Source organism: Gopherus flavomarginatus, chromosome 6 (assembly GCF_025201925.1).
Source record: "Gopherus flavomarginatus isolate rGopFla2 chromosome 6, rGopFla2.mat.asm, whole genome shotgun sequence".
In the NCBI taxonomy this organism is placed as follows: Eukaryota; Metazoa; Chordata; order Testudines; family Testudinidae; genus Gopherus; species Gopherus flavomarginatus.
The window spans coordinates 113,977,240-114,536,096 of record NC_066622.1 but is presented as its reverse complement, the minus strand read 5'-3'; the positions used below and the strand labels follow the sequence as shown (position 1 = coordinate 114,536,096).

General features: G+C 40.3%; 2 protein-coding genes across 5 annotated transcripts; one reads left to right on the top strand and one right to left on the bottom strand.

Moving 5' to 3' along the window:
- Positions 1 to 75,175: 75,175 nt before the first annotated feature.
- C6H10orf143 (chromosome 6 C10orf143 homolog) lies at positions 75,176 to 100,174 on the bottom strand. Of its 3 annotated transcripts, none has more exons than XM_050959775.1 (5): positions 100,008 to 100,174; positions 91,476 to 91,640; positions 91,294 to 91,359; positions 86,932 to 87,007; positions 75,176 to 76,029 (listed from the first exon to the last, which is right to left on the bottom strand). In XM_050959775.1, exons 1-4 carry the CDS (start codon positions 100,083 to 100,085, stop codon positions 86,978 to 86,980), a joined length of 339 nt encoding a protein of 112 aa, XP_050815732.1. In that variant the 5' UTR covers positions 100,086 to 100,174; the 3' UTR covers positions 75,176 to 76,029; positions 86,932 to 86,977. The 3 variants fall into 3 exon arrangements, with proteins under 3 accessions (XP_050815732.1, XP_050815731.1, XP_050815733.1); XM_050959774.1 differs by lacking the exon at positions 75,176 to 76,029 and adding an exon at positions 80,380 to 82,305; XM_050959776.1 differs by lacking the exon at positions 75,176 to 76,029 and adding an exon at positions 80,380 to 81,762.
- An 18,457-nt stretch (positions 100,175 to 118,631) lies between these two features.
- On the top strand, positions 118,632 to 476,551 carry GLRX3 (glutaredoxin 3). 2 transcript variants are annotated; one of them, XM_050959661.1, is made up of 11 exons: positions 118,632 to 118,783; positions 126,781 to 126,889; positions 137,706 to 137,780; positions 138,491 to 138,692; positions 149,679 to 149,851; positions 149,952 to 150,013; positions 153,741 to 153,798; positions 156,106 to 156,158; positions 157,832 to 157,871; positions 160,051 to 160,143; positions 161,455 to 161,729. In XM_050959661.1, exons 1-11 carry the CDS (start codon positions 118,719 to 118,721, stop codon positions 161,503 to 161,505), a joined length of 981 nt encoding a protein of 326 aa, XP_050815618.1. In that variant the 5' UTR covers positions 118,632 to 118,718; the 3' UTR covers positions 161,506 to 161,729. The 2 variants fall into 2 exon arrangements, with proteins under 2 accessions (XP_050815618.1, XP_050815619.1); XM_050959662.1 differs by lacking the exons at positions 160,051 to 160,143; positions 161,455 to 161,729 and adding an exon at positions 476,503 to 476,551 and having other exon boundaries at positions 157,832 to 157,906.
- The last annotated feature ends 82,306 nt before the right edge of the window (positions 476,552 to 558,857 follow it).

The following is a 558,857-nucleotide window of genomic DNA, read 5'->3' as shown; positions in this document are numbered from 1 at the left end:
TAGTTACCAAATCTTGACCTTAGAAAAGTTAGTCATGCAGAAGCTGTGTGGATTTGAATGAGATTTGCATGCTGCAGCCAAGACCTCCCGAAGTAACGACCCTCCTCCTTACAGTGTGTGAAGTATTCCTTTTGTGTGAATTTACGGGGTGAGGCTTCAATGATCCCCCACAAATTTGCATTTAAATAGCGACATCAAGCACTTCGCGTGCCACACACCAGTGGGCTCCCAGATGTCAAGCCGAAGTCAGTCAGATGGCCATTGCCCAGCTGTCCTCCTAAACATCATACCAGAGCATGCAGTGACCTTAAAGGGACAGAGCCCTCCCTTGCTTTTCCACTCTCCCGGCTCCAGAATCAGAAAGCACTTTCGGTTTATTCCTTCAGCATATCCCAGTGTACAGACATCACCTTGTAAAAGCTTGAAAAGGAAATCTCAACATCTACACTAAATCAAGTGTAAGATTCTTTTCCTCCTTCTCCCAATGTTCTAACAACACACAGCGTAATAACACATAATCACATACTGTACATGGCTCTCACAGATTAAAATGGATAGCCTCATTTCCAATGCTGTTATAGGATTCTCCTCAACTTTATTATTTTTTCCTCAGGACAATTCTCTTGGGACTATCATCTTAATCATTTCAAATTTTTGTCCTGAAAGAAAACGCTACTCTCCGATGTTTTAAATCATGCCACTTTTCACACGTATGCACTTTGTAGTAAATTGCACGGTCTGCGTGGTGCTCACATCCAGTGCTGCTCCTTTCCCTCTACCAGTGTGTGAGAGCTTAGTTTACCGAAGAAACTTTTTCAGTTGAAAGTTCAGCTGGGAAACTGCTGAAGTGATGACTACACTAGTTTCAATCTTGTCCTTCGCTAACTTACGATTGCTTTCTTAGAGGGGCAAGTACTTCATATTATCTTATTAGGGATAATGAAATGAGAATCAAACTTGCCAACATACATTCTTCAATTTTATTGTTTTAAGGCGCCTTCATTATTAACTTGTTTGGTTACAGTAGGTGTAATTTATGCCCGATTTAACCGAAACAAATCTCTTCTTGTGTTTCAGAGGAGTTATAAATTCGCGTTTCAGGTATTTTTAATATAGCAATGGAATTCCCAGGTAAAGTAGATTTCCCATTTAGGGGGGTTGACCGCTGACTGATATATCAGAATACAGTTCCCAGCGTAAATTCGAAGGGAAAATACTTAGCTAAGGTTTTAATTAGCATAACCCGGCGCAGTTTTTAAGAAACCGACATTGCAGAGAAAGTCTGAACTAATAATACTCCGGCAGTTCTGGCAGAGGGTGTTAATGCAGCAAGCAACTGGATTAGGCAAAGGGGATCATCCCCCCGCATCCAGGGCTGGAGTCTTGGGCTCCAGGGCTGCACAGGACGTGTGTTCTTTGGCTGCGGGTGCAGAGGTTTGGCGGCCTCTGTTCACAGTTACCATCTCCTCTCCTGGAGGAGCGACAAGCACAGAGAGGCTGGAAAGGTTTCGAGAACTGGAACCGTATCCGACCTACCTGTCTGTGTTTCTTCACTAAATCAAATCCATCACTTCCTTCCAAGCAGCTCACAGCAACCCCAACACAAAGGGCAAAGTTACAGGGACAAACAAGGAGGACGGTTTAGAGTGGACTTGGGGGATTTAAAAAAATAAATAAAATCCGTATGCTAAATCTTCCACATAAAGCTATGTGTGCGGGGCAGGTTAAACGTTATCACGGATTTAAGAAACTCTCACTATTTTTTCTCTTACTTGCCTCACAATTTATTTGTTTGTTTTAGTTGTTCAGATACTTGACGTGGATTCAGACTCTTACACATCCAGAGCTTCAGGTAAAAGCCGAATGAAAATAGGTACGGACTATATATTCTTAATCACATAAGCCTCGCCCTATAATATCTGGAAATAATAATAATATAATAATAATTAATAATAAATAATAGACAAAAGTAGGCTTATATAGATTTACTCTGTGTGTGTGTGTGTGTGTGTGCGTCCTGAGTGCCAAACATTTGTCTTTTATTTTTGGTGTTCCAGGGAGATAACATACTAGTACTTTTCTGTAACTAGTTTAATTATTTATAACGTAAATGTTACGCTAAAGATGTTTAGGATCTATAGGAACACACGTTTGTTTGTTTGTCCCTCCCTTTCCCCACCTCCTCTTGGATTCGGAAAAACAAGGGGTCTCGAGTTAATTGTGATGATGGGATATTAGCGAAAGATAAAGAAAGGCAGGCACCTTTTAAAATATTAGATAGGTTTCATTAAAAAAAAAAAAAAGTCCGAGCAAGGATGTTTAATTCTGTAAGTGAAGAATTTCCAGTGTAGAGGAATCATGCTAAGGTGATGAAGTTTGATAAACAGCGCCTCCTGGGGTGGAGAGAAGAGATTTTCATCTCAAATCAGATCTAGATCGCAAGAAAAAAAATATCATACTTCATATTGTCTTATTAGGGATAATGAAATTATATGTTTATCTACCACTATTTCAGAAAACCTCATATTTATTGGCCTGCAGTTTTGGCTTTCTTTTTAATAGGTCTTTCTGATCATTTAACTCTATTCAACAAACGGGACACCTAAGAGGGCTGTGTGAGCAATATATGTAAAGTAATTGTAATATTCTTACATTTTCTTATAGTGCACAAACACTTTTGCCAGCAATATGACCTTTTTTCTTGTAAGTATCTAGTTCGGTTTTAAAAGCATAGTTTACACCTTCCCATGGAATTAGGACTAACTTCAAAATATATTAAAAAAATCATTTTATTTGTCAAATAACGTGCATAGTATAAGAATACCGTTATTTATGAGTAAATAATCTATTAATCTAGGCAAAGATATTTTACACCAAATAACGTTTAGAAGTGGGCTTCTGGTGCCACGATTATATTCTCTGAAACCCGAACGTTTTTAAACTTAAAAACCCACTCCTTTTTTTTTAAACGTAAACTTCTACAGCTACATCCTGTAGGTGACGATGGCGGTTGTGTGTCAAGGAAAGAGGGCTTTCTTTAAAGATAAAACTAATCATGTGCGTTGCTTGCAAATCAAACGCAGTATGGAAACACATTGGCACAGAGGTCCGCAGCCTTTAAAACTGTTTGTCACAATGAAGACTGAAAAACAGAAATCAAATATAGTAACGGAGATGAAAACTGCCGGGTTAGGAGGGACCTTGCTGAGAATGGAAAGACTGTTTCACTCGTGCTTATAATAAAGTTTCGCAGCGTTTTAGGAAGTGAGAAACATTTCCTTGCTTAACACACAGCTATGACCCTGAAAGAAATAGCACAGAGACAGTTCATCTGCATTTATTTTAATGATCATTTGTCACTCTCACCATTTGAGCACTGCACCGTATATACCTGTTTATTTGTAAACTAAAAAAAAAAAAACTTTCATAAAAGAAGTTTGCTTATCGACCAGTTCCCCTTTATGCTACAATTAAAATATACACTGACTCAAACTGAACAAACAAGGATCGATCAGATAATTTCTGATATTATAATTGGCTTTAATTAAACACACTTCGTTCTAATTAACTCTGAAATTTTAGCATGCTTTGGGACGTTGGTGTCTGATTTGATATTGTCAGTCCAGATGTCCTAATAAAATTCAATCCTCCACTCAAGACTTCAATATTCACTAAGAACAAAATGCAAATTAAATGTAAAACCTAAAGTATCGCCAAAGGTATAATCAAGAAAGGTGTCTCAAAACTTCTCACTTTTTATTACGCAGTAGTTAGATTGCATCCTAATAAGACCTCTCCTGAATAATATAAATCTTAACTCTTTCATGGTCGAGGATTTTCTCTCGCTCATGCTCTAACCTAAAGGGGATTGCAATACCCAAATATACAGTAAAATTTTCATGGCACAGTGATAATGTTTAATAAAAAGTGTGTCCGTTTAATTCAGAAATGAAAGTCCTGCATCTCCTGGCAGCCCGATTTTTGGACAGTTGCTAATGTTACACTAAGTTAACAAACGTTTCAGCTATGAACAACTACTTTGCAACCAAAGCCAAATGTCCAATAGCTGTTTCAGATCATTATGGAGGATGTGTATTTCCTTTTCCGTCAACACAAAGGAAGTCGTGCAGTGGGCAGACGCCCGGCCCTATGGATAGTTCAGCCAGCTCCAGTAATGAAATAAACTTGTAGGGGACTAAAGTGATATGACAGGAAGTCAAAGAATGAAGATAGTACTCCTGCCCTTGAAAAAGAATGCGCACAAGGGCCCCCTTCTTTTAGCACCAGAGCTTTTCATATACTTAGAATTTCTTTGTGAGCAATAACTGTCTTTTAAATAATTAAAACCTTAAAAGCAGGTCCATGATCTGCAAAGTTGCACGACAGTCTTTCTCTGCAAAGCCTATTAGAGATACAATTTAATGGCTATTGGACAGTTTACCTTGGTAAATGTCACTTACTCGTTTTACTCCGGGTTCTTCCAAGATGAGATTTTTTCATTAAATCAGAACCTTTGCTAAATGTACAGACCAGAATAAATACTGCTAAAAAAGAAAGCTATTCCAACGTTAAACATTTGTATGTTTTCCATACTAATGGAGTCACTTAAAGCTGTTGCTAATTTAACTTTTCTTAAAAGGCCACACTGTGGTGATTTGCATTTTCTTTAGGATATTGAAATGAAGAGAAAACTGCTGGGCGGTTAGGCTGCCCAGAGCATAGCTGGGGGCCATGCAGAAATAAAAACAGATAAAGAAAAGAAGAAAGAAAGAAACTGGCTTCTCTTCTAGACTATTAATAAGCAATTTGTCCCGCTGAAATTTACATTGCAAAGAAAAACGTGTCCAAGCGTTTGTCTGCTGTTTGAGTTCTGTCAGCGCTGTCCAGCCTGTGTGGTGGATAGATACATTTTACCACAAAGCTGATTTATGAGAACCCTTGAACTTTCAGTCCTTATAACTATTAGGCAGGTCCAGCTGCACAAGGCTAGGCTGACCATTTATTTGCGTACACATGATCATCTTGTGGTGTTCTGGTATCTTTCGTTTCAAAGCGGACTTCTAATGCCACTATAAAGGTTGTCTAGAAGCACAGATCACACACTTGGTGACTAGTTGAACAGTTAGTTTTCAATTCAGCTCTGATTGCTAAACATGTAACTTGTTTTTGAAGTTTATTTTAAAATCAATTTAATAGTTGTTGGGAAATAAATACATTCGAGTTTAGGTAAACAACAAGTGCTGAGATCGACATTTCTCTCTACAAAATTTCCCTCTTGTAGCAGAGAAAGGAGTTTGCTAAACTCTAGAGCGGGGACGGTGTGCCATCTACAGGACACTTTCATTTGCATTTACAGCAGGAATGGCAAAACCCGGGTTTTTCACATAACACCCTTTTTATATTTTGATTGCTGTTTAAGTCACTTATAAAAATTACTTGAATGTTTCTTTGTGCCATTTTGGTTATGAAACATTGATTCCTTGTTATTTGAACTTTTAAACACTATATTAAAACTTTAAACATAATAAAGGCTTTAGCACTGCCTGCAATTTTTAGACATTAGATTAAAAGATATGAAATGTAAAGATAATGCAATTTGATTTGTTAGTCTAACTCTGCGATTTGAGAGTTGATGTCCCCAAAGACTAGGCTAGCTTTTTCCCTTTATTTATTTTTATTAAAACATCAATCTACTCTGGAGCTGGGTGAACTCAGTTTCACCTAGAGAACATAAAATTCTCCATACCAAGGAAATAAGCACCTTTCATAAATCAACAGTATTCCTGACAGATCGATCAATTTTTGGTTGTTAATCCGAAAGGAGGAGTTTTAATTGCTTCTTGCGTTTTAGTTCAGGCACCTTGGCGTTTCAGTCCCTTCAGTACTTGATTCTGTGTTCTTTGCTTTTGTATTGGGGGGAAAAGCCAGATTATTCGCTTAAATAACCGAAACCACTAATCAACATAGCTGCATTCCCGGTTAGGATTCAAACCCGCTCTGCTTCATTAGATCCCACCTATCCTTTGAAATCATCTAAAGAAAGTAACTGTGGGTAACATACAGTGCGCAAACGACGAACAGTGCAAAGACACCCACATAGAAATATGCTCTTAAAATGACTGGAAAGTAACTGCAAGGTAAGATATATAATATACACATATCCGTATAACCTGTTTGATGTATGTAACAAATTGACAGCAAGTAGCATAACTCTGCTGCCCTTTTTGATCAATCCGCCCCAGCCTAATTGTACGCAGTGCAGCCCAAGGAATGGAGAGTCACTCCTTGCAGTTCGGATTTTACATATCCTTTTACCCATCCACACACACAATCTTATCACACTGAGAGTGCAACTTTCCCTGTGATTTATGCAGAATCAGACCATCCCGCGGTGACACACACACACACACACACCACACACACACACACACACACACACAGAGAGAGAGAAATGCGACTTGGAAACCCAATCGCTTACCTTTCACGGGTAATTAGGCAATAGACACGTTTTCCTACTGAACGCCCCAAACTCAGAAAGAGGATAGTGTTTATTGTGGAGGGAAGCTGGGCTGAGGCGTGTATGTGATCTGTGCTATTTAATACATTACTTACCCTACGACAATCTCGGGAAAGCTCTGTGGGGCAAAGCGATGTGCGGCGCGCAGCAGTGCGCAAGCGCCCCCCCTCCTTTAAACAGGAGGGAGATGGGAGCAGGAGGCTAGGGGGACTGGGCAGAAATGGGGGTGAGAAGGCAGGAGGTTAGGAAAGGCAACACACCGCCCGAGAAAAGTTTTGGGGAGCCTGCCCTGTAAGGGGAGAGAAGTGCCTTGCAATTCCCGCCCTTGAGCTGGGTCAGCTGGGAGAGAGATCAGCACCAGGACAGCAGGTTTGACGGATGTGACAGTAGGACTTGTGCCTCTGATCTGTGCCACTTCCCTGGGGAGACACTTTCTCCCACTTTCCCCAGTTGGAACGGGCTGCTGTGAATTAGCGAGGGGGACCTCCGATGAGCAGCGCTTAGCATAGGCAATGGAAGATCGGCCGGGGAACATACAAAAGGCACAGAGTAGATGCACAGCAGAGAGCAGCAAGTAGGGCAAATAGCGTGATTTAGCTTGCAGGAAACGCCCGTTCACAAGTTTCCATTCAGACCGAAGGGGCCAATCTGGTTGCTCGTCTCTTGGGTCTAGGGCCAGCAGTATTCGGCCATTCCCAGCTCTGTCTCTGGATGTGACCCTTTGAACGAGAAAGAGGGTGAGCTTTTAAATGGCTCTGTGAAACACATTGCAAAATCCTTCAGCACCAGAGGTAGAAACTTTAAAAACGGTCCAAGTAATAGAAATGGAGGAAGTCTGGTCTTCTTCCCCCAAGAGGGGTAAAGCTCGACACGTCAGTCAAGGCTCTACATCTGGTCCCCTTCGGTAGATTTCTCAGCCGGACTTGTTTCAATGCTGTGCTCTAAACTTGTTTTAAACACTAGTTATAGAATATCTGTCTCGGTCACACGGCCTTGGCATGCTGCTTCCCTACCGAGTTTATCCTGCTACCAGGAGCTGACGGATGAGCGCTTCAATTTAAGGACAACGTTTGCGGAATACTAGCATTTATTGATGTAACACGCGTGTTAACTGTTCCCCATTTTCACACATCTGCACTGATGGTTTGATTACGCTTACATAATCCGCGCAGAAAATGTCTTAGCCCAGCAGGTTTTCAGTGGGCGCACAGTTATCCGAAGTTACCGCTAGACACTTTAAATAAAAGCATTAGGAGACATTTCTAGGAATGTAAGTTGGGGTCGTTGCATTGCACGATTACATCAGAAAGAGCAATTGAAGTTTTATGGGGATGCACACAGACTAAAACTGTTTTTGCCAATATTGGCCAGCTTGAATAATCAACTAGTGGAATTTACCATATGGTTAATCATTAACATTTTACTAGCCCCCATATTGTTTAGCCCACATGAGCATAATGGTGGCATACAAGGAACCTGCTGTATCACAACATTTTCAACAGCCTCTCGCTTCAAAAATTCCCAATCCTCCAGTGCAATCAAACCGTTTTATTAATCAACAAGCTTAAGAAAAAATACCTGAAACGATCTTAAAAAGAAAGTGGAACCATTGCGTTATGGCAACTTATTAGTTACTGTATTATCATGTGTAACACAAACGTGCCCTGAGAGTAGATATGTTCATTATTTGTGCTTAATAACCATTATATGAAACCATGGGAAGGTAGAAAAAAATCATCCTAATAATTGGTACCCAGGATTTGCGCAATCCTGCTACTTACCTTCTTTTGTTGCCCTCTACCTATTTTGTTTACATTTGAACTAGTTGCATGCCGGTGAGGAGAAGGAGTCTGTGCAGAACTAGAAGCACTCATTGTTTTGACGAGAAGTTTGTGTTATATTTTCTGAATAAATGGTGATGACTCTAGATACAATATTACTTCTTTATGGATTAGATTCTATTTAATCTGTCTCTGTTCTTTAGAACATCTCCAACCTAAAGAGCATTTTCTTTACCTATTTAGACTGTGGTTCTGTTTTGGAATTTGCGATCGGTAGGAAAGTGAAGTATGCACCGGTATGGAAAGTTTTAGAAAACGTCAAGTTACTTGTTCTTCATCTGCAAAGAAAACAGTAGTGTTTAGAACTAAAAGGGATCGATCCTTGAGACTCTACCATATGACTACTGTCATGATTTAGTAAAATTCATCTCTATGACTTGAGACAATGAGAGAGACGAGATGGGTGAGGTAGTATCTTTTATTGGAGCAACTTCTGTTGGTGAGAGAGACAAGCCTCTCAGCCACATAGAGCTCTTCTTCAGGTCTGGGAAAGATGATCTCTGTGTGGCTCACAAGCTTGTTTCTCTCACCAACAGAGGTTGGTCTAATAAAAGATATTACCTTACCCATCTTGTCTCTGTTATATCCTGGCACCCACATGGGTACAACTACACTGCATACAACATTGAGACAATGCTTTTCATCTCTTTAAACCAGGAAAAAAAAATCTATTTACTCTTGCTACTCAGATGCTCCACAACTCATGAGTATATTTATCTTGTAATAGGTTTATTAATTACTATTTAAAACCATTTAACTACATTATGTATTTAAGAAAAATGCGTAAAGACAACCATTTTCCTTGTTGCAAACATAACAGTTTTCCAGATGTAAATTTTCTTCCCAAAGTAAACATTAAAGGTGATGTATTCTTGTATTCAAAATGTTTTAATGAACAGCAAGTTTCTTTTACAACTTTTTCTTTAATCAGTGTGTTTTCAGCTTCCAGTAATAATAAACACACGAATTTACCTATCTTAACTTTTAACAAAAAAACAGGGGAAAGCAAAACAAAACAGTACCACCAACAGGTAACTATTGGTAAAGCTCTGCTTTAATTATTTAATTTGATTTAGTTTACCTATTTCAACTGGAGTTGAAACTGCATTTTTTTGGTCATGAAAATGAAGAAAAGCAGAGAGGAGCTTGAAAGTTTGTCTTTTTCACCAACAAAAGTTGGTGCAATAAAAAGTTGGTCCCAGACTTCTTCCATAAGTTAATATTTGATACTGAAACATATGAAGGTGTATGCAGTATATAAAGAGCATGACTACCTATTGCAAATTTTGACTGACACTGTTCATTTATTTGTTTTTTTCTTAGGTTGGTTGAAGGTCTTTATTGGCATTGGTTATTCTTTTATGATGGAATTCCTATTGCGATCTTTTAGCAAGCTCTCTGGTATGACAGATATCTTAAACTACTATTACATGTTTGGAAGTGATGCATAATTAGTAAGTTTGAAGATATTTGGAACAAATTTTTAGTTACAAACTCAGACTGATTATTTAAATAATGGAAAAGGTGCAGTTTAGGAATGGAGTTAGGTTTAAGAACTTAAAACTTTTAATGCTAACCCCTGTTATAAACTCAAATAACATCTATGTTTTTCATTATTATAATGCCAATATTAATTGTTTTGTTTTAAATTTTAAAAAGTTATTTAATTTAGTGATCACAGAAAGTGCCAGGTTGACAGCCTTGGAAACAGAAGATACCTGTTTGCAGCACAGAAGGTATTTCAAGGAGATCTACAAAACAAGACTGTTCCGCCGATGTAGCTCAAATCTGACCTGAAGGGACCATCTGTGCAGTGAGAAAGGTAATTCAGCTTAACTGTAAATTTGTCAGGACAGGATCTGTGCCATGTTTGTGCAGCACCTAATAATATGAGATCCTGATTCTGACAGGGACCTTTATGTATAGTAAAATGAGTTGTTTCTTTGCCTTTCTGCTAAGGATGCCAGTTACTTCCAGTTGGGATGTTGTTCTCTCCATTACTGACTGAACAGCCACCAGCTCATTTCAGATAGCCCACTCAACAGTCTTCAGATAATATTGACTTTTGCTTTAAGGCTGTCCTGGATTGGCTTTGTGGCAATCTAGACTCTGCAGGAGGAAGTCTACAGTCTTTTAAATCACTGCTGCATGTGTCTACCATTGCATTTGTTTGAATGAAATTTCCAATGAATCAGATCCATTCTTGGTACTGGAGGGCATGGATCAGTGTTCATGTTGCACTTCCTGTTAGGATCTGGCCCAAACTGGGGAAGCTAATGCTCCAACTAGCAGACCAAATTTGGTGATGAATCCTAGTCATGTACCATCTGAAGGACTTTCCACATACAATAAGAAGTTCTTAGTACTAGTAAACTATGAGTGTCCTTGCTGTAGCATTGAAAATGGACTTGTGCGAAGATGATAAAGGTAACCTAGATAGTGCCATGATATTTGCACATGAAAATAGCTTGCCAATAAGTCTTTAGTTACCTGCATTTTGGGTGCATATTGCTAATTCTGAGCAGGGTGGAGGAACATAATGAATTGACTTTTAATTACCATTCCCTAAATATGTTTTCCTTTCTTAGTATGCTATCCAGCATGGTTTCTTCTCTTAAAGACATAACTAGCAGCTAGGAGAAATGGTAAGGCTTTATAAGCCTCTTTGATTCAGGGAGTACACCTGCTGCTTGTTACTAAGGTTCACAGTTTGGGCAACGTGTTAAATCCTCAGCTGTTGCTGGTGTGACAAAGTTCCTCCTCTACCTTGGTGGGTCCTGCGCTTATTAGCAGATTTGCTAACCTCAGAGATTCACCATGTGGGTCAGGAAACAGCCCAGAGATCTTCCCCTCTGGTAGAAGCCACAGTCCAGGTCAATTCCTCCTGTGTCTGATCAGGAGTTGGGAGGTTTGGGGGGAACCTGGGCCTGCCCTCTACCCTGGGTTCCAGCCCAGGGCCCCGTGGACTGCAGCTGTCTAGAGTGCCTCCTGGTACAGCTGTGCGACAGCTACAACTCTCTGGGTAACTTCCCCATGGTCTCCTCCAAACACCTTCTTTATCCTCACCACAGGACCTTTCTCTTGGTGTCTGATAATGCTTGTACTCCTCAGTCCTCCAGCAATATGCCTTCTCACTCTCAGCTCCTAGTGCCTCTTGCTCCCAGCTCCTCGCATGCATGCTACAAACTGAAGTGAGGTCCTTTTTAACTCAGGTGCCCTAATTAGCCAGCCTGTCCTAATTGATTCTAGCAAGTTCCTGCTTTTTCTGGAACTGCCCCTGTTACCTTATCCAGGGAAAAGGGATCTACTTAATCTAGGACTAATATATCAGCTTTCTAACACTCTCCTGTAGCCATCTGGCCTGACCCTGTCACATATCCTGCCCCTGCTCAACACCACGGGGTTGGGCAACTTGGGACATCAGGCAGTGTACCCGTGACAAGCCATCTGCATTGCCATGGTGGTTTCTAGCCCTGTGTTGTATGGTGAATTGAAAAGTTTGTAGGGACAGGAACCATCTGGTCATCCTTGTATTCTCTTTATTTCGCTGCATCCACTGGAGGGGTGCATGGTCGGTCACAAGGGTAAACTGTCATCCCAGAAGGTAATAACTTAGTGTTTCCATGGCCCATTTCACAGCTAGGCACTCTCTCTCAACCACAGCATACTTCTGCTCTTTTGGGAGGAGTTTCCTGCTGAGATAGAGGATTGGGTGTTCTTCGTCTCTGACCATCTGTGATAGGACAGCTCCCAGTGTACTTCAGATGCATCTGTTTGTAAAACGAATTCTTTGTTGAAGGGCTATAAGCACGGGGTTACTGCAGAGGGCTTTCCGTAGATCTGTGAATGCTTTCTCTGCAGCATCAGTCCACTTCACCATGTCTGGACCCTTGGCTTTTATCAGATCTGTCAGAGAACTCGCTCTGGTAGCGAAATGGGGAATAAATCACTGGTAGTACCCCACCACATCCAGGAATGCCTGGACTTCCTTTTTCTGATCCAGCCGGGGCCAATTTTGGATAGCCTCTAGTTTGTTTAGTTGGGGCTTGACCATGCCCCTTCCTATAATGTAACCAAGGTATTTAGCCTCAGCTAGCCCTATAGCACACTTGGCTGGGTTGGCTGTGAGGTCGACCTGTCTTAGTGTGTCCAAAACCGCTTCCACTTTTTCCAAGTGGGTCTCCCGGTCAGGGGTATGGATAATTATGTCATCCAGATATGCAGCTGCATAACTGTTATGGGGCCGCAGAAGCTTGTCCATGAGATGCTGGAAGGTGGCAGGTGCCCCATGCAGTCCAAAAGGAAGAACAGTATATTGAAACAGACTCTCTGGTGTAGAGAATGCAGTCTTTTCTTTTGCATCTTTGTCAAGGGGAATCTGCCAGTATCCCTTTGTTAAATTAAGGGTTATCAAAAATCAGGCATTGCCCAGGCGGTCAACTAACTCATCAATGTGGGGAATGGGGTATGCATCAAATCTGGATATCTTGTTCAGCCAGTGAAAGTCATTATAAAATCTAGTGGTGCGATTGGATTTTGGGCACCAACACAATCGGACTTGACCACTGACAGTGGGATTCTTCCATGACTCCTAGTTCCCACATTCTTTTTACCTCTGCCTTGATCTCCTCCCTTTTTGCCCCTGGGACCCAGTAGGGCCTTAAAGTTACCTTTGCCCCAGGGTCTGTGATAATGTGGTGATATGCTTTGGTGGTCTGGCCTGGTTTGGTTGAAAACACATCCTGGTACCGGCTGATCATCTCAGTTACCTCCTTTTTCTGGTTCGGTGTCAGATCAGGGGATATCCTGATCTGCTCATGTAGGTTATTTCCCTGGATTGGGGCATCTTGGGCCACCACACATGCCTCTTGCTGGTGCCAAGGTTTCAAGAGGTTAATGTGATAAATCTGTTCTTGTTTCTGGCGTCCTGACTGCTGCACCTTGTAGGTTACTTCCCCCATGGGTTCAACCACCTCATAGGGCCCCTGCCATTGGGCCAGAAGCTTGCTTTCTGCCATCGGTACCAACATCATCACCTGATCCCCTGGTTGGAACTGTCGGACTTTTGCCTAGTGGTTATAATAGGTTCACTAGGCCTCCTGTGCCTTTTCCAAATGTTCTCATACAATAGGGGTGACCTGAGCTATCTGGTCTCGCATCTGCAATCTATTATATTTTTCCCCTCATTGGGTTCCTCTTCCCAGATATCTTTGGCGATATCTAATATGCCAAGAGGGTGAAACTCATATAATAACTCGAAGGGGGAAAACCCAGTTGAGGCCTGAGGTACCTCCTGGATAGCGAACATAAAGTAAGGGAGTAGGGTGTCCCAGTCTTTCCTGTCTCGACTCACCACTTTACTTATCATAGCCTTGAGAGTTTGGTTAAACCTTTCTACCAACCCCTCAGTCTGTGGATGGCAGACTGAAGTTCTCAGGGTTTGTATATGGAGCAGCGTACAGAGATCCTTCATTAACTTCGACATAAATGGAGTTCATTGGTCTGTTAATATCTCCTTCGGTAGCCATACTCAGGCAAAGATCCCCACCAGCTCGTTGGCTATTGTTTTAGAGGCTGTATTCCACAGGGGGACGGCTTCTGGGTAGCAAGTAGCATAGTCCAAAACAACAAGTATATATTGGTGGCCCTGAGCTGTCTTCTCTAGGGATTCCACTAGATCCATGGCTATTTGCTTGAAGGGGACCTGTATGATGGGAAGGGGTACTAAAGGCAGGGCTGGCGCTTCCATTTAGGCGACCTAGGCAGTCGCCTAGGGCACCAGGATTTGGGATGGCGGCAGACTGCTCTGGTGCACCTCCTGCAGGCGTGCCTGCTGAGGGTCCGCAGGTACGCCTGCGGCAGGTCCACTGGAGTCGCGGGACCAGCGAGCCGGCCCTGCGCCTAGGGCGCCAAAAACCCTGGCACCGCTCCTGACTAAAGATGCCCTCAATTGGGGATGGGCACTGTGCAGCTGACACTCTGGGCAGGAGGCACAGTACCTCCGCACTTCTTCATGTACTCCGGGCCAGAAGAACCATCGTAGGACCCGTGCCAGGGTCTTCTCTACCCCTAAATGCCCCCCAAAAAGATGACTATGGGCAAGACTTAATACAGTGTTCTGGTGTTTTTAAGGTTCTAGGATCTGCTGTACCTTCTGCCCCTGTACTGGTGCAACCCAGTATAAGAGATCCTTCTTCATTATGAAGTAGGGTCCTGGTCCCTGAGTTTTCCCTTCTATGGGGACCCCATCTATTTCGGTCACCTCCTTCCTGATGTTGTCATACCTTGGGTCTTCTGCCTGGTCCTGTCCAAAATTTCCTCTCCCGGGGCTAATCTGCCCGAGATCTAGGGGCCCAGTCTTTGTTGTCTCTACTGGTTCAGAGTCGTTAGGGTGGGGGACAGACAAGCATGCTTCTCCCCTCCTGGACGGCCTCCCTTTCAGCTGCTCGGGTCAGCCTTCCTACGAGAGCGACTCTCTGGCTTTGGGTCAGTATTAGGGTTCCCAAGGCCTTAACTGCCCTTCTTTCCATTTTTGTCTTTCTACTCTGTCTGGGAGTGGAGAACAAATCTGGTGATATTTCAGAAAAGATTGAGGTTGACAGTCTGCTGCGGATGCTTCAGTAATTTCAGGGTTCCCATCTTTCTCCAATTCCCCTACTGGGAGTAAGTCTCCAAACCCTGGGAAGTCTTTCCCTATGAGCACCAGGGATGGGAGTTTAGCGATTACACCTGCTGCTACCTCAGCAGTGTTCCCTTGGATCTTGATTTTTACTGGGATGGTGGTGTAGTAACTAACTGTCCCATGGACACATTTATTTCCATATGTTTAGCCTGCAGCAGCTGACTACACTTCACGAGCTTCCCTGAGATAAGCGTGATAGCACTCCCCAAATCAACCAGTGCTGTGGTCTCTACCCCATTTAGTTTCACTGGTCTGGTATACATATGTGGGGTTAGTGAGACCCCCACAAGGTGGATTAGGGAGCATGGGTCTGCCCAGTTCCCCAGGTTACACTGCATAGGCCCCTCAGCATTGGGACACTGTGCAGCTGTGTGTCCCCACTCCCTACAGGTATAACATCTGTATGGAGCGCTAGGCGTTCCCCAGTCTCTTGGTTTCAGCAGTCTAACATCACAATCTTCTTCCCCTTCAGTGCTCTGACTCTTTGTGGCCTCTGGTGGGCCTTCAGCACCTCTCTTTTTCCACCTGGGCCCTCCTGGTGGCCCAGTCACCCAAGCTCTAGGGCTTGGTGCTGCTAGTTTAACCCAGGGTGCCTCTTCTTTAATTGGTTGGGTCAGCACCCTCGCCGTCCTACGCCTCTCTACCAGTGTGACAACCTCATCATAGATGGTGGATTTACCCAGGTGCGAAGATCTGGCGGTAGTCCCCTCATGTATCAGTCGATGACCAGAACCTCTACTTTCTCTTCCAGACTCCAGGACTCCATTCGCAACCACTTTCATGTAAGATGGATGAGGTCATACAATTGGGACCATGGGGTTTTGTCTTCCTGCTACCTCCACTCGTGATACCGCTGGGCCTGCACTACAGTCGTTACCCCAGATCTGGCCAGGATCTCTGCTTTCAGCTGGAGGTAGTCTGCCGCAGCCTCTTCAGGCAGATCATGGTAGGCCTTCTGGGCCTCCCCACACAGGAATGGGACACAGATCCCAGACCACTGATCTCAAGGCTAGGCCTCCTGTAGGGCTGTCCTCACAAAGGCCAGAAGGTATGCCTCTACACCATCCTCCCGCATCATTTTCTGCAGCCAATGGCTGGCCCGTATGATCTGTGTCCTCTCATGGCCCGGGTTCAGCTCTGTAAGGGTCTTTACCTGGTTCACCAGTTCTCGCAACATAGCTCGGTCTTGAGAAGCCTGGTCCATCGGCAGGCGATTAGTCTCTTGCTGCAGCCGCACTGCTTCCTGTTGGGCAGCTGCCTGGACATGGGTAACCTCCTGCTGGGCCGCTGTGGCTTGTATCAGTGCCCGCACTATGTCATCCATTGTGGTGGGAAAATTTTTTTTTTCTTTAAATCACCCTCCTTCTGCCACACTGTGCATACCAAATCCCACTCCTAACACCAGTTGTGACAAAGTTCCTCCTCTACCTTGGTGGGTCCTGTGCTTATTGGCAGATTTGCTTGCCTCAGAGATTCACCATGTGGGTCAGGAAACCCTCTGGTGGAAGCCACAGTCCAGGTCAATTCCTCCTGTGTCTGATCAGGAATTGGGAGGTTTGGGGGGAACCTGGGCCTGCTCTCTACTCTGGTTTCCAGCCCAGGGCCCTGTGGACTGCAGCTGTCTAGAGTGCCTCCTGGTATAGCTGTGTGACAGCTACAACTTCCTGGGCTACTTCTCCATGGCCTCCTCCAAACACCTTCTTTTTCCTCACCACAGGACCTTTCTCTTGGAGTCTGATAATGCTTGTACTCCTCAGTCCTCCAGCAATATGCCTTCTCACTCTCAGCTCCTAGTGCCTCTTGCTCCCAGCTCCTCGCATGCACGCTACAAACTGAAGTGAGGTCTTTTTTAACTCAGGTGCCCTGATTAGCCAGTCTGTCCTAATTGATTCTAGCAAGTTTCTGCTTGTTCTGGAACTGCCCGTTACCTTACCTAGGGAAAAGGGATCTACTTAATCTAGGACTAATATATCTGCCTTCTAACACTCTCCTGTAGCCATCTGGCCTGACCCTGTCACAGTGGATACTCAGCCATAGCTGTAACCAATATTGCTCTTTAAATCTGTGCTTAGTAAGAAGAGTGTAAAATTTTCTCCTGAATGCGTACTACACAAGTTTTGTATACTGTTGACATGTTAGAATTAGACTTTTGCAATGTGCTGTGCATGGGGCTACTTCTTGGGTCTATTCAGAAACTTAAACTAGTGTAGAATGCATAAAAATAGCCATTACACTTGTGCTCAACAGTATGTTTAATCTCCAGGTGGAGTGTTGGTTTTGACCTATAAAGGTCCTACATGGTTGCGATCTGGCTACCTGTGATACTCCTACAGTTGTGACCAGTAGAGGGACTTTAGCTAATAGTTCCCTGTTTTAAAAAGGTGCTGGAGGCAGGGCATTTTCCATGAGAGGTTATAGAATCTGGAGCTCAGAATCTGCATTTGGTGACCCTAATAGGATTCTTAGGATGCTCCAGAACAGGTGAGATGAGAGATTTGGAAGGACTGATTGGGTAGGGGGAAGTTATTATCTTATAATGAATTGATTTCAAGGATAGTCTATTGTTAGAAATGTGAATGGTTTGTATAGAGAGTGGTTAAGTTTATATACTTTTATTAGAGCTGGCCAGCAAACAACTATTCCAGTTTGTAAAACATTTTGAAGTTTTGAAATTTGATTTTGTTTCACATTGGAATGAACATGAGGCCTTTCAGAATTTTTTGTGAGATAGGATTGGGTGGGGAGAAGAGTGAATGACACACAAACACTTTCTTGGCTGGTGTGTAGGGCCCTGGCCTGGGCTGTGAGAGTCCTAGATTCAAGTCCCTGGGCTGTCTGATTTGCTGTGAAAAATTCTGCTCTAACTTTCTCATTTTGAGCAAAAATGAAAGCCTGGACTTGAGAATTCTTCTTGACAAAATGTTCATCAATATGTTTTCATGAACCATTTTCGTTTTGACAGAAAAAATTTCCTTGGAAAACTTCAATCCGCTCTAACTCTGATATTGATTTGTAATGTTTTAATATTTTATACAAGCAGCTAGAGCTTGGGATAATTATATTAAAATAAATAATTAAAATAATATTTAGAAAGAAGATTCTTTGACTGACTTACAGGGATACATCATTCCTAGGATAGCAAATCATTCTCAAGAGATTGTATCCAACATCCCCAGAAACTATTCTGTATTCCTTTGCCCAGAGGTTTGACAGAGTGAATTCACCCTCACACTTTCACCTTTGAACTGTAACACACAATGTTCCATTTAGTTGCTGACCATGAAAAAGCCTTTCAACACATTTTAAAATGAATTATACAAATCTTTTTATGCTGTATGTAGAATTGCAAATTCATTTAAAAAATTTTAAATGCAAATCCTTTATTTTTCACACACTCATGTTGCTCAGAAAAGAATTTCTGGTTGCACTCATGGCTTTTAAACACACCAGAATGATAACATACAGGCAGATGATTGAATAGTCCTAGAAGCTAAGAAAGAATGACAGTATCATAATTTCTATATTCTTTGAGCCAATTAATCTGTAGCCTTGTTGAAGTTAGGAGAGTTGCATGGAGGATAAAATTGGCTCCTTTATTTTTAAAAATCAACTGATACAGTATATGTCCTCCTAGCCTCTCCCATTCATAAGTTAAATTATCTTGCTTTGGGACTTCTTTCTGAAGGTAATCAGTTAAGATATTAGAATGGATCTAAAGGAACACATTGATGTTTCCTGTCCATTTATTATTTGCTCATTTTTAGTGCACCTCACCCTCTATCAGCAGTTTTCATTCCTCATTCTTTAATCTTAGCTCTAGCTTGCAGTGTGTCTTTCAGTGCTGAGGCAGTGAAACTCCATATTTTAGCTCTGCAGGGATGCTATAGAAATGAATAAGTAGGTTTCCCCATGGTATAAGCATGTTACCTTTGCAGTTTCACTCTTTCATCAGCCTGGAGCATCTTGTCCACTCCAAATCAGGGTTTTCCTCATGACAGCACATATTTGCTGCTCTTTTTCTAGTGGGCATGAGGCAAACATGTTCCAGCATATGTGAAATATGTAGTTAATACTTTAACATTTCAAATTCCATCTGTTATGTGGGAGTTTGAAATCTGGGATAAAAGGTCTTGCATTTATAATTACATGGATCATCCTACACCACTATTTCTGCTTATCCTATATTAATTCATATCAATTTGTCACTAGACATATATAGAATAAGTGTTGGTTTATAACTAATATATTATTGGGATTAATTTGTAATGATAAAGGTCTAATTACAGTGCTTATTTTTAAATGATTTTATAAAATGCATTTCTGATCTTATTGAACAGTCCTTTATACAGGACTTGCAATAGATTTGTAAGGATACTTGGTTAAAAAAAAGACTACTATTGTATCATAATTAATTACTTAAAAACGGCAGACAATTCTTTGTTTTTAGTTAGTCATGAAATTATTTTCTTTATATGTTGAAATATTTTACAGCTATTCTCTTTCTGCAGAAAGGAAAGTGAGTAAAGCACCATGATAGAAAAGGTCATAATCTCAAAACCGTAAAAAAAAGTAATGTCATCTCCTCTAGTGTAGAAGGTTAAATATTTTAGTGAAAAGTGTCAGGGATGTAAGAGGACATTGACTGAAACAGTGGCCCACTTCCTTAAGTAACTGTCTTTGTGCCACAGTCTTGAATCCCCTAGTTTAAAGACCTATTGGAAATGAGGTCATGAGGTGAGAGGTCATGTACCAGGTGACCAAGAGTTCAAGTTAAAATGTGGCAGCAGCATTCACCAGGGACAGAGCAAACCAAAATCACAAAAACTTCACCAACAGTCACAGAGTCTTGTCAGGCATACAGAAAATAAAACCTGTTCTCTTTGTGTATCAAAAATTAAAACAAAAATGGGAGCTATAGTAAATGTTTGCCTCTAGGCTTGTTTGCTAGGGGGAAAGTCTTATCACCTGCTGATAGAGACAGTTGAGATGATGAAGGAAAATGTGTATGGTTTTATAAAAATAACAGTGAAAGAATAGTATTTAAATATTACTAGTAGAGGATCCCATAATGTGAAAAAAGCATTTTTAAATAAAAACCATTATAATCAGAACATATTTACATGATTATGTACTAATAAAAGTGTTGATAGTGTATATTTTATTTCTAATACACAGAATGTGTAATATATATAAAATAGGTATTCTTTAAATCACATCTGAATTTAGTACATAATTTTCAGCTTTTAGCCAACATTTAAAGTTAACTTTTTTGGTGCGTGTAAAATATGAAGGATAAGATATTATAAAATAAGACATTGTGAATGTTTGACTGATCAGCTACATTAAATATTTTCTTGGTGTGATGAGGTATACAAACCAAGCACTGACGTTGAAGGGGTTAAAGATGACCTCATCCAGCTGCACATGAAGATCATGCTCCAGATGGAGGTAGAACTTAAAAGGAAGCCAGAAAGTTCAGAAGGGGGCTAAAAAGACAGGGAGAAGATCCTGCTCTGGGAACTCCTGAGAAGGCACAGTGCAGCAGCTTCTCTGGGGAAAGAGGAGCCTACCTGCTGAGCCAACACATACTAAAGGTGCAGCTTGTACCTTTTCTTATTTACTTTTTGCTATGGACTGCAAAGCTTCCAGACTAGGACACGATAGGACTGGGAGTAATGTTCCTGTCTGTTGGCATATGAAAAGAAAAACTAGAAAAGATTCTGAGCAGTTAGGTACTTCAGAACTTGTACGCATGCAATGATGGCATGATGGGACGGTCATGGAATTTTATAGATTATTTCATTTCATAGCTGCAATGCTAGTGAGCTCCATTGTGCTAAACAGAGTCGTAAGGGCATTTAACACAAAGATACAAGAGCTAAAGTACTGAAAACTTCTGGAGAGATAAGAGTGGTGTGACCAGACTGTATAAACTTGATGCTCCAGTCATGGATATGGAAGGTATTCACTGGCATTGGCTCTTGTATAACAGGATGCTCCACGGATAATATTGTTGAAAAATCCAATTGATGGGGACCATTACATGTACAATTTTCATTGGCATTATTTGGTTACTGAGGGAGCATTCCACAGGCAACATTGAATACAATCGTGTCTAAAAATCTGCTGTATGGGTGTATCCATTCCCTAGACAGCCGCCCATGTCTATATCCATGTGGCAAGGCATCTACTAGAATACTGTCGGCATGATTACTGCTAGTAACTGTAATCAATTAACTACTTGAATTGGATATTTAATTTTGTTTAATATTAGGTACTAAAACCAGAGAATGACAGTATCTATTATGTATTAGACATATTGGATTAAAATAGTTCTAACTGTAAGTACTGGATTCCATAAGTACTGGATTTTGATTAACTTCAAATAGTAAGTACATCCAGGTTTCACTCTTGGAACATAATAAATTAAAATGACACCCCTCACCCCAAGTTTTACTACTAGAACAGGTTAGATATGCACTTTTGTTCAAAGGATATTTTGTCTACGCCATACATTAAGAAAACTGACACACCTCCAGTTCGAGGAATGAATATTTGCAGGGTGTAAGCAAGCCAGCCTGTGAAGTAGGATGTGAGGAAAATGAAATGCTGAAGGATCTCCTTTCACTTCAAGGAAAGCAACTGATCCCACATGTAAACAGGACATATGCATCACCAGTGTTGGTCCATTGATTTCCAGTCCCATGATGTTAACAATCCTTGAATGATTTCAGTAGGCCTTTTTGTTTGTACTAATTGAGTCTTTCAGCCTCTTTTGCATCTTTTCCTCATTAACATTTATTGTTATATATTATTGTGACACTATATAAAACTTTCTCACAGTTGAGCTCAATTAAGGTAAATTTGCAGACCCACATCAAGCCCCACCTCTAATTTCATGCCATGGTTTAGAAAAGATCTTCTTTTATAGTAATATTTGTACACTGTGAAATAATAAACAAAATATACTTTACAAAATCATGCCCTGTGCTGTTTTATAAGATATCAGAGCAGCACCAGGAGCTGGCCATCATGGAACTTAAAAATAAAGAAAGTTTCAAAAATGATCATTTATTTACAGAATGTCTCTCTCACTCTTGCTACTAGAGGCATTCAGTACTTTCTTAACTGTAGAGTTCTCCCACTTTCAACAGAAACATCTGCAGGCATTAATTTTATGTGGGTATTAATTCTATTTCTCTATACATTAAAATGGAATTTCTCTATAAAATATCAAAAACATTTTTGGAAAATGAAAATTTCCAGTTGATGAATTTCCTGATTGTGCTATTGTTCCATACTTCTCTGTAGAACTGCTGGGCAGTTTAGTTGCTAATTGCATCTATAAAGTTGACCTGAAATTACTCAACAATAGAACACATTGTTATGCAATTTGTCTCAAACTCCTAATGCACGAAAAAGGAGGAAATTGATTAGAATTTATTAATAGTTCTTTTATTTGGCCTTTATAATATAAATACAAACCTGTCACAGTCTACACCCCGCCTCCATCTATGTAACTTACAAATATTATTGTGAGGGAATATTATGCAATTTTTCAAATATGGACCCTCCCTCTATTCCAAATATTCTGTTTCAGAACCCAATTTATCCTGAAATTAAATCTACATGTGTTCAGTGGGTCTGGACTCCTAACCTCAGATTTTTCTTAAATTCCTGTTTCATCTTATTCTCTTTCCATTAATTCCAAGGAAGCAATATTATTTAGGTGTGGAAACTCTTCATGCATCTCTCATTTCTTCCATGGTTTCAGCACATCCTTCCCCTGCTGCTTTGAGATTGGAGGGGCTTTTACCCATTATATGCTCTGCTTCTCCAACAAACTTTATTGACATTCACTTTCTTATAATTAAAGCACAGCAGGCGAAGCTATCCCCAGGTGCTGGTTGTGGGATGCTGGCAGGAATCATCACCCATGAGGTTTTGTAATTGTCTCCCTATGTATATGTAAGAAACCAGGGCAGAGCTTAGAGAAGTTATATTTCATTATGATAGGAAATATCATTCTTTTAGTAGTGATTAACACTCTTATGACTAATGTATAAATACATGCATAGGTAGTTTTAAAAATGCAGATACATTTTAACCTGACAGTGGGGGAGAATCCAAAACAGCCTTTGGTAAGTGCTTCCAATGGTTAATTAACCTCACTGTTTAAAATTTGCACCTTATTTCTAGTCTAAATTTTATGGCTTCAACTCCAAGTCATCAGGTCTTGTTATACCTTTGTTTACTAGATTGAAGAACCCTCTATTATCAAATTTCTGTTCCTCATGCAGATAGATCATCATCAAGGCATACCTTAATTTTTTCTTTGTTAGGATTAAGAGATTGCACTTCTTGAGTCTTTCCCTATAAGGCATGTTTTCAAAGCCTTTAATTAGTCTCTGGCCTCTTCTCTGAATTCTTTTGAATTTGTCAACATCTCTTTTGAAGTGTGGGCTCAGTATTCCAGTATGATCATGTGACCAGGCTGAGTGCAAAGCAAAAAGTAAAAGGCAGGTGCTGTTGCTTAATCTGTGAATGACCTGCCTGAGAGCCAGGACGACTCAACTATTAGGTCCCTCCAGATAAGGGCAGGCCAAAGGATCCTAAGAGCAGGGTTTCTCAAACTGCGGTCGCCGCTTGTGTAGGGAAAGCCCCTGGTGGGCCGGGCCGGTGTGTCTACCTGTCCCGTCTGCAGGTCCGGCCAATTGTGGCTCCCACTGGTCGTGGTTCACTGCTCCGGGCCAATGGGAGCTGCTGGCAGTGGCGCAGGCCAAGGGTCATATTGACCGCCACTTCCAGCAGCTCCCACGGGCCCGGAGCAGCACTCTGCGGCCAGTGGGAGCCGCAATCGGCCGGACCTGTGGACGAGGCAGGTAAACACACCAGCCTGGCCTGCGAGGGGCTTTTCCTACACAAGTGGTGACCCCTGTTTGAGAAACTCTGCCTAAGAGGGTATGGTTGGGAATCAGTGAGTGGGCCTGGGACCATCTGAGTGAAACTGTGGAGAGCTCTCCTAGCTGTGGTGGAGCTTGAGGAACTGTTGGGTGCAGTTGGATACAGACAAGAAGATCTACTGACTTTGTGGAAAGGTTTGGGAAACCTGAGGGGAAGGCTTGAAACTCTGGGAACTGACTGATCTGAGGGGAAGAAGCCTCAAAATGAGAACATCTCCTTTGCAAGATAAATGACACCCAGCTGTGGAAAATTTGGTTTGAAATTTAAAATGTGGTGTGTGTTGTGTGTGTTAATGATTGTATGGAAAGGTGGAATGTGAGGCAGCAGCCATACACTCACAATGAGGTAGTGAAGCACTCTATGATAGAGCTAGATCCTGAAATCTCCATATGGAAAAATCTGTCAGGGTATGTTTACATTGCAGTTAAAAACCCACAGCTGGCCTGTGCCAGCTGACTTGGGCCAGTTGTGGAGTTTTAATTGCAGTGTAGACATACCTTCTCTGACCTCAGGACTGGATTATATGTGTATATTCGTTTAGTCAGAAAATGGGCCAGACTTTCTGGTGTGGTTGCTTTGCACTGCACCAACAGAAGAATGTGGCTACAGAGCTAGTGTATTTGGCTCTAGGAAGATCACTCCAATGCAAGAGTGATTATCTGGTAAAGAAGGAACAGCCTAGCCTAGACTACTACAGCTCACACCATGCCTGCTGCCAGGGAGACAGGGGACTGGTACTCTTGGGATTACAAGAATGCAAATGTGAGTATTATGCTACCTTTGTACACCCTCAGGATTCCACATAAATCCATAGCATGGATAATCCATAATACCCAGTAGACGGCATGCCGAAAGGAGCTGACCATGTGAAACTTCCATAGAAAACAATGAAAGTTGCAGGTGTTAATCACTTCTCAAGATCTGGCTCATTATACTTGTTAAAGCTGTTACCCTGCATGTGCAAAACAAGTTTTCAAAAATCACCTATAGTGCAAAACTTTTTACAACTCAGTTAAAAAATGTAGCATGTCTCTTGGAAAATACTGTTCTTTGGATGAATGAATGCAAAATAGCATCTACAGGGAAAACATGTTAACTCCTCACCAACTCCAAGGCTGAGACATTTTAATAAAAGTTTCAGAAAATATTTACACCAAGAAAAAATATAATCTGTGAAAATCATGGTCTTTCATCCAAATACAGACTGTTTCCCAGCTACAGCACATTTTGGGCAATAATAAATGGCATACTTGCTAGTATTTTTTTTTTAATGCCCTAGACTTCCTGGCACAAAGCAGAAAAGTACAGGCAGTCTGTTCAAATGGCAGAAACTGCAGAGAAGAAGGTTCTCATACCAACAGTGGTGAGACTGAATGAAACGACTTGAAGAAGGATGAGATACACAAGAGGAGGAAAGAGAGGCATTGTCCTGGAGCTATGCTGGGAGCCCTGGTTGGTTTTAAATATAAGGACAATTTTTGACCGCGCAGCACAGATTAATTACTAGCAGGGGCAATAATGGCAACATAAATTAGCTGGTTTCAGAGTGGTAGCCGTATTAGTCTGTATCAGCAAAAACAATGAGGAGTCCAGGTGGCACCTTAGAGACTAACATTTATTCGGGCATAAGCTTTATTAAATTAGCTGCAGTCCACAGGAAGGTTTGGCATCATTTGTTGTTCTGTGTAGGTTTGGGGTATGTGTTTTAGATTAGGAAAACTTGACTGTTGTCATTGTTTACAAGCTCCATGACCACTGGGTTAAGGAATTGTGACTTAATAGCTCTATGTGATAATGCACAGAGTATTAGCAAATAGGGAGGGAACCAGAAAACCTGGTTGAAAAATCTTGGCAATATATAACCAGCATCTAAAGGGTTTTGTGTCTTAATTTCTTCTGTATGGATGAGAGCAACTAATACACAAGCCATTTTAAAGCTGTTTTTCTGCCACATATGACTGGTTATTCATGGTTGCTGAGTCATTGTGCTGACAGCTTCATATTAAAAAGTACACATGGGCAAGTCCCACCATCACCATCCATCTCCTCATGCAGAGAAAAGCAGCAGCAGGCTGTGTTTGTGAGCTCCGTGCATCTTCTGAAGTGCTGAGCCAAACTATTTTCAGTTGAGTTAACACTGAAGTTAAGTGTGGCTTTTGGACTGTGGGCACAGGGAGGAGAGCACTTTCCTAACTACCTCCAAGCAGATTAGAAAATGGCTTAGCAGTAGCCAGCAATTGCAACAGCTGCTGTGTGAGGCCAGATTTTGGAATTTGGCCTTGATTAGTAGCTAGTTTGTTTTTTGATATACTCTGGGGCTCGGTCTAAATGCTTATTATCAACTTTTCTTGCTTGCTGTAACTTTTGGTTCTGATTGGTTGAGCTTTGGCAACTGACATCCCAGGCCAGGCGAGATGGTGACTTTATTTGAAAGTGTGACTATTTTAAGTGGGTAATATTTATCACCTGCATGTTTTTGTGTTTTGCTTTGCTTTGCATTTGGCAGTTTTAGCTTAGGCACAAATCACAGGGCAAGGACCCAGGACTGTTGGGTTCTATTCTTGTCTCTGCCACTGAGTAGCTCTGTGACCTGGAGTAAGTGTTACATCTCTGTGTTTGTTTCTCTACCTGAAAAAAATCCCTACCCAATTTTGTAAAACACATTGAGCCCTACAGATGATGAGTGCTAACGCTGGATGACCTACCCTTTTAAGGGGTTCAAACCCTAGCTCTGACCTGTGCCTGGTGACAGAAATCAGGTGACTGTGAGCAGTATAAGGAGCAGCTTGCGGCCAGGAGGGTCGGAGTAACATCTGTTGGAAGGCACTGCAGCAATGGGGTACTGTCTATTGGTATTTCTCTGCTGGAAGGCAGCTGGTGAAGAAGTAGCCTAGGAAGGAGCTAAGGAGGAGGCTTAGAAGGTGAGTTACAGAAGGACCTTGGAGAGGGGTTTGTGTACTAGGAAGCCAAAGGTGAAGGCCATGATAGGCCATGGGCTTGGGCACCACAGGAAGTGGCCCTGACAACAGCAAAGCAATGCAATTTAGGGTAAACTGCTGCTCACAGTTCAGAGGCTTGTAGCAGAGGCAGGGCAGGCACCCCAGAGGCTTCCCTTTACATGGTGCCATGAGAGAACTGGCAACACCTGTGTTAAGAGGGAAAGGAAAATTGAATCCAGAATAGGCTGATTAAGGGTTGTCTCTGTTTTGTTTGGGATCTCTTCTTTTTCCGGGAAGACAACACCTTTTGCTTTGGCTAGAGACCCAAACCACCAACTCAAGGGAGCACCCAACTATTTGAGAGTGAAGAGAAACTGAGGCATAGGTGACCTGATGTGGGACAAGAAAAACATGATTACAAGACCCTAAGATAATTAATTAAGTTATCTAGGGACAGGTTGTAAATACTCCTTATGTGGCTCTGTGGAGGGGTAGAGATTATAAGCAACTTCCTCTCCAGCCCACCTGTGCCCAACTCTCTTGTTACCCTTGTAAGGGCTAGCCAGCATCGCAGCCCTTGCATATGGAGAAATGCAGGGAATGCTCCTGGGATGCTTTCTCCAACCCCACCCACGCAATTCTCTTGCTAGGAGCACCATGGGGTAGGTGGAGCCATGACTCTCTCTCTTCCATGCACAGCAGCTTGCGTACTTGCTGAATGCTCTCCCTTAAATATCACTGAGGTGCTCTTAGAGGCATCCTAGTTTTTTTTTGTGGGAGGGGAGGGAATGCTTCCAGTACTGCTTCCCAATATTCCTTATGGGCTAGATGTCCCAATATAGCTCTTATAATGCAAACTCTTTATAGGACCTGTTGTATGGACAGGGACGACTATACACTTTAGGCAATATCTATAATAAATTATTACTTCAGTGATATTACTCTGATTTGTCCCAGTGTAACTGAGATGAGAAGCTGACACATAGAAGGGGGAGAGAGATGTTGCAGCTTACCTTAAGGATAAATTGAGTCTCTTGGGCACATCTCAGCAATAAAAGGCAGTGTGAAGCCATATATCATGCAGGGAGATTAGGAAAGTGTAATTACTTCCTGAGGTCCCCAATGCATGGCGGATGTGCAGGCTGCACCATCCCTTAAAACTGTGCAGTCTTCCTGTCCCATAAGCCGATGGCCTTGCCTCCTTGCTGTATGATTGTGCCTGGTGGGGTGCTCAAGGGTTGTCCAAGGGAAGGCTCTTCCCCTTCCTTCCTAGGCTAAGGATAGTGTACTTTTAAAATGGAACATGGCTCTTTTGTGAAATAACCTGATTTTGAATCTCTTAATCACACAAAGTAGCACTTGCCCAGCAAGTAGTCTCATTGAAGTTAATAGGGACTATACGTGTGAGTAAGGCTGGCTACTAGGGTTGTGGAATCAGCTCTTGTGGCCCGATAACATCATGTAATAATTAAAGATTTAGTTAATATTAAAAAAGTGATTCCCATCAAGAAAAACAAAAAGTGAGGATTACCCAGAGTGCATGCTGTCAACCTTTAGGTTTTTTAAAATAATAGTCTACTCCGATGTTTTTTGTGATTAATTAATTTTCATAAAGAAACAAATATACAAAAGGTGAATGATTGATAACTTGTATAGGTTACCAAATACCGCACATTTTACAGGATTATTCAATTACACAACTTTACAACTTGTCAGAGCAGACAATACAAAATCCGACAATATTATACAGATATAACATTTTATTAATAAAGTGATACACAAATAGTTCAAAAATGCCAGACCTCCATTCCAACTGACTTGTGCTTTTTCCCTCCCTCTTCCACCATTCCCTCCTTCACCTATCTCAGCATTTTTTATCCAATGCATCAAGAAATGGGAACCAGTTTTTTCACAATTAATGTTATTACTCTCTACATTGATAACAGGGGTGGCACCAGCACACCAAGTGCATCCCTGGGGTGGCAAACCACAGGGGAAGGCCTGCTGGTCACCGTGAGTGCAGCAGTCAGACTGCTTTTGGTGGCATGCCTGCGGGAGGTCTGCTGGTCGTGTGGTTTTGGTGGCATATCGGTGGCAGGTACACCAAAGCACGGGAAAACATTACCAGCGGACCTCCCACAGGTGCGCCGCTGAAAGCCACCTGATTGCCGTGCTTGGGGTGGCAAAATACATAGAGCTGCCCCTGATTGATAAGCTAGTCTTTCTTTGGCTGCTAACTCAGATAGGTCCAAATACCACTGCTCTATTTTCGGGATAAGCCTACTTCTCCATTTTTGTTGAATCATGTACTTGGTGATCATTGTGGCCCTCAAGAATAAAAGTCTTTGTGGCAGAGTTAAAGCCAGAGTAATAGGTACATAATATAAGATATAATTTTCAGCTGAGTTTTGGTTGCTGAAGCCAAGTACTATTTTCATTCTTGTGTCCACCTAGAGGGTGATTGGCAGTAAAACACAGAGTGCCCTAAAACAGGGCCCCCCAATGACAAGGGGCTCCAGGGCCGGACAGCTGCGGAGGGCACAAGTTTAGTCCTGCCGGCTCCTGGGGCTCCTGCTGTAGGCTCTGCACCCACCGGAAGCCAAGCTGCCCCCTCTCTGGCATCCTCACCCGAGTGTGCCGTGTTTACATGCCTTCCCCTGCCGCCAAACAGCTGTTTGCTGGCACTCAGGTCGCTCTGGGAGGAAGGAGGATGATCGGGGCCATGGTGCACTCAGGGGATGAGGTGGGAAAGAGGTGGGGGTGAGGCCTTTGGGAAGTGGGTTGAAATGGGGCAGAGTGGAGCAAAGGCAGGGCCCCCACATTCCCCTTACACATACACCCCCTCGTGCTGTGAGCTGCTCAGGGCAGGGGGCTGTGGTGGGACGGGGGCTGGGAGCACCCCCATGACCCCAGCCCCCGTCTTGACTCCTGCACCCCCCTCACACATCCCTGCACTCCCTGACTCCTACATCTCCCAAATCCCCCCTACCATGAGCACCAAACGGGAGCTCCTGCACCCACCCCCACATTTCCACCTGCATCCCTCGCACCAAATGGGAGCTGCCCCAGGTAAGCGCTCCACACCCCAACCTCCTGCCCCAACCCTGATCCCCCTCCTGCATCCTAACTCCTGGCCAGACCCTACACCCCAACCCCCAGCCCACTCTTGCACCCTAACTCCCTCCCAGACCCTGCACCCCCCGCCCTGACTGCTGCCCCTCTCTTGCATACACCTTGCCCTCCCTGACTCTTGCAACCCCGTGCCCCCCCAAACTCCTCGCCTCGCCTTCCCTGACTCCTGCACCCCCCACACCCCAGTCCTCTTCCTTCCCTGATTCCTGCACCCCACCACATCCCCACCTGCACCCCTCACACCAAACGGGAGCTGCCCCAGGTAAGCGCTCCACACCCCAACCTCCAGTCCCAGCCCTGAGCCCCCTCCTGCATCCTAACTAATGGCCACACCCTGCACCCCAATCCCTAGCCTGCTCCTGCATCTTAACTTCCTTCCAGACCCTGCACCCCCAGCCCTGAGCCCCTTCCCACATCGTAAATCCTGGCCAGATCCCACACCCCTATGCTTTTTTTACATTTTTTTTATAAAGCGCTAACGATACAAACAATATTTGGAAAGATCATTAAATAGTCTGCCGAGACCCTCAATGATTTTTCAAGTGGTCAGTGGAAAAATAAGTTAGACTAAGAGAACCATCAAGGTACCTCACTTTAGTTTAATTTACTTCCTATTACTTATAGGAGGAGGATGAAGGAAAAAAAGAATGAAAAACAGGGGTGGGGAAGATAAGAGAGAATGTTATTTTTCTTGGCTGGGTCCCAAGGAGGGACCCCAAAAATGAAGCTGAGCACAGGGCCCCACTAACTCTATATCTGCCACTGTGTCCACCTCTTTTTCTCAGCTGCCTGAAGGTTGGACAATCTCACAGCATATGCATAAGGTTCCTTTTTATTACAGCACCAACAAACATCCAGGCCCCCCATCTTGCACATCTCTGTGGCTTCCAATAAATTTTGAATGGAATCTTTTGCAGTATCAGGCATAACCTGAGATTCACAGAAGCATTTTTAACATTCCATAATATGCCCTGCCGACTGGGTTCTTTTGTGGGATGTGATAACTTCCCTTCCCATGCTTTCACAAAGAACTCCAATCTAGTGACGTTCTTCTTTATTAGTAAAGCATACATAATGGACATGGGTTTGTGGCATTTGAGTCATTTCCAAGGTTCCCAGTAGCTCTGGGACCTGACAGTCCTCAGACATCTGGACGACTAAAGTGATACATTAGCAATTGTTTTAGTTGCAAATACTGCCACTCCACTGGTCATATAGTTGCTTTAGTGTTAGAAAAGAGAGAGAGCCCCTTTTCTTGGCTAATTGGGAAATCCATATGATGCCCTTGCTCTTCCAAATGATAGTTTTTTCCTCCCATTTGTAAGTCTGGATTACCCCAGATAGGTGGTTTTGCCTGATGGTGAGGGTGAAATTGATACCTCTCAGGTAGGATAGCCCAGACCCTTCACGCAGCCACCACTGCAGGCACCATATTTTTCTCCATCAGATTACAAGAGGAACCAAGGAGACCTGCAGGGAGAATTGGATGCATTAATATCCATTTGATTACTATCTGTGTGGGCAAAAAAGGTGTTAGCATGCTGGAACCAATTTGACATCTGTGACTTGATAAAAGCATAATAGTAACTTTGTAAGTCTGGGAACCCAAGCTCTTCCTTGGCTATAGGGTGCTGGATAAGTGATATTTGTGGGCATTGACCAGGGCCCCATAGAAAGGCTCTAATAATGTTATTAAATTTTCAAAAAAGACAGAGGGTAGGTTTTAAGTTTTATTTTCAAGCAATCTTAAACTGTTGCAATAAATATATGGAATAGATGAGCAGAAATCTTATTGCTGGCTGGCCAAAAGTAGTATTTCATAGCAATGCTTATTATATAATCAGGAAAGTGTTCCAAACAGTTTAAAGTTTACAATCTAATGATAGTGTTTTTTATTGCATTGTTCTATTTTGTATCCACAAACACAGACTGGTATATGGTCATTACAGTTGAAATGCCTCAAATATGTAATCACAGGGCTATAATTTAATGGTTGTGAAGCCATAGCCATGACTTATGACCTTTATGCAGAGTAAGAAAACCCAGACCAACTATTATGGTGTCCCAAATAGTTGAATTCTGGTATGCAAATGACCTCATGTAACCACTGATGTCACAGTGTATCCCAGCCTCCATCATCCTAATTCTCTCAAACTACCTACAAAGCTTTTTTCCCCCCCTTTCTTTTTAGGAAGAAAGTAAGATATTTCCAGTGGCACACTGAACAATAGAGGATAAGTGGCTAAAATATGATTAAAAATGAAATACTTAGCAGTGGAATTGACCCCCCAATATGATTTCATATTGATATAAACATAAAAGTAAATACACATTGATTTAAATATAGCTATTATTATCATTAGCATCATTCCACTACCATTCAAAATGAATTATCTTAGAGATCTCAAAATACAGCATTATGTATAAAATATGGAAATAAACATGGAGATGCACAGGACACTTTATGAATAAATGTTTCACTAAAGTCCTAAAGGAAAAGTGCTTATAAGCTTCCTTCTCTATTGTTAAAGTACATATTAAATAGAATGTTCCCCTCATCATAATATGTTCCACTAATAAAGACAGGGATAAATTTTACTTGCCTTAGTCACACAAGTGTTTCATAAATCTAGTCACATAACTAAGATGAGCAGGCTTTGGTCCACAAATAATATTAAATTCTGTTTGTTCCATGTAGAAATTGACATTTCAGATCACATTATGGATTTTTTACATTGGACATTTTCTTCACCATTTCCTGTATTACAAAGCACTGTGACCCAGTCATGATACACATAATCAATAAAACTGTTACAATGGTGTATTACATTTGCATATACCATATATAATTCTAACTTCTAGAAGAATAATCAAAGGATTAGATAAAATACAGAGTTTATTTTCATTGAAAGCCAAACTTAGATACAGTACTTGGTTTTCTTGCCAGTACATTTCTTACCTTGTAAAGAACATGGTGGTAGTAATGAATGATGATGTGGGGAATGTCTTAGACCAGATGAATATTGTTATAGTGGAAATTATCTGTACTTTTTTGTCCTGCTTTGCTCACTTTTCAAAAACAGAGGCTATGGCTTGAATGGATCTGATCTGGGTTGTTTGAGACACTAACTGTGTTTTTTACACTCATAACTCTTTAAATTGTCCCTAAATGTGTACTAACACATCCTGCTACGGTAGTTAAAATACAAAAACAGTTGGCTTTAAAATGAAAGAATTTTGAAGGAAAATATTGTTCTGTGTCTCTTATTAAACTAAACTGATTTTGAATGATCTTAACAGGCTTTGCAGGCCTGCCATCTACTGGTTACTTTTAATTTTTTTTAACCAGCAGGAGTTCATGATGACTAAAATGTAAGCATTCATGGATATGTCTCAGACTTTCTTTATTGAGCTATAGTAGCTGAGACTAGGGAGAACCTATTCCGCTGTATTGGGCAGCATATGTATCTGATAAGCATAAATTATACCTAAAACTAACAGAGGACCAGAATGGAAGAAGCATACTTGATAAGCTTTTGGCTTATTTCTCTTTTTAGATTGCACATCGTTTTAACTGTGTAAATAGCATACATTCATCTGTGGATCAAAACTTTCATAATAGTAACAGAAAAAATACCTTGCTCCAGATCTGCTTTTGCTCCAGGTCAGCTTCCCCCTCCCTCTTGTGAAGCAGCATAGCACGGTGGCTCTGTTTGACTGTTTTAAAATTATGCATGTAGTGGGCTTAATGAATGTCACTTTAGAACTCAAAACATATTTGCTTTTCATTCACAACTGATCCATATGTTAAAACTTACTAGTGACAGATAATACCCAAACACACTCAGCTCTAGAAATAAAACAGTAAAAGTTATATTTCTAAATATATCATTGATAGTTTATTAGATAATAACTGATATTTCCACTTCATTAGCTGCTTTTCTCCTAAGGATTTGGGAATTCCAATCTTCTTCTCCAGGTTCCTGTTTTATGGGCCCAATCTGCAGTTTTTACTAAGTCCTAGTGAAATTAATGGATATTTGATCAAAATACAGACCATGTTAGGACTGCAGGATTTATATAATCTGATTACATGAGAAGAGAATTTCAAGGTCCAGGAAAACCTAAAGAATCCCCTCCCTTAGTGACATTCTGCAATGTCATCTACTCAGGCTCTCTTCTTGAATAATTTTTCATTTTTAAGACTTGTTCCTGCTCGGTTATTCATTTTTGGTGCGAAAACATGGCTGTATTCAAGAAACAGGTGGCTTAACACATGAAGCTCTTACTAACGAAGGAAGCAATCCTTTTTTCTTTAAAGATGCAATAAACTACAACATTAGTGGATTCCTTTGTTTGAGCATATAGCTAATAGATCTGTGAGTACCTAGAGACCACTGAGAAGATTTATGCTGCACACTACACCAGTAGCAGAGCTAGAACTCCTGTCCTACTGCTGCAAAAACAAAAACTGCTATCGCTTGCGCTAAATGAAAACATCATTTTCTGGTTTCAATACAGGGTCTATGAAATATAGTTAAGCTGTTCTGATTGTATCCAGCAGATGGCAGTAGTGTACACATAAACAAGTTTAATTACCACAGAGACAACATTCATGTGTAAGAGGCTGAGTCAATTGCTGCCTTGAAGTCAAACATCTGTGTGTGTATGGAGGGGGGGAATTAATGGGGTGGTGGACTTTAGCCATCATCTGACCATACTATTGGTAGAGGGATGAATGTTTCACAGAAAGTCAGCATGATACTCCTCTAAGCAAGAGCAATGGGTGTGTCATTACTGCTGTTGGCTAGTGCTTGTGGCTGATGACAGTGTGCTTAACAGGTGGGCATGCTCCTCTTATTAGAGATCATGCCTCTGGGAAGATGTGGTGTATGCCTTGCGGTAAAGTGTGCATACTTCCCAGAGTGCATGAGTGTGCTTTGGCAGGACCCTACTCTTACTCACAAAGGGGAGAGTAAAAATAAAAGCTGCCCACATATTCTCCCATTGTACACCAGAAAAGCACAGGGCAGGATTTTTCCATAGGCTTGCTGTAAGTGGCTTTTTTAGTTATCTAATATCTCAACCTTGCTGCAACAAAACAGCCCTTATGCACAATAACTCCTGTTAGAAAAAAGTGTGAGTTCTACATGAAAAGGGTTGCAGGATAGGGGAGATCAGCCATTGAAACTGTTCATTGCTATATGTGGTCCAGGGCTATGAATGTTCATTTATCCTTGAATTATTCCTTTCTTAAATGTTTTGAATACAACTTCAACATTTTAAAATTCTCAAGCATTCTAGATCTCAGTAAAATAAAATTAGAGAGTATGTTAACGAGACTGCAAAGTGTGCTTTTTTGTTGATGGCCTTGATTCTGCAAATACCTATCCATGTATGTGAGTACTCTCATTAACTTAAATGAGCTTATTCACATGTACAAATGTTTGAAAAAACAAGTTCTATTAGTGAAAACTTTTACCACTCAAACTGGACAAGGTGAACTCAGCTTACTGTACAAGTCATTATACTTTTGGGGTCATACTTTCTCCTGTCTAAATTATAAACTAAAAAAATAGCTATGTTGGGAACAGCTTTGTTATTCTTTTTGTTCTTTTTTTCCGCAAGGCTTTTGTTAATTTTAGTTAGTTGTGTGTTATGTGACAGGTGTTTTTTTTTTGCTGTTAAATGCTTGTTTGTGAAAAACCTGTTCAGGAATTGGAACAAAGGATTAAAAGGCCTAAATAACGAACAATAAAATAAAGATTGTTCAAGTTCTCTCTTTTTGTTTCAAATATGTCTTAATTTGGTTCTAGAGAGGAAGGCTTAGCTAGAGAACTGTTAGAACTAATATATTTCAAATAATGTTATACTTACTGAAAGAAGAGTTTGAAACTCCTAGAATGAAATTGTGGCCCCAGTGATGTAAATGAGAGTTTTGCCACAGACTTCAAAACTTGAATTGGTGTATGGAATCAATGATGAACACGCACAGAGCTGCTGCAGCCTTAATTCCTGCCCTGGACAAATTCTTGCTATTCAAACTTGCTGTCTGCCAGATTGTGCCTTCAGACACATAAACTCCATGAAGCCTAGGTGAGTTGTGTACATCTATGGAAGGGTAGATTCTGACCTGTGAGAATACTGTGAAGGAAAGACAAACGTTTTAGTGTGAGTGATATATCAGCCATTTCACCACCTAAACAGAGTTTTCCAGATCCTAAGCTGTGAGTAAGGAGAGCTCAGCATGGGCAAATGCAAAGGCAGCTCTGACCCTGGGGCCACCTGGGTGTTGGTCTGGTATTTGATGTAGATCACAGCCTGAACACTGCTCTAATTTATGCTGCTTGCCAACAACCTGAAGGACTGGTTTTTGGTATCCTGAGTGTAGCGAAGCCCTGGCTGCCTCCTTTCCCTAAGCCAGGCTCCCTGCCACTGTTGCTAGGAGGAAGTGCTGGTGTGGGAGTTGTTATGGCTCTATACCTGAAGATCTCCTTACACTGGAAGGATCCTCTTGTGGCTCAATTAGCCAGGGCAGGATCTCAGTCAATGAATGTAATCCTTTCACTGATAAAGGTTTTTAATGCTTAATGCAATATGCATCTGTTTAATCTTATGTTTCCTGTAGTCTGGTAGCTTCAAGGGTGTTTTCTTTGTTACGGGATTGGGGTGGTAGTGGTGAAGCTGGGTTGTTTGTAGCCATCTCATTGGCAATAGTTGTTTCCTTGGTCTGACTCTGTGTGAAAACATCCCCAGATAGTCTACTGAAAGGTGTAAAATAAATAGGGACTTATGTTTTCATTTAGATATATTGTTAAATTGTAAAGAGATGCACTGTCCATGTTCCTAAGGGCCAGTCTGAAGCTTACTCAATCCAACAGCAATTTTGCCACTGAATTTAGTGGGCGTTGGATCAGACATGCATTTTCACGACTATAACCATAGTATTTAAATCAGAAACTCAGTACTTTGCAATTTGTGTAATCTTTTGCCATTAATGTTACTTGAAACAAAATTCATGATGTCGCTGGTTTGAAAACACTGTTTGCTCACACATCTTTTCCTACATAGCCCATGTTTACACTAACATACATCACCTGAAGAGGTGGATATACCAATAAGTATACATTGAGAAATGACGACACCACATTACAAAAGTATTAGTTGTGGTCCATCTCTGTGTTCATGTCTGCTCTATGTGGTCAGTGAAGGAATTGGGAAGAGGGGAGTTGGGGGTATTAGAGAGACATTTAGGGTGGAATTCTGGTCCCACTGAAATCAATGGCAAAACTCCCATGATGTTTGGATGGACATGGAAAAGAAAAAAGAAGAAATATTGAAGGAATGCACCCTGGGGAAAAGTAGTTTGTCTGTTTTAACTGATCCCACAACATACCTACAGTGCGTTTGGAAAACAATTTTTCTCCAATAAATTGCATTGTGCAGACTATTAGTATCCCCTATATTTAAAGTGCTCTGCATATTATGTAACATAACCTAAGAAGACTAGACAACTTATCAGCTCCCAGAGTTAAAAAAGGCATGGGGTTGACACCATGTACTTTCTGCCTGAAGTGGATGCTATAGAATCATTCTTTAATGGAAAGGCTGTAATGAAGGGGCAAGTTCCACACCTATTAGTTACAAGTCTGAGTTTCTTGTCAAACTGGGAGGGTGTATCAAGTGGGATCATGCAGGGGTCTGTCCTGGATCTGCTACTAGTCAATATTTTCATTTAATGTCTTGCATAATGGAATGGAAAGAATGCTTATAAAATTTACAGATGACACCAAGATGAAAGAGATTGCAATCACTTTGAATTATAATTTAAAATGATCTTGATAAATTGGATAATTGGTCTGAATTCAACAAGATGAAATCCAGTAAAGACAAATGCAAAGTACTACACCTCGGAAGGACAAATCAAATGTACAACTACAAAAATGGAGAATAACTGGCTGGGCAGTAGTATTGCAGAACAGAATCTGTGGGTTGTTGTGGATCACAAATTGACCATGAGCTAATAATGCAATGAAGTTGCAAAAAAGGCTAATATCGTTCTGGGGTGTATTATCAGGAGTGTCATATGTAAGATATGGGAAGTAATAGTCCCACTCTGCTCTGCGGAGGCCTCATATGAAGTATTGTATGAAGTTAAGGGAGCCAACCTGTAAAAAAGATATGGACAAACTGGAGAGATTCAAGGACAGCAACACAAGGCTTAGAAAACATGACCTATGAGGAATGGCTTAAAACAAAAATGAGCATGTTTAGTCTTGAGAAAAGAAGCCTGAGGAGGGATCTGGTAAATCTTGGTAAATCTTCAGATGTTAAGGACCATTATAAAGATGAAGGTGATCAATCGTTCTCCATGACCACTGAAGGCAGGACAAATAAGCAATTGGCTTACTCTGTAGCAAGGGAGATTTAGATTAGATATTAGGAAATCCTTTCTAACTATGATTGCTAAGTACTGGAAAATGTTACCAAGGGAGGCTGTGGAATCCCCATCATTTGGAGGGTTTTAAGAACAGGTTAGATAAATATCTGTCAGGGATGATCTATGTATATTTGGTCCTGCCTCAGAACAGTAGGGTGACCAGATGTCCCAATTTTATAGGGACAGTCCCGATTTTTGGGTCTTTTTCTCACATAGGCACCTATTACCCCCCCCCCACCTCCTGTCCTGATTTCTGACACTTGCTATCTGGTCAGCCTAGCACAATGGGATGGACAGGATGACCTCCCGAGGTCCCTTTCAGCCCTACATTTCTATGATTCTGTGAAATACAGTAGAATAATGCTGCAGTTTGTGCGCATGACCTCAAAGAACTTAGCAATATTTGTAAACCCTTTTATCTTTTATCAGTATTATTCACGTATACTGGGGTTTTAAAAACTGATCTTGTTTTCTTGTTATGCAAGATGTTTTTGCAGGGATTTACCATAATAATGTCTTCTAATAAAGCTGATTATGTATCCCATATGGGACATTAATATATGAATAAATTGTACTTTGGGTACATCTGCTTATCAAATGAACTGTAATAAGCATAATACAGTGTTCCATAGAGCACAGTATACAGTGTAATATATATAAATATATTCTGCATTTCTAATATTTTTACTCCTAGACTCATGTCTGAACAATGAAAAACTAAAGTGATTGGTATGAGAAGGAGAAAAAAAGAATTGAAAGATCTGAGGATGACTGCTGGGGTCTGTGCTGAGGACAAATTCTCACTGATAAGGTATATCAAGATGCAGCTATCACAAAATCAGTTTGCCTTTATGCTTATTATTGAATACAGTGCTTCAGAAGGAGCACTGATGTTGATTCAAAGCTGTATGGGGAAAACTGATTATAGGTGGTATTTAGAAAGCAACAGAGACATCTAATGAGGACTGTGCCACGTACAGACAAGAAACAGTTATTGCTGTTTCTTTTACAGGTCAAAAGAGACCTGAGCGTTCTATTTCTGTGTTTTCTCTGCCAAAGGCTTGAATAATATACATTCCTGTTCTTAAACCACAAAAACCGCTACACAACTGCCTGCATATTATGTTTTATTTTAAATCCATAATGTCAGGTGAATTTTTCTTTTCCAATGTATTAAGTGTTAACGATGCCTTCTATCTATATAACAATGTGAAATAAAAATTACAGCTTCCGTAGTACAGTTTGTTTAATACAAAATTAATTAAAATGCAAAACCCAACAACTCTCTACTCTCATTATGATGCTCTGTGTTATATCTGTCCATATTATAAGGCAGCTGCATGTTGGCTTTTTGATACTGGAAACCCTATTGTCATTAGCCTCATTATGACAATACTTTATAACATTCAAAATGTGCCTTTCCAGCAGGATTCTGTAAAGAGGATACAGTGTATTTGTCTCTCTGTTACACGATAGAAAAGGAAAATAAAATGGAGTATGTGTAATGGAAGAAGGAGGGATTCAGATCCTTTGATTAGCATCCCCAAGAACAATGGTAGTTCTAAGAGTAAAGACTTCTTAACCACCAGTGGATGTGTTTTTGTGTGTTTTGATAGTGATGTCTGTTAGCAGATGGAAAAAATGGCTCATTGATAAAGGTTTTGCCCTTAAACTCTTTAGTTGCCTTAGTTAACTACATAACTTTACCTCAGTGTTTACATTACTCGGTAGGTATTCCTTGTAATGAGTACGGGGATAAAGTAAGTACTGAGTTAACATGATCTAGTTACCTAAGAAAATTGGGAGGTTTTTATGGGTGACTTCTGTGCATGTTATTTGAGTGCAATGAGTGAAATCAGTGCTCTGAAAGATGGCTGTGAAAGCACCGCTTTAAAATATGACAGTAAAGAGGGCATTTTAGTCAAATCAGGAAACAAAAGAAAATGGCCTTGTGATAACTATACTGGTAAATAGTAGGGTCACTGGAAAAACTGATTTAACTTTTGTCCTGAACTGGCAAGCTTTGGGGCTTTTTTTTTTTTTCCTGTGAGGAATTGCAAACAAATTCCAAAGGTCCCCAAACTTTTCACGGTTGCACCTGTCTGACCCCTTCCTCACCCCCTCCCCTGGAACTGGGACCAGGGCTGCAGCTTCCGGGGGAGGAGGGGAGATGCAGACTGAGGTAAGGGGGCCAAGGCTGGGGGTGGGGCTGGGGGTGGAGCCGCAGACAAGCTGGCGGTGGGGCCGGGCGCCGAGCCAGGGCCACAACTGAGGGTGAGACCAGAGCAGAGCTGGGAGCAGAGTGGCGCTCTCTCTCTGCCCCCCATGGGGATTGGCCTGGGCCCTGCTGCACCCCCAAACATTCCTCTATGCCCCTTGGGGGGGGCGTGCCCCACAATTTGTGGACCCTTGGGCTAGACTGAGCAAAAGGCCTATTTGCCTGTTTTAGGGAGTAGGAACCCCTCTATACAAGCTACCTGGATCTTGTATCTGGACAGGCAGGACCAAATGGGGCTTACTCCCTCTTCAAAGCAAGAGGGATTAGGAGGAGCAGGGAATGGGCAGAGCCCCTCACTCATTGACCAGCACAGCTCAGCTAGCCTGGAGGGAAGGGAGGTAGTGATTTGCTGCTAGAGTAGGACAGCAGCAGTAAATTAATACATCCAGGTGGAACTGTATCTATGCTACAATGCCTCCTGGGATGATACAGTTTACATGCCACCTCTTGCTCAGGGCTGTGCCTAAAGGCATAATCTAGCCCATCATAATTTTCTTGTTTGTCTGCAAAATCTGCATCAGGTAGGAGGTTATACACTAGCAAGCCCCCTCTAATCCTACATTCTTTGGGATCTAAAATGGGCCGGGCATAACTAAATATGAACTGAGAATGGGGCTTTGGTGAGATCATTATGTAAACAGCTCTATCAACCAAGGTGAAGATATATGACTGGAAGTCTACAACAAATTTAAAATACACCTCTAGTACCCCAAGGGTAAAAGCGTACTAACTCATATTGTGCCATTAGTGTTATTTCTATACTTAATGTTACTTCTATTTTACACTGGTGTGTTCTGTCCTCTTGCTCAGAATGTCATTCCGAAAGGAACTTGGATAAAATGTTAGTTAACTGGTGAATGAGTTTCCCAAGGGACCAGAGAAATCTCACATACAGATAAGCCAATTTTTATTGTAGGTAGGAGTGGGTTGGTCCATCTGTAGAGCTAAGTGTGTTTTGCACATTAATGTGGTAGCTCTCCATTGTTTTTCAGGGGAAAGGCAGGTTAGAGAAGTCTGAGCTGGAGGTGAGCAATAAGATGAACATGGGGCAGTTGGGGTAAATATCCCCCAAGTGTGATTTTCAGACTTCAGAGAACTTAGATCCTAATTAGTTCCATGTTTATATGTATGTGGGAGTCTCTTACTAGGTGACTGAAGTAAAAGTTGCCACCATTATATCTCCCACAAGGAAGGTCATCTGCCTGGCCAATAGGTTTTGGGTAGGGGACTGGTGCACCAGATGCAGAATTTTGAACTCGATGAGGAATAGCTTAGTTTCTGTCCCTGACAGGCAACAGACAGAACCAGCCTCTATTCCTCAGAACATTTTCCTTTGTAAGTGCCTTGTCATTACTAACTCTCTGTAGTGTAGAGTTGTCATATAAACCCTTCCCCGCACTCCAGAATGTCTTTCTGGAGCTGGCCCTTTACATATGATTGGGTCAAGCAGCTGCAGTCCTATAGTGTTAATTTTGCAAGTGGCTTCTGTTTGCTACCTCTCCCTCTCTTCCAGCTGTTAAGTATTAACTCTTGTTATGTTTTCTCTCATTTCTATGGAGATGACATATGCAGAAGACTTGGTTCCATCGTCTCTCAGAAAATGTAGTTTTACAATCTCTTTCCCAGTTCACATTGGGATTATATAGTTTGGGGGCTGGGTAAATCAATTCTGGAGTAAATGTTCTGGGAATGGGAAATAAGATAGTATGGAGGGATGTAATCAGAAGGGCTTGAAGGGTGATGCTTGCTTCTGGAAGAGTAAATATTACAGTACAGAATGCGGCATACATCTTGTCCGCTATCTTGCCTTTAGTGATGAACATTATCAGACTAAATGTAAGGGGATATTATTGGGAGTTTTCAACAAGATTACAGGAGTGGGGCTTTAGTTAGGCTAACATTGGAGCATGTTCCTACAGGGAGTCTTATACTGTGGGTTATGGGAAGAATAGCAAAACCACACAGAAATTGCCAGTGACTGTTTTAGCTTGCACGTGTCATAGGCATAGCTCTCACACTGCAACTTTTGTAATTCTCAGTGTTTTGTTTATACTGCATCAGGAATTTATAATCTGCATGTCTGATTGGGAATACCATTTTTTTTTCATCTGAGTGCACTTCATTTTGATTTGTGTACCTCTTGGGTGTATAACAAAGAGGATGCCAGTTGTGTGGAGACGAAGAGGTTTGCTGAATCACAAAAGAGCACACGATCAGAAAATCTAATAATGTGCAACACTCTTTTAAACTAAACCCTGTGTGACCAGCTGGAACTTTGAAAATTTTACCATAAACCACTGGGACAATTAATCATAATAGAACTTACTTTATATACAGTTTTCTGAAATAACACATGATTGCATAATTATTACAAGAGAAAATATGTTGGATGTGATTGGGGTGGATTTTAAATAAAAATCTGTTGTACTATATTTCTATAGGTATAAAGACAAGTATTCTTTGAGTTCTCTGGTGCTTGGTTCTGGTATGAGAAAACAAGCTGTTCAGTTGCGATAGCACCCCAATGGTATGTAAAGATACACTGTATAGCCTCAGTTATGGAGCTTTTTTGCAAGTTTAAGTTGTCATATAGTGAGGTAATGACAAACATTAATAATTTTAAAGTTGATGATTCAGCTGTAGGAAGATAAGACAGCGGTTCATTTTATTTGTATGCGAGTATTGATTATAATTAATCATTATTGAATTATTTTTAAATTCTGAATATATTTTTGAGGGGTGGGGCTGACTGAATGTGGAATGGTAATAGTGAAGGATGGTCTAGCGGATAGAGCGCTAGACTGGGACTCAGAAATCCTTGGTTTAATTCCTGGCTTAGCCATAGATTTCCTGTTTGACCTTGGACATGTCTCTTAATGTACCCTGTGACTAATACTTCCACAACTTTTGGAGGTAATCGCAGGATAAAATCCATTAAAGATTGTGAGGTACTTATATACTATGGTCATGAGTGCTATGTAAGTATCTAGATAGAGATTGTGATCCAAAATTATTGCTATTTGCTGGTTGTTTAGTGGTCTACCAATTTATAGAAGGAGTTGGGGGGTATCAGTCTAGTTCCTAGTGGGCAATTGTCTAAATCACAAAACACCATTACATTTAGCACCAATTGGAAATCTCAGCAGAGAAACCAAGGACAAGGAGAAGGAATTACTCATTCTGTGCCATTGGCCTGGATGATTCTAGAAAGGGTTGAGGTTCACAGACTGAGCCTTCACTGTTCTGCCCATGCTGGAGCTATTCTGTAGATAAACAAAGATCATTAATCTTCATGAGCTCCAAATTCATTTAACAAAATTTTAAATTAACACTATTCAAAAGAATAGACTCTCTTATCCATAAAAACCTCCTTGTTGCCTTCCATTATAGCTGGTTTTCCATGGTCAATGCTTGACAATATTATATGCAAAATCTAGCATGAATGCAAACTTAAGATCAAGAAATCAAGCATTTTAAATTAAGGATTTTTCAAAACCTACAAAGTTAATTTGCCCATACCGCACATCTTCCATATTTTGATATTGATTAAATAACAAATATTAAAATGTACATTTAATGAAGAAAACAGGCATAAAATCCCCTACATTGTGGCAGAAACCTTAGCTTCTGGAATTCTGACACATGAGGAAATAAGTTCTAAACCATCGTGTTGGATCATATGTAGCTCTTAAATTTAATTTCCTTTCTTGTTTTTTAAGAAAAAATGAGGGAAGCTTTATTGAATATCAATGCAGCCTAATCAAAATGGGTCTTAACTGAGATGCAATTAACTGAAGAGTTCTAAATCAGTAGACCTTTACTGAGAGTGGCTGGCAGCTGGCTGTGGGTCCTAACCCAGCATACATCTGCTGTCTGTAAAACCTTAGCTAGCAGGGTGATACTCTTGCCAGAATCCATGGTCTGTAGCAGTCGCTGAGCCTAACCACTGCAGGTGCCCTTCACTCTTGCCAAAAGTTGGTAGGAGGAGTTCTTTCCTTCTGCTTCCACAGAGATCTCCTGTGCAAAGTCTGCTAACTCATGCAATGATCTTATTGAGAAGATACAAGAACTTTTACTGTATTATTTCATAAGACTCTTTGAAATAAACTTGGTACATGTGGCCCCACTGCTTATAGACTCTTATATTTAAATATATTTTAACAATAAACGATAGTATATACATCAGCTCATTTACTGAAAAGCATCAGTCTTCTAATAAAAATCTATTGTGTAAAATTCTGTTATACTTACTGTGACAGGTTCTCCCCTGGAACTGGGGTATCCCTGAGCCCTCTGACCCACCAGCCTGGGCGCCTTCTCACACTGTGCTGTTGTGACAAGCTGCAGACCCGCTCCCAGACCTATAGTTCCACCAACATACATACAGGTAGGGATACAAGCAGCTGCAGTTCCACGCAGGCTTTCTGACCAGCCACTGCATGTAGACCAACAATAGAGAGTCTACTGCTAAAATAATCCCCAGCTTTCCAGTTTAGGGCCCCCTCTGGGGTATAAACCCAGAATTATACCATCTTGCGCTGCACAGGGAACTGTACAGTGTAAGCACATAGAGGTTTCTCCCCCACCCCCTAGTGTGGAGAGGAATATGCAACAGCCTTTGCCCCTTGAGCTAAGATTTCAAGGCATTTCACTCCAAACTCAGTGGTTTAGATTAAAACAAAAACTAAGATTTAAAGTGATTATAAGACATAGCAAATAAACAAAATGCAAACTAAGCTTAATCTACTAGATAAATTGGATATGAATTAGCAGATTCTCACCCTAACTGATGGCACAGGCATACTTGTAGATTCTTAAGGCTCCAGCTGCATTGGCTTTACAGCTTGGGTTTCTCAGGTCTTCGTACACAGGCTAGTAATCCCTTTAGCCTGGGTCCAGCACTTCCCCCAGTTCAGTCTTTGTTTGTCAGGTGTTTCCAGGAGTCCTCTTGTATGGGGTGTGAAGAACAACAGATGTAACTCCCTACCTCATTTGTGGAAAAATACATCTGAAGATGGAGTCCAGAATCATGTGGCCTAGTCACGTGTCCTTGTAGAGTCATAGCAGCCATTACTTACAGGCTGTCTGGATTGTTCTCAGGAAGACTCACCAGGTGGGGGTAAGTTTCTCCTAAGGCCTATTGTTTTCCCTATCAGCTCATTATCCTGAATAGGCCCTTCCCAACCAGCTATCTAGACTCAAAGCATCTTGTCTAGTGGACATTACCCACATGTACATTTGAAGTACAGATAGATAGTCAGTATTTATAACTTCAGATACAAAAATGATCCATGCATGCAAACAGGATAATCATATTCAGCAAATCATAACTTTTCCAATGACACCTTACATGACCCATCTTCTATAAAATACATCATAATTATGCTATAATCACATTATCATATCACTATGAAGAATATGGGGTGCAGTATCACACTTTACTTTAAGCAAGCCAGTGTTTTTTGTCTCCAAAATTTCTGGTTTCTGAAAATAACTGAGGACATTTGCCCAAAGCGAGGTTAGGAGGCCATTTGTATTTCAGTCAGTAAAAGACAGAAGCCTAAGGTAGTAGAAAATGCATTTTTCATTCATATGTGAAGGTTAGAATGCAACATCTCAACTTTTTTCTTTTTTCTTTTTAGCAAAAATCTGTTTAAATTTTGAAGTAGGTTCTCGAACAAGTCAAAAGATCTTCCCTGGTGAATTTCACCACCATTAAGGTTGCTCTTTACTGATGTTTCCCGTTCATTTCAGTGGAATGAAATGGCATCCCATCTCTTACATGATGGGTAAAAGCAGCAGTAAACTGAAACTGAACAGTGGTACAATCCACAAGGGAAGTTCTACTACAGATTTAATGTATTCCCATCAGAAATCACAAAAGTCTTTCAGGGTCTTATGTGTTTATTGTTAAAGTTCTATAACATTTATGTGACTAAAGGCACTTGTATATTTTACATTTTGTTATTGCATGTAGACATTTTATAAGTGAATGCAGAAATTTCAAGTAACAATTCTTTGTTTTTACAATGTCAGAGTAAGAAATATGAGTAACTTTGGCATATTCTTAATTATGCTGACAGACTTTTGTATTGATTTGTATTGTTAATGACTAAAGTATCAATATATTGTAAAATATTGTATAGCAATTATCTTTGCTTGGAGTACATTTAAGTAATGATAAAATGCTATGGACCATAGTAGAAGGGGCAGTATGTTTATTTCTTCATGAACACTTCATTACACCCACAAAACCAATTATTTATTTCAATCCATGTATTTCTTAGAATCCTCTTTCCAATAAATAAACTTTTAACATGTTAGTTGTATTTAAAACTAGCTCTTTTTACAGCCCTTATAAGTGTATCAGCAACACATACACACTGAAAACTTCTCTCCTTTTCTTTGAAATGCAATTAGATATGCTTATGTTTGTGATTCTATTGAGAGCCTATGTTTTTCCAATTACCAAAGAGTTTTCCTTTATTTGAATTTTTTCCTTTGACAGCCCTAGAGAATCTTTATAAAATAGCCAAGTATTTAACTTTGAACTAGAATTCAAAGAAATAACTAATTGCATGAAGGCAACGAGTTGGTAATTTAGACACAATATTAAAAGAAAATTAAAAATTGTCAAAATAAATAAGAAAGGAAATAGCAACTGCAGTACCAGAAGCAAGTACACATTTTACTGTAGAGGCCTGCAATGGGGGTGGGGAGTGGGGATAGAGAGAGGGCGAACCTACTTTCATAGCTGTAAGTTATCAGAGGGTGATAAAAGGGGTGGAGAAGGGCACAGGCTTTCAAATTTACCTAAGTGATCTTTACACATTTACTATAGTTTATTTGTTGTCTAGCACTTAAAATTTGTCATTGAGTCTGCAATGGAAATACTTTTGTAATTGCCCGTATTATATGGATCATTGACCTTCAACAGTGGAACTGCTGAAGCAACTGTCCATTTATCTGGAAAATTACCACATGGCAAGTTCACATTAGACAGTTTTACAAGGGCCGCCCTAGCAAAGTGCCCATGTATTATTAGATACTGGACCACACAAATCTCTTTGCATTTGATTATCAGCTGTCTTTAATTACTTAATATAAAAGAAGAAAGGCACCGGACTACCAACTTGTCTTGTTAGCAATTTTTATGTAGTTATAGTTTCGGTTTTCACATAATTAATTATTAGAAAGAACTTGTAAAAACATAGCCCTTTTTAGCATTGAAGTAAAAAAAATACTGAATATTATCACAAGAAAATATACACACCAAAGTCACAATTCAATGGAAAGGTTAAAAAGATGATCAAGTGATAACTTGTTTCTGCTCTACTTTATATTGCCTGAAATATATTGGAAACAATATTTTAGACATTTAATTTCTATAAAACAGCAGAATGTGTTTGTTGGACTTGAAAATAGAAATCTAGACAGCATTTTGGGGGAATAAAGCATTGAGAAAATGACTGCAAAAACAGTAATTATTGACTAAGGATTATACTTACCTGTAGTAGTATCTCTCCAAAACAGATGTGAACAATGACAATGAGACTTTTCTATATGGTATGGCTTTAATAGAAAAATGTAGGCACTCATCTGCAGACTTGAAATGACAGGAGATAAATGTAGGCACTAGAGTGTGTGATATTCTTTACAGTTGTGTCAGGGTGCTATAGCTAACAATCCTCGTGACAGTTTACTTAAAATACTGCATATGTTAGTAACAATGATCATGTGCTGATGTGTATGTTTGCATATATGTGTCTTGTTTTAGCCATACGAGCAATCTGCCTATCATAGTTACAAAAGCTATATGAATAGAAATCTACTTAAAATATAGATGAGATTATTGATGATGTAAAAGCAGCAGAGAGTCCTGTGGCACCTTATAGACTAACAGACGTTTTGGAGCATGAGCTTTCGTGGGTGAATACCCACTTTGTCGGATGCCCACTTCGCCCATTATTGATGATGAAGATGCATTACTACTTTATCAAGACTGGATGTCTTTCTAAAAGAGATGCTCTATTTACGCAGAAATAACTGGCTAAATCCTATGCTGTGAGTTATGCAGGAGTTCAGAGTAGATGTTCACACTGGTTCTCTTTCACAGATTTTAAGGCAAATATAAAATGCTTCAGTCAATTCTTCTAATATCAACAGCCTGGTTTTTACAGCTAAAATAGGATTAAGTGCATCCCTGGCTAGGGCACTGATTTTGCAAATGTGATCAACCAGTATGAAGCCAGCCTTGTGCCCAGGCAGATTCCTATTGCTGTCCATGAGACTCTTGCTAGCAGCACAGACCATGTACCCATGTGATCCCACATGGAAAAATTTATTTAAATCCAAATCCTGTGAGTGTATCCACTTAATTTGAAATCTGAGCTCTTGACTCTAGAGTATAGATTAGGGCGGCAGGTGCCCAGATAAAGACTCAGACCTCTAAAGATTTCCTAAGGATCTGATAGGCATGCTCGCTGAAGTTCACCAGACTCATTGTTTTGGGAGTCTTCAATATTCACATGGGTAATGCCTTTGAAAGGACAGCCCCAAACCTAAAAAACTCCATTTTATGTTTCTCACTGGCCATCTCCATCCAGCCCCACATATGGAGCCAGCCATACCCCAGATTGGGTCCATGGACTGGATGTGGATGTACTAATTGCCACTCCCCCCCCCCACCTCCCATTGCCTGCTCAGACCACAAAATAAAAAAAACAACTCCATTGCAAGGCAAGAAGAAACCACTATGGCTGACCTCCCAGAAACTCCTGGACTCTACCATGTTCCAAAACTTAATTATAGAAAACTCCATCCAACTAAAAGACCAAGCGATAGAATGACTGAAGCCTGGTCTACACTAAAAAATTAGGTCGCTTTAACACAGGGATATGAAAAATCTACACTCCTGAGTGGAGTTGTTATGACAACCTATGCCCCCATGTAGATGGTGCTAGATCGATAGAAGAATTATTCCACTGATCTTGGTGAGGTGGATTACTTCTGGCGACAGGAGAACCCTTCCCATTGGCATAGCTAATGTATACACTGAAGCATTGCAGCGGCACAACTATGCCACTGTAGTATAGACATACCTTTGGCACTGCAAACTTCCTGACTGTTGCTATATATGTTCTAGCAACAATGTACCCTGTGCCACTCCATTACCCATGCAGACTGCTATGGTTCTCAGATGATCTTTGGTGAGGGCGAAGCAGGGAAACAGTCTGGGGCATTGGTAACAGAAAACAAAGTCTGGTGCACACAGAGTCAGGCTCAAAGGAGAGCTGACCTGTCCTAGGCCACAAAAGTAGCAAAGTCATACCCCAAAGAACTTTTCTAAACCATAAATGGTAAACCCAGATCAATGAGAGAAAACCTGTGAGTGTCAGAAACTGGGCTTTCATAAGAACTAGGTCAAGGCTAAGGAACTCACTCCTGCAAAAGATGAGAACAATCTTGGAATTAATTTCAGACTAAATGCAAAAATAATTCCTTCATCTTAACTTTCCTCCAGTATTTTTTTCACATACATAAAGACACGGAATAAGGTCACACACAGCGCATAAGCAGGTGGGAAAAAACCAAGCACCCCCACCCTTCAAAGCCCTACTAGTAACACACCAAAAAACAATCTCTGAATTAAGGTATTTCCTACAGGCTGGAAAGAGACAAATACAGAAATTATTATTGTTCTATTTTTAAATTACTGAGAGGCATTTCAGATACTAGTGGGGCTATATATATGTATATAAAATTATATATATATATACATAAAATATAAATTTAGGTAGGGAACAAGGCAAGACTTTCTCCTTTTGAAATTATTTTGAACAAATGTAATCTCTGATTTAGTATACAAGTACACTATAGGTTTTACGTAGTGGGTGCTTCAGATATGATATAATATGTTAATACAGATTGGATTATTTCTCAACTTTTCATCAGCTTCAAAAAAGCTAAAATTTGTTAGGTTAGCTTTTAGGACAAAGCTATTTGTAAAGAACATTAGATAGGAAGAGAGGCAAACCCCAGCACTTCACCTTTCTTGACTTTTTTTGGTAAGTGCTGAGAATTAAGGAATAAACATTCACAAAAGTCACACTAAACTCCTAATAATGTTTCGGGCTAAATTCTGATCTCAACTCCATATAGATCTCATTTCTAATGTTCTCTCCCACTGCATACAGAATCAAACTCCCTATAGGTTGAGGTCGAGGTCCCACATGTTGGTATGAGATTAGAATTTTGGCTTTAATATTTGTACTCCATTAACTTTAATTAAACTCACCCTAGGCTTGTAAACCTGGTGCATGTGGAGATTTTCTTAGGCTATATAAAAATAAGTAATGAGCTCAGTTGCTAGTGGGGAATTTCATTGTCTAAACGCTGTTGTTCTTGGATTAACTCTTATTGTTCTACTTTGTTCTTGTAAGGAAACTGAACCTGAATGGTACAAAAGTTCCTAGAGTAACAAGTTAAAAATGGAGACAACTTACTGGATCAACCAGTTCCAAACCCTGCCTATACAGGATTGTTTCTTCCAGAATACTTTTTAGTATTTGTCCAGTTTTAAAAGTACCAGCGGTTGAGTGCTCACCACTTACCTTGAGAGACTTTTCTATAGCTGAATACATCTCATTGACAGGAAATTTTTCCTGATATTCAGCCAGATTTTTACTTTATTCCTTTTATCCCATTACTCTTAATGTAACACACTGAAGAAAAAAAATCTCTTGTCCTTTCATGATCTTTAGATTGGTCTTTAAATTTTTGCAACCAAGTCATGTTGTATCTGACAGATGTTAGCCATGTCACTTAATGCACTGTTGTAAAGTGCTCTGATACTACAATGATAAGAGTGGTACCAATAAACGGGAATTTTTTTCTCTTCAGGATTTTTACTTTTTGGCAAAAAATAAAAAACAGAGAAATTTGGGCCAACAATTTAAAAAAAATTGTTTCATAAATGCTGCTGCAGTGCCTCATCAGAGTTGCAGTTCGGGTTCCTCATTCTCACCTTCTTCTCTGTGGACCTGTCTCACTAGCTAGAATACATCTCCCATTGTGCACCAGGGTCTCCTCTCTTGCTGAGCCATCACCATGCATTATGTAGAGTCCCAGGTTGTATTGCATCCTGGGACACGTAATCTGAATGAGGAACCTAGCCCACTGAGAAGAATGGGGGCATGAGGCTCCCATAGGAATCAAAGCAGCATTTCCAGATCAAAACAGTTTTGGATTCAGACAAAATTTTTAGGTTTTTGCAGTGTTCAGTTTTTTAACAATAAGTTAAATTTTCTACAGAAAGCGGACATTTTTCATGAAAAATCTTTAGTCCAAAACCCAATTTTCTGTCAAAAATATTTTAATCAGAAACTTTTCAACCCCAACTATTCAGAATTTATATAGAATAGAATGTCCATTTTAATATGTATCACTTTTCTATAATTAGCTCTTTTTAATCTCTCCCGTAAGTAAATGCTTCCAGCATAATTTTTGTTATTCTTCTTTCAGTTCTCATGAACATATCTATTATTCTGTTAATTAGAATTAGGTGCAGAGCAGTGATGGCAATTCAGCTATTTATTGGGGGAGGCAAATTCCAGTCCTCTTCCGCTCCTAGCCCCCCAGTAGGAACCCCATTCCAGTCTCTGCTTGTTCCATTCCACGTTCCCAAAAGGACTCTGGGTGTCTTTCACCCAGGGAGTCTCCTCTCTCACTCACACAGTGCATGAGCTGGTGCCACCAAGAGTAGAGTTCTCTGAGGACTCCTCTGCTCCACCACGTAGGAACAGACTCCCCTTGCAGCAGGTTACAGAACCATTTGGCCTGGCCACCCCTCCAACTGTACAGAGGGTCAACCAGGTAAAATGTCAATGGTGTTGTGACCACACAGCCAGAGCTATGTTCTGGCAGCAGCCGTACTCATTTAGTATGGGACCACTGCTTAAAAGTGGTCAGACAATGGTTCCCTCAGTTCTTTGGAGTATGACATTTGAGCAAGTGCAAAAGCCTAGGAGGGGAAGGGAGGGGAGGTGATTGCATTCCCCCATCCCTTAATTGGTGCCACTGGTGCAGAGCTACCCAGAGAGAGCCTATTGGGTCCTTTCCCCACTGAAGCATGCTTCTGTTTATGCAACTCACCATTGGCATTGGCTTTTTTATGCTGCCATATCATATGAGACACTTAAGTTTAAAAAACTGTCCACTATTATCCCTTGGTCTCTTTCAGCATTACCACTTCCTAAGATTTTCCTTCCCATTGTTTTGGGTGGTTTTTCCTTTGCTATATTAGTTACATGAAATTCAACCTGGAAAAAATTAGCTAATCTTTCCTAGGTCCTCTGATACTATTCCTACATGTTCCAGATATATTACATTCAAATTTGAATGAAAAGGGAATGAGGTATTTTAAGTGTTTATAAGGGAAATTTTGTCCCTAGGGAACAACTGGGTTGTATGTTTGGGAAGTCTGTAGGGTGAGATAAGATACAGAGAACTCTGTGTAGGGCATGGAGTAACACTAGGCAAGCTCTGTTGTTGCTATTGCAACTTCCAGGTGATTCCCCTCTATGGGACCAATCCAAAGCAAATCAAAATCAATGGAAAGACTTTCACTAGTTTCAGTGAGCTTTCAGTGAGGCTGATGGACCTGAGTAGTTGCAGCCTCCCTCTTTTCTTACCCCAAATCTTTCCTCCATAGTATTATGTTGGGATCTCCTGGGGAACTGGGCTGTGCAGACCTCCAGCATGGACACTCCAAATCCTACTTCCTATGAACAGTGAGGCCACATCAACTCCACTTCATCCAGAATTTTCTGCACTCATGGAAGGATTTGCCCTTTAGTGTGCACAGGTCAATGAAGATTTACACTCCTGTTTTACTTACACACACACACACACACACACACACACACACACACACACACACACACACACACACACACACACACACACACACACACACACACACACACAAGCTATGCTAATAGTGCTCTTTCACCAAAATAGTGTGCATCTTGCTGCATTACTCCCTATATCATTGTGGGGTTGACCCAGGATGAATCATGGCATGACTTAACACTGACATTTGTATCTTCCCTATTTTGATATTATATGGATGTGATGTCATTGTCAATGACACTGGCAGAATTATGTTGACATAATATATTTTTAAAATACAGTACTTGTCTTTGAGATTACATGGAAAACTGCAATTTTATATATAAATGTGTAATCTCTAAATATTTGCATTCTATAAAGTGACTACATCTACAGAAAATGGAGAGAGCAGGATCAAGCTGAAGATAGGTTCTTTGTTTTGTTAGGAAGAGCTGTTTTTAACAGGCTTCATTTTCACTACATAAGCCACTCTGTGATCTTTCTTATGCATCTATTTTCCCTTGATCTTACTGTGTGAGTGACACTTACTTTACACTAGCATTATCTGTCAAAATATTAACTGGAATATACTATCTAGAGCACATTTTTATTATTATTAACAATAAAAATGCAGGGATAATTGAATCCCTTTATATTCCCTATATAATGTAAGGAGAGTAAGACAGTGTTCAGACCTAAGGGGAAAACACATGTGGATTTCCTCTTTGCCCTAAGATCAAGTACTATCCCTTGCACTGTAACTACTTTGATTCACTGTACCTTAGAGGGAGATAAAATTTTCAATATGTGCATATCATCTAAGGAAAACAATAGCATACATACATACATTTTGCTATAAGACTCACATTAAATAAATATATAGCAAGCTGCGATGTCACAACAAGTAGATATACAATTATGAGGACAAAATACCCAAAGGAAATCAACACAAGACTTATTAATATCCAGACCTGTAGAAGACAACTGTCAGACAATTGGTCAACAAGGTACATTGTATCTGTTAGATACTGACTAACCCATTATGATCTTTATGAAGTGTCCTTTTGGGGGTCTAGATCTTCAAATATGAGTTGGAAGACCCTTTTCTTTTATTAGTTGCTAAGCTCTTTATACTTTTACCATATTGCAGCAGGTTAGAAGTCTGAGCTTTATTGTCTTATGTTATTGAAAATCCAGATTCCCGCAGCCTTCTCCCTCAGGTCAAGATTTGTCTGAGAATACATTCTCATTTCTCCATGTACAAAGGCTGTCTGGAGAGAGGCAGAAAAGATTATGACTGTAATATACTTAAATCCAATTTATTTGCCTGACTAGAAACTTCCACACTTCACAATTGCTTCCTACAGAAGATTTTGTATTTAATTCTTTCATAGCAGTAAGAAGAAAGAGTGATCCTAGTCATCCAACAGGTATATATATTCAGCACACACCTGAGCCATATGAAATGCAACAAAAAAGACAGTGGTGAAAATAGCAAATTTATACATTTATTTTTCCATTTTCAGTTTATTTCCACTTAAGAATGATTCATTCGTTTGTTAGAAATAGATATTTAAATCTCATGTGCAAAGCTGGTGTTATACATCTGTGCACAAGGAATAGATTTTTTAACTAGATAATCAGATGTCTGCCATAAAAGCTATTTGATCCAAATGTGTAGTGGTTTGTACTATAACATTATGCTAACCCCTTTCATGTTGGTTATAATTCAGGCGTATGCTATTTTATTCCAGCATGTTCACTGATGATACTATACAAGGGTTGTGTCATTGCTTCCATTTTAAATTCTCATTTGAGAGAACGGGTGAGGGAAACGTTGGTATGGATGGTCTTATTTTTGACATGCAGGACTGTGTGTCAGGAGATCTGGGTTATTTGCACCCCACTTTGCAAGCTGTGGGTGAAGCAAATCCTTCCTATTTACTTTTAAGAAAGTCAATCTCTTGGTCAGTTTTCTCATGTGTAATGTGGGGCCAATAATACTTAGCTGTCCTGCAGGGGTGAAATAGTGCTTAAATCGTTCCTGTCTGAAAGCACTTTGAAAGCCTCAAAGGCAAGGTGCTTTAGCGGGATAAAGTATTAATGATTACTGTGACGACTTTCAGGGGTGTATTAGTAACTGAGCATCCTCCTTTGGTAGATTGCAGCACAACAGGTGCCCCTGCCTCAGTTTTTCTAGTGCAAAAACCTCAATAACTTCAGGCTTTCAATAACCACTACTATCAGGGGTGGTTTATTATAAGAACGCAGTCCATAACAAAAATCCCAAACATGTAGTCCATTTTCACACCAGTGTAAGCAATCATTAAAACTCAAGATAACTCATCATTCCATTCCCCAAATACCACACTGATGTCTCCAACCATGCCTGGACACTGTCAGTCATCTCCTGTCCTTGTACCAGAGCAGCCACCCTAGACCTTCCAATTGGGGTGCATCTACCCTTTCCCCAGTGGGCACTCCCATAGCCTCTCATCTTGGAACATCCTTGCCATGGGAGTACCCCTCACTCTTCTGGCCCTCTCACAGTTCCTCAGGTCCAGCTTTCTGTCCCAGAGATTTCAGTAGGTAAGCTCCCCAGCCTGGCCCTAGCTCTGGATTGGAGACACCAGCCAGCAAATCCCTCTTGTTACTCTCTTGCCTTCTGCTTCCTTCTGGGACTCCTCCAGTCTCCTGGTCTCTGGTAACTCTCACCTGCTCCTGACTTGATCCAGTTGGATCTGACTCACTGGGATTACCCCTCACTGGGTTGCTCCCTGATCCTTTATAGCCCCCAGGTGCTGCCCTGCCCTCTTTGTTGGCCAAATGGGAGCAATTGCTGTGGCACAGTAGAGTTGGACCTGCTTTGTTACTGGGCCCAACCACCCTGTGATAGTGATTCTATTTGTTTTCAGGGTCCAGGCCATCAGGAAGTCTGTCTGGGGAGAATGGTTTGCAGTAGTGCAAAGTGTCTGTGGCCTCTCATCAGATGGGAGAACAACTGGGAACCAGCATTATTCCAAATGTAGATAGTGTTTGCCAGTGAGAGGCTGGCGCCAGGTCATTCTCCTATTACTGTATTCTGGTGAAACAGAGATTAAAACTGCATCCCTACTGGCTGAAACACAGGGAAGATCAGTGGTGGAATACTGCTTTACTGTGGTGAGAAACCAGGATGGTGAAAGGAGCTACTAATGCACCTCACTGTGTTAGTAAAGATGAATCTGGCCCCCAGATTTCACTTGGTCTCTGCTACACCAGTCAGAAATGCAAATATATAGCAGCTTCTTAAACAGGTTGGTGGTGTGGTGATGATTAAAATTTAGCAGAGATAAGGGCATTCAGTACTCTACAGGTGAGAGCTACATGTACTGCAGAGTATGTCTGGTAAACAAAAGAAGGAAAGACCAGACTAGATTAAGAAGGTTTTGTCTGTGTCTGCCACCGAGGCTTCCTCTCTCTTCGCCCTGTATGTAGCCATAGAAAGAAAGCAATTTTCCCTGACACTCAGGGAATCTGAAGCCCCTTCAGATTAGTAAACCTCTGTTATGGAGGGGTTAAATAGTTGTGCTAGAGATTAAGGGGTTAAATAGTTGTTATGAGCAAGACTGGCTGCACCCTTCTGGTCCTGTCAATCATGTCAAGAGTGGACCAAAGGCTAAAAACAGAAAGTTCCCAGCAGTTGCTGGGCAGCTCTAGGAGAGAGCAGACAGTGGCTCTTGCACTCCCAGAGGAGACTCTTGGAAGCCTTCAGGGAACTGCCCTCAGGAAGGCCATTTACCAATGTGCCCTTCCCTCCCCTGTGCTTACAAAGAGACAGGAACCCTGGTATACTGGCTGAGTAAGATAGCTCTGGCAAGCCCCAAGGCTAGGCAGCCCCACTTCCCCTTTTGGGGTTAGAGAATCTGCGAATAGACCAAAGGGACTAGGGGAGCGGGAACAAAGAGCCTCATCCCCATCAACATAAAAAGATTATTTAACTCAATTTGTGTCAGAGGGACTCCTAGTTAGGTAGATGGAGGTGCCCTAAGGACTTCCCAATGCCTGTCTAGTATGAAGCACCCATCAGCAGCCTGAGAACTGTGACAGCTTCCCAAGCACTCAGCTTTAAATCAGTGAAGTGGTCACTAGGCCCATCCCAAGGCCTTCATACTTCAAAAGACTGAAGAACTTGAGTTCTTTCCAAAGATAATTTTAAAGCTCACCAAACATCCAGAGTATAGCCTAGACCAGGGATCACCCTGAGACAAAAGAGGGTCTACCCACAAGGGAATGTCTTCCCACTCGTTGTCAACATGGTGATGGGCAAATTCACAGATTCCAAGACCAGAAGGGCCCACTGTGAATCATTTATTGTGACCTCCTGTATAACACAGGCCATAGAACATTCTCAAAATAATTCCTAGAGAATATCTTTTAGAAAAACATCTAATCGTGATTTAAAAATTGTCAGTGTGCAGAATCTGCCACCACTCTTGGTAAGCTGTTCCAATGGTTCATTACTGTCACAGTTAAAAATTTACATCTTATTTCCCATCTGAATTTGTCTAGCTTTAACTTCCAGCCATTGGATCAAATTATACCTTCTCTGCTTTTGATTGACTGAAAAGCCCATTATTAAATATTTTTTCTATATGTAGGTACTTATAGACTGTAAACAAGTCACTCCTTAACCTTCTCTTTGTTAGACTCAAGGAGCTCAGTCTATTCATCTTATCACTACAAGGCAGGTTTTCTAATCCTTTAATCCTTCTTGTGGCTCTTCTCTGAACCCTTTCCAATATATCATCATCCTTCTTCAATTGTGGACATTAGAACTGGACATAGAATTCCAGAAGTGGTCACATCAGTGCCAAGTACAGAGGTAAAATAACCTCTCTGCTTCTGTTCAGGATTCTCTTATCTGTGCATCCAAAGATTGGATTAGCCTTTTGGCCACAAGTGTTGCACTGAGAACTCATGTTCAGCTGATTCTCCAACATGACCCCCAAATCTTTTCCATAGTCACTGCTTCCCAGGATAGAGTCCCTCATCCTGTAAGTATGGCCTACATTTAACCATATTAAAATGCATATTGTTTTCTTGTGCCCAGTTTACGAAGTGATCCAGATTGCTCTGTATCAGTGACCTGTCTTTTTCATTATTTACCACTTACCCAATTTTTGTGTCATCTGTAAACTTTATCAGTTAGTATTTTATATTGTCTTCCAGCTCATTAACAAAAATGTTAAGTAGCATAGGACCAAGAACCAATCCCTGCAGGTCCCCACTAGAAACACGTCAGTCTGATGATTCCCCAATTACAATTACATTTTGTGATCTATCAGTTAGCTGGCTTTTAACACATTTAATGTCTGACATGTTAATTTTTTATCAGTCTAGTTTTTTAATCAAAATGTTGTGTGGTACCAAATCAAATGCCTTACAGAAGTCTAAATATATTACATCAATATTATTATCTTTATCAACCAAACTTGTAGTCTCATCAAAGAAAGTTATCCAGTTAGTTTGACAGGATCTATTTGTCATATACCCATATTCATTGGTATGAGTTATATTGCCCTCCATTAATTCTTTATTAATTGAGTCCCATCTAAGCAGCTCCATTATCTTGCCTGGGATCAATGTCGAACTCAAAAGTCTATAACTACTGGGTCATCCCATTTACCCTTTTTAAATGTTGGCACAACACTAGCTTTCTTCCAGTCTTCTGCGACTTCCCTAATGGTATCGTGAGTACAGCTTAAACACCTAGACATTACAGACTGCAGATGCCAGTGACAGGATACTGGGGTTGCCCACTGGGCTTCAGCTGTCTCTCTCTCTCTCTCTGGAGTCCCACACTGGAGTGTGCTGGAGACCTGCTCAGGGGTTTCTCACTGGGGTATGCTAGAGTCCTCTACCAGGGCTTGAGGCCCTGCACTGAAGTTACTGGGGTGTGCTAGGGACCAGGTCTGGAGTCCTGCACTGGGGTCTATCACTGAGGTGTACTAGAACCCCTTGCTTGGACAGTGGGGTCCTGAATTGACTTGGGATGGAGCAGATTCCTCTTTCTGGGTAGCTGCCATTTTCCCCAGATGCAGAGAGGCAGCAGAAACATGTCAGCAACAATACCTCCTTTGAGTTGCTCCTGTTGCTACCCCTACATCTTCAGAGATGGGACTCTGGTGGCAGCAGTGGCTCCTTCAGTTCCCCAGCAATGGGTGGCTCCAGGCTCAGCAGTGGGGAAGTAGCTGCCTGAGCTGGGTCTCTTTTGTCAGTCTCAGGAATTTTGTCAGTCTTTTGAATTTCTGCTTCACTGGTTCTAACTGGCCTGTAGCTCCACCAATGTAGGAAGGGGCCATGACAAGATGGAGACCATTGTAAATATTTCAAGAATAGGATGAGAGAGCCTATCTTAGAGTTTTTCAGGACCCAGGAATTTCTGTTAAGATATAAATAAACAATTGCAGCAAAATCTAAAGTTGATTTATTATCATTGTCAGTAGTGTTTCTTTTATTCTTTCTATAGCCAGAAGAGGACTGTTTTGGGTGAGTAAAGAGGTAGGATCAGTGATACCTATTCTGTTTCTAAAGCATCTAGCACACGGGCAGGACTGCCAGGTTACTTACAAGGAAGCTGACCTCGCTGAACCCCATTCAGGGGGTTCAGGACAGAGTGAATGGAGCAGCAAGCCCTGATCACTAGGCCTGATGCCCAAACAGCCCCCTTCACAACACACCACTCTGTATGGCACTGCCTGCCTCAGCCTGTAAATGCTCCAAGCCAACTCTGTGTTGAATACTCGCTGTGCAAGGAATCCTTTCCCCTTGCTGGTCTGCCAGGAGCTGGAAGGAGATCAAGGGTTCCATGAGTGTGTCTATACCCCTTGCTGACAACAGGTGCTCAGACTGTGCTGAACATGGTTTGCCCCTGACTGCAGGTGCAGTTTAATTGAGTTCAGAACCATTTCAACTGCATCCATTGTCAGCATCTATTGACAATGTCATTTCCATACTGCAAAGAAAGCTATAGAGGAGCTGGGAAAGAACTGGGGCTAAAATAGCAACTGCTTGAGGAGGGTTAAGGGAGGGCCAGGGCAACTGCCACTCTCTCCGTAGCTCTGTAGTAGTCTGCTCTCCGAGTCCATGGTTTTATCCCTTACACCTCAGACTAGGAAAGCATTCTAATGCTAGGAATTAGTACATTTCCAGGTGCTGGTACTCTAGAGAACCGTGGACTGAACATACTCCACGTCCTGCACTTGACTGGCTACTGCTTTAAAATGCTCTTCTCTTCCTTGATTGTCAAGCAGCCATTGTGAACATCCAGTCCTGCACCCCACCTCTTTTCCATTTCCCTCTAATCCTCATTATATATCTGATCCCCACCCTCTGATAGCAGCCCTTGGTGCACAGCATAAGGGTGGCAGAGAGACAGGAGTTGAGAAATGGGAAAACAGAGAGAAGAAAGAACAAAACACAGGTCATGCACAGCAAGTTAAACATTTATTGTTTCAAGAAAATCTGTTTCCAAAATATTATGATAATATGTATTTATAAAATTATACACTTACACACACATAGATACACATGCTACATACATACACCACATTACAGTGTCTGAATTGTCAGTCTCCATTGGAACCAGCGCCTAGATACTATGGTTGAGAAAAAGAATGACAGAAAGAATTAAGTGGTCCAATATATTGTATAGAAAAATCACTTCAGCCACTACTGAAATGTGTGGAACACAGCAGCAGTTTATCAGCATAAAAGAATAGTATGTCCAAATGTAAGGAGGTAAGCGAATAATACTGTATTCAGTTGAAACAGCAGTTTTAATTTGGGTAGCCTCTTAGGATTGGGCTCCTGCATTCTGACAATTTTTTCTACAAGTCACTTTTAAAATTGTGGACATATTTGACTTCATTAATGAGCATGTACAACTAGTAAATCTAAACATTAATTTGTTTTAAGTATGTGGATCCATTGAATATGGGCTCTGCAGAGATTTTTTTAGTGTGCACATTACATTTTAGTCTATGCACTAAAAATATTTTATTCTAACCCACATATACAACTGAGAACAAAAAGAGCAAAGAAGAGTCCTGGGGGAAATCCAAACCATAGGAACAGTGGAATATTTCCTTAATACTTTTGAATGCAGGTGCTTCATCTGTAACTTTGCATTTTCTTCATTTTTATCACAACCATAGGACCAAATTCTCCATTCCAAAGTCTCCACACCATGGAGTTCCAATATAATCACACTTAATACTGGAAAAGGCTCCTGCTAGTGAAGAATTGTTCTGACATGTAAATAAATTAATGGGAAAAAATTAACCAGTGGTCCACTCTGGAGAAAGAATTTCTCAAGCTGGAAGTATTTGAAATTAACATTTATAAGGAAGTATCAGAGGAGTAGCCGTGTTAGTCTGGATCTGTAAAAGCAACAAAGAATCCTGTGGCACCTTATAGACTAACAGACGTTTTGGAGCATGAGCTTTCATGGATGAATACCCACTTCGTCAGGCGCATGCATCTGACGAAGTGGATATTCACCCACGAAAGCTCATGCTCCAAAACGTCTGTTAGTCTATAAGGTGCCACAGGATTCTTTGTTGCATTTATAAGGAAGACACCATTAGTACCTATTTGCACTCAACTGTAAGTTACTCAGGCAAGTTTTAACATAGTCCCATCACATTTAATTCCCCTTCCAATCTTTTACCTTCTTTTTACAAAAAGATTTAGCTCACATCCTCCTCCCTGCAACAAGCAGTTTAATGGATTTATGAAATGCAATAGCCAATGTTTGTGCCATATCTAGAGAGGTTAAAAAGATTTAAATACAAAGCAAACTTTGATGGGTTCTTGTCCTGTTAAAGTAATGTTCTTTCTAAGTTTCAGCTCTTTGGCAGGAAAAATGAGAGGCAATAGCAGGAATTTATATACCTAGTCACTGCGCAGATGCCCAGAATGGCTAGAGATTGGATGAGGCTGCTGCGGGGAAAGAAAACCGATCAAGGACAATTAGACAACTTGGGAATCGTGGCCTAAAGGAAATGTGCTCAAAGATAGCAATCATACTTTTTATTGATGCTTCCTCCATCTCTAATTGGAAGGGGAAGTTATTGCTGCAGTGTAGTGCTGACCAATCTTTGCTCTTAAATATTCAAAAAACCTTAACTTTGATTTGGTACAATCTGAAATCTCTGTCTTACATATTTCCTTGTTAAGTTATACACCATTATTATTTGTATTACCTCTTCCTATTTTTCAGCTACATTTTCTTCTTCCCATTTCCTCTACCTTCAAAACAAGCTTACATATAATCTCTCTCTCCTACCCACTGTTCAGCAGCTCTCCTGCTACTGTGCTTACATCAATGGCATATCTGACTTATGAGGGTAAGACATATCACATGCTAATATATTATGTGAGTTAGAGGCTGTCAGCAGCCTCCATGAGTAAGTTCTGATCTGCTGGCATTCTACTGTCCTACAGATGGTGTGGAATGTCAGATCTTTTGCTTTCATGATGGTGGTTTTCCAAAAGAAAGTGTGGTCTGGGTAAGGGAGGTTTTCATGAAACATGTAATTTATTCTTATGCTACTTTCAGAAAAAGGACTATCAGGAGTCAATTTAGTTAGCATAAATAACGGCTCACTTCAGAAAGAATAACATCTCTGGATCCCTCAAACTACATGATCTATCTAACTACAATTATCTAACTACATGAGTTTTCCTACTTTATTCAGCTACAAAGGAGATACAAATGCAGACTCCAGCATTCTGAGGCACCACGTGGATTTATGATACTCCCTGGAAATGCTGCATAATAAGAGAGACCTGACATGGCTAGAAATACCAGTCTACATGTCTGTATAGCTCTTCTCTCCCCAGTCATGCTCAGACAGCAAACCTTAAGGAAACCAACAGTTCTGGTAGCTCTTCTCCTCAGCCTCCTCTATAGTCAGCTTTGCAGTAAATCTAAGGGGCATTTACAACCTGCAGATAGCTATGAATTTTGGTTAGCCATACATTAGATGATTGAAGTTGAACTGTATTATGTTTCTGTGTCATCCATATATTGGAGAAACAATTGGGAAATTTTAGTTTGTTTTTTATACAATGCTATTCGTTACTCTAAAGGTCGTTGCTATGTTAATTTGGAAATGGCCTGGGCAACTAGTTCAGGATTGGACATTAGAAATGAACAACATGGTAGACGTGCAATAAATGCATAAATAGCAAAGGTATGGATTCTATCTGGCAAAAGTAAAGATGTAGAAACCTTGCTTACAGCCAAATTGATACACATAGATTTGTAGATTAATCGATTACAAGGCCAGAAGGGACCACTGTGATCATCCACTCTGTCTTCTTGTATATCACAGGCCATAGAACTTCCCCAACATAATTCCTAGAGCATATTTTAGAAAAAATCTAATCTTGATTTAAAAGGTTGTGAATTATGGAGGCCCCCCACTCCCGACACTTGGTAAATTGTTCCAACGCTTAATTACCCTCACTGTTAAAAATGTTGTTTCCAGTCTGAATTTGTCTAGCTTCAACTTCCAGTCACTAGATTGTGTTATACCTTCCTCTGCTTGATTGAAGACCCCATTATTAAATATTTGTTCCCCATGTACATACTTATAGATGTAATCAAGTTACTCCTTAACCTTCTTTTTATTAAACTGAATAGATAGTCTCAAGGGGATTAGTTTCTATACAACAGGTTTTCTAACCCTATAATCATTCTTGTGGCTTGTCTCTGAATGCTCTCCAATTTGTTAACATCCTTCTTGAACTGTGGACACCAGAACTGGACACAGTATTCCAGAAATGGTCACATCAGTGCCATACATAGAGGTAAAATAACATCTCTAGTCCTATTTGAGATTTCCCAGTTGATGTATCTGAAGATTACATTATCTCTGTTTGCCAAAGTATTCATACTGGGAGCTCATGTCAGCTGATTATCCATCATGACCCCCAAATCTTTTTCAGAGTCAGTTTCCCAGGATTGAGTCTGTCATCCTCTAAGTATTGCCTGTGTTTTGTTCCTAGATGTATACATTTACATTTAGCCATATTAAAACATATTGTTTGTTTGCATTCAATTTACCAAGTGATCCAAACTGATCTGTATTAATGACCTGTCTTCTTCATTATTTAACAATTCCTCAAATTTTATATTGTTTGTATCCTATATCAGTGATGATTTTTATGTTTTCTTCCATGTCATTGATTAAAAATATTAACAGTGTAGGGCCAGGAACCAATCCCTGTGGGAACCCACTGGTAACACAGTTGCTCTTTGATTCCCCATTTATAATTATGTTTTGAGACCTATCAGTTAGCCAGCTTTTAGATATGGTACACAGGACTCTAAGGACAGACTCTGATATTATTTCTTCTGTTTTGAAGACGTATGGAAATTTGCAATAATTTTCAAGTTATGCATGCAGATCTTCAAAAGAACAGTATTTGGTCCTTAATGTTATTTTGATGCATTTTTTTTGTATGTAATGAAGGGTCAATTTCTGAACTTTTAACAGTTTGAAGATTAGCTGATAAAAGTGTTATATCATTAAGTGGTATACCCTGGGGTCACAGCAGGGCATTTGGAAACCTCAGTGAACATTATTTATATTGTAAAACAAACTCAAGAATTTCAGACATCTGGTATTCACCAGGGAAGCAGACAATGAAAACAAAGACAAATTTGTAATCATACTTGGTAGTCTTTTTATGTGAAGTAATTACTAAAATAATCTAAAAACATGGATCAGATTATTAATGAAAACAGTAGCCTGCAAACTGCTGTAATATACATCTCTACCTTTCATAAAACAGACGGGAAACTGTATAACATAATGAATAGCCTTGGGGTTATGCAATGCCAGAATTCACACTTTGAAATCTGTTGTCTCAGTAGATGAGCTCTAAAGGCAGTATTACCAGACCTAGCACTGATTTGGTTGTAGATAGTAATTGTGAGCTCTACATTTTCTATCTGATGTCCTGATTTTGCTCTTATTATATTTATACTAAAGAAACTACATTCAGAAAGTAAGGGTGTATCAGGAGGGAGAAAACTTGTTCACCTTAGCCTCTAATGATAGAACAAGAAGTAATGGGCTTAAACTGCAGCAAGGGAGATTTAGGTTGGACATTAGGAAAAAGTTCCTAACTGTCAGGGTGGTTAGACACTGGAATAAGTTGCCTGGGGAGGTTGTGGAATCTCCATCTCTGGAGATATTTAAGAGTAGGTTAGATAAATGTCTATCAGGGATGGTCTAGACAGTATTTGGTCCTGCCATAAGGGCAGGGGACTGGACTCGATGACCCCTCGACATCCCTTCCAGTCCTAGAGTCTATGAATCTATGAATCTTATGAGCTTCTGTGAGTTGCTGCAACAGCTGAGGAAGCTCTCAGAAGGAAGAAATTATGGAAGGTGAGTGTTCAGCTGTTGCAACCTGCACAGGTTGTGCCATGTTTGTCTTTCTTCCACAGGACAGAAATGACTTTGTCTGTACAAAGTGCAAGCTGGTCTCCATATTGGAAGAGAAGGTTCAAGGCCTGAAGCAACAAATATTGACCCTGCGTTGCATAAGAGAAAATCAAGATTTCCTGGACAGACATCAGGATATTCTTCTATGGGCACAATGTTCTGAAGAATCGGAGCAGGCTGTGCAGAGGGGACAGAGGGATGGTGAAGAAATTTGGCAGCATGTGACCTCCAGAAGAAGGAAGAGGAGCATCCATGTACCAGCAATGGAGATACAGGTGAGCAACCGTTTTCTTGTTCTCTCCACAGGTACTAATGCAGAAAGTGGACTAGATGATACATCTGAGGAAAGGGAGCAGAAGGAGACTCCACTGATTGAAAGACATGAGATGCACTGTCCTAAGGATAGGGGTTCCACGACCACCGCTCCCAAGAGAAGGAGGCGTGTTGTCATAAACAGATAGCTAAGGGTTAATGTCTCTTTTACCTGTAAAAGTTTAAGAAGCTCAGTAAACCTGGCTGACACCTGACCAGAGGACCAATAGGGGGACAAGATACTTTCAAATCTTGGTGGAGGGAAGTCTTTGTTTGTGCTCTTTGTTTTGGGGGTTGTTCGCTCTTGGGACTAAGGGGGACCAGACGTCAATCCAGGCTCTTCAAATCTTTCTGAATCAGTCTCTCATGTTTCAAACTTGTAAGTAATAGCCAGGCAAGGTGGATTAGTCTTAATTTTGTTTTCTCAACTTGTAAATGTTCCTTTTTTTGCTGAGAGGATTTTACCTCTGTTTGCTGTAACTTTGAACCTAAGGCTAGAAGGGGGTTCCTCTGGGCTATATGAATCTGATTACCCTGTAAAGTATTTTCCATCCTGATTTTACAGAGAGGATTTTTACTTTTCTTTCTTTAATTAAAAGCTTTCTTTTTAAGAACCTGATTGACTTTTCCTTATTTTAAGATCCAAGGGATTGAATCTGAACTCACCAGGGATTGGTGAGGGGCAAGAAGGGAGGATGGTTAATTTCTCCTTGTTTTAAGATCCAAGGGATTTGGATCTGTGGTCACCAGGGAATTGGTGAAGTCCCTAAAGGCAACCCAGGGAGGGGAAAGTTTTGGGGGGACAGAAAGTGCTCCAGACACTAAAATTCTGGTTGGTGGCAGTGTATCAAATCTAAGCTAGTAATTAAGCTTAGAAGTGTCCATGCAGGTCCCCACATTTGTACCCTAAAGTTCAGAGTGGGGAAGGAACCTTGACACAGGTAGTGGTGGTCAGGGACTCCCTCCTCAGGGGGACTGAGTCATCTATCTGCCACCCCCACTGAGAAAACCGAGAGGTCTGCTGCTTGCCAGGAGATAGGATTCACGATATGACAGAGAGACTGCCGAGACTCATCAAGCCCTCGGATCGCTACCCCTTCCTGCGTCTCCACATGGGCACCAGTGATACTGCCAAGAATGACCTTGAGCAGATCACTGCAGACTACATGGCTCTGAGAAGAAGGATAAAGGAGTTTGAGGTGCAAAGTGGTGTTCTTGTCCATCCTCCCTGTGCAGGGAAAAGGCCTGGGTAGAGACAGTCGAATTGTGGAAGTCAATGAATGGCTACTCAGGTGGTGTGGAAGAAGGCTTTGGATTCTTTGACCATGGGGTGGTGTTCCAAGAAGGAGGAGGGCTAGGCAGAGACGGGCTCCACCTAATGAAGAGAGGGAAGAGCATCTTCACAAGCAGGCTGGCTAACCTAGTGAGGGCTTTAAACTAGGTTCACCGGGGGAAAGAGACCAAAGCCCTGAGGTAAGTGGGGAAATGGGATACCAGAAGGAGGCACGAGCAGGAGTTCAAAAGGGGAGGAGGACTCCTGTCTCAGACTGACAAAGCAGGACAATCAGCAAGTTATCTTAAGTGCCTATACACAAATGCAAGAAGCCAGGGAAACAAGCAGGAAGAACTGGAAGTCCTGGCACAGTCAAGGAACTATGATGTGATTGAAATAACAGAGACTTGGTGGGATAACTCACATGACTGGAGTACTGTCATGGATGGATATAAACTGTTCAGGAAGGACAGGCAGGGCAGAAAAGGTGAGGGAGTTGCATTGTATGTAAGAGAGGACTATGACTGCTCAGAGCTCTTGTATGAAACTGCAGAAAAACTTGAGTCTCTGGATTAAGTTTAGAAGTGTGAGCAACAAGGGTGATGTCGTGGTGGGAGTCTGCTATAGACCACCAGACCAAGGGGATGAGGTGGGCGAGGCTTTCTTCCAGCAATTAGCAGAAGTTACTAGATCGCAGGCCCTGGTACTCAGAGGAGACTTTAATCACCCTGATATCTGCTGGGAGAGCAATACAGCGGTGCAGAAACAATCCAGGAAGTTTTTGGAAAGTGTAGGGGACAATTTCCTGGTGCAAGTGCTGGAGGAACCAACTAGGGGCAGAGCTCTTCTAGACCTGCTGCTCACGAGCAGGGAAGAATTAGTAGGGGAAGCAAAAGTGGATGGGAACCTGGGAGGCAGTGACCATGAGATGGTCGAGTTCAGGATCCTGACACAAGGAAGTAAGAAGAGCAGTAGAATACAGACCCTGGACTTCAGAAAAGCAAACTTTGACTCCCTCAGGGAACTGATAGGCAGGATCCCCTGGGAGAATAACATGAGGGGGAAAGGAGTCCAGGAGAGCTGGTTGTATTTTAAAGAATCCTTATTGAGGTTGCAGGAAAAAAACATCCTGATGTGTAGAAAGAATAGTAAATATGGCAGGCGACCAGTCTGGCTTAACAGTGAAATCCTTGCTGATGTTAAATGCAAAAAAGAAGCTTACAAGAAGTGGAAGATTGGACAAATGACCAGAGGGAGTATAAAAATATTGCTCAGGCATGCAGGAGTGAAATCAGGAAGGCCAAATCACACTTGGAGTGGCAGCTAGCAAGAGATGTTAAGAGTAACAAGAAGGGTTTCTTCAGGTATGTTAGCAACGAGAAGAAAGTCAATGAAAGTATGGGCCCCTTACTGAATGATGGAGGCAACCCAGTGACAGAGGATGTGGAAAAAGCTAATGTACCCAATGCTTTTTTTGCCTGTCTTCACAAACGAGGTCAGCTCCCAGACTGCTGCACTTGGCAGCACAGTATGGGGAGGAGGTGACCAGCCTCTGTAGAGAAAGAAGTGGTTCAGGACTATTTAGAAAAACTGGACGAGAACAAGTCCATGGGGCTAGATGCGCTGCATCCAAGGGTGCTAAAGGAGTTGGAGTATGCGATTGCAGAGCAATTGGCCATTATCTTTGAAAACTCATGGCGATGGGGGAGGTCCCGGATGACTGGAAAAACGCTAATATAGTGCCCATCTTTAAAAAGGGGAAGGAGGAGGATCCGGGGAACTACAGGCCAGTCAGCCTCACCTCAGTCCCTGGAAAAATCATGGAGCAGGTCCTCAAGGAATCAATTCTGAAGCACTTAGAGGAGAGTAAAGTGATCAGGAACAGTCAGCATGGATTCACCAAGGGCAAGTCATGCCTGACTAACTGAATTGCCTTCTGTGAGGACATAAGTGGGTCTGTGGATGAGGGGAAAGTAGTGGATGTGTTATTCCTTGACTTTAGCAAAGCTTTTGATACGGTCTCCCGCAGTATTCTTGACGGCACGTTAAAGAAGTATGGGCTGGATGAATGGGCTATAAGGTGGATAGAAAGCTGGCTAGATTGTCGGGCTCAATGGGTAGTGATCAATGGCTTCATGTCTAGGTGGCAGCTGGTTTCAAACGGAGTGCCCCAAGGGTTGGTCCTGGGGCCGGTTTTGTTCAGGATCTTCATTAATGATCTGGAGGATGGCATGGACTGCACCCTCAGCAAGTTTGCAAATGACACTAAACTGGGAGGAGTGGTAGATATGCTGGAGGGTAGGGATAGGATACAGAGGGACTTAGACAAATTAGAGGATTGGGCCAAAAGAAATCTGATGAGGTTCAACAAGGACAAGTGCAGAGTCCTGCATTTAGGACAGAAGAATTCCATGCACTTCTACAGACTAGGGACCGAGATGCTAGGCTGCAGTTCTGCAGAAAAGGACCTAGGGGTTACAGTGGATGAGAAGCTGGATATGAGTCAACAGTGTGCCGTTGTTGCCAAGAAGGCTAACGGCATTTTGGGCTGTGTAGGTAGGGACATTGCCAGCAGATAGAGGGACGTGATCATTGCCCTCTATTTGACATTGGTGAGGCCTCATCTGGAGTAGTGTGCCCAGTTTTGGGCCCCACATGTAAGAAGGATGTGGAAAAATTGGAAAGAGTCCAGCAGAGAGCAACAAAAATGATTAGGGAGCTGGAGCACATGACTTATGAGGAGAGGCTGAGGGAACTGGGATTGTTTAGTCTGCAGAAGAGAAGAATGAGGGGGGATTTGATAGCTGCTTTCAACTACCTGAAAGGGGGTTCCAAAGAGGATGGATCTAGACTGTTCTCAGTGGTAGCAGATGACAGAACAAGAGTAATGGTCTCAAGTTGTTTTGGGGAGGTTTAGGTTGGATGTTAGGAAAAACTATTTCACTAGGAGGGTGGTGAAACACTGGAATGGGTTACCTAGGGAGGTGGTGGAATCTCCTTCCTTAGAGGTTTTTAAGGTCAGGCTTGACAAAGCCCTGGCTGGGATGATTTAGTTGGGGATTGGTCCTGCTTTGAGCAGGGGGTTGGACTAGAAGACCTTCTGAGGTCCCTTCCAACCCTGATATTCTATGATTTTATGGCTCAGAAGGATCTGCTCATGATTCTATGATTCTATGGCTCAGAAGTAAACCAGGGCTATAATCCACAAGCTATTTAAAAAACAGGTAGGGTGACCATATGTCCTGATTTTACAGGGACAGTCCCGATTTTTGGGTCTTTTTCTTATATTGGCTCCTATTATCTCCCACCCCCGTCCTGATTTTTCACACTTGCTGTCTGGGCACCCTAGAAACAGTAGTTGGCAGCTATGACTAAAACATTACTGTCATGGTATAATTCCCCACTCTGAACCTTAGCATCCTAAAGATGGGGTACCAGCATGAATTCCTCTAAGCTCAATTACCAGCTTAGTACTTGCAGCGCTGCCACCAACCAGGAATTCCAGTGCCTGGTACACTCTGGTCTCCCCAAAGCCTTGCCCGGGGACCCCCAAGACCCAGACCGTCTGGATCTTAACACAAGGAAAGTAAACCCTTTCCCTCACCGTTGCCTCTCCCAGACTTCCCCTCCCTGCGTTACCCTGGAAGATTACTGTGATTCAAACTCCTTGAATCTCAAAACAGAGAAGAAAATTCATCTTCTCCCCTCCTTCTCTCTCTCCCTCCCAGACTCTCCCTGAGAGAGAAAGTAATCCTAACACAGAGATAAATTAACCTTTCTCTCCCCCTTTCCTCCTTTCTCTCCACCAATTCCCTGGTGGATCCAGACCCAGTCCCCTGGGGTCTCAACAGAATAAAAAAAAATCAGGTTCTTAAACAAGAAAAGCTTTTAATTAAAGAAAGAAAAAACAGTAAAAATTATCTTTGTAAATTTAAGATGGGATATACGTTACAGGGTCTTTCAGCTATAGACACTGGGAATACCCTCCCAGCCTAAGTATACAAGTACAAATTAAAATCCTTTCAGCAAAATACAAATTTGAACTCCTCTCAGCCAAATTCACATTTGCAAATAAAGAAAACAAACATAACCTAACTCGCCTTATCTACCTAGTACTCACTATTCTGAACTTATAAGAGCCTGTATCGGAGAGATTGGAGAGAAACCTAGTTGCACATCTGGTCCCTCTGAGCCCCCAGAGAGAGCAACAACCAAAAACTAACAGCACACACAAAACTTCCCTCCCTCAAGATTTGATAGTATCCTGTTCCCTGATTGGTCCTCTAGTCAGGTGACAGCCAGGCTCACAGATCTTGTTAACCCTTTACAGGCAAAAGAGATATGAAGTACTTCTGTTCTATTAACTCTTACTTATCTGTTTATGACAATTACCTAATACAAATCTTAAATACCTAGCCACAATAGTGAAGTGTGTTGATGATTAAAATCTTAACTGAATTACCTTACACTGTGTATATCAACACTTAAGTTATAAAATTGTCAGAGAACAACATTTTTCCACTTTTCTTAAAGAAAAGTTATAGATTGGTTACAGTGAAAGATCAGTGGTTTTTGAGTGTGCTCCCACGATCTTTTCAAAAATAGAATTATAAAAATTTCCCTTTTAGGTACATGTTATGGTTAGCTAACTACGAATATATGTGATGTTTGATTAAGCAGAATTTCCCACCCATTTTTTATTAGCAATCCTTATAATATTATAGTAACAACAGTTCCTGCCCATTATAACTAAGGTTAAAATGACACTCAAGGCCTCTCTTCAGAGTCCTTATCTAAAAATAATCCAATCCTTTGAAGTTTTTCATACTTGGTTTTAGCTCAGAAGTGAATATTTTTGAACAATCTTATGAAATCAGTTAAGCCTTTCTGAGTTATCCATTTGTGAAATAAAAAACTTTCACCTGTTCAGGCATTTTTCAGACAAATATTTTGAGCTCAGATAGCTCACAGTGGCTTTATTTTCATCTGATTAAATTATGTAGTCCTGAATGAGAACTAATACTTTTGACATGTTTGAAGAAATTTAATTTAGACATAAACTCATATGGGTTTTTTTCAGATGGCACACTGAATATGCACACTGCATTTATTCCCTCTAATTTCACAGATTCACTAGACTGTGATGTTCTGAATATGTAGGTACTTGAGTACAGAGTTATTCTCATAGTCAGAAACCGTTCTCCTGGGAAGAGCAATGGCTTGGTACAAGTAACTGTACAAACTTAAGATACACAGAAAAGCTATCAATGGAGCTATGTGAATTTACACCAGATGAGCATCTGGCCCAGCACGTTTATATATTTTCATTATAGATTAGACTGTCAGATCAGTGAGTACTGCTCTATACTCTTTTCCTGCAATAACCCTTTTTAACTTTCCAAAATGTGTCCTTTCCAGTGGTATATATAATTTTAAAACTAAAGGTACAACACAAATAACTAAGGTTGCTCACCATCCAAAGCCCAGACTACTGTTGTGAGCACCATCCAGGTAGGAGTCACTAAAACCCGTACTTGTTAACATAGACAACTCCTGGCAGCTGTTCACCATCCAGATAGAGGAGAGATTAATAGGATTGGTCTTACTAGAGAGTAGAAGACTCATCAGAGCTACTCATCTACGAGGAAGCCTGCTGCTGCTGATAGGTGGAAGTGAGTGAATAAAAATAACACATGCACAAACCCATAGGACATTGGGGGTGGGGGAAGCAGGGCTTCCTTATCTAACATTTTAGGGGGAACTGGTTTTGCAGTTTATAATGTCAACCAAATTCTGCTCAGTTGCGCCAGTACAATTCTATAATGTCTGTATTTACAATGATGGTACATAGACAAACCAAGCCCCAAGACTCTGTTAGGCGCTGTCTTGGCCCAGTGTGTATGTCACTTCCGTTGTTGCAAATTCCAGTTTAAAGGATTATATTCTTATTTTAGGAGATGCAGTGGATTTTGTGTGAATTTTGTATTAATTGGATGTTATGGGCAAGTAGATGAGTGAGACTGAGGGAAAGTGTGATATTGTGGGGGGATATTCTGCTAGGGAAGAGGAAGTTAATTTTGTGTGAATTAGAACGTCATAATAGGACGTTGGCTGTAGGTGGGTCTTCTAGCTAGTGGCATTTTATAATGTGCAGATGACTTTCTGTGTGCAGTAAGATGCATGCATGTATGTCTATATTTCATTAGTGGTTTTTCTTCATTTTCCCCCTAGTCCAATCCATATTGGGTTGAGGTTTTATAGAGGAAGGGGCAGACTGTGAGGGAGTTACATGGCTTCCACTCTCCTATCTTATGTGGAAACTCCTTTACTTATTAAATAAGGCCCCGCTCTGGCATGGTTCTTAAGCATATATGAGACTTGAAGCACGTGAGTATAGCATCTGCCTACTCATGAGACTCAAATCCCATGAGTAGCAATGTGCCTCTGTACCTTGCTGAATCAGGGCCTTAACTTTTAACATCACGTTCTTTTGTTCTCCAAGGTGACTTTTAGCTAGGTATCCAGCTGCCATGCTTTAGACACACTTTTTTAACCTTTAGAGTCAATATATTTACATAGGCATTTCTAGGTCATTCATCACTGTACTACCTGAGCACACAGTGGATTTGAGCAAAGTCATCATGACCTCAAAACATGGGGGACTAGATAGGAGATGGTTTCTAGAGGCTTGGATTCTCAAATGTTTTTGATATTGGACAAGGATAAGCATTGATAGTGATCTGCAGGTCCAGAAACATTAGAGAGATTGTCTTTTTGCTGTGTGCAGCAGGAGTCCTAGACAACATGGTGCACTGGTTGGCTTCATCACTCACCTTAAACTTAAGCACAGACATGAGAGTAAGTGGGTCGCTGAAGTGGTGTGAGGACAGAAGCATGGAGGGATGCTAGTGCTGTGCACAGAGTTAGGCTATGCCATTTGTGGGTACTATTCCCCTGCAGGTAAATGGCCAATCAGGATGTTGTGGCCTGAGGAGCTGACTTCCAGATGACTGAGTGCATGGTGTTGCTTCATCGCATATGGGCTAGATAGACCATGATTCAAACGGTAAGAGCCCTTGTTGGTTGTGCGTTACCATTCTAAGATTTTGACAGATACTTCGAGTGCTTTCTAAGAGTTGCCCCTAATGCTTAACCATCACACCTATTTGCAGCCTTTATTTGCAATCACTTATGGCAACACCAATGCTGTATGGCATATTATGAACTTATGCACCAGAAAATCTCAGGTTGACTTCTCATTGGTAGTTCTATTGATTCAGAAAACTCCGTTGCTTCTGCAGGTCAATATTCCATCTGCAGCCTTGCCTGTAACTTCACAGATATTTTATTATACATTAAAAATAACCCTTGCTAGAAAGAAACATTCCCATACTCAAAGATCAGAGACATTTTCTTTTACTTTTTACTACATTGTTTCCTACTGCTTATTACACAGGTTTTACAGAATGTTTTACATGATACAGAACTATATTATGTTTATTTTTATTAGACAAAGAATTTAGCTATGCTTATTCAAATTAGGCCTTTTTCTTGAAGCTCACATTTCTGGAAATATGTCACAAGAGTTATAATGAAAGTAAAACGTAATGCATAGTCACAAATCAGTGTTATGGACGACGTTGATGTGACTAAGAATCAAAACCAAATATAAAAATAAATATGACATTTTGTCCTTCAGATATGTGAAAATGTGAATGCAAATTCTGTAGTCTTATTTTCTGATCCCTGCTACTCTCTAATCTTATCAAACATACATTCACATATTCTGAGACAGTCTGATAAAGTAGGCTGATACAAACAAGTTGCATTAGATTTTGTAAAGTACATCTTCCTAGTAAATCCGATTTCACAATTTTTTTTTCTGGTGACATATTAGCCATTTCATAGTATATAAAAAGGTATTAGAATATTTTAAATATAGAAGACAGAACTGTGCTCTACAGCAAAATGTAGTATAATGTAACCACACTGAATATTATCTGTCTCCAGAAAACATTCTTTCTTTAACGTTTTACTGTGCACCTGGTCTACTCTCTCAGGGCCCAGGTAACGAGTATTCATCAGCAAACATCTTACTTACCACTTCCTGTCCTCATGCTGCTTATCTGCTCACACTTTCTGATATCATTGTTTGTATCTGAATGGAGGTGCCTCAAGATTCATAAATCTGTATGCAGTTGTATGGTTCTCAAACAGCAATTCATTTTAATTATGTGTGACATAAAAAGACCACCTACAGATGAGACAGTACAGTGTAAGATTCTCAAGGTTAGTATAGGGAATACTTCATAACTGAAGTATGTTTTCCCAAAGGAGTTATACTACCATTTGATTAAAATGTAAAAATTAAAAATTAAATCAAAATAGATCAAATGGTGGTAGTATCTCCTGGGAAACATACTTCAGATATGAAGCAGTCCATGTTCTCTTTAAATATGTAAAGCTGCCATTTATGTATAACTCATGAATGACACCCTGTGTTGCAAGCAAATATCATGCAGTGATTCCTACATTGTTTTAGTAACAAAACCATAATCACACATACATATCAAGACATGGCATTAAATAGTATCAACACCAGAAGCTAATTCAATATATGGTTGGTCCAAAAAAGAGCCAGTCCTTTATATTGGAAGATCCCATCCTCCACATTGTCCCCAACCATCAAACAAGTCTTTACCTAGGGTTTCCAGAAGGCCACAACTATAACTAGAAAACTCAAAATCAGAAACACTGCTTAATTAAGAATAGGAAAGAACAAAGCAACAGTTTCAAACTTGGGTGTCTAAATTTAGGCACCCTAATCCAGATATAGGCACTGAATGATGATCTACCAACTTTAAGTCCAGCTGCCACAGACTCGCTCTCTCCCTTTGTTCTGTCCTACTCAGGTTCTTACACTCTGTTCATCCATAGAGTATCTGAACACCTTCCAGTAATGCATGAAGCAATATGATTAACATCTGCCATGCATTTGTTCTCTCATCCTTCCTGAAGGGAGAGAAGTGTGTGCAGGGGAGTTTTTTTTTTTTTGAAATAAATGACACTAATACACATACTCTTATATTAGAGAAGGTAAGGTCAAAGAAATGCTTCTTGTATTTAAAACAGAAGGTGGTGGAGGTCTTCCCACCTGCCTGCTCCAGCTCTGCCAAAGAGATCTGAACACAGGAAAATGCTTATGTAGGCCCATTTGAAAATGAGGTTACAAATTCACGCCATTTATCTGTTACACTGTTCACCCTGAGTGTATGTGAAATACATGAGTTATATCTGGATGATCTGTTTAACAGGAGAAAGAATCAAGTCTAGGAGAGTCTTTGAGATAGGAAGAAAAATAAGCACTTCAGAGAGGGAACATTTCTTCATTGACTTTAATTAATCCTTTGATAGACTCATGATCTTGAAGATTTTATTATTTATTTTTAAAGAGATATTGCTCACCAAATGGTCTTCAAATATTCTGAACTTCAATTTAATGGGCGAAAATAACTTCTGATGATTTGCTAGTGTCAATTGTGTTGGCCTGATGTATAAGCAGTTCTTAAAATTATGTTAAACAATTTTTTTCATTCTTATTAACAATTTGTCATCTGAAGATAAGCATGGGAGCTAAGATTTTCAAAGCAGTGCAGTGGAGTTAGCCACACATCTTCCCTTAAAAAAGGGCAAATGCACTGCTTTGAAAATCTTAACCAGGAAGTTCTCTTAACACAAGTCAGACACTGGATCTTTTCCTACCCACCTTTTGAATATTATTTTCCAGATACTAGATTCTGAAGCAACATAACTACAAAGTCTGTGACTTCTAACAATACATTCAAGTCAGAGGAGATCTAAGGTTGAATGGAAAAACCAACACAGGTTTTGACACTAGGTTAGGCTCAAACATCAGTAGTGACCTCAGTAATAGCCAATTTGACCTTAAAAGGCAGTATAGAAGGAACTTTAATACTTGTTTTAAAAAAAAGAAAAAAAAACCCTTCAGCTAGCTTTTTATGTGTTGTTTTCCTTTTGGACTGTTTCTGGCATGAAGACTTGCAAAAAGGTCTGGAGAACTAGGGATGCTAGACCCTTAGCATTACCTTGGCATACCTACTCTTTAATCTGTAGAAACTGTGGCCTCAGAGACCATTGTAGGTACTCTAGAGGCTCACGTTAGGTAAGGAGATGTGGAGAACCCTGGATGGCAGAACCTCATCACAAGATTTTTGGGTTTTGTACTTTTCCTTCTCTGATTTTTAGCTGTATGTATCTGAAACAGATGCGTCCTTTTTGTGGTGGGCTTAGTAACTGGGAAAACAAGTTGGGAAAGTTCAGTCAGTGTGTGAAAGAGCAAGATTGAGACTTGGAAAATACTTGAGGACACCTCACCAGTGCCGCAAAACTCTCTGAGATGTCATTGGCCACTTATGCTTTTGTTCAAGTGTGATATAAACAAAAAAATTAATTCATGGGCTGAGCATGTTCACTCGGTCCCTGATTCAGCAAAGTACTTAAGCCAGTGAATAGCACCTTTAATGCAATTAGTACACGTGTTAGTTTTCTTTTCAGAAATAACTGTGGTAAAATAATATCTGCTGCATCAGTCAAACTTCTGGAAATTCTACTCATCAGGACTATATCCTGCCGATAGTATGTATACAAAATTCCCATTAACTTCAGCGGGCATTCCATGTGGATTAATGGTAAGATATGAGTCCTAATGTTAGACTTGCTATTATTTCACTTTACGTTTAAATCTGAAATTAATGTAAAAACAAAATTATTGAAATGTGACTTAATATAGGACAAATATACTTCACTTACATTGTTTTGTTATAGTATTGCCAGTGATAGGTTTATCAGCATTAGGATTGCTTTGGTTTTGCATGTAAAAGGTCAGCTTGGTAATTTACAGTATGACTCTTGTATATTTCAAATATACTATAACTTTTTGTATTCATTTCTTAGTTTCACCCGCTGGCATCAACAAGCCCATGAAAATGACTTAATTGTCTATTCCCTCGAATCTAAGTTTTGATGACTCAGTGTCATGAATGACCAGCACCATCCAGCCAAGTAAAATAAGAGTGCCAATACAGTTTGTTCATAATTATCCCGTCCCAATAAACAAAAGAAACCTTTTGAGTAAACTCTATTTTAACATAAAAATATATTATTCTCATCCTGGCCCTTTCATGTTCACTCTCACATTGGATCAGCCCCTCTTACTTGCTCAAATCAGACATCAAGCCAGTAGTAGAGGCTGGATTATCTTATCTTGAATGGTGTGTAGTCAATTTTCATCAATGCGGAGTGGATGTAAAATGCAACCAAATCAGAATCCTTTATCCAATCCTCAAAAACAACCCTGCCATCCCCAAAATAGCCCAAAACCAAATTGTCAGGGATGGTCTATATAATACTTAGTCCCCTGCACTGAGTCAGGACTGGACTAGATGATCTATCAAGGTCTCTTCCAGTCCTACATTTCTATGATTAACTTGCACTGATGTCAGCATCTTACACCCACTGTACACAGGTGTAAATGGCGACACGATGAAAATCAGGCCCTGTATCACCCATCTTGGCTTCAAATATTAACTTCTTAAGTAAGGTTATTCCTTTTTCAGGAATGTGAGTTTTCAGGACTTTGTTCTGCATTTGTACAGCACCGGGGGGTCCTGGTCCATGATTAGGGCTCCTAGTTGTTATAATAATACAAATAAATAATACTCTGATATAAGTTTAAAATAGTAAAAATCAGATAAGTATAATTCCTTTAATGTTCCCTGCCTTAGATCTCCTTTTTAAAGAAATCTGCATCAGAACTGGAATGTATGCAAGTCAATACATCATTAAAAAAATATTTTCTCATTTATCAGACATGATTTACAAGTCTATAGAGCTGGTCTGCTAAAGAGGGGTTCAAAGACCAGCTGCTACTTCTGTGTGGATGGAAACAAGGCACAAGGCATTCTGGAACTGGTAATTTCCCAAGGTCTTTAGGTCTTGCAACAATGATGGGGAAAGCAGCAGGGATATAAAGCCCTTTCATTGTGTAATAAGAAACCTGGAGCGAGCAGGAGATTTGTGGTCTCTCCTTTGAGGAGACCTGAAGAAAATGGCAGTTGGCAGGTCTCTGCAGTAAGGAGAAGCCCTATTGTAGGTCTCTCTAGGCACTATAGAACATCTTGAGCAACTAAGTTTGAGGTGAAGACTAAAAGACTGGTGTCAGTCTAGAAAGAGTCCTGAAAGAAACCAGGAGTAAGGGGAAAGTTAGGATAGAAGGCTTCATGTATATTTGCTGGAGATATTTTCTTTTGCCATTGACTCAGGGTGTAGGTGGGGTGATGCTGTTTGGGACTTTATTAAAACAGAGCTTGAGTGAAGTGAGCTTGTTTTGAAATGTTAGTAGTTTCATATGTGATTACACAAGACCAGGGATTGAACTGTCTGGCATGGGATGGGGAAATGGCACTTGGCTCTACAGTGGTGTACAAAATAAAAACGGTGTACATTTATCTATACATTTCAACCATCTGAAGAGTGTAACTTGATTATGAATGGGAACGTGAACGAAAAACAGTCACTGTCACACTTTTAAGCCAAGGTGGGGTTTAATGTTACTGCTTTTGTGAACAGCAATTTACAAAATACAAAGTTAAAAAAGATCAGATAAAAATATTAGATTGTATCAGTTATATCTGGATTAAAACCAGGAAACAAGTCTGTGTATTGCTATACACATTCAAACGTACCTCTCACAGGTTATTTTGTGTACAAAAGCATAAACATTAGGAAATATAAAGTGTATATAACATTACCAAAAAAATCAAAATACCACAGTGATATATTATATGGTAAGGAAAACTCTCAAAACAATAATGTCGTGGTTCTAGTGCAGATTTAACACAAGTCTTCTCTGAAGAATGCTTACCTCTCCAAATCTGTATTGTATTTGTCGGTACCCATTACAACAGCTTTACCATTCTGACTGATGGCAAGCCTGGAACGGGATGACAAATACAATACATTAAAAAAAATTACTAATGTTATGTCTTTAAAATACTAAAAGATCTCATTTTCAAAAGGTTTTCATACCAGGGTGTTTAGACACAGATTCCATATTCCATTGGGGGAAAAACTTCAAAAACAATTTTGGCATGTAAACATACCACAAAGCAGCCCAGAGTTGCCCTAAAGCTTCAGATATGGAAATGAAAAGTCACCCACTCAATTTCTGCAATGGACTTTTACATATTCTGTAGTTCATGAAAATCTAGAGAAATTACATTGTTTCCAGTGAGAACCAGCCGAAGTTAGTATCGGATACTGAATAAGTGACTGACCTGTGAAAAGGCCAAGGGAAGAACATCAGGGACACCTAGAGGGCCATGTCTTACTCCCAATGAAACAACTGGGACTTGGCTATTGAATTCATTGGGAATGTGATAGGGCCCAAGAAAGTGATGCTTAACTATACTAGGTGTTTCACAAATGGCTCTGGACATGACACATAAAGCTGGATTTGCATCTACACAGAAGTATTTTATAAAACAGCATCTAGTAGCATCCTCAGGAACATGGCTAAATTAATTTTAAGGCTTCTGGCTATGTGCAATACACTACAAGTTCAAAACAATGGGTGGTAAAATGGCACTCCTAGGCTGCTGTAATTTTAAAAAACATGCAGCATACCTTCCTCTTATAATTTTACATCCCAGAAGCTTTTCAATATTTTACTGTAAACTACATTAAGAAAAAAAGTATTAAGGGGATTGCTAGTAGATGCCATTACAAAGTTAGGATGAATGTACTTTCACAATGTGAATTAATCTGAGAAGTAATTTTGATAAAACCTTGATTACTGAAGGACCTACTTCATGTACAGTAAAGCCACCAGTGCTAATCAAAAGAAGCAAGACTGTAGATTAGCATCAGAGGAATGGTTGACAATTTTTTTCTGTTTGTTTTGTAGACTCTGAAAAAAGGAGGAAGTATCAGAGTTATAAGGTGACTAAAAATGCAGATCTGTAATGACCTATAATTTCAGTGCAAATTGTGCTTTCAGGTCTCAAGGTTTTACTTAAGAGGCAAGAGAATTAGATGATATCCAGAACTAAAACACAGTAATAATGTACGGTGTTTAAAGGACTAGAGAAAATTGGCATGGAAAGGTAAGAGGGGAGGATGCAAAAGTTAAAATGACATTCCTCATTCATGAAGAAGTGGCAAGGTCTAAGCAGGCAAGGTCTACGCAAGTCTTAATGGGCCCTTCTCTGAGGAACAGAAGGGAACACTATATTCTGCTTTATACAACCATTCCATATTTTACAACAACCATATGTATTATGTGAACTGGTAGAGACAACTGGTTTACCCAAAGCTATTTGCAAACTCACAGTGGCAGGTGAGGGTTGAAATAGGCTGGAAAGACATTCTCTAATTTGTTAAAGCACAGTAGATTAGATCAGTTCACAATAGGTGAGCTTTTTCTTCAACAGTTTTATAGTACTGTTTGGGGCTGTCAAGTGATTAAAAAATTAATAGTGATTAATTGTGCAATTCATTGCATTGTTATACTATAATAGATTACCATTTATTTAAATATTTTTGGATGTTTTCTACATTTTAAAATATATTGATTTCAATTAAAACACAGAACACTGTACAGTGCTCACTTTATTTTTTATTACAAATATTTGGGCTGTAAAAAGCAAAAGAAACAGTATTTTTCAATTTACCTCACATAAGTACTGTAATGAAATTTCTTTATCATGAAAGTTGACCTTACAAATGTAGAATTATTTACCAAAAAAACCTGCATTCAAAAATAAAACAATGTAAAACTTTAGAGCCTACAAGTCCATTCAGTCCTACTTTTTCTTCAGCCAGTCACTCAGACAAACAAGTTTGTTTACATTTTGAGGAGATAATGCTGCCTGCTTCTTGTTTACAATGTCACCTGAAACTGAGAACAGACGTTCGCATGGCACTGCTGTAGCTGGTGTCACAAGATATTTACATGCCAGATGCGCTAAAGATTCATATGTCCCTTCATGTTCAACCACTATTCCAGAGGACTTGCGTCCATGCTGATGATGGGTTCTGCTCAATAATGATCCAAAGCAGTGCAAACCGACGCATGTTCACTTTCATCATCTGAGTCAGATGCCACCAGAAGAGGGCTGATTTTCTTTTTTGGTGGTTCGGGTCCTTTAGTTTCTGCATCAGAGTGTTTCTCTTTTAAAACTTCCGAAAGCATGTGCCACACCTCATCCTTCTCAGATTTTGGAAGGTATTTCAGATTCTTAAACCTGGGGTCAAGTGCTGTAGCTATCTTTAGAAATCTCACATTGGTACCTTCTTTGGGTTGTGTCAAATCTGCAATGACAGTGTTCTTAAACAAACAACGTGTGTTAGGTCATCATCTGAGACTGCTATAATATGAAATATATGGCAGAATGCGAGTAAAACAGAGCAGGAGACACAATTCTCCCCCAACGAGTTCAGTCAAAATTTAATTAACACATTATCTTTTTAACGAGCAGCATCAGCATGGAAGCATGTCCTCTGGAATGGTGGCCGAAGCATGAAGGGGCATATGAATGTTTAGCAGATCTGGCACGTAAATACCTTGTAATGCTGGCTACAAAAATGCTATGTGAACGCCTGTTCTCACTTTCAGGTGACATTGTAAATAAGAAGTGGACAACATTATCTCCCATAAAAGTAAACAAACTTGGTTGTCTTAGTGATTGGCTGAATAAAGTAGGACTGAGTGGACTTGTAGGCTCTAGAGTTTTACATAGTTTTGCTTTTGAGTTAAATTATGTAACAAAAAAATCTACATTTATAAGTTACACTTTCATGATAAAGAGATTGCATTATGGTACTTGTATGATGTGAACTGAAAAATATGATTTATTTTGTCTATCATTTTTACAGTGCAAATATTTGTAATAAAAATAATAAAAAGTGAGCACTGTACACATTGTAATTTAAATCATTATATTTGAAAATGCAGAAAAACATCCAAAAATATTTAATACATTTGAATTGGCATTCTATTGTTTAACAGTGCGATTAAAACTGTGATTAGTCGCGATTAAAAAAATAATTTGAGTTAAACGCATGAGTCAACTGCGATTAATTGACAGCCCTAGTATTGTTCCTAAATACAGATGTCTCATACTGTTGCTATACAGTGCAAAATATAATTGTATATTAACTATTTTTGTTACAACCTGTTCTGAAATTTGTGTCCAGTTTTTATGATTTTATCTACTTTACTTTCTGAACTGTAGCATAAGTACATATAAGTCTATTCAGATGAATAACACTATCACTGAAACACTAAAGGATGAGACAGTGCAAAGAGATGTAAAATGCTACCAGTCTGATTTGCTAGCATATTAGTCCTCTACTCTGTTGTAAGTGACCACACAAGATACAGGGCAATGGTGAAACAGGCCCATGCTCGTGTTACAAGCAAGAGTGGTAATAACAATCTAAAATTCTCATGTTGTTGGGCTCAACAGGTACAGTATAGTCCAAGGATGAAAACTTGTGAGTCATTGTGGATAACATAATGAAATACCTTCCCACTGTGCAGCAGCAGTGATAAAAAACCCATTATAATCAAACACTAGTATAACTTAATCAACCCTCTGTAATACAGCCAAGGACTGGGACCAATCCTTGTGATTTCTGTAGGGTGAGATATTACAGAAACCAAGTATTGTATAGCCTGAAGGGAGAAGAGTTAGCGAGAACATGATATAAAATGATGAAGGGCACAGTGAACAATACTTGGACCTTCATTTTTGCCACATCTCATAACAGAATTAATTAAAGATCAACAGTTTAGGCCAAACAGAAGAAATATGCATGGACGTTATCGATGATTCACTGAAAGAATTCATATCTTTGTTAACAAATAAGCATCTCTCCAAACTGATAATACATAAGGACATATCTTCCAATGGTTTAAAACTGGTGACACACTATTGCTATAATATATACTGGCACAAACTCATTCCTGAGGAGAGTCAAGGCTGCTTTTGCCCCATCTCTTCTTTGGTTACATGTTGTTGTTTTAGCCTTATCTTTTCTTTAGCTATACAGTGTTATACCCATGATTGCATTTAGGGCTTAGCTACACTATTGGTGCTGTAGTGGCACAACTATGGTTCTGCAGCTGTGCTGTAGTAGCACGGAAGTGTAGACACTTGCTACAGTGAGGTAATGGGTTTTTCAATAGTTGTAGAGACGCGACCCCTTGAGAGGCAGCAGCCAGGCTGATGGAAGAATTCTTTCATTGACCTAGTGGTTTCTACACGGGAGCATAAACTGTTTTAACTTCATCTCTAAGGGGTGTGAATTTTTCACACTCCAGGAGTGATATCGCTAGATGGACATAAACTTTAGGTGTGGACCAGACCTTACTTAATAAAACACAAGAGGGTTTGAGTCATTGTGCAATAACTGAACTTTCAGATGCCTTTGTACCTTCGACCATCTACTTGTACTATTATTGCAGAGGAACTCATGCCTAGTCATGCTTATTACCTGTCTGCCTCTGCTCTTTAGATGGTGTCTGTCCATCAGTGTGATATCAATTTATTTAAGATTAATATATTTTTAAAAAACAGCCAGCCCTACACCACCTGCTCCTCCTACCTCCACCCAACACAAAGGGCATTCTAGCAGGTTGAAGGGGACTTGGTTTGAATGTCTTGTGCTCTGTCAATCCCTGGCTGTATATTAGCCCTTAGAGGGCTAATACCAGCCTGGTGTACTTGGGCTTCAGGGCTGCAGTTCTAAGTTGCTCTGGGAGTTGAACTGGTCCCTGGATGCTCCCAGAACTGCAGAGGCAGAATATTGTTCCAATGCCAACTCTGCCCTACTGCCTCTTCGGGTCCTGTGTTGATCATAGGTTAACTAGAGTGAAAGATCTGGCCCATAATCTTTGTTTTGGGCTAAACTGTTTGACTGGCTGCTTAAAGGAAGCCCTCCCTTGAGCAGCAGTGAGGCACAACTGCAGCTCAGAGATTTCTCTGTGTGCACCTTCTGGGGTATGACACAGCAAAAGAGAATTGAAAGAGTTTGGGCCATATGCCCATCAGCCTCCCAGGCAGGAGCCCAATATGCTGGCTATACCTCCTCTGCTCCAGAACCTTCTACTAGTGAATTCCTCCCAGAGCAACCCCTGGGACAGTGCACCCCTCCCTCATCCTCACTCTGCTGGCATTATTGAGCCCTATGTTAGGTTTCCTGAAAACGTTTTAATATAATACATATGATAAAAATGAAATATAAATAATTAATACTGCCAAGAAATGGAGATTTAAAATAATGTTCAAACAATTTCAGCAGTGGCCAAGATCCAGCAACCAAACCAACAACTGGAAAACAAGTGAGTCTTCCCTACTAGAGTCAAGCAGTGGCAAACTGGTTGTGTCCTTGGCAGCTTTGAACAGGGAACTGCATTGCACAGGTGCTACCATTCAATTTCACATGCTGGAATGTTGCAAAAATAGTATTTCTCTTTCAGAGATAGGTGTGTGTGTAAAACTGTGTTCATTTATAAACAAGTGGAAAGTTCTTCAAAATGGATGGGGGATATGTTTTGTGTGTGTGTGTGTGTGTGTGTGTGTGTGTAAAGAGAACCTCTGCTTTGTCACTCTCTACGGGCTTCTAGAAAAAGCTGGGCCACAAATGCAGTCCCTGTTCTCATCTGAGCACAAGGATGGTCACTACTAGTGTCCCAAAAGGAACAGAAAGTGGAGCAAGAGGACTAAGGGTTTGCAGGATTGGACCAACATTAGGCTAACTAAACTCTTATAACAAAGCAAAATCAGATCTACTTTCATGACTTTCTTTACCCACTACTAAAACCACCACCGTCTGAATGAAACACTAGCCTGCGTGACGAGCCTTGGGGAGGGAGTAGGAAGGAAGGATCAAGATGGAAGTTATTTGAACTAATTTCTTAAACTATAAAAACAAAGGAATATGGATTTTTATATTCAAAATACAACATAACGCACAAAATTTTACATAATGTATAATAAATCTAGATCCACATTATTTGAATGGGTGCATACAGAAATCCAGCTGTACGGCATTTACACATGCATGTGCTTACGTTTTAAAAACAAACTGAACATTGCTGCTTTGCAGTCTCTCTTCTTCTAGAAGCCCATAATATGGTTGAAGTGTCCCTGAAATGACAAAGTTTCACACGTCACAAAACAAAACCTAATTTAAAACTGGTGCAGCATTTTTGTCATTGTGCAGTGAAACTCTTTGATCAAAGAGAAATAGACAGTGTACAACTAAAAGCATCTTACCTTGATCATCTGAATGACATAGCGGACACTGAATCAATCTGGATAATCAAGGAAGTTTTTCAATTTAATTTTTATTGGTAACATGGTTCTATTTTGGATAAGATTTTCATATGTCAGGTTAAAATGTTATGCATGCAAAAAACTATACAACAGAATTGCATACAATATACCAACAATTTTAACATCTCATTGGTAACTGTTAGCATGTTAGAAATCATACTCTTTTGATTACATATAAAATATATTAGTACAGTCCAAGCGGGATAAGGGTTTATTTTCTCGCTGGGGATTTATTTTAAATTATTTTGTGCATTTTTATGTATACATTTTTACATGACTAAATAAACTATTTGTGGGTACATATTTTACACACAGATCAAACAAAAATGACCCTCTCACACTGTGTAGCCTAATAGAAAGGATTTTTCTTAAAAGTAATTCAAACAAGATTGGAAATTTATCTCAAAACATTTTTCACCTGTGCATTCCCACCCCACCTTCCTTCTCCCACATGCAAAATTTGGTCCAGTGAATGCTTAAAAGTAGTAACTGTTGAAATAAAAACTTCTCCTCACCCCACCCCCAGTACTAGTTTAATACAGTTGCATTTTTTCACAGTACAGTATTTAAATATAATTTTTACCTTGCCCCTTCCTGTATTAGCTAATCAGTTTAAGCTTGAATCCTGTCCTCTCTACACTTTTAAGTGCAGACCTAAAAGTGGAAATATTCATGAATTGCTGATGTTAGTCAAGTTCTTTACAATCCCCATAAACTGCATAAAATCAGGATTTCCCAGTGCAAAACACAGTGCTTATAAAAGGTCTATCACTAATCACAAAAGGGTTGTCTCGGCCCATTAGGCTTTGTGTCTGATTTACTCCAATCTAGCTGCCATATTTTACTTTAATTCACTTGTACTCCGCTTTAACTGGAGAATGTACAGCTTATGTGAATTAACATATCTTATGTTATTCCTTGTAAAACCAAAAGAGGCATGCTTTATCCCTTCCCACATCTGGGTCCTCCTCCTTCTTACAGCCAGATATTGGAGTGCTATTTCCAGAGTAATTATTTTGAAAGGTATCAAAATTGGATCTCCGTGATGACAATCCTTTAAATCTTTTAAGGTGAAATTTGAACTCTGCAGAAAGTTACTAGTTAGCTGAGCTAGTAACACCTTTGCTAGGCTTTATGCTGTAGTCTGATGCACTGCAATTTAAAATTGTTTTGTGAATGAAAATAATGTACCAATTTGGTTCCTGATCAATTGATCAAAATATGTGTATTTTCTTCTCTTATGATGCTGGCCAGAAGTAGCTAATTAGTCAAACAGGATGTAATGAGTGAGTCTATACATGCTGATCTTTAAGTAATCCATGTCAAACCCACTACATTTTAATCCTTGACCTCTGCTTCCACTGGCAATATGATCTCCTGTATCAAGCACGGACAAATGCTTTTGTTCCTAATCGCCTCACGGCACACTGAAGACATTATAGTTTCACTTGATTCAGACATTTTAAAAATTGCTGTGCTTTAACTAGGAAAAATATTTATCCATTCTGGGGTGGGAAAACCTACCTAGAAGAGTAAAAGAGATGCCCCATAAAGCTATAATTTGAAATTCTTATGTTTTGCAAGCTGAAATATATGGTGGGAAATAAATCTTCCGTTTTGGAATTGTGGTGTTCCTATATAGGAAAACTAGAGCTATAAAAATAGACTAGGATAAAGAAAACTCTCTTTTCCACTATCAGATATGTCTACTGAATGCTCTAAATTTAAGAATAACATGAACAGATCATTCACGGTTATCAGCCTTTCATAGATGCAATCACTTACACAAGGGTTGAATTTTACCTGGGAAGGGTTTTTTTTTTCCCCTTTCGCTCATAAATGTGTTCCTACATTTACTGATGTAAAATGTAATGAAGAGAAGCACAAGACTATTGCATTTCTAATACTACTGCCAAATAGAAATTATTTGAAATCAAGTTATTTGAAATTAAGAGATACACAAATATTACCTAAAGCTGGGTATAATATATTCCAGTACTAATTTGCAACTGAGTAATTCATCAAAAATTAGTTTCACATTAAAACTGAAGAATCTTACTAACACTAATGCTGGCACTTGTAATTCTGAAAACCATTTTAAAAATGGTAAATCTCCTGAGGGATCTGGTAGGAAATGACACTGTAGAGACAGCACTTCCTCTTTTGCCCATCTGTGACCCTAAGGGCACCCCAATGCTAGATGGCTAGGGCCTCCCTCGTATGTAACAGTAAATTTCCTCACACTGTTGTCATGATACAGGAGAACCTCAGAGTTACGAACATCTCGAAAGCAGGTTGTTTGTAACTCTGAAATGTTCATAAGTCTGAACAAAATATTATGGTTGATCTTTCAAAAGTTTACAACTGAATATAGACTTGAAACTTTACTATGCAGAAGAAAACCGCTACTTTTAGCCATTTAATTTAAATGAAACAAGCACAGAAACAGTTTCTTTACTTGTCAAATTTTGTTTAAACGTTGCCTTTATATTTTTAAGTAGTTTACATTTAACATAGTACTGTATGTATTTGCCTTTTTTGTGTGCGTCTCTCTGCCGCTGCCTGACTGTATACTTTGGGTCAAAATGAAGTGTGTGGTTGACCGGTCAGTTTGTAACTGTGGTGTTCATAACTCTGAAGTTCTACTATATTTATTTAAAAGGTGTCTTGTAATATCATTTGAAAATTAATAAACTGGACATTAATATCACTGTGAAATGTTACAATGCTGTTTTTAAAACTGTGGATACTTTCTTATATTTTTCATAGTCTATAAACAGACAAAGAAGGCAAAACAGTTTTCCCCACCCCCACACAAAGAAGAAAGGCAAACAACTCTTTGGTTCAACTGCAAATCAAGCCAGGTGTGACCAGAGACAAGGACAATTGGGCCATTCATTTGCAATGCGGATTCCATCACGATCATTTGCATTGTAAATCAGAGGGGACTGCAAAATTAAGATGGCAGGGGCTCCCTAGTGGACACAGAAAGTTGAGTCCCTAGGAGGGCTTCCTGACCCCGAAGACAAAGATAAACTTTGGTGACATAAGGAACTGCTGAAAGACTTTGGGGTGTCCATCAGCTGAGAGAACAAAGAAGCCAGTGCTTTGTATTTATGAAAGATGGGTCCTGCTAAACAGGCTGGAGAATGCTGACAACTCGGTGTGAGTTAAAAAAACTGTTGGACAAAGCTATGCTTTGCTAGAATTAAGTTTTAGACACTAGAGAGCATGATGTTTTTGTTAGTAACCCTTTCACATTTCTTTCACTCTTGCTTGAAATCACTGAAACCTATGCTCTTTCTTAAGAAACATATTCTTAGTTTTACTACACACCATCTGTGTTTGGGTAATATGGTGGTATTGGGTACAATTCCAGCTGATCTAACGAGGTGTTGTGTGTACTGGTTCTTTGGAGGCAGAGAACTCCGTGTTACTTCTGTGAATATCCAGTAAGAGAGAAATGGCTTTGGGGAGACTTGAACTGCAAGGGTTGTTGGGGTCACTCTGCAAGGAATAACTGGGCTGGCCAGGGGATACCATGGTGCCGTGAGCACGTTGCAGGTGTCAGGACTCTAAGCCAAAGCTGCATAGCACAGAGGCACTCAAGGTTACAGGGCATGAGGTGACAGAATGCCTTACTGGCCTGTGTGAACCCCCAAAGCATCACACCATTGCTGGAATATTCAGCACAATAGCTAAAAATAGTAAGCGGTACCTAGTAAAAATCTGAATAAAATGTTCAGGGACTCTACTTTTCGTTTCTTAACGATCTTAATGAGAAATACCAGTGGAAAAGAGGAAATTAGGTATTATTTTTACTTTAAAAAGCATTCAGTTACGTCAGTAAACTGCTTTTTAGAGAGAATTTGAAAAATATGTTTGCAATCTCTATATTTTCAATCCGATGCTGGAAACATATTAGTTTGTACTCTGCTAGCATACCTCGGAAAAACTAAATCAATCTGCCTTTTTTATTTACATGCTTTATTCCTGAGAAATGTAATTGCGATTTTTATTAACTTTATGTTTTATGGATCTAATATTTAAGAACAAGTCCATCTTTTATGTCACAGTAAGAAGGTTAATATACTTACAGATTCTCCTGCAATACATCTTGGGCAAGGCTGGGCAGTACCTTTGCTTCCATGATTTTGAAAAATCTAACAAAAACATACACAAAACTCTCACAAAAAAGCAATTATTTGCAATTTTATTATAAAATGTATTTTAAACATGTTCTACTAATAAATAGTTATTGTTGGCGATGTAAACATACCATTGAATTTGGCTTTTCCTTAGGAATCCGAGGAATAAATTGTTCTGTGGTATCTTTCTGTTTTGAATCCAGCTCCATACTCCAGTAATCCATAGCACATTCATTTAATTGGTGGCAAAAATCACTCTCATTTGGAACGGTCTCTAAATTTTTGCATACTCGTTTCTAAAAGAATAAAAAGCAGTATTTACCTATCCTCATAAAGCACAGTCCACTGCAATTTAAAAAAAAAATACTGAAAACCTGTAACAAATCTTGAGTTCAATTCTCAGGTGTGCAAAATGTCCATAGCCCGATTATATTGAGGGGCTTTACAGAATAAGATGAGGATGGGTAAAAATTTCAAAAGCATCTAAGTCCCACTTTCAAAAATGACTTAGGCATTCCAGATCCTAAGTGCCATTGACTTTCATTGAGACTTAGGCTCCAGAATCTCTAAGTCACCTTTGAAAATAGGATTTTGGCTTCTAAATAATTTAGCTTTGAAAATTTCCTCTAATATCTTTTTGAACCAACTTTGTTTTTAGGAATAGCACCATTTTAATATGTGGTATCATGGTATAATATTCTACATTTTTCTCTTTGTATCCCAGTGTTGATCAGTGTTACATATTGGTTCACTAGCATAGATTGCTTTGCAGATCCCAATACTGTCTATTGACAGAGTCAATCTTCACAATAAATGTCAAGTGAAATATTCTTTCTCTCCCAGTAGCATAAGAACTTCATTGGCAGCAGATGACTTGCCAGCAAACTAACCAGGCTCCTGAAGCATGGAAACTAAATTTAAAATTTGAATATGTATTAAAAAAATCCTGTTATGTAAAAATAAAATGGATCAATATGCCAGGAACCTCAGTGGAGAACAGTTGAAACAAGAAAACTACTGAGGAATAAAGCATATTTGTAAGGGAAGTAAATCAAAAAGTAAAATATGTATTGTACTCAGAAAATGAATAATATAATAACATAGTCTGAGAAGGTCCTCTAAAGACAGGCTTCCCTCCACTGGGAAAACATCCTCTTCTCTTTTGTTGTTGTAGAATTTGTCCTTTGTTAAAAGCTATGGTACACCGGTACAGCAACATAACTAACAAGATGTATGAGATGAAGGATAAAAGAAAAAAGTGATTTACTGCTATGCATCATAAGAAATTTGGCTTATCAAAAATAAATTCAAGGTATTGTTTTTTGGGTTTAAGATACTTAATATCAGTGAGAGAAATTTAGCATACAGAGTAGTTGGCTGATAAAATCTTATTCTGATGCCAAGAGAACTTGAAGTTTCTAGAGAGGCTGGCTGCAGAGAAGGTTAAACTATACTGAAATCCTAGGACAGCAGAGCATCATTTCAGCGAAGAAGAAGAATAAACCAATAAATCAATTCTGACTGTGGACAGAACCCAGTTAATGCAAGATCTATTAAGTTTACAATTAATAAGGCCCAACAGGTCAGTTGTTCAGAAAGTCTAGTTTCCACTAGGCAAGACTGCATCAGAATGACCCTTTATTTACCAGGAATGGTAAACTCAATCTAATGATCACTTTATGCACTATATCCAATGTGGGTTCAGGGCTCAAGACAAGAAACACATGGTCACATTCTATTCTAGGAAAGACCGAAAAGAACAGATCATTCTATAGAGAAGATAACACACCAACCTATCTTTTTAGAAGCAAAGTATGTGTGAGTGTTTGGAGGAGAAAGGGGAAGGTTTCCAGATAAATCACTCTTCCTCTTGAGTACTGGTGAAGTTGCCACAAGTTTATTTCCTGGCTTTGTAGAATACACTGATCATGAAAGGGTGATGATACAGGTGGTGCAAGAACTAATATGAAAAATTAACTAAGCTAAATGCAATTGCAGATGGTTTTGAGACTATCAACTGCTTTCTTATAATTTTAAACACACACACAAAGATTTAGAAGCTTCAGTGTCAAGTGCTTATTCCTATTGTCGTTTTTTCTCTCTTTGCCAAACATTTTTCTCCTGTATATACTAATAACCACACTGGCAATTGTTTTGTTTTATCTTTTGTTTATAGTATATCTCAGCCTGTCCTCCAGCTGGATGACAGCAAGTATGTACAAAAGAGGCTCCCAATGTGCAGTCTTAGAAAATGCGGAGCCCTTTGCTAACCTTCAAGTCAAAGTACCTGGAAATTAATACAAAGTTAATAAGGAATCTCTCAAAAATGAGAGCTCTATCTTAAGTCAAGCTCCTGTAATATACAGGAAGAATTACCTAAACATAGAAAAGGGAACCATATAGATGAATAATGTGCAAAGGAGTGTGAGGGAGGCTAAGATGAGACAAGAAGGAGAGAAGAGAGGACACAAGGAATCTTCCCCCTGCACAGGAAGCTAGCAACTAGCTTTTTGCACTTAGAATACAAAGAATGAGGAAGGCTAGTATCCAAAGTGGTGCTAGGATTTATAGAGAGGACAGAATTATGGCACCTTTCCTCCTCTGCAGCAGAATGCCCACCATGCCCTTTGAAAGGATGTCAGTGTTTGAGTTTCCTCTGGGCTCCCTAGGGTACTGACTGCCACAAGAATGATGCCTCCAGAAGATCCTGCTAGAATGGTGTAGAGGCACACCACACTCTTTGTAGGCAGCAATTTAATAGCCCAAAGATTCCATGTTAGAAGGAACCTAAAAGGAAAGAGTTTTTTGCTGTTTAAAAACGAAGTGTAGAGCTATGTACAATTGTCATAAACAGATAATTAAGAGTTAATAGAACACAAATACTTCATATCTCTTTCGCCTGTAAAGGGTTAACAAGATCAGTGAGCATGGATGTCACTTGATCAGAGGACCAATCAGGGGACAGGATACTTTCAAATCTTGAGGGAGGGAAGTTTGTGTGTGTGCTGTTAGTTTTTTTGGTTGTTGTTCACTCTGGGGGCTCAGAGGGACCAGACATGCAACCAGGTTCTCTCCAATCTCTTTGAAACAGTCTCTTATATGTCCAATATAGTAAGTACTACGTGATAAGACGAGTTAGGCTTATGTTTGTTTTCTTTATTTGCAAATGTGTATTTGGCTGGGAAGAGTTCAAATGTGTATTTGGCTGGAAGGAGTTCAAATTTGTATTTTGCTGAAAGGATTTTAATTTGCACTTTATACTTAGGCTGGGAGGGTATTCCCAGTGTCTATAGCTGAAAGACCCTGTAACATATTCCATCTTAAATTTACAAAGATAATTTTTACTGTTTTTTCTTTCTTTAATTAAAAGCTTTTCTTGTTTAAGAACCTGATTGTTTTTTTTTTATTCTGGTGTGAGATCCCAGGGGACAGGGTCTGGATTCACCAGGGAATTGGTGGAGAGAAAGGAGGGAAGGGGGAGAGAAAGGTTAATTTCTCTCTGTGATAAGATTACTTTCTCTCTCAGGGAGAGTCTGGGAGGGGGAAAGAGAAGGAAGGGGAAGGTGAATTTTCCTCTCTGTTTTGAGATTCAAGGAGTTTGAATCACAGTGATCTTCCAGGGTAACCCAGGGAGGGGAAGTCTGGGAGAGGCAACGGTGAGGGAAAGGGTTTACTTTCCTTGTGTTAAGATCCAGAGGGACTGGGTCTTGGGGTCCCCTGGGAAAGGTTTTGGGGGGGACTAGAGTGTACCAGGCACTGGAATTCCTGGTTAGTGGCAGTGCTACAAGTACTAAGCTGGTAACTGAGCTTAGAGGATTTCATGCTGGTACCCCATCTTTTGGACGCTAAGGTTCAGAGTGGGGAATTATACCATGACAACAATACTCTGCAAATTATAAAACAAGACCAGTTTCCCAGCATTAATACTAGTGGTAATCTTCTACTCTTAGTTTAAGTCTAAAACAGAAACCAAGTTTCACTTCCTTGGCTTATAGAACACCTGTGCTGCAATCATGAGTGGCTCCTAATTTTCTCCTTTAAAGGAAAACTCTCCTTTCGGATTGTGACTAGTAATTTGCTCTCTAGATGCAAGGCTCTCTTACAGGAAAGAGAGAGCAGAATATTCAAGTTGGGATCTGGCATGTGGATCTGAGAGGATAATTTTATCTCCTCTCTGAAAAATGGTCTCTCTAACTTATTTGTCACTGCACATGGACAAACTACAATGCCTGAGCCAGGACAAGTCATTATCTGGCTGTGTAACCTCAAAAAGGAACAAAAAAGAGTTCTTCCTTTCTTATGCATTCTACTCACTTATAGTCAGACAGGGTTTGAAAGCAAGAGGTCACTAACAGATTTTTATTTTCTTACCTGTAAATGGTATTTCTCTGATGGACAAGGTTAGCCTTTAACTAGATAGGTTTTTGCTCATGTCACACTCAAACAGGCATGGTAAAACAATGGAGTAAGAGCATATGAGCACCAACACAAGTTGTCTTGAGACTCCTGTTAATTTCCCCAAAGTGAATGCCCTGGCACTCACTATAAAGAAAAATGCTTACAAGCTAGGAGGTGAGAGACACCTTCCTGGAATGAATTTGGTTAGAGAAATGAACTCATTCAAGCTTAAAACTTTTATCCTGAGAATGCAGCAATAAACTCCTAACAGACTCTCTGCGTGAGACATTTCAGAAGTAGGACAGTAGCAAGTGAATACTGTTAGTATTGCCAGCTGGTAATAAGGCAGAATACCAACTAAAGTGTGGTTATTTGTTCATCAATACCATTTAGGCTGTGTCTACACTGCCACTTTCAGCACTAAAACTTTAGTTGTGCAGGGGCGTGCAACTCCCCCCAAGCAATAAAAGTTATAACACTGAAAAGCGCTAGTATAGACAACGCTTTATCGCCAGGAGCCAATAAAGCTCATTCAGGGTGGGTTTTTTTTATTGCTGGGAGAGCTCTCCCCTGGCGATAAAGCATTTATCCTGCCCATGTCACAGCGCTGCCACCATGGGCAACATGGCTGCCAGAAGTATATCATCCTATGGACATTTACAGAGGATGTATCTAAATGGTCTGTATGCCTGTTCAGTGTATGTTTTAGTGACTGGAAGGTTTTGCACATCCAAATATGTTAGCACTGTGGAAGCAGCTGTGTTAATGTACATCATAGTCATGTGTAGGTTAATACACTATGACTCTTGGCTTATGACAGGTGTTAACCTGGGACTGGGGGATGTGCAGCCATTGGTTCCCATCCTATGGGTTTAACAACCACTTCTGTAACACATACGGGATGGTTCATGGCTTGTAGGTGCAGCTGTGAATGATGGTTGAGTGGGAGATACAAGTCTAGCCAATACTTGTATCAATTGTTCTTCCCAGGGTCTTGATTCATAAAGATGGCAAGCCTCAAAATGGTACGAGCGCTTATGTAGAGACATGTGCTAGTGAGGTAGCAGTTGGTAATCTGGAAGATGACTTTTGTTTTACAGCAGTAATACTCAGACTGAGGCTCATGAGCTGCAAGTGGCTCTTTAATGTATCTCCTGTGGCTCTATGCAGCACGTGAGTTAATTATTAACCAATCGGGATGCGTTTACTACGTTATTAGCCAATTGTAGCTGATAAAATAATGTTTGGTCAGTCATTTTGCTGTGAGAATTTTATTTATTTATTTATTTATTTATATTATGTGTGTATGAATTCACACTACTGCGGTCCTTTGGGTAACGCTGATTGCTAATTTGGCTCCTGAACCACTGAGGTCTGAGTATGACTGTTCTACAGTATGCCCTGTTGCATTCCTCTGACTGTAGGATGCTATGTATCTGCATCAACATGCTTCAACTGGGTGGCAAACTATGTCCTTTTTCTTAACTGCTAAAGATTATTTGCTCATGTTTAGGCTGATGAGCAGTCATGGATCCTAACATTCATTTGCAATACAAATTAACCGAGCTAACTACTCCTAACTTTCACTACCAAAAATGAGAGGAGAATAAGAACCATAGCATGTTCCTCCCACCATGAGAAGTGTTGTTTACAGCAATATTATATGCTGGCTGCTTGGTAGGAATGTGCTACAGGCAGGGCTTTGGAGCTGTGCTCCGGCTCTGGAGCAAACTCCAGGCAAAAACCTACAGCTCCACTGCTCCGGAGCTGCTCCGCACTCCAGCTCCAGGCTCTGCTCCAAAGCCCTGGCTACAGGTCTGCAAAATTTTGTATACTGCTCTAATACTAATAGCATGCCTTCCCACTGATACATGACATAACACATGGATTTCTAGTACAGGAGGCAACAATTGGTTATGATGTATCATTTCCATTGTGCAGTTGACTTGCATCCTGAGAGGACTATGGGACTTAATTGCCTACACAGCCAGGAGAGTCACACGTCCCCAATCCCAGTTGTCTTCATGGCTGACCTGTGTGCTGCCCTCCCATTCTACAGGTCTCAGATGGTTTATTTGCTGGATATTTATGAGCTAGTGTTATAGGCAACATATAGGCTCTAGGAAGGAGCTATGAGCCACTGTTCTGATTCAACTGGTACAGTTTTCTCCACTCAAGGCCCATGTCTTAGGTGATTTACAATCAGTGTTATGTGGTGCAATGTCTACTTGGCTCAGTTGGAGGGATGGCCAGTTCTTAACCAACATCTGTATGGTGATTTATTGATAGCTTTTTTGGCTTCACCATAGAATGGTTATCAATGTTCAATTATATCCCTTAGCAGAATTGTGCGATACTGACTACTGCCTGTAACTGCAAACGCTGGGACATGAGCAGAGGTTCAGAACTCCTCCAATCAGCAAATATCAGTTTGTTATGCCTGTTTCTTTCCTTAATGATAATTTTCTCACGGTGACCCTATTAAGTTGCTTTTGGGCTTGGGATCATAATGATTTATAAAATTAAGCTGGAGGTAAAAATTATATGTTTGCTTCTTCACTGAATAGGTTCCACTAACTCGAAGTGGTGGATGGGTAGCTTGTATGTAATGGAAAAGAAGGACGACAGAGGTCATGACAGATTTTACCAGTTTTCTTATTGAAAAGGTCAGCAAGATCTTGCAAATATAGAGGAAAATGTACTTTCTAACTATGAAAATAGTTAAGCACTGGAAGCTTGTGGAATCCTCATCATTAAGTGTTTGTCCAACCAAACCATCACTGTACTTGTGAAAGTAAACACACAATTCAATTTTAACTTTAATTTTGCTAACAAATAAATACTTCAATACTTTAGCTAGGGCTAAATTCTGCATGAAGGCATTGGTGTGGAAGGTTATGCAGGGTTGGGCCTCTAGAGAGTTCAGTAATATTTCAGTACTAACGCTAGGGGGCTAACAGCCAAAACTCCAGCCAAATAAACTCAAATTTCAATAGTTAATGGCATATAATTCAGAAAGTTCACCACTCATTAACCTTTTAACCTAAGACACTACATTTTTAATTGTTAGTAACTTAGTTTATATGAAACCTATCCAAAGCCTATTACATTTGGAGGAAAGCCCCAAATTAACTTTAATGGATCATCAAACCATATAGTGCTTTTACTTAAACAATGAAAAATTTCATTTACAACAAAATGAATGAGACTTTTCCACTGTTCCTCCTGCAGTGTCTTGAGAGCAAAATACCCACAATCCTTTAATTTCTCTCATATCAATAGCTACTCAAGGTTAAGCAACAACTAACAATTAGAACGTGACTGTATTATAACAAAAATACTCATTTAATTTCTAGAGAACCCACCCCTTACTGTACATGCACTATCACAAAAACTTTCTTTGTAGGGCTTCTCTTGAGTAAAGGACTCAAACCTGCAGTTCTTACACAGACAAATTGCTTCTTGTTGATTTGTGCTCCAATCCTGCAAATATGAAGATATGGAATTTGATCACATGAAGCTATCTGAGTAAAGTTACAAGCACAAGTGTCTGTGGGACAAGAGCTGTAACCATGAAATTTGCTTCAGCAAAGATTGCAAGAATGGGCACAGCATATAATTAATATTGGATATAGCAACTTATGCTACACGCAGCGACTTCAGTAGGGTCATCCCTTGGTGGCCATCAAGGGCCAAATGTATGCCAAAGGCCCAACACAGGGGATCAAAACTTGCAGGAAACTTAGAAGTCCATGGTGGACTAATCCCTTTAGTATAAGTAACTCGTTTCCATAGCTAAAAGAGGTCAGTATCATCATCCACATTTTACAGCTGGGGAAACTGAGTCAGGGTACGGGGAAGTGATTTGCCGGAGGTGAAGCTGATACAGCTGACAGCACTACCTTTCATCTATAAAAGTGAGGGGGGCTTCAAATCTGCGTGGCCGCCGGCGAGCTCTTTGGAAAGGACAAGGAAGGGCTGGGGTAGTGCCCAGCACAACTAGGAGTGGTGTAAACGGAAGTAGGGGATCGCCGGGTTTGCAGTTGCTAGGCGCTTACAGCGCTAGCTCAGTCTCCAGGGCTCCTGCCAGGAGTTAGCGGCTGCGAGCGCCGCTCGGGAATCTGCCGGGCAGCAGCAGAGCGCTGCGGGCCTGGCAACGTGCCCGCGGAGCCGCCGGGGCACTGCCCGCCGCCGGAAACCGCGGAGCCCTCGGCGCGGCGGCGACTCGTACGCGTCGCCCTACTCCCTCCGCGTGCGGAACTTACGCGCTCCGGGTCTCCCGGCTCCTGCGGGAGCAGCGCCCCCCGCCGCCGCCGCCGCGTGTGCAGCGCCAGCAGCTCCATGCGGCCCAGCGCCAGCCGCTGGTCTCCCTAGCCCGGCGCTCGCTCCGCAGCCAGAGCGCACAACCCCGGCCGTGGCGCGCGGTCTAGGCCCGGGCCGGCAGCGAGTCCCCCTGGGGCGGGCGGCTGGGCGGAGACAGGGCGGGTCGGCCCCGCCTCGCGGGCTAGGCAAGGTCTTGATGCAGAGTGAGGACAGGCACAGGCCGTGCACAGACTACCCGCTGGGGACACCGCTCTGCACGTACACGGACGGACAAAGAAACACACTGCAACCCACAGCAGCTGCCCCTCTAGACAGTATCCTTGGCTGGTTTCTGGGGCGGGCTGTGCAGGCGAAACCACTATACTTTTTTCACTCATTCCTTCCCTAAAACATTTTATTCTCAAAGTGCATTGCCATTGAACACGTGTGTGTGTGTGTGAGAGAGAGAGAGAGAGCGAGACCTAGCTCCACACCCACCGGCATCAGCGACATAAAGTCACTTTTAAAATAACCTGAGAAATACTTTTTTGCTTTGTTAAATTACACAAGTGTTGTCCAAGACTGCATTTCTGTACACAGGTACCAGTGTAGCAATAGGCTGTTGAAGTGCCACTACCTACCAGCATTTTAACCACGATGTTGCAGAGGGGTGGTCTACACTACTGTCCCGGCTGCTGCTGTGTCTGGTGGAGTTGTAACATGGTTTGAGATTCATGTTGTTGTAATTTAATCCGAGGCCCGATTATTGCTAATTGAAAATTTTTCCAGATACTGCCGTTTTCCTCCTCCAGTGTTAACCTGCAACATGGAACCTCCCATTCCCTTCCAGCCTGCCATCTGTAGCTGACTGTCCCATCTGCACAGGAGGGACACAATCCATACCTGCACTCTGATCAGGAGTTATGATGTGGCCTGTTAACATTAATTCCCTCCTTACTGAGATTCCTTTAAAAAGAGGAATATTTAGGGATTTGCATTATGTAGTTAAAGCACAGCAAAAAACTTGGTGAATTACAAAAAATAAAATGAAAAACCTTAGAGCTCGAGACAGAGAACAAAAGACTTTCTAGTCAGAAATCAGGGTGAAAGCAGCCTATGCTGTCTCCTAGGACTTTAACCTTCACCTTATGCCTTGTATTTTATAACACACAAGGTTGTTACAGCAGGGTGTAACCTCTAAGCTTATGTTACTGTGAATGCAACTTCTTATTTTATTCTAAAAGAATTGAAATCTTGTATTTTTACTTTGCCAGGAGTTCAACTGCATGCATGTTTTACCAAGAATCATAGTTCTGATCTGGTGACATTTCATCTCCTACTGTATGTTTGTTTGTTTTTCTTCCTGAAAGGAGTTGATGTAGTGTTGTTTTGAATGTAAGTACTTCAAACTGATCTGCTGAACCCTGAAACTAAAGTCTAATGAGAGTCTTGCCATTGACTTAAATGGAAGAAGCATCAGGACCATTGTTCTTTTATTTTCAAAATCACTAGTGTTCCTACAATTCAAAATGCTTTTCTTTCAGTGAGCCTTTTCACAGTTGGTTTATAATGTAGACCTGGCCTTTTAGGAATTAAAATATAGAACAAGTAGAGGTATTTCATTTTTAAAAGTACATTTTAACGCACATTTCAATATTAATACACATATGCATTATGATCTATATGATACAAAACAAGTTGAAGTGGAAAATCCTTGGCAACAACTTCATGTTCTTACATATAATTATGTATTTGCTTATAGTAATGAATTACAATGGACACAAATCAGCAAAATTTATCTACTTTGTCACCTCATATATGTGAAATCCAATTTGCTCCCATTGAAGTCAAAGGGAGTTTTCACATTTCTTCAGAGATAGGAAGATTGGACACTGAGGTAGACTCAGCCTACTGTGCCAGCACAGGTACTCCCAGTTAGGCCAATTCAGGAGCAGGACTGGACCTGAGGCTATAAAGAGTCAGAGAGAGACACAATGAGAGGGGACTGGCTAAGAGAGAGAAAACTGCAGGCAGTAGCACAGGTATGGGCAAACTGTGGCCCACAGGCCACATCTGGCCCATCAGACCTTTCAGTACGGTCTTCGAGCTCCTGCTGGGGAGCAGGGTAAGGGGCCAGAATGTTCCCTCTCTGGCTCCTACACATAGGGGCAGCCAGGAGGCTCCGTGCGCTGTCCCCATCCCAAGCACAAGCTCTGCAGCTCCCACTGGCTGGGACCAACGGCCAATGGGAGCTGCGGGAGCGGCGCCTGCAGACAGGGCAGCATCCAGAGCCACCTGGAGGCTGCACCCCTGACCTCCGCCCGTGCCCCAACCCCTGCCTAAGCCCTGATCCCCCTCCTGCTCTCTGAACCTCTTGGTCCCAGCCTGGAGCACCTTCCAGCACCTCAAACCCCTCATTTCCAGCCACACCCCAGAGACCGCACCCCCAGCCAAAGCCATCACCTGCCCCATCCCCTGCCCCAGCCCAGAGGCCCCTCCTGCACTCTGAAACCCTCAGCCCTAGCCTGGAATCCCCACCCCCATACCCTGACCTTGTGTCCCAGCCCAGAGCCCCCTCCCGCACCCTGAACCTCTCATTTCTGGTCCCACTCTGGCATCCACACCTCCAGCCCAGAGCCCATATCCCCTCCCACACCCCAACCCCCTGCCTCAGTCCAGAGCCCTCTCCCATACTCCAAACCCCTCTGCTCCACCTCCATCCTGCAGCCGCCTCCCACACCGTGAACCTCTAATTTCTGGCCCCACCCCAGAGCCCACACCCCTAGCCAGAGCCCTCACCCTCTCCCACACCCCAACCCCCAATTTTGTGAGCATTCATGGCCCGCCATACAATTTCCATAGCCAGATGTGGCCCTCAGGCCAAAATGTTTGCCCACCACTGCAGTAGCAGGACTGCCAAAGTTCCCTGAGAGAGGAGGCAGTGAGATCCCAAAATGTAAAGGGTGAGCTGAGGAATTGGTTTGTTTAAGTTTGGACAATAAGACTGCCTAAAAGAGACTGGGTATAGCAGCAAGTCCTTAGCAAGCTGGGGAGTAATCCTGTCTTGTGACACACTTCCCCTCCCAGGGGACTGTGGCACTCCTGCACTCTGCTTTCAGCAGTTTACTAGCTTGCTCCATCTTTCAGCCAATTTCCCCTCAGTTGTACTATGTCTCTACTAGAAATGCTACAGTGGCGTATACTTACAGTGATGGAAGGGATTCTTCCGTTGCTGTAATAAATCCACCTCTCCAAATGGTGGTAGCTAGAATTCTTCTGTCAACCTAGTGCTGTCTACACTGCAGCTTAGGTCAGCTTAACTCTGTAACTTTAAGAGCCCTCCTTAACCCAGTACAAGTAAGGAAGTTAAAGGCTGAACCTGAAATTTCTTTGCAGGGTCTTCAAATACTGTGTGATCTTATATACTATACCATAAATTCTGCAGTAGCTTGGAACAATACATTGAATTAAGGATGGAGTTTCAGGCTTCACTTTGAATTTTCTTGCTTTTGAAGGTATTAAGTCAAACTGGAAATGTTATCTGAAAAGGTTTTGTGTGTGTGGTTTAATGTAAATGGTAGTCTAATTTCTGTGCCTTCAAGCTCTGGTAATGCTGTAACATAAAAGAACAAAATCTATGTGGCAGTATGACTGATGCTGCATAAGTCTGTGGGTTGAAAATAAAAAGGATTATAAATGATTCACTAGGTGTAGAAAATAAGGTAAGAAGACTTATTGGGGGAAAAAAGTAAAAAAGAAGGCACCATAAAAGATATATGACCATCCACCTTGTTTTTATTTGTAAGGTGTATTTTATTAGCTTATTTTTATCACTAGCAGTAAATGTTTAGTTATCTAGTTACAATGAGACCAAGGTTGTTTCAATCATTAAACAAAATGAAGTCTATAATTACCTATTTTCTAAAGCTAGGAGTAAACTCCAACTTCCACATAATGTTAATGGAAAGATTATTGTAAAATTATACATGTTAATGGTGAGATAAAACAGCAAAGCAAGGGAGTAAAGTCCAGCTTTCTTTTGTGCTTCTGTGTAATTACAGAATGCATCATTGAATAGGAAGAAAAATGTTTAGTCTGCTTCGTATTTTTTGAGAACAAGTTTGCCCATCTCCAGTAGGGGCGTATTTAAATAGGATGTGTATCCCAGGTGATACAAAACTGAGCACTAAGGGAAATGACCACAATTTTCAAACCTGGGGGCCTCAAGCCAGGCATCTAAACCCATATTTAGGCATACAAATAAACCATTTGGCATTTAGAGGTTTTAAACACCCACAGTTTCCAGCAACATCACTTCCCTTTTTTTGTTGCATGTTAAGTATGTACTGTCACTCATCATCTTGATATGAGGTACTATGCAGCTGCCTGGCTCTGATCAATAGTATTGTGTGGCTAAAGTCCTCGTGTGGTTTTCAACACAAGGGTTTCACTGACAGTCTGAAGGCATGCTGCAGTAGTTATTCCTTTAACTGGTTTTTGAGTATTTTTGTGCATTTCAGCCTCATCCATGCTTTTTGATGCACAAGAAGCACATATAACCCACAGACAGCTATACAATTTTTATTAAAAAATAAAAAGTCATCCAATTGTACAACCAGTTGTAGATTTTTTTTTTAATGCACTCGTGTGTGGGAATACCCAAGATCCCTCCTCAAAAGCCCTTGAATTGCGGTAACCTCCCTACTCTTAAGTGTTACGGTTGTATCCACTTTCAAAGTATGTTAGGGTTGACAATGGCCAGAGGAAATAGCTCAAAAATAGTGTGAGACATCAGTTTCTCCAGTGACTGAGTGTTATTCCTCAGCAGTTCTCCAAGATCCTGGCAGCCTTGAGAATAATGGACCTAATAACAAATTTTAACTCATATAACCCTTATATGGCAGCACTATAGACTGCCAGGGCAGCTTATCTATAACAAGATTAGCAATTATATCATACTTTACAAACTTTCAGTTAATTATCACAACAGCCTTATGAGATAGGTAAGTGACAATTATTATTCCCACTTTAAAGATGGAGAAAATGGGAAAAAGAAGTTAAGTCAGTCCGTACGAGAAGCAATTATTACAGCCAGGATCTTCTGACTCCTAGTCCTGTGCCTAAACTACCAGGTCACATGTATCTAATCTTGATAAAAAGAAGTGATGGTTTTGTGATTAAGGCACTGGATGGGAATTAGGAGATCAGAGTTTAATTTTACATTCTGTGTGATTTTGAGCAAGTCTTTTAACCTCTCCATGACTCAGTTTCCTAATATGTAAAATGGGGATAATATTACTCTCACAACAGACGTGTGAGATTAAGCACATACATTCTCACATTATGGTACAGAAAAATATTTAAATGAAATCTGAGCTGAACAATTTCAAACCTGGGTGCTTAAAACAGGCTCCTAAATAAGTGTCCTGATTTTCAAAGGTGCTGAGCACTCAAACTCTAATGAAAGCTATGGGAACTCACCACCTATGAAAACAATCAGCCCAATTATTTAGGTACCTCTCTTTAGGCATCCATTTTAGAAAATGTTGGTCTTTAATTTCCCATTAATGAGAGATCCCAGGACAAAATACTGACCTTACTCAGGCAAAACTGGTGTTGAAGTCAATGGGAGGTTTGACTGTGAAAAGAATTGTGAAAAGTTCAAAATGTGGTTCCTGTTGCAGTAAGGTCAACAGCTATTAAATAACAACAATAAAAATGTGATCGCTGAAAGTTTAAATTTTAAAAATATTATCTCCTTGAAGTATTGACAGCATAGATCCCTACTCTGAGCCATGCCAAAGGTCTTAGCATCTATATTAGAACTTCTGGAAATCATGGACTGACCATTTGGTGTGAAGTTATATAAGGATACATGCTTGCCCCCCAGTTCTTCTCAGACCCCAGGCTCCTTCTTCCTTTTATTTCCCCTTGCAGCCACTTCTGTTATTATTCAGTGGGGGCAGCCACCTCATCCCTTTAGATGTTGTGCTTCATGGGCAGATTGGCTCATGTGGGCTTCACCCTCAGCAGCAAGTCATGTAAGGTTAGCTTTCCTGTGAAAGCCACAAAGAGAATGTTTTCATTCTTCTGAGAATCTACTGAAACTATTTGCTGCCTTAGTGAGGATATCATCACCTGAGGTCCATTTATACACGACAGAATTGTCTGCTGGGGATGCAGATCATTTGGTGGATGGAGAACAAGAACCACTACAATATTGTTCTTCTTTTTTTACTCATGCTAATATGAGATCTTTTTTGATCTCGCCATTCTATGACTTCAGAAGCTTTCAAGACCTTCTAAGAAAGGTGGTGGAAAATCTGGATATCCAATTCTTGGTAGTTTAGGAAAAGACCCATCAGTTGGTAGCCTATTGATAATTAATAATTTTAACTATTTACCCAGGGTCATGGTGAATTCTACACCACTGATAAGTTTTAAATCAAGATTGGATGTCCGTTCTGGCTTTGGAATCTATGAATGTATATCCTAGAGCTACGTAAGAAAGACAGTAAGTGAATGTCTCTTGCAGCTGTCCAGGGATATTGGCTCACTCTTGCATCCACACTAGTCTGATAAAATAGATCAGATTCTTCAATATGGGTTAAAGCATTTTTATCAGCACCTGCTCCAGAATCATTCATTGTGTTACTTTTTAGCAAGAGGATCAGAACCTGGGAGAGATTTCAAAATCTGTGCCACAAGAAAAGGAAGCAAAGAGTATGGATGCTTTAAGAAACATATCATATTCATAAACAACTATACAACTGTGTTGCAAATTTTCAGGTGTTGTTGGGGAAATATTACTTCTGTTTGTTGACTAGCTTCTCCTATGATTGTAGCACCTTCTAGAGATGGAGAGAGAGAGAATATCAAAGCCTTAGTTTCTGAATGGGAAAAAATACTTTGTAGTGGTGTATTTCACTCATGACACTGCAGTCAACTCAGTTGCAACAGTTACAATGCACTCTTAATTTTGACTGAAGAACGTCACCCTGTCTTTTGAGGTCAAGGTTAAAACAGAGGACATGCTATTGAAAGCCCAAACCTGTTCATTGTCAAAATAGAAGATACTCTTGAGATAATGGACATGTGCGCCTCCTTTCAGTCCTTGAGCCTTTTGCATACCATCCTGAAGAGGAAATCCACTCCATTTGGGTGTAACAGAGGAAGTCCTTTTCCTAGCAATGCAGATGGTCTGTATCAACAGCTTCTTAAGAAACAGCCTTTCTCCAAACAGAATAGCAATCATGGAAAAGTGAAAGCCGTCATCTTTCACTTTATCCAGAGCATCTTCTAATGAGTAGTAAATTTGATGTGATATCAGTGAGACTACCTGTAAATTGAGAGGATGTCCGCTCCTCCATATTGCCTTAAGGAAATAGTCTCTCCTTTGTTATGGCACTCCACAAGAAGTCCCTCAGCAACACAAAGGCTTTATTTTCTTATTTATCATTCCAAAGAAATAAGCCAGACATCATTCCATAATGGAGTTAAGAAAACAGAAGAGGTACATGAAAAGCTTCAAGTTCTATATGTAAAAAGCGACAAAGAGTCTGGTGGCACCTTATAGACTAACAGAAGTATTGGAGCATAAGCTTTCGTGGGTGAATACCCACTTTGTCAAATGCAAGTTCTATATGATAAATTTAGTTTGTTTTAACCCTTCCCTAATCCACAAGATTGGTTTGTGGGTCTCAGTTTAAATGTGCTTATTTCCACATTTCTTTCACACCAAGCCATTGAAAAATACTTGAGGTTCTGCATGAGCAATGACCGATTCTACAACAGAATACTCCCTTTTGGCCTTTCAGCAGCTCCAAGAGTCTTCACAGAATGCCTGCCAGCCCACTGAAGAAATAAGTCCAGATTCTCAGCTGAGATCTGGACCCTTTGAATCACTCAGGCAGTCCAAGATGGTCTGATTCTGGCTGAAGCGGTGTAGAACTCCTCACTGCCACAAAGCTTGCAGAGGTGGCCCCTGCACTAGCTATCCCTCTCCTCACCATATGGAGTGTATTGAGGAGAAAAGGGACATTATAGGGACAGAAACGGGGAGTGGCAGAGTGGAGCTCAGTTATGTCTATCATCCACTGATTCCATAAGTTAGAGCAGTCCATTGGCTGTTTTTTAATTCTTGTTGGGGCCAACACACTCTGGTTCTCTGAGTCAGGGAGCTGTAACTAGCTCCCTGTCTCTGCTCTGCTCAGTAAAACTCTGTGGCAGGAGAGAATTTGGTCTGTCAAATTATCCATGTGTACTCTACTTTGGTAATTACCTTTTAAGAGCGTGCTCTCTCTCTACAAGGGATCTAGTTGGGCCTACAGACAGTGTGTGTTCTATTCTGTTCTTTGAACCAGAGGATATACCACTGTCATAAACAGATGGTTAAGGGTTAATGTCTCTTTTTCCTGTAAAGGGTTAAGAAGCTCAGTAAACCTGGCTGACACCTGACCAGAGGACCAATAGGGGAACAAGCGACTTTCAAATCTTGGTGGAGGGAAGTCTTTGTTTGTGCTTTTTGTTTGGTTCGTTGTTCGCTCTCGGGACTGAGAGGGACGGGACATCATTCCAGGTTCTCCAAATCTTTCTGACTCAGTCTTTCATGTTTCAAAATTGTAAGTAGTAGCCAGGCAAGGTGGATTAGTCTTATGTTTGTTTTCTCAACTTGTAAATGTGTCTTTTTGCTGGAAGGATTTTTACCTCTGTTTGCTGTAACTTTGAATCTCAGGCTGGGTGGGGGGGTCCCTCTAGCCTATATGAATCCGAGTACCCTGTAAAGCATTTTCCATCCTGATTTTACAGAGATAACTCTTACTTTTTTCTTTCTTTAATTAAAAGCTTTCTTTTTAAGAACCTGATTGATTTTTCTTTGTTTTAAAATCCAAGGGATTGAGTCTGAACTCACCAGGAATTGGTGGGGGGAAAGGAGAGGAGAATGGTTAATTCCTCCTAGTTTTAAGATCCAAGGAGTTTGGATCGGTGTGAAGCCTCTCAAGGCAACCCAGGTAGGGGAAAGTCTGGGGGGAAAAGGAGGGGGATGGTTAATTTCTCCTTGGTTTAAGAACCAAGGGGTTTGGGTCTGGGTTCCCCAGGGAAGGTTTTGGGGGAACAGAAAGTGTGCCAGACACTAAATTCTGGCTGGTGGCAGCGTACCAGACCTAAGCTGGTAATTAGGCTTAGAAGTGTTCATGCAGGTCCCCACTTCTTGTACTCTAAAGTTCAAAGTGGGGGAAAAATCCTTGACAACCACAAAAATATCCAAGGACTTAAAAAAAAAAAAGGCATTTGACATGCATTACAGAAAAATAATCCTAAATCTGGGCAATTCAGTTTTCAGAACATCTGAACATAGTTACTTTCAGAGTATGAATCAAACGCAAATCCATTCCCATCCATCAGCTTTATTTAATTATTTTGAAATCACTCTCCATTACTGCCCCCAGTACTTAACTTACATTTCCCCTATTTATATTCATATATTTATAACAATCGGATATCCAATGAGAAACATATACTTTTGTGATATGCCTTACTCATCTAAATGTGTCAACACATAGCAGAGGATCCCTTTTTAGAGGGTGCATTAAAAAGGAGTTAGATTAGAAAAGCCTAGTCTGGTTTACAAATCATAGAGAGAGGCTTAAACAATAACTATTTGAAAATATTCAATCAATAGTAATTTCTTGCCATGCATGGATATTTTACTAGACAAAAAAAAGTTTGCTTTGCAAAGGGGTTGTGATAAGAATTGCATCTTTTTGCAGTACAGTAGAAAATTTCAGAAACTACCTGCAGGTTTTATGCATCAACCACAGAGGATGTTAGTGCTGTAAAATGAATAACACAGCATTAACTGCCTACTACTGAGAGGACTGTTTGCCTCAAATTTAAATGGAAACACTGCAATTGTAGATGCATACTGTTCAGTAGCACATGTAGAGGATATATAACTTATAAACAATTTAAATATTGATAGATGTGAACATGGTACAGTACATCATAGGAACAAAGAAGTTAGAAATGGAACCCCTGCAATTATAGTATGTAGTCTTTTCAACAGAAGACATGCTGCATATTTAACCAAAACAAGTACTCTTCCCCCCTCAATCAGTAGTTAAAGCTTATGCTGCATAATGACAGAAATAACAAGGACCTGTGATAATGGTACTAGCCAGCCGCTCAGGTGCCGTTAGGGAATAATGCACCAGTAAAGCTCAGAGTAACAATATCTGTGTATAACAAAAAAAATTCTATATTTTTATATCAGTGCCCTTACTACTATGGATGGCTATTTCATATCTGTGTATAGACTTTTCTTTTTTAATCCATTAAACAGATGTTAATTTCCTTTGGTAGAAAAAGAACACAGCAGATATTTTGGTCAGAGTCTCAGGCAAGCACTAATTCTAAATAATGCTTCTAATAAAGTAAAACTTCAGCAAAGGGATATAGATTTACATCAGTCTTCAGAGGCTGCTGATGCCACCTACAGACTATCAGCTATTTCTACAGCTTCTAAACATATAAAGACCTTTGTCTCTGAGGACTATTCTGACACTGACTCAGAGGACTGTGCTCTTTTTGCCTTTAAACAAAATACGCTGTATCCAAAAAGCATTTGCTTTCTCACATTGGGATGTTTTGTGCATGTCTGAGGAACTGAAGGATTTACAACAGTTTTGGAGTTAAAGAAATGGCCTGATGAATTTGTCACATGACATATGTTTTAATGTAAGTTTAACCTCTATCTTCATTAAGCACTACTCTGTCTCTGATCTTTATATCACCATGTTCCCTATTTCTGGCAACCCACATCATTTTCTTCATCATTGCACACTTGTTTCCTAGTCCACATCTCTCCACCTAACCTTTCCATGGCCTCCAATCCATCAATGTTGATGACTTCTCTGCCTCCTCTTCCTAAAACTATTCTCCCTCTCCTTCATTGTTTCAGTCATTGAATTCCTGTTCTTTAATCTCTCCACTACCCTTAACTCCTTCCACCACAAAATCTGTTGCAATAACCTACAACATCTGCTTCCTCTACTGCATTGCTGAATGCTTATGGAGAAACTCCCATGATCATATGGACTTCCTTGATTTTCAAATTTGTTCTCTCTTCATTTAGAGCCTGATACTAAGCCCATTGACAAGAGTGGGCTTTGGATCAGGACCTTAGTTCTGCCATTTTCTTGGTCAAGCAGCACTACTTTTGAAAACCTCATAAATCCTATACCCACAATCTCAGGACCTGTTTTCCACCTTCGACTTCCTCCTATAACTCTTCCCTCCTGTGTTTCACAGAGCCATAAAGGTCTGGAATGGATTTTGAGAGGTCATCTAGTCCATCCCACTGTGCTGAGACAGGATCCAATACACCTAGACCATCCCTGACAGGTGTTTGTCTAACCTGTTTTTAAAAACCTCCAGACATGGGGATTCCACAGCCTGCTTTGGAAGACTATTCCAGTGCTTAACTATCCTTATAGTTAGAAAGTATATTTTCCACTGCATGGAAATGTGGATGGAAGCACAGGGATTCCTGGGATGCAAATCGATGCATCACGGGCGTTGGGACAGGACCCAGAATGCCCCGCCCTCCTCACTCCCTTCCCACAAGCCACAGCACCACAATGGGAAGAGGTGCTCTGTGGGATAGCTGCCTATAATGCACTGCTCCCAATGCCGCTGGAAGTGCCGCACAATGTGACCACAGCAGTGCGCTTGCACCTGTCTGTGGGGACATATTGCAGCGCTTTCCCTACTGCACTCTACGAAGGCTGGTTTAACTCAAAGTGCTCTACATTTGCAAGTGTAGCCATGCCCTTACAAAACTATTTCTCTGCTTCTGGTTTTTCTCCTTCCACCCAGCCCTGCCTCTTCACTTGTCTCTCTGACATCTCATCCTGTAGGTTTTGTCAGGAACTTCAACTTAATGGGTGAAATCCTTACCTCCGTGAAGTCAGTGGGAATTGACTCCCCATTCCCATTGACATTAATGGGGTCAGGATTTCATCTGGTATGTGTAAAGCTGAAATCCTGCTTTCCCTTCCAGAATCTTCCCACTCTTCTCTTTTTCAGTCAATGTGCACTGCAAGACCATTTCCGCAGTCACTGAAGCTGATGCTTCTACCCACACTCAAATATTCTCTTTGATACTTCCCTTTCTCTCACCTTGAACTTCCAGGCTGTGTCAAAATATGGCCTTCTTCCTCCATAGCCTCTGTCAACAAAGATTTCTTCACTCTGCTGTCATCTCCATTTTGACCGTTGCCACTGTCTTCTCCCTGGCCCCTCTGACATCCACATGGACCCCGTTCCCAGTCCATTTATAGTGTGCCTTCTATGATTACCCTCTTTGCCCATCATCCCCATCATGTCACTAACCTCTCCCATCAGCACCATTTCTCCTTTTCCTCCTCCTCAAGTTCATCCCCCAGCACTCTGGGGGAGTGCCCCCTGCTACCAACCTCTGTGTACCATTCTGTATACTGTTCCTGATCATGGAGTTGCTGTGGAGATAGGGCAGGATCATGGTCTCACCCCCTTTCCTACCCATCTCTGCCTCTTTTGGGGTATCAAGTTTCCTTTGGGAAGTAATGAGGGAACAGGCTGTAGTACCCGATTACCAACTCCTGCTCTAACCACTGCTCTAACCAAGTACATAACTTGTACTGCCACAGCCTGTTCTGTTAATACACTGAGGACTTCTGTTTCCAGGATCTGCCAATCATGTGTCTTTCACCACAACTGAATTTTTTAAATGGACTCCCCTGACTGCAATTCTGCCTGTAGGATCTTGCAAGAGGGGAAGGCTCCTTATATGATACACAATGAGGGGGTGATGAGCATGTAAGGTCAAGACCCTAAGTCAAGGAACTAAAGTTGCCAATAAAAGTCAGCTTTTTTTATAAGGAAGTCTCGTTTGTCTTGGAATATGTGTACTCTTTTCGTCCTGTGGTAGGTGATTATTACTTTGTAATGAGCGTGATCCAGGCTTGTACAATTAGGTAGTCTCACTAGTTCAGAAAATCAAGATGTCTTTTGTGTGTGTGTGAAAACGTTAACAAAAATAGTGTTTTTAATAGGTTTGTATAAATGAGTTCCCAGATTAGTCCTTAATAAACGGTGTTTTGGAGTAAGACCGTGAATATGTTTTTATTAGTGCTGCATATAATTTACCAGAATTGGAACAGGAAGTAACATGATAGCGTTAAAAAAAGTGGAGTTACATAGGAGCCCTTCTTACATCTATATAGTTTTATTTTACATATTTTATCATACAAGTACTGAGAAATAATATTTCTGTGTACAATATAACATTGTATCTGCCTTGAGTTATTGTTAACCATAACATTATGAATTTTTCCCAGGATTTTTATTTCTTCTCCTCTGTGAACTGGAATTACATGTACCTCTGTCCATTGTGATGTCTTTGTCTGGGGTTGTGTTAGGGAAGTGGTTTCAAGACCTAATAGCCAAAGAAATACATTGTATTTACCTGCTCCACATAAAAATGATGATTCCTTGCTGTGTAGAAAACTAGGATTCTGTCTAATTGTGTTCATTTTTAATGGGAATTCCTAGCTTGAATATAATAAAATAAAACCTGTGTCTGTCAGGAATATGTTTCAGTGGTTCAAAGGGCACTATAATATCATTATTAGTAAATGTTTGCAATATATAATTCTTTGTAGGTTGAGTTATTCATGCTCAGAGAAAAATTAGTAACACAGTCCAGAGTAACTGCCCATTTTAAGAGATTTTGCATCTTTAATTTTTTTATCTCTGAGTTTGATACTGACTCTGTAATTGGGTTCTGTGTGACTTGAGGGGAGTAGTAGATCAGCTGGGAATTATGGGAGGTTTGCCAGATTAATTTGGCCTGCTGCCTGTTGTTCAATCTGGAGCCATTGAAGTCCTGGGTTTCCCTGGGATCATGCTGCCAAACACTCCATATGGGATGCCCAGAAATATAGCCTAAGTTAGGAAGATTTAGTTCTCCCATGTCTCAATGGGCCTATACATTTTTAACAGCAATTCTTGTTTTTTGCCTACCAAATGAACCTTGAAAAGGTCTTGTGAAGCTTATTAAAGAATGAGGTTTTAAATTCTCTGAAACAGTTGTGGTTGACATAGGAGATTAGGGAGGATATTTATTTTGAGAAGCAACAGCCTTCCTATAACTGTTATGAGGAGATTCATTCCTAAAATTTAACAGCATGGGATTAATTTTCAGTTTTTGAATTAGGTTTAAGATCACTTTAGCCCTCAAATATTTATTCCATTTTGGAGGGATTTAAATTGGGCCACTATTTCAGGTTGAAATCTTCCCCAGATTTGTTTAAATTCAGTATGTAAACTGAACACTAGCCAAATGATAGTTCTACTGGGGAATGAGGGACTTGATTGTATAGTAAACACCAAGAGTTCATTGGACTACAATGCCATTTTGTAATCTCACTGCTAACTCATATTCATTTCTAGTAATTTGAAACATGTCATAGTTTCCACAAATGGCCCAATTACTAGATAAAATAGACAGAGAGTCTCTTTGTCAGGTTCCATTTGATTAAAAGGGAAAGACATATTTTACCATTAATAAACAGATTTGTTTGTTGGATGGTGTATTTTGGTCTTATAAAGGACATAATTGTGTCCCAGGCCACTCTACACAATCAAATGACTTTTTTTCCCTTTAAAAAAATCCATAGAAGAGCTCAAATCCTGACAGGTGAGTGCTGATGAGCCCACTGATATAGGGGAAAGGCGCTTGAGTAAGAGTGTAGATGCAATATTCCTTATGTTTTTTTTTTCATTTTCATGAAACCCCATATCCCTCCCTCCCACCATCTTTCCTCCTCATTTAAAAACAGCACACACCCCACCTGTAATTTTAGAAAACAAACATATTGAGTTTTCATTGCTTTACAAATCCAATGCTACAAAATAAAATATTAGGGAATAAATTAAAAAAGAGTGGTATGGTGGTCCGATTACACAATCCACATTAGACTAGTGTCCTGTGCTTAGGCAGAGGTAGAACAAACAGCAGTAGAGTCAGCATCTGTTAGTCACTTACTCAGCTTGTTGGGCTCGGCAAGGGCATGTGGAGTACTTTTTGTTTATCTAAATAGAGATGTCCATTTTATCCTCTTGAGAGATCTCAATGAAACTTTCATAGAGATACACTGCAATCCTCTCCTGAAGATTTCTAGGGATGGCAGCCTTGTTTCTTTCATGTCAATTGGAGATTGTCCATACCACTGTACGATGACTTTGCCTGGCACCATGTCAGTAAACAAGTTAGCAGTATATGGCCACAGGTGACTTTGGGACACCAGTAGCAGCTGGGTCCTCTGTGACTTTGTCACCCTCAGGAGTGAGATATTATCCAAAATCACCATTACCTGTGAAAACAATGCCAGTATTCTTTATACTTTCTTTATACCCATACCCAGGGAGGGCACCCAATGTTTATAGCTTTCATGGAACAGAACATCCCCATTCCTCCCTGCTAGGCCATACTCACCATGGTTTGAGCTGCAGAGTGGTGCTGTAGTGAGGTGCTCCAAAGCTAAAGTGTCAATAAGCATTTCCTATTTATGGGAATAATGTACAGGAGTTTTGAGACTTATCTTTCCTTGATTGTTGTGATTGTAAATCTAATGGTGCATTTGTATATTTTAATCAACAGCTTCTGGCATGATGGTCTTGTTGGGTGCTCTCTCCGTGCCTGCTCAACATCTGACCCTGATCAGGAGGAGAAATAAGAGGTTTAGGGAGGATATGTTCTGCAAGTTCCTCCTATTCTTTATAGCTTCGGACTATAAGTGCGGGGTTGGAAAGCCCATCTGAACATGACCATGGAGAAGGACCAAGAATGGAGAGAATGGTTGCTGCAGGAGAGGCAAAAGGACTGAGACGCATCAGGAAATACACCAGGACATAATGACTTTGCTCAGGGAATAAACTCAAATGTTGCAGAAGTATTACTGACATACATGCCCAAACTCAGCAAACTTTCCCATGCTTGGAGAACTCCATGGTTGCAGTCCCTATATCCCCCAACATTCCACATGGTACCATGCTGTACCTTCTTATCCCTACCTCTCCATGCTGGACAACAAAAAGAAAAATACCTACACTTGTACTGATCTGAAAAAAACCCACAGGTTGGTGTATATGTAATCTACTATACTGTTGTAGCTTTTATATACATGGTTGTAAATGTTCACTATTTACTTCCATTTTCAGTTAGGATTTTATAATTTACTCTGTATAGTGGTGGTAAAAGTTTTTTAACCTTGTACATGTTTGTTTGCACTTTCATTTTATTTCCTGTGACTTGGCACACAATAAAGTTCTGTTTTTTTGATACTCTCAGCATCTTCATTAGTTTGCAGCAAGCATTACAGAATTCATAGGTGGAAGGCCTACCTCAGCAGCAAAGCTCCACAGCCCTTGTGTATGGCTGTTCAATAGCCCTTGCGTGTGGCTGTTCAATTTCATCAGACAGCTGGTTCACCTTGCTCCTCTGTCCTGGCAAGAACTTTTCCCCTTCCTTTCATGTATATGATTCAGTACACAACAAGCAGCTATAACCTTGGGGATATTTTTCTCACTGAGAGCCAATCTAGTGAGTAACACTGCCAGCATCCCTTCAGTCTACCAAAAGCACACTGAGTAGTCATTCTGCACCTGCGGATCCAGTAGTTGAATCTTTCCTTGGCACCATCAAGGTGACCAGCGTACAGCTGCATGAGCCAAGGGAGCAAGGAGTAGGCTGCAGCCCCCAGAATGACTATTGGCATTTCAACATCACCAATGGTAATCTGCTGGTTGTGGAAGAATATTCCTGCTTGCAGCTTTTTGAAAAGACCTGTTTTTCTTAAAGATGCAAGCATCACTCACCTTCTGAGTGGCCCACCTCCATATGAGTGAAGTGTCCCCAGTGAACAATTGCACTTGCATAACCTTGGAAAGTATCCCTTTCTGCTGATGTACTCAGTGGCAAGGTGGGCTGGTGCCAGAATAGGGGTATGTGTGCTATCTATCACTGCACTGCAGTTAAGGAGCCCCTTGTTACAAATTTATCCACTGTTTCTTGCACATTGCCAAGACTTTCAGTCCTGCATAGCAGGATACGTGTCATGGTCTTATGCACTTGGATGACAATCTATGGATCTTCCAACTCCAAACTGATAGTCTAGTGACCAATAACAATCTGCCACTGCAAACTTCCAGAGTGATTGCCATTTGCTTCTCCACGGTCCATACAGTTCTCATTTTGGTGCCTCTGTGCTGCAGGTTTGCACACGTATCCAGAAATGTAACTGTGAAAACTGAGGCATTAAAATGTCATTAGTGGAAATACTCTACACAACTTCATGTAGACCAGTGGATCAATTCATTCTTAACATATATTTGAGAGATCTTCTGACCTCAAGCAGGACAAGTGGGAATCATTCCCCAACATCTGGAATCTTGAGAGGTGAATATTTCACTGTATATAAGGATCCGGTATGTACGGTAAATGACAGCATCTTACTTCTTCGGAGGGGCATTGAAACGCATGTTTTGGAGAGAGCGGGACAGATGATGATGAGGGGAGGGGTATAGTGCTGGATTGCAGAAGTGCAGGACTGGAAGGGATCTCAATAGGTAATTTACTCCAGGCCCCTGCCCTCAAGGCAGGACTACATAATAACTACACCATTCCTGACTGGTGTTTATCTAACCTGTTCTTAAAGAAAACCTCCAATGATGGAGATTCCACAACTTTCCTCAGCAATTTGTTCCAGTGTTTAACCACCCTGACAGTTAAGAAGTTTTTTCTACTGTCTAACCCAAACCCTCCTTGAAATTTAAGTCCATTGCTTCTTGTTCTATCCTCAAATGTTAAGAATAATTTTTCACTCTCCTCTTTATAAGAACCTTTTACCTATCTGAAAACTGTTATCCTATCCCCTCTCAATCTTCTCTTCTCCAAAGTAAAGAAACTCTATTTTTAATTTTCCCTCAGAGGTCATGTTTTCTAGCCCTTCAATCATTTTGATTGCTCTCCTCGGGACCAGGGGCGGCTCCAGGACCCAGCACGCCAAGCGCAGTTCTCCAAAACCGCGGGACCAGCGCGGTCCCTCCGCAGGCAAACCACCAAGGCAGCCTGCCTGCCGTGCTTGGGGCGGCAAAAACCCTCCGCACTTTCCCCCGTTTGTTCACATCCTGCCTGACACGCGGCACCCAGACTGGACACAATATTCCAGCTCTGACCCAGCCTGGGTGATGGCGCGTTTCGTGCTGGGCAAACCCTGTGCGCGCTCCGCCCTCCTGTTGTAAAATTCAACAGCTTCCCCTTTCCAGGCAGAAAACTGCTGACCTGCCCCTCCCACCACCCGCCTCGCCTTTCCTCGCCCGGCCCGGCCCGACTCGGCTCAGCCCCGCGTCGTGGCCGATCGCCCCGCCCCCTCCCGGGACAGCCGCGCTCCGGGCCTTCCTCCCCTACGGGAACGGGCGGACGTTCCGCGCATGCGCAGAGGAAGTGGGGTCGCCGGGTCGCGCACGCGCGGAGGCAGCGAGGGTGCGCTCGGAGGGAGGGCAGATCGCTCTGCTGACCGGTTGCACGTGCCCCTCTCGGCCGCTGCGCCGGCGACAGGCTCGTTCTAGCCATGGCTGCGCTGGCCGAGGTGGGCTCCGCCGGGCACTTCCGGGAGCTGCTGCAGCAGAAGGGCAAGTACGTGCGGCTGGCGCCGGCTGCGCGCGGTAGCGTCAGGCCCCAGCGGCCGGCCCGTCTTGGGGAGGCAGCGGCTTTGTCATCGGGGGAGTCCGAGCCAGGCTGTGGGGAAGGAGGGGGCGGGTGTTGTTCCCTGGGGGAGGCGCGTTCTTTGTGCAGGTTAGGCCTGCCCGGTCCCACGGGGTCACTAACTCTCCCAGGGCGGGCGGGGGGAGCGCTATCTGCCCCCGGGGTGGGAGGGCGTCCACTAAGCGCCCGCTGTTGCCGCCTTCTCCTCTGGGGGCGTCATTAATCTCTCCCTCCCCCGTCGCCCTGCCGCCTGTGGTTACTAACCACCCCCACCCCCATTTCCTTGCCCTGCTCCTGTGGGAGATCCACCCCAGCCTAATGCATTCGCCTGGGCATTGGGATACTTGGTTTGCCCTTCCTGGCTCTGAATTTGGGCAAAACACTTAATTCCACTTTGCTTTTTAGGCCTGGTTTACACTAGTAGTTTACATTGGTATAGCTACATCTCTTCTGGGGTTTGAAAAAAATCAACACTGTCCTAATCTCTGGTGTAGACAGCACTAGATCGACAGAAAAATTCTTCTGTTGACCTGGGCCATGTCTACATTAGACCTTAGAGGAGATCTCCTGTATAGCAGCTCTGTGCTGACAGGAAAGCATCTCTCGCTGACATAGTGCTGTGCAAACTGGTGTGTCTGCTGGTGTAACTTACGTTGCTCAGAGGGATGGCTTTTTCACACTTCTGAGCGACAAATTATACTGACAAAAGTGCTAGTGTAGACGTAGCCTTAGCTACTGCCTCTCAGAGAGGTGGATTATCTATGCTGATGTGAGAACCTCTCCAGTTGGTGTAGGTAGTATCTACACTGAAGTGCTACAGTGAGGCAGAGGCACTGCTTTAAAAGTGTAGACATATCCTAAGGCTTGACCTACTCTAGAAAATTAGGTTGGTATAAATGTGTCGCTCAGGGATGTGAAAAATCCACACCCCTGAGCAACACAGTAAAATTTACCTAGCCCTCTGTGAAGACCGCTTTCAAAGAGCTGGATTATCTATGCAGCTAGGAGAATCCCTCCCATCAGTGTAGGTAGCATCTTCACTAAAGTACTGCAGTGGTGTAGTTGTGCTGCTTCAGCATTTTAAGTGTAGACAAGCCCTTAGTTTGCACATCTGTAAAAGGGTCATAATGCTTGCATTCTATTTAAAGGACAGTGTCAACTCCAGTCATATTTCAACCTTATTTCCTTACATTAATAATACTTTTTTGATTACTACACTAAAATAATTTAGAAATCCAGTTTACACTTTTATTTTTGAAGGGTTTTTTGATAACTTTCTTAGATTGGACAAGGAAAATCAGTGAAGTCAGTTTCACTTTTATGTTCCCAGTGCTGCAATGTTTGTAGAGCCCTGCAGATCGGTGGATATCTGCTTTATAGCCGTAGGCATCCACATCTACAGATCATTTTTGTGGATCAGATTCGGGTACAGATTTTGTATCCGCACAGGGCTCTAAATGTTTGGGCTGCTGACATTGCAAGGGAATGATCTTGTGTTTAGAAACAACTGATTTCAAGTTTGCTTTTTTTTTTTTAAATAAAATAAAAGGATTTCTATCTTTTTTGTTTCTGTTAAATTTTTTTTTTTAAAGAATCTAAACTTTGGGGCAAATTTGATTTTTGTACAGTTGTATGAGATTTTTAGATTGAAGACACAAGAAATGTGAAAGTGCTGCTGTTCTATGTTATGTTAATAGGTCTTTAAAATTAATCTTAAAATAGAGATGTATACAGGCACACAGTGAACAGGAATCGTACAACTGTGTTGGTGTTTCACAGCCCCAAATAGGTTTTTTCTATGTCTCCGTGGTATGTGAAAACTGTAAAACTTGAGTTTTCAATGAACACTTTCAACTTCAATTCTGGCAGCATATTTACATGTATATTAACAGATTTTTTTCAAGAGCACAAACCTAGAAGATGACTTTTATGAGCAGGTGTGTGTGTGTGTGTGTGTGTGTGTGTGTGTGTGTAAAAAGTCAGCCTGTGTGAATAAGTTTGCAGGATTGATGCCTAGCAGTGTGTCTGGAATTGTACAAAATAGAAGAAACATGGGACTGGATCCATAAAAGGACTTATGTGCCTAGCTGCCACATTAGGTGCCAGAGTCTATAATTTAGATCCTTAGGCCCCTGCTCTGCTGTTGCCTAGCCCTGTAAGTGCTTAAATTCCTTAAGCATCTAAATTTTCTTTAGTGCAAATGTGCAAAGCTGTCTAAATCTTGATGCCATCTAGCTTTTGCCAAAGCCTGGGTATGATTCAAAATTAGGTGTCGTCGTGTCCGTCGTCGTCGTCGCCGCCCCCCCCCCCCCCCGTGGAGCCCAATCTGGGACAAGTGCTCAGAGTATGCTTGACTTTCATACAAGGCAGCCAAGGATGAAGCAGTGTCCACCTTCGATCCAATAGCTCAGTAGTTAGTGCACTCACATGGGAGATCCATGTTCAAATCCTTGCTCCAAATAAGGCGGTGTGGGAAATTAAACTTGTTTCCTACATTTTGGTTTGTGCTTTAGGTACTGGGGTACTCGATGTAATGGGGGTATCATCCCTCCCTTTCTCCCCCTTAGGCATTAGGCATAGCAGGACTGAGCATACTTCTCCTTTGTGTTTATCCAGTGATCCCCTCTCTGTGCAGCTGGTAGCCTGAACAAACAGAAAATTTGCTAGAGAATTTTACAGCAGAATTTTGACAAAATTTAAGGATTAATAGAAACATTTCCCTAGCCTAAAAAAATATATTTTTTTATAAAACAAATACCTGTCAGTTCTTACAGAGCAGGGATTCTCAAACTGGGTGTCATGACCCCTCAGTGGGTTACGAGGTAATTACATGGGGGGTCGCGAGCTGTCAATCTCCACCCCAAATCACACTTCACCTCCAGCATTTATAATAGTGTTAAATGTAAAAGAAGTGCTTTTAATTTATAAGGGGGGATCTCACTCAAAGGCTTGCTGTATGATAGGGGTCACCAGTTCAAAAGTTTGAGAACTACTGTTATTGAGTAACTACCGGAGATCTGACAGTGGTGCAGCTGTATCGGTACACCTGGGCCACTGTAAGGTCTCTAGTGTAGACATAGCCTTGTACTGCTAATTCAGTTACTTTTTGAACAGTTACTGATTGAACAAAACAACACATTTTGGGAAATGTTGATTTCACAAAAGGTTGAAAAGATAAATATTCCAATGAAACTGATTAAATGGTTATTTGATTATACATATTTATATTTACTGGCAAGTTATATTATGGAATAACTGCAAACTTCATAGTATGTTTATGGAAAAGTTTTAATTAAATCTTTGTTTTCAGAGTGGCAAAAATGGTGGTGAATTAGTATGATGATATAACAAGAATTAAGCAGTCATAAATCTCGATGTTAATTCTAGTTTTGACTAAATGATATGTTAAAATGGTGACACTGTATTGAAAAAAAATGTGCTATGTTAGAAAGTGACTGAATATTTGTAATTTAAAGATTGTTTACATTGTAGCACAGTACAATGATAAACCCAAATGTTAAAATGGTGACACTGTATTGAAAAAAAATGTGCTATGTTAGAAAGTGACTGAATATTTGTAATTTAAAGATTGTTTACGTTGTAGCACAGTACAATGATAAACCCAAATGTAAATAGCATCATAATGGAAGATGGAACCATCACCTTTAGAACTGCCTATTGAGCGAACATTGTGTCATCACTTTCTGTACTGGTTCTGGAATATATGGAACAAAATCCAAATATTTTATGTTGTGCAGTGCTTTCTCAAGCATAACTCCCTCCAGTCCCCTCCTTTACTTAAGAGGGAACTGTAACTGAAGTATTTGGCCTTAATTTAATACCCGAAAAGTTTTGTAGACAGTACATGGTGTATATAGCTATATTTTTCTCTGGACTCAATTAAAGTAACAGGTGTGATATATAATAGACTAAATAACAAAAACAAGACTAATATTAAAACAATATTGGAGGTCATCCCCATAAAGCATCCCTCATTGCAGGCTTTTTTTTCCATAGCAAGGGAAAGGAAGTTATGAAGGACACACATAACACAACCCCCCCACAAAAAAAAAAAATTCCTGGTTATCGCTGATGACACCAGAGTCAAATATGTACTGCCTTGAGTTCAGTGTGCACTTTGCCTGAAAGTGCACCAATAACTCCAGATACAGTGACCCTCTTGATTTCCCCAATGTTTTGAGTTACTCTGTCTTGCCATTCTCTCATGCTTGTCTAAAAAGTTTAGTACTGAAAGGCAGATTAATTGCAACTCCGTTTAAAACAAAAATAAAATATGAGGGGTAAGCATTCTGTTTTCACAATATTTTCATTAAGTGCACATTAAATTAAAACAAATTGCAATATTAATAACATGATCAAGGATAATCTTGTCAAATAATTACTGTTCCATTCAAAAGGGCTAGAATTACTCAGCCATGTGGTTCTTACTCCTGTACTGCTCACAAGGTGACACTCATCTGATAAGATGTACCCCTACCATACTGATTAATTTAAATTGGACATGTGGGAAATTCTGCTTGGCAGCTCAGGAAAGAATGAATTCTCTGCTGTGCTTCAGTAGTGGAAAAGAAAGTGTATCAAATTATTAAATAGCATTTTGGGCTTAATACATTGTTTAGTATCTAGCTATATTGCTATATACGTCTTTTTTCCCCTTTGATTTTTATTTATTTTTTTCACACTGAATTGAAGGACTTCATTTTCCCCTTACAATTTAGCAGATCAAGATCCACCGCATGTGTTTCAGGGATTTCTTATGGTGTCCAAACAAGCATAGAATTGTTGTTGCAAATACAGACTGGAACAACTGCATTGTAAATTGAATTTCTGGAAAAACAAATTTTTATAATTTAATTGATCAGAACATTTTATGCTGTATGTTGCTCCATAACTAATAGAGTGGTAGGACAGAAACTTGAAGTTAAGTTACTCCTATATTTAATTTTTTTTGGTAATGCTTCTGCTTTTGGTGTAAAGTCTTGGAAGTAGTGATTATGGCTTTCTCATCTTCTTAGTGTTTGTATACACCTGAAAGTAGCAGGTGTTGGAAAGTAAACCTACATTTCCTTGGCTTTAAACATTAGTACTTATACTCATTATTTGGGCCCTGATCCTGTGCTGAAACTGCATGAGCTGCATTGTCTCCAGTAGAGTCCTATGTGGGCTCGGGGTCATTCCACATCATTGTGTCTTTTTTTTTTCTAGCTCATAGAGGTCCTGGTCTATGATTAGAGCTCATAGGTGCTATGGCAATATAAATAATAATTGTCAATATAGGGTTGGGGTATTGAACAGCTTTGAGTATAATGTATGGGTTTGCAATGTGATGTTTGATATTAAATTCCTTAATGAGTTAGTATTTTGCCTATTACAAAACAAAATTATAAATTATTATACAGCTTTCAATGGCATAATGTTTGGTATGTCTTGTGTTTTTTATACATTCAGAGTATTATTAAGAACTTATTGTAATTTCAGATATATCAGACATCTTAATGTTTTTCAGCTTTGATGTCAGTAGTATTTCTCAGAAATCCATATTATGGGAGAAGTCCTTTATCTTGGGTAGTATTACACAGCCTTCACTAAAGAAGTTGGAATTTATATTCCTGATTAGTTGTCCTGTCCAGCTATATTAATCCTCCTTAACTATTCACTTATTCTGCTGAAAATGGTTTAAGAAAGCTAACAGTAAAGCATAGGAATAACCATATTGGAGCAGGTCTCTGACTGTGATCTGCACTGGAAGTTTTTGGGGAAGGTGTAAGAAACCTTGTTGTGGACAACTATTGAATAACTGGCCCACAGACAAAGTTTCTCCCTAGTTCTCATTAGTTAGAAGTTAGTTTATGCCCTGAAACATGAGGGTTTATATCACATTTTTTTAAAACTTCCTGGCTGACATAACTCTGAATGTTCTCATTATCCGTGTAAATACCCATTTTTTTTAAACCTACAAGTTCTTGGGCCCAGTGTCTGGTGGCTTTGAGTCCAAAGGGTAGCTTTGTGTTGTGTGTGTCGGAGGGGGTTCTGTTTTGCATCTTTCTTTATCTTGTATACTCCTCATCTCCCTTCTTATTTGTTGTCCCCTCTAAACTTAATTCTTTTACCTTGGGTTATTTCACCCCAGGGAGAACTGAAGTGGGGCAGGAATAATCTATGCTAGGAAAAGCACAGTTTAGCCAATAAAAGGTGCTTTTGCGCTAGGAATTCTTTGCTGATGTGATATACCTATACTGATAAAGGGCTCCTAGATTAGACCTGATCTCCCAGACAGAAAGAAGAGAAATATTAATGAGGGAAGTAGATCCCGTAGAGTCCTTGACATATGTGGGTGGAGAACTGGGGACCCTGGCATGGGGAAGGGAGTACCTAGAGCCTCTTGTATGAGGGCATTCAGAATCCCTATAATAGATGTGACGGAGAATGTGGGATTCTGGTATGGCAGCAAACAGAGCTTCTGGTGAGGAAGGCCAATTGGGGACCCTTGCTGTGAGAAGAATAGGTGTGAGGGAGAATGGAGCCTTGGTATGGGGTTGGGGGAAATGGGAGCCATAGAGATTCCTTGGCAGGATGGAAAGGGTGGAATGGGGGTACATACGGAGCCCCTCGCATATGCAGAAAGAGTGTGAGAGGAGGGAATGGAGAGCACACAGGACCCTTTCCAAGGGGGAAATATAGGGGACTCTGTTATGGCAAAGGAAGGGGGTGCACATAGAGACTCTGGAATGAAGGGATGTGTGGGGGCATTGCAGGGAGTCTCTGCAATTGGGGAGAGTGGGAATGTGGCACACGGAGTTTGTGAAGGAGAATGGAAGGGATGCAATGAACTTGGCTTACAGAAGCAACGAAGTGTGTTGTGTGTTTTCCAGATTATTCGTTAAACCCAAATGTTTTGTCACTGTAATCGTTAGTGCCTTCAGTGCCTATTTGGCTGAGCTTGCAAGGCTTGACAATCCATCCACTTGATGGTATTTTCTCTTTTTTGGATATAACACGATAATTTTTAACTCCATGTATAGACATGCTCATTCTGGAATAAGAACCCTTAGCTCTGCTTATCCTTGTAATACAGTTTTAAATTGTTCACATCCTAAAAGAGAGAGAAGAGGAGAATAAGAGTGGTGAGGAGGAATGCTGAGATATGGGAGACTGCTAGGGCACACAGAGCCTTTGGCATGGGAAGAGCGGTGGGAGGGGGGTTGCAATGAGTCCCTGAAATAGAGGGGGATCAGCAGGTGGCACACAGAGTTTGTAGGGGGTAATGAAGGGATGCAAGGAGCCCCTGGTGTGTGCAATAAGCTCAGCCAACAGAGGCAACAAAGTGTGTGACCCCCTAGTGAGTAATCGAGGTCTTTCTGCCTGCTTCAGTTGTTGCTCATTCTTTGTATGTAATGCTGCATTCTGCTAGAATCAGGTTTGGTAGCAAAATGTCAAGCTCCTTGTAACTCGGTTGCTATTTTATTAATTCTTTTTTATGTTGCATATTTTACCAGTGGTATTTGTTTTTCAGCAAACATCTCTAACCACCATTCTTCTAAAAACATAAAAAATTGGGCAAGGCTTTGTAACTTTTTCCCTTTTAATGCTCCCCCCCATCCCTATGCTTTCTGTGCTCTTAGTGTGGTTTTTTTTTTTTGAGTTGTGATAACCTTAGAGTGGATAAATTAGTTATTTACTATGAGTTCATCTTATGTCAGTTATTTTCCCTCTTTTTGTATCCAAAGAAGTATACCCTTTCTGTCTTCTTTCTATCCTGCAATGTATATTAATTCATGTAATATTCATTGTTCTGTTATAACTAACCATGCTTTTTGTAGTCAGTTATTCTTCATCAAAATAGCATTATTTTAAAAAATCATCTCTGTCTATTAATATCTATCTATCTGTGTTTTGTTTTGTCATAGGTCTCTTGTAGTTGTCCATTTTTGGGCACCATGGGCTCCTCAGTGCATTCAAATGAATGATGTCATGGCTGAGTTAGCTAAGGAACACTCACAAGTTACATTTGTGAAGGTAAGTCTTCATGTCCAGATAGTAAAGGCCATTTTAAAGATAGTAATGCAAACTAAAGTCAAATGCTAGGGTACTATTTCTACATAAAACGAACTTCAGAAATAGATTTTTTTTCTCTGATAACTTCTGTGGGGTGGAAGCTGAAGCTTTTGTGCTGATTTGAATCCTAATGAGTTCAACTTCAGCAAGAATCAGTGTCAGAAATTGCATAAATTAAACTGGGGGTGAAGTTCATGGTGTATTGCTGGCGCTTAAATAACAAGTTAGTTGCATATTCTTGCATTTAAAAATGCAGTATATTGGCACTTTAATAGGATGTTACTTCACCTAGTAAATAGGTTTTTAAGTTTGTCTGTGTACTTGATGTGACTTGCAGTGACGCACCACGCAAGTACTGTAATTAATTGTGTAATAGCCTGATCTCTTTAATCCCAGGGATCTGAGATTAAGCTAGCAATACTGCTCTTTTAAGATTTGCTAGAGCTTTGATTCGTTTCAGTGACACTGCTGGTTAGGCAAGTAGATTTTCCTCTGGATTCATTTAGATACTCTAGTTGCTTTTCCAACCATTACTAAGAGTTTGCAGAAAGATAAATTTAAGTCTGTATGATGTTGTCATTCTAAGCATGGCATGTTGAACAGCAGTAAGTAAATGAGACGCAATATTTTTGTGAGTTCATCTGCATATCCCAGGAATAGAATCACTGTAGAAAAAAAAATTAATGCACTAGATCTGCATGCCATTCATTTTAAAACAACTTTCTCTTGTTAATGAGACATTTTTGTGATTATGAGGGCAGGGAGTAATGGAACAACCAGCTGCGTGTGTGTGTTTTAATTTGATTTCTTACAGCCTTTATGTTTTGTGTGTTTTTAATGACTCATCTCACAGTTTGGCATTTTCTTTTGAAAAGCAGAAAGATAGATCTGTTTTTAATTATGTTAATTTACAAAGCTATTTTAATTAGAATATCCTAAAATGTCAGTTTTCAAAATATTATACATTGTTTTTGTTGCTTTTCTAGTGCTGCTGTAGTTTATGGTAGGCCAAATTTTTTTGAAGTCTCAGCTGTCACTTGTTTGTGCACCTTTAATGAATATTTATTTTAATGGTATGGTTCATTGGACAGTACATTGCAAAATAAAATTACAACACCTGTCTTGTAAACACATCCAGACTACAATACGTAAGATGAGTCTGTTAAAGAAACAAGCTATAAGCTATAAGTCTATTGACTCAGTAGTTTGGACTCTGACTGGTACTAATTTAATATTTTGGCTTCATAATTAAAAGCATAGAACTTTGTCACATGTTCTGGAATAGCCAAGCAATTGAACTTCAGATCATTCAATAACAATTTAGCTAACCTACCAAGTTAATTTTAAGTACCTAATCAGGAATTGTGGACTGCCTTGTAAGTCACATCATCAGTTTTCAAATCCATTGTTTATAACAAGTGTAACTTCTTCAAAACCTTCTTCAAAATCTTGAGCAACCTTTTTAAATGTGATTAAAATTAAGACTGCACTATTTAAACACAAGTTTATATTAATTTTTTTAAAGAGGACCACAGAATAAATTTTAATTTTAACCAAGCCACGAGGTTTAAAATGTGACTTGTGTTCTCTATCTTAAACGGTCTGAAATTTGGTGGATGGACCAATAACAAATTCAGTTTTATAAAATAAGTTGTGTGAATGAACTTCATTAAAGTGCAACAAAAAACATCAAAGTAACTAGGAAATGAGCCACCAAAAGAAAAAAGAATAAAAGTTCAGTACCATATAACAATGATTCAGCCATTTGCAGGAGATCAGAAAATAAAAGTATATTGACAGATTTTGTTTCTCAGTTAATTCTTGTGGAGATTTGACTATGTGGTTGAAGTAGGGATGGAAGACTCAAAATTAAAGGTCATAGTCTGGTGCTGCTTGGCCAAATACGGGATAAACCAGGTGAGGGAGATACTATAAAGATCTGCTGTGCGCATCAGACAATCTTATGATTCAATCAAAAACTACAGGTAGAACCATTCTCAAAAATCTCTGTGTGATAGCTTGGCAGAATTCCAGTCATGGCTTATTCTTTAGGTTATTGTTCATAAAGTTAAGCTGTAGTTCCATTCCCTTTGCATATTTTTCCGAAATCTTTAGAAGTATGTTTGAGAGAAGGAAATTTTGAATGTCTACTTGATGATGATGCTCACATCATTGAGTGCATAAGGACTGCTTGTTTTGGTGAAGGTTCAAACCTGACAAGAATTAACTTGAGAGCAAGAGAAATTTAAGGGGCCTGATCCAAAGTCCACTGAAGACTCCCATTGATTTCAGTGGGCTTTGGATTAGGCCCATGTTGAGAGAGAAAATCTTTGATCCTTCTCTGGAGCCTTCATTTCTTTGATTGCCTACAGCAGGGGTGGGGAACCTTTTTTCTCTTGGGCCATTGACTAACAAAAAAAAATCAGTCATGGGCCACACACAGCCCTGTGATTGGGGAAGGCTCGGGCCTCCCCCATGCAGCAGGGCGAGACAATTCTCGCAGCTCCAGCCCTGTGGAGGGGCGCTAAGGCTCGCGGCTTCCCTTAGGCTCTGGATTGGGGTCAGAAATGAGGGGTTCAAGGTGCGGGAGAGGGCTCTAAGCTGAAGCAGGAGGTTGAGGTGTGGGAGGGGGTGAGGGCTGTGGCTGGGGGTGTGGACTTGGGTGGGGCTGGGGATGAGGGGTTTGGGTTGCAGGCGGGGACTTCTGAATGGGGCCAAGGGGTTTGGAGTGTGGAAGTGGGCTCAGGACTGGGGTAAGGGGTTGGGGGCAGGGTGTGGGAGGGAGTTAGGGTGTGGGAGGGGGTTGGGGTATGGGTGTGGGTGCAGGGCCTGGGAGGGAGTTACGGTGTGGGAGTGGGTTTGGGATGTGGGCTCCGACCAGGCATTGCTTACCTCAGGCGGCTCCCAGTTGGTGATGCACTGAAGCTAAGGCAGTCTCCCTACCTGCCCTGGCTCCACACTGTTCCCAGAAGCGGCCGGTGTGAGTGTCAGATTCTGCCCCTAGGCGGAGGTGCAGCCTGGTGGGTCTGCATGGTTGCATGTTGCCTGCACCTGCAACTCCCGCTAGCTGCAGTTCCCAGCCAATGGGAGCTGCGGAGGCGGTGCACGGAGCTTCCCTGATCACACCTGTGCCTAGGGGCCACAGGGACATGCCGGCTCCTTCTGGATGCTATGCACCACCGACCAGGCTTTTAATGGCCTGGCAATCCTAGCTTGCCCTGTAGTGGGGCAATCCCACGCTTGTGGCTGCAGCCCCATGGAGGGGTGCCAAGGCTCGGGGCTTCCGGCCCACGGCACAGAGACTTGCCACGGGCTGAATGAAATTAGGCAGCGGGCTGGAGGTTCCCCACCCCTGGCCTATGGGATTCATAGATTCTAGGACTGGAAGGGACCTCGAGAGGTCATCGAGTCCAGTCCCCTGCCCTCGTGGCAGGTCCAAATACTGTCTAGACCATCCTTGATAGACATTTCTCTAACCTACTCTTAAATATCTCCAGAGATGGAGATTCCACAACCTCCCTAGGCAATTTATTCCAGTGTTTTACTACCCTGACAGTTAGGAACTTTTTCCTAATGTCCAACCTAAATCTCCCTTGCTGCAGTTTAAGCCCATTGCTTCTTGTTCTTTCATTAGAGGCTAAGGTGAACAAGTTTTCTCCCTCCTCCTGATGACACCCTTTTAGATACCTGAAAACTGCTATCATGTCCCCTCTCAGTCTTCTCTTTTCTAGACTAAACAAACCCAGTTCTTTCAGCCTTCCTTCACTGGTCATGTTCTCAAGACCGTTAATCATTTTTGTTGCTCTTCTCTGGACCCTCTCCAGTTTCTCCACATGTTTCTTGAAATGCGATGCCCAGAACTGGACACAATACTCCAGTTGAGGCCTAACCAGCGCAGAGTAGAGTGGAAGAATGACTTCTCGTGTCTTGTTCACAACACACCTGGTAATGCATCCCAGAATCATGTTTGCTCTTTTAGCAACAGCATCACACTGTTGACTCATATTTAGCTTGTGGTCCACTATAACCCCTAGATCCCTTTCTGCTGTACTATTTCCTAGAGAGTCTCTTCCCATTCTGTATTTGTGAAGCTGATTGTTCCTTCCTAAGTGGAGCACTTTGCATTTGTCTTTGTTAAACTTCATCCTGTTTACTTCAGACCATTTCTCCAATTTGTCCAGATCATTTTGAATTTTGACCCTGTCCTCCAAGATAACTTAATAAGCGTACTTTCTATGCCAATATCTAAGTCGTTGATGAAGATATTGAACAGAGCCGGTCCCAAAACAGACCCCTGCGGAACCCCACTTTTTCTGCCTTTCCAGCAGGATTGGGAACCATTAATAACTACTCTCTGAGGCCTGGTCTACACTGCGCATTTAAACCGAATTTAGCAGCGTTAAACTAAATTAACCCTGCACCCGTCCACACAGTGAAGCCCTTTATATCGATATAAAGGGCTCTTTAAACTGATTTCTGTACTCCTCTCCGACGAGAGGAGTAGCCCTGAAATCGGTATTGCCATGTCGGATTAGGGTTAGTGTGGCCGCAATTCGACGGTATTGGCCTCTGGGCGGTATCCCACAGTGCACCATTGTGACCGCTGTGCAAAGCAATCTGAACTCGGATGCACTGGCCAGGTTGACAGGAAAAGCCGCGCAAACTTTTGAATTTCATTTCCTGTTTGCCCAGCGTGGAGCTCTGATCAGCATGGGTGGTGATGCAGTCCCAAATCCAAAAAGAACTCCAGCATGGGCTGTATGGGAGATACAGGATCTGATCGCTGTATGGGGAGACACATCTGTTCTATCAGAGCTCCGTTACAGAAGACGAAATGACAAAGCATTTGAAAAAATCTCCAGGCTATGATAGACAGAGGCCACAGCAGGGACTCAGCACTGTGCTGCGTGACAAGAGTAATGGAAATCCAAAGAATGAAATGGACGCTCATGGAGGGAGGGAGGGGGGACTGAGGACTCCAGCTATCCCACAGTCCCCGTAGTCTCCGAAAAGCATTTGCATTCTTGGCTGAGCTCCCAATGCCTGAAGGGTCAAAAACATTGTCCGGGGTTGTTCAGGGTATATCTCGTCAATTTACGCCCCTCGCTCCCCGTGAAAGGAAAGGGAAAAAAAAAAATAGTTTCTTGACTTTTTTCAATGTCACCGTATGTCTACTGCATGCTGCTGGTAGATGCGGTGCTGCGACGTTGAACAGCAGCATCCCCTCCCCTTCCTTTCCTGATGACAGATGATGCAAAATGGTGGAAAACCGTCCTCATCATCCTGTGAGTGCTCCTGGCTGGCCTCGGTGAGGTCGGCCGGGGGCGCCTGGGTAAAAATGGGAGTGACTCCTGGTCATTCCTGGCAGATGGTAGAAAAGGCTTGGTAACCGTCCTCATCATAGCAGCTGGAGGCTGAGCTCCATCAGCCCCCCCCCCTTTTCATGTCTAAAGAAAAGATTCTGTACTCCCTGGACTATCATAGCGGGAGGCTGCGCTCCTCTCCCTCCTACCATTTAATGTTCTGCTTGGACTATCATAGCAGCTGGAGGCTGCCCCCCCTCATTTTATCTTGCTAAAAAGTCAGTGTTTCTTATTCCTGCATTCTTTATTACTTCATCACACAAATGGGGGGACGCTGCCACGGTAGCCCAGGAGGGTTGGGGGAGGAGGGAAGCAATGGATGGGGTTGTTGCAGGGGCACCCCCTAGAATGGCATGCAGCTCATCATTTCTGCAGGATCTCTGGGTCTCTGACACGGAGCGGCTGTGCTCTCTGGTTCTCTAGTATACTTGCCCCATATTCCAGGCAAGACTGACTCTATTTTTAGACAAAACATAAAGAAGGGAATGACCCATGGAGTCATTCTCATTTTTGTCCATGGGCCCCTGGCCAACCTCAGCGAGGCCAGCCAGGAGCACCCATGACAGCAGCAGACGGTACAAAAGGATTGATAACCGTTATCACCAATTTCTAATTGCAAACGGTGCAGAATGACTGATAACCATCATCTCATCGCCAGTTTACAATGGCAGACGGTGCAATAGGGATGGTAGCCATCTCTGCTACCGTGCAAAGGCAAATGAATGCTGCTGTGTAGCACTGCAGTACTGCCTCTGTCAGCAGCGTCCAGTACACATATGGTGACAGTGACAAAAGGCAAAAGAGGCTCCATGGTTGCCATGCTATGGCGTCTGCCAGGGCAATCCAGGGGAAAAAGGGCGCGAAATGATTGTCTGCTGTTACTTTCATGGAGGAAAGATTGAGTGATGACATTTACCCAGAATCACCCGCGATACTGTTTTTGCACCATCATGCATTGGGATCTCAACCCAGAATTCTAATGGGCGGGGGAGACTGCGGGAACTATGGGATAGCTACAGGATAACTACCCACAGTGCAACGCTCTGGAAATCGATGCTAGCCTCAGTACATGGACGCATACTGCCGAATTAATGTGCTTAGTGCTGCCACGTGCACTCGACTTTATACAATCTGTTTAAAAAAAATGGTTTCTGTAAAATCGGAATAATCCCATAGTGTAGACATACCCTGAGTATGGTTATCCAGCCAGTTATGCACCCACCTTATAGTAGCCCCATCTGAGTTGTATTTGCCTAGTTTATTGATAAGAATATCATGAGAGACCGTATCAAATGCCTTACTAAAGTCTAGGTATACCACATCCACCGCTTCTCCCTTATCCACAAGACTATCAAAGAAAGCCATCAGATTTGTTTGACATGATTTGTTCTTTACAAATCCGTGCTGGCTATTCCCTATCACCTTTCCACCATCCAAGTGTTTGCAGATGGTTTCCTTAATTACTTGCTCCATTATCTTCCCTGGCACAAATGTTAAACTAACCGATCTCTAGTTTCCTGGGTTGTTTTTTATTTCCCTTTTTATAGATGGGCTCTATATTTGCCCTTTTCCAGTCTTCTGGAATCTCTCCTGTCTCCCATGAGTTTCCAAAGATAATAGCTAGAGGCTCAGATACCTCCTCTATTTAGCTCCTTGAGTATTCTGGGATACATTTCATCAGGCCCTGGTGACTTGCAGGCATTTAACTTTTCTAAGTGATTTTTAACTTGTTCATTTTTTATTTTCTCTTCTAAACTTACCCCCTTCCCATTAGCATTCACTATGTTAGGCATTCCTTCAGACTTCTTGGTGAAGACCGAAACAAAGAAGTCATTAAGCATCTCTGCCATTTCCAAGTTTCCTGTTACTATTTCTCCCTCCTCACTGAGCAGTGGGCCTACCCTGTCCTTGGTCTTCCTCTTGCTTCTAATGTATAGATAAAAAGTCGTCTTGTTTCCTTTTATTCCTGTAGCTAATTTGGGCTCATTTTGTGCCTTTGCCTTTCTAATCTTGCCCCTGCATTCCTGTGTTGTTTGCCTATATTCATCCTTTGTAATCTGTCCTAGTTTCCATTTTTATATGACTCCTTTTTATTTTTTAGATCAAGCAAGATCTCGTGTTTAAGCCAAGGTGGTCTTTTGCCACACTTTCTATCTTGCTTTTGGGCCCTTAGTAGTGTTCCTTTGAAAAACTGCCAACTCTCCTCAGTTGTTTTTCTCCTCAGTTTTGATTCCCATGGGACCTTACCTATCAGCTCTCTGAGCTTACCAAAATCCACTTTCCTGAAATCCATTGTCTCTATTTTGCTGTACTTCCTTCTACCCTTCCTTAGAATTGTGAACTCTATGATTTTATGATCACTTTCACCAAGCTGCCTTCTACTTTCAAATTCTCAACGAGTTCCTCCCTATTTGTTAAAATTAGGTCTAGAACAGCTTCCCCTCTAGTTGCTTTTTCAACCTTCTAAAATAAAAAGTTGTCTGCAACGCAGTCCAAGAACTTATTGGATGGTCTGTGCCCTGCTGTGTTGTTTTCGCAACATGTATCTGGATAGTTGAAGTCTCCCATCACCACCAAATATTGGGTTTTGGATTATTTTGTTAGTTGTTCTAAAAAAAAAGCCTCATCCACCTCTTCCACCCGGTTAGGTGGCCTGTAGTAGACTCCTAGCATGACATCACCCTTGTTTTTCACTCCTTTTATCCTAACCTAGAGACTCTCAACACTTCCGTCTCCTATGTCCATCTCCACCTCAGTCCAAGCGTGTACATTTTTAATATATAAGGGAACACCTCCTCCCCTTTTCCCTGTCTGTCCTTCCTGAGCAAGTGGTACCCATCCATACCAACATTCCAATCGTGTATTATCCCACCAAGTTTTGGTGATGCCAACAATGTCATAGTTGTATTTATTTATTAGCACTTCCAGTTCTTCCTGCTTATTACTCATAGTTCTCGCATTTATATGTTTGTGTAAGATACTGATTTGATCTTGCCTCCCTGTTTTGCCCTGACCCTTCTTTCTCTTTGCCATTATAGCCCACGTTCCCTCCTATTTCTGACCCATCTCCCAGGTCTCCCATGTTCCCCACTTACTTGTGGGCTTTGCTCACCTGTCCCTGTCGAACCTAGTTTAAAGCCCTCCTCACTAGGTTAGCCATTCTGTGTCCAAATAGGTTTTTCCCTCTCCTCGAAAGGTGAACACCATCTCTGCCTAGCAGTCCTTCCTGGAATACCATCTCGTGGTCGAGGAAGCTAAAGCCCTTCTGGTGACACCATCTTTGCAGCCAGGCATTCACCTCCACGATGCACCTGTCTCTGCCCGGGCCCCTACCTTTGACAAGAAGAATAGAAGAGAATACCACCTGCGCTCCAAACTCCTTCACCTGTACTCCCAGAGCCCTGTAGTCACTCTTGATCTGCTTAGTGTCACACCTGGCAGTATCATTTGTGCCCACATGGATGACTAGCATGGGGTAGTAGTCAGAGGGCTGGATAATCCTTGACAATGCCTCCGTAACATCTTGGCTACTGGCCCCTGGCAGGCAGCATACCTCCCGAGATGAAATGTCAAGGCAACAGATGGGCACCTCCGTCTCTCTCAGAAGAGAGTCTCCGACCACCACTGCCTCACGTTTCCTGTTTGCAGCGGTGGCAGCAGACCTCCCAGCCTTAGGGGTACGAGGCTTCTCCTCCTCTATTGTAGGGGTTGATTCCTTCTCTCCTGTGTCAAGAAGAGCATAATGGTTAGCTGTTACTATGGTGGGAGGGTTCGGGGCAGGGGTGGTGAACTGCCTGCTGCCAGAAGTAACCAGCTGCCAGTGTTTACCCTGAGCCATCTCTTACTCCACCAGTGGTGTGTCAGCAGTCCTGTGTACTGAGACAGCTACCTCAGCTGTCTCCACATGGACGCTGTCCAGGAATTGCTCGTGGATTCAGATGCTTCTTAATCTAGCCACCACCTCCTTTAGCTCCCCCACCGGCTGCCTGAGAGATTTCACCAGCAGGCACCTTTCACATTGGATGATCCCCCCAGCCTGGATGTCAGTAAGTGGGAATTGCAAATCACAGTCTCTGCAAAACCACACCAGGATCAGGGTAGAAGCATCCATGCTCAGGCGCTCTGTCTGGCTACAGGTGCAGGTGGAGGAGACAGAAGCAGTGCTGGTACAGGTGTTACAGGTCTTCCTAACCATCATAGGCTTCCCTCTGTCAAACTCCCTCTCACACTCCCCTGTCTGCAGCCCCCTGTCCACTTGAGGGGACGTTGAGCAGATGTAAAATTATTTCCCTTGCATCCAAAATTGTAACAAGATTAAAAGCCTTGTGGGTGTAACAAACCAAAATCTACGTTTACAAATAACACTAAAAAGTTCAAAGCGCTATATAGAGAGAGCCAGAAACTGAATAGTCAATGATATGTTGTTAAAAATGTTAATTTTCTGAACAAGAAATCAGCAACCCTGAATGGTTTTCCAGTTGCTGTTGATAAAGCCCCAGTGTACAGGTTGTAAAAAGAGGAGTTGGCAAGGCTTTGTGCACCTGTAAATGGGATCACAGGTTTCTATTTACTATTCCTTGAAATGCATTTATATTCACTATTTTACCACCTTATTTATACCTTTATTTTTCTACTTAATGTCTGCAGCGCTAACAGAAAATCAGCATTTATTGCAATAAACAAATTAAAAACAACCCTCCAAATAACTTTTGTCACTGAAGTCAGCAGCTGAGACAGAATACACACGTCGAACATGGTTAATAAAAAGACTTATATTTGTCTGGTAAAAAATTATCTTCTAGAATTCCAAAATATGCATTTTAATAATGACCAAGCTTCTGGACCAATAGTCTAACAAGCTTTCTACTTACAATCCAGGAGCCTTGCAAGAGTTAAAAGTAAAATTTAGCAGACATCAATAGTTTATTGAAGAAATACTCCTTTTTGCCTCATAATTTGCAGAAGGCTGCAAATGTCAGTCATGATGTACTGCCTCTTGAAATTAGTCAATAGAGCAAACAGCAAGAATTGCTGTGGGCAGAAAATAAGCACTGTAATCATGACATAACTGGGGTCAATGATTTATGGATTTCAATATAGTAGTAGCTGCATATGATTGAAAATTTACTAGGTCACTAGTGCACCAAAAATTTTATTCACAGCCTCTAGGCATCTTTTGAAATGTGCAACAAAATAAAAACCCCTGAACCTGTTTTGACACTGTGCAGGCTCAGTGGATGACATGCCAGCCCAGTGAGTCTCATTTAAATGCAAATGTCTCATAAACTTTTGCATCAAACTCCTTTTTAAACATACAAAATGCTGAGCAGAACATTATAAAAAGGATTGACATGCACAATCAAAACTGCAAAGAAAATTATGAAAATAAAAACATGTTTTCTCTGACTTTTAAGCTGGAAGCTGAAGCTGTGCCTGAAGTATCTGAAAAATACGAAATTAGTTCTGTTCCAACATTCTTGTTTTTTAAGGTAAGAGAAAATGGATTGCATATTACTCACATGAATGTCTGTGTTAAGTTCAGCAGTTCAGTACTAGTAAATTTTCATTCTACTCTTGTTTTAGTACTAAAAAGAGCAGAACTCTCTCTCTTCTTAATTTTGACTTAATGAAGAAGCTGCTAACAATCTGTGTGTGTGTGTGTGTGTGTTGTTTTTTTAACCGAGGGCACAAGAATAGCCAGTTCACAGAAATGATTATGGAACCCAGTTTTAATATTTCAGAACCTCCTTGAAATACCTTGGAATTCATAGGTGGCTTTACAATACCTGAGATGCACAAGACTCTTCTCTTGTATTATGTTAGGCGTGGTCTAGTGGGAGTTCATGATTCATTCACTTTTCTGTTTGAATTATTCAGTGTAATGCTTGTGAAGAATTAACAGGTGATTATGCAGTAGAAATCGCACATTTGGTTCTGTTTTGTTAATAATTTTTGTTTATAACAAGTTTTAAGAAGTCTGTTTGGTACAGACAGTGCTATGGCCAACAGACTAGTTTCTGTTTTAGAATTTTGCTGGGATTAAAGAGGTAAAGGGTCAGTATTCTAACCCATTCTGCCTGCTTATCTGAAAACCTATAATATGTAGTGATGGAATACATTAAAACTTCCAATTTTTAGTAGTTTAGAAGACGCTTTTAGTTAATGCTTCTTAACTGAGCTACTCTCTTGGCTTATTCAGAATTCTCAGAAAATTGACAGATTAGATGGTGCCCATGCCCCAGAGCTGACCAAAAAAGTCCAGCGCCATGCATCTAGCAGTACAATTTCAGCTGGCCCTAATGATAATGCAAAAGAGGACCTCAACGTGCGTCTAAAGAAATTGACCAATGCTGCACCCTGCATGGTGTTTATAAAAGGATCTCCCCAGGAGCCTTGTTGTGGTAAGGACTTCCTGAAATTTTATTTAATGTAACAGGGCTTGTTTATGTAGGGATTGGTTGCAGGAGTTATATATAGGCTTGTTTGTGGTATGTATCATTAAAGCAGAGGTCCCCAGGCTTTTTGTGGTCATGACCCCTTTACTCTTGTCCATGATGCCCTCCCCCAACCTGGACCGTGGCTCCAGAGGGGAGGGGAAGGAAGAGATGCGGAAAGGAGTAAGGAGACCAAGGCTGGGGCTGCAGTTGGGAGCTGAGGCTGGAGCGGGGCTGGGGGAGGAGCCCCGACTGGAGGTGGGGCTGGAGCAGAGGTGGGGGTGGAGCAGGGCTGGGTGGCGCTCCCTCCCCATCCCCCACGGGAACTGTCCTGGGTCCTGCCGTGCCTCCGCCAAAGTTCCTCTGCACCCCTCTGCACCCCCGGGGGGCACACGCCGACAGTTTAATACAGGGACCACTGCATTACAGTATCTGAGCGCCTTAAAACACTAATTTATTTTCACAGTCCCCTCATGAAGTTACCGTATTGTTATTTTGTTGCTCCAAATAAGGAACAGAGGGATAGAAAGACTAAGCAACCTGCCCCATTCTCTCTGTACCTGCAGAAGAGGTTACTGCTACCAAAAACCAGTTGAGCACTTCAACACACTTTAGTTCCAGGTGTTTAGGCAGTGACTTCCACCAAAAAGCAGTAGCAAACATGTAGTGTTAAAATCATTTTAATTAAAATAATATTAATAGATTATGGTAAGTTCAGGCCTTAACCTAGGTTATTGTAAAATATAAATTTAATTTTCAATAGTTTTTTAATTTAACTCATCTCTATAATTTAAATAAAAATCACTTTTTATCCAGCCTGACTTTGATACAATTCCTCAAAATTATAATTTAAAAATTAAATTGGTTTTGATAAGAACGCATGTGGATTTAAAACTGGGTAACTGGCTGGAAACAAAGGGCAATAAGTAATAATGCAACGGGGAAGAGTCAGTGTTTGAGAGAGGTTTCTAATGAGTTACCAAAGTGATGACCGTACTTATTTGCTGTATTCTTTAGTGATCAGGATAAGGGTGTATTCAGGAGGTTCATGAAAGAAACCAAATTGAGAAGAGTTGAGTAAATAGTAAAAATGGAGGAAAAAGTACAAAAGGACCTAGAGAAACTGAAAATGGCAAGAACATAAAAAACAAGAATTAAATAGGAACAATGCAAGCTTCAGTACTACACTGGGGTAGAAGAGAGGGAGAGGAAGGTGAAAATTATTCAAAACACACAAGTTCAGTGGGAGGGAGTAAGTGCAAATGATGAAGTGAGGTGGTAGTGATTTGAGTTTGCAATATGTATGGCTACAAAAAATGGTATTTTGGGCTGCAAACACAGGCATCAAGTCCTGGGGCAAGGAGGTATTAGGACTTCTTCCTGTAGTTGTGGTATAATATCGGGAATAGTACTTTCATTTCTAGTCATCATGGGTCTGATCCAAAGCTTGTTAAAGTCAGTGGAAAACTTTCCACCGACTTCAGTGAACTTTGGAACAGACCTGATGTTGACAGATTGGAGGAATTTAGGAAAAGAACAACACAACTGAGCAAGAGCCTTTTGAAGAAGGATTTTAAAGAGCTGACATGTATATCTTGCCTAAGCGGTGACTTGTGGATGGGGGAAGGAAGGAATTCTACATGTATTCTGAAGATTAACTTGAGGAGTCGAGTGCAGTAAATGGGAGTGATGTGATGGAATTAAAATAACTTAATCTGAATAGGAGGAAGAACTTTTTGCCAATGAAATGTATTGGGCTGTGAAACAATCGTAAAAGGAAAGTAATGGTGAAAAGTACCATTGTCTGGGATTTTAAAAAGATCAGACAAAACACTACATAATATACTAGAAGGAACAATCCTGCATTGGCAGGGAGAGACTCCATGGTTTAATAAAGCTGTTTTCAGATTGTGTGATCACTTGGTTGTACACCTCTACCTTGATATAATGCTATCTTTTGGGAGCCAAAAAATCTTACCGTTTTATAGGTGAAATCACGTTATAGCGAACTTGCTTTGATCCGCTGGAGCGCACAGCCCCGCCCCCTTGGAGTGCCGCTTTACCGTGTTGTATCCGACTTCTTGTTATATCGGGGTAGAGGTGTATGTGGAGAGCTGGTTGATCACATGCTATTGGCTCTACCTCCAACAGCTAATTGTATTTAAAGAAAATAATTAAAAAGTCACTTTTACATGTAAACTACTGTTGTGAGTACTGTGGGAATGTTACTGGATTATGGGAGATGAAGTGATCTGCAGGATCCTGTAAATGGTTCGTGGTTCATGCAATACGAACATCTGATCTGATGTCTTTTTCCTTAAGTCCTAAAATGCTGCTACATTTTAATTAGATGAATAAGTCCCACGGGATCATTATGGCAAGGATGCTGGAATAATTTTTACAGTGCGGGTGCTGAGCCATTGAACAAAACTGTAAACCCAGTATATTATGGAAACCACTTCAAGCCAGCATCTCTAGTTCCAACACCTATGGGTTAAGGTAGAAATGGTTTAGCAAGTAACAAACTAAAACTAAACATTCACACCTCCTCCCCCCCATGTTAACTGTACAACTATGTGTGCACTTTAAAATCATACATAAATATTTGCACACTCCTCATACATATTTCATATGCAATGAAGAATTGAGATGCTTTTAAGCACCTATATCTTTATCCCAAATAGCATTTTATTTCCCAATAATCTTATTTGTATCACTCACAAATTTCTTGCCTTAGTTATAATATGTGGTGTTTGCTTTCCAAAATATTTCCAGTTTGGTTTTCCCCCAGTATGTTACAGTGAATGGGAGATGGAATGGTTTGATTTAAATCAGTGATTTATATCACAGATTTTAATTGTGGTTTAAATCAGCAAGAAAGAAACTTTGATTTAAATAAATTATTTTAATTTTGTTTTGAATTTGTACTCTTTAGTTTCTAAAAGAAAAGTTTATTCTCATCAGTTAGTAACCATTAAAACGTTGGTCCACAGCCAACTGTAGCCTTTACAGTAAATTTGGTACTTTTTTGCTAACCAGCGCATCTACTATATCTGTAGACATATGTTTAAGCAACTATGCAGATTAACATATGTATTCAGATTCTTAGTTTTTACATTTTTCATTATGTTAGAAAATGGCAAATGACACATTTCTTATGTCATTTATATAGAACTCCATTGGGGTGGAATTTGGAATGCAATTAAATATACAAACAGCACTTTTAAGTTTTAAGTTTATTAGTTAAGTACCTTAAATGTGCTGGATACAGAAAAACAAAATAAATTTATTCATACATTTCTTAATCAAAGACACTATAATCTTTAGTTGGTGTATTGAACCTGATTGTTTCTGATCACCATGTTGTTTAAAATTTAGAACTAGAAAGTGTCATCTTCTTACACCTCCTTTTTCGTTCATAGCTTGAAAGAGGAAGCCAAGCTTTCCTGCTTTCTCAGCTCCCAATCTGTTTCCCAACTTCATATGAGCTAGTCATTGGACTGAACTAGTTGAATAAATTGAAACGAAGAAAATATTCTCTTTTACTTGCAGAGGAAGCTATTACTGTCAGCAGCTAGTATAGCACTTCAACGAACTCTGGTTCCAGGTGCTTAGGCACTGACTTCCACCAGTTCTGTGGTTTGACTTCCTTTAAAACATTATTTTAAACTTCCTTTAAAGCACTGGGACACAAATGCCAAAAACTGGATTGCTCAAGAAAAACTTGGATGGGTGGCAACCCTTGTTTAGGTCTTATGTCGATAATTTCAAATTTAACTTTAAATAGGCTTTTTTATAGAGAAAAATGTATTTAAATTAAAGTAAATACATTTTTTAAATTCACTCTGATGGGAGAATATAGATTAGGACTTTTAAAAATTTTTTTTCGTGTTTGTATTTCATTTGCATATACTCAATATGCCAGCGAAATGTCTTAGTTTTCATAATTATCGTGTCAGAGACAGTTACTACTATAGTGTAGTTAAGTAAAAGTTTTCACTTTGACCCTTCTGCTTTAAGAACTTCCTGAAACTTTGAAACCTTTATAAGAACACCCCTTGTATCAAAAAAGCTTGAAGGTAGGCATGAGCTTTTGCAAATCGCATGCTGAGCTTTTAAAGATTATATCTGTTACATGTATGTGAGGCTAGGTTTAACAATGTAATCATAGAATATCAGGGTTGGAAGGGACCTCAGGAGCTCATCCAGTCCAACCTCCTGTTCAAAGCAGGACCAATCCCCAGTTAAATCATCCCAGCCAGGGCTTCGTCAAGTCTGACCTTAAAAACCTCTAAGGAAGGAGATTCCACCACCTCCCTAGGTAACCCATTCCAGTGCTTCACCACCCTCCTAGTGAAAAAATTTTTCCTAATAGCCAACCTAAGCCTCCCCCACTGCAGCTTGAGACCATTATTCCTTGTTCTGTCGTCTGGTACCACTGAGAACAGTTTAGATCCATCCTCTTTGGAACCCCCTTTCAGGTAGTTGAAAGCAGCTATCAACCCCCCTTCATTCTTCTCTTCTGCAGACTAAATAATCCCAGTTCCCTCAGCCTCTCCTCATAAGTCATGTGCTCCAGCCCGTAATCATTTTTGTTGTCCTCCACTGGACTCTTTCCAATTTTTCCATATTCTTCTTGTAGTTTGGGGCCCTGTCATAAACAGATAGCTAAGGGTTAATGTCTCTTTCACCTGAAGCACCTGACCAGAGGACCAATCAGGAAACCGGATTTTTTCAACTTTGGGTGGAGGGATTTGAGTGTCTTTGTCTTTGTTTTCTGGCTGCCTGCTTGCTCTGAGCTTTGGAGAAGTAGTTCTACTTTCTAGTCTTCTGTTTCTAAGTGTAAGGACAAAGAGATCAGATAGTAAGTTATATGGTTTCTTTTCTTTGGTATTTGCATGAATATAAGTGCTGGAGTGCTTTGATTTGTATTCTTTTTGAATAAGGCTGTTTATTCAATATTCTTTTAAGCAATTGACCCTGTGTTGTATCATCTTAATACAGAGAAAACATTTGTACTTATTTTTCTTTCTTTTTATATAAAGCTTTCTTTTAAGACCTGTTGGAGTTTTTCTTTACTTCAGGGAAATTGAGTCTGTACTCACCAGGGAATTGGTGGGAGGAAGAAATCAAGGGGAGATTTGTGTGTTGGATTGCTAGCCTGACTTTGCATTCCCTCTGGGGGAATAGGAAAGTACTTTTTGCTTCCAGGACTGGAAACAGAGAGGGGGAGTCACTCTGTGTAGTTTCACAGAGCTTATGTCTGTGTATCTCTCCAGGAGCATCTGGAGGGGGGAAGGGAAAAAGGATTATTTCCCTTTGTTGTGAGACTCAAGGGATTTGGGTCTTGGGGTCCCCAGGGAAGGTTTTTCAGAGGGACCAGAGTGCCCCAAAACACTCTAATTTTTTGGGTGGTGGCAGCAGGTACCAGGTCCAAGCTGGTAACTAAGCTTGGAGGTTTTCATGCTAACCCCCATATTTTGGACGCTAAGGTCCAAATCTGGGACTAAGGTTATTACAGGCCCAAAACTGGACACACTACTCACCAATGTTGAATAGAGGGGAATGATCATGTCCCTCTATCTGCTGGCAGTGCCCCTACTTATACAGCCCAAAATGCCATTAGCCTTCTTGGCAACAAGGGCATACTGTCGACTCATATCCAGCGTCTCATCTACTGTAACCCTTAGGTCTTTTTTTGCAGAACTGCTGCCTAGCCATTCGGTCCCTAGTCTGTAGCAGTGCATGGGATTCTTCCATCCTAAGTGCAGGACTCTGCGCTTGTCCTTGTTGAACCTCATCAGATTTCTTTTGGCCAATCCTCTAATTTGTCTAGGTCCCTCTGTATGCTATCCCTACCTCCCAGCGTATCTGCCACTCCTCCCAGTTTAGTGTCATCTGCAGACTTGCTGAGGGTGCAGTCCTCGCCATACTCCAGATAATTAATGAAGATCTTGAACAAAACGGGCCCCAGGACTGACCTTTGGGGCACTCTGCTTGATACCGGCTGCCAACTAGACATGGAGCCATTGATCACTACCCATTGAGCCCGATGATCTAGCCAGCTTTCTATCCATTCATCCAGCCCATACTTCTTTAACTTGCCATCAAGAATACTGTAGGAGACCGTATCAAAAGCTTTGCTAAAGTCAAGGAATAACACATCCACTGCTTTCCCCTCATCCATAGAGCCAGTTATCTCGTCATAAAAGCAATTAGGTTAGTCAGGCATGACTTGCCCTTGGTGAATCCATGCTGACTGTTCCTGATCACTTTACTCTCAGAGCTCTAAGTGCTTCAGAATTGATTCCTTGAGGATCTGCTCCATGATTTTTCCAGGGACTGAGGTGAAGCTGACTGGCCTGTAGTTCCCCGGATCCTCCTCCTTCCCTTTTTTTAAAGATGGGCACTGCATTAGCCTTTTTCCAGTCATTGGGACCTCCCCCATCACCATGAGTTTTCAAAGATAATGGTCAATGGCTCTGCAATCACATCCTCCAATTCCTTTAGCACCCTCGAATGCAGCGCATCTGGCCCCATGGACTTGTGCTCGTCCAGCTTTTCTAAATAGTCCTGAACCACTTCTTTCTCTACAGAGGTCTGATCACCTCCTCCCCATGCTGTGCTGCCCAGTGCAGTAGTTTGTGAGCTGACCTTGTTTGTGAAGACAGAGACAAAAAAACATTGAGTACATTAGCTTTTTCCACATCCTCTGTCATTAGGTTACCTCCCTCATTCAGTAAAGGGCTCACACTTTCCTGGACTTTCTTCTTGTTGCTAACATACCTGAAGAAACCCTTCTTGTTACTCTTAACATCTCTTGCTAGCTGCAACTTCAAGTGTGAGTTGGCCTTCCTGATTTCACTCCTGCATTCCTGAGCAATATTTTTATACTCCTCCCTGGTCATTTGTCCAGTCTTCCACTTCTTGTAAGCTTCTTTTTTGTATTTAAGATCAGCAGGGATTTCACTGTTAAGCCAAGCTGGTCGCCTCCCATATTTACTATTCTTTCTACACATGAGGATGTTTTATTCCTGCAACCTCAATAAGGATTCTTTAAAATACAGCCAGCTCTCCTGGACTCCTTTTCCCCTCATGTTATTCTCCCAGGGGATCTTGCCCATCAGTTCCCTTAGGGAGTCAAAGTCTGCTTTTCTGAAGTCCAGGGTCCGTATTCTGCTGCTCTTCTTCCTTCCTTGTGTCAGGATACTGAACTCGACCATCTCATGGTCACTGCCTCCCAGGTTCCCATCCACTTTTGCTTCCCCTACTAATTCTTCCCTGCTTGTGAGCAGCAGGTCTAGAAGAGCTCTGCCCCTAGTTGGTTCCTCCAGCACTTGCACCAGGAAATTGTCCCCTACACTTTCCAAAAACTTCCTGGATTATTTGTGCACTGCTGTATTGCTCTCCCAGCAGATATCAGAGTGATTAAAAGTCTGCCATGAGAATCAGAGCCTGTGATCTAGTAACTTCTGTTAGTTGCTGGAAGAAAGCCTCGTCCACCTCATCCCCCTGGTCTGGTGGTCTATAGCAGACTCCCACCACGACATCAACTTTGTTGCTCACACTTCTAAACTTTAATCCAGAGAGACTCAGGTTTTTCCGCAGTTTCATAACGGAGCTCTGAGCAGTCACACTGCTCTCCTACATGCAGTGCAACTCCCCCACCTTTTCTGCCCTGCCTGTCCTTCCTGAACAATTTATATCCATCCATGACAATACTCCAGTCATGTGAGTGATCCACCAAGTCTCTGTTATTCCAATCACATCCAAGTTCCTTGACTGTTGCAGGACTTCCAGTTCTCCCTGCTTGTTTCCAAGACTTCTTGCAGTTGTGTTATAGGCACTTAAGATAACTTGCCGATTGTCAGGCTTTCTCAGTATGAGACAGGAGTCCTCCCCTCTTGCGCTCTCCTGCTCGTGTGTAATGAAGTTGTCAAGGTTTTTTCCCCACTTTGAACTTTAGAGTACAAAAAGTGGGGAGCTGCATGAACACTTTTAAGCTTAATTACTAGCTTAAATTTGGTACGGTGCCACCAGCCAGAAGTCTGTGTCTGGCACACTTTCTGTTTCCCCCAGAACCTTCCTTGGGGAACCCAAAACACAAACCCCTTGGGTCTTAAAGCAAGGAGAAATTAACCATCGCTCTCCTTTTCCCCCCAGACTCTCCCCTCCCTGGGTTGCCTTGAGAGGCTTACACAAATCCAGACTCCTTGGATCTTAAAACAAAGAGGAATTAACCATCCCCTTCCTTTTGCCCCCAGACTTTCCCCCCTCCCCCGGGAAGCTTCACACCGATCCAAACTCCTTGGATCTTAAAACAAGGAGGAATTAATCCTTTCCCCCCACCAATCCCTGGTGAGTTTAGACTCAATCCCTTGGATTCTAAAACAAGGAAAAATCAATCAGGTTCTTAAAAAGAAAGCTTTTAATTAAAGAAAGAAAAGGGAAAAATTATCTCTGTAAAATCAGGATGGAAAATGCTTTACAGGGTACTCAGATTCATATAGACTAGAGGGACCCCCCCCGCCTGAGAGTCAAAGTTACAGCAAACAGAGGTAAAAATCCTTTCAGCAAAAAGACACATTTACAAGTTAAGAAAACAAACATAAGACTAATCCGCCTTGCCTGGCTATGACTTACTAGTTTGAAACATGAAAGACTGATTCAGAAAGATTTGGAGAACCTGGAATGATGTCCCGTCCCTCTCAGTCCTGAGAGCGAACAACAATCCAAACAAAGAGCACAAACAAAAGACTTCCCTCCACCAAGATTTGAAAGTATCTTGTCCCCCCATTGGTCCTCTGGTCAGGTGTCAGCCAGGTTTACTGAGCTTCTTAACCCTTTACAGGTAAAAGAGACATTAACCCTTAACCATCTGTTTATGACAGAAGCATACTGAATATGTATGTGGGCTGAGGCAGAGGTTCAGCAGAAATCCATTATTTCATAGAGGGGACTCAACCAAGTTTAAACATAAGAGATTAAGTGAGCATTGAGAGTGCTTAGTTAAGTGCTCAAAAAAAAAAAGGAAAAGCCGAAAAGAGTTTTGACTCTTTGGTGTATTTGCATAAAATAATCTGGCTTCTGTATCATGTTGCTACACATGTAAATCTTGTTTCAGGAGATTTTTGGGCTATGACTCCATTGGTTTGCTTGTTTCATTGGTATTAAATTTTTATTTATTCTCATTAACAGTATAAAGTATATAGCAGCATTTATGGCTGTCTGAATATACTTACATTTTGTTCACACTTTAATTCTTTGTTTACATGCATGGTGTTTTTTCAGAAATTCAACCTAAATCTTTTGTTATGAAAGTAAAGCTGTATTGGCACTTTATCCCTAAGCATAACATTTTCATTCTGCTACTTTAACCCTGAAAAATGAAACACAGCCTACCTATCTTTCTAGTCTGCATGTAATTGCCTATAGCTAAAATGAAGCTTTTCCTCAGCCTTGTTCAATAGAAATGGGTTAATATATTGGCAACAGAATAACCATCAGCAATCACCCTTTAGCTGTTTACTAATGAACTCCCAGATGAATGAGAAATTTCAGAATCCATGTCTTTACTTCAGGCTGTACATGAACTTAACACTTAGATGTCATACATATACATATCAGTACCTCATCTCAAACAATTGCAGATCATGCAAACTGCAGAAAACTGTAGTGCAAATCCATATTTAAAAAAATTAGTAAGTGATCTTGCAAGTTGAAATTCAATAATAGTTATTTTTATGTAACAGTCTGGTTATTTTATTTAAGAATTCCTTTTGTTCCGTTTATTAAAAAAATGTAAAAAAAAAGTCCAAATAGTGAAAATGTTCAGAATTTACTTTTCAGTTTTAGTAATCTAGAATGATGGCGGTGATTATGACAGAAGATTTTTTTAAAATGATCTTTAGCTCGTCCCTTTTTTAGTGCAAAAATGGTTTATTATGCATAAGATATGTTAAGTTTTGTGTACAGTATTGTAAAAAGTGAATGTGTGTGAAGACTGGGATACATTCATTATTGTATATTTTCTTAGAACAAAATTAAATTATGAAAAGAAACATTTTTTCTAAAACAGACTACATAATAGTGTGTTTTAAATCCCATGTTTTATAACTCTTAATGTCCATTACTTAATGTGCTAATGAGAAAGTATCAGAAGAAAAGTACAAGACTTCATAGTACCTAATAAAAAGTGTCACATGTACAATAAAATATGTACTCTTGTGAATGTAAATACTTAAAAAACAAACTCAGGTAGTTGTGATGTGGGAGGGAAAATAGTGTCAAAGCAGTGGCAGCTGAAACGCAGCCAGAAAAAGGCCATTTTAAAATTCAAACTATTGCCACCCAATAGGCTTGAATAGTAGTTCCCATGCTCTTTAGTCAGTCAGTTTCAACTAATTCAAACTATTGGTGTTTGGGGGAGACTGGCAGTAGCTGGAGGGAGAAAACAAGAAGAGCTGCAGGAATGTAAACTGGGGATGAGGGGGAAGATAAGGGGGAGCAGAAGATGTGGAGCAGGCCAAAGAGTATCTTTTATTTTGGATGCAGAAGGAAGGAGGAGGACTAGACAAGTCAGAGACTAGGGAAATAGATTTCTTTGAGGTTTAACCGTAAGACATTCCACCAAAATGTAGTACACTAAAGTTACTGAATGCAATTGTTTATGCAGGCAGACTTCAGACATATACATACTGTCTAGATACTTAGGCTTAATATTCACAGTAATAAAACCATTTTTATTCATTGTCTTTTTTGTTTTATCATGTTAATACTCTCAGATAAGAAAAACAAACACACTAGAATCTTGTAGGGAGTGATTATTGTCTGGATGATCTGTAGTACATTTTTTAACCAAATAAATGTTCATATAGCCATGAGAGCATTTTATTTAAAAATAGATATAATTTAAATTAATCATCTCCTAACTGATATCCTCTTTATACCCAGGTTTCAGCAGACAAATGGTGGAGATTCTTAACAAACATAAGATTATGTTTAGCAGTTTTGATATTTTTTCTGATGAAGAAGTACGTCAAGGACTGAAAACATACTCTAATTGGCCTACTTATCCACAGTTGTATGTAGCTGGAGAGCTTATAGGTGGACTGGATATTGTTAAGGTTAGAAATTGAGAAATCTGCATCTTTTTTATATTTTGCATGTTTTTAAAAGTGTGTATGTATATATAACTATCTCTAAATCTGAACACCTGTTTTTCAGGAACTAGAGGCTTCTGGAGAACTGGACACAATTTGTCCCAAGGCACACAAATTGGAAGACAAGTATGATGTGTTATATCTTTATTTTACAGTGTGTTATAGTTTAGAGGCAACATCCATATTCTGACACTCAGAAATACATCAACACTTAAAAAGTAAATTACTGTAATGCTGCAGTCTTTCATCTGAAGTAATTGAATCTTTTAGCTACCTTTTCGATTGTTGATAACATCGGTGATTGGATATAGAAGTAAACATTTGGGTATGCTGTTTTGATAGGATTTACTTAAGACTACAAGTTTTATTACATTTAAAATAGTACACATAGTTTTCCTCCAGTCTCCTCTCTTGGATAACAACTCCTTTTTTAAGAAGGGAAACATAGGTAAATCCTTTTATAGAAAATGTTGTAACTCTGCAAGTAACTTTTTAAAGTTTTTGAGTCTGACTGGATATAGATTTGGTTACTCTGGTGTCATACAGTATAATTATGTAGCCTCGCTTCCCACTGTTGTCTCCTTTGACATTATGTGCTTTTTAGTGATGCATTGTGAGTTTTTAATCTCCCAAGGCAGACCTAGTATCTAGAAGCCAGTCTGGCCTCTTGAGTCTTTCCATTTGAGCACATGCTCTGTTTAAATTTGACTGCTCCACTAAGTCAAGCCTGATAACCAAATGAATCATAAGCTCTAAATATGTGAGGCATGTTCCTATTTTATAGCAATAGCTAGCAAATAGTGGGAATTTGTTTCTCATCTTATATGTATCATATCATTAAGACAGTAAAGAGGAAGCTAAATTATCACGTTACACCTATTCTCTGAAGGCAAATATTGACACACACACATCTACTCATAGTCTGAGGCTGGTGACACTGGGTATCTATAAAGCTCTGGAAGTGTCCGATCCCAGCTGCCAAAGACACATTGGTAAACCACGCTTGGGAAATAGCATATAATGCAAACTACAGTAGAACCTCAGTGTTATGAACATCTCAGGAATGGAGGTTGTTCATAACTCTGAAATGTTTGTAATGCTGAACAAAACGTTATGGTTGTTCTTTCAAAAGTTTGCCACTGAACATTGACTTAATACAGCTGTGAAACTTCACTATGCAGAAGAAAAATGCTGCTTTTAACTATCTTAATTCAAATGAAAGAAGCACAGAAACAGTTCCCTTTCTTGTAAAATCTTTTTTAAATTTTCCCTTTATTTTTTTTTAGTAGTTTAACACAGTACTGTACTGTATTTGCTTTTTTGTCTCTGCTGTTGCCTGATTGCATACTTCCGGTTCCAAATGAGGCATGTGCTTGACTGGTCAGTTTGTAACTTTGGTTTTCATAACTCTGAAGTTCTGCTGTATTACAACAAAGCACTAGGAGGCTGAACAATTAAATACTTACAAATCAGAATATGCAAAGGTTAGATGAGAGCATATCCTTTAATTTACTCTTTGTGCTTTTTTTTTCTTTCAAGATTTAGTTACTCATTTTGGCCTTGATTCTGCAGTCAAATATATTCAGGTATAGCCTTATTCTGTATTATAGTGTCTGACCAGACCTGATTACAGGATAAGGGCTATATTTTGTACTACTGTGTGTGTATATAACAAGTAGAAGTACTTGAAAATATTGGTAGGAAACTTCAGTAGATTACAGAAACAATAATAAAATAATGTGATAATGAACAGCACTATGATTTGTCATGGGTAAGGATAATAAACACTGAAATATTTCAGTAATACCAGGACAGACCCTTGCTTATGAGCTCTTAAATGTCTGCACAGAGCAGACAGACCTTTTATTTTTAATCTTAAAAAAACAAACAAACCTCAAACACCTCTTTACAGCAAACTACATGGATCTCAAACTATCTTGAGGATAAAGAGCTTAACCTGAATTTTTGGGATTTGAACCATTAAGCTCCAAGGAGACTCAATATTTGAAACCTAATGTTTAGACTACTGAGCGAGCCATCCCCTCTAGAAAAACTGACTGGCTCCGTTGGATGATGAGTTATACCTTCAGAGTCACTTCCTTTTTAAACTGAATTTTTTTCTGCAAGAGGTGCTTTTGCTGGTCTTCTTCCCCCCGTGCCAACGTGCAAGCTCAGAAATTACTTCCTAATTTGTACCATGCTTTGTTTTCTGCTTTGCTTAGTCTTTGAAGCAAAAACAATTAGTTTCTTTTCTCCATTAGCCATAACATGAGATGTCACTTCTTCCATTCCTGAAAAGGATGCTTATACAGGATCTAAATATGTTTTAATGAAGTCACTTAAGATTGGTTCAGGTGGATGCCTTGCTAAAGAAGCACCGAGAGCTGTAAGACAAGGATCTGAAATCTTTACTCATTCGGATACTTTAACACTGGCAAAATGGCAATTGTCCATTCACTGTGCAGGACAATCATAGAACTCCTATTCATAGAGCTAGGCTAGAAGTTCTAGATTCACTCCAATCTGTGTCTAATTACATTATTGTATTCATATTGAAACAGGTGAGCTTGTTGCCTAGCTTAATTTTCAGCTTTTCATAGCTGTCTTCCAGCTTCCCAGTTTTCCTTTGAAAACCAAAGCGTATTTTTACAGCGCTGTAATTAAACAACTTTTACATTTTGCATTTGTGAATCTCTGGCCAGTTGGCTTCCGTGATCAACGCAGAAGGGAAAGTCACTCAGCAGAACAGTGACAACCTAGGTGTTTGACCATGCTACTCTTTCTCTGTGCTAAATGTGTCTGTAATGAAATTCTACCCCTTTAGAGTATCAGAGTTGGCTCCCTATGGCCCCTACTCTCCACTCATTCAAGCAAAGAATTAAGCCTAATGGGAAATTAAAAAAAAAATAAAATGGAGCATATTTTCTACAACCTGGCAGCTCTCTTAGAAGTTCATAAAATTTGATGTCCTATTTTATCAGATGTTGTGGGACTTTAATGTTCTGTATATGACCCGTCGAAATTCCTGATGGAGAATTTGGGGAAAGAGGTTGTTATGAACCTGTAAAAATGTTATGGAACAGTCAATTCTTAGCAAGCAAGCAACCAAAAATATTAAAATACCATCTCAACTGAAAAGGGTTCGAGTGTTGGATGTCAGTCGTAATTTTTCGGAGAGTACTAGCAAAGACTTTATCTAATGATGTATGAGAAGAAGTTGAATCACTAATAGCTAGGTTCTGCATTTGAAATATTGTGTATAGATTGCATATCTGTAACTGCAGTGTTATATCCTGGGACCAACACTGTTTCTACAGAGACAAGCTGGGTTCAGTAATATCTTTTATTGGGCCAACTTCTGTTGGTGAGAGACAAGCTTTTGAGCTTACGAAAAGCTTTTCTTCAGGTCTTTCAAAGAGAGCATTATTGTGTAAATTTGAAAGCTTGTCTCTCTCACCAACAGAAGTTGGCCAGTAAAAGATGTTACCTTACCCACCTTGTCTTTCTGATACCTGTGATTAGATACTCAGATATCTGGGTATCGTATTAAAAATATCTCCAATTCAATATGGGATTTCCCCCTTAAGTTTGGTGCATCTAGGTATTTGCAGTTTAATCTGGAAAAAATAATCGTTGCTTTAAAAGTAATATCATGGTTTACAGTGGCTTAGGGAGAGAATGAAATAGAATGGAATATAAATTCAGTTGTTTATAATTCAGCTTTAAATGTATCTACTAAACCTATACATTATCTTCCTGTCTTTCTTATATATATGTTACTGAAGAAGTAGATCAAAACTATGGTTAATAATTGAACTGAGATATATTTTGTATCATTTTTTCCCTATTTTAGACTTAAAGCGTTGACAAACAAAGCTTCTGTGATGCTGTTTATGAAAGGAAATAAGCAGGTAAAGATCTCGAAAATGGTTTCATTGTAATTTCTTTTGTTGCTCACATATGCAGGGAAGGGACTGTTAAACCTCTTTTCTTTTTGGCAACTGAAATTGGCATGATATCAGGAACTTATCTGTCTGACTTGCTTCTACAAACCATGCAAAGCAATCTATAATTTATCTAACAGTTATCAGTACTTCAGCTGAGCACATTGCTGTGGTGATGCAATCATCTCACTAAAACTTTAGTTACATTCATCAGCTTCATCTACAGCATTTATACTATTTGTGTTTGAATTGTCTCTCCCTTTTGGTTTTAGTCCAAAAGTCCCTGTGCTGATAGTTTTGTGTTTAGCAGATAATAGATCACTCTTAGTTCTCTCTTGCTGCTTATGTTTTCAGACTCTCACGTGTGAGGCCTACCCTTCGATTATTACCTGCCATGTTGATCCTAGACATCTCTTTTGGCATTCCCCTTTGTGGCCTAGCTGAGTAGTTGTCCTATCCATTTTCGTTTCTCTGCTTTGGTTATGTAAATTTTCAGCATAGCTTAAAAAAGATGCTAGATGATTTTATGGCACCACATACCATAAATGATTTCTTTTTACATGTGTGAGATGGTGTCTCTGTGAACTGCCATTTTTTATCCCCCCAGACTAAAATAAATTTGACCGAAGACAGACAAGTGTTGTTAATTAGGACTGAAATGGTAATAAATGACTAACTCAAAAAGGTTAGCTTGTTTCTCAGTGTGTCACATATATAAACTGGCCTCTCTATGAACAATGAGGCAGGTACAGCGGTATGGGTGAAAATGTAAACTTTCGATTGGAATGATGGATACTAGGTGATGACCCCCTACTCCGCTTAGTAATCTGATTTCATGAAATGTTTATTCAGTAGTTTTGAGGGGATATATGTACAGAAGGAGCTCTGCTTCAGGTGGGGAACTAGGCTTTTCCATGTATGATTCCCTCTTTCCATTTCATTTCTTTTTACCCTGAGCTCAATTTCCTTATTACTTATAACTAAGGCTCAGATTTCATCATGGATATTTTTAGTAAAAGTCATGGACAGATCACAGGCAATAAACAAAAATTCACGGAAGCCTTTGACCTGTCCCAGACTTCCACTAAAAATATCCCTAACAAAATGGGGCGGCAGATTCAGCTCATAACCCACTGCTGCTGGAGCTCTGGGGTCCCCCACTGCCCACTATGGTGAGTGGGAGTTTCGGGGTCCCCCAGCACTGTGGCTGAGCAGCTCTGGGGGTCCTGCCGCCCATGGCAGCAGGGGGCTCTGAGGGGTTCCACTCCACCTGCAGGGGTGGGAGCTGCGGAGATGGGTGGCTGGGAGCTCCCACCCCAGGGTAGAAAATAGCACAGAGGTCAATGGAAGTCACAGATTCTGTGACCTCTGTGACATAATCATAGCACTTCTGCTGACTCACCATGTTAGCAAGTGTTGGAATCCTGAAGGGAGATGCTAACTCATTGTTAGCCTTAAAAACAGCCAGCTGTAGAGAAGCTCCGTAGCCTCAAGTTCAAATTTTAGTTTTTTGCATCTGAGCTGCCAAAAAAGTCAAATCTTCAAGGAGGGGCAGGTAGTCTGGTCTAAATAATGTGTATAGATTGTGTTTCGAGCAGGATCCCATATGGGAATAAGATAAAATAGATAATTCCCTTTCAAAATGAGAATGAATCTTTGTGCAGATGCAGAATTTACCAAGTCAGTCCAGAAAACTGCTGCCTGTCTTGCAAAATGGACAGTGATGTGGGTAAAGGGAAAAATATATGGGGAATAGTAAGCTTCTCTTTTTTCCATATGTTTAGAAATAAGATTTTATGAAATGTGTGGATCCAAAAGTAGTATACTTCTTGGGCTACTTCTTAACTTTGGCTCTCTTTGAATACTCTTAAGAAATAACCTGCATCTTAGCTGTAAGCAGTTTTCAAGACCAAAATGGATGAATGTGGAAAATGGCTTCACTTGGGAAAACTGTCAAAACACCAGCTCTCATAACAGAAGAAAAGAGGGAGATGATTCTCAGTGTTTTCATTCACTTTACGAGTGTTTGCAAGTGAGAGAGAGAGAAATTGCTCTGCGAAGTTAAGCTTGGCAGAGCAAATGTAATGTAGCTGTTAAGGTGATTGCGGAAGGAGGACAGCAGAGAGGGTGCGCATCAAGAAGAGTTATTTCTTAGAAATAAAACAGATTAATTGGGTTGTGATGTGAAAATCTGGAATTTTCTTGGCTTAAGAACTTTAAAACCTTCACAAAACTTGAAAAATAGTGTTGTAATAAGTCTTTCTCTCATTTTAGATGGCAAAATGTGGATTCAGCAAGCAAATGATAGAAATCCTAAACAGCACTGGGTATGTAGCTATTATTTAAAACATAACTGATTTGTAATGAATAAAAGTGCAATGTTTATAAGTAAACTTACAAGGTGGAAAAACGCCAGGTAGCAATAGTAAATTGAATCATTCTAATGGGAGAATGGCTTTTTCGCTCACCTAAAAATGTATTTATAAACATTTAAAGGAGGCATCTTATTAATGCCGTAAAAATAGAAGGCTTCAGTGGAAAGAGAAACCACAAGAGGGAGATGCCTGGTGTGGTGGCTGAGTTCACAGTACATTTAGTATAAGATTAACATCTGCCAGTGGTGATTGCCGGAATGTGGGAGGCAGTTTAAGCACATTGAAAGGTTTGTTGAACAAGTTCACTGTGTGATCATATTAGTGAATTACTCCTCCTGATTATTGCTAGACATGTAACTCTTGTTCTGCGTGAGACGTTGCATAGTGCAAATAGTTGCTAGTTAATTCAGATCCATAATTGTTGCTAGCTATTTAGCTCAATAGTCACTGTAGAGAGAGATGGAAAAGCAGCTGGCATTTGATAATTGTAATAAAAATGGAACTTATATCCCTACTTAAATTTATTTGGCTACTAAATGAAATGCAGTGAGTTCACTATATGTTGCATTACCTTCAAATTAAATAGTGAAAAGTAACTACTTAGCTTGGTGGTAGCTCGGCTAACTAACAGCGAGCGCTGTGAATGCCCTTCTCATCCTCTCCTCTCTGCAATCTGATTGTTGACTACAAAAATCCTTGCACTTTGATTAGCAACTTCTAGAATTCCGTTTTGCCCACAATAAACATGGCTGCCTCAAATTCTGAGTGTCTTGCCATGCCTAATGTCTGATTTCCCATCTTCCCCTATAGCTCCTTCTTGTCCCTTGAGAATTGCTTAGCAGCTTCCCCCCTTGAATAATTCCATTAAGAAAAAATTATATAGTCTTATTTCTCTGGTTAAATGTGTGACTAGCAAGGGTAATCAACAATAATTGTGGCCCTATGAATCAACTGAGAGCAGTAGCCAATCAGAATGGAGATTTGTAGGGTTCAGAAACAGCTCAAACAAATCCCTGCCTGTGTTTGAATGCCCATCAGCCAATCAGAGCATAAGAATTTGCCTACTGTCTGGTGTTTATGAAATAACTCTAGTCAGAGTGCAAGGAATTATTTACAAAATAAGTGTACCATTATGGATCATTAACTTTGCCTGAGATGTTAATAGTTTATTTTAGTGTCTAAAACTTTTTCTATTCTTAATCACTGTGTTGGCAAACAGAATGATCTTTAATATCACATTTATTTTGCACACTTAAAGCAGATGCTCAGTTTTTCTTGTGTAACATGTCACTCTGTCTAGTCAGCATAAGTAGTCGTTCAATTAAATTGGGTATTTTTTTGGTCTATACTAACTTTTGATTTTGATGTAGATGCTAATAAAGATGTAGTATCTGTAAAATAAGTAGTGTGTCACGTGGAGTATTTAATGGCTAATTACCAGATGTCCCACTTAAATAGCTGACTTTCTGCAGTCTCTTGCTTATAGATTATAAATAGATATCTTGTGAGAGTCTCCTGTATTATGGATGATGGCTATCTCGTAGTGTGAAAACAAATAAATGTATTATATTTTTGTGGGTATTGTGTTGCAAAAATGCATAATTCATTTTCATCTTTCTTTATAGTGTTGATTATGAGACATTTGACATATTAGAGGACGAAGAGGTAAGTCTGAGTCTTTGGCCTGGTCTACACTACGCGTTTAAACCTATTTTAGCAGCTTTAAACCAATTTAACCCTGCACTCGTCCACACAGCGAGGCCCTTTATATCGATATAAAGGGCTCTTTAAACCGGTTTCTGTACGCCTCCCCGACGAGAGGAGTAGTGCTGAAATCGGTATTACCATATCGGATTAGGGTTAGTGTGGCTGCAAATTGACCGTATTGGCCTCCAGGCGGTATCCCACAGCGCACCATTGTGGCCGCTCTGGACAGCAATCTGAACTCAGATACAGTGGCCAGGTAGACAGGAAAAGCCCCGCGAACTTTTGAATTTCATTTCCTGTTTGCCCAGCGTGGAGCTCTGATCAGCCCAGGTGGCGATGCAGTCCTGAATCCAAAAAGAGCTCCAGCATGGACCGTACGGGAGGTACTGGATCTGACCGCTGTATGGGGAGACAAATCTGTTCTATCAGAGCTCCATTACAGAAGATGAAATGACAAAGCATTTGAAAAAAATCTCCAGGCTATGATAGAGTCCACAGCACAGTGCTGTGTGACAAGCATAACAGAAAGCCAAAGAATGAAATGGACGCTCATGGAGGGAGGGAGGGGGTACTGAGGACTCCGGCTATCCCACAATCCCCGCAGTCTCTGAAAAGTATTTGCATTCTTGGCTGAGCTCCCAGTGCCTGTAGGGTCAAACACATTGTCCGGGGTGGTTCAGGGTATAGCTCGTTAATTTACCCCCCGCCCCGCACCCCCCCCATGAAAGAAAAGGGAAAATAATCATTTCTTGACTTTTTTCAGTGTCAGCCTATGTCTACTGCATGCTGCTGGTAGACGCGATGCTGCGGCAGTGAACAGCAGTATCCTTTTCCCTCCCCTCCCCTCCCCGGTGGCAGACGGTACAATATGACTGCTATCCGTCGTCCTCATCATCCTGTGAGTGCTCCTGGCTGGCCTCAGGTGAGGTCGGCCGGGGGCGCCTGGGTAAAAATAGGAATGACTCCCGGTCATTCCCAGTCGATGGTGCAGAACGGCTGGTAACCGTCTTCATCTGGGGGCCGAGCTCCATCAGCCCCCTCCCTTTCATGTGTAAAGAAAAGATTCTGTACTGCTTGGACTATCATAGCAGCGGGATGCTGGGCTCCTCTCCCCTGCACCGTTTAATGTCCTGCCTGGACTATCATAGCAGCTTGAGGCTGCCTCCCCCTCATTTTATCTCACTAACAAGTCAGTGTTTCTTATTCCTGCATTCTTTATTACTTCATCACACAAATGAGGAGACACTGCCACGGTAGCCCAGGAGGGTTGGGGGAGCAGGGAAGCAACGGATGGGGTTGTTCAGGGGCACCCCCTAGAATGGCATGTAGCTCATCATTTCTGCGGGATCTGACACGGAGCAGCTGTGCTCTCTGGTTCTCTGGTAAACTGGTTCTCTAGTACACTTGCACCATATTCTAGGCAGGACTGACTCTATTTTTAGATACCATAAAGGAGGGATTGACTCGGGGAGTCATTCCCATTTTTGTCTTTGCGCCCCTGGGCGACCTCAGCCAGGGGCACCCATGACAGCAGCAGATGGTACAGAACGACTGATAACCGTCTCTGCTATCTTGCAAAGGCAAATGAATGTTGCTGTGTAGTGCTGCAGTACCACCTCTGTTAGCAACATCCAGTAGACATACGGTGACAGTAAAAAAAAAAGCTGAACGGGCTCCATGGTTGCCGTGCTATGCATCTGCCAGGGCAATCCAGGGAAAAAGGGCGTGAAATGATTGTCTGCCTTTGCTTTCACGGAGGAAGGAATGAGTGACGACATTTACCCAGAATCACCCGCGACACTGTTTTTGCCCTATCAGGCACTGGGATCTCAACCTGAAATTCCAAGGGGTGGGGGAGACTGCGGGAACTATGGGATAGCTACCCACACACTCCAGAAATCGACACTAGCCTCGGACCATGGAGACACACCACCGAATTAATGTGCTTAGTGTGGCCGCGTGCACTCGACTTGTATACAATCTGTTTTACAAAACCGGTTTATGTAAAATCGGAATAATCCCGTAGTGTAGACATACCCTTAATCTCGTCCCCTCCACCTCACAGATGTCACTGTTATGTCTACTACACTAGTAAAGCTGCTGTGAAGAGCCTTAAAATTAAAATTATTTTCCTTAGGTGCGGCAAGGATTAAAAACATATTCAAACTGGCCAACATACCCTCAGTTGTACGTGAAAGGTGAACTTGTTGGAGGGCTGGATATTGTTAAGGTAAGCAGGTGGCGACTCCTGTTTAAAATATAAATTGACTTTTCTAGTGTGAACTTCTAAGAAAAATATTTTCTAACTGCCATATACATAAGCTCCTATGTAATGACTTTATATTTTGAAACGGAATGGCTTGGTTGGTTTTACTGTGACTACCATTATTTCAACATATGGTTGAAAGGAGCTTTTAAATCTCCAGCATGCTCACATACTCTGATACAGCAATGAAATGTATTTTCTTGACAGCAGTCAGCTACCTTTACTGTAAAGACCATTTTTACCCTGTGGGTGCATTGTTACAGGTTTCATTTGCTTTTTAGTTTTACTTTTGACATTGCTCTTCTCAGATAAGGTGGTGAGACATTTTTCCTAGCAAACTGTCTCATTCCTGGAAAAAAAAAAAAGTAAGGTTTATTGTAGTATTTTGAACAGACCCTGAAGCAACAAAAATAGATCTGCATTTGTTACTGTGGTTTTTGATTTTTGTAACAGAGCAGGCAAAGTCTTCTAAACGCCTAATACTCCTGAGTTCATTCTTGTCTGAATGTTTTATAGCCAATACACATTGTAACTCCTGGGAAGATATAATCGATGCATCCCATTTAGCTCTGAAAATAAGCTGATGTTACTTAAATTATATAGATGATTTTTTAAAATTTTATTTACTTACCACAATTTTGGGTTAACTCATACATTGATCAATAAGTATAATTTTGAGCATCAAAGAAGTTGGAATGTGTTATAGTCACCAGTAGTTTTTGAAAAATAGTCCAATACAGCTGTTGATCTGTTACTGAGAGCTCACTTTAGTGATGCATTCTACTGACATATGTATCTTGCAGTAATTTGAAGATATGTTATAAAATGACTGTGAATATGCATGAATATTCTGCTTGTAGATGTTTTCTGTATACAACTAAGAAAAACAGAATATTTCACAGTAACTGAACCAGACTGAATGACTTATAATTTGAACTAAATTTAACTAACCAGACTAGGGCATACATGTACTTCTAAATTATAATTTACACCAATTCATAGTTTTAAACTTTAACAAATTCTATTGATGGATCGTGATTTTTTTTCCTTTGTGTAGCACGTTGAGTGTCTTATTTCTGTAAAACTTTTTTAAAATACAGAATTACAAAAATTAATTACTTGTGGTTGAGAGGGACCTCTAGTGGGTTATTTAGTCTCTCTTCCTGAATAGTGGACAGTTTCATTTTTTGTCATGGAAATTATCCCTGTTGAATTTGTCAGAGGTAATTGGAAAATATACATGCCCTGAGTTACTATTCTATAATTTCTTTACAGGAACTAAAGGAAAATGGTGAATTGTTATCTATTCTGAAGGGAGAAAATTAATGCAAATGGACATGAATGCTAATGATGGGAACTGAAATACTGCAAGAAATGATTCATTTATTGGTTACATTGGAGCAATCAGCAATGGAGTGGGAGTAATTAAAAGCTTCTGACTTGCTCTTTATACTTCACAAAGTCATGCTAGATCTATATGTTAAAGTAATTTTTCACCAAAAATACAAAACTGTATCAACATCTTCAATTAAACTGGAATGTTAAACGTTTTGTTTTCATTGCACTCTATGTAAATATAAGTATATTCATTTTACTTAGACAGTTTAGTTTAAACTGTCCCCCACAATTCACCTATCTGATACATTTTAATCCTTTACAGTACTTAGTTTGTGGGCATACAACTCTTTAGAATAACACATGTTGTGACAGACAGCATACCTATTGTCAGTGTCTCTAATTGTTTTTTTATGTCCAGTGAACAAGAAAAAATGGTACCGAAACCTTTATCCAGAGTACTACTATTAAGTCATTATTAACGAGCGTCAGTTGTACATTGTTTATCTCCATTGTCTAAGCAGTTATAGCAATTGTTTGCTAACTTCAGATGTTCTTCAGCCTGTTCTTCATATTTAAATTAAGATTGAGATTTAAGCCAGTAAATTTGAAGTTAAGACTATTCTGGTGTACCCTCAGTGCTGCTGCTGTTAGAAAGAAATAAAGTAGCTTCTTCCTTCCTATGAGATATTTCTCAACAGTTCATCTTGTTCTTCTCCCTTCAGTCTCTGTACCTAGAGGACTCTTTATTTTCTTGTCTTAATCCTTCTTTGGAGACCTGTGGTCTCAGTTCTTCCGCTTAATGGCAAAAGACTTTCTCTCTTCAATCATAATTGAATGGACAGGGGGAAAAAGTCCAGGAAACTAACCTATGTGCCTAAGCACAGCTTTACCATTAAACAGAAGTACTGCATGTAATGCTCAAAAATCGTCTTGGAAAATGAAATCCTCTGTTTGTCCACTGAAAAAAATACAGCAACGGCAATGCAGGAGTCCTTACATTGATGAGGCAGATGTACCTCAATGCTGACCTGAAAGGCCCCTTCCTCAAGTGAAAAAGTATTCAGTATCCAGATCAGTTCAATCCTTGGTCAGATTTGCTGAAACTAACACGGTTGTCTCTTGTGGTCGTGTGAATTTTGTGATGGCTTCTAGGAATTGAAGTGAGACCACCAACTCATTTCACATAGGACACCTCATGGCAATTAGATGGTATCTAGTAGCAACTTTGTCACTATCAACCTGGGCTGGATTTGATTTGATAACCTAGAAGGTTGGGCAAATTTTGAGTCTAAACCACTTGGCAGCATTTATGGGTTTACATTTTTATTGCTGCATCTAAGTAGTATTTATTTACATTATTAAGTCCTTAACAATGATTGCTATTTAATTCTATCAAAATATGAATAGTATGCGAATTATGTCAGCAATTATTTTAAAATATTTTATATTTATGATTGAAAAATCAGTTTTAATCTCAACAGGAAATCATGTCCTTGTCATGAAAACAAGCTTTAATTAATCTCTTAGGTATTTCTTGCTAGTAATCATTGCCTACCTCATTAAAGAAAATTATACCAAAATGTACTATCCCTGTGGTCAAATTAGGTTTTAGAAACTTTAACTAAACCAAGATTAAATACAAAATTCAATTTATTCTGCAGTGCTTTTAAAAATTAGTGTTTCCTTCAAAATTCAGTACTAAAGGTACACTAAACTGTGTACCTTATAATCTGCACAAAATATTGGTGGTCTTTTCCTATTTTTCTGCAAAGACTTATTAAGGGATGTATTGAATTTTCACATTAAGATTTCATCATTTTACAAAATGCTATGACAGGTGTGGAGGACCACGTGGCTCGGACAGAGACATCTCTTAGGGGAGGATCTATTAATGGAGATTCTCTATGTTCTAGTAAGGAGGAGACGATGGAAGATGATAAAATACAGGTAGGATTTGATGAGAAACAGTCAAATGAAAAAGTCCCATTCAGTACATCATGTAATAGCAGACAGCTACAAAGTAACAAGTTTTTAAAGTGCTTATATACCAATGCTAGGAGTCTAAATATTAAGATGAGTGAACTAGAGTGCCTCATATTAAATGAAGGTATTAATATAATAGGCATCACAAAAACTTGGTGGAATGAAGGTAATCAATGGGACAGTAATACCAGGGTACAAAATATATTGGAAGGACAGAACAGGTTGTGCTGCTGGAAAAGTGGCACTATATGTGAAAGAAAGTGTAAAATCAAATGAAGTAAAAGTCTTAAATGAACCAAACTGTACCATAGACTCTTCATGGATAGTAATTTCATGCTCTAATGATAACAATATAGGAGTAGGGATATATTACCACCACCTGACCAGGATGGTGGTAGTAACTGTGAAATGCTCAGGGCGATTAGAGAGGCTTTTAAAATAAAAATCTCAATAATGGGGATTTCAGCTATCCCCATATTGACTGGGTACATGTCACCTCAGGACGTGATGCAGAGATAAAGTTTCTTGACACATTAAATGATTGCTTCTTGGAGCAGCTAGTCCTGGAACCCACAAGAGGAGAGGCAATTCTTGATTTAGTCCTAAGTGGCACACAGGTTATGGTCCAAGAGATGAGTATAGCTGGACTGCTCGCTAATAGTGATTATAACATCCCTGTGGTGGAGAAAACACCACAGCAGCCCAACACTGTAGAATTTTATTTCAGAAAAGGGGTCTACACAAAAACGAGGAATAGTAAAGAAACAAGGAGACATTTTAAAGGCACCAAAATAGAGGCTCAACTTAAATGTATACCCCAAATTAAAAAACGTAGTAAGAGAACCAAGAAAGTGCCACTGTGGCTAAAGAACAAAGTAGAAGAAGCAGTGAGAGGCAAAAAGCCATCCTTTAAAAAGTGGAAGTTAAATCCTAATGCGGAAAATAGAAAGGAGCATAAACTCTCTGGCAAATTATAAAATTATAATTAGGAAGGCCAAAAAAGAATTTGAAGAACAGCTAGCTAAAGACTCAAAGTAATAGCAAAAAAATTTTTAAGTACATCAGAAGCAGGAAATCTGCTAATAATCAGTGGGGCCAGTGGTTGATCGAGATGCTAAAGGGGCATTCAAGGACGAAAAGGCCGTTGTGGAGAAACTAAATTCTTTGCATCAGTCTTCACGGTTGAGGATGTGAGGGAGATTCCCAAACCTGAGCCATTCTTTGTAGGTGACAAATCTGAAGAACGGTTCCAGTTTGAAGTGTCATTAGGGGAGGTTTTGGAACAAATTGATAAACTAAACAGTAATAAGTCGCCAGGACCAGATGGTATTCACCCAAGAGTTTTGAAGGAACTCAAATCAGCTTGTGTACCAAATGACTGGGGGATAGCTAAAGTGATACCAATTTTTAAAAAGAGCTCCAGAGGTTATCCTGGCAATTACAGGCTGGTAAACCTGACTTCAGTACCAGGCAAACTGGTGGAAACTATAGTAAAGAACAAAGTGGTCAGATGCATAGATAAACAAAATTTGTTGGGGAAGGGTCGTTATAATTTTTGTAAGGGAAATCATGCCTCACCAATCTACTAGAATTCTTTGAGGGGGGTCAACAAGTATGTGGACAAGGAGAATCCAGTGGATATAGTGTACTTAGATTTTCAAAAAGCCTTTGCCAAGGTCCCTCACCAAATGCTCTTAAGCAAAGTAAGCTGTCATGGGCTAACAGGGAAGGTACTTTCATGGATAGGTAACTGGTTAAAAGATAGGATACAAAGGGTAGGAATAAATGGTGAATTTTCAGAATGGAGAGAGGTAAATAGTGGTGTCCCCCAGGGATCTGTACTGGGTCCAGGCCTATTCAACATATTCATAAATGATCTGGAAAAAGTGGTAAAAAATGAGGTGGCAAAATTTGCAGATGGTCCAAATTACTCAAGATAATTAAGTCCCAGGCAGACTGCAAAGAGCTACGAAAGGATCTCTCAAAACTGGATGACTGAGCAACGAAATGGCAGGTGAAATTCAATGTTGATGACTGCAAAATAATGCACAGTGGAAAACAATCTCACCTATCCATATAAAATGATGGGGTCTAAATTAGCTGTTACCACTCAAGAAAGGTCTTGAGTCATTGTGGATACTTCTCTGAAAACATCCACTCAAGGTGCAGCGGCAGTCAAAACAGCAAACAGTGTTGGGAATCATTAAGAAAGGGATAGAAGATAAGACAGAAAATATCATATTGCCTCTATATAAATCCATGGTATGTCTGCATCTTGAATACTGCATGCAGATGTGGTCGTCCCATCTCAAAAAAGATATATTGGAACTGGAAAAGGTTCAGAAAAGGGCAAAAAAATGATTAGGGGTATGGAACGGCTGCCATATGAGGAGAGATTAATAAGACAGACTTTTCAGTGTGGAAGAGAGATGACTAGGGGGATATGATAGAGGTCTATAAAATTATGACAGGTCATAACACAAGAGCTTCTCATAACACAAGAGCTAGGTGTCACCAAATGAAATTAATAGGCAGCAGGTTTAAAACAGTATTTCTTCACAAGTATTTCATCAACCTCTGGAACTCTGCCAGAGGATTTTGTGAAGGCCAAGACTACAATTTAGAAAAGAACTAAAGTTCATGGAGGATAGGTCCATCAATGGCTATTCGCCAGGATGGACAGGGATGGTGTCCCTAGCCTCCATTTGCCAGAATCTGGGAATGGGTGACCGGATGGCTCACTTGATGACTACCTGTTTTGGTCCTCTGGGGCACCTGGCATTGGCTGTTGTCAGAAGACAGGATACTGGGCTAGATGGACCTTTAGTCTGACCCAGTATGGCCATTCTTGTGTTCTGAAACTAACTGACAACTGACAAAATACATGAACAAAGCACATGATTCATTCTCCTTGCTTACTGATCACTTAATTGCTAATGTACAAAATTCAATGGGTTTCCCAAACTATTGCAAATTTTAACCAAGCTTTTCTGTTTCTGGTATTTATTGCTTAGAAATAAAATGGTTTGCACTGAATTTTGGTAAATTCCAAAGAGCAGGCTTTTGCAGACAAAATAGAGTTTGATGGGTAAACATCTCAAAAATAGTTAATACCAGGAGTAACTCTTATGAACATTCTACTTCTAACCATATAATTAGTATATGGCTCAATCCAAATCCTCATGAAGTCAATGAAATTGGGCCCTCTATAGCTATATGGCTGTAGTCTGATCTTATTTATAGTGGAAGCATTGAAAAGTGTTGACTAGCTATGTGGTGGTTCCTACAGTGAGGATTTTGTAATTTGGAGGATGAGGCATGGGAGGGGAAAATGAAGGACGTTAGGTGTCACCATAGATTTGCACATTTAGTGTTTTGAATAATTAAAATGAAACAATAGATACAAATTATGAAATAAGTATTTTTCCTCCTTAGATGTTGATACGTTGATGGAATCTAACGTACGTGGAAGGATGAAGGATTTTTTAAAATGGGTATACTTATCTTCAACAAATATCCTTGTGCCTCTTACGGAATGTCAGTGCAGTTATGCAGCTTAAGGGTTTGAATTTAATTCTGGTAGTGTTTATTGCCCTCTTCCAGCTGTATTTCAGTGTAGAGTTTTGGTGTGGATGAGAAGAGCAAAATTGACTACTCACCTTATCTGAAAAATCACCGTGCCTGAACCATCATGGAGTTCAGTGTATTCCACAGTGTCAGTGGCATCAGAGGATGTAGAAGCTTCTTCGTTGTCAGAAGTATCAGCATGAACTGTGATGATCAAGTTGGACACACATTCCCCATCAGTCTAACAGTGCCATCTCTGTGGTAGAAAACTGCACTCTGTGCAAGTGTAGTTGGCCTAAAATCCCAAGTGGGTAAGAAAGTGAATTCCACATAACTGTTTGAAATGTGCATAAAAGCAACTTCATCCAAATGCCAAAAATCTCTTCTGGACTCCTTTCAGCAGAGGGGTGCAGCACACACACTGGTTCTGCCTTGCAGCAATACCTGACATTTAAAATAAGAGCCTTTCATGTGGGAATGAAATGTTTTGTCATGAGAATAGAGTGCTTTTACTACAAGTTTAGGTTATACGCAGAATGAAAAGGACACACAATACTGGTGTTTAAAAATATTTCAGCACAGGAGACACTGGCTGCGGAGGTGAAGCAGCAAGAAATAGGTAGGAAATATTGAAAAAACTGCCATTTGTTTCTCTAGTCAGAGTCATAAGTTCTTATTTGATATTCTCCAAACATCCCTACATATGTAAATACTTGCAGAAGTCAGCAACCAGCCACATACAGGTACAACCTCTCTAGTCCGGCACTCTCTGGTGCGGCAACATCGATGGCCTGGCATGATTTTATTTTATGGTTTTTATGCTTTATCTACATATTTCCTTGTGCCAATACAGTAAAATTGTGTAACAACCCTACCACTTTATTATGAAGAACTGGTAAGCCTTGGCTAGGGTGCGTTGCAAGTGCTGTTCCATTTATTTGCCTTGGCAAGATAAAAATAAAAAGGGACCCGCTCACTACAATACTGATCTCCTGTGGTTTGGCAAATTCTCTGTTTTGGCACCAGTCCAAGGGTGCTGGACTAGAGAGGTTCAACCTGGATTTCCTTTGTCATGTTTTCAGATGCTTAAATTAGCCTTTCAGTGCAAATAATGGACAAAATTGGTCTGACTTTCTGCAGAACATTCGTTTGCTGGGAAAGACTGGCAATATCAACTTGTGTGGTAATTATGTCAAATCTCCAAAGCTAATCAGTGTCAGGCCTGGTTGTCAACACTGATGTGAGAGAGACCTAAGGTACATCTACACTAGAATAAAAGATCTGTGGTTGGCCCAGATCAGCCAACGCGAGCTCACAGGACTCTTGCTGTGGGGCTAAAAATTGCTGTGTAGACATTGGGGGTCAGGAAGGAGCCTGGGCTCTGGGACCTTCTTCCCTCACAGAGGCCCAGAACTCAGGCTCCAGCCCAAGCCCAAATGTCTACACAGCAATTTTACAGCCTTGCAACCCAAGCCTTGTGAGCCCAAGTCAGCTGACCTGGGCCAACTATGTGTGTTTTAATTGCAAAGAAAACCTCAATGTCTCTTTCCTTTGTGCAGCACCAAGTTGCTGGAGGTGCAGTCTTCTTGATGGGACCTAAAGCGAGGTCTTGAACATTTGTCACTAAAGATGCCCTAATATATATATTTTTTACAAGCAGCGAATAGTTTGATTATGGTGTTTGGGTCAAATCAAACTTATGTAATTGTATTCCGTTAACTTGGAATTTCCCACTGTCAGCTGAACAGTTTCAATTACATCCTTCACTTTCTGAACTATTATAAAATGGTGGAGTGCTATTTTAAACAGTAACTGTGTTCCACATGAGAGGGCAATAAAAACATCTGAACCCTCTCTACTCTTAGCCCTCCACCATTGCTACTGCAGTTGATCCTGCTGCAGTAGTGGTGAATTACTGATAGATAATTTACCAGTGCACATCAGCTATACATAACTAAGCAACATATCAATATTTCCTAGGCATTCCCTATACTCTTCATAAGAACAGCCGTACTGGATCAGACCGAAGGTCCATCTAGCCCAGTATCCTGTCTACCAACAGCGGCCAATGCCAGGTGCCTCAGAAGGAGTGAACCTAACAAGTAACGATCACGTGATCTCCTGCCATCCATCTCCACCCTCTGAAAAACAGAGGCTAGAGACACCATTCCTTACCCATCCTGGCTAATAGCCATTAATGGACTTAACCTTCATGAATTTATCCAGTTCTCTTTTAAATGCTGTTATAGTCCTAATCTTCACAACCTTCTCAGGCAATGAGTTGCATGAGTTGACTGTGCGCTGTGTGAAGAAGAACTTCCTTTTATTTGTTTTAAACCTGCTGCCCATTAATTTCATTTGGTGGCCCCTAGTTCTTGTATTATGGGAATAAGTAAATAACTTTTCCTTATCTACTTTTTCCACGTCACTCATGATTTTATACACCTCTATCATACCCCCCCTTAGTCTCTTCTTTTCCAAGCTGAAAAGTCCTTGCCTCTTTAATCTCTCCTCATATGGGACCTGTTCCAAACCCCTAATAATTTTAGTTGCCCTTCTCTGAACCTTTTCTAGTGCCAGTGTATCTTTTCTGAGATGAGGAGACCACATTTGTATCCAGTATTCAAGATGTGGGTGTACCATTGATTTATATAACGGCAATAATATATTCTCCGTCTTATTCTCTATCCCCTTTTTAATGATTCCTAACATCCTGTTTGCTTTTTTGACTGCCTCTGCACACCGTGTGGATGTCTTCAGAGAACTAGCCACGATGACTCCAAGATCTTTTTCCTGATTCGTTGTAGCTAAATTAGCCCCCATCATATTGTATGTATAGTTGAGATTATTTTTTCCAATGTGCATTACTTTACATTTATCCACATTAAATTTCATTTGCCATTTTGTTGCCCAATCACTTAGTTTTGTGAGATCTTTTTGAAGTTCTTCAATCTGCTTTGGTCTTAATTATCTTGAGCAGTTTAGTATCATCTGCAAACTTTGCCACCTCACTTTTTTATCCTTTTCTCCAGATCATTTATGAATAAGTTGAATAGGATTGGTCTTAGGACTGACCCTTGGAAAACGCCACTAGTTACCCCTCTCCATTCTGAGAATTTACCATTTATTCCTAGCCTTTGTTCCCTGTCTTTTAACCAGTTCTCAATCCATGAAAAGACCTTCCCTTTTATCCCATGACAACTTAATTTACGTAAGAGCCTTTGGTGAGGGACCTCCTCAAAGGCTTTCTGGAAATCTAAGTATACTATGTCCACTGGATCCCCCTTGTCCACGTTTGTTGACCCCTTCAAAGAACTCTAATAGATTAGTAAGACACGATTTCCCTTTACAGAAACCATGTTGACTTTTGACCAACAATTTATGTTCTTCTATGTGTCTGACAATTTTATTCTTTACTATTGTTTCAACTAATTTGCCTGGCGCTGATGTTAGACTTATTGGCTTGTAATTGCCAGGATCACCTCTAGAGCCCTTTTTAAATGTTGGCGTTACATTAGCTAACTTCCAGTCATTGGATACAGAAGCCAATTTAAAGGCCAGGTTACAAACCATAGTTAATAGTTCCGCAACTTCACATTTGAGTTCTTTCAGAACTCTTGGGTGAATGCCATCTGGTCCTGGTGACTTGTTAAGTTTATCAATTAATTCCAAAACCTCCTTTAGTGATACTTCAATCTGTGACAGTTCCTCAGATTTGTCACCTACAAAAGCTGGCTCAGGTTTAGGAATCTCAGGTTTAGGAATCTCCCTAACATCCTGAGCTGTGAAGACTGAAGCAAAGAATTCATTTAGTTTCTCCGCAATGACTTTATCATCTTTAAGCGCTCCTTTTGTATCTCGATCATCCAGGGGCCCCACTAGTTGTTTAGCAGGCTTCCTACTTCCTTCCTACCAGAGGTGGGACAATTCTACAGTATCCCGGAGGGCTTCATCAACATACCTCTCTGCCTCCCTTAGCTCCTCCAGTTCTGCCACCCTGGCCTCCAAAGCCTGTATGTGGTCTCTGAGTGCCAGGAGCTCCTTGCACCAAATGCACACATACGCCACCCGCCCACAGGGCAGGTAATCATACATGCTGCACTCAGCGCAATAAACTGGATAGCCCCCACTCTGCTGCTGAGCTTCTGCCTGCATTGTCTCCTGCAGCTACCTAGTTAATGAAAGGGTTTTGTTTAAATCAAGAAGTTTGGAATGTAGTTTAGTTTACAGGTTTTAAAGAACAGCAAGTGAACCTTGCCCCTTTCCCACTCCCCTTGCGAAACTCCCTGTTAGCAGCCCCTATTCGCAAAGCTCCCTCGTCGCTTGCACACTGCTTTATAAAACCCTGGCCTTCTTGATAGCCCCACCCACTGACTAAGGCTCAGCCAATTAACAGAGGCTTCTAGCTTTCAAACCTTACTTTGAAGCTTACAGCTTCCAACTGCCAGCCACAGCACACAGTCCTTCAACCAACCAACCAACCAACCAGACACAAACACAAGCTCAGCACACATCAAGTAACCCCCAAACACAAACAAACACACACTACAGACAGCCACTAACCCCAAGGGTGTTGTATTTGCTCCTCCTTCACCTGGAGAATTCCCTTGCAAATCTCCCTGTTAGCAGCCCCTGATCGCAAACCCCTTTTATAGGAAATGCTTGGGTACCATGAGATAACTATAAAGTAATTACTTTTTAAGGGCCACCACTGTATAGTGTAGACTTGATACAGCTTTTGATTACATTGTTTTATATATCTGCAAATACAAATTTCTGTTGAAGTGCATGTAAGTTAAAAGTTTCCAACATTACACTGTTGATAAATCAGATTATGCAGTTAGTCTTATTTGTGTTCTGCATGTAGTAGGTTATTTGCAAGATGTTATGTCTTCCATTCCAGTGAACAGTTGGTGAAGTCTGCCCTTTGACTCACGTAGCTCCGTGTCTCATTTACAGAGCGCTGGTCTGCACTGAAAAGTTACATCGGCATTAACGTAATTTTCAGGTAATATAACAATTTTACTGATGAGGATTTTTAGAGGGAACTAAAAAATGAAAATGATTAAAATGACTGGTGTTAAACTGTTCAAATGCTGCTGTTTCAGTGAAAATTGATCCAAACTGTTCAGCAGCAAGAATTTGGTTAATGTACAGTTATAGCCAAGAGTTCAAGGGCAGTGTGAGACTTTATTAAGCTCAGATATGTGCATATGGAGAAAACTAAGATTACAGTAAATCCATATTACAATTTCCTAAATCCAATTAATGTAACAAACCTCTGTATTTGTGCTTAATATTAATGCTAAACATTGGCTTTTATAACTAATCACAATATTACATGAGCAATTGTAAATGATGCTCAGCATTAGAAGGCACCTAACAGCATTAAATGTAAAGCAGAGCTCTTACATCTATACATTCAGTGAAGTGTTGGTATTAATCCTAAACAAGTTAGTTATGTTGCGTGCTAAAGCCTATAAATGCCGGAGCTATCCCACAATCTTTAATCTGCAAAGATTATTTGTATTGTTGCAGAATACTTCACCTAACTAGAACTGTTTGTTTAGAATACTGAATGACTCGTTAAGGCCAAAAGTATATACAAATATGTGTACTTGCAAGAAGATGTGAAAAAAATCAGTCTTAAATTGACATTAATCTTCTAATTTTCAAATACCTTTTTACATATTTATTTATCTTAATTTATCTCCAAAATTCAATTATCAAGAGCCCCATAGAGAACACTTACTTATGCTGTCTTTGTGTGGGTTCTGGATTATATTTCGCCATTTTTTCACCTTCATCCAGGCAGAAGAGAGATGTGTAGCAAAGGGACCACTTTCTTAATCAAAGGAGCACTTTTGACTTCATGCATACTGGGTGTAAAAAATATCCCAGTGACATTTACACTGCCCCACTTTTCTGCAAAATTCTGTAGAAGGTCCATTCTGAGAATTCTCTCTCATGAACAGTAGCCATGGGCTCCAGTATCATCACTTTACACAAACTATGATGTTCGCTCAAGCTTGACTTTTCCTTTTCCTCTCTTCCTGTGCCTATCTGGGAGGAGGACAAAGGTCCTCTTGCAGGACTGTTCATGTGTTAAGAAATGAGACATTCTCTATTTTATGCCCCTACATGATCAATATCAGTTGGAAATGGCTTGTTTCAGAAATAAAATGGTTTTCAGAGTGGAAAGTTTCTCTAGGCAGTGAGTTTATGAAAACAGGCTATTATGTTACTGAATGAGCAATTATAAGATGGATTCCAAGTCTATTTTAAAGAGTCTTTCTTTTAACTTACTCTTTTCCAGTCCTGTCTCCCCACATAAACTTCACTCGCTAGCACCATTAGCAAACACAGTAAATAGTATAATCAGTTCTGTTGACATTAGTTCATTGGAATCTCTTGTCTTCATTTCCCTGGTCATCAAAATCTCAAATGCACTGCCATTATAATCAGTCATTCAGAAAACACAAAGTTCTGGCAGGCAAAGCGGACTAATTAAAAGACCATTAGGATGGAGAAGTGGAAAAGATGGCAAAGCTCTTATCTGTTTCTTCCCCAACATATTTTTTCTACAAATGTTTTAAGTTTGGAGCAATTTCACCCATTTAAAAAAAAAAACCCTCCTTTTATTATGCCACCTCTGAATAAGGTTTTCTGATTATGCAGCATTTTAGAGGGAGAAAAAAGATCTTCATGTTGTAAAACCTAGTAACTTGTTTCACTGAGATCTGTAACACAACAATCAAAGTTTTTGATGTCACTAAGGGCTGGTCTACACTGGGAGGGATTGATCTAAGATATGCAACTTCAGCTATGTGAATAGCGTAGCTGAAGTCGAAGTATCTTAGATCGAGTTACCTACCGTCCTCGCGGCGTGGGATTGATGTCCGTGGTTCCCCCTGTCGACTACGCTACCGCCGTTCGCGTTGGTGGAGTTCCGGAATCGACAGGAGCACGTTCGGGGATTCGGGAGAAATCGATTGCTACCCGCTGATACGGCCGGTAGTGAAGGCGTAACCTAAGGGTGGAATAGGAATTCACATGCTCTGGTCAGCTTATAAAACAAATAAGATTTAAGCTGACTATTTCTAACAAGCACTTAGAGCAGGCCTGCACAACATGCGGCCCGCGGAGCCTCGCTGTGCGGCCCGCGAGGGGATTCTAAATCTCCTGCACACGGCACTCTGTGGGCAGCCCAGAGCCCTTTGAATCCCGACTGCGGCCGGGAAGCAAAGAGCTCTGGGCTGCCGGCAACCGCGGGGAGCCCTGAGCCCTTTAATTCCCAGCCACAGCCTGGAATCGAAAGGCTCTGGGCTGCCTGCAGCGGTGGGGAGCCCTGAGCCCTTTAAATCTCAGCCGCAGCCGTGAGTCAGAGGGCTCTGGGCTGCCCGCAGCGGAGGGGAGCTCTGAGCCCCTTAAATCCCAGCTGCAGGGAGTCAAAGGGCTCTGGGCTGCCTGCAGAGATTCCCAGCCCCGGCTGGGATTTAAAGGGTTCAGGGCTCCCCGCGACTGCCGGCAGCCCAGAGTCCTTTGAATCCCGGCCCATGGCCGCTGTTTGCCCCCTCCCCGGACCCCTGCCCCAACTCCCCCCCAGGATCCCCACCTCCTATCTAACACCACTGGTCCTTATCCCCGATACCCCTCTCCTGGGACTCCTGCCTCTAACTGCTCCCCAGGACCCCACCCCCTATCTAAATGCCTCTGCTCCTTGTCCCCCGATTGCCCCCTCCCAAGACCCCTGCCCCAACTGCCCCTTGGGACCCCAGCCCCTATCTTAGCCTCCCTTCTCCTTGTCCCCAACTGCCCCCTCCTGAGACCCTCCCAACTTTCCCCCAGGACCCCACCCCTACCTGTCCCCTGATAAACCCGTGGAACTCCCATGCCTATCCAACTGCTGCCTGTCCCCTGACTGCCCCCTGAACCTCTGCTCTATCCAACCCCCCCTGCTCCCTGTTCTTTGACTGCCCCCTGGTACCCCCTACCCCTTCTCCAACACCCAGCCCCCTTACCGTGCCACTCAGACCAGCGTGTCTGGCTCCATGCAGCTCCAGATACGTTGCTGCCATGCTCCCCCGTGGAGCCCACAGGCCCCGCCCCCACAGCACCTACCTTCCAGATTTGAACACCTCAAAATTCAGGAGTGCTCAAGCTCAGTTTGGACAGCTGTTACTTCATTTCTCCCAAATCAAATATACTGATCCACTGTAACTTGCTGTAGAAAAAGTAGGATAAAATTGAGCAAGAAATGCTTATTAGGAGTGGAATTGCTATTTTCAAGAGCCATTGCCTTTTTGTTTGTTTAAAAGGAAAACAGTGATATTGCATTGGCAAATTCCCCATAGAAAGAAAGAGTGGAACAAAAGAATAATAAAGGCACCTCAGCTTTTCCTCATTTATAGAGGACAGTCTTATAATATGCATCCAGATATCCTCCAGGTGTCAGGAGGTGTGTGGGGGGGAGGCATTGGTGAGGGGGAGCCTAGGGCTGGGGCAGCAGCGGGGTGGGGGGAGGGCACTGGTGGAGAGGAAAGGGGGAAGCCCAGTGCTGGGGCAGCAGGGGGTGTGGGTCGGTGGGGGGAGAGCTGAGGACTGGGGCAGCAGAGGGGTACAGGGGGGAGCCCAGGGCTGGGATGGGGAGCAGCCAAAAATTTTTTTGCTTAGGGCAGCAAAAAACCTAGAGCCAGCCCTGCTGGGTTCCCCCAGCTGCCGGAGCCCCGAGCCCTTTAATTTGACCCTGAGGGCTCCCAGCCACTTCTTCAGCTGGGAGCCCCTGGTTGATTTAAAATAAAGTATCACCTCCCCACCCCCAACCTTCCTTTTTGACCCACAGCTGTTTTGGTGGGGCGGCACTGGGAAAGGAGGGTTTGTTTCTGCAGGGCTGGGCGGTGCTGGGGCGGAGTGTTTCCGCTGGGCCGGGGGGTTTCGGCCCTCAGCTCTTTTCTTTGGAGTAATGTGGCCCTCGCCGCTTTACGAGTTGTGCAGGCCTGACTTAGAGGGTGCTCACCACTGTAGTATTTTGGTGCACTTTGCATGTCTTAGATAAAAGGGAAAAATGCTTCCTCCATGTAATATATGCAGTGGTGTAGCCATGTCAGTCCCAGGATATTAGAGAGAGCAGGTGGGTGAGGTAGTATCCACAGGGGCCGGCTTCTAATTTTCCCCATGGGTGCTCAACTCCTGCTCTGCCCCAGGCCTCACCCTCACCTGCCCCTACTTCACCCCTCCCCGCAAGGTCCCACCTTCTGCCCCGCCTCAGCCTACCCCCACCCTGCCTCTTTCCACCCCTCCATCTGAGTGTTCCCTGTCCCCGCTCCTTCCTCTCCCTCTCAATGCCTGGGAGCTGTTCCATGGCATGTAAGAGGTGCTGGGAGAGAGGGGGTGGAGTTGATTGGTGGGGGCTGCAGGTGGGTGGAAGTGGTGTGGGGAGAGAGGGGAACTTGGCTGCTGGTGGGTGCTAAGAAACTGCTTATTTTTTTCCATGGGTTCTCCAGTCCTGGAAAAATTAGTGGGTGCTTTGCACCCACCAGCAGCCAAGCTCTCACCCCCCCAACCCACCTCCTCCTCCCCCCCAGCGTGCCATATACCCACTCCTCTGCCTACCTCCCATCGTTTCCTGCCTAGCTGCCACCAAACAGCTGTTTGGCAGTGTTAGCATGCTCTGGGAGGGAGGGGAGAGAGGAGTGGGAATGTGGCACACACAGGGAAGGATGCAGGGCCAGGGCAGGGATTTGGGGAAAGAAAGAGTTGAAATATTGGCAGGGAGTGGAAGAGTTGGGCCAAGGACTATGGGGAAGGGGTTGGAAGAGGTGAGGCAGGAGCGGGGCCTCATGGACAGGGTGGACTGGGGGCAGGGCCGGGGGTGTGTGTCGAGCACCCAGGAGAAAGAAGGGAAGTCAGTGCTGTTCTGAGTACATTCCTCAGACCTGAATAAGAGCTCTGTGTAACCTCAAAAGTTTGTGTCTCTCACCAACAGAAGTTGGCCCAATAAAAGATATTACCTCACCCGCCTTGTTCCTCTGTATCAGGCAGTTGGTGACACTGCCCTAGTTATACTAGAGAGCAGTATTCATATAAGCATACAAGTAATCCTACTGACTTCTCTGATGCTACCTATAGGACTAAAGGGGTCACAATGTGGTCAATGGAAAGCAAATGCTCTTCTTCTCCCCCTGCTGCACAACAAAACTCTTATCACTAGATTGAATGCTACCATGTACCAGAGCTGCTGCTTAGAGAAAATCCTGGACTAAGAAGTGCATCTTATACTGGCTAATGACTGCAGCTTGGTTCAGACTTAGATCTATTTCTGATTTAGAAGAAATTCCAGAGGTAAGGAATCACTGCCAAAAATGCTGTGCTCACTTGAGCTTCACAGTTTGGGACAGTTAGCCTATGTGCTCTGGATAAATAAAATAGTCAAGTCAGGTCAGAACGAAAGAGGTAGCTGATTCCATGATCATTAGGGCTTTGTGGATGGTACCCACACCAGAATTTAATTTGGGAATTCAGTAGCAGTCATTGCTGGGGGCAGAGAACAAGTATAATCTTTCATTGGCCTGTCTTGTTCATAAGATGGACAGCTGCAGTCTGAGTGGTGTGAGTCTGCTGTCTTTAAACTCTTAGTTTCAGGTAGAGTCTACTTTCAATAGCCATGGTACCAGGCACAAGTTGGAGTTAAATGAGTAAAGGCACTTCTGGAAACTGTTATGTAGAAATCCATGAGTAGCAAAGGAGTCTAGCAGGATCTGAGCTTGTGATTCTTGACAGTGGGTAGACAGATGTCCTTGCTTTAGGGAATTCTTAAAAGACTTCTCCACTTCCTCAAAATGCTTCTCCCAAGTCATTGAGCAGCACTCCCATCTTATTCCAGACCTTAAACCAACTGGCTTTTATCCAGGTCCCAATCTCTTCTACAGACTGGGAGGGGATGGAGGTGCCCAAATGTTGGAATGATGAAGAGAAGACACAGAGCTGAGTACCAGCAGCATATCCTCATAGCATCGCCTCCAGAAACTTCATGTAAACACTGAGCCCATCACTATCCTCTGCAATTCATAGATTCAAAGGCCAGAAGGGTGACCATTGTGATAATCTAGTCTGACCCACAAACTTTCCTAAAATAAAGTTTAGAGCATATCTTTTAGGAAAACATCCAATCGTAACTGAAAAATCATCAGTGATGGAGAATCTTCCATGACCCTTAGCTCCAAGGTTAATTACTCTCTCTCTTAAAAATTTACACTGTATTTCCAGTCTGAATTTGTCTAGTTTTGGCTTCCACCCCTTGGATCCTGTTATATCTTCCTCTGCTAGATTGAAGACCCCATTATTAAATATTTCTTCCCCCTGTAGATACTTATACGCTGTAATCATCATCCCTTAACCTTCTCTTAGTTAAGCTAAGTAGGTTGAGCTCTTTGAATCTATCACTATGAAGAATGTTTTCTAATCCTTTAATCTAGTGGTTCTTCTCTCAACCCTCTCCAGTATATAAACGTCCTTCTTGAATTGTGGGGCACAAGATGGATACTCCTGCAGGAAGGAGATGAACCATTTAAAACAGAATTTGCCACTCCTGCCATGTATGTTAGCATCTGAGAGCTTGTCAACACTTAAAAGTGCTGAAGTGATGCGGCTGCAATGGTATATCTATGCCACTGTAGTGCTTAGTGAAGACGCTGTCTACGCTGACAGGAGAGCTTCCATTGGCATAGATAGTGGAGGTAGGTAATCAACCTCCCTGAGAGGCAGTAGCTATGTTGAAGGGAGAAGCCCTCCTGCCGACATAGCACTGTCTACATAGGGAGCTAGACTGGTATAACTGCTTTGCTCAGGGGTGTGGATTTTTCACACCTCTGAGTGATGTAGTTATACCGACATAAATTGGTTGGGTAGACCAAGCCTCAGACTGCAGAAAGATCTAACTGCTCTAGGAGAATAAGCAGGATATCTGACCTCAGTCTACTGAAGAGAGACCATCAGGACTAAAGCCTTCTCCTTGCTTTGCCAGTCTGGAGCCTCATTGATTGATATCTAATGCATTGGCTCACTACTGGTTTCACACTGATCTTTTCTAGGAAAGGGAGTCCAGAAAATAGGTAATTTGCAAAGAAACTAGATGGTTTCTTGAGATGAACATTTTTTTCAACCTCTCCCTTCTCTTTTTAAGAGTGTGGCATTGTTCTTAACTATAGCCAGTAGTGACTTTTCACTATCATGAAGTATTTCTACGTTAAGATTAACTAAGTTTAGTACTTTTAGCAACACTTCAGAGTTGGCAATAAACCTCATGGTTTGTTTTTTTAAAGTGTTTCATTGCTAGGTTCTAAAAAGTAGTTTGACCAATCTCTAATTGCTAGGAGTAGTTGCAGATTTATGACAATAATGTAAATGTAGCAATAATGTCCACACACAGGAAATATTAAGTCTTTAGAAGTAGCTACTGGTTACATCATTTGATGGGTGTTTCTACTGCTACCTCATGGTGTGTATGTGTGTGTTGAAAGATTAAGAATATGCTCAGGATTATCAGTGCTTTAAATTCACTGCTCTGAAAGAAAAATTAGTTCTGTCTACAGAAAGATAAGAATATTGATGTCTATGCTCCCATTGTGCTCATTAAACCTAATAGAAATTGGGCATACACATCAAATGGTGTACAGCCTTCTTGGTGGTTTGTAAGATATGGGCCTATGAGAGAAAGGAAGTTCTAACTATCCTTTCTTTTCTCCATTTGTAGAGCCTGGGTATTTGTTCATCAGTGCGCAGTGCTGCAGGATGTCCACAAGAGGGTACTGCATACCACAGTAACTGAGCCAGGCACAAAACTAAACACTTACCTGTAAAAATGTTCTTCAACACTAGGTGTCAGAATAGGAACATTTATATCTCCAAAAGACTATATTACAAACAGGTCTGATTTGTGCCCTAAAGAAGATAAATATATGACTTTTCAGCTTGATCACTTGAATTACTATCAACAGCATTGCTTTGCCAAGGTAACACCTAATTAGAAAACAGATTATGTATCTAATGGATGCATAGATGTTAACTAAGGATATACACCTATTTTTTCTTCTGCGGCATTTTACCATCATCCGATTATCTAATACAAAACCTTTTATCTCTTTCTTGTATTTTCAGATAGTCCAGTGGTGGTGGTGATGGTGGTGGGGAGAGCATTTACCTTACTGAGTCACAGATATAAAGCCATTAGCAGTCATTCAGCAGGAAAGCACTTTGGAGACTGTAAATTTTCTTTTTCTAGGCAATTAACTCCCTATTGTGACTGTTACCTAGGTAAATCAAAGACCGGAAGAGGCAATCTGGGACCCTAAGCATACCATGAAAAGGTGGTGATGGGGACAGCATAATGACTGTCAACCCCAAAAGTGGCAGCAGTGACTGCTGCCTCCTCTCAAGAGCAGAAGGAATCTCATCGCCCTCCTCTCACAAAGGCAGGGGTGGCAGCAGAGGGTATGTATTCAGTGTATCCTCAGTACTAACTCCAGCAGGTGGAAGGTAACAGGATGTTTGTGTGGGTGGGCTACCCTCGTATTCCTTTCACAAAGTCCTTTGTTGGGCTAATGTTGGCAGCGTTAACTTTAGATGAATGGGGCTGTTCCCACCTTTCAGGCAGTCTCCAGACTCAGACGGAGATCACTGTACTGGTCATGTTCAAGGCAGGTTTTCAAGCTTTTCCTTAGAACCATGATAGCTAGAAATTTAGGTTTCAGAGTAGCAGCCATGTTAGTCTGTATCCGCAAAAAGAACAAGAGTACTTGTAGCACCTTAGAGACTAACAATAAATAACTGAAATAAATTTGTTAGTCTCTAAGGTGCTACAAGTACTCTTGTTCTTTTTTAGAAATTTAGGGATATTTCCCCTCTTCTTTTCAAAAGCAATCAAGTGACAGCCGTAGCCAGGGCCCTTGAGTGCCTATGCTTTAATTCAGCCTTGGAAAATGAGGAAAAGCTCTTGTGAAACTGAAGAACACTAGATTTCTCCTTAAACTGCTCAAACCAGCCTACATGAAAGGATCCCCAGTTCCCTCTCCCTTTCTTAATATTGTGGTGATCAGTGAACAACTATTTGTGTTTGAAATTAATTTCCACAGCTGTCTTTGTTCTTATTTCAGCCTTGCATATGGGAGCAGCAAGTCAGAAACTTTGATAGAATAGTTCTGCAGGGAAGAAGGTTGGAAGGATTGGCTTGTCAGAACACAGCTTTGGACATCAGGCCAAGATTTTCAAAAATAAGAGACTTAAATTAGGTTTGTAAATCTATCCTGGCTTAGGTTCCTAAATCAGTGGGCTGACTTTTCAGAAGTGCTAAGCATCTGAAAGCTCCCAGGGAAGTCAGTTGGGACCTTCCAGCTGCTCAGCACTTTTAAAAATCAGCCCACTGAGCTAGCTTGTCTTTGGCACCTGTTTTTGAAAATCTTGGTGTCAGAGTTCAAAAGTATGCTCTAACCGAACTTGTTTTTATAATATTTTCCATACTCAAAATGCTTTAAGTTGCCTTAGTGTTCAATCAAACCTAATCCTATAACCCTAAGTGTTCATGCAAGTACTCCCACCTAAATTAATGGCACTACCTGTGAGTATGGATTGCAAGATCAGGCACATAATTAATTTAGAAAGCACAATGCTTGTGCTTTAGTTACTCTCTATGTAAGTGTGACGTGTGGTCTGAGTGGCAGGCATAGTCTTTTTGTTGTTGTTGTTGTTTAAAGGAAGAAAATATTGTCTGTGGTACTACCTCACCCTCGTCACAAAAAGTATTGTGATCTTCAACCACTATGTAGCCAGACATAAGAGACAGGTCAATGTGAACCTGTAACATGTGATCTAAAGTATTGCATCCTAACCACCTACTACGGTATCAGGATTTGGTATGAGCTGAAACTCTGCTGAAGTATCCTCTGAGACTACTTTTTCCTGTCCAGTTTCAGGAAGTCATAGGAGTTGGTGGTTTTTGCATTATAGAATATGATAGCTCGCATTTAGGTGAAAAATCCATAGGAGTAGCTTTTTTAATTTAAAAAAAGGCCCAGTGCTTTTTTTTTTTTTTGGCCTGGTTTAATTGATTTTTATTTTGGACACTGTGCCACAAGGAGGTTGATTGAAACCTGTCATATGAGAAATTGTGGGTAGAAAATATGATTATTGTACCAGAATTACTTTAAAATATAACTGACATTTTTAGCAATTATTTTTGTTTATTTGACTATATTGTTTTTTTCTAGATAAGTATATGAGTAACACCAGATAGAGCTTTCTGTGCCATGGAAAGATATGAGATTGTTGCTTTGAACTGTTGGAGTGAATATTTCTTTCATTAGATAGGAGAACTGTAGACTTTTTTTTCATAATGCTGTTGTCCTTGATATAAGGGATGACTCTAGTGAGAGAAGGATAATGATATAACTACTTCTTCCACAAACTGTTATATAAAGAAAGAAATACGTTGTAGGACTTCCTATGCATAAGAAGGATCTATAATTCTAAATACAAAGGTTAAAATGATTATTACTTTACATTCACAGATTTTATTGTCAAATATAGCAAAATCTTTTTTTCATTTTCTTATGATGCACATCTGCATGTACTATCTTCTCTTTTTTGGTAACAGAAATCCAATTTTAGAAAAAGATTGAGTTTAGTGGTCTTCATACTAGACAATTTGATAGCTGTATTTAATACACACTTATTCCAAATATGGCCCCAAACACAGCATGTTTTCTAGTCTTTTTGGAATGTGTGTACATGCATCTGGAGGTAGATGGAATTATCTCTGCCCCACAAATGTTTGTGGTTTGGCCCGAAACCCAGAAACAATGAAAAGGTAGTTTAATGTAGCAGTTGTAACATTTGTAAATATTCTTCTTAGCAAATCTATTCAACATCATTTTTTGCCTGATGCTTCTTTTAATAGGCTGACTATTATTCTGTGTTATCTGAAGTGTATTAACTATGTGTCTTCCAAATAGTACAATATCGTGTTTAGGGAATTGAGAACCTCTCTTTAAAAATCAGTGGGGTAGCTGTATTAGTCTATATCCACAAAAACAGCGAGGAGTTTAGTGGCATCTTAAAGGCTAACTAATTTATTTGGGCATAAGCTTTTGTGGGTAAAAAACCCTCTTCTTCAGATGCATGGAGTGAAAATTACAGATGCAGGCATTATTATATTGACACATGAAGAGAAGGGAGTTACTTTACAAGGTAAACCGGTTGACAAGGCCAATTCAATCAGAGTGGATATGGTCCACTCCCAATAATTGATGAGGAGGTGTCAATACCAAGAGAGGGAAAGTTGCTTTTGTAGTGAGCCGGCCACTCCTAGTCCCTATTCAAGCCCAAAAAGAATAGTACCTGCTTCAACATTACTTACACATACATACCTTCTGCAAGGAACCACATTCAGAAGCACTAGATTATAACTTCAGTATGAAATCAACCATTTTTATCTTTAATTATTTTTAATGAATTTTACATTGCATGTGAACAATGGATGCCCAGTGCTGACTGACTGAATACAGGATACTGACAAAATGCAAAAATAAACAATATTTCAGGCAAATTACATAAATTACATGAAAGCTTTCTCTCTTAATTAGCATTCTGGACACAAACTGCCTCACAGATACATGAGGAAAACTACACAACATATAAAGTCTCTGGAGTAAGTGATTGTAAACAACTGACAAATTTCACTAAGGCTGTACCAATATAGCTGTGCTGCTGCAGTGCATGTGGTGAAGATAGTCTATGCCAACAGGAGACAGCTCTCCTGTTGGCATAAAAAAACCACCTCTATGAACAGCATAAGCTAAGCTGGCGGGAGAAGCTCTTCCACCAGCATAGTGCTGTGCACACTAGTGCTTATGTCGGTGTAACTTATGTCGCTCAGGGGGTGGAATATTCACACCCATAGGCGCCAACTTCCCCTCCGCCTGGCCCTGTCCCGCCTCTTCCTGCCCCTTCACCGCCCTCTCCCCACCCCTATTCCACCCTTTCCCCAAAGTCCATGCCCCACCCTGCCTTTTTCCACCCCAGCTCCACCCCTTTCCCCCCTATTCCCTTCCCTTCCCCTAAGTTCCCATCTCTGCCCTGCCTCTTCTTCTCCTCCTGCCCTGAGCATGCTGCATCCCCACTCCTCCCTCTCCCTCCCAGGAAGTCCTAAGCACTGCCAAACAGCTGTTAGGCAGCAGGGGGGAGCAGCCCCGGAGCACCCATGGAGTCGGTGCCTATGTTCACACCCCATGAGTGACATAAGTTACATCAACATTGGCAGTAGTGTAGACCTAGCTCAAGAAACAGTTTCTGACAAACTAAGTCCCCAATCCTGCAAAGACTTATTATGCATGTGTTTAACTTTATGCGCTATGAACAGTCCCAATGACTTCAGTGGAATCACTCTCATTATATAAAGGTTTTGCAGAATTGCAGCCTAAATGATTAATCCGTTTCTTCTGCTCACATTATAAACAAAAAAATGCAGCAACATATATATTAGTATGTGCACGCACACACACACACACAAACCACATTAGAAGAAAGTTAGCATTGAAAGTCAAGCACTGAAAATGTAGGAAATGCCAAAATTAAGGTTTTCTGTCCATATATCCATTTTTAAAACAAACTGTTGCTCATCACCAGGTTCTCATAATATAGTATATCGGGTCAGAGGTGCATGGCAGTATTACTAAATATCTTTCAATAAATGTAAAGATCAGCATGACTTCAATATGCTGGTCCGAGCTTGTCAATGAATGTAATAACATTCTAACTGGATCAATCAATCAAAAATTGTTAAGAAGGGAGTAAAGCTAAGCTGTTGACACAACTCCTACAGAGTGCTATTGCAGCACTGTACTACTGTTTGCTTTTTTTGGAGTTGGGGTAATAAATCACGAGTAGTGTCATTTCATAACATTTACTTTACCTTCCCATTAAAACCACAATTACTAATGATTCTGTTATCAGTGATCTGAAATTTATTTTCTTTTACTAGTAATGAAAAATATTGCACTGTACATTGCAACATTAGAAACAGTTATAGGGGAGCTTGTAGTTTTATAAATCAAATAAGCACAAAGCTAATATCTGACAATTCTTACTTCTGATCAAATTAAAGATGACCTGTAAGCCATATATAAACTATATATTGTATGTACCTTAATGCATCTTGATTTGTTATTTCTAGAATCTTCTCTGAAACCCCTCTTTACTGGAGAGTTTGGGTTATGCTTTAGAGGCTACCTTTTAGTCTGATAGTTAGAGGATTAGCCTGGGACTTGGGAAATCTAGGTTCGAGTGTCTCCACCATAGATTTCCTGATTGGGCAAGTCACTTAATTTCTTTGTGCCTCAGTTCTCTATCTTTCAAATGGGATAATAGCACTTCCTGACCTCACAGGAGTGTTGTGACAATAAATATATTAAAGATTGTGAGGTGCTCAGATATTACAGTTATGGGGGCATATAAATACATTATAGACAGATTAAACATCTTATACAATGATTATTTATTATTTTGACGGTATTTAGTGTGTATGAATGTTGCCAGCCTATTCTTAGAATATGCTCTTCATGACTAGAACTTCATTTATGGAGGGCTAGCTGAACTCTCTTTAGCATTAAACAGGTTCTTGCTATAAATTATCCCAGTGAGTGTGTACCCATTCAATTGTACTAACTGCTCTTGTACTCCGTGGAGCTGTTTTCTTTGAACGTTTCAGTCTAACAGTGTGTCATCTTATCAACTCAATAGGACTCAGTAGGAAAAGTGAAAAATCTCTTGTTGAACCACAGTCGTCCTTTCATCATCAAACATTCCTTGTACTTTCTTCATCTCTGCAGAATGTGATGCCTTTATATAGCTTTAGTGATATAGCTAAATAGAGGCAAGTGATAAAGGAGAAAATGCTATGAGTGATAGCTGTCAGAAGCAAACGAGGCAGGGTGTGCTCCAGGAGATACCACTTGGACCTACTGTATGATTTTGAAGCCTGTGGCACAGAAGAGCATTATGTTAAGTAGACAAAGAGGGTCAACTTTTCACGTGCAACAGATGAACTGCTCTAAACATATATCACTGACCTCTGTAACATTTTTGTTTCTGATGTCTTTTTTGCAATGAGGTGACAAATAACTAAATGGAAGTATTAAAGATGAGGATGTAAAATTGATTTATATTATATTATTTGTATTTTCCATATTACTCACTCTCTCCCTTAAGGCAGTCTATTTTGACCATTGCTGTACCTTGAGGAGCCGCACAGTATTAATTGAACTGCTCACAATCATTCTTAAATATTTTTTCTTATATGGTTACAAGAAAATTCAGAATCCATCAGTGTTTACAGGTAGTTTTAAATTGTTCTTTCTCAGATATGCTAGCTTGAATTTATCTATGATGAATTTCTCTGCTAGCATTAGTTCTTTCTGAGTTTCCACACAGCTTTCCCTAGTCTTGACTGAACTAAATAATTTTGTCAGGAAGTGTTGCCACCTCACTATTCACCACCTCTTTCAGGTTGTTAATGAATGTATTGAAAAATACCAGACCTAAGACTTATCCCTGGGGCACTCCTCTATTAACCTTTTTTTTCACACTGAGAATTGGCCATTTATTTCTACTATGTTTTCTATCTCTTAACTTGTTTTTAATCCAAGACAGGACTTTACCTTTCACCCTGTGGTTAGCTAGTTTCCTTAACAGCTTCTAGTGAGGAGCTTTATCAAAAGTCTTTTGAGAGTCTGAATGAATCATAGCCACTGGTTCTTCTTGATCTACTGTTTTGTTAACTCTTTGGAAGAACTCTAACAGATGAGAGAAGGCCAGTTTGCCATTACTATGGTTCCTGAGTATTATTTGAAGCTTTTGCATTGTGGAAATGCTGGGAAGTTACTACATACAGGATGCTTTCAAAGGGCTTCTGTAGTGAGGTGGAGTGGCCTCCCTCTGACCCTAAAGGGGAGGAACTCTCTGTGCCCAAGTGGGCAGAGCCAGACTTGCCTCGCCCATCCCACCAGAAGTGGATAGGCGGGACAAGAAGTATAAAAAGCGGGGCAGAGACAGTCGGGGCAGAGACAGCAAAGGAGACAGATGCATCCTGCTTACTCCAGGCTGCTGACCCTGCTTCCAAGTTCAGAGATGCCCAGATCGCTGGGGAATGTGTGTCTGCAAGGGAGCTCCTCAGACTCCCACCTGCCCTGGGGAGATGGAGGACACCCCATGGATCCAGGTACATCCTGAGGGGAGGGGAGGAAGTGGGCCAGGGACATCTGACTCCAGTCTGGCTGTAGTTCTGCCTGAAACATGGGCAGTGTACTGTGGGTGGATTCCCCGTTGACCTAGTGGCAGAATGCTCTGCCACTGTTAGGGTCTTGGGCTGGGACGTGGTGGAGTTGGGTGGGCCAGCATCCCCCTGCCACCCCTCCTGAGGTCCAAGAGATCTGCATTTGTTTGCCATCCACCCAAGTGAGGACAATAGACCTCATAGCTGATAGACTGCCGTGTTTGCTCTGCCCCTGCATAAACGGTCCAGAGCCTGTAGACTGCTGGGTTTGCTCTGCCCCTGCCGAAGGGCCAGGGCCTACAGACTCCTTGGTGACCCTGCTCCTGCCAAAGGGCCAGAGCCTGTAGACTATTTGGGGCTCAGCACTGTTAGATTGGTTAGGATGCTAGCAAACTGGTCTGCCAATTCTCCCTGATATTAGGCAGCAGTCCCAATGACATAGTAAGGCAGAGTGGCCTCCCTCCAACTCTGAAGGGGAGGGATGACCATGACACCACTACGACTTCTCTGAGGTATTTTGCCTGCATGAGTGCTGTATACTCCTGAAAAGTTTAGCTCCTTGTTCATTCTGAATTTCTATATTCTGGAAATCCTTAAATATAATCAAAATTATCTTACATTTTAATTCTTATTTGTATTGTGGTAACACCTACGAACCCCACTCGTAGACCAGGACCCCACTGTGCTACGTGCTGCACAGACATAAAACAGAGTCCCCACCCCAAAGAGTGGTGTCCATTATGCTGTTTCACTAGACTCTCAAATAAGAGTCTAGTATTAGGGCTTATGGGTTAAAAATAACACTTAAAATTCCATCCAGCAGCCAGTTGGTAACTAGTGTATATCCCAGGGGGCCCAGTGTTGAGTGCTCATGGTACAAAACCTCACTTAATGAGAAATCAGCTGCATTTTGTACTCACTTAGTTTCCAAATGGTTTCCATATGTAGCTTCATATGTGCACTGTAGTAATACCATCATAAGATGACAAAGGCATTGCAAGAAAATTTTTGCATCTGAGCCTTTAGCTGTCACCTCTTCAATAGTTTCCACTGGATATTGTTTTATGGATTAAATTAAATCAAAGGATCGGTGCATATCCATATTTTATTTTATTTTATTGGACTTTTTCCATTATAACCATAGAATTTCAATTAACCCTGTCTATAGGTTCCTCCCCACTTTCTTTTTATTTTCAGCTTTTCTCTATTAAAAAGTTTGGTTTTCTTCATTTGGTCTGTTAAGACAGGTTAAGGTTTGCACCTCATTAAGGTTTGTGGGCCGTACACTTTCTTTTAAAAAGGAAACGTGTCGTTCCTCCATTTTAACAAATCTGAGCTTTATGTCAATCACATGCATCAACCGGTTCACATTTCCCCTGATTACAAATAAAACCCAAGTCTCTCATTGTAAAGGGGTTACTGTATGGTGATGGGGATGGCAAGAGCAGATGAGGATGATCCTGGCAGCATAGTAGGGTAAGTCCAAGAAGGGTGAGTAGTGGAGAAATGCAGAAGCAAGGAGTATCTATACAAATGACCCTTGCTAGTAGACTTCCATAGGGAATGGAGAAACAATGCCTGGCAACGCCATAAGGACTGGAGGAGAATGGAGGGTGGACCACACATGGGAATTTAAATATGGGAAACAAAATTATATACAAGGGTATAATGAAACTCCTGAAGTTACTTTAATTACAGTGTGGTTGACCAAACACCTGCTAAAATCATTACAGATTACAAACCAATGTGTCAGTGCTTCCAATTGCACATTTCAAATACAGTATCTTCATTTGTAGTATTATTTTATTAATACAATTTCTTTGAGATCTTGTCCTTTAGAAACTCAAAACAATTGTCCCATGTCTGAAAAGGTTTATGCCTTTCATTTATGTCTAATGAAAGATGCTCAAAAAGTCTCTTGATTCTATAAATAAAGGGGTCATTAGCACAGACTAAGTTATGTTTTAACGGTCCAGTTGTCTTGGAAGCTTCTATGCTATTCAGCAGGGAATGTAGTTTAGAAAATGACAACACTCCTAGAATGTTTCCCTAGAGACTTCTGGCAGACAGAAAAAATGGCAATGGGGATAAGGTGGTGGAGGCATCGCACGGTGGTCCGTGATGCATACAAAGCACACTTGTTATCTCTGGAAAAGTAATCTTAAAGAACTGTAGAGACTTACTGTGCGTTCAGTGACAACAGAGTGGAAATATCTGCATTCTGAAGTATTCATCTAAAAATAAAAGACTGAATATCAGTGCCTCAGTTCAGCAGTGCTGTTTTCCAAGTCAGACCTTTCTAGACAGATTATGGTGTGAGAATGAACTACATAATGTATTTTCATCGGTCCCCATTTAGCATAGTGTTTCCAAGGTAGCAGTACCAAGGAAACCTTTAACATTCATGCACAGAGGATGTATTTTTTTTATTATTATTATTTTCAGCTTGAAAGGGAAAAAGGACTAAGAGGCTATTCTAGGTCTGTAATGGTTAATCAGTCTAAGATGTGGCATCTCAAGCATTTCATATCTGCTTTATTTTCAACTGCTTACAATTATTATGAACTATTGAATGGAGGTTTTCAAAGAATGTGTGAAGTTTTAAAATAGCCCTTAATCAGTAAACTCCAGTCTTCTTGGCTGTGAATACATTATTATGAGCTGTGCAGCATGCACAGTCGGAAAAACATATGGGGAAAAGAAAATAACCAAACAGAGGCAGTGCGGAGAAATACCTTTGCATTTCTCATTATTAAGCCACTTTATCTGGTAACACAGAAATAAAACACAATAGGTCTTAAAATGTGAGGAAAGAAAACCAAAGAAGAGTAATGTACAGTGTAAGCATAAGAAAATGACTGCTGCTTGCTGCCTTTATTCCCTTTCTATTTCTTCTGAAGTTCTCGTGTTATTCTGTCTGCCCCATGTGTATTTAACGAGACAATTTGGTTTGCACAGAGCCCAGGGACTATGGGGAGTGTATTTTTGTTTTCAGCATAACAATAGTCTTGGTGCTATATACTTCCCTCTTTTCACACAGTACAAAGGGGAATTGAACCCCCCCAAACTCAGGGATGAGATTCGAGAGGGCAGCTCTGAGCGGAGCAATGCAGTGTTTTACTATGTAACCAACTTTATCCTCATGGGCGGTGGGTGGGGGGTGTTGTGTCCCAGTGCTCACAGTGAGAAAGCAGAGTTTTTGTCCAGGGAGGCTAGGCAGCAGAGGAAGTGAAGAGACTGTGGGAGCAATTGTGTTCTATGCTGTTTCTATCCCACCCAGTGATTCACTAAGTACAGGGAGAATTGACAGGTAGCCAGTTATGCCAGCCATTTGGCTGCTAGAGAGGCTGGCAGAGTCTGATCCCAGGTGTTTTTCTTGAACAGCTACAGTTAAATTAGTAAAAATTAATGGAGGAGTATTGCTTAGTAGCAGGCTGATCAGGGTGACATGAGTTTTATTCAAAATCCATAAAGCTCATTATTTATGCTATGGAAGTCATATCCATGACACACAAACAAACAGCCTTGATAGTTACACATGACATACGCAGTTATGCTTCCATTACTAAATTCCTTGCATTAACAAAAATATGAAAATATTAGCAGCAAATAGAGCAAAAACTCACCTACTGACAACAGGAATACTAGACAGACCCTTTGCTATATTGCTTGTGTTAATCTTATGTACATTTTCATTTGGGATTTCAATATATTGGATTGATGCATCAAAGGTGGCAGTTAAGTTCCTTCACTCAATGTTGCCCAATAACATCTGCTTGCACTGAAAAAGTATAGATCCTGATATTGCATATGAACCCTTGTGGGTGGAATCCTGTGCCCACGTGGGGCCCTGCTTAAATTTGGTGCAGGCATAAGGGTTTATTTTTGTGGATCCAACAACAGGATCAGGGCCATATGGAGGCATTTCCAAGATAAAGCACAGAAACAGATGTGTATCTTAAAATATTTTTAACTTTCTTTTAATTGTACAGCAAATCAAAAAATCTATGTACAGCATTATATCTATTCATCCAGTAAGTACATATATGGTCAAATCTTAATCCACTAAACTCTCCTTGCAAAGAACTTCCACTGAAGACAACAGGAGTTCTGTGCATGAAGAGTTTACAAGACCAGGCCCATAATAGCTGAGATTGTGTCTATTTGGACAGAGGCTGTAATTGCTTTGGTAATGTGCACACATGCTCAGACAAGCAAAACTAACCTCCAGTGCATTGCATTATAAGAGTTCCCTCCACTTCCATTTAGGCATTATCGTAATTAATGAAATATGATTTTGGTCTGAAGTTGTCTCTTCCGGCAGTATTCATGTCCTGTAAACAGGAAATCATTCTTGCTAGTGGCAGAAGTTTTGTCCTCCTCCTCCCCACATCCCCGCCCCCCCCACCCGACCCTGTTGGGGGAAAGCTTATGAAAATCTGAAGTTGAACAATTAATGCTCCTAGGGACAAATTATGTTACATATAATGGAGCTTTCTACTTCTGAGGAAAGTACAGTACTTCAGAAAATAGGGTACACAGTAAATACTGCACTGACAGAAAGTTAAGTGACATCCATTTCATGTCTCAGTATTTTCTACAGTGTCAGAATCTTTATGCTCATGTACCATCTGGTTGCTGATGAATGATCTCAGCTAACAGGATTCCTCAACATAAGTTACTCTGAGTTTTGATGGATGAGGAGTGGAGGGTGGCTCCTTTATCCACATAACATTTTTTAAAAAAATGTTATTTAGAATTTCGAGATTTTGGAAACCCAAGGATTCCAATATTTGCTTTGGAAAGAATTTGTGAAACCTCAGTCTTTCCATGACACAGTTTGTTATTCTTGAGAACCTCTTCCCAATAACTTTTTATACTCAATACTCTATTTTCGTCTGCTGTTTTTAAAGGATATGCTATTATTTTAACTGTTCCTCCAGATTAGCGACTTGTGACTCTGTTCTAAACACTGCAGCAGACACCACTTTTCTAGCTCGCCTTGTGATACTGAGGATGTAAGCTGGAATAGCTTTAGGGCTGCTCTGATTTGTGCCGACTTTAATGGACCCCTTGGGAATGTTAACATTTGCAAGGATCACCAGAGCCATTTCAGTCTAACGTACCCTCTGTGCTAGAGAGGACCAAGAGTGAGTCTCATAGATCTGGCTACATCTGTTTTTTTGCCAGCTTGGGATTCCTTTATGGAAAAGAAATTCCAACCTATCCCTTTAGGACAATGTTATGTTCTCTTTGCAGTGCCAGAGTAATGTAAAGGGAACTTGGTGAGTGTAAGCTTTGGCCCTTAATTTGTAACCAAACTTCAGTAGTGGATGAAGCCAATTATATATTTTACTGAAAGAGTGAATTGTTGCTTAAAAAACGTCAGTGGAATGTAATGCTAGAAGGGACCATTATGATCATCTTGTCTGACTTCCTGTGTGACACAGGCAATAGTATTTCACTCAGCATCAAGCATGTAACCTGCTGGTTGGGCTACAGCACATCATTTAGAAAGACATACAATCTCGACTTAAAGATTTCAAGTGATGGCAAATCAGTCTCATCTGTAGGCAAGCTGTTCCAATGGTTAATTACTCTCTGTGCTAAGCATTTGCACTTTTTTTCTAGTCTGAATTTCATTAGCTTCAGATTCCAGTCATTTTAACATTAGATTGGGAAAGACAGGGTGACCAGACAGCAAGTGTGAAAAATCGAGACAGGGAGTGGGGAGTAATATAAGAAAAAGACCCCAAAATTGGGACTGTCCCTATAAAATCGGGACATCTGGTCACCCTAAAGAAGAGGTTGTTTTGTTGAACACACTGCCTGTCGTGTTGTTGTGGAGGCCAGTGGTGACTGTGAAGTGGGAAAGAAAGAGAAGAAATCGTCTTCTTCTCACGGCTTCCTCTTTAGGTGTGGCTGGGAGCAGTTATTGCTACATTTCCCTCCCCCCCCATTATCTCTTTGTTCTTTTAGCTTTTCCCTTTGAGATCCTATGAAGAGAGTGAGGGGAAAAGCACTTGTGAGGATGACACATTCCCTCAAAAATAATATTGCGTTAAACGGAAAAACATCAGTTACATTTAGGGTGACCAGACAGCAAATGTGCGATATCGGGACAGGTGTGTGTGTGTGAGGGTAATAGGAGCCTATATAAGAAAAAGACCCAAAAATTGGAACTGTCCCTATAAAAACAGACAAAATGCTAAAAGTACAGCTAAACCGCTAGCAGCCAAGGGAGCAGAGGAGAGTTTAAAATTCTCTCTCCCTGTATCCCTTAAGGTGGGGAAGGTGAATGACAAAAATCTTGCATTGTAGCAGGGTTCTCAACTTGTCTATATGAGCACAGAAAAATCTGTTTGTCCTGCCTGCATGGAGAGGCTGAGATCCAGAAAGCAAATCAATTTTTAACACTTTTGAAATCTCTGATCTTAATAAGTGCAGCTGTGTACAATATCCTGTCCTCATGCCTCTGATCAGGAGAGCTACAATGATGCTGTTCACCACCTGAGTGGTGTTGCTGATTTTCCTATGGTCATATCCATGTTTTCATATTGAATGTTAAGGCTGCTGGTAGAGGCTTTTCCACAAAAGCATGCATCTGTATCCCCTGTTCTTCCTGGGACACTAAGGGCCTTATTATTCTCTGAGTGTGAATAGCCTAGATAGCCTCTTACTCATATCTCAACAGTAAGGGTATGATTCTGTCACAGAGATCATGGATTCTGAGACTTTCCAGGACCTCTGTGACTTCTGCAGTGACAGGGCTGGAACAGCCCCAGTGCTGAAGCAGTGTGTGTGGGGGAGGCGTCTGGGTCAGCCCCTGCTTCAGGAACAGTGGCAGGGCTGGAGCAGCAGCCAGTGACCAGCCCTGCAGCTGCCAGAACAGCGGTCCTTGGGACTGCTGGAGCAGTGTCCCATGGCCGTCCCTGGGGCCAAAGCAGTGGCCCGCAACGACCCCTCCAGTAGCGCTCCCACCGTTAGTCCTTCCCCCTGCAGGGTATTTTTAGTATAAGTCAGGGACAGGTCACAAACAAATTTTTGTTTATTGCCCTCAGCCTGTCCCTGACTTTTACTAAAAATACCCATGACAGAATGTTAACCTTACTCATCAGGAAAGGGGTAGGGTAGTATGGCTCACCTCCTTGCAGATCTTAATGTTTCTCTCTCCTAAACCCTGGGTCTACATAGAAGGCAACAGGTATCTGAGTAGATATCTTTTGTCTCCATTCTGTTGCCTGGTTGCAGTGAGATATAAAGGAAGACAAATCCCTGGCTAGACATATGGTCTAAGCAGACAGAATTTACTAGGGGCCTGATCCAATTCCCATTAAAGGCAAAAATGTTCATAAGTGTGCAGTATCAGAGTTGTTATTTTCTCACTGCTAACAAAAGAACATTTATGGCCCAATTGTTCAATACCTGCTCCTGCTCCACCATGAATAACGCTTTCACAATTAGCCTGTTAAAATATATACAAAAGCATATGTACAGAAAGCCTAGCCAATCAGATCAAAGGTAGTATTTATATTGAATAATATTTTATCTATCTTGCTTCGAGTAGTTTTTGTTTATAAAAGAGAAAACTGATTGAAAGGGAATTTGTTATTGAGGCCTGCTCTGATATGGCTAACTTTTCTGAACATGCAATCATTTTATAATCTTTTTTAAATACATGACATGGTAAATTTTAGACAGCAATAGACAAGTCACTGTCTATATAAAAAAGTATTCAAAACAGAGTTTTCCAAAATAAGACTAATGAAAAGTCCTAAATCAGCAAAGTGAAGAGCAACTATCCAATTACTTTTTATTTTTGATATGTGTTTCTACACACTGGGTAAGACATTTAAATTGAACCAAAAGGAAAATTATTTATGATCGATACAAAGATAAAAATCATATGGGTCTTACTTCCATTATCATTTATACAAGAAATAACCAGCAGGAATCATGACCTGACTTGTTGCTTAATATATTTTGATCTTCAGCTCTTCCTTTGAATGTAGAGGGAAACAGCTTCTATATAATCTTATATCAGTTTGTCAGAAGATCATGCTACAGAACTCGAAGGAGCTTACTAAATTAGATTTTAACAGCCAGCTTAACACAGCACGACTTGGTATTAAAGACCAAAACATTGCCCAAACTTTGAAAAAAAAATTGTCAAAATGTAGCACTAAACAAAATGAAGAACCAAAGAATATAAATTACCAGAGACCTAAGTAAATATCAGATTTAATGTTCATAGTGCATGAACTTACAATTTACAATTGTATACATTTAAATAATTATACTATCCAGCAGCTCAGTCATTTTTTAAGTATTTTGAACTTTAAATATATTCAAGAAAGCACCAAACAAAAATAATTCTGGTTAGAAAATATGCTTCCTAGATCTTACCCTTTGAGTTTCTATTTCTCTCAATTGCATTAGTAAGGAATGGATATTATTCATAGAATCATAGAATATCAGGGTTGGAAGGGACCTCAGGAGGTCATCCAGTCCAACCCCTTGCTCAAAGGAGGACCAATCCCCAACCAAATCATCCCAGCCAGGGCTTCGTCAAGTCTGACCTTAAAAACCTCTAAGGAAGGAGATTCCACCACCTCCGTTGGTAACCCATTCCAGTGCTTCACCACCCTCCTAGTGAAAAAGTTTTTCCTAATAAACCTCCCCCACTGCAACTTGAGACCAAATTACTCCTTGTTCTGTCATTTGATACCACTGAGAACAGTTTAGATCCATCCTCTTTGGAACCCCCTTTCAGGTAGTTGAAAGCAGCTATCAACGCCCCCCGCATTCTTCTCTTCTGCAGACTAAATAATCCCAGTTCCCTCAGCCTCTCCTCATAAATCATGTGATCCAGCCCCTAATAATTTTTGTTTCCCTCTGCTGGACTCTTTCCAATTTTTCCATATTCTTCTTGTAGTGCGGGGCCAAAAACTGGACACAGTACTCCAGATGAGGCCTCACCAATGTTGAATAGAGGGGAATGATCACATCCCTCAATCTACTGGCAGTGCCCATACTTATACAGCCCAAAATGCCATTAGCCTTCTTGGCAACAAGAGCATACTGTCGACTGATATCCAGCTTCTCATACACTGTAACCCCTAGGTCCTTTTCTGCAGAACTGCTTCCTAGCCATTCAGCCCCTAGTCTGTAGCAGTGCATGGGATTCTGCACTTGTCCTTGTTGAACCTCATTAGTTTTCTTTTGGCCCAATCTTCTAATTTATCTAGGTCCTTCTGTATGCTATTCCTACCCTCCAGCGTATCTACCACTCCTCCCAGTTTAGTGTCATCTGCAAACTTGCTAAGGGTGCGGTCCATGCCATCCTCCAGACCATTAATGAAGATATTGAACAAAACCAGCCCCAGGACCTCCTCTTGATACCGGCTGCCAACTAGACATGGAGCCATTGATCACTACCCGTTGAGCCCGACAATATAGCCAGCTTTCTATCCACCTTATAGTCCATTCATCCAGCCCATACTACTTTTTGTTTATTGTATGCCTGAAAACCAGCCCTTTATTTCTTAAGATTTCTTTAGCTTCTATTGATTGTTTCTCATTTGAAGTCATAATATTGTTGTGACATCATAATTTCCATAGCAGCAACCTATGTTATGACTTTGCAGGGAGACTAACTCATGGTCAGCAAACATTCTATTGCCTTACAAAGATGCATTATTTCTCTAAACAGAATATATCTCAAAATTTATACTATTATTTAAGTTACCATTGTGTCTACAGCCCTAGTCATGGACCAGGACCCCGCTGTGTACAAACACAGAACAAAAAGACAGTCTCTGCCCCAAAGGGTTTACAATTTAACAATGAGACATCAATGAGTTTTAAAGGTTATCAAATCTCCTACTCTCTTCATTACTTCCATTGAAATGAAAATAGATTACATTTGATTTTAGTAATTCACGTAATTATGTTTCTCATCACTTTAAACCAAAACAATAAGTGAGGGCTCTAAGGCCTGCTTACTACAAAAATGTCACACCCACTTTAATATATGTAGCACTTGTTTCCTGTGGGATCGCTTGACTGAAGTACTTCTGTGGTGAGCAGACTTCCCTGAGTGGGATGAGGATAGAAAAGCTGTATTGGCTGAAAACCAGTGGGTTGTCATGATGTTTATTTGAGGTTAACACATAGTGTCATCTGAGATACTATAGTATTTATGTAGACCTAGGATAGGAGAGAATTGGTGTGGTAAGTATTACTAAGTGATGACTTACTGACAATCACTGCAAGCCAGTTGTCAGCCTAGGTTCTCTACCTGCATGCGGTGTGCATGAATCTGCAACATTTTAAGGAGCCGTTGCATTTAGCCAGGAAGAAATTTCCTGTCTTCTTTTAGAAGGAATGGTGAGTAGCAGAGTGGCTGTTACTCAGACATATAAAATGCCTGTAAAATATGCAGGCAAATTATTTCAGATAAAATAAGAACTAACCTGAACCATTACCAAGCACTGGAATTGAACACAACTGCACTTTTTTTGGTGAGGTTTCCTAGCCTGGACCAAAAATTATATATGTACTTCTGTATTTCATACAGGATCATTTGATTTAGGGGATCCCAGGGGAAAAAACAAAGTGCTGGACTCCTCTGATGGGTAATTTGTAACTGGATAGAATCTCCTTCTGCATTAATTGCTGCTTTTTTGTTCTATGTTTTTGCTGCTGCACATTTTTGTTTGGTAGCCAAAGTCTTGTACCTCTCGTATATTGGGAACTTTCAGTGCATCCAAAGAAATTCTATTCCTAGTTCATGTCCCTTTATTGGGTAAGATTTCTGCAGAAATATTTATCTCAAATAATGAACTCTAAAATGATAGCATTCTCAAAGTCCTGTTGAAGAGACATGACAAAATGAGAAGTTTAAAAAAGCATTGCATAAAATGGTCAGTAACATTATATCAGGCTAACATATTTTATCGTTGCTTCTGAAAATGTTTATACTATTTTTTTACAGAATATTTGCCTTGAAAAAGCTATATAGCCTCAGACTAGAATTCCAGTTTGAATGTGCATGATTTTCACAGAGTGAATTATATTATTTCAGCACATCTGACTCAGTTTTCACAGATGATGTGCTTGCAAAGATCTTCTGTGGCCTGAAGGAACAGCAGAATTAGTTTTAAGGATTTTTCCGTCCATCAGAATACTTACTCCAGATAGCAGCAAAGCTACAGATTCATTAGAACTGTTTTTCTTTGTATTTCTTTTTCTCTGAACGTACTCTCTCCTTGCCCCCCTGTACTCGCTGGTCATCCTGTGAGGACTGTGGGACCACAATGATTGCTGAAGGTAATGAAACCACCAGGCTGGAGGGTTCCCTTCTCATTGCCAAGAGGTTATTTGGCTAAAATGGGACTCTAGTAATACCTGTAGTTTGCAGTTGTATGAGCCCGAGTGAGAATTCTAATCAATTCTAATTTCTGGCAGGCTTGACTGAAACATTTTACAAATTTGTGTCAGATTCTCTGAATTATTTTATTTGAGCCCCAATCCCCCCCACAAAGAACCCTAAGCTTTAAAAACATTTTCAAAATTAAATGTTTTGATTTGAAATTACTTTTATTTCAATTTCTCTTCAGTTGTATTGATAAAAGGTTAAATCCTCCACAAATGAAATGAAATGTTTTTCAAATTTTTCTATTCAGCCACTGAAATATCAGTTATTTGCATAGCTCTGGTCTGAAGGCCATCTGAAGGAACAATGCTATGTGCTTCCAGACATCTCTGTGGAACACAAGTAGCACCCCACTAAGGCCATAGCTCAGGGGTGTGCAAATGTTTTGGCCTGAGGGCCACATCTGCGCATGGAAACTGTATGGTGGGCCATTAATGCTCACAAAATTGGGGGTTGGGGTGCAGGAGGGGTGAGGTCTCCAGCTGGGGGTGTGGGCTCTGGGGTGGGGCTGAGGATGAGGCTTTGGGGATGCAGAAGGATGCTCTGGGCTGGGATCAAGGGTTTGGAGGGCAGGAGGGGAATCAGGGCTGGGGGTTGGGGCGTGGGAGAGGGTCAGGGGTGCAGGTTCCAGGTGGTACGTACCTCAATCAGCTCCTGGAAGCAGCAGCATGTCCCCCGTCCAGCTCCTACATAGAGGGGCAGCCGGGTGGTGCTGGGCACTGCCCCATCCGCAAGCACCACCCCTGTAGCTCCCATTGGCCAAGGTTCCAGGCCAATGGAAGCTGTAGGCGTAGTGTACAGAGCCCCCTGGCTGCCCCTATGCATAGTAGCCAGAGCAGGACATGCTGCTGCTTCCGAGACCTGCGCAGAGCCACGGCATGTGCAGAATGGGACAAGCCCCTGACCCTGCTTCCCTGATGGAGTGCCAGAGCAGGTCAGGCCCTGGACTCTGCTCCCCTGTGGGAGCTCGAGGGCCAGATTAAAATGTCTGAGCGGCCGGATGTGGTGCCCAGGCTGTAGTTTGCCCATCCTTGCCATAGCTGCTGCTAGCATGTGCTAAAATAGCCATAGGCTTGGAAGCATCACAAAATGCCACTACTGGAGAGGCAGTCAATAGATTCTTTAGATCCTCAAAAGCATACTCTCATGTATTTTTAAAACAGTCTCTCTTAAGAACTTCAAAAAGCAGTTTGTTATAATTACAGGTAAGATATGAATTTGCTCCAAGATTTTATAGTACTCAATACATGCAATAGTTCTGATATAGGAATGTAAGAATATATGATTTGCCAGATTGGATCATATCCCTGGTCCATGTAGTTCAGTATCCTGGCCATAGGATCTGTATGAACACTTCCTCTAGTCTTCTATGCATTTCTCTGGTCATCTATGCATAGTCTTTTTTAAAAGTACATCAATTCTTATATTATATTTCTTTTTAGAAAGAAATGCTCATCAAACTTTTAAAGAAAACTATGGTAATTATTTTCAATGTTTTCTCGGTAAAGCCATATGATTTATGAGTATTTTCAGCTTTCCTTCCCAATGCGTGAATTAATGACTTTGGGCTGCACTTGAATGCTCTTTATGTTAAGATTCTTTAGAATGTGGCAAGGCGCTCCTTCCACTTAGGAAGTCCCAGAGACTTAGCAAACAATGCTTTTCAGATGATTGACCTTCGCCGTTTTCTTTTCCTCTTATTTATATTGGCTCAAAATGGGTCAGCTTCTGACATGTCATGTGACAATAGCAAAGAGCTACAGAAATGGTTGTTTCCTTCTAACACGGAGCAAGGAACTTCTAGTAAAACAGTATTCTCCCTAAAGGGGGCCTACTTTCCTCTACTGCAGTGTACCTTCTCCATATAAGCAAAAAGAACAGGAGTACTTGTGGCACCTTAAATTTATTTGAGCATAAGCTTTCGTGGGCTACAGCCCACTTCATCAGATGCATGACTGGAACCAATAGACTGTTCTTTCTGCAAATACAGACTAACATGGCAGCTACTCTGAAATCCATATAAGCAGTTCTGCTTGTGCCTAGCTTTCCTGTTAGTCTTAAAGAAACAGTGCACATATTTTTACATTGAAGTTCCTCTTCAGGTATAAAAAAAAAGCACCAGTTCCTAAATCAAATAACTTTAAAAAATGGGCCAGAATTGAATACTGCCATCCTAAGCCTCAGGCCCAGGATTCTATGTTTAGGGAAAAGAAAGAAGCACATTTGTAGCAAATGCTTTTTAAAAAAATCAGTTTGGAAGCTACTGAAAGGTTTGTATTGTTAGAAGTAGTTCCAGCAGAGATAAATTACTGTGGGTGGAGTTCAAGTGAGAGTCAAAGGCACAAGATAAATGTAATTTATTACTTATTTTGCAGTTTGTCATATGGGTATCACTACCACCTATGTAACACGAGGTAATGTCCACATTACTGAACAATCAATTTTTTTCCAAGTTAATTATTAAGTTATAAGAAGACACAAAAGCATCTGAATAACATTCTGGGATTTTTTTGTTTCATTTTTATTCTGGCAAGTGAAACACTGTCAAATTGAAATACCTTGATTTAAAACAAAAAGAATACAAACAATAATCATTCCTAGCTCAAGACTTTGTGTCAGAGTTTGGTCCACTGAGAATTTTTATGGATAAGTTATAAACCTCTCAAAACTGTGTTTACAGTAGCACTCAAAGACCCTGGACTGCAGGACCTCAAATGTGCCAAAATCTCTTAGTCTGCCACAGCAGACAAATATTTCACATGCTTTGTTCAAATGTTCAGGTGTTATATATTGAAGCCAATTACTTTTGAGACAGTAGAGTGCTACAAACAGATAAACTGAGAAATGGTGCTCATTAATAGTTTAAACCAGGGATGGAACTTACAAGACTATCAATTAAAACGGAATCCTACTAAACTCTGGCACAAAATCAATAGAGTCAACAAAAATAAAAGGCAGTCTGGGAAATGGTGCCTTTGATGTTGCCTTTGAGGGAATTGTGTGTAAGCACAGACCTGCTCTTGAATCTGACAAAGATCAGCATGCTGCACCTGAAGTGTGACAGACAGTTCTGAATGTGTAAACAAGCTCAATATTTTATCAGCGAGCAGATAGCATATTATATAGTCATGGCATTCTAGGTAGTCACTACATAATGCTGGTTACCAAAATCTATATTATTATTGTATATGTTGTTTTATAGGGCTGTGTGCTTATCACAAGTTTTCCCATTCTTCACAGGACTCAAAAAATAGCTAGATTTCTTGCAGAATATTTTTCCTGACTTTAGAGACTACTGCTCCCCATTACACAATTTCCTCCATTTCACTGTTAAAAATCAATTCTGCATGGTCTGTAAAGATCTCCCTTTCTCACAGTTTCAGTATGTATAGTCCATAGCCAGGGCAGTTCCACTGAGGCACTGTGAATGGGAAATACTGTCTTTCAGTAAAAGGAGGATGGAGACAGGATGAAGAGGAATGGGTTAGTTGCTTTGGAGGTCAGAATAAAGGAGGATAATGGGTTTGCTGGAAAATGCTCATTTATCGCAAATGGGCCAGGTCAGCATTCATTATCTCTAGCTCTTGCAAGAAGCCCAATGTCTGGCCCATGGTGTTCAGATTATAGATGAGAACATAAAGGAAGAGAGAAGACCCTGCAGGTTAATCATATCCCCTATTAAATACTGAAACCAACAAGAATATGTCTATACTGCATCTGGGAGCAAACCTCCTAAACCAGATCCACAGACTTTTGCTAGCAGGCTCACGCTAGCGCTCTAAAAATAGCAGTGCAGGTGGTGCTTTAATGCCAGGTTTCAGAGCCCAAGATCCAGCCCAAGCTGCAATGTCTACCCAGTTATTTTAGCACCTTAACATGTGGTCCCAGGCTAGGAGGCTCACTCCCAGATGCAGTGTAGACATACCCCAAAACAGTTGTAAAGAATTAGAATAGTTAAAATAATTTTAAATACATGTTGAATGTGGTACCACGCCATGTCCTGGCAATGCTCTAGCATAACTCTGCTCAGACTGGCTTTAGGTTATAATCCATTTTACAATGTGAAATATAAAAACTGACATTCAGTTAATCCTAATGCCGCAGCCTGTGCAGTCAGTTTAGTAAAAGTCTTTGATTTTTATCCAGAAGCTCATATATTTAATCCTTTCTTTTGTGTCTTCATACATGCAATTTTGGACATTTGAGATAGCACATGTTTGGATCACTGGGATCTTCTTAAGCCTCTGATGCTCATTAAAGGCCCAGTCCTGTACCAGTGAAATCAATGGGATAGAAGGCCCTTAACTTCACTGGAATCAGGATCATTCTGGAAAATATTCAAGGAGATCTACTTGTAAAAACCTAAGGACTCCATTTTTACTCCATAGGAGAGTAATTTCCTAACTCAGCAATTCTTTTGTGGGCTCATGTGAGCCATGGTTCTCTATCACCGCCCTGTCATGGAGAAATCTGGACTTCCAGCTCCTTACCCACATATTCTCTCTGATGCAGGGGAGTGCCTCTTGCTCAATTAAGCAGCCCAGCCCCATTATCCAGGAGCTCACGTCTACTACAGTTTCCTGAATAAGCCTCCTAGAGAAGAGCTGCAGAGCACAGAAGAGAAAGCTGCACCAGTTAATACAGCCAATGTTTTAGAGGAAGAATTCAGAGGAGCTTACCCAGCTCTCCTGGTTTGTCCTCAGTCCTCTCCCTACAACTACACAGAGCCCCAGTAGAGGGGTAGTCACTGGAGTTTGAGCACACAATGCGGAGGCAGAACACCCTTTCATGAGTACATGTGAATGTAAGCATGTGAATCCTCCATCTTGAGCAGTGAGAGGGGGAAAATCCTCCTACCTACAAGGAGCATACTGAGTTAGGGTCATCACCTTTTCATTTCAGGTGTTGTGGAGGAAAATATGCAACAGATCCCATTTGTGATGCTCAGAGTATGGATATGTATCCTCTGTGCTCTTTGAAAATTTTATTAAAGAACTATAATTCTGGGGTTTGTGTTTCTCCCGTTATTTTGAACCATGAACAACATTCACACAGGCAATCTTCATATCAATAAAACAATTATAGCAATAAGCTCAGTATTTGCAAAATACCTTAAACTATTGTAAACATATTAATAATTAATCAGCATCTGCATCATGTAGTGTACGCTCCCTTAATGTGGAAAAGGCTATTAAAGTACACTAGTGAGAGTTTGTAAAATTCCATGAAAGTTTTGAAAATACTTCTCGAAGGTCTGTTAAGCAATAATATTTTGTGTCTACCACATGATCTATTACATCTACTACATGATGTTCTACAAATGAAAAAATAAAGATAATTTAACTGTTTACTGTCTCCATTTTTAATATGATGCTTGTCATAGCTGTGCATTATTTTTATTATTTATGTGGGCTGCAAGCCTGCAAATAGTTAGCATGTTTTATCATATAAACAACCCTATAGAAGGTATTGGGACTTCTCACATGTATAATTGTTTGCAGTGTCTTAGTGCCTGAAAGTGTGATAGGTGTTTCATAGTTACATAGTCGGAAGGATATCTGCCCCAAAGAGCTAAAGCCCCGATCGTACAAACATATACACATATACATAACTTAAAGCAGAGGTTCTCAACCTTTTTCTTTCTGTGACACCCCCCCCACAACGTGCTATAAGAATTCCACACCCCACCTGTGCTACAACAATTATTTTTCTGCATATAAAAGCCAGGGCTAGGATTAGGGGGCAGCAAGCAGGGCAATTGCCCGAACCCTATGCCACAGGGGCCTAGTGACGCTAAGTTGCTTAGGCTTCAGCTTCAGCGCTGGATGGCAGGACATCAGGCTCTGTGCTTCAGCCCCGTGTGATGGGGCTTAGGCATTTTGTCCTGGGCCCCAGCAAGTCTAATGCCAACCCTGGTTGAGAACCGTGACTTAAAGCACATAAATATTCCCATTGAAGTCAATGGATCTATTGACATGAATAAGGTTACTCATGTACTTAAGTATTTGCAGGATTAGGGCTTAAGTAGACAATACAGAAAAAGGGTGGAGAAAAGGATGCAAGATATAAAATAGGACCCCAATTCTGCCAACAATTACACACACATTTATCTTTATGCACTTGAGTAATCACATTGACTCCAGTAGATCTCTACTCATTCTTACAGTTAAGCATGACAAATTGGAGGATTGGGCTAAAAGAAATCCGATGAGATTCAACAAGTGCAGAGTCTGGCACTTAGGAAGGAAGAATCTCATGCACTGCTATAGGCTGGGGACTGACTGGCTAACCATCAGTTCTGCAGAAAAGAACCTGGGGATTACAATGGATGAGAAATTGGATGTGAGTCCAAACTGTGCCTTTGTTGTCAAGAAGGCTAATGACATATTGGGCTACATTAGTAGGACCATTGCCAGCAGATCAAGGGAAGTGATTATTCCCTTCTATTCGGCAGTGGTGAGGCCACATCTGGAGTATTGTGTCCAGTTTTGGGCCCTCACTACAGAAAGAATGCGGACAAATTGGAGAGAGTCCAGTGGAGGGCAACAAAAATGATTAGGGAGCTGGGCACATGACTTATGAGGAGAGGCTGAGGGAACTGGGCTTATTTAGTCTGCAGAAGAGAAGAGTGAGGGGGGATTTGATAGCTGCTTTCAACTACCTGAAGGGGGGTTCCAAAGAGGATGGACTAGGCTGTTCTCAGTGGTGGCAGATGACAGAACAAGAGCAATGGTCTCAAGTTGCAGTGGGGGAGGTCTAGGTTAGATATTAGGAAAAACTTTTTCATTAGGAGGGTAGTGAAGCACTGGAATGGGTTACTTACGGAGGTCGTGGAATCTCCATCCTTAGAGGCTTTTAAGGCCTGGCTGACTGAGATGATTTAGGTGAGGTTGGTCCTGCTTTGAGAAGGGAGTTGGACTCTTGAGGTCTTTTCCAACCCTAATCTTATATGATTTGATGTGCATAAATGTTTGCAAGATTGGGATCCAAAAGAACCAAACCAAATTTATAGCACTTGGTTGGGGATGGAGTGTGTTTTGTTACTTCTAGGATTTAGTTGTAATTTAGCATACATTTTATTCTCTTTGTTTTACATTTATTTATGTACATTTTTATCAATTTACCATGTAAATTATGTAAACTGTGCCCCTTACTGCTCTGTTGTTTACATGAAAACCTGGCGTCTTATCCCTTGGGTGTAGGAGCTCAGCTTATGGTTGGTTGGTTGGCTGGCATGTTGACTGTTAGCTCCATGCATTTTGTTGTCTTTTATCATAGTTTTCTTTTTTTGTTGGCTTGGGTTTTTTAACATTTATTTACAGTGAAAGTCTCCTGCGTAACTCTGTCTTGTCTATTGATAGAACCCAGACCTGTCATTTCTCACTAAATGATTTATTCTTGAACTTGTTCCCTTATTAGCACCCAGGCTCCATCTTTTCCATGGTCTGAAGGCTGCTTTGCAGGTTCTCCTATGGGAAGAGGCCTTCCATCCTGGCTTACAGCCTCTGCTGTGTCCCAGAAGATCCCCAGCAGGATTAGGAAAGGTGAAATGCTAAGTCATTCCAGAGGTGTTGTGAAAATCATTGCTTTGCCAAACTTCAGATACCCTGAGTCTCAGTGGTGTCCATGCATGGAGAGGAAGGACTGCTTTATTGTTACCTTGCATAGTTACCAAGCCATGGGCTGGAGCCACATTTATTGCCATACTGTCATATCATTTTTGCATCTCAACGTAAAATGTTTCTTACATGTTTTTGTATTCAAAAATTCTGATTTAATGGCACAGAATCCCCTTTTCTTTCAGTGTCAGATTTTAGCTGACATAAATGTAGCCAGAATGACTGTTTCTTGTCTTTTTATATGAGATTTGTGTAAGGTGGTAACACTAGAGTCTGAACCCTTCTGTATTCACAGAACTGGCAGCATAGAGCAGACTGCTTAATGCTGCCCTGCTCTAAATTCCTCAAACCTGACATGGAGGAAGCACCTATGTGAGCAAGAGAGTTATTCAAGGTAGCTCAGGTTCCATGCTAATTCAGTCTTTTCCCTCTCTTCTGATATGGTGAAAAAGGATGTTGTAACAGGCATAAATTCATTACTAGTCAATTGCTTTCCTGGTTAAAGGTATGAATGAGTGATCCAATATTTCTGAAGGTTCCCGTGGTATCAAGCTTAATAACTTTTGGGGATACTTCTTTAAATATCTGGACTTGCTTCAGCAGACCAGGGGAAAGAATGTTTGCCGCAGTGCTATCTGATACTTTTACAACACAGATTTGTTCAGGGACGTGATTACCGGACTGCAGTGTTTCTGAGCAGGCTTAATTCTCGGAAGAAGGGTGCTACATTGCATCTTGTTTGAGATAGTCAGGAGCTGGTTACATGGGGGATCTAAATTATTAGGCACATATAAAGGAAGCAACTTATTTTTTAAGAAACATTGTAGCTTCATTATTTGATACTAAGTTTTCTATTGGCTTCAGCTAAACCTTGAACTTTGAAATTGGTCTCATTAGTAGCTTGAGTATTTAAGACCCAGCTTTCCTTTAACACACTTTGTTTATAGCCAATGACCAAGTAAGGAATCCAAATATATTTCTGAATGCCAGCAAAAGCACTCACTTCTACTCTCTTCTGTCATTCACCTGCATCATAAAGCCACAACTCCTCACAATAGTAGCCACCTATACCCAGTCTGACCAACCAGAAGTAAGATGGACATCTGCTTGCTATGGGATAGAAGAAGAAGAGGCTGATGATGGTAGAATGTTTGCTCTGAGAAGATTAGTGTTTCTACTATAAAAAGCACATTCACCTGCTATGGCCTGTGCTCATACCTACCAGAGGATCCTGACTGGTATCATTCCATCCCATCCCTCTGCCTACCAATATTTAATCAAGTTTAAACTACAGAATAATCTGCTCATTAAACAATTGTGGTTTTGAAATATACAAGTAATCAAATCAAATGTATAGGCTGAACAGGTATTCTGACATGTATTTAGAGATGAAACAGTATTATGCAAAGATACAATATCACTAGGTTAACAACAATCAACTGATTAATGTAGAACATTTCATTCAAGCCCAAAGGAAAATAGGCTGAAGTGATTGACCTGGATGCAAATATATAGAAATACACAAGACAGAATTTACAAAATGTGAGTGCACAAAAGGCTCCTTGTCTGTGCACCAAAACTTCATGCTACTTAGATGAGAAACAATGTTGTTAGGCAACTTGTAGAAAAAACTCACAGGAAGAGATAATGCTTCTGTGTATGTTCATGTTGGCATATATGTAAAAGTAGCATTCAGCTAATATTGGTAATATAAATAAACACTCAGTGCCATATTGAAATAATGCCGAATACCAGATTTTAGCCCTGAAGAGAAGCTTTTGTTATACATATCTGGTACTTTCTGAAAATCAGGCCCTGATTCCACTGAAGTTAATGGGAAAACCCATCTCCTATTGACATCGCATTATTATTCTTCAAATAGCAAACCCTGCCTCTGGAATTAGATTTTTTTCCTACCAAAATGTTGTCTCCAGGTTTTTAGGAATTCCATGAATGTGGCATTTTTGGTTATTGGCTTGCTACAGGGCTAAATTAATTTTCATACAAGAATGGAAAATTTTGGCCCCAAAGGTGAATGGAAAGTTATGAATATGTGAAACTTTAATTATAGTGCAGCTTTGTGCTGTAATGGAAATGTAATAGCTCAAGTACAAACCCTACATACTAGAGCAGGTAGGAGGGGTACAACTGCATTTCGCGGCAACTTGCAAAGTTTTGAAATTTGTTTTTGTTCCATTTTGTAAGGTTAAGGCCAGAAGGGACCACTCCATTATCTCTTCTGACCTCCTTTATTTTGCAGGCAACAGACACCACCAGCACCTGTATACTAAACCCAATAACCAAAATGGGACCAAAGTATTACAGACCGCAGGACACTAGACTACAGTACAGACCCATTTACGCATGGATGTTGGGAGTCAAGCCATCATGACTGTGTGTTAATGGACCGTGGGTTAAGAGAGCCATGCTGAAATATCTTAAGATCTCCATATATACATGTATAATGACCTAGGATTACATATGTATTCACAGCATCCCAAATACTGCAAGCCTATGTGTTAACGGCGCTTTGCGAGAATATACATTCAAATGTGTAATTTGGTAAAAACATTATTACTACTACAGAGGGATGAAAATAACTCAGGACACTTACCGTTGTGGGGCAGGGGTGGCTCTGGCCCCCAGAAGGGGCGGGGCCTCGGGTGGAAGGGATGGGGCTAGTGATCAGCATCCCCCAGCCAGCCCTTCCAGGCTGCATGGTCCGTGCCCTCCGGGGTTTCCACGGTGATTTAAAGGGCCCAGGGCAGCTGTTCCCTTTGTGGCAGCAGAAGGGAGGGGAAAGGGGTAGGGACCTTAAAGTGCTCATAGTACTTTGCTGCAGTAGCACTTTAACATTGCTGTGCTCTCTCCCCACGTCAGCCGCCCAGTGCTACTGCCAACGGGGGGAGGGCGGGGAGAGAAGGGGCAACAACGTTAAAGATTGTGTACAGTTCTTATAGTAGTTAGCTTTACATTAAGAGCATAAACAGCCTAAATAATGTCACTGTAATATTGATCGACCAAATGATGTGAAATTTGTATCATTAAGTTCTGTTAAAAATAATAAAATACACCGATGAGGGCTACAGTATAAGGATGGAGGCCAAATATGTGTACAGAATATAGATATTGTGACTGGAAGTAAACAGAAAGCTGAACTGCCACGTAAATGACTGCAATTATATAAAAATAAACTTAACTTCAATAAGTAAAGGAGAGTAGCAAGTGTGTCCTCTGGAAAAAAACATCAGTTAAGAATACAATCCTAAACTAGGACAAAAATGAGAGAGAGAAGATAAATATTTGCCTGAAGTGTAAAATGGGAATGTGACCAGAATGTAAAGTTAATACTGAGGTTTCAACAGGGGCTGCATGCGTTGCTTGTGGATTTCTTCTGTAGATTCTTATTTTTAAAGCTGCTAAAGACCATCCATACTGTTTTTAGCAAGACTTGGCAGCTATATATTTTTTTCAAATACAGTAACCAAAGTGGATTGAGGTGATCTACTTGACAGACAATATTTTTTTTTAAATTCCTCTGAATTTTGCCTTTACTATTTCCCTTTGACCAATAAGACCCTGGTTCTGCCAGTTTCTCTGTGTGGTTGGTCATATGCCCACATTGAAATCAGTAGGTCTCCATATAGATCTGAGGGGTCTGACCATGCCTTGTATCTTACAGGATCAGAGGCCCTCATTTTTATTAATGATCAGAAAGGAAAATGAAAAAATGAAAAACAAACTAAAAAGCCAGGTTTAACACTCACTAGGTCTTGCTGCCTTTTAGTGTCTACCATTTTGGTGCCTACCCTGCAAGACAATGTTTTGTTTAGCCATTGTGAAAATAAAATTGAATCCCGTTTTTTTTTTAAACAAAAGCAAATTTTATGTTGATGTTAGAAATTGAGGATTCTATTGAAGTCCATGGTGAAGCTGTGGGAATCTGTTTTTAAAGTAATAGCAAATAAAGATCTATATAGAACATTTCTGTCTGTGGGGAAATAAGGAAAAGAAGATGAAAAAGCTTCTCGTATAATTAATACAGTAAACAATGACATTTTAGTCTTTTTACTCTGAATTTTAATACTGTCTTGAAATGACTATTAAAATTTAGCACAGCAAACAAAGAATGTATGTACAAGCAGTTATTCTTTTGTAAAATGGAGTATACAACAGTGAATATACAGTACTTGAAAGTGACCTTGATATATAACTAACTTAAGTGACATGGAATGAATAGATACTTCGGTTCTGCCTGTCACCTGGTGTAAATCAGTGCAGCTCTATTGGAATCAGTAAGGAGGTTTATACTCATGGAGTCTCTGGCCATCTATTTTGTTGTTTTTAATTTTTGTTCTGTGCACTGTGGAATTTTCTTTTATACCCAATATAAGAAACCTTTACCTTTTTTTTTACAAAGTACAGATTCTGTTTTGTTGCTGGAGTTATAGTACAGCATCAATTCCCACAGGGTACAGCTCCTGGAAGGAATCATCTTCAATGGAGAGCTACAACACCCAATCAAAAAGCTTGGCACCTGTAAAAGAGTGGAAGGAGGAGGTAAGCCTGGGACTGAGAGGATCCTTTTCTTCTCAAAGTGGAAAAACTTCATCTTTTGTGGACTCAGTAGTGACCGTGCTTTCCAGCTCATGGGAGATGAATCTAGAGGAGGTGCCAAGCTCAACTCAACAACGTGCAAATTTGTTTAAAATAGACATTTAAAAAGTTAAAAGAGGCAAAAGAAAAGGTGCACAAGCCCTAAATGTGTAAGGGCCTAATAGTTCCCACCAGATTCACATGTGGATCTCTCAACTCATCTAGCATGTTTCTGGGAATGCTCTCCTTGGCATCTACATGCAGGAAGGGTTGCAAACCCTGGGGATGTATTATCTTTTGCCCACAATTACATTGCCTTTTAAGGGTGGGATCTTGTAGCAGCCAACTCTGCACGATTTCTTTATAATATAACTCCACTGAGAGTCAGAGGATGGGCAGGGGACTCAAGAGCCAGTGTAGACACACTAGCCGGTGTGGATGGTCCTGTTTGGTCAGTGGATTCCCAAGGTCCATTGGTTTAGGGAGAAGAACTCCTTATTACTTCAATGAGGGAGCAATAGACTTTCTCCCCCTGGCTCCACCTCCAGCCTATTAATGGGAAGAGTCCAGAAGAAACTCCGGAAGGAGAACCTTGCTGCTGCTTTTCTGTATGACCAAACTGAAGGGGTTCAGTAAATTGCCAGAAGCAGTCTCTCTCTTTTCACCTATTTAACACAGTCAGATGCACTCAATCAGCATCAAAGAGCAAAGCAAAGTTTATCTACAAGTGTGTGAGTGCTGACCATAGTTCTAGATGAGTAAGTTTTTAGGGTCTCTTTATTATTATGACATGTCAGATACATAGTGGAAATTCTGCGCTCTGGGGTACGGAGGGTGTTTTGCTTTTAGCTTTTGCTTTTAGCTTTTGATTTGCGGCCCTTCAACGGCACATTGTTATACTGCATGGTGGAAGAAGGAGAGAAGTAAAGACTTGGAAAAAGTTATGAAGTTCAGAAATAGGGAAGGAAGGAAAACAAAGGAGCAAAGGAATGTTCCTAGGAGAAAAAAAATCTAGAGCTCTGTCATAAGGAAATGAGGCAGGGTAGATATCAGAATTTTAAATAAAAGAGGGATTGCGTGGTGGTTAGCAACTATGTATTAAAAGGAGCTGAGACTATGGTGAGGTGAGCACACTTGTTTTTACAAGTAAATTTTATGGGCTCTTTTGGAGTAAAATATTACTGTAGAAACAGCAAAACAGCAGCCAGAGCTTGGTGATTTGATTTAGATGTGTTTCAAGGCATGGTGAGAAGTCACTTTGGATGTTCTGAATATCACATCTATAGATAAAACTTTCTGTAAGAAATGTCACACACAACGAAGAGTTTCATTGCTTGCTGAATGTGAGTGGAAAGGGAGAAATTTCCTTTCAACAAAGTCTGTGTAATCCTCTTTTATATAGAACTTAGGGTCTCTAATCTCTCTGATAATGGGCCTTTTTCTGTTGTCCTTCTAGTAAGGGTTAGGTCTGGTCAGGCATATAGATGTATATAGTATTAGTCCCTGCTTACATAAGTACTACAGAGGAAATGTTCCTAATTATTAGACTCTCTCCTCCTCCCCCGTCATTTCTTTTCCACATACACTGTATTTTCTCCCTCATACATTCTTTCCTCTCTTCATCTCTTCTCTGCTCCCTATTCTATTTGCCCCCCTGCCATTCCATTTTGTTCTTGATGACATTTTATTAACATTTGTTAGCTGGTCACCAATACAGACAGAGTTTTAAAAGAGCAAAGCAAGGGGAGAAGAAAGAAATCCCATTGCTTCTTGGTTTTAGTTCTCTTTTTCAGCTGGCTCTGCATTCTTTGGTGTCTGAAGTGGTCTCCGAATTATGGCAAACCAGGAGACCCACCTATGAGGTATCATATGTCATTGCATCTGTATTGTATACTAACATGTAGTAAGCTTTTGTCATCACCATAGAGAGTTGCAATAAAATTCTAATTTAGCAATGGGTATCTAATATTCAACTTGCTGCTGTCTTAATACATGTTACACTTCTGGAAAATGGTTTAATTGAATAGCTGTCTCAGAGTATTTTGGTGCAGGGTTAGTATTATAGTCAGTGTATAATAGGTTTTGCCACAGTCCTGATTAGCTAGCTGCCTGAAAAAGCCCTACCTACCTTAGCACTGTGATATCCTAGATGTACTCTAATGCACATTAAAGCAAGATTTTTAAAAGCCGCATAGATAAAAAGCCAATACTTTCACATCAATTTTTCACTTCTCTAAGGACCTGGAATACTTCCCTTCATACAGTTACTAAATTGCTTGTATTATTTACTACTTGTCTCTTCAACAAGATCACTTTGTACTGATAGTCAACACAATGGAGCACATAGAAATATGACTCTTCCAAAGTCACATTCCATAGATGTTGAAAGCCATGGTGAAATGGGGTAAAAGATCCCCTTCCTTCTTTATAATTAAAATGAGTTATTCTTCATTCACAGGATTAAAGGTAGAGTACCAAAAATTAGACCAGCTAAATGCTTTGGGAGGTGTGTAATGCTTTGGTAGATTATCTGTGAACATCCATTTCTGCAGTGCTTTCTAAACCAGGGCTGTATGGCTTCTTTGGAAAAGTCTCAAAAGGGTTATTTTTATTTTTTCCCCCCAGTAAATGCAGTTCTTCATACATTTGGGTGAGTTTCCTACTTGCTTACTGGCAAATGCCCAAGGTTACTGTTTGCAAAATATAAATGGAGAATATTGGGCTGCTAAGAGGGGGATCAGGGCATTTTCACATATGCTGTCATTCTAATCTATCAAACATTATTCACATATTTCTCATAAGCAGCCCTAAATAGCAATGAATTTATATCTTCAGAAAAGGAATCTATCCTGTTAAAATGCTTCTGTCAGTGCTACTCAGTAGAACAATTTCTAGGATAGGATTAGGGCATCATCCATACCTCTCAGTAGGTGTTGCCCTGACTCTTTTCTCCCTTTTGCTATATATTACTGAACTGTATCTGACCACAGTCTCTTAGTTTTTCTGATGCTTTATTGGATATAGATGTGTAATACATAACCACCTTCAGAACATATTGTGGGATGCCTCGGGCATATAAAATGACTTAAAGATGTTAGAACCTTCCAAATTGCTTTAGGCTCGTCAAGACAATTGGGTTGTCTTTTAACATCTTCTCTTTCCCATTTCTTAAAGTGTGTAAACATGTGAATGGCTGCTAACACCTAGAGTCCTCAGATGCCTTGACTCTAATCAGTCTGATTACAGATATGGTATGGGACTGAAATTGCACCACTGGCATTGGCTGCTGATCTCCTCCGAGCAATAGCCAGGGAAAGATGATGTGTCTCTGCTGATACTTTTCACTGCCCTTGGTTTCATTGTGCTCAGGAGGGATGTTGACATGTTTGTGGTTCATAGCTGGGCCATATGGAGTCACCTTTCAGTGACTGCTTATTTTTATATTAGAGGACTCGAAAATTATGTGCTGAGTATCTCAGAGTTCCGTTTTGTCTGTCTTCTTATGCAATGTATATAAGAGGCCAGCAGGACAGCTTGTAATTGACATTTATTACAGTTGTACCCATAGGTCCCAATGAAAATCACAGCCTTGTTGAACAAACAGAGGTAGATGCAATTCCTGCTGTGACGATCTTACTGTTTAAGGATTAGTAAGGTGATGTGGTGTGGTGCATTCAATATGCTGTTGTTGCAGAGCTCAGTGTCTCAATAATATTGATCCTGCCAGTGCAGTGGCATGAGTAACTAAGTTTTGGGGTCTGTCTCTATGGCCAATTCTAAAGGGGGGGCAGGACGATTTGGGGGAATATCCATGAAGGATTCCTTGTGGCTATTTTCTCCCCCAAAATCCTTCCCATGGCTTTTAATGCAGGAGTGCTGCCTTAACTCAATGATTTTGCAGTTCTTACTCGGGCTATATCTAGATTTAAACTGCTGTAGCAGTGCGGCTGTATTGCTTTGAGTGTAGACACTCACTACACTCCCCCCATCACTTGAGTTAATCCACCTCCACAGTGGGTGGTAGCTAGGTCAATGGAAGAATTCTTATGTCGACCTAGTGCTGTCTACATCAGGGGTTAGGTTGGCTTAACTGCATTTCTCAAGGGTGTGGATAGTTGAGCAACAGAACTGGGTTGACCTAACTCTTTCGTGTAGACCTTGTCTAAGATGAGTGAAACTTATTCATGTGAGTGAGCCTACTCAAGTAAGAGTTACAGGAGGGGATGTTTGTAAATCTGAAATCAGTAGATTTATTTTTATTCCCAACATTATGAACTCTCTACATTGTTAGTGTAAATCCTTGGCCAAGTATTCAATTTGTTGATATTTTATCCTAATTTGATCAAACAGATTTATTGAAGGGGCATGTGTAGTGTTAATTTTTAATTTGTTCCATAGTTTATATTAGTAAAAACAGAACAAAAACATGCCAATCTTTTTATAAAACTATGGAATGCATTAGAGTCAGGATTAAATTGAACTGTGGTAATATTATAGGTAATGTGCTGAAGCAGGAGAAAAACAAATGCAAAAGAAAGATGCACTGCAGGAAGAGCGAGAGATCATCAGCACACTGAGGATAAAGGAGTTAGAAGGTATTTTGGTTCATTTCAAGTTATGGTAGTGCACTGAATATCATGTTCATTAAAATTAGATCGATTTGTCCACAACCAGTAACTTCTCAACAATGCTCACTCTCCCATTACCTCTCTTTTAAAAGTTATAGTTATTCAGAATGACTCATCTTTTCTGTACACAATTTAAATAACTTTTCATCATTTCATACAAATCTATCTATTGAACAATTTATTTAAAATATATTTTTTCCTTGACACTGTAGCCTTTTATTTCCTGTTGTTCCTGTCTTATCTCTTGGGTTGCTCATTTATCTTACTGCCTGAAATGCCCTGTGGCTTGACTGCCACTGCAGGCATCTTTCCAATGCAGTCTAGATAATGCCAGTTTGCTTTCAGCAAAATGTGCTTCATTTCCTTCAGATGCTTCTCTCTTTTAATATATGTCTGTGATGGTGTGTATGAAGCCCACATGTCCCCTGCTGGAGGCCTCAGGGTCCTGTCAGACCTGTCCCAGGAAAGGAGCAGTGAACCTAAATCCTCCAAGCAACTTAGAGAGACTGTGCAGGAAGCAGCCAATCAGGAGGAGGATGAAAAGAGCTAGCCAATCAGAGAGGCTGCATGGAGCAACCAAACAGGGCCCAGAAGGGCTATGTAAAAAGGAGCTGCAGATCCAGAACCAGACATTTCTTGCTGGAGCCAGAGGAGTGTGAATGGTGCTCCTGGCTAGCCAAAGGGAACTGCAGCACCACAGACAGCTCAGTGCTGGCAGGGATTGGGGGAGTGAGAAAGAGCTCCTGCTTGGCTGCCAGGCCTGACCACAGAAGAGCCCTGAGCTAAGGGTGAGGCATCGGTGAAGGTTGAAGCCATGGAGAATTAACTCAGAGAACTAAGGCAGTTTAGCTAGAGACACAGTGGCATGTGGCTGCTATTCTTTGGGTCCCTGGGCTGGGACCTGGAGTAGTTGGTGGGCCTGGGTGAAACCATTGCCTCCAGGGAGGAAGTCATGGATATACCTTCCAATACCAGGGCCAGGACTGTTTAAAGACTGCAGTCTTCAACAATGCAACAGAGGTTCAAATTGCCACCACCTTAAAATTTTACAAACCCAATGTTTTTTGGAACCTTATCTTTGGAGAGATGATATCCTAAAAGGTATGTATACCTTTGCTTTACCAGAGAATGTTAGGCATTAAAGGTTGGAAAACATATGAAGCCATCCCGTCCATGGGGTGGATTCTCAGCTGATTCAAACTTCACTGACTTCAATGGATCTGTGAGAATTTGTTAAAGATCTGCCATATCTCTTTTCTAGGGGAGGATGGATTATACACCTCTACCTCGATATAACACTGTCCTCGGGAGCCAAAAAATCTTACCGCGTTATAGGTGAAACCGTGTTATATCAAACTTGCTTTGATCCATCGGAGTGCACAGACCTGCCCCCCAGAGCACTGCTATACCATGTTATATCCAGATTCATGTTATATCGAGTCGCATTATATCGAGGTAGAGGTGTATATGGTTTGCTGCTGCAGTAAATTGTTGTTTTTACCAGGCAGGATTCTGTAATAGATGATGCTATGTTGTTAAACTGTTCCTCTCCGTCTGATAACTGTGAGAATGGCCAGCTTTGCTTCAGGTCTAGTCAGGCATGTTCTCTCTGCTTCCTTCCTAGGTCAAGTCACCCCCCCACCTCTTTTGAGGTGTCATTATTTTAAAGCCTTCAGAGTCAGTGATGTCTCCCCAGACACAGTTAATCTATTCATTAGCTCTCTCTCCAAATTGAAATAGTCCCAGAATGAATCACACAACACAGATGTAAGCTACATCTCTTAATGCATTACTGGAAGACACTAAGATGCTGTGGTGATAAGAACCTGGATAGAACAGAATAATAAATTACTAATTTCAAAGACATATCGGTACCTGAATATTTAGAGGCAGTGCGATGAGAAAATATCTACACTGCCACTCTTTCCTTTCTTCTGTTATGTCTACACTATGAACTAGAGGTGTAATTCCCTGCTCAGGTACACATACTTGCACTAGTTCTCATCAGCCTAGCATGGGTACAAATAGCAGTGCAGCTGTGGTAGCACAGGTAGTTGTAGCGGAAGCACAGCTTACCTGCACCGAGTACATACCCCCTGGTTTCGCCATGTCTCCACTCCACTCCACTCCACTCCAAGTTACCATGGCTACACTGCTATTTATATTCACACAAGCTTGATGAGAGCTAGTGCGAGTATTTGTACATGAGCAGGGGAATCACACCCTTAGTTCATAGTATAGATATAACCTTACTGTAAATTACTTCATTAAAGGTAGCAATGGCCGGCTGACTTTTTCTTTACTATTCCAGTGTTGACTTTCCCACTTAAAATAATTTTAAATTACCAAAGATATTATAAATAATGGCTCTCTCTGCTCTTAGGCTATTTTTATGAAGTGCTGCTTAATATTAGCAAGTCTTAGGAAAGTGAATAATAAGACAATTAGTTAAGCACTTTTTTCATTTATTACTGCTCTTAGAAGAGTGCTTACATAAGAAAGTAAAGCTGTAAGAATAATAGAAAATACTATAAACAGGGACGCAGTGATTTGCTGCTCATGCTCTTAAATGAGATTATTAGCATTTGTTTCACTTATGTTGTGGAAGTATATTTTTCAGACATTCAGCACACCACTTGGTATTAGTTAACTGCTTCATGTAAGAGGGTCACTCTACCCTTCCCATCTTAGGTGCATCGCTGTGCCTCTTTGGTAATTATACACCACAAAATAATAGCTTCAAGTGAAAATCTTCCCTTCTGGGAGGCTGGTTTTATTAATTTACAACATTTCACCCTTGTATCAGGACTCCCCAAGTCCATCTGGCCCTTCCCCAGTGCTTCACATTGGTGCCTCCAGAGGCACACTGGACCATTGGCTGCTGCTGTACTGCAGACAGCTGTCATTTTATTAGACTCTATAGGCCACCCCTTCCCAGTCCCTGTTTCCCCCCTGACTGAGCCTAAAGTACTGCTTTATACTGTCCCCTCACGCAGTCAGGTGCCCCTTAATCACATAACCTTTCTTTAGTTCCTGTGTGTTGACTGCTCATGGCTGGGGCCCCCTCCTGGGGCAAAAGGCTGACTCCTTCCCCTCCAACCCAGGAAAGATGGAAGCTATGCTGCAGTAATGGATATGTTGGGATAGGAAAGTTTTTTATTTTCTGGTTCTTTATATAGCTAAGATTTTTATGATCCCCTTTTTAAAATACGTTTTTTTTAAACACCAGTGTGCACAGGGTATTAGCTAAAACTTAATATCTGTAAAGACCAGAGTTCTCAGGTCTTGATCCAAAGTCCACTGAAGTCAATGGAAAGCCTCCCTTTGACTTTAGTGGGCTTTTGATGTGGCCCTATTTGGTGTTTACAGAATTCATATCCACAGGTTTAAGTGTGTTGTTCACATGCCACCCTTTCCTCATCCTGGAGCTAGAAATCTACATAAGAAACTGTCACTTTTGCTAAAGTAGTGACACTAATAGTTAATTGGGTATTTACTAATGTGTAGTGAGATTTTCTACCCTTCTAATATGTACCAGGTAGGAGCGGCACCAGGGTTTTTGGCGCTCTAAGTGGGGGTCCTTCCGCACTCCCGGTCGGTGGCAATTCAGCGGCGGGGAGGTCCTTCCGTGCTACCGGTCTTTGGAGCACTTCAGCGGCGGGTCCCGGAGCAAGTGAAGGACCCGCCGCAGAATTGCCACCGAAGACCCGGAGCGCAGAAGGACCCCCCCTGCCACCGAATTGCCACCGAAGACATGGAGCATAGAAGGACCCCAGCCGCCGAATTGCCACCAAGGGCTGCAAAATGCCGCCCTCTCAAATCCTAGTGCCCTAGGCAACTGCCTAGGTTGCCTAAATGGAAGCGCCAGCCCTGGTACCAGGGAAAACATAGCTTGATTCCAGCACCTGCATATTTTAAATACAACATTCTCATATCTGATTAGGTATTTTAAAATTCTCCAGCTGGTACAGAACCCCCCCCCCCCCAGCAATTCAGAAAACCCAAAACAAACAACCATCAACAAAACACAGCGTCAAAACATCTTCAACACTTCCAAGAGCTAATGAGAGGTGATATCAAATGTTAAATATCTAGGTGTTCAATTTAAAAAATGAGTTTCTATCTATCTATCTATCTATCTATCTATCTATCTATCTATCTATCTATCTATCTATCTATCTATCTATCTATCTATCTAAAGTAATGTTGATCAAAGGGATCTTTGCAGTTCTAGATTCCTTACATCCATTTGCAATTTCACCCTGAATATATTCAATATTGAAATCAAACGTGTAAAAATATCCAATCAAACATTCTGAGTGTTCAGTCAAGCATTCTAAATATTCAGTCAGCATGTGTTTTTCTTTAGACTGAAAAGTAAAAATGTAGCTATTGATTTTCTGTTGCTGGTTAACATATTAGAATTCAGTTCATTTTAACCATACATATATATTATCAGTGTGCCCTTTGAGATACGTTTGTACATAATTTTGAAATGCTTTCCTTACGGTCAAGTACTGTATTTCGTATTAATGTTTCTGTTGTTTACCTAGACTGTAATGGTACGGTTGCTGGAGAATGGAAGCATCAATTTCAAGATGGATAGGAGTTTTCTGCTTATTGATGCTGTGTTAAAAATGTAATTTCATTCTTTCTGTTTTGGAAGCAGATGTAGGTTTTCTTTTGTAGGTTTACATTTTCTTGATGTAGGTTAAGAAAATAAATTATAGTCTCTTTCTTTCTTTGAAGGCTGCAATAACAAATTCTGAGATTAGCTACTAAAGAACTCCAATGTACAGTAACTGCACCTGTCCTTCTACAGTGTTGTAAGAAGAGTTACACTAGAGGTAGTGGAGTATTAAATATGGAGAATACTAAAACAATCTATTTTCATATAGGTAAAATCTATCCACTGATTATGTTCCTGGGTATTATGTAGGTCATTTGACCTTTCAATCTGAAAAAAAATTGAGCAAAGAACATGTCTGGATTGTTATTATAGAGTGGTTTTTGGAAAAAAAAAATCTTAATTTTCTAAGTGGTCATGTTTATGAATTTTATTTATATAACAGAAGTTTAAAAGGAGCTAGCCTTAAGTGTTAGGCACATCAGACATAATTAAAAGTACAGTTTGCCTTCTCGTTATTTTACTTCCATTCGATGAAAGGGCAGAGTCTGTGCTGCATCTCCTGTGATTCACAGAAAGAGCCAACTAGGGGAAGGGTGGGTGGGTGGGAGAGATGCTTTTAAGCCACGTTTGCACTGTTCAGATTCTTGGCTTCTGCAGGGGACCCCCAGTGTAAGTTACAGCAGATCCAGCCCATTGTGCTTGTAGTGTAGACACTCAAGGCTTCATGAGACTATGACCTAGAGTTCAGAATGCTAGGGGGAAATTCTTGGTAGGTAAGGGAGCTACTAGGTCTCTATTTCTGTAATGGAGTAGACAGGAGAACTATGGGAGGGAATGAGATCAGACCTAGCTCTGGCCTTTCCTCCTTCTCTATTTTTCCTTGGTACTCTGTGTTAGGTTTCAGGGAAGAGTGTTTGTCTACCTGAAGAGATTAGACTGGATAGAGTCTGATATTAGAGCACAGTGCACACCCCCACTTACTTATTGAAGCTTTCCACTGTAGCCAAGGTGTCAAAGAAACACACAGCCCCCACAAGCAGAGCTTCCTAGAACCCCAGAAGAATCCTCTGCAGTCTCCACTTGGACACACAATCCTAATTCTTCCCTTTGATGTGTGCCAGACCGAGAGCTAGGCAAATAAAATAGAGAGGCGAGATTCATTTTTAATTGTAGGGGGCCCTCTCTTGGCAGACTTTGAAAAGGTGAGTATAATTTCCTGCATTTCAGAATTTGGGGACAAAACATTTAGAAATAAACTAGTAAAAATAATTTATGTATTTAGAAAAGTAAAATAAACAATAAATGGCAAATTATGCTCTGTTAAAAACACTGTCAATCTGCACATAAAATCCTGGGCAGAAAATGCTCTCACGTGTTTACCATTTGAGCCAAACCAAACCAAACCTACATCTGGTGTCATCTCTCTCTGTGTATATAAAAGCAGATTATCTTCCTTCTCCATACATTCATTATAAAAACATTAGACTCCTAACCAGGACCCTTAAACACCCTTCCTCGTCTACAAAAAGTAACATACACAGAAAGCTTCTATACAGCATTTATAAGATGTGCTCTAGTTCAGCCAGAAGTTGTTGCCTCAATGCAGGAGTTGCTTGGTGAGGTTCTATGCTCTGTGTTATGTAGGAGTTCAGTTTAGATAATCTATGAACAATTAATAAAAGTTTGAAATGGATTCTCTCCCTTACATTTTGTTTGCTTTCCTTAACTCAAAACCATCTTGTCTCAACTTTCTTTCCTTCTCTTTCTTTTTCCCCTCTTTTTCCAACAGATAATATTCTCTCCTTCCCCTCTATCTCCTCCAATTTTTTTCCTTCTCAAATGCTACCCCTCTATCTAGCTCACTCATTCCTGCCCTTGCCTTCTCCCAGCTGTCTGTCTTCACCTCTTCTATGTTTTAATATCTAATTCCATAGGCCTTCTTTTCCTGCTTACTCCTCCTGTCCTTTTCACTGCATGTTCCTTTCTGTTCTTCAGGTCCTGTCTTCCTGCTTCCCTCCCCGCCACATATTCACTTCCCTCTCACAAAGCTCCTCTAGCTTTTCTCTCTTTTTGCCTTTATCCTTTTGAGGCTACCTTATATCTTAATGCTGTCAAAGCCTGGGGGGCATGGTAGAGGGCTGCAGAAAGAATGGAGGAGGAAGAACCTGCAATGGCAACCAAAGAACATTAGGGAGCATGATGAAATTGAATGGAATTATGTCTTGTCCCTTTAAAAATGAAAATGGCACCTGAACTCTTTGTGGGGGAAAAAAGTTTTTTTTTTAATAAATAAAGAGATGGGCAACTAGAGTAATCAATGTAGCATGGTGAGTAGGGCTCCTGCAGGAGAGCAGGCTCATGGCTAGCTAGTAGCGTAGGTATTTATGTAGCAAGGTTGCCAAGAGAGAGGAGGTGGGGGCAGGAAATAGAGGAGAGAACCAGGACTGTGGGCTGTAGTGCGGTCAAATATGGCAACTCATGGCAGTGGGACTGAAGGAGTGTGAGGCTGGTCACTTGCCCAGTAAATATTGTGCGCTCTGGAGAAAGTCCAAATTCACAGTCTCTGCATTGACCCCAGGAATATTGCAGGTGCAGATAGTGGAAGACAACGGTGATGCTTTCACTTGCTGCTGCTTGTGGCCTATGCCATCCTACTTCAGCCCCCCCCGAAGAGAAACTGAAGTACCAACAATTTGCTATCAATACAGGTAGCAGCCCTCCTAATAAGGGCTGCCACTAGTTAACAGGCACTGCATCTCCATCTGAGGGTGGTCTTTAACCCCATCCCAGCAATCCAGATTCTAAGGCCAGCACTATTTTTGAATCCTGCCTGCAGATGTCACTATAAGTCTTATCACATCATTGTACTTGTGAGAAGCTCATGTATAAATAAAGTATTAGGTCTGTACTTCATTAGGTATTCTTGTTATCCATGTAACCTATACAGGTTGCATGACACGTTAGTGGAGGAGGAGCTGGAAAAGACAGTAAGGATAGTGTGCATATGGATGAAGTTGCTTTTTTCTGGTTTGCATTCTGTATTGATACCATACTGTCCTTTGTATAGTCATTTCCCTCAAATTATCCATGTAGAATGACATTGGGATGCCAAACTTTTGACTTATGTTTCCTGCAGCTGTCTTGGCTCCCATGTTGGAAGCAGCTTGAATTTTCTGATAGCTCGATGTTGGCAGACTTTAAAGTTTTCTTTTCCTAACAGGACAAAAATAAAACAGTAGTGAGCTCATGAGCCAGTGTTCAGATCTCTGTCAAACAGATTGTTTGCGTTACAGCTGCAGCAAACTTTGTCTGTAATCACTTATTCTTTTTTCATTTAGCAGAATCCTTCCTTGCATGTTGTCGTTCAATATCATACTAATCTTTATGAATTAAATATTGCTGTTTTGACAGTTTGTCATTTTTAATTTGAGTAGTAAACACAGTACTTATATTCATTAAATTTACTTTTTCCAATTAAAAGTTGAAACGGCTTTGCAATTTCAGTCCCAGTGTTGGTGAACCATGCAGCATGTAAATTTACTTTTCTTCTTGTATGCTACACAATTACTGTATGCAGAGATGTTGACATAAATTATTATATGGAGACTGCACATATCAGAAGAATGGCAAATTCAGGAATTACCTTGTTGTTAGGGTAAATTGTTTGATTTGTTTTCTATGCTGAAGTCCAGTGGCTAGTACTTCTCAATGTGTACCATACAGTTATTGACATAAGTCACAAAAGCTGATAGGACAATCCCCAGCATCTTCCAATGCAGTTACTTAAAATCAAAATAGCTTGGCATTCACTGATGTTAAAATGAGTAACAGATGTTATACTCTGTGGGTTGTATTGTGAGAATATTATTTCTCCTTGTTTGTCCCTTAGAAACTATCTTCCATTATTCAAATATATTTTTTCAACTTTTTTTGGGGTGGAGTTGGAGAGTGAGAGAGAGCTATGTAGCACGTACTCGAGGCACTAACTTCCATGATTGCTTCTGATGTGGAGCTGACAAAAATATTAGCTTTAAAAGAAGGAGACATTGATATCTGTCATTGGTGAGGTAGGTAGCATGAACTAAACTGACCTGGCAGTTGATTGGCAAACCTGAGGATTTGGGAAATAAATCACAGAAAATTGTTTTATCAAGTCACTTATCCAGATTAAATTCCTGAGTCTGCATAGCTGGGTGGACACTTCTTGAGAAAAAGCTTTTTCATGAGATTTCTGGCTCTTGTACATTAGGTGATTGCTGGAAAGACTGTGAGAATTGACTTTCCCACAATATTTTGATACTTCCATTTAGCACTTTTTTTAGAATCTTAAAGAGAAAAAAAAAAGATTCTAGACACACTTGTGGGCAGTGCTGTGGTGAATCCTTTATATTTTTCTCCATCAATTCACCCATTCCTAAATAACAATTTGCCAGAATTTGTAAGTATTTCGAACAAAGCTCTCCATGTTTGCAACCACTTTTGAAACCTGTTGTTGCTTATTGGGTTGATAATGAAGGCAGCTTCTGACTCTGAGCTTCCAAACTGCCATACTCATGATTCAAGCCCATGAGCCTGTGCCATTTCAACATGATGATCACAATGTAATCACTAAAGACCCCTGACAGGTTTCTGGATTTGGTTGTGTGAGGGGAGCCCCACCCCTGGGCACAGCAAGGGAGAAGGGAGAAATATAGACTGAACTGCCATAGTAGGTACTTTGAAATGCTTTTAATTGTAGCTGAAATGTATAAGAGTGCCCAGAAGTATCATTATAGTTAATTAAGGGTCTGTTAGTACTTTATTTCTAATGTGAGGCTTTTATTTTTTTCTGGGGTTGTTAACTTGATAATGAAAACTTGCTTTAGGCAAAAACTTGGCACACAAGGTCACAGCTTGCAAGTAAATTTGAAATTAAGTAGAACAACAAACATTAGCATATTGTTTTTGCTATTTTTGAGAAATATAGAGAGAATGTTTTAGGCTTTTTAGTTATACAGAACTAAATAAAAATCAGCGGCTGTAGTGCTAGTGAGATGTGTTGTATAGATCATTTTGGAGATTTGAGTGTAGTTTGAGGGCATAAACACAAAGACCCGTGCCTTACACAGCAACCAGAGAACCTCCTGTCTTTATTAAGCTTCCTGGAGCAATACATCCTGGTCCTCTCTGGTAAATAGTAAGGTCGAGGAACTCTAGAACCACTCTAAAGGAGTCCTCTCATTTTAATGGGACATGTACGGCCTGGGTAGTGGCAGTGCATGCTTCCTGTGTGTTGACAACTCTGCATGCTCTGGTGCATGATTCCCCAAATCCTGAAACCCCTTTGCAGTGAAATTGCACTTGTTCCACTGTGTCTAGTGACATTTAGTCCTGGGAAATGGGAAGCAGAATTTTCCCCTAGTACCACTGTGGAGATGTTATTCGAGAAGCAGTTTCCTAATTTATGCTGGGGTTTCCAAGGTGCCTAAGGGACTCAGGGACCCAATTTCTATTGATTTTCAGCACCTTTCTTAGGCTATTTTGAAAATCTCAGCCTATTAGTTCAGTTTATTACATCTTTCTGGCTAAGTATTTTACTTCCTATTTGTTGGGTTTACAACATAATGTAATTAATCAATAACTAATTTATTTTTGAAAAAATCAGCTGATCATTAAAATAACGATCATCCTTCTTAAACCATCAGCTTCACAATTTAGCAACCCACCAACAGTGACCCAGAGTAGTGAGGACTCCAAGCCGAAGTGTTTGCATCAAAGTTCAGGGATTTTTTAAAAAATTTGATATAAATATTTTTAGTTAGTGCAGGCACCTTGCCTGCATGCCTGTAAAGCAGCATGTTTAGTAATTTGTATGTAAAGAGAATCATAGTTATTATGCTGAATTAGTACAGGAAACATAAGGCCCTCAGAAAGAATGAAGGCTACATAACACAGCATAGTGCCTATAGATTACTTGTGATAGGCTAAATCACCATCATAATGAGGTCTATGATAGAGCACCCAGTGACTTCAAAGGGAATAGGACTAAGCACTATATTTTTATGAAATCAGACAGTGTAAACTAGCATATTTGCATTTGTTAAGAGATACATAGTAAGTTCCAAGTCAGTACAGTTGCATTCTTATGTAAATAATGTCCACGTAATACAGCTGTGTACTTATACTTAATGTGTGGTAGAACCTCGTCTTGCACAAAGATGAAGCAATGTAATTCTAAATGTAAAAAGTGTGTAACATATGATCAACACAATTATTAGCTAGATCAGCAAGATGAAGTATACTGTGCAATCAGTAAAGTCAAATCTACTGAGTTAGTAAAATTACTGTAGCTGCCAGATATTTTTGCCTTAAAATGGTATCTGGAGATATATGTACACTGAACAAGGAGAATTTAAAGTGTTGAACAATGGTGATTCAATCAAGCTGACTTATGGAGAGTACAATCTTAACCAGAACCACTAGAGGATAAATTGTAATGGAGCTGACCCAAAGTAAAGTTTAAAATCCAGGCAAAGTACTATTATTCTTGGAGTCTGAGAGTTGCACAATGGCGAGATATCCCTGGGGGATTCATGTTGCTAAAGAAACCTGAACCTAAAACATATAATGTAATTTTGATGAGAAGAGAAGGGAGCCCAGAAGGAACGCTCTGGAAAGGGTGATATTTTTAGTTAGCCCAGCTGATGTTGCTGCTAAATAATAGCTGTATAAACTGTAAAATAAATGTGAAGTTGACACTGAAATTCTATGGAAAGGTTATTTCCTATGCGAAAAGATCATCTGATGTGCGCATGGCACACTAGAGTAACTTGGTTTTAAAGGCAAGGGGGCTAATGCTGAGAGACGCTAAACATCTGCTGGGCACCTGCCATTGAAGACAATTGGTTCTTCAGAGCCTTTCAGGATTTAGCGCAAAGTTTTTGGGAGGAAAAATAACTCCATTTTAGTTACAGCAGTATATCAATGCCCTGTAAATGGAGTTCCCAGGTTTTTCTTTCATGTTTTTAAGTATAATTACCTTCTTTATTCTCTTTGGGAAGATTATACCTTATTTTTTTTGCCAACTACCTATTCTGTGGAGGAATCCTGTAATGCAGTGGGGTGGTGACAATGGCAGCGATGAGGTGGAAAATCTGCCTCTGAAGAAAGGGTAAGTCACCTTTGGTACAGATACATAGTAAGTTCCAAGTCAGTACAGTTGCGTTCTTATGTACAGCTCATCACAGCCCCATCCTGGCATGAGCTGGTAGAGCCCCTGTGTCTGTGCTAAGTCCAACTGAGTCTTTGTAGAGGTGCAGGGACTGCCAGTACATGGCTCACTTCAAGGTTGGGACCCATGTTTTCTATACTATATTATGTTGTTGTGCATTGGATGAAATGTCATTGAAGCTGGTGGGTGGAACAGCCTCTTTTGTTTAAGAAGATTGTAAGAAATAGTTAAACTCCTTTATAGCAGCCCCCATCTAATCCAAAGGCACGTGTGAGTCTGCCCAGGAATTAGAAGTATGTGGAAAAGGGCTTCATTGGGTATTGTTTTATATGTGTGTGTTTCCCTGGGTATTGGTGTGTGTATATATGTGTGTAAGAAGGAGAGGGAGGTAGAAGCATACAGACTAGTCACAGAAGTACAGACAGGAGCAGACTTAGAATGGGAGAAGACACACACAGTCTGGACAAGCTGGGCAAAAGAGGCTTTAGTTTCTTTTCTTACAGAGCTATCTCCTGTGTTTTGGTTCCTCCAGTGTTCAAGAACACAGGACTTTTGTAAATAAACAGGATTGCAACAAAAGTACCTGATCAAATCATCCATTTCTCTTCCTAACTGGCACAGCCTGCAAGACCCTAAATTTTTGGCTAGATGCACAAGTTGAAAGTGGTATTATTATGTTATACTCTAGCCTATATATAAAGAAGAAAATGTTCTAAACCCTCTTATTTGTCTCCATCTCCATCTATTCTCTCATTGCTCAATATTGTACATTAGAGAAGAAACCTGCTTTTGCAGGGTGATAGACGAGGTGACCTAATAGATATTTGCTGTGATTTCCCAATCACTTACTTTCCCACCATAAATTCCTCTGCTTATGCCATCATCTGCTTTGTTCCATTTGCCATGAGTACACCAAGTAAGGCAGAGGCTGGGAAGAAAGTGCTCTAAACATACTGATCTGTATCTATCTGTGTAGATATCAGGTTATGCCAAATTAATCTGAACATGTATTTTGATCACCTCAATGTGTCTAATTTGGGGGAGGACTCTGTGAGGCTGGACTCAGCAGGAAGTACCACCCAGCAGGACCTGAATGGCAGCTCCTCAAAGCCCACTGATTGGTTGGCACCAGTACTTAAGCCATGATGGGAAGCTATCTGAGCAACAGCACAGACTGTCTGCCTGTCTCTGTCCCTGTGTGTATGCCTGACTCTTGCCCTTTGGCCTGTCTTGGACTCTGATCTCATGGTAACCTGACCCTACCTGCCTCTTGACACCTGGCTCTTGGTTGGCCCTCTGGTCTGTCTTGGACTCTTGCCTTCCAGCACCCCAGCCAGCCTGACTCCCGTTCTGACTACCCACATCATGGTTGTGACAGGCAGAGGTTTTTGGTGTAACTTTGGATGTGTGGTATGCTCTATACCTACCTCCGATGTTTGAATCTGATCAACTCAGTGTAGCTTTGCTGTATGCCAAATAAAGATACCTCAGTGGTGAAATCTGAAGTTGAACTGAGATTTTTGGATTCCAGAGAACTGAATGTAGTGTTTCCCAGAACTGGACAAGGTGTTCTGGATAAGCTGAGTAGAAAAGGTCTCGGAGGGAATCCTGACAGCTAGTGGGTTTTTAACATACTACTGTTTCAAACAGCGCTACATAAAAGTGCACCGGAGAACTTTTAGTTCACACCAACAGGGTCTATGTAGACCAATTAATGTGCAATATGTTAGTGAGATTTAGACATCTGACCCTGGTAAGTATGCGTTACTATTCTGTGAAGACAAGCCCTTAAATGGCATAGTAGCCAATATACCATATTGCTTCCCATGTAATTTAGTCACCCTAGATTCTAATCAAGTGCACATGAAATCTGTAGAAAGACTTCATGAGTTTTAGATTGAATCCATAGTAAAGATATAGGGAAAATTGGCATGTGTATCTGTGAAAAGCAATTGTCTGGAATTATATATGTTTCACTTCTCCTTGGTGCTTAGTTATTTTAGCAGAGTCATTTTCATGACAATGGCTAATTAAAATCAGGAGGAGAAGAGAGGAGAAAAATCAGAAAATTTTTTATACTCTCAGCAAAAGAAAATAAAACACCGATTTGTAAAAGTTACTGATTTGATGTAATGGCTTGACATACTATGGCAATTACTTTTTTCTCACTAGAGTTCCTTGAGCAAGGTTTGGGACAGAGGGGTCCCATTTTTATTTTATTTTAATTTTTTATGAGTTTGTAGCAGCAAAGACCCAACTCCATAGTGATATGTCAAAGATATGGCCTGGTTGTCTTCTGACTATTTGATTATGTTGCATTTGATTATATTATTTTTGTGCTCGAGTCTAGGGGTTTCAGTCATAGACCAGGCCCCCATTGTGCTAGGCTCTGTATAAACACACAACAAAAAAAACCCTTGTTCCTGCCCCAAGGAGCTACAGTCCAAGTATAAGACAAGAGACACCAGCTGGATGCAACAGACAGACAGGGAGAGAGAGTGATAGTCACAAGTAGGGTTTGGAATTAACTAATAAGATTAGTAGGGAAACTTTACACATACAGCATGTTGGTATTACTGTTTCAACCAATCTGACTGCAGGCTTCAGGCAACAGCTCATAATTTGTACCATGCAAATCAATATTACCTCTGACCAAAAAACGCCAAAACCAACTAGTCATCAATTTCTACCTGCAATGTGTGTGGATTGTTGATTCTTGAAGTCTAAAGCTACTATTTTCCTGCACTTCTCAAGCCAAATTTTTGCTTGAGAAATAATTTAAGGGGGTATAAACTTAATCTGATGCAAAGAAAAGCTTGCATTGAACTCCCAGTGCTCAATATGCTATAGAGTGTAGCCTCTGGCATGAGCTATGTAGAGAGAAATATTGTATAATTTTTCTCTACAGTGTTGATTATAATTAAGATTATGTGCAATCTCAGACACCAAGGAAAAGAATCTGCTGGAAAAGTGACAACTACAGATTTTATAAACAAGAGTTTTAATTTGGCTGAGGACAATAGATTATTTTGCTTATGCATTATCCTACAGGTTTCCTAAGGAGGAAAAACATTTTACATTGGCTAGTTGGATTTCCTTTTTAGTATTGTAGTTTTAGCTTTCAGTGTAAATCAATGGCTTACAAAGAAAAGGTGAAGAACTCACTGAAACAATAGGAATAAATTCTAGAGCAAGGTTTTAACCTGCTCTCAGTTGAAAATCAGCTTGTGCGAAAGATCAAAGAGACTGTCATTGTCTTCATATAAAAGACAGTTTCCTTAGTTTTTATGTTGTTTTTGCTCTGCTTGCCACTTTGATAATTGATGGTTTCCTTATATAACATGGAAAATGTTTTTCATCAGAATTCTCAGTATGGAATCAAAGCACTTACTATATCTTATTACGTGTAGATTTAGGGATTGTGCGATGTTCATTAATGTGCACATTAAGGCTATCTGATAAGACAGCAGGTGCTATTTTGTTTGTCAAAAAACTTCTCACTGGGCAGAGAATTTAAAATGAATACTCATCATTAAGTGATTTAATTGTAGTTTATTTGATCAGTAAAAATTAGATGAGCTTTCCCTGCTATCAAGAATTTTAAGCTGAGCCAATATGGGGAGCTATTCCCATGGAAGCAAAAATTAATACTAAAATCATCTATTTAAATTATAAAGTCTTTGGACCATGTTATGTCATCTGGTTTAAGCATGGAACAGAGATGCCCAGTCCCACTCTGGCCATAGACTACTACACATTCACAGTCCCAGTCTCGCTGGTGTTAGGCAAAGCATGGTGGGAAGAGGTTCCAGCCAGTTTCTCACCTTGAGGCCGCTCCTTAAAGATGACTGAAGCTGTCAGTGACCAGCATGGTCTGGAGTGAAGGTGGTGGCTCCTCTGCAGGCTTCAGCCCCTGGGATCTCCCCCAAACCAAGCTCCCAGAACCCTGGTCCACCATCTCTTCATGCTATCTCTTCTATCTTGTCTGCTTTCAGACTCACTCTGGAGGAAGAGATGGTAGTTTGGTGAGGACATACATGTGCCATATGCAATGTGAAGTGGGGGGACTGCCAGACACCTTTTGTAGGGACCACTGCTACTTGGCAGGTAACCTGGGCCCCCTCCTTAGGAAAATTCAGGTTGCTCCCCTAGCATAGAGGATATACAAAACAGCAGAAAAACCTTCTGAAATACCTCAGATAGTCTCAGAGTAGAGAAATATATTCGAATGTGGCGTCGTCCCTCCCACTAACTTCTGACTTTGAAATCTCTGCACATTTGTGGCTCCATAGTTTGTGTTGGGGGCAAAGGTCACGGTTGAGCATAGAGAGTGACTCTCCACTGAGTCTTCTTCAGCCCCATGGGGATTTCCCTGTATAAGATAATGTTGGAGTCAATGTGAGTTGCAGGTGCTCAGATCTCTGAGAACCAGACCACCCATATAGATGCCTAAGTATGGATTTAGGTGCCTTACTTGAGGCATTCTAATTTGAAAATGTTGGGCAGTGTATATATTGAGAACTCGGTAAAAATATTTTAAAAAGTCAGTTACTTTTGTCATTTAACTTGTCCCACTTGGTTTATCTCTACTGTGTTCTGAGTCATATTATTAAGAAAGTAGATAAGAAGCTCATTAGTTATAAGAGCTTATGAAAAATAGAACTTGTATAATGGCTGTCATCTGTAGATGTTAAAGCACTTTATAAAAGAGGGCAAACATTATTATCATGCCCATTTGAAAGATTGAGAAACTGAGGTATGTTGTGGTTATATGGTTTGTCCACAGATGCCCGGTAAGTCAGTGGCAGAACTGGCACTGGAACTCAGGCATTCTGTAAGCGTGACATGATCTTAGTTACACTGGCATAAAATGGAGTAACTCCTTTTACTTCAGTGGAGTTACTCTAGACTTATCCTGTTGTAAGCTTGATCAGAATCTAGTCCTAGAAAACACTATTGTAACTTCTAGATTTTTTTAATGGTCTAAAGTGTGTGTGTAATTATAAATAAATAAATCATGACTACTACTACAACATATGGAGATACACCTATCTCATAGAACTGGAAGGGACCCTGAAAGGTCATGGAGTCCAGCCCCCTGTCTTCACTAGAAGGACCAAGTGCTGATTTTGCCCCAGAGTCCTAGGTGGCCCCCTCCAGGATTGATCTTACAACCTTGGCCAATGCTCAAACCACTGAGCTCTCTCCTCTCACCTGCCCAGTAACAGTAATAGTAATAGTAAGCTTTATTTTATAAATAGTATAAGCTTATTAGTTATTTATAGTAAACATTCATAAATTCTAAGGTATGAATGAAATCTATATTTTTAGAAATAAATTTTCTTAGAAGCATCAGAGCAAAACCAAAGGGCCAGTAAAGAGTAAATTATTTCCATAGAGAATCTGCTTATTCTCAGTTTTTTTTTATCAGTTGTATCAGCAGCTACAAACTTTTATTTGGATTTTAGAACTAGAAAAGCAAGAGATGTTCATTATTTTAAAATACAAACACATATCCTGATCCTGGAATGTAGTTGTTGTGATCAGATCCATGCAGTGCCTATTGACTTCATTGAGACTCAGTGTGCGTGCAAGGGCCATCTGTGTTGATCTGGTCATAGAACTGGAGCCACACACAATGGTGCAGACATGACATTTTTTGGTTGGTATGGGAGAGGCAAAATTCAATGATTTCAGTGTTTGCATCTGTTACTTATTGCTAAAGAAGATAATTAAGGCTATAAATGATAAAAATCTATATTTTATACCAGTAATGTATTTTTGAGTTGAGAGCATGTTTGTCACAAATTTGTTGGAAGTAAGCCAGGATGTGTCATAATATTACTAGTCATACACAGAAAACAGTGTGCTTCTGTATGGTAAATTTTAGTGGAACTGTAATACCCAACACTTTAGAGGTACAAGAGGTATCTCTTTGAACATGATATTGTGTGCTTACTGATAATTTCCAGTGTGGAAACATATGCCTTATAGCACCATCTCTTAGCTGTGGAGAATCTCATAATAGATTCCTGGCAAGACTAAAGTGAAGTAAATCCACACAATTACTAATTATATACAAATCCTGTCCTTTCTTCCCCAAGTACCAAGACCTCTAAGCACTTGGGCTCTGTTGGAGTTATATTACTATGAGTCCATGTAGGTATCAATACCTGCAGAGCCAGGCTCTGCTGGGGTTTCTTTCATGCTGCCATAGAGTAGAGGATTAGGGTGAGAGTAGGGGTGTCTGTGACGATTCAGAATCCTACTTATTGATTGCTATAAATTTATTCTGGCCCGTGCATGCTGACATTCTAGAACTTGGCACGATGAATAGGATTTGTCCCCTTTATTTCTTTTTCAAGAAAAATAAACATATTTACACAAACTTATTTCTGTGCATCAGCTTGAGTGCACTTCTTTGAACAGATTGCTTTCTCTCACTTTGATGGTAATTGTAGGTGAACAAAACTGGTTATATGGGAAATGGAGAGATGCAGGAGTACATGAAAGATGAAAAAACAGCTTTGGCTTATGCAATACATGAGGTTCTTGGTGTTCTCCATAGTGAGGGCATTCACAGCCTCCTAACCAATGTTGTTGTCTCCTCCCACAAGCTAATTTTGTATGAATACCTCCCTTATGTAAGTGGCAGTTCTGTCCTTTGGTTCCTTGCTCAAGAGGAACTTGTAATAAACTGTCCTTTACAATATGCATCCTACTCTCAAATGCTCTTAGAGTATGAAGAAAGAACACCACTTCATTCAGTAAACTACACAGACAGAAACCAACAATCACATCAGAAAGCATTGGCAGAGATCAGTTTAGGACATTGTCTCTTTTAATATCTTCCAGAGGAGATGAGCACTGCTTTAGTGCCTTCAGGATTTGTGCTCCAAATTGACTTAGCTTCTTCCAACTTTGCTCGAGAGCTGTACTGCCTTCTTTGCCTCAAGATTTGACACCTCCAGTCTAGATAAAGGGACTTAGGCTACTCAACCTGCTCAAACTGGATTTCAGAGGCATAGCTCAAAACTTGCAGCTCTGGGGGGGGCAGGGAGGGGCTAAAAGAGGCTTTAAGCAACCTTTGTGCCTTCACAATCCAGGGCTGCTGCTGTAATTTATACATCCCTGGGGGCCTGTCTAAGTTATGGCAGCCTTCCTGGGGTGCCCTATGGGCTATAGAGAGACAAGGAGGATGAGGTAATGTCTTTTATTGGACCAACTTCTGTTGGTGAGAGAGACAAGTTTTTGAGTTTACACAGAGCTCTTCTAGCATTGCCAGAGATCTCTGCAGTGCTGCAGGCCTGCCTGTCACACCCCATCAGACCCCTTAATCAATGGCTTGCAGAGGGGATGGCCAAAAGAAGCCTTCTGGCTGTCTTGCATAATGCCTATGCGGGGAAGCTTTCCCCAGTGGAAGCAGGGGTTTTATGGCCTCTTTTTCCTGCTCTGGGCCTCTTGTTTGTTTGGGATTATTTCTTTTTGTATAGCAGTACACAATATCCCTGTATCGTTAATTACTTTTGGGGAGGGAAGTGATGGTAAAGTGCCTTTTCATTTATAGTTTCACGTTCATTCTATCTTCAGTTATTGAAAAGGCAAAGTAGATAATGCATTTTTTAGTGAAAGTGAAGGGTGGAGTTGTGGAAATGCGAAAACCCTGAAATCTCATACAAAATCACAGCTACACGTTTTCAGCTGCCAGGGGTACTCAAAATTTGATATAGAAAAATCCCAATATTTATCAGAATTTCTGTTGAGCTGATCCAAGAATCAACTTATCTTTTGTCACACCTATATAGTGTCTTTCATACAAAGATTTCAAAGCAATTCTTATCTTCAGTTCATAGGTTGGAAGAAAGTCACAGAGAAATGGAGGGTCTGATTTTCAAGGATGCTGAACAGCTGCAGCGCCTTTGACTTTAGTTGGCATCATGGACGCTCAGCACATCAGGAAATCAGGCTCAAAATGATTTGTGCAAAATCACACAGGATATGTCTACATTTCCAACTGGGAATGGAATTTCCAGCTCAAGAAAACATACCTGCACTAGCTCTGATCCAACTATCATGTTAAAAATAGAGTGTAACCACTGTCTCATGAGCAGTGCAAGTGGCTAACTGCCTCAGTACATACCTAGCTTGTCAGCTGGGTATGTACTTGGGGTGACTAGGCTCCCCTGTCACTTGTGCTATGGCTATACATTATCTTTAGCTCACTAACTTGATCCAAGCGATTGCGAATAGGTCTTCTTGAGCTGGGAATTACATCCTGAGGTTGAAGTGCACACAAACCCATTATCTGTTAGTAGCAGAACAAGAATTAGAATGCAGGGCTGCTAACTCTTAGCTCCTGGTGGTAACCATGTGCTGTTAACCTGAGATAAAGCAATCTAATTCACTGCAATGGATTAAGGATAAATTGAACACAAACCTAAAGTCCCACAATTTATTCTTGGGATCCTCAAGGTTAGAATGAATAGCTCTGTCAAAAAGGCTCACTACAGATCTTCTGGAAAGTATGCTGAACTCATGTAAGTACTGGGAATATGCATCTCAGCTGAGGCAAAATCTCTCTATATAGTTCTAAAGAAAACTTGATAAATCTCTCAAAGTCTTTAGTATCCCAGAAACTCCAAACCTTTTTTAGGAGAGTGTAACCTTTGTGTGTGTGTGTGTATCACAAACTATTACAAGAAAGAGTATATCATGATGAGGAAGTGGAAATAGAATTTCTTGGTCACTCTAATTACTTGTTATAAATCATAAAACTGTTTACATATATGAAAGGAAAGCACAAATAGCATGCAGTAATCCGACATAAAAACCAAAGGAAGATCAAACAGTCTGAAGTTGAATTCCTCCAGAAGAATAGCACGTTAGAAAGTAGTTAAAAAGTTAGATTGGTTCTTTCAGCATATCTCAACAAAAATAATAGAGCTGTTAACTCAATAACAGCTGAGCTTGTGCCTGGCAAAACTATTGTCTTGTTCTTTGACTATTTTAGAGAATTTAAATCTGCATAGATGAGAACAAACAAGGAATTTCCTCTTCTAATGGAAAACTGCCCCTACATTTTCGGGTTACAGATAAACCAGTTAGAAAATCTGTTCTTTTGCCAAGTCACTTTCACACACAAAGTTAACATTTGGGAAAGGTTTACATTATTGAAATAATACACAATACAAGTATGGCATAAACTATTGAGTCATTAAATATTGATTAGGTTTGGTGACCTTCCACAAAGTAAATAGCATAGTTATTTTATTAAATGTCTTTCTTGTAAAACACTGATCACGCTCTCTTCCCTATTGTGCTTTATGTCCAGAGGGAATAATATGAAAGCAATGAAACACACAATCAACTGCACAGTATAAAATTTCCTATATGACTGAAACAAAGTCCAGTGTTCATAAACCTACCCACCCACTGCAAATAGAAATGTTTCTAATATTTATAGCTTTACAAATATAAATGCAACCAGGTCTACACTAAAACTCCAAATCTAAAACAGATGCTGCTACTTTAAAAAACACACACAGATTTCAAATCTCTTATTACAAGAAACCTTTCCTGATATCATTTTGTGTTTTCTTTTTCCTGGAAACCAAATTAACCATGGAGGGAAATACCTATTTCGTTTTATACAGAGATTCATGAGAAAGTGCAAGATGTACAGATAATAGGATATGCTACCAAAACACAGGGTGTGATTTTGTAAGTAGGAGTTCTGGGACTGTATAGGGTGATTTAATAGGATATTTATCTTCTTTAGAGATGTTGATATAACCCTCAAAGATTCAGGCCTCAATTATGCTGTTACTACCCTACCTGCTGAAGGACAACATTCTTATTTTTGCTTACCTTGTTCATAAAGTATACACTGACCTAGAAACCGGATATATCTAGTTTCTTTCCTTATATGTGGATAAATACAATACAGTTCCAACAGTGAAAGGCCAATATATGGTCCATTTTTGCTACATTTAATACAATCCCTTTAATGAAATTATTAAATTCATTGGTATAGGACAAATTAATGGTAAAGCAAAAGTAGCAAGAGGATCACTGGAAAATCCTATTGTCTTTAAGTTTTGATTAACACTCTACCAGTTTATATACATCTAGACCAACATGGCTTATTTAGCTGGGTCATAATAATATCTTTAAGGAGATGTAGATATAAAACTACAATACCTTGAACTTGGAGATACACTATGGATTTGTCTTGCTCCAGTGGATGATGTTGGCTGCTTGTGAACATAGGATTTGCCATACTGGATCAGACCCATGGTCCATCTAGACCAGTATCCTCTCTCTCTCACTTGCCTGATGCTTCAAAAGAAGGTGCAAGAGACCTAGAAGTAGGCTATTATGGAATAACCTGTCCAATGGGTTTTTTCCCCCGTCAGATAATTGTCAGGAGATATTCCAGAGCTTGAGGGTTCATTTCCCTTACAAAGTTTTGAGGTGGTGTTATTTTTTTCTCCTATCTAGTGTAACTATGGCTGTTCCTAATATCCATATGCCTAATCCTCTCTTCTCTCAGAATGGATTATACTGTTTCATTCACGTTGTAAATTTTATGGTCTTTAAAAGACATAGGGTCCAATTCTGCTTCCTCCATAGGGGTTTACTTGCATAACTGTCCATTATTTGGCAGCTTACTGATACATCTGATACTGGCCAGGGACAGGGTATTGGACTATAGATGGGCTGCTGGTTTGATCTGGTATGTAGTTCATTTGCCTTCATTTGAGAGCAGGAGCAGAATGATAATTTCATTCCTCAGTTTTTCTGGATTTTCTAAGAACACTATATGTGAGGCAGCACATCAATATTAACAGCACTTAGGAAATTTTGAAAGCAATTCCAAGTATGAAGTGATGATGAAATTCTATATTCATTTTTAGGTGAAATGGATATTTTTAATAAGCTGTCACATTGTACACCCACAGCAGTAAGTATTCGTATTGTATAGCTGGTATAGGAGACTGCTGTTTGCTTAGTGCAGATTTAACAGTAACAAGTGTATGTTATGCTCTGTGCCAAACTTTGTCATGAATCTATATGACTCTCACATAGTGTTTTCAGCTACTCAAACAGCATAGCAGATAAAATCCGGCAAAGTCTGTCAGTCTCTCCTATGAAAAGACTGCAGTTGTTAGAATATCAATACTTACAGAATTCTTAGGTGCAACTGCTTCAGCAGAGTAATTAATCTTGCCTTTCAGACTCATAACAGAAAAGCACTGGCCTGTGCATTAATCTCTCTAGTAAAAGCATCATATAAACAGCCTTCATTAGTGTCAGAACAGAATTTTACAAAAAGACTGAGAAATTGATGTGATTCAGTAACTTGAGCAGTGACAGTAAAAACAGTTCTGTAAACAATTTTCTTTCTTAAGTTACTCTCTGCTTTGAAGAGTGAGATGAAAATAGTAGGATTTTAAAATGAGTTATCTTTATAGATTGTCAGATGAGATAAATGGTCATTTAAATTCAGTAGTACTGTTGCCTGAAGCAGAACAAGTCTGAAGCCAGAATACAGAGCAAAGTAGGAAAGGAGGGTTAAAAATGAAATTGCTTAGTAGGAAAAGGTAACGGACAGAATGCTCTGTCTACAAACTTTACAGGACCATGGGTCCAGACAAGCTACGCTTAGTGAATGAAGGGGCAAAGGATAAAGTTGACCTAAAGCCAACTTTGAGAGCCCCCAATTCTGGGGACAACCGTAGGCCACTTTGGCTTCCAGTAGAAATCAGAGAAGTCTGGGGCTTCCCTACCTCATGCCACTGGTAATAGCTCCTTGGGGCTGGTCTGCTGGCTCAGGATTACGAGAGTGCAAGGCACTGTGGCCATTTCTCCTTCAGTGCCCCAAACACACCTGCATAAGGGCAATGATGTAAAGCTGAATGAACTAGCTCTACATCTGTTAGCAAATGCTCCATCCAGTTTCCTCCGAAAAAATATAGTGGGGGGCTGAAGGTCTGGCCCATGGCCCGGTACTTCGTCACTGAAATCAAGAGGGGCTAGATTTTCAGAGGGACTGAGCAGTACTCAGGGTTTCCAATGACATCAATAGGAGCAGGAACAAGCTTTTATATTGCATGAACTTAGACAGTACAGGTTTAAAAATTCAATGAAACTCTCTGGCTTATACTCTAGAGTGTTGCCTATGTATCAGACTGCAAGTGTAAAGTTAAAGGTTTAATTGTTAGGACCTAATTGCTTGAGATATGAAACAAAACTGTAAAAAGCCACACGTGCTTGTAGGAGAAAAACAAAAAGCAATAAGGTCTTTTGTAAAAGCAATTTCATTTGTTTGTAGCTTGATGGGGTTTGGAGTGTGAAGGTGGCTGTTGTTGAAAAGCTTCTTAGTCTTCAGTGTTAGAAAAAAAGCATAATAAACCCCAAAGAGAGAGTTTTGTCATAAACAAAACCCATTTTCTCTATTATTAAGTGTCTTTCCTCCTGAAGCAATTGAGCATTTGGTAAAATATTTTCTTGTATCTTTTCAAAATATCGTATAGAAACTTAATAAATACATGCAATGTCTCTTGCATCTACAGTATTGAACAGTGTAGGATCTAACATGGACTGTGCACAAGACTTTCATGCCTGATATAGCTTGATATCAACTCTGCTGTCTCTATACTGTATAAATTTAAGCTGTTAAAATAGAGTTGTACAATCATACATGCCTTGAGCACATTTTGATCTTTTCATCAGGGAATCCCCAGCAGCAGAACTGCAGGTGTTTTCCCACCCCCCATGCACCAGCTCAGCGGTGTAAAGACAGCAGCCAGGTGCAAAGAATATGCCCCTATAATCTGGAGTTCCATTAGTGGGTGCAGAAATTCAAAATTAATACAGAGCATATGAGTATCTGAGAGCTGTTGGGAAATATAGACCTTGTTCAGTATGAGTTGAAAGAGCCAACTAGAAAGAATTAGCTACAGAACTGAAATTTATATTTTTTAAAAAGTTTTTGTGTCGTGATGTTTTGCAGACCTTTCCCCTCATCTCTTGCTCTTATCTTACTATCAACATTCAAGGCCAGTGTTTGACAGTAGGGAGCAAATTCTGTTTTGATGCACGTCCTAGGAAGTTCCACTGAATATTCCCCAGGGCAAAATTTGGCCTATGAATTTAAAAAAAGATATTTAAAAAAAAATAAAGCACATAAGTTTAACGCTTGAGAGAGGAAGGAAAAATCAGTTTCTACCATAAATTACTGGAGAAAAAAATGATCAAGGGGCACAACAGGAAATCATTAGAGTTCAAGGGAGTCCAGAACTTATAACACTGAGTGTAATTTCAAAAAAATGTCCTGAGGGCTTATTTTAAAATTGCTTAACTTTCTGCCTATAGAGACATGCATGAATACTTTTCTTTGCCTCTCTAGTTTTGTTGTGTTTAAAGTAAGAGAACTTTAAGATGAAATATGAGTTTTTGAATAAGTGGCAAGTCTGTAAAGAGGCAACTGTGTTGTTGATTATTAGCTGAAAGAAGACCTCATCTAGAAGCAAAGATTTTATATTGATAGAGCTGTAAATTGTCTCATCAGAATGATACATTTATAGTGTGCATGCAAGAAGCAACAGATACTTTTATAATGTCCAAGACAATACAAAAGTATACTGGAAAGTGTTTCTTTTTGCTACTCTTTCCATAACCTATCAGACTCTGCCTATCTCTTCTTTTCAGAGAACAGACTATTTCTTCAATCTCTAAATGAAATGAGTTTGATAACACATAGTATGTATTCCAAGCTCTCAGATAGGAAAGTCCATATGTACAATAAGTTTTATAGCAAGGGAAAATCTCTCTATTTTTAATTTTTCATGTGAACTTAATGCTTTTGAAGAGTGTCATATTTACAGGACCGGATACTGAAATCCTCAATTTATCTCCAAAATGGGCAGCAGCAGTGTGAGCTTCCACACACCACTCCGGCAATGGGCCTTCTCGATTGTCTGTATCTAAGACTGGGAGGGCAATGTATTCTCTATGCCCATGTAGTCCTCTGCTGAGATGGCCAAAAAGGCTGCTATTTAGTACCAATTTGATTTTTAATCATTTCTATTTGTAATTGTATGAATAGACTGATACATAAGAAACAAAATAGATGTTTCTGAAATGAGCAATGAGGAAACCCAGTTGGTACGGAGCCTTATTATTTTATTATCTGTTTAAGTACTCCAAATTGCAGTGCCCTTTAAGCCCAAAGCAAGAATAAAAAAAGGCAGTGACATAAGTGTTTTTACTTTTTGGGGTTCACAAAATTGGAATAAATCAAAATAATATATTAAATGCTACAATAAAAATTAGTTCATACGGTTAACATTTCATTACCTAATGTGCATGTCCTGTTTCTCATTTAGTTACGCTTAATAACATAGCAACTAGGAAAAGTCACAAAGTGTGGTTTCCCATCATGTTCTATATTTCATCCATAACTTCTCTGATTCTTCTAATAATATTATATATAATAATTATTATTAACTAGTTTTAGGTCTGCATGTCTCCTTATGGGCAAATAAAATGATAGATCCCTGTCCCAAAGAGCTTACCATCTAAATTAAATTCCAACTGATGAAATACGGCAATAAACAAAGAAAGGAGATATTAAGCAGACATAGCAATTTTCAAAGTCATTGAGTCTCACTGCTGTGTAATTCCAACTTGATAGGTTGGCCTACTGGTCAGAGTCATGACATTTGTTGATAGTTCATTATCTAAGAACTTTTTTGATCAATGGAGAGTTTCAATATTGCCTATTCCTAAAATATGAATTGTTTTTATAACAAAAAGCTGTAGCCCTATTGTTCAGAGCAGATTGTGAGAATAACTTCTCGCTTTGAATAGACTGTAAAGACAAATTCTGATATTGTTAATAAACACCAGTATTTTGAACCTTATTGTTGGCTGTCACTCCCACTAATTGAAAAGTCAAGTTATTTATAATTATTTACGGTATGGACGGAGGATAGACGGATTTTCAGAAGTGCTTAGGAACCAGCAGCTCCCAGTGTGCCAGAGAACATAAATGAACTTTAACTGATAAAATTTTTGTACTGTACTTCCATGGGCACCTTGTATAATGGGGTCCTAGTCTGTGACTGGGCTCCTAAGCATTAGAGCATTATAAAGAATAGTAAAAGAATTTCAGGAATCAGAATCTCTATTTCATGGTAAATTCCACAATTTTGAAATTTTGTTTTGAATCAGAACAAAATATTAATTTTAAAATTTCCTGTGAAATAAAATTTTTGAAGAAAAATTACTTTCAGGCCAATTGTTTGATTTCTGACTTTTTATTTGTTGATTTTTATTTTTAATATGCATTTATTTTTATATTTATTTTTTTATCTTGAAATTTATTTTATTATGAGGAAAATAATATAAAATAAATGGTATGAGATAAAAATAAAATATTTGTAAATGAAAAGATGATTTGAAATTAAATATCAAAATGTTTCATGCTGGTACGGTCCAAACATTCCATGTTCATCTTATCAAAATGCTTCATTTTAATGTTGTTACAATAAAATCAATATGTTCCCCCAGAACATTTCCATTTAGATGAATCTATGTTTTCCAATGGAGCAAAGTTCCATTAGAAATGTTTCAGTCAGCTCTAATAATAATAATAATTAATAATAAACTAATATCACCCTTTTCAGGCTTTTAGGACCATGTAAAAGTACATTAACACATAGTTTATTCTGGTCATTCAATAAATTGAGAGTTCTATTTAGAAATTGTAGACATAGTATTTATTGTAGCTGAGGATCTTTTTGAGGATCTTCTGCTGTTTTTAAAGACTTCAACTCAGTACTGACTAATCTGTAAATGCATATGTGTTATGTAAGTGTATTGAACTGGTTACTGGACAGCTGGATTGAGGCTGGCCAAACAAATTCAAGATTAGAAATAATCACTTTAGCAACAGTATCTTAGTTTTAAATTCATAACATACTTGCAGTATAAAAAATCACAAGTATCTTCAGCAGTGAATAGCTTCAATGTGCTAAATGTAAATAAATAAATTCCAGAATCACCATGCTGCCTAGTAGGTGAAATAAATCTACCCTCTCACTCCAATCATTTATATACCTTCTTTGGTCCTTAGGTTTGCACTTGATGATTAACAATATATTCTTTAAATTGATTTAGTGTTAGATATTTGGATATGAAGGAGGCAAGATGCCTGCTCTGTAAAGGTTACTTTGATGATGTGCAAAGGGCACATAAAAAAAGCCCATGTTTAAGCCGTGAAGCATGCATGAGCATGCATCATGAAAGTCCCATAATTTTCTCTTGGATTTTTTTTTAGAGTTCGCTTGTTGTTCCTCTCTAGGGAGTACTAGATCTTGTAGGTTTCTTGCAAATTTTTTTCTGTATTTTAAGGGCCAGCGTGAAAGAGAGGCAGACCAGCTCTGGGAGGGTGTCCTTGGCAGAAGTGGCATCATGGAAGAAGGTACAAAGATGAGAATGGGAAAAGGAAGCAAAGGGAGTCGTTAATTGTAATCAAAGTGAGTGAAGAGGTTTAGGGAACAAAAGAAGGTGAGGAAAAAATGGTAGGAATTCAAAGGAGCATCAATAGGCAGATGGAGGCCCTCCTTCCCCTATTCTGGGGGTGGGAGCCTCCTCTGGAGGTTTCCATGTGGTCTTCTAACTTTTGCCCCGGCCATGTGAATTTGGGGGAGGGGAAGGAATGAAGTTCAGGAGCTCCCAGCAGCCTCTCTTTAGCTAAGAGGATCATTCTGACAGCAGCATGGAGGGACAGTAAAGCCCAGCTGGGTATTCCCCCCAGCCAGTCCCTGGCATAGCTGCTGGAACTAAGGGTTCTGAGGGTACGGCTTGAAGTGGTTTCCATCATATTCAGGGTTTACAGTTTGGTTCAATGGCTCTCAGCACCCCCATGATACAAATTGTTTCAGCATCCCTGGCCCACCAGACCCAAAATTTACAAATTGGACTCTGGACATTTTTAGTCTCTGCTGGTTGGCTGTTTGGCCATACTCCATTGTTCCCCATAATCCAGACACTACCAGCTTCACTGTCCTTGCTTCCAGGCTCCTCTGATCCCTCCTTTCACTCCCCCAGTCCTTTACTTCTTTCCTCTTTCTTCCTCATGCTGCTCTTACTCATATTAACTCCTCCACTCCTGCCATCCTTCCACACTTACTGCTGCCCTCAATTTAAAACATAAACAGCAACAAAACAAGTAACCACCAACATAATCACCTACATAACTTGTATGCTACATCCTGGAACCCCACCTTTGCCTATTTTATGTCTATTTGATCCTGAGGGCTCTGGGACAGGGACTTTCTCTGTATGTACTGTACAAAGCCCAAGATAATGGGGCCTTGGTCAGGAATGGGGCCTTTGGACATTACAGTGTTATAAGTGAGAAATAATAACGAAATGACAAATATTCCCGGGTTTGCTACTCTATTCTGTACAGTGAAGCATTTCCCAGGCTGGTTCTCACACTAGGCCTGGCAGAACTTTCCTCTGAGTATGATTGCCCATACAATCGTGCTGCCACTTGTATGTTACCAGGCAGTACTAGTATGTGGCCTGTAGAATAGCTGGCTGCTGAGAGAATTAGGGCTTGATCCAAAGCCCACTGGGATAAATATAATTATTTCCATTGACTTGAATGGGCTCTGGATCAGGCTACAGGAGATGCCAGCGTATGCTAGTTCCTGTGCTGCTGTTGGACAATAGACAAGTGGAAGTGCTGACTGCCTTCCAATAGACGAGCCTTGCATGCCACAAATACTTAGTCCTGCCATGAATGCAGGTGACTGGACTAGATGACCTCTCGAGGTCCCTTCTAGTTCTGTGATTCTATGAATTAACAAGCATGAAAGCTTCTACTGTCTGAAATAAAAGGGGCTTAATGCTGAACAGTTAATGTTAATGTGCCAGTGAAATAATTATAGGACAGTACAAAAGACATGTGGAGACTAAGGAAAAAATTTTTAAACATATCCAGTGAGAGAAGAAAAGATCCATTGCAAGCTTTGAACCTGCCAGATTAACATATTGCAATCTGACTGCACTGTCAAGGAGCCACAGATGTACGCTGCATCACAGGAATAGCTTAAGTTGCTATGTGGTGTGGGTGTGATCAGTTTTGTTTTCATAAAATATCCCTCCCAAAATGCACTCACTCACCTGTTATGAGCTAATGTACATATATTTAATGGGCCCGTGTAAGGTATTTTGGATATTACACCAAAGTTAAACCTGTTCAAACTATTTTCCTGCTCAGAGCTAACTGAAATGCAAAAGGAAATAAGCTGCCTGCTGTTCAGATTTGGTGAGGGCATTCTAAGGAGATGAGACAGTCTGCATGGAGGAATGGAGGCATTTGTGAGAGGGGTATTGAGGCTGGTGTCATAACATGCAGAGGAATAATGTGGGCTGCCAACTGACTAAGGGCCCTATTCACTGCTGCATTACTCCAGCTCTATACAGCGTTGCCAACTCTTGTGATTTCATAATGAATCTCATGATATTGGATGTCTTTCTTGAAGTCCAAGCTGCTGAAATCAAGAGATTGCATGAGAATCTCAGCTTTTGTTTAAAATTTTTTTTTTAGACCTCATGGTTGAAAACTTGAAAATGTCTCCTGAGTACATGCTAGAGCAGCAGTTCCCAAACTGTGGGTCGTGATACCAAGAGGGGTTGTTTCACCAGTGGAAGGGGTTGTGGCTGGCCACCACTTCCCACAGCTCCCATTGGCTGGGAACAGTGAACCGCAGCCACTGGGAGCTGTGGGGGGCCGTGCCCATGGACAGTCAACATAAACAAAATATCTCACGGCCCGCCAGCGGATTACCCTGATGGGCTGTGTGCCAAAGGTTGCCGACTCCTGGTGTAAAGAGTTAGTTCCACAGTAATATTTATTATTGTCATTTGCCTTGGTTTCTGAGCCTTTAGGGTGCACTTAGGTCCAATTTTCAAACTCTCCTCAGCTTTGATCTGAAAACAGTTAGTTATATCTATATCTATAGCTATATATAATCTATATACCTATATAATATCTATATCTATATCTATATATAATATATAAATGTAAATAAATCATGATTTTTAAGCCAATGTCATGATTTTTTTGAGGCCTGGCTTGTGTCATTTGATTTTTAAAGTCTTGTGGTTAAAAATATTGTTTGTTAGTGTAACTCTAATGGAAACTGGAATAACACAGTGGTGAATAAGGTTCAAAATCTTTGCTTGCTTGTAAATCATCTAGCACACTCTCTATGTTATAGAGAGTTCATTTATAAGCCGACCTCCCCCAGATGGATAAGTAAAAATGGAAAATTTTTATGACCCATTCATAAGCCAACCCTATAATTCTGGGGTCAGCAAACTTTGGCCACTGGGCCATCAGGATAAGCCACTGGGGGGACGAGATGATTTGTTTACCTCGAGCATCCGAAGGCACAGAGCAGCATGTTCCAGCAGAGCAGCATGTTCCAGCATGTCCAGAGCAGCACATTCCAGCAGGCACATTCCAGCAGCATGTTCCAGCAGGCATGGAGCATGTTCCAGAGGAGCAGCATGTTTAAGCAGGTCCCAGCTTGCTCTGGGGGGTGGGGCCGAGCGGCATGGCTGCAGCCTGCCAGTCCCGGAGCTGCAGCTGCTTCGGAGGCTGGGGGGAGAGCAGCTTGGCCAGAAGTGGAGAGACTCTGGCCCCGCCTCTTCCCTTCTGGCTCTGCTGCCTCTCCTTGCTCTCTCTGTTGGAGGTAGGGGCTGTGTCCCACCTCTCCCTCTCTATACCCATTCATAAGCTGACCCTCTTCTCTGGTGCTTTCCTTTTTTACTAACAAAATTCAGCTTATGAACAAATATATACGGTATTTATTGTTTGTTAGTAGGAGCACCCATGATGTACTAAGCTCTTTCCTGACAGATCAGAAGGGCTGTCCTTGCCCTCAGGAGAGCATCTGACTAGGGATGCACTGGCAGATAGGTTCACTTCAGAGCAGATGTCATTTAAAATTATACATATACATTTCATTGTGTTGGATGCTGCCTAAGTTATGCTAAGTATACCAATAACTTTTAAATGATGAAGATTTTGATTTTCAACAATAAGAAAAATGTGGAGACATCAAAAATAAAGTAGGTTTGTCAGGATCATTTACTCTCTGATCACAGAGACAATAGAAAATGACTCTTTGTTTAAGTGATAGATGAGTACCATTAATACTATCAGAGATGTTTCAGGGTTGTATGTAGTAAAAGTGAAAATGCTAAAACTATATTAAATTCAGATGTTTTTGCAGTCTAGGGAGCATTTGGCTATCTGGGGAAACCTGATATCTAAGAGAGTCTCCTATGTTTATGAATGTAGATCCATTTTTGTGCTTTGATCAATAGCCATATAGTATTAGCAGAGAGAAAATCTTTTACTTTGACTTCTCAGCTCTGAATACCTCTTTGCTCCTTGAGTCACTATCTGAGAAAACTGAAAGAACTTTCTTGACAACCTTAAAATTACTTATATCTCCATGGTTTGCCTGCTTTTGACAGCTTCCTAGAGTAATAAACCTCCTTTCAAAATCCACAAATCCTTGGTTTTCATAAAACTCTTTCTCTACAAAATCATAGACATTCATGTACAGTATATTGCTATACTCTATGGGACTGGTATTGCATAGTGCTTACCACTAACATTTTCAACTTAGGAACAAAAGTCTTAAATTATATCTTCACATTATAAATTAATATAATGAGCACTGGGGTTTTTTTTTTTAAGCAGTTGCTTCTTTAAAAGCTGACAGCTCAATTGCAATATTTCATCCTCCATGAACAAGGAGAAGTTACATCATACAAATACTTTGGAATAAAATCAACAAGGAAGAAATGTTATCTGACATTTCATGGTGAGTATTCTGTTGTGCAATTCATATCTAAGAGCAGTTGGCATAAGCAGACATTCTATTCTGGCAGACATTATTTCTAACTTTCATAAATACAAACCCCACTCTTTTCCTACCATATACCCAAACTTAAATGCATATTTTCTCATTCTCATGTGCACTGTGCCTGCATCTTGACAGCAGAGTGATATCATTGCTGTTGTTATTTAAATCTTGGAAGGTAGTCAGATACTACAGTGATAGGTTCCAACAGAAGAACTTAGCAGAAATAACAGTTACAATAAGTTGTCATCTTAAACTTCACCAGAGAATTAACTTTCAGATTATAGTGTGCATGTGTGTTTTGTTTTAGGTGATATCTCCATCCATTAAAACAATTAAGCTTCATGCTAGCATTGCAAAGATCAAAGGGTAAAATCCTGTTCTCATTAAAGTCAGTTGCCATTGACTTCAGTGGAGTCAGGGATGTCTCCCGGAGTGTGTTTACTAGAAATGGATCCGAACCGGGGCCAGTATTTTCAGAACTGGGTATCTAGATCGAAGCTCCTAAACCCCCATTTAGGCACCAATGTGAAAGTGTCCTGCTTTTCAGAAGTGCTGTGCACCCACATATTCTATTGGAATCCAGAGGAATTGTAGCATCATAGAAAATCAGGCACTTTTATTTAGATGCCTAAATATGAATGTATGGTCTCACATTAGGCACCCAAATTTGAAAACACTGGCTTGCACTCAAACACCCCCATCTTGGAGGAGAAAATGGCCTAAATCTATCTGATTCCGCTTTTGACTTCATTGGGGAATTACCACAGAAAAGAAGAAAATAACCAGCCTGATGCTACCTGCCCTTTCCACAGGCAAAGAGCCCAACCTAATATAGCTCCCATAATAGCGTCTTCCTGGAGGAAGGGGGTGAACAATATTACAGAGGTGGCAATGCTGGAGCCAATGGACATAAAACCCAGTTTGGGCCATGTTCTCTTTTAGATTGAATATATAGATAGACAAATAGGCATGAAGTGAACCAAGAACTGATTTGGTAGCTGCTTGTGAACCTTCTGAAATGTGTTTAAGTTTTGGATTTGAAATGTCTTCTTATTTCTCTTGGCCTCATGTGGAATTTGCCTTTTATTCTCTATCTTTGCATTTCTTAATATAAAGCAAATGTTTTCAGCTTGACAGACAACAGAAAGCTTTTTCCTGTTTATTCCACTGAATGTTTGTTAGCTGCTGAGCGGAGTTCAGCTCAGATACTTCTGGGCATGCATATCTTGGCTTCTGTGAAGAATAATTAAATTGAAGACCTGTGTCCATTCCACAAGCTTGAGTGAAATAGATGTTGCATCTTTAAAATCTGAAGTTATCATTTCGGATCAAGATGGTTTTTAATATGGCAATTAGTGCCATCTACTTATTCAATAAAGTTTCAAATATTTACAGAAAAAAATAAAATAAAAAAATCAATGTGTTTGTTTTGTCCATCATTGGTAAGATCAATCTCAATAAATTGGGAAAGGGTTTCAATGTCACCATGCCAGAAGAATGACAAAAGAGTTTCTAACATGATTTATAAGCTTTAAAATAATCTTGGATTTCCATTGAACTGAACAGTATTTATGATAAATGCAAAAAATGGAAGGTAATATGTCAAGGTTGAGAAATATAATTAGAATATTTTTTCCTATTACAAAGCATATATTGGCCTCTGATTAGTAACACTTTATTCCCAAATCTTCTCTATCTGAAATGAATGTCTCCTCTGTCTCTATAGGTAGAAGGGCTGAAAGTCAAATGGATAGGATACAAGTAAAGTGGTGTGGAAGGCAGAAGTACATAGAACATATCACAGAATATGCTCCAAGGAGAAAGTCTGGGATACAAACTAAACACACTTAAAACTGCAGGACTCCACCAGGGAAGTAGATCACATCATGGAATGGGGCCACCCAAAGACCCTGAGAGAATCTGGTTCAATATGGGAAAAACTCCTCTGACTGCACACTCTTAGTTGCCACCTACCACCCCACACTGGAACCCATCCAAGGTATCATTAAACAATTACAATCCATACTCTATGGGACCATATCCTGAAAGGAATCTTTCCCAAAGGCCCTCTTCTAGCCTTCAAAGAGCCTCCCAGCCTTGCTAAACTCATCATCAGAAGCAAGTTCCCCACACACGAGCCCCACCAACTCAAGGCAGCACCAGACTCTCCTATAACAGCAGATGCAAAACCTGCAGACATATCTCCATTGCTGTGATGATTAATACCCCCCACAACACAGCTTTCAAGATTCATGGATCCTACACATTCCTTTTACAACAAATGGTATATCTCATCCAGTGCACTAAATGCCCCAATAACAACTATGTGGGTGAAAGGAGACAATTGCTAGGCTCTCAAATAAAATTACACAAAAAACCCCATATTACTTGTGGGTGAACATTTTTCACAAAACAGTCACTCCATATCTGACCACTCAGTTCTTGTCCTCAAAGGAAACCTGCACAACACCTTCAAAAGAAGAGACTATGAGCTAAAATTCATAACTTTGTTAGACACTAAAAATCATGGAGTCAATAAAGACCCTGCATTTATGGCTCATTACAACAATCTATAACCCAGTAACCCTCCTTTGACATATGACTGCAGAGGTGTTAACTGCCTGCTTCACCTTGAATGATCTCTTACAGTGTGTTAACTCCTGCTACTAAACAAATGTATTTAGCTGTGACACTCTGAGTACCTTTCTCAGACCTGAAGAAGAGCTCTGTGTAACTTTGAAAGTGTGTCTCTCACCATCAGAAATTGGTCCAGTTAGCTGTTACCACTCAAGAAGGAGATTTTGGAGTCATTATGGATAGTTCTCTAAAAACATCCACCCAATGTGCAGCAGCCGTCAAAAAAGTGAACAGGATGTTGATAATCATTAAGAAAGGGATAGATAAGACAAAAAATATCATATTGCCTCTATATAAACCCCTGGTATGCCCACATCTTGAATACTGCATGCAGATGTGGTCACTCCATCTCAAAAAAGTTATATTGGAATTAGAAAAGGTTTAGAAAAGAGCAGTAAAAATGATGATGGGTATGGAATGGCTGCCAGATTGATGTCTCTAGCCTCTGTTTGCCAGAAGCTGGGAATGGGTGACAGGGGATGGATCACTTGATGGATTACCTGTTTTGTTCATTCCCTCTGGGGCACCTGGCATTGATCATTGTTGGAAGATAGGATACTGGGCTATATGGACCTTTGATCTGACCCAGTATGGCCATTCTTATGTTCAGTAAAAGATCGTACCCAGGCATGCTGGAACAATTTGTATAGCGGGGGTGCTGAAAGCCATTGAACCAAACTGTAAACCCTGTATATGAGGGAAACCACTTCAAGCCAGGAGGTGTGACAGCATCCCCAGTTCAAGCACCTTTGATAGTACCTCACCCACCTTGTCTCTCTAATAAAACTTAGAAGTTAGGAACTTGAAAAAGTTCTGGGGCATGGTGATCCCTTCAGATGAATCTGTGGAGCACTTGTTGATTTTGTGCATCTGACAGGATAGCTGGACCCAAAGTCTGTAATGCAACATTAATTCATGTGTGAAACATGTCCTGCCACCTCATGATATGCATTTAATAATGTAAGGCATAATATATTAGTAGTTACAATTAAGAAAGAAACCATCAATGGAAAATATTAAATATATGCAGTGTGGTTATGTTAGTATGTGATTTCTAAGGTAGTATCTGTTGTTAATCAATAATTCTGAACAGTGTTGTTTTTCTGGGAGAGTGAGGTGCTGAAACTGTGATTGACATACTAGTTAATTTCTGCTACCATATAGTGACTGATATCAGCATAGCCTTTAAGAAGATGAAGGGAAGGTTAATTGGAAGGAAGTTGTTCACTCTGTTTCTATGGTGAAAGTTTCCGATGTAAAGAGGGGTGAACTATGCCATGGGGCAGTGCCTCTATACCTGTACCCAAAGGACTTTCACCCCATCCACCTATGCAGACAAAGGGAACAAATAATCAGTTTGTCCGTACATGATTTCTTGTAGAAAAGGAAGAGATTTAAATTACATTTGTTCCTAGCTGTTAATGAGAGGTAATGTTTAATCCAAAATCTAATCTGATGTGCATTTTGAGCCAGTGTTAAGAAACTGACTCCTGGTTGTATACTGAAAAGTTTCCTAGGAAAAGTTTTAATCCAAAGTGAATGTGTATTTTTGACACTTTCACATGAAAGACTCTGTTCTATAGCTGGGCAATGAGCGTAGACTGGCAGCACATTCCCTCCGTTTAGAAGTGTCATGCTGACTGGAAGACTAAAGCCAAGGGAAGATATCTGTTATTGTGCTTTCAGCTATTTTTCTTTTTACAACAAAGCTTAAATTTTAGAGCCTACTTTCAAAGTCTGATAGTGGAGTCCATTTTAAAATAAGCATCATTTGAGCTAACTTTTATTTTCTGTGTGGTTTACTCTATATTATGCAAATTGCCAATACATACTTTTTTGTTCTAAGTTTACCAGTAGCTGGGCTTTGACTGTTATATCTGTGAAATTACTGACCGGCACTTTTGAAGAGAGTGACGCTCTGTATTCACAAAGGAGATAGCTGTAAGTATACATAATTGTCTGAATCTGTGGTTACAGGCATAGAAAAAGCTGTAGTCTTTCTCTAGGACAGTGAAACAGAAATCCCTGCACATTCCACTGTGGGCACTATGGGGTGTAAGTAACCTGAGATACAAAGATCTATCACAGATATAGATTAGAACAATTTGAAGTTGTAGCTGTCTTTAGTATAAATACTAAGGCATATGCTGGATGAGTCAGAGTGAAAATAGCATGTAGGTGGGACCCTATGCTGCGGTCCCTAACCCACACAAGGGCTGAGTGGGTAAAAAAAAAAAGACCAGTTAACCCTGGTATAGGCTGCACCTGGAGGAGAGTCAGGGCTGCTAAACTCTAATTAATGATGTGAAGCCCAGCTGGATGGGATAGGCTGAGCCAGTATAAAACTGGCATCTAACGCATAAGAGGGGGCTGCAGAGAGGGAGTCTGTAGTTATTCCTTAGGAAGGAGGGGAATTGGTAAGAGACAAGAAAGAAGCAGCGGTCTGTTGGGCTCCTGCTGGGGAATACCCACTTTGGCAATAGCCTGAGGGTAGGGATGAAGTAGCTTCAAGAAGCAGAGGCACCTTTAGTGAGCCCCAGAGAAGGGTTAGAGTCAGGGCCGGTGCAAGGAAGTTTCATGCCCTAGGCGAAACTTCTACCTTGCGCCCCCCCAGCCCTGCAGCAGCTCCCTGCCCTGAGGCACGCCCCCCGCGGCAGCTCCCCACCCCCACGGCAGCTCCCCACCCCCTGGACCGGGGAGCCCTATCGTAACTCCCCACCCTAGCTCACCTCTGCTCCGCGTCCTCTCCGAGCACGTGGTCCTGCTCTAATTCTCCTCCGAGGCTTGCGGTGCCAATCAGCTGTTTGGCACTGCAAGCCTGGGAGGTGGGAGAAGTGAAGCAGCGACTGTGCTGTGGAACCCCTGGGCTGCCGGGGGCGCACTGACCCAGGGGAAGCCCTGGGCTGCGGGCTGCTGGGAGCGCACTGACCCAGGGGAAGCCCTGGGCTGCGGGCTGCCGGGGACACACTGACCCAGGGGAAGCCCTGGGCTGAGGGTTGCCAGCGGCGGCGTGCTGACCCAGGGGAAGCCCAGGGCTGCGGGCTGCCGGCGGCGGCGCGCTGACCCAGGGGAAGCCCTGGGCTGAGGGTTGCCGGCGGTGGCGCGCTGACCCAGGGGAAGCCCTGGGTTGCGGGCTGCCGGCTTCTCAGGCTCCCTCTCCCTCCCAGGGCAGTGGCCGCTCGAACACTTAAAAAAAAATCTTAGCGCCCCCTAGCAACTGCCTAGTCCGCCTAAATGGTAGCACCGGCCCTGGCTAGAATTAGAGAAGAAAGGTAGGAAGGAGTCTAGAGAAGCATCAACAGCACTCTAAAGTGGGTGTTACCTTTTAGTCAGTCAGCAGGGTATTTTGGAATATAGAGAAAGAAGAGAAGTCTTGATTCTGGTTACTGAAGGGTTGAGGTATAATCTGGAAAAATTTCTCCAAACTTTCCAAAACAAAGCACTTCACACTACTTTCACTAAGCAGCGTTCCTTAGCAGGGCCGTCCCTAGCCATTTGGGTGCCCTATACAGTCCCCCTGCAGGAGGGCTGTGTGGGGCCCCAGACCTCCCCTGTCCAGGGTCTGGGAGGCAGGAGCTGTGGGGGGCCATGTTTGGGGGCCCCATAGGCCCAGAATGGTCCAGGGGATTAGCAGGGGGGCTGCGAGCAACCCACTCCGCTTCCCTCGCCCCAGCCTCAGCTGTGTCGCTCAGGGGTTGGGGGACAGGATCCCCCACTCACCAACAGCAGCGGGAAGCGGAGCAGCCTGGCCCCAGTCCACTCTACTCCACCAGCTCCCAGCTGTGGCGCTCCGCTTCCCACCGCTGGTGAGAGCCGGGAGCGGTCCTTTCCCCAACCTGAGTGACAAGGCTGGGGCTGGGCCAAGGGAAGTGGAGTGGGCTGGGGCTGCATCTCTACGCTTTCCACTGCTAGTGAGTGCAGGGGGCCGATTCTTTCCAGGCAGTGCACTCAGATAGTAAGACAGTTCCTGCCCTGAAAAGCTTACAGTCTAAATAGAAAAGACAAAGCATGGACTGGGAAATAAGTATTTGTTGTTTAGTGGGTGGGGGTCTGAGGCATAGAGAGAGACTTTAAGTGGCTTGCATAAAGGTATGTGGCAAAGAGGAACTGATCTAAGAGGAGCCATATCTCCTAAGAACCAGTGCTTTGAACATAGACCATCTGATATAAAAATTACCGTAGTGGAAGAATTGAGGGACATTAAAATAAAAAACTAACAAAACTTATCTAACTTATGTCTGAAGCATGTATTGCTGTGGTATCAAACAGATGCTGTAGCAAAAGTCAGAGAAATAACCCTTTTTTCCTGTTAATCAAGGTCAAGTTTAAAATGTGATATTGGTCATTGGCTGTTTCAGTATTAATATACAAAAGTATTCAGAGACAGTTTAAGAGATCATTTAAGGAAGTTGAGCTAAAGCACCGGCAATCTCACCAGGTAAATAAAAGTAAGAACCACTGTATATATTTTTGTCCATAGAGTGGGATAGGTGTATTGGCAACACAGCACAAAAATAAAAAATGTGCGGCTGTGTATGTGTCATAAGCTGCATTGTAGCTTGTCAGCCACTGTATGCTGTAGGGGCTTTGTGTCTGAGTAAAAAACAATGCCTTGGGAGCACAGAGGGTCTGGGTTAGAACAGCCCTTCCTTTTGCAATTTGAAAGGTATTGTGTGCACTTCCCTCAACTTAATAGTTAAAACACATTGACAGAGGACGGGAGAACTCTCACTGCATCAGACAGAGGAGGGGAGCTCTTATCAGCTTTTAGTAGAGGAAGAGAAGCTGGACTCTTTCCCATTCCTTTAACTCTGCTCCCACCCCATACTGTCTCAGCTCTGCTGACCAGCATGGAGGGCCATGGCCCTATACCATCAAACCTTCCCTGTCTGCTTTGAGTAGGTTAGAGCTAATAGTAGTGCGAGCTGCAACTGGCATTGACTAGCTTCTTGAATTTAGCAGGTGGCTAATCTAAGTTGGGCCTTCTGAGTCAGCTCTGGCTGATGCCTCATGGAAATGTTTGAATGTAGTCTGTAAATATGGACAGGTGGATCACTCTTCGGAATTATGATAAAGGAAGTGTTACGTAATGCTTAGTATATGCTGCAGACAGTTTTACTACACAGGAGCAGCCTCTATCACTAGGAACTGCTTGGCTTCATGGGGAGTTTGACACTCTGTACCTTGGGGGAACACCCTGCACCCCCATGTTCATCCTTATAATATGATTGTGTGGTATCCAGTGCAAAGTTTGTCATGTCGGGTGTCTTCAGAAGGCTCATGATGCAGTGAACATTGTTGTTATAGTAATGTTATAGGTTGCAATTTCATGTATATTGTTATAAGGCTGAAAATGTGTCCCCATGGCTTAGCGCAGTAGTTTGAGCATTAGCCTGCTAAACCCAGGGTTGTGAGTTCAATCCTTGAGGGGGCCATTTGGGGATTGGTCCTGCTTTGAGCAGGGGGTTGGACTAGATGATCTCTTGAGGTCCCTTCCAACCCTAATAATCTAATTTCTAAAACAAACCTCTCCAGGAGCGGGGGCAGTTCACACCTCGTCAGGGCATGTATGGGACAAACCCAGCCCAGCCTCCCAAGAACAAGGGACACTGGCCGAGGCAGCAACAAAGGATCTGTTGGACTCTTGAATGAGTCACCCCCCTTCCCTTGGTCAGTTTGGGACTACAATGAGGTAATGCTCACCTGACTCTGAAGGCAGGGGCAAAGACACGAGTGAAGAAAGAATATGATAAAAGGGAAAGACATTTGCCACATTCTCCCTCTCTTCCACCTCCATCTACAGACACCACCAAGTGACTGAAGCACTGATCAAAGGGGGAGGCCAGCCAGCCTGTGATGAGAAGCATCTAAATTTGTAAGGGTACTGAAAGTGTTAAGATCAGCTTAGAATGCATTTTGCTTTTATTTCATTTGATTAAATCTAACTTGTTATGCTTTGACTTATAATCACTTAAAATCTCTTTAGTAGTTAATACACTTTTTGTTTATTCTGCCTGAAGCAGTGCGTTTGGTTTGAAGCATGTCAAAGACTCCCCTTGGGATAACAAGCCTAGTACATATTTATTTCTTTGTTAAATTGATGATCTCATATAATCTTGCAGCGTCCAGCGGGCATAGCTGGACACTGCAAGACGGAGATTCCTAGGGTTGTGTCTGGGATCAGAGATATTGGCTAGTGTCATTTGATTGCACAATCCAAGCTGCGGCTGGCCAAAAGTGCTCACTCGTTGCTGGGAGCAGCTTACATGCCAGAAGCTGTGCGTGAACAGCCCAGGAGTGGGGTTCTCACAGCAGAGCAGGGTAAGGCTGGTCCCCAAAGCCAAGGATTGGAGTGACCTAACAGATCACCAGTCCAGATAACACCAGGGGAAAGTCACAGGGAGGTTTTGCTATTGGAAAGAAGACCTTGTTAATCCTTGTAAATATAGCCAAAATGCAATCTGATCAAATCTTCTGTGTAGTTTATGCAATTTCTTTATGCTGAGGGAGGAAATTACTTCACATGCATATAGCCTGAGCAGTTGAGGAAATGTAGAGGGGGCAGGGATTTCATAGTCATCCACTAGGATTATGGGGAAGCTCCATGGTTGCTACTCCAGCCTGTGGGTTGGAGGTGTGGCATCAGGCATCTCTCCACCTAGTTACTTACCTAGTAGCCCTTCCCCTATTCTGCCCTGGCCCACCTTTCAGCTTGCCTTTGTCTGATTCGACTGGAGCTCATGTGGGGACCAGATCCCATCCCATGCTTGGTTACTCCTTCCTTATTCCTGAGAGCTGTCAAATGCAGAGACTAAAAGTAGCATAGAGGGCCTTGCATGGGCCCTCCATATCAAAGTAAATTTCACCATAGGTGATCAGCATCTTTGTTATTTTTCTATGTGTTTCCTATGCATTCAACTGATTTTTAATTTTTAAAGTAAATACCTGGGACACAGTGGTGACGCAGCTTCCATTTTACCTGGTTCATAATGTTAAACCCGCTGGAAAAAATTGCTTTAACAAGGTGTACATAATACATCCTGATCAAGTCTCCATGCTCTTATGCTTATTAGAGTTTCTCACTATTTTGGCACTATATTCTCAGGGACATTCATTAGTAAAACAGGAAGACTTTTTTCTGGAAAAATAAAGAACTGCTTTGTATTTCATTGTACTAGTCCCAGTCTCATTTTTATCTGAGGGTAATAGTACCCCTTCTGAAATTGAATGGGATTTTCTTTGGGGGTCTAATTTGGATACCAGTCAGTGTGTTACTACTTTATATTTTTTTTACTGGTGTAGTTACAGCAAAATGGGCTTTCACTTTACATAGAAGATTGACATACTTTATCATTAAATCCTTGCTGGCTTATTGTTTACATGAAATAACCTGGCTTATAACCAGGTTATTTAGGAACAATACCTTGGGACTAAAGAACACTGAAGAGCTTGTTTAACTGGAATGCAAATAAAATTTAGGAAAATCCCTTCAATCCTTAGCACACAGAAAATGGTTCCAGAGTTGACAAGTGGCTTATAGGTAAATGTGAGTATTAGATTCTTGATATGGTTCCAGGCTGCATACTTGAATCTGAGTTTGACCTTTCTGTGCTGCAAGTTGTGTAAAATGTGGATATTTAGTCAGATAAAGAAAATAGAGCAAGAGTTTGTTTAACCATCTATTTTCACAGATAAATCTGATAATAGAACAAATAAATGTTGGACAAGTAAAGAATGAAACAAGCTGTAGAGTCAATAGTTAAAATTTACATGTTTTGACTAGCTCAGATTGGGATGATGGGATGATGTCAATCACATTTCCTCTGAACTGACTTGTCATCCATTAGGATTTTAGTTATTGTGACTAACTCTTCCTGGCAGAAAGCACAATTTGGCATGTATTCACCTTTACTATGTTTGAAGAAAGGACATTTTAATGTCATTTGAATGCCCATGCGGATATGACTTTAGTCCTGATGAGAACACTGTGAACTCTTGAACAAGCTTATAATATTTGCTTGATCGGTCTTAAACTACTGGGAATGTACTGTAGAGGTAGAGACTGAGTGTTAAGAACAAAGCAAACAATACCAAAAATCCTCCTGGTTTACCTGAATGCCAGCTTGCACCACAGAAGACTTTTTAGAGTTTTTAACACTAAAATCCTCTTGTTTCTTTTTCGTTTCTAATCTTGCCCCATCTTAGATTTATAATAGCGCCACAAGTCACAACTTGTTTTGTTCATCCACACAGCAGAGAGTACATACACACATCATAATCAGAACCTCTATTTTGACAATATTTATCAGTTGTATATTTTTTTTAAATCAAAGACTTGTATCAAGCACAACTTTTCAGTTTGTTCTGAGAAAAGGTTCACACTAAAAATTAAACTAGCATGTTTTTGGCTTTTTGCTGTTTGCTAAAACTTTCATTAGTGAGGTATTCTGGCTTAATTAAGACTTAGTTTTACTCTTTTTATAAAATAAATCTTTACCCTAAATGAAACAGTGCTTCTAGGTTGACCTTAGTTATAAATCTTCATAGATAGCTATAAAGATGAAGATGCTGGATGCAATTTAAGACCCCCAAATTCAAAAGAGCAGAACTTATTTTTCTGGCATAGATTTGCCTCCAGTTTTGGGTGTTTAGATATTTTGGTGCCCTTAAAATGTACCTCTGCAATAGCAAACAATATTTGTTCTTAAATGAATATAGTAAAGCACAGTATCACATCCCTCAATTTCTATCCCTGGGCATGTCAGGTACACTAACCAGACTTCTGTTGCTGAGATGAGTCTGCCATCTACTGGTCACTAAATCAACAGTGATCAATAACCATTGTACAGTAAAAAGAACAGGAGTACTTGTGGCACCTTAGAGACTAACAGATTTATTTCAGCATGAGCTTTCGTGAGCTGCAGCTCACTGCTTCGGATGCATAGAATGGAACACACAGACAGAAGATATTTATACATACAGAGAACATGAAAAGATGGAAGTATGCGTACCAACAGGAAGAGTCTAATTAATTGAGATGCGCTATCATCAGCAGGAATAAAAAAACTTTGGAAGTGATAATTGAGATGACCCATAGAAAGTGTGAGGAGAACTTAACATAGGGAAATAGATTCAATTAGCGTAATGACCCAACCATTCCCAGTCTCTGTTTAAGCCTAACTTACTTGTATCTAATTTGCATATTAATTTGAGTTCAGCAGTCTCTTTTTCGCGTCTGTTTTTGAAGTTCTTTTGTTGCAAAATTGCCACCTTCAAGTCTGTCACTGAGTGGTTATGAATAAGCTTGTTTGGTTTTATTTAACTTAGTTAGGATATCTTAATGGCAGAAACCTCTGTGTTACATATTTGCCAGATAAAATTAGCAAAGTGAAGTCCATCATTACCTTAAAGCTTTTTGTAGCAATGACAGCTTAGTCAATATATTTTGTTCCGGTTATAATGTAGTTTTCTTCTGTTCCCTACTGATTAATGAAATGGTACCTATGTGTTCCTTTAACTTCACCAGCATTAAGCCTGGGAATAAATATTTGTCTTGGTCACATTGATTTGGAATATAGACAGACAGGGTTTTTATTCACAAACACAGAGTAAGTTTGATTTGTAAACATGTGTGACAAAATAGCAGAATCTATAGGCAGTTCCGGACACTACAATATGTCCTGTCTGCTCTCTTCTCCAGGTTGGGGCTGCTTGAGTTCATTTAGTTGGTGATTAATGGAGCACAGAGAGAAGCATGCAATTGCTTTCCATTTCAATTCTCTCCAAGATGGTTAGGAGACTGTGGTACTTTGGAAGTAGTTCCCTGATCTGCTGTTTGTCAAACATTTTTCCAAAGGCAGTTTCCTTTGAGTCCTTGTGAGTTATTTCAGGACCACAGGTGATCGGCATGTCCTTGAAAAATCCAGCAGAGGATCTTGACATCCCTCCATCAGCTGAAGAAGTCATGAAAGCCATCAAACAATTGAACTCTGGTGAAGCACAAAGAAAGGATGGTATTCCAGCAGAATTGCACAAAGTAGTAGGCCCAAAGGCTATCGAGGTGTTTCACGACATCTTGAATAGCATTTTGGAGGAAGATGAAATGCCACAAGACTTCAAAGATGCTATTATTGTATCACTGCTCAAAAACAAAGGTAGCAAAGTGGACTACGAAAACTATAGACGCATTTGTGACGGGTGCAGGGAGGTTCAGACTTCAGAGCCATATGCTTAGCCATAGATGAGAATTGCATCATCATCAGTGGTGGATTATCAACACATTGACGTTTTACAATTTTTCATCCTCAGGTCTGCAATTTGCCTTCAAACATGGATTTGGGATGCTACCAATCTGCCTAGACTGTGGAGTTATGTGACTGGGAATATTTATAAACATCTAAGATTCTATTAAAGGATTATTTTGTTCACAACTTCAAATCTGAAATCTGTTTTTATACTGTCCGGGCTTCATTTTCAGAGGAGCTGAGCACAGAGGCCCCAGCTGAGTTTGGAGCCTTGTTGTGCTAGGCACTGGTAGACACAGACAGTCTGAACAGCCTACAGTCTAAATAGACAAGACAAAGGGGGGGGGGGGTCAAATCAGAGGCACACAATTAAAATGATCTTTTCAAGGTCACAGGAGAATCAAGTCTAGGTCTCAGGTATCAGACACCCAGTCCAATGACCTATCCATTGGACCATACTACCTCTCTATCTTAGTTGAAATCAGTTGGGGCTCTGGAAGCAATGCACCTCGGAAAATCAGGCAGCCTTGTGTACATCTACAGCTATCTATGTGTAATCTACAAAACGTGAATGTAGCCCTTTGTTTCAATACTTAGACCAAATGTATCCTTGATGTAATCTCCAACAAGGGAATGGCTTATTATATTATGTTTAAGACCAGGTGCAAATATTCCCTTATGGAAGAGTTAGTACATTCTCATTGACTGACTGCTTACTGTAGTCAGCTGATAGAGGCAGAGCTTACATTTTTGTTGTCCTTACAATCCTTGTAATTGTTTGCTACACTTTCATTGCTCACCCATGGCAGTGAAGAAATATGCTATTGTCATAGTTGTCTTTGGAATGTGTTTTGCAGGTTCTGTATTATCTGTGAATGTTTTAGGGGGTTGTAGTTGAAATTAAAGAATCGTCTTTTATTGTCTTGGTGTCATGTTTTCAGCCTTAATTAACTTTAACTTTGTTCAAAGCCCTGCATTAGCACAAACGTTTATACCACTTTTGATGATATCAAACCATAGTAAACAGTATTAAGTCTAATTCTAATGACTTCAGAATTTGCCCCTTAATTACTAGCCTGCCAGGAAATGTATTATGGATTGGGGAGAGAAGGGAGTTCAAATCTGTGACAGCTCTATGCATAAGAGAATAGGCATTTTAAAACCAAACACCAGCAGATGATTTAGGACTTCATTAGGCCAGTGTCTGATATCACAACAAGCAAACCCCAGAGTATTTTCACAAAGGAAGAAGTAAGCCATTGTGACAACATAAATATAGAAGTATTAATATTAATGGCGCAAAATAGACATTTCTCTTTCAGCAATGGAAATATATTTAGGGTTCATTTGATTTATTTTCCATCTATCTTTATTCTACTACATTATACTCATAGATTGGAAACAACAATTTATGATCTTTAGTGTACAGAGCATAAGTTAGCCTAACTTATCTCTGTATGTATTTAAAATCCCATTTGATTTAAATGATTCTTATGCACAGACAATATCTTTCTTATTTATGTAGAAAGGAAAGTGAATACTAAACAAAATGGATATAATTCTGGGAAAGTTCTAGAAAATGGAGTTGCTAGCTATATAAATGTATATATGGTCCATATATATGTGATTGCTAGAGAACTGATCATATGAATCTGTTATTACATGGCTATGTGATAAACATCACATGATCCTACAATTTATCATGCACTTTTGGCCAACTCACCTGTTTTTTGCCTTCTGACATGCAGACCTTGGAAAAACCTGAACTGTCATGCTTTAATTCCTGCTGTTCATCTTCCTCCCACAATACCTACTCCTCCTCCACCCCAGAAAAAACTCAAACTGCCGAAAACCCAGAATGGACAATAGCTAATTCTAATGACTCTTGGGAGTGATAAGTGGGAGCTTTATATCATTAGAAAGAGGAGAGTCCCACCTTTCTAATGGGATTCACAGCACTTGCTTTTGTTCCTAAGAAGTCTCAAGATATGCCTTAAGGAGTAATATTTAAAAAATTTTTTTTAAGCCATTTGGGTTTCTATTTCTTTTTTTCTAATCCCTCTGCAGTTGGACTCCTATCAAGGGCAGCTGGTTTTACAAATGGAGGGATGCAAGAAATACAAACAACTCTATTAAAAGACATTCTCTTAGAATGTGTGGCGTATATATAGACTAAACCATGGCATGGCATGCTACAACTATTTTATTGGCTGTCGTGGTATGATCTGCACATCTTTCATGACTATCATATGTAATGTGACCATCCTAAGCTTTATTGCAATGAGCAGGGTGTGGACAGTCAGGCATAGTGTTCAGAGCCAAGGGTCAAAACCAAAGACAGCATCAGGTGCCAGGCTAGGGGTCAGAGCTGGAGACCGTCTCAGAGGTAAGGCAGAGGAGCAAGGCCATGGAGCAGGGCAGGACAGCAAGAACTGGGAGTCAGGGGTCTTCAGTAGAAGCCAGCTAGGATTCCTCTAGTTACTCAGACAGCTTCCCTGGTTATACAGAGCCTATCAACCAACCAAGGGGCTGATGGTGCCCCAATTGGGGGCTTTGGGGATGGGGCCTTCTACAAGCTAACCCTTCCCTGGTTACTCTAGTGAGCTGCTGGGTGACAGTCAGTGCACTGCCTATGGACCTGGGCTTGAGGCCTGGGATCCCTCACACTTTTACTGATACTTTTTATTCTACACTATTGTATATATCTACTATTTAAACAGTGGCCATAAGCTAGATGGTGGGGAATTAATGAAGCAAGAAATACACCAACAGCAAAAGGCATAGATAAGCGTGAAATGCTTTTCATGTATTTTATACTGATGCAAGATCTGATTTCCCCCTTGCAACATACTGAAGTCTACGGGAACTGTGGGAGCCTGGTGCTGCTCAAAGCGAGCCCCACAATATTTGTCAGTCTTTTGTGTTGTTGAGTAAATATATAATTGGTAGAGTTCAGATGGTAGAAGTGAGTCCATAACAAGGAAAATTGCAAATGTTCACATTGAAAAATAATCAGCTAAAGAGCCTGCTTTTATTTCAAATGTTCTCTTACATTAGAGTACACTAATTTCTTGCTTCAGATAATAGTTTTGCATAGGAAATGCCTGCCTCATTGAGATGAGGTTTTTAAATGCTCTTTCCAGGTCTAAATTTCATTTTGAGCCTAAAGGTATAATTTAACTGACAAGTTATGAGTTTGCAAGACAGATATTACATTCAGCCATAAGAAAGGATCTTTGACTCACTGGACAGGATTGGCAGCTTCCTTTTGTAACTTGAGAAATCTAAGATGGCATCAGTTGTCTCAGGTTGTTGCTATCAAATTATCACTTAAAAGTTTCTAGATATAAATCTTCCTGGTTCATGTACTTGCATATTTTTTAAAAAGGTTGTTTAAGGAAAAGAAGCTGCTTAATAAAACAAATACCTCAAAGTTTAACATGTTTAACAGGATTCCTCAGCATTTTACATTAGATCTCAGTGAATAAATTGTCATCCCCACAAGTTGGGGGGGGGGGTGTCCTAAAAGAAAAAAAATGCAGTTTTTAAACATTTTTTTTTCTTGCCAAAATGAAAAATCCCTAAATCCTTCACTTAGGATCTAAAAACACCCCAAACCATTTTTTCACTCTTTGGTTTTCATTTTTGGATGTTGTCTACTGTTTTTTTAAAACCCTGCTTACTAAAATTGTCAATTCAAAACATTGGCATCAGATTTCAACATGGCAGCTTCTCTGCCCCAGTAACAGTACACAATTGTTTCCAGGACGGGAAGTGAGGAATTTAGGTAGTAAAATGTAAATATAACTTTCCAAACTGGAACTGGCTAAGACATATGTATAACACAGCAGTATCTACTAGAATCATGCTGTGGCCTCTTTTCAGTTCATACTCGAGGGGAAGAGTGTCACTGTGATGGTGGCCCAGAAGAGGCCAATTAGCATTCATAGTTGCAGCTCCAGGGAAGCCCAGGGATCTACAAATACTAATTGCTGATGGAGCCCAGCTGGAGGAAAAACTGGGTAAGGTACATAAAGGAAGTTTTGGAATAGCAAGGAGCTGCAGAAGGGAGAGTCTGTAGTTGCTTTCTGGGAATTGGGGTGGGTGGGCAGGAAAATAAGCGCTGGGATCCTGGCCCTAACAGAAGGTTGACCCCAGAGAAGTTTTGGAGAAAAGCCCAGGGGAAAAAGGAGCAAGTAAAGGGATTGGCTAGCTCTTAGTTGCTGATTATAGAGAGCCATGTGGCCTGGAATTCACTTATTAGAGAGTGGGCCTACGTTCCCCTACCAGCCATGGGGAAGTGGCGCAGGACTGCTGGAGGTAGCTGGTCCACTTTAATATCCCGGAATGAGGGACCGTATAGTGACCTAGAGGGTTAAATTGTGAAGAAGAAGCACTCTGAATTACAGGAAGAGAGACCAGAGCAGTGACAGAGGGACTGTTGACAGGAGCACCATCTCAGAAGAAAGCTGCTATCCTTTTACAGCCATCTACTGAATCATCCACATTACTTTAGTGATGTGACAGCAGGGTGTCACATCACACCCATATTCTTCATAGAAATATGCTTATGATATGAATATGGCATAACTAAGTTATATTTGATGCAAGATGGGTCTTGTGAGATATCATTGGAAAGGTTATGACTTACCAAATATGATCATCCTATTTGTATGCATGTATCATTGCTGTATCTGAAGCTAGAAATATAAGCTCTGCGTCAATTGCATCTGGGAAACGCCCACCAGGCAGCAGGCAATCAGCTTGAATGGACCATTTGGTATCTTCGAAGTCTTATTGTTCTTCCTATCTCCTGCCTTCCTGAGAAGCTTCCTGGGTTGCTGCTTTGACACTACAGGGTCAGGTGATTGTGTCACCTGGTACTAGACTCCCATCTTGGCTTTCAGTGTTTTTTCCATTAAGGGGGGACAGACTGGGAAACAAAAGATTCCCGCTATATGTAAATTCTGGAGAATGAGTTAATCATGGTTGCTAGTTCTTCATGGAATGCTCACCGAGGATGTCTGCTGGAAACACCTAAGAGTGATCTGTGAAGAAAGACTGGGGCCTATGCTGAGAAAGGTCAGCCTGTGAAGGAGTATCAGAGGGTTGCCGTGTTAGTCTGGATAAGGTGCCACAGGATTCTTTGCAGCCTGTGAAGGGTATACCTGGGGACTTAAGCTGCAAGCAGTGAAGTTTACCTTCAACAAATTCTGCAACCTGCATAAAACAACATTTAGGGTGAGACATTACTATTTGTAGCCAATTTCTTTAATACATTAAGCCTAGTTTGTGTGTTTTGTTTTATTTGCTCAGTAATCTGCTTTGATGTATTTGCTATCCCTTATAATAATTTAAAATTTGTCTTTTGTAGTTCATAAACTTGTCTTTATTTTCTATAAATCAGTTTGTACAACTCAGATTTGGGGGGAGGGGGGAAAAAGCTGTGCATATCTCCCTCAATATTGAGGGAGATGGCAATTTTTATGAGCGTGTGCTGTACGGATGTCTTTATACAGAGCAAGACAATATTATGTTGGGTTTACACCCCAAAGGAGGTGTGCACATAAGCACTGGGTAAATCCTCTAGCTGAATCCTCCCACACAGAGCTGAGTTCAGTCTGTGTCTGCAGCTGGGTATAACCTTGCCTTTGTGTGTGCTGTAAAGGCTTGAGGGCTTGGCACAGCAAGTGCAGGGTGAGGAAGCCCAGGCTGGTGGAATTGGGCTCAATAGGATCCCAGTATATCAGGCGGCATCCTGGACAGGGGTCCAACCTGTCACACAGGGTTTTCCTTGAAGGCTGTGGATTTTTACTAAGTAGGCCTGAAATCTGTCTAATTTATGAAATGTGATGATCACAGCTCGAGGTGAAATGCAGGAATCAAGACTTGGGTCACTTATCCTGCAGAGACTCATACCCATGCATAGTTCTGTGCACAAGTAGTTCCATTGATTCAGTGTTTAGCATGTGCAGAAGTCTTGGCATGTTAGTGAATCACCAAGCACTGCTTCACTACACTACCTCATACCAAATGCAAACCAACCTACATCCAACAAACTATATTTATTTTAAAATAGAAGTATTTCCATCATCACAAAGGATAACTGGGTTTGGTGGTACGCTTTTTGATATTTTATTTCAATATGGATACTTCCTCTGAGGTTCTGATCAGGTCTTCAACAGTTGGGACTCTTCTCTTCCTCCTCCAGTTATGGAAAAGGTTTATGAGAAGCTGGAGGAAAAACTGTGTGTGTGTGTGTGTGTGTGTGTGTGAGAGAGAGAGAAACTGAAACCACAAGAAAAAGGGGATAGAAGTAAGGAAGGGCAAAGAGATATAGGACGGAGAGAGAGTGGTGAAAAGAGCTTGGATACAGTAGCAGTAGGGAAATGCTGCCAATAAAAAATACATATAAAATGGCCTAAATGCACGATATAAAAATAAAGAAATTTGGAAACAAAGTGAAATAGATGTCTAGTGTCACAAAGGTCTGGGAAGAGTCCTGGACAGTCTAAGACTTAAAAAATCCAAAATCTTTTGCAAACTTCGTGCTTGAAACTAGTAAGTGAGATCTTCTAGCTAGTCTTTGGTTCAGGGGATGTGTTTCAGTGGTGGTAGTGGCTTTCTTTCAAGATGACTCTTCTCAATGACACGCTCCTTAGCATTCAGGAAACTGATAAACTGCAGTTAAACTTAAACTTAAACTTGCCTTGCAGTGAATTTAACTGAATATCTAGACAAAAGAAACTTTAGTTAAGGTTCCTTTAACATTATTTTAGAGCAAAATACTTTTTACATTAGTTTTAAAAGGGAACTTGAATGTTAGAAACTGAGCAAATTTGCAGTTGGTTGCTGTTGGAATCTTAACTCTGACCTATATTATCACCAACATTTCACATGTAGGTTGCAGACTCTCTCATGGGTTGACACAGAATCATAGAAATCTAGGGCTGAAGTGACCTTAAGAGGTCATTTAGTCCACTTCTCCCCTCACCCTCATGCTGAGACAGAACACCTGTCAGGGATGATCTAGGTATCTAACCTATGCTTAAAACCCTCCAGTGATAGGGATTCTACAACCTCCCTTGGAAGACTGTTCCACTGCTAAGTATTCCTATAGTTAAGAAAAATGTTCTAATATCTCACCTAAATCTCCTTTGTTGCAGATTAAGGGCTTATCTACAGTGGCAACATTAAAGTGCTTCACAACAGGCATAGTGAGGAACCTGGCTCCCAGCGCTGGTGCACTGTCTATACTAGCACATTACAGCATTGAAACTTGCAGCACTCAGAGGGGTGTCTTTTCAAACCCGAGTGAGAAAGCTGCAGCACCATGAAGTGCCAGTGTAGACAAGCCCTGAGTTGATCACTACTTGTCCTACCTCAAATGGACATGCAGAACAATTGATTAGATATGAAACTTCAAAGTCTACCCTGTTGAGTTTAGTGTTCAGGTTTTTGGGTGTTTCCTGCAGTGCAAGGAGGCATCACAGTAAGGTCTGCATAGGTGAAGCCTGGTATTTCATTGATCAGTCCTGTTTGTTTCCAGAGAATGTACATAAAGGCAGGACACAGTTTCTTTATTCACAGTTCAAAGACTTTTTTTCCAGCCAGCACTCTATCCAAAAGACAACTCTGAGCTTTTTTTCAGGGTCATGCTACAAGTGATTCTCTGGTGGATTACTGGGCTTCCTTACTGCTCTCTCTGTATGCTCTGTGCTGTTTCTGCTGCTTCTCTCACTCACATCCAGTGAATAATAGCCACCACTCTGTATTTGCATTCAGACCTCATAGCTCACCTCCGGCTCCAGCCTGGCATGCAGACTCTGTTTTGGGAAGTGGCTCCTATTGTTTCAGCTATCTATTCCAGAAAGGAGCGTAATTACTTATGTTTATTTCAAACAAAGAGCGGCTACTATGTTCACCAGCTTCAACAAGATTTCACCCAACCCTCAATATAATAGAATATAAAACAATTTTGTAGCCTTTTAAGTTAGATGCTATTAAACATGTTTTGGGGGACATTAGAACAATTAGCAAGCAGTGATAAATCAACACGTTTATAAAATTGCATTTAAAATGGCTAATCTGATTAATCTCAAACTTTCCCGAAAATTTGATCTGAGCAGGGAATGGTCATGAGGACAGGTGCCTTAGAAAGTATAGCAATTGTGAAGTAGTTAAAATCAGCTTTTCACAATAACTTACAGCTTTAGCTAGATAATTTCTACAATCTTACTTTTGTTGTAAAAGAATTGGAAGAAGTGTTCAGAATCCCTTTGGTGCTTAGGTTCTAAAATTGAGTAATTAATTGATGGAATGAAGATACTCTAATTTCAGTTTACCAGCTGAAAGTCAACTAGTGCATGGAAATCTGATTTGCACTAGTTACCACACAAGTGGTTTCAAAGGGAATGTCAAAAAACTAAGTGCAATAATAACGAATCCTATTTTCAAATGCTTCTCTCTTAGAAATAAAGGACTGGCAGGGACCTTGAAGTCGGCAAGTCCAGCCCCCTCTGTCATGACAAGACCAAGTAAACCTAGACCATCCCTGGCAGGTATTTGGTTAACTTTATTTTTAAAAGCTTCCATTTATGGGGATTCCACTACCTCTCTTGAAAACCTGTTCAGGAATTTAACTACCCTTATAGTTAAAGGTTTTTCCTTAATATCTGACCTGAAACCTCCCTTGCTGTGTATTAAGACCATTACTACTTTTTCTTCCTTCAGTGGACATGGAGAACAATTGATCACTATCTTCTTTTAATAACCTCTCTTAACATATTGGAAGACTATCAGATCTCCTCTCAGTCAACTTTTCTCAAGACTAAACATACCCAGTTTTTTTAACCTTTCCTCATAGATCAGGTTTTCTAACCTTTTATCATTTTTGTTGCTCTGTTCTGGACTTTCCACTTTGTCCACGTCTTTTCTAAATTATGGTGTCCAGAATTGACACAGCACTCCAGCTGGGGCCCCACCAGTGCTGAGTAGAGTGGGATAACACCTCCTGTGTCTTAAGTACAACACTCCTGTTAACCATCCCAGAATCATATTAGCCTCTTTTGCAGATGCATTACATTGACTCCTATTCAGTTTGTGGTCCATTATAACCCCCAGATCCTTTTCAGCAGTACTACCGCCTAGACAATTATTCCCCTTTTTGTAATTGCATTTGATTTTTTTCTTCCTAAGTGAAGTACTTTGCACATATCTTTATTGAATTTCATCTAGTTGAATACAGACTAGTTCCCCAATTTATCAAGGTTTGAATTTTACACCTTCCTTTAAAGTGCTTCCAATTCCTCCCAGCTTGGTGCCATCTGCAGATTTTATAGGCATACTCTCTACTTCATTATCCAACTCATTAACGAAAATATTGAATTGTACTGGAACCAGGACTGACACCTGCAGGACCCCACTAGATACACCCTCTTAATTTGACAGCAAATCATTGATAACTACTCTTTGAGTACAGTTTCTTAAATGGTTGTGCACCTACCTTTATAATAATTTTATCTACCACATTTCCCTAGTTTGCTTATGAGACTCATGCAGGGACAGTGTCAAAAACCTTACTAAAATCAAGGTATATCATGTCTACTGCTTCCCCCATCCAGATCAGTAATCCTATAAAAGATGAAAATTAAGTTGGTTTGGCATGATTTGTTCTTGACAAAGCCGTACTGACTATTCTTTATAATCTTATCATCCTCCAAGTGCATACAAATTGATTATTTAATAATTTTCTCCAGTTTCTTTCCAGGTACTGAAGTTAAAGTGACTGGTCTATAATTCCCTGAGCCCTTTTTTCTTCCCTTTTTTAAAGATGGGTACTAGGTTTTCTCTTCTGGAGGATGGGAGAGGTCCCAGAAGATTGGAGTTGTTCTCAAAGATAATTGCTAATGGCTCTGAGATTGCTTCAGCTTGCTCCTTAAGTACGCTAGACCACATTCTGTATGACCAAAAGAGTGTGGCAGAATATTTTCATAAGAGTTACTCCAGCCAAGAAGTGGATTAGTAATCGCATATTTCCCTAACCGTATGTGTGTCATTTTAATTTGGGCAGCAGTTGAGATGTTCCAACTGGGACCATTGCCCTTACTGACCAGACTGGAAGCTAGCAGATGAAAACTGATGTGCTCTGTTGGCTTTCTCTACACTCATGCAGGGGTTCTACTGATACAGTGCCCAGTCTCTAGTTGTTTGGCTTATTTGGCCAGGGCAGGGGGGTGCAGGGCTGGCTGCAGGCAGGTCATGGGGTAGGGCCGGTGCAAGGATGTTTCACTTCCTAGGCGAAACTTCCACCTTGCACCCTCCCCCTATCCTGGGGAGGAGGGAGAAAGGAGGGGGTGCTCCGTGGGGCGGGGGGGAGAAGGATGGATGTTATGGGGGACAACAAAGGATACTGGTTCCAGAGCACAGAGCCTGCCTCACCTCTCCTCAGCCGGGGGGAAAGAGTCACACTCACAGGTGAGCTCCTTCCCCATCCCCTACCCCACCCCCTTCCCAGAGACCCAAGCAGCCAATCCCATTCCTCAGACTGTGCTGCATTCGGCTCTCTCTAGGACCCAGCAGCCCTGCTTCTACACTGTCTGGGCTGCCTGCAGAGTGGTGCCCCCAGGCAGAGTGAGGCCCTATGCGGCTGCCTATTCTGCCTATGCCTAAGGACGGCCCTGGGTTTAACTTGGATTAGATATTTTTACTAGTTTCACCCTTCTCAGAGCTTTGTTAGTTTAAGGATTATGAAGACTAATGCTGCAATCAATCATAGCATGTGTAGTATCTCATTGTTTCTGACCTGTGTATGCCAAAAATATGCACATTTGATCTGTGGTGAATAATCTCAAATTTCCCACCAGACATTTTTTCTTAATGTTTAAATAGTGCCTATCTCTGAGTACCCCATAATTATATGTGCAGACAACAACCAATTCTGTGCATGTACATGGTACCACTGAAAGCAAGAGACATGCTTTAAAGGGGTAGATTTCCCCTGCCCCCCTTTCAAGACTGCTAACTAATCTGTGAAGGGTGAGAGCTGTGTTGCATCTTGACATAAAGAATGACTATTAAGTGATTACAAACATTAGGGCCAATTCCTGGGGTTGGATGATCTACACAGCACAAGCCAGTGTGCATGTGCAAAGCAGATAGTTCACCTTTGTATGAGCCTGATCTCGTTGTAAAGGACATATCCTCTTGTCACATTAGAGTAGTCTAAGGACTTAAGCGATGCCAGTTGTGAATGGCTCCAAAAGGCTGAAAAGGCAGCTGAAGATTCATGTGGTAAAGCGGTGTTCCAGCTCTGCCCCGTTTCCTCCAGTCATGCCCCTGTAACACCCTCATCAGGGTGGGGGAATGGTGTAAGACCCTTTCTACAGGCTCTTTGTCACCAGAGAATGATCTGTACTGTGCCCTATTATGCTGGCTTTAGAGCTAGTTAATGCTGTCAGTACAGTACAAACCAGCCACATGGCAGTAGAGATTCTGGCTCACCGATTCAGGGCTTATCTACAGTTATACCAGTTATAATGATATAATTACACTGGGAAAGTTATACCAGTAGAATCCCAGTGAGGATGCTCTTATACCAGAATAACTATATTGGTGTAAATTCACACCCTAGGTTATACTGAAAAAACTTTCCCATGTATAGGCTTATAGGCTTAGCTTGACATCAGTAACTTGCCTCATTTCTTACTGGGCATGATTGGGAAGGTTAAATCTGAAATTAATTTGTAAATAAGGGCTTAACCAGCAGTATGCTCAAGTCACAATGTCTGAATCAGCTAAAATAAGAGGGCGAACACCCAGGGAACCATTTGCTACAAATAAGATAAGATAATGGACAAGAAGCTAGAAATGTAGAGATGAGCTAAAGAAAAGGTTGAAGGTGGAAAATGCATGGACAGAGCATGCTGTACACTATAGGAAGTGGTTCCTGCAAAGTAACCAATCCAATCCAAATATGTGCTTCAATGTATTCTCAACATAATGTATAGAAAGGAAGAGGTTTGCTGTGTAACTTTGGATGTGTGGTATGCCATATAGCCAACCCTTACGCTTGAGGCTGATCAACTCAGCATAGATTTGCTGTATGGTAGATAAAGGAACCTGAGTGACTAACTCTGGAATTCGACTGAGGGGTTTTCTTTTTGGATCCCAGAACTGGACGAAGTGTTCTCCGAGAACTGGACAAGTTGAATCGGAATCCCAACAAGCCTTAATGTCCAGGCAAATATCTTCTTCATATCTTCTGTTTACAGGAAGTGCTCAACAGCAGGGAATGGGGGTAGAATAGTAATTCTTCTGGAAGCTTGGTTTTGCTTGTACTTGTATACAGTTACTGCATGTATTCATTTTTCTTAGGATAGCAGTTGAAGAAATTACTGAAGGGATTAGGATTTCATTCTCCTCCTTTATAGACATTGTGCCAAATTCAGCATTAAAGTTAACGGAGTGTTCAGATTTGAGTGCAGAATAGGATCTACTGTCTTTTCAGATACTAGTCTGGAAGATATGGCATTGAATGGAAATGTAAAGATGCACCAGCAAAACCAGAATTAAGTGTTTTATAGACCAGTAGAATTTCCATACTCTACATTGTTACATATACTTATCACATCTTTGGCTGACATCAATTTACAGTACAACATAAACAATAACACCGCTCTACAATTAGTAGCTTTAAGCAACATAACCTGTTAGCTTCTTCTGTTATTACTTCATCTCTTTTATTTCCTTAAAATCATTTACTTTTGTAATCTCAGATTTGGGATAATTTACAGCTAGTTCAGATAGCATTGTTCAATGAACCATATAAAATAAAGTTTACTTATTCTGTATTTCAGGCACTTTCCTCATAGGTGTCAAACACATGCTGTGAAGAGGGACAAATTATACTTTATATTCTGGTCTCTGGGCCAAGTCTACATAGTTTGAGAAACATGCTGCTCTTGACCCACATATCCCATCAATGACAGTGATCCACTATCATTACCAAGAGTTGATGTACATGTCTGCAGTTTTCACCTTTTAGAGATATTGTTTCGTTCCTAAGGTTAGCTGTGCAACCAGAAAGCTTTTTTTCCCCCCCTCTTCTTCTTTTTAATTGAAAGCTTACTATTTGTAGACTCTGAATCCTTGATGGGGTGCCCAAACCTCCTAGGAGTTTTTGTTGACATATCTTGCATTTTTGACAGTAGGAGTACTTTATGAAGAATAGCATGGGATGAAGTCAAACAAACAAACAAAAAAACAACACATGCCTTCAGCAAATAGTGGCACCTGTAAACATCTTTAGCAATTCCTTATCCGCCCTCAAGAAAGTTTTGAGAATCATGCACGAAAATGTGGCTAATATCTTGTCAGGAAATAAATATGCTAGTTTATGCTGCAAATAATTCATGGTTCCTCTTTGGAGGGATTAGTATACTTTACTTTTGATTCTCTAATCTTTGAAATAGTGGAAATAACTGACAGTTAAAACAATGAACTTAAGAGCCAGTTGAATCTGTGTAGATGCAGCCTAGAATTTTAACCTACAATTGGAGACTGATAGCAGATATACCACCCTCCAAAAGACGTAATTGAGATTGTCAGTAAAATATAGTTTTATACTGAGCTGTCCCTGATTTATACTGACATGATATTGCTTCATCACCTTGCTGCTCAAATCGTTCTGAAGTTGTAATCCTCTCATGAACTGTTTCAAACATAACATACAGAGAGGCTATGGTAAAGATTTTGTAATCTCTTTTTGCAAACTACTGCAGGTTTTTATATTCTGACTTTGAATTTGAAGTGTATACTGCACATAGGCCCCAGTGACGCTGTACCCCATAATGCTTTTTGGGAATATGACATAACTGGAATATGATCTACTGAATCTATCTATGCTACATATGCTATGTAACATATAAGGTTATGAGCTACTGAATCTATTAATCCTATCTGCGTGCATGTATCATTTTTGTATTTGAAGTTATGAATATTGGCTGTGTACTTGCTTGATTGCTAAATAACCTTAGTAGAGCATTTGGTTAGTTCCTGGAGAAAGGAATGTTGAAATTAAAGAACAATGAATCTTGGAATGCTCCAATCCACATAAGAAGTCTACCTGAGGACATTCCAGGTAGCATGTGACCCACTGAGTCATGCATGGACATGTGACTTGCCCAGGTGACTCCAGAACTCTACCTTGGAGCTGAACTTTGCATAGGAGAGAGGAGGGGGTCTCCACCCACAAGAGAAAGTCTATTTAAGCCAGTGGGAGACCCCTCCATTTTGTCTTCAGCTGGCTAAAGAGAGAGCCTCTCCATCCCCCAGGATACTTGGAAGAAACTGGAACAAAGGGCAGTGACTGCAAGGGGTGTGAGTGATTGCTGGACCCAGGCTAAAAGGAGATTAGTCTGTAAAAGGGAGCATTCTGGAATTGGTGAGGATCTTATCTGTATTCAGTTTGATTAGACATAGATTTGCACATTTTGTTTTATTTTGCTTTGTGACTTACTTTGTTCTGTCAGTTAGTACTTGGAACCACTTAAATCCTACTTTCTGTACTATTAAGTAAAAATGATTTTATTAATTAACTCAGAGTATGTATTAATACCTGGGGGAGCAAACAGCTGTGTGTATCTCTCTATCAGTGTTACAGAGGGCGAACAATTTGAGTTTACCCTGCATAAGCTTTATACAGGGTAAAATAGATTTATTTGGGTTTAGACCCCATTGGGAGTTGGGCATCTGAGTGTTAAAGACAAGCACACTTCTGTTAGCTGCTTTCAGTAAAGCCTGCAGCTTTGGGGCAAGTAATTCAGATCCTGGGTTTTTGTTGCATGTCTGGCTCAGCAAGACAGGGTGTTTGGGGTCCAGAGCTGGCAGGGAAAGCAGGAGTAGAGGTAGCCTGGGCACATCAGGTGGCAGCTCCCAAGGGGGGTTCTGTGATCGAACCCCTCACACCATGGGAATAGTGAAATCTACATGCATACACTACATCCATTTTTAACATCATCAGTAACAATTTTGTTATAGCTAGCATCGACCACATCTGACTTTGTGCATGTGCACCCTGGTTGATCCGTCCTCTTCCCCCACAAACTCTATGCCTGTTACTAACTGCAATAAACTTTAGCAGAGTTTTTGAAAACTGATACATTCCAGTGTATAAAACAAATTTTCCCACAGTTAATGTATCTCTCTCTAGTCAAATCCTTGCTCAGATAAATCAAGAGTGCTACTGCTTTCCTACACTGTCTAATTTACTAATTTTGGAACTTATTAGGGACTAATGAAATTTGCAGCTAAGGGCAAGTGGCTTATTCTTACAATATAAATGGCATGCAGACAGTGAGCAACAGAAACAGTCAACCAACTGTTGATTGATATTTGATATAGATTAGTAGTGGGTAACCTGCGGCCACTGGAAGCTGCAGGTGACCATACCTGTGCATGGTCATGTAAACACTGTCTCATGGCCCACCAGTGGATTACACTGACGGGCCGCAGGTTGCCCACCACTGATACAGTTACTCAGGTGGGAAAACACATTTTGAGTAATTTGGTGTCCTTTATAAGGGGTATACAGTATGACAGTTATGATTACCTTAATGAATCAATTAAGTGTTATGAAATTAGAGATGGACTGAACTGGCAACAGCCAACACTGTACTTTACAAGTTATAGCACCTCCTCAGCTAATCAGCAGCCATTTGTGAAGCACAATTTTTTAGGGAGGTATTTCCAGGGGAGACAAAAAACCAGATGGTCACACCTACTGGTTTGGAAGCTGAACATACTTTTGTAGCCACCATAACTCCAAACAAACAAATTGTCCTCACCACTTAATTGACTTCATTGACAGCAGTGAAGGTAGAGTGTCACCAACACAGAGGCTGACATATCATGCAGAAATAGCTTTTAAAATGTGGTCATCAGATTCTTGTATCAGTACTGTAGGACCTGCTAATGCGCCTCTGCCTAACAAATTAAAACTGCTTCTCATAACAGTGGCAGCTGAAGTTCATGTATTAACAACAACCCACAATTATAGGCTTCATTAATAATTGAAAATCAAAAAGTGCAAGTTTAACAGAAATACTGAGTGTATTGAGATTCTTGCCTTTAGTTTTATATCCTACGTTCCCTCCACAGTTCATAGGTTTTAAGGCTGAAGGGACCATTGTGATCATCTAGTCTAACCTCATGTATAGCACAGACCATAGTATTCCATGAATTAATTCCTGCTTCAAGTTCACTAGCTGTGGCGAACCATAGTATAGCTTCTAGCAAAGCTTAATTTTAAAGATTTCCAGTGATGGAGAATCCATCACAACCCTTTGTAAAGAGTTCCAATGGCTAATCACCTTCACTGTTTAAAACAAAATGTTGCATCTTATTTCCAGTCTGAGTTTCTCTAGCTTTGACTTCTTTTTGCTAAACTAAAGAGATTGAGCTAAAGTCTTTCACTAAAAACATGTTTCCAAACCCTTTAACCATTCTTGTGGCTCTTCTCTGAATCCTCTCCAATTTATCAAAATCCTTCTTTTGAAATGTGTACATCAGATAGGTTAGACCCAATATATTCAGTCTGCACAAATGTTTGAACCTTTCAGACCACTTGCATAGCTTTGCCTATCTTCTAATGACTGGGATTGCAGTGCTGTTTCTTTGTGCAGGAATGTTGGTGGCTTGACTCCTCCAAAGAAGAACCATCTGAGAATATATAACCATGTAGAGTTCAAACACATCATCTCTGAGTTGCTCACAATGCTAGCACTAAAGCCTTTAATACTTTGGGACATATTGTGACCAGCATATGTAACCAAGATGTTTGCAAGTGTAGGCACAGCTGTTTTATAGCTTACTTATGCCCTTCATAGGGCCTTTTGAGGTCAACAAGAGACATTCCATTGTCTCAATGGACTTTGAATCAGGCCCATAAAAAGGACGCAGAAGACTCAATCAAAAATATATTCTACTTATCTAAAATTGTCTCAACTACAAGTCCTTTACTGCAATAACACTAATATACTCCTTTAGTGCTTTATATCTTACACAAATAGCTGTAAGCCACTGACTATTTAATATAAATAGAGTTCAATATTTTCGTTACCTGAGGCTTTTCAGAACCCAAAGCAGTAATAACTTAACTATTTCTCTCCAGGCAATGTCAAGAATAAATCAATGGGAACAGAGTGCTTCTGTACGATAAAGGATTGATATAAGCAAGTATACTCTTATAATTACTATTTATTAGATATTAAGTGTACACACGCATTCTCAGTAGGTTTCAGACATCCCAGATATAGGTACTCACAATCTGAGATGGTTTCAAGTGATAACCAGTGGGGCTTCCAAGGGCCCTCTTTCCTTCCAGCTGATGGGTAATTTAGATGTCAGCTCCTTGCCCAAAGAAAAGCTCCCTCGAATTGTATTTACTCCAACATATTTACTTTTATTTAATCTTTTATAGCTAACTCTAACAAAATACATAACCTGTAGTGACTCCTAGTGGGTCAGCATAATAACCTCTACTGGGTCCCAGATTGCCTAATTTCAGCAAACTACTCATTATCTCAAAACATTTCTAATATCTCTAGCCATAACAACAATATATCAGGGACACCTGAAACCAAGGTTGCTATTCACTCACTCTCTTCCATAACTTTCTGTCCCATCCTCTCATTCTGATTAACAAACTGCAAGCATGCAGCTGTCTGACCTTGTCTCACAAAGGCCTAAGATTATTTCTTGCTATGTGATGTTTGGTTTTCAGCTGACAGTGGCTGAACATACAAAATGCCTGACTGTGGTACTGTCGAGTTCTGGAGTACATGCAGGAATGTCAAATTCTAGGGTAACGCTTTCACTAGTGACTTTCATATTTTAGGTGCAAAATCCTGGCCTCATTGATTTCAGTGGGGTAAAGGTTTCATCTTGGATGTCGAAGTTTTGTTTCTACTCTCTCACAGTTCCCATTCTTCTCACTTATTCCTAGTTGTTCCTAGACAGATCCAGTGTCCAGTCACTATTATTTGCTGATCACTATTATTGTTTCATTTAAAACAAAAAACAAAAAAAAAAAAACCTAAAGCAGAGCTGAGATGCTTGAACACTTTAATTAAACCAGGCTTCAGACATGTCCTTTGGTCTCAATACAAAAACTGAGCATGTTATTTAAAACTTAAATTTGATAGACTTGACAAACTGTACAAAAACACTTCAAGCAAAGACTTGCTTGCTAGCTCAGTAAAATGTAAATATTTTTCTTGATTTTGCCTTTTTTGTACAAAGACATGATGTGCCAGGCTAATGCTTGATTTGACATGGAATGGGCTAGACACTTACTGCTGATTTATTTTGTGCTTAAAACTAATTTCCCAGTGTAATGCAATAGATCATGTACACAAATTGCAGAATATTTTTTTTTCAGAACAGGCAGTTGCAATCTTTTTTTTGTAGGAGCTTGTAATTGTTTTAAATGTGTTTTTTGCTTCACATAAAGTTGACTAAAACAGAACAAGCGGCAATGCATAATGAACCTAAAATGAACACGCACTCTTTATATTGGTACATCACTAAATTATCTCAAGTTACTTAGGCTTTCATGTAGTTTCAGCTGCATTTTTGCTGGTCCTTCTGAATAGATTAGTGTGTACTGCTATTATTTCCCCACCACAGGGGAGTTACCTTTGGGTAATGTGACAGGACTCTCTTCTCTGCTCTTTAGACCACCTCAAACAGCCAAGACATCTTTCAAGGTTTGCAAACACCATTGTGTCATTTATTAGGTCCCCTCCTAGTATAACCTTGTTCAGTAACACAGAAGTGGGCATAAACTTCCTCCTTAGCCTACACTCTAGGATGGGAGTGGGAAAGGTGTCTCTATCTTGAGATCCTGTAGCCCCTGCCAGTCTCCCCCTGGCACTTTCTTTCTGTCTCTTAATTGTTCTCAACTGATGAGTTGATTGTTCTCATTAGCTCATCAGCATCCTGCCTAATTAAGCTATTGAGTACCCATCTCCCAATCAAATCCCCTCTGGGGGAATAGCTAGCACTTAAGGATACATCTACACAACAATAAGACACTTGCAGGTGGCCTGGGTCAGCTGACTCAGGCTGCAGGGCTGTTTAGAGGTTTGAGCTGGAGCCATGAGGTGGGAGGGTCCCAAATCCTGGCCTCCAGCCTGAGCCCAAATGTCTACACAGAAGTTTTTAGCCATGTGGCCTGAGCCCTATAAGTCTGAGTCAGCTGACCTGGGCCAGCCATGGCTGTGCTGCAGATCCTTTATTCAAGTGCAGATGTATCCTTAGCTGATCCAGAACTCTGGCTTCTCTAGGCTCCTAGCACTCTGTCACAGGTAAGATATTGCAGCATTCAGAGAAGCTGATTGATAGACAGTAAAATGTCACCTAGAAGTAGCACCTGTTTAGAGTATTGCGCTTCTGGCCTCATCACAGTTTCTTACAACATGGCTGGGGACAGAGGAGATTCACATACTCATAATCCCTGTTTGTCAATCTAATGATTGAAAATGAAAATTTCCCTTACACATTTTTTATTTAACTCCAGGAACCACAGGTACAGTAGCTGAACCACCTATGCCCTTTGAGAAAAATGTTGTAATTTTATGTTATTTGGTAGCACTTTGCAACACGATTCAATTAAAAAAAATAATTACATAAGCTGTTTTTAGTAGACTCTTCTTGTATCTATTAAGCTATAAATCTTAATTTCCCTGAAACAGGCTGGATATATTTGACACATATACAGTCATGACCAAAACAATGCTAATATCTGATGCTACCTGAAGTCATTAGTATTCATAGAATTCTAAAGTCGGAATGAAGAACCTTTCAGTAAGCTATCTACTGGTAAGAACCACCCTATATCTGAGAAGGAATTGTTAGCGCTTGTGTGGTGCTTTCTATTTTCAGTGTGCCTACATCCTGTGTAGTAGGTATTATCCCCATTATGCATGTGGGGAAAATAAAGAGCTTATTGGGAATAATAAATAATATTCCTGCAGCTCTGAATGTGATGCATCTTTTCCCCATGCTGCTCCTCACACTTAGAACAGCCTCTGTTTTCCTCTGCGTGAAGTACTTATTAAACTTACCTGCTCCCACGCTTGAGCTCCAGTTTCCCCAAGTTGAACCTTTTCCTTTGATGCACTAGTTCATCACCACCAACTCACCACAGTTCCAGGAAGGAAGATTAAAAGAGAAAGTCCCTTTCCCTACACGTAGGAGATACGGCAGCTGCTGGAACCTTCCAGAAGGAAGTGTGAGGCTGTGAGAGCCAGCCAGGGAGCTGGAGGTCAGGAAAGGTCTGGATCAGTAAGAGGGGAAGGGATGAATTGGGGAGCAGGTGTACAGGGGAGCTGGGGCCTCCATACATTTTGTTTCGTATGGCACTGGTATTATCCTATTGCCTAGGAAGTGCTTAATTTGCAATGAAAGTGGTGCTGGGGTTCAAGGAATTTTTTTTACATTCATAACTGATGCAGCAAGCGTCAGAGATGTCAGAGCTATGACCTGCCAAGCCTAACGTTGCTGGGCCTCAGCCCTGGCACAAAGTGCTTTTGCCTTTTTTCTACAATGACATGATGTGCCAGGCTAATGCTTGATTTGACATGGAATGGGCTAGATACTTACAGCTGATTTATTTTGTGCTTAAAACTAATTTCCTAATGTAATGGGATAGATCATGTACACAAATTGCAGGATATTTTTTTCAGAACAGGCAGTTGTGGCAGGGATTGTCTAGATAACATTTAGTCCTGCAATGAGTGCCCTGGACCTCTTGATGTCCCTTCCAGTCCTATGATTCAAGACTGACTTTTCATGCACACATTGGGGCATGGGCAGGGGGAGTTAAAAACTAGAAGAAAACCACAAAACCTCATGACTTTTAGCCCAATCAGATTTCTGAAGTCTTGGTGTTAGCAGTACTGCTTACTGAAACACCATCTAATGAGGTTGTACATTAACATGCCATATGTGTATAAAGAAATCATTTCAAAGTGAATGAGAGGAAAAGCCTTGTGTGGATGTTGCTAATGAAGTGCATACAGATGGTTGAATTCCTAAGGTAGTTAAAGAACTCTTCAGAAGTCATCCAAGCTAGCTGAGAACCTAAAGTCAAAGACAAGATGTAAAACTAATCCCACTGTAAAAGAGGAGAGAAAGGAAAAAATAAGAATGCTAGGTATTAGTCAGGGCCGGCTCCAGGGACCAGCTGAGGAAGCTCGTGCTTGGGGTTGCAGATTCCAAGGGACGGCATTCCATCCAATCCTTTTTTTTTTCTCTTTGCTTCGCTGCTTCGGCAGGCCTGCAGGTTTTTTTTTTTTTTTTGGTTCGCTGCTCCGGCCACTCTGTAGGGGGCGGCAGCACAGAGGAAGGGAGCACCCTGCTGGGAGCGGTGCCAGGTCTGTAGCAAGCGTCCTTCCCTGCCTGCCCACCAGAGTGTCACGGAGCCCTCCCGGCAGGCGGCATGGCGAGCGCCCCGCTAAAGGAAGTCCTGGCCGCCTCCCTTCTCTCTCTGTTAACATGACCATCGCTTACTTGTACCGTAGTGTCTAGCAGTACAAATAAGCGATGGCCACATTAACACCACCCTATACCGAAAACCCACCGACCGCTATGCCTACCTTCATGCCTCCAGCTTTCACCCCAGACACACCACATGATCCATAGTCTACAGCCAAGCGCTGAGGTACAACCGCATCTGCTCTAACCCCTCAGACAGAGACCAGCACCTAAAAGGTCTTCACCAAGCATTCTCAAAACTACGATATCTGCACAAGGAAATAAGGAAATAAATCAACAGAGCCAGACCTGTACCCAGAAGTCTCCTGCTACAAGACAAGCCCAAGAAAGAAACCAACAGAACTCCACTGGCCATCACCTACAGTCCTCAGCTTAAACCTTTCCAATGCATCATCAGTGATCTACAACCCATCCTGGACAATGATCCCTCGCTTTCACAGACCCTGGGAGGCAGGCCAGTCCTTGCCCACAGACAATCTGCCAACCTTAAGCATATTCTCACCAGCAACCACACACTGCACCATAACAACTCTAACTCAGGTACCAATCCATGCAACAAACCTCGATGCCAACTCTGCCCACATATTTACACCAGCAACACCATCAAAGGACCCAACCAGATCAGCTACAACATCACCGGTTCATTCACCTGCATGTCCACCAATGTTACATATGCCTTCATGTGCCATCAATGCCCCTCTGCTATGTACATTGGCCAAACTGGACAGTCACTACGTAAAAGGATCAATGGACACAAGTCAGATATCAAGAATGGCAATATACAAAAACCTGTAGGAGAACACTTCCACCTCCCTGGCCACACAATAGCAGATGCAAAGGTAGCCATCTTAAAGCAAAAAAACTTCAGGACCAGACTCCAAAGAGAAACTGCTGAACGTCAGTTCACTTGCAAATTTGACACCATCAGATCAGGATTAAACAAAGACTGTGAATGGCTGGCCAACTACAAAACCAGTGTCTCCTCCCTTAGTGTTCACATCTCAACTGCTAGCAGAGGACCTCACCCTCCCCGACTGAACTAACCTCGTTATCTCCAGACTGATTCTTGCCTGCATATTTATACCTGCCTCTGGAAATTTCCATTACATGCGTCTGACAAAGTGAGTATTCACCCGTGAAAGCTTATGCTCCAATACATCTGTTAGTTTTAAAGGTGCCATAGGACTCTCGGTTGCTTTTTACAGATCCAGACTAACTCTGATACTTAATACCTTAGTGTTGACATAAACCTGAGGTTTATTTTCAAACCCATGAGACTGACTACTACTCTAGCAATGATTTTACTTCTGTGTATGCTAGATAATTGAGGTAGATTTTAACAATTTATTTGGGGGAGGGTGGTGTTAGAGATGACATTGTACTATAGGCTGACACTTAAATCGTACCATTATAAAATAACTTTATTCCACCTAAGTTAATTGGATGCTTCTGCCATTAGAGCACAACATATACATATGTCTATTTAAAAAAAGAAATTGTCAACTGTTCCACAATTGTTTTGGCTGGCAGAGATTCTCTCTGCTCTAGCTCGGTAATGTATTCAGTATCAAATGGCAAAATATGTCACGTTGAATTTCACAGGTCAGATCCTCCACAAAATTCCTATTTTTGCTATAAGAGAATAAAGATTAACATCTAACTTTCTCTGAGAGTGAGCTGCTGAATCTTGTTGATAGTATTGTTATATTTTATAGTTCTGCCTCTCTGGCTAGCTTATAAATAGGGTCTGTAGATCCCTAATGTATCTAAAGGCAATGAGAACCCACATTTAGTCAGTAATTAAGATGGACTAAATCACTTTTTTAGGATAAAACAGATGTTGAAGAAAGTGACTGTACAGTGTACCACTTTCATATTTATATAGCCATGATGTGAATACAAAAGCTGTAAATCACCTCTAAATATCTGAAAGTCACACAAATTTCGTTCACAAGAAAACACACTACCTTAAATGTATTCCTAGTCAACCATACACGCAATAAAGAAATATTTTACCTTGTTGATGAAATACATCTTGGGATGTACAGATAATGTTGGGTTACACCTGTGAATATGTATGTATAAAAGAAAGCTCACCATTTTACAGGCAGCAAGATTCACCATTTCTTCAATATTATTCTTGCAAACAAGTCTGAATAGCAGTGTGAAAATCAGTTTATTAAACTTATTCGTATTCCAGCGTGTACATGAAATTTCAATTTGAAGGGTGCCGAAATACTGAAGTACGCAGGAGACTGTTTTTGTCAGGAGGGGAAGGAACAGCACTTGCTCAGTCTCACTTTGCTTGGTTGTTTAGAAACATGTAGTTCACTATGGGAATGCTAGAGGATTAGCAAAGAAATTAGCTTAGTCATAAGTAAATTTTATTACGCAATACATTTAGAAAATAATTTAAGTTTCATGGTCAGACAGCAATTATATGCAGTTTGAGCTTTTCAATGGAGCTGCATCAGTTTGCACCAGTTGAAGTCCAGGATACTAAATTAGTTTACACCAGCTGAGGATCTGGCCCCCACATCTTGCTCACTGTGGAACACCTACATTGTAGCCATACCCTTTCACAGGAAAGAAAAACCCACAGCTGGCTCGAGCCAGCTGACTCGGGCTTGTGGGGCTCGGGGTACAGCTATTTCATTTCTGTCTAGTCCGAATGGGTGTCTAGTTGCTGTGTAGACATACCCATTGAGGCCTGGATTCTGCACAATAGCAGTGTGTGATCATGTAATTTAATGCTTGTAGTGTGATGCATAGGCACACATGAAACTTTAACTTATTATTTTTGAGAGCTTAAATTTGAAACCTATTCTATTTGGGGTTCAGTCACTGCCTCTGCCAGAAAAGCTCTGTAAGGTAGAACTGGATGACATTTTTCAGAGAATGTTTGTTTGTTTTTTTCACTGAAAAAAATGCATATTGAAACATTTAGCAAGCTTATGTTAAACTTGGTGAATTCTTTTTATTTGGGATGGGAGGGGTAGTCGGTCAACTAAACAAATATTCTGAAGAAATAAAAAGTTTCATTTTGAAATATTTGAAATGAAACACTTTGACTGCTTGGAAAGTTTTTTTTCATTTCAAACTTTCCTTCAGTTGTATTAAATATTTAAAAAGTCAAACCAAAGAACCCCCCCTAAAAACAAAATTAAAATGTTTCCTTGAACCTGAAGCAAGCTCTAGTGTGAGCATGCTAGAGAGGAAGGAATTGCCATGAGTTTCTCCTAGTGGAGACTTGTCCCTGATCATTTGCTGGAAGGAGATAATTCCTCCCTATCTGAAAGGCCATAAAACCTGCCCCTAAGCCCTGTGGATTCCCTGGTTTGGCAGGAGGCCAGTTCCACCTACTTGGAAGCTTTGTGTCCCTAGCATTTCTGCGTACCCTCCACTGTAGCCTTGACGACTCCTTGTTGCTGGCTTCCTTGGAAAGCCTTCAGTGGAATGTGCTTGACCCACATCTTGCTATAGAACACATTCCCTATTTGTCTCCAACATAAGTGTGTGCTGCACAAGATTTTAACTCAAATGGGAAACAAACAACTCTTCTGACTTGACTTCTTTCAGAACTTTCAATCTAGCATCCACAACCTTTACCAAATTATTTTAACAAGAGTAACTTCCCTGCTTATTAAAAGCAAACTCTTAGTCACCTTATTTGACCTGAGGAAATTTCCATAGCCTAAACCATTCTAAGGGAAATGGAATCAGTAATAACAATTGCCTTTACTCTCCAACTTGGACTATTTATTTGTTTCATCTATTAAGTGTGGTCAGTGCTTGTCACTGTACAAATACATAAATTAACAGTCCTCACCCTGAAGGACTTAGCAACCCTCAAGAGGATAAAATACACTGGTGATCCCAGAGAAGTCATTTTAGAGCTTATAAGAATGAACTGAACTTCATATAAGCTGAATCAATCTATGTGAGTATTTTAGTAGAAGTGGGTTTTTAGGAGGGATTTGAGTAAAGAGAGGATAGCTGCTTGTGGCACTGGAATAGATGCATCATAAAAATTGGCACATAAGACTGGGAAAAGGAAACAAGTGGTGAGCTGAGTCTGTCTGGTATTGTTGATGGAGCAGAGAAAGTGGAGGGGATGAGAGGAAAGAAGGTATGAGTTGGAGAGACTACTAGAATAAAACAGCTTTTGAGAATTTCTTCCAAACTTCCACTACCCTGCAGAACTCTGGCCTAGACAAGAGGCAAATCACACTAATTCTACCTCAGTGACTTTCAACCTTTTTTCATTTGCTGACCCCTAAAATTTTTTGAATGGTGGTGCAGACCTCTTTGGAAATCTCAGGCATAGTCCGAAGACCCCCAGGGGTCTGTGGACCACAGGTTGAAAACCACTGTTCTACCTCAATGAATCTTACAATGCCTTCAGTGAGAGAAATACTATAGCTACCCACAGTCTAAGGCAGGCCTGCACAACTCGTAAAGCGGCGAGGGCCACATTACTCCAAAGAAAACAGCTAAGGGCCGAAATCCCCCAGCCCAGCGGAAACACTCCACCCCAACACCGCCCAGCCCTGCAGAAACAAACTCTCCTTTCCCAGTGCCGCCCCACCAAAACAGCTGTGGGCCAAAAAGGAAGGTTGGGGGTGGGGAGGTGATACTTGATTTTAAATCAACCAGGGGCTCCCAGCTGAAGAGCTGGCTGGGAGCCCTCAGGGTCAAATTAAAGGGCCCGGGGCTCTGGCGGCTGTGGGAACCTGGAGCATTGTGGGGCTGGGGCAGGGATTTAAAGGGCCCAGAGCTCCTGCTGCTGAGGGGAGCCCGAGCCCTTTAAATCCCAGCCCCAGCGCATCCGCTGGAGCCGCCGCCGGGATTCAAAGGGCTCTGGGCTGCCTGTGGCAGCGGGGAGCCCTGAGCCCTTTAAATCTCAGCCACGGCCGAGAATCTCTGTGGGCAGCTCAGAGCCCTTTGAATCCTGGCCACGGTTGAGATTTAAAGGGCTCTGGGCTCCCCACGGCTGTGGGGAGCCCAGAGCCTTTGAATCCCGTCCTCAGCTGGCAGGGCCGGCTTTAGGAAGTGTGGGGCCCAATTCGAACATTTTCGGTGGGGCCCCGGCAGGGATGACTGAAAGAAAAAAAAATGTAAAAAAAAGCCTTTCATTTCTTAGCAACCGGTTCCCTATAAAAAGTTCTGCCACAGTATGTATTTTTTGTACCAATAGGGTTACCATACGTCTGTATTTTCCTCCTGGATAGTGATTTAAGATCCAAAAAGCCTGACATGTCTGGGAAAGTACAGATGTATGTTAACCCTACCTAAAGTTCTTTTTTTAAAAGATGTGTCTGAACTAGAAATGAGCTCCGCCACTCCCTGAGGGTGTGCTAGGGTGCATGTGTGGGTCCCAGCTGCTCCCTGCCCACCTCATTGAAGCAGGTGCGCAGGGTTACTTCCCTGGTAACTACAGGGCACCAGTGGACATGGGGCTGGCTGGAGGTGGGGGAGAGGTGGCCGGAGGTAGGGTCTGGCTGCAGGCTGGGCAAGGGGTGTGGGGCAGGCTGGAGACGGTGTGTGGGATGGGCTGGCTGGCTTCAGGCAGGGCCACAGGGGTGTGCGGCATGGGTTGGCAGGGCTGGAGACAAAGGAGTGCAGGACTAGCTGACTTCAGACAGTGAGGTGCGGCAGGGGTTGGCTGGAGACAGGGATTGGTGCAGGGCTGAAGGCAAGGCAGGGGGTGAGAGGCTGGCTGGAGACAGGCTGGCTGTGGGCAGCGGGTGCAAGGCTGGCTGCAGACAGGAACTGGTGCAGGCAGGGCAGGAGGTGCGGCAGGGGTTGGCTGCGGGCAACTGGTACTGGTGCAGGTACAGGGGGTACAGCTCATCCTGTATGGTGAGTGCCCCCTTCTCCTGCCTCCCCCACCAGGGTAGCAGTAGCAGTCCGTGGCTCAGGAGCTACTTAAAGGGCCTGGGGCTCCCCTGCTTCCACTGCCCCAGCCCTGTAAATAGCTGCAGGAGCCCTGGGGAAGTGGTGGGGCTCCAGGGGCTATTTAAAGGAACAGGGCAGCAAAGGCATCTGGAGACATCTCCCGCTACCCCAGGGCTCTTGGTGCTATTTTAAGAGCCCACGGCTCCCCTGCTTCTACCACCCCAGCCCTGTAAATAGCAGAGGGAGCACTGGGGAAGTGATGTGGCTTCAGCGACTATTTAAGGACCGGGGCGGCAGAGGCAACTGGAGCCCCGGCCCTTTAAATAGCCCCCAGAGCTCCCTCGCTACAACAGGGCTCTGGGGGTATTTAAAGGGCCCAGGGCTCCCCTTCTTCTACCACCCCAGCTCTTTAAATAGCCACGGGAACGCTGGGGAAGTGGTGGGGCTCCGGTGGCTATTTAAAGGGCTGGGGTGGTAGAAGCGATGGGAACCCCGGACTTTTTAAATAGCCCCAGAGCCCCACAGCCCTACCCCAGGGCTCCAGCAGTGGCAGCAATTTAAAGGGCCAGGAACCACAGGCCTTTTAAATTGCCCCCTGGGGAAGCTGGGCCACCCCACTACAGCGCACTGGCTTTTGCCAGTACACCGTACTGGGGCCTGGGCATGTGGCCCTCTTAGGGACGGGCTGATTCAGGGGAATTGGTTGAATTGGCCTAAAGCCGGCCCTGGCAACTGAGATTTAAAGGGCTCTGGCTCTCTGTGGCTGCGGGCAGCCCAGAGCCCTTTGAATCCCGGCTGCGGCTGGGATTTAAAGAGCTCTGGGCTCCCTGCCACTGTGGGCAGCTCAGAGCCTTTTGAATCCCTGCCGCGGCTGAGATTTAAATGGCTCTGGGCTCCCAGCCGCTGTGGGCAGCTCAGAGCCTTTTGAATCCCGCTGCGGGCTGCACAGTGAGCCTCTGCGGGTTGCATGTTGTGCAGGCCTGGTCTAAGGGTTAAATATTATTGTGCCACCAGATAGTCACTCTGTCTACAAGCTGAATCTGCTGAAGACTAGCAAAGCCTAGAACATAAAACCTGCAGCCTTGGCAGGAGTGATCTGAAACGTATTGTGCTATCCTAGAACAAATGTATGCTCTTAAACTTGCAGGCAGGATGGTGGGTTTGCCTATACTACACAAGCTGTCCCTAGCTGTGTTGATAAATCCAGCTCAATAAAGGAACAATGTCCCTGTGATTAATACAGATCATTAACCTTGATACCATTAGAACCTTCTGGTTGCCAGATGCGTTCAGAAACAGATCACTCGTTTCTAATTTAAACCCCGGAAGTGGTTACCTAGTAAAGGGGATATTCAAAACTATTGTGTGAATGAATAACACTGAAAAATAGGTATTGATATCTCTAGTACTCAGTTTCCTTTGGCTTCAGATTATTCAAGGAAGAGTGAGTGCCCAGCATCCATCTTGTACTCATTTATCCAAACTAAAACAAGAATGATATTTGAAGAAAATCTGATTGCATATTTCTCTTGTGTTGTAATATACTTGTTTAATGATTATGGACACCCGAATGAGGTGAAGAAAGGGACCATTTCTTCCACTTGTGTATGAGGGGTCTTGGTAAGCCTCATGCTAGTGCAGTAGAAAAGGAAAACTGCTACAGATATTTGTTGTGGAAGTTGCCTAATAGTAAGTGTGTTGTTTGACTTTGTCCGAGACCAGTACAGGTTCGAATAAGTTTTTGATCGAGTGAGGAAAATCAAAGCGTGACAGATTGAAAGTTCAAAACCACGTGGCCGTTTATTGATGAGGAAGGAGTTGCAACTTGGGCTGGGGAGGAGCACTTTTACTAACTAACAATACTATTTGAACAAGAATGTTTCAAGTTGTGTAAATCTATTCACAACCAACAACAGGAAACCAAATGATCTGTGATTTACTGCTCATCAGAAATTAGAGCAGATACACCAAACTGAGTAAACTCTATACATTAACCAAATATTGTAAAGTACAACAATTAACCACATTAGCAATTAATACAACAATTTAACTCTCATATACTATATACACCGCTTGGTACCAAGTAACAACAATATATACAGTTCTGTATCAAATAAGGGAGGGGAAAAGACAAGAGGCTAAGCAAACAAAGTATTACAGAAATTAGAATACAAATACCGCACTCCAGGCGCAGCTGACCAGCAGTACAGACACCGAGAGCATAACGAATTGATGGGAATTAATCCCACCCATCCCGAGCTGGCTAAATCCGCAGGAGACCCTTCTAGCTGGAAGGAGGATCCAAGTCTTCCAGCTAACATGCGGATACTCCTGCAGATCTTGGCGCAAGATACGGTTTTATTCGAAAGCTCTCTTACTCGTGTCAGCATCTGATTGGTCCCTAGCTCCTTCGCCTTCCAGATTCCGAGCTGGAGCCCTCCATGTAAACAGGATCTGCACACAGCACGCTGGTATTTTTGCACAAGGCACTAGCCTGACCCCTAGGTGACCAGGCAAAAAGAGTGGGGAAAATGCACACGGCACTATAATGTTGCACACCGCACCACGGTGTTGCACACGGTACCAATGTGACCTTTTGACTGACAATTGGCCATACAGATGCCATGTTTGAGCATAGGCTTAGGGCTGTGACAGACTTCTGCTTTGCAGAGTTTGATTATCTTATCTGTACATGAACTGAATCTACTTATCAATGTTTGGGGTATGTGTGGTGTTAGTCATATAAAATACCATATGACTGTTACTAGGTAAACTCTAGGTGAGTCCTGGCATACAGTGCTCTCATCTGCAAATCCTTCACTAAAAAGGATCCCTACTGGGTTTTACCAGGGTTGCTTTCTGATGGAAACTTTAGAAATTAATTTGAAAAGCAGTTAAAAATATCTTGAGTACTGACAAAATACAAACAGAGAAGATAGGACTTTCTTTAGTGTGTTACGTAAAGCCACAGAATGTAAGCAGGTAGAAAAATTAATGGTGCAATATGAAAATGGGAGAATGAACACGTGTTGAGGAAAAATTGCAAAAAACGGAACCTTGTTTAACTGATGTTTGACATTGTTTTGAGAAGGAGAAGTTGGTCCAGTGAAATAATACTTAAGCTACCCATGTGTAGGCACTTACCCCATGTTTGGAAGAGCTATTAGGCACCTGTCAGAGCAATTAACTTGTACAGTAATTTCCATATAACTGCAAATGTTTCTGGCTTTTTACAACAAAGCTAGTATAAGTTAATATGCCACAGATGTTTCTTATGTAGTCACAAAGCACACTTTTAATCTACAATTAAAATGTATACACATGCATTAATTTGAGTTAAGATTCCCATGCCAGCTAATAAGATGTATATAAAATCCAGAATTCATGTTAGGAGATGAAAATTGGTATGCTGGCAAAAAAAAAAAAAGTATATACACTATTTAAATTTTGCTTTTTGGTTAAGAAACCTGTTGCCAGTTAGGACATTAGATATGTCATTATGTTGCACACTTGGCCACTCATAACTTTGTGACAATGAGGTCAGGGGAGGAGAACTTTCCGTTTCTAAAGCACAGGTGCCTGCCATTTGAGCTGAAGGAGAATCCTAGAATCATACAATAATTTCTGAATGATAATCACTAAAACTGTTATGTCCGCTACCCTCCACTCTTCTCCAGACTAAACAAGCCCAATTTTTAAAATTTTCACTCATAGGTCATGTTTTCTAGAGCTTTAATCATTTTTCTTGATCTTCTCTGGACTTCTCCAGTTTGTCCACATCTTTCCTGAAATGTGGCACCCAGAACTGCACACAATACCCCAGTTGAGGCCTGGAGTACAGCAGAAGAATTGCTTCTCATGTCTTGCTTACAACACTCCTGCTAATACATCCAAGAATGATGTTTACTTTTTTTGCAACAGCAATACACTGACTCATATTTATCTTGTGATCTGCTATGATCCCTGGATTGATTTCTGAAGTACTCCTTCCTAGGCAGTCATTTCTCATTTTGTATATGTGCAACTGATCCTAAGTGGAGTACTTTTCATTTGTCCTTATTGAATTTCATCCTATTTACTTCAGATAGGGTGACCAAATGGCAAGTGTGAAAAACTGGGACAGGGAGTGGGGGCAATAGACATCTATATAAGACAAAGCCTTTAATATTGGGACTGTCCCTGTAAAATTGGGACATTTGGTCACCTTAACTTCAGACCATTTCTCCAGTTTGTCCAGATCATTTTTGAATTTTGATCCTATCCTCCAAAGCACTTGCAACCGCTCCCAGCTTGGTATTGCCCGCAAATGTTGTAAGTGTACTTTCTATACCATTATCTAAACCATTTATGTTTCTAGATAGTTTAATCTTATTGTGTGCCTTGGACTTTCTAATTTTTTCTCTACGTACTTGTGTTATTTGTTTATATTCCTCCTTTGTCATTTGACCTAGTTTCCACTTTTGTAGGATTATCTTGGCTAAGCCAGGGTGTTTTCTTGCCACATTTCCTATCTTTCCTATGCAGTGGGATAGTTTGCTTTTGTGCCCTTAATAATGTCTCTTTGAAAAACTCCCATTGCTATTAGTAGTAGAAGGCCCATGACACTCAGCTGAGCAACTCTTATTCTATCCAGTAGAGGCCAGTGGTACTCTAGCCAATTTAATAGAGTATTGTTAACTGAGTGAACTCATGCCTAGTGGCATAGTTGGTGTGCTTTGCACTATTATGAGAGAGCTGGGCCAAGATTTTAAAGAACAGGTGCCTAAATTAGGGTCCTAAATCCATATTTTGAAGCCTAACTAAAGGGCCAGAGTTACCAAAGTTCTTTGCATCTAGCGGCTCTCCCACTGATTTCTGTCCCCATAAGCACCTGCTTTACTATTAAACAGGTTTTTTTGCAGTTGTGTTATAACATAAATCTGTCTGCCTCACTTCACTCATGGTTTCTTGCCCCATGTGCTGCATGTTAGGTGCCCAGTACGTCTCTTATTGGGGTTATTCCAAAGGGTCCTCTCATAAATTGCTCTAATGTCTTCTCATCAATTGTTCACATGGTGATAGTAATATCCCTAATTGTTCTTGAGAAAGAGACCACCTCATATTTCCTGGGGTCAGGGGTGGCAGGTTTGTATAATTTTTGGTGGTGGCCAGAACAGGTCCAAGTACTACTCCCCTCCCCCACACCTGCCTTATAAGCCAATATATATATTTTTCAATAATGTAAAAATGTGAGGGCTCTGGGGTGGGGCTGGTGATGTGGGGTTTGAGGTGTGGGGGGGCTCAGGGGTGAGGGCTGTGGGTTGGGGCAAGGATGAGGGTTCATGATGCAGGAGGGGGATCAGGGCTGGGGCAGAGGGTTAGGGTGTGGGGGGATGAGGGCTCTGGGATAGGGTGAGGCTGGAGATGAGGAGTTTGAGGTGCAGACAGGCTGCCCCAGGGCTGGGGCCAGAGAGGAGGACTTCCTCCCCCACCTCCAGCCCTCTCCCCCCTGGCAGCACACTCAGCTCACACCACTGTCACTGCACATGCTCCTAGGGCACCTCTCAGGTCTAGGAAGCCCCTCACCTCCCCTGCGGTGGGTGCTGGGGCAAAGGGGGTTGCCATCACATGTGCACATCCTCCTCTGCTGCTGCCCCTCACTGTAGCCTTACTGGGGGTGGGGGTGATGCTGCTCCAGCATGGGGCAGGAGCGGCGACTGAGGGAGTGTGGGGAGGTCTGTGCTAGTGGAAAGTCCTGCTGGAAAAGGGAAGTACACTAGTGTGTGTGTGTGTGTGTGTGTGTGTGGCACTAAGACCCTGCGGCAGCAGTTGATGCCAGGAGCCAGCAGGGCAGAGTGCAGTGGAACTGCAGGGAGCAGCCATCGGTTTGAGATAGGGATGCTCCAGGGGCTGGGGGAGGCACATGAGGGCATCAAATGGGGGCTGGAGGAGGCACGCGAAGGTGGCAGGCGGGGCTGGGCAAGAGACCTAGCCCCAGACATTGGTAGAGCCGGGCCCCCAGGCCCTGAATATTGCTGAAGCCCAGGCACGATGGGCCCATATAACTCTCCACCCCTGCCTGGGGTGATGGAGAGGAGGTGCATGAGTAATGACCTGAGCCAGCAGGGTGGACTGCTCCTTCATGATAGCCTGGGTAGGCATAGCACTCTCCTTGTCATGCTCATACTTTAGTTCCTTCTGTATTGTTGACACACTGGGGAGTCTAGTTCCTCCATTGATTATGGTCACTTGTGAGTTGTGATTCTACTTCCCAAGTGATGCCAGCACATTCAATATCCTCTGTCACTGTCTTCAGCCGGTTCTTCCTTGGCCTTCCTTGCTTTCTCCTTCATTCCTGGTGTACCCAATTAAATGTTTGCTTACCATGTCTCCCATCTTCCACATGGTGTTCATGTCCCAACCACCTGAGCCGCCTTTTTTTATTTTACTGTATTTTCCATGTCCTGCTCCATCAGCTCCCTTACTCTGACATCTGTTTTCTTTCCATGAAATATGCAGCATCTTCCTTCACCATCTGGGGTGGGTAGCTGCCAATCTCTTTTTATTAGCCACTGGCATCAGCCAAGTCTCTTCATTTCTAGCATAACCTGTGCTAGTTTTCCCCCTTATTATACAAAGTATATACGTACCATGTGTCTATTATTGTTACAGATTTGGTCATCAGGATTTGATGTCTTAAGATCTCAGCTTCCTTTTGCCTTTCACTGAGATCTAGCATACTTGCATTTTGAGCTTCACCTGCACCTCCCATTCTCAAGATTTCATTTAAATGACCCATTTCTCTTACAGTAAAGTTCTATGTGAGTAGGTTGCAAACTCAACTGCAGAACCCTCCTCTTCAGACTGGTGCTGTTGCTAGTAATGGAGAGAGACTATTTCTGGAAAGGGAGTGGGCAGTCTAGGAAAACCACAGAAATGCAGTGCTACATGTTTTCCTTCTGTACCATTCTCCTGTTGTGGCCAGATAGTAGGTGGTGCCCAGTGAACTGTCACACAAGTGCATTCCTGGTAGACCTGAGGCAGTCTATACGAAGGAGGTCACTCATAGCTGACCTGTCATTAGAGGGATACTTCCTAGTAAAATGAGGACAAACTTGAAGAAGTCCATGAGGTCAAGGACTTGCATCCGTGCAGTGGATGGAGGCAATAAGAGGAATCGCCGAAGTGACTGATGTGAAGAGGTAAGAGATTCATTCCCCCAGGTGTAGTGTGAAAAATTAATCAGTTACTGATAATACTAATGTTGAAGTGAAAGCAGTTCAAAGCTTTTAACACAAAGGAGTGGGGCAAGGGATCCCAACATCATCATCGAGTGAATACTCCTTTATTTAAAAATAAAGTGTCATTGTTCTGAGGTGTGCAAATAAGGTATTGGAGAAGAATGATAAAATTTCTTTAGAGATCTTCGTGCTCACATTTACAAACTTCACTGAGAGGATTAACACGAGAACTGTGAATTAGGTTAGTCGAAGGAATGGCTAGCAGTTTGGGAAAACAAGAAAGAACTGCAGTGTGTTGTGTTGCTTTACTGCGAAAAAAAGTGCCTTAATATGCACTATAAGGGATGGTAATAAGAAGAATGATTGTAACAAGTCAAAGCAGAAAAATAATTAGAGATTTTTTTTCTCTCTCCACTGAATTAATGAAGTTTAAAGTGTCTCTCTGAAAACTGTGCTCTTAGGATGAATGCTATCAACATTTTCAAGAGACCTGCAGTAAAGTGAACACTATATACATTCCTCAAACCTCAGGTTAATATTTTCTGTAGCTAATTTCTCAGTCTAAATAATAAATGGCAAAACTTTGCTATGAACTTTTCCTGCTCAGTCTTACGCTAAGCTAAATTTAGTACAAATTTGGAAGTAAATTTCTTTGTTCTCTTTGTTCCTTTGGAAAGCTTAAAATGTTTCTATCTCACTGTTGAATTAAGCTTGCACAATTAAAAATATTGTACACTCAAGGCCTTGGCGAAAACTCTGATTTTGGATTTATGAGATAAGCAGCTATTCAAATTAATTAGTTCTGTTTCATCATTTAAAACAACATACCTTGGGGTTGGGAAAATAATAGGAGTTTTCAGTACTTGTGAATATGGCAATTTGCCCATATTTCACCTGCCTGACAGATAAGACACAGTATTAGTGCCTTGTATTACTTTTAGCAATAAAATCATCTCTCTTGTACCATATTATGCTTTGTAAAAATCAAGGATATGTATATCAATCATATATTCTTTCTTACGGACATATACAATCAGTCCTTTTATACTCGGAGGGTCAAATAAAAATCACTGAATTTACCATTAATGTATTCAATCTCATTTTAGCACTATTTTGAATACTGTGCCATATCTTGTCATGATTTTCATAATTACCTGTTACAAAGTTTCTGTTTACTTGTCCTAGGGTATAGGAAACACAGTAGCCACTAGACCAGCTGCTTCTGCTAAATTTGTGTGGGCTAATCAGTTTGAATAAAATAAGATCCAACTAGAACTCTTTTTCCCACACTTCAAAATTAATCTTACGTGAAGTTTGGAAAAGTCTGAATAGTTTTTCTCCCTGTTCCCATTGTTGTGTTCCATGTTTCCTGGTTATAGATGAAGCCAGAAGCAGAATTGTGGAAACACTAGACCATGTTAAAGGCTGCTCTTCTGGTATTTTTGAATTGTGTGGAAATGGGAAATGTCATGAATCTGTTCTCATGCTTGAACTGACTCTGATCATCTTTTGTGGTTCTTTTCACTGAGATCTATTTGGACTTCCTACATTGCCAGCTGCTTATTTACATCTTTCATCTTCACAGAATCATAGACTCATAGGACTGGAAGGGACCTCAAGAGATCATCTAGTCCTGTCACCTGTATTCATGGCTGGGCTAAGAATTATCTAGATCATCCCTGACAAGTGTTTGTGTAACCTGCTCTTAAAAATCTCCAACGATGGAGCTTCAACAACCTCCCTAAGCAATTTCTTCCAGTATTTAACCACCTTGACAGTTAGGAAGTTTTTCCTTATGTCCAACCTAAACCTCCCTTGCTGCAATTTATGCCATATGCTTCTTGTCCTATCCTTAGAGGTTAAAGAGAACAATTTTTCTCCCTTCTCCTTGTAACAACCTTTTATATACTTGAAAATGGTTATCATGTCCCCTCTCAGTCTTCTCTTTTCTGGAATAAACAAACCCAATTTCATCTCAGCATGGGCAAGAACTTCTTTACCAAAACCACAGATTCTTAAAAAGAAAAGTTAATGTTTTTTGCTCCTATTGTTCTCTCCTTGCAGCTTTAGTGCAGATGAAGATGATGGTGATGACTCTATTTTAAAGGCGTTTTACAGAAGGGCATGGTCCCTGGCTAGTATGTAGAGTGGTGTGGGACTAAAGCTCTTCCTTTTCACTGCTCACTTTCCAGCAAGTTGCTTCTGAAGGAATAACTCAGTAGCAACTTCATAGCTCCTTCAAACACAGCAGCTGTGGTTCTGGGTGGATACTATTAATTGGGAAATGCAAAAGCAAGAGGAGATGTCATATTTCCTCCTCCTCACAGTGTGACTGCCAACCTAGCCCACAGCAAATATTAGAGATTCACTTCTTGTAGGATCACTGAAGTGAGTTTTCAGGGAGGGTTTAAATGAGGAGGAAGCCCTCCTTGCAGAGGAGCCAACATGAAAATGGAGTGGAGAATGGGAATGCTTTTGTCTCTGGTAAGAGATCCTTTTACTATAGTCTATATTTTATGTTCAGCTCTTCTGTTTAGCTCTCTTCATACATTAATAGCTCTTAATCTCTCAAGAAACCTTTTGTGCAGTGGTTACTAATAAGTCAGTGTCCAAGTCTCAGCTGTTCTTTCACCCTTGATAGAAGAACGTGTTTGTTCATGCAAACTTCTGCCAACCACCCCCACCCCAGTTCTGGTTGGACAGCTTGTGTAAATCACCAGCAGAGTGTGAGTTTAAGATTTTCATTAACATTTCATTATGAATATTCTTTAGGCTGAAAATTGATCAATGACTTGAAATTAAAAATTCTACTTTGAATTTGCTTTGACTCAGTGTTCAAGTACGTGAACATTTTTTTTCTTCACAAATATTAGGGTTCTCAGGTTTCACTATTTACAGAAAATGCAAAGTAAAGGGCTGCAAACACCTGTCAAACTGAAATTCACTTTCAAATATGAATAAAAGTTGCTGGGCTTTTGCACCACTATTTGCCAGCATAACTGCTATAGGATCAAGAAGACTGTTGCCTTTTCGTCCCCAAAATCCCACACAAATCAAAAAGAGGATAAAGAGATTTTGTGAGACTAAAACAAATACTACACTACAGACTCTTTCTTCCTAATGATTTGCCTTCCAGACCTGCCAAGTATACAGCATATTCTTCACGTGAGCAAGTTCATGCTACCAGTTGCCTACCTGTAAGTATGCTTTGTTCAGAAACATCTCCTGTTCTTGCATCTGAAGATAAATGCTATAGTCACCTAATCACCCTTCATAGGCTTGGTTTTTGACCCATTACTCACTTTTTCGCCTGATTCAGAGTCTGTGGACCAAAATTTGACCTCACGTAAAGAGGCAGGAAACTCCAATGGTGCTGCGCTTACTTATACCAGGTTGGAGTTTGGCCCTGGTTAGAAGACTATCTTGGGAAGGTAGCCAAGTGCAGCCCCAAAAAGGTGGAATGTGGTAGGAAATGCTCCTTTTTGCTTGTACACAACTTCCACTTGATCGTACTTAAAGCTCCTTCAACACATTTTTATTTGTATAACTTTAGCTGGGCTTTTATAGCCACTGGAAGCAAAAGAATAAAATCTTTTATTTGGGCAGCATCTTCCTCTTTGCACTCCTCTTTTGGTGTCAGATAGGATAAGAAGATACAACACTCCAAATTACAGTAGTGGTTGCATAGGGAGGCAAGTTCTTGTACTACAGATCGAAATCCAGGAAAATCCTATTCAGTGGAAAGTCCTGTTCAAAAGTTCTTACTTTGAAAAATAAAACAAACAAATGTGGCTTTTACTTAGTGCCCTGCCCCTCCCCCCATAGAAATGTTCTATTGCTCTTGGTAGGATGTTGAACAAATATAGCCTATAGTGGTGTACCAATGTCTTTAAAATGGTCTTGTACTTATAGTAGTCAAAGATTTTCCATTAGCAAACATTGTATTTAATAAACTATTTTTGTGGAAGGGGAAGTTTCAGTTTACTGATAATTGTCTTGAAGCCATGGATTTTTTCATCATCCCAAAGGGGCTCTCTTCTAAAGCTTTTATCTTTGAGTGAGGTCAGAGGTTATGATTTTCTGAGGCTCTGGAAAGATGTACATAGGGAAGTCTCTGCTCTTGGGCACACTTAAGAAATACTGGCAAGTTAGCAAGTGTATTTTCAAGGATGGAAGACTTAGGAAAGACGCACTACAAAGTCATACTTGCAAAACAGTGTCACAGTTCAGGACAATGGCACCTGTAGTTTCCCTCAGTGGCCCAGTAAGGGTACCCACTCACAGGCTTCCAGTTCTCCAGTATGAAGACACGTGTGTCTCTCTCCTTTCTAACTGGGGTATTTCCAGGCTGCAAAGTTCCCTGCCTTCACTGTGTATTTCCCAGCAAAGACAGTTGATCAAAACATACCTGCCTGCTTTGTCTTCAGAGACTGATAAGAGTGATTGGCTACAGATATGTTACCATACAGTTTTCTAATCAAACCTACTTTATTGTTAAGGTAAAAAGTATCACAGGGAACATAAGAAGCTACATGCATCCTAATAAGTGTACCTGAATTCGTGCCAACTATAGCATGAGTTCTGGCAAGATAAGTCTATCATCTCCCTTCCCTGCTCTCCACCCCCAGTGTCTTTGTGGTTACAAGTTCATCACAGTTTGAGTTCAGAAAAAGCACACATAACAAGTTTTAGTCTACCATCTTATACAGATCGGTGGGCTTTATGGACTAATTACCCACTTTTGGGTGTGCGTGTGTGTGTGTGGGGACCTTCAAAAGCTTGGCTTCAGAAGGGAAGAATTTGCATTCCCCTCACCTCAAGGTATTTCCTAACGAAATCCACTTCATGTACTGTTCTAAAAAGACCTCTGAGCTTCCTCATACCTTCCAGACATTGCATTAATCTTGTCTTCTTGCTAAAGATGTGCCTCACAATAGTACACAAACATTTGCAATTCTCATACAATGTGCCCCAAAGGTGATGCAGTAAGGCTTAACTTTAATTTAATTAAGTTCATTCAGGATATTGTCAGTCTGTCTTACATAGTTTGGTATCTACTTATGCCAAATTTCATATCACAGTTTTAATAACTCTGCTGACTTAGCAAAGAAACTTGTTCTTAATTTTAACAATTCACTAGCAATGTTAAAGTGCTGCCATGGCAATGTGGCTGTGTAGTCGCGGCATCAGTGCTATAAAAAACCCACCTCCACGAGGGGCGTAGTTAGTGCTGGAAGCACAGCTCCCAGCGCTGGTGCGCTGTCTGCACTGGCACTTTACAGTGCTGAAACTTGCAGCGCTCAGGGGAGTGATTCTTCAGACCTTTGGGCGAGAAAGTTGCAGTGCTATAAAGTGCCAGTATAGACAAGCCTATAGTGATCTAAATCAGCTATGCAGTCCATATTTACTGAGCCATTAGGGATTTATGTAATTTAGGAGAACCTTTGCATTACTCTGCCTTCTATGATGTAGCAGTCAATTTTAAATAATAAAACCTGATTTCCTATACTACTAACTGTACTTTTAGATCCCATAATACATTATCTTTCAGTATACCTTGAAAGATATGCAAACATTCAGTTTAATAAAAATGTATTTATCTAAATGCATATGAAGTTGTCATGAGACATTTATATTTAAATATCTATATTTTACATTAAACTTTGCAATTGCTTTTAAGAAGAGGGGAAAATGATTCTATAAATATGGAATTGCTTCTTTATTAGCTTCCACAGCTATCTGGACAACTTCGAAGGCTTTCTTTGCCAATGAAAAATCATGTTCTTTGAAAATACTAAAAAAGATATTGTACATCTGTGGAAAATCTCCATCCTCAAATGATTTAAGCAATTCTGTGGAATAGTGACTTTAGAACATTTATAAGACTTATTCATTACATCAGCTTTGATTGGCAATGGTTGATGCCTCTAGGCAGTTGATCTATACAGCTACATTTTAAATAAAAGTAAAGCAGAACATTTTCTACAACATCTCTTATGTTCTCAGTTTAGTATTCTCCTGTTGTTGCCACAGACTGCTAAGGGAAAGCATAATTTATCTATTTGTCCTTGTGGAATGTCTGTTTAAACATGCTTCACAGAAGTCCTTTAAGGAATCTTGACTTTTTCCAGATATTCCTATTCACAAGTGCATCTACTTAATATTATGCAATTATTATAATATAAGCCATAAGTGAAATATAGTGAGTGTCTAATAATATTTATTACCAAAGAGAACAAACATGCTATTCTTAATAATCAATGTCCACCTCTCTGAAACAAGTATTTTAGGCTTCAAAGACCTATTGAAGTCAGTACTAAACCTTCCTATTGACTTCAGTGGGCTTTGTATCAGGCCTTAATTGAACAGAATTCTGAAGAACTTTAGGGGAGAAGTTTGGTATACAGCACCCTTCTGCCCTCCCCCCCATTGTTAAACTAATAAAGTTGAGGTGCTTAAATCCGTCGCTGTGTATGTCAGTCTCTCACCTGCATGTCTTGGTCAAATCTTTCTATTGACTTTGCATCCTGTTTGGCTGTAGATCAGGACCTAACTGAGAAGGGAATTCTAATGTACTTCAGGGCTTAATTCTGTCCATTTACTTCATATTGAGTAGTACCTTACTTTATGGGTAATACCACTGATGTGAAGGGGACAACTTTTTTGTTGTGGGTGGCAGATTTGTGGTTGATTAACAGAAAACAAGGATAGATAACAAAGGTACAAACAGCTATTTAAAGAAAAATCTGAAGGTCAGTTGCCAGAAAAAGGATGGAACACTTTAAAAGGAAAAAAAGAATTTCCAGAAGGTGGCTTACTGCTCAATATACCATTGCTAATATACTCTCCTTTTCAGTAGAAATTGAAGCTAAACATTTTAGTCTTTTACACTAGCAAGGCAGATGTTAAAAACTATGAAGAGTTATTTGTTTCCAGATGAAAGATATACTGGATCCTCTCAGGTAGGAAGAGGCAATCTGTTTAAGTGGAAGTATGATTTAAGGGCTAGCACAGATCTCTTGCCTTAAAGATGGTGACTTTGAAACTTGTTGAGGAGTGTGTAAACATGCCGTAGCATTTCAAAATAGGGATCTGATTGCTTTGAAAACAAGTGGTTATTTCCTGATCTCAGGTCTAGAGATGTAATCTTTCTGTAAATACTGACTCGAGTTTGATGATTATTTTTCAAATTGCTGCAACTCCAAACTGCAAATAAAAAAATACTGTAAACCATCATAACAAATATTACAATATCTGTATTTGAAGTAGGCCATAAATTGCAACATAAAGATTAAATATTTTCAAATTACAATTGCAACATACATTCAATCCTAAGCCTAAAATCATATTCTACAAATGATGTCCTTTGTAACTATAAACAGTATTATCTTCTGGGGCTTCATGCAACACTATAATGTAGAAAAAGTGTACAATTTGCCCACTACAAATCTGTTTGACTGCACTTAAATATTTCAGACCAATTGTGGTAAAGATTTCTAGTCAAAATATCACAACTAGCAGAGCAATTAGTACACTAAGTAATTTTTCTAACAAATTCAGCAATGGCATCTCACAGCTCCTGGCAAACATTTAATTCATTATCTATCTCATAGGGTTTCTGAGATCTAAGTATATGTACTGCCGTTATGTAAACCCGGGATAGTTCAATAGTTAGATGTCGGATAAATCTGGACCACCACGCACTTTTGAACAGACCCTGAAATCTTTTTAATATTATTATTATTATTATTATATTATTATTTTCTTTGGAGTCTGGATCTTGACTATACCTTGATCAAGAAATTTGGATCTAGACAAAAAATAATTGACTGCTCCAGTGTAAACTATTTAAGATATTTTAAGGTCCCTGTGATAGGGCGACTGCCCCTCACTGGTGAGAAAGGGGTTAAAAGCAGCCCTAGGGAGGCTGTGCTGGAGGCAGCCAATCAGGGCCATGTAGGCCCATATAAGAAGGGAGCTGCAAGGCAGAGGAAGTTAGTTCTCTGCTGGGAGTGTAGAGAGGAAGGACTGTGTCCCTGAGGGCCAAGAGAACTGCTAGCACCCTAGACAAAGCAGTGCTGCAAACAGAGGCTGAGGGAGCCAGAGACAGCTTCTGGCTGGCCACTGGGGGGGTTGTAGATTGAGGCCCTGATACAAGGGTAGAGAGGATGCTGGAGCCATGTGGGAAGTGTCTAGATCAGAGGTCGGCAACCTTTCAGAAATGGTGTGCCGAGTCTTCATTTATTCACTCTAATTTAAGGTTTTGCGTGCCAGTAACACATTTTAATGTTTTTAGAAGGTCTCTTTCTATAGTCTATAATATATAACTAAACTATTGTTGTCTGTAAAGTAAATAAGGTTTTAAAAATGTTTAAGAAGCATTCACTTAAAATTAAATTAAAATGCAGAGCCCCCAGACCAGTGGCCAGGACCTGGGCAGTGTGAGTGCTACGGAAAATCAGCTTACATGCCTCCTTCGGCATGTGTGAAATAGGTTGCCTACCCCTGGGTTAGACTGTGGACTTCAGTTTGTCACTGGTGGGAAGTGGCTGAACAGCAGACTGCAGGTCCCCTGTTGGCACGCCTGGAGGGCTGTGTCGCTGAAGGGGATGCCACAGTCCTTGGAGAGATGTGGAGATCATGGTGGCAATGCACCACCTGAAAGGGACACACTCAGCCACAGAAATAATTCGAAAGACAGGCTGAGGAGGTGCCAGAGTGGTGAGTGGACCCTGTTACAGTCCCCATTACTATCATATCTGGTGCATCATAATTAACATATTAAACCTCACAATACCACTGTGTTGTAGGTTCATAGATTCTAAGGCCAGAAAGGATCATATTGATCTAGTCTTGCCTCTTTTAGGCTATAGTTAAAATGAATTATTTTTGGGAAGTTTCATGACTTATCATAAAAAAAATCAATCTTGATTTTTAAAATTCAGTGATTGGAGAATCTACCATGACCCTTGGTAAGTTGTTCCAAAGGTTAATTACCCTCACAGTTAAATATTTATGTCTTATTTCTAGTTTGGATTCATCTAGGTTCATCTTCCAGCCTTAAAGTAGTACTATTATCCCCATTTTACAGATGGCAACTGAAGCACAGAAAGACTATTGAATTTATGCCATAGTCATGCAGGAATCTTGTAGTAGAAAAAGGACCTGAACCTGGTTTGCCAAACACTCTAGCAACAACCCTAACCACTGGACAATCCTTCCAAACTGTAGGAATTAATAGTCCCATGTAGAAATGGGTCAAGGTTCAAAATGTATGACTCTGGCAGTCAAACACCTGGGCTCTGGAGATGTGTTTGAATGCAGGGTTTTGGTCAGACTCAATATAACAGTATTTGTGTGAAATCTAAATCTGGATTTTAAACACCTCTAAAGATTGGAGGGATTAAAGTCCAAAATTAGGTTTTGAGCTCATAGCTGTGACTTCCAAATCCACTCAGGAAATCAGCTGCAAAACTGGGACTCAGTTCTGATTCTTTGTTCCTTGCTGTCAAGGTTCCTTCCCCACTCTGAACTTTAGGGTACAAATGTGGGGACCTGCATGGACACTTCTAAGCTTAATTACTAGCTTAGATTTGGTAACACTGCCACCATCCAGAAATTTCAGTGTCTGGAGCACTTCCTGTCCCCCCAAAACTCTCCCCTTTCTGGGTGGCCCTGAGGGACTTCACCAATTCCCTGGTGAACACAGATCCAAACCCCTTGGATCTTAAAACAAGGAGAAATTAACCATCCCCCCTCCTTTCCCCCACCAATCCCTGGTGAGTCCAGATCCAATCCCCTTGGATCTTAAAACAAGGAGAAATTAACCATCCCCCCTCCTTTCCCCCACCAATCCCTGGTGAGTCCAGATCCAATCCCCTTGGATCTTAAAACAAGGAGAAATTAACCATCCCCCCTCTTTTCCCCCACCAATCCCTGGTGAGTCCAGATCCAATCCCCTTGGATCTTAAAACAAGGATAAATCAATCAGGTTTTTAAAAAGAAAGGTAAAAATCATCTCTGTAAAATCAGGATGGAAAATACTTTACAGTTTAATCAAATTTATATAGCCCAGAGGAACCCCCTCTAACCTTAGGTTTAAAGTTACAGCAAGCAGAGGTAAAATCCTCTCAGCGAAAAAGGGACACTTACAAGTTGAGAAAACAAAAATAAAACTAATCCGCCTTTCCTGGCTGTTACTTACAATCTTGAAACATGAGAGACTGATTCAGAAAGATTTGGAGAGCCTCGATTGGCGTCTGGTCCCTCTTAGTCCCAAGAGCGAACAACACCCAAAACAAAGAGCACAAACAAAGACTTCCCTCCACCAAGATTTGAAAGTGTCTTGTCCCCTTATTGGTCCTCTGGTCAGGTGTTAATCAGGTTTACTGAGCTTTTTAACCCTTTACAGATAAGAGGCATTAACCCTGAACTATCTGTTTATGACACTTGCACTGAACACTGGCTAAGATTCCAGGCTTCCCAACTGCTCCTCTCCATGCTGCTGCATTTCTAATGAAACTATTGCTCTTGAAATCTTGAGTGGCTTCTAGAGAAATAATGTGACAGGCCACGTGTTATAAAACAGGGTTCACTTTCAGCAGCAGCAGAAGTGTTTTGTGTGGTTTTTCCTGATCTGCATTTTTATTGTTTCAAATAGTAAGAAACTATTAACAAAAAGAGGGTTTTTTTTTCACTTGACTTTGCTGCTCAGATCTCTTGTATGTGAAAATGTGTTAATGAAATACAAGTGAAAGCAGTGTACTTGGTGAGTGATTACAGAAGTAAAATCCTGTAAAGCTTTTAAATGTTGTTGTTGTGTATAGTGGTAAACAAGTGATTTAGCAAGTGATTGGTCTATTTTTCCCAATGTTTCCTCTGAGAACCTGCAGCAGACTGCCTGTAACTGCTCATTGCCCTCATTAGTACATCTCCCTCCTGGCAACTCTCTCTAATAGTTTACATCTCTTGGGGATGAAAATTGCTATTTTAATTAAAACAATTTGTTTCAAATTGGGCTCCCAAATCCCAATATGATGTGTTAGGAGCCTGGGGTAAAGAATTGAAAAAGAGAGAGTAGCAATTGTTTTTAAGGCCTACAGTGAAGCTCAATATGTGAGTTCAGGATTCACACAAAGTATCAGAAGCCTGCCTTAACAGCTAGGTTACCAATATTCAAAAGAACTGCTAAGATTGGGAACAGAAATCTTTAAATGCTTCAGTAATTTTGTAAGATAAGTGTGTGCACGCACCCATGTGATGAGGGATGGGGAAGGAAGTCACTGGACTTGGAGCTTTTAATTGTCATTTTTTTCTTAGGAAGCACATTGGCAAGATTCCTCTCCCCCTGCATTTTCGTTCTTAAGGACCTTAACTGATGCAGTATTAACATTCTGTCAGCTCCACTCAAATATCATGTTTGCTCTCATGTAAGCTCATAATTCAGCCAGTCCTGAAAGCTTTTCCCAACTCATGAGTTAAACATGGTGAATACTTATAGCCCTACACAGCTATGGTAAGATGTTAGTGATCATGAATTTACAGAAGATTTAACTGTTTGCCAAAAGTCAAGAGATAATGGAAAACACGCTTTAGACTTCTGTCCTGGGTGCAATCACGAACACTAGCCTTTGAAAACTCCCTCAGTGCATCCATGTGTCAGTGGAGAGTTAAAACTGAAGCAGAGCACAGCTGCTAGAAATGTCTGCTGCTGGTTGGCAGCCCATGAGAATCCAAAGTTGCTGAGCCATGCAAGAGCTGTGGATGCATGGCTAACATATGCTTGTTTTGAAACAACCTATTAATTCAGTTACTGAACGATAAGCAGGTGTGGAAACTTTGAAATTGTGATCTTACACAATTGTGATAGAGAGGCAAACACCCCAACTGCATCTGCTCTAACCCCTCAGACAGAGACCAACACCTACAAAATCTCCACCAAGCATTCTCAAAACTACAATACTCGCATGAGGAAATAAGGAAACAGATCAACAGAGCCGGACGTGTACCCAGAAGCCTCCTACTGCAAGACAAACCCAAGAAAGAAACCAACAGGACTCCACTGGCCATCACAGACAGTCCCCAGCTAAAATCTCTCCAACGCATCATCAGGGACCTACAACCCATCCTGGACAATGATCCCACACTTTCACAGGCTTTGGGTGGCAGGCCAGTCCTCGCCCACAGGCAACCTGCCAACCTGAAACATATTCTCACCAGTAACAGCACACCGCACCATAGTAACTCTAGCTCAGGAACCAATCCATGCAACAAACCTCGATGCCAACTCTGCCCACATATCTACACCAGCGACACCATCACAGGACCTAACCAGATCAGCCACACCATCACCGGTTCATTCACCTGCACGTCCACCAATGTAATATATGCCATCATATGCCAGCAATGCCCCTCTGCTATGTACATCGGCCAAACTGGACAGTCGCTACGGAAAAGGATAAACGGACACAAATCAGATATTAGGAATGGCAATATACAAAAACCTGTAGGAGAACATTTCAGCCTCCCTGGCCACACTATAGCAGACCTTAAGGTGGCCATCCTGCAGCAAAAAAACTTCAGGACCAGACTTCAAAGAGAAACTGCTGAGCTTCAGTTCATCTGCTAATTTGACACCATCAGCTCAGGATTAAACAAAGACTGTGAATGGCTTGCCAATTACAGAACCAGTTTCTCCTCCCTTGGTTTTCACACCTCAACTGCTAGAACAGGGCCTCATCCTCCCTGATTAAACTACCTCATTATCTCTAGCTTGCCTGCATATATATACCTGCCCCTGGAAATTTCCACTACATGCATCTGACGAAGTGGGTATTCACCCACGAAAGCTCATGGCTCCAAAACGTCTGTTCGTCTATAAGGTGCCACAGGACTCTTTGCTGCTTTTTCCCCAAAGTTTGGAGATCTTTAGATCTGATATTTGGTTTGGGACCATTTCTGATCTAAATATAAAAACAACTAGACTCAGTCGTAGGCAATACCCATACTTCATCGAGATTTTGCACAAGTTAATTGTTAACTAGGTGGAATGTCTTATGGTGCGTGGAAGAAAGAGTAAATAACTTGGAATAGGCAACCAGGAATTATGAGAGCATGAGCTACCTCTCCTATTCTTACTAAAATTGTATGTCCTTTGATATTGGAGACAACTCAAACTATTTCTGTGGGTTATGGCATATGTTTTACATAAAATGAATGTGAAGCCTATTGTCTCCTTACTATCAATGATGCCAAAAGACATCAGAATCCTTTAAAGAGATTAAAGCAGATGTTTGAAGAATATTATGGTATAAGAAAAGGATGAGTGCCTCTGCTGGGAAAACAGGTCCATTGGCACTGGATGGAGGAATACATCAACCTGTCTCTCTAGTTTAGCTTCTTAGATGACAATAGAGCAAAAAATAAGGGAGATTTTTTACAACAAGGTGGGGACATATTGATGTGTCATGGAGAAGTACCATAACACTCTTATGTTCTTTATCTAGAAGGATAAACAAAACTAACTGAAGCACTTATCATTGGCCACTGCCGGAAGACAGGACACTGGGCTAGATGGACCATTCGTCTGACCTAGTATGTCTGTTCTTATGTAACTTCTCTGACAGAGTTAATGGAGACTTGCCTCTAAACTTTAACTGCACCTTCATTGATTTCTTTAGACTCCTTAGAGGAATAATTCAGCTCTTAAGATCAAAAGAGTGTACTTTGTTCTGCATAAAATTGGAGGCATTTGTCACTGTTTTGAGCTTGGTGTTTGCTGTCTGAAGATGGTGGTTTGCTCCAACTTTTTCCTACTATCTCTTGCTCACATTATCTCTGATGCCAGCTTTCCTCCCTTTGCCTTTCCTGCTTTCAACCTTCTATATATTTTTTTTCTACTGTGAGTCTTGAATAACTTGTAGTACCTCAGTTTGGTTTTGAGCATGTTTGCCTATGTGCCTTGAGGTTTGATAGACTTCTCACCGTTAAGTATTTTGATACATTTACAAGACAACTAATTAGATGCTATTTTAATGCTGAAACCTCTTGTCACAATTATACAGTCAGATTTTAGCTTTTGTCATAGACGTTATCCCCTTAGGTAAAGTGTCAAGTGTGGAACATTATTATTGACTTGCTGACCATTTGTTATCCCTCTATTGTTGATCGAAGCCAATTTTTGCACCTAAGGTAAAAAGACTGGTTTCTTTATTAAAATAAACTTCTGCTTTCCTGAGTTGTCATAAAAATTAGTCTCCATGTTCACCACTACACCATAGCTGCAATAAGTGGTGGTGTAAATGTTCTTTAGCCAATCATTTTAGTCTCATTGTTTTTGAACAAACAAGTATGAAACAAATTCCTTAGTGAAAAGGCATCTTCCTAAATAAATAACTTTACAGCCTGAAATGTGATTTTTTTTTCCTCTGCATGTCTTGATGATATTTGGAAATGGCTGACATATCTGGCTTTAAGGCAGTGGTACTCAAATCTCTTTGTTGCCGAACACCTAGTCTGATGAAGTAATCCTGGAGTCCCTAGACCACCTCGTTCCATGTCATGACACAATACCACCATCTCTCCTTTTAATTGTCCATATTCTTTCTCTCTCATTCACCCATCTTTTGGTTTTTGTATTTCTTATGTCTTTTTTTTTCCTTTTTATGAGATGGAGAGTAAAAAATTTTTTTTAAAATGTCTTATCTTTCAGACTGTTTAGAGAGGGACAGTAGGTAGGAGGACATCTACTTGTGGGCCTGGGCTCTTGCAACTGAGTTTTGAAGGAGCAGATAAGCTGGAGCTAAGCTTGAAGCTTTATATGTGAGCTGCTCAAAGCATTATGGGATGTCATGGGAGAGGGAGTGGAAGTGATTTTTAAGGAATGGTCTGTTGCTTTACCCTGAGCCAGGGGAGCATGTTTGCCTTGAGAGGTGGTCAGGTTGAGGGTGATGCAGCTTTCAGTGTTTCCACTGCTTCTCTCCTAGCCACATTATCATTCCAGTTCTTTGTATCTTTAACACTTTTGAAATAACTAGAGGTGTAAGTTTTTTCCATTGTTCTTAAAATGGTTTTGAAGAAGCACTTCAGCTGTTAAAAACCACTTGAGTAACAGAGTGTAAGTTATACACAGTGAGTATTTTCTAGCATAAGGCTTCAAAATCAGAACATTATAAAATATCCAGTTTGTAATAGGAACATTATCTCTCAAATATTGCAGTTATTGTTGAACATTGTATTAAAATGTAGATACAAGTGACCATATTCTGGACCATTTATGCTGCTCCAATCGCAAGGGTTGAAAAGCTGTCTTAAGTAAGGGGCAGCATAGTCCTTTCCACCATTCCCTGCACTCACCTGGCCTAGGAAATAAGCAGGGGACAGGAAGGGATGTAATCTGAATGCTCCATTGTTACCATTCAGAGGGGTCAGAGTTCCAGCAGGTTGATGTTGAACTGCAGTTTGGAGATGGTTTCCAAAGAGCACTGTTTGTTTACATTATGTAGCTAAAATTAGCTACCCCCTTTCATTTCACTAAACTCATCATATTATTTGATATCCCAAGGTAATGAAAATGTAACCAGTCACACACTGGCACCTATCTTTCCTCCTCCCTGTTCAGAACTTTTTTATGTTTTATCTCTCATGCCCAAATTGTAACTTATTTATGACCTTCTTTGTTTTATGCCAAGTGGTCACATAAATTTGCAGGTCAGAGTTTATCTATTTTCCCCTTTATTGGGTCTCTGTTTTCTCCCTAAACTTCCCAGTATCTGGGTGTCTTCACTTGGTATTATAACTCTGATTAGGAGCAATCCTGAGGTGGAGGTGCCTTTTCAGCAGTGGAGTATTTTTCTTAATTTCAGTGGTGAAAGCCCTGAGTTTTACCTGAGGCTAGTTTAGTATGGGGGGGTGAGTTAAGTCCCAGGCCTACATCATGCTCCATCAATTTCTACCAGTGTAATGACCCCAGACAAACTGACATTGTTTAGAGTAGCCCTAAAGCAGTTCTAAACTATTGTGGGAGGGGCTGATGGAGAACCAAACCTGGCACTGGTTCATTGCAAGGTTACTTTTTTTTTTTTTTTGTTAATCAGCCTGTATGTGACCATAATGTTGCTTCTATCATATGAGTTGAACAAATTGAACCTCTATATTGTCACACTACTTGGATGTAGAGGCCTAGTACTGCATTCCTTACATCCCCCCGCAAATTCCCATCGACTTCCCATTGAGATTTGGGGGCAGGAGGAATGTAGGAATGCTCCTGTTGCATTCTTCCACGGGGCATAGACACCTTTTTATTGGGGGTGGAGTGAGACAGAGGTAAAAGATAATAGCAGATTTGCTGCTCTTAAGGAAGGGAAATAAATGAGCTTCTGTTCTAAACTCAGTTGTTCTTTTATTCATATAATTTCCATTTTTTTGGGGTGAGGGCTTTAGCCCCTTGCCCCTAAGCACCAATTGTCTACTCACATTCCATACTCTCTCTGGTTATGTCATTACAATGTAGCAGTGCAGAAAAAAAATCAAACAATTGGTAAATAGTCCTACAATATGATTTTATGAATATATGAACAGCTCTAGGAGATGATTAATATTTAAAGCTTACAAGATAATCTAATTACATTGAAAACTGCCTGCTTGGAAAAGGTCCAGTACTTTCCTTCCTTTTGAACTCATTACTGTTGCTGTACAGAGAGCCTCATCTCCCACGTTAACTAACCCTTAGTCACAGCCTCAGATGGCAGTGCATGTCTACACTACGAAATTAGGTCAAATTTATAGAAGTCTATTTTTAGGAAGCGATTTTATACAGTTGATTTGTGTGTCCTCCCACTAAGCGCATTAAGTCAGTGGAGTGCATCCACACTACTGTGGCTAGTGTCAACTTTCGGAGCGTTGCACTGTGGGTAGCTATCCCATAGTTCCCGCAGTCTCCTCTGCCCACTGGAATTCTGGGTTGAGCTCCCAATGCCTGATGTGGCAAAAACATTGTCGCATGTGGTTTTGGGTACATGTCGTCAGTCGCCCCTCCCTGCGTGAAAGCAAAGGCAGACAATCGTTTTGCACCTTTTTTCCATGCAGATGCCATACTGCTTTCAGCAGACGGTGCAGTAGGACTCATAACCATCGTCATACAACCACGGCTTCCACTGCAACTCTGCTCTCTTGGTGCCATGAATCGACCTCACGGGTCCTCTCGTCTTTCTTTTTATAAATATCTATTCTCGTGGCATCCGTCGTCATCCACTGCTTCCACAGCAACTGTGCTTTCCTGCAGATGCCATACCACGGTAAGCATGGAACTCGCTCAGCTCACTGCTGCTGTTGTGAGCATTGTAAACACCTCACACATTTATCCTGCAGTATGTGCAGAACCAGAATCTGCAAAAACAGGCGAGGAGGTGGCAACAGCGCGATCACAATAGTTCTGTGGAACTTGGGGAGGAGGGCAGGCGGTTACACAGGAGCAGCAGTGGCGGTCTGTACTCCTGCTGCCTTTCCTGCAGCTCCATCAGATGCTGGAGCATATCAGTTTGATCCTCCAGTAGCCTCAGCATTGCATCCCGCCATCTCTCATCCTGCTCCTGCCACCTCATCCCTCCTGTCCTCACATTCATGTTCTGCTTTCCTGGACTCTGACATTGTTTGCCTCTGGTGCAGGAGGACAGCATGAGCTCAGAACATTTCATTGAAAGTGCGTTTTTTCACCTTCTTATCTGCGCTAGCCTCTGGGACTGAGATGGTAGGGGGAGTGTTGAAACATTTTCAGCTGTGGGAGGAAAAAAAGGGAGTGTAGTATTTAAAAAGACATTTTACAGAACAATGAGTAGACTCTTTCATGGTGAACCATGCTGTTAACATTACACAGCACATGTGCTTTCAGTACAAGGTCACATTTTGCCTCATATATTGAGGGCCTGCTGGTTTGGTGTGAGAGATCACACATGCAAGGCCAGACAACAGAATCGGCTTGCAGGCAGCCATGGTAAGCCAGTCTTTCAGCTTCTTCAACCTTCATAACACATGGGAATCGTTTGAAACAGCAGCGCCTTCCTTTCCCATACCAAGCACCTGTTGGGTTGGCCATTTAAAACGAGGGGCTGTACTGGCCGTGAATGCATCCCAAGTCTTCAGGAAAAATTAATCATTAAACATGCTTGCTTTTAAACCATGAGTTATATTTACAAAGGTACACTCACCATAGGTGCCTTCTCTGGCTTCATGGTCCAAGAGCCCACCTTGGGAGGGTGTTGGCTCCAGGATGATAAACAGTTCCTGGCTGTTGGGGAGAATGGTTTCTCCGGTCATGTGTCGTGCACTATCCTTCTCCGCCTCCTCGTCCACAAAATCCTCACCCCTGTTGCATAAGACTCCTCCGCCTTGCAGGTGTCCATGGACAGGGGTGGGGTAGTGGTGGGGGTACCACCTAGAATGGCATGCCGCTCATCATAGAAGTGGCATGTCTGGGGCTCTTACCCGGCATGGCCTTTTGCCTCTTTGGTTTTTTGGTAGGCTTGCCTGAGCTCTTTCATGCGACACTGCAGCAGGTCCCTGTTGTAGCCTGTGTCCATCATGTCCTTGGAGATTTTTTTTCAAATATTTTGGCATTTCGTCTGCATGGTCACCTGTACTGTTGAGCTCGCCACACCGGCCAAACAGGAAATGAAATTCAAAAGTTCCCAGGGCTTTTGCTGTGTACCTGGCTAGCGCATCTGAGGTGAAAGTGGTGTCCAGAGTGGTCACAATGGAGCACTTTGGGATAGCTCCTGGAGGCCAATACCATCGAACTGCGTCCACACTACCCCAAATTTGACCCGGCAATGTTGAATTCAGCACTAATCCCTTCGTCGGGGAGGAGTACAGAAATTGATTTTAAGAGCCCTTTAAGTCAACAAAAATGGCTTTGTCGTGTGGACGGGTGCAGGGTTAAATTGATCTAACGCTGCTAAATTTGACCTAAACCTGTAGTGTAGACCAGGGCTTAGAGGTCTCCCTGGAAGATTACCACCAGTGCTACATTTGGAGCTTCTTTCCATCTGTCAGATTAATCTCGGCTCATATTAATGATAACTTTGGAACAAGAATTCCTTGTCTGACATTTGCAAAGTACTCTTCTGATATTTAGGTCAACCAATTTACCTACATTTTTACAAGTGAGCTCATAATTAAGGTAAAATTCATAAGATGATAGTGTAACCTATAACAATGTTGATGGAAAATAGGGTAAGCTGCTTTCAATAATGAACATTCTAAACAGGTGCAGAAGCATCAGACAGATTAAATTAGTCTAGACAAAAACAAGCTACACTGATAATTCATGGACTATACTGAAATCATACTTGGTAAAAATAGATGTGGAACTGGAAATAAATGAATTAAAATTGGCGTGTTGGATATTAGGCCTAGTTGATGGACAAAGTAATGCGGGAATGTGCTATTCCACCCATCACTCTTTTTTTTGGGGGGGGGACCTAAAGAACAACTCTCTGGAGGTTTGGGGGGTGGAGGGAGGGTGGGAAATAGAAAAGAAGGAAACTGGAGTGATCTTCACCATCATGGCTGCCACTCCTGCTGTCTCCTGGGACTCCAGACCTTTTTCCACCTTATTCCTGAGGAATGTTTTGACCCCACAGGGGCAGAGAGAGGGACCCAGATAACACTTCTACCCGCTCCAGCTGAATCTCACCATCTACTGGAATTAAATGGGGCTGAACTTTAACAGCATCTCATCTCAACTAACTTCTTTTCTTTTTCCCAAAACTTCTTACCATCTTTGAGACCATCTAAGAGATGGTCAAACAATGTTTTTTTTCCTTTTAAAATGTTCCAACTAAATGAAAGAACAAGAATTGTTGTGAAAATAAAAGCCATACTTAATATGTTTCATTTATGCTTTAATGGTTTTTTCCTTCTCTAAATCATTTATGAAAGGTTAAAATGATTTTTACTGGTGTTTGGCATGGTACTAAGCAACCTGAGGGGTCTCTGTATCAAACCTCAAACCTTGTTTAATATGGTTGGACAGTAAGTGGGTCAACAACACCTTTGGGCTATTTATTCCATCTAAATTACAACTCCAGTACTCCTTTCACTGACGTTCATGAGAACCAGTTTAGTGCCTGACAGTGTAAAATTATTCTGGTGTTTGTGTTTTTTACTGCATACCCTACATATGTTTTAATTTACAATCAAATACATACTATAAGTCACAGTACCTAATTGCATATGATAGCCCGTGTTGTTACCTATGCTATTAGATATTTTCCTGATGTATGGTGCTATCACTTTCCTGCTTTACTGAATAAGCTTTTTCTTTAAATCCATCTTTTCAGGGGTAATTATCATTGGCATTTATATTGCTGGAAAGAGTATTTAGCAGAAAAAACAAACACATTTTAATGGGTTTTTTGTTTTTACAATCCAACATACACCAAGCTAAACATAACTTTGATTTAATAAAATACTGTATTTTGATTTCATAGTACATACTGTATTTCAATCCTAAAACTGCCACATCCTACAGTCAGATATATAAGCTCTGGACACTGACAAAATGTAGAAAGGGTTGTGCTATTTGTAGTGTAATGGTCCAGTCATAGCTTCTGCTATGTATATGAAAATACAAATTAATTCTGTAGATTAAGTTCCTACACTAAAATAAAAGGTCTTATGTAATGTTAACATAGTACTGTGTAGATAAAGAAAACTAAGAATTTCAAAACTGGCAATAAAATGGGATTGCATGACACTTTGTACTTATCCAATACATAATGTAACTACAGTGTTCAATAGGCCCCCAAAAGGTTAGGCCTTTAATTTTGATTATTGCCATGTAGGATTCTTTTGTGGTGTCAGAACTGAAGGGGGAAAAAAGGAATCATCTTGGTGATAGCAACATGTTGGAGTGCCATCATTTACACCAACACTACTTAGGCCCTAACTTTTATACCATGTTGCTTGAGAAATTTTTTCTCTGAAAAGCTATAGAAGGAAACAAGTTAATCAAGCTGGCTGGGAATCTTCTGATGAAATTCTTGTTGTATGAAACAGTATTGTTCATACCTATCCATCTGACACATACTAAATATTTGGCCCTAGCCTAGGAATTTATGACAAGCACCCAAAATCAGGGTAAAGAAAAAATGAAGTGAAATCCTTAACGAAAGTAGGTTTAATTTCTTTACACATACTTCAGTGGTCCTCAACCATTACAATATGATGAAAGTAATAAACAGTGAGCACTAAAAGACTGTGTGTGTAGCAGAAAAATATGGGCCTTTGAATACACTTCTTTTGCACTAGGATACACTTTAGTGGTGGGTATAGTTTCATCAAACGAAAAATGTTGATTTCTAAAATGCTGACTGAGCTCATCTCTATCCATGGACATATTGGTGACACCACCACTTCTAAAAATGCTCACATTATCGCTCACAAGCTTAGAATATTCAGAAATTTTTTTCAAACGAGGGAAAAAAAAAGTTGGTCTTCATGAAGGATTAATCTCTTGACAAGTTTTGGTTTTGAAAAATTGAAGCCATTTCTGAGTTTTATAACAGCAGACAAAGTTAGAAACCCTCATTGAAAATATTCATTTCAGTCATTTTTTGAGTTATTCTTACATGAAAGAAAATAAAATCAAAGTTCATCTAAAACTTGCTTCCAGTCTGACATTGTATGTGTCAAATGTACCATCCAGAAAGAACTATATTATTCCAAAGTTTATAAGCAACTAACAGTGTTTATTCTGACTGCCATTCAACCCTAACTTCAATATAGTGCAGCTGCTGCAGAGCTATAATAAAACAAATAATTATTTCATGTACTGCATAGCAAAATACTGGCTTATTACAGAAAATACTATCAATGCCCGTGGCTTAAAGCAGATGCCGTAAACTGTATGAGACAAGAAAATCAAGCAGTTCACAAAACAAGAAAATTGTGTATTTGGGTTGTTTACTGTGGTAAAAACACTATTTTTTTAATAGCACAAACTTCATTTTATTTCCATGCAGCCACTTTGTCTTTGGCAAATGACAACAAGATGGCCTATTAACATGAATGGGTATAATTAATACATAGGAAACATCCTTGAAGTTACCCGGTTTTTACAGTACCCAGTGAGTTTTGTCATAGCCAGTTAGCTGAATTTTGTGTCCCTTCATAAAAATCTTTGAGGGCTTTTTAATCTAATAATCAAAGTGAATCTTTAGAGGTATCAGTCTTCCTTCATTGACCGTGATATGAAACAGAGATTCATTTAGGTTTCTGTCAACATTTTCAATCTTCCTTTTAAAGGAAGTGATTCTTAGTCTCTTAATAAATATGAATTTATCTATTCTGATTCAAAACCATGATTTTGTTTTACAGGTTTTAACTAGGGGATTCCTCTAAAATCTATTATCACCTTCATTTAACCAATGCAGTAGAAGTTCAGCTGGTAGCAATTACCTCAAATGACTGTTGAAATGAAAATATTTCTTTGATTTCAGTAATCCAAAGCTATTTACTGGTAATAATGCATGCTACTTTTTACGCACACTGCATTTATGTAATAAGATTTCATTAATTAGTAGACTGATGATGTTTTTAAGGGAGGTAATGTGTTTGCTCTATGACCAAGGAGCTGCATGACTATTCCTGTGAAACTACAAACATGAAAGCTTGAACATTCTTTCATATTTGCCACTCTAACCCATTGGTAAGTCTGTTTATGGGGTCCTATTGTGTTGATTTACAGGGATCAAAGCCAGATATAGCCCCAGCTAGAGAGCTTTAATTCAAGCTGTAGAACCTCCAGAGCTAAGAGCATGAGCTATCATGTTCTGTTCATAGGGCTAAATGAGCTGTAATATTGAGATAAGAATAATCATTACACTTGCTTACTAGGATTCCAGAAATTCTGTAGCAATGATTATAATTGCCATACTGATGCGTGTGTGCATATTGCAAATTTAAACAATCAAATGCTGCGAGGAACTGAGCCCTTATAATTCCCATTGAAATTAATGAGAATGGCAGGTGCTGAGTGCTGCTTAGAATATAGCCCACCTGATCCAAAACTAGACCTGGAGTCTAGTAATCTAGTGTGCTGCCATGTGTAGATTTCTCATTCATAGAAGCTGGAGTTCTTTGCATGTAGATAAAGCAGAACATCAAAGCTGGGTTTTGCTGTATAGCCCAGAAAGCAAAGTTTGGCTGTCTATGCCTAGAAATGCGATTTTAAAGAAATCAGAATTACAGTCAAACACAGTTGCATAATGCACTTTTGTTAGAATATAAAGTCAGTAAGGAAAAACCAAGGCAAATGTAACACTAGAGTTTAATCAATATTAAACAAAAAAAATGGCTTCAGACTTAAACACAGCACATAATACTCACCCTCTGCTAATTCTATACGTTTAAACTTGGAATGGACACTCATGATAGTCAGGGGAGTCCTGGAAGAGAGACCTTGGAAGGAAGTGATGCATTTCACAGGGATGTCATTTTTGGCACCTGCTCTTAAAGTGAGAAAACTATTGGGAATCTTTCCAACTGATTGCCACCTAACAGCTAATGAAAGCTAAACACCAAGCAGGTGTGTCAGGCTGGAGTTCAGGTGGGATAAGCATCTGATCAATCAGGTCTAGAAACAAGCGTGCAAATTTTACTAAAACAGGCTTGGTAGCAAGGCTTCCTGGTTCCAATTGGTCTGGAAATACTGAAAACAGTTGCTTTCTTGTGAGGTATTTTGGTAACTTCCTCTTTCCTTCTGGTGAAGAGAAGGCTATTCCACTACCTTTTTATAGAGTGGGAAATACAAGTTATAGACTCTTGGTAGTGAGAAGGGCAGAAAGAAGCCAGGAGTCCAATGTAAATCTGACAAAAAGGAAATTTAAAATTCCATAAAAAATACACTAATTCAATGTAGAGAGATCCATTAACAATAGTAATATGAAACAGTCACTCCTTGATAAAATCCCTCCTTAAGGGCAGAAAACATCTCTCTCTTAAAAACCAAGATATGCCCAGCACTAAGCTTGAGAAGGGCTTAACCCCATTTTGGTTTAATCCAGTTCTCCATATTGTTTTTTTATTTTTTCCTCCACTCTTGTTTCCTTCCCTCTTCTTCTTTAAAGATTTATAAGATGCCAGATAAAACAGTTTTCCATCTGACTTCATTGGGCAAAGACAAAATAAAGGATCATAACCAGCAAATTGCCCAAGTAACAAACAACCCACTAGCTCCTAGTTGTTTTCCACTCTTCCACAGGAAGCTTCAGTGTTGCCTTCCTTGCAATTCTGTGTTCCTAACTTGAGGATGCTGTGTAAAGATACAAATAGCAGTACTTGCTAGTCCCCCTGCTCACTCGACTTAAAATGGACTTCAGTACCATCACCAAACATTGGCTTCTTCCTGTTCCAGAGAAAACACCTCAAATATAAACAGAAGGTAAGAGGACGTAAGTCTATGCTTTCTGAGATAAGAACAATTGGAATTTTAATACAATTAACACACAGTTAACACAATTAACATACATTTTAAGAAAACCCCTTTTTGCAGATCTCTAAATGTTGAGTTTCCACCTCTTCTATGGCAGATTTGAATTTGTTAGCTACTGGCAATGCTATAACCCTAGTTCCTCTCACATGTATTTGGGAAAGTGGATTGATGAGCTCAATATGGTTTATTGCTTTACTTTTTTTTCTTGAGGAAACTGTGAATATCCACTGTGCCTTCTTGAGCTGGGATATCTCTTTCCACCTACATCCATGGAAATGAGTTAATCCCTGGGATCCATAATGGTTTATTTATGATAATTTAAAAACTCATTGAAAATTCTGGAGATTCCATGTTTCAGAACTCACTACTCTAGATTTATTTAGAAGTCTTTTGGTTTATACTTCTCTCCTTCCCAATAAATGATATAAAATGTCTCTAATGTACTGAAATAAGCCTCCCTCCAACATTCAAAAGACACATGGGAGTGAGAAAATTAAATTCTGGAGCAGAAATCTTCTGAACTGCACTAGATCTACCATTCCCCCCAACCCCGCGAAGTTTAGAGAATTCTGCCTGTTAAAAATCTTCCTTGATACTTTGTATATATTGATCTGTTATCTCTAACCAGTTTATTCTGTTCCATGTTCAACTTAATTCTTAAGTTATTTGGTACCTGCTTAAACGCGAAATTCTGAACATGGCGGAACTGCTGATTTTCATAAAGGGTAAGTTTTCTGATTTAAAATGATTTAACTTAGAGCTAGAGATATTATCCAAAATTCTCTAAGGTTGCAGGTGTAGTTTTAGTTGGGTTGCTTATTAATAAGGATATAATCAGCATGCGGAGTTAATTTATGAAGCCTGACACTACCTCTAATACCTGATGTATCCTTTTTGTTTCTGATCTGATTCCTAAGGATCCTGAAGCCAGAACAAATAACATGGTAATAAGGTATAACCCTTTCTAATACCTCTGTGCAGTAGTAATGCAGGAGCTCTTAAATCATTCTCTTCATTTGAAGGTTTGAATAAATCATTATCAAACATCTAAACTCTGAACCCAGACATGTTCTGCATATTGTTTACCTGTTTGAGGCAGATAGAGGCTTATATTTTTCTCAACCATATAAAAATAATCTCTGGCCAGATCGTTACAGTTGCTGCTGTGTATTAAAACTTCCAAAATGGTTTCTTTTGGAAACCACCTGATTGTGATTTACCCTTGTTTCTGAGAAAACAATTTTTTTGTGCCCATCAAACTCCTAGTTTTACATAAGTTTCTTATCTGAAATAACAGTGTCTAAATATGCTTGAGATCCATGTGGGAAATGAGTAGGCAAAAGTTACATGGAAAGCAGCAAGAAATGCCTTGTCTCTTAACGATAAATCAGTAAAGAATGCATTCTTTACTATTTATAAAGGACACTTATCAACAGTCTCTAGACTTGCTTAGAACAGTGAAATAAAAACAACTGCATGGTTACACAATATAGACATCTGTACTGTGCACCACAAAAAGTGTTTTGTTTGGGGCTCAGACTTAAAATTCTGATGACAGTGCCAAAATATATACGAGCCCTTATATGCTTTGGGACTTTACGCATTTGTGTACGTATTGTAGAAAAGGTAAAGGGAAAAATGATCCTCATTATAGACATGGGCTTTATGCCTAATCCAGTTGGCATCATACCAAATGCCTTCTCCTATGTGAAGATCATTTTCATCAAGGAAACCAATTGAGATGAACACTGGATGAATATTAGTCCAGAGGGGAATTTCAGATATTGGAAAGATGGTGATGACAAAAAGAGGTAGAACGAATGCTGAGTTTCACTCAGATTACAGGTCTTGATTTGCTAAATCAGTTGCAGGAAAGTACTTGGAACCATGTTTGTACAATCTTGTCTGGGAATAATATATAAAAATAGTCCAGTGCTACTGAAAGTTTAGGAATGATTGCTAAATACAGTGAAGAATTTATATATGATTTATTTAACATGTTCCTCCAAATCATATTTTTTGTTGTTCATTTTTTTGACCCACAACACAATCTAAACTCTGCCCCTATAAAGGATGTCGATAGGAACTGTGAACATCGGATCCCCCTCCTTTTCCAATCCAGTATATCACCTAGCTAGCTATTTTACAGAGATCACACTGGACATACTCAGCTGCCTTTCCTTTTTGTGTCCAGCTGTAGAACCGCAGTTCAAGAGGTTACCAGATTCTTTACAATTAGTTTTCTGAGGAGTGCACTTGGGGGAAGGGAGCACAGGAAGGCCAGCCTCCCCCTGCCCCTTGTCTCCTGACTGGAGCACTCTTCTGTCATGACAGAGGGGCAACCAGGTGAAATTTGAGTGGCGCTCGCTGTGAACCTGTGCAGCAGGTGGCAACCCCACTTACTCAGGTTTGGCTTGAATGCCCTTCTGTTATGACAGGAGTGGCCAGGTTAAATTTAAGTGGTGTTGCATCTCCATGTAGCTTTTGCAGGCCTTCTGGGAGATTGGCACTTATGGGCACTGGGTACCCCGGCCGTCAGAAGTGGAGCAGGGAACACTACAACCTCCGTGAGTCGCCAGGAAGGCAAGAGGATTGGATCTGGGCTGAGGCACTTTCTGGGAAACTGCTATATAGAAGGAGGATAGGGCTGGGCTGTTCTCAGAATTGCCTGGCCTATAGTGGGGATGGTGGTCTTCAGACTGAGTGCATCTCTGGGTAAGAGTATGGGACTGGCTGCAGGATGGAGAGTGCAGAGCTGGGTGTGGGGCACTCTGCATGGGGGAGAGCGGGCTGGGGGGAAGTAATGTGGGGCTGGGTAAAAGGGAAGAAAAATGGAAACATTTTGGATTAACCAAAAATGAAACATGTTTTATTTGGCAAAATTAAACCCAGAACCAAAAAATTGTTTCATTCTGAACCAAAATGTTTTGCTTTGGGACTGTGACCGGAGTTTCAGGGTCCACGCTGAAGTTACTCAATTAGGATGAACTACAAAGAATGGGGCAGACAATGCCCAAAGCTGGTGGATATTCCAATAATTTAAATTTACCAAACCAGCACAAAACAGCTTCTGTAATACCTCACTGGTTACCTAGAAGCCAACAACACAATTCCCTTAAAGTAACCCAGCCTTAGGCCTCCACCCAGACACCCAAGTCAAATATGATGAGGATTACTGAAAATTTTATTCATCATATAGAAAAGTTCTACCAATCCCAAAGGACTGGACACATTACCTCCCAAGTTTAATCAATATTTCAGATCTTACCCAAATACATGCAGCCAATTCTTATTAACTGAACTAAAAAAAATTTAAAAAAGAAAAGAGTATTGATTAAAAGATCAATATACATACAGACATGAGTACAGTTCTTAGATTAGATTCATAGTAGAGATGGTGATCTACGTAGTTGCAAAGTGTTCTTTTCAGAATTAGTTCATAGATTAGTCCAATGTTTATATTCAGGGTGGTTCTAGATTAGGACTGGAGATCTCAGCCTTTTGATTTAAGCTTCCCCTGCATGAAGCATCAAGCAGATCTGAGATACAAAGAATCAGGATGTAAAGTGTTTTTGATAAGGTTCCAGGTCTTCTTTGACAGGTCTGAGTCCTCAGGCAAACAACAGGCAATCGTGGAGACTTTGAAGTAGACCTATTTCCTAAGCATCACTGGTAATTAGCTACATAGATTAACATTAACATCTTGCCTGGTTTTTCCACCATTTGCAGATGATTTGCTATACATTTCACAGATGGATTAATACAGTGATGTTACTATGTTTATAGTTCATCTAAATGTAAATATGTCCTCTTGATCTCTGAATCAATAGCTATAGTTGACAGACAGGAACTGTCTGTTGACATGGCTAACATCCTACAAGATATAAGTACACACATACAATTAGTATTACTTCCAATTCTTTAACAGTATAGGTTTTCATTTCAAAGTTCTAGCCTCTCTAGCATGGAATGGCCCTAATTACCATTGCTAACATGTCTCTAATGGTAGACGTGGGGTCATTTATCCTGCAGAGTGCTTAACGCTTTCTGGCCATGAGACACAGGGACATTTGAAACTGCTTTTTTATTAAAAGCAAAGGCAATTTGGCAGAAATCCTATACACAAAACCACCAGAGGAGGAAGAAGCGGCGGTGGTGCCATCCGCCTTATATGCTATAGCACGATTATAAGAGCACTCACCTGGCATGTAGGACACTTGGGCTGCGTTTGTGGGATTTGAGCATCTAACTTTCTCGGGCTATTTTGCAAAAAATATATATGTCAATTCCAGCCTTAGTGAGGTGCTTCAAGTATTTTTGTGACACTAGGATCAGACTTAGCTCTTTTGAGAAAGGTGGGGAATGTAGGGATGTCCTATACTGTGGTGGGTGGTACTCATTCCAGTGCTTCATGTGTGATAGCTGTCTCCCCCCACTCCTGCCGGCAGTCGGATTGGTATGGTTTAGCTGAATAGTGTAATGGGGCAGGATTCCAGGAGCCATTATTCTAGCGTGGGGGTGTGGTGCATAGGAAGTGCAGCTGCTGCTTCACCCCTGTCTGGAGGGGGCGGAATTCCCCTCAGGCTGATGCAAATCCTGGCTGCTCAGCATTGGGAACAGTTTTTGGCTTCGTATAATTTGCTCTGTATTGTAAAGCACCTTGATAGTTGTGAAAGGTGTTATGTAAATCAATAAGTAATAGTGAACAACTCACTTAAATAATTGTAACTTGTATGAGGAATTCTTTTTGTTAATTACTTGTCAAGGATGGTCTAACACTTTTAAATTGCACAGATTACAGATGGGTGCTGAATAAAATACTTTGTTTCTGAAGATGTTCTTGTATTTAAATTTAAGATAGTAGCCATGGACAGTGCGCCTATTTCCTGCAGCTTATATTTTAACGCACATTAGCTCTGTCCAGCTCTTCAAAATTCACTGTGAGATATCTTTATCTGTTTGTGATCACACACACACAATGTATGTCTTATGCTGTTCATTAAGGTGTCAATGTGTAGGAGAAATAGATATTTCAGGGGTTTGATTAAATTTAAGTTTTTTCATGTTAGCTGATAAAACACAAAAGGTGGTAGCAATACATCATCCAGCACATTTGAAGTATAGATATCTGGAGGAAAGAAGCATGCAGTCTAACGTGCTAAGGAGGCTGTAGGGTGCAATATCATTTTAATATCAGCTAGTTTACTGTGATGTCTGTGCTAAAAGTGCTCTTCTCTTAAATGAAATCACAGGCTCATGGTTTGACTAATCTCTCAGTTCTGATTAGAATATTCAAACACTTTCCCTAGAAGCAGGTCAACTAATTACTGTGACAGAGCTGAAGCCAGCTCAAATTAAGCAGATGTTTAATTCTGTGCGGATAATCAATATCAGCAGTGTTTGTAGTGATATGAATAAGTGATCCATATACAGAGTAAGAAAATTTGAAGAGTAATATTTTTGCCCTGTTATCAAAAGTCCCAGACACATCTTTGTGGAACAGACATGTCACTCATTTCACGTTTAGCTTTTTATTGTGCATTGTTTACTAATTGCACACTTAATCCACATGTGTACTGAGCCAAAATCATTACCCACTTAATTTATCACAGAATTTTGAGAATAACTTTGTACATATAGCTTTTATTTTATTTTATTCTTGTTGAAAAAAACTGAGATGTTCATTTTTGTCACCTAGAAAACAGCCAATGATTAGGAAATGGGTCTGATTTGAAACAAAATACTTCAATATTTAGAAAGTGTAATGGTTGATTGCAGTACAATCTTTCGGATGTCCCTACAGTAAAATGTACTTGTGATGAGGAGACTGGGATGCGAGAGCATAGGGGCTGGTTTTGTTGTGGGGCAGAGAGGTCCATGTGGAAAGGTTTTTGGATGCTGTATACAACGTGCATCAGTTTATCTCCCTACCTCCTCCTGGATCCCTGATACTGTGTCTTACAGTGGGCGGTAGATACTGCGCTGCAGAAGTCCATATGACCTCATTCCACATGGATGGGGGACACATTCAGGCGCTTTTATTTGATTTTGGAGGATGAACTACAAGCTCAAACATGCGGGCAAAGGAACTTGTTTGGGTCTAAAGTCCTGACTAGATGCTAGATTCTAGCAAGACTGGTAAGTTTTGTGAAATGTCATTGAACATGCTGCAATTACTTCTGCTGCCATCAGTCTGGGTGATCTCAACCTGTCACCACCAGTGTGATGTCTTGCTGTAAATATGTAACAGTATTCCTTCCTAGGGCTGTTCCCTAATTACAAGACAAATAAGGACAGGTTTGAAAGTGACAGGGTGGCAGTAACGATGCTGCCTAAAGCTAAATAATATTTACAAAAATTAAGAAAACAGAAAAGTATTGCCTGTAGGCAGCTCAGAACACAATATTTGTCAAATGGATTTAAACCTAAAGCCCCTCCCTGTGGACTAGCTTTCTTTAACAATTAAAAACTTCAAACCAGCTATGTTTCAGCTGGGATTTTTGTTCTGTAAAGCCATTTTCCTCTTTGTATCTTTTCTTTATATCTGTCAGGGCCTGCTTTTCTACTTTGTCCATTTCTCATCTTCCTGCATCTCTGGCTTATTGTGCAGTGAAGATCAGTGGTACTCAAACCTCAGTGGTTCAGGAGCCCAGTTAGCAATCAACATTACCCAAAAGAGCCACAGTAGTGTGAATTCATTGTTTCGTTTACTATAGTAAGATATAGCCATATTTAAACAGCAAGACTGGGGAAATTTTAGTTTATATTGTCTCAGAGCAAAATGACTGACCAAATATGATGATTTTATCAATTACAATTGGTTAATAACTTAGTAAAAACATCCCGATTGATTAATAACTTAGACTGGTTAATAAATAAATCACAGTGTTTTAATATCATATGCTGCAAAGAGTTTCAGGAAATACATTAAAGAGCCACTTGCAGCTCATGCGCCTCAGTCTGAGCATCACTGGTGTAGATCATAGCTGAGTACATACCCGGCAGCAGATAATGGTGACTTTTCTCAAATATTTCTATAATTTTAAATCCTTCAGATATCATTTCTCCTGGACTCCTGTATGCTCTCTGGCTTGCTGTTCAAAATGTGAAAGCTGAAATTTGAGCTGTGATGTTCAGCTATGCTTGATTAAATAAGGACTTGTCTATGTGGTGGGTCATGCATTCTATGGGGATGTGATTACTCAAGCACACTAATGTGTTAGGCATTAACTGGTTATGTAGAGCCTCCTGGTGTCCAGTAAAGATTCCCTAATATGCTTTAATGTAATATTGTTTCAAATGGCACTACATTAAAGCTCATGTGCAGTGCCTACATGGACCAATTAACGTGCAACACATTAGTACGCTTCAGAAATCACACCCCCATAGCATGCATCTCTGCACCATGTAGATACACCCTAAATCACATAGGACCAGACTCTGGGCCAGGCTGAATCATCTTTGTGCCACTCTGGTGGCACAAAATAGACTTAACTGTGGTCTAACTGCCCAGTAGAGGATTGCCTTTAGAGTAAGGAAGAATTCCCAGGTGTGGTTGAAATGGTGCAGCTTAGATCGAGAACTAGGCCCATGGTATTGCATCTGTTTCCTAGGTGTCTGAGCTAACAAACTTAAAAACTGCATTTATACTATAGAACTATATCATATGAATGGTCATAAAAATGAACACACAAGGGGCATGAATATAGCTAGGTAGATTCGTTTAAAAAAATTGCATGCATATGTGTTTGTAGCAGCATTTGTTCAGTTCTACAGAGAGATTTGAAAACATATGGTATGTTAAATCATGTCCAATGACTCTTAAATGACCTTGTCCCATTGGGGAGCATTTTAAAGATTGAGTTTAAATCTTGCCATGGAATTCAGTTTAAGAATGTCTAGTGTTTTATTTTTTTCCTTTCTTAAAGTAACAGAGAAAAAGCAATGACTTAATTGTGGGCTTTGTCCTCTTCTCATTGAAACCAACAAAATGTTATTACTGATCTACCTATCAGCAGGATTTTGTTCTGTTTCTCAGTTTGCACTTGAAGTTAATCAATTTATTTGAGAAGTACCTTCCATTCTTCATGTATTTCTTCACATTATGTAGCTTTTATGCAGTTGAGTATAAGATGTTCTTTAAGGTCCATGACTAAAGTGTCCCAGGAAAACAATTTTAGTTATTTTGAGACGGAGGTCATTCATTAGGTGATTTGATTAATTGGAATGAAATTAAACTTAACAATTGAAAATATCCTTAAATTAAAGAATCCTTCAGAATGGTAAACATAAATTAATCCATTAGCTTTTAAAACTCATGGGACATGAACTTGTCATCTTTGTCTGGCAAATGTTAGTCTTTGATCATAACTGCTGCAGTTCATACATGCTGGCTGTTCTTTTCCATGAATGAAATTAGTAAATGGCTATTTAGAATAGCCTTCCAAATATCCAATCTCTCGCAAAACAAATAAGCAACAAAACAGACTTTTTGCATACACAGTGTAATAGGTGGGACTGGCAACACTTATAATTATTAGAACCCTGCCTTTAGTTGCTCATTGCTTTGTCAAACTGTAACCTTTGAGCTGAAATTTTTCAGGCCATGTGTATCAGTTTTTTTGGAAAATTTCAGACACAATGGCATCTCTCTGAAACTGAAGCTGGGGAAAAATGTTGTTTCACTAGTGTTAAAAATGCTGGTGGCCTTTCCTTGTAAATGGTCTAATACAACAGATATTTTGGAGTAGATACTTGTAATGTAGCAGGGAGTAGCCTTTATGTCAGGCTTGTGCACATAAGCGGTGGGTGTAAGAGGCCAGGGGAGATTAAACCTCCCCAAACAGCCAGCCTGCTGTGGAGTGCACCACTGCTGAAAGGGTGGGCGCCCTGGCCATGGCCCTACTCCATCTCGAGGGCCTGCTCTCTCTCGTCCTCTTCCAATCCACGCTCTGCCTGCATGGGAACCTCATGAGAGGGGGTGAAGAGGCACGTGTGTGCGAGCAATGGATGGCTGGTTGGCCAGTGGGTGAGGGGGTGAAGAAGCATGAGCGGTGGTCGGGGGGGGGGGGTGGTTGGAGAGGGGATGAAGAGGTGCAAGTGGAGGGTGGGGGTGGAATGTGGGCAGTGCTTTGTGGGGAGGAATGCACACAGCCTCCCCAAATGGAGGAGTCATGCACTGCCCATGGTTGTGTGGTGAAGGAGTACTTTTGGACTACTGCTCCATTTGTTGCAGAAGTTGGAAGGTGTGTAGTGAATGAGACAGGGGATTGCAGGTGTCATGGTTGAGATAGCTGAGTTCTGCCTAGGAGAATTGGATTCTGTAGCTGTCTCTGCCACAGAGGTCATATATGATGTTGGCAAGTCGCTTGAACCAAATTTTCACAGGTGGTGTCACAGCCTTCACTTTTCTAGTCTTACACCTTATTCAACACCAATGTCACTGGCTTGCCAGTACAAGCCCTCTAATTTTCTCACTACACTTGACTACAAATATCAGGAGATCCTGGCTGCTTTTCTTAACTTTATTTCAGAGAGCCTGCGGATCTCTTCAAACCCACTGATTGTCTATTCCTATGATTCTTGTCTTTGACAAAACATTGAACTTTTGTTTAACCTGAGTAAACATCACAAACTTAACAATAACAGTCAGTAACCTTCTTACTACTTAGGGTACATCTATACTACCCGCCGGCGGGTAGTGTTTGTTGCATCAGGGATCGATTTTATCACATCTCGTCTGGACGCAATAAATCGATTCCCGACTCGACACCCATACTCCACCTCAGCAGGAAGAGTAAGTGGAGTTGATGAAAGAGCCGCGGCAGTCGACTTGCTGCCGTGAGGACGGCCAGGTAAGTCGAACTAAGATACTTCGACTTTAGCTACGCAAAGTTGCTTATCTTAGTTTGAACCTGCCTGCTACTGTAGCCCAGGCCTATGTCTTATTGCAACAGCCTAAGCTTAGAAGAGCCCAATGGTACTACCTCTCATGACCACAGTCTGTCTCCTTCTGATATCATGCTCCCTCTCCTCATAGAAACCAACCAATGATCATTCCAATTCAACCCTCTTTCCCCCACAGGTTCCTAACAAGTATTCTGGGGGGGGGCTTCAGTCCGGGAGTTTAGTCTTTAATTCTTTTTAGTCTTCGTCCCACAATAAACCCCCTCATACAATTTCACTTAACGTTTATCCTGTGACAACATCTCATGTCAAACATTTTTTTAAATCAGTATAGTTCCTTCTGCAGAGGTGATCATGAATTGAATGTTCATCATTTTCTGGGTGCTTCCATTTGAGACTCTGGTGTCTGATATGTATCTGGCAGCTCAGTTCCCCATCTGTACACTAGGGATAAAAACCCCTCATCTGGCAGGATTTTTGTGAAAATAAATAACTTGATATATTTATGAATAGTTCTGGTCAGAAATGTTTTGTCGAATCCATTATAGTTGCAATTAAATTTTGCCAAAACATAGGCAGATTTCCATTGGAAAGCTGCTGGGGATAAGGGTTCATAGCTCTGCCAGGGAGCCCTCCAGACTTCCAGCTGGAGTTTTATAACCTCTATCTATCATCTATCTATCTATATCAAATGTAATGTATTTTTACTAACCAGGAGGATACATTGTATTTACATACATTTAAGCAATTATATAACTTAACATAATTTATTCAGATTCTTATTTTTTACACTTTTTTAGTATGTTAAAAATGGTGAATGACACTTACTAGATGAAGAGTAATTTTTTTTCCTGTGACTTGTCAAGCTATATTTGGATATAAATTGGAACTCAATTAAAATGCACATAAATAGCATTTAATTTTTTTTCATTAGTTAAATAAAACTGCCTTAATTGTTCTATATACCTTAACTTTTCTTCTTATCAAAACATGTTTTGCATTTAAAACTGATTTATTAATGCATCCTTTTTGTTTATCGGTAACTACTGTATTGAACTGATTGTTTATCATCATGTCTGTCAAGATTTTTAGAGCTAGCAGCTCTCATCCTCTTACAACTCGTTATTGTACATAGATTGGTAGAGGAAAACAAGCTTTGCTGCTTTTTCAACTCCCAGTGGGTTTTTCAGCTTTGAATGAACTAGTCATTAAACTGAACTAACTGAAGAAAATATTCTCTGTACCTGCAGAAGAGGCAACTACTGTCAAAAAATGGTTTAGCACTTCAACAAATTCTGATTACAGGTGCTTAACCAGTGACTTCCACCAGTTCAGTTGTTTGACTTTCTTTGAAACATTGGCAGCAAACATTAGGAGAAACCTTTCTAACAATAAGGATACTTAACCATTGGAACAGGTTTCCAAGGGAGGTTGTGGAATCCCCATCATTGGAGGTTTTAAAGAATAGATTAAACACCTTTCAGGGATGGTCTATGTACACTTGATCCTGCATTAGAGTAAGGTAATAGAATAGATGACCTCTCAATTTCCCTTCTACCCCTACGTTTCTATGATTCTGCATTATTATTTTAAATAATATTAGAGAGAATTTATTTTCTAGATTATAGTTAGTTATTTAAAATTTATTTCATAAGATTTTTTAAGTATGTAACTTTAAATATGAAAAAAATCAGTTTTAAAAATACAAAATTTTATACACCTTGCTTTCAGTCAAGATTAAATAAGACCGCTCTGAATTTAAGAGGAGAGGGATATGCTGAGGCAGATGTCAGAGAGAAAGGGAGCAAATCCAAAAGTTGCCACACTGAAAGTGATCATGCATTGACACTGGGGAGTGCATAGCATAAGACAACGTAGAAAACACATCAGAATGTGGCTCAAGAAGCAAGTTGTGAAGGTAAGTGATGATCTATGCTATTCAGGGATCTAAAGGTCAGGAGGGACCACTTAAAATTAATCCACTACTTTTTAGGCAGCCTGTATGGATAACACTGTACAGACATTATGTGACTAGAGCTGCTCAGTCCGGTGAGAAAGCATGCTGCTGTGTTCTGCAGTAGGTGCAAGCAGCAGAAAAGTCCTGCTACCTGCAGGAATGAGAGGAATTGAGCCTACCATTCCAGAGGGCATGTGTTGCTACTGCAAGGTCAATGTGGCACAGATAAGTTCACCAGCGGTGCAATTTGCACAGCTGAATAAAACAGTTCATACTATATTTCTCATGTGGTTTACAGTGTAATGGGTATGGAGTAAAATAATGACTGCTGCATTTCTAACTTTGTAATTTCTTTTCAAATCTTTTCTTATCTTTGTCAGGCTTGTTTGTTTTTCAGATATTTCAGATTTGTTTGGCTTCATCTTAATATTTCAGCAGTATTTTTTTTTAGATAGTTTTATGATTCTCCTGTGATCTTCATTCACAGGTTGGAAAGAAGAATTGGTTTGGCAATTTTACTCAGTATTTTGTGTTTTCTCTGCAAGACATTTTGGTTCATTCTAGAGAGCTTTTGACTTGGTGGTATTCTGCATATTTGCTTTTACTGTTTATATTACTTCCCAAATTCATTCAGCTGAACTTACTGAATGCATTTCTCTGAAGAGACAGGAATCCAATTTGTGATGAAAAAGCATCTAATTGTAGAGCATAAGGACTTCAGTGTATCTGCTTTCTTGATTCTTTTGGGAACAGAATTGGTTAATTATGTCTATTCTAATTTATATAAACTCCAATATCATTTCTCCTTTTTTATATACACACTTGGATTATAAACTCTCACATAAGAATGTTTCCTTCCCAGGTCCCATAGAAGATGCTGGTATCTTCTGTTAATACATTGAACTATATCCAGATCTCTTCATAAAGAGCATTCATTCTTCCTTTCCTAGTTCAGCTGCCAGTGTATTTATGACAAAGAGACATTAGAAAATGTGGTTTAAGGTGAATTTCTTTTGGTGATTAACAGCTTTATACTTTTTTACACTGTTAAATTAGACTAGACATTTTAGTTTTTCTGCTATTACCCAGACATCATGATGGTGTTTTTAACTTCATGGTTAAATGTGCTTCATTTCAACTAAATCACCTATTTCCATTCTGATTGTACAGATCCAAAATATGTTTATCTAGCTATTCACTTAAACATTGCTGTTTGGGCCAAACTCTGGTAGGAAGGGTGAAATAAAAACATTCAAATATCTGAATTAGTCCTTTTTCCTTTGTGCACACTTCATTTTCAGACTATACCGCTACTTTAGGGGAAAATGAGATAGCTGGTATATGAGGAAAAAGACTGATTTGGTCTATACTACTGGGTTATAAGATGTGCTGGAGAAGTGGGCTGTGATTACACAGCTAGAGAACCAGCTTCAATATTTATCTCCATCTATCTGAACTCGCTCATTTCCATGGGCCTGTGAAGAAGCAGAAAAATAATAAAAGGGAACATGCAGTAGCAGGATATATTCCTACCACTTGAAGTAGAACAATACACTGAAGAATTGAAGAGCTTTCTGAAAGTCTTTAGATGCCTTTTTCTCCAGAGCCTTTTGAGAAAAACTCAAGTTTAAAATGTAAGAGGGGTTTTTTTTTGTATGCTGACCCGCTGCACCATTTCAAAGGCAGCAGGCAGCAGACAGAACACTTTAGTTTCAAAGGCTCTGTCTACTTTCAAATATAAATATAGGTATTAAAAATACTGGTGCTTAAACAATGTGGTCCCAGACTATTGACTGGAGAAAAGTAAACTGGCTTTAAACAGAATTGCCCTTTCTTATTCCTAAGACCCCTTTATTTATTTTTTTTAAGTTTTCCTTGTGACTTGACTCCCTTTTAAAATCTAAGGGCAGATTATCACCTGGTATCTTTTACCCACTTGGTACACATACTTAAATGACCAACATGTTAATCTGTAGTAAGGCTAGTGTGCTACAAAAAATGATTTTTCGATGGTATTGTATATTTTGTACTGGAAAATGAAATTTAAAACAATTAGTTTTGTGCTAAAAGCAAAACCAGTTGTGAAATGGCTTGGCATTTCATTAGTGATTTATTAGTAGCAAAGTCAGGCACGTTATTTTAAGAAATCTTTTAAGAAGGGAGCCTTTGTAAGAAGGGAGCCTTTGTATATAACACACACAACCAGACTTTTGATGGCTTCAGGCTATTTGCATAAATGATCACAAGATCATATTTAATTGCTATGTAAGCTTCAGTTCTGTAATTAGAGCTGAAATATGGATTACACTAACCATTGTACATTAATTTTAATTAGCTATTTTTTCTAAGTCAGCCAGGCCCATATTTTGAAAAAATATTTTTGCATACACCCAGCATTCAGAAAGCACATTTAAGTTGTATTACAAACACTCTTAGATCTATCTACCTCCAAATACATGACTTACTCCCATGCACTGGGCCTTGTGAATGTATGCAATTCAGCTGTGCACAGAGACCACTTATACTTTTGGAAACGGGCCTATTTTGCTCAATCTTGTTTGTCAAAGGCAGTATGAGTTTTACAGAAAGTTAAAGGAGATATAGTAAAATGGGGGCAATAAACTTGTTGTGCTACTTTTCCAAATGAAGCAGTGATTGTTTTCCATTAATGATACCTGCAGCCAAAAATATGCACATAATGTGAACAAGTGGAGACAAAGTTAGCTGAGGCATAGCTAATTTTACTGAAGCAGATAGTCCTTCTGGTAGCTTTTTCACTATGCAATTTTCCTATGCTATTACAGAACCAAATAACTCACACAAATGGGGATGTATTTTGTACAGATGATATATCACCACTGCTGTTGCTCTGCCTTTTAAGATTATGGGTGTGAAGCCTCTGGAAATATTGTGGGAGGTTTAGAGGAGCACCAGCTTCAATGAGTGCTCCCAAGATAGGCACAATGGGTGAAGTTTTGGTTTCATTGAAGTCAGTGGAGCCGGATTTCATCCAATGTCTATAGGAAATCAAGGGGAATATACCAGCTGCTTTTCTCTTTTGGAGGGGTTCCTCATTTTTTTTTTTAGGTGAGGCAGTTGTGAGGCAGGATTTCAGCCTCTTTTTGCCTACTTTGAGGTGTTCAGGAATGGTATTTGGCTTGCTTTGCATGTAATTATATATTAAACGTATTATACAGCCAGGGCCGGCTCCAGGCACCAGCATTCCAAGCTGGTGCTTGGGGCGGCAATCTTCAAGAGGCGGCAGTCCCTTTTTGTTTTGCCCCCAGCAGTGCGCCAAATTGCTGCTGGGGATGGTGGGGGCAGTCTGTGTGCCCTTAGGGTGGCACATGTGTTTCCGCGGTGGCGGCAATTCGGCAGCAGCTACTTTGTTTAGCTGTCCGCGGCGGCTTCAGCTAAACATAGAAGCTGTCACCTAATTGCTGCTGCCATGGAAACACGCCTGCCACCCTAAGGGCACACAGACTGCCCCCTCTGCCCGCAGTGGCATTTCGGTACGCTGCTTGGGGCGGTGAAAACTGTAGAGCCGGTTCTGTATACAGCAAGGATATGAGACAAGGGAAGATATTTGCTAAAAGGAAAAAAAAATGCATAGGAGGAAAGGGATAGGTAAGGAAAGAATGAGGTGAGGATAGAAAGGTGCATGGAGGGCACTTGTAGTGAGTTTGAAGTGAAGAGGTATTGAGGAAGGGTACAGGGGATTGTTGGACCTAATAGTCCATCACTGGAGGGGAAAAAAGTTCTGAATCAGTGTCTAAAGGTCCTTGCCTAAGTTGCTTCTACAATTGCTCTTGCTGATATTTTGCTAACATTATCTGCTATTCAATACCATACTTTCTTTAACAAAAATACTAAGGCTAACTTCATCCCCTGGGTAACTTTATTGACCTTGATGGAATTACTCTACTTATGACCTTGCTTAATTTTAAAGTGTATTGATCAATTGTATCTAGCAAATGTATTGACTTCAATAAAAGATAATTGATTTACAATGAACTGTGACACTGAAGGTACGATTGTATACTTCTGTTCTGCCCTCTGTGTTGTATGTAAGGCAAGGTTGCTTCAAGTAAATAGGATAAAATTCAATAAGGACAATGCAAAGCACTCTGCTTTGGAAGGAACAATCAGTTGCATACATACAAAATGGGAAATGACTGCCTAGAAAGGAGTACTGCAGAAAGGGATCTGGTGGTCATAATGGATCACAAGCTAAATATGAGTCAACAGTGTACCACTGTTGCAAAAATGGTGAACATCATTCTCTATTAACATCAATCAACATCTATCAAGCTGTATTGGTAGGAGTGTTTGTAAGCAAGACACAAGAAGTAATTCTTCTGCTCTACTCCATGTTGATTAGGCCTCAACTGGGGTATTGTGTCCAGTTCTGGGTGCCACATTTCAGGAAAGATGTGGACAAATTAGAGAAAGTCCAAAGAATAGCAATGAAAGGAATTCAAGGTCCATAAAACATGACCTATGAGGGGAGATTTGAAAAAAAAATGGGTTTGTTTAGTCTGGAAAAGAGAAGACTGAGAGGGGACACGATACCAGTTTTCAAGTACATAAAAAATTGCTACAAGAAGGAGGGAGAAAAATTGTTCTTTTTAACCCCTGAGGATAGAACAAGAAGCAATAGGGTTATATTGCAACAATGTCCAACCTAAACTAAACTTAGGAAAAACTTCCTAACTGTCAGGGTGGTTAAGCACTGTAATAAATTGCCTAGGGAGATTATGGAATCTCTGTCATTGGAGATTTTTAAGAGCAGTTAGACAAACACCTGTCAGGGATGATACTTAGTCCTGCCTTGAGTGTAGGAGACTGGATTAGAAGACCTGTCAAGATCCTTTCTAATCTTATGATTCTATGAAAATACATCATCTTATCTGACTGCAATTAGTCCATATATTTTGACCTACACACACTCACTCACTCACTTTGTCTAACATGGATAGTGATATTAAAGCAGGATGCCAAGTTTTCATCAAGGGAGTTATTTTCATTATCAATTTCCTCACAGCTTTTGTTTCACTAAGAGGAACTCCAGTGACATGAAAGATTCGAGGCCAAATACTGAACTGACAATGGACAAGCCCACTGAAATCTGTGGATTTGTCCCCCAGTTCCTAAATTAATGTTTTCAATAAAATTTCTGCTTTCTAAATTTAAAAATAAAATCCTGATTTTTTTTGGGGTGGGATCTGACTCAGGTTTTTGAATGCTTGGAGTTGGCAATACTGCCAAGGAGTGCTCGATGCAGCTGCAGAAGTGGTGAAGTGGCTTTAAATCATTTTTGTACCTTCTTGGTACTGTAGCCACTTTGCAACTGGACTGGATCCTCATTGCAAATTAGTGTAACCTGAAGGCTGCACTAATTAATGCCAGCTACTGCAGCCTCAAGAGGACGTTCTGAGAGGCAGCTGTCACCAAGATGTAAATGAGCCTTGGTCATGCCTGATTATGCACTAGGAGGTTTTCCTGTGCAGTCTGGGTCCTCTGGCTTTAGGGCTGAGAACCAGGGGTGGCTCCAGCATGCCAAGTGCATGCTTGGGGCAGCATGCCGTGGGGGGGGGGCGCTCTGCCGGTCGCAGGGAGGGCGGCAGGCAGGCGGCCTTCTGCAGCATGCCTGCGGAGGGTCCGCTGGTCCCGCGGCTATCCATTTAAATGTAGGTGTATGTTTTTGACTTGGCCTTGTGTAATTTTAATTTAGAGATACAGTATATGATTTAAGACTTGTTGTAGCTGGTTAAAGGTGAAATGTGCCCATTTTCATGCACATGCCATAAGTTGCTATCCCCTTGGTTGAGAGCTGGTGTAAATATGGGCTAGGTGTACATTGAAGGAGGACAGGATTATTCTGTGATGGGATTCCCAGAATTATAGATTTCATATTTCATTTGTCATATCTGACAGGTGGGTTTTCTCCTCTGTATAATGGACTTTGTAGCACACATTAGGGAAAAAGAGACTGTTTGATACTCATGTCGGCTTCTTTCTTCAGGACTTAAAATGTACCATAGCCAGAAACATAGGACTGAATTAACATGAAAAGAAAAATCCTTTGAGAAATATTAAGGCATCAGGAAAGTGCTGTGAACCATGGATGCTATTGGATCTCTTACGTAATACAGCCTACATGAAATAGCTTGACCTGTTAAATGCTTTGATGTCTTTCTAAAAGATATGTTGTAGCTCGGTCAGAAATTATGGGTTTGGTGCAGAAACCACTTGGTGAAATCATCTTATGCACAGGCTCAGAAAAGATTATCATAATGGTCCCTTCTAGCCTTAAAATCTAAGAATATATGAAAATCTCACATCTAACTTGATATATAAGTATGAAATATCATTAACGTTGAATTAGATTGGTGAGGGGATAAACACAGCTTGCTCAGTCTGATCTAAATGGACCAGATTTTCAAAGGTATTTATGTGCCTCATAGGATTTCAAAAGCACCTAAGCAGTTGATTTTAATGGGATTTAAGCTCCTCAACTGGCTAAGGTACTTTTGAGAATCCCACTAGATGACTCAATACTTTTGTAAATCCTGGCCCCATATGGCTCTGGCTGAAATAAGTTTCTTGGGGCAGAGACAGTCTTCTTTTTGTTCTGTGTTTGTCCAACACCTAGCACAGTGGTGTCTTCCTGGGTTTTTCAGTGCTATTATTATATAAATAATAATGAGGCTGTCTCCCATTGATCCCCTACAGACATACAAGTTATTTAATTTTTGTACTGCAATTGAGATTTGGAGAATGTTAGCATGGAAAAATAAACCATTAATATGACCTAAATTGGTTGTACCAAGACACTGAGCTCTGAAGGATGGTCTAACATGACATTATTGTGCAGACCTTTTTTGTTTTTAGCTTTGTCTATAGTACTTCACCCTTGGTACTGTTAAGCCTTATGTGAGAGACAATGTCAAAAAACATAGGCAGATGCACACAAATTTTATATCTAGGATAATGTATCCAGGGCCAGTGCAAGGATGTTTCGCACCCTAGGTGAAACTTCCACCTTGCGCCCTCCCCCTCCCGCGCCTGCCCTGAGGCCCCCCCCCACAGCAGCTCCCTCCCTCCGCCCTGAGGCGCCCTCCTTGCAGCAGCTCACCATCCCCCACCCTCCGTCTTGAGGCACCCCCTCACCCCAGCTCACCCGTGCTCCGTGCACGAGCACCCCGAGCACACCGTGGCTGCTTCACTTCTCCTGCCTCCCCGGCTTGCGGCACCTAAACTGATTGGCTCCGCAAGCCTGAGAGGCGGGAGAAATGAAGCAGCTCACCCCTGCCCTGCCTCCACCCTAAGCACATCGTGGCTGCTTCACTTCTCCTGCCTCCTAGGATTGCAGCACCAATCAGCTTAGGCGGCACAAGCCTAGGAGGCGGGAGAAGTGAAGCGGCCACGGTGTGCTCAGGGAGGAGGTGGGGCAGGGGTGAGCTGGGGCAAGGAGTTCCTCTGCATGCCGCCCCTCCCCCTTACTTTCTGCAGGCAGCCCTCCTCGTGCTCCCCTGCCCCTGCTCCCTCTGCCTAAATGCATGCAGTGACCAGGGCAGCCAAAGATCCGGCCGCTGCGGTTGCTGCCGAAGAAAATGGCGCCCCCCAATGACAGGGCTCTAGGCAACGGCCTAGGTCGCCTAAATGGTTGCACCGGCCCTGAACATATCCTCACTAGCAATCCATGGTACCTGTGGTCCAAATTTGCAGTGAAATCTGAAAGAATAATGTCCTAAAGCAGCACATAAAACAATATTTAGCAGTTGCATATGCTTTTAATCTTCAAGGTGTCTTAGACATTAACTAGTTAATCAAACAAGGGTCAGCAATGGCTGTCATTGAAACGGAAATCACTAAAAGCCATGATGAAAATTACCTGAACCTAAGTAAAAGTGAGCATTCCACACAGCTATTTTCATTTTCCAGCAATGCCAACAAGATATAACGTGAACAAGAACTATGGCAGGGGTAGGCAACCCATGGCATGCGTGCTGAAGGCAGCACACAAGCTGATTTTCAGTGGCACTCACACTGCCCGAGTCCTAGCCTCCAGTCTGGGGGACTCTGCATTTTAATTTAATTTTAAATAAAGCTGCTTAAACATTTTAAAAACCTTATTTACTTTACATACAACAAAAGTTTAGTTATAGATCATAGACTTATAGAAAGAGACCTTCTAAAAACATTAAAATGTATTACTGGCATGTGAAACCTTAAATTAGAGTGAATAAATGAAGACTTGGCACACCACTTCTGAAAGGTTGCTGACTCATGAACTATGGCTTCATGTATGTTGTCCTGCCTGCCCATCAGTATTTTTCTGACTTGAGGGTTGGGTCCTGATAATTGCCAGATATTAGCATCCTTGCCATTTAGATTTTACGCTCTTTATGAGAAGGACTGAAATTTTTAAAATTGTTATAAATGTTTAAAATTTATAATGATTAGTGGCTGTAAAGCTTCTGAGAGTTTGCCAGGTCTCCTCTATAGTTCAATAGTATGATCCTGTCAGTCTCTGTTACCTTTTGTTTAAACATACCTTTCTGGAAGAAAATAAAATTAGACTTATTCTGTGTGTGGATTCTAAGATTTAACAAGATTGTTTTAAGTATCTTTTAAAAAAGACCACACTTAGCCCACGTCCAGACTAACCCGCGGCATCGGCGGGTTAAAATCGATTGCTCGGGGATCGATATATCGCGTCTAGTCTGGACGCGATGTATCGATCCCCGAGCGCGCTTACATCGATTCCGGAACTCCATCAACCCGAACGGAGTTCCGGAATCGACACGGAGAGCCGCGGACATCGATGCCGCGCCGTCCAGACGGGTGAGTACCTCGATTTTAGAAATTCGACTTCAGCTACGTTATTCACGTAGCTGAAGTTGCGTATCTAAAATCGATTTTAATACCCTAGTCTGGACGTGGCCAAAGAGACTGCGCATCAGAAATTTGTACCCAACTATTGAATCTTCTCTTGTAGCTCCAAGTGAGACTATATCATATGAAATATCTATCTTCTGCATTGCCAGCCAGACTTTCACATGTGAAAAGGAACCAAAAAATGATTTCTGAAACATTTCCAGTCTTACATATCTGTGAATGATTTCCGATGTCTTTTTAGCTGCTAACAGTCTCTTGAGAGAAAAATTGAAAGGCTTTAGAAAAACAAGCCCAGAAGGACAAATTCCCTTTTCTAACAGATTTTTATTCCTTTAGTAAATGTCGCTTTTTAATCATTGCAGTTGACTGAAGCCATTAGGCTGAAAGAAACTCGATTCATAGGATTGACCTACCAGGTAAAGTCCAAGTGACCAATTAATAATGTTTTTTTCACTGTGACCTTAATGGACTAAACTTTCTTTGTCTCCTCCAAGCTACATACATGTAAAAGAATGAGTACTATTTATTTGGAAAGGCTGTGAATGTTACTGCTTAGAATGATGGAAAGACCAAAGGTAATGACACAATGTAAGATGTGTTGATGGCATATCATATTTTCCAGATGTAGTTGTTCCTTTCCCTTATCCTCTGCACACTGGACTAATCAATAACACCTCATGACGAACACTAGAGACAATTTTGACAAAGGGGAAATGAAATGGAATATGAAATGACATAACCTGATTCTTTTTTCCCTTTTTCTATAAACTCACTTTCAAATCTATGAAAATGGAAGAATGAATAGTAACTCTTCCAATTATTGTCAGTCTTCGGCTTCTTGAGTTGGATTGGAACAACTCTATATGTGAACACAGAGCAACAGTGTCATGTGAGGAACAAATTCTTAGAAAATTATAAAAAAGGAAAAAATTCACAAATTGAAAAAAGGCTGTTATGCTATTTGAGGTATTTCTGAATTCATCGTGTAGACCCTGCTGGTGTATATGTTCCAAAGAGCTTTCTAATGTTAAAGCACATGAAGGAAACTTTAGTGCACACCAGCAGTAGCTACACAGACCAATTAATGTGCAACATTTTAGTGAACTTTAGACATCGCACTCCCATAGTGTGCGTTACTCCACTTTGTAGACAAGCCCTCAATCTCAAGGCAAGAGAACAAGAAATCATAAAGGATGAGAAAATGCAATTTATGAGAGACCATGAATAAACATTGAAGAGCGAGATCCTTGACATACTACTCCTGGCTGTTTTGCACTGCTCAGGTGGTGCAAGGTAGCTCGAAAGCTCTCCTCACAGGGTAACTAAGGATTCACCCTGTGGTGGGGTGTGCATGACCACATTGTCAGACATCTGGATTTAGAAGCTACAGTAGGTCATCAGTAATGGCTATAATTGCGACTCAGCAAAGTACTTAAGCACACATGTAACCATAAGTATGTGAGTATTCACTGATTTCAAGGGGATGCTTAAACTTAAGCATGGACTCAAATGCTTTGCTGAATCAGGGTCTTAACTAGCAAGATTATCAATGCAGTTTTGCTACTTCTGGACTGTACTAGTGATCCTGACCATTTAAATGTTTCCTACTAGTGTTACAAGTCTCTAGCTAAAATGATTGGTCTTGCACTTGACCTTTAAAGAATGTTATTTTAGTAATGATGGCCATATGTATAGGTGTATAAGAAGTAGTACAGCATGATGCAACCAAGTGGAAGCTTTTACTGGAAATTTTCATGAGAAACCAAAAATTAAAATTAAAATTTAATTTCTTGTTGTTCATTCACATAGTTTAATTATGCAGTATTTTTCTAGCAATAAATGTTTTAGTCTAGGGTAATTGTTAATTTATGACTGTATTGTGAATTGATTTTAGAGCAGCAATATTTAAGCAATATCACCTTTCTCAGCATTTTCTCTTTAGCTGGCTTAAAATGAGAAATTCAAAGGATTTAGCTCTCAGTTCTGTTTCAAGATTTTACTTGGTCTAATGCTATATATAATGTCATTAAAATTTGAAATGATCTGAATAATTGCCTAACTGCAAACAAATAATTTTTATAACCTAGAACAGCTGGATTCAGGAAATTATAATGCAAAATTTTTGATTTGCAAGAATATTTTTAAAGGCTTTGCTTTGGGTTATAGCACTTGGTTAGCAAAGTCTAGATTTGAGAACTGGGTTTTTTCTTTTTAGGAAAGAAATTGAGAAGACAGTTGTCAAAAGATCACTGCATTATCTGAATATACCTTTGTTTAAAAAAAAATCTGATTTCTTGGGATTTAGGTTCAAAATACGACTTTGGGTTAGTAGCAAAAACAACACAATACAGTCTTGCGTACTCAGAGTTATATCCACCGGAAGTTGAAATTTGGATAACGCTTAATAGTTCAATTTATGGTGCCTTCTCAAACACTTCCTCTTTCTTTCTTCTTGACCATGTACTTTTAGTGGCTATGTAAGTGGAGGACATTTCCCTGTAGCTAGGTTGGTTTCCATGTCTGTATGTGGCTGTACAACAGCATCTCAGACTTTGGCTACGTGTACACTTAAACTGCTGCAGCAACACAGCTGTGTTGCTGTAGTGCTTCAGTGTAATTACTCGCTATAGGGTTAGAAGGGGTTCTCCTATCACTGTAGTTAATCCACCTCCCTGAGAGGGGTTAGCTTGAAGAAATCTTTCATCGGCCTAGTTCTGTCTACACTGGAGATTAGGTTGGCTTAACTATGTTGCTCAGGGATGTAGATTTTTCACATCCTGGAATGACGTAGCTGGGTCAATTTAACTCTTTTTTTAATATAGACCTGGCTGTTGATGGTTTCTGTTATGTCGCAAAATGACTTCTTTACTCAAAAGGAGAGGATGCATGGAGGAGAGGAGCAGGCAATTGGAAAGGAGATGGATGAAGAGGAATAGGGAAAAGTGGAAGGTAACATTTTTTCAGAAGTGCCCAAGTCCCACGTTTAGCTTTGGGACCTTGTGATGGGTTCCCCAGGGTGCAACCTGGGACTGTGGGACTGCTGTGCTGCCCTTAACTTTCTCCAACTTGGGCTGTCTCTCACAATGCTTTACTAGTGACAAGCAGCAAGCCCCTCCCAGGTGCTGTTATCACGCAGCACAACAGCATGTGGAGCCCCACGATCAGCTAGATTGCATGAATACTCCCAGAGCCACTCAAGAATCACACAAGGCCAGGCATCAGCCCAAATCCTCCCAGCTGTGTACCTCAGGAATATACTGTCTTGCACTGCTCAAGCTGGGCAGTTCAAATTTATTAATTGGTTCACCACTTCATCAATGGAAAGTGGATATAAACCAGCCTTTGCAATCCTGAGCAGTCTTGCCACACACTTCATACAAACTCTCTGGTAAAACAAATTTATTGACTACAAAAGATAGATTTTAAGTGATAGCCAAAAAGTCAGAGTTAGTTACCAAAATAAAATAAAATAATAAAATCACACAGTCTAAACTCTCAACTCTTTTAGTCTGGCAAACATCTAGATTAAGCAGTTTTTCTCACCTCCCCACTGGTTATTGCAGTCCTTAATATACAGATTTCACCCTTGAAACCTGGGTGGGTTTCCTCTGTTGGAGTCTTCAGTCTTCTGTGAGTGTCTTTGTCGCTTGCAGCGTAGGCAGGGGCAGGAGAAGGCGAAGCAAGAGCCTGCTGTGTTCTGTTTTATACTCTCCGTCCCATTTGCTTGTAGAACACAAGTCCAGGCATGTCTCGTGGGCATTGCTGAATCCCCAGGCAAGGTTGAGCAATTCCCCTGGTGTGGCCTCATCTGTGAGAGTCATTGAATTGTAGCTCCCTTGCTGGACAATGGCTTTTGCTGTTGTTTGACACCCTACCTGGATGTTGGTTACTTTCCTTGCTGTTGCCTCCGAGGAGCTAATATCTGGCTGATTCCCCAATTTACAGCATGTTTTAGCGGCAACTATACAACACAATTCTCATGATTTGATATGCATTAATAACATATATGGACAGAGAAATGATTTTCAGCACATCATAACCTTTCCCTTGATACCTTACAAGGCATGCTTTACATGTAATATCACAATTATATACAGATGAGGAATATGGGAGTTACAAGATGCTCCCTCAAGATATAGTATGTCACAGATCTAAAGATGAAAATGGGCACCAAGTGGATTTACAAAAATAATTAAGTGAATTAGGTTCTTGATTTCCAAGGGGAGGCAGGTACTTAACCAGCTTCTAGTGGTCATTGGTGCTTTTTTGAATCCCACTAGCTGCCTGTTTGTATCTTTAGGTGCCTAAATACCTTTGTGAATATGGGCCCCTACATTCCATTGGCGTTCACTGGGACTTAGACATAGGTGCTTATGAAAATTTTACCTGGAGATTTTTACCCATGTTAAAACATTAAAAATGTAAAATGTTCTAAATATAACAATTAAATTGCTTAAAATATTACGTGTACATGAACTTTCCCTATCTATTTCCCTACTTCATCCACTACCATTTTATCCCACCCAGGCATAAACTCTTTGCATCCTCCTCCACAAATGCATCACTTATAGACTGGATACTATTTGCTGGAAAAAAGACCCCACAGTCGTGGGCCTCAAATCTATTGGGGAAGGGATAAAAGGTGTAAATCAGGTGGGGCCATTGTGCATTATATATTACATGGCAATGGCGAACTGGCTAAATCCCTTACCTGTTCATTTCTTTTAATATTTGTGGATTTTTAAACAAAGAATATTTGTAAAGGAAGGTGTAGTATTGTTTTTTGGGGTGTTACCTGGTGTCTTGGGGTGTCTTGAAACACACTGTCAGCTCTCTCTCTCTCTCTTTTTTTAAATGATTTATGTTTGGGAAATCTTGATTACTAGTTTAAAATAGTCCAAGAGTTTTTTCTTTTGAATTTTCAGCTGTCTCTAGTTGGAAATTTTTTTTGATAGATTTGATAAGATGGTTTGAGCTAGCGTAACAGGAAACCAACTTATTTTTAACTATGACGAGTACATGTTGGAGAGGTACCACACCCAAGGCAACCGTTCTTCATAGCTACTAGGTTAGTCTTCCATTATATCCTGTACAGGTAGAGATCTAATAGTATCTAACAGAGACATGACAATAGATGGTTCATCCAAGCAGTGAGGCTGTTCAGACATTCAAGGTCCTAAAGAAGTATTTTCTAAAATTAAGTCTCTTCATTAAGTCTTGAGATATGTATGCTTATCGAAAACCTTAGGGTGAAATTTACCCATGGCACAGATGGCCAGTGCACTTAATTAATCCAAGGCAATTAGTCAAGGTATTTTGGAGGTGAAATGTATTCCCTCATTAGTGAAATTGTAGGACAGGTTCTTAAATGATGAATTCAGGAGCTTCTATTGTTAGGACACACCTCAAATCTGGAAATGATTGCAACTGGATTTTATATCCTAATGAGAGGCTTCAACTTTAGCTATTACCAATGCTATAATAGCTCAGAGCCTATGTCAATAAAGGCGGAAGATATTAAACTTGCAAAACAAAGAACAGCAATGGACTTACTGAGAAAGAACCTCAGCTGCTATGAATTGTACTGGCTCCATTTCAGTCAAATGCTCCGTGGACAAATGGGCTGATCTTTGACATAAGTGGAGCTATGATAGGTTTTTATCACCTGAGGATTTTCTTCATTGTGGGACGTAACCCTTCTTCCATTATTCATGACCTGGAACAACTGTCTGACCAGTTCTTGTGTGAATAGATTTGGGACATTAAGAGTCCAAATGAGCTAGTGTTTCAGAGCCAAATGGCAAGGGCCAATTTTTAGAATGGTAATAATTCCAGGGAAAAGTGTGAACAATCCTGGATTGATTTCAACTTCCTATGATGAGCTGCTTCCTCCCTTAGCATATATGTAATTTTATGATATAAACTAAACAAATCCACCCAGCCCTAAACTCAAAGTGGAGTAACTGAATGTGTGGGATTGTCATTCTACTATGTAAATGTGAACAGCATCTTTTGCCTTGAAGTTGCTGAATGTAGCAAAAATGTATAGGAATGAACACGAAGGGCAAATATTCATACTCTATACACCAAACAATTGACATGATCCTGATCTTTGACTTCCTGTTCAATTGCTTCCACTTGTTTCCAGCAAGGTTCAGTCCTCGGTTCCCAGACAGTTCATCCTAGGTCTGCCACATCTGCCATCTCATAAGGCCATGGACCATCTTTTTGATCTTTGTACAATGTCTTTCACAATGTGGGTCCAGTCCATGACTGTTGCTCACAATACAAAAAATAAAGTAAAAAAAAAAAATTATCTTTATCTCTCTTTCTCATTAGAAGACAGAGGATTCTTAGAATGATAAATCATCAAAAAGCTACATTAATCTTTTATTCTGTTTTGAGGGGCAATTGCATTTTAAACAATTAATCAGTTTTCTGTATGTTGACCCTAGTATTTTACTGTTAGAAAAGAATTATAATTGCTACAACCACACTGGGAAAATAATAAGAAAGTCAAATTAAAATGTAATTCAGACTCAGGTTGTAAAAGGTCAGATTGCTAAAAAAGTTACTGTAATCATTTTCTATTTATGCTTAAGCAAAAAAATGCAAGTTTTATTTCATGAAACTCCTAAATATTTCATTTACTTCCAAAGTTTAAGCATTTTGGAATGGTATCTTTTAGACCTGAACTATTTTGTTCTTTTAATACCAATTTAATATGGTGGTTAAAGGCCAGATTCTGCCATGGTCATGCAATTGGAATAATATCTATACTCTGCCAGTAGTCCCATTGAAATCTATGTATTTGATTTTTGCTAATCTTACTCATTTTGATTATTACCATGCAATTAGTACATTGTTCTAAACTACTTTATGTGAATCAGTGTAGCAGGATCTGGGCCATAATATATACAGTGGTTGGAAGTATGAGGAGTGACTTTGAGCTGAAATAAGACACTACCTCCCATTGGCTTGGTCAGGGTGACACTGCTGTTTTGGTCACCTGAAAGAACTGCTGGCATGGAGGTTCTATTAGTATATTTCCCATGCCCCTTCTTCTCATTAGATCAGTGAAGTCCACATCTGTGGATCTTGCTGATGGAGGTGTTTTATATCCCTGTGTGTTTTATTCTTACAGTTGCTGTAAAGAACACACACATTTCTCAACTGTTGGCTTGCGGTGCCTATTTTCACACTTTTTTTTTTCTCTAGCTCCATTAATGAGTTTGGTATAGGCAAAAATTTGTGTAGGGCCTGCCTAAAACCTGAAGGTCATATTTGCTGTTGACGTAGCTCTACTGCAACTGCACTGATTTAAAAATTCAGCTCATTTTTGTTAATATTTCTGTAAGTTCACCAAGTGCATATTATGGTGAATGGTGCAAATGGCTTGTACGCTGGGGTCTTTGATATATAAGTACCCACCATGAAATATATAAGTACCCACCCTATTCCAGAGTGGTAGATACCATGCAGTAACCACATGCAGAGAGTTGTTTGAGTTAAAGCACTCATGTTTCTGTTCCACCCCCTTTAATAGCTTTGGCACAAGGTGGGGATCCTTTGTATCTCTGGGTTCCCACCTCCTCCTCCTAAATAGAAAAGCACCAGGTTAAAGATGAATTCCAGTTCAGGTGACATGATCACATGTCACTGTAAGACTTCATTACCTACTTGCTGGCACACAGGTATTCAGGAAGACTTACAAGTAAACAGAGCAATTTACAACCAATTGTCCTTGTCAATGAGAGCCATCAAGATTCCAAACCATCATTAATGGCCCACACTTTGCATAATTACAATAGTACCTCAGAGTTATATTTCATATTCCTAGTTTCAGATAAAGAACGATACAGTCATACAAATAGGATGACCACATTCAGTAGATTATAAGGTTTGTAATGATACCTTACAAGAGACCTTTTGCATAAATCATATTCAATTTACATCATAGCCACAATTATAAACACATTTTTATAAAAATATGGAGTGCAACATCACACCTATATTACATTATTTCTCCCCATGTTGCTACCTCCCATACTAAGGATGTGGCCCAAATAGAGGGTGAAGGATTTCACCAAGGACAAAGAGTTGCAGAGCACAGGAGATAAGAGCTGATTTGCGTGAGCTATTCCCCTCTGAAAAGTTTCTAAACTCTCTGCCCCGGTATTCAGAGATGGCATTGCTCTTCATAGGTTGGCCTGGAATGCAGCCAAGATCCACAACCTGTCAAAACCCACATAACTCTGGAAGCTGCAAATTCCTTGAACTGGATAGACCCTAAAAATGATCGAGGATCTATGGTTTTTTATTTTTTTTATTTTTTTTATTTTTTTAACAATTCCACAATTTAAAAACTGGATCCCAATCCCGCTATAAATTTTTTTGGCTTTTATAACTTTACATCCCAATCTTAATGCTATTTCGACATATGTTTTTATATAAGTAAACAATGAATGTTATTGCTAACATTCTATTCTTGTTTTTCATTAAATATGTATGCAAATCACAGTTGTCTTTAGGTCAATGGAAACCTGAAGCATTTCATTAAATTTACATATGACAGTGTTTGGATAGCGGTGCATTTATGCACCTCAAGGGTTCACTCAATTTCTGTTGTTTACAATTAAGTAGAACACGGGGCTTCCTTTAGCAAGAGGAAAACAAAAACACAAACACCCTGTATTAGAGTAGAATGAAAGACTATGTCTAACATTATTCTTTTTTTATCTGAAAACAAAACTGATAATCTCCCGTGTAGTTTCAGTTCAATAATTACAATTACAATTACTGCTTCTCATAAACTCATTTCTGGACTGAAACTGATATTTTTCAAGTTAAGGCTAGCGAAATAATGGTAATATTATAGCAAACATAATTATAATCAGTGCATTAGCCACTATGGTCTAGTTATCAAAGCAGGTGAGGAACTGGGACTCCTGGGATCTGTTTCTGACTGCTCAGACTACATATATAACATTAGGAAAGTTGCTTTATCTCTCTTTGCTTCAGTTTACCTCTGTATAAAATAGGTATAATGATTCTTTTCTCACGTGCCTACTGACAGGCTTGTTTAATGACTGCTAAGGGCTTTGAGGTTGTAGCTTCAGACGTTTGACCATATTACTTTTTTTAATTACTTGTTTCTAGCCAATGAGTGACACATTCAACACTGCTAACCCTGAGCATTCAAAAGTCAGGCCCGCCCCAAATCATACAATTAGTTTAAAAATTGAGATTAAAAAATGGATTATTTTTGTTTGCCTTCCATCTTTTGAGTGTTTGGGTTGTATTTAGGTAATGTTTACAAGCTTTTCTCTTCAACCAATAGGGCTAGACATACACTCTTTAAAAACTAATTAAATGAACACTAAGCTTCGCACATAATCACAGAGTTCAAGGAACTGGAGCACTAAGAAAAACACCAAACATCACTCGATTTGTGATAAACTCATGAGTTGGCAGCACTGCACATTTTCTTAACAATGTTAAGTGGGTGGAATTCGGGAGCTCTGGAGCCCAATGTTGTCTGAGGCTATAGTAGTAGCTCTATTAAGTTTTCTGTTAATATTTGCTCTGTTGTTTTTTTCTTGAAGTTAGTCTTACAGAGTCTGGTCCAGTGAGGTGATGAGCAACTGGAAGACATTGCTGAGCGCCCATTAGTGATAAGCAGAATTAGGAGACTATATGACACAGTTCAGGGCAACTAAACCTCTTTTCCCCTTCTGTGGTCCATCAAGGGCACCCACGCTTAAGCTTCTGGCTCCACAGCTGTCACCTCTCTTTGGTGGAGACATGAGCCTCTCTTCCTCCTGACAGGGATATTTCCAGGCAGCATAGCTCCTGCCTACACAGTGAATTGCTCAGTGAAGTCAGACTATCTAAGCAGGCCTGCTTTACTTTTCTCCTCAGAGATGGTAAATGGTGTAATTGCCCCAGTTATGTTACCACACAGTTCTTTTTAAGCAACACATTTATTCTTAAGGTAAAAGCATTACGAAGAAAACATATTAAAAACAATAACAAAAGGTTCTACATTCATGCTAATAAACTTACCAGAGATCATCTCCGCAAGGACTCTGGTCAGTATAAGTCCTTCCAGCCATTTCCTTAAGGACTAGGGGCCTCCCACCTGAAGAGAAAGTCCTGTTGATTGGCTGGATTAGAATGAAGGACTGAGGCAGTTTTGGATAAATAACCTGAGTTTAAAGTCCTTTCCTTGTCTGTTAGTCTGTGGAGAATTGAGTTTGACCTAGTGTATGCAAGCCTCCCCAAGAGGTCGTAGTTCTTTGGAAGTGCGACATCATGAGTGAATTTGCCTAACCACCATCTATGAATCTTAGTTCCTGAAGGATTGTGGTCCCTCTCTTGCAAAGAATTACATACAATCCCTTCCCCACAATGATGCATAAATTAAATTTAATAAGTTTTGCCCTCAATACTGCAGGAAATTGCCATATCTATCTCACCCATTAGTGCTGAGCACCATTAGGAGGCTCTTGGTACCTTTCAGAAGGAGGCACATAAGCCAGTAATTCCCATTAGTGATTTTTTTTTTTTTTTTTTTTTTTTACATTTAGGCTTAGAGAACTTCATAAGGATTTAAGTTGGTAACTTCTAATTCTTGAACATAAGTTCCCACATAGCTAGCTCCCATTGGATCATGAAGCAGGTCTGGAAATATTTCTCTATTCATTATTAAGTCTCCTGTCATCATCTTGTCCACAATACTGGTTTGGTTTTAAAATATGTAGTAGGTACAGTGGCCCGCAATCATATCACAATTATGCACACCGATTCCTTTGAGTGATTTGTCAGAAAGCATGAGTGGCTCTAGTGCCTTTATTAGCTTCAGATGGCTAAGAATAAATTCCATATTTCAGTGGCCTCTTGGTTCACACATTATGTTTTGATAACTTTATTGAATTCCACTTTGATGAAAGTTTAATCAAAGTACTCTTCTGCTAAAGGGAAGTATGTATTTAAAAGACAAAAACATTTATGTATTCTATACATGCATTTTTCTGAATATCAGTGTTCAGTTTTTTTGCATTTTTAATAAGCTCCTGTTTTTAGTTAATTATTTATAGGGGGTGCCATGTATTTTTAAGGTTAGGAAATTAATCTTCAGATTTTAATGCCATAATCCATTATTTCCAAGTGATCTCAACAAGCCTGCACCAAGAATTTGACCTTGCTGATTAAAGGAAGTTTGAGAAATATTTGTTTTGCTTTGGGGAATTTTTATTTGCCTTTCAGATATATAGGATTTCTACATTTGAGTTTTATTATGCAAATCTGAGTTAAGCTACCCAGTATATGGAAATAGAGCTGTCTGATTTAATCTTTAAATATTGGAGCATTAAATGAAGCAGAACCCTTTACTTTCTGTTAACAAAAGCACTGATGAGTGTGCAGACTTATGCTTTAGAATGCTGCAATTCAATTATTTGATTCACGTCATGATCACAGAATGAAAATAAGAATGAAGTGGTAGAGAGTTAAAATTGTCTGAATATTTCCGAAGTCAAACTTTTCCAGAGTAAATTCTTAGATTTCAGTTTTTGTACAGAAAGTACACGTTATGTCTGGACCCTGTCACCCATACTGCCTCCCCCAAAGCACTTTTTCTTTTTGAACTCTAGTTAAAATGAAGAGCCCTGGGGTATTCTACAACTAATGGATAGAATCTATTCTTTTGTGTAGTTGTGAACAATTGTTTGTGGTAAGGGACTGCATAAATGTACAGCTCTTTGTCTGGAAGTTGGGGAAGTGGGAATAGAGGATAGGGGCAAATAACACATTGGAGTGAAGGGGCATGTTGTGTTGTTTTTGTATTTGTGACATTTTCCAGCACAGAATATCTAAATATGCCAAGAGAACCCCTGATAAAAAAAAAAAAACATGACTGTAATTAGATAATTTAAAGTGGCTATCACTAGATGTTGAGGTGAGGAGGGAGGGATTGATCATAGAATCATAGGACTGGAAGGGATCTTGAGAGGTCATCTAGTCCAGTCCCCTGACAGGTGTTAGTCTAACCTGCTCTTAAAAATCTCCAATTCCACAACCTCCAACGCTTAACCACTCTGACAGTTAGGCCACGTCCAGACTACCTGCCGTATCGGCGGGTTAAAATCGATTGCTCAGGGATCGATATATCGCGTCTAATCTAGACGCAATATATCGATCCCCGAGCGCGCTTATATCGATTCCGGAACTCCATCAACCCCAACGGAGTTCCGGAATCGACAGGGAGAGCCACGAACATCGATCCTGCGCGGTGTGGACGGGTGAGTAATCCGATCTTAGATAATCGACTTCAGCTACGTTATTCACGTAGCTGAAGTTGCGTATCTAAGATCGATTTCCCCCCCGTAGTGTGGACCAGCCCCTAGGAAGTTTTTTCCTAATGTCCAAACTAAACCTCCCTTGCTGCAATTTAAGCCCATTGCTTCTTGTCCTATCCTTAGAGGTTAAGAACAATTTTTCTCCCTTCTCCTTGTTACAACCTTTTATGTACTTGAAAACTGTTATCATATCCCCTCTCAGTATTCTCTTTTCCAGACTAAACAAATCCAATTTTTTCAGCCTTATCTCCTCGGTCATGTTTTCTAGACCTTTAGTCATTTTTGTTACTCTTCTCTGGACTTTCTTCAATTTCTCCATATTTTTACAGAAATATGACATCCAGAACTGGACACAGTACTTCAGTTGAGGCCTAATTAGCTTGGAGTGGAGCAGAAGAATTACTTCTCATGTCTTGCTTACAACACTCCTGCTAATACATCTCAGAATGATGTTCTGTTTTTTGCAACACTGGTACATTGTTGACTTATATTTAGCTTGTGGTCCAGTATGATCCCCAAATCCCTTTCCACAGTACACCTTCCTAGGCAGTCATTTCCCATTTTGTATGTGTGTAACTAATTGTTCCTTCCTAAATGAAGTACTTTGCATTCATCCTTATTGAGTTTCATCCTATTAACTTCAAACCATTTCTCCAGTTTGTCCAGATAATTTTGAATTTTAATCCTATCCTCCAAAGCACTTGCAACCCCTCCCAGCTTGGTATCATCCACAAATATATAAATATACTCTCTGTGCCATTATCTAAATCATTGATGAAGATATTGAACAAAACCAGACCCAGAACTGATCCCTGTGGGACCCCACTTGTTATGCCCTTCCAGTATGAATGTGAACTACTGATAACTATTCTCTGGGGATGGTTTTCCAACCAGTTTTGCACCCACCTTATAATAGCTCCATCTAGGCTGCATTTCCCTAGTTTGTTTATGAGAAAGTCATGTGAGACAGTATCAAAAGTTTTATTAAAGTCAAGATATACCACGTCGACCGCTTCCCCCTATTCACAAGGCTTGTTACCCTGTCAAAGAAAGCTATCAGGTTGGTTTGACATGGTTTGTTCTTGACAAATCCATGCTCACTGTTACTTATCACCTTATTATCCTCTAGATGTTTTCAAACTGATTGCTTAGCTATTTGCTCCATTATCTTTCTGGGTACAGAAGTTAAACTGACTGGTCTGTAATTCCCCAGGTTGCCCTTATTTCCCTTTTTGTAGATTGGTACTATATTTTCCCTTTTCCAGTCATCAGGAATCTCTCCCGTCTTCCATGACTTTTAAAAGATAATCGCTAATGGCTCAGATACCTCCTCAGTCAGCTCCTTGAGTATTCTAATGATCGATTCTATAGGACTTTGTTGGAAAGTCTGCTTTGTTGCAGCCGTGTCAAGCTCCCATTGCTGGATGACAACAGGTCTGCTGTCTTTGGGTCCCTCATGATGGACCTGTGTGCTTTTAAGCTTTCCTGAGTCTGATCAGAGTCCAGGTGCTGACTCTGGCTCTGGGTTTATAAGCGCACTCTCAGAGTGCAGATGCTTTCTCTAGTACTCTCTTCTGCGAGCTGAGACCCTGTAATCCAACTGCCTAGAGCTGGAGACTAGTGCTGACTCACCCAGACTCACCATTAAGTAGTGCTTAATTTGTAATGAAAGAGGTGCTGGGGCTCAAACAATTTTTTATGTTCATAACTGAAGCAGCAAGCCCAGAGATGCTGGCGTTATGAACTGTCAAGCCTCGTGGTGCCAGGGGTCAGCCCTGGCAAACCCTGGCACAAATTAAGCACAGCCATTAAGCACATCCTTTCCCAGAGCTCCAACCTGATGGGTGCTCTGGTTTCCAGTTGATAGTTGAAGCCAGAAGATCTAGGCTTTGCATAGCGTCTCCAACACACTTACTATTTATTTTAGATGGCACAAAAGAAGTGTGGATCCAAGCAAAATAAGAAACACCTGTAAGCCATTTCTTGCCTCAGTTTCCTCACCACTCGTGAGTATTCTTTGGGATTTGGTTGGAGTCCTTTAGGGTGGCAAGGAGCCCCGCCCTCGCGCTGCAGCTCTTGGCTTCTTGTCTGAATCATGAAGTCTGTCTCCTCCAGCCAGTTTCCTTTGACCATGGCTGGTTCTTTTGCCAAAGAAGTCTCCTCTCTCTGCAAAAGCTACGTGCGCATTCCTGTCCTCTGGCCCAAGTTTCTTCTGTCTCAGCCCCACCCAATCTCTGGTTTTAAAAAGTAGAACTGTCATCTTGGTTCTTTGTTCGGTTATGTACCTCTAAATATATTCCCTATAGATAACTTTTTAAAACTTTTGAATTCATCTGTGGCTGCCGTCAAAAAAACCAACCCTAAAACAAAAAACTAAACACACAGCCTGTGTTTCCATAATTGTTCTTGCATGTGCAGTTAATATTTTGTCACATTCCATTTTCATTCAAAGTTTGCCTCGCGAATGAGGCATTGGAATTTTATTTTTCTAAATACCCTGTGAAAACCAGTGGAATGCATTAGCATTTTGACTGCTTCAGCATTTTGTAATTTAATTATCATTCTATTCCTTCTGTACAGGCTACTGATTGTCTAGAATGCGTGCGCGAATGGTAGTCGAAGTTCCCCTGAGCCAAGGGCTCATTGGGTTGATGTGGAGAAGGCATGTCATTTTCATAGCCAGTGGTACATAAGGGGAGTGATGTGGCCAGAATCCTGTCCCATTGTCTATGACTGCACTGATACAATAGATCACATATGCATTTTGCATTTCAGTGAACTGTGTGAATGGTAGCTTTGTTAAATAGATCACCATTCTGTTGACTGAGTTACTCACTACTCGGTTACTTATAATTTGTATATCTAATCTTTCTTTCCAACGCATGCTTGCCTCTTGCTGACAATATTGGGAGCACTGGCCACTGTCAGAAGACAGGATACTGGACGAGATGGACCAATGGTCCAACCCAGTATGGAAGTTATGTTCTTATTGTGTGAATGTAGGAAAGGATAGAATTATTAACAATCTGAAACAAGGAAAAATAATCACAGATGCATCCCTGTAAATTTGAAAATTACTTTACAAACACATCATAAGACATGTTTCCTGCCCCCAAATGTTTACAATTTATAAATTAGGATGATATTGTAAATTCCTTTAAAATGGCTTGGGGAATGGATTGTGGGTGCTGGGCTGTAAACTCAGCTTTCAACTTCTAATAGAATATAGTCTTACTTTTCATAGGAAATCATTATTAGAGTGGTGAGAAGTAGGCTTTCTTATACATGGCACCAATTTAAACAAGCACAAAAATTAGTTGACAAATGTCAAGTTATGTATTTATAGCCTCACTCCTCCATCCTCCCACCCCCAAGGCAAACTAATTAGAGACAGTGGCCTGGTGAAGAGAGCATTAGATTGGGACTCATGACACCTGAGGTCTATTCCTGGTTTGATCCCTGGGTGACCTTGAGAAATCATTTCACTGCTCTATCCCTCAGTTTCCCTAGCTGAGCACTTTTGAGATATACTGATTGAAAATCATTATATAAGAGGCAGAAATTATTATTAATAAGATGAACATGTGCAAAAACCATAGTAAACTAAAGGACTTCACATCTTGCCCTAAAGGTAAAAAATTCAATCAATTTGAATTATAAAAACATCACGGGAAAAAGAGGTAATATCTGTTGTAAGACAGACCCAAACACAAAGATTGTACAAATACGTATCAGCACCATGTACTGTATACAAAAGGGAGACAGTAATGTTCTCATGCTAACTAACATCACTAAGCAAGGCCATGTTATAGAAGAAAGTCTCTAGACATCAGGAATGCCATTTAACTAGGCTACAACTTTATTAAGTAATACACCTGTGAACTACCTGGCAATAACTTATTCAATGCAGGTCATTCTTCATATTGTAATCCATTCTACCTGCTGGAAACTGCTGTCAGACCTCACCCTGTTAACCTGGTTAAGAGGAATAGGGGGTTGTCTCTTTGCTCTACCAGACATTAAGAGCCCCAACCCCATTCCCCACCTTCTTTAGAGAACGCCATCGGTGATGTTGCACTCCATATGTTTTATGGAAATATGCTTATGAGTATGAATATGATGTAACTGGAATATGCCTTACGCAAAACACTCCTTGTATGGTGTCATTAGAAATCTTGTAATCTACTAAGTGCGTTCATCCTAATTTGTTTGTATGTATTATTTCTATATTTGGAGTTAGGAGAATAATATATAAACTCGTATCACTGATGTAAACATATTAAGTGCAGGCCATTAATGGTGCTCCAGAAAGAATCAGTTGTAAATGGCCTTGAAAGTCTTCCTGTATATGTTTGGGCCAGCCCATGGGGAATGGAGACTAGGGGTATTACAGTGACATGTGACCATGTCACCTGATAATGAAATCTATCTTAAATCTGGTACTTTTCCATTTAGAAGGAGGAGTGAGGACCCAGAGAGACACAGGATTCCCGCCTTGTACAAAAGCTATAAAAAGGGGTGGAGCAGGACAGAGGGGCTACCAGTCATGAGAAGAGCCCTGCTTATCACCAGAGAGATCTGCTGGAACTAACAAGGACTGTACTGGGGAAAGGATTAGGCCAAGACTAGAAAGGAGTTTTGTCTATGAAAGAAGCTTATTGGAACATCTCTAAGGGTGAGATATTACCTGTAATTAGTTTCTTAATGTATTAGGCTTAGATTTGCATGCTTTTTGATTTATTTTGCTTGGTGACTTACTGTGTTCTGTCTGTTATTACCTGAAACCACTTAAATCCTACTTTTTATACTTAATTAGTAAACAAAAGTGATTTTATTAACCCAGATTAAGTGATTAATACCTGGTAAAGCAAACAGCTGTGCATATGTCTCTATCAGTGTTATAGAGGGCGGATAATATGAGTTTACTTCTAGGCAGGAGGAAGGGTTTATAAGCCCTCCGTTTGTGTGTGTGCGCGACCTGCACTCTTTTGTCCATCTAATCAGTCTTTCTGCTATCCTCAAGTCCACAGAGTATTGGGGATTTAGTACCAACCAAGTTCATCTCAGTCTGTGGAATCTGAATGAATCACAGCCCCAAGGTGCCATATCTGCAGAACATGAGGCATGCCTATTTCATTTGTATAATAAAAAGGAAAGGATTCCCTCTGTCCATATTGATTTATGCATTTATGTAGATAAACAGCCAGCCCGCACCAATATGCTGACACTAACATATGCTTCTGGATTTCTTGTTAATACACTATAAGGTTATTGGACCTGTCTGTCCAGAGAGCAGTTACATACTAAAATGAAAAATATGGCAGAGTAAATGAAATATTGATGAATAAGACTTGAAACACATTTCAAAACTATATTTCCATATTATGTCTTTAGGAGAAGTAATGCCTTATCAGGAAAATTATATATCATATTGATTGTCATCCTGATTCAGAGCAGAGAGAGAGGTTAAGTTACCAACACTTAATATTCCAATAACCATTTTATCCAGTAACCACAGCCTCTACTAAATTGAGCAGGGTTATTTCTTTATTAGTTATTCATTAAAATCAGTTTTGCTGTTAATACCAAATCTCTAAAGGTTAGCATACAGTGCATTCTAATATGTATGCTTGATAAATATATTAATATTTAATATCAATAAATTAACTATTTCTATAATAGTGTGTGTAGTATGCTGAATATTAAAGCTGAGTAGCTTATTCCACTATAATTTGATTTTTCGTGGTATAAAAGCATTCTGTTATTTTTGCATAATGTTTTAAAAACAGATACTTTCAAAAAGCAAATTTGGGACCTACCAAACTTGATAGTGCCCCTAGTGCCAGACTGTGTGTGTGTGTGTTTTAATGCATTGTGTATTCAGAACACATTTTTGTTTTAAAATAACAATTAGTTCTGGTTGAGATAGTCTTTGTGAATATATTTTACTGTTTGGTTAATGAATCATGTTGATTCTGATTTTCATTTGACAGTGCTTCATCAAGTTTAATATGTGCTCTGCAGCTTTGATTACATTTAGGATTAATTCCTTTTCCTAATTTGGGGTTAGGAACTTCAGAATTCCTTTGAGCTGTTTTTGACAAGTTGGACAGTTGCAAGGATCTGTGTACATACTTTTCTAAACAGTCTGTGGATATTCTTATTCTTCTGATTCAGTTGTGGATTAATCTGTATTATGTACTATTAGATTTGTATACATAGAACATGTACAGAAGGTACTGTAATTTCTTTTACTGTTTATAGAGGATAGTAAGATTCACAACTTTGGGAAGCTTTCTTTCACTGAAGCTATATTTTAGTTAATGTATTTTGTTAAAATCAGAGTGGATATCTTTCTCAATTTGTTAACTAATCTATGTAGATCTATATTATCACTGAGTGTCTTCTTATCAGTCACTGTAGTACAACTCTATCCCGATACAACACTGTTCTCTGGAGCCAAAAAAATTTACCACGTTATAGGTGAAACCGTGTTACATCAAACTTGCTTTGATCCGCCGGAGCGTGCAGTACTGCTTCCCCCCGGAGCGCTGCTTTACCGCATTATAGCCGGATTCATGTTATATCAGGTTGCGTTATATTAAGGTAGAGGTGTATATTCAAGGTTTGTAACACTGGACTTCTTTCACTGAATTAATAAGACAATTTTTGTATGGTGCCATGCATATTCAAAGCTGTCACTGGGCCCTCCATTAATTTCAAGGTAGCTGGCAATCTTAACCAACTAAATAACTGTAAATTGTCATTTTTAAATATATTTTAATATTTTGATTTTTTTTCTTTTGTCTTTAGAACGTTAAAGCTTTAGTCTGAAACTATGTAGGAGGTCTGTTTGGCAAACACTCCATTTTCAACTGTAGAATAAGTGGGTGGGGGTAGTCTCTAACAGTTACTGGTCTGTAGCTTGTTTTGATTAGACATTCCCTGGGTTACACAAGACCTGACTTACCCAAATTTGACCTTATGCAAAAAGTTCCATAAGGCATAAATAAAATTTTTGAGTTGCAGAAAATATTGCGTAGCATACTGAAATGTGAAGTACTGTAGTGCGGTGTGGAATGCAGCAGTAGCATCTCCTACAAGAGAAGACTTTGCGCTTTCACAGTGTCTCAGTCTCGTGTTATTTCAGTGACACTGTATTTCTGTTATTTCACTCTATTATTTCATTCAGATCATGCCTGGAAAACAAGATAGCAAGAGTGCAGGACCAGTTCGTAAGTGAAAGAAGATTGATTTAGAGCAGAAAATGAAAATAGTGAAAAAGTATGAAGGCGGACAAAGCCTGTCATCAATTGCTTGTGAACTTGCGATTTTGCTACCTCACCAGTGAAAAGTATTTTGAATGATAGTGTGTGCATGAAAGAGCATGTGAAAGGCTCTGCTCCTTTAAAATCAACAGTCATAACGAAGCAGGACCCCAATTCCTCATGATTCTCGAAAATGAACAGAGGCATTGATGAAATGCTGGCATGTTATAGACAGATTTAGGAAGAGAAGAAAAAGGCCACTATCCAGTCATCTCTCGATAAGTTTTTGTAAGGAAGGTTGAAAGGCCTGCAATCTACATCTCCACAGCCTTTCACCTCAAAAGCCCCCTCTAATGACCCCGATGATGTAATGCCTCCTCTCTTTCCTCATCTACAATTAAGCCCATTGTCATCCACCACCAAAATTCAGTGTGCCAGGATAACAATAGGATTAAGGTAAATGCGATATTTTTTGTTGTAATTGTTTGGTTTTTTTATGCTTGCACAATATATGTTTCCGACTTACATAAAATTCGGGTTATGCAAGGCTTTCCGGAACAGAACGATTGTAAGTTGGGGAGCGTCTGTGCTTTACTTAAGATGATGTTAAAATTTCTCAATAGCATATTAAGAACTTTGGGAAAGATGAAGATTTCAATGCATCATTAGTATACATTCTGTAACAGCTTGGTCAAATTAAAGAGATTCCTAGCCTAAAGCTCTGAATGTTTCTTTGAGATGCAGTTTGAGACCTTAGGACTTCTAGTTATACAGAGGAGTTACACTACCAGGAATATGCCTGGATTTTGGTATTTGCACTTGTATTTCCAAATTGTGTGTGGGTGTGTGTACTTGTTTTTTTTTTCTAGCCTGTTTCGCTGTCTTGGGGTGACATTTACAGATTCATAGTAAACTGAATTCTAATCTTCTCTTGGTATTTTTGTTCATGAATGACTGCTTATTAAAAAATTATCAAGGGATTGGGTTGTCTGGTGAGAACGTATCACCAAGATATGTGCAGCTGGAGTGGAAAAAACAGGTGAAAGGAGTTCTGATTTGAACTGACTATGGTTTTATAGAACAACTGCACAAATCATTGTATAGATACTTAAAGTAACTTCCAAAAAACTTTAATCCTAATTATATTTCATAGGACTTTGATGTGAGAGACAATGATTTAATGGTATTTGTATTCTATGGATATACTGAGAGTAGCGTTGGTTAAAAATAAGAAAAAAAATCATTTGATGCTTTTCTTTTGTTTTTTAAGCATTTCAAAATATGAGCTTTTGTCTGAACTTCCAATAACTTAATCGTTGGTTGAAAAACCAGAGAATTTTATTGAGAAAATTTGGGTTCTCCCCCTTTCACAGGGTTGGTGCGGGCTCTCCCACTTCTGTGCCTGCACCCTGTGTTTAGGCTGGTATAATAAAAAGTCTTCCATGCCTTCTTTTGCTGGATCACCCAAGTGTCTTTATTTACAGTGTTCATGCAGTTCCCTGGACTCCCAACAGCTAGTGCCCCACAGGCCCTCCCCAGGGTCTCCTGCCTTTGAGGCTTCCCTCCTTGGAAAGGAGACAGTGATACTACCCTCCTGTCTCCTCCCACACTAGCCTCCTCACAGTCATCCATCCCCTGCCCTGCCACATCTTCAATCACATTCAAATAATAATAATTAATAAAAAACCTAGTGAAAAATTAAGGTATTACGCCATTGAAGGCAGAGATATTCCAGATGCCTCAGCAAATTGATTTCTGGCTGTACTGATTATGGAAACAACACCTGTTAAAATCACATTGGAATTCAGGTGTGTACATGAGGAAGTGAGATACAAATTACATAATTCTGATTATTAAGGGCTTGTGATCCACTTTGTACGCTGTATGAAGCATTAGTGTATTACTTTGATGGGTCACAAGATATCAAAGTATAAAACTGACATTGGTTTTGTGACCAGAAGAGGTTTTTTGGTATCTATCCAAGACTAATTACATATCAGCAAGAGAGGTTAAATATAGGATGACTCCCTCAATTAGGGTATGTTAAGTACAGTTTTGCTGCCTGTTACTCAGATAATAAGGATAATAACATTTCATTTCCCTTTAGTAGTGGATGAAAGTTAATTTTAACCCAAAACAACCAGAATTGATCACTTTGGGAACACAGGTGTTGATGATCTAGGTGGAGTAGGTGTGTCTATGCAAATATGGTCTACTCCTGAGATCTGTTCCCCCGGCACATCATTAGAAGGCAGGGAAGAACTCATTCAGATCCTGCTTACAAATGCTAAATCTTTAAAACAGTATAGTATAACTCCACTATACCCTAAAAACTCTGCTCTGATCCTTGATCAAACCTGTCTTGTGGTTAGTTGTACACAGCTTATTGAAACACCAGATAACTGTGTCTGAATGGTTTTGTACCTGCATAAGCATTGAAATTAATCAAAAATACAGATGGAAATTCCCCACTCTCTGTAAATTTTGTGTGCTTGGTAAGACTTCATTAAAAAGGATACAAAAATGAATCATTACGTTTTTAACAACAAGTCCCAAGAGATCTTTTTATCAAAAAAATTATTTTATGAGAGATTAGTGGTTCTGACTGAGATGGTTTACATCCAGTACATGAGAGTTTAAAAGCATTTTTAGTAAGAAAAGCTTTTAGGGTTTTAGAAATCCATGGGACTTCAGTAAAGCTAAAGCCAAATTGCTTTTCCTTCCAATGAACATCAATATTGCCTTGATTGTTGCTATAGAGACATGCCAACAAATGCCTCTCTTCACTACCTTTTGTAAGGTCTCGTTTTTTCTTATCTTATAGAAAAAACGTCTTGCCAGTTTAGCTTTAAAGGTCACTGCAGCAGTACATTACTTATTACTATATCAAATTTTAATGTTGATTTTTTAGGCAGTCTTTTATTGTTCTCACACTTTGCCTTGTAAATTTTTAGGGAGTTACTGTACATTTAGAATACAGATGTACATTACAATCTAATTTACTGAATTCCATTAAATAGGTATATTTACCAGCCCCAAAGTGATCTACCTAGCAATACTCGCCACAAGGCATGTGTGTAGGAGAAATTAAATAAAAATCAGTTAAAAATGAAGGTCAAGATTATAAACGTAATTCAAGTTTTATTTAATGTTCAGAGCTTTAGAGGTTTTTTTAGAAGGTTGTTTGAAAATATGTTGTAATTAAATATATGATAAATGAAGTGCTTTTTAACCTCCTTAAGAAAATGGATTATTCAATACATACCTGGAAAGTTCTATGCATTTGCCTGGTATAGAAATGTAAAAGTTCTGCTATTTATCTAAAGCTGGAAAGGATAACCTAGGTTTTTCCCTTTTACTCTCTCATAGGAATCTATCTCAGTTAATGCAGCATTTTACAGAGGTTAGTGCACTGGACTTAGATTCAGGAGACCTGTTTTCTTTTCTTGGTTCTGCCACTGACTTGGTAAGAGACTTTGGGCAATGAAATTAACTTTACCTTTCTCAGTTTCCATATCTGTAAAATGGGTATAATGTGCTTTCTGAAGTGCTTTTAGATCCACAGATTTAAAAAAAATTAACTAGTTATCTTAGGGCTTTATACTGCCCATCACTGTAGTATCTGAGCACTTTCTGTGTAAAAGCAATAGTGGTAAGGATGTCTTTAATGGATTTCATGGACTCTCTGGGTCTTCTCCTCTTTTGAGGTAAAAACTGTCCTTGGAGTAAGATTTTTTTTTTTGCATGGGTTCACAGGGCTATTGGAATAGAAGACTGTGGTCATATTGTGAGTGTCATTTATGGTGGGAAAGACTTTCTCAGTATTTTTGCAATGCTTCCTAAAAATAGCCAAGCTCTGGAATCTTCCTCTGGAATATTGTTCTACAGTTGAATCCTCTCAGCTGAGGGTCCCCAGTTCTCATGTGCTTTATCCTGGACTTTGTGATCTGTGTTGCTCCAGAGGAGCACACAACTGTGGCTGGAATTCATAGATCAAAATTTGGTCTTTGGTGTAGCTGGGACTTGATTAATTATTTGTTCTGTAAATTAGACCTTAAACAAGATCTTAAACTGGAATTGGAAGCTGACTGGGAGTTAGTGGAGAGACTTGAGCATGGGCCTGATGTGTTGTGTCAGCCTGAACCATACAGAAAATGGGCATCTGCATTCTGTACTAGCTGGAGCCTGTATATCATCCCCATTCAACTTCAGCTACAGTGAGTTACAGTAATCCAGCCTGGAAGCGACAAATGCATGGATTACTGTGGCCAGGTCTTTGGGAGGAAGGGATAGAGTTATAATTTAATATAATTCTCCTCTTTGGAAAGAACAATAAATGTGTTAAAGTTCCAGTCTTGCATATTTCTCAGGGAATGATTTTTTGCCTATCTTCTACAACACATGCTTTTGCTCTCAACATGTGATGTAATTTTTCCTGTTGAAAAAGCATCGTATTTATTACTAAAAAGTGTATGAGGATGCTTGATAGGCAGAGACAACAAAATGAGATCTTTTACAAAGCAGATAAATATAGATGTTGGCATTTTTTAATATGTCAGGTTCTAGACAGCTAAATGTGTTGGGTGTGATTTTTAAAGTGTCTAAGGGTATATCTACACTGCAATTAAAAACTCATGGCTGGCCCATGGCAGCTGACTCAGGCTCATGGGTATTGGACTAAGGGGCTGTTTAATTGCAGTGTAGATGTTTTCAGGCTTGGGCTGGAGCCTGAGCTCTGGGACCCTTACACCTCGCAGAGTCCTAGAGTGTGGGCTGCAGCCTGAACTGGAAAGTCTGCACTGCAATTAAACAGCCCCTTAATCTAAGCCCCGTGAGTCCGAATCAATTTGCACAGACCAGCTGTGGATTTTGAATTGCAGTGTAGATGTAGTGTAAGTGACAATGAGATTTGTGCTTCTAAGTCATTGAGGCACTTTTGAAAACCTCACCTATTCTTGGTGAAGGTTTAAGACTCAGCAATTGTTGGCTGTTCACTTTTTTTTTATTGGAGCCTTGAGACACTCAACATCCCCTATCACTGGGTCCTCCATTTGTTTGACCAGTTTGGTCTTAATCTTAAATTTCTTTTCTGGAGCTTTTGTAAGGCTTTTATGTCTAATGGTGCTGTCACCTCCCTTGGGAAGGACTCCAAGTGAGGCAGCTATACAAAGCAGAGCAATAACTATAAGGGTATGTCTACACTACACTCCGGATAGGCAGGTAGCGATCTATCTATCAGGGATTGATTTTATCACGTGTAGTGTAGTGGTGATAAATAGATCCCCGATCTCTCTCCCCGTCAACTGCTGAACTCTAGCTCAGTGAGAGGCGGAAGCAAAGTCGATGGGGGAGCGGCGGCTGTCGATCCCACGCCATGAGGACGTGAAGTAAGTGATTCTAAGTTGATCCAAGATACGTTGACTTCAGCTACGCTATTCTAGTAGGTGAAGTTGTGTATCTTAGATTGATTTTTCCCCTCCCAGTGTAGACCAGGCTTAAGACTCAGAATCCCAGAGAATACACTCAATTCTGTTAGACTGCATTGTTTTTGAAGAAATTGTGAGCAACTGACCCAGTCTCTGTGCTGCGTGGTGGCAGCAGTGGTGGCGGCCTGGCCCGGCTCCAGCTGGGCGGTGCAGCTGTAGCGCCGCCAGCCACCAGTGTTCCAGTCAGCATGGTAAGGGGACAGGGAGCAAGGGGGATTGGATAGAGGGCAGGGGAGTTCAGGGAGGGGGTGTGGATAGGGTTGGGACAGTTATGGGGGGGAATAGGAGGTTGAATGGGAGCCAGGGGTCTGGGGGGGGCAGTCAGGAAGGAGTGGGGTTGGATGGGGTGGCAGGGAGCAGTTAAGGGACAGGGATAAGGGGTGGTTGGTTGGGGCAGTGGTCCTGGGGAGCCATCAAGAATGAGAGGAGAGGTAGGATAGGGCAGCAGGGATCTGGGGTGGTCAGGGGACAGGGAGCAGGGTGTGTTGATGGGGCAGGGGTCCTGGGTGGGGCCATCAGGGTACGGGGGGGGTTGGATGGGGCAGGAGTCCCGGGGGGGCAGATAGGAGGTGAGGACCAGGCCACAACCCCCTCCATACAATTTCTGAAACCCGATGCGGCCCTCAGGCCAAAAAGTTTGCCTGTTCCTGCCTTAGAGACTAACACATTTATTTAGGCATAAGCTTCTGTGGTCTATAACCCACTTCATCAGTAAGCAGGTATAAATATACAGCACATGAAAAGATGGGAGTTGCCTTACCAAGTGGGGGGTCAGTGCTAACAAGGCCAATTCAATTAGGGTGGAAATGGCCCATTCCCAACAGTTGACAGGAAGGTATGAGTATCAACAGAGGGAAAATTATTTTTTGTAGTGACGCAGCCACTCCCAGTCTTTATTCAGGCCTAATTTTGATGGTGTCAAGTTTGCAGACTAATTCCAGTTCTACAGTTTCTCATTGAAGTCTGATTCTGAAGTGTTTTTGTTGAAGAACGGCCACTTTTATGTCTGTTATGAGTGTCCAGGGAGATTGAAGTGCTCTCCACATGAGGGACGGGAAGTTTGTACAGCTCTAACTATACCAGTAGAGTTAAAGGGGTTCAATTTTTGTGTGTAGATAAGATCTATGAGTAAACAAAATTGACACTTCATCAGGCTTGCAGAATCCACCATTGGGAGAAAATTAGAACATAAGAAGGGCCACCCTGAGTTAGACCAATGATCCATGTAGCCCAGTATCCTGTCTTCCAACAGAGGGAATGAAAAGAACAGGGCAATTTATTGAGTGATCCATCCCCTGTCATCCATTCCCAGCTTCTGGCAGTCACAGGTTTAGGGACACCTAGAGCATGGGGTTCCAACTGTTTTGACTAATAGCCATTAATAGACCTATCCTCTGTGAACTTCTCTAATTCTACTGTGAACCCAGATTAACTTTTGGCCTTCACAACATCCCCTGGCAAAGAGTTCATAGATTGTCTGTGTGTTGTCTGAATAAGTACTTCCTTCTATTTGTTTTAAACTCACTGCCTATTAATTTCATTAGGCTATCACTGTTTCTTGTATTATGTGAAAATGGAAATAACACTTCCTTATTCACTTCCTCCACGCCATTCATGATTTTATAGACCTCTGTCATACCCAACTCAGTTGTCTCTTTTCTAAGCTGAACAAATTTTTTTAATCTCTCCTCATAAGTAAGCTGTGCCATACCTTAATCATTTTTGTTGCCCTTCTCTTACTTTTTCCAAATCTAATATATATATTTTTTGAGATGGAGTGATCAGAACTGCATGCAGTATTCAAATTTTGGATATACTATGGATTTATATAGTGATGTTTGATATGTTCTGTACTATTATTTATGGCTTTTCTAATGTAGCTGTGTGTGTGTGTGTATGTATATATTTGGAATTATGAAAGAAATATTTGTGTTCAGTTTTATATTTAGAAAAAGTCATAGTAATCCTTGAGTTGTTGCTGAAATCCATGCATACACACAAAAAAGTGAAAAGCAAAGATAGGGAAGTGCAGATTCTCTTCCTTCACTGTCCCTTACTTGCAAACTAGCTGCTCACAGGGGCGGCTCCAGGCCCCAGCACGCCAAGCGCGTGCTTGGGGCGGCAAGCCGCAGGGGGCGCTCTGCCGGCGCCGCGGGGGCGGCAGGCAGGGTGCCTTCGGCGGCTTGCCTGCGGGAGGTCCACTGGTCCCGCAGCTTTGGTGGACCTTCTGCAGGAGTGCCTGTGGAGGGTCCACTGTTCCCGCGGCTTCTGGACCTCCCGCAGGCACGGCTGCGAGAGGTCCACGAAACCCGTGGGACCAGCGGACCTCCCACAGGCAAGCCGCCGAATGCAGCCTGCCTGCCGTGCTTGGGGTGGTGAAATGCCTAGAACCGCCCCTGGCTGCTCAGAAATTACATGAAGACATTATCTTTGCTTGTCTCCTTCATCAGGGTAGTGTTCCAAAGTAGATTTGTTTAGCCAGCTAAGTCAGATTCTTGTTAGACATCGGGCAAGAGAGGAGGATGGGAAAGAGGAGAATTAAAGTGGGGAAAGAAAAATGACACTTGGAAGGGGGGAATGTTGATTAGGATTTATCTGAACTTGGTGCAGGAGGTGATGTCATCTACTTCCTTCTTATGCTATCTGTTTTTTGGCATCTTTCTGGATGAGGAAAACAAATCTGTGGTGCTATAGTATATTCCTGGGTCCTAGCAGATGGTGGCTTTGGTGACAGTGAAGCTTGGTCTTCTTCCTGCTGGTTAGCTGCTCCTTGTAAGTAGAGCTGGACAAAGCTGTGTGTGAGAGAAAAATGCAGATTTGGTGACACTGAAATATTTCATGAACTCATCAATTTTTATAAATTGTTTATTTTGGGGACCTCCCTAAATTCCCCCTCAAATCTAAATATTTCTATATTTTTGTTTGAATTGATTGTGTTTCAAAAATTCCTTTAATTTTCTTTTTTAAAATATTCAAAAATAATTTTAAAATGGCTGAAACTGAAATGAAATGTTTTGTTTCAATTTTGTCTAAACGAAGCATTTCAATTTTTTTTCACTTTTTTTCAAAATGGCCAGTGAACAGAAAAAATTATTTGCTCATCTCTGCTTGTAATTAAGCTAACTGTCTAGTCTGTGAACTTAGCAAGTTACCACTTGACTCTGGAAATGCAAAAGTCACCAATTCCGATACACATTTATTGATTCCACTTGTAAACATTTCTTGTTTCAGTGTCATTTTGATTTAGCGCTATAGCAATTTTGTGGCTTCACTAAATCTCCTGATGTTATTTTTTGCTTAAACACAAGTTTTTGCAAGTATTTCAGCTTTCAACTTTTTCTTTTTTTTTATGAAGATTATTTTAAAAAACAGTGCGAGTTCAGCTTGTTACTGTAGTATTTATGGAGTCTGAACAACTTTGAGTACAGGCTTCTGCAGAACTATTCAACATTTTAAGTGTTTATTATATCTTATTCTTATTTTATTAATTACTTTCTAACCAGATTATGAACTGTAGTTCATGACCAGTGGAAACTTTCAAAGAAATCAGGGAGCTAAAACTGATGCTACAACTTCACAGAAATTCCAGTTGGCTTGTGGAACGCTGCTGGAGTTTGGGCTGCAATTTGCAAGAATAACAGTGTGCAGCTTGAATTGCCGGATGTAATGCCATCTAAATATAGCACTTTTCAGAAATAACATCAGATTGCGAGAAGTTGGCTATTGTAATACCTTCAGATAATCCTAATTATCTGCCATTTTAAAACTTGCACTCCTCTAGCATTTTGAGGTGGACCTGAGAAAACCCACTGCCCTCCATTCCAAATATAACTAACAATTAACTTCTGCTGTCCTCTCTGATCACGCCTCTGTGGAGAATTGGCTTTATGATTTGACTGACTCAATCATAGAAAAATGACAGTGGGCACATTTCAGGCCTCCACCAGCCTCCTGCTTCAGGACTAGAGTCCAGCTGCTATATTCAGGTCTGAGCTTAGCTGCCAATATTTAATAACAATAATAAAAAAATTCAAGGGATACAGCTACAGATACATTGGGGATTTCCGTCCAGTCCCTTTCCATAACCCCAGCTCCCATCTGTCAGAGGGTCCTGTGTGCATTCTGGTGAATTGAAGTGAAGGAGAAACAGAGGGTGTGATTTTTCATTTTGTACAACAGTGAGTTGTGGGGCAGGGGGAAAGAGGCAGTAGGGAAAGAAGGGTGTGGGATGGGGAGGAGATGGAGCAGTGGGAAAGAGGCATGGGATGGGGAAGAGAAGAGATAGGGGAAGCAGGGACAGGGGGAAAGAGGCAGTTTGGGAAGGAAGGAGGTGGGATGCAGAGGAGATGGAATGGTGGGGAAGGGGCATGGGATGGGGGAGAGAAAGGGATGGGGAATGGGGGCCGAGCATGCAGATCCCCTTGGCAGCAGCTGGGGCTCCCCTGTTAAGCAGGCCCATCAAACCCTCACTCTGACAAGCCCCACCTCCCCTGCATCTGTACCACCCCGATGAGCCCCCCCGACACCTTCCCTACTGAGCCCAACCATCTACACCTAGACCCCCACCCAAATGAACCCCACCTCCCCTGCACCCAGACCCCCTCTCTGAGTTCCAACTACTTTCACTTGGTCCCCAGTGCAGAGTCCCATTGCCCCTGCACCTGGAATCTCCCTGTCCATCCAGATCCCCCACTGAGCTGCCTGCACCCAGCCTGCCCCACACAAAACCCTCTTACCTCCACCCAGCCAATCGCCGCCTCCCCAGTGCTACATGTGACCTTCTTTGACTTACGTCAGTCATAGCACTCTTCCACCGCTGTGCTCCAGCTTGCTTGGCACTCTCTGCACCCGTCCCGTAAGTGCCATCACATCATTGGTCAAGGGGATGTCCAGGGGATGGGGACTCTGTTCTAAGCGGTGGTGTGGCAAGGGGGCTGGGCTGGGGGGGTTGGATATGGCCAGAGGGTCTCGGGGGCAGTCAGCGGACAGGGAACGGGGGTGTTGGATAGGGTGTGGGAGTCCCAGGGGGCTTGTCAGGGAAGGGGGTTGGATGCTTGGTAGGGTCCTGGGGGTGATTAGAGGGTGGGTGGGGGTCTCTGGAGGGGACAGTCAGGGGGCAAGGAGCCTGGGGGGTTGGATGGGTTGGGAGTCCCGGGGGTCTGTCTGGGGGCAGGTGTGTGGATAAGGTTTGGGGCAGTCAGGGGACAGGTAGAGGGTAGGATCCTAGGGAGGCAGTTACAGTGGGGAGGTGTCTCAGAAGGGGGCAGTCAGGGGGCAAGGAGTAGGAGGCTTGAGGGTTCTGAGGGAGGCAGTCAGGGGCGGGATGTGGGAGGGACTGGATGGAGGTGGGGCTAAGGCAGAGCTCCCTGGTGCACACCCTAATGAAATGTGCTGCGCATGCCTATGCTTCCGGATCAATGATAAATTGTTTCTCAGGAGATAGTGTCAAACTACCTGACTTTTGTATGTTTGATTCAAACCAGACAATAAATCAAGAAGTTTAATACCGTCTTATTTTTCAGTCACATATTTCACGTCTCCATAAAAGGAGTCCCTGTTTTATAAATTGTCAACATTAGCTGTTTTCGTTTTTTGTAGTTAATAGCCTTCAGTGGATTTTCTTGTTAAATGTATAGGAAACTACATATTTTCTTGAAATCCTTATTAGGTTAGCAGTAAATGTGCCCTATAGATACATAGTTCCAGAAACATTTTATTCTATGTATTTTAGTTACAATTTGTCCCACTACATTCTTAAATAATACACCTTAAAGCGTATATTTAACTTGCATTTCCTCTGAAACACTGATTTGATTTTCAGTTACAGGAGATGTCAGTGCTAGTTAATTTCTAATTTGGCATATTAGCTTCAGCAGTCCTTAAGGTTTTGATTATAGAATAAGAACACAGAAGGTGCCAAGTAGTGCCTCTGGGCAGGTATGTTTTGCATCAGTTACCTTATTCAGTTGGATCATTCATATCTAAACAGCTGTAACAAGCTAGGAAAAGGAATTACTTTTCCTTGTTTTGACATTTGAAAAATTAGCCCTGGCACCCTCTATATAAATGTCAGTTATACAGTTGCTATAATTTCATCACAAAGATGACACAATCAATGCTAAGTATGTAAATGTGTGTGTATTTTATAGCTGGAGTTTACAGTAATGCCTATTAAGTTTTCCTAACACTTTTCATTGAGACCCTGTTTTTAGTCTCACATGTTATTAAGAAGCTGTAGTGCCTCCAATCATTGGAACAGGAAGTTGAAATTTGGCAGTGTATTTCCTTGTTCTCAGTTTCCTTTTGCTGAGTCCTGTGGAGAGAGACACAAATTTTCCTGAGTGGTGCTGACCGCTGCTGTTTTTAAATGCTTAGTAGAGGCAAGCTAGAGTTTGGCAGCTAAATTGTCTATAGATTTCCTCTGCATTGAGCATACTCTAACCCCATGTTGAAGGGACTAAGTCAGACTTTCGCTGTAATTACTCCCCACTTGCTGTCAGGCAGACTCCAGGATTGAAGTGATTATCTATCTCCTTTACTTTCAGCAATGTGCTGCTTTTCAGATAGCATTGAGGAGGAGGAGGAACAGCTTGACTTAAATACTGAGTAGGGCTGGGAGTGGGGAAAGGTAAGGAAGGTGGTAAGAGCAAGAACAGGGACTGAAGGGAAAAGGCTTGAGAAGACATGCTAGGAGGAAGGATAGAAGTGTCTACCATCACTAGAACACACAACCAAAACCTGGAATTGAACTCAGGGTTCCCGAGTCTCAACATTTCTTTGCTGTCTAGAAAATAGCTGTGAAAACCTAGTGGCAAATATGTGTCCCATTCAGCTGGTCCACACATAGGTTAACAAGCTACTGCTGTAACCAGACAGTCTATTGAATCAAGCAGTAGATATCTGAGTTGTGGATCTAAAGTTTCCCATACTGCTGTATTAATTCAAGTTGCAGGTTAATATGGTGCCACACAATGGAATTTGGTCTTAGGAAATTGCATCAAAATACTATGTTAAAGGAATATTCTGTTGCAAAGTTAAGTATTGAAAAATTAAGACCCTTGCCTCATTCAGTGCACAAAATTGACAGGATTTAGTGAATGAATCAGATTGTGTATTGAATGAGGCTGTGGTCTGTAGGGCTCTTGTTTATTGTAGAAGTTGGAAGGTGTGGAAGGTGAGTGAGGTAGAGGACTGAATGAAGAAAACTTTGTCTCATGGTTAAGATAGGTGAATACTAACCTGGAAAATGGAATTGTGCCTCTGCTGCAGAAAATCTTCCATGTAGTTCTTCTTCAAGTGATTGCATATGGCCATTCCACTTCAGTTGTGTGAGTCCCCACTGCACCAGAGAGGGAGATTTTTTCCTTAATGGTACCCATCAGGGCAGTGCATGCACCTTCTGTTATCTCGTGCCACTGCATGATGGGTGGGAGGGTGGGTATAGAGGGTGGGAGCTACTCCAGACCCCCCTCAATTACTTCTTACCACCCAGGGTTGGTGGTTGGAGTACATTCTGTTGCTTCTGCAAGTTCCCCCCTTACTGGAAATTTATTTAATCTTCTGTAGTTATTGGCACTCATTGTTTCATTTGTTATATTCTTTACTATTGGAGCACCAGTTTCCTCCTCCTGTGGGCCACAGTGCCTAGTACTGGGGTATACCTCAAACTTTCAAACTTTTGCGCTGGCTGCAAAAAAAAATCTATGCTGGTGAGTCACCCTCATCCCATCTGTCTAAAGTGCCTTAATGAGGCCCACTTTAAGCACTGGACAAAGAAACACAGAGCTGTGAGACTATATCCTCATGGAGGTTGCTCAGCATCTACCTTCTGAGCCTTCCATCCTGAGTGTGCACCTAGTGCTTCAGCATCAGTGAGGAGGGCCCCTTTGGCATTGTTTTGGAGGAAGCACAAGAGCTTAGAGTTGTTCAATTTATTTCCATTCCTCTACCCCCTTACCTATTTCTCTTCAGGGACCACTCTCATGAGAATGCCCTCCTCTGAGCAGTACAGTATTTTCTCCATTTGAGAGCTGTAGAAAAGATTTTCCCTTCTCCAACATGGAAAGGGTTTCTATTCACATTATTTCCTGATTCCAAAGGCAAAAAGAGGTCTCAGACTCATCCTGGACTTGCAAAATTTGACCAGACATATAAAGAAAATACTGTTTTGCACTTTCACCCTAGTCTCCATCATGTCCTTCCTGAATCTCAGCAATTGGTATGCTGCCCTCAACATGAAAAATGCATATTTCCATGTGACTATCCATCAAAATCTAAGGAGATTCCTAAGATTTCTGTTAAATAACATCCATTATCAGTTTATGGTCCTACCCTTTGGCCTCTCTTCTGCCCTGAGAGTGTTATACAAAATGCATGGTGATGGTAGCTGCATTCCTAAGGAAAGCAGATGTGCAAGTATGTCCTTTCCTGGACTGTTGGCTGATATGAGGTCAATCCAAGCTCCAAGTAAAAGTCATCTATCCAGGATTCAATCCCTCTTCAGTGTTCTGGGTCTGTGGATCAATGAAGATAAGTCCATTTTCTTTTCAGTTCAGAGAATAGAACTTATGGAGCTGATCCTGGTTTCTACAGTAGCCAGGGCATTACAACCTCAGGACAGATTCCAGACAATGTTAAACATTTCCATAGATCTCAAAGCCAAGCTGCTTGCAACAGTAAATTATCTTAGAGTACTGGAGCACATAGTATCCTGGATGATTGTGATTCTGCACCTCAGACTGCATCTCAGAAAGGTGCAAGCCTAGTGTACTCCTGGCTTGCCACCTGTTGGACGTGCTAGTTCTTTTGGACTGTCATCACAGCTGTTCTTATCAGTTCCAGACAGGATGAAAGGCCTTCCAATCTCAATGCAGAGGATTTCATTCTGCATACATCTGTGCTATTATGACATTGCCAATGCACTCCTGCCAAGCAGCAAAGTAGAGTGCTCTTCAAGGTCTCAAGCAGCTTCTGCAGCCTTTTTGGTTCCAACTACCTTAGCAGACATTGGTATAAGTTCAGCTTGGTCATCTGTGCATACCTTTACAACTCGTTATGCTATATCTCCGCATTCCAGAGATGATGTCAAGTTCGTATGAGTAGTTCTGTGGACATTGTTTGGGTAGACTCTGGCACACACCTCCTGATTGAACTGCTTGGGTGACCTGAAATGGAATGGGCATATGCAATCATGAAGAAGAAAAAAAAAAGATTACTAAACTGATCTGTAATGGTGGTTGTTTAAGATATGTTGCACATGTCCATTCAATGGCCCACCCTCTTTCCCCTCCTGATTGGAGTTTGTCTGGTGTGAAAGAACTGAGGGGATCTTTGGCAGCTTCCAACTGTTATGTAAAGCCTCCACTCAAATGTGATTGTAAGATCAGTAACTTGTATCATTAAGTTCTGCAACCTTTTTGCAGACTTTGTAACTTCAGTTATTGTTAGCATAGCCTATTAAATTTTGTAACCTTTGCAAGCTCTGTAACCTTTTAAAGTTACCACTTGTACGAACTTTCAAGCTGTGTAATATCCCATCACACAATCAGAGAGAGTGTGAACAAGGGAGTGTGTGGGGAAGATAAGGGAGTGTGAACAAGGGAGTGTATGTGGGACTGGGCGGAGAGGAACTGCAAGGAAAAAGGAGCCAGGTGTGTCTAATATAATCTGCCCTGAGAAGGCAATCACGGAGTGCTGTAAAGAAAAGAACCTGGTATGCATGAAAAGAACTGGTCTGGGAATGCTTCTTGGTGACAGACACAGAAAGGAAACTCAGTGTACGTGACAGGAGCTGCCCAGTTCCATAAGAGGAAGAAGGCATGCACACAAGCCCCTTCTTCTTGACCTGCTCAGCAGCCTGGATTCGAGACTGCAGGCGGACATACCAGATCTACCATGCTTTGGTTTCTTGGCCTCCATGCTGTCTCCAGTAACTCTTCGCCTGTGTAAGTGTGTGAGTGCATGAGGGTATGAATGCAGTGAATGTGTGTGTGTATGAATAAGCTTTTCTGTCTGACCTAACAGCGGCATTGTAATAAAAGTAATACAAGGGTGACCCTGGGTTGGTTTTTAGGGGACCAGAGGTAACACCAACCTTTATACTATCATGCAGCAGCACAAAGCAGTGGAGTGTGTGTGTATCACCAGAATGGGTACAACAAAAGGGAAAATGTTTCTGACTAATGCACCGTGCATACGCCTGCAGTGAAATGGACATATGCAACACATCTCAAAGAACAAGAGTTAGTCACTTAAACCAAACTTCTCAGAGGTGGTCACTAATTGTGTGTTTCTCATTGTATAGGTGCCCAACCTGAGACACCTGGGGCCTCATTTGCCAAAGTGCTGACACTCAGTGGCAAGTAAAGTCAATGGTAGTGTGCTTTGAACATATGAAGTACCACAAAAATGCTAGTTGCCTTGGAAAATCAGACCCTGAGCATCTCAATTTGAGCACCCCAAATTAGTGGATGCGTCTGACAATTTAGGCCTTAAAATCTCATTTGCCCCTTTGTAAAACTGAGGTAATTCCAGAGTCACACAGGGATGTTGTGAAGATACATACGTTTGTGAAGTGCTCAGATGTTACAGAGCTGAGTGCCATAGAAAAGCTCACAGGAAAATTAATAATCCTTTATTCAGTGCAGTATTTGAATGCAGTGTAGTAATTAAGGGATGTGGCCATATATTGAATAATGAGGATAAAAAAGAAATATTGAACAGCTACTGACTCAAGAAGCACGGTCTGTTCCATTCACTGAATGAGGCAGGAGTTCTCGGGAAAATATAATATGTGATCATGTTACTGTCACGATTGATATGCATAAGGGGACTGAATTAAAGTTGCGTAGCAAACCTTAATTGTGGCATTTCCTTATTTTCGAGTGCTTGACTTTGCACATTTAATGTTCATTTAAAGTTTGCACACATACCCCTGTTGTATATTATATCATTCTACATTTTATTATATTATAATAATACAATACAAATAATCAGGTCATCTATAATATGGATCATATAAAAGATTTATAAACCTGTTTTAAGGAGTAAGCTATCTACAGTTTTGTATAGTCTTCTGACATACAAATAGGAGAAAAACCTACCGGTCACAGAATTTCATTTAGCATCTGTTCACATAAAAAGGCATAAACACTCAAATCATGAACAACAGTTCCAAATGATATGCCTATTTACACTTGGGTAAGTCCTATCAGTTCACGTAGCTGCTTTTATTTTAAATACAACTACAATTTGGAAAGTATCAGAGGGTAGCCGTGTTAGTCTGGATCTGTTAGTCTGGATCTGTAATCTGTACAATTTGGAACAAATTACTGAGGAACAGTTGGTCACATGAAAATGCCGTTTTTAACCTGTCTTACAAATCTCTCAAACTTGGCAGGTTTAAACATTTCAAACAAACCTGAAATTTCCACACTAGTTTTGATTAATAAAACCCACGCTTAATTATAGTACTTTTGTGGCTAATGTTTATGGCATTGGTGTATATGAAGCAATAAACAGCTACTGCTGTTGATTTAGTGCCAAAACAAAGATGAGGCATTTGCTCCTTGTGAAAGCAGTTTATTGCAAATGTACCCCAATGCCATGGATATTGTTACAAGACGAGAAAAAACAACATTGCTTTAACTGTAAAAGGGAAAGTAATACTATAGATTGTGAAATGTACTCTTAAAATTAATATTTAGCCTTTTCTGCCTTACATTGCTTATTTGCAAATTAAATTTCACACTATCAAGTCTGAGCTAAGCACCATTGATTATAAAATAGTTTTAGTGTTCTTTGTACAATGCATGTGGTTTCATGGTAAGTCTGCAATTATTTATATCAATTAGGATAGCTGGAATTCTATTATTTTCATGGATTTTATTTCAGTCTAAACCTCCGGCTCAGATATTTACTGTGGTGCATGTAGACCCAAACAATGTTTAGAACCATGCATAGCATTGACTAGTGACAAACTCAGTTTAAAATCAGAGGCTGGTATTTTCAAAGGGATCTCAGGTTCCTGACTCCCATTGATTTTTGGCTAGTAACTGCAGCTGCTAACAGCTTTCTTTCTTTCTACCTACCCTTCCCAGCAACCTCAGTTGACATTGTCCAGTTCTGCATTTTTGCCTAGATGGGACTATTGATGGTATCAGTGTAACCAGTGCCAATCATCCTTCCTTCCAGTTCTCTGATTTTTTTTTTTTTTATCTAGTGGGAGTTGGGTCCCTAACTCCAATAGGTCCCTCAGAAAATCTCATCTGTATTGTAGATGGTGCCTAAATGGGGAGTGTTGTTGAAACATTGGAGGAGCTTTTCAAAGGCTAGTTGCAATTGGGCACCCAGCTGCCATGCAAAGTCAGTTGGATGCCTGTCTTGTATTCATGCATTTGAAAATTTCCCTCTAATTTTCAGTATTTTTTAATTCTAGATTGACATGAGCTGAGAAAAGGGAAGAGACTGTTCTACCTTCCTGTCTCTTACTGTCATACCATTCTTTTCCAGATAAGTCTCAAGCACTGAGATATTTGTATTGTCTTTTGAAGATTGTAGACAGGTCTCAGTGCAATTGTATAATTATTTGGACTCTGGTGTGGTCTCTGTCCTCATTAAACTGACTTTGTTTTTGGAGTGGGAAGTCCTGTCCTACTGCATACACAGCTAGTGTCTGAACAACTGATATGTGTATTTTTCTAAAAACTTGGATAGCTCCAACTTTTTCAAGTTTTTATTAAAAAAAAATACTGTCTCAAACTTTATTGTACTTTAGGTGTTGATCCATTTTTTTTGTACAGAATAAGATGAGAAAATATCTTTCATCCCTACTTAATTACATATTTTTACCTCTTTAAAACAAAAATAATTTATTGGATTTAAATCGTTTCATATTTTAAAAAAACATTTGGGGTGGTGTCTTCTATACCAGAGTAATAAGGATGGACAATCATTAATAAACCCTGAAATCGTGGAGCTATAAAGGAAGTGGCAATTCTCTCCTAATTAAGAAGACCCAGCAACTGGTATTTCTGCAGTTAATTAATAGTGACTACTTTCAAGTTCTGTACAATATATTTCAGCCACCTATATAACCTGCCAGTACCTTCTGACTCACACAATTCCACTGAATATTTGGATTTTTAAATTTCAAATATGACCTACAGCAAAACCCCATTTGGGGTCAGACCCTCTGTCATTGTGTGTCAGTAGGTCACAGCTGAGAATACCAGATTCAGGACAAATGGCTGAGAAATAGGGCAGACTTACCCTAAACTGGTGGTTATTCTATTATTCAATTATACCAAGCCAGTAACAAAAGTAAACTTCTGTCTCATCACACTAGTTAACAAGAAGCCAGAGATGCAGTTTCCTTAGCCATTCCAGCCATTATCTCACCACCAAGACACTAGACTCCATAATGAGCAGTTATTGAAAACCTTATGTGTTAATCACATAGAGGGTTGTTTTAATCCCAAGTGATCAGATGCATAGCCGGGTCAATATATAACCCAGATTGTACCCAATAATCATGCTGCTGCCAATCAGGAACACCATTTCAGATTTTGGTGTAGGAGGCAACTTTAACTGTGATTCCAGAGGCTACTCAGGCATCTGAAAACTCAAGTATTTTACTTGATTTATTTTGCAGATAATAATTTAGAAATGAGCTGACAGGAGTACTTGAACTAATTACTGTACAAAGAGAGAAAATTAAATAAATATTTGACACATATAGCTCTAATACTAACATGTTCTGACATCTTGGGTCAAGTCACGTAAGGGACATTGATTAGGTTTAAAATTTTAAAGTATATTCTTGATCTTGAATATAACATTTGAAACAATTGTAGAAGAATCTAGATTACTTTCTATCATTTAAGCTGCCTACTTTTCCAAGCTTGGTGAAGTGAAAATAGATCATTTCACTTTTGGAAACATTCTGCTAGGGCAAAGCCCTTTGAGTTTATACCGCACCTGCCTGGGACTCTAGAGGTGTTACTATGCAACAGATAATAGACTAGAAACTGAAACTTTCAAGTCACTTTCACAGTACTGCCAACCTTGAATATTCAAAAATCAAGAGATTATGTAAAAATATATATATATTTGGTGTTTTTTTTTTTTGCCTTCTGTTTTTTGAGCATTTAGGGTGCACTGGGGTCACCTTTTGAAGCTTTCTCCACAGTCACAAGGGCTAGAAACAGGGCTGGTGCTTCCATTTAGGCGACCTAGGCAGTTGTCTAGGGCGCCAGGATTTGGGGGGTGTGGCATTTTGCCACCCTCAGCAGTAATTTGGCAGCGAGGGGTCCTTCCGCGTTCTGGGTCTTTGGCGGCATTCGGTGGCGGGGGGTCCTTCCACGCTCCGGGTCTTCAGCGGCAATTCTGCGGCGCTGAAGGGTCCTTCTCTCGCTCCGGGACCTGCCGCTGAAATGTCCCGAAGACCGGGAGCGTGAAAGGACCCCCACCTAGGACGCCTAAAACCTTGGCACTGCTCCTGGCTAGAAACTTCATTTTTCTTTAAGAATGAAGGTTGAAATCATCATATATCAACTTGACTCCAGGAGCTGGGGCTCTAAGGAAAACAATAATTATCATGAGACTCATGACAAAATCATGAGAGTTAGCAACACTGCTTTCACTTCTATTTAAAGGCTAGTTATTTTCCAACAGACTCTTAAACCAACACCACAGTGATTGAGTTGCAGTTCTTGCAGGACAATATTTAAAACCAAAACCCAAGAAAATTCCATATTTTAAAGTTTAGAAAAATATTGAGTCTTCTGAAGTATATCAGGGCCTCTGCAAACAGGAAAGGAAAATAAACAGGCACTGGAGCTGGAGAGCCAAACTTCCAGTCCTTAATTAGGTAAAACTTCTATTGCTGACAGCACCTCCTCTCATAGATATTAACATGTGCTCAATAATTAAACACTTCATATTTAAATATTTGAGCCATCTTATCCACATTTTATACACATTTGCTGAGGGACTATATTTTCTGGCATATTCTGAACAGTGCTGAGCATACAGATGGTGTCCAGTGAATAATACAAATCATAACAATAATCATTGACTTTATGGACTCTGTTGATGCAATTTCTGTTCTTTGTTCTGGAATTGGCCTGAATAGAGCTGAAACACAGAATCTCAGGCAGAGACACATCTGATACTCATACAGCACTTTCTCATTCCTTCCTTTTCTCAAACTCAGAACAAAAAATGACAAAACAAAATGGTTTTCAGTTAAAATGTAAAATTGAACAGCAGCCATTCCTCTATTACTCAGCATAGGGCAGAACCTTCCACCCTTGGGGGTTAAATTATCTCTCATCTGACTGTCTTTCTTCATCCCGCCTGACCTCTCTGCTGCTTTTCACGCTGTCAGTCATGACATCCTTCCCAATTGCCTGGGATCATTTGCTGGGGTCTCAGAGAATTGGCTTTCTTGGTTTTGATCCCATCTATCAGACTCCTCTTATTTTTTTTTCTTCAGCATGCAGCAGAGAGAGAGAAAGAGAGCCTTCAGCTACCTGGGCTCTACTCCCCCCCATGGACTTCCTGTATGACCTTATGCCTTAGGGACAGTGTCAAAAGTTTTCAGGCACCCAAAGAGGCAGTTAGGCATCTAGTGATGTTTACAAAGCACCTAACCTTCTAAGTGCTTTTGAAAATCTCACTAGGTTCTAAGTGCCTTTGAAAATCTGACCTTTAGTCTCTTTGCCTCAGTGCCCCATCTGTACAATGGGGATAACAGCACTGCACAACATCACCGAGGGACTGTGAGGGGAAAATAGGTTGGACATTCTGAGGAGCTCAGATACTATGTTGATGGGGCCACATGCTATTCCTTTCCTTGGTTTTGTCCCCTTCTTTTCACCTATTCCCTTCAGATCTCCCTCTTTTCTGAATGTAACATTGGCTGTATTTCTTCTGAGTCCCCCGTATTCTGTCTTTAAACCTTCACCCTCCCCTGAGATATTCCTGTTTTACAGGCTTATTTAAGGACTTCCAGATCCTTAATTTAATTCCCAGCCCTTTCTTATCTTAATCACCCAGGACAGGAAAGAGGCAAAGCAGAGGTTCCTCAGGGGTCTTTTATATCTTTTGCCATGTGTGTGGAAGTGTACTGCTTCAAACGCAGCTCACAGCCCAGTTTGTGGAAAGTTACCAGTCCAAGATGGAATCCAGGGTCACATGAGCATGTCACATGCCCTTACATGGCTTAATGACTCATAGGCTCTATCCCCTGTCATCCAGTCCCAGGTTCTGGCAGTCAGAGGTTTAGGGACACCCAGAGCATGGGGTTCCATCCCTGACCATCTTGGCTAATAGCCATTAATGCACCTATCCTCTATGACATTATCTAATTCTGTTTTGAACTCAGTTTTACTTTTTTGGTCTTCACAACATTCCCTGGCAATGAGTTCATAAGTTGACTATGTGTTGTGTTAAGAGGTACTTTATGTTTGTGTTAAACCTTCTGCCTATTAATTTCATTGGGTGAGCCCTGGTTCCTGTGTTATGCGAAAGGGCAAATAACACTTCTTTAGTCACGTTTTCCACATCATTCATGATTTTAAAGACTTCTGTCATATCCAATCTCAGTTCTATCTTTTCAAAGCTGAACAATCACAATTCTTTTAATCTCTCCTCACGAGGAAGCTGTTCCATAAAGGAAGCCAAACATTTGAATTGCACCCCTCCTGTAAGTGGCACTGTTCACTTGTGTGTATGTGTTTGTGAGGTCAGTGTCTTAATCCTCATTGTATTAATCAGTTACAGTGGCAGTAATATTTATAACATTTAACTTGGATGATATTTAGGATAGACTTCAAAATTGTCATTTGTGTGGTTTCTTGCTGAAAGCTCAGAGTTAAACATATTGTGTTGGCATGTTAATAAACCCCTGCTGCCAAAGATCATACTTCGTTTCTCCTTGCTGTGAGAGAATAGTTGCATCCTTATTGATTTGTGTCATAGAGTACTCTCTTCACTGCTTGGTGGCTCCTTGACCTGGCTGTACTGCAGATTAACTCTGCCCAGCTGATGCCCATCTCCAGCAGTTGCATTCCATCACTTTGTGACTTTCTCCTTTCTCAGTCTGTTTCCCTTCTCATAGACTTGAAGGTCAGAATGGACCAACGTGATCATCTAGTCTGACCTCCTGCACGTTGCAGGCCATAGAACCTCACTCACTCTTGAAATAGACCCGCAAATGACCATGCCCCATGATGGAGAGGAAATCTAACCCGCCCCTTCCCCCCAGAGTCTCTGCCAATCCAACCCAGAGGAAAATTCCTTCCAGATCCCAAATATGGAGATCACTTAGACCCTGAGCATGTGGGCAAGACCCACCAGGCAGATACCTGGGAAAGAATTATTTGTAGTAAATCAGAGACCTGCCCATCTTGAGTCCCATCTCCATCAGTTGGGGATTTTTGCTACTGGCAGTTGCCAATGGGCCACAGGCCATCAGAGACAGTCCCATAAATTTATCAAGCTCCATCTTGAAGCCAGTTAGGTTTTTTGCCCCCGCTGCTCCCCTTGGAAGGCTGTTCCAGAACTTCGGTCCTCTGATGGTTAGAAACCTTTTTTCAAGCCTAAACTTGTTGATTGCCTGTTTATAACCATTTGTTCTTGTGCCCACATTGGTGCTTAACTTAAATAACTCCTCTCCCTCCCTGGTATTTATCTCTCAGATATATTTATAGAGAGCAATCATAGCTGCCTTTTGGTTAGGCTAAACAAGACTCTTTGAGTCTCCTTTCATAAGGTAGGTTTTCCATTCCTTGGATCATCCTAGTAGCCCTTCTCTGTATCTGTTCTAGTTTGAATCCATCTTTCTTAAACATGGTAGACCAGAATTGCACACAGCATTCCAGATGAGGTCTTTCTCCTCCTCTGTTGCTTCCAACTGATCAGTCCCCAGTTTATAGCAAAAATTCTTGTTGTTAGTCCTTAAATGCAGAACCTTGCACTTTGCACTATTAAATTTCATCCTATTTCTTATTGACTATATCTTCCAACTTTGTCAGCCAAAAATTTTATTAGTGTACTCTCCCTTCTTTTCATGCCAATGTCAGTAATAAAAATGTTGAATAAGATTGGTCCCAAGTCTAATTCCTGAAGGACTCCACTAGTAACCTCTCTCCAGCCTAATAGTTTATTTTTCAGTATGACCCATTGTAGTTGCCCTTTAAGCAGTTCCGTATCCACCTTTCAATTTCTCATTTTAATCCTCATCTTCTGTAATTTAACTAATAATTTCCCACGTGGAACTGTATCAAATGCCTTATGGAAATCCAGGTAGATTAGATTTACTGCATTTTCTTTGTCTAAAAACTCATTTATTCTTCTCTCACTCCAGGAGTCCTGCTTTCTCTTCATGACTTGTCCCTCTGGCTGGATTTCTGGGACCCCTTTCCAAGTCTCTCCCAACAAACAGCATTCAACAGCCCTCACCCCTACTACCCTGCCTCTGTACCTCTTGCTGTGACTCACACAGTCTGCTAGTTCACTGCTCTTGGCAGTGGTTGATAAGTGAACCCAGGTCCCCCCTCTTCTCTAGGTTCCAGTCCAGGGCCCTTTATCAAGCAGTCAAGGTCTTCAGCCTTCCTAAACTTACTTTTTTTGCCTTGGATTACTTCCTACCTTGCTTTAGGGTGACCAGATGTCCTAATTTTATAGGGACAGTCCTGATATTTGGGCCTTTTTCTTATATAGGCTCCTATTACCTCCCTCCCCCCATCCTGATTTTTCACACTTGCTGTCTGGTCACCCTACCTTGATTCCACTCATTCTAGTCAGACCCCTCTCTCCTAGGCCACATCCAGACTAGGTATTAAAATCGATTTTAGATACGCAACTTCAGCTACAGGAATAACGTAGCTGAAGTCGAATTTCTAAAATCGAGGTACTCACCCGTCTGGACGGCGCGGCATCGATGTCCGTGGCTCTCCGTGTCGATTCCGGAACTCCGTTCGGGTTGATGGAGTTCCGGAATCGATGTAAGTGCGCTCGGGGATCGATACATCGCGTCCAGACTAGAAGCGATATATCGATCCCCGAGCAATTGATTTTAACCCGCCGATGCTGCAGGTTAGTCTGGACGTGCGCCTAGAGTTGTCTAGGTCTCAGGGATTCCTATTCCTCCTTCCCTCAGGGAGACTGATTGCCACTCTTCACTTTGCAGCTGTCCTCTGTTGCCAGTCTTTTGTCTTTCTTGCCCCGCCTTACCTCACAGGTGAGCTTAGTTCCAATTAATGGCTGATTTGGTTTGCCTGGTGTGGGGCATACCCCATCACAGTCTGTTTATTCTAACTGATACCATGTAAATAGACATGGCAGAAAAAGAGGCTTTTTAAATTCAGTAGATCTTCCTTGAAACATTTTTCAGCAATATCTAAAATATGACTGACTCATTAAAAGTAAACTGAATATGATTTTGTAAAACAACCAGAATCAGTTTTTTAATGCAAACCTATTAGACTGTAGTGTAGCTATGGAAAAAAAGTGCAATTATTCCAGGAAATGTATCTATTAATTAGCATCAGAGCTTCCACTGAACATAAAAGAGAATACACCAAAGAAATTGTTCATTTTTTTTCTTTCCCACAGGGGTTACTTCAACACAAAATAACAGCATCTAGACATTATGGTTCTGGTAATCCTTGCCTACTTGAGCATCATTCCCAGAAAGTGAATGTGGAATCAATTATAGATTCATTGATTCATAGACTCTAGGACTGGAAGGGACCTCGAGAAGTCATCGAGTCCAGTCCCCTGCCCTCATGGCAGGACCAAATATTGTCTAGACCATCCCTGATAGACATTTATCTAACCTACTCTTAAATGTCTCCAGTGTCACTATCTCATCATGTTGGTGCAATATATTTCCTAGTCATACCTTATTCCAATTAATTCTCCTGTTTACAGTTCCCCCAAGAAGGCTCTTAGACACACTGACTTTGTGCTTAGCAAACTCTATGATGTACCACTTGTGGCAGTATCCTTCAATACTTTTAAAATGAACTTCACTATAGAAAAGTTCAATTGTTGTTTATTGGGAGCACTGCGAAGCACTGTGTGTGATTTTAGAAATATATAAATCCTGTGATAGTGTTGTGCTAAAGAACACTAAGTATTACATTGTCTCCTCACCCAGTTACAGTTACTTCCCACATCTGACTCTTCAGAGTGGTACCTACTTCTTTGATTTTACCACATGTGGTAAAATCATTTCTCATTTGTATAAGAAAAACTACCTTGCCTCTCTCCCTTCCTCCCCACCCCCAACTACTATGTATTCAGGGTATGGCTACACTTGCAGGTGTTCAGCGCTGGGAGTTGCAGCTGTCTTCATACAGCTGTGTAGGGAAAGCACTGCAGTGTGGCCACATTTGCAGCATTTCCAGCGCTGTTGGGAGTGGCTGAACAGGCATTCTGGGATACCTCCGAATACCTCTGGAGGCCAATTACAGTGCTTTTGATGGCCATGCTGGTGGAGCAGCACTGTATCACCAGCACTGCAATTGTTATACCCCAGGCAGAGCAGGAGTACAGCCAGCGCTGCAGCCAGGGAGATGCAGCACTGTATGTGCCTTGCAAGTGTGGACGGTGAGTAAGTTGCAGCTCTGTAAACCCACCACCAACGCTGCAACTCTCCAGTGTAGCCAAGCCCCTCAGTCTTCACTGTTGGCTGTTGTAAAACCTGTCAGCTTAATTGTTTGGGATTATTTTGCATGGCAGTATTACTGTCTTGCCGTGGGCTGGAAAAGCAGCATTATTCCTTCTATTTTTTTGACATTTTTTCCTTTAAAAAAAAAAAAAGGAATGAAAGTACCTAATGTTCCTCCCAGCTTCTGAATGCTTCCATAGTCATTTAACAACCAGCAGTTAGGTTACTTAATTGGACACTATTCCTTTTAAAAGCATTAAAAGTGAGTTCCGTGCAATTTGAATTCCATGTGTAATTATGCAGCAATTTGCCTGTTCTTTAAAAATTAAAGAAATAGTCCCACTATTAAATAAAGGCTGAAGCCTAACATTTATTATCTGATATTTGCCTTTGAAACTCAAAATAATATTTGAGAACAGTTGCACATGACTGTTGTCTGTTGCTATATAAGTACATAAAGTATAGGGTCTACAGTGAATTAACTCTGACCTTTGCTTGCCGAATCTGACCAATCTTGGTTGAGTGTATTATCAAAAGAACCTAATGTAGAATACATAATCAAAGACATAATCAAAAGAACCTAAGGTAGAAGACATAATCAAAGACATAATCAAAAGAACCTAAGGTAGAAGACATAATTTAACAGGGATAGTGAGTGGAAAAGGCTGCTAATGTTTCTCACACCTTCTTTCTACACTAATTTAACTAATTATGCCCTGATCTTGTACCATTAAAGTCAATGGGATCAAGCCCTTTTAACATAAGCAAGAGAAGCTAGCTTGTGCCCTGTCTTCCCACATACACAGCAGATTTCCCCTTTGTGAACTCTTCTTTGTTTCATAAGGAGGTCAGGACAGATTCTAGCCGCATTAAGCTTCTGCTGGGTGCAGTAGAGAGTGGGGAGCTTATCAGAGAGCTGGTTATGGCTCTTGGATTCTCTGTCTTGTCATGGGTTTTGCTGCTGTAATGTGCACCAGCTTGCAAGCATCTTTTAAAAAATCATGCACTGGCTCAGGATTCCCAGCACATATTGCATTCCAACCACACCCATTCCCTTTCCCTCTTGCCCCCACCAGGGCAGAGGTGTTATAGGATCAAGCTTTATTGACTGTATCTCTATCTGGAATTTCCACACTTCAGCAAAATACACAGCTACTCAGACTCTTCTAAGACCATTGAAAGGGAGTGTAGTGGGGGCAGACAATCTGCTCCAGTATATTTTTCAGTTGCTCATGTCTATGTAGCTGCATACAGAAAGCTGCATTTTGAACATGTGGCTAATTACACCAAAAAGGGGCTAAAGAGATATTTCAAGGCCAAATACATCCTGGAAAGAATAAATAGCTTTTATGAAATTGTCAATGGGTTTGCCTAAAAGCAGGGGTGTGCACACAGAAATAAAAATTTGGCTGCTTTTGGAGGGGCACTTTCTATGCCCCCTCGCTGCCCCAGGACCAGTGGAGCTTGCTCTCCCTCTGCAGCTGGAGGAGTTCTGTGCCCCACCCCCACTGATTGGGGGTTCATCCATTTTAGAATGTGTGACTTGTCTGGATGGTTGAGTCATTGAAGAACTACTAACAAAGATAACAACCTACACAGGTTGTCAGGTGCAGAAAAGATTGCAGCACCACACCCAGACAACAGGAGGCACTGAAAAGAGGGAAGTGCCCCATCATGGTCTACTGCTTAGTGGGTCATGAGAGCTGATAATGCATGACACCAAAAAGGCTGGAGTGTTTAATGCCTATTTTGCTTTAGTTTTCTCTTTTAAAAAAAAAAAAAACAATTGTGACTAGAAACTAAAAACAAAATTAACAGCAAAGAGGAAGGAACGTAAGACAGAATAGAAAAAGAACAGGTTGAAGAATATTTAGATAAATTAGAGGTATTCGAGTCAGCAAGGCCTGATGAAATTCATCGTAGGATACCTGAGGAACTGGCTGAAACAATCTCAGAACCATTAGTGATTATCTTGAAGAGCTCTGGTGGATGGGTGCCAAAGGACTGGGGAAGGGCAAACCTTGTTCCCCTTTTTAAGACAGGTATTAAGAAGACTCAGGGAATTATAGACCCGTCCACCTAACTTTGATAACTGGAAATATACTAAAACAAATGATTAAGCATCCATTTGTAAGCAGCTAGAGGGTAATAAGTAATAACTAACATAGATTTGTCAAGAACAAATCATGCCAGACCAACCAAACTTTATTTGACAGGGTTACTGGCCTAGTGGATGGGGAGAAGCTGTAGACATTATAATATTGATTTTAATAATGCTTTTAACATAGCCCCACATGACAGTCTCATAAGCAAACTAGGGAGATATCTAGATACAATTATAAGGTGAGTGCATAACTAGTTGAAAAGCTGTATTCTTCAGAGTAATTATCGATGGTTCACTGTCAAATTGTGGGGCAGGATGTAGTGAGGTTCAGCAGGGGTCTGTCCTGGGTTTGGTACTATTCAATATTTTCATTAATGCCCTGGGTAAATAAGCTTATAAAAATTGCAGTTGACACCAAACTGGGAGGGGTTGCAAGCATTTTGGAGGACAGAATTAGAATTCAAAATGACCTTGACAAATTAGAGAATTGGTCTGAAATCAACAAGATGAAATTGAATAAAGGAAAGTGCAAGGTACCTTGCTTAGGAAGGAAAAATCAAATGCACAGCTCCAAAATGTGGAATAACTGGCTAGGTGGCTGTACTGCTGAAAAAGACCTGGGGGTTCTCATGCATCACAAATTGAATATGAGCCAACAATGTAATGCAGTTGTGTAAAAGGCTAATTTCATTCTAGGGTGCATTAACACGAGTGTTATAGGTAAGACACGGGAAATAACTGTCCTCTACTCAGCAGGAAGCCTCAGCTGCAGTACTGTCTAGTTCTTTGTGCCACACTTTTGGAAAGATGTGGGAAAACTGGAGATAATCCAAAGGAGAGCAACAAAAATGATACCAGTTTTATAAAACCTGACTTATCAGCTAGGGTTAAAAAAAAAAGTGTGTTTTAGTTTTGAGAAAAGAAGTGGGGACCTCATACATTTTCAAAGATGTTAAGGGCTGTTATAAATACAGTGTGAGCAGTGGGCACAGGGCTGGGTTTAGGATGTACGGGGCCTGATTCGAAAGACCTGCTGTTGAAATGCCGCCAAAGACGGCGGCAGAGATTGAGCTGCCGCCAAAAATAGTGGCAGCAATTTGGCGGCAGCTCAATCAGTTGCCACTGTTTGCAGCAGCACTTCGGCGGAGGGTACTTCCTCGGCAGCTGTTGTCTTCTGGGGCCTTATCTTGCGGGGCCCCTCTTCCGGATGCTGCAGCGCCTGATTCACGGGAATCGGGGGAATCAGCCTAAAGCCAGCCCTGAAAGGGCATGGAAAACAAGTGAAGGTTGGACAAGAAGTAAGGAGCTTAATCTGCAGCAAGGGAGATTTAGGTTAGATATTAGGGAAAACTTAAAAACAATAAGGACTGTTAACCACTGCAGTAGGCTTCCAAGGGAGAATGTGGAATTCCCATGAAGGGATGGTTTTAAGAACAGGTTGGATAAATGGTTCTGCCTTATGCAGGGGCATGGACTAGATAACCTCTTGAGGGTCTTTCCAGCCCTATAATTTTATGATTCTATGGGCTGGATTTCCCAGCCAGACTTATCTCCCATGACGTCCTGCACAGGTCACCAAGAGAGGAGAATGTGGTGCATATTAGGGGATGTAGTTTGGCCAAGGAGCCCAGCCTATAGAGGAAAATAGGTGCATTTGGACATTTCCAAATTGAAATACTTTGTTTTTTGGCTGAAATATTTCAAGTTTTGATTTTTCTGTTTGGGAATAAAATCCATTTTCTAACCAGCTCATAGACTTTAAAGTTAGAAGGGACCATCATGCTGATCTATTCTGACCTCCTGCACATTACCGGCCACAGAGCTTCACCCACGCACTTCTGAAATAGACCCCTAATCTCTTATTGAGTTACTGAAGTCCTCAAATAATGGTGTAAAGATTTCAAGTTACAGAGAATTCACAGCTCTGCCTGTGACTCTTAGAAAAATACCAGGCTTGGAAATACCTAAAGTTTAGCAATCAGTTTTAGGTTCTCCTCAGTTACAATTGATTTCATTATGTTGGTGCTCTGATACTGTGGTGATGGAATACCACCATACAAGGCATTGTAAATAAAAGTATTCTTGGATCACTACTTGCATCTGAAGGCAAAAGAACTCATATTATTTTAATTTAGAGGATGAATCTTTGATTCCTTAAGCACCATAATATCTTCCCTAATAAATAAATCAGCACAGATATAGATTAATAATAGATGCCATATTTCACAACATCTTACACTATACAGGTCTCTCTCTCCCTTCCCCCCTGTACTACTCTTCTTTCCTGTGACCCCCATGCGTCCAACCTCTTCCTTCCAGGCTCCTTTCTCTCTCCCTGCCTCTTTCCTTTCACTGTTTTTTTTGTTAGTTATATTAGAGCTTGTGCAAGTACAGCTAAAATGTGAGCAATGCTGTCGAGTAAAAACAGATTTTTGTTTATTTCATCATCAAGAGAAGTTCAAAAGAAGTTCCTGGAATAGAATTCAAGACAGAGGATCACACTAATTAAAGTATAAAATAAATATTCATTGCAATATGCCCTAATTGCTTTGAATTTTAGAGCATTTTTCTCTGATACATGCTTGTTTAGAAGATGAGTCCTTAAAATTCAGATGTTTAGAAAGGGCTGGTAACAAGTTCTTTCTTTGTTGTCTCTCAGTGCCAAGGAAGGAAGGTATCTTCAAAGCATCTTGACCTTTAAAGTTTCAGTCAAGGCCCTGTATCAAGGAAGTAGTCTGAGTTGGCCTCCCAAACTTTCCTGTCCTCTTGAGATTTCTACTACTTTCCCCACATATTCCCCACATATTCTCTGAGAATGATCCCAGCATACATAAAAATTTTCAGCAGTGTCAACTAAAAACTGTGAAGCTCTCCCTTTTAGAAAGAGATTAAATCCAACAGAAACTACAATATAGATACATTTCTTGGAATCTCTATGGGTGGAGACAAATAGCCTTCAGACTGGCTGGCCAAAATCTTTAACTTCCTTCCGGTAAGGTTTGAAAAGGGGAGTGTTACTGATTTACAGGCAGGGGGAAAGGGTAGAGCAAGGCTGGAGCAGAGACAGAAGTAGGAGGAGGAGAAGGAAGTTAGGGTTTTTCCCATTTATAATTTTGAAACACTATTGTGATGAAAGGCATTGAAAGTATCTGATAATTGTTGGCTCCTACAGCTACCACCAAAATATCCATTCTGTGCTCAGATATTAAACTGGTCCTGGACAGCAATCTTACCAGGCAGTGGTTGGAATATATGGGTACTGCTGCTGCCACCAGCTACTGAACCGCCTTCTTTGTCTGAGGTGATAGAATTCTTTCCTTTACAATCAGAGATCTTTCAATCGGCATGGGCAGATTCCTTGCACCTGGACAATCTGGACCTAATTCTTCTCTTACCTACACTTATGCACTAGTGTAAATAAAGTGGAATTTGGCCCTATGTTTTTGCCTCAATCCCCAAACTTTTTCCTAAACATTATTTCTAGGGAAGGCATTAGATTATCAGCCAACCAGAATTTTAGATTTCTGCTATATAGCTGTATATTAATTGTCTCCCTCATTCATAGCCACAACTTTATCTGCTTTGGAAAGTAGCACACTTTGCTGATCTATAGATCAACAACTTTAAAACTCCTATTATCTTGCAGGGGATTTCTTTCTCTGCAGGGTAAATTCCCTTGAAAAATGGGATGGAGGGGGGAAGAGAGGGGAAAGAGCTGTATTTTCTTTCTTTCTTTTTTAAAAGAGGCTCTGTTTTTTAAATTCTTAAGATGTTTCCATCTACACAATTTAACATAAACCCGCTTTTGGTGCCATACTCATTCCCAACATTTCATATTTGTCAGTAGTGTGTTAATGAGAAAGTGAAAGTGTCTTTTTATATAAGTAGGGCCCTACCAAATTCACAGCCATGAAAAACATGTCATGGGCCATGAAATCTGGTCTTTTGTGTGCTTTTACCCTATATTATACAGATTTCATGGGGGAGATCAGCGTTTCTCAAATTAAGGGTTGTGACCCAAAAGGGAGTTGCAGGGGATCACAAGTTTATTTTAGGGGAGTCATGATATTGTCACCCTTACTTCTGTGCTGTCTTCAGAGCTGAGCAGCCAGCCAGCAGCAGCTGTTGTCTGGATGCCCCACTCTGAAGGCAGAGCCCTACCAGCAGCAGCACAGAACTAAGGGTGGCAATACCATACCATACCATGCCACCCTTACTTCTGCACTGCTGCCTTCAGAGTTGGACACTCAGAAAAGTGGCTGCTGACTGAGAGCCCAGCTCTGCAGGCAGCAGCACAGAAGTAAGAGTGGCAATACCATACTGTGCAATCCTTACTTCTGCTCTGCTGCTGCTGGTGGCTCTGCCTTCAGAACTGGGCTCCCAGCAAGTAGCCTCTGCTCTTCATCTGCCCAGTTCTGAAGGCAGCACCGCCGCCAGCAGCAGTGCAGAAGTAAGAGTAGCAGTACTGCAACCCCCAACTACAATAACCTTGCAACCCCCCAAAACTCCGTGGAATTGGCCCCAAAGGATATTAGCGTGGGCCAAAATCTATCCTTAGAATTTTGAGGAAAGAAATAAATTCTCTCTCCAGCATGGTAAAATCAGTTGTGGCACTCCCTTCAAAGTCGTAATGGACGATTTAATTGAAAGGCACGTCTGAAAATTACCAGATATAGTCAAATTATTTTTAATGAATTTTCAGAGACACTCCATTTTCAGAAGGGTCTTGACCTGTCCATCCTAATGCATCTGCTACTGTGCATGCAAATCAGTTGCCCATTTTCACAGAAATAGCAATTTACCCATAAAAAAATTTGTGTGAACAAATCCAGTGCAAATGAGTCTTGCATGTACAAATTCTATTAGCTGCATGTACATGTTACAGTAGCCAGATATTGTACATACTAAATTGTGAACACACAAAGACATGTTAGTCATAGTCATAGACTTTAAGGTCAGAAGGGACCATCATGATCGTCTAGTCTGACCTCCAGCACAATGCAGGCCACAGAATCTCATCCACCCACTCCTGTAATAAACCTCTAGCCTATGTCTGAGCTATGGAAGTCCTCAAATCATGGTTTAAAGACTTCAAGATGCAGAGACTCCTCCAGCAAGTGACCCGTGCCCCATGCTGCAGAGGAAGGCAAAACTCCCCCAGGGCCTCTGCCAATCTGCCCTGGAAGGAAATTCCTTCCTGACCTCAGATATGGCAATCAGCTAAACCCTAAGCATTAGGGAAAGACTTACCAGCCAGACACCCAGGAAAGAATTATCTGTAATAATGCAGATCCCACCCCATCTAAGATACGAGATGTGGACCTGAGGCTGAAGAGGATCTTAACAGGAGCAGGAAAGAATCCACTGATTGCCCTTCATGTGGGAACAAATGATACGGCTAGATTCTCACTGGAACATATCAAGGGAGACTATGCCAGGCTGGGGATGAAGCTTAAGGAAATCAAGGCTTAGGTGATCTTCAGTGGGATTCTACCCATTCCTAGAGAAGAGCAACAAAGATGTGACTAGATATGATGATCAACAGATGGCTCAGGCAGTGGTGCTATAAGGAGGGATTTGGGATGTATAGCCACTGGGAGGCATTCATGGACAGAGGACTATTCTCTCTCAGGATGGACTTCCTCTGAGTAGGGAGGGAAATAGATTTCTAGGATGGAGGCTGGTTTAACTGATTAAGAGAGCTTTAAACTAGGAATTTGGGGGAGATGGTTGGGAGATGTCCGGGTAATCACCACGCCAGATTTTAACATTTAGGCCTGGTCTACACTACAGGGTTAGGTCAAATTTAGCCATGTTAGGTCGATTTTAAAATGAATGTGTCCACACAACCAACCCCGTTCTGTCAACTTAAAGGGTTCTTAAAATCAACCTCTGTACTCCTCCCCCAATGAGGGGATTAGTGCTAGAATCAATCTTGCTGGGTCAAATTTGGGGTAGTGTGGACTCAAATTGACGGTACTGGCCTCCGGGAGCTATCCCAGAGTGCTCCAATGTGACCGCTCTGGACACACTAGCCAGGTACACAGGAAAAGCTCTGGGAACTTTTGAATTTAATTTCCTGTTTGGTCAGTGTCGCAAACTTAGCAGCACAGGTGATCATGCAGTCCCCTCAGAATCATAGAGCATAGAATGTTTTTATGGTCCCCCATCATCTCCGTCCCTGGGGTTATTGCAGATTAGAAGGTGAAAAACATGCACTCATGATGATATGTTTTCTGAGCTCGTGCAGTCCTCCTGCACTGATGGGGCATAGCTTAATGCATGGAAGCAATCTGTGAAGGGGCCAGGAAAGAATTAAGTGAGCACGAAGAGTGGAGGCAGGACGCGATGCTTAGGAAAGTCAACAAGAGCACAGACCCCCACTGCATCCACTGTATAACCGCCTCTCCTCCCCCTCATGTTCCATAGCCTTCTCACCCAGATGCCCAAGAACATGGGGCTGTCATTCAAATACTTTGATTTTTAGTGTGGCTACAATAAGCTATGTGGTCATGTCCTTCCCAACTTACCCAGGCTACCTTGTCTGTTATCTCATTTTTTTTAATTAATAAAGAAAGAATGCGTGTTTTCAAAACAATAGTTACTTTATTTCGAAGGGGGGAGGATGGTTGGCATACAGAGAATTAAAATCAACAAAGGGCAGGTTTGCATCAAGGAGAAACAACATGTACCCAAAACCACCCACGATGATGTTTTTGACCCATCGGGATTGGGAGCTTAACCCAGAATTCCAATGGGTGGCGGAGACTGCGGGAACTGTGGGATAGCTACCCACTGTGCACTGCTCTGTAAGTCGATGCTAGCCATGACTTAATGCGCTTAGTGGGGACATATACAATCGACTGTATAAAATCTATTTTTAAAAATTGATTTCTATAAAATTGATTTAATTTCGTAGTGTAGACATGCCCTGAGAAGGAAGAAAATGAAGTAAGAAAGGATACAGCTGTGGGTAGGAGAATGGACATAAGGAGGAAGGGTAGTGTAGATACCTGTCTAATAGGTGATACTCGTGGTAGAATATCTGGGCTTAATCAGGTAAAGAATGTGAGCGAAGCCAAACAGCAAAAATTAAGATGTTTGTACACCAATGCAAGGAGTCTAGGTAACAAAATGGAGGAACTAGAGTTACTGGTGCAGGAAGTGAAACCAGATATTACAGGGATAACAGAAACATGGTGGAATAGTAGTCGTGACTGGAGTGCAGGTATTAAAGGGTATGTGCTGTTTAGGAAAGACTGAAATAAAGGCAAAGGTGGTGGAGTAGCATTGTATATCAATGATGAGGTAGACTGTAAACAAATAAGGAGTGATGGAATGGATAAGATCGAGTCTGTCTGGACAAAAATCACATCAGGGAAGAAAATACTAGAACTTCCCCTGGGATAGTGCTTGGGCTGAGCTATAGACCACTGAGATCTGATCTGGATATGGATACAGACCTCTTTAATGTTTTTAATGAAGTAAATACTAGTGGAAATTATGTGATCATGGGAGACTTTAACTTCCCAGATATAGATTGGAGGACAAGTGCGAGTAATAATAATAGGGCTCAGATTTTCCTGGATGCGACAGTTGATGGATTCCTTCACCAAGTGGTTGCTGGACCAACAAGAGGGGATGTCATCTTAGATTTGGTTTTGGTGCGTAGTGAAGACCTCATAGAAGAAATGGTTGTAGGGGACAACCTTGGCTCAAGCGATCATGAGCTAATTCAGTTCAAACTAAATGGAAGGATAAACAAAAATAGATCTGTGACTAGGGTTTTTTATTTCAAAAGGGCTAACTTTAAAAAATAAAGGAAATTAGTTAGGGAAGTGGATTGGACTGAAGAACTTGTGGATCTAAAGGTGGAGGAGGCCTGGAATTACCTCAAGTCAAAGTTGGAGAACCTATTAGAAGCCTGCATCCCAAGAAAGGGGAAAAAATTCATAGGCCAGAGTTGCAGACCAAGCTGGATAAGCAAGCATCTCAGAGAGGTGATTAAGAAAAAACAGCCTACAAGGAGTGGAAGATGGGAGGAATCAGCAAGGAAAGCTACCTTATTGAGGTCAGAACATGTAGGGATAAAGTGAGAAAGAACAAAAGCCATATAGAGTTGGACCTTGCAAAGGGAATTAAAACCAATAGTAAAAGGCTCTATAGCCATATAAATAAGAAGAAAACGGAGAAAGAAGAAGTGGGACTGCTAAACACTGAGGATGGAGTGGAGGTTAAGCATAATCTAGGCATAGTCCAATATCTAAACAAATGTTTTAAGAACTTGGCCGTTAAAGGTCCTGTGAAGTTTGCACCTCCGTATCAGATATAGAAACTTTCCAGTACAGAAGAAAATTACACTATATAGTTATTGATAGTTACCATCACCTTTAATGCAAATACAGAAAATATGTGGAATAATGTGTGAAATACGTTTAAAACATCAAGGAAATGGTCAATTTTTTGAATGCCTCAATACATGAAATATCCAAATATGACTTAAACAGATAGCAGAAAATCATTTCCCTAGGGCAAACTTCAAATAAATGGGTGCTGTGTTAGGCAGGTGAGAATTGACAGGGAAGAAATGGTCCTTGTTGCCGTAAAATCCTCTTCCTTGCTTCAGGCCATAGAGTGGCATAGGATTTTCTGAGCAGTTGTGACTGTTGTTCAAATTCACCCAAAGTCTACATGGAGAAGACCCTGACAATGGGCTTGGGTGAGCTGCAGTGCAGTAAGGCAGCTCTAACCCCCCCTCCCGCACCAGTGCCTGTAATATCCAGAAAGTGAGTAGTGCTGACCAAAGAGGGGTTGAAAGTAGGACAGATGGGGGAATGTGCTGATTTAGCAAAGTGCTGAGCACTCTGGGTACAACCCGGCAAACTGCTTAAGCACATACTGGATTGTTGTCAGAGTGCTCAGAACCTTGCAGGATTGAGGCATAGAAACAGAAGGCACTTTACTACTGGTTTGTCTTGAGTTACAATGGATCTTAATTTTTTTTTAATTTGCACTCTAACAGGATACATCAAAGGTAAAGAGACATGAAAGGTGTAATTTCCCTAGAGAATGAAATGTTGCTATTGTCAAGTTTGGCCCTGCATCCTGTCATTCTGTTCGAATATCTGCTTAGTTTTGTCATGTCTCTGTCTTAGTTTTCCACTGATGCCATTACATAATTGCCTGAAGCTCTACTAATTAATTATTAGCTTTCTCTGTTACCCTCTGCTTGTTGAACCATTTTTGTTTTTATGGGCTCTAGCAGTACTATTGCCTATAAGGGCACTGGGTTGGATTTTTAGCGTTATGGTTCTGTCACCATTCACTACAAGATTCTGTGTTAGGCGATCTTTGAAATAGTTGAATTACCTTGACTTCCATGTGCCAATTAAATAATTCACTCTTTTTTTTCCAACTCTCCCATGCAATAATGTTCATAAAATTGCCTGCTGAGGTCATTTTTCTAGTGTAAGGATAGAGTATGCTTAAGATGTCACTTTGATCTCCTTAGCAAGGTCAAACACAGTAGCCCATAGTGTGTTATTTAAGAATCCATAGTTGCAGCCTTTTTTAGATGTTAGGATTAGCTGTATCCTTGAAGAGTTTCATGTCATGAATATATACTGCAATAAAACATTTTTTTAAAAAGCACGCTACAATTTTTTTCAAATACTAGCAAATGCTAATATGGTTGTTATTTTTTCTCAGATATGTTGCTTGAATAGTTTTCCTTTTCTCAGTCAAACAATTTTGTTGGTAAATCTCTCAATGCAGTAGCAGTCAGTAGTATTTCTTATTTATTAAGTACAGTGGTGCAAAACTAAAGTCCTGATTTCAATGGAAATTGCACACATAGAGGCCTGGGAGAATTGAGCCCTGAATCTACTTCTTGTATTATATTTTAGCATATTTTAAAGATTTACATGTTCCTGCAATATTCTGTGGGCCTGTTTTTTTAAATCCATAAAACATAATTAATGCTAGCTCTTGTTCTTTTTTCAAAAATCCACTTTTCCTTGACCCAAACACCCTTCAGATATAAAGAATGCAACATGATTTCTTTGTAGGAGTCAGTTATCTCACCTGAAAATCTGTATAATAAGGGTTCTGTCATGTGAAAGTTACGTAACCATATTTTAATCCACATCTGTGGATTTGTATTCTTCTTTCAATTGAATAGCTTGATTCACTTAACAGTAAATTATGTAAGGAACATTATGGAAACAATGACATGTAAGATGAAAAAAAGTTGCATTCATCATTTTATAGGTGAAATAAACAGGTCATTAGGGATGAAAACTATATGCTGTAGGAATAGAGACAATAAACTGGAAGCTAACAAAAGGACACAAATGCATGTGACAGTTAAAAAAAAAAAGCTTAGCTTTATGGCAAAGAATAAGGTAACATAATGCTTAACAATGTGACCTCAGAATCAGAAAGTCATCACAGTAATTGCTTATGAGCATATATGAAAGACTTAGTGAAAGTCAAGATGATTGGCAGCTATAATATAATGCAGTACATATTACGTTATATTTGGGACCAAGCCTACATCACTCATCTCTAAAAATGCAACAAGAAGGTCTAAAAGAAGTGTCAAAGTAAGTGGGATCTCCTCAGTTAGCAACAGTGAAAGGTTTTGAGTAAAGGCAAAAAGCTGCAAATACCAAGTGCATTTCTGAGTTTAGCTTCCTGTTCTCACCTAATAATATAGTTAGAGTTGGATTGAACCGTTGATCCTTTCTTCCCTCTTTGACTCAAAGACTTCCTCCTCTTCACCTCAAAAAAGGAAAACCCAACCAATCAACTAACCAAAGTTCCAAACACACATCTTTTTGGACAGTCTTTTCTTTAAATAAAACAATTGTTATGCTTTACGCTTCAGATACAAAGTCTGGGAATATTAGGGTTTTGTTTTTTTTTAAGATTTTTAGAAAGCGAGTATTTTATGGTACCTACATCTTAGGTTAATACAGGATTTTATACAAAGGGGAATTTACAGTGTTATACTAGATATTCACATTTAAAAAAAATCTCCATTGTTTGCATTTCACATTTTTCTGCTAATGATAATTAGAATAAATGGAAAACACTTAACCTATTTCCGATAGCAGTTATGATGTTCTGAAGACACAACTTCTTCATGGAGCACTGCACACATAAATGACATAAATCACCATATTTGCAAGATGAATGAATTTGGATTATGCAAGAGCTTCATTTAAAAATTCACTTCATATGTGCTTACAAAATATCATATGAAGAGAAAAATATGGGCCTCCCTCTTAACCGTATGGGCCATGCTATGTTTAACTGTAATTGCATCAGATTTCACAAGTGTTGGTCTAAATTTTATATTTATATTTTATATTACTTATAATATTTGTTTCCCAGTTTGAGAAACAAATGTTGGTCCACTGGATAGAAGACTTCTAGGGAAAGCCCAAGGTGCTGCAGTAAGAACTGGTAGTGATTCAGGTGGCCACACTCATTCCCAGAGTCCTGGCTCCGTGGGCTGAGTCATCATTATTCAATTTACAAGGATTGTGCTAAGGAGACAATATATTGCTGGAGGCTCAATCTATCAAATGAGACAAAAAACTGAAAATCAGACCACTGACATTCCTTAAAGATCTCATAGCATTTTCTCCAAAGTATGGTTCAACTCCCAGAGTTTGGAACTCATGTAATTATATTCTGCTTATCTAAATTAGCCTTGTAGTTTTCAGTTGCACAATGTAGTCTCTTCCTCTCCTAAAGGGATGTGTAGTATTCTTGCATGCTATTAAACTGTTGCTGCAGCTCACAACAGAGATGGCTGTAAATTCAGCTAAGAGAAGTGGTCCCTATGTGTGCTTGTGCAATCAGTAAAGTTCAAGCAGTGCTTTGCGAGCCATCTGTATGAGAAGGGCTAGCTAAATTTAAGATCACTGTCATTAAAGAAAATCAGAAAGCTTTCAGATTTCTTTTAAGAATTGAAAATTTCCCCCTTATGTAGCATTTATATATTTATTCATATTCAGTCTACAAGGTTATTTGTCTGCAGTCACTCTGTATCATTGAATTGTTTCCACTTTAAAAGTTCATTTCAGTTAGTGTATGAGAGGGGAAGTAATTTTTTGACCATAGACATTCATCCTCACAGATGGCAAAAAGACATTTTCAATTTATAGGATGCCATGAAGATTTCCCATTTTCTAAGATCTTAACATGAGGATATTTTCCTTTCTGGGGAATTATTCATTTCATCTTTTGGTTGTGATCAACTATAGTTTTCTTTTTGTTTGATTTAGGATGGTGCTTCTCAAACTGTGGTTGCCACTTGTGTAGGGAAAGCCCCTGGCGGGCTGGGCGGTTTGTTTACCTGACCTATCCACAGGTCCAGGCCAATCGCGGCTTCCACTGGCTGCGGTTCGCCGCTCCAGACTAATGGGAGCTGCTGGAAGTAGTGCGGGCCAAGGGACTTACTGTCCGCCGCTTCCACCAGCCCCCATTGGCCTGGAGCAGTGAACCACGGCCAGTGAGAGCTGCAATCAGCCAGACCTGCGGATGGGGCAGGTAAAGAAACCGGTCCAGCTTGGCAGGGGCTTTCCCTACACAAGCGGCGACCCCAGTTTGAGAAACACTGATTTAGGAGGTGCCTAGAAACGATGGCAATAGTTCTTACCAGTCATCTAACATAGAATTGTACCTGATCTACAATTTTATTTTTACTTTCATTTAGGGTCAGTATGCTTTTGACTTATACATCCAAAGTGGAGAAGTTGGAGCTTAATTAACTTAGCTGTTACCTGGGAGAATGAGACAGTCACAAGCTAATGATTATGTATTTTCTGGGGAGCTCAGAGTCCAAACATACTCTGGGTTACTCAAAACTTATTCTTTCAGCTCCAATGTCAATCATGAGTGTAGCTAATACCAGATTCATCTTGCAAAAGGTTAGTGCAATGAGTCATGACTCTATGAATTATCGTTATTACTCTGTTGCTCTTCACAAAGGAGCTCTTGCAAGGTCTTATGATGGCAACTATTGTTTTTAATGCTTTCAGAGACCTCATTTTCAGTCCCATGCAGAGATACAGTTTTCAAGGACACATAACGATGGGGTTCGCAACAGATGTTTAGAAGATAACTAGAAGCAAATTGACTTGTATTGACCTCATTGGTGCAAGTCCATTGAAGCCAATAGGACTGTTTGTGTAAGGTAAGGATTAGTCACATGAGAAACAATTGTAGGATTGGACTGGACCATGTAGTCCCAATCCCACAAGACATAGCATATATGTAACATTACTTAGGTGTCTAGTCTTATATATTTTAGTTGGGATCCAAATGTTTACTCTGTTCCTCTCTTCGTTGTGCCTACTTCTGAGTATTGGACTTGGATCAAAGATGCACACACAAGACTACATGGTTTTTTTTTTGTTTGTTTGTTTTTTGTTTTTGTTTTTTAAGAATTCTCTCATACTTGTTCTAGCAACCATTATATGTATTTTTCCATGTGCATGTTTTCTGATTGTTCTTAATCTGAAGATCAAATCACAATATATTTCCCTGAACTGTACTGATGATTATTTTTATCTCTGTCATATGAAAATGTTAACAATGTTCTTGGGATAATAATATTTTTGTTTATATTTTCAATTATTTCAAAGGATTCAAGAACCTAATAAAAATATTAACTTTTTCCCCCCTTGATTTTACATAACAGGTATTTCAAATTTATCTTTAACACTTTCTAGTTTGTAAACACTAGCCCTAGCATTCCAAAATATTTAAAATTATTGAATCAACTTATTTTAAAAGTACCATCAAACTTTTGCCTGTAAGAAATTCTGCTATGACTATTACTTTCATGCTTCATTTCACATATAAAAAGAATGTCACATTGAACAGAAAAAGTTTATTTAATGTAGTGAAACACACAGAAACTGCTAAAAATGAAATAAGTTTTCTCTGTGCTGGTCCTCGTAATTTAAATATGGATAACTATATTTAAATAAAAGCATTAGATCAGCAGATGTGGATTTAGGTAAATATATTTTTGAAATTTCTGTTCATCAGCATGAAGGGAAGTTAAAGATGAAATTTTAATATTTTTAGATAAACCAAAAATTGTTCACATGTTGTTTTTACATGTGTAGTTCCCTGTATAATAATCTGCTAGTGAACATTCCTGCTTCTACGTTAAATCCTATTTATTTCTCTGTAACTTTGGCTGGTGTTGGGGGCCCACACTGCTATGTCCTGAAGCAGCATCAATATCTTTGCCTTTTAAAGTCATATCATGTCATGAAGGAAGACCAAATATTCTTATCTTACTTGAGGGGAATGATTCTGACTTTACTGGGACTTTTAGTCAACAGAAGTGAGGTACACTCATTTTCCTTTCAAAGCTGGTGTGCCTCTTAGGACTAGATTGGGAACTCTTTACTCACATTGATAGCTATTCAGGTAAGTAGTCCCATGGACTTCAATGCCCCATAGAAAATGTGAGCATTAGTGTTGGCAAGGAGATGCAGTCCAGGTAATCAAACTTGTTCTCTAGCCAGTTTATGACAATTTTATGCCATTAAATTGGTGTAAATGAACCATAATCTCGAAACAGATGTCCAATGGATAATTCCCCTGATGCAGGGGAGCTCTCTGCTGCCACATCAGTGCTGCAGCTAGGTTCTAAGTCTCTGCCTCTAATTTGAGTATGGCTTCTGTTGTACTGCATCAATCCATCACAGGCATAGGGTCTATTAAGGACCCTACATTACATCAGTCATGGAGTTGCATCAAGGTCGCTGCTGTCTGTCAGAATCGGGGAATTCAGACAGGATCCTTGCCATTCTCCCATCTAGTGCTGCGCAGAGCTCTGGCACAGGACAAAATCTAGTGGGTACATAATTCCTTTTTTTGTTCAGAACGTTGTAGTCATTTTCTAAAAAATCAACCTACAAAAGAGCCCTGATAATACAATGAATTTGACCATGATATTGCACTGTATTATGGCCTGGTTGTGATTGTTCTAAATTAGAGCAAATTAACTTTATCTAGGGAAGATCAACTGCAAGTGGCTTGGTGTGGCGTGTGCTTTAGCTCGGTGAGAGATTTAGTAGGGAGAGAGGAGTGGTCCATAGGCATTCTGAAATTCAGCTCCTTCTCTGCCTCCTTTCATGAGAAATTATATTTTCTATTTTTTTGCTGTATATTGATGCTTCCTTTACATCATGCATGTAGACCCTATTCCCCCACCATTACTGATATTGAATTTGACTCCATGTGCAGTCCTATTGATTTCAGTTAGACTAGTTGCCGAGTCAGTTGCTACTCAGTGTAAGTGTGGCAGAATGGAGCCCATAAGGCAGATAGCCCTGTAATGGTATTGAAGGGCTGGATTCTGGTATCTTTGGTTCCTTTGAATAGTTTGTTACTCCACAGGCAGTCCCATTGAAATCAAATAATCCTGAGTATGAGTATCAAAGTGTGGCCTCACATTTTAAAATCCAAATGTTGCATTTTATGACATCTTGAAAGATGTATGAAAGAGTAAATAGATTTTTAATCCCATTGCATTTTTTGTTGCTTAAATATGTGCAAAGTAAATCATACTTTTAGAAATACTGGAAAGGGGAAATCAGCATCTTTTTCTGAATGTTAAGTGCTAATGTAATAATTTTATTTTTGGTGTTCTATGCCTGGCGTTAGTTTATATGCTTAATGTTGTCTGTGCAACACAAGACCAGTAACACAAGCAGATTCTTCATACTATTGCCTCTTTTGTCTCATGCAGTAAGCAGGGACAAGTGGTTCCACGAAGTAGATCTCTGTCCTTAGCACAGAGCATATTAGCCCATCTCTCTAAATTTAATTAGTGTTTTTCAACGTTTGCTTTAGTGCACTGCGCAATGTGAACAATGTGTATGTGGAACAATAAAGGAGCCTTCAGTAAAAAGGTGATGGTATCGATTGTACTGGCAAAATGAGTATTTGATGGTTTATGGACAGCACAAAAGGAGAAAGAGGTTGTGTCCATCAATCAACCAGAGGGCATTCATTGCACAAGTACAACCAATAGCTTGATGTATTTATGTTATCCCCATGGCAGAGTCAGGTACTGTAAAATGCAAGTTCTCATTAAAATAAGAAACTGTTTCTAGCTCTTATGACTCAACGACTGTGAAGATAACCTTCAAAATGTGACCCTATGCATCCTGCCTCGGACAGTCTGAGAAATAGTATCCTCCTCTCCTTATCTCTTTGTCCTTTCACTACATTTCTGTCTCCTCAACTGTTTATCTTCCCTCTCTCATTTCCTTTTTTCTTTTCAAGGTCTCTTTCCCTTCTTTCTTTCCCTTTGTTTACCTAGAGTCATAGATTCCAAGGCCAGAAGAGACCATTGTGACACCTAGTATGATCTCCTGTCTGATACAAGCCATAAAACTTCCCCAAAATAAGTCCCAGAGCACAACTTTTAGAAAAACATCCAATCTTGATTTACAAATTGCCAAGGATGGAGAATCCACCACGACCCTTGGTAAATTGCTCAATCCATCTTCCATTTAAATCAGTGGGAGTTTTAGCATTGCCTGCAGTAGGATTCCGATTGGGTCTGTATTTTCTTTCTTACCTACCCTGCCCCTTTTTATTTTCTCATTGTATATTAAAGTATTGGAGAGTGGCCCAAGCAGCAACAGCCAGATCTGGACGTCAACTTATCTGGGCTTTTGTTTTGGGCTCACATTCAGTTAATATTGAGCCACTTCCTGAGCCCCATTCAAGGCCTGGTATTGTTGGGATTTGGTGGTTCCCAGTGAGTCTGATGCTGGGTAGAAAACATGGGACTTCGATGCAATGCGATTCAATTCAATAAAGCTTTATTCAACATGTGCACAAAGAGACCCCTGGTACAAAGAATCAGGCAGAGTCCCTCCAGCAAGGAGCCCCTCCCCTCGCTACTTTATAGCACATGGTGCTTATATAACAAGTTATATAACAACTTACATAACATGAACCTTTAACCAATCAGAGTTAAACAAACCCATATATGGGTTTGTTTATCACATGCTCATTGTGCTCCAGTCCACATGCTGAGCTCACACCCCTCCCCATGGCCTTCTCCAGAATGTTGCTAGGCCGGTGAGCCACAGCATGCTTCCCTATGCATAAGCACCGTGTAAACCGCATTTTATTTAAAATAAACACAACCATACCCTTCAGCTCCCCCATTTGGTTTTGGGGCTAAGAACAATTCTTAGACCCCACTAACACCACTTCCTTGTATTTATTAGGAGCAATAATTAGCTTTATTAACACTTAACTATAATTTTAGGAACAAATAAACTAATACGTAATATTTACAATAAAATAATAAGTCCTTATGCCATTGCGAGAACACAGCCCAAATCCATTTCCATTTGTTTTTGTTTTTACAATGGCAAACCCTTTTATTCACTGAATCAGTGTAACTGCCCTACCATTTCTTTCAATATTTGTTTTAAAGGGCTTAACACAATAGGAAGAATTAGATATTTAAGCAAGGCTTGCCTGCCAAAGTTAACCACTCACATTCACACCAAATAGTGGAGTCCTTCCTCACTGCTATATCATCCATTAACTTACATTACATGCATTATTAAGTCAGGTCCCAACTTTTGAGATAAGGCTTGTCCTGACTTCAGGTTTCCCATACACAAAACCCATCCTCCCAGGATGGAACATTGGTCCCGTGGGAAAGCCATGTAGTTATCTCCGGCCCTTATGTTACACAGGTGTCTGTGACATGCGAATGGAAGTGGGTGCCCTGGCTGAGCCTCCAGTTCAGGAATTAACATCCCTTCAAGGATGCAATGACCATCTCAACATACTCGTTATCGATAGGGACCACTCCCCTGCCACCATTCAAGGTGAAGACGTTCAGTTCTCAAGAACCACAGCTGTCACCCAACATGGCACTTGTGGCACGAGTGAGTCTCCTAGCAGGGCTGCAACTTTCATGTTGAACACCAGGATGTTACCATGCCAGGATGATAACACAATTTTTCCACATGCCTAGACCAATGCTTGCTCATACATTTTAGAAGTTCTTAATAGATGGCTGAGTACAGCAGTGAGGACCTGACCAACTGTTGCTGAGTTAAGGTAGTATCTAACTTGATTAGACGTGAACCCCACTTTTACCACAGTAAACTGTCATTCCTGCTACTTACAAATTTTAACCCAGTCCCTAGTATTAGATTTGAGTGATGGCATTTACAACTGATCCAGTGACTCCTCCCCAGGTAATTACATTAATATTTTAGCTACATCAGCTGCAGTGGCCTTGACCACTGGGAAAGCTTTTACCCATTTAGTAAAGTGATCCATGATCACCAGAACATATTCTTTCCCTCTGCACCTTGGCAGGGGACCAATGAAAAATATTTGTAACTGCTTGAAGGGCTGTGTTGGTCTTGGCTGATGTCGCATTCTCACTTTTACTGTGGGAGCAGAATTACATTGAGCACACGTTACACACCTTCTCACATAATCATGCACGTTTGCATTAAGCTTAGGGTGCCACCAGGTGTTTGACATACGGTGAATCACCCTCCGTGCTCCATCATGTCCCAACATGTGATACACTTGTATCATAGTTCCCATTAGCACATTTGGTAACACTAATGTGTTCCCTGGACCTCTCCAAGTGTTATCATCACACAGTTTGCCCCCATTATCCATCCATAACCACTTCTCTGCCCTCGGAGCAGCGTGCTGAATGTCCTGTAATTCAAAAAAGTTTGGGGTTTTTATGAGAGGCTGTGTTGCAGCTATTAATTGGGTCTCTTTACTTTCCACTGCTGCTTGTTTAGCTAGTTCATCTGCCCTTCGGTTCCCCTTGCTATGAGGATCTGTCCCTTTTGTATGGGCCTTTACTTTTATTACTGCTACTTCAGTAGGTTTCTGCATGGCTGCATGAAGTTTCTGCACTATCCCCCCATTTTGTATTGGGGATCCTGTACTCGTCAGGAATCCTCGATTTACCCACAAGTTAAGGTAATCATGTACAACCGCAAAAGCGTATCTAGAATCAGGATATATGTTTATAGCGTGACCTTCCGCAGCTTCACATGCTGCAATTAATGCTTGTAGTTCTGCTGCTTGGGCCGATGCTCCAGGTAAACTGCCATGCGCCACCAGCTGCCCATCTTGAGTACAAACAGCCCATCCTGTGTGTTGCTTGCCGTTGACATAGAAGGAAGAACCATCCATGTATAGGCAAGGGGCATCAGGTATTTTAGTTTCTTTTACCAATGGAAGGTCCATGGGCTCTACCTTAAGGCAACCATGATGCGGGTGTCCCTCATCTGGGCTAGGAATGAGGGTGGCAGGGTTTAGCAATGATGCTCGTTGCAGATGTACTGAAGGCATTAGCAAACTCATTTCCCATCGAGTCCATCTTGCCACATGGACTGCCGAAGATTTCTTTCCTGATAAAATAGCAAGGACAGCGTGAGGCACAACAATATTTACATCCTGTGCACCAATAAGTGGTAAGGCCTGATTTAGGGCCATAGAAGCTCCTTCCACTGCCTGGAGGCACGGTGGCATTGCTTGAGCGACAGCATCTAGTTTAGAAGAGCAGTATGCTACTGGGCGCTGTTTATCCCCATGTTTTTGTGTTAACACTGCTGCCATATGTCCCTCACTGACATGCGTGTACAATGTAAAAGGCATTAATGGATTAGGAAGTCCCAACCCTGGGGCAGTACCTAGCCTCTGTTTCAATGTGGTAAATGCCTGTTCACATTCAAATATCCACTTAATTGCATTATGTGGTCCACCAGCATCCTTTAGGAGATTATTAAGGGGCTGGACAATCCTTGAATAACTTGGGATTTGAGTTTGGCAGAAATTGAATAGCCCCAACTCTTTCCTAACTCCCCTGACTGTAATTGGTTGTGGGCATGCATTAATAGCCTCAATGAGGTCAAAAGTTAAACACTTGTACCCCTTGGATATTAGGTACCCCAGGTATGATACTTCCTCCTTTGCGATCTGAGCCTTTTTAGCATTACATTTTACCCCACTGTCTGCCAAGTGCTGCAGGATCACTTCTAAGTCTTTCATGTGAGTTTGGCCATCTGGTGAGGAGACAAGAATATCATCAACATACTGTACAACACAAAAAGTCATGTCTGGCAGCTTTGCCAGCACATCAGCCAACGCTCTATGAAACAAAGTAGGTGAGTTATGAAAACCCTGGTTTAGGCGAGTAAAGGTATATTGCTTCCTTTTAACAGTGAATGCAAACCAAAATTGACTGTGCACAGGAAAAGACCAAAAGCCATTGCTAATGTCCAAGGCTGAAAACACTATGTGATCATCAAAAGCATATAAGCCTCCCACTACCATCCACTCCTGTACCTTTTCCCAGAAAGGTAGGTTTGGGTTATTAAGCTGCAAAGATGGCAATTCTTTTAAGATGCTCCGCAAATCAGATGGGCTTATAGGAGTATGCTCTAGATGACTAACAATAGCAGGGTTCCCTTCCCCTTGATTAGGATTAGGGACAGTATGCACTCTCACTGGAGCCATGACACTAGACTGATAGCCCCATGTTCCATATGTAGGGTCCAAAGGTGCTGAGGGACAAGATCTCTTTCCCTGCAAGTCTGCTTCTTTATACTTTTTTGTTTCTCCTTGCAGTTTTTCTACCTCTGCTTCTAACTCTTCTACCCTTCCTTTTAGCATATCACTCTTTCTAACCAGCTGTTCATAATCAACAATTAAACACATACCAGCCATTTCATCCTTCTCTTTGCTGTTTTTTAACCTTGTACACCAACAGGCAACATAATAGGGATGTTTAGTTGGATAATCATTATGTGTTGGATATTCTTGTTTCAATCCCTTGTCATACTGAGACAGGACAGATTTCACAGCCAGCAACCTTACATCTACACTGAGGACATCATCTTCCTCAGATAAATATTGTGGTTTATGCACAAAATCAATGTTGCCCGCCTGTAATGGGTGGTGGTCATCCTTTATTTTAATCATACAGCCAAAATATCTCTGCAAGAAAGCTAATAAACTTACAACTACAATAGTTATAAAAGCACTAACCATATACTCTTCATATTGTGGATCATTATATCCCTTCATCTTTTCAAATTTATAACTACAATTCTGTTTACAGACTAACAACAATTTATTCCACTAAAACACACCAGACTGAAATGCTCAATCAGCAGATTAATCCTTTTTCCAATGTATTTGATCTGCACAATTACAATGTCCAATTAGGAGATCTGGGCCTGCCAACACATCAGCTAGAGGTACTTATGGCTATACCTGCCCCTACACTAACTGTTGGTCCTTACAGCCTCTTTGATTTCGCACTTCAACAGCACTTAGTCAGAGGAACTTACAGCTTAGCCAGCCACCACACTAAGTACAATGCCTTAAGACTGCAACAAATTCCAGTTAGGAGATCTGGGCCTGCCAACACATCAGTTAGAGGTACTTATGGCTATACCTGCCCCTACACTAACTGTTGGTCCTTACAGCCTCTATGATTTCCCACTTCAACAGCACTTAGTCAGAGGAACTTACAGCTTAGCCAGCCCCCACACTAAGTACAATGCCTTAAGACTGTAACAAACCCCCTGAATTCCCCAGCACCTAGACTTGCTTACTACAAAAGGTATGAGAGTCACCAGTCAGGTCAGAGACACACAACCAAATAAAAAAATGAACAATCTCACCCTCTAATTTGATTGTAGTTCGTGATCCTGAAGGATATTTCAAACCCTGCTCGCTGCGCCAAGAAACTGCTGGGATTTGGTGGTTCCCAGTGAGTCTGATGCTGCGTAGAAATCATGGGACTTCAATCCAATGCGATTCAATTCAATAAAGCTTTATTCAACATGTGCACAAAGAGACCCCTGGTACAAAGAAACAGGCAGAGTCCCTCCAGCAAGGAGCCCCTCCCCTCGCTACTTTATAGCACATGGTGCTTATATAACAAGTTATATAACAACTTACATAACATGAACCTTTAACCAATCAGAGTTAAACAAACCCATATATGGGTTTGTTTATCACATGCTCATTGTGCTCCAGTCCACATGCTGAGCTCACACCCCTCCCCATGGCCTTCTCCAGAATGTTGCTAGGCCGGTTGGTGAGCCACAGCATGCTTCCCTATGCATAAGCACCGTGTAAACCACGTTTTATTTAAAATAAACACAACCATACCCTTCAGTATACACCCATTGATTCCAGCGGGATTTCACTTGCTTATACAAGGGTTGAATTTTTTTCTCTCAATTTTTTTAATGAACCTTCTCTGCACATTACATATATTCAGAGGAAATGGAGTTTCTGAAAATACTCACTTAGTACTGAGAAGAAAAAGAAGTAATTTGAGATTTAAAATTAAATTACTAAAAACCTTGCAATGTCAGCTCCTGTACAGATATTACTAATAAAGTATATTAAAACAGAAACTTTTTAAAATGCAAAAATTGTGAAGGACAATTCAAATAATGAATCAACACTCTAGTCTAGATGTGATAAATCGATCCCCGAGTACTCTCCCGTCAACTCCTGTACTCCAGTGCTATGAGAGACATAGGCAGAGTTGACAGGGGAGTGGCAGCAGTTGATCACCGCAGTGAAGACACTGTGGTGAGTAGGTCTAAATAGGTCTAAATTGTGTAACTTAGATCGATTTCCTGCTTCCCCACCCAGTGTAGGCCAGGCCTTAGTATTAATGTTATGGGAATTGTGTGTACTTCAGAATACTCCTCGAACTGTAACATTTGAGCACTACTGCATCACTGATTTAAAAACTTCTTAGATTATTTCTGTTGTGAATTACGTTTGATCTTGGTTGTTTGATAAAAAGCTCTTTTCTGTGTCTCTCTCAGCATCCCTTGTTGGGTTTTTTTTCTGCTTTACAACTCAAAAGTAAACAGATCAAAGAGCAATTGATGAAAATTGATAGTTGCAAAAAATCTTAATTTTTTTATGTCCACAAAAAGTGATTATTTCACAGATTATCAGTAAGCCCTTTTGTCTCATAATGTGTCTTTCTTAGCTTCTTCATATGAATCACAGGTGATCACTAGTCTTACTGCTACATCCTCTCACTATATACTAGACACCAATACACAAAATACATGATTGTACACACACATGACAAAGGCATCTTATTGGTAACTTGTGTGGCTAGTTGCGATTGTGTGTGCAAACTATGCACACACCATATTACCAAAACATCATCCTAAAATGTATAAGGCAGTGGTTCCCAAACTTGCTCCGCTGTTTGTGCAGGGAAAGCCCCTGGTGGACCAGGCCAGTTTGTGTACCTGTTGCGTCCGTAGGTTTGGCCAATCATGGCTCCCAGTTCTCTGCTTCAGGCCAATGGGAGCTGCTGGAAGTGGTGTGGGCCAAGGGACATACTGGCTGCCAGCACAAATCGGTCTGCACAAGAGGCAGAACAAGTTTGGGAACCACTGGTATAAGGTATCTGAGCTTGCCACCTCCATTATCCCAAAACCTCAGCTTCTTTCTTTATTGTGACACTACCACCATCCCTGAGATTATGTAAATTGAAACAAGAAAAATTCAGACTAGAAATAAGGTGCATATTTTTAAGTGAGGGTGACTAACCATTGAAACAGCTCACCATTGGTTGCAGTGGATTGTCCATCGCAGGAATTTTAAAATCAAAATTGGATGTTTTTCAACCACAGCTGTTTGGACTTGAAGCAGTAATTAATTCCCCTGGCCCTATGTTATGCAGAAGGTTGGACTAGATGATCACAATGGTCCCTTCTGGCCTAAAATATCTGATTTTATATGAGGGTATTTTATGTGCATTACTTCTGCAGATAACATTTAAACCTTAAGGTATGTGGTCAATATGATTTTTATTTGTGTGTGGTTGTAAATCTTAGCGATGTAATGAGTCATTCCCCATCAATGCCTGCAGTCCTTTTCGTTGCAAGGCAAAGGGACTTAGACTCCTAATAGCCTAAAGATTTGTCTACATAGTCTGTTAGCAGTAAACCGGGAAGTAAATCTATACTGCTCTACCTTGCTGCACACTACCTGTCCACGAGGGCCCTGCTACCATGGACTAAGAGGTCCCTAGTGTGCTTTGACATACTGCTGTTTGAAACAGCTAGAGTATTGTAGATTTACATGCTGGCTTGCTGCATGCTAACAGATGTCACTGTAGGCATGCTCAAAGTCACTTGAAAATGGAGCTTAACTGTCTCTAAATAACTTGGGCTTTGCAATGTTGAATGGAGCAATGCCTCAATAGCTTGAAAAATCTAAGCCTTAGTGACCAGTCATTTAATTAATGTAGTAGAAATTAACAGGTTTTTCAGCCTTGATTTCTCAGATGAGAGTGTATTCTTTCTTAACTATGGCTCAGAAGAAGCAAAATCACCCAAAGAATCTCTTCAACAAAAGCAAATATACAATATATTAGCTGCATGATGAACAGAATTGGGGAGGGAATCTTAAACATAGGTTTGTCAATAGGCCTGGGATGATCTGTATACTCTATGCAGGACGAAATAACTTTAACTGCATGAACCTTAATTAAAAAAAAAAAAGAGGATGAGAAATTTTATGTTATTCCCAAGCTAAAAAAGAATAGATATTATTTTGCAAATATTGAAAAATGTGCATTCATGCCCATATATTACAATTAATGCAAAATGATACTTTGTAATTCTGTTATACTTAACGTACTAATATTTGTATACAATGGAAACTGGAGGCATTAAAAAAACAAATCCTGAGGCTGATACCCTTTGTTGATTAGGTCTAAAGAAAGTGACCCTGCAAACACTTAGGGTACATCCAGACTACCAGCCATATTGGCAGGTAGCAAAAGATTTTTCGGGGATCAATTCATCGCGTCTCATCTAGACACGATATATCGATCCCCGAACGCTCTCCCATTGACTCCAGAACTCTACCGGAGCGAGCAGCAGTAGCGGAGTTGACATGGGGAGCCGTGGACGTCGATCCCGCGCCGTGAGGCCCCGAGGTAAATTGATCTAAGATACTTCGACTTCAGCTATGCTATTCACGTAGCTGAAGTTGCTTATCTTATATCAATACCACCCCCTAGTGTAGCCCAGCCCTTACATAGTGAGTACTCTCATTGACACCACAATACATAGCAAAGAGTCAGGGAAAGTGTAAATTAAAATAAAGTGTGGATTGATTTCATTTACACCTTCTGTCGCTTTGTTTCTGGCTCAATGTGTAAGTTAACCAACTTTGGATGCCTTTAGACATGGTTAGAGCAGGTATAAGTAACTGCAAGGAAGTCTGTTTGAACATAAAGGAATTTGTTAGGTTTTTGGAAATGAATAGCTTCCAGCCAGGTCCCTATTGGTATGTATTCATCCACAAATCACTATTGTCCCACATGGTTTACATTGTCTCCTCCCCCCTCACCTAAAATTTGCAAAAAATATATTCAAAGGAAAATACTCTTTAGAAATTTATTATTTCAAACTTTGTTTCCTTTTCAAGGGAGATGCTACACACTAGGTACTAAAAAAATTACCAACTACCAGCATGATTACATGCTATATAATACAGCTAAAAATACAAAGTTGTACCCTTCCATTAATACACAACACCATCTAATCACCAAATTGCATAACGTTAAATAGCTGAATTGTGCTTATATTGTTATCACACCACGAGAAATTATAGAAACCTGACAAGGTTAATTTGTACTCTGACTATATTCCTTCACTGGGTTGAATTTTCAATAGTGCTCAGTGTTGGCCTGTTTCCACTAAAGTCAATGAAAACAGAGTTAGACCTGTGTTGATTGCTTTGAAAGTTGCACCAAAAATTATTGCTATACAAATTCAATGGTGTACATGTGATGGCCACCATCTTTGTCCTCTATCAGGGATTTAACTGGGGACTTCCAAAACTAAAAACAAGAGCCTCCTCCACTTGAGTTGTTGTCTCTAGTCTAGATGAGAGATCTCAAAGACCCACATGCGTTGTATACCAGGTAGATGGAGATATGTAACACACAGAGACAAGTAGGTCATATACATCCAACAGCATAATGTTATTTCCATTAAAGAACAAAATGAAGGTTGGGTGAGCACAAAGCAGTTGCATTGGCACCTGGGATTTGGCCTTTGGTTTCCAATTCATTGAAATGTTTGCAAATAACTTTTCCTTGTATTTATCTAGCAAACAGGCCTCAATATAACCTGATATGATTATGTTCCTCATGCAAGTACAAGGCAGCAAATAGGCAGTAGTTATGTAGGATGGAGATGAATGATATGGTATCTTAAGTAACTGACAGGCTGACCTCTCTGTTGTTCATCTACAATTATAATAAACATGATATCCTTAAAAAATAACAGTGAAGCTCAGTAAGCTTTATGGTTTGAGGGAGGAAAGCCTGTTTATAAAAATTGCCCCCCAAAATTGTGATTTTTTTTAAAGAGAAAAAGACTTTTTTAATCTGAGAGACTTGAAGGCTGACCTTTCTTCCAGATTCTTTTGTAAGAAATACTGTTCAAAGTTGAGCTATAAACATCCGTCTGAAAGCAGGAACTGTGTCTTGCTGAGCATGGCTCAGTGAATGTGTGATTGATGTATTCCTATGATTTCAGTTTCATCTTTTTGATAATTTGCATTTTAAAATTATTCTTGAGTCAGGACTTTTTAGGATGGTTGAGAATGCCTCTGGACTGATCCATGATCTTAATGTAACATACATATGGACCTGCTGGCTATAGCTAAGGAATTTTTTTTGAAGTGAATAGTAAATTTACCAAAAATATATCTTTGGGAGGGAGGGTCACCAGAACTATTTGAACATTCATTTTGAATTCAGCAACAAATTTTAGCAACTCCCCTCCAGTTTGTTTTCAGAAATGTCAGTTTCATTTTGAATTGACCCCAAATGAGTTTTTTGTTTTATTGAGTAAAAACAAAAAATTCAGTTTCAGTTCAAGATGAATCCTCCCCTCTCCCCCCCCCCACAAGATTTTTCCAGTCTGGCCCAGGAATCAAAAACATCAATTATTCACTGAGCTATTGCTGATTGACTAGATATAATTTCATATTCATGAACTTTTTTAGCCCATAGTTACTGGGATTCACTGCCATAAATAAATCAGACCCCATTTGGTGAGACGAAAGACACCAGAAAAGGAAGTGTCCCATTTTGATTAATTGAGAAGTTCTAAGGAGGAGGAACCAGTCAGGAACCACCATCTTAAAAAACTGAAGGAAAAGTTGACTTGCTTGCTTCTGGTATATGTGCTGGCAATGGCTGCTGCCATGTTGCAGCTTCTGGCTATACAATGCCACCAAAAGGTAGGAGTCCAGCAACATGGGTCATATAAGATTGACATCTATAGGCAAGAAAACTCTAGCCAGCCAGCAAGTTTGTTGATGTTAAATACCAGTGTCAATAATCACTGGCTAGTCTTTTCAACCATGTATCAGCTTCCCAAAACTCAATGAAACCACACGAACGATGACAACCATTCCACATAACTGTCCACCTTTTTAGTCTGATTTACTTCCCAAACTTTTTCAGCAGAAAGACACCTCTACCCAGGGCCGGCTCCAGGCCACAGCGTGCCACGGGGGGCGCTCTGCCGGTTGCTGGGAGGGTGGCAGGCGGCTCTGGTGGACCTCCCGCAGGCGTTTCTGCAGACGGTCAGCTGGTCCCACGGCTCCGCTGGACCTCCCTGCAGACATGCCTGCGGCAGCTCCATCAGAGCCGCAGGACCAGCTGACCGTCCGCAGAAACGCCTGTGGGAGGTCCACCAGAGCCGCGGGACTGGCAAGCGGCAGAGTGTCCCCTGTGGCATGCTGCCATGCTTGGGGCGGCAAAATTGCTAGAGCCGGCCTGGCCTCTACCACAGTATTTATGCATATTGTTTCTAACTCCAGTAAATGGGTGGTAGTGTGTGTTTGTGCAGGAGTGTGTGTGACTAGAATCCACAGAATGGCATTTATGGATTATTTTTTCAAATACCTAAAACAACCCTAGATTAAACCACCTTGCTGTCTAAAAGATTGAACATGCATATACCTCATGGGTTATGAGTTTGTAGGTTTAAGCCTGAGAAATCATGTTATTTTCACCTAATTTGTCATTTGAATATTAAATGTAACAAATTGCATCATCTTGAATTGTTTTGGAATATCTCATTGTACCTCTGTGTTGGTGGGGAAGGAAACGAGATTACTTAATGATCCAATTATTTGGACAGACTACTTTAATTAGCATCAGAACTGATACTGATAACCTTCTTATAAATCAGCTCTACATTATGCAGTAGGAGAATCAGGATTCATGATACCTAAATGCGCAGAAAGATAGGGACAACTTACTGTTAAACTGAATATATACAGTCACTTCAAGTAATAGCTTTTTTTTATAGACCGAAACCACTATTTTATAGAATGCCATGATCTTTAATTTCTGTTACAACATAGCTCATATTTATAATATTATATATCTCAACTGAAAAAAAGATAAAGAAATATACATTCTGTTCATCAGTAAATGTCACAGGCTATTGGCTCTTTAGATCTCTGACCTGGTAGCGTATCACTGTGTATGGCTCACCGCTTCTACTGAAGTCTGAGAGTTGTATCCACATACAGAGTTTGATGCCAAACCTTGGTCTCAATAGAAGGATATGGTGTGACCAAACTCATATAAAGAAAACAAGAGCTTTGCCAAACAGAGTGAAATCTCTGCCTCATGTCTTTGGTTCAGGAAAATAAGGAGAACCTAGGATGACTGGCTGAGTTTCCTTCACTTAAACATACATTTCACAGATCTCTGTGACTTTCACATATGTGGAATTAATACGTAATTTTTATTAATTTGACATACAGTGGCTTCATTTAAAATGTTTTTACTGTTTACCATTTCTACCTATATCCCTAATTATATGGAAAGGTGATATCTCTCAAACTAATATATTTTTACCTTTCTTGAATATTGTTAACTGGAACCACTGCATATAACACCTGAAATATGGTGGACATATTACAGAACATATAGAACGCTTTGGCATAGCCCTAAAGGATTTACATTTGAAAAAGAGATGTGACACAACAATAGAATACAAAAATATAACAAAGGGTGGCTGGGGGAAAAGACTACATGTTTATGAATGGCAACAAGATCAAGTGGTTTGTTAGATATATTTCTTCATTTTATTAAAACTTGCAATAATAGGTATTTTTTATTTAGGGGATAAGGAGGCATTTTGGTAAAGATGTGGGAGAGGAATGTTATGGATGAGATGAGACTGTAGTATCAAAAGAACAGGGGAAAAAAGGGCTAGTAGGAAGCGGAGATAGGGAAGAGAAGAAGATGAAAAGCATGGAGGGTAGGGAGACAGAAGTTAGGTAGCAGAAGCATTTCAGTGATAGAAAAGGAGGAGAATGACAGTAGGACCAGCAAGCAATGTTAGAGCAGAGAATGTAGAGAGCCCCTATATTCCCAGTTCGAAAAACTGGTGAATTTAATTATGTCAGGAAATTGCCAGGGATAGACAGTGGGAGTGTATATCCAAGGTCATCAAAGAACTGAAACTGTTTCCAGTGACCATATAGGTTGGCAGCAAATAAACTATTAAGTTACAATTAAATAGATACTGCATGAGGGTTCTACAGAAGCTACAGTAAGATATTTCTCTACCACTGCTTACCCAATTTCCATATTTTTTATTTGATGTTTATGTTGCAAAGAACCATTTCCACAGTCACTCATTATCATTTGTAATTATGGGGTTCAGAGAAACGTACTGTAATTTACCATCACTACAGTCTGTCAGCACTGATGATAAAAGAGCTTGAATTAGAGTGAACAGTAAAGGTATAATTAGGAGATAGATGAATGAGATCCCATGAGGTTGGATTGCTGTAAAAGTAAGCATCATTTTACATTTCAATTCTTGCAAGCATTGGGTGAGGTTTTGTGGGATACAGAATGCCCTCAACTCCTAATAGCTTCAGTAGGAGCTCTTCGATAAGGTCCAGTGTAGTGAACTTTGCCTTATTGTATATTGATGAACTAATTTTCATGATTGGATGTGTTTTGTATCTTTACCAGCTTGCAGTCTCATCACTAGCTCTTCGGGGCAGGGATTGTCTTTTTGTTCTGTGTTTGTACAGTGCCTAGGACAATGGGCCCCTGGTCCATCTCTAAGGCTCCTAGGAACACCTGTAATACAAATAATAATGAATTAATCAATTCCCTGAAGAAAAAAAAACGTAGTTCATAGTATACAAAACCTCTTGTCCTCAAGTTCATTTATTTAGATGTTCTTTGATTACAATCGTTTCTTATCATTTTCAGGATAAGATTAGCCTTGGATTCTATAAGGAACATTTCAGTTTGAATTAGGTTCTTATACATAGCTTCCTCAAAGATTGGTTCAGCTTTGATGAGACCCAAAATTAAAATAAATGTGTAGAAGCAATGTCAGAATTTGAAAACCAACATAATTTAGAGCATATTGTATGACTGAATTATAACCTAATATCTCCTAAATTTTCCTGCTTGTCACAAAAGGTCATACAGCAGTGTAAACAATCAATAGTTTTTTTGCCTAAGACGAAGATGTTCAAACAGTTTTTCATAAGCTGTGAAGGTTAAATGAGGCACTTGCCAAGATCTATTGAGAATCATCCATGCTTTACATATTTTATAGTATGTGTAGTGGCATACTCATTACCATTACCATTAATGGCTTATTAATCAAAAGAATTTAGTTTAGATCCTGCACATGGAATCCATGTAATTTATTTGTCTCATTTATTGGGGGGTTGACCTGAAGAAACTGCTATGTAAATGCTCCTAATATATATATGAGCTTATAAAGTATGTTATGTGCAACATTACCAATAACTATGCCGAATATTATCTTCTTAGGAAGAATAATATGCTGTTTATGTATAATATCTCAACCTTTATATTAAGGGAGTCTTGGCAATTCTATTACAAACCCTCAATCATTGTTTCTTATAACTTGGCCATAAAAATTCACTATAGGCTAAAATGTGGCTATTGGCTCCTCATGAGTGGGCAGCATACTATTATTTTTCCAGCTCAGAGAGATCTTGGATTGACTGTTAATGCACAAATATATTGTTATACATGCCCTGGAGAAGAAGAGCAATGTGTAAGATGAAAACTTTGTTTCTCTCTCCAACACAGATTGGTCCAATAATATATATCACCCATCTTGTGTGTCTAATGCCCACAACATACATTCATAAAGGGGCCAAGTTGCCATGTATGGGGGTCATGTATTTAAGAGATGCCAGCTATGGGATAATAATTCTTTAAATGTAGGACCAGATCTTTTATGAATCTTCCCCAATCTTAATCAGTTAGAAACAAACTTGCCCCAGGTCTTTGGAAGAAGTAGGGAGCATATCAGTGCCTTCCCTGAGGTAGTACAAAATCAATGGCTAAGCCTTTGGTTGAGGAGGAAGATATGGATGGTCATAAAGTGGCACACGACCGCTTTTGAGGGAGAATGTCTTCAAATAGGGAGTTGTGGAACTTCCATGAAGGAGCAGCCACTGAGTCAGCAAGGGAGTAAACAGAGCTCTAACAGAATCTTATGAGTAATTTGAAGGCAATGCAGACTGCTTGTGGGATAAGCCAGTGGGAACCTTGTGCCAGAGTGCATAGCCAGTTCTTTTATTCAGGCAGTGATCTCATTTGCTCAGTTTTGGGCCCATTAACATTAGTACCAAGTGGATAGTGTGTACTGTCATAGAATATGTTCAAATACAAAAATATAGAGGGTCAGATGTTGAGCTAATGTGAATTGGTGTAGCTTTATCAGTGGGTCTATGCTGATTTACACCCACTCAGGATCTGGTTCAGATGTTTTAGAGTGTCCATAATACCAATTTTTAGTGTTAAGAAAAAAATTAATCTTAATTATGATAATGCTAAGAGTTGGTCAACATTTATGGCCAGGCTTTTAAAACGAGGCATAAGCAATTGTGAGCCAACATTTGCACTTCACAAATGTATGTAGGCAAAATATCCAATGTATGGATGCAATTCAGGTCTTAGAGGAAGCACAGGTAATAACGAATTCCTTGGTGTTAAGTATTAATGCAGGTTGGTGGAGACTATATAGCTAAATATTTGCATTATAACAAAACTACAGTCTTAATTCCAGTTTCATGGAGGCTGTTATTATTTGAAGAGAAAAAATTTACATGTTATTACAACTAAAAGAAGCAAAAATCATGTTTAAAATAACGCTGAAGGTACAAAAAACAAAGGCAATTCTGATTTGGAGGAGCAACTTCAGTTTAACATGCTGTATTGGAAGAATACTGAAATAGGTTTATACTTGGGGTGTAATCCTGGATCCATTTATATGAATGGGAATTTTCTCATTGACTTTAGTGGGACTAGAATTTCACTCATAGAATGTAAACTGTTTGAGACAGGGACTGTTTGTTGATTATATGTTTGTAGAGTGACTAGCTTAATGGGGCCCTTCCTTCAAGGCACTACCATAATGTAAATAGTAAATAATAATATGTTTAGAAACAAGGAAAAGGGCTTTTAATTAAAAGGAAACAGTTCAGAATGGGGAAGCAAGGTGGCACATAGATCAAATATCAGTATCACTATTGTTCTGTGTAAATCAGTGACCTTGAATAAGGCATTGTTTTAGAAGTTGCTAAATTTGCTGATGACATGGCTTATATCTGGGTTATATTTTACAGTGGGAAGAAATATTGAGCAGTGATACCAAGCTCAATAGGGAAAAAAGGAAAAATACTTGGGTGTGTGTGGGGATAATAAACTAAAACCATTTTAACAATGTAGGACAACAATGAAAAAGGCACACAAGCTCTTTAAACTGCTATTAGAGCAATATGAAAAATTTTACTCCTTAAAACAATGACTAATTTATTTTGCTTGGATTGTTCACTGTGGGTATATCTACATTGCAATTAGACACCTGCAGCTGGCCCATGCCAGCTGACTTGGACTAAGAGGCTGTTTAACTGTGGTGTAGACATTGGTCTTGGGCTGCAGCCTGAATTCTGGGACCCTCCCATCTCACAGGCTACTAGAGCAATTAAACAGCCTCTTAGCTCTTTTAATTGCAGGGCACATGCCATTATATAGAAAGGTTGGGTGTTTTTTTGCAATTAAGTTATCTGAAAGCCAGAATTTTATTCCATTACTAATGTGAATAGGACCTTCAAAAAACAAAGCAAAACAAACAAACAAAACCATTCAGAAGTGCTCAGAAGTTGCCTTTATTCTACTGCTATTGAAGTCAGTGGAAGGTTTACAATATGCAAGTAGTCCCATTGACTATGCTATAAATTAGTTGCCCAGCTCTAAATATAATACACACCTCTCTTTGTATGCAAGCATCAGGGATTGCTGGGGAAAGGAGATGCAGATGTTAGATGGAATAAGGAAAACTGGCTTAAAGAGGACTTCAGTGGGACTGCTTACATAGTATGGTGCTACTCAAGGGTGGCAGAATCCGGTTCACTTCAAAAGTCTGCAAAAATATTAGTGGATTTTTTTGGGTAAACAAGCAGATTTTTGTTGTATTAATATGCATTCTCTGAGGGTACTCATGTATGTAAAATTAAGCATACACATAATTCTTTGTAGGATCAGAGCTTTAGAGAGCAACCAACAAAATAACCAATACATGACTCAATCACATTTTTGAAGGAATTTCCCCCAAATAGTATTTATGAAACAATATTTTTGCCGAGACTATTCTCTTTATATTTCAAAAAATATAGTAAATTACATCTCCAGACGTGATCGCAGTGATCCATGCACTGTTCAGGCTGAAGGGATCCATATATGAAATGAATTTACAGACATTTGGCAAATGTAGAGTGGTCATCTTCAGGAAGCACTGCAAAACTTTCCACTTTTGATAAAGCCTTTACATTGTAGCAAGAATGACACTCCCAACATCTACCAAAATACAGCCCTCCTTCCTTAAAAAAAATAAAATACCCCCCAACAAAGCTATACCATAAACAAATCAACTAACTAACAAAATATTACCCACTGAGAAATTTTACCCTGAAAAGGGAGGAGAGCTAAAGGTTCCATGAAGTCCAACAGGGACTTCACCATTGCAACTGGTTTCATGTAGAAGGCACTCAGATTCTATGGTTATGGCCCTTCCAAATTCACAGACTATGAAATTTGGTCTCCCCTCATGAAATCTGATCTTTTGTGTGTTGTTACCCTATATTATACAGATTTCACAGGGAGACCAATGTTTCTCAAATTGGGGGTCATGACCCAAAAGGGAGTTGCAGGGAGGTGACAAGGTTATTTTAGGAGAGCTGTGGTATTGCCCACCCTTACTTCTGCACTGACTTCAGAGCTGGGCAGCCAAAGAGCGGCGGCTGATAGCCAGGCACTCAGATCTAAAGGCAACACCCTGCCAGTGGAAGTAAGGATACCATACCATGCTATGCTGCTGCTGGCAGTGGCTCTGCCTTCAGAGCTGGGTTCCCGGCTAGCAGCTGCTACTCTCCAGTTTCCCAGATCTGAAGGCAGTGCTGCCACCAGCAGCAGCACAGAAGTAAGGGTAGCAGTACTGCAACCCTCCCTCTCTCCTCCACAACACTGTGAAATTTCAGATTTAAAAAGCTGAAATCATGACATTCATGATTTTAAAAATCCTATGACTGTGAAATTGACCAAAATGGACTGTGAATTTGGTAGGGTCCTAACTATGGTGATGGGCAACAGAATAAAATAATAAGATTATTAAGTAAAGAAAGGTTTACTCTCCTATTTTAAGTGTTAAACATTAATTCATATTAATCTCAATATTATAGATGACAATTTTCCTAACTCAAAAAGTGTTTCATCTAAGATGGAGAAATTCTGTATTAGACCTCATCTTGACAGATAAAAAGGAAATAATCACAGACTTAAAAATGAATGATAACTTAGGTACAAGTGACCATGACTTGATCACTATAATGTGTTAACAGAATGAAATCCAGACCAGTGAGATATAATATAATTGGTGCTCTAAAAGGGCCAGTTTAACAAAGCTGAAAACAATTATGAGCCAAATCAGCTAGGAGGAAGAATTTAATCAGAAGAATGCATGTGATACTTGGACATTGTTTGAGGATGCTTCTTTGGATGTCTCAAAAACTGCAATCACACAAATGACAAAGAAGGTCATATTGGTTACCAAATCTGTCCTGGTTTAGAGGGGAAGTGAAGGCAGTTATAAAAATAATATATTACAAATGGAAGAAAGGGAAACTTGGTAGTAATGAACATAAACAGAAGCTAAGAATTGTAGCAAACTGATAAGAGATGGAGAGGAACACAAGGAGAATCTGTGGCCAGCAGAGTTAAGGACAATAAGAAGGAGCTCTTTAAGTAAATTAGGAATACAAAAAGAATCCTAACAATGGTATTGGTCCATTACTAGATGGAAATGTAGAATTATCAATAAGAACGATAATACAGAAATGACAGAAGTGTTTTGTATTTGGGTAAAAAAGAAATGATGTAGTTACATCAGATAACACTTTTCCATTCAGCTAGTATCTCTGGAGGATGTTAAACAACAGCTACAGATTTTTTAATACATTTTTAAATCAGCAGGCCCTGATAACTTGCATCCAAGAGTTTTTAAAGGGTTGGCTGAGGAGCTCGTTAGACCATTAATATGTATTTTGGACTGGAAATAAGGCACACATTTTTAACAGTGAGAATAGTTAACCATTGGACCAACTTACCAAGAGTTGTGATGGATTTTACATCCCTAACAATTTTAAAATCAAGATTGGATGTTTTTCTAAAATGAATGCTCTAGGAATTATTCTGGGGAAGTTCTATGGTCATACTAGATGATTACAGCGATCCCTTCTGGCACTGGAATCTATGAATTATAGCTCACCATGTATTGTAAACCCAGACTTGGAGCTCAGGGAAATCTATGCTATCCCACTTGTATAAAATTAAGCATGTAACTACATCTTTGCAGGATTTGGTCTAAGATTGTTGAAAATGAGGCAGGTTTCATGCTTCCCGCCCCCCTTCATGGTTAACTCACTTTGTTAAGTATCAGAGGGGTAGCCGTGTTAGTCTGGATCTGTAAAAAAGCAACAAAGAGTCCTGTGGCACCTTATAGACTAACAAATGTATTGGAGCATAAGCTTTCATGGATGAATACCCATTTCGTCAGCTGCATGTAGTGGAACTTTCCAAAGGCAGATATAAATATGCAGGCAAGAGTCAGTCTAGAGATAATGAGGTTAGTTCAATCAGGGAGGATGAGCAATTGAGGTGTGAACACCAAGGGAGGAGAAACTGCTTTTGTAGTTGGCTAGCCATTCAGTTTTTTTTTTAATCCTGAGCTGATGGTGTCAAATTTGCGAATAAACTGAAGCTCAGCAGTTTCTCTTTGAAGTCTGGTCCTGAAGTTTTTTTGCTGCAGATTCGCTACCTTTAAATCTGCTATTGTGTGTCCAGAGAGGTTGAAGTGTTGTCCTACAGGTTTTTGTATATTGCCATTCCTAATATCTGACTTGTGTCCATTTATCCTTTTATGTAGGGACTGTCCACTTTGGCTTATGTGCATAGCAGAGGGAAATTGGCGGCACATGATGGCGTATATAACATTGGTGGACCTGCAGGTGAACGAACCGGTAATGTTGTAGCTGGTTGGGTTAGGTCCTCTGATGGTGTCGCTGGTGTAGATATGTGGGCAGAGTTGGCAGTTAGTAGAAATAAAACAATATCATCAGAAAGTCATATGTTGATTCTAGAAAGAGAGAGGTCCATGCTGGGTAAGCCAGCCCATGCTGTCAGTGGTTTGAGAGGCCACTGGACAACAGATGACTTTCTAAATTTCATGTCAGATTGTTACTTTCAGCTGAGATAAGATTAGTACTGCTCATACTGGCTTTGTGGGGCAAGAAACTAGGGGATTGAGCACGCTCAAGACATACCACTTATAGGTCAGCCACAAAAGTATTATTTTTTCTTGAGTGACAGAGATGTAAGACTATCTTGCAAATGTTTCACTACATTAAGGTGAACTATTTATATAATGTATTATAATAGTTACTGTGCTGTGCTGTACACATCCACAGACAGTCACTGAAGGGTGTGGCTTCTTCCAGAGGGGAAGGAACCTAATCTCCAGAAATTGAGAGTGAGTGGGGTGTCTTTCCTACCCTGCAGCAAAGCAAAACTGTTTTTGGAGTCAGTAGGCTGCCTTTGAATCCTCTTCTAGTATTAAATATGCACTCTTGTCTACAGAGCTCATGCTTATGTCATCATTCAGGGACTTTGCTTGCTTGTGCTCACCAACCAAGAAGGTGAGAAAGAGTTCACAAAACTCCTTAGGTGTCCTCTGGTAGAGTTGTTGATAATGGACATTGAGGATTGATGTTCAAGTCTCAACAAGACCACTCTGCAGGATATACAATAGTTTCTGCCACCAGTTGTGTGTTCAGGGACTCTGTTAATTAGACATGTCTACTTCAGTCCTCTGATTGGTGGACATAACATATCTTGAGATTTTGCTGAGAAATTGTGATTAACTACACTGAGGTTATTCTAAAATATTAGAATAACATTTTAAAGTAGCAACACTATAAAATAATGGTTCACTTTGTATAGTGTTACAGTGAAAACCTCACGTAGAATATCTGTCTGAATACACTTGCCTCTTTAACATACATTCTTGTATATAGAAATTTAAAGAATTAATGTAAACAACAAGGGCTATTTGTCTAACTTATTTTAGTTGATAAAATATGCTCCTCTAATTGGGTTACTTGTTTTTTTAATACCACTGTGGGTGGCTTACTGCAGCAAATTATTTTCTAGGCTGGAATTTATGAAAACAATTACTGCTAGTTCACAAACACTTCTAAGTAGATGTATAGATTACTAAGTGATTAATTCCTACATATGGCATGTACTGAAGAAAGAGAACAAAATGCATCTTAACAGGAATAATCAGCTGCACATATTTTAAGAGCGCAGAGCTTCATTTTATAAATTTAACAAAGGTCTTTAATCAATGGTATTCATGGAGTAGCACTTGCTCTGCTTTGCTAATCACTTACATAGCTTTCAAGGAAAAATACTACAGCGGTGCCAAGCAATTAGAGAATTCTGGATCTGAGTAATTAGTTATTTCTTTTAGGTGCACACAGCAGACACAGGATTAATACACAGTTCCAATATCCAGTTATGTTTTATGTTCAAATGTGCCATTCCTGCAGTTAGGGATTTTCACTAGACATGGGTTTAGCGGCACAAATCACGCTCAGACAAATAGGCCAACAGCCAAAACTGCTTCTCTCCAGTGTCTCCCTGGATAATTCTGTGTTCCCCTTTCCAACATTGGCAGATGCTTCTTTCCCCAAATTGGGCTTTTATGTTTCTTTTTGCTCGTTGCTCTGGCTTTGAGTTGGAAACCCACTCTGACACATGAAAAATATCACATGATTTTAGGAGCTATGCTAAACCAAGTGTGGCAACTTCCTGACTTCTCTACTTGACTAAAGTTTCCTTGCTTCGCTAAGGGGGTCATTTATGAACCCTATGCAAACTGTTTTTATTAAAAAGGGACTCTTCTTTGATGATGGCACCTGTGCATTCTTAATTGATAGTCATTACAACTAACTTGCATTTGTACAGCCTCCTTACAATGCTGTTTCAGGGAGCTTGGCAACTGATCATAATACAGTATTTAGCACTTTCAAGCTACAGTACACTTTTTTTTTTACTTTATGTTTAGTAATGACAACTATCTGTAATGGCAGGCAAAAATGTCCTTGCTTACAGTATAAATAGGAAAAATGAAAAGTCTTGAAGATTTAAATAGCTTTGCAGTTCTCAGTGTTGGCTCTTTGGGAACAAGGAGTGAGAATAGATAGCTGGGGTTCCATTTTGCCTATATATTGCCTTTTGTGGACTGGCTAAAGAAATAGTTTAATTCCTGACCACATCTGAGATGCAGATACATGTTTTAAAACTTATAAATTTGTAGGCCTCTGGAAAAACAAGTGGCAGATTGGAGAAGATTTAGAGAGAGGATTTCTTTGTAAAGTTCCCATGGGGAGATCCCCCTCTCATCAGGTGGGGTTTGGGGGCAACTCCACATATCCTCTGATGTCTGCAGGAGATAAGAACCAGATTAGGACTACAGGAGCCTTGTGCTTTTGGACTAATTTTGACACTCCTCCCCCACAAATACCCTTCTGTGTCTCTGACAGTGTGGCCCCAGGGAGCCAATTAGCCTGATCATCACCCTTTCTGTAGATGTCCCCAGTACTCTGGAAGTGGGGGTCCATAGAAGAGAGATTTCTAGTGCTTATAATAAATTTGAGTGCCAATGGAGGAGGTAATGGATTGTCTCTCCTTCCTACTGTCCCACTCAGGCCCACATGGACCCCAGATAGGACAGAGAAGGAAGAAGATGCTGTGGAAGGTGGCTGAGGAAATCCCTCCAGCAAGCAGAGGATCCTCTCCATCATTGCACCTAGAAGGTGTGATCTTGGCCATCAGTTTTCTATTTTTGTCTATTGTCTGCTGTTGTGAATCTGACAGTCATCATAAGTATCTTCATGTCAACCGTACTAACTTTAACCTAAACTTTATGCACTTATAATTAGTTCAAAATGAATGAGAACAGAAAACAAAAAATAACTCTAATTTCTTTTATTACCCAACACAAAAACCTCTCATATCTTCGAATATCACAACTTCAAACTGAAAAAATCAGTAGTGTGTACTATTCAAAGACAATAGTCACATGTTTAGTGCTAAAGTTCAGAACAAACTCTGACATGCTATAATGAATTTCTGGCTCACTGTGTTCTGCCTGTAAACTACATTTAATTAACATACAAAGAATACTACAGCATCATAAATGATTCACTGCATTTCTGATCAGATGAACCTCTTATTTAAATTTGGTCAGTTAAATTCCCTTATTACAGACACTTTTGCTTTTGTAATCCAGCTAAAAAAGTAATAGATTGTCAGTGTTTTTTAATAGCAATTTAGAACTTTGGGGCCAGTTACTATGGTACTGTAATTCTCTCCTTATCAGCCGTATTTTGTATTGTTTTTACAGTGTTTTTCCTCATACAGTGTTAGGAATAGATCATATATGGAAGAGAAATCTCTCATTGATTTTACAGAAAATATACTCCTGTATTTTTGTACAAAATCTAGAATACTAAAACAGAGTACTTATGGAAATAACACATTTTATCTAATAGCTTCGAGGGGTTGATATAGACATAAAGCACTGCTGTCTATTGAGCTGTACTCGTTAATGATGTGCTGATAATGATGGTCTAGAACAGATTTTTTTCTAGATGTACAAAAGGCTGAGAGTAATGGGGTGTGAATAGACGAGTCATTTGGACAGCATATTCTAAACTCTGGGTTCAAGAAGTTTGAGCTATATTTTTAAAAAAAAATCTGGTTTTCCTTAGTGATGTTTCATTTGATGTAAGAGGCTTATTCTACTTTCTTAATTTTAACTCGTGATTATAGTTAATGTTCATTTTTAAAAACATCTGTCCCTGCAGATTAGTAATAAATTAGGTTTGGTGGTACACAGAGTAATTGATCTAGAGCCTTGTAACGACACTCATATAATAACCAACATTTATTGATCGATCATATTATTCTTGAAACATAGTATACTAATGTCTGAAGATAAGGAAAAGCAGTCCGAATAGGACTTATATTATGATACTGATTTATGCAATGTAACATCTTTGATCTGAGCATCTCCAACTGATTCACCAAAGTTATTAAATGTCATCACTGTCTGGAAGAGTTTGGAAATAGACACCAGTAATTAGGACTCCTTTTCCTCAGATTTAACAACTAGATACCACCATGACATCAAGATTATAACTCATTTTAATATACCTAAATGCAACTGTTTATCAAGTAGAATTGAAATATGAAAGGAAAATCAATCTGGGAGTTGCAGAACTCCAGTATCTGCCGGAAGAAGTTTGGATTGGAACAAGTTTTTTGACATAAGTAATATTTATCTGACGGTGTTTTTGGTAGTGGTCAAACATCAGTTGTACAGTCCTTGTTCCAAGAAGTTTACAATCTAATTCAGACATCAACAAAATATTCTAATTAATATGACTATTCCCTCTTATGTATGAAAGTTCTTCCCTCCTGCCCTTTCTCAAACACTATTCCACAGTGGTGAGTAGGAGAACAGAATCTCTTCCTAAGTTTGTAATGGAAATGGAAGACTTGTAATAACGGAAATTTTACTGAGCAATTTTTTCCCCATTGATGAGACTTCTATAGTGAAACCTGGATTTTTGTTCAATGTTGCACAAAGATTTATTAAATCTAAGTCTTAATTTCCTCCGTTTACACCATCAAAATTCAAGGCACTGAATGGTGAGGAAAAATGCTTTGGTTTTCAATAGAGGAGAAGTGAATGGTTGCATTTTGGATTTTGTGAACTTTGCCCCTTACCAGGTCAGTGCAGTTGCCATTCTGCACTTTGCTCCATGTACAATGTAATGATAGTGACCATTATTTTAAGTAAGTAACATGACTTTAAGGTTGCACGTTCTTAGGGAATATCGATATTCTAATTAAATGAAAAATGATAATTCCAGTGCTAAATAATTCCCATAACAATGCAATAAGTTTTAGTCCTAAGCCTTACAAAGACAAAATTATGAATATACTTTAAGGACCCAATTCAGCAGGTTATATATTAATAACTAGCTCTTATATTAGCATTTTTCATCTGTAGATTTTCAAGTACTTTACAAAGAGGGTTAGTATCTAGTCGGTGCTTAAATCAATGGGATTGCTCACATGCTTAAAATTAAGCATATGATTAAGAGTTCCACTAGCAGATGTGTGTGTATATATATTAATGTGTAGGACCTGAAATAAGTGCAACTTTTGATTTTTCTTGTGTTATAATGTATTACTGTAAACATTATTTTAAAAAGACAAACCAACCATCTCATTTCAAACCCAGCCTACACAGTTGCCAAAAATATTACATCTGATATCTTCTCAATATGTGTGTACAACCTTTATTATCAATGTTAATAGGAAATAATGTATTCATTTGAGACTACGCCCTGAAACCACTACATTTTAGGTGCCAAAACACCAATGAATATTGACATATATACACTTTATAATTTAGCAGGATACTATGGACACTTAATCACTTGACTATTAGAAATGAGCCATAAAGTTCAAGCCTGGAGTAACAATAACCATAAAATCATTCACATGAATTTAGCGAAATCAAATTAATCACCCTAACTCTGAAACTGGATATTGATACTATGTTTCCTAATCATGAGTAAAATGCATTACACCATGAGACAAAATACAGATATGGATAATTAACATGTACATTGATGCTGAAGATTTAGTGCCCAACACTCCTGACTTCAGTTATTGATGGATTGCTATGTTCTAAAATCTTACCAACTGCCTAAAAGGTTTGCAAGTTCAACACCAGAGCCGATTTTCCAAAATACTCAGTGACACAAAGGACCAAAAAAAAGCTGAAAAGAGTTATCAGTGACTTCTCACAGAGAAGTTATTGTACTTCCATTCTAAGCTATTTTTGTGGTCCTGAAATATTTTTGGAAATGTTCATATTTTGATCTTGGAAATAATTTCAGAATTCAAAATTTTGAAAATTGAAGTTTTCACTCTAAATTTATGCCTTTTTGGAGAGCACAAACCACTAAATTCCAGTTCTCAAATTTTCTTGTTTCTCAGGGGCCAAATATGTGTGTGTGTGGGGTTCAACTCAAATCTCTTTGCTGGGTAGAGCAGCCTCAGGCAAAAGCTGGAGCACAGCACTGTTCTGAACCCCTTTCTCCTTTCCTTAGACATTGCTCTTACATTATAAACTATGAGAAAGGGTGGCATGAAGTTGCTACATTGATTCTGTGGTACTAAAGGATTCTTCCTGTACCTGATAAATTCCCAACTAGACAGACATGTGAGTTTTACTGTCTCTTTTTTTTGTAGCCATACCATCAGAATTGGATCAGTATTTTAAAGAGCTCCATTTTCAGATTTGGTTACCTAAAGTTAAGCATCTAAAGTTGTAATTTTAATTTGAAGTTTAGTTAAGAGTTAAAGTTTGAAAAGTGGGCTGTACCTTTGGACTCTGTTTTACCTGAACCTGAGATACTTAACTACTTACAGTCACTCACAGGAAATCTTGGGCTTTTTCCAATATTAAGTGCCTGGAAGGAAACACTGTAATCAGTATATTTTAAAATGAACAAGTCATGAGCAATCTATTTGTTTCATTTATGCCGATTACTATCAATAGGATCGCTTCTGAAACTAGTCACCAGCCTACAACAAAGCTCAAAAGCATTCACAAAAGTGACATTCCCAATAAAGTTTCTGGCCTATTCTACTGTTGAGAAAACCAAGAGAAGAGCCAGAGGCCTCCGAAAACTCCATGGTTGGCCCTGCTAAATTTCTAAGCCTTTCTTCCCCTGTGATTAGAGATGTCTTCAGCAGGGTCGGCTCTAACTTTTTTGCCACCCCAAGCAAAAAAAAAAGAAAGAGTGCAGCCTCGTCGAACCCAAAACACCCCCCCCCCCCGAGTGCTGCCTTGCCAAACCAAAAAGAAAATCAACCCCCTCCGGAGCGCCTCCCCGCTGAACAAAACCAACAACAACAACAAAAAAACCCAGCGCCGCCCTGCCGAACAAAAAACAACCCCCCTCGAGCATCATCCCGCTGAGCCAAAAACAACAAGAACAAAAAACCTAGCACTGCCCCTCCGAACAAAAAACAACCCCCTCAAGCGTCATCCCGCTGAGCCCGAAACAACAAGAACAAAAACCCAGCACTGCCCCGCCGAACAAAAAACAACGCCCCCCAGAGCGTCATCCCGCTGAGCCAAAAACAACAAGAACAAAAAACCCAGCACTGCCCTGCTGAACAAAAAACACTCCCCCCCCGAGCACAGTCCCACTGAACCAAAAAGAAAATCAACACCCCCTCCCGGAGTGCCACCCCGCCGAACCAAAAAAAAAAACCACAAAAAAACCCAGAGCGCCGCCCCGCCAAACCAAGATAGGCGGCCCCTTATAAGCACGTGCTTGGTTGGCTGGTGCCTGGAGCCAGCCCTGGTCTTCAGAGACATCAAGGATTGACCCATCCCAGTCTTACAGATCTTGGGGTCTGACTGGAAAGGAGACGCCATATAGGTCGGAGTATCTGAATAGAAGTCTGGGCTATGAGATGCTCCCCTAGCTCCCGTAACCACTGGGAGTATGGTTGTTTCAGGAACAATGTACAATGTGTCAGGGCCAGGCCATGGGCTGCTTGAGTGCCAGCTGCTAAACTGCAATCAGGAGACAAGTAATGGGGTTGGGAGTGAACTGGGTCAGAATGCCAGGAAGTCAGGGTCAGGCACCAAGTTGCAGGCAGGGTTGAGCTGGGTCAGGATATCAGGAAGCTAGAGTCGGCTGCTTACAGACAGCAAGCAAATAACAAAGTCCAGGACAAACCAGGGTCAGAACCCGGAGTTTGGAGTCTATATCAAGCAGGGGCTGGAGTGGAAGCAGTCTGCATTGTTGCTCAGACAATTCCCCATGATGGCTTGCTGGTTTTAATATTAGCATCAACCAATCAGTGGGCTGTGAGAGGCTGCCACTCAGGCCCCCTTGGGCAGTACTTCCTGCAGAGCTTAGCTTTACAGGGTTCTCCAGCAGAAACCTAACCAGTGGCAATGCAGAAGCTCAGTGGCCTGGAATGCCCCAGGTTCTAGTCCTGCAGATTATTACATTGGGCCCCTTTGTGGTTTCCTAGCAGCAGTTACGGAGGAGACCCAGGAAATTTAATAATGGTGCTTTAAGCATCATTAAGTCTCAATCTGATATCCACTTGGAGATCTATGTTTACCTGGGGATGATGTCAAAAAGAACAGCTGCTGCCTTGCTCCATGCTGTATCCAAAATCTGGAAGAGCCTCAGTTAATGATGAAAGGGATTAGATGAAATCATAGGCTGCTTCCCCTCCTCCCACCTCATTTCATGCCATTCTCTTGCAAGGAGATCAACGTGGATCTGAGTTTTCCCCTCTGCTCCTGCGCTCTGTTGGGATAATCCAGCCATCGTGGGGTTGTTGTTTTTTTAAGTTTGAGCTCCGAGATGGGGGAGAGAGTAAAACAATGAAAGACACAGAGAGAAAAGATTATTAGTATCTATGCAGAAAGCAAATGATCTTAGTTCACTGTTGAAGTAATTGTAAAGTCATTCATGTATGCAACGGAACTATTTGCATATAAATAGAAGCTAAATGGTTTGTGGGATACTTTTAGTTAAACTGTGTAAACAAATGTAAATGTTTGCGTAGCAAAATTCTTCTTACGTTTTGATGTGAACTATCTTTATCATACCCAAATCCATATCCCAGTTAACACCTGGGTAACTGGGCTATGCCCTAGGATATTTTGAAGGGGCTGGAGCAGGGAGAGAAATACTCTCCTCACAGGCTGTGGAGTGTCAGCAGAGTCACTCCACAGCAGCTGCTGAATCTCAGGGCTGCAGCAGCTTCCTGTCTTGTTGCTCTCAGTGCAGGAGCGGCGCCAGGATTTTTGGCACCCTAGGCGCAGGGCTGGCTCTAGACATTTCGCCGCCCCAAGCACGGCGGCACGCCACAGGGGGCGCTCTGCCGCTCGCTGGTCTCGCGGCTCTGGTGGACCTGCCGCAAGCATGCCTGCTGATGCTCCACTGGAGCCGTGGGACCAGTGGACCCTCCGCAGGCAAGCCTGCGGGAGGTCCACCGGAGGACCCTGCCGCCCTCCCGGCAAAATGCCGCCCCCCCAAATCCTGGTGCCCTAGGTCGCCTAAATGGAAGCACCGGCCCTGTCTCAGTGGCCATGGTGTGGCATGTGGAGTGCCCATGGTGCTGTTCTCTGTAGATCTCATCCTACCTACCCCCCACCCAGCATCTCTTCCCAACCCCTCATCTCCATCCAGAGCCCACAGTAGGGTAGAGGGGAGTAGAATTTCCCCTAATATAAGCTGGTACTGTTTGAAAAGTCATTTACTTTATTTAATTTTAAGATCTTTGAAATATGGTGTGTTAACATTTCCTGTGTTAAAACACTCTCTCTATTAGTGGACAGCCACTGTCAACCTGACCTGTCACTTAATGGACTCATTTTGGAGAATGTGTGTAGGAGAGGTGTGGGGCTATTTAAAGAGAAGAAATTAGGAAAGGTATTTATGAATTCCAGGGTCTCTATATTCAGCCTACAGCCTCATTCTGTCCTTAGTGGTGCTGGGATTCTCTCCAAGATCTTTTTCACTCAGCTTATCCAGAACAGCTTGCCCAGTTCTAGGAAAACACTTCATCCAGTTCTCTGAGATCCAAAAAGCTCAGTTTGACTCCAAGGTTTGTCCCTTAGGTTCCTTTATTTAGCATACAGCAAAGCTATGATGAGTTGATCAGACTGAAGCATAGGGGATAGATGTAGGACTTACCACACATCCAAAGTTAAACAGAAAACCTCTTTGTTTATATACACTTGCAATGTATAGTAAATGCAATGTATCACACATCTTTGGATTGGTTTGGTTACTTTGCAGGAACAAATTCCCACACAGCATGCTCTGTCCATGCATTGTCCATGCTTGACCTCAGCTCTACATTCCTAACTTATTATGTCCATGGTTAGTAAATGGTTCCTTGGGTATTTTCCCTCTTCTCTTATCTGGGTCACACATTTTTAGCCTACTAGAGAGACAAGGTGAATGAGGGAATATATTTTATTGGACCAACTTCTGTTGGTGACCGAGACAAGCTTTCGAGCCACACAAAGCTCTTCTTCAGGTTTGGGAAAGGTACTCCCAGCATCGCAGTAACATACAAGATGGAGCAGATTGTGTAGCATAAGTAGTTAGCACATATTCTAAGGGAACATTCAAGGTAGATATCAGAGGCTTATAGACGGTGAGACCACTGGGGATGATGTTTTGTTTCTTGCATTTGCTCAGGAAGTAGATGTTGCTGTTAAATTTGGCTTCCTTTTTCTTCATGTTCTGGAGTTTCTATTTCAGATGGCTAAATTCGATATATTCCATTGTTGTATGTGCTAATTACTTACAGCAAACAATCAGTTCCATCTTGCATTTTGCTGTGGTGCTTGGAATACCTTTCCTAAACTGGAAGAAGAGCTCTGGCTCAAAAGCTTCTTTCTCACCAACAGAAGTTGGTCCAATAGACGATATTACCTCACTCACCTTATCTCTCTAATATCCTGGGATTGACATGGCTGCAGCTACACATATTTAGCCTTCCAACCTATTTACTTATCTTTATTTAATGATCTGTTTAACTCCATAATTCTGTCGTCCAAAAAATGAGGCCTACCTCCATGTGTTAATTACTCATGTCAAGCCAAGCCTCAGCTACAAGTGTGTCTTCTGACATTTTCAACAAGGGTGCTAAAAGTGTTAGTGTAGTGGGTTTTTTGTTTTTGTTCTTGAACCAGAAGAGTCTTCCAAGCACTGGACTTGGACAATCTCCCCAATATGTTATTAATTTTAATTTTTATATTTTAATTATGCAGCACTGTGGGTTATAGGTTACACATACACTTATAATCCCAAGAAATTTGATACCACACTAATTTTTCTTTTGATGTTTATTCAGAAAATTACAGTAGAAAAGTTCCTCAAATGCACACTGATGAATGCCCTGGTATGCCTTCCTTTCCTCTGGCCTTGTGTGAAGTGATAATTTATTATGCCTCTTCTGAGGATTAGAAAATGCACAGGCATAGTTCAATCGTCTTTTGCCTCCAAGGACCTGGCATCAAATACTGTTGTAGATCTCAGGTGAATTATGATCACATCTTAGCCTTTTATTAGCATCACAAAATCACCACATAATTTGGTAAAATGGCCTGCCTGCGCACAAGGGAGCCCCAGGACTATAATAAGGGGTGTGCTGTGGCTTAGAATTGACATGCTTTGTGAGAGCTGCCTGGGGAAATTTGCAAAGCCTCTCTCTACACTATATACACCCCAAAGCTCCAAACTCATCCCTGGTGTGATTCCATTGAACGTAATAGAGTCACATCCTGGAGATGAATTTGTCTCAATGCAGTTAGTCCCTCATCTTCCTGAGCACATATTTCAAATTGTCAGGCCACATTTTTACTTCGGCTGGTAATTGTTTTACAAATTATCCATACAGCATGTTTTACAAGATTCATAGAAGTTTCCTCAGAAATTACAGATCTGCAGGGAGTAAACGAGTTTATATCCACAAAGCACATTTTCAAAAATACCCAATTTCCAACTATATTTTTAAAAAATGAATTGGTCTCTTCCTGTCTGAAGTAGTAGAAGTTTTTCATCTAGAAGTAATGTTTTCTTTTATGTTTTGGCAATCGCACTATGAAGTATAACAACAAAATCAGAGCACTGTTAACTGGGCTTAAAACGGCAAGTTGTTTTTATCAGTTCAGTTTACTTTTAACTTGCACTTGGAACATCCATTCTGAATTCTTTCACTGGTAGCAATGGCATAAGTGATTTGGTTTATGCTTCATTCAAGAAAGTTTGAGCACAGTTGATGCAGTACGTATTATATTGCCTACTCATTTGACATAGACTTCAGTGGAGCCTCACCAGTTCCACTGAAGATCTCAGGATCTGGCCCAGAAAAGTTTGAACATAGCTACAAAACAGGAGCATAAGGTAATAACTGGAGATATACCAATCTCCTAGAACTGGAAGGGACCTCAAAAGGTCATTGAGTCCAGCCCTCTGCCTTCACTAGCAAGACCAATTTTTGCCCCAGATCCCTAAGCAGCCCCTTCAAGAATTGAACTCTCAACTCTGGGTTTAGCAGGCCAATGCTCAAACCACTGAGCTATCCCTTGGCATGTGGCTGCTGAGTACCCCAGTGTATATCCCAAAGTACTGGAGGCTCTGCAATGATCCTTCTCCCAGTGTGGATCACATAGATTCCAAACTCTCTTTGGTGGTAAAGCTGCACTACCTTGGACAGATCCATGGAGGGCCTGGTGGGGCAGTAAAACGGTCTATTAGCTGCAAACATAGGGCCAGATGCTCAGCTATTGTAAATCAACATATTGAAGTCAACAGAGCTGTGCCAATTTACACAAGCTGAAAATCTGTCCCATAGTGTGATTGTCAAAGCTGCTGAGCTCCTGTAGTTTCCACTGATTTCAAATAGAACTGTGATTGTGTGTTATTTCTGACCCATAGACACCTTGGGGCAGATTCTGAGCTGGTGTAAATTGTCAGAGTTCCATTGAAATGGAGCACAGAGAGTTCACACCAGCTGAGGATCTGATCCCTTGTTCATCTTGTCAGATTGTGGTGGAAACTAAAAGAGTATCCTTAAAGGAAATCCCAGTCACTCTCTAAATTTTCAGATAGTCTCCAGCAGGTCTCAAAATCAACAGTTATACACCATAAAGAGCTTTTATTCTTCCTCACAGAGATGGCCAGATGGATTTGAGGCACCCTTTCTGATGCCAAAAGCAGGAAGGTATGAATCCACAGTCTCCCCTAATTAAGGTTCATGCAGGTTCCCAATCAGAGGATGGGAAACATCCTCTAGATGTTTCAAAGCAGTGAGGAGAAAACATGGATATGTAATAGTAATGAACATTTCTATACCCTTTTTGGGGCTGAGCTGAAGCATTTGAAAATTCATCCAAAGAGTAAAATATTTGGGAAAGTGATTAACTACTGCAAAGGGGGATTTAGAATAGAAACTGGGTCCCATCTAAGCTCCGACTGGTGTAGGACATAAGTGGGGTGCAAAAATGACTTTTTGCCACCTTTATAAGTCTACTTCCAATTGTGGGGTTGACTAGATGCCAGTTATTCCTCTGGTGCAAGTTAGAGCAGACTAAGGGCTGCTCTAACCTGCACCAACTGGTACTGGCCCCAAGCAAGTGGTAATGACAGCTAGGGATCATTGCAGTACAGAGGGTCCCTGCAGCTCTTCCCCTGGCCACACCTCAAGTCCCCCAGATCAGGTGCTTGTGAGCTAGACTGGTGTAGAGCTGGTTCTATACCACATAGGGATTTTGTTATATGAGGTGGAATCTTTAATTGACAGGTTAAGAGAGCTTCACAGCCACTGAAGTGGTGCAGAGGGCTTATAGCTGGCCCAGAGTATCTGCTGGTTTATTTCATATTACTTCTGTAAGTCATTCAAATAGCAGATTATAGACTCCATATAAATGCCAGAATGGAGTACTAAATCCCTACCTATTAGTGTTTCTATACATCTTAAAATAAAAAATGAAAATCTTCTAAAACAGCACTGATATTGAGAGTTAATAATAGAGGAAGCAATCACACCTATATGTAATTATGAACTAATGGTGACATCGGTCTGTTGCTCTCAGTGGGCAGAGATCTTTCCCACTGCTCTGAAAACAAGTCGTCATTTTTCAAGCTGTTTTTTACTTCCTTGCTGCTTGGATTCTGGATGCACACTGTTTTGCACACAGTCTGCAACTTTTCCCTTCAGATCACTGTATTGACTGTTTGTGAAATGACAATATGTCCCTAATTTAGAATCTATTGTTTAAGAAGGGCAAATGATGATGAAGGATGATAGAACTAGGATTGCTCTCCTCTCATATCTCCTCATATCCCAGAAAGCACTTTTGTCTTGCATGGTTGGAACAATTTCTTTAGTCTAAATGGAAATCTTCAAAGGCAGATTATGCAATCTTAAACAACTGCTGTAATTCCCACATTATACATGAATGTGGTGGGTTGATGCCTATAGGCATCTGTGACAGCCCAAGGGTTTATTACTTATTAATTTTCTGTGCTTATGCTAATAATACAATGGCCATGGCATAACAGCTGATGAATATGAAGTGAGGTCTGTGAGTCTATCATTAACAAAAATCATGCTCCAAATACCCTCTATTAATATAGTTTTTAGGTGGGAGATATATCAAAAATACATGAGTAAGAAAACATGTAAGAGTTTGAAATCTCTGCACATGCTTCTTCATAAAACCATCAGATTTTAAAGTTATATTTGAAATCAAAGTAAGTTGGTGGAGGAGGCTGGTGGGATGTAGGAATTGTCTGGCAAACTCATTTTAGAGCTTGATCTAGCTGAGTCCATGGAAGTCCCATTGATTTCATTGTTTTGGGCTTTGGATGAGGCCCTTAATAAGTAGGCTATTGCCCATTCTATCACTTTCTGTCCTCTGCCTTCATCACCTTGAATTGCAGCAGAGAATTAATTGGAGGCATTTTTTCCCTTTATCAAGCCAAGAAATCAACTTGCAGCACAGAACTTCATAGTTGAGTCTGATGATATTGCTGAAAATAGTGTTTATCCAAATGAATGTACTGAATATGGGATTTGTGATGTAAATGTAATCACCTCTCTCATTTCCTTTTCATCAATGGTTAATTAAGGCAGGATCTGTCATTCCATGGTTATAGGCCCTGGCATTGAGCGGATGCATAAGGACCCGCAACATTTATATCCAAAATAATGCGGTGCTGGACTATATAAAACCAACCTTGGGATTCTGGAGAAATTGACTCTTGGCAGGGTAGGTAGCTTGGAAGTACCATGGTTTGTTACGGGAGGGCTATTGGGCTGAACTGGATTTGGCCCCCACTGAGTCTAAATCACCACTTTTTCTTCATTCTTGGCCAATGTGCCCTTTGTTCTTCTGCTTCTTTCTAGAATATATTTTTGGTCATCATTAGCCTATTATAGCAACTACCATCTGCCAGACTCCAGCTTAGGCTAAGAAGTGAACCAAGAAAGAGGAGAGAAACACAGACAAAAATCCTTTCTTTTAATTTGTTCAATTATATGCTAATAGAGAGGATACAGATTGTTGAGAATTAGTGAACTTTTTTAGTGTTTACACTTCAGAGGGGCTTGGACTTGGAACATGAAGTGCAATAACTGGAAATAGGTCTTTTTCAGGCCAGAACTGAGATATGTATGTTAAACGGAAAATAAAATCTTGACTCATGTCTCATATGGCCCAAATTCAGATTTGATGGATAAAATACTGTAAATTAGACATCATTACATTCAGTCTTACACTCAGACTTCCTTAGATCTATTTCTATACAATCAATGTGCAATGAGGAGCCAGACGGTTGTTTAATTAGGAGTAAGTTTAAGTATTTGCCACTTTGCTTTAACTTATACCTTCTTCTGACTCATTGACATGTAAATTACATCATCTTAGACTCCCTCATATACAAGGAGAATGAATGTAAGTAGGCGTAAGGGAATTTAACATAGAGTATAAGTTTGATGGCAGCTAATTGACACAACCTTACTCATCAGCTCTAAATTTGGCCCACATCTATCTATACTGAGAGGTCATCTGATCATATGTCTTTAATCTGAGTCCTTCCTCACCCTCTCTGGTCTCTGTTATGTTCCTCTTTTCTGTCACATCCATTGTTTAGACTGTAAGCTCTTCAGGGTAGAAATGTCCCATCTATGATGTACCTAACACACTTTGTACGTACTATAAAATTAATCATACTAATTAACAATAAGAGGTGGGGTGAAGTGGGAGATGGGCTTACATTTCAGTCTACAAGGACATTAATTTATCACTTTTCACAGATACAAAATTCATTTAAAAATATTTTCCATAAGGAAATTGATGCCATTTGTATATGATGTCTAGGATTTGAAATAGGACTATACACTATGAAATGGTCAAGTAATAAAGACAATATATTTACATTGCAAGTATATAGATATATCTAAAACATTCCCTGTTTGTGTGACCTACTTGGACTATGAAATTAAACTAAGAGGGTGATGGTAGGCTCTGTATGTGCACCTTTATTTTTTCAAATTGTGCTTTTCTCAAAACTGTGGTGCTCAAAAAAACCCATGTTTTTTAAGACTTCAGTTGCTGCCTCTTCAGCTGATTCATCCTGTCAGATTGGATCTCTCATGTCATGTTACAGACTGATTTCAGATGTCACAACCTAGCACATCAGCTGCAGATTTGAAAAGCCTGGTCTTCTCATAAGAATGGTTCAGAGAATATTCTTATGAAGAGTGCTTTTATTTTTGGACCTACTTTCTACAGAGTATTTCACACCTGATATTCCATATAACATTTTTCCAAGCTGACAATAAGTGCTATGCACATTAAGAGCTAGAATACTAAACTATACCCTTTAGTAATCTTTTTGTATGCATCTAAAAATGTGAAGTTCCCCTTGTGCCAGCTATGTAGTGCCCAATCATTGTTGTATCTCTGTACATCCTACACTACCTACTTTATCTATGTATTTTGGCTTAAAAAGATATGTGGGTATGAACTTCAGTTTTTTATTTTTGAGTAAAGCACTCAACATGCACAATACAAACCAGATCTCCAGCTGCTGTAAGTCTGCAAGTTTTCTTTGATTTCTGTGGAGATATGCAGATTTTATACCAGTTGAGAATTTGGCCCAAAGTTTCTTTTTAAATGTTACCAAAATGTCTGTTTCTGTAGATTATGCATTTCATCAGGTATGCATGAGAGACGGGCTGCCAGGCAAAATAAGCAATACTAGCAAAAGTACTTTTATGCCCCTATAACCACACTCATGATTGACACGACTATACTGGCAAATTTTTTAGATCTGGCCTTGGGTTATTGAATTGATATTTTGGTGATACAACATTTAGTAATACCTACTTATTATTGTAGCATTAATGTCTTTTGATATATGCATCATCTAACACGAAAATTTTACACATCACATTGAGTAACAACAGGGACTCTTAACAACTGCATTTGTAGAGTTCAAACTGGTGCTGCTATCTAGAGCTTGGCAAATAAGAATTCCACACATGGTTTATGGTTTAAGTGTTTAGTCATAACACTTATTATCCAATTGAACAAGAAACCTCCGACATGGCTCACTCTAATAGTTACCCCCTTGCCATGTGGCCATAAAAGGCCCATCCTAGAGACTAGGATTTTAGATAGGAAACGGCTCCTGAATGAAATACCTCAATGTGTTTTCCTTGTGCACAGAAATGGATATGAACAAGGGGTGCATCTAATGTGTGTTGAGATATGACAAGTCCTCCTCTCCCTGTCCTGTCATTCATTGCATCCTGTGACCCACTCACTCTTGCCCCTCTCACTGGTGTGAGCTATGGCACTTCAAAACCCCATCATTAGAGAAGACTCCAGCCACAGGGAATGTCAGCAGAATGGCTTGACCAATCACCTCATCCAGCTGAGTTAAAAAATAAAATAAAATGTAACCTGTCCTTGGTAAGTCAGGTGCATATATTTTCAGGAAAAAGGTATGTTGATATTTCAGGATATGATGTCAGACTACTAGTTACTGTATGTCCCAGCTGTTCTCTCATCTCTGTCATTAAGTGCCAGATCCCTTTGGTGGTGAAAAGTTCTTAAAATCTGTATAAATTTATCCTCAAGACTATCTGTAGTGACAAATTGCTATTACGTCATCATGACAGAAGATAAGTTCAGAGCCTGCATTGCCAGGATAAAAATAAATCCTGTTTACCAAGATATTCTATTTGAATCTGTCCTAATGCACATTTTAAGCCTATTGAAATTAACACTTTTACAACCAATTTCCTGCACAGTTAATTAGAGGTCAACTAGACAGAAGATGCTCTAGCTTCAGCTAGGGAAAAAAAACCTTATGGAATTATGCCTTCATTAATGTGGTTGAATTTTTTTTTTAATATGCTTGCCTATTTGTTTGGCCATTTCTTAGCATAAGGAATTTAACATGAATATATAAACGCTGTCATCACCTACACAGTACTGTATTTCAGTTAGTATTTCTTGAGACTTGCTTTAGGAATTAAAAGCATCACATTGTGTAATACAATACCTTTTATGTATTATTGATGGCATCTTATAAAATTAAATTGCATCACTCACATAGTAATGCAATCCAAAAGCTTCAGTCTATTAACATTTTATTGCTGGAGGGGACAGCTAGCTAATTTGAACTATACAATAGATCCCAAAGGGCACAAGAGCCTGCTGAAAATGCTGAAAATTTAGCTTTCAATAAACATATTAAATTGTTACAATTTGTTTATGATAGTAGTTCACTTGCACTATAAAATTATTTTCTTTTTCATTTTGCAGAGCACAGTGGGTGCCTCCTGTGGATTTCCCAGTGTGCTGCACAGATATCACAGCACAATGAGAGAACAGAAAATTAATTTCATCCTTCTAGTATTCCTAGATCAGCAATATGTAACGTTTTCTTCAGAAAATGTAGCACTCTCAGGTACTGTAACTATAGTTTTAAAAAAAAATCCTCAAAGGAATACAATAGGGAAGCATAATCTTTTTAACGGTGTTAGGAGTCCTTTCAGCTAGAACATAGAAAATTATGTCATTTTTACAAGGACTAGTACATTTTATGCAAAACCTCCTGCTTGTTTTATAGACCCATCAAGCATAATTTGCTTATGCTGTTGCCCCTTAAAATTCAACTGAGAAACTGAGGCAGGATAGTGTCTTCTGCTTGAAGAGCCCATTCTCTGAATCGTTTCCTCTTTCCTCCCTTTAGGAACTAAGTACTTTCTGACCCAGTTCCCTCTTTCTGGACTGGTGAACTCAAAATACAGTAGCTGGAGCCATAAGCTGGGATGTGAGCCTGGTAGACTCTTGGCTGAATGAACTGCTTTTGTCTGATGAAAAATGTATTTGAAATGAGTTTGAGAGTCTCATGTATCAAACAATCTGCCCCAAGAAAGAAAAGGGGATTGATTAACATAAAAGCAAGGCTCATAGCTAACTTGATTGCCAATTTGGCTGCCAGCTTAGCTACCGGTTCACAGCTAGCAAACACAGTGATATACAAGCTGAAAATAAATGGGGATTTTATTATTATTTCTCTGGCATAAAAACAGCACAAGTCTGTTGCATAATAGTAATTTCACTAAGCAGAAAATACAGTGAATTGTTACACAAAGTAATAAAAGCCCAAGGATTCTTGAGTATGGCCATGCATGGGCACAACAGAGTATATTAAGGAGATGCCTTAAGTATTGCAGGTCAGTCTTGAATGTGTGTTTCCTTATTTTCATTTCTTTCTGTCACAATGTTATTGTGTGGAATCTGTTTTCTTCAAGTAAATTTCCTCCATTTGTGAATTATTCAAAAGTAGAAAATACAGTTTTAAAATGTAATTATATGATAAAATATGTAGTGACTGTATAATGATCTAATATTGTATAATGGTGATTTTGGTTGGTGCAGGCTCAGTAATTTATCATCATTAAAATAATCAGGCAAATTTTGTGAAAAGTTGCTGCTGAATAGGTGGAGCAGTTTATTAGACCATATCACAGACTCACCACCTGTCAATTTGCATTTTTTTTAAAGCGAAAGATCTTAAAGTACCTTATACCATTAACTAACTTTTCATGGTGGGGGGGTGGTTTTTGTTGAGGGATTTCAGTTATTCCTGCAACTCATAAGAACTCAAACAAACAGTAACAAGAAAAAAACACATTTCAGTAGAAGTATGGGATGTGCAAGGAATGCAGGATCTTTCAAACTTTATTAAAAATAAAATTTTTCCTAGAAAAAGCATCAGACTGCCAAGTTTTAATCTTGAAGACATTTTTTATTACAGTCTTAGATTATTGCTCTACAAAAAATAAAATTGGGATCAATAATGAGAATGCTGGTACAACCATAAATAGACATCGTTCAATTGAATTTAGCCTAAAGTGGTTTGTTTTTTTCTCAGTGTAAAAATAAGCTTTTACAGGGCTTAACACCTCTAGAAATATGAGTTTTAAAACAGAAATTGCACATGGGTTTTTATTTAAATATTCCCCATCAGTGTTTGAAATCCAAACATTAGAATTTTTATTAACGAACTGAAGGAAAACATAATAAACACTGATAACACAAAAATTGGGGAGTGGTAAATGATAAAGAGGACAAGTCACTTATAGAGTGATCTGGATCATTTGGTAAGCTGGGTACAAGCAAATGATATGTGTTTTACTATGGTTAAATGTAAATTCATACATCTAGGAACAAAGAATGTAGGCTGTATTACAGCAAGGGGGATTCTATCCTGAGGAAGATTTGGAGGGTAATGGTGGATAATCAGCTGAACTTGAGTGCATAGTGCAACACTGTGCCTAACCAGGATAATGCAATCCTTAGATATGTAAGTGGGAATCTCAAGTATGAGTAAGGAGGTTATTTTCCCTCTGTATTTGGCACTGATGAGATTGCTTCTGGAATACTTTCTCCAGTTCTGGTGATCACAGTTTAAGAAGGTTGCTGATAAATTGGAGAGGGATCAGAGAAGAGCCACAAAAATTATTAGAATATTAGAAACCATGTCTTATAATGCTAGACTCAAAGAGCACAAGCTATTTAGCTGACCAGAAAGAAGAATAAGGAATCGCTTGATTACAGTCTATATGTTCCTACATGGCGAAATATTTAATAATGGGCTCTTCAATCTAGCAGAGAAAGGTATAACGTGATCCAATGACTGGAAGTTGAAGCTAGACATATTCAGACTGGAAATAAAGGGTAGTTTTTTAACAGCCAGAGTATTTAACCGTTGGAACAACTTACAAACGGTCATGGTGGCTGCTCCATCACTGATCATTTTAAAATCAAGATTGGATGTTTTTCTAAAAGCTCTGCTTGAGGAATTGCTTGGGGAAGTTCTGTGCCTGTGTTATGCACAGGTCAGACTAGATGATCACAATGGTCCCTTGTGGACTTAGAATCTAAGAACTTTCAGTATTGAGCTAGTGCTTGAGAGCCTGAAGGTGGAACTGACTAGAAAGTGACTATAAATGAATGGGAGTCACTGCATACATATATATGAATGAAACAGACTATCCAAGCTGAGAAAAATGTTTGTAGAGTGAAATTATCTTCACCTGCATTATGCCTGAGTAACTGGAATTTATGCAGGTAAATTATGCAGTTGTTTGGGGGGCAGGGGTGAAATGCAGGGACAGGATGACATTACAGTCTCTCTTCTCTGTGGGAATAGGTTCAGAGAGTTGGAGTAGAAGCTGCAGCCTTCTATACCAGTTCAGAAGATAGAGGCCCCCTTGCATGACTGCTCTGCTTACAGCTGTTCCTGCTCATCCCCAAAGCAGAAATGAGGTGACATGAAGAACGTTGTGTTGGTACTTCACTCAAAGGTAAATTTTAGCCAGAATCAAGAAATATAAATAGTGAAAAGTAAATGAAATGCCGGTAGTTTCAGTTTTAGTATCCTAAGGTCCTATTTGTGAAAAAGGTAAAGATTTTGGGGGAAGGAGAATGGGGTGCAGGCCCCCTTTAAGTCTAGCAGTGCGGATGACATTGCTACTGTTTAATACCACCAGCTTCCTTTAATACAAGGAGAATGAAGCAATGACTTGAGAACAATCCTTCCCCCCCGCAAAAAAATCCCAATAGAATAAAATACTCTATCCACAGTGTCTAATTATGACATCATCCACAAGAGCCTTAGCCTGGAAATTCCAAAGGATAGTATGTCACTCTCACTTTGCCCATCAGTGCTGCATGGGAGAGAGGCTGTGTCATGGTTATGCAGGTTGAAACGGAATTGGAGCATTAAAAGAGATTTTCTAAAACACTCTGAAGTTTGAAACTCAGCTTTCTGCTGTGTAGAGTGATTCTTGGATTGTGGTCTCAGAGGAGGGCTATTTCCATCATGACTTGCTGCAGTGTGCTCGTGTTGTCACTGTCGATGTCAGTACATGAAACAAGCCACTTCTTCAGTAAATCACATTGAATTAATTTGATTTAATTGCTTACATTTGCTAGGATAAAAAAAATACATCATGTCTATTCAATTCAAAGCAAATAAATCAGGGAGGAGGTCAATAACCAACCTTATTGAAATGGTCTGTGGGCAAAAAGTTGTTAAAGAGAATATAGCAATTAGACAGTCCAGTCACAAGAATTAATTAAAAAGTTCCACATGCAACATTAAATAGTTTTAGGAGAGAGTTAAAATTGCTCACAGTATGTGTCAGTACACATTCACCGACACTCTCAACTTCACTAACATTCCAAAAAGCATGCAGCACATGATTCAAAAGTGAGTTAAATTCTAGGTCTCAACAAAGCAGTCTTAATTGCAGACTCAGAGACATTACTCATGGTACCAACAACAATGGAGGCTATACAGCGCACATAAATCATGAGGTGTGCTGTTGTGTATTTTTCTGTACTTCTAAGACTATAAGCAAGCTGAAATGAGTTGGGCTAATACTAAAAACAAAGGGGAAAAGTTTCACTTTAGTGAATGGGGATTTTGCTGTACAAATCCTCTGTGTCTTAATGCTAAATCCCTGTATAATAGTTGGAAAGTGCACCTCTAAACACTGTCTTCTTGATTAAGAGAATTACTAGACATCTAGACATCTAGCTAGACATCTAGCTAATCTTACTATTGATTATAATAGCAATTTATTGGAAGCCTGGCAACAAGTACCATTGACTCTAGCAAAGCTTTGCTATGAAATGAATGAACATTATAGAGAGCTTTAACAGGAGAACCTGTAGAGTTGAATGTGTTCCTCCTCCATGCTCAAGAATCCAGGATTTAGATCTTCAGATGCTCCTGAGTTCTGGTAGACACTCCAGAGAAGGAGAGAGGAGGGGATATAGATAGCTCTCTGCTACCTTGCTGATTCCCACAGTCCCTAATTCTGGGGGCTGGTTTGTGTTGTTCTAACTTCTGTTCCATTGATCCAGGATCTCTGGAGCACAGTGTGCTCTGGCTATGCTCCCTCCCACACCTGGTACGATCCCAGAATTCCCACTGTATTTACTTTAGTTTAGCAACTACCTCGTAGAATATCAGAGTTTGTAATTTTTTGTTTACAGTGGTAATGCATTGAGCCATGGCACCCAAGCTAGAGCAAATTTCTTATTTCAATGGAACTTTGTTTCACGTGGGGGGGGAATGATTATTTTTAACTATTTTGCATGTAAAGCCATTTGGTTATTTATTTTTCTTTTCTCTAGCTAAATAAGATATGTGGAACTAATGAGTCTGAGATTATTAGTAGAAGTAATTATATATATAGAGAGAGTAAAAAATGAAAGATTTATGATATATTGTAATAGGTTTTTTTTACTATGTTGTCTCAGTTTCTGTTAAATAGAACAAGCAGTTAGTGCATGCTAGGGGATTCGACATTCAAGCAGATTTTAAAAATATTTGCAGCTACTGTAAATTGACAAGCATTGCTACCAGAATGAGACCCACTTACATCATGAAAGAGAATTGAATGGCTGGAGCTATCACACAGCTTTCAAGTACATCTTAAAGTGCTGTTGTGCTCTCTAAAAATGACAGTTTAGGTTCCATGTTTGTGTCCTGAGGACTCCATATCAAATGTGATTGATTTTCAGTTAAGAACCTCATGGATTATTTTTCCTCTACCAAATGCCAGCATTGCGAACTCAGTGTCAGATTCTCAGTTATGATCTGGCCCTATAATGTATTGCTTAGCAAGCACAAAGGAGCTAGATTCAGCCAATGGATAGTTCTCCTGATAGAGCTGTCCCTTACTACCAGACACATCCATACCAGTGTAAGATCACTTAAATCTTTTTGTTCTGTGTATTGCATCTGGCACAACGGGGTCCTGATCCATGATGACTGGGGCTCCTAGGTGCTACTGCAGTGCAAATAATAAGAGTTGTGCTGGGTGAGAGAGGTGTGATAGACTGTAGCTCTTGTACACAGATCCTCCAAAGCTGTGATTCCTTTTGAGACCCTAAGTCAGTAGCATAAATTAGAATAACAGCTAGGCTCTTTAATTCATGGCTGGGCTAGTACAGGCTTGGATCAGGGAGCTGTAATCTACTTCCCTGTGTCAAGCAGAACTTGACAGTGGGAAGGTTCTAACCTCCAGTCTGAGTGTCCAGCTGGGGTTCTTTCCTTCTCATACATCATCACTATTAATAAAGAAAGCGTGGGCCAAATTCTGCTTTCTGAAACATGGGTAAGTAGCCATCTTGTCCTTCAGTGGGATTGCACAGGTGTAACTGAAGGTATAATGTAGCCTTTTGCTCGTGGGGATACAAGGAAAATAAAGAACCCAAATGGGCTTTATGATCTAAGGCTGAGTCTACGAGGACTGGCATTTAGAACTGACTTTTTTTAAAACTTGAAACCTGAGCAAATCTGGTAACGAGTCAGTGAAACACAATAAAAGTGGAGCCCTACTGTGCCAGCTTTAGAGCTTTAAGGAGTGTCCAACAGAATGGGGGTCAGACAGAAAAAGATAGGAGGAAATGACTGAGACAGTGTGTCCCATTCGGATAATTTTACTTTAGGTTATAACATCAGACATAAATGTGATAAAATAGAGATTCAGTCATGCTTCATCCACAAGCAGGAATTTTGTACAAAAAGTATTATGAGAATCTCATTTCCCAGTTATGCCACTGGGAAAGTTTACATAGGCAGGAAGGACTGCTAAACAAAAATCTCTGATATGCATGGAAGATTGTTGCAGAGGGGAGAAAGTTGGTGCAAATATTTGTGACTTCATTTTTTCCAAGGCCTGATCAAGTCCAACTCACTTGCCATGTGTCCTGAAACTTGATACAATTTAACAATTTAAAACTATAGCCTATAGGAATATGGGATGGTCAAACTGCTGTGGAAAAATTATGAACAGTCCTGATCAAAGCCAGACATTTTGGAAGGTGTGGGTTAATTTTGGTTAGGTAAACCTTCTACCTGATATAAGACTTTGTCCCAAACACATCCTTTACCTTTGCTGATAACCTGTATGAATTGTATACAAAGGGGTTTTTGCTGTTATGATTTCCTGTGCTGGTTACTTTCTTCAAATGTTATGCATCACTGGTTGAGCCTTAGACAGGAAAAGATTTTAAGATATTAGGCAGCCAATGTCCATCAGAGACTGTCAGAAAATATCTGCAAAGTGAAAGGCAGTTTACTGTGGCTCTGGGAGAAGAATGGAGCTGGTTGTGAGCTAGAAAGGTGAAAACAGAGGGGCTAAAGTGTGAAGGACATCAGATAGAGAGGATCAGATAGAGAGAGCTGATTGTGCTAGCAGAAGGACAGGATGGGGAACATGACAGAATTTGGATTGGATATAACAAATTGCATCACAGGGCTTGTTGTATGAATAGTGAATAGTAAGAATGTGGCAAGCTAGGGTGTGAATCTACCTCACACTAGCCTGCTCCATACTTAGTGGCCATGTGGACCCTGCTGCCATACAGTAAAAGTTTGTTTGTGTGCATTGATCTACCCCTGTTTCAAAATGGGGAAGATCAAAGTGTACTACAGAACTTTTAGTGCATGGCAGCAGGGACCACATAGACACTTACTGTGTAGCAGGCTACTCTGAGGTAGATTTACACCCCAGCTTGCAATGCACTAATTGTTCATATAGACAAGCCCATAGGAAGAGCAGCATGATCCAGTAAATAGAGCACTAGGCTAGGCACTGCCATTGACGTGCTGCGTGACCTCGGATAAGTGACTTAACCTCTCTGTTTCTGCACCTGTAAAATGGGGATGATACCTTCCTTTGTACAGCGCTTCGAGATCTATGGAAGACAAATGCTGTGTAAGCATTAAGTATGATTTTAATAGAAAGCTGGACATGCTTAACTAATGGACATGATTTGATTTAGAAAGAAATTGGAGTGTTTGTTCCCTGGTCCATTTTCCAGTGTGAATATTTGTGTTTCAAAGTTCAAAATTCACTTTCCACAAATATTCTGAAATGTGCTTATAAAATTTGCGGATTCCATTAACATTCTCTCAGCAAATTCTTACTACAATATTCAGAGAATGCAAAATATAAAAGAAACATGAGGACAGGTGAAGCAAATTTCTGTTTTTTTCCTCTGTTTCTTTTAATTTGAGTGAATAGGAACAGGTTTTTTTGTATTTGCCCTCTGTCTGAATCTTCTTTAAGTTTTCCCATCACTAAGTTCACCTTATTTCCTCAGCAGAATGGTGAAATAAATGCCAGTGCATGCTATTTTAAATGGTGCAAGGTGATTCAGATAATGGAAGATATTTTGTCTAGCCAACTAAAGAGAATCAGTTAGACTTTACAACATAATACACATTTTTCACCTAAAGTGTTGGAAATCAGAATTCTGTCTTCTGGTGGCACCTCCATGCAGACTGGTTCAGAGTACTACAGTCTAGTTAATGACGTGTGCTAATAGTAATTAATTTGACTGTTTGTTATAGGATGACAATGTTGCTTATTCCTAGTCCATTATTTTGATGTTTAAGTGCAAGGAATATTAAAGAATGATCAGGGCTTAGTGTGTAGTTGTAGCATCTTTTAAAATCCATGGAGGAGCTTCTACCTGCTGTGTAACATATAACATTTATATATCTCTCTGTGTTTGTGTGCATATAGAACATGTATATAATTTATTTGGCAATTAAAAAGCATAAATTTGTTTTGGAGGAAAGGAAATCACCCTCTAGCTTCCCTTAAAACCTCCTGAATATTGAGTCTCAATTAAAATGGATTCTGTGCCTGCCTTTTGGACATGTGAGTCACGCAGAATCTATTTTTTAAATCCATGAATACAGCATTGCTATGTGTTAACCCTAGCAGAAAGTAAAGTTTTGCTAAAGCCTTTCCAGCTGGATCCATGAACAATTTGCCTTTGAGATAACATACTCAAAAACAGTTGCCACCGTCATGCATGATCTTAAAACAAGGAATGAATTTGGTCTTTCTGTTATGAAATTATGATGACACTGTTTATGACATAAAATAAATTCAGAGATACTCTTATGAATACAGATACTGCTAAAGTAGGAATTAGAACTACTAAAGTTAGGAGACTAACTTTAATATACATCAGAACAAATTTAGAGACAAAGTTAGCTGAATCTTCATGGTTTTTCTTTACTCTGGGACAAATGCCTGAACCATGTTGCATTCAGAACCTCAATTTACCTTGGCCATGTGACATTAGAAGAGAAATGGAACCCTGATCCTCCCATGAGCAGCTGCATAGCTTCTGTGCAGCTGTTCAGAGCTGCCTTGGACAGAGGAGGTGGAACCCATCTGGGTGGTTATATTACTATTTAGCAGTGATATCTGCTGGCAGAAACCGCTGGGAGGCAGTTCCCTCTCTAATGTCTGAGCTGGCAGGGGGAGGGAGAGGAGTGGTGAAAGGAGGGATGGAGGAAGAGGCAGGGTTCTCCTCAGCTGTCTGACAGCCAGAATACTTTATGGATGATAAGGCCTAGATCTAGTACGGAAGGATGTCTGCATGGTGCTCAGTGCTGTCAGGGTGTAAGTGGAGAGCACATTGCTCTTTATATGACCCTTCAAACTAACTCACAAGCTATGTTTTCCTTTTTGCTCTAACTCTGGTTCATTCTATCATACAGCTGGTATGTGAAAATATCTCTATGGAGCATGAACAGGAAGAATCTGTGAAGGGTGCTTGAAGGACAGACAGTGGCATTTTCAGGAGCTCCCCGTTCTCCAGAGCTGTTCTGTAGATTCCAATCCAGGAATAGGCGGGAAGGGATTCTGTACTGCTTTTACTTCCTCAGGACTGTTCGGATCAGTGTTGAACAGGCACATGTAGGAATAAGGGAATTACTACCCTTACTTCTATGTGGAAGAGTTGTTGAACCTTCAACTCCTATCGCAGTCAAATGTCAATTTGTGTAAGGATTTGTCTTCACTGAACAATGATGAAAGTCAGAGGAACTCAGCATCTTGGAGCACCAGCTCATTCAGAACTGCAGTCAATACCTGAAAACTAATCATCATAATAATACCAATAATAGTGATAAAACTTCCAAAATATAAAAAGCCAGATCTTCAGCTAGTATAAACCAGTATAGTTCCATTGTCTTTAGTGGAGCTAGGCTGTTTTAACAGCAGCTGAAGAGCTGTCCCATAATGTCATCTTTTCAGAAGCTTTGGAGAAAGCAGCAAAGATTTTGTTCTAGTCTCTATGCCTCTTGAACTATCAAGAAAATAGGCCAGTCATGAAATAAAAATGCAAAATAATCCCTAAATGTGTGTCTAATTCATTCTGGTGAAAATCAGCTCTTAGGAAAATTGCAATTAATCACGTGTCCAAACTTCCATATTTGTTAATTGGATTTATTTAATATAGTTCAGGGAATGTCTGTGAAAGTTTTTCATGTCAACTGTTCTTTAAATTCACTGCATGGTTCTATTTTAAGATGAAAAGCCGTGTTTTCAAAGCTATTGTCCTACATATTTTATAAATCTTACCTACTGGTTTAACTCTAGTGAGAACTGGCAATGTCTGCTCAGCACCTAGTTTTCATCCAATCACAGCTCTAAGGCTGCACACTAGATTATAAAATGTAGGAGCAAAAATAAATGACAAACTTAACAGTGTAACACAAATAAAAATGTGTAACAATTTTTATTATTTGTTGTGTAGTAGTGCGTAGGGGCCATAATTATTTGACCAAAATACTAGGTGCTTTACAAATACACAGCAAAGAGATATTCTGAGGGGATTACAATCAAAGTATAAAACAACAGATAACAGGTGCATACAACAGACAGGCGGAGCATAAGGAAACCATGAAACAATAAAAGCTGAGTTAATGAGTTCAGAACATATAAAAAATGTTTTTGTTTGTTTGTTTTTTTAAGCCTTGAGCTGGTGCTTAGAGATTAATTTATTCAAGTCAGAAAGGAAAAGAATCTTTTCCAAGAGACAGGCAATATTACGATATATCTCCCAAATAACAAATTTATTTGGTAGTCCCTGATATTATTCAGCCAAAAGACTGGTTTGAGTTTAGCTGCATTTTAGATATAGATATACAATACACTATGGGGTGTAGCATAAAGAATTCTGATCATTACCAATGTAACTAACAGTCTATTTCAGTTCTTTTACTAATTTTCTAATGACTAATGCAGCTGTGTGGGGATTATTAACAGTAGTCACCATACCAAGATCTAAGAAGAATGCTTTCTGCTCTTATTGGCAGTATTAACTAGGGCAGAGGCACAGCAGATGTGGTATTGTGTTCAACTATATCTCCTTGTATAAATGTGCCTTTGGAAGGTGAGTCCAGATAAAATGCATCTGTGCAGCTGAGCTCTCTCTCCTCATAGAATGAAACAGAAGGAAGAAAATTTCTGCCTTTCTTTGATTTTCTTGTGAGTGGAGGAGAATTTTAAGGCAGGAATAATTTTCTACCAACTCTGAGGTATTCTTCAGTTGTGATGAAATTATTCTTGCCTACTTTAATTTTCTCAAATGAATGCACAAGTCTCAGAATTATCTGCAGATCTTCATATGAAGAAAGTTCAAACCTCATTTGCTTGGCTCCTTATAACACATTAATATTTTTGTTAACTGAAAATGCAGGTGGTTTTTTTCCTTTTCTGAGATTGGTTTTAGTCTGAATTTATTTAGGATAATATCTTGCTTTATTCTGGCAGTTTACTCATTGTTGCTGATAACAAACAGCTGTAAATTGTAATTATGCCTCTTAATAGATGCCGTTAAGAGTGCACTGTGATCATGGAGGACATGATATTGCAGCTAAAGGATAAAGCTGCAGGTAAAAAGAACAAGCTAGCATCTCATTAAGAAGACAGGGTTAATGATGACACAGGGACACCTATAGCTTCCAGACATTAGTTAAAATAACTTTTGTTAACTGAATCACTATCCTACAGGCTTCCTCTTGCTGCTTTTTCCAGGTAGTGTTGGAGATTCAAAGGTGTGGATTTCAACTCCTCTGACTGTTATCCCAACAAGGAATGGGAACAGAAGTAAGGAAGCGTTAAGAATGTTATATCTGACTTTCCTGACTTTTAAGGGTGAGAATTAAATTCACAATATAGGTTTTTTTCTTCAGCGTTCATAAATGGTAAATAAACTGCCTAATATTACGTGCATAGGTATTTTATAAGTAATAAATGGAATTGAAATACAATAAGATCCACTATATTTAAGCCCCAATCCTGAAAGTACCTATTCATGTGTTTAATTTGAAGCATGTGAATAGTGCTTTTTTAATAAATTATATCTATTACATAAATTCACATGAAGTATCTTAACTTAAACTTCCTTGTGCAACCTACAACATTCTCCTAATGTGAGGCGATTACAACATGGCCCAGCTGCGGCTCTTCGGCCCCCAGCCCAGGTGCTTGAGGCAGGTAGAGGTAAGAGCCAGCGGGCAGCTGTGGGAAGCTGTGAACCCTCCAACCTGGCCTGGACAGGGGACCCAGGAGGCGGAGAAATGGGCCAAGGGCTGCTCTCATCTCCCCATTCCCAAGCAAGTGTGGGGGCCTGGGCTTCCTGGCCTGGTTCTGGCTTCTGACTTGACTGGAGGGGGCTTATGGGGGAGAGAAGGAGAAGGAAGAATCAGTCGCCCCTGCCTTTACTATAGTTTCAACCAATTTGCCTGGTATTGAAGTTAGATTTACCAGCCTGTAATTGACAGGATTGCCTCTGGAACCTTTTTTTAAAAAAATGGCATTACATTAGCTATCCTCCAGTTACCTGGTACAGAGGCTGCTTTAAGTGATAGATTACATATCAAAGTTGTTAGTTTTGCAATTTCAAATTTGAGTTCCTTCAGAACTCTTGGGTGAATGTCATTTGGACCTGGAGACTTCACACTGTTTAATTTATCAGTTGATTCCAAAATCTCCTCAATCAGGGACATTTCTTCAGATTTATCACCTAAAAAGTATGGCGTGGGTGTAGGGATCACTCATACATCCTTTGCGGTGAATACCAATGCAAAGGATTTATATAGCTTCTCTGCCGGGCCTTGTCTTCTTTGAGTTATTCTCTCCAGTTATTAGGAAGAGACAGATAATAGTTATGGGGGATTCGATCATTAGAAATATAGATAGCTGGATTTGTGATGATCAGGAGAACTGCATGGTGACTTGCCTACCTGGTGAGAAGGTTGTGGATCTCACGAGACATCTAGATAGACTTATGTGTAATGCTGGGGAGGAGTCAGAGGTCGTGGTACATATAGGTAGCAATGATATAGGGAAGGATGGGAGAGGTCCTGGAAGCCAAATTTAGGATGCCAGGTAAGAGATCGAAGTCCAGGACTTCCAGGGTAGTTTTCTATGAAAAGCATCCAGTGCCACATGCAGGGCCAGTCAGATAAGCAGAACTGCAGATTCTCAATGTGTGGATGAGATGATGGTGTACAAAGGAGGGGTTTAGATTATTAGGAACTGGGGAAACTTTTGGGAAAGGGGGAGCCTATAAAATCATGACTGATGTGGAGAAAGTAAATAAAGAAGTGTTATTTACTCCTCATAACACAAGAACTAGGGGTCACCAAATGAAATTAATAGGCAGCAGGTTTAAAACAAACAAAAGGAAGTATTTCTTCACACAATGCACAGTCAACCTGTGGAACTCCTTGCCAGAAGATGTTGTGAAGGCCAAGATTATAACAGGGTCAAAAAAGAACTAGATAAGTTCATGGAGGATAGGTTCATCAATGACTATTAGCTAGGATGGACAGGGATGGTGTCCCTAGCTTCTGTTTGCCAGAAGCTGGGAATGGGCGATGGGATGGATCAATTGATGATTACCTGTTCTGTTCATTCCCTCTGGGGCACCTGGCATTGGCCACTGTCAGAAGACAGGCTACTGGGCTAGATAGACCTTTGGTCTAACCCAGTATGGACATTCTTATGAGTTCTCCTTTAGCAAACTGATCATCCATTGGCCCCACTGATTGTTTAATTGTGTAATTTATCTGATGAACACTTCAAAATCTGTCATCACTGTGAATAAAATGATTTATTTTAGATCTCATTAATAGCAGGAAGTGAGTTCATATGAATTTTACCGCCTTATCCTAATATTGATGCTTAGATGCTGTAGTACTGAGTGCATTAGAAACACCATAGATAGATATTAGAGGGAGGAAAAGTGGGAAAAAGGCATGTGGGAGTGATGCTATAAGCATTTTACTGCTGTTTTGAGGATGAACACATTCTTATGCATGAAATATGCAGGTCTTTTCAAGCCAGATGACAATAATCAAGTATTCATCATAATCATGTTTTGTATGTGCCTCTTGTTTTGTCCTGTTTTTACATTGCTCTGTGCATTTTTCCCTTTCAAAGTATATTTGTTACTATGGAAACAATGAAGTCATTGGTACAAGTGGAGCTTAGTTGTATGAATGAGGTCCAACATGAGTTGATCCATAGAATAATTTGAGAAATTATATTATGGTTATTGGAAAAATGGGTGTTTTTATATCAGAGTTATTGTGATTGCATTAGTGATATAAATATAGGCAATCTGAAGAATAAAAAACAATGCCAGTTTTATTCTGTTTCTTTGGAATTTTATTAAAGCACCAAGAAAAAGAAATAAGCAGCCTTAATTGAGGTCCTTTGGAGACAGCATTTTTAAAATTGGCCCCTTCAAGTGCTACAGTTTGTATAGAAAGTAATATTTCTACCCTATAAAGGTGTACATATTAGTGTAAGTTGCTAACATTTGCAATCCAAACAGTTTTAATTGCCTCATTATTATTAAATATTTATTACACTCAAAGGCCCCATCTAGACTGGGGCAATGTACAAACACAGAAAAGAGAGCTCCCAGCCATAAAAGGCTTACTCAGAGTTTGGAAATGTAAAAAGTCATGTAACTGCTGTGGGCAGGATTGTGCTCTGCCCTTAAGACCCTGCAGGTGCAGATAACCACTGCAGGTGGGCAAAAAGTGGGTGGTTGGACAGATACCAGTATCTATCTCAATGCCCTGGTTAGCAGAGCTGTATTAGCTCAGAATGGGAAATGATCGACTACTTACAGAGAACCCTGGAACAAGGAGGAAACAAAGGAGATAATTTTTATTACTTTGAGAGTCACAGTTAATCCCCTGGTATTGCCCCTTACTTAGTGCAGATGGTAAAATTACAGTCCAGCTCTGTATGATCACCATTCAATTAATCTTTTGTTCTTGTCATGTTTTCCACACACTTGGAGGCAGGAGAAGATAATTGAAATGAAAACACGTTCTATTAAACAAACACAAAAGAGTTTCATATGAAATAAAGAATGAACACAAATAGAATCCTGGTCACCAGAATACAGAAAATAGAGCAGAGTAAATTCAGATGGGGAGAGGTAGAGAGAGGGCCCAGTCTGCAGCTGGATTTGGGTGGGCTCTGAGTGGGTATAAGGATTCCTTGCAGCAATCCAATGGCAGGATTAGAGCCTGTCATAAATATAAAGGGAAGGGTAACAACCTCTATGTATGCAGTAATATAAAATCCCTCTTGGCCAGAGGTACAGAATCATTTACCTGTAAATCAGTTCAATTAACCTAGTTGGCACGTGACCAGAAGGACCAATGGGGAAGGAAGATACTTTCAAATCTGGAAGCGTGGGGGAGGTTTTGTTTGCTCTCTTTGTTGTGCTCTCTCGGAACAGAGAGAGGGACCAGGCAGGGAAAAAAACCCTCTCCTAAAACCCTACCTGAAATAAGCATCTAAGATTACAAAAATTGTAAGGAAATGCATTAGATTATCTTTTGTTTTAGCTTGTGAATTTTCCCTATGCTAAGAGGGAGGTTTATTCCTGTGTTTTGTAACTGTAAAGTTTTGCCTAGAGGGGAATCCTCTGTGTTTTAAATCTTATTACCCTGTAAATTACCTTCCATCCTGATTTTACAGAGGTGTTTCTTTTACTTTTTTCTTTATAATGAAGTTCTGCTTTTAAGAACCTGATTGATTTGTAGTGTCCTAAAACCTCAAGGGCGTGGTCTGTGTTCACCTTGTTTACCTATTTGGTTGGTATATTATTCTCAAGCCTTCCCAGGAAAGGAGGTGAAGGGGCTTGGGGGGGGATATTTTGGGGAAACGAAGTCCAAGTGGTCCTTTTCCTGAATCTTTGTCTAACTCACTTGGTGGTGGCAGCAGTACTCATCCAAGGACAAAGAAGAATTTGTGCCTTGGGAAGTTTTTAACCTGAGCTGATAGAAATAAGGGGTCTTTCATGTAGGTCCCCACATCTGTACCCCAGAGTTCAGAGTGGGGAGGGAACCCTGACAGATCCATAGTGAGGAGGTGTTAATTCATGCCTCATATTTAAATTTAAAGTCCATTAGATTAAATGGAGATTATGTAATTAAAATAAATTCCAATCTGTTTTCCGTGGCCCAGAGAGAGTGTGATTATTGAAAACTAGTCTATTTTATTTTTTGTTAGTCCAATCCAAGATATCACCCACATCTTCTTATAGCTTTTAATCTTTGTATTCTGGACTAACATCATAACCAGTGCTATGCACTTTCATATTAGCTAAAGATAAATGGGAGTGTGGTACCATAAATTTAAACTGACCTGTAGCCTAACAATATAGGATTAGGGTATGTGATAGCTGTACTCCATCTGACCTTTCCCTGTTAATTATTTTTTGTTAACCATTTGTAGTCTGCCTCTGACAAGGAGAACTTCCAAATATTAATTCACAACCAAATGTATGAAAACTAAAATTGTTTCTATTATAGCAGTAGGATCTAGTGATCTCAGTCAGGATCAGGACTCTTTTGTGTTAGCTGCTCTACAGACATATTGCAGGACACAGTTCCTGTCCTCAAGAGCTGAGAATGAGCCCATGCTCCCTTCTACTTCTACACATGGAGGGAACCAGTATCTACATGAGAAGGCAGTTTTACTTCTGCAACATCTTCATCTTTTCCTTTTCCCTCAACAGCAGCCCTTCTGGTGGAGCCAGAGAAAGCCCTGACTGCTGTAGCTGTGAGGTTATGTTGGACCTGGCTGGTGCCTTCATATTCTTTACTGCTTCAGCACCACAGGTAAAAGTTGTGGAAGTAAATACTGGCCGATGCTCTTATCAACATACACTGTGTTCTTCTGCACACTGGAGGAAGTTTCACTTCCTGAAGTTGGGAAGTCTGTAAGATCATTTATGATCAGGACAGGGAGATCTGCAAGCATAAGTTCTTTAGCAGTCTTTCCATCCAGAGGCAAGTGGGGACTGCTGAGATGGGTGGCAGAGGGGAGCTAAAAGCCATGCATGTGGATGTCCCTTGCTCTATTGGGCACCCTGAGAGTTGTTTAGATCTCAGTAGTTTCACTGGCTGAGGAGGTGGAACTTCTTATGAAGATGGGACAAATCAATCCTCAGTGAAAAAATAAGTGGAGAACTCCATGCGATGCAACTCAGGCAGCAATAGGGGGTTGGAGAGGCCCTCAGTAGGAACACTATAGCATAACGTACAGTATAAAACCCATGCTGATACATTTCAGTGATATTAAATGCTCAATTTGAAATGTTTAAGGTATAGACTACTCAAAAACTGAGGCACCCCAATGTAGTGGCCGCTTCTGAAAACATTGATCAGAAGGTATGTTTTAGTACTGTGAGAGAATGATTGCTCCCAAATTTATATATATTTTTAATGAATGCAGAACATAACACCACAAGGCATAATTGATGTTCAAGAGGCATAATTATCAAGAGCAAGGGATAATTTCAGCATTCATTCTACATAAAATCTGGCGATTTTATTGCAGTGGGAGCATGAATACTTTGAGCAGTAGTATTGTTACATGTGGGTGAAATGCCTTGGAAGGAATTAACATTAAAGAATTCTGAGGGGGAATGTTCAACACTTATACTTTGCTGAGAGAGTATAATTAACAAACATAAATTTGGCTTGATTACGGTAATTGCACATTTTCAGTTCATAAGCATATTGAAAGAGAAAATATTCAGGGCCTAATTTATTCTATGGGAGGAGTGGGGAATGAACCATTAGATTATAGTATCTCATTTCCAGTAGCATGATTTAAATTATTTACATCAGATTGTGGCAATCTAAAGTTGAATGTGACATGAACATAATATTACATAAAATGCATATAGTGCTTTGATCTATATGCTCCAAGTACTGTACAACATTAACTAATATTCTCACAGAAGATAAAACATACAGGTCCTGATTCTCTCTTGTAGCGAGGGAGGAAGCTTTTGGGGAGCCATTTATGGCTCCCAGCAGGGCCGGCTCTAGCAATTTCGCCCCCCCAAGCACGGCGGCACCCCAGGGGGGGAAGCGCTCTGCCACTCGCCGGTCCCGCGGCTCCGGTGGAGCTCCCGCAGGCGTCCCTGCGGGGGGTCCGGTGGTCCTGCGGCTCTGGTGGACCTCCCGCAGGTGTGCCTGCGGATGCTCCACCGGAGCTGCGGGACCAGCAGACCCTCCGCAGGGATGCCTGCGGGAGCTCCACCGGAGCAGCCTGCCGCCCTCCCGGCACCCGGCAGATCCCACCCTGCGGCATGCCTCCCCAAGCACACGCTTGGCATGCTGGGGCCTGGAGCCGGCCCTGGCTCCCAGTTCTCATGGCAGACCTGTGCTGGCTCTGATCCCTGGCAGGCTCTAACTTACACCTGTTGGCTATGATCATACACCACATTGGGATTGCTCCAGTGCAGTGGGGATCCAGCCTTTCCCTTACCTGCCTCTCACCACCCGTTACGCAGGAGAAAGGAGCAACTGGGATAGGAGCCATGTACATTGCTTCTGCACTCACTGAGAGCTCCTCCTTCCCAGGAGAATTCTAAGCTGAGCAGCTCCAGCTGCTTTTTGAGTGGCATAGCAGGGTCAAGATGTGCAGTAGAGACTGTCCCAATAGACCATCCCTTTCTAAAAGTATGCGTACCCTGCAGTAAGCGGTATGACTGCCACATTTGATCTAGATAGCTCCGGTAACAATAGCAGTGAAGCTGCAGGAAAACAGGATGTACAACCCTGTCTGGGAGCCTGGGTACTTGGCTGTGCTGCCACCTGTGCTACTGCAGTTTCACGGCTCCTGTTATTCTAGTACCTGTATCAAAGTGAGCTGGGGTATATCTACACCAGCTACAGTCACACCTCTGATTGCAGCTTAGATGTACCCTAAAAATAATTTGGAAAGAGGTCACTTGCAAAGCATGCTGAGGAAGACTATATTGTTTTGTCCCCATGGGGAGAGAACTATCTCCTCAAAAATAATTCCATAATGCTGTTAAAATGGAAATGATAATTGAAATAAATAAGCACACACCTCTATACTTTGCTTACTTTGTGTACTCATGAAACATTTAGTGGACAGCTCTGTGCTATAAACACTGTGTGTAGAGTAGACAAGCTGCATCTGTTTGTTAAAGAGATTGATTAATGTGGAAAATGAGTGTGCTCTAAGACCTGCGAGCAGGGAAAAGGCTGACTTGCTGTAGTGGCTATCTTGTTTGCTTAAAGAGATACAGCTATTTTATATCTAGCCTTGCACCATTGCAGGTGCTAGGAGTTCTGTTGTTTCTCCCACAGCTCATATCAGTGGAGGAGGAGAGCCTTGGAATCAGATGCCCCCAGAGAGAGAGGGATCCCCCTCCATATGACATTTGGTGTTTGCCCTATATAGCATTCAGTGGTGAGAGCCTGGATTTACAAAGGAGGTATCTCATTTTAACAAACAGTTAAGGTACTGTAACCTGCCTGAACCTGTTTGGAGAGAACTGAGCGGTGGCTAAACAGCTATGTGTTGATGGCCCATTAAGGACACTTCACTCTAACAATGGGCCATAGAAGAAACTCATCCAGCCCGGTAAGCCTTCCTGTGGATGCCTCAGCAAGAATTTGGGCAATGACTGTCCCTGTGAGTTATCAAACCATGTAAGGACATGTGATATGCTCATGTGACCCTGGATTCCATCTTGGGCCAGTAATTTTCCAGGCACCTGGGCTGTGAGTTCTGTTTGAGACAGTAAATTTCCTGGCATATGGCAGAGGATATAAAAGACCCCCAAGATACCTCCATTTGCCTCTTTCCTGCCCTGATTCTCTGGACTGTGAATTTACAACCAAAAGGAGCATTTTGAACTATGGAGTGAGGATCGTCAAATCTTTTGTAAGTTACCAAACAGACTTGTACAAGCCAGCAGTCTATTCCATCTCTGTTACAAACCTGAGATAAGGACCTTGCAGTTATTTGTATCTATATGATCTATTAACAATTATTAACTCTCTCTTCTTTTTTTCTTCCATTATTAAACCTTTAGTTCTAGTTACTAAAGGATTGGCATCAGTGTGATTATTGGGCAAGATCTGATTTTTATATTGACCTGGTGAAGTATCTGATCTTTTGGGATTGAAAGGACCCTGTATCTGATTAAATTGGTTTTCGATAATCACTCATCATATAGTCCAGTCTGAAACCAGGACTGGAATGCCTAATAAGACTGCATTTTTGACTTCTTGTTAACCAGTGTAGTAATACAGAAATATTCTTTTGTTACTGGTTTGGTTTAATCTAATGATAGAAAAACCACCAGTTTTGGGTGAGTCTGCCCTATTTCTCAACAGTCTGTCCTGAATTTGACATCCTCAGCTGTGACCCACTGAGGCATGGTGACATCTGGTTAAAGTAATAAGACATTATGTAGAGTAATTATAATTATGGACCCATTCTTGCTTCTACTGAAATCAGCGGCAAAACTCTCATTAACTTAAATGGGCTGGATTATGCCCCTTGCTTGTAATCTTTCTAAAACTAGGAATTCAACTTTGGGTTTATAGACTAGTCTCATTGTGTCTGTGTAAAATTGGACAAACAAAGCAGGATCTATTTTGGTTTATTTTTAAATACAAAATTACTTTGCTCAGACAGCCTTAATTTTGCCCATTTATGTGCATACATTAATACAGTCTCTAGTTATTTGGTCACATACTACTTGATCTACAGCAGCCTCACTCTATGCACAGGATAGATCATGAATGGCAAAGTAGAGGCTTCCAAGAATTGAGAAAATATTATCTTGTGTCTTAGGCACTGGGCTAGGACACAGGAGAACTGGGTTCTACATCTGTGGCTCTGCCACACAAGGGCAATGTTATCATACTGAGCAAAGGGGAAGAAATAAGGTAATTTGAGCTTTGGCATTCCAGACTTTTGAGTCCTTGATGTTGAAGCTAGAGTAGGGCTGGCTGGATAATCAAGGAGTTGCAATTAACTTGTTTGTCCTACCTGCCCCCTTGTCTGTTGTGTTCAGAGAAGGCTCGGTTCAGCCAAGTTTCTGGACCTCTGTATCCAAATCTGCAAATCTTACTGTAGCTACATCCAGAAATGGTACAAGTATTTGCAAAGACATGATCACACCAGGTTTTCTGTCTCTTTAAAGGAAAAAATTCTGGGGTTTTTTTAATGTCAAAAAGCAAATTTAGAAGGTGAATTTGAGATGGATGGAAATGTGATAGCTTCAGATAAAATACTTTGGAAAATTGGATGTGGACTGTTTGGGTTACTATCAGTGGGACTACAAATTAGAAGCTATAGAAGTCTTATAATTAGATAAAAGAAAATGAATTTTTCTAGCACTGGAAAAGACACAGGTCTGACTCTCCAGAGAAATTGAGAGTTAACAGGAAAATTGCCATCAAACTGTACCAGCACTTTTTTCTTTGTCGGACTTGATGATCAGCTGCACAGCTTATTGGATTGCAAACCTGTACAGTTGGCTACTGTTATACCAGAAATAAGTGTTACCTACACAAAACAGAAGCAGCTTTATTAAAGCTACCTTGGTGGATGCACTCACTAGGCCCCTGGGCATACCTTGTTGTGTTGTTGTTTAAAGAAAACCATATGTATTTACAAATGTCATCTACAAGTGCATTACCAAGGGCCTATTAAAATGTATACTACTAATATGATACAGATTTCTTATTTTTGTAATGAACATTGGTAGCCAGAGGCTGCAGTGAAAAATTACATGACCAATTGAATACTCATTTCTGCATGTTGGAAATGATACAACCAATAGTACATTTTAATGCACTAATATCTGATGAAAAAAGAACAGGAGTACTTGTGGCACCTTAGAGACTAACAAATTTTATTTCAGCATAAGCTTTCATAGGCTATAGCTCACTTCTTCGGATGCATAGAGTGGAACACACAGAAGTTGTTTTGTTGCAAAATTGCCACCTTCAAGTCTATCACTGAGTGGGTAGAGAGGTTGAAGTGTTCTCCCACTGGTTTTTGAATGTTATGATTCCTGATGTCAGATTTGTGTCCATTTATTCTTTTTCATAGAGACTGTCCGGTTTGGCCAATGTACATGGCAGAGAGGCATTACTGGCACATGATGGCATATATCACTTCAAAAACAGACTCCAAAGAGAGACTGCTGAACTTGAATTAATATGCAAATTAGAAACAATTAACTTAGGTTTAAACAGACACTGGGAATGGTTGGGTCATTACACTAACTGAATCTGTTTCCCTATGTTAAGTTCTCCTCACACCTTCTACGGGTCATCTTGATTATCACTTCAAAGGTTTTTTTCTCCTGCTGCTGATAGCTCATCTCAATTGATTGGACTCTTACAGTTGGTATGGGTACTTCCACCTTTTCATGTTCTCTGTATGTATAAATATCTCCTGTCTGTGTGTTCCACTCTATGCATCCAAAGAAGTGGGCTGTAGCCCACGAAAGCTTATGCTGAAATAAATTTGTTAGTCTCCAAGGTGCCACAAGTACTCCTGTTCTTTTTGTGGATACAGACTAGCACGGCTGCTTCTCTAATATCTGATGGCCTCTGAGTGCTTTAAAATAAGATGGCTAAAAACAATTCACAGTGTAATCCCCCAAAATGGCAAATTGCCACCTGAGAAAACAAGAACAAGCTCCCTCTCAATGTGACAACATACAGATCATTTCCTTCTTCCATTTTGCAAAAATGAAATGACTTCCGATTTCCTGAAGCTGAAGAAGGTAGAGGATTTGGCATCATGGTAGAGGCAACCGTTATAGGCTATTATCCAGCAGTCTGATGCAATCTGCAAACTTGTAGAGTCTCAATCTTTGTGTCCCTACTGCATTACCTTGCAGCAGGCTTATATCAGGGGCAGCATATGTCTCAACCAGTGCACCAGCACAGCAGTGGTTTGTAGTGGTGAAGCCTTCTCCTGTGCCATCCACCTGAACTCTGTAGATCCTTTCATGCTGCAACCCATGGTAAAGATAGCGTTATCTTTTCTGCCTTAAGCCCTTGCTGAGGCATGTAGGGCTAGTGAGGATCTATCCCCAAATATTATTTCAGCATATATTTTGTATTTAATTTCCAAATCCATACCTATAGAATACTTTTAGTTTTTAACCTATATATATGTGTGTTGGCACACAAGTGCCCAACTCTCTGCTCCTGTTGAAAACAACAGAAACGATACCATTAACTTCAATGGGAGCAGTTAGGCCAATGCAGAGCCTCACACAAAAACTTTTATGAAAGCTTCAGATTACTTTTTGCTGCAACTTTTTTCCCTAAGAGACAATTTGATATTTCTGGGGAAAATTTCTATTGATGAAAACACTCTCTAATTACAGATTTATTATTTCAGTCCATTATATGGTCTGTCATGGGGTTATTATGAATATTCAGATGAAAAAGCTCTCTGATGAAAATGAGTATACATGTGGTAAGGTTAGTAAATATTCAGAATTTCTCTGTTTATGCACGTGTTTTTTGAATCTTTCATAGGCTGCCTAAGAAGGTTGGAAATGTACTACTTAACCAAAAGATAAGGCTGCCCCCCTAATTTGGGCATCTCAGGTAAGTATACAAGCAATTTTTAAATGTTCTGTATGCACAATAGATTAAAACACTACCCTTTCTGAGCCAGTTATATTAGATATTTATTACCCACCAATCGTTGCTGAAAACTTCTCTGTGTATATGCACAGTGGCTTTTTGCTTGTTTTTATGAGTTCATTTTAGGGCAAGTTTGGTATACCGGAGTTCTGTAAGCTTAAAATATTCAAGGGACGGCCCCTTCTTTCCAAAGAGAATCAATGGGATTTGAGGTTGTTAGTGAACTGCCTACCATTTTCCTCAGAGTTTTACGTTCTGTTTTCTGTGAAATGCAAATATGAATGTTAGTGTCTTAATTAGAACAGAAAGTAAGAATGTTTTTAATGGCTATGAATACTGAAGCTTTGTAAAATCAGACAGAACGGCTGCTATACAATGATTTGCCAAAACACCTACATTTAATTTGAACGGTTGGTGCACTGTAGTTCGCCAAGCTATCAAGACAGACACTTATTCCAATTATGTGGTCTTATTTGCTGCAGTAATCAGTTTGCCATCAAAAAGCCACAATGTAAATTGAAAGCAAAGTACTGTAACTAACTGACTTAAAAACTGTGGTTGGCTTTGTTTTAAACTTTGCATCAACATGTATTTAATGTTATGTCAGATTATGATGGCACCATAAAACATAATGACACAAAATATTAGCACTTTGCTTGATTTCAATTAATTTTTTAAAAAATTCCAAGGAAACGTTTATTTTTGGGTGTAATGCAACAAACTCATGCACCAAACTCATGCACACTTAAAACATTGTGCTTTTCTTATCCAGATGGATGGTTTGGGACACAAACAGATCAATGCACTTCACAAAGGCTCTGTATCTTAATGGAACTAAGAAGGACCTATAAATACTTCAGATAATTAGTTTTAGGTTAACGAGAAAAAGGTGGAATATGGTCAACAAATTATCTATGCTATTTCATGTGAACACCTGAAGAACATCAGGCAGTGTTCTATTGCCATTCTGCTAATAGCTCATCTGACTAGTTTAGTTTATTTTAAAGGGAGGTGGTGCTGCCTAATGGATAAAACATTGGATGGGGGCCAAGGGCACCTGAATTCTATACCTGGCTGGTGGGTGACCTGGGTCAAGCCACTTCACCTCTGTGCCTCAATTTCCCCATCTGTACAATGGGGATAATAATACTGATCTCCTTTGTAGTGCACCTTGAAACTATTGATGCAAAGCATTATATTAGAGCTTAATATTAACTTTTGAAAGTATTATGATTAGAGCTGTGTGAATAACTGTTATTTCAGTTCACTGGTAGTTCCAAAAATTGGCGGGGGGGGGGGGAGGGACTTTTTCAAGCTGATTCAAAATAAATTTTGACTGAGTGAGTTCTAATACATCAATATTAGTGGTGGTAAAGTCACACCATATATACAATAGCAATTAGAAGAGAGGAAGTCGCACAGTTCATTCATGTATTTGGCAGAAATTTTTGATTTCCTGTGAAGCAGACATAATAGAATACATTGATTTATTTCTACATTAAAATATGGGGTATTTTAATGCCTGTGAACATTATAAATATCTCTATAGAATACACTAACAAAATTAAAAATCCATATTAAAATACCTAAATGTAAAAACAAATCTTTATAAAGAAGAAAGGGAACTTTGGACTGATATAGTTGTATAAAGTAGTTGTATTAATTTCTTAATGTCAAAGGAAGCTCTAGGGAGTTTTTGTTTAGCTATGCTTAACATTCTGTGAACATCTGTCTGTAAATTCAAAATAGACATCAAAGCTTTCAAAGGAACATTTCCACAATCACTGATACGGGAGATGAGGCTAGAGTTTCAGGAGAGCTCAACTCCAGTTTAGGCTTCTCTCTAACTGTGGGACAGATTTTTAGAAGTTCTCAGCACCCAGCAGCTCCTATTTCAAAAACTGAGGCCAGATTTTCAAAGGAGCTCATCACCCAGCATCCTGAGTTCTCCTGAAAAATGTAGCCCTGCCTATGGGTGCTGAATCCCTCCTGAAAATTCTGGGCTTCCTTGCTCCAGTGTCTATGCTATGTGGTTGGTATATTTCCTGACAAGAGTCAAGTGGGAAGCCCAGGAAGAGAGGGCTCCATAATATATTTAATTAATGTTTCATCCACCCAGTACTGGGAGGCTGTGGGGGCTAGAGATGCCCCCAGTGTAACAGAGATGGCCTTGGGCCTAAGTTATGACAGCCTCCAGGGACTGCCTTATTGTCTGCAATGCTGTCCAGAATCTCTGCAGCACTACATGCTCCTTTCCACCTATAGCTCTGCCCTTGGAATGCACCCTTTGCAGGGCTTGAGAGGGAATCCTTAGATCACAGTCTTATAGCTGTCTTTTGCATTGCCTGTGCCAGGGTAATCCTCCCCTACAGTCATTTTCCAGGCTCTTAGGGACTTTTTATGCTGTCTGGCCTTTAACATGATGTAAAGGAGACAGAATGGAGGTGATGATCTTACTCCAGTCTTTGCTGCTTTCTTAATATAACCAGGTTCTCTCTCCACATCCATGCTGGTGTCATGGTTCATTGTCTCTTTTTCAATATTTGGGGACTATGCCAATAGAAGTAAAAAAGTGATAAGGTTTAAGAATCTCTTCTTTCAGTCCATTATTTCTTAACTCATATTAAAATGGTTCTTTTTGACACTCTTTCAATCACCTTACCCACCTCAACTCATCTTGGCTTACTACTGTCTCAGATATCCTTACCACACTTGACTCTTCAGTTTGCTTTGCTCTCTCATTCCCTCCTTTTCTGACTTTCCCATCCATAAGCCCTTTGATGACTGCAACTTTCACTGTGCTGGATCAGCTTGCTCTGTCAGAATCTACACTCTCTCAAACTCATGTTCCCTGGCACACCCTGCAGATATAGACCTTCAAGTTCATAAGTTGGTATCTCAAAATACAAGGATGCTTTTTCTATTTATGGCTCCACTACGAGGACTGGAAATCTTCAAAGATGGTTTTGCCTAGCATGCTTTTACATATTTAAACAAATGACAATGCCCTCTAGGCATTTTGTGTTCCCCAGTTCATGTTTGTGATGTTCTCCAGACACAGAAAGAAAGCAGACATTCAGGAAGAACAAAAGTCTCTATGTACAAGCACCAGAGTGTGGCTGTATTCTCTGACAGTCTGCACTGTCTCTGAAAACAAAATGGCTGCTGACATCTATGTAAATGAAGGGTGCTTAGAAATGTAGATGTGCATTACACAGAATATCAAAAGCTTTACTGTTTCACTCCTACATCACTTCAAATCCTGAGTCCAAACTTCTGTCCACCAATTCTTGCTCCTTCAACAACCCCCTCTCTATTCTCTGACCTCTTTCCCCAGTAGAAACAAAGGCTAACAGGAATACTCATGTATAGCACACATCACACCTGAAATCACATTATGTTTGAGTCCAATTATCTTTCACAATTATCAGCCCAGGTGTGAAGCTGGTTAGTTAGAACCTTTGGTTAGTTAGAACCTGTAGTTTATGACCTTCAGAACACTCCAAACACACCAAATTTATGGAAAATATGAACAAGTTTTGTGTTTTCTCACAAATTGCCTCATTGAAGTCAATTGCAAAACTCTGCTTGACCTCAGTGGAGCCAGGACTTCACCCTATGTGCTGTTATTGCCAGGTCAGTGAAGGGAGTATATTTAATTTTGTTATTCTTAAATAATAGTGAGCCAGCTTCTCAGCTGGTGGAAATCAGCTTAGTGTCATTGAAATCATAGGAACTATGCAATTTAGACCAGTTGAGGATCCAGCTCAATGTTTTTAATTTCTCAATGGCTGATCTATACACTGGAAAAAATATATTTAGAATTCTGGGGGAATTTCTTGCTGCTTTCTAATTTATAATTTTGAAGCAAGTCAAATCTTAGACCTCAACCACCTGGCAATGTAAGTTTAAATAACTCCTATACTGTTTCTACTACTTCTGGCATATGAATATGAGGGATAATTATGATTTTCTAAATAGACCTCAATATGGAATGATATTACTCTGTACTACAATCATATAATACAAGATGCACATGTATTGTAGGCAAATTTAGTTTTCTATATTTCTGTTTCTATCTGCAATCATGAAAATCCTTGTTTTAAAAAACAAAACACCCCTTACAAATGCAAAGATCTCAGTGCTTCAGTTTCAATGACCAGTAATAGTCTTGCCTATATTTACGAATAAATTTGTATGCCAAAGTGCATGCAATAAATAAAACTGCCCTTTCAAGCATGTAACATCATGTGCCAGAGATGACAGTCTAATATTATTTGATTCAGAAAAATTGCTTTGTCCACCTTTACTGAAAGAACTTCAATTATAGTATAATGATAGCAGCCTAATGAACATGTTAGCATACTGGTAACCAGAGCATCATGAATAATAAGTGTTAACTTTTTTCTTTCTAGTGTTAGTGGATTTATTGTGCTATTGAGGAACAAGGGAATCAAAAGCCTGGCATACAGTTCTTCAGACTATGATCTGTTTCATCAGACCTCACAAGCTAAACAGAGACAGGCCTGGTCAATTAAGAAAAATCAGAGTATTGTAGAAAGTGGTGTGGGTAATTCAGTACATTTCTTTCTCTTCCTCAAGAGTCTGTGATGAACTGATAACCCAGTTCAGTGTTAGGTGCTTATAAAATGGTAAAAATAAAGCTCAATGTGTTCATAAAAGATTGTAGTGAACTTTCCACAACATTAGAATCGTTAACCTTGGAGTTCTGGAAACAAACTCTAATTTGTGTAATTGCATTTATATAACTGCCTTTGTAATTTCAGTTTCTTATGTATTTTTCTTTACTTCCTTCACTACTGTGCACTGTGAACAATTGACGTATTTTTCCATAGAATGGGCTGCATTTTGATGATGGCAGGAGTGAATTCTCTGCGTTTCTAACATGTTTGGTCTTTTTTTTCCAGAATAAAAAGATATTAACTTAACCATATTTTATATATGCCATAAGTTTATATAATATTATAATAGTATTTTGCCTCGAGCTCATTGTATTTCCATGCACAAATGTTTGACTTTGAAATACATTATCAAGCAACTGAAAATTGTCTAATGCCAGTTGTATGAAGGCATCTTTATTATTATTTTAAAAAAAGATAGATGAACAGATTTTTTTCATTTGTGTATAGTTTGTCAAATCAGTGTCTGTAAGAACAGCAGGGAGGAGGAATCGTATTTTATTAAGTACTTTGCTTTTTAATTTTTTTTCAAAAATAGCCAAAAATTGCAATGAGCAGGAATTAGATCAATTAAATCATCAAATAGCAAGGCATGGGTATTGATGTGTCTATTGATAATAAAGCTGTTAATATAAACAATATGGAATTTTAACATATCTCCAGTTTATTCAGAATGCTTGAAAGAGTAGTCATACACACTGGATGGAAAAATAGATTTACATCAACAACAAATGGGGAAACATCCACTAAAATTTAGTGTCATTTGGATGTGTTAATATGATTATATCTCTACTGTGACTTTTTGTGAACACTTCTAAATCACACAGGCCTTCTATTATTTCAAGTATAATTGATGGCTGATGTTACTCAGTGCTTGACTGGTGGTGGGGAATTGTGATTAGTTGACTTTATCATGTCAGTTCATACTCAATACAGAGCCAAATAAAATTAAGGAATTGTTAGAAAATATAAGCCCTATTCTTCAAAGGCAGACAATGAAGTGACGTTTCACTGATGCTTCCAATCAGTGCATGCAAAAGCATGGTATTGGGCTAGCACTAAGAACAGAAGGAATGGAGGATGCTTATTTGAAAATAAAATGAAAAGGTGGGCTTAGGAGATATATAGTGTAGGTGATGTCCTCACCTCCACTCTGTTCCCCTTTCCACTAGGCAAAATGGCCAGGGTGGTGTGGGGGGCGGGGAGGGGTTTGAAAAGCCCAGTGTCCAACTGGTGGAGGATTCTCCTGGGCAGGAACTGCAGACACAGTTGTAAGGCTGCCTTCCAAAGACCTCATCACAAGCCCTACTATGGAGTGGGTTCTGGGGGTGGGTCTGAGCTGCATGGGGCATTTCTGGGCTGGGACTGTGACATGCAGGGCTGTGGAGATTGTATAGAGCAGCCCGGGGAGACTGCCATAATTTGGACAGCTCATCTAACTTGTCTCAGTTATACTTATAGCTGTCTTAGCTGTCCCTCCATGTGGGATGCAAGTTTTCTGCCACACCTCTTAGAGACACATGACAGAATATCCCCCTCTATGCAAACACTTTCTAAAGGACTCTCTGACCTTATTCACATTAGAGCCTTTTCTACATCCTTAACTAAATATGCTGGTAAATGTGTGTAGACAAAAGCATGTCATGTTTAACACCATAGCAGCTGGCTGTGGTTCACCCTAGGGTGGAGCATCTGTGCTATGAGATTAAACACAATGTGCCTTGCCTATACTGAGTGTTAAATCACGTTTAACGTTGTGGTAATAAAATTGTCCTGACACAATGTAATTTCTCAGTGTAGACAAGCCCTTGGAAAAGTATCTGTTGCTTCTTTTTAGCATATGCCCACATGCCTCAGCTGGCACGTGATCAGGATTCATCACCAAATTTGGTCCGCTGGTTGGATCATTAGCTTCCCTGGCCAGGTTCTGATGGGGAGTGCAATGTGAACGCTGACCCACTTCCCCCCTACCTGTTGCTGACAACAGGCATTAGCAATGAGAACAAGTGAGCTAGTGCTGAATGTTGTTTAACTGCAGAGGGTAATCAAGGACAAATCATGCCCAGCATTGTTTCAGAAACTGGTTAAAACCTGGCAAATGTGCACTGACAACAACAGGTGCTAAGAAATACACACAGAACTCCCTCCTTCAAGAATTAGCAAAATGATGATTTTGTTGTAGAGCAATATAGCAGGGTTTCACAGGTACTTACTGATGCAGTAGTCACCTGTTGTGTTCCCATTTCTCCAGCACTCAGGTGACTATTTTCTGCTTCCTTGGATCAGAACATGTGAAAAGAACATGTGTTCCTTTCAAGTGTGGCTATGGTTATAAAAGTGACTATGAAAAACGATACCTTCTTGTTTAGTCCTGTGTGCATTCTTAGTCATTTGGGCTTCCTTTATTGACTAAAACAACTTTTCTCCCTGCATTTTGCCCGGTTCGATCTTGAGTGCCGATAGAGCTATGATAGCGTAATCTGGATTATTTTCTAGCTGACACATCAACATCAAAATGACTTTGACAAATTAGAGTCCTGATGAAAAGAATCTCGGGTGTTTTAGTGGATCACAAACTAAATATGAATCAACAGTGTGGTGCAGTTGTAGAAAAGGCTATTATTCTGGGGTGTATTAGCAAGAAAGTTATATGTGAGACACAGGAGGTAATTATCCCACTGTACTTGGCACTGGTGAAGCCTCAGTTGGAGCACAGTTCTGGGCACCACACTTTAGAAAAGATGTGGACAAATTGGAGAGAGTCCAGAGGAGATAAAAAATGATAAAATGTTTAGAGAACCTGACCTATGAGGAAAAGTTTAAAAAAAAATTGGGGCAAGTTTAGTTTAGAGAAAAGAAGAATGAAGTGAGTGTGGGTGGGGGACCTGATAAGTCTTCAAATATTTGACTGGCTGTTATAAAGAGGACTGTGATAAATTGTTCTCCAAGTCCACTGAAGATAGGAGAAGTAGTAATGGGCTTAATCTATAGCAAGAGAGATTTAGGTTACATATAGTTAGAAAGTTTTTCCAATTTAAGGGTAGTTGAGCTCTGGAATAGACTTCTAAAGAAGGTTGTGGAATCACCATCATTGAAGGTTTTTAGAACAGATTGAACAAACACGTCTCAGGGATGTTCTAGGTTTACTTGGTCCTGCCTTAGTGCAGGGAGTTGGACTGGATGATCTCTGGAGTCACTTACAACCCTGCATTGTTATGATTCTATAACTGGTAATTAATAACTGCTCCAGTTGCAATATCTTTAATGCTGGCGCTGATGATGCACAAGCCATTTGGACTATTCTGTAACCTGTTGCCTTTTTGGAAACGGTACATTAGATTGTTGGACCAAATCTCAGCTGGTGTAAATCAGCATAATAATTCCATAGATGTTCACTGATTTACAATAGCTGATCATTTGGACCATGAGCACAGATTATGACTTTGAAAGCTTCACTCCAGCTAGAAGGAAATGTTTTTCATTCAAGGCAGTTCTGTGGGGGTAAATTTGGTACTTATTTGGATTGGTATGTATAGGATTGACAGCCTAGAGATTAAAGTACAGAGCAGGTACAGCATGAGCATTAGTAGTACAAGCTTCCCCATGCAAACTAACCAGTGTTTCTCTGTTTACTTGATAGTTAGCTTTACGTTAAGAAAGTCTAATCCAAACGGTGAGTGCAAAAGACTGAGCACCAGATGGAAAGAATTAGTGTGAAGCCACATGGTATGTTGAGGCACACTTGAGGGGACCAATTTATCCAGGGTACCAAGTCCTTAGGCCTGCTCTACACTACAAGTTTAGGTCGAATTTAGCAACATTAGATCAATTTAACCCTGCACCCGTCCACCCAACAAAGCCATTTTTGTCGACTTAAAGGGCTCTTAAAATCAATTTCTGTACTCCTCCCTGATTAGGGGATTAGCGCTGAAATCGACCCTGGTGGGTTGAATTTGGGGTAGTATGGATGCAATTCGACAATATTGGTCTCCGGGAGCTATCCCAGAGTGCTCCATTGTGACTGCTTTGGACAGCACTCTCAACGCAGATGCACTGGCCAGGTAGACAGGAAAAGCCCCGCAAACTTTTGAATTTCATTTCCTCTTTGGCCAGAGTAGTGAGTTGATCATCATAGGTGACCATGCAGAGATCATCAGCACAAGTGACCATGGAGTCCCAGAATTGCAAAAGAGCTCCAGCATGGATCGAATGGGAGGTACTGCATCTGATTGCTGTATGGGGAGATGAATCCGTGCTATCTGAACTCCATTACAAAAGTCGAAATGCCAAAATATTTGAAAAAAATCTCCAAGGCATGAAGGACAGAGGTTATAAAAGAGACTCGCAGCAGTGCCGCATGAAGCCTGCCAAAGAAGCAGAGAGGCAAACGGTCACTCCGGGTCAGAGCCCCAGACATGCTGCTTCTATGATGACCTGCATGCCATTCTAGGGAGTTCCCCTACAACTACCCCACCCCTGCGCTTCCCTCCTCCCCCTCTCCTCCCGGGCTACCTTGGCAGTTATCCCCCCATTTGTGTGACGAATTAATAGAGAATGCATGAATTTGAAACAGCAATTACTTTATTAGCAGCAAAGAATCCTGTGGCACCTTATAGACTAACAGACGTTTTGGAGCATGAGCTTTCGTGGGTGAATACCCACTTCCTCAGATGCATGTAATGGAAATTTCCAGGGGCAGGTATATATATGCTAGCAAGCAAGCTAGAGATAACGAGGTCAGTTCAATCAGGGAGGATGAGGCCCTGTTCTAGCAGTTGAGGTGTGAAAACCAAGAGAGGAGAAACTGGTTCTGTAATTGGCAAGCCATTCACAGTCTTTGTTCAATCCTGAGCTGATGGTGTCAAATTTGCAGATGAACTGAAGCTCAGCTGTTTCTCTTTGAAGTCTGGTCCTGAAGTTTTTTTGCTGCAGGATGGCCACCTTAAGGTCTGCTATAGTGTGGCCAGGGAGGTTGAAGTGCTCTGCAAGTGGAGATCAAAGGGGAAGGGGAGGGCAGTTGGCTTACAGGGAAGTAGAGTGAACCAAGGGAGCAGGTTTTCATCAAGAAGAAACAAACACAACTTTCTCACTGTAATCTGGCTAGTCATGAAACTAGTTTTCAAAGCTTCTCTAATGCACAGCGCCCCATGCTGTGCTCTTCTAACCACCTTTTGTCTGGCTGCGTGTAAACAGTAGCCAGGCAATTTGCCTCAACTTCCCACACCACCATAAACGTCTCCCCCTTACTCTCACAGATATTGTGGAGCACACAGCAAGCAGTAATAACGATGGGAATATTGGTTTCACTGAGGTCTAACCGAGTCAGTAAACTGCGCTAGCGCGCTTTTAAACATCCAAATTCTACCACCATTATGCACTTCTACCACTATTTCTACCACTTCTATCCACATTCTACCACCATTATGCACTTGCTCAGCCTATAGTTGAACTGCTTCTTACTACTGTCCAGGCTTCAAGAGCCATGGGAGCAAGGGGTAGGCTGGGGTAGATGCAACTGCTTGGTACTGTCAACTGGGAGAGTAGCCTGAGGCAGAAGCCTCCAGCTGGCATGATATTCCAGGCAGGACTGAATCTCCATTAGATAAACCTTAAAGAAGAGAATAACCTGGAGTAATTCCTATTTTTGTCCAAGCGCCCCCCACTGACTTCACCAAGGCCGACCACGAGCACCTATGTCTGCCCAGGCACCACCGACCAACCTAACTGAGGTCAGTGAGGAGCACCCATGGGACGACAATGAGGGCTAGCAGTCATATTGCACCCTCTGCCATCCGCAAGGCAAGGCAAGGGGATGCTGCTGTGTAGCACTGCAGTACCGCGTCTGCCAGCAGCACCCAGGAGACATACGGTGACAGTGAACTGAGTGGGCTCCATGCTTGCTGTGGTATGTCATCTGCATGAGTAACCCAGGAAAAAGGGTGAGAAATGACTTTTTGCCATTGCTTTCACGGAGGGAGGGAGGGGGGCCTGATGACATGTACCCAGAACCACTTGCAAAAATGTTTTTGCCCCATCAGGCATTGGGAGCTCAATTTAGAATTCCAATGGGTGGTGGAGACTGCAGGAACTGTGGGATAGCCACCCACAGTGCAACGCTCCGAAAGTTTATGCTAGCCTCGGTACTGTGGACGCATACCACTGACTTAATGCGCTTAGTGGGGACACACACAATCAACTGTATCAAATCGATTTCTAAGAAATTGACTTCTATTAAATTGACCTAATTTTGTAGTGTAGACATACCCTTAGACTTGGCTTTAGTCCATGGTTCCTCCTGCTCAAAGTTGACATACAGTGGAAGGAGTATTGCGCTGCAACAGTGTGAGCTGTATTTTGTTCTGTGGATGATCAGTCCTATCACTATCTGACAATCCAACACTTTTCAAAAGAACTAAATTTATTATAATTCTGAATTTTCTAAGAGACCAAAATACTGATTCCCCCATCCTAATTAAAATGGAAAATGTTAAAAGTCAGACTTCACTGTACTAACTGAGGGAAAAACAGGATGCTGTAGCCTGTCATCTCATTAAGTTATATTATTTAGCAGCTGTGTTCCATATTAAATAACATGTCATAAAATGTGTGATTATAGAGAATTTCAATAGACTTGACATCTAGATAAGAAAAAAGATAATAAAAATATTGGAGTCTTTTATAACAGAGCCCTCTGTAACAAGGGAGCACTGAACATAAAATGACTTTCACTAATAACTGTCTTTTGGTTCATTAAAGCAATACAGTCAACACTCAGTAGGCTTAAACTAGCCAGTTATGGGATTTGTTTCTCTACTAAATGCAAAATTCAATTCAATCTTCAGTTGTTTAAAATTTAAAATATAAACTTTAGTATGCAATAAAAATTGCACTGCTGCTACTCATTATTAGCCTGGAAAAAATTCTATGGAGTTCAATAGACTACCCAGGCATTGATGCTACTCTGGGGTTTATTAAAGACAGGACTTCGTATTTTAATAAATAAACCAGGAAAAAGCTACAGCGTTAAACAAATTAAGCCAATCCAATTATATATATAGGAGCTGTACTTACAGTAAATGAAAACTTTGAAACATGTCTCTTAGGTTTCAAATGTAAAGATTATCCTGACTTGCATAGCATTATAGATATACACAATCAGGCGAAGTGTAAGCAAAGACCTTTGAAGTGATTTGTCCAAGGTCACACAATAGATTAACAACAGAGCCAGAAATAGAAACAAAGCCAGAATTGTTCTGATTCCCAGCTCGTTGCCATGCCCTCTATTTGGTAATGTCTTTTGATGTGTTTATTTCATACACACTTATTTAAGTAACTATATGGAAGTTACACAAAATTTAATTGGTACATAAGAAATAAGGCATCTTGATTCAGTCCTAAACAGAGCACAAGATCTGGTCCAAAAGGTGAATATAGCTGAACCACTTAGTAATAGTGACCATAACATAATAAAATTTAACATCCCGGGGGGTGAGGGGGAGAGGAAAACACCAAAGCAGCCCACCATAGTAGCATTTAATTTCAGAAAGGGGAACTACACAAAAATGAGGAAGTTAGTTAAACAGAAATTAAAAGGTACAGCACCAAAAGTGAAATCCCTGTAAGCTGCATGGAAACTTTTTAAAGACGCAATAACAGAGGCTCAATTTAAACATATACCCCAAACTAAAAAAAAATAGTGAGAGGACCAAAAAAGTGCCACCATGGCTAAACAACAAAGTAAAAGAAGCAGTTAGAGGCACAAAAGCGTATTTTAAAAAGTGGAAGTTAAGTCCTGTTGATGTAAATAGAAAGGAGCATAATCTCTGGCAAGTGAAGGGAAAAAATATAATTAGGAAGGCCAAACAAGAATTTGAAGAGCTAGCCAAAGATTCAAAATGTAACAGCAAATTTTTTTTGAGTACATCAGAAGCAGGAAGCAACAGGGGATGGATCACTTGATGATTACCTGTTCTGTTCATTCCCTCTGAATCACCTGGCATTGGCCATTCAGGGTGTGCTCAGTCAGTTAGGGTTTGAGGAAGGCTGCAAGTTTGTCACGGAAGTCACGGGTTCTGTGACTTCCAGGACCTCCATGACTTCTGCAGAGGCCACACTGGGCCGCTGCTGAGACAGTCATGGGCCACTGTACCGCCCTCACCCCCACAGCAGCAGGAATTTGGGTGTGGAAGGGGGATCAAGGCAGGGGGTTGGGACATGGGAGGGGGTGAGGGTTCTGGGCAGTGCTTACCTCGTGTTGGGGAGGGGGACGCTCCCTGGAAGCAGCAAAGTGTCCCTCCTTCAGCTCCTAGGTGAAGGCACAGCCAGGCAGCTCTGCACACTGTTTCCGCCCATAGGCGCCAACCCTGCAGCTTCCATTGGCCACAGTTCCTGGGCTGCTCCTCCCAGACCACCTGTGGCACCCACCAGAGCCCAAGATGTAGGGGTATATACTACAAGTCATGCACAGGTCACTGGCCGTGAATTTTTGTTTATTGCCTGTGACCTATCCATGAGTTTTTACTAAAAACACCCCTGACTAAAACCTAGCTTTACTTATGACCCCACGTGCCTTATCCTTGTAGCAAGATGACATAAAATAATCTTTCAAAAGTTTAGGAAATAAGTTCCCAGTTAAACTTACACCAAACAATAAAGGCTCAATTCTGTTCTCAGAAACACACATATAATCCCATGGAATTGATAGTAATGGGGGGGAATTACAGAATGCCATGATATTCTAGGTCATTGCCTGCCACAAACACACAGAAAGGAACTGATCCTGTAAGAACTCCATACGTGAAATACTCTCCTGTACAAAGAGCCTATGTATAACTAAGCTTCAAGTGAGATTTATGGTGGCCATCTCCATAGGGTGAGAATTTCATCCCATGTGGGGAGCTGTGTGCATCGAGCTGGTGCAGAGTCAAGCTCAGACTCTAGGAGTAAATTTTCTCATTGTGGAGGAGAGTTCTGATTTTTCCAGCTTTATCACTCACGTTAAATGAAGTTTCTCTCACCTCATAGAGGTGCAAATGGCTTCAGCTGATGTTGTGCAGGCCCTGTCAGTCAGGGGTACAAGTGGTATAACATGACTGCCTCATATGCTTTATATACACAAACTAATGTCAAACTAAAATCTAGGCCAAATATGCCTAAAATCATCATTGTTTTGAGTTCAAAATGCATCTACAAGTGATAAGTGGTTTGTTAGAGTTTGGTTTGTGGGAGATGTGACAGTAAATTTTTCTTGAAGCTCCTTGAAACTCATTTGCACCAAACTTCTTTGGCAATTAGGATCTGCTTTGAGTTTGATTAACTTCCATTCTCAGCTCTTTTTGTAATAGAAGCATTAGATTTATAGTCCAATGCCTAGTGCTGTGCAGAAAATGAATAATACTCATATAGTCATTCTTTGTACAGCTTAACATAAATTTTTAATGTTGGTTTGTCCAGGCAGTAAAATAACCATCAGCATAACGCAAGGAGGGCATAATTCAAAAGTCTCTTGAAGTCAATGGGAAGACTCCTTTTGACTTCAAGAGGCAGTGTATCAGGTCCTTACTGTAAGAGACTAGGATGTAGGTGGTCTGGCCTAATGGTCACAGCTGGACTGAAGTCTGCCCACCAGAGACAGGAGTCGTCAGGCAGGAGTTGAAGGAATTGCAAGGTCAGGTCCCTTAAACAAAAGTCAGAGTCAGGCTGGGATCGGAGACTGGAGATCAGAGGTCGTACCAGGTTAGAATCAAGAGGGAGGAATCAGGGTCAGGGTCAGAGTCAGGCTGGAGTCAGAGGCTAGAAGATGAGGCAAAGTCTGGCATTGTAACAGGTTAAAGTCTGTGTGGCTGCCAAGACGACTTCTTGGGCCACTGCTGGGGTTAAGTAGGGGCACTTGGCTAAGCAGAGGGCTGCAGGATACTATCACCTAGCATCTCTTTGGTGGTACTTCTGGCAGCTTCTACTCTCCATAATGCTCCCTGGCTATGCCTCTGCATGGCCTATCAGTGACACTGTGAAAATAACAGCCAAGGCTTTGCAGACCCGTGTTCTAGTTCCTAGGTCCTTATATTTACTTACTGCTTAACTCTGCCCTCCAAAGGATGCCAGTCTTTAAATGCCCTTTGGCACACAACCCTTTAGCAAACTATCTTCTCCCCATAAACGCAACTACCTTATTATTTTTATTGTTATTTATTTGTGTTACTGTAGTGCCTAGCAGCCCTAGTCATGCACTAAGATTCAGTTGTGCTAGGTGATGTTTAAACACAGAACAAAAAGATGGTCCCTGTTCCAGAGAGTTAAAAATCTAAGTATTAATAAAAAAGGACAAAAAATGGATACAGACAGGAACACCATGGGACAATACTGGTCAGCAGGACAGGCAACAAGTTTGGTGCACCAGTGGCTGGCTTGGCTTGGCTATTGGCAAGTTTCTTGTAAGCATCATGGCAAAGGACAATTTTATGGAGGGATGTGAAGGAGGATAAGAAGGTAGCTTTTTGTATCTTTATGGGGAGTTCCTCCCAAGTGTGAGGGGCGACCTGGGAGAAAGCATGAAGGTGCCTGCGTCCAAAACTATTAGTGATAGGCAAAAAGTAAACTGGTAAAGGGATGCATTCAGAATGGTCCTATGGAAGCATATTTAAAGTGGTCTGTGCTGTACAGTGGTTGTGATATTGGTGGGTGGGTAGAGGCTTAGAAGCTATATACTGCAACCTTGTTTCCCAAACAAAGATTTTTGTGTATAAATATAATCCAAAATGGCTTGTTTATTTGCTGCAGTTCAGCATATTTGTTTGTGTGTTTAAAAAAAAAAAAAAGGCAACCTGACTTTGTTTTATGAATTACCAAGAGTTCTCAGAATCTTGGCAATTTTAACTTGCCAAGATTCTGAGAGGTTTTGCTAATTCAAATATAAATTAACATTTTTTTAAGAAAATGATTTCACAATCATTTTGTTCTTTTTTTAAAACAAAAATGAAATCTTAGTGCCATCTTGAGCCAGTGGCAGATGGACATGCAAATTTTCACAAAATATTCATAGTTTACTGCTTAAAAATACATTTTTCCTTAGGATAAAATCAGACAAAACTACATAAGAGGACATTTTTTATTTATTTATTGCTCTGAAAGAAAAATGTCAGTTTCAATTTCCATAGGAGCATTTTTTGCAATACTGCTTAGTGCTAAACTAGTGAAACACAATAAACTACCTAATAGTGTACTTTCATATCTTAGACATTGCTTGTTGTTTGAGTTTTATCAGCAAATGATACCTGCAGTTGATCAACATAGTCCTCACCTGGCAATTATTGGAAGAGTAAGTCCGGGCCACATCTATCGATTCATCATTTGAACGTCAACTAACACTTTTACACACCCTGGCTCTCAAATAGAATGTTATTTATATTTTTGTCAGTTGCTTAAATGATAGTTCTGGGTTTCCAGCTAAGAAACTGCACTTTGTATAGTCGTCATGATATGCCAAGATTATAGAGGAGAAAGCCCCTTTAAAATTTTTTTTGACAACACATTTAAGGAACCAAGTTTCAGGGGGTAGCCGTGTTAGTCTGTATCCATGAAAACAATAAGGAGTCCAGTGGCACCTTAAAGACTAACAGATTTATTTGGGCATAAGCTTTCATGGGTTAAAAAACTCACTTCTTCAGATGCATGGAGTGAAAGTTACAGATGCAGGCATTATAAAATGACACATGAAGAGAAGGGAATTACCTCACAAGTGGAGAACCAGTGTTGACAGGACCAATTCAATCAGGGTGTATGTAGTCCACTCCCAATAATAGATGAGGTGTCAATTCCAAGAGAGGCAAAGTTGCTTCTGTAATGAGCCAGCCACTCCCAGTCCCTGTTCAAGCCCAGATTAATGGTGTTAAATTTGCAAATGAATTTTAGTTCTGCTGTTTCTCTTTGAAGTCTTTCTGAAGTTTTTTTGTTCAAGAATAGTGACTTTTAAATCTGTTATAGAATGATCAGGGAGATTGAAGTGTTCACCTACTGGCTTTTATACATTACCATTCCTGATATCCGATTTGTGTCCATTTATTCTTTTACATAATTAATTTTAACCTGGCACTGATTTTCTCATATCAAATTATGGATACAGCTTTCTTTCTTAAATTTAACATCAACTGAATGTGTTTTTAAGGCCATCCCTGGCTTGATTATTGGAAACACTTTTTACCATAATCTAAGCATGCTGACTACTTGGGTCCCATTAATTAAATTCTGTTGTCTCATTTTTTTCTGCTATGCTTTTTCACTGTCAGTAATGTTTGTTTGGTACTGTTAATTTGCCTGTTCCTGTTCATTTTGGAATTCATGGGAGACCTTGCTTCCTTCAAGTACTTTATTTCAGTTGCTATACTCCAGCAGCTCTTAATCTTTGAGTATCAAGGCTACCACGGCATTTTGTAGCTCCATCATTCCAGAATAGAATTTAAATCATGTTCTCCTCTGAGTCCTGGGAAGCTTGTAAACGCACAAGTGTCTTTCCCCAGGAAGAAATCTTTGATGGTCTAATTTGGATCAAATTGGTTTGTCCTCTTTCCTTCCATATCTCCCTTTCTGGTGTGTTTATTTTAGAGAACCAGCATTTAATCACTGATTTAAAAATTAGAATGGTGTGGAGCCAAGAGATGACTGCTACTGTCCAGTCATTCCTCCAGTTTTTAATATTCCCCAGGATTACTTGAAATACAATAGATCCTTCCAAGGTACTCTGCTTCTAAACATAGTGATCATTGGTCTGGAACTTCCTTATCAGTAGTTGTTGATTCTCATGGGACATTACTGCTTAGAATGTCCATCAGATCGTCTAACCACAGAATTTTCTCATGGTACTTCACAATTCTGAGTGCCTGATTTTCCATATTAAGTTCAACTACAACTCTCATCTCAATCCCCTTTCAGGAATTTTCATTTCAAAGTTATGTGGTTTCATAATTTGTGATCTGCATTTCAATAGTTGATAACTACAGTAATTGATAATATAGTAATGTAGTATGTCAAACAGGTAGAGCACATTCTCCCCTTTGTTTTCCTTAGAGAGCTGTGACTGTTATATAAAATAGAATGACATCTGGGAAAGCAGTATTCTTCTGTTGAGTGCCAATTGTCCACTTCTCCTACCCTTGCAAGGCAAACTTAATTGCTCTTGTTGACACAGGGATTAGATGACACAGGGAACACTGGTGATGTAATACTCAGTATTTGGATTTTGATACTGTCTCACAAAGTCCTTCTTGAACAATTAATTCTAATTTGCTTGGATAAAAACAGTTGTATAGAAAACTGAGACTGTAAACAGGTATTAATGATAAACTACAGTGTGTATCACGCTGGGAGGAAAATACTGGAGCTTTTTTGTATTGCCTGGCCTTTTTTAACTTCTATTATTCATGATACAGAAGAGCAAGTAAAAAGCACAAGTACTAAATTACCAAATTATGAAATGATACTAAATCAGAAGTAGTTACTAAATCAAGTGAGGACAGAGAAATAACACAAAGGGAAAGAACATTTAGAAACATGGGCAAGAAAATAAGAGAATAATCATAAACTTGGGAAAAATCAAGATAATAGATCTGGGGAAAAATAATAGAGAACCCAGATACTTAATGGGAGAGATAAAACTTGGACATATAAAAACATAAAACTATATGCCAAAAAAGACACATAGGAGACATGATAATTGACAGCAAATTAGCCATGAGTTTGCAATGTGAAATGGTTGCAGAAAAGGTCAATGCAGTTTTGGGAAGCATATGCACAGACATCCCATTATGGTGTAGGCATGCTTGGATGAAACTACTCCTGGAATATTGAGTTCAGTGCTGGGCACCCTATTATCAAAAAGATATTGAGAAGCTGGAGGAAGTTCAGAGGAATGAAATAAAAATGATCACTGGATCGGAGAGAGTGATTTATGAGGAAAGATTAAGAATGTCTAAGTAGCAACTGAAAAGGGCTTAGGGCATGATAATTTAGCCATACTTTTAGAGTACAGCTATATAGGAACTGGAGTATCAGTAATGATACCATAATGGGATATACGGAATCACTGAATTGTTGGACTGAAAGTGACCTCAGCAGGTTCTCTGTACAGAGTCAGGACTATGTATTATCTAGACCAGGGATCGGCAACCTGGTTGCCGATCCCTGATCTAGACCATTCCTGATAGGTATTTATCTAAATGTTTTTAAAAACTCCACAGTCTCCCTAGGTAATTTGTTCCAGTGCTCACTATTCTTACAGTTAGGCAGTTTTTCCTAATATCCAACTTAAAACCCCACATGCTGCAATATAAGCCCATTACATCTTGTCCTGTCTTTGGCGTATAAGGAAAAGAATTTTTCACTGTCCACTTTATAACAACTTTTTACGAACCTGAAGACTGTAATCATTCCCCCTCAGTCTTCTCTTTTCCAGACTAAACAAACCCATTTTTCCAGTCTTTCCTCATGTTGGGGATGACCGCAAGTTATCTTGTGCTGTTGTTACAGCATAGTTCAGAGGGAGCTAATAGTGAACTGGCTTTTGACCTGCCCAGCTGGCTTGCAGCCGCTCAACTGAATAAACAAGTAGAAATAAGGAAGGCCGGAGAGTGTTGAGTGTGGGAATAGAGAGCAGCAGTGTCTCTTACCAGAGCCCTCCCTTAGAAGGAGATGGTGATAAAAACAACTATGCTGATTGCTTTAGACAGGGGCAGGCAAACTTTTTGGCCCAAGGACCACATCGGGTTTCATAAATTGTATGGAAGGCTGGTTAGAGGAGGGGGTCACGGCCTGGCCCCCACCTCCCATCTGCCCCACCCCTGGGACACCTGCCCCATCCAACCCTCCCTGTTCCCTGATGATCTCTCTGGAACCCGTGCTTCATCCACACTCCCTTGCTCCCTGTTCCCATCCAACCCCTTCTCTCATTCCTGATGGCCTCTCTAGGACCCTTGCCCCATCCAACCACCCTTTCTCCCTGTCCCCTGACTGCCCCCGGAACCCTTGCCCCGACTGCCCACTGCCATCTCATCCAACCCCACCTCCTTCCTGACTGCCCCCCCAGGACCCCTGCCCCCATCAACCCTCTGTTCCCCCCAACCACCCTGACCCCTATCCACACCTCTGCCCCCGACCACCACTCTGAACTCCCCTTCCCTGTATCCAACCCCTCATACCCTCTTACTGCACTGCCTGGAATACTGGTGGCTTGCGCACCACCTGGCTGCAGCAGGGCCACCCTGCCACTACCATGTAGCACAGAGCACTGGGTCAGGCTGGGCCCTGCAGCTGCACTGCCCCAGGAGCTCACAGCCCCACCACCCAGAGCATCGCGCCGGTGGTGAAGTGAGCAAGCTGAGGCTGCGGGGGAGGGAGGACAGCAGAGGAAGGGCTCGGGGTGAGCCTCCTGGGCCAGGAGCTTGGGGCCTGGGCAGGATGGTTCCGTGAGCTGGATGTGGTCCATGGGTGGTTGTTTGCCCACCTCTGCTTTAGATGAACAGTCTCGCCTGCAGACCTAGGCTTTGTGCGTGCCCAGGAATTCCCCACACTGACGCAGTGCCTGCTACGAGCCCTCAAGGACATGGCTGGAGGGTCCAGGACTGTCCGTAGCAGAAGGGGCATAAACATTGATGCTTGCTGGAAAGCACATATTTAGTAATGCGTGAAGGCTGTGAAGCTTATTATACTTTGGCAACAAAACCGGTTATACTTATGCACCTGGTGTGGCTTCATTGAGTGTATCCAAGGCTCCCCACCCCCTCTTTGGCTCAACACCTTATAGGTCATGTTTGCTAGATCTTTAATAATTTTTGTTGCTCTTCTCTAGACTTTCTCCAGTTGAGGCCTTTCCGAAGCTGTGGTGCCAGTACTACAGTTGAGACCTTATCAGTACTGAGTGGAGTGGAAGAATTAGTTGGCAACACTCTTGCTAATAAATCCCAGAATTATATTTGCTTTTTTTGTGGCCATATTACAACATTGACTCATATTTAGTTAGTGATCCACTAAAACTCCCAGGTACTTTTCTGCAGTACTCTTTCCTATGCAGTGATCTCACATTTTGTATTTCTGCAATTAATTATTGCTTCCTAACTGTAGTACTTTACATTTGTCCTTATTGAATTTCATCCGCTTTATTTCAGACCACTTCTCCAGTTTGTCAAGATAATTTTCATATCTAATACTGTCCTCCAATATGCTTGCGACTCCTCCCAGCTTGGTATCATCTGAAAACTTTATCAATATACTTTCTGTGCCATTATATTAATCATTTATGAAGATACTGACTAGATCAGGACACAGGACAGATCCCTGCAGGACCTCATTTTATATCTTTCTCCATTGATAACTATTCTCTGATTATGGTCTTCCAACTTGTTCCTTATAGTAGGTTTGCATAGGCTAGGTTTCCCTAGTTTGCTCATGGGAAGGTGGGGTTATACAAAGTATACAGATATTTATAAAGATGGCAGCGAATGAGAGGAAATGACTGACAGTGGAATTGGTATAACTGTGTGTAATGGGATGAAGAAAGGGAAAATGTACGGAAAGTACCTGGGAAAACTTTCTGAATGTGAGCTTAGTTTGTGGAATAGTCTCTTAAGAGAAATAGTAGGTATGCATCTGAAACCCCATTGACTTACACATATGGAGCAAAGAATTTTGTATCAGATTTTTATATTTAGTTAAGATAATTTTCAAAGAGCACAATGTTATATGATATCAATACAGTGGTAACCGGTCTAAATGATACAGATCAATGGCAGAATTAACGATGAGGACAAAGAATATCTTTGATTCATACGTAACTGAATGTCCATACCAACTTTTAATGGATCTTGCACAGGACAATAGCAATGCCCCCATTCTGAGTCAGAAAGCAGAACATTAACTTTGCAATTCTTCATATTTGTCTTGAATTTTTGAGCTCCTGGTAGAAAAAGGATAATAATGCCTGTTTGTACTACAAGTGAACCTCTTCAGCCATAAACAGAATGGTATATTAGCAACTGTCTGGTTAAGAGTTCATGCAACTTTCCCCTGCAATTGACAAGTGGACACTATCAAGATGAAAGATCTGTACTGGCTGAACCTCATCAATCTGCAGTATCTCAGAACAACATTGACTTCTATTACGCAGGGGAGAGGGTGGAAAAACTAGTACATTTCTTATTTAAATTAGATTAAAATGAGTGATTTCTGCCATTATATCAATAAATATAGAATACACTACAATATATAGTAATGCTGGTTTCCCTAGACCAATATAAAATGAGGTTGTGGATGAGAGAAGTTTATTGCCTTGTAGTTTCTCCTCTGCATTCTTCTTGTTGTTTAATTAAAACACTTATATTATTCTATACTAACTCAACATTATAGTGTTTTGCTCACATATGCTTTCCTATACATTGAGTGGTGCTCAGTATGATTTATTTGAAAAAAGGAAGCTATAACTGTATTGTGCTGCAATGAAGAATGGTATATTTAACAGAGACTCATGAATCTAATCTGATATTATGTTTTAATCATGGCCTGTATTTCTAACCTATTCTACAGATACATAATGTGGATCTCCTTTAGTAGCAAGCATCAAATATATTCATGTTTGCAACTTAAAAACCTATTTTAAAAATAGCTTGCCTTTGCATGGTGTGTTACAATGAAAATTATGCTGTGGTAAAACAATTCACTATGTTATTCTTGGAACTGTTCTTATAATGCTGTTAAATATTGTATTAGAAACAGCTTATTACCAGCTAAGTGCTGGTATTGTTTGTCTAGCCATCATTGGGAAAACTCCATTTTATGACTCTTGTCCCTGTACTGTTATGATCTTATTACAGTTCTGATACCACTATTATGAATTGTTTTCACATGTATTGTACATTCTTATATCAAACCATATATTGTTATGATGCCATTAGAATGATAACTGCCTATGACTGTTGCCATTTGGGATGATACAGGACCAAGTCGGTGAAGGTAAAGTATTAGCATCTTTAAAACATTTATAGAAATAAAATGAGAAGTTTCATCCTACAAGGAAAAATGGAGAGAATAGGGGTGTAGTTAAATACCCCAAATATCATGAAGCCCTCCTGCCCCCAACAGTATATAAAAAGGTTAAATTTAGAGGCCTGATTCTGATAAGGAGGCTGAGAATTCACATCTGTGAATGTTCATGATTTTTGCCAGAATTTTTTGACTTGTGCCTTTTCTAGCATGAGGTTAGATAATTTCTTCTGATTCCATGACTGGTGGACTCTAGACTCAGGTCTAGAAGATCCAGGGGAGAGGGAAGACTACAGCTACTTCCTCCCAATATTCATCCATCTAGCCATCCCTGACTGTTTAGAAGCCCATCCATGGAAGCAGCATGAGGATCAGGATCAGTATATGGGGAAGAGTCAATCCAAGTGATGCTGTCTCTGTGAAGACAGAAACCTACAGGGAAGGAACTATTTGTCTTCTTGACCACCTCCAGGGGGCATCTGGATTACTGGTTGGAGAGCTTGTGATATCATGGCTTCTGCAGTAGCCATGATACTTTGAAGGGTGGGGAGAACTAGTGGGGCTGAGCAATATTCAGCAGAAAGAGGGTCTTCGCACAGAGAGCTCTGACTTCTGCCACTCTCAGGAGATCCATAAATTTAAGGGATGAACCTTTTCTCACAGAGGACAGATCCTTGTCTAAACCTTACTGTCAGGAGAATTTCTGGAATGCCCTCTTCCCAATATATTTTTTGCACGTACGGGTCAATTTGACCCTTGCCATTCTCCTAAATTTAACATGACCAAACCACAGTTGAGATTATTATACATTGAAATAATGTGAATATTCTGTACAGGCTCACTCGTCCAGTTTCTCAACCAAAGGATGGTATATTTGTAACATACTCCATTCTGAAAGTGTAAATGAGTTATGAATATGCAAGACCAAAATGTGTTTAAATGTAGGAACTTTCTCCAGTAGGCAAAGCTGCAGTGAGTGATTCATATGTGTTGTATGTCAGGAGTTGGAAAGTAGAGGCAAATTGTCAGCAGTAAATTTCCCTCTTAGTGGAACTTTCCACTGGTGCAAAGGTGGGCTTATAAGGTGCCCTGCCCTGGCAAATCCCTTTTCCCAGAGGAGGGAGTGAAGAAGAACAACTAAGGCCCTATACCAGTGGCATAAATTAGAACTGCAAAACAGAAGCTCTAAAGTGCATTGGACTGGCCTTTAGAATGTAGGAGTCAGATGCTCACCCCACACTCCCCTGTGCTGAGCAGAGCTCTGGAGCAGAAAGAGTCTGGGGCCCATAGTTTTCCTATGAAGCTGGACTCAACCTTTTATGCTGTACCTTGCAGAATCTTTGCTCATAGACAGATATGGCAGATACATATAATAGTGTCAACAAAGGTTTATTCAAACAGTGTTCTGAAATATGCACCACTTTTATTTTCAGTGGGATGAAAATTGCTTTGAGGAAGCAAAGGTTTCAAGTTACCCCATTTAAAACTGTAAATGGTGAACACAAGTGTGTTGTCTTCAATGGGCTTTAGTTCAGTTGTTTTATCACCACAGGTTTGAGATGGCCACACTGCATGCAAATGGCATTGGCCAGCTATACTTTTGTGAATGTATCTGGGACAGCATGGAGGTTGAATAATTTATCATCAAAATTCATGGGGATTTTTTTTTGTATATTTTTCATTCTTTATAATGTACAGGTAGATAGCTGACAACTGTTCTATAGCCTGACTACCTTTTATGTTGTATCTGTTCTATAAGAACCATAGAAACAATATATACATACAGCACACAAAGGAAAATATAGACAAATATATCTGTAAATTATATTTTATACATTGAAATTATTTTGATATCTATTTCCAAGTGGGAAATTAAATAATATATTTTAAACTCAATATGCCATTAATTAGGGCACCAGTTTCTCAATTCCATGACACTTCAGCTTGTTTAATTACTTTTTGAACAGATATAACTTCAGACTATTAGACGGAAATCTTCTGAAGCAACTGAAGCATTTGGTAACTTATTTAATTAAATGAACAGCTTGAATGATTCAAAATGCAAAAAAAGTTTATTATGACTTTATAACAAACCACACTGACAGATAACAAATTGATACATTTATTGTTATATCTTTTTCTATCATACTGTTGACTGAAATCAAAGTGACTTCTGGGAGGAAGTTTTGCCTAGTCTAGTGGATAGAAGTGGGGTGTGGTCAGCTCTCTTGTATTCTAGTCCCAACTCTCTCACTGACTCAGTGAAAGGACTAGAAAAAAATCACTTACCCTGATTTGTAAAATAAGGATTTTATATGTAATATATCGTCTTCCATCTCAAAGGATCTGACCGCACTGCTAGGGTACTCAGGAGCTGCTTGACTTGCCACTGAACTTAAATATAATAACTATTCAAGAGCAAACACCAAAGGTAACTACACAATAGTTTAACAGATGCAGGGGTTCCCTTTTACACAATGGGTTTAGAGTGAGGTCATATTAAAGAAGATGACCACAGATATTGTAATCTACAAAGAGGCTTTAGGCAAGCAGAATGTAGTTACCATGGCTGAAATTGTCCAGGATACTGGGATTAACAAATCTTTAATGAAAAGTACTGTACTGAGGGATCTGCGATCACAGTTTTGTTCTCTTTGATAACACTCCTAGTATCATATTGGGGGCAGGGGGAGAACTGAGCCAGAAGATGGAATCTACTCCATCACCCCCACCATTTCCTACATGACCTTGAGGTTCCATATAAGCCCATTGTCTAATTGCTGGCCCACCCTGCTGCAGTCTTAGTGAAAGGTGTAACGAGTTCACTGTACAAAGATTCATGGCTGTAGACTGAAATGGATACATTTCCCTAGTACTCCTCAGTATTGTGAGGACAAATTTGGCAGTGTGTTTTAAGATGCAGCAATGCAAAGTGTTACAGAAATGCAAAATATTCACTATATTATTATTCAGCCTCACTAATCTTCAAGGGATTGACTAAAAGTAAAAGTCCAAATTCATTTGTGATGTAACTCCATTGACTTCAGTATTGACACCAAGGATGAATCAGATCCATAATTTTGTTAGAAAATCCAAACTTTGGGATAATTCTACTGTGAGGTAACTTCCTTTTCCTTTAGTAGAAGAATCAGGGTTTATACAGTAAAAAGAAGGTGGACTCAACTGAGCAGAAATAGATAGTTTGGAAGCAGTACAAAAGCAATTCAAGACAGCAGTAGGGACTAATGATGGCTGAAATGAGGTTTAGAAGAGAGGACATGAAAGGTTAAGATGAAAATGCCAGACAGATGTTAGGTGCAAATGCATTTGTCACCTTATTTTACATGATATATTCAATGTAATGAAGAAGGTGTCTGAAAGCTGAGCAGAAGAGGAGGGCAGTTTATATATCAAAGACAAAAGCTGAATAAGCATTTGGTAGAATGACAAGATCAATTATTTGAATTGATCTTCTTCCATCAAATGTAACCAGATAGTGGAGCTCAGTAACAATAAAGAGCGATAGGCGAACAACAACATGGGAAGTTTGGCATTAAGATGGTATAAAATGCCATTTAGGATGATAGCAAAGGCAACTACATAATTTACATGTTCAGTCAGTTCTGATTATCAGAAATACATTATTTTCCTCACTCCTTTTTTGGTGGATTTTGCTGACAGAGTTACATGCAACTTGTTATACTGTGGAATTTCCTCCTTCAATGGCAATGTAAAGTTTCTGAATTTGAGCACTGTTGTTTCATTATAAACACAATTATCATGATGTACCAGAGCCTTGCTTGATTCTTTGAATTTATAGAATTAAGTAACTCCTTTGTTAGTAATGTGCTTAGTGATACTGAACCAAGTGCATCCCTGTATACCTCCACTGCAGAAACAGAGGACTTTGGCCCATACTGGGTTTGACTTCAATGTGAAAACTTATGAAATAAAGAGGATGGGAAGAGGGGAAGAATGCTCACTGAGAAGCAAGTATTTGCTCACGGCATCATCTGCAAAGGTATTTTTATCTATTTGATGAAGATTTCCACTATATGTAATCTCTTTTGCAATCCTTAATAAGATATAGTCACTAAACATCATTCACCAAGCATCTAGTCCATGTGTAGGCAACCTATGGCATGGGTGCCGAAGGCGGCACGTGAGCTGATTTTCACCAGTCTGGGGCGCTCTGCTTTTTGTTTAATTTTAAATGAAGCTTCTTAAACATTTTAAAAACCTTATTTACTTTACATACAACAATAGTTAGTTATATATTATAGCCTTATAGAAAGAGACCTTCTAAGAATGTTAAAATGTATTACTGGCATGCAAAACCTTAAATTAGAGTGAATGAATGAAGACTTGGCACACCACTTCTGAAAGGTTGCTGACCTCTGATCTAGTTTAAAGAGGCAAAACTATGATAATCTCAGATACCACTGTGCGGTAACTGTTGTCAAATTCTGTGTTTTCTAATGGTAATTGCTGTATGTACTTTACTAATGAACTGTATACTGTACTAATTCAGCTGCAATTTTAAATACTTCATAAATTAATGTTTGAATAGTATTATGAAAAATGAAAAGTACAATATAAATGCTACTGCACAGAGCACATCACTAACTCATCTGCAAGCCTCCCTACATGATCTGTATGATACATTCATGCTGGAGTGGAATACTTGACCATGGTTGAGGGTTCAGCAAACTCATTTGTTAAAATTTGTTAATTTCAATATACACTTTTATTGATCATTAACTTTTTAAAAATAACTGTCAGAAGTTGAACTAGTGTTCAAATTTCAGGCATTTCTGGATGCAGTTTACATTTTGTGCAATGTCCTTATTTACCTTCAGATGAGATTGTCTCTCTTGATCGTTGAAGGAAAGTTTTCTCTCTAGAGGATAGAAGGTTTGAATCTAGTTTTTTTTAATATAATTGTGAGTTTACAGTCTCTATAGTATGCAGTGACAGACCTAACAATATTTTTAAAATAGGTCTTTCCTGACGGTATTGCAGAAATTCTGATTTATACAACCGAAGCTTGAAACAGGCCAGCGAAATAAACCTGCTAAAAATCTGTGATCTCTTCTATATATTAGTTCAAGATCATTCAAGAACACTCTCTAATATAAAAAGAGAAATATGCCTAAGTATTAAGGTAACTTCCTTTTGTCTTTCCATGAATAGGAATAGATATTGCCTAAACCGGGGAGTTTAATAGTGTACTTGTGTTATACAAGCATATGAAGATAAAAAGATTATGAAAAATACTATAACCTTTAAAAACAAAACTTAAAATCTGAATAACATATTTCCTTAAGGAAATGAGAAGAATGCTCAGCTACCAGTTTAATTGAAGATAGTCAGGTCTTGGATTCTTGAAGATTGGGAAAGTAGCAGCTATAAAACCACTATTCAAATAACTACAAAGTATTGTAAAATGTTTATACATGGGTTAGTTTAAAATCAGCTTTGTGTACCCAGAAAGCAGCTTATCTGGATTAAAGAAGGAATGTGGGTTTATGAAAGGATGATCTTTTTAACTAATATGGAACTATCTGGACTGAGGAATTTATTTTAAAGCAAAAACTATTTGCTAAGATTCCACTCCAAAGATTATTGGTCAAGATAAAGGGTTAGTTCTATCATGTAGGTGATGCTGTTAGCAAATGGAAATGCAGTTTTATGCAGAGAACCGTAAAATAAGAAGTATGGAAGCAATGAACCAGATTGGGGAGTATTAAATAGAAGCATCATGTTGTATACTGACAATAAAAGGGATTTAGAGACTATAGTGCAAAATTTCTTTGAAACCATTAGCACAGAGCATAGCTATAGTAAACAAGAGAAACTATACTGGGATGCATCAGAACAGCAACGCAAATCAATAGGAACGGTATCATTAAGGCAGTGTTTTATAATGCTGTATTGGGTTTTATCCCTATGTATGGAATAGTACAGTAACATCTTTGAACCAGATTCTTAGCTGGCATCAGTTGGCATAGCTCTATCAAATACTACGTCAACAGCCTCTTTCCATAAAATAAGATAGTCCTCATTTTTATTTGATTCCTAATTAATGTAAACAAATGTTTCTACATGCAAAAAGTCTGTAGCAAGACACATTTGTTAGTGGCTATGATTCCTTTCTGATCTCCAGAGAAAGGAGATGTTTTGCAGAAGGGCTTATAAAAATTGTGCTTACTTGGTAATGAATTGTATAAGTAGGCTGCCTGTTAATAACACTTCACAGAGACACAAATGTAATAGCATTTTTCAATATCTTTTATAAAGAGAAAGGAAACCATGGCTGTTTTCAATATATTAAAAGTTCACATTACTCCCCATTGTACTATATCTTTGGGTGTCCGTTTTTATTGAACATTTATGCTGCACTTGCAATCTGCCAGAGCAGAGCATTCCTCTGCACACAACTGCTTTGATACCTTGTCAACACAAAGAGAAGCAGCATAGACATTTTAGATGACAGGGTCACTAAATTGAGCCCCATTTTCCTGCGGTCTAGATTTACACAATCTTATACATTCTTTACAACAAACAAGAATATTGGCTAGCTAACAGACTCCTAAGTCTATTTCTTATTAAGATCTTGAGGAACAGTAACCCATTGTTTGCGGGAATATTCCGCTTAGGATCCAGAGAACAGAAGTCAAAGGTAGTGGCAATGTTACTTGTCCCTTTTTTGAGAAAAATACTATTTGGCATTAAGTGAGTGAGTCTTTCTGACAGCTGTATTTCAGATTTGAAATAATTATTTTTCACTATCCCAACCCTAATGTGCTAATTGTTAATTTGAGCTTTTGAAAGATATCCTGGCAATAATGTGATAATTACTCATGCTGCTACAGTATTTTAATTAGATATGAGCTGAAGTGTTTGAGGATAATTAGGATTCAACCAATTAAGCTTATTGGAAGTTCATGAACACAAGCACCTACCTATTTTTCCAGATAAATTCAAGGTGGCTCCTATAATTAGAGCTGGTGATACGCGTAAGCAGACTAAGCAATTTCTTAGACCCCAAGCAGCTTACTGGAGCCCCTTATTAATTATTAGTATGTGTTGGAGTGGGGGATATATTCCTTCTTAGGGCCCTCAATGGGCTAGCACTGCCTCTCCCTATAATTTTGCAGCATTGTCAGTAATATGCAGAAGATTGTGAGATTGAATCTGACAGAACCTAAAAGATTTCAGCTTTGCCTCCAAAGTACCTACGAAGCTGTTTTCTGTTTCCATTGTTAGAGAGGCTACTGTAACCTCACTCTAATATTCAGATCGGTAATGACAGCTATATGAGTATCTATAGTTGGTTTAAAAAAGTCTTCTTGTCTGAGTTCAGGCACATTTCCTTATTTTCAGTGATTGCATCACATCAGGCATAGCTTTTTATAATGGGACATGCACTCATTAAATCTAAATATTTTTGAAATTTTCTCCAGTGTGGCTGTTGGACTGTTCCATAAAAGTGCTGGTCCCTTTACTAGGCCTTGGTTTGCTTTTGGGTTCCTACTAGAATAGGTTCAGGGAAATTACTCAAATATTCCTGCATGCATTCTTCATCGGAACAAGTGGAAACACTGGGATGGATGTACATTTATTTTCCTTTGATTTCTTTTTCCACTTTGAGTGGAGTAGTCCCTCAAAAGTAGAATTGGTACTGTCCATGTGGTATCTTGTCTTGGTTCTTACAAGGAGAGGGCAAATATTTTTGACATGTATGAAAAATTTGAAAATAAAGTCATAAGTATTTCAAAATGATTCGCTGTCTAGCCTTTTCCTGCTTTCCTTCATTTTGAAGTCAGAGCTCACCTTAGTTCCTGTCAGGGTGGAAGGCCTAAACTAGGGTGGTCTTTTGTCCATTTTTGATATTCCTAAAGTGGCAGGATGCCAGTTTAACTCTTAAATTGTCATTAGTCCCTTTCTCAAGAAATCCTCTCTTGACAATGACATAGTTGCTAAGTATTATGCTGTCTCTCATTTTCCTTGTTTTGAGAGAGAATATCGAGAAAGTGATAATGTGACAACTCAGACATCTGGAGGCCTCAGATTTTCTTAATCTCTTCCAGCTGGATTTTCAAACTGGTTAAAATAGGGACATAACTATGCTCCAACAAGTCTAATGCTGAACAAAGATCTATTCTGATTCCTTAAGAACTATTGGCAGTCTTTTGATTCTGTTGGCAGTGAGGGTTTGTTGACAATGGTAGATTTAATTCTACCTTGAGATCCATTTTTGGTTGAATGCACATCTGGAATGAAGTTACTTTTGTGAAGAGTTCTGTAAAGGTTTACTCAGTTATCCCTAATGTTCATGTATACATTGTGAAGTTGCTAGGGGAGCTAAAGAGGTATTTTTGGGCTGCAGTGCCATCGTGCTGGTGGTATCTTTTTTAAGCAAATCTAGACAATGTAGTGTCTTTACTTCCCTAATGACTAATCAGATTGGGACTATGTTGAGAAGAAATTGAACAAAGCTCAATCCAGGAAAGATAAAGGTGAATCTGATCGATTGGAGGAAGCATTTAAAAGTATGGCTAGGCTGACATTTTCCCCAATGACTGCAGTAGTTTGCCTACATTTTTTCAGTGACAAATCTGGTGTTTAGGTACTTCTGAATCCCCAGATGCTCCTGCTATCTCAGGTACTTGTCCTGACCAGAAGACTTTAAAATCTGTTTTTAGTGCAGTGGTCCCCAAATTTTTAGCTCGCACCCCCTGCCTTACACTTGTCTTTACCCCCCACCCCACCCAGAGGCCAGGAGCAAGGGATGTGGACAGGGGATGTCGACAGGGGCAAGGGGGCTGAGGCTGGGGACATAACTGGGGGTGGGAGTGGATCCCTGGACATGGGACTGACAGTCATGGCAAGCTGGGGCCAGGGATAGGAGAAGAACTGGGTGGTGCTCCCTCCCCGCCCGCTTGTGGAGGCTGGCCTGGGCCCCAGCCAAGTCCCCTGAACATTTCTCCGCTCCTCCCCCCAGGGGGGCACACCACACAGTTTGGAGACCTCTGACTTAGTGTGAACATTATGATTATTCCACACCAGTGTGACTTCTGCAACAGTTAACCACACCCTTGTCAGCTCTAGAGTAGACTACTACAAATGACTCTAAAGGAGACTACACTTGAAGACTATTCAGAAGCTGCAGTTGATACAGAATGCACTAACCATACCTTCAAGATGATATTACATGAATGCTCTAAATAGTCCAATGATTTCTTGTTCCTAAGGACATTGAAGGTGGTGATACATGTTTGGATTCTGGCTATTTTACAGTCCACCTTTCTCCCTATGTCCACTCATAGCATTGGAGCTGAGCAGATGAGCTTTCATTGACAATGTGTAGATCTGCCAGTCTTTATACTAGGGCAGTGAGTTTTCAGTGAAACGCTTACAATGTTAGAATTAGCTTCTTCCAAACTGAATATGTTAAACCAACATAGTTCAACTTTGTTGGTCTGTAAGGCCGAAGTTAAGTCCTGTGTATCTACTCAAATGTTTACAGTATTTTAGATTTTACAGCATATTATACATATTATCTGTGTACTGCAATTTAGAAACAACTAAAAATCACAGAGTATTGCCCCATGGATCATGCAATCTAGATTACACTTAGTACAGCAGAGGATGCGTGCAGAAAAAGTATTTCTTTCACCAACAGAAGTTGGTTCAATAAAAGAGATTACCTCACACATCTTGACTCTTTACAGCAAAGGATGACATGCAAGGGTTGAGAAAATGGCATGGAGAATACAAGAATCAGTTATTTGTATTTTACTGCTGGTTCTGAAACTGAAAATTTTCTAGTTTAGTTGATATTGTATAACATAAAACTGTGTTGTTTATTATCTCATGTACATATGCCTGGAGAAAATTTCAAGGGTTCATTTATAAATAGCTACACATCAATAAGTAACACATCCCATCATAACTGGTAATAGGAAATAACAGAATAATTCACAACCAGAATAAGAGAATAGTTCAAGATAGTTTTTATCCATGGTTAGGTGCCACAGATGAAGTATTATACACAGAAGTCTGAGGTAGGCTTTGTCTGTATGTACTTTAATGGGCTTATGTATATATCATGAGAATAAACTACTCTTTCATATGCTGTAGCACTGACTATTAAAACTGCTTTTGTACATAGTATCCATGTGAAGAATACGAAGATATACTTTTAATTAAAAGCAGCAAAGAATCCTGTGGCACCTTATAGACTAACAGACGTTTTGGAGCATGAGCTTTCGTGGGTGAATACCCACTTCTTCAGATGCCTACATTTTTTGCATCTGAAGAAGTGGGTATTCACCCACGAAAGCTCATGCTCCAAAACGTCTGTTAGTCTATAAGGTGCCACAGGATTCTTTGCTGCTTTTACAGATCCAGACTAACACGGCTACCCCTCTGATACTTTTAATTAAGTAACTCTTATTCAAGAGTATATCTTCTGCCTTTTTTCTGTTACTAGAAGGAATATGTTGTAATTATTATAAAGTTAATATAATTAATTTTTAAAAATATGGTACTTACTCATAACTACCTACTTAATTATACAGATACAAATGCTTAATAAATAAATTGTTCACAAAACAGAGTTACTAATACTTTAAATAAATAATGTTAGATACATTAATATTTGCAGTCTTGCTACTAGAGCTGAGTTAATAATTTGCAGAATAAGGTAACCGATGAATTTAGCATTCTTTCTGCTTGCAATGTGAACAGTCTTGCAATTTCCTCAAGTTTATTTTGTTTGCAATTATTCAATAATTTTTTAAAACTATGAACTGATTGAGCATTGGCCTGCTAAACCCAGCGTTGTGAGTTCAATCCTTCAGGGGACCATTTAGGGATCTGGGATGATTTCAAACAGTTATCTATGCCAATTCACTCTTTGAACTGCCTTGGCTAGCTGTGGTTGGTTAGCTGCAAATTAGTCACATGGTGTTATTTCTGTACTTTGATTGGAGGAATATACAAGCATTTTTCACACACTTTCTCTTTCTTAAAATTCCTCTTGCATGAGGATTTAAATATGCATTTAAAGGAAAAACAAATAGGACGTGCCTGAAACAAATTCATTTAGGAATTCCAACAAATTGTCTCAAAGTATTTTGCAGTTCTATCCTGCTTATAATCAATTTAGATAATCAAATATGAAAGGTGATCAGACTTTTTCTTGGCAAGTTTTATGTATTTAAATATATTTTTAAAAATAATTTATTTTACTTTCTTTGGTATCATTTATATGCTCTGACTGCAGAATACAGAGATTTTGCTGAAGAATACAGGGTATTTGACAATATTTAAGGCTATGCTTAGGCATAATTACAGATATGGATAAGAAAAGACTGGAGTAAAAGTTTGTAAAACGTACAGAACATTGTCTGGGTTTCCCTCAATTTTTCAGATGTTAATATTTTTTGAGATCTCATAGGCATCAGAGAAGTGCCCAGCTGATCACCTCTGCTAGACGTGCTACCAATAATTTGATGAGAAAGCTTGTCTTTATCATATGGGAAGACATAGTAGTAAGTGCACCAGGGAAAGTGCTGAGCACTTCTTGTTAGATAATGAATGTCATCAGTTCGTTGGGAATTAATTATCTCTGCTGGGTGAAACTGTTGCTGTGCTAGTTAGCCACGGAGTGGAGTGGTGAAAGGGAAAAATAAACAAAATTTTTTTTAGTTTGGTTTCACTAGTTGTGTTTGTCAGACAGTAAGGGGAGATTGATAATCAAAAGGTGCTGTCTGCAGGCCATGTATTGGACTGCAGATCCTTGCTCTTGTTACAAGCTATCACACTCTTAGTAAAAGAAGGGCATTTTTAAGGGAAATTTGACAAAAATCAGGATGAATCATAGCAAGTTTTGGAGCTGAGACGGCTCCTTGCCTCATAGGAGGTGCTCAGAACCTTGGGTGATTGGCTCTGGACCTGACAAAGCTCTACAGGAATGCTTTTCAGATTCCATTAGAATTAGTTATCTCAATTGTGATAAATAAAGTGTGTGGGTGTGTGGGGGGTAGGTCCCTTTGATGGACACCCAGCCAGCCAGTTATCTGTGAAATCCCTCTTGGTAGCTGTTCTCTACTTGCTTTACCTGGAAAGGGTTAAGAAGTCCTCCAGGTAAAGAAAAAAAAAAAGTGGGCACTTGACCAAAGGAGCCAGTGGGAAGGCTAGAACTTTTTAAAATTGGAAAAGAAACTTTCCCTTTTTCTAAAGCAACAAAGAGTCCTGTGGCACCTTATAGACTCTTTGTCACTTTTTACAGATCCAGACTAACATGGCTACCCCTCTGATTCTTTCCCTTTGTCTGTTGTTCTCTCTGGGCTGAAGAGACGGGGCGGCAGGAATGCTGTGTAAAGTTTGAACCCAGATACGAAAATCATATCTAGAACTACTTTTAACAACCCAAACATGTAAGTAAATTAGGAATGTTTAGGAAGAGTATTAGATTTATTTCTGTTTATATTTTAAGTCTTGTGGACTCATCTGTGCTAACCCCAAATGCTTTTGTTTGCCTGTAACCTTTAATCTGGCCCACAAGAAAGCTATTTTGGGTACTTAATTTTTTTTGAATTGCTCTTTTTTAATCTAACAAAAGCCTAAGTTCCAGATGTATTTTCTTCCATTTTGTTTTAATAAAATTTAATTTTTTAAGAACAGGATTGGATTTTGATGTCCTAAGAGGTTTGTGTACATGCTGTTTGATTAGCTGGTGGCAACAGCTAATTTCCTTTGTTTTCTTTCTCAGCTCTTCCCCAGAGGGGGTAGGGGGGTTAAAGGGCTTGAGGAAGGAATTCCCAGGTGCTCCTTCCTGGGTCTAAGGGGTTTTTTTGCATTTGGATGGTGGCAGCGTTTACCAAGCCAAGGTCAGAAAAAAGCTGGAACCTTGGGAGTTTATTACGAGCCTGGAGTGGCCAGTATTAATTTTTACTCGAAGTGACAGCGTGGAGATTCAGCCTTGACATCAATAATTATGCATTTTAATATACTGTACCAGTTCAATAAGAACTAGAATTGTAAGCAACATTTAAATAAATTGTTATTCTATTAAAAATAGTACGGTTTTGGTGGAGCTAGGAGTCTGCTTCTCAGACTGATAACAGTAAAGAAAAAATCGTGCCATGCATGTGACACTCAAACCTTCCTGCCTCATAAGCAAGGGACTGTCAAAGTTATACATTTTGTGGGTAGCCAAAGAGCTCTGACATGGGTCTTTTAGATAAAAATATACCAGAGGTTTTTTTTTATAATAATAACTAACCTTTGTTCATAAACACATTGAGACTGATCTATTTTAAATTCCCTGGAACTCTGAATATTTAGTACTTCCTGAGGAAGATGAGATTATATTCTGAAGTTTTCTTGAGTCAATTGACCCTGAAATCTGCTAGGTTTTGTTGTAGATTAATATGCATATTGCTGTACAGGAGACAGCTGTCTTGGGGGACAGCCTAAGACTGTGGAATGAATTCCCACAGGAACTAAATACTATCACAAATGTCACCCAGATCCCACTTCTTGGCTTCTTTAACATAAGCATAGCAACAAAAACATTCTACTACACACACTTCTTCCCCTGGGGAGAGGATGAGAGAACAAACATGTGACAGATGTTAGTCATGTTACTTAATGCACTGTTGGAAGGTGCTCAGATACTACTGTGATAAGCGTGGTATAAAAACCTACAGACATATATAGAATAGGTAGTATTTCTGCATTTACCACTCCAGTAAAGCTATAGATTGTCAAAAAATACATTATCCACTGGTGCTTTAGAGCAGCTAGGAGAAGGATAAATAATAAAAATCTCTCATCCAAAATAACTTTACTAGTTCTGGGTTGTTATCTACAGCATTATTTGTCTATAATTTTAATAAGACTGTGGAGCTATTAAAATGTCAACAAAATGTATGTCTAGTAATAAGAAAGCTTTGCACTGATATAGAACTTCATATCTTCAAAGCAGTGTACAAACTTTAACTAATGAATCCATTCTTCACTGCACTCATACTGTGTAGCTAAGTACAGTATTTGCTGTCCTTTTCACGGGGTATGTCTACAATACAATTGTGGGATACTGATGGGCTTCAGTGCGAGCTGTGCAAGCCTGCCTGGAACCGTGAGTAATTGCTTGGGTGGGTAGCCCATGCGTGAGCCAGTGCTGTTTTGGCTTCACGACATGCAATCACATTGTATGATCACAGCGGTAGACATTCCCTTACTGCGGAAACTGAAAAAAACCCAGAGGATAAGTGACATCTCCATGGTCAGAGAGTCTGTTCTGGTGTTTAGTGGATGAATTACAGGATTAGAATAATATATTTATTTTATATAGTTGATTGTTTTAAAAACACCCACACCCTCCTTTATAAAGTCTACGGATGTGCTATAAATAAAGTGTTATGTTTAAAACTTGATGGCTGTTGGAATAGGTTTGGTTTTCCTATAGAAAGCAAATATTTCTTCAGCCACACTGGATACAAAAGTCTAGTACTTCTTGAACTAGTACAGTATGCAGAAGAATCCTATCTTATCTCACATCCACAGGAAGGTATTTGTTCTAACTGACTTACTCAGAAATTGCTTTAGCCATCTGCTTCCTTCTTGATTGAGCATTCCTCTTCCAGTGTAGTATATGCACTTTTTTTCCTTCTGTCCCATGAAGAATTGATAATACAATTTACCATTCCAGCTTGATACTTTCTATAGCAGTATCAGAAGTCTTAACTGAAAGGGTACACTACCTGAACTTGAATTCCAGTCTTGAGGTCAATTTATTCCTCAGCAGCTATGGCAAACTTGAAAAAAAAATTCCATTAAACCTTGAAATTAATAAAGGGTTACTTCTAATCAGAGGCTTGTGATTCATCCAGTTTGTACATTTCTTCTGAAGAATACTATATTGTGCTCCAGTTTTAATTTGAGATTAAAAAAATAAAGAGGTTACTTCTTCAGTCTCCACTCCAGGACCTTTGCACCATGCTACAGTACCAAGCTAGTTTTAATGTAGCTATCTGGGGTACTGGAGCAATGAATCTACAGGAGCACATGCTTTAGTGCAGGCTGGCCCATGCAGGGTTTCAGTTGGGCTTGTACAGCCCGCCTGGAAGCACATGCTCTCACTGTCTCACTGCCTTGGTACTTCAGCTAACTAGATTAAAGCTAGCTCGGGTATGTCTACACGAGCTGCAGTCAGACCCTGCAATTACAGGACTGATGTACAAAGAGACAGAGGAGAACTCACAGCCCAGAGGGAAAGATGCTATGGTGGCTTTAAGTCACCTTTTCATGCTCTATCTCGGGTTGCTTCAGGGGCTTGAGAGGCTCCGGGTGTAATTTAGGCAGCCCTGATGTTAGGTTTAAGTTATGGCAGCCTCTTTGGACTGCCGAATGGCCCCATGTGCTACTCGAAATCTTTTCAGAACTGTATGATGTAGTCCTGCCCTGATATATCCCTCCTGCCCAGCCTTGAATGCACCACCTCCCCCACACTAGGGTTTGCCGCAGAGACCTAGAATGTAAATCTGAGGCTGTTTTCTACAGTGCCTGTGCCAGGGGAATCCTCCTCTAGTTTGGAGCAGGGCTTTTAGAGCCCTTTCATGCTGCCCTAGCCCTTCTACTTGGTGTAAAGGGGCTGGAATAGGGGTGAGGATCTCACCTAAAGAACTAAAACTAATAGATTAATAGTCAAATATAAATAGATGATAGATTCTGTCTAGCTATCAGAGCTATTTTGTAATATTATCTTCAGTGAACTCTATCCACCAGCTACTCTTGTTTGTTTGTGAGAAGTGTTAGATTTAAAAAGTAGTCTGAACAAGCATGAAAATTAGTGGCAGCCATGTTTTGCTTTATCCTGCTTCTGAAATTTCTTCTGTATTGGAGAAATATCACCTTGTTATAGTTAACTACTTGTCAAAAGGACTCTTATTCTTCCTGAATGTTAGTACAGAGATGATATCACATAAATTACATCTCTGACACACATTTCTGCAATATGTCCGTACTAAACAAAGATACATTATCAAAGTCAGATCTTTATAAGGTTTATATATAATCTTCTCTGTGACTTCCATATCTCATTTGCTCAAATGTCATTCAGATACACTTGGCAGATGGCTATAGTTCTCAAGAGTGAAGTATATTCAATAATCTGCTGAACTATCCATGGTGTACAGCATCGGTTCCATCACAGTTCCAACCTGTCAGGTTATAAGGATTCGCCATGTAATAATAATAATATCATATGGAGACATGTCAGCACTTACCAAAGTGTAGAGGGACGAGAATGGATTCTGGAATTATGGCATGTATGTAAGAAAATGTATAAATTATTTATCTATTAATCCCCGTATGAAATATACATATAAAAGACATTCTCTTTAATCAAACCTTGGAAAGTATATGCTTGTATTGAGGGACACTTAATTTTTTCTACTTTCTTTTTTTTTCCTCAGTGTTGTGTAGTTTCTATCTTTATATCTTTATGGCTGTGATTCAGCAAAACACTGAAGCACATGCTAAAATCCCTTTGAAGTCAGTTGAATTTAAGCATGTGTTACAGTACTTTTCTGAATAAGGAGTGTTTAAACATGTTTATGTTTAAGCAAATGGTGAACTGGAGCTGAAATTAATAATTTTATATACCAGGCTATAAACATTTCTATATATTCCTATTTTAAAGACCATCCTGTTTCTGATACCACCTAAGGGACATTTTTGTAATCCCAAAGAAAACCACATTGCTGAAAATTACTACACATCAGTGCTATTGAAATCATTACAGGTGACGTTTGTGTCGGCAGATATTCATCTATTAGTTGTGAGGGTTCATATCTTGGCTATAAAAAAATCACTCTAGACTGCATTTTGATATTCAAAATCTCACTCCAAATAAATTTCTTATTTATTTAAATTAAAATAGTCAGATTATATTGTAGGGATGCCAAACATATTTGAAAATTGCCTGTTGCACAGAGTATTTTTATCAAAATATTTGGCTATATACATATGTGTACAATAATACCAAGGAGGTCCAACGCTATATATTGAGCAAATAACATAGCTAGATTTACATTAACATTTTAAACAGGAATTTTAATGACATATGTATGTGTTAGACAAATAATTCATGTTATAGAATAGCTGCAGGACAGATTTTTTAAAAAGCAAAGTAAAGAAATCCAGTAAAAAAGATTCAGATGATAAGACTACGAAACAATATAGTAGAATCAAAATGATGGTTAACAAACTATCAGTAATTCACATTATTATGCCTGCTTTTCAGTTACAATGGTGAGGTGTTTTAAATGAGTAGTGCCTGCTGGCTTTATTTTAGGATTGGCTTTTTCTTTCTTTATACTGGAAACATTGTTATTTATGCATGCTCCTTTGGACGTGTTTTATATGCAAAAGTGAACAATTTCTTTAGTAGAGAGGTTGAGATTAAAGTCAAAGTGGTGATGAGTCTTCATGGAATCGTTTTATGCTACAGACAATCAGGTCATGTTGCTTAGTGAAGCAAGAAAATTCCAAGCTACATTGAGTCTTAAATGTCAAAGTTGTGAGAATGGAAATTACTTCAAGTATGAGATCATACATCAAAAAAAGTTACTGGAGGATGGTTTCTTTCACAGATGTGCTGGAAAGTTATTGCTTCTGAATACAGGCATTATTGGGACTCATTTACCTGCTGATTAGCAAGAATATCACCACAAAGCTAGACATTGCACCTGAAGGCAATACTTTCATGACTGATCTTACAGAACAGGCTAACTAATGGTTCTGGTAGAAATGTTATGAACCCACCTTTTTCTGGATTCACCAGACCCCTGAAATGCTCCCTCAGCCTCGACTGATCACTAAATATGGTACAAGAGGTAGTGGGTATGGGTTGTTGTGGGGCTGGAGATATTAATCAGACAGAACTTATCAGTAGAAGACCTATGAAGAATTTGAGAAGCAGTTTGTAGCTGCAGCATTTGGTACTTAGTATCTTCTAAATTACACTAAGTAGGTAGAGTGTGAACACTTACAGAGCGCAAGGTGCCTATAATTGCATCTAAATTATAATTAATATAATTGCATTATCATATGAATATTAATATCATAATTCCTAGCCTATAACCAGCTGGCAATCTTTCCTCAGCTACCAGGATTCCCTATTTTTTCTCTTGCTATTAAAACAGACAATACAAAGCAAATGCTGAACTACACAATAGATAAAAATATACAGGCATAATTTGGTCCTTTACAAGTCTATTGTATTGTCCAACTTTCACAGGAAACTGTTTGTTTATTTAAAGGTTTCTGCTGCAGCTTACTTTAAAGTTTCATATGCAGTGCAGATACTTTATATAAAGGTTTTTTTCGTTAAAACCCAATTTTCCATTTTTTTAAAAGAAAAATTGTGACCAGCCCAAGCTGCAAATAAGATAAAAGATAATATACATAAAACTGACTGTTCCAGTAGTGAGAGGGAAACACAAAACTACTCGGCCTTACTCACCATGTTTTAGAATAGTGATTAAGTCACATCATCAACAATGATCAACGAAACATCAGCTTCACCTAGTGAACAAATTATCTGATAAATACATGTGACTGGTTTCTTTGCTAGATAAAATTGGTGTTAAATGCACCTAAGCACCATTTCAGATTGGGATATACGGCTTCTGTTTATTTTTGTTTCTTTTCTAAGTAACAACATTCAAAAACAAAAGATGGCTCTGGCCTTTTGGCAGATATTTCATCGCAGCCTTCATCAGTTTATGAAACTCACGCTGCCTGTAGAAACCCAGATGATGTGTTTTGCTCTCAACGGAAGTTTTTATTTTTCATATGATTCATTTTTTCCGTTTCTAATACAATCTTTAAATCTAGATCTTGTGAAGCATCAGCTTCAAGATCCAAAAATGAAACACTGAGTAAGCTCACTCTAGTAGATCAGGTGCCAGCTCATAACAAGGTCTCCATGTCTCAACTAAACACTGACAAATGTGTAGCTGGAATTCGTCTGGCTCACCTATGCGTTAGTATTGTTAAAATAAGTATTACCATGTAAGAATGTGTTTAATGTTTAAACTTTATTGAAAGCTTTGAGTTGCTGAATGCATTAATCTCACTTATACATCTGTATCTCATATTGTAAGGTAATATTTGAACAGTTGTATTGTGGGACTCTGTGACTGTGTAAATCACCAGACAGGACAGAGCCACTAATATTTGTGAGGGGTTAATCTTCAGCAGAAACTGTTATGCCCTTCCCAAAAGGAAAGGAAAGTCCATTAGTACTAGATGGACTATTGTGGGATGTTGTAACTGGAATTTCCCTGTGTAACATCAAAAACAGGACAAAAGACTTTACTGTTCTCCCCTCCTCCCTAGGAAGATAAGTCGTGCAAATGGACTTCTCCCATTGGCTGAGCTTGCAGCCCAGAGCACATGGCAGGAGTGGAATAAAACCCCTATAAAGGAACTGATTTCCTCTATGCTGCTTGGACTCAGGGGGCGGGGAGGTTTTTCCAGGCCTGTTTAGCCCTAACGTTCATATAGAGGTTGCATATTACAGCAGCTTCTATCACCTTTGGAACCAAAGACAATAACTCATTTGCATATGTATGTTTACTAGGTTTAACCTTATAAACAACTTTTATTTCTTTTTCATAGTTAATAAATCTTTAGTTAGTTTATTCTAAGATTGGCCACAAGTGTCTTTTGGTGTAAGATCTCAAGTGTAATTGACCAGGGGTAAGTGATTGGTCCTTTGCGACTAGGAATAACCTGAATATTGCTGTATTAGTTTATTGTAAATTATACCTGTACAGTAATTTATTGTAAATTATACTGACACTTACAAATTAACTGTGGTGACATCTTATGGAGAATGACTGGAGAAATCAGAAGTTGATTTGAATCAAGTGTGTGTTTGTTCTTGAGGGTGAACATGTAATATTTCAGTAATTGACAAACTCAGATATAACGCTTGAATGGCCAACTGATAAACACTTGTCATGTTAAATGTGAGAACAAAAAACTTTCCAAAATACAAATATGTGCATGACTTTCGTTTCCTTCCTATTTAGCTTCTCTATTTAATAGCACATATGCTGGCTGTGGGCAGACCCATACACTTTACAGATCTTTACATTTCCGCATGCATTTTTGAGCTTCCACTGGAAACTGGTAAGACTAATCAGATGAGAGGTATTTTGCATTAGTAGTCTTGATTGTTATTAATGAAGAATGACACTTTGCTATCAGGAATGCAAATCTCTTAATTGCTTTTTAAGGAAACATGAGGAGGGGAGGGAGCAGACATGCTGTTATGTTAGGAAGCCACTCAAGGTAAAAGAGGAACAGTACCAAATATATATGCATATTTGGCACTTGTAGCGAGGAGGAGTGGCCTCCCTCAAAGAGCGACAGGAAGGATCACAACCTGCCCCCTGGTGGGCAGAACTAAGAGAACCACATCCGCCCCACTGGAAGTGGAAAGATGGAACAGGAAGTGGAAATACAAAAGGTGAGCCTTGCAGCTCAGTAGAGCTGGAGCTGCCATGGGAAATAGACATATCCTGCCTGCTGCTAGAGCCTGCAAAGAAGCTGCCAGGGCTGCCTTCCGAGGACTGGCCAGAATTCCCAGGGCAGCCAGGTGACAGAGACCCCGAGGAGCTGCTGAGACTGCCACCTGAGGACTGGCTACAGCTCCCCAAGATGATAGGCAAGCCCCACAGAATAGAGGTACCAAACCCCAAGGAATTAGGAAGTAGCCCAGGGGATGGGACACTCCACCACTGTTAGGGCCCTGGGATGGGACACGGTGGAGAAGGCCGGGCTCATGTCCTCCTATCCCCTGCCACCACACCCCTGGGGTGGCAGCACCCTCTGCCTCATTACCTGAGCCCCTAGACATTGCTGGTGCTCCCCATTACCTGAGGCTTAAAGACTGCTTATCCGCTCTACCCTGATTGCAGGCCAGTGCCTACTAGTTGTTTGCTGCCTGCCCTAATTGAGGGCCTGAGGCTCATAGACCATGTAACTGCTCTGCCCTGATTGCAGGTCAGAGCCTACTGTGTACTACTCTGCACTGACTGAGGGCTTGGGGCTCATAGACTGTTGTACTGTTCTGCCCGGCCACAGGGCTGGGGCTAGATGCAGCTAATTTCCCCCTTAGAGCTCACCTATGCAGGTATGTGTTAGTGAGGAGGCATGACCTCAATCAGAGAGAGACAGAGAGGGATGGCCACGCAGCCTACAGTACTAAAATGATCCTAGCTGATGCAGCATGGAACAGCTTAGATGGAGAGAAGGCCCATCTTGCTGTTGGTCTAAAAATGAGTGGTGTGTCCTTGTAGTTAGTATATGCTGCTCTCTGTAGCAGACGCAGTAGATGGACACAGAACTAGGCATAACACAAAACAGCAGATTAAATTCTCACTGAATATAGCTTGGTGATAGAGTGGTTGCAAGTGACTTATGCACCATTGTTCAGTTTGTGGCTAGATCTCCCTCTTTTCTCTCTCCTTCTCTCAACTGTGACTTGTTTGAATTTCTGATTGTTAGATTTGACAGGTGTAGAGCCAAATGATTAGTGTCAGTTAATTTAAAATGAATAGACTATGTATTGATTTATGTTCTGTGTAAAAATCCCTGGAATCTAATCAGTTTTCTGTTAACAATGAGATTGCACATTTTCCTCTATCTGAATGTGATTCCACATTCTTACACTACTGCAAGGTAAGAATTTCCTTGAATACTACTAATCTGTATGTTCTATTTTATTTAGTTTTACAACTATCTAGTACATATATTTTGTTATGTATTATAGTTGGGGCTGGTTGGATGGGTAGACTGGGACTTGGGAGCCAGAGACTGTATGTGGGAGGTGTGGCTCGGAGCCAACTAGCTGGATGGGGGACATTGAGACTGGACGAGGAGCTGGCAAGGGACTGGAATTAGTAACAGAGAAGCTGGGGTTGGGGGCAGTGGGAGAGGAGACACAGCTCTGACAAGAAGCTGGAGCGTGGGTTCAGAACTGGGAGTGGGTGACCAGAAGACACTGGGGCAAGCAGCTAGGGAGGCAGTAGAGAGGAAGGAAGAGGCAGATCACACAAGGAGCTGAGAAGTGGGAACTGGGACAGTGTGTGAGGAGTTGAGACTGGGGGTCAGGGGAAAGATTGACACGCATACAGCAAGTCTGGAGAGGAAGACTAGGACTGACTGGACAAGGAGATGAGGATTGGGATGAGAAGCATGAGAATGAGAGACTGGAAGTTAGAATGGGACTGGGAGGAGGAGCCAGGGGTTGGTTAGAGACTGGACTAGGACTAGGGTGTCCAGATGTCCCGATTTTATAGGGACAGTCCTGATATTTGGGTCTTTTTCCTATGTAGACACCTATTACCCATCCCCTCCCCTCCCGATGTTTCACATTTGCTATCTGGTCACCCTAACTGAGACAGAGACAGGTTGAAGGGGACAGAGCAGAAGGGGTCAAGCTTGTGGGGAATGTGTCACAGAATCTTTAGCCCTAGAGAATACTCTCCTCTAGAATCTGCAATGGAACCCAAGAGTCCTGAGTCTCAGGATTCCTCTGCTGTCAGTAAATATCTGTGAAATCCACTGGTAAAGTGTCCCATTCCCCTCTAGTGCTGCTTCACATGAAGAAGACAACCTGCTGCTGCTTTCTGTTACTAAGGCATGTCTACACTGGCAAAGTTACAGGGTCACTCAGAGATCTCTGAAGGGAAACCACTGTTGTGTGTTCACACTGTCAGCTGCCTGCACAATAGCGTGTTCACACTTGTGGCACTAGCAGCAGTATTCGGACCGGTGAACTCTGGGAAGCTATCCCACATCACACCTCTTTCTTTTCTGCTGCTAAGACTTGTGGGAAGGCAGATGGGGGTGGCATGGCATCCTGGGTCCTGCCCCATGATGCATTGCTTCACATCCCAGAAATCCCTGTGATTCTGTCTGCATTTGGCATTGCATCTTTCAACGGTTTGTATATTGCACGCCCTGCCTCTTTGAACTGCAGGAATGGATCCTGAACTGTTGACCAGTATGCTGCTCGCTCGGACCAACAGATCACAAATAGCAGTGGAGTTATTCCTTAAACTACAAAAGCAAGAGCAGTGCAACATTGATCTTGCCACGCTTACTAACTAGGACAGGAGATTGCTTATGGCATTCATGGAGGTGCTGACCACAGTAGAATGCCTCTTTTGGGCTCGGGAAACAAGCACTGAATGGTGGGATCACAGTGTCATGCACATCTGGGGTGACGAGTAGTGGCTGAAGAATTTTTGGATGAGGAAAGCCACATTCATGGGACTGTGTGATGAGCTTGCCCCAGCCCTGTGGCACAAGGACACAAGAATGAAAGCTGTCCTTTCATTGGAGAAGCATGTGGCGATTGCACTGTGGAAGCTGGTTGCTCCAGACTGCTACCGATTGGTCGCTAACTGGTTCAGAGTGGGAAAGTTGATTACTGGATTCATGTTGACGGAAGCGTGCAGGGCCATTAATCACATCCTTCTCTGAAAGACCGTGACTCTGGGCTACGTGCATGATATTGTAGATGGCTTTGCACAAAAAGGGCTTCCATAACTGCAGATGGGAGATAGATGGCACACATGTTCCAAATCTGGCACCAGACTACCTAGCCACTGAGTATATTAATTGCAAGGGGTATTTCTCAATGGTTCTCCAGGCGCTTGTGGATCACCATGAGTGTTTCACAGACATTAATGCGGGCTAGTCCAGAAAGGTGCATGATGAATGCATCTTTCGGCAAGAAGCTGCAAGCAGAGACTTTCTTCCCTGACTAGAAGATCACTGTAGGGGAAGTCAAAATGCCCATTGTGATCCTGGGACACCCCACCTACTCCTTAATGCCATGGCTTATGAAGTCATACACAGGTCGGCAGCAAGGAGTGGTTCAGCAACCGGCTGAGCAAGTGCAGCATGACTGTTGAGTGTGCTTTTGGCCATTTAAAATCCCGCTGGCGATGCCTCTATGGGAAGCTGGACCTGACTGATGACAACATTCCTATGCTTATAGCTGCATATTGTACGCTCCATAATATTTCTGAAGGGAAGAGTGAAAGCTTAACTCAGGGCTGGACCTCAAACTCAGCCTCCAGGCACTGAGCCACTGAACAGCCAGTGACCAGGGCTATCAGAGAGACGCAGCATGGGGCCATAAGGATCAGGTATGACTTGAAGCAGCAATCTGAAGCTGAAAGCCACTAATATTTGTTGCTATGCTCGGGATTGCCATGCTTGTAACGCTAGGAGGTGATGGTGCACATGATGCAATAAGGGGGTTTAACATAATTGTATGTTGCTTTGCATGGCTCTTTTTGCTTTCACTTAATAGAATAAAGATTGCTTTCAAAGCAATGCAATTCTTTTATTAAAAGACAACAACCAGAGGAGAGAGTCAAATGACTAAAATACGCGAACAGGGAGGGGGCTGGGGGAAGAGAAGGTCCCAGGAGGAGGAGAGTTCCTAGGATGGCTAAAAATTTGTATATGTCTGCGGATCATATCCAACCTTCTCCTTTGGAGTACAGTGCAGCAGGTACTGTACTTCAGCAGGGGCAAACTGCAGAGGGATGGTGTTGAGTGCAGTACGTATTGGGAGTCCACAGTGCTGGACTGTGAGGAGGGAGGAGTGGAATGCTGCAGGTAGAGACTGGAGCCAGGAGGTTGATAAGAGTGCGTTGGCAGTGACTGTGGGGTGCATGAGAGAGAGTTTTGCCCCAGCAGCTGCAGGGTGGGTACAGAGCTGCTCGGTTTGAAGAACTAGTATCGCCTGGAGCATGTCCACTTGGCGCTCACTAACATTTAAGAGCTGCTCCGTGGCTTCTTTCTGGTATGCCACATTCTCCTTTGGTCCTTCTTCTTGCTGTCCCATCACTCCGTCAATTCCTGTTTCTCGGCAGCAGAGTGCATCATAACCTCATGCAGAAAGTCCTCCTTAGTTCTTCTTGGCCACTTTCTAATTCTGTGCAGCAGTTCTGCAGCCAATAACAAAGAGGGAGGCTGGGCTCCCAGGGTCATCTCTGTGAAGTTTAAATACAACGTTTTACAGAAGCAGTATTGTTTGCAACACAGACAACACTGATTCAGTGCTTTATAACGTAGCCAGTACTCACACATCTGTCACTACCTGGCTGAACCCAGGCAACCGCATATGAGCCACAAGACCTCCAAAATGATGATTAGCCGCAAGGGCAGGGTAAATTACTCTTCCTGGACCCTGCTGTACTGGGCACATGGATCTTGGGGAGAGCAACATTGTAGAGGCGGGAGCTGATAATCATTCCTGTCCCCACACTTTCCACAGGATGTGATCATAATGGAAGATATCTCACTGCTGAGGGTGAGCAGAGAATCAAGGGAGGGTCTTCTCCAAGACTGCGGCTTCTACCCTGGCCACTATGTGGCTTACCTGTGTGAAGCAATGGTCCCCCCTTCCCTCCCGTGACGGCACAGTGGCACAGGAAAGTTACTGTTAATGGGGCAAGAAACAAAGCAGCTCTGCCAAAGAGCCTGCAGCAGCGGATTGCTTAGTATCTCCACAAGAGTTTCCTGGAGATCTCTGAGGGAGATTCCCGTGAAGTGAGGGAGTCTATCAACATCCTGTTCCACCACTCAGACTAGGCATGCAGTGGGACACAAGCCTGCTTTCTGCAATCCTCCTGCCCCCAACAACTTGCTTCAGCAATTCCCCACATCAGATGCACTTACCAGGGGCCTCCTCTCCTGTTTGCGCTTTGCCAAGACCCAACTGCTGTGACTGGCTAGGCTCCTCTGGGGCAGAAAAGAGCTCCTGGCTGCATGCATCTCAGACCTACAAGTCATTTTCTGCCTCTGGTTCCCCTCCACATCCTCATCCAAGATTTCCTCCTCCTGGCTCGGTCTACTCTCAAGTGGCATGTGAGACAACAAAGTATCCACAGGGGCCTTCACAGTGGAGGTGGAGTTGCCACCGAGTATCGCATCCAGTTGTTTGTAGAACCAGCAGCTTGTGGGTGCAGCACTGGACTGGCGGTTTGCCTCCCATGTCTTGTGGTAGGCGTTCCGCAGTTCCTTCACTTTGACCCTGCACTGCAATGTGTCCCGGTCCTGCATTATGCATCGTGAAATGGAGCGCAGCTGGAACTGAACAGCCTTCTCTCCTCAAATGCTGATGAGATCCAGCAGCTCAGCACTGCTCCAAGGGGGACCAGGGGGATCACCTGGTGCATGGAGCAGGCATGGCCATCTGGAAAGATGCGCAGAGACCATTGCATGCATCACTGAGCAAACAAGAAAGGGACTTTCAAATTTGCAAAAGAATTTACGGGGTGGGAATGTCAGCTGGTCACCAGAGGGCAGGGCAATAGAGTTCAAACCGGTAACCAGAGAGTTGAGAACAGGCACTGTAAGACACCTCCCGGAGGCCAATTGCAGCACTGCAATTGCCTCAGTGTCTACATTGGCACTGCAGCGCTGTAGCCCTGACACAGAAAGCTGTATGCCTCTCATTGGAGTGTTTGTTTTTTTTTAAAGCGGTACAACTGTGCAGTTTCTGTGCACTAAGGGGCTTGGCAGTGTGTACACCTCAAGAGTTACAGCGCAGAAAGCTGCTTTACTGCGCAGAAACTTGCCAGTGTAGACAGGGTTAGTTTAAGCGGCAGCGGTTTGTACATTGGATTTAAAGCATCCGACCCTACTGATGACCCATATGGAGTCAATATTGTAATGCTAAGAGTAAGGATACCTAGGGCTGTGGGGCACCTCACTACCACTTGCCCTTAGTGTGATGAAGTCTTGTCTGGATCTGCTGTGGGTCAGCTCCACAACTTCATGGGCAACACAAGTACCGCCATTAGGTTTCACAAGCCCTTCTGTCACTCCACAGATTAGCAATAGGTACATTCCAATCCCTAAGCCCTTCGAGCAGTTCCCTGCAGTGTGCAACCCCATGTCCATGGGACTATCTCAGTATTCAGAGATTTGCTACTTCCACAGAAGCAGTACACCCTGGTTTCACCTCAAATCTGCTTAACTCACATCACTTAGATTTGTTTATAGTGAAATCAAGTGTAAGTTTATTTAATAAAGCATAGACTCTAGTAACAGCATGCAGAAGTGTTGGAAACAAATGGGTATGTATATATGCAATCTCGAACCTTGTCTTGATTAACAAGGTGCTCTCCTGTCTGATGAATTATTGCTCACCCAAAATCCCTACAGCACTTTCCAGCCAGGAAGCTGTAACCTTTCTTTCAGGAGACGTGCATGATGTCAGTTTACAGTGTGTTTCTTTGCATTGTAAGATATACCAGACCAATCCTGTGTCTTTGTTCACAAACAGGACATCCAATTGCTGTTTGTATCTTTCTGTAGATTTCCTCTCATGCAAATAGGCTTAAAGTCTGAGGCCCAGTACACATAGGACCAGACAGGGAGACTGGTGTCAGTTACCTCCTGCCAGAAGGGAACATCTCTGAGAAATGTCACTTCCTGGTGAGTTGCCTTAATTCCAAGTCTTTAAGAGCATAATTTTCAGTATAACATATAAATCCTTAAACACTATCTGTACATACATTTCACAATCATTATGAAGACCAGTGGATTACTGGCTCTTGGTAGAGATCTCAAGTGCCATCCTGTGAGCTATTTTACAGATATTTGATCCAGGAGTTCAATGTGTAACTCTGTGCGCCCACCGTGACCTCTGCCAGTTGGAATCAAGGAGTCCCTCAGTCATAAATATGATGGAATTTCAGTTTTCAGGGTTTTTTTTTTAAAGCAAGGAAATTACACACTAATGCTACATTAAAACAACATTATTAAGGTTTCAAAGTTAAGCATGCAAAAAGTTAGGAAATGCCAGATTTAAGATGGTCAATGCAACCTTAATTCAGAACCTTTGTGCTTATCTATTATGCTAGTTACATGATCACATACTGTTGTTTCCAGAGGACCACTGCCTGATACAGTGTACAGGATGGACTCCCTGGCAATGACTTAGGGTTGTTTAGTGAAGAGGACTGTTGTCTCTAGGATCCCTGCCTCATTTATTGCAGAAGTTGGAAGGTATGTACCTATTGTAGTAGCTAGGAAATGGCATGCCTAGGCCTGGCCCCTCCACCAGAGGGGAGGAACCGCTAAGCCCAGGTAACAAATGATTTCTTGGGATAAGGATTAAGAAAACCGGAATAGAAGGAAAGGTCAAAGGTTAAAAATCAGGTATCCAAAAGGAGACACCAAGCAGAGAACCCCTGACAGTGCCCACCACTCCTCAAAGTTGGGTAGAGAGTCAGTGGACACCGCACAGAGGAACTCTGCTGAGTCATTTGGAAGGTCTGTAGTGAATGAGACAGGGGTTTGTAGAAAAAGAAAAGATGGTCCCATGACTAAAGCAGTTGAATGTTCTTCATGTGGAGCAGCTGAATTCTATCCCTGCTTCTGCCATAGCAAATAATTTAAACCAAGCTTCACACTGATGGTCAGTAATTGTGTGTTCCTCATTTTCTGGGTGCCTGACATGAGACCCTTGATTTGCAGAAGTGCTGAGCACTCAAACCTGCAACTGATATTAATGGGATCTGTGCTTGAATATGTCAAGTGCTGAATAATACCAGGTTGAAAAATCAGTGCTGAAAAATCAGGCATCTCTCATAGGCACCGAAAACTGGTGGTTCTTTTGATCTTAATCTCTCTTTGCTACAATTCCCCATTTGTAACAGAGATAATAATACAAACCCCCCTTATCTGACAAGGGTTTTGTGAAGATTAATTGTTGAATGATTGTGAAGTACTTAGATACTATTGTGATGAGCACCACTGAAAAACCCATGAGGAAATTTAATAATTGTCTTTACAGCAGGATTTGAATAGTCTGCAGTATATAAGGCCTGGGACCACACATTGAACAATACCAAATATTCAATACTTGCTTATTAAGTGAGCACTATCCAATCCATGCACTGAATGAGGCAGGGGTCCTGTGGAAAGAAAATGCACATGTAAAAAGGGGACAAATTAAGGTTGTACAAGGAACCCTAATTCTGGCACATCCTAACTTTTGTGTGCTTGACTTTGAGACCATAATAATGTTCTTTTTATATATTTGTTGTGTGCAATATTCATACATACATTTATCCAGCTCAGTTGTACATTACGTCACAGAGAATTTTCTTTAATTCTATAAAACAATTTCAAGATATACACTGTTGCATAAACAATGAAAGAAAACAGAAGTAAGGAAACAGAGGTTAATAATCCTAAATTCACGAACTGTGAATAACATGTGGTTAGTGGATAAAGTAACAGTAAGAAGAGTAATGTGTGAGAAGCTTGTAACTACAGTTTTGCTTACTAGCATGCTCTGCAGCTTGTGGATGTTCATGGTCTGCACAGGGATGTTACAAAAATATGCAAACCAATTATAAAGCATTGTAAAATGTAATGCACGTGTTAGTGTGTTTTAGAATATGTATATAATCACATTTATTATGTGCTTTGAAGCTGTGGTAACCCACCTCATTGCGTATGGGCTTGATTAGCTCAGTGTAGTGTTGCTGTAAACCAATAATCTTCCATTCCTCCAGTGATGAGTCTGGATTCAAGCTAATTTCTTGGGAACTGAATGGGAAAGAGCTCAGAGAATGAGCCCAACATGGTGAATTACTGCAGTTAAAATAATCTGGGCATTTTATTGTGATTTGCTACTAATAATCCAGCTATCATCCTAGATGCCTCGATATGAGATCTGAGGCAATGATTCTGATGTATTTAATTTTTGTGTAATTCTTTCAAATCATTTGTAGGATGCACAGTTCTGCGAATCTATACTACATTCGTACCCGACATGTTCTATTTGCACCGTTTGTAGAAGTATGTTTCCTTTTTAATAATAATTGGACTAAATTAATCCTTTTGTAACTCTAATGAAGACGAGGATGAAAATGACAATGTACTTTTCAAATATATCAGGCAGACTTCAAATCTATTTATATTTTGAATACACTTCAGCATACAAGTATAAAGTGACCAGACAGCAAGTGTGAAAAATCAGGATGCGGGTGGGGGGGTAATAGGAGCCTATATAGGAAAAAGACCCCAAAATCAGAACTGTCCCTATAAAATCAGGACATGTGGTCACCCTATACAAGTACATTAACTACACTGTAACTATACTGTAATTAAAATAAGGTCATAAATTGTGTTTTATATAATAACTAGTAATTAATTAAAATGGAAGCATAATACCTTAATTTACTTAGTATAATGCTACTTTTTTTTTTAAATACACTGTCCACATAGGAACATTGGATTGTTGCAAAGGAGACTGAGCTTTTCGTTTTCAGGTGAGTAGTTCATACTTTACCTTTTTTTCCTTCCACATCTACTACTGTCCTGCCCAATCCTTTCTTTCTAGTGTCTCCTTCCAGACTTTTTCGTGCCACTGCCTGAATTTGCAGTCTGATCTGCATGGGTGAATCCTAACACCTGCACAGAGTACCGCTGAAATCATAGAGCTCCACAAGAGCACACTGGTCCACTCACATGGATCAGATTAAATGACCAGATCCTATGTTTAGGATAGCCGTTCAAATCCTATGTGCTGAGCAACTTGCTCCTCTTCCGTTTTCTTAAAACTCACGATTTTTGCTTTGCCTTCCAATACTGGTCATGCATGGTTTGCAGTTAACCACTGCCACACTTCTCATGTAGATGTACAAATGCCAAGTGATTACTCTGCTGGTAATTTGCACTGGAGGGCCTACACTTGTTAACGAATGAATGGTCACTTGTGAATCTACATCAGGAGTATAGCAATTAATAGCTACTGTAAACTGCACATGAGCTATGATATGAAGAAAGCCATCTATTTGCTTGTTTTAAATCAAATCCCAAGAGATTATTTCAATACCAGTTGTAATGCTCTGTGTCTAAAATTTGCTTACAGTCCCTGGAAGGGTGAAAGCAGCCCTGGAAAGGGCTGCAGCAGAGTAAAAGGGATTAAGAATGGCTGGGGAAGCTGAGTGGGTGGCCAGCTTAATCAGGGCCCAGCTGGCCCTTAAAAGAAGGCCGTGGGCCAGAAGCCAAGAGATGGTCTCTCTCTGGCTGTTGAGAGGGATGGGCCTGGCTGCTGGGAGCTGAGCAGGGTACAGCGTGCTTGAAGAAGGACTATTCCAGTTGGTCGGGAGCTAGGAAAATATCCCTTCCCTTCTATGTTAATGAGGCTTGGAACACATGAGAAGCATGTGGAAAGATTTGTTTAAAAAAAAAGAGAGAGAGAGAGAGAGACTATGAGGGAACTGGCCACGAATGGGAAAATACTGGGTTGGAAGAGCTGAAGATCTTACTCCAGACAAGTTACAAATCCATCACAAAGTACTGAAGGAAAGTGGTAACTCTTTGAAGTTCCAAAATGCAGACCCAGGTGAGATGTATGCAGCAGCACATAAGTGCAGTTTGATAAAGCAGGCAAGGAATAACTCCTGGATTTGTATATAGGGAGAAAGATCAGCTCATATGTAACTTTTAAAGAAGGTTGCAGCAGAACTCTTTCAGATAAAACAGTTTCCAGGGGAAGGTAGACAACACAATGGACTGGCAAAGGGGAAATTATGCTTGTCTGTGTTACCCGTGGTTTAGTTCTGCATTTGCTGTGCATTGCCAGTTTTATGGGCGAGGGAAAAGTTAGGGAATCCTAGTAGTTGGGGGGGAAAGTTGCCAGCTGCTTATAGGCTAGGAATTAACATATTAATATTTGCATAAGAATGGAATGGTGTTAATTAAAGTTTAGATGCAATTACTAGCACCTCATGATCTGTTAAATATACATACCCTACTGACTTTGGGGAATTTAGAAGATGCTAATTCCAGTGCTGCAGTTACACAGTAGTTCTCAGATTCTTCATAGTACACACCACCTGTTTTGTTTCTGTGCTGAAATCAAATCCTTAATGATCACTCAGTCCCCAGGAACAGAGAGAGGCCCCATGAGAATGGAGCTTGAAGTCCACTACATATGAGAATGACTAACATCTGCATAGGGACCCCACACTGTTTGTTCAGAGGGATTATAGAACTGATTGGTCATGTTATTATGAATGGCCATCTACCAGATAATAGCATCATCTTCGCTGGTGAAGATGGCAAGCTCACTGAAGAGGTGTAGCTGGAAAATATATGACCATATAGTCAGAGGTGGATAATTGTTCTGGTCTTATTGATTTATTTTCTCTCTCATTTTCTCTCCCCTCTAGAATGTTAGTTTAGAAAGTGAAAGGAAAGGAAACACTTTTTCTTGTTAAGATACATGATCAGAGTAGAGAGATTTCCAGTAATTACTGATGAAAATATTCCCTTCAAATGCCTCCTTAATACACAGCTTTTTTTCACAAAGCCTTGCAACAATGACCTTTGCAAAATTCTATCAGCACCTAAAACTCATTCTGCCCCTGAGGTATTCTCATAGATTTTTAAAGTCAGAGGGCACCATCATGATCATTTAGTCTGACCTCCTGCATATTGCAGGCCACAGAACCCTGCCTACCCACTCCAGTAATAGACCCATAACCTCTGGCTGAGTTACTGAAGTCCTCAAATAATGATTTAAAGACTTTAGTAACAGAGAAACTACCATTTACACTAGTTTAAACTTGCAAGTGACCGCATGTTTCAGTGGAAGATGGGGAAAAAAAACAAAAATCAGGGTCTCTGCCAATCTGACCTGGAGAAGCATTCCTTCCCAACCCCAGATATGGTGATCAGATAGACCCTGAGCATGTGGGCAAAACCCTTCAGTCAGATACTTGGGAAAGAATTCTCTGTAGTGACTTGGAGCGCTACCCACTTAGTGTCCCATCACTGGCCGTTGGAAATATACACTGCTAACTGTTGCAGATAGGCGCATGTGCCGTTGTAGGCAGTCTTATCATACCATCCCCTCCATAAACTTATCAAGCTCAGTCTTAAAACAAGTTATGTTTTTGCCCCCATTGCTCCCCTTGGGAAGCTGTTCCAGAACTTCAGTCCTCTGAGGTTAGAAACCTTTGCCTAATTTCAAGCCTAAACTGGTTGATGACCAGTTTTATATCCATTAGCTCTTGTGTCAATATTGGTGCTTACCTTAAATGACTCCTCTCTCTCTCTCTCTCTCTGTATTTATCCCTCTGATGTATTTATAGAGAGCAATCATATCTCCCCTCAGTCTTCTGTTAGGCTAAACAAGCCAAGGTCTTTGTGTCACCATGTATCTGTGGGTCACAAATGAGAATACTGAATTCAGGAGAAGCTGCTGGGAAAAAGGGAGACACATCCCAAAACTGGTGGTTATCCTTCCATGAGATGTACCAAACCAGCAACAAAAGTAAACTTCTTTCTCATCACACTGGCTAACAAGAAGTCAGAAATGCAGCCACCTGGGACATTCCAGTCCTGGATTCAACACCCAGACACTAGACTTAATGATGAGTGGTTATTTAAAACCAATTTCATCAGACAAAAGGATTTTTCTGATACCAAAGTACCAACCACATACCAGGTCAATATATAACTCAGATCTTACCCAATAATCAAGCTGTTGCCAATTCTTTAATATGTAATATCTAAAGGTTTATTTATGAAAAGAAAGGTGAGATTTAAAAGTGGTTAAAGGACTCAAATACATACTACAATTGCAAAGTTCTTGGATCAGGCTTCTAGCAGTGATGGAATAAACTGTTGGCTTGTGAAGTCTCTGGTTGCTTCCAAAACATTGGAAAATCCTCAGTCCTTTGGTTAGAATGCTCCCATTAGAATAAGACCATAGTCCAGAGGTTTGAGCAGGAAAGAGGCAAAATGGAGATGTTTCCAGGGTCTTCTACAGCTTCTGCCAAGTAAAGGGAATCCCATTGTTCTCACTGTAGAAAATTACAGGTAACAAGATAGTGTTTGGAGTCATATGGGCAAGTCACATGTCCATGCATGATTTTGCTTAATCATAGCAGAAGAGTTTAGCTGTACTCTAGGTACAACATTCACAGTAAAGTCCATTAAGTGTAGATAGGCATCTTCCATTGTGAGTTAAGTGTTCTTTTGATGGGCCATTCAACTTGAATAGTCCCTTCACAGTGTACTGGCTAAACACCTTGTTGGTGTTTCCACAGGAGCAAGCATTTGAAATACAGGTATATAGTTAATATTCTTAACTTCAGATACAAAAATGATACATGCATACAAATAGAATAATCATATTCAGGAAATCATAACTTTTCTATTGACATCTTACTTGACACATGTGTAAGATGTGTTGCAATTATATAAAAGTGGTAGCAACAATGATCTACATGGTCATATTTTAATCCGATAATGTCACACTTTGAGTCTCCTTTCACAAGGTAAGTTTTCCATTCCTCTGAGCATCCTAGCATCCTTCTCTGAACCTATTCCAGTTTGAATTCATCTTTCTTAAACATGGGAGACCAGAACTGCACACAGTATTCCAGATAAGATCTCACTAGTGTCTTGTATAATGGTACTAATACTCTCTTGTTTCTGCTGGAAATATCTCACCTGATGCATCCTAGGACTGTATTAGCCTTTTTCAAGGCCACATCACATTGGCAGCTCATAGTCATCCTGTGAGCAACCAATACACCCAGGTCTGTGTCACTTCCAACTGATAAGTTCCCAGTTTATAGCAAAAATTCTTGTTGTTAGTCCCTAAGTGCATGATGTTGCACTTTGTACTATTAAATTTCATCCCATTTCTCTTAGCCCAGTTTTCAAAGTTGTCCGCATCTTCTTGTACAATATTCCAGTCCTTCTCTGTATAGGTAATCCACAGATTTTATTAGCGCACACTCACTTTTTGCGACAAGGTCATTAATAAAAATCTTAAATAAGACTCGTCCCAAGACCAGTCCCTGAGGAACTCCAGTAGTAACTCCCTGCAGCTTGACAGTTCACCTTTCAGTACGACCCATTGCAGTCTCCCCTTCAACCAGTTCCTTATCCACCTTTAAATTTTCATATTAATCCCCATTTTATCCAATTTAACTAATAATTTCCCATGTGGAACTGTGTTAAATGCCTTCCTGAAATCCTCTGTATAAAAAAAAAATCTGTCGTCTTCTCAAAGATGGAATTCAGGTTGGTCTGGCACAATTTACCTTTTGTAAAACCATGTTGCATTTTATCCCAATTACCTCTTAGCTCTATGTCTTTAACTACTTTCCATTTCAAAATTTATTCCAATATCTTTCATTAAAATTGAGGTCAAACTAATAGGCCTGTAGTTTCCTGGATCACTTTTTTCCCTTTCTCAAAAATAGGAACTATATTAGCAATTCTCCAGTCATAGGATTGAGTTTTACATTTTTTTCTGTCTAATGAGAAGCCTGTGCTCTTTCTTTAAAGCTAGGTGAGCACAAGAGATTGCTCTCTATATTACGTATTTACGGTATGAACTGTTTTTAGGAGTTTTCTCTCCTCATCTCTGCTTATTTTACACTGACTTTCTGTATTTATCACGCTACTTCATTTTTAATTGCTTTTTATTGACCATTTTTCCTCTGCTCCTTTTTAAAAAAACAGTTTCTCATAAATAGAAACTTTTAGTCAAAATACACAGAAACCACCTAAAATATAAAAATTTGAGAATATTTTAAGATATATTTCTGGAAGCACAGGCCAACGGTGTTTGTTTTGTATAAACTGCTTGATTACTTTTCTGCTCATGAAGATTAAGGGCTAGAAGTCTTAGGGAACTTACGTCCTGTATTTATCCACAGGGCAGATATCATACACATTAATCACATCACTCCATTTAACCCTGACTTGGAGGTAATTCACTGTGCATAGTGACCAAGTCCTGGGGTCTACTGAACAGACACTAAGTTTGTTCCATTGTGATAAACTATGTACAATAGTTTTCTGACAGACTACTACCATGTCTTCTAGAGACTGAGCAGGGCTGATTAAACTTGGTGTACTTAGCACATCTGAATGAACTCAGGCCATGGCTACACTAGAGAGTTGCAGCGCTGGTGAGGGGGTTACAGCGCTGCAACTTAGGATGTGGCCACACTTGCAAAGCACGGCCAGCGCTGCAACTCCCTGGTTGCAGCGCTGGCTGTACACCCGGTTGAGCCTCGGGTGTAGGGATTCCAGCACTGGTGATCCAGCTCTGGTCAGCAAGTGTGGACGCCCACCAGCGCTTTTATTGACCTCCGGGGTATAAGGAAGTATCCCAGAATTCCTGTCCACAACAAACCGGAAGAAAGGGGGAGCTCGGAGTTCAGCCAAACTGCTTATTTAAAAAACAAACACAGCTCCTGTTTGCTGAGCGAGCGGAGGCAGGCAGGGGAATTACTTTGGAATGTTCACAGCTGTTTGCTTGAAGAGAGAAACAGCACTCTCACACGGCAGAGGGGGAGGGGGAAGTCTGTGTTCAGCAGTTGCTTATCTGGTCTGACGGGTATTTAGAAGTACATAATTTGCATTTAGTGAATGAGAGAGGAGTGGGGGAAGGGAGTTAGAACTTTTAAAATGATTGAAGGTAGGCACTGTGTGTCTTCCAGTCCTTAGAACTTGCAAGGCAGGGAGCTGAGAACAGTGTCAACTCCAAAAATCCATTCTGTCTGTCTCCTCCACGCTCCCTGTCACATTCCACCCCACCCCCCTCTTTTGAAAAGCACGTTGCAGCCACTTGAATGCTGGGATAGCTGCCCACAATGCACCACTCCCAACAGTGCTGCAAGTGCTGCAAAGGTGGCCACACTGCAGCGCTGGTAGCTGTCAGTGTGGCCACACTGCAGCGCTGGCCCTACACAGCTGTACGAACACAGCTGTAACTACCAGCGCTGCAAAACTGTAAGTGTAGACATGGCCTCAGTGTGGTTTCTGTGATGCAATCATTTATACACTGTCATGCACTCCTTTTAAAACATTTTATTAAAACTAATTTTGCTCACAGCTGTGTTGATTGAGGAAATTTTTACAATCCTTACTGAGGCAGAACTAAGTTAATCGGAGTATTAGACAATTGGATAATAAAAACATTCGCAGTTATATTAGAGAGCAAAAAATACAGACATATAAACCTTAATGCATTAGAGCAGCAAACAACCACTAACTGATGGAGTTAGGAAGAAACTTCTCAGATCAACAGGCTATAGCACTTTCCACTTGTCTGACCAGTAAAGCATTTCCTATGTTCCTAAATGTTTTGAACTAACAACAAAGTTGTATATTAAACCTGTTACTACTACAGTTGGTTTGAAAGGATTATTAAATCCTTAATTACCTAAAATGAAAATGCAGAACAATCATCATTAACTAGCTACCAGAAGGAGTGTAGCAGGGAGACCTAAGGTAGAAAGAAAAATAGAATAAAGCCATAAATAACGTTTTTTCCTAAATTCTTTTTGAGAGATGCTTGGCATTTGAAAAGGTGCAGAAAAACCTTTCTATAGTAAACAGCTTTTAACCTCAAGAACATTTCACTATATCAAGAGTTCCACTATTGCAGGGTTCAGCAATTGTCACAGAAATTTATATCCTAACTAGAAAGATGCAAGATGGAACAAAGAACAGATACATAAATTTAGCTTACATACATCTGACTGATTGCTGATTAAAATTGCAAAACACACTCCTTTGAAATAAAAGTAGTCAGGGAAGAAGAGATGGGCAACATTAGTCCCTAATGATGAGTGCAGTGATATCACCTTTATAATAAAATTGCATTTTATTTCACTCTAAGAGACTTTAGATTGTCTGCCAATGGGCAAAATGAGAATTTAGGGTAAAAATGCTGCTTTATGAAGAATGCTGTGATTAATCTGTAACCAAATGTCAGGCTGTCTTGATGTGACATCCTAACATGCCCAATCCCACATCTTTGCACAATTTCCCTTAGGATAAAGTCAGAAACACAGAGTATCAAAAACTTATGTCACTCTCTTGTTTTTTCCCCTCAGGTATTGAGGAACAAACAGATCTGCCCATAATGGATTAACATTCATTATATGTCTTCAGGAATGACAGTGAGTGAACTCCATTAAACAATGAAGTCATAGAGATTTCTTATATAATATTAATTTGAATAGTGTATATAAAAATATAACACAGAAAGATGGAAATGGGTTATATAGAAAATGCATTACTGAAAACTAGCTAAATGGTTTATGTAATGGATCAGAAAATGTAGTTACATATGGACTAACTGAAAATACTAATAGTAAAAATCCTATTTGTTTCAGATCTGCTTCTGGGGACTCAAGAGGTCCCCACAATCTCAGGGGAGAGAGTCTTGGACATGAGATAGGAGGATGGGATTGGGAAGGGAAAGGGGATAAGGACAGAGAGAGAATGAGTGAAGAAATGAGGGGATAGAGTAAGTGAAAAGGAATGAGAGTGGGATAGACCACACTCAGATTTTAAACATGCTCAGGCAGTCATTTGAACATATTAAAAAAAAAAAACTAGAGGAAATACTGATATGGAGTCCAGTGGGGCTGGATTCCTGTATGTCCATATAGCAACTGAACATGTAAGAGCATGCTGGAAAACAGGCCCTGGCAGAAATGCATTTTTGTTACTACCACTCAAGGCTGTTTAGATGCATGATCCTGCAGTATTTCTGGGTAATGGAACCTGTAAGTTCTGAATTCTGATTAACTGCTTGTTTCTGTATACACTTTGTAATAGTAGGATTTAGATAAATGTGTTCACATATACATTTTTGCTTTGCTGGACATTTGGTGACTGGATAGAGACATGTGTTTAATAGTGCTGGGGTTGAGGTTTACTTCATAGTCCCATGTATTCTGTATATTAGTAATGTTGAGCCCCGGGGATTACATTTTTTTAAATTTTATTTTCCTCTTACTTTTAGGAGTAGGGCAAGAATTGTTAAAAAAAAAAAACCAGGTAACAAAAACTATTTGAACTTGAGTCAATCAGTCAAATGAGAAAGGAAAACTTAAAAACTCTAAAATATTTCATGGGTTGTTTTTTTTTTTTTTTGTATTTTTGTCCTTGCAAAATCTAAACATGACCACAGAAGTCTTTGTAGACCAAAACACAGTTACATCAGACCATCTGGTTTCCTCCTCTCTCTATTTTTCCTTCATTGCTCACTCCTTCGTGAACATGCACATGATGTGCACACATCTATTAGAATTGCACATCTATTAGAATTTTAGCTGTGCACTTTCAGCATATATTTAAAAATGGTTATTTCCCCACATTGTATTGTAATGTAAATCTTTACATTTAGGCTTGTAGAAATAAAAGAGAAAACTTAGAGAGGGGAGTAATAAAAAACCTAGAGAAGTTGCCAAGGCAACTTCAGAAAGACTACCTTCAGAGTCAGCGCATGTTGGAAAGAAACTGCAGGTATTGTGAAAGATGCTACAGGTTAAGTAGAAGGTAGGAGCATGCTACTGTACCTTTCTAAGACCCAGGATCCTGTAATTTATTCAAAATAATTTTAAATGAAAAAAAGATGCTGTAGGAAACAAACGTTTTCTTTCCTGCAGCTAGACTCTGTTCTTCTTTTATTAACTATTTTTTCTGATGGAAGCCTATTGAAAAAGTGACTCTCTTTTTTTTTCATTTGTATCTTTGCTGTATAATGCATCTACTTACTGCTAACATGGATGAAAATAGTGTTTAAAAATTTAGTTTTCAGGAGCTATATGCAAAACCTCCATTTCTTGGAGCATGAGGATGCAGATCACTTACGTATAAGTTTATTTCTAATAATGGCCAATCAGATGAAGAAATATAGATCAGAAGGTTGAATCTTAAATATTTAAATGAATTAAGTTAATATGCAGCAGGGTGTAAATTATACCATAGAATAAAATTCCTGCTAAAGTATCACATCACACAGAAAATTGCTTTTTAATTAAATATTTTTGACTATTTTTATAAAATCATGCTAATTTCGGAGATTAATCCATTATCCAGAAGAAAATCATACCAGATGTGAGTTTTCCCTGAATCACTTGCTACTGAAACCAAAGACTCAAGCCAGGCATGTGAGCAAAAGTACAAATTACTTCTATTATACTTTGTTTATATGAAATCTTGTAAAGGCTGATCATCCCTCTGTCAATAAAGGAGTAGATAATGATGCTCTTTGTTGCTAGTTTGGCCGTGCAAATATTGCAAATTCAGAAGTGAAATAACTTCAGCTTGTTTGTGGCAAATATAGCATACCAGAGTAGCTAAAACATACCTCCACTGCTTGGGTAACTACTACTGCCAGCAGTCTATAGACCCAGACAAGTGGCAAAATAAGACACAAAATTTACATCAAATTAGTAACTGCAACTCTTGTCAGTTTTTGCCAGCAACTAAAACGGGGTTAGTAATTTCCCCCATAATCTGCACAGAATGGCGGAATCTTCCCAGACTGGTATAATCTTCCCAGTCGGGTGTGGTTCCAAACTGGACACGGTGGCCACAACCAGAAAGTGGAGGGGTGGGGAACTCCTTCACTCTTCTGCTGCATTCCTAATGTTGGGATAAGGTCCAAGCTGTGGAGATCCCCTGCAGCCCTTGCCTCACTTGAGTGTTAAGAATCCAGATGAAGGTCCATGTCCAGAACCTGCACAACCAAGCCTACGTCCAATGCTTTTGACCTCCTCAAGGTTTTGGAGCCCCGTAGACTGGAACCTTCTAACAAGCCAAACCACATAGAACATATACCAAAATTGTGGCAACATTCTATGCAACATGCACCATCTCCAAAGCCTATTCCTTCTGGATGTTGAGAGGAATGCAATAAATGCCAAAGCAAGGAGCCAGTTTTACTTGGATGAAAAAAAAAATCCTATTGACCACAAGTAGCAAATCACTATCCCTCAGCATATCAGGAAATGCAGCAGAGCAACCACTCCTACAAACAAAACTTGGAGAAGGCAGATAAAAGCTGGAAGGGGAACCAGGAATTGGCTTAGTCCCCCAGAAGGAACCTTGAAATACATATAGCTGAGCACAGCGCAGGCCAGTAGGGTACACTGCCTTCTCAGAACTGGCCAATCACAGGCCAGAAAATGGGTGAGATTAGTACAGCTGGGCAAACTTTTTTCAATGAATAGTAAATTTAATTAAAATGCATTTTTAAGAGCAGAAAATGATTCAATAATTTGGTCAAATCTGGGGAATTGCTTCACCTGGAAAAATTGACTTTTTTTGAAAAATGTGAAACAGACTATTTCAAAATGAAATGTTTTGACGTTTTTTGTTTTGACACAATGTTTCATTTAACAATTTAGCTATATTTAGTAAAAGGTGAAAAACCAAAACAAAAATTGAAATGAATATCAAACCAAACAAAAATTTTGTATTTCCATTTGAAAAATACACCAAAAAGAAAATGAAATGAAAAGTAATCATCAGAAAAAATGTAGATCCTAGATGTACTTTTTTTGTTTTTTTTGTTTTTGTTTTTTCATTTTAGTGATGAAAAATAAAAATGTCAGTTTGAAATGAACCAACTTTTTATCTGACTTTTCAGTTTGGCCCTCAGGCTTAGAAATCGTTTATTTGCTCAGCTGTAGTGACTGATATATGAAGCCGCCTTCTCTCTTCTGGAGTGTTGGGGTACCGTTTTAGCACTCTTTGTTGAGGTAGGTAACAACAGAATTATCAGGGATCTTACACTGCTGCTTTCCATGCTGTACTTTCTCTTTGGTTAAGGAGAAAACTTCAATCTACTGGTCTGCCAGTTTAGTACATTTAATGAGTGCTGAAATTTTAGAAATAATAACAAAAAAAGCCTGTAATTTCTGTCTATTAACATATTTGATAAAAATAAACACAGTAGATTATCAAGAAGCAGAAGATTACTGAGCACCATGTATGTATGTATAACATTTCTTATACCTAAAGAAAAAATGGTTCTAGTGAATGGGAAAATATGAAAGCAAAACTCTAGTGAATTCAGAGAAATTATTTTTGTTTTAATCACCTGAAGTTGTATAGAAAGTCATTCTATATTTTGCTGTATGAATTTTCTGAGATATTGGGTGAACAGCTCAGCACGGCTCAACTTCATTTTCACACTAATACTGTACAATGAATTCTTATTACATTGTAAATCCTCGTAAAATCCCTATCACAGTGTATCTTTTTGACAGACGAAATGTCATGTGCTCTGTCCCTCCCACCTGTTGCCTGTTTTTGGAGCCCGCTCGGACCTTAGGTTGGTAGGAGGATTGACATTAAATTAGACTATGATAAATGCTTATCTTATCATATTTTTTAAACTGCCTGCGTTTTTTCTTAGTCTATTACCCCACCCATGTACTATGCTTTATTATGAGAAGCATTATTAGTTTGTTTAAAGAAAAGCAGGACTTTTACCTACAGTGAGGTCTAACTAAGGATGTGTAAACTTTTAAATATCATAATCTCGTTGTTTTAGCAAAATTATTTGATTTTTGATGTTCACTAATCATTTCCCCATATAATAGCATTTGTTTTTCTTCAGCACTTTGCTTGTTCAAAGCCCACTGAAGTCAATGGGCTTTGACTTCAATGGGCTTTTGGTCAGGTTATATTAGATTATATAAGAGTCTACCATGGGAAAATTTGGCAGTCCTATTATGTGGAAGACTTAAAAGATGCCTGGACAAAAGGACTAGAAAAATCAACTGTACAGAGGATAATCCTGCCCTGGAAGGGGCAGCCTAACAGGTCTTTTTTCTAACCTTTACTTTTTATGATTCCATACATAGAATAATATTTTAATGACATAATGGAAAAAGCAACAAATATAGAGGAGACAGAGAGTGGGTTATAAGTAGAGCTGCTGAGAAACTGGAATTTCTGTTCTGTTCTGACATTTTTATTTTTTTTATCCCAAATCATAACAAAAAGTTGAAATGTATTGAAAAATGAATATTTATTTTGGAAACATCAAAATAACTTTGCAGAAATGTTTTGGTAAGGTTTTGATAAGGTCGAATGGTTTCACTTTGACATTTGCATTATAATAATGTAATTATAATATAATAGTCAAATAATAAAGTTGGAACTAAACATTTTGATAATTTTGTGTAAAAATTTGTGATGACATTTATGTTTCCACAAACATTTTGATTTTGTAGAATCAGTATTTTCTGATGGAAAATTTTCACCAGTTCTAATCACAAGCCAGCTGAGGGTGAAGGAGGGAAAAAGTGCCAGTAAGCATGGAAGAACTCAGGTGCTTTTCTGAACACCTTTATGTTTAATGTAGGAAAAGAGCATTAATATAATGGCACATTAGTACCATATTGTATAGTTAACAGTCAAGGAGTCAGGGATTTTTCCTTCCCCAAGAGTTTCAGGGCTCACTGAAGTTCCCTGAAGATACCCATATTATTTCCCTTTACCTCCTGCTCTTGAGGACCATGCTTAGCCATTAACGTTCCAGGTGAGGAAAACGGAATGAAAATTCTTACTGCTCCTTAAATGGCTGGAGAGCAGGGCCGGCTCCAGGCCCCAGAGCACCAACCTCGTGCTTGGGGCGGCATGTCTCTGGGGGCGCTCTGCCAGTTGCCGGGAGGGCAGCAGGCGGCTCCAGTGGATCTCCCGCAGGCGTGCCTGCGGAGGGTCCACTGGTCCCGCGGCTCCGGTGGAGCATCCGCAGGCATGCCTGCGGGAGGTCTACCGCAGCTCTGGTGGAGCATCTGCAGGCACGCCTTCGGGAGATCCACCGGAGCCGCGGGACCAGCGAGCGGCAGAGTGCTCCCCGCGGCGTGCCGCCATGCTTGCGGCGGCAAAATGGCTAAAGCTGGACCTGCTGGAGAGGTAACCCTTGAGAAACATAGGGCTTTTACCTTTCCCCCAAATGCTAAACTTAATGCCTCCTGATACTTCCATCCAGGTTAGAATGTGAGCTTGTTAAGCTTATAAGAAGCACACGGGATCTTTTTCAGGGAAAAAGGCAATACGCCACATTTATTGAGAATACAGCTGTTAGCATATGCTTTTCAGTCACACACACACACACACACACACACACACACACACACACACACACACACACACACACACACACACACACACACACACACACACACACACACACACACGAGTCCTGCCAGTTGATGTTTATAGTTACCAGTCCAGAGTCTGGAACAATCTAGGGGCCAGCCAGATTGGTCGCAGAGGGGAGCCAGGCACTGTCAGTCATGATCCAATACTCCTGGAGTTGTGGCAAGATGAACCCAAAGTCCCATGGCCAATCACCCTGTTCTTATGGTCTTTTTTCTCTGTTGAAGTCAATGGATTTTATTGTGTCAGTTTTTGTGACCGGTTACTCCTTAATTAGTGTTATCTTTTGATGTTAACATTCCAAAACACCTCCGAGAGGGTCACCCGGTTCTGGTTTCGATTTAATCAATTGTCTTGTCTTTAGGGGTGCCAGCCTCCACTTCAGGGTCATCAGCCTGCCCTTCCTCAATTATGGATGTGCGTTGATGGTTCTCTGGTGTTAAGTTTCTTCACTCCTCCTTCCTTGACCATCTGACTTTAACAATGGCCTGCATACCTTATCTTCTCTTGATGCCTGCATTCTTCATTCACACAAACAGTCTTTTACAGAGACCTTCAAAGGTATACAGGAGTTTATATTTTGAACAAGAAAGGCATTGTAAACTAAACCTTACTAAATCTTGTAATCAAAACAGTTCACATTGTGGCCCAGGCCTTCAACATTCCTCTAATCTCCTTAACATAGACACAATACAAGATCCTGTCTCTTATTTACTAAACCTTAAAACAAAGAAATGTATATTTAACTAGAGTGCCTAATTTATAATACATATAGGAAACCATAGTAGACATTATAACTTATGCTAAAACAAAAGGGTGACCATAACCAGTCATAAGGATAGTTCTGGTCTGTCCCTGCCTTAACATCAGTAGACACTGTCAGTCTATCAGATGCGTTTCCACCAATGTCCCAGAGGGTCATTCCTTTCTGCTTTTCAAAAAGGGTGGCTCGCAGGATGATCAAATCATACATTAATTCTTATAGTACAAATATAAAATCCTGCTCCTACAAGCTTGGATCTTACAGTTGTGATGTAGAGCACTGTGCCCAGTGCTCACAACCATTTTAATCATTTGTGAATGTGCTTTAATTTTTCTCCGGCATATTTATAGTATTTTTGGACCATTAGTTTATCTACCGGGATTATATAATCAATTAAAAACTCTGCTGTCCAGAGCATTTGGTTAGAACACCTAAGATATACACAATGGACTTGAAGAGAATATGTGAAGGGAACATTTTAATAACGCCAAAAGGAAATGAACATCTCAGTTCAATTTATGCTACTCATTAAATTGAATGCCAGGTTAAGCATTCTGTTTCTCAGATCTAAGCTGGAGGAAATAAAGCTATGCTAATTGCTTTATTCCCCTCCATTCTCTGCATTGATGCTAAGGTGTTATTGCTTAGAATAGTTATCAAGACATGCATCATAAAATTCAGGTGTTCTTAGTTACACCTATGTGTTTTGCTTGCATTCTTTTAAGCATAATCAAGCGTCATCATTTTATTGACTTTCTCAGCATCTTCTGGCCTAACGGATAGAGCACTAGCCTGGGACTGCCACTGGTCTGCTGTGTGATCTTGTGCAAATAATTTCCCCCATCTGTCAAATGAGGATAATGATTTTGACCTTTTTTGTTCAGTGCTTTGAGATCTACTGATGCAAAGTGTTATATAAGAGCTAGTTATTAATAAAGTTCATTGCTTCTGCTAAATTTTTTTATTTCTAATGCCAGTCCTATAATGAATACATTTACTGAGTCAGATCCTCAGCCCGTATAATCTGCATTCTCTGGCACATCTCTAATGATAATTAGATTGATGACTGATGGGAAAACTTCACTGAATAAATTATTCAGAATATTATTCAACTGATGCTAATTATTTAATTTAAAATATTTTATTTTATGTATTTATATTAGGCACAATTTAATGAGGACAAATGACAGCATAAAAGTAAGTATTTCTCAAAGAATTAAATTAACTGGATTTTCTTAGTATTTCCCTTGAGAATTGGACTTACAGTTCATTCTAGCTTTGGTGACTATAATAGTGCAGGTGGCTATCAGTTTGTTGCCCATTTGTAAAGCAATATACGTACAACTTTCATGCACTAGATAATATTTTTACTCTTATTAATAGAGGTCTGGGTATTAAAATACAGTACTATTGTCTGTTTTCAGACACCGCAGTAGGACTGGTTCAAATCTGTGTGTACTATTTTGTATTATAACATAATTTATGGAATCAATGAAATTTAGATGTAATTTCTCCAGAAAAAACAACATCGTGCCAAGCAGTCAATGTTTCTAGCACTAGCACATTCTCAGAAGTAACACTGAATATATTACCTATATCTATTTGCTGTGCATGTGTTAAGATGTTAAATGAGTTTTCTGTTACCTCAGTGTCCAGAATAATTAATTTAAAAAAGGCATGTTTGCTTTTAGTGATTAGCTGTGTGACTCTGTTTGATGTGGCTTATCTAAACAGTAAGGTGACCACTATGTTTCTCAGTTGCTTACTGTTTCAATGCCTTCTTTGTTTGCCTTTACACAAAATCAGAATGTTTTTGATCCTGCAAGGGGTATGTTCCGTTGAAATATATGAGTTCTGAGAGTGATCAGCACCTTGCAGCGTGCACCCTTTGCTTGTAAGTATTCTGATTCCAATTAATTTATCAAACTCACTGTCACTCAGCACAGCTAATTTAAATCAGAGGCTATATACAATAGGCCAAATTCTGATTTCATGTACACAGAAAATCTGGATGACTTCATAATGATATTAAATTTATACAAAAAAAGCCCTATATTAAAACTAAGTTAAAATAACTTTATGGTTGAAAAATAAGCATTTAAAAGCTAGGAAACACCAGAGAGAATGTTGCCCATGAAATGTGCTGTGATGTGGCCTTTAATTATATGATTTAATTATATGATGGGGTGTATGGGGTTGTCAGGGAGGGGTAGTACCTCTGATACGGGAGCAGTCATGCTCCTAGGAGTAGCTCATCCTCTTTGGTCCCCACTTGACACCCAGCTCTCACTTGTGGCTCCAAGTAGCTGTCAGCATGCGACAGCGGTCACACCCCGGAAACCGTCTCGACTGATGGGCTAAACCAGGTGAGGGTAGCAGATGAGTCTGAGACCCTCGGTGAGTTAAGGCCTGTCTACCCATTGCATGCGAAGGCTGGATCCAGCTGACTGAGGAAACCTGGTTCAATGGTCAGGAAGGCGGTGACAGCAAGCGTCGTGGAACGCTCAAGAGCACGACAAGACACGTAGGCATCCTGGTCATCCACTGCGCCCTGCCCTATCTCCAGCCATCTCGACTCTTGTCCTGCCACTGGATACAGATAGGAACTGGGAAGAGAGAGTGAGGTTGACGTCTCGCAACTCTCCCTCACTTTAATCCAATTCACGTGCAAGTCTCGACATCAATTATATGATCACATGCAATTTCCCACAACAGGATTCCTGCATAAATCAATGAATGGGTAATTTCCCAATATTTTTTCATATCCTCATTCAGAAGGTGGCCCCAGGCCTTATTTAATGTGCACCATACAAATCCCACCATACTATAGGAGTGCTTCACAAATATTTAATTTATTTTCACAATAGCATTGTGAAGTGACGTGATATTATCTTCCCAGTTATACAGCCGGGGAAGTGAAGCACAGAGAGATTCAGGGTAACTTTCAGAAGTATCCACTAATTTTGGGCGCCCAACTTGAAACACCTATGGCCTATGAGGTGCTGTGGGGAAAAAAAAGAAGTGGTCATGGGAATATAGAAATTGCCATAGTGAATCAGGCCTAAAATCCATCCAATCCAGTATACCAGGGGTAGGCAACCTATGGCATAGGTGCTGAAGGCAGCACACGAGCTGATTTTCAGTGGCACTCTCACTGCCCGGATCCTGGCCACCAGTCCAGGAGGCTCTGCATTTTAATTTAATTTTTAAATGAAGCTTCTTAAACATTTTAAAAGCCTTATTTACTTTACATACAACAATAGTTTAGTTATATATTATAGACTTATAGAAAGAGACCTTCTAAAAATGTTTAAATGTATTACTGGCACGTGAAACCTTAAATTAGAGTGAATAAATGAAGACTCGGCACACCACTTCTGAAAGGTTGCCGACCCCTGCAGTATACTATATGACAGTAGTCAATAACAGGCAACTTTAGGCAACTTGAACTACAGGCAGTGCTACCAGTTCTTCATATAATAGCACAACACAATGTGTTTCAACATGTTAAAACAAATAACTTTCTAACCTGCTTTTTGTGTGTGTGTGTGTTTCTGTGCACATGCTGCTTCCTCTAATATATAGAAGATATACTCAGCAGTTTTTGCCTTCCATAGAATGGGCTGCTGGCGTCATGCTGATAAAACATGATTGAAAAGGAAAATGCATGTTTAATATTTCCCAGAAATATGTGCATTTTATTTTTCGTTACGGGGAAGCTCACAATAACTTAACAGAGTCTTCAAACAGCATGGCAGATTTCAGCTATAAACCCTTCCCATATGCCTTCAGTCCACAAACCAGTCCTTGCTATCAATCTTTTCTTTTGACCAAATGTACTTGTCGTAATTCACAATGTGATGCAGACTTAATTGCACTACAGGAGTGCAATTGATTTTATGCAATCCAAAAATACAGGGCAATTGTTTTGGAAGCAACATGATCTTTTGCCATCAGAAGGATTATTCAATCCATATTAGTTTAAGATGAGAAAAGCAACAGTTAATCAACAACAAATTTGACTTCAAAGTGCAGCCTTTTGTAATGACTAAAATTTTTGCTAATTTAGATATTTATCTAGAAAACATTGAAGGTATTCAATTTGTAATTAACACTTGACCACAAAAACATGTAGTGCTTAAGGAGGTTTTCATTGAAATGAATAGGAATTTTGAAACTGATTTCAATGGAAGCAGGAGAGTCTCATGCATTAAAAAAAAATCTAACAGCAGTAATATGATCATTGATACACATTGTAAAGTCACACGACAGTTTGAGCATAGATAAGATACATTCGTAGTCCCAAAGAACTAGCAATCTGAATAAATCAGGATAAAGGCAAGGGATGATACTGCACTATAGTTAATGGAGGGCATGAGGGTTATTCAATGAGGAGAAGGAAGGAAGTGATAGGGAGGTTAGAAAATGATCTGAAGGAGTATGAGACTGTGTTTGGATGAGGACAGGGAGAGTGTTCAGGCATAGTATTCTGCCCGGTAGAACGCACAGAAACATGAATGGGACAAGGAAACACAGAGAGAAGAAAAATGAGAGAATTAGGAAAGATCAGGAAAAGAAGGAGAGTGTGGGAATGAGAGGTCCTAGTAGTTGAAGATAGGGAGCTTGCATGGGACCTGGTGAGAGACAGAGAGCTAATGGAGAGAGTTGATGGGGTGTATGTGTATAGATAAGGGAGTGATGTGGGCAGAGCAGTAGGACAAGATGACTTTAACACTGAGATTTTGAATGGACTGGAGAATGTACAAATGAGAATGAGAGGTCACCACAAAGGAGTTTACAGTTATCAAGGGAAAAGGTGACCAGTGCTTGGACTAGTGTTTTATCTGTGGGGACAGGGAGGAAAGGTTGGATTTTCAAGTTTATCAAAAGAAAAAAGTGACAGGACCTAAAACTGGTCTTGGAGAAAGGAGGAAGACACAGAAGAGTCAAAGATGACACCAAAATTGCTGACCTGGGTGACAGGCAGGGTATGGAGTTATCAGTGGGGATACAGAAAAGAGATAAAGGTGAGGGATTAGGATAAAAGACATTCAGTTTTGGACAGGGTGAGTTTGAGATGGTGCCTGGATATCTAAGAGGAGGCATCAGTGAGAGAATAGGAGATACAAGACAGGATATAAGGAGGATGCTTGGAGATGGGAGAGAGATTTAGAATAATTGCTCAAGGGCTGGCAATTGTAGGGAGGAGAGGAGATAAAGACACGTAGGCCACGTCTACACTACAGCATAAAATCGAAATTATTAAAACCGGTTTTATAAAACTGGTTTTATAAAATCGATTTACGCGTCCACACTAGGGCACATTAATTTGGTGGTGTGCGTCCATGGTCCTAGGCTACCATCGATTTCCGGAGCGGTGCACTCTGGGTAGCTCAGTAAAAGAATGAGACCAATAGCTTCGATTTCCGTCCACACTAACCCTAAATCGATATAGTAATATTGATTTTAGGGTTACTCCTCTCGTTGGGGAGGAGTACAGAAATCGATTTTAAGAGCCCTTAAAATCGATTTAAAGTGCCTTGTAGTATGGATGGGTACAGTGTTAAATCGATTTAACGCTGTTTAAATCGATTTAACGCTATAGTGTGGACCAGGCCCTAGAGTAGGGAGGAGAGGAGATAAAAACACCTAGAGAGAGAGGAGGAGGGAATGAAGAAGAGTGCTGTGAGATAAGACTGGGGAAGAGGGTAAGGTAAGAAGGCATTAAAGGAAATGCTCATTATGCAGGAGAGCATATAGTTAGGGAAGACAAGAGAAGAGCAAAGTGGATATAGTCAGCAATGAGTCAAAGCCATCCGAGAGATCTTTTTCCCCTGTGGATCCCAACTGCATAATCAGGCCTGCAGCCAGAACTTTAACAGTTGTAGCCAATATGGAGTTGTGGATGCTAAGCACTACTCAGGATCAGACCTCATATACTTGGCAATCTGTTCTGCCATCTGTGTGCACATGTGCCACTACCATAAGTATGATCTTTAATGTGATTCCAAAACCTCCAAGAAACTTAGGAGAGAAACAGTCTTAAATCCTTGGGTCTGGTGACTGGAGTGTAGTGGTCTCACTGGACCCAGAATATTTTAGTGTGAAAGGAGAGGACTAAATATAATTTTAATTGCACATTGTACTTGTTTTCATCTTCATAACTATGGAAGATAGAATTAAATTTCTAGATTTTCATTATATGTGCATATGTACAATCTCTGTAGATATTATTGGTATGGGATTAGACCTTGGTAGAAAATGTAAAAGGTATTTTTCATTCCTCTTGTATACCATAACATTGTTTTAAGAGCTGTTTTTCTCTTCAGGTTGTATTTAAATAATATGGGTCCAAATTCTATGCTTGGATGATCATGAATTACTCCCATTGATATTAGTAGAAGCAATATTCAAAAGCAGTATTGAGCCTATGAATTAGGATATTTTATTATCTGCAATAAAGCCATTTTAAATTGCTGTAATTTATTAGACAGAAGAGAACAAAAAAACTGGTAAGTGCCTATCTTTTGTGTTCCTTTAATAGCTTTTAAAATTTCAACTTGGAGTATATTTTTTATCTGAGTTATAAAAAAGGTATTTTCTGTAGAAATGTTTGCTTACTGGTTGCTGATAGTGCATTCAGTGCAGTACTGAACAGAGAGGAAGATATTGAGCTTTGATAAAAGCAGTGTTAGTACGTAATAAAGAAGTGTTAAATAACAGCATAACTGTCTAGAATTACTGGTTTCCTCAGGCACTGCATCTTCATCAGATCTGGTCATAGCATTTAGGGGCAGTCCTGAAAAAAAGCTTTTTGTGTGTGTCTCCCATTCCCAAACATAGCTAAATCCCATCTACCATGAAAACACTTTGCACTGAATTTGCCAGAGGATTTTTCAAGCGGGTTATCAAAGTGATCCTTTGAGGAGACCTCATACTTAACTGACTTATTTAACAAAAAAGAGATCTTTTGGGTGTGCGGGGCTCTTTTTGTCCTTCTCCCAAATTCTAGGGGTGAAGTTCATTCTTAATATATTCAAAATACCTATAAAAATTTCTCAAAGCATGTTAGAATATATATAAATGGCCAACAGCATGCTTTCAACTTGCTGGTGAGCTATCATAGACATTTTTGAGTTCCATGACTGAGTGAGAATTCTTCCATCCTCAAAACATCTGAGTACATCATTAAAGTAAAATATTAATTGCTGCACAAAATGATGAGTAATTAATTCCACTGTCCTGCTGTGATCCCTTTGAGTTGGATAGGTAAGAGTTTCAGAAAAAAGCAAGCACTTGTGTTTCCATAGAACTATAAACTTTTCATGTTATCCTTTGACCAATCACCTCTGATTCTTCCTCTTATATTATCATTGGCCATATGCTGATAATATTCTTGCAGAAGAAATGTCAGAAGTTGTACAGCTTAAAGTTTTTGTGCATTATGGATTTCTGCTGAGTTGTGGAGTATTAGAAATATCTTTACTTCAGGACATATCATTTCTGAACCCTTTGTTCAAAACATAATTAGGCATGTAGGCAGCAGTTCTGCAGAAAAGGACCTAGGGGTTACAGTGGATGAGAAGCTGGGTATGAGTCAACAATGTGCCCTTGTTGCCAAGAAGGCTAACAGAATTTTGGGCTGTATAAGTAGCAGCATTGCCAGCAGATCAAGGGACATGATCATTCCCCTCTATTGGGCATTGGTGAGGCCTCATCTGGAGTACTGTGTCCAGTTTTGGAGTACTGTCTGGAAAAATTGGAAAGTGTCCAGCAGAGGGCAACAAAAATGATTAGGGGTCTGGAGCTCATGATTTAAGAGGAAAGGCTGAGGAAACTGGAATTATTTAGTCTGCAGAAGAGAAAAATGAGGGAGGATTTGATAGCTGCTTTCAACTACCTGAAAGGGGGTTCCAAAGAGGATGAATCTAGACTGTTCTCAGTGGTAGCAGATGACAGAATAAGAAGCAATGGTCTCAAGTTGCAGTAGGGGAGGTTTAGGTTGGATATTAGGAAAAACTTTTTCACTAGGAGGGTGGTGAAGTGCTGGAATGGGTTACCTAGGGAGATGGTGGAATCTCCTTCCTTAGAGGTTTTTAAGGTCAGGCTTGACAAAGCCCTGGCTAGGATGATTTAGTTGGGGATTGGTCCTGCTTTGAGCAGGGGATTGGAATAGATGACTTCCTGAGGTCCCTTCCAACCCTGATATTCTATGATTCTATGAAGAGATATATCCTGTTAATATTAGGGGAAAAGGGATATTTCCCCCAACAAATATACTCATACAGCAACTCCCATAAACATTAATGAGAGTGACACAGGAGGGCCATTAGGAAGCTTATGGGATGAAACCATTGAGGGCCAGATCCAAAGCCCATTGAAGTCAACAGAAATATTCCCATTGACTTCAATGTTTTAGGAATAAGCCCTAATTTCCAACAGTCAGCTATATTATAGGCTCTGTGAGCGGTATCTGAAGTCTACATTCTGCAAATAGATATTCTACTATGAACCCCTGCTCCCTCATGGAATCCCATTTGGTGCTTTCCCACACTGCCCACACCTGGGGAAATACTAGCCTGTCCTTTCAGGGTCCAGTCCTGAACACTTTGAAGTCAATAGTAGAGCTAGTACTGGGCTACTCATTATCAAGAACACAATCTCTCAGCCCAGGAAAGAATACCTATTGCAGACCTCTAAACAGTTTTTGGCTGGTACTTATTTCTTGATACTGGTTACAATGCAGTTACTCTGTTGGGCTCAGGGTGTGGTTCAATGCTTGTTAACGTGGTGCCTTTTGTTGCTGCCTGTATTGCATTTTGGTACTCATTTTAGTTACTGCTGCAGCTATAAGGAGTAATCCCTCATAAAGCAACCAGGGATTACTCTGTGACAGTTTTGATGATGACGCTCAGTTCAGGTGTTTTACTGGACTCCAGTGTACTTTGTAGCTTTATTATAATCCCTTGTTGAAAGAGCACTGATACACTTTAAAAGGCCAGCTATAAAACCATTAAAGTGCATCAATGAGGTAATCATCGTTAAAGGCTACTTTTAAAAACTTGAAGTAACTCTTTGCTGAGAATATTTCCCCTGTGTTTTGTACTTCAAAGGCAAGAGATGCCATGGAGAGATCCACAGTATCTCTTGTCTTTGAAGTATCAGTGGGACATGCTCAGAGAAAAGAAAAAATGATGGCTTAAAAATCCTTTAAATCAACTTCTCTGCTGAGAGTAGCCCAGTTACAGGTACTTCAAAGCAAGTGATACTGAGGATAAACCCAGAATTTCCAATTTCAGCTAATACTAAGTGCTTCTGCTCCACTGAGTTACGGAGCATTCTTTGCTTTTTGTTACTTTAAAAGTGATGCAATGAGCCTGATTTGACTATCAAGTCTGTTGTCTGTTCTCTTACATCAGCATACATTGAAAGATAACCTTTGTTATTGTAAAAAAAAACCCCAAACCTGTCCTCTTCACAGTCCATTTTATAATAGTATTACCACACCTTGATGTTCCCTGATGCCTAAGATTATTAAGTAATTATTAACTTACTCTCCATTTTCAAGAGGCTTGGTTATAATTAGATTTTGGTGAATGTGAATGGTCAACATGGACTTCATCTCACAAACCAAACTAAACTAAATCTAACCCAATCATTATTGAAGTCCTTCTGCTGCTCTGACTGCCCCTTGGGGCTTTCTGGTAACGTTGTCTGAGAGTGAATAACACAAGTAGGGAGTTCAAAATCTGGCACATTCAGAGGTTTCCAGGCTCACGCGGGCATCACTGTCTTCAAAGGAGTAGGCCATTGGAGTCTCACCTCCAACCAAGAAGTCTCATATCAGAGAATGGAGAGGGCTGCAGAACATCCCCTGCAGAAAGGGCTGCTGTAAGAGGATAGTAAAACTGATGCTGGTTGTCTGGGCCGAAGAAAATCTCCCCAAACAGCGGGGTTGGAGGATAAAATAGTCAAGTCCAAGATTCTGTTTTGTTTGGAGAAGAGATGAAAATGAAGAAAACATTAAATAATATTGAAAGGGGCCGTGAGAGTTTCCTGTTTAATGAAAGAATTAACAGGAGGCCAATGAGTAAAAGACAAATTTAAAACTACAACTGGAAATTGATTTTTAAATAACACATAGTTATTCTTTAAAACTCATTGCTACAGCTATTGTTGAAGTTAAGGATTCAAAAAAAGGTAAAACATATAAGGCTAATAAGAATATTCACAATTATGTAAGATAGAATAAACTTATGTAGGGAAATAAAATATTCATGGTTCAGAACACAAGGGTAGCTGTAGTGAGGCAGAACATGGGTAGCTGTAGTGAGGCAGAGTGGCCTCCCCCCATTACCAAAGGGAATAACCACCTGGTGGGTGAAGCCAAACATGCCCCATTTCCTAGCAAGAAGTGCAGGAATGGGAAAGGAGGTGGACCGGGGAAGGAAGTAGATGTCTCTCCTAAAGAGCCGAACTCTCTGCAAGGGCCAGGAATGGCCGTGAAGCAGACCAGCAACCTCCTGGCCCAAGAAATGGAAGGCCCCAGGGAGATACCAGTGGAAGTGCTGTCCAATTGCGAACCTGCGAGCCAAAGCCCGATGCCAATGGAATGACGCCAGCAGGTTCAGGTAGGAAGTAACCCAGGGAAACCAGACATTGGTCTGGCTGTGCTGCTAGCATGCAAGGCAGCTATCTTACCTTTTCCCACTGACCCTGTGGTGGCATCACCTGCCACTGATAGGGCCCTGATCTGGGACCCAGTGAAGTAGGGCAGGACCAGGTCCCCCTATTCTCTGAAGCCACTCACAGCTGGAGCTGGTTGCATACTCACCCTAGGTCAGAAAGCATGCACCAAACTTTTGTTGCTTTCTCCAGCCAGGAGGCTGCTAGCAATAGACGGTTTGTTTGCTCTGCCTTGCCCAGAGGTCAGAGCTCAGACTGTTGCAGCTTGTTATAGTGAGGCAGAGTGGCCTCCTTCCAAATCTGGCAGGGAGGAACCCTTACAGTAGCTTATTCTATAATTTTCTATTAAGGGGGTTTCACACCCTGTTGAGAAGCCATTGGTACTAGAGATCATTGAAATAGGACACTAGATAGATGTATCATATTGCAATGACGATTCCTGTATTTCCCTATTTCTATGGAAATATTGCAGTAGAATCTTGATTATCTGAACAGCTTTAAGTGCAACAAATTGGTTTAGGGAAGGAGCATGTATGAGTCTGGAATCTATGTGAATGGAGTCAGTAGATAGAAATTCTGCTGTTCATTAGATTGGGAGGTTTGGATACTGTGGATTTGGCTAATCAGAATTCTACTTGGCTGCTTAAGAAATGTCTTTGAAGAAAAGCAAAAATTATCTAAGGAACATTTAAAAGAACTATGTACTTTCAGTTCAATAACTTCTAGTTGTCATGAATAATGTAGTAAAATGTTTACAAAAAGATACAAGAAATGAATGGCTTGGATAGACATGATGGTTCATAAAGTTGCAGCAAGTGAAAAGGAAGAACATGCATCAAATATCACAATATATTTGGATTAACAGTCAAGGCTTTACAGCTACTTGGTTGATAAATTACGAGTGGCAGACTGGTCTTGGTAAATTAATTATAGAGAAGTAAAAAGAAAAGAAAATGAAATACTGTAGCTATTGTACCAGTGATAATTGTTTGCCATCTGTCATTGCAAATGAAGGAGAAACAGAAGGGCTTCATGAGATAAGAGATCAAATTTCTTGGAATAAAAGAATAAGTTCAGAACACAGGCAGTTAATATTAGAAATAATCATTAAAATTGGGAGATGTTTTAAAGTTTGCAAGATATAGTACTAATGATGAATAAGTTGACTTGAAACAACTAAGAATGATAAAGCAATAATTTCATAAGGTTCACTCAATTCCAGAAATATCCCTGAAGACTACATTGTAAGCTAACTTTATTCTTCCTATTAATCTTTTATGTGGAAAGCTTTAGATATTATTTAATGAATCATACATAATGCTGCTGAGGGCCCAATACCTGAGACTAGGTCAGCTCTTGATAGTTTGGCAAAGTTGTAATTTTCCCTTGAGTGTTGCAAAGATAATCTTCAGGACATGAATCAAATGTAAATCAAGGCAATGATTTCTGCTGGAGTTTGCAGACAGCCAAAAACATAGCTCTAAAGAGTGTGTATTTTCCTTCTTTATCTCAATAAGAGGGTTAATTCTGAAACCCAATTAAGATATATAAGTTATAATGCTGAGAACTTTGTCAGCATTGTTAACTATGTGTTTGTTGATCAATACACACAAGAAAGAAGGAGGAGGATCATATTGGACCTGATTTTGCAACCTTTACTTATGTTGAGTAGCACATTACTCCTCAATGGTTCCATTAATTTCACTGGAACCCCTCAGCATAAGGTAATATTGAATGTGAGTAAGGGAGGTATAATTTTCTCATTATGAAGATTTATTCAGTCTGTTCTCTACTAACCTGTCATCTTGGCATTCTGAGGCATTTGGGTAGTGGACAAAACTTGTAAGTATCACATTCTTTTTCTAATCTGACTCTTGATTGATGTATTCTCATTTATGCCAATAGGAGTTTTATCATAGAAATCAGTAAGAACAGTATTGGGCTCATAGACATGCCTGGCTGTAAGAAAAAAAACACAATTAAACATAGTGACGATAGTATTAGGAATGAAACTTTAGGCTTCACTGTCTGGTTCGCATTCTGCTGAAATTATCATCAAAACAAATGGGAGGCAGTATGGTAACTTTGATGCCTTTAAAAAAGATGTTACAGAAATTCCTCTGCTGACATAGGATCCAAGAATCAAAAACCAACTTCTAGGTTGTTATGTGCATGCTTTCAAACAAGAACAAAATATTGATATGACTGGAAGTAGGTTGTTGATGGTATAACTCAGTGGCAGTTTTCAGATTCTCTGCATTTTTTGTTCATGTATTGGAAGAGCCAGTTTTTTTTAAAAGTGATGAGCTACCCACACAATTGTGCAATTTGATTAGTGTACATAATTACCATGACTGAGGTCACAAAGAACATATGTGACACTCAAAATTCCAGTAAGGAATCTAAACAGTTATTTAAACATACAATTATCCACTTTGCTTGTACAGAGCAATGGCTACAATTATAGGTGCTTTTTCGTGAAACTATGAGGGGCTTTTTTTAAAAAACAATTCTCCCTCAGGGCTAAATTTGCAAAAGTGGCCTCAAATTTTGAGTTCCCACATTTAGACACATGTGAGCCGAGGGTGCTTCTCACCTTTGAAAATCTAGGGTCTCAAAAGTGGGCAATGAAAAATTCAGGCTCCTGAAATTAGAAGTGACTTTAAAATTGTGATCCTAACTGCCTTGATTGTACATCAGAAATAGAGCTGACAAGATGCTGTGGGAGGCTTTAAACTCCTAAATCGCTCTATCCCATCAACTAATTCCAACTTCTAGGCTTCTCTCCCAGCTACTCCCAGAAAAGCTATCTTCCCTGAACATAGTTGCCAAGGTACCTACGGCACAAATCTTAGGTAGTGGTTACTATCACCGCCACCAGTGCCTTCTTCCTACTTTCCGTAGTAGTGCAATGAACCAGCTGGCTCATTACTATACACTGTGTTAATCCCCAAGTCAACATTCACCCAGGAGAAGGCAGGAGGATACCCATAGGAAAGAATGACGTGTGTATGAAGGTGTTATGAGGAAAAGGTTACCTTTATAACCCTCCATTGGACTGACCCTAGGGGCTAAGTTGGAACTATTGTATTGTTCTTTATTGTTACGGTTGCACAATTGTTCTTAGGGTATTTGCATCATTTATTCCTGACAGCTCTAACAAAGGAATCCTCTCTTACTCAAAGTATCCAGGTGCTTCAGAATCCACTGAAGGTTAAGGCCTAGTGCCTGGTGCTTGAAGAACCTGCAGGACTTGGCTGTGAGCTCATTGTACACCCAGCAGACTACCAATAAATTTGGGACTGGTATACCACAACACCCACAGTAGTGTCAGTTACAGTAAGTCTGCAAGGCATGGAGGCTTATCATAGCAAAACCTCTTCTTTCCAGACACTAACTCAACACCACCTTTGCGCGTCTCCCCAGCCACACTTTCTAACTCCCTGCCTGGGTCCCTTCTTTCCTGAGTAGGAAGGTACTAAGAGAGAGAATCCAAGCTTGCCAGCTCTCTCTGTGTGTAATTTACTTCTTAATTACATATCCATTTCTGCAGCACATAGATTTGTTAAAAGTGAACACAAGAATGAAAGGGAGCTGTAGGCTACTTCTCAGCTGCAGTGAGAGCAGCCCCTAGTAGCATGAGGGGAAAACTGCAGGACAAAGACCTTTCCACCTCAACCCCACACTTTCAGAAATTCAAGGAAACTTTTTTCAACATGGAATGTTAAGCACATTTATTGGATTTTCCCAGTTAATCATCATCTTTTCAATAGCATTTAGCAGAAAGTTACTTAGAAAAATGTAGAAGAATTAATAGTATCTTGTGAGTTTTGGCAGTGTACTTTTAAAAGCAGGTCTTAATCTTATGTATTCATCCTTAATTATATATACTGAAGAAACCTAAAAAAAAAAAAAATGCCAAAAGACTAGATGTGGTTCTGGCAGTCATTAATACTCCTTCACATGGGAGCCATGGCTGCTCACATTGAAGTTAATTATAAAAGCATCAGTGACTTCTGTGGGAACACAAGGGGGCAGTTTAAATATGAGTATTTGGAAAACTGTCAGAAAAATATTTGAATAAACAAAGATCTGACAAACAAAAGAGCAGAGAAATGCTCCCTTTGCCATGAACAGCAATGTGATAGCAGATCAGAGGTGAAAGTAACTGTTTTCTTTCCATATTAATTTATAAATTGGTCATTGGCTCTTGACTATCCCACAGTAATCACCATTGTATCTAAAACAGAAAATATATTTTATAAAGTTTGCAAAGATTAATAAAAGGGGCACAAAACTTTGAAAATATGCTGACCGTCATAAAAAAACCCAAACCTGATTAGATCCTCACTGGAGTAAGTCAGCAAAGCCCCATTTAAATCAATTGTGTTGTGCCAATTTACCCAGCAGAAGACCTGGACCATTATTTGCCCATTTTATATTGTGGACTTTGGAGGAACAGTTAAGACAGGGGAATTCTCTATCCTAAGTGCTGGAAGAGAATGATGAGAGAAGAAAGGGAAGAGAAAACAATTACCATCACTCTCTCTATATAAAAACTCAACAATAGACTGAAAAGGTGGTTTATTTGTGGATTTTTTTTAATCACCTTTGGGCAGAGACATAATATGGAAAATGTGTCAACAAGGAGTTATGCTGTACATCAGTTTCCATTATAACCCACAGTGGTCTATTCTATCAAAATGTAAAGCATAGCCTACTGCACAGGACAAACAACTTACATAGGCATTTTATTCACCCTGATTTCACTTTAAGCAGAGGTTCACTGTAACCAGAACTATCATATGAAGACTGCAATGCACTGGAACAGCTTGGGACTTTCATCCTACCTCGCTGTATGTAGTTTCATGGTATATAAGTGGTTCCCAATAAGTGGTTTCTTGAGCAGGCACATACAAGTTTGATGGCTTTTTTTTAATATGGCTGTGCTTGACATTATAGCAGATAGCAAAGTTCAAAAATGACTGAAAAGAACACTGCATGTTCTCTCTGCAATGGGTGAAGAGGGATTTTTCATTTCATATATCATTTACCACTCGCTGCAGTGATTCTACAAAGTCAAAGCGTATCCTTCAGACAAAGTTAATAAGAAATAGAAATAAGTAGCTTTTTTTTAGTTAGGTAAAGTCATGATCTCGACTCATCAGGTGCCAATGTTATTTCGCTACATCACAACAAGCTACCTGAAATCCTATGTGGTATCTTATTATTGAATTTAGCTAATTTCATGTCTATAGAGACAAGGTGGATGAGGTAATATATCTTATTGGATTAGAAGTTGGTCCAATAAAATATATTACCTCACTGACCCTGTATATCTCATATCCTGGGACCAACCCAGCTACATCAACACTTCATGTCTAGCCAGTTACAATATTACTTTGTAATTTCAATTTTTCATGTGTATATTTGCTCATGTTTCTCTGAAGCTCCATCTTCTCATTTCATTGCTACTGGCTAATCAGCTCAGCCTCAAAAAATGTCAGGCATAGTGAAAAAGGAAAGTCAGAGGGGAGAGATTTAGTCTTAGGAGTGCAAATCTCACAGTCTCAGCAGTTATTCCAGTGCATCAGCCAAAAATGAATTAGCAGGGATAAGCTGTTGCTTTCCCTCCAAATCTCACTTGTCTTTTACTTTTTACATTTTTTTATTCAGAATCACTTTTCTCTTTAACTCCTTTCTCCGTTTATTGATGTTTATGAACTGACTGGACCTGAAGTGTGTAGTGGAAGGACTATTGCCTCTTAGGCTGAAATAGTAACCAACAGAGATTCCATTCTCAGACCTGCAGGCTTTGGGTATTATAGGCTCTGGGAGGTCATATTTCTAATCCACATGGTGACACTTCTCTAGATACTGTAGGACTGCTCTTTGAAAACAGCCTATGCCATAAACGTCTTACAGCTTCTGGAATTTGGGCTTGATCTTGCAAGGTGCTGAGCACTCTGGCTTAGATTCAGCTACCACTTTAATTGCATGCTTAAATTTAAAGTTGTGAGTCATGCCTCTGATTCTGCAAAACATGAAAGCATATGCTTAATGTCAGGCGTGTGAATAATCCTATCAACTCACATGCTTGAAACTGAGCATGTCCTTAAATGCTTTGTTTGGCTGGGGTCAGAGTGCTCAGCATCTTACAGGGACAAGCCCTTCATGTTGACTGCTCATGTGACCCTTTCTCAGTCAACACCAATGCTTCAGCAGTCCTAGCAATAGCCTTGGATTAAAGGAATTAACAATATTCTTAATTTTTTTCTATAATTGTTTTAAATGTCCTTTATTAGGCACAATTTCTGATGCTTCCTAGATTTAAAAGTATTATTTATTCTTTTGTTTCACACATTTTGTTTTTGTATTCTCCTGCCCAACCTCAACATTTGGGTTTATTATTTATTTATTTACTGTGTTACAGAAGAGGCTGCAGGTGCCAAGTGGACAAGGGTCCTTTCATGCCAAGTGATTTGACTAGGCATTCAAAAGTCTGAATGCTTTATAGTTTATTCTTGCCTCTTCCATCTGCAAAATTAGACTGGATGTCTCACTAGAGGATGTCTGCTGTTTCCAACTTTAATCTTGGCTGTAAATACCAAGAGAACAGTGGTCTCTCTCATAGTTTCTCAGAAATTCTAGTGCTAATCAGAGGTTGGAAGGAAAAAGTCTCATATAAGTTGAAGGAAAAAGAATATTCTCAATAGTTCAGAACTTAAAAAGCCACTTCACAGTATCACTTTATAGGATGGAGACAGTTGCTTCTTACTGGATCTGCACTGCTTTTCCCATTACTAGTGGAAGCACAGAAACCTTATTAGGGAGTTCCACAAATCAAGAGTTATTTCAGTCATCAATTCTCAAAGCCATGAAAGCATGCAAATACCATTCACACTTCATATTGTTAAACTAGTCTGCAGGCTAGCAATAGCTGTTGTGATGCAATGGAGCACCTTCTCTTCTGACCTTCATTCAATTATCACCTTTGCTAGGGTAGGATTGTCGTCTTATAGGAACTTTTTTTTCCCAGCATGCCTTTCTGGTGCTGCCACAGATACGTTTGGAAAAGTCAAGCTGCTACTGCTTTTTCAGTTGGTAGATATGTTTTGTCTTTCCTATTTGTGAGAAGACAATAGATTTTCAGTTCTTAAATGAGGCAGCATTATTATTAACATCAAAAGTGACTCCATTTAATACCTCTAGATTCCATGAACTTTCAGGTCAGGCAGATTTTAATAGGAAAACCAATTTTCAAAAATTCTTTTATCAGAGTTAATTTGACCTTTAGTTTTGTTCATTAAAAAAAATCAGTCATCACTTTCAGGATATGTCCATTAGAATGAATAATAATTGTATCTGTACAGTATATATGTGAATTGGTCTATATCCTGGCAGTTTTTCAAGTTGTTTTTCAATTTCACAAACTTAATTAGTTGTTTCTTGAAAGATGATATCATATTGATGATCCTACCCTAGCAAAAGTGATAATTGATTGATAGGAGAAAACTTGTGGGTTTGCAAGAAAGTCAAGAAAATTTAGTCATTTTTTTTTTTAAAAGACTTAACTAAAAGTGAAGAAATTGTCAGTTTTGTTGGTCTCCTTTTGTGAAGCCGAGAACTGCAATAAAAACAAGAATATAGCAGAGATTAACGATTATGCTATGCCAGCTTTCTTGTGAAAGTGGATGATTCCTTGGACAACTGGACAGATGAATGTTTCCATCTAAGGAGAACTTTACTGAAAAAAATAAATGATAGCTATACGAGAGAGATAATTCAGTACTTTGAACAGATTATAAGTAGCGAAGGCTAACGTCATGGGCATGATATTACTATTCTTTTAAATACAATAGCACCTGGGGGCTCCAATCGGGGCTTTTTTATATTAGGTCTTTGTCATGGTATAAACACCCACTCTGAACCTTAGCGTCCAAAAGATGGGGTACCAGCATGAATTCCTCTAAGCTCAATTACCAGCTTAGTACTTGTAGTGCTGCCACCAACCAGGAATTCCAGTGCCTGGTACACTCTGGTCCCCCCAAAACCTTGCCCAGGGACCCCCAAGATCCAGACCCTCTGGATCTTGACACAAGGAAAGTAAACCCTTTCCCTCACCATTGCCTCTCCCAGACTTCCCCTCCCTGGGTTACCCTGGAAGATCACTGTGATTCAAACTCCTTGAATCTTAAAACAGAGAGGAAAATTCACCTTCCCCTCTCCTTCTCTCTCCCCCTCCCAGACTCTCCCTGAGAGAGAAAGTAATCTTAACACAGACAGAAATTAACCTTTCTCTCCCTCTTCCCTCCTTTCTCCCCACCAATTCCCTGGTGAATCCAGAGCCAGTCCCCTGGGGTCTCACCAGAATGAAAAAAAACCAAACAGGTTCTTAAACAAGAAAAGCTTTTAATTAAAGAAAGAAAAAACAGTAAAAATTATCTTTGTAAATTTAAGATAGAATATGTTACAGGGTCTTTCAGCTGTAGACACTGGGAATACTCTCCCAGCCTAAGTATACAAGTACAAATTAAAATCCTTTCAGCAAAATACAAATTTGAACTCCTCCCAGCCAAATACACATTTGCAAATAAAGAAAACAAACATAAGCCTAACTTGCCTTATCTACCTAGTACTTACTATTCTGGACATATAAGAGACTGTATCAGAGAGACTGGAGAGAAACCTGGTTGCACGTCTGGTCACTCTCAGAACCCAGAGTGAACAACAACCAAACACTAACAGCACACACAAAAACTTCCCTCCCTCAAGATTTGAAAGTATCCTGTCCCCTGATTGGTCCTCTGGTCAGGTGACAGCCAGGCTCACTGAACTTGTTAACTCTTTACAGACAAAAGAGACATGAAGTACTCCTGTTCTATTAACCCTTAACTATCTGTTTATGACAGTCTTGTACAAACAGAGTAAGAGACAGGTGGGCGGAGGGAGAGGCAGCCAAGCTAATTGGTGATGCCTCCTTGTGGCAGATGTCCAGTGCAGGTACTCCATAGGGAAGGCATCCAGTGAGTCAATAAATGGCCTTGTAAAGGACTTAAAAAGGAGATGCTGGTTAAAGGAATGGTCTGGGGTGGTCCACCAAGAGCACTTCAGTCTTTTGCCTCTCAGTCTTCACCTTTCTTGGGTGGAGATCCTGTGTCTGACTCCCTCCTGACTGGTGATTTTCAGGCTGCGCATCTTTTTGCCTTGCACTATGTTATCCCCAGCAAGCCAGACTGCCTAAAAGGCCAGTATCTGCCCTTGCTTTCTCTCCGAGGAGATGACCAGTGTATTGCTGTAGTTGTAAATTAACACACAGCTCCTTGTAAGAAGCGCATTTATTCTTAAGGTAAGGTTATTACAGAGAAAAGGTATTAAAACTATAAAAGAATTTATGAAGATACTAGAAAGCTTACCAGGAGTCACCCAAAACTCCAGTCTAGGGCTCTGGTAGGTTTTTATCCTTCAAAACCCAGTTATGGGTTTTGTTCTCATGGGTACAAGTTCATCTGTCTTAGATCCAAACCAAGACAAAAGACTAGGAAAATCAGCTGTTTATTTAGACTCATAAATTTATAAGGTGAGAAGCAGGGGCCGCTCTAGGTATTTTGCCTCCCCAAGCACAGCAGACAGGCTGCCTTCGGCGGCTTGCTTGCGGGAGGTCCCTGGTCCTGCGGATTCAGTTGCACGCCTGCGGAAGGTCCGCCGAAGCCACAGGACCAGAGGACCCTCCGCAGGCAGGCTGCCAAAGGCAACCTGCCTGCTGCCCTCACAGCAACCGGCAGAGCGCCACCCATGGCTTGCCGCCCCAGGCATGCGTTTGGCGTGCTGGTGCCTGGAGCCGCCCCTGGTGAGAAGGGCCCATTGTTATCATCTAGTCTGACCTCTGCACACCACAAGCCACAAAACTTCACTCATCCACTCCTATAATAGGCCCATAATTTCTGGCTGAGTTACTGAAGTCCTCATATCTTCATCCAAGTTACGGACAATCCATCATTTACTCTAATTCAAATCAGCAAATGAACTGTGCCCCACGTTTCAGAGGAAGACAATCCCTTTGTTTTTGCTGATAAAGACTAATACAGCTACCCTTCTGAAACCTTCTTCAAAGAGGGGTTTTCAGGGGACTTTTGCTCAAAATTCTAGCATCATGCTTGTAAATTATTAAAAAGCCTTATCAGTAATTTTGCATTCTGAGGGTTGCTTTTTCAATTGAGGGCCTAATTATTTATTGTTCCACAACAAGGTATTTAAAACTATGAAGTGTATAGTAAAGAACTAAATCAACTCCTCCTCCTTCTGTTCCATAATATGAGAACAAAGAGCCAGATCACTTAAGCAAATTAAATGATAAAGGAAATTAAATGAGAAATATATGTAGATCAGAAGTAGACTTAGAACAAATAAAAGAAAGCACAGTAGTTTTTTATATACTAGATAGTCAACCTGTCTAATGCGCTGCGGCAGCGGACTAGGAAGTCAAATACTGTTCTCTGATTTCTCACAAGGCCTGGATAATTCTGTAACAATTATTAATAGCAAATGAAGCTAAAATTATGATAATAAAATCTTATGCTTTGTATCCACTGCAGCTGATCAGCATTGTAGAAAGGGCTAGGAGGGTGGGGGTGGGAATGGGGAGAAAAAGAGATGGGCTTCCAGCAGGGGCGGTTCCAGGCACCAGCAAGCCAAGCATATGCCTGGAGCGGCAACCCACGGGGGGCGCTCTGCTGGTCGCCGCGAGGGTGGCAGGCAGGCTGCCTTCAGTGGTATGCATGCGAAGGGTCCGTTGGTCCTGCGGCTTTGGTGGACCTCCCGCAGGTGTGCCGCCAAATCCACAGGACCAGGAACCTCCCGCAGGCAAGCTGCCAAAGGCTGCCTGCCTGCCATGCTTGGGGCGGCAAAATACCTAGAGCTGCCCCTGGCTTCCAGTCTCTCAAATTTAAGTTACTATTCTGACATTAGCAGAGATAAGGAAAATGAGGTAATGACTTAGAAGGACCAATAGTCTACTGTAGTTTGTTATATCTTGTTGTTTATTGGACTCCCCCTCCCCCAAATCCTCTAGAACTGTTACAAACTCACATGGATGCCTGCATGAAAGATTGCATTCAGATGTCTAAACTACCTGATAGATGTATGCAGCCAGATAGCTCCCTGTTGGTCACACATATGAAGAAATACAAGAACATAAATTATTCCAGAAAGGGTTTAAAATAATCTGTATTCAGTAAGATTCCTCCAGGTTTGCCTTTTCCAATAGAAAAAAACAGGAATAATCATTTGGACAAATGACCTCACATATGGAAGATTTACCATTACACACACACACACAGGCGATGCAGATCTGAACAACTGAACATTTTTCAGAAAAGAGTGGGGAGATTTATTTTACAACTAAGATGCTCTCAGTTAATACAACAGATTCTAGAGATACAATTCAGATATGAGTGGAGCGTTTGGCCCTATTATAGTATATTTCAAAATTACATCTTATGAAGCAATATCAGGAGATTTATTTATTTTAAATGTCCAGTTTCTTTGCTAATAAAAAGTACAGAATTTTGGTAATTAACTTGGATTATTTTAAAATTGTATCTTTGCATTAGAATTGATGGGGCTTTCTTGTCATTCCATTAAAAACCTTGCTGTCATTATTTAAATAACAAGGGTATTTTATTTTCTTATAAAATAACTTCAATTTGGTGGATAGTAATGAATAGTTTCTTACACAGTATGTAATAGTAAATTTATATGTCACCTGTAATACCATTCAGATTACAGTTTTGGAATGATAGAAAATTAATAGTTATTATTAAATGAATAAATGAGTCTTGCTATTGCTTTTCTGTGAACAAATGGCATCGTTTGCCATATCATGACCATCTGATTTTTAATGTAGTGTGTTGAGTACTGACAGGATTGAAGACTTATGGAATCAATGAGCTACTGCAAGCCCTGATTTATTTCCTCTATTCTCCTACTCTAAATTGTTCTAACTTCCACTCTAAATTTATATTAAGACTTCAGAGTGCCTAGATCTTATTTTATCAAGCTGCAAGCATGGGTTTCTTTACTGTTTATTCTGACAGCATTAGTTTCAGCAGATATCTTGTGCTTTGTGTGTGTTTCATTTTTGCACTAATAAAATAACTTCACAAGAGGACTTCACTGGTTCATGTCTAGCACACACACACTTTTTATTGGGAATGGTATTTGCAATTTTAAAAGTAACATCTGCTGTGCTATTTATGCTCAGACTTCAGAAATAATGTCTGAAAAATCCATCACACAATTTAAGGTGATCAAGTGTGTAATATTATAGCAGTGCTTTTACTCTCCAGGGTTTCATGTAAATATTCTTCACTTTTGATCCACTTGATTTTGGAGGAGAGGGAATTGCAAATTTGCTACAATCACCTGGACTACACAGGGTTCAGGGATTCTCCATCAGATTGGCCTGATCGAAAGCACATTAATGTCAATGCAAGTCTTCACTGATGTTGATCAGGTTTTGGATCAGGCTCTGTCCCTTTATCACAACTGAACCAAAGAGCTTAAAGTGGATTTCCTTCTCGTTACAC

Bases quoted from the DNA above. Each gene is read 5' to 3' on its own strand.
- GLRX3 (XM_050959661.1), top strand. From the start codon at position 118,719: ATGGCTGCGCTGGCCGAGGTGGGCTCCGCCGGGCACTTCCGGGAGCTG. The intron at 153,799-156,105 runs GTAAAGATCTCG...CTCTCATTTTAG, and splicing joins TTATGAAAGGAAATAAGCAG to ATGGCAAAATGTGGATTCAG. The intron at 160,144-161,454 runs GTAAGCAGGTGG...ATTTCTTTACAG, and splicing joins GAGGGCTGGATATTGTTAAG to GAACTAAAGGAAAATGGTGA.
- C6H10orf143 (XM_050959775.1), bottom strand. From the start codon at position 100,085: ATGGAGCTGCTGGCGCTGCACACGCGGCGGCGGCGGCGGGGGGCGCTG. The intron at 91,641-100,007 runs GTAAGTTCCGCA...TTATTCTTTTAG, and splicing joins AGCCGGGAGACCCGGAGCGC to AAACGAGTATGCAAAAATTT. The intron at 91,360-91,475 runs GTATGTTTACAT...TGTTTTTGTTAG, and splicing joins AGGAAAAGCCAAATTCAATG to ATTTTTCAAAATCATGGAAG.